Source organism: Felis catus, chromosome A2, assembly GCF_018350175.1.
Source record: "Felis catus isolate Fca126 chromosome A2, F.catus_Fca126_mat1.0, whole genome shotgun sequence".
NCBI lineage: Eukaryota > Metazoa > Chordata > Mammalia > Carnivora > Felidae > Felis > Felis catus.
Window position 1 is genome coordinate 65,304,092 of NC_058369.1, and position 572,329 is coordinate 65,876,420.

At 51.0% G+C, this 572,329-nt stretch overlaps 4 protein-coding genes and 7 long non-coding RNA genes across 44 annotated transcripts; 6 read left to right on the forward strand and 5 right to left on the reverse strand.

Moving 5' to 3' along the window:
- Positions 1–515: 515 nt before the first annotated feature.
- Positions 516–101,790, forward strand: IKZF1 (IKAROS family zinc finger 1). Of its 23 annotated transcripts, none has more exons than XM_023250158.2 (10): positions 1,755–2,063; positions 13,233–13,324; positions 16,209–16,262; positions 24,366–24,485; positions 65,337–65,396; positions 73,423–73,683; positions 80,099–80,266; positions 83,951–84,076; positions 88,598–88,732; positions 97,455–101,790. In XM_023250158.2, the coding sequence occupies exons 3-10, from the start codon at positions 16,223–16,225 to the stop codon at positions 98,162–98,164; spliced, it is 1,620 nt and encodes a 539-aa protein (XP_023105926.1). In that variant the 5' UTR covers positions 1,755–2,063; positions 13,233–13,324; positions 16,209–16,222; the 3' UTR covers positions 98,165–101,790. The 23 variants fall into 23 exon arrangements, with proteins under 23 accessions (XP_044908056.1, XP_044908054.1, XP_044908057.1 ...); XM_023250159.2 differs by lacking the exon at positions 1,755–2,063 and adding an exon at positions 4,342–5,945; XM_045052121.1 differs by lacking the exons at positions 1,755–2,063; positions 13,233–13,324 and adding an exon at positions 516–537.
- A 34,070-nt stretch (positions 101,791–135,860) lies between these two features.
- Positions 135,861–142,819, reverse strand: FIGNL1 (fidgetin like 1). 4 transcript variants are annotated; one of them, XM_045052132.1, is made up of 3 exons: positions 142,707–142,758; positions 141,762–141,936; positions 135,861–139,572 (listed from the first exon to the last, which is right to left on the reverse strand). In XM_045052132.1, exon 3 carries the CDS (start codon positions 139,560–139,562, stop codon positions 137,532–137,534), a length of 2,031 nt encoding a protein of 676 aa, XP_044908067.1. In that variant the 5' UTR covers positions 139,563–139,572; positions 141,762–141,936; positions 142,707–142,758; the 3' UTR covers positions 135,861–137,531. The 4 variants fall into 4 exon arrangements, with proteins under 4 accessions (XP_044908067.1, XP_023105941.2, XP_023105940.2 ...); XM_023250173.2 differs by lacking the exon at positions 141,762–141,936 and having other exon boundaries at positions 142,733–142,819; XM_023250172.2 differs by lacking the exon at positions 141,762–141,936 and having other exon boundaries at positions 142,707–142,792.
- A 294-nt stretch (positions 142,820–143,113) lies between these two features.
- Positions 143,114–144,392, forward strand: LOC109497372. The gene is made up of 2 exons (XR_002153522.3): positions 143,114–143,440; positions 143,603–144,392. It is a non-coding gene; the product is annotated as an uncharacterized LOC109497372 (long non-coding RNA).
- A 4,607-nt stretch (positions 144,393–148,999) lies between these two features.
- On the reverse strand, positions 149,000–234,694 carry DDC (dopa decarboxylase). Of its 3 annotated transcripts, none has more exons than XM_003982613.5 (15): positions 234,555–234,694; positions 215,656–215,884; positions 212,807–212,920; positions 210,146–210,265; positions 204,457–204,591; positions 203,614–203,757; positions 187,689–187,755; positions 182,642–182,736; positions 177,005–177,072; positions 167,437–167,513; positions 162,359–162,378; positions 158,387–158,485; positions 154,937–155,038; positions 151,631–151,845; positions 149,000–149,394 (listed from the first exon to the last, which is right to left on the reverse strand). In XM_003982613.5, the coding sequence occupies exons 2-14, from the start codon at positions 215,854–215,856 to the stop codon at positions 151,645–151,647; spliced, it is 1,443 nt and encodes a 480-aa protein (XP_003982662.2). In that variant the 5' UTR covers positions 215,857–215,884; positions 234,555–234,694; the 3' UTR covers positions 149,000–149,394; positions 151,631–151,644. The 3 variants fall into 3 exon arrangements, with proteins under 3 accessions (XP_003982662.2, XP_019680802.2, XP_023105943.1); XM_019825243.3 differs by having other exon boundaries at positions 234,476–234,624; XM_023250175.2 differs by lacking the exons at positions 149,000–149,394; positions 151,631–151,845; positions 162,359–162,378; positions 234,555–234,694 and adding an exon at positions 226,885–226,947.
- Positions 173,527–184,639, forward strand: LOC123383812. Its single transcript, XR_006594056.1, has 3 exons — positions 173,527–173,675; positions 179,804–179,888; positions 182,353–184,639. It is a non-coding gene; the product is annotated as an uncharacterized LOC123383812 (long non-coding RNA).
- A 37-nt stretch (positions 234,695–234,731) lies between the features above and the next one.
- On the forward strand, positions 234,732–237,860 carry LOC109497369. Its single transcript, XR_002153519.3, has 2 exons — positions 234,732–235,159; positions 237,455–237,860. It is a non-coding gene; the product is annotated as an uncharacterized LOC109497369 (long non-coding RNA).
- An 8,931-nt stretch (positions 237,861–246,791) lies between these two features.
- On the reverse strand, positions 246,792–430,548 carry GRB10 (growth factor receptor bound protein 10). Of its 7 annotated transcripts, none has more exons than XM_023250176.2 (18): positions 430,332–430,548; positions 397,195–397,345; positions 370,118–370,186; positions 342,722–342,812; positions 313,919–314,138; positions 307,360–307,501; positions 275,488–275,644; positions 268,095–268,210; positions 266,577–266,645; positions 265,545–265,682; positions 264,596–264,706; positions 262,440–262,538; positions 260,215–260,292; positions 259,251–259,367; positions 258,227–258,293; positions 257,920–258,007; positions 252,000–252,093; positions 246,792–249,749 (listed from the first exon to the last, which is right to left on the reverse strand). In XM_023250176.2, exons 3-18 carry the CDS (start codon positions 370,166–370,168, stop codon positions 249,603–249,605), a joined length of 1,785 nt encoding a protein of 594 aa, XP_023105944.1. In that variant the 5' UTR covers positions 370,169–370,186; positions 397,195–397,345; positions 430,332–430,548; the 3' UTR covers positions 246,792–249,602. The 7 variants fall into 7 exon arrangements, with proteins under 7 accessions (XP_023105944.1, XP_044908073.1, XP_044908069.1 ...); XM_045052138.1 differs by lacking the exons at positions 370,118–370,186; positions 430,332–430,548 and adding exons at positions 316,325–316,489; positions 429,401–429,842 and having other exon boundaries at positions 313,957–314,138; XM_045052134.1 differs by lacking the exon at positions 430,332–430,548 and adding an exon at positions 429,649–429,839.
- Positions 430,549–432,499: 1,951 nt separating this feature from the next.
- Positions 432,500–441,709, forward strand: LOC109497376. The gene is made up of 3 exons (XR_002737213.2): positions 432,500–433,934; positions 440,480–440,608; positions 441,303–441,709. It is a non-coding gene; the product is annotated as an uncharacterized LOC109497376 (long non-coding RNA).
- A 36,331-nt stretch (positions 441,710–478,040) lies between these two features.
- On the reverse strand, positions 478,041–480,479 carry LOC109497375. Its single transcript, XR_002153525.2, has 3 exons — positions 480,292–480,479; positions 480,077–480,165; positions 478,041–478,822 (listed from the first exon to the last, which is right to left on the reverse strand). It is a non-coding gene; the product is annotated as an uncharacterized LOC109497375 (long non-coding RNA).
- Positions 480,480–544,961: 64,482 nt separating this feature from the next.
- Positions 544,962–548,733, reverse strand: LOC109497377. The gene is made up of 3 exons (XR_002153527.3): positions 548,594–548,733; positions 547,743–548,297; positions 544,962–545,974 (listed from the first exon to the last, which is right to left on the reverse strand). It is a non-coding gene; the product is annotated as an uncharacterized LOC109497377 (long non-coding RNA).
- Positions 548,734–549,057: 324 nt separating this feature from the next.
- On the forward strand, positions 549,058–551,889 carry LOC109497378. The gene is made up of 2 exons (XR_006594057.1): positions 549,058–549,196; positions 551,169–551,889. It is a non-coding gene; the product is annotated as an uncharacterized LOC109497378 (long non-coding RNA).
- The last annotated feature ends 20,440 nt before the right edge of the window (positions 551,890–572,329 follow it).

The window sequence follows — 572,329 nt, forward strand, 5'->3', positions numbered from 1 at the left end:
GTGCTGTTCTGTCCACCTGCAAGGCCTGCACCCCCGAGGCCCCTCCGGGCCCAGGGGCGCCCTTCCTCACTCTCCTGCAGGAAGGCATCATTTGGCCCTCCCCAGGATCTGCACTGGATCTCCTCTCTCCCGTGCAGGGGTACCTTTCCGGATGCGCCCCTGCAAGTCCTGAAGGGCAGGGCCCGCGGCTCGCTGGTCTCCATCCCTCCCTTAACGCCCAAGGGGGATGGGGACAAATCGCCTGCATTCACGATTCTCCCTCTTCTGCTCAAACAGCACACCGTCGCCTGGCTCCCGCTCGGGTGGGGCCCGGCTAATGAGAGTGACGGGCGTCAAGAGGTGCGCGGTTAGAGACCGCATTCCTGTCTCAACGAGACACACGCAGCGCCTTCCTCGCGTGCTTCGGGGCTCGGGGAAGGGGGGGGGGTCTGAGGTGCCAAGGCCTTCGCTGTCACCTCCTCCCGCGGCCGCCCTGTCACACCTGGGTGTGCACGCAGACCAAGATGGAAGGCGCGATCCTAACTTCTGCCTGAGCAGGTGGGAGGGAAGAGAGACGAGAGGTATTCCATTGGTTGTCTGGGAAAATGAATCGCACCTTCCCCTCACTTGCTGAGGATCAACTTTTCCCACCCCCTCGGGTGGGCACTCCTCACCCGGGGTCGCAGCCGGAAACGGGGAGCCCAGTGGCCCCAGTTCGAGGGACGTGGAGCCGGGCGGGCAACGGACGCTCCCCACCCCAGACACCGGGGAAAGTGCCTCACGATGTCCCAGGTCCCCGGAGTCCCCGCGGCAGGGCGAGCGGCACCCCCAGCCCCGCCGCCGCCTCCGGCCGCCCCGCGCGCGCGTCGCCCGCGCCGGGTCCCCAAGGGTTAAGCGCGGGCCCCGCGGCGCCGCGGCCGATGCCGCCACCCGGGCCGGGGCGCAGAAAGCCGGCCGCCACCTGCCGCGCGGGGCCGCGGCGCGATGCGGCGCTGGAATGAGGAAGCGCGGCGGCGAGGGGAGGGCCGGGGCGCGCTGCGCGCGGGGGTGGCGGCGGCGCGCCGAGCGGGCCCGGCGCGGGCGAGCGGGCTGCAGCCGGCGGCGGCGCCAGCAGGTACGGCCCGCGCCCGCCGCCGCCCCGGCGGCCCTGGAGTGGGAGTGGGGGTGGGAGTGGGGACGGGGGGGGCGGGCCGGGACCCAGCCCCGCGCCCCGGCAAAGTTTGTGCGCGCGGTCCCGGAGTTGCGGTCGGACCGCACCGCGGGAGCCGGCGACCCGGCGGCGGAGGCTGGGGCGAAGGCGGCGCGCCCAGCTACGCGCCCCGGGTCCGCGTCCCGCTACGCGCCCGTCTGTGCGTCCCGCTCCCGGTCCCCTTCCGCGCCCGGACCCGCGCCCCGCTCCGAGTCCCTCTCCGCGCCCGGACCCGCACCCCGCTTCGAGTCCCCCTCCGCGCCAGGCCGAGCGCCCGGCTCCGCGCCCCGCGCCCCCCGGGTCCCGCTCCGCGTTCCGGGGCAGCAAGACGGGTGAGGGCAGGGCGGAGCGCGCGGGGCGGGGCGGCTGCGGGCCGGCGGAGCGGTCGGCTGGACGGGTGCGCCTCCCCCAAAGTTTGCGGAGCGCGGGCGGCCGCAGGTGGCGGGGCGCAGGGGCGCGGCGCGGAGGGGGCCCAGGTGCGCGGCCCGTGGGCGGCGCTGTGCGCGCGGGGCGGCCGGCCGGCAGCGAGCGCGAAAGCCGGGTCGGAGCCGGCAGAGAAGGGGTGGGGGGGTGGGGGGGGAGGGTGGCGGAGAAATGGGGAACCGGGCGAGTGAGCAACTTCAGGAAGTCGTTGTGAAAGAAAGCTGGGAAGAGCCTGACGGCCGAGTTAGCAGGGCGCTCTAACAAGTGCGTGCGCGGCCCGGGGCGGCGACTGCGGCCACGGTCCCCGGGTCCCCGCGCAGCGCCGCCGAGCCCGAGCCCGGCCGGGACCTTGGAGGTGGCGAGGCGGCCGGCCCCGGGCGAGCCCGGCGGGGCAGAGGGAGCCCCGGCCCCGAGGTTGCTGTTCGCGCCCGAGGATCGGTCTCGGCCCCCAAAGTGCGACGCACACGTCCACGTGAGTGTTTTCCAATTGAATTTCAGTAGGAAAACTCAGAGTAGCCGGTGGCTTAAAAAAAAAACAGAGAGGTAGAGAATGAAAAGACAAGGCAGTAAGAGCTGTGACCCCTGCTTTCGCTCAGGTCCGCCTCTCCTTTCTGGGGATAGGGAGAGCGCTGACTTTTGTCAAAGCCTCCGCCGCCGCCAACTTGTGCGGTGACCGAAGGCGCAGGGCCAGGCCGGCGTGGGACACTCGTGAGCCGCCCCGCTGTCACCACGGGGAGGACGGTCCAGCGCCCGTTGCATTTAAATTGATATGTGCCTAGAGGTGACGGAAGCCAGGCTTTATAAAGTCACCCAGGGAGAGCTTTCTCTCCTGATCTCTGAGGGGCCAGCCTTTTGCTTGTCCTGAAAAACCTTTAGATCGCGTCTGAACTTGCTTTCGGCAAAATGAAGAATTATCCCGGTCTGAAAAGTTAGTGGTTCCTTTGCTGACTGCAATTTTGGCGATTAGGTTTCCAAACGCCCTGGCAAGAAGGCGTCAGGTTACTGGTGGGTGTATTTGAAAATGTATTAAAAAAAAAAAAAAAGGTCAAGGATCCTCGGTGATTCCGGAGGAACCTAGTGACGATGAGATTGTTTTTTCTTCCAATTTGGAGGCACAGAGTGTGACATGTGGAGAGCAGAAAGTCCGCAGCGTCTGGACAGGCATTGCCAACACTGTTTTCCTTCTCCCCGCCCCGGGCTGCAGCCGGCCCAGAGCGAATTCAAGGCAGCGTGCTTGGCTCAGCCAGCATGCTGCTTGTTCCCCTCCCCTGCCTCCCCCCACCCCCATCGCTGCTCCCAGACACCTTGTTTTTGAACTTGGAGACTCAAACTTCTCTTGAAGAAAATATCTGCTTGCCACCCAAACCAACTCCTGTTCAAGGAGAAAAATTTATGGAATTAGAAGATATGCAATGTGTACAATATTTCAACTTTCATAGAAATTGAAACGGTTGCAAAGATGGGTTCACTTGGTTTTGAGCTGAGAGGAGAGAGAAACCAGCAGGAGATGGTTGGAGCCTCTTGGATTTCTTTCTTTGTTTGGAGACGTTTGAGGGGGTCAATGGGACTCATCTTTCATATGGAATTTTAAAGCTGCCGTTTGAGTATATTTCGGTATTCCGTGTGTCAGAATTGTTTCGGCGACAAATCAGATTATTTGGCAACGTGGCTAAAATTTTAAACAGTGACAAGTATCCGTGGCAGGAAGATTACCTGCTTACATCATAGGATATGCAGAATGTGTTAAAACAGAACTTGTGTGCACACATGTAAATAATGATGTCACGTCTTCAAATCCCATACAGTTCTGGCTTGATATCATGTATGTGATTTCAAAACTTTCCAGGAACGTATGTGTTGATACCTTTTTTACGTGGCAAAAAACAAAAACAAAAACAAAAACAAAAACAAAAACGTGCTTCCCGGTCTTAAAGTCCACCCGGGCTGATGCGAGACCGTGTTATTGAGTTCAGTGGCCGTGCCGTCTTCCCGTTTTGCTTCCTGGTGGTAGTTGAAGGCAGGGGCTCTGTAAATCCCAGCATGCTTGTTTGTTTAATTCACCAGCGTTTTCAGTGAAATGCTGCACCTTGAGGAATTAATTATACCTCCTCGGAATTCAGGAGCCTGGTGGCCGTAATAGCCCAGTAGTGCGGTCTCGCGGGATGAGTTGGCGGGTCTGTAAAGAAAACTGTGCATGTGTGATGTTGGACGCTTTGGAGAAGTTGGTCCACAGCCTCGTGAGGGAAGGTAAACCGTGGCCGTCCGTGGCACCGGTTCCTTTGTTGAGACATTGAGAGCTTGGTGAATTTCCTGGCCAAGAGGTCTGAAGCTCAGGCGTGCTGGGGGCCACCGTGTCTTTGTCGCTTGGCGAGAGACTGAAGCGTTCGAGGATGATGGTTGTTTTGGGGGGATCCCCCCCCCTTGATTTGGATTTGTGTGTCTCATGTTTAGGTAATGCAGTTGCACATTGTCAACATACATGTCAAACTTTGGAAATTTGGGGGAACATGGTGATGCCATGTGATGAAATGCCCCTACCCCCACACGTACACGAGTCCCGTGTGTGCTTCAAGATCAGGTGTGTGTGAACAGATACAGGAAATAAATTCTATGAGTCTCTGCACATGCACACACACACACACACACACACACACACAGAGCTGGCGTGGAGAGGGAGGCATAGGGGCAGGGTGAGAGTTTTCACATCACACAGACCTGACGTGAGTAACAAAGCCCCTCCTTTTCGGTTCTGTTTGTTCGGTTGGTTTTTGCCTTTTACTAAAGCGCGATGGATTTTCCTCTTTATGCTGTTGAGTTGAGACGTAAACGATGTCAGTACTTTGGGTGTCTGCCCAAGACTGTGTGTGCAGGTTACGGCTTTGCAGTGAACCCAGAATCCGTCAAGGATAACACCGTTTCACGGCTCGTGTGCGTTTTTCCCATCTTCTAAGCTTTGTGATTATGAAATCATTTCGCTACAAAATAAGTATTGGTTTCCGTTGCCTTATTCTAATGGAGATTCCCCCAGTGGCTCCGGCACGGAGAACGAACCCACGCCTCTTGTTGGTTCTCTGGCAACGCTTGTGCTGTGTGAGGCTCGCAGGCCTTCCCGGGGATTGTGCCTCGGGCTTCTGACCACATGCTGCTTCTGTCTGGCCCCCGGTGCTTAAGGTTACTCCCCGTCTGGGGTGGGTCTGTTGATATTTTTTTTTTAATTTATTTTTTATTTATTTTTGAGAGAGAGAGAGAGCAAGCAAGCAGGGGAGGGGCAGACACACACACACACACACACACACACACACACACACACAAGCTTCAAAGTCAGATAAGGTAGGAAATAGCAGCGGGGCCCGTTGGGGACTCTCACACCCCAGACCCAACTCCAGCGACCGCCACGTGGCTGGTTCCCTGTGGAGACCCGAGGGGGCGGCGGTGCTCTGTGCAGTTTGAGAAACAACTCTGCACCCGGCTCCTCTCTCTGTGGCTCCCGTGACACCCGCCCTGCCAGGCTGTCGCTTTCATAGCTTTCCTCAGACGCGGTTTTTAAACGTTGTGTGCTACTCTGGCAAATGTCTTTAAGACGTGATGGAACGTGAGGCGTGAGATGCTGCGTGGGGACGAGGATGAGTGAGAGGCAGCCAACCCAAAGCCGCTTTGCAGAAGTTCCTGTGGGGAGAGGGGGCAGGGCCACCTCTGTGTGTGTGTCGCTGGGGGGGGGTCACCCCTGAGAAGGGCCCGCGGGGCACCGGCCGAGGCCTACACCTACAGGCCGCGGCCTACAGGCTTCCGATGGCTTTTTGTCCTTGTCTGACTTTGCTGTGATAAACAGGCCGCTGCCACAGGTGCCCCCAGTGACCCACCCGCGATGCTCTGTCAGACGTGGCGAAAGCCCAGACGGCCAGGCCTGGGGGCCTCTGTCTTGCCCGGCGCAGGTCTGGCCCTGTTTCCCTTCTCCCGTGTAGCCATTTCTGCCTTCGGGGAGCCCTCAATTCCTGTTGACTCAAAGAGCTCCCTCCATCTTCCACCGCAAGCCTGTCAGCTCAGACGTCCTCATAATCTCTGAACCCGTTTTGGTCAGGACAGGAAGCGCAAGGCTCCCTTCCTGCCCGTGTTTTCCTGAGAGAAAACTATCTTCCCTCCTTTTTTGCATATTTGGCAAATGGTCCCACCTTTCTCTCCGCCCCAGTGGAGTGTGCAGGCGGTGGTGGAGGAGAAGGGCCGCCACCCCGGGGGACAGCAGGGTCCCTCTCAGGCGGCTGAGTCGAGGGGACTCCACGCGGCCCAGGGTCCGAAGACCCCACCCCAGTCCTCAAAAGGCAGCGCCCGTAGGTCTCTGGGAGGCACGCGCTCACCGGTGAGTGCCCCGCGCTTTCTCTGCTGCGCTTGCATAGACGCGGGGGGGGGGGGGGGGGAGCCGGTGTGGCCCCTGCCCAGCCCCTGCCCCGCACCCCTGCGCCGCCTGTCTGGGGTGATGGAGAGCGTCATTATGCACCATTTGCACGCGCTGCTTTCGGGTGTTCCCGTGCTCCACCTCCTGATGGCTCGTGGCGCAGGGGCCACTGCTTAACGGATTGCCCAGAATGGGCCCTAATTAGTGGGAAAGTGCCTTCTTCATATTTTCTCACTCAAGTGTGCAATGATTCATTTTTCTCCGGCAATCAGCTCACTGCTAAAGGAAATCTGACTCTCTTCCTGCCGTTTTCGCGCCAAAAGTTAGCGTAATGGATGTGGTGCCCAGCTGCCAGGCCGGGGGGCTCGGGGGGCCGTGGGATGTGAAGGGCGCACCCAGCCTCCTTCCTCTGCCCTCCTTCCCTGCCCTCCCTCCGTCTTGCTTCTTTCTTGGGGGGGGGGGGGTGGCTTGCAGAGGCTGTACAAACAACTGACAAAAGCGGCACGAAGTATTTTTAAGCGCTCTTATCCATACTGAGGTGGGACTTTAAGCTCCATTTTCGAGATCGCGCCGATATCAACCCTCCAAGGCGTTTTCTGGTCATTTGGAACAATTGCAGGTTGAGCCATGCGGGTCCGACTCCTTTCCAAAGCTAAGAGTTCCACCGTGGACATTGATTCGTCCATTTTGGGGGGGGGGGGGTGCTTTTTGGTCCTTGAGTCAGATTTTCGCTGGCAAACTCAGAGCAAATGAGATACCTCCTTAGCCCTAAGGTCGGTGGGGGTGGGGGGGGGGAATGTTTACTTTAGAATCTTCAGGAGAAATGAAAATGAGGAATTGATCTTTTATAAGCTTGTTCCTGAGACACTCTGAAATGTCCTCCAGGGCTTTTAATGGAAAGAGGAGAGAGCCAGCGACCCCCCGGTGTGAGCCCCACTTTTAGCCTGAAAAACTGACCTTTTTCTCCTCCTTTGTGGCTGAGTTTTGTGTAGGGCGGAAAATTAAAGTGATATGCAAAGAGATCCACGGTGGAACCATATTGATAAATTGTGTATCCCACTTCATTAAACTGAAATCAGACCACTAATTATGGGAGGTTGTTAGAGAGATAAGGCAATTAATCCCCTTTTAAAACTCATTTGGAAATTTCGAGGGCTTTTCTACACGGGGCTTCCTGCTGCCTGGAGTTGTCCCGTGTTTCCCGGGATTTCAGGAACCTCCAGCTTCATGTGGAGGAGGAGAGCCTTCTGCAAAAGAAAGGAAACTTGCTGAACAATAACAACAAACAAAATACTTAAAAGTGAAGCGTTGAAAATGATTTGCACTTACTTAAGGGCCGCAGAAAAATCTGGTCGTACTGTTCAAAATTAGCTCTCCTATGTTTTGCTGTCTGACGGACATGAGCATTTTCTGCCAAATTATAAATAAGGACGTGCCGATTTCTTTGTAGCCCTACAGAGGAGGAAGTTGTAAGCTTCTGTGAGGTTCTACTGATGACACCCCACACCCGGGTTTGCATGAGGACCTTGTAGGCCAAAGGTTGTGGATTACAGACTGGGCTCTAGGCGATCCTGGTTGGGCCTGATGCCCGCCAGGAACGTGTGTGTGTTCATATGGACCTCGTCGTTTGTGCGGGGCTCTTGGGCATATAACCCACGTCTGGGTTACAGCCCCGCTGGGACCGAGCTCTCGGTCTGTCCCAGAATAAAATGGACATCTAGAACTTTCCTTGCGAACTCGATCCAACTGAAGAGGCCACTGAGAACATTGAGCGGTCTTCTTGTCTGTAATTGTTGGGTGGATTGTCAAAGCAGTCGTTCTCACCAAGTAACTGATATGTGTGTTCCCCCTTCTACTCTTCTCAGAAACGGCTTGGTCTGACTTCAGTGGAGACCGTTTGAGGTTGGGGGAGCGAGGTGAATTCTGGAGTCCTGCAGCTCCCGGGACGCAGGCTAGGGTTCAAGGAACCGGGGTCTTGAATCCACCTTCCGTGGGGTGTGGACGTAGTGGGAAAGTGGGCACATAGGTGATTTTTTAACGCTTCTCGCAAAGTTGCCTCACTTTAAGTGATTTTACTTGATGATTTGTGGGTGTTGCCAAAAAGCACGGAGGAGCTCAGAATGTGTGTCTTCTTGCAGAGAGAATTTCCCTTTGGCCCGGAAACTCTGTGGCTTTAGTGGAGGGAGTCAGTCAGCAGGCTGTCTACATTCTCCTCCCTGGAGCCAGGAGGAAACAGCCCCTCTCTCTGGGCCAAGCAGCCTTTTTCCATCGCAGGGAATAAGGGGTACCTGGAAGTCTGGGCAACCACGAGTCCCTCGACGTGTTTGCTCCGGAACATATTTTCTCTCCAGGTTCCTATGTACATTGGTAGATCTTGTCTCACTCCCACCCAGACAGCAGAGGCTAACCTGAAACGAGAAAAGGTTACAGTCCCTACCAGAATGTTCTCAGCGGGCAAATCAGCAGTGGCTCCCAGTTATTGGAAACAAACAGATGTGGGTGTATTTGTAAACAACCGGCCGTGCCTGGGGAGATTTGTCTAAGTGTACTTCCTTGGGTCTCAGTGGAATGTATCTTTCGCCAAGGCAGCTCACACAAGCCCTTCAATGTAAAAAAGTCTGGCGGACTTGTAGTGTTACCATTTGGGGGAAGGTTATGGGTATACAGCACAAGTGGATTTGCGGGTTCGGTTTTCATTTTGAGGTGCGACGTGTGTCCATGAAATGATCTACTAACACCTTATAACTAAAGCCACTGCTAAGAGGACCAGAGAAGATACTGTTCTCTTTGTGAGGACAGCACTGGCAGTTGCTGAGTAAAACACTTAGTGAACATTGTAACTTTGTATTGATCCTTTTTTTTTTTAAGTGAAAAAAATAACTTGGGGGGGCGGGCTCAATATAGGAACAGGAAAATGCTCCTCTGTTTCATCACTTTGTAATAAGAAATGACAAGACATCAGCACTCTTGGGAATATCGGTGCACATCATTATTTTGGGGCAGTTTTTATATTTTTTTAAAGGTGTAAATCTCATTTTTGTTGCACCGTCGCTGGCCATGCATGAAGGTCTTCTGAAATCGGGAAGAGGGTAGAAGAGAATGATTCTAAACTTAGATTTTTTTTTTTTTTTACTTAAGTGATGAAGCGAAGTGTAAAAAGCCATTTATATTTGAGGAAGCTGCCTAGGAAATGGCTTCTGAGGACAGTCAGAATCAGGAAAAGTCCTATAAAAGTGAATGTAAATTTTGAGTGTGAACGTCTCTGCCATGGTTGCCGCATAAACAGTGTTGGGAGTAGTTTGAGAGCCTGTGGTCTAGTGCTGGAACATTCTTTACTAGCCTCTTTCCCAGATCCTTTACAGTCTCTTGTCTGCATAGGAGAATCACACAATGCCAGAACCTTCTAGGGCCCCTAGAAATCCTGTGCAGGACCTGCTTTTGAGAGCAGATGGGTGAGCGCAGGGAACCGTCCCTCTAACTCTGCCTTCTCTATTTAAAAAAAAAAAAATTCTAATGTAATGCAGCATCTCTCATCGTTCTTTATACCTCACTTGGAGACGGGTGGCTCCATGATGACATTTAGCAGTATTCTTGTGTTCTTTTCCCTTCTGCATTAAATATCTCCTTGCTGAGAATGTTTTCAAACAGCATGCTTTTTAGCTGTATTTTGAAAAGGCTTCTTCGGTTCCCCCCCCCTTCCTCTTTTGCATACCAGTTCCTGCCCCAAAGGCGGGGGAGGTATGTGAGGACAGAGTTGCACATCTGAGCTAATTTGCCCTGAAAAAAGCAGGTTCACAGTAGAACGTACCACCGGAGGTGTTTTCTGTGGCTCCGTTAAATATGGGGGAGGGGGAGCCCGGCGAAAGCCAAATTGGATTCCCTGCTGTCCTGTTGAAATCTTGTTTTTCATTGTTATTTGTGCCAGCAATAGTCTGTGGAATAATCATGAAAATGTGTAGATTGGCAGCTAATTTTTGAAAAATGAAAAGAATCAGAAATGAAATAGGAGTGCCCAGAAGTTTTTATGCTCTCCTGACCTGTTTTGTCAAGTTGTTAGGAAAACCTATAAGGTCCACCTGACCAGACACAAAGACCTCGGAGATTGCTTTAGCTTTCTCTTGGAACATTTCTTTTTTTTTTTTACGATACAGTGTAATTCACAGTGATATGATAGATTTGCAAAAATAAAATCTACCCATCTGAAAATGAAAGGGCTCTCTCTGGGCAGGGATAATGGGTTTTATTAAAGAGGTCTGTGACCTAAGGCGTTTTAAATAGATTATAGGCTTGGCCCGTTTTCCCCACACACCCGCCCCCTTCAAAACAAGCGTCACTGATAAGGAAATAACCCCCAAATGTAAGTGTAATGCAATCTCACTCTTCAGGAGGGGGAAAAAACAAATCAACAGCATACATTTTATGCGATAAGTAGAATTTGACTTCACCGTGGAAGTTGTGGGAAGGAGTCTGCCTTTACCCGCACAGTAGTACCGAGGACACACTTCTTTCCTGTTAGGACACAGGGAACATCCACTCCTTGCCCGTTGTCCGTTTGAAATTTGGGACCACGAGCCCGGGCTCTGCGGTTCGCCCGGGCGGGAGTGAAAAACGCGTCTCCGTGGAGAGGTTGTGGGTTCGGATCAGCTCCGCTGTTGTGTTAGACGGGTGCCTCCGTGCGGGCTGCTGCATTATCAGCCTCAGTCTTCTCATCTATAGAAGGGAAATCATATACAGATCGTGCGCGATGATTACAGTTGTATAGTGTAATCGCGAAGGTTACAGGTACACGTTTAGCAAACGAACACTGTGGCAGACACATAAAACGGCGGACAAGGTAGACCAGGTGCCCGCTCCCGTTGGCCTGTTAAATGCCGTTGTCAGTTGCTTGAATAAAGCCATATCCATTCCTTTACTGCCTCTTCCCGGCACATCTAAGGTACTCGAGAAATGTCGTGAAATGGCACTGGGCAGAAAGTCACCTCTGTGTATCAGGGGCGGGGAAAGGCATTGTTTTTATGTATGGATGCACTTTTAATTGGGGCATAATTGCAACGTAGCATTACATTCGTTTCCCATGGACAACATACCGCTTCAATATTTGTGCATATTGCAAAGCGATCACCACGATAAGCAGAGCGAACACTCGTCGCCACACAGGGCTCCAAAAAAATTCTGTTCTGCGCCACGAGGGCTTTTAAGATTTACTCCGTTGGCAACTTGCAAACAGGCAGGACAGTCTTATTAACAGCCTCTCGCTGCGCAGACATGGCATTTTCTTTAGTTTGTGTCCGTTGCTTGAACCACAGAGAACTGAGGGTTTTTTGTAAAGCTTGTGGAGGAGTTGTGTGAACCTGGGGAGCAGACTCATGCTGAGTGACCACCGGGGTTCATCACGGCCAGTTGCACATGCTGTGCACTTAGCCATGCTGGAACAGCCATGACTTCGGGCTGCTCGAAAAGGAATCAAGTTGTGGTTCTGGACGGGCAGCTGGCTTTTCATTTTGACTTCATTATGGGCGAGCACGGCGATTTCAGAGCAAATGATGTGAAGGGAGGGGAGGGGCTCATCTTTGGGAAAGGAAGGGGCACTTCAGGAGGCTGAGGACGGGGCTGGGGGCCGCAGCCAGCCCTGCACACGTGACAGTGGCCCTTGAGGCTCCTTGTAGCTCTCGGGGCTGTTCTTGGGGCCACCTGCTCGCTCACAGGTGGAAATGAGGACAGTACTGGAGACTTGCCCAGCTCCTGGCCCAGGAGCCACGACCGCCCAGGGCGGTTGGATGCATCTTCCCAGGGGACAGCCAGGTCCCCAGTCCATCATGTGTGTGGAGGAAGGAAAGAAGGACAAGGGACAAGGTGGGGGGGGGGGTGTTTCCAAAGCTCCCCGTCTCCAGGGCTCCTTCACAGGGTGGCCCCAGCTGTAAGGCCACGTCTCCCCTGGCCTGGTTGCAGGAGCAGAAATGTGCTGGGCCACCTTTGCTCCGTCTCTCAGCCCTTGTGTTTGCCCCCCTGCACCCCCTGCTTTCTAGAGTCGCTGATAGGCCAACTCCATGAAACCGAAACCAGGCAAGTCCTGTTGGAGCAGAGGGACCTGGGAGACACAGACACACAGACACAGAGAGGGAAGGGGAAGGAGGGAGAGACAGCAAGCGGTGTTAGGCTCAGTGACCGCTGAGAGGGAGATGGCCGTGGGCAGTGGCTTCCGACAGCAGGCTCTGCCCCCCACCCCCGGAGGGACAGCCCCCGACGTCGCTGTCACGCTGGCCTCCACTTATCTCCGCATCTGTTTCCCCTTGTGCAAGATTCAGAGCCACTGGCTCCAAAGACACAATAAGAGCATTCAGGGCCCTACGAACTGCCCAGGCGACGGGTGTTTGCCGCCGTGGTGTTTTCTGCCGTCGATCGGTTCAGGCATTCAGGTGTCTGGGTATCCCCGGGCGGAGTAGAAAATCACAGTTGACTTCTGTGAAACAATCGTTCCCTCTGGCTTCTCCCTCCACAGACCTACGATCCTGGTTTTTGTGTAGGTGCCGGTTCCCGAAAACAAGTTGTTGATCCGCTTGTGTGATGAACCCCTCTTTCTGTTCGTGAGCTCCTTCGTGGCGGAGACCCTGTCCGGCCCAAGCTCTCCGCTTTGCACTTGACGCTGGACGCAGACAGCGTCCATGTGGGAGTAGAAGGCCAGGAAGCTGTCTGAAAATGAGCACAGAGCCCCGCCCCCCCTTCCTAGACACGCACGCCCCCCCCCCCAGCTGCCCCTCTGTCATCTCGGGTCTTGGAGGGGACGGAATTTCCTCGCCCTCACATCAGTTTCCCATCGCTGAATGATTTGTCTGATCTTTGCCTGAAAACAGTCACTTTTACCAAAAAAAAAAAAAAAAAAAAAAAAAGTCACGACTGTTCCATCCCAAGAGATGCAAATTTGGACTTTGGGGAAGTTTGAGGGAGCTGGTCAAGTCCCCCCACGTCCCCCTCCCCGTGTGACGGCAAGCAAGCCCGGCTGCAGAATTCACGGGGCGTGGGCCCTGTCCCCGAATTGTCAAGAAGGTCAAAGCAGTGGTAACAAGCCGACGTTAGTCCCGAGCAAGGGGGCCACACGCCCACGCGGAGTAGGATTCATTCAGACTGTGTTTGAAAATCTAGGTGGTGCTGATTACCCAGTGGAGTTACACATAGTGGGGGTGGGGGTGGGGGTGGACATTTAGCGAAAATGGAAACAGGCGTGTTGACACAGATTCCCCGTCCTCTGCTCAGTGTCGCCGGCCCCCGGAACACCCGCCGTCCTGAGTGCGCAGACGGCTGCTGGGATGGGGCTGCCTCCTGGAGGGGACACACAGGACACACAGGTGAGGTGACTGCCCAGGGCAGACCTTTCCGGCCCAGCAGAGCCCGGTCTGGGCCTCAGACCCTCTGTTTTCTGCTTTGTGGCACCTGTCACACCTCCTGCCTGAACCGCGAGACCCATGACAGGGGACCTGATGTGAATGGATTCTGGCCCTGGCCTCAAACCCAGAGGGTCTCCCTCTCTGCCGCCACCATAAGGGAGGACACCTTCTCCCTGAGAGCCAAGGTGGGGAGCCACCTATGGGGCTTTAGGAAACAGTCTGTCCTTCGCTTGGAAATAGCTTGAATCTACAATAGGATGCTGGATAAATCAGTTCCCACAGCTGAGCTGTGCGTAGCCATTGAAATGAGGGCGTTGATGTAGATTTGCAAAATACAAAAGTGGGTGTAGGATGAAATGAAAAAAAAAGTGTCCTGTTTTTGTCCACTGCTCTGTGTGTGTATACAAACACACATACACAGACGCACAAAACTGAGTAGTCCTAAGTGGTAGGAGTTATGGGCATTTTCTTGCCTTTATGGAAAAAAAAGTTGAAAAAAATGGATCACTTGCATAGCAAGAAGATTCTAAGTCAACATTCTACAAATTTTGTTGTTAGACTAGTAGTTGCTACAAGATTTATTTAGACTAGTGTTTATTTACTTACTTATTTTAATGTTTATTTCTTTTGTGGGGGGGGGAGAGCAGGGGAGGGGCAGAAAGAGAGGGAGACACAGAATCCGAAGCAGGCTTCAGGCTCCGAGCTGTCAGCACAGAGCCCAACTCGGGGCTCGAACCCACGAACCGTGAGATTGTGACCTGAGCCGAAGTCGGATGCTCAACCAACTGAGCCACCCAGGTGCCCCTATACTTTCTTTTTTTTTAAATGTTTATTTATTTTTAAGAGAGAGACAGAGACAGAGTGCAAGCAGGGGAGGGGCGGAGAGAGAGGGGGATACAGAATCGGAAGCAGGCTCCAGGCTCCAAGCTGTCGGCACAGAGCCCGATGTGGGGCTCAAACCCACAAACTGTGAGATCATGACCTGAACCGAAATCAGATGCTTAACCGACTGAGCCACCCAGGCGCCCCCATACTTTTTTTATTTTTTATCAGGAATCTGTCTCTGGCACCTAGACTAGCGTTTATTTAGAAGAGTATTTGTTACAACAAGGTGTCCCCCACTCATGCCAGGGACATTCCAAGACTGGTCTGTGTGATTCCACAATAAAACACCGTACTCGCCTTCAGAAAACAGGACCTCACCTTAATGCTGTACAAAGATTCGAGATTTTTCTCAACCGTGTGCGTCTTGTTTCTACGTAGTCGTCTTGGTGGTTTCCAAAGAATCGTAGAGTTTTGCCCGTTTAACGTGGAAGACTGTGGCGCCTTAGACGCTCAGGGTTTGCTTCTGGGGCCCGTGTGTTTGGTTCCGGCCTGCTTGTGGGCCCTCAGTCTTGGGGCTGAAATACATGTGGGCCACGAGCCTTTTGCCCTTCTGTGGTCAGCGGCAGTAACCCTGCACCGCACGCCGGCCTGGAAAACTCCTGTCACAATTCAGACCCATTCAGTGGCTCTCAGAACTAGTTGAAAACCCCTCCCCGTCCAGAAAAAAAAAAAAAAGTGATAGTCATTCGTGTCTTCTTCGTGACTAGTACTGATACCACAGAAATTGAAAATATGGATTCCGCGCACAGCGTATAGGCATCTATGTATTGATCTGCACGCCTAAATTTGCCCCTGCCTGCGTAGTCTCAGCTGAACTGGAGAGGGCAAGGTCCCCTGAATTCTCCATCAGTGTCCGGGTCGGCTGAAGACTGGCCTCCCGGCTCAGATCCACACACCTGAACCCAAGAGACAGAGGTGTGGTCCCCCCCGAACCAGAGGTGGCCTCATTTAGACTCATCAGATAGACTCCTTTTGTTGCTTAGAGAAGGCTCTGTCCCGAGCTGTCCAGCAGAGCGTAAATGAGCAGATTTGGTCGAGGTCCCCTCCTGGTGGCCACAGCTGTCCTACCCAAGGGGCCCCCAGGTGTCCCCTCCTACGGCTCCCCAGACCTCCGAGGTCAGGCCAGGGCCGACGGGGGCTAACCCCTGCCCGGTGCGCCTGGCAGAGCCTTCCCTGTCACCCTCCAGGACGGCTCTTCCCGCTTGGTTTTCTCTTCCTACACCAATCTGAGGAGCCCAGCCATATGTCAGCAAAGAGGAAGGTTTGGGGGCTGCCCCAGCCCCGTCTTGCTGCCCTCGTGAGCCTCACTTCCTGCGTGAGCGCGCTGGCGATGTCTGAGGCAGGGTCCCTGAAAGAGTGGGGACAAAGACGGAAGCAGCCGCGTTGCCCATCTGCCAGGCTGGAGGTGTATTCATTATTGATGGAGGGAGGACGAGAGCCGCTCAGATATGCAGCCCTGCCTGGGTAAATGAGACATTCTTCAGCAAATTGCTTCGTTTTTTGATTGCTGAGTGTATGCGTGTCACCAAGCTGACTCAAGGTTCATCGATGCATGCTCAGTAAATTAGAAAGAACATAACTATGGATCAGCCAAGAGAATGAATTCTGTGCCTACAATGACCCAGGGCCATTTAATTTTCTGCTTAATTTTGTTGCAGTCAGTTTGCATTTTGGGTTATTATGCAGTAGGAAATTAACAATAAATAACAAATTTGGTCCTCCTGTGCTTGTAATGATATTTTTATCAATCTTTGTAATGCTGTTTTTAAAAGGATCAAGGTCTGTGCCAGTCTGATACTCCAGCAAGTATGTGAGGAGGAAAATGCATTCTTCTTGGTAGATAACCTTGTTGTTAAATGCATAGAGCTTCTCTCTCTCTCTCTCTCTCTCTCTCTCTCTCTCTCTTCATATCTTATTAGTAATTTGCTTTAAACTAAAATCCCTTCCTCTTCTTTCTCAGATAACCTGAGGACAATGGACGCTGATGAGAGTCGAGACATGTCCCGAGTTTCAGGTGAGACCCTTGTGGGATATACTTGGATGGGGGGCCTGTGAGGACGGCTCCGCTGGGTGCCAGGAGCCCAGGTGCTCGCCAAGCTCCCAAGAGAGGAAGACAGGCTTTCCTGCCGGAGGAAAGACCAGCGTGGAACTGGGGTCCGTGTTTTCTGCCAACTCTTAGAGTTCATCCCAGTTTGAGAACCTCAACAGAAAAATCTCCCAGATGAAATTAGTTTTCCTATGAAATCCAAGAGCAACCTGGAAAGGGTTCCATATAGGTTGATACTCTTTGGGAGGGTGGGGGGAAGGAAATGACTGCTTCATCTGCTCTAGACCCCAGACCCATGCCAAGGGTGGTGTTTGAGAAGGAGAGCAGGAGAAAGACAGCCGGAAAACACAATTTAGAGTATCTGTTAAGCTTTGCTCCCCTTTGCTGAACATTTTTTCGAGCCATATTGGATGTGGCTCTTCTCATCATGGGGACCCAGGACGTGGAGTGGTCAGTATTGGGAGGTGAGGCCCAAGGGCCCATCACACACTGTCCCGCTAGGCGGTGTTGGACAGGATGACCCATCAGCCCGTCCGGCAAAGCCTGTGTGGCTCCCATGTTCCTAGGCGTGGGAAGCCCACCCTCTGTCTAGCCCTGCATCTGGGCTTTGGGTTTTCAGTATTTTACCTTTTGGAACCTGCCAGGCTCATGGCCAATCCCGGGGTTGGCCTCTATGGGAGAATGGCCTGTCCTTGGCGGCTTGGCTGACCTGCCCCCACCCGTTTACGAGTTTTTATTGAATTCTGCGTCTCGGGACCAAACGTGTGACTGCTGCCCCACTTGGTGGATGTTCGCCCACTGGAGAGTGTGCAGGAGAGAAGGTTCGAGTTCGCACCGCAATCCCAGACGTCTCCCGCCTCCTCTGGCCCAGCTCCTCCCGTCATCCCGTCACTTGGCAAGCGTGGACTTAAACTCCCCAGGCTACCGAGAACAAGGCCAAGGCTAGCTTGTCGGCCCAGCCGTGTAGGAGCGTCACGTACGTGGGCGGAAGTGAGAACTGGCCGGCAGTTTGGCATTTCCCTGTGTGAACTACGTGGTACTGAAGGAGTTCTTTCTAGAGTTGCACCCACGAGCGGGCAGGGAGTTGGCCCAGACGCTCCCTGCAGCGCTGATGCTAATGTCTAAAAACTTGGGCACACGGGCACACTGATTCAAACCGCTCTTGTGAACAAGGATGATGCAAAACCTTCATACTGGAACAGGCCCAAGACACGTGCCCAAGCGAAAGCGGCGTTCAAGACAGTACGCAAAGTGCGATGCATTCTGTGAAATGAAAACAAATCACACACACCACACACACACTCAATCTGCATGTTTGCATGTTGAGGAAAATTCTGGAGGGATAGTTAGCAATCTAGACTTCCCCTCTGGAGCTTGGTGATGGGAAGGAGGTCGGGCTGTGGAGGAAGAAAAGGGAGGCTTTACATCCTTATAGGCTTCATATCCACTATCTTGCTGTCTTGAAGGTCTGTTTGCATTTATGTCTCTCAGACACATTCTTTGATTCTGAAACAGGAGTACAACAACAGAAACAACAGAGGGGGAGAAAAAAAAAAAAAGATTGGCTCTTGGAAGCCTCCCATTGGCCTGGGGAAGCGGGTCCCACCCAGGATTGCCAGAGGCCTCAGGGAGAGGGAATTAGCTTGTCAAAAAGGCAGGATGTTAAAAACTTCCATAGGCGAAGAGACCCTTTCATTGTTTCTGATTTCTCTTGGGTAACTTCTTTTCCTTTTGAGTTTATTTGTTTATTTTGAGAGAGAGAGAGTCCCAAGCAGGTTCCGAACTGTCAGCACAGAGCCCGACGCAGGGCTCAAACCCACAAACCATGAGATCATGACCTGAGCCGAAGTCAGACGCCCAACCGACTGAGCCCCCCCAGGCACCCCTCACTTAGGTAGCTTCTAAGGTGACACATGAATGAAGCCGCTGTCCTTTGAGGTCCCAGAGCCACAGCTGAAGGCCCTGACCCGGGTGGGCATCTCCAGAGTGTTTTGTCTCATATCTCGTCAACAACGATATCAAAAGCCTTGTTTTCCTCTCATTGCTTTCTTGCCCTTTACCATGATGCCAAACACTCAGTTTTTCTGGTTGCTGGCTTTTGAAAGTGGGCACTGGGGGAGGGGGGCAAGAATGAAGGGAGTCCCGTGGCCCAGGAAGGCCTGAAAAAGGAAACGCCTCTGTGGTCGAGAAGATTCCAGATCTGGTCTGAAATGTAGTCTGTATACACTCGGCAGAGGAAACGCTCCTTCCAAAACACGAAGGGTGTAACCGGCAGCATTCTAAACGGCGAGCAGAGCATCTGAAGGGTTGTGCCATTTTCCCGAAAGGACACTTTCTGCTTCTTGCTGGTTCTCCAGTTCACACCTAGTCACGTCGCTTTTTCTCTCCCATTTCTGAAATTGAGGATGGTGACAGGTAGCTGTGGAATAGGGATGTACATTTAGTCAAACGGGAGTTGACATTCTCGATACGCTGAGGAACGTGTTAGTGAATCACCCTCTTTTCCCATAAAATTCTTCAATGTCAGGTTCTGTCTATAGGAAAGAGAAAACATAGACTTTCCCGGTTGAACCCTACGAAGTTGCCAGTTTCCTGGGTTCAAAAATGTTCCAGCATTGGCGGTGCCATGAGGAGTCAGCCTAGTATCTGTGAAATATTCACTTGAAAATCAAAGGAATTCTCAATATCGGACGTTTTTTCAAACTGCCTTGTTCTTTCTTGCTGGGGTTTTTTCCTAAATGTGGACTGAGCCCTGGTCAATGGGGTCTTGAGAGTAGATACTCAGTAATGTTACTGACTCACACCCACGATTTGAGACCAGGTTACTGAACAGGCTTAGCAGACAGTCTGCACGAGCAGTCTCTCCCTAACTTAAAAAAAAATTTTTTTTAATGTTTACTTATTTTTGAGAGAGAGAGAGAGAGAGAGAGAGAGAGAGCACAAGTTGGGGAGGGGCAGAAAGAGAGAGAGACACACAAAATCCAAAGCAGGCTCCAGGCTCTGAGCTGTCAGCACAGAACCCCATGCGGGGCTTGAACTCACGAACCGTGAGATCATGACCTGAGCCAAAGTCAGACGTTTAACTGACTGAGCCCCCCAGGCACCCCCGGGTTCTCCCTAACTATAGGGCACTTGTCATTCATTCTTTGGGCAAAGTTTTTTTTGGTTTTAGTTTTGGTTTTGGTTTTGGTTTTGTTGTGTGTGTGTGTGTGTGTGTGTGTGTGTGTGTGTGTGTGTGTGTGTCTTCCTTCTTTGGCAATCTTTCCAAAATATTTTTGTGGCTCTGCGTTATTTTTTGCTTTCATTTCTAAGGGAAGAGACAGCCCATGGGAGAATAGGGGTGGTGAGCCCTGTGTCCATACCTCATCTCTGTCCCCAGCTGTGGGACCTGAGACAGGTTTCCTGCCTCTTGGACCACCATAGCATCCTCTGCAAAATGAGGGATGTGAACCAGTCGCCATTTAAGGGTCCTCGGGCTCCTATGACCCTAAAGCTACTTTGGATGTCTTCTTAATGGTCTTTGTAATGTTTGTTGGAACAGGGTAAGAAGTATGCTCCACAGGCATACATAATCTGCTTAGGGAAATGAGCCTCATATACTGAAGTGTGTAGGTGGAAATGTGCTTCATAGTAAATCACATTGATTGAATGTCTACCTTTAGGAAACACTGCCCCAAGCATTCTTCTCTTTTCAACTTTACACGCACCCGGTGGTGAAGATATAGGTACCATTTTCTTTGCCTTTTTAAAAAAAATTTTCTTAACATTTATTTTTGAGAGACAGAGAGAGACAGAGCGCAAGTAGGGGAGGGGCAGAGAGAGAGGGAGACATAGAATCTGAAGCAGGCTCCAGGCTCTGTGCTGACAGGCTGAGAGCAGTGAGCCTGATGTGGGGCTCGAACCCACGAACCGTGAGATCATGACCTGAGCTGAAGTTGGATGCTTGGCTGGCTGAGTCACCCAGGCGCCCCCCAGCTACCATGTTCAATTTGCAGAGCTGAGACTCGAGAATTTCAGTGAGTGACCAGAAGTCTCACAGGAAGCCAGGCAGCGTGCTGGGTTGCAAGCTTGTTCACTATTCAAGACTTGGGAATCTATATTCTGAGTTTTTATTTACTCCCAGGAATTACATTCCTCTGGGTCATTGTATATAAAAACCACTCTTGGGCGCCGGGGTGGCTCAGTCGGTTAAACGTCTGATTCGGCTCAGGTCATGATCTCGTGGTTCATGAGTTCGAGCCCTGCGTCGGTCTCTGTGCTGACAGCTCAGAACCTGGAATCTGCTTCGGATTCTGTGTTTCCCTCTCTCTCTGTGCCTCTCCCACTCCCTCTCTCTCTCTCTCTCAAAAATAAACATTTTAGGGGTGCCTGGGTGGCGCAGTCGGTTAAGCGTCCGACTTCAGCCAGGTCACGATCTCGCGGTCCGTGAGTTCGAGCCCCGCGTCAGGCTCTGGGCTGATGGCTCGGAGCCTGGAGCCTGTTTCCGATTCTGTGTCTCCCTCTCTCTCTGCCCCTCCCCCGTTCATGCTCTGTCTCTCTCTGTCCCAAAAGTAAATAAAAACGTTGGAAAAAAAAAATTAAAAAATAAATAAATAAATAAACATTTTTAAAAATTGAAAAAAAACACTCTTGCATTCGTGAGGTGGGGAATCACAGACCTTTGTTGGATGAATTTTAATCTACCTGAGAAATTAAATTAACTGGTTTCTGATAGGCAAATTATACAATTTTCTCATCTAATTTGCCCAAAACACTTCTCACAGATTACCTGTGCTTTATTTAAAGCAGAAACAGTAGGAAGATTAAATATGAATTGGTAAGAAGTTTCTTTCATTTTTCTAGCAAAGTGAAATTATACTTCCTCTCCTAAATGATTCCATGAAAATAATAACCGTCCCGTGGACAGTTTTATGTGCCGTCGTGTCTCTGAGCGTGAACTTAGGAGAGGTACAGGCACTTGGCACGACATGGACCTCGTGTTTCTGTGGCTTGCTGACGTGTGCAGAACAGGTTCCCTAAGCTTCTTGGATAGATTAGCATTCACACACATTATTTTTCCATCTTCAACCAGCCGTGGGAGAGAGGCCAAAATCAGGTTTTTAGCCTCATTTTACTGTCTTGAAGGGGTGACTTATGCCATGTTTCTGTTGGAATGATATCCTGGTTCAAGTGACTTCTGGTCACCCCGCCTTAATGTTTGGGATGTGTTGACCTAATGACCTTAGTTGTGTACCTTTTATACTCCTCCCGTGGTTTTGCGTTTTAAATGGCTAACCGGGCAAATTTGGTTAAAAGCGACCCACACAAAAAGCTTTGCTTAACAGGAAGGCTTTCACAAAGCGCTGAGCGTTCATCATAGAAACCTCCCACAGGGAGAGAACCTAAGGACCATTGGGCACAAAGGATCGTGGGAGTGATTCATGTCTTAGCGGCTGCCCAAACTTTGGGGGCTTTTAGGCGACTCGGACCACCTCTTGAAAACTCTCAGTGAGTGAAGGCGAGTCCAGGCCGTGTGACAGCAGAGCCCTCAGGGGGAGGTGAACATATCCCCCTCTGCTCGCCACCAGGTCTGACTTTGTGCACCACTGTATACACCAGGGGTGAGTGTTTACTGCGCCTTCTCCCCGGGTTGTCTGTCCCGTGTAGAATCATCATCCCCACTGCTCTCTTGGTGGCATTTTCTCCCCCATGCAGGAAACAGTGGGAGGGCTGAGACTCGGATGACGGACACTGGAGAGCTGGCATTTCGCTCAGTGCCAGAGCCCGACCAGACCCACAGAACTCGTAGGGGGAGCATCTTTTATATGAGCGTCTTCAGTGTCGTGTGGTCAATCTTGTTCCCCAATAAACAGAGCAGTAAAGGGACCAAAAGAGTCATTGAGAGTTACTTGCACGTCCTGTAGTATCAGAGACCACGTTCCTTCATTGGGTAAGTCCTGATTCTTCTTCTGAGAGCATCATGGGATATCTCAAAGGGAGGTATCACGGAGAAGATAAACAGGTGCATACAGATTAGTTCCTCAGCCCCCCACGCCCACCCCATGATAACGACAGCTGGTTAATCACAAGGACACACGTGCGCACCGCCTCGCTCACTCTGTTATACACATTTAACCTTTGGGTCCGTTGGTTCAGCCAGGGGTCTCCACCGTCTGTTCTGGGGGGTTTGTCAGGAGGTCTTTGAGAAGGCAGGTGGTCTTCCAGCCTCCCCACCCTGCAGTGTCCCCACTTTACACGCAGAAGATTGGTTTTTGTATATCGAAGTTCCATGTAAGATCCGTCTTAGCAAAAGAAGGAGGAGAAAGAAAAGGAAGAAGTGGAGGAGGAGGAGAAAAGGAGGAAGGAGAAAGAGGAGAAGAATTGTCCTCTGACCACCCCCTGCCGTTCTCAGAGTCTGAAAACCATTGCTCTTGGCTGTCATAAGGAGAGACCAGTTATCAGCTGGCCCGTTTCCCTCCCGAGTTCTCCTGCTCAATGGAACGCACCTGCCCTCCGTTTCTCTTTGGCTTTCTGTTTTCTTGGGACATCCTCGCCCGCCCCATCGTTAACGATTCGGGTTGTGCTGGCTCTCCAGACACACCCAGTAATGCTCTGTGTGAAAATATGCTCTAACTGCAGCGACCACAGCCAAGCTGGAGGACTCAGCCACGATGTCTTCTTCCTAGCCGTGTTTTCTGGGTCCTGAGCGTTTGTGTGCTCTGCGAGGATGTCCTTCGCCTGTGAAGCCAGGTCACCAGCCCTGCCAGTGAATGTGTGTAACCCCCGCCTTCCACTTTTCTGTTAACCTCCTTGAAGGTCTTCGTCTCCACCGGGGTCCTGCAGCCACTCTGATGGGTTATTTTGCACAGCGTCATTTCGTGCATGTGGTCTGTGTTGCCTAAGCCAGTATTAAGTTGTGTCTAGAAGGTTGGAAGGGACAGGTGCTTCAGTTTCAAGGGAAACAAGAGGGTTTTCTACCAGTCATGGCTTCCCAGCACTGGGTTTCTGGGAGTCGGAGGGGAGGGTGGGTTCCCCAGTGGGGGAGCCTCTGGTTAAAGGTAATTCTAATGGGGTCAGAATAGATCTAGCCATCCTGTAAAACCCAATTTCGTTTGCTGAGTCGCAAAGGAACTTGGCAAAGGAGAAGCGACTTTTCAGTTGTGCGGATCCTTTTGCTGTATTTCAAAGTAAGAATTCCATGGAGAGAATCGTGGTCCCAGGAGGCATCGGATTCCCTGTTCCTTCTCTTTCCAAGCCTGCACTCCCCGCCAGGTGGAATCAAATCAGGCCACTGGCAGAATATTCCCTGGCTCTCTAAAAAGCAGTGAACAGCCCCAGCACGTGTAGCTCTGAGCAAGATAATCAGTCAGCTGACCTTTAAAACAAATTAGTAGGAAGGTGGGAAGAAGCCTGATTGTGGGAGGGTAGGTTGGAACCAGCTTACAGGAAAGAATGTGAGCTAGTCTTCAAAATGTAGGTGCCTGAGCACTGAGTGGCTCAGGCAGTTGGGCATCTAACTCTTGATTTCGGTTCAGGTCATGATCCCAGGGTTGTGGGATCAAGTCCCACATCGGGCTCTGCACTGAGCATGGAGCCTATTTAGGATTCTGTCTCTCTCCTCCTCTCTCTGCTCCCCCCCACCCCCCCGCTGTCCCCTCTCTCTCTAAAATAAAAATAAATAAATAAATGAAATTTGAACGTAGGTGCCGTTGGACCCAGGCGCAAAACTTCCGGGAGTTTATACTGTGATGATTGTTGAGAGCATGTGCAAAAGTTGGCCACTGGGATGTTCATCACGGTGTCGTTTAAGAGGAAAAAAGATGGAAAGCCATATACATTCAAAAAGAGAATAAAGGATGTAAATAAATCCTAGTGTGGCCATGCGATGGGGTATCACACAGATGTCCTAAATAAGGCTGTGGAAGTCTGGTCACTGGCATGGAGCAGTGATCATGAGAATGTCTGAAAAGTACCATTGATTTGGGTGGACTAGACCACCCCATATTATCCATAATATAGAAATCTATGTAAATCACCACCCTCGGCAGTCACCACGATCCCAGACACTCAAGCTGCTACTTGCCTCCCCAGGGAAGGAAAGCCCCCCGGTGAGTGACACTCCGGATGATGGGGACGAACCAATGCCTGTCCCCGAAGACCTTTCCACCACGTCTGGAGGACAGCAGAGCTCCAAGTCCGAGAGAGGAGCGGGTGAGTCGGCCGGCCGGGCGTCCCATTGGCGGGCTGTGACACACTCTGTTCCGCTACCACCTAGGTCCCTTCGTCTCCTTCCACAGTCCTTGGTCAGGCGGTTGGGATCATCTTACCTGCCGTTTCCCCTCAACCACCATGTTAGGAAGACGTGGGGTAAAGGTCACCAAGGTGGGGCCCTCATGTGTGCGGGAGGACAGACAGGTCACCGTGGCCGTGACACTCACATGCAGGGGCCAAAGAGCACAGTGGGAGAGCACCCCGCATGGGGGCACATCCATAGTGCTGTCTCCTGCCTTCGGGGTGCTGCAGAAATACCCGGTTTTATGGGCTCTAGGTAGTGACAATTATACATTGTATGCGTTATGGCAGTAGGGTGAGTTAGCATGAGAGCTTCGGTTTAGAAGAAACCAAGTCTGCCCATTTTATGTTGACCCTCTCAGCTGCGTGTCTTAAATGCCAAATTTAATGCAAAATAGAAAATTTTAAATGTTACAAAAAGCCTTTTGTCACATGCCTTTTCCATAAAGAGGTTTGGAAGTTTCCACGGTCCCTGCCATGGTTAACTTCCACGGTACAGTTCACGTTTGGAAAGTCCGGTCTCCCCTCTTGGTTTTATAGAACGGAGGTCCCAAGAAGTTCAGCAAAATAACTGAGGTCAAAAACAGAGTCAGAATCAGACTCAATTTCTAACTCAAAGACTAGTTTTCACACTTTATACCATGTTCTCACGAGATAATGAGTCAACAGTTCCCTAGAATACCTATTTTCTCTTTCTTTTTTGGAAGTAAAAAAAAAAACAAAACTGTGATATTGAGAGCCATGTATTTGCACAAAAGAGTGTCACGTAGGGGACGCAGGTGGAAACAAGGAGGCATGGATCCCACGTGGAGAGGCTCTGGAAGCACCCACAGCCGAGGACGGCGATGTGTGTGAAGGTCTCGGGGTTCTGGAAACCACCGCAGCTATCTTTCTATAGGACATCCTGATGTAGCAACCAAGAAACGCATTTTGTGTTATTTCCATGTGTCTTAGAGACCAGGAAGACTCTGGGTATAAGGGTTCTTTTACAGAAAAAAATAGCTACACAATTCGTGGTGCAAACAGACAAGGATAGTGGCCAAATCCATTCGTTCGAGATGAACCAAGGAAACAAGTACATTTATGACGTATTTTTCCTATTAGACTATGGCCACTGGGTGTGGAGGAGTGGGTGGGAAGAGAAACAGTTCTGGATTTTCCACATCACTTCTGGGATTCCCAAAGTTTGGACACAGAAGAGCCCGCTGCTTTGTCGTTGACACATTTATTTTTAAGATCAAGTCATATTGGTGTATCACATACAGTGCTAGCTAAGCAGTTCCTTTGAAAACACATTGACATAAATCAAAAAGCCAAATTTCAAGCCAGTGGTGGCACACATGTATGATGTTTACATGTATGATGTTTACAAAGATGGCACCCGAATAGCTAATGTTGGGGACGGCCCTGCATCGCACCGCCCCCCCCCCCCCGCCCCGTCCTGGAAGCAGCCAGTGAGGTGGGTACTGTTCTCTGCACTTTGGACTGTGGCAGGAGTGTGCTCTTGACCTACCTGGGACACAGAGGAAATTAGGTGGCTACGTTGCCACCAACCGTTCCAATGAACCCGGAGCCCAGACATCAGCATCAGGACTCTGAAGTCGTCGTGGGTTAACCAGTGAGCGCTCCCTGCTTTCTTCGCCGCTGCCCCGATAGTTGGCTGATTCCCGGAGAGCAGAGGACAGCATGGAATCTACTTGGCATAGGTCAATACACACTCCTTACAGGTGCCTTCACGATATTCTAGATGCACCTCTTGTCAGATTCCAGTTGCTGGGGACCTTTCCCTAGTACGAGGCCACCAGGCCGCTGGCGGGCACTCCTGACTCCTTCCCAGGCTGGTTTGCTCGGCTGAGGCTTGAGCTCTAGAGGCTAGTGTGCCCTGGGCAGGTGTGGTGTGGAACTGGGGCTGGTCCGTAGTTCCCTGTGGTCTCCCGCCAGTGGTCCCTTGCCACGTGCGACAGGATTTTTTCATCTGCTTCTCCTACTGGGATGAAGTTTGTGACAGGTGAATTCCAGAATTGTAAAATTTAAGACACCTGGAAAGCCTCTCTGGCTTGGCTTGTAAAGAGTGGTTGCTGTAGCCGTAACAGGGCCGGGCAGGGAGAGCCATTTGAAGGGGGGTGCCGAGACGCCGTTTCGGAGAGCCAGCGCTCCCCTGGAGGGGCTAGAGGTCAAAGCCGGTTATGGATCGCTGCCAGGAAGCCAAGAAATGCAGAGGCGTGGAAGCCGCTCAAATGCGCAAGAGGGGAGGGGTCTGAGGAGCAGTTAGCCAGAGCGAGAATTCCAGAAGACCAAGCGCAGGGAGGCATCGAGGCAGTCGGTTATTCTCCGCGGCATCTGAGTTTTAGAAACCATGCTTTAGGATTTTTGTAGGAAGCCAACTAGCATTAGCGTGTGCTGATAGGTTGTTTCCGGAAGTGACTTGTCATACGTGGCGTTAAACAAATTAAGTGTGCAAGTGGCAATAGGAGATGATGGGAAAAAAAAACCGGGGGGTTGTAGATGGGAGGATGGGGGAGGTGCGTTTGAAGCCCTGTGTCATCAGCTCCACGGGAAGAAGCCAGAAGAGCAGAGGGGTGTTGGAGGGCAGACAACAGGAAGTGAGAAACAGCCCCTCCCTTCACCAAAGGAGTGAAGTGTCTTTGTTGAGCCCTGGTCCCATAGAAGGAGTGGCAAGGGGTGGCGAGGGCCGGTGGCGCAGGGGGAAGGCTGCAGAGTCAGAGAGGATGCTTCTCACGTCCAAAGCCGAGCCTTTCTCGCGGCCGGCCGTGTGCCTCTGGCCAGACTTTCACCACCTTGGAGCCTGTTTCCTCATTTTCAAGAGGCAACAGCGGTGAAACGCATCTCATTTCCAGGGCTTCCAGGGTTACATGAAAAAATAGAAACCTACTTTGCTGAAGACGGAGTGGCAAAGGCAGAACGTAAAAAGGACAGTTAAAAAGCTGAAAAAGGAAGCAATTTGTGCAAAGCAGATCTTGTAAAGATTGATGAGACAGAAAGACCGCCCTGTGGCTGGTCTGCTGGAGGGAAGGGAAAGAGAAAACAGGTAACGTTTGGGGCCCCGAGGACAGAAGGACAATTTATTGATAATAATAAAAAATTCACCCAAGGAATAGGCAAACTGAAAATAGAACCCAAATAGAGGAATTAGAAGAGAGCTTGGGGGTGCTGGCCACTGCCCGACCCAAGTGGACGGACAAATGGCCAGATGCCCCAAAGGTGCAAACTCTTTGGCGATAATGGCCCCCTAGCAGGTCTGCTTTAAGAGAGACCATGGGCCGTGGCTTCCAGTAATGTTGCCCTTCAGGGGTAGACACGTCGAATCTCAACCCTAGTCTCGGACAATTCGGTGGGGAGTGGTAGAAACCAACCCCGCCCGGTGGAGAGAAGTGGCAGCCCTAATTTTTTTTTTTAAACCTGTTTTAAGTTTATTTATTTATTTTGAGAGAGGCAGAGAGAATCCCAAGCAGGCTCCGTGCTGTCAGGGTGGAGCCCGCTGTGGGGCTTGAACTCATAAAATGTGAGGTCATGACCTAAGCCAAAACCAAGAGTCAGGTGCTTAACCGACTGAGCCACCCAGGCGCCCCAGAGGTTCTACATTTCATTCCTTCACCCAGTGTTGGAGGAACCCTGGAGGACCGTGTAGAAATATGGCCTCCTGGATTAAAGAGACAGAGAGAGAGAGATGGGGACCAGATGTCACAGGAGTATGGCTACAGCTCTTACGTGCCTCCATTTTCTTCTGGGCCCGAGTAAGAGGAAACAGAGACGTGAAATGTAACTTGGAGAATTGAAGTTGGACGCAGAGGAGAACTTCCGGGCGGGGAGGGATGTCATCTTCTTCATGGGACGATAGCTTCTGCTTCTGAAGTGGTCTCTTTAAAAATGAGAGAAGTCTCACCTCTCTGAAGTGGTTGTGTGTGAAAGCACGTAACACAGGGCGTGTACTCAGTGACCGCTTCGGGCAACCCGACGTGTACCCGCTTCACCGTGGCAGCCAGGCGAGAGACGTGGAAAACTGGGGCTCGAGATTTCTTCTAGGGGCTTTTGAAGGCATCTCGCGTAGGAATGATGGCAGGGATTAGCATCCAACAAGGCAGATAGATAACCTTGCTCGGAAAGAAACTACAAGCTTCCCTATTCTCCGCCTTTATTCAGTGACCCCTCGCCTCTTCCTTCTTTGCTGACTTGTCCTCCCCTCGCGTGAACAGGGTTCCGAGTCCCGACGTTAGGCACGGGTCCTCCTCAAGCCCTAGGGTGCTTTGGGGGAGCGTGCAGGCCTGGAGGGGGGCCCTGGCCTGGGGTCGGAGGCTGGCTCCCTGCCAGGCAGGTGCGGGGCATGGAGGAGGCCCCTCCCCTGTGAATGGAGAGGGCTGGCAGGGAGGCAAGCCTGGGGGCCGGAGCAGAGGAGGAAGGGAGGAACCAGAGTCAGGGAAGAAAGATGGGAGTAGAGATGGCTGTCCCTGAGGAAGACAGTCAGCAAACGTACAGCAGTTGACTCAGTAGAAGGCCGAAGACTGGAGACTGACGGGGGTTGCTGAAGGCTTGTCCCAGAGGGCTTGGCCACATGAGCAGATCGTGGGGGTCCAGTCACTCTCCAGTTACTCTGGGCCTGAATGTGGGGCGGGAACGTGTATTTACGCATGCCTCTGCTTCCTTCTGGAAGGTGTTTCTCTTGCACTGCTCACTTGTGTGACCCACCCCACCCCAGGGTCGGTGCTTTGTTTCAGGACCTCTCTCCAGTAGGCAGTGTGTCACGTCCCAGGGTGGTGCTTGGAGCCCAGCTCTGCACCCCCCAGGTGGCCTTCTCGAAGCTAATCTGGCTTTCCATCGAGTCCCTTGGACCACGGTTTGCTGCTTCACACGCTGGCAAAAATGGAAAGAAAAAAAAAAAGGAGAAAAAAATTCTAGATTTTTTCCCCCTTTCCCTTGAATCCAGGAAAATGATCAAGGAGGTGAAGACATAAATTTTCTTTCTTTTTTTTTTTTTTTTGATGTATGCAAAGTAAAAATCCCTTCACTGCGTCATGAGTTCGAGGACAGATTTGGAAGAGTCACATGCTTTTAATTGGTCCATCAGGGTGCCCAATCTCACCCTTTGTTTTCAAGTTTAGGCAGAATCCCAAGGCAGCGCAGAGAGGTGGCTGCGTGCCTGGAAGGCTTCTCGGCAGCCTGGGGAGAGGGGGACACGGTGCAAGAGAGTTTTTCCCGATGGAGAGAGAAAGCAGTGGCTTTGGTCTAATTGGAGATTGGGCGCCAGCTTTTGAGGACGGATGCTATGCCTCCTTATCTAATCAGCAGTTAGAGGAAGTTGTTTTTATCTGTGAAATGCATCTCCTCTGAACCGATAAACCCCAGTTTGGTGAGGGAGGAAAATTATCTAACAGCATCTGAGCGCTGGCTGCAGCCGAGCTCAAGCGCCTTCAGATGGGATACACCCTTGCGAAAGCAGTCCCAAGGCCAGAAGCTGCTTGCACGACTCCTGGTGGCTGGCTGGCTGGGTTTGGGGGGTTCATTGTCCTTTGAGGCAAAACTGAAAGCCTGTCGCTTGGGTTCTTGTTCACCTCGCCGTGCGTTCCGTGCAATGGCTCCAATGGTGCAAAAGCGTAAGATTCTGCACGACTCCCCTGTGGCTCACCGTCCCCATCTCGGAACGCCTCCCTGAGAGGGACGTGTTGTCCCCAGGACGTTTCCAAGCCCTGATGATTGCAGTCAGAAAGACTCCCATTTTCCTGAATCTCCCCAAACATGAGAGGTGGCCTCACGCAAGTGGGTTTGCCTCCCCCGCCCAAGACTTTCAGGGTTTCGGAAGAGTGGCTGGTATAGAACACGTTCATTGCTTCCCGTTGGAATGTGTTTTTGTCACCCCTGTGTCGTTGGCCGGTGCAGAGCGCTGAGGCTCCGTGGGGGTCTCCGCAGGATGCATGGCTTGTGGCACCCCGGAGGAGGGCGAGTGACTGTGTGTGATGCCAGCATCATCTTTTTACTGTGTTTCCTGGGGACGGGCGGGACCAGACCACACGCGTTGAAGAACATTCCTTGGAAAAAAATGAAACTGCAGTGTGTGTGTGTCTCCTGTGTGGTGTTTGACAAGAACTCACAGTTCCCCTGAGGAACATCTCTGGGCTGGGACTCCATCCCTGGCTCTGCTGTGTCCTTCCTTGCTGGCCCTGGCAGGTGGATTCACACCGTTCCCGTCCCCGGGAGCTGACAGGACTCACCCTGCCCACCGCTGTCATGTGGAAACCACGGGCCAGGCGGCTCACAGGTGGACGGTCATCCACAGAGGCCACTGCCGGGTAATCGCTATCTTTCCGTCCACCGGGCTCACCGTGAGATGTTCTGCGGCACCTGGATGGATAGGCGTGTGCCGGTGACACCTCGTGGCCGGCGACTTTGCGGGGAGACCCTAATACGAGTGACCTCCCCCAAAGCCCAGCGTCCTTAAGAAATGAGGCAGAGAGAGCAGGACATGGTCAGTCTAGCCAGGCCCTTAGATTCCCAGGCCGAGAGCAGGGGACAAGGAAGAGTCCAGCCCGGACTGGACAATGTGGGAGCGTTACGCTGCCTCCGTGGAGGGGCACCGGTCAGGAGTGTGTGTGTGGGGATGTTGGGCTGCTGTGCTGCTCTGTGCTGTCCTGTCCCTTATGAACTGTCCAGTGAGGGCCCGTATGGACTGCATGTGTGCACGAATAAATGCCCACAACGTCCCGGAGGTTCTCAAGGTACGATCCAAAGCACGGCCGCCACGGGAGGCTTCCCCTGCTGGGTTGACTTTGGGATTTGTGCAGATACCATTGATGCTGGCTTAGTTGTTTGCTCAGACCTCGGCTTCTCGGATCTTAGGACCTCCCATTCAATAACATTCATGCCGACAGAGCCCTTCGTTGTGCCGAGCTGATGCCATGATGCCAAATGCACCGGGGGTCGTGGCCAAATGCACCACAGTGATGCACAAAAATGTAGGGAAGGAAGACTTGCTCCTCACTGAGCTGGGCGGAGGGGAGAGGAGGGTTGGGGAGGACTCCCCCAGTAGAAGCTGGAGCAGGTAGGAGAGCTGAGCCACGTTGGACTTGAAGAACAGTGGTGGCTGGGTAGAAGGCAAGAGCGCGGGTGAAGGGGCTTCCTCCTGGGAGTGAGGCGTGATGCTCGGATGGGACCCCTCCCAGAGTGACAGTCTGGGGGATGATCGTGCCGGATCTGTGTGCTGGAGAGAGCCCTGGGGGCAGTTGACAGGGAGACGCAATTTGTGCCGGAGCGTGAAGGCTGCAACAGAAGGAGGCAGGGTGGTGGCCGCCATATTTGTGCATCACTCAGTGTGGAACATGCAGGAGGTGACTGCAGCCTCCACCTTGATGACTGGAAGGCGGTCATTCCACTGAGCGGAATGGGAATACATGGGGGGTTGGGTCAACTAGACGTGTGATGGCAGTTGGTAGCCAAGGAACCTTCTGGAAGGCAGGATGGGTGTAAAGGAGGCATATTATTGTCTAGGAGAGAAGGCAAGGAAGGAGGCAGAGAATGAGCTGTTGGATTCAGGTGAAATTTCTAGAGAGAAATATGGTGTAGAAGCCACTACGAGAAGAAGTGATATCGAGGGTGAGAAGGGTGAGCAGTGCTGGAGAACGGGGCCTTTGGGAGATCAGTGGTGGATCCCTAAAAATAGCTCAGCAGGACGGAGGCCTGAGCCCAAGCATCAGGGAGCACTGGTGAGCAGAGGGTAGGAAGCCTGCCCTACCTGCGGGTTGATCTGTAGGGAGGAGAATATGAATGTATATTTGAAGGCCAATAGGAAGGAGCAGGTGGAGAGGAAGGATTACACTAGAATAGCCCAAGGGGAGGCCCAGGGGAGGTAGGCTGAGCCATCCTGGGCTCTGCCTTGGCCACATCCAGGCCTGCAGCATGCTCCCCGTGGCCTTCTCCCTCACTGCCCTCAGTCTCCATCCAGAAGCGCCGGAAAAGAGGGCCTTCCTTGAGCCCACCCTGGATGGCATTGCCAGTCCATACCTCCCTACCCTGCTGTTGTTCCCAGCACTGCCTGCCACCACTCAGAAAGAAAGCACTCCTCTGGGATTTGCTCAGTCTGCACCCCCAACACCTGGACCTCCCATGCACCGAGTAGGCCTGCGGGGCGTGTACCAAATGAGTGCAGGGAACAGGCAGTTGCTCTCTCAGGTAGGACCCCAGAGAGAGGAGGTGAAGGGGAAGGAATTAAAGGCTTTGTCTGAATTCAGGGTCCACCCTGTGGATTATTTTAGGTCGCTGTTTCTCAGTGGCAACAGTTGGTATTCGGGGCAGAGACGCCTTCCTTGGCTGAGACTGTCCCTCCCACTGGGGGATGTGAGCCACTGGTGTCACACCTGACGATAAATGTCTCCACACATTTCCCAGGCGAGCCCCTGGATTCAAGCCCTGCCCTCGAGCCTGAACACGTCAATCCCACACAATTGAGCACATTCACTGGGGCAACTTTGGGCTGATTAATGTAGTCAGTAGGTTCTGGAACCTGACTGTGGATTTCTTTTGCAAAAGGAATTCCTGTAGAAAAACTGGGCCACAGATGATTGGAGAACTCTGCCCCTGGCGTTTCCAACCATGCTTCATGTCTCCAAAAGTGCATGTTCACTTTGAAAAGTTGCGGGGGCGCCTGGGTGGCTCAGTTGGTTAAGCGTCTCATCTGGGCTCAGGTCATGATCTCGTGGTCCGTGAGTTCGAGCCCTGCGTTCGGCTCTGTGCTGACAGCTCAGAGCCTGGAGCCTGCTTCAGATTCTGTGTCTCCCTCTCTCTCTGTGCTCCTCCCCTGCACTCTCTCTCTCTCTCTCTCTCTCTCTCTCTCTCAATAATAAACATTAAAGAAAAATTTTTAACAAACAACAAAAAAGTTTCCTTTCACAAATAGAAATCGGTGTTTATCTTCATTTTATTCTGACAAATTCAGGATCACATCGTACCCAATCGATTTACCCAAGGCAATAGATTCGTGTGCACCAGGGTAGATAGATCAACAGCATTTTATGTCCTAGGTGGTCCGGTCCCAATTTCATTTTCTGCTCTGTTCCATCTGTGTTGAAAGAATACCGAGCTCTGGGCATAAAACAACCAACCGACATTTCGTTAACTTTCCTCCTATATGGGGTTTCAGAAAGAAATGGAAAAAAAAAAAAAAAAAGGTTTTGAGTTGTGGTTACCACTCGCCACCTGTCCTCCTATCTGGTTAGGACATTTTCTGATTTGGGAAGTGTAAATATAACTCAAAAAAAAAAAAAAAAAAAAAACAAGCTTCCCCTCCTTTTATGCAAAAAGTAGAAAGGTTTAAGCAGAGCAGAGCCCTAAACATTGCCTTGCAAAGTTTCCACAGAACCATTTCAATTAGATGAAAAGGCTCAGTGAGGCTGGCGGCCCCAGGAAGCCGTCTTACTGGTTCCACAGCTCAACAGTGGTTGGGGCCAGGCTACTGTACCTGCCAGATAAGCCCTGCGTTCTTCCAAGTCTAAGCAGAAACTACAGGGCACGCGTTACCACAGATCTGCTCAAACCCTCAGCCTGTTCGGATCTGGGGGTGGCGGGGCAGGGCGCGGTTGACAGACGCGTAGGGAACTTAGAAAGTATGTTCAAGTTCGTGGTGTGCCGGGGCCAGCGGGAATATACCAACTGTTAGAGGCTCAGAGAAGCTTCCAGGCTCGGGTTCAACTGTTGGTAGCTTGAAGCCCGCTGCGGTTGGAAGGATTTCCACCACAGAAATCGGCAAGTGCTACGAATTAGGGCTTTTTTTTTTTTCCTTTTCTTTTTTGAGAGCTGGTTTACCTGCGCGCCACTGGCTTAAGTTCTATTTTAATGTCATCCAGCTGCAGTGACGTTGGAAAGCAGGAGATGCTTTGGTGGAGCGCTGTGGGGACAGGAGCCGGTGTTTGTGGAGCGGGTTATGGAAGAGGGGTGAGGGGAAAACACGAGTGCGTCCAACCAAAGGGTTGGTTCCGGGTGACTCTGCCGTTGAGGTCGCAGCCTGGAAACGTCACACGGAGCTGGCCTCTCTTGTATTCATACACAGAATGCCCCCCTCGCATGCTGGTTTTGTTGCTGGGAGTGTGATTAGAAAAGCATTTCCGTGGGGCATTCAGTTGGTTAAGCATCTGACTTCAGCTCAGGTCATGATCTCGCGGTTCATGGGTTCAAGCCCCGCGTCGGGCTCTGTGTGGACAGCTCGGAGCCTGGAGCCTGTTTCGGATTCTGTGTGTCCCCCCTCTCTCTCTGCCCCTCCCCTGCTCGCTCGCTCTCTCTCTCTCTCTCTCTGTCAAAAAAATGAATAAATATTTTTTTTTCTTTTTTTTTTTTTTAATTTTTTTTTCAACGTTTTTTTATTTTTATTTTTGGGACAGAGAGCGACAGAGCATGAACGGGGGAGGGGCAGAGAGAGAGGGAGACACAGAATCGGAAACAGGCTCCAGGCTCCGAGCCATCAGCCCAGAGCCCGACGCGGGGCTCGAACTCACAGACCGCGAGATCGTGACCTGGCTGAAGTCGGACGCTCAACCGACTGCGCCACCCAGGCGCCCCGAATAAATATTTTTTTAAAAAAAGCATTTCTGTGCCTAACCGATGAGATATTTTTATTCCTCTTGCTGTTACTTTGGCTTAAGCGCTTTCAAACGCAAAGCAAGGCTTGTCCACGTTACAGGAATAGGTGACTGCATCACAGTGACTTTTTTCCAGGAAAGCGTCTAGCCTCACCAAATCCTTCAAAACTCGGGATTGGGCTTCTGAAAAGAAAGTTTCGGTGACTGACTCTCTTGGATTACATACAACCCTGAGGTGTCTGTACAGACATCTGGGGGTTGACCCCTTCCATTGTCCTTGGGCGTGCAGTGGCTTCAGTAGGGACACTTTCTCAGCAAGGGCTCGGCCATATGCAAGCAGCTGGGGACATTACCGGAGGCAAACCCGACTGTCCCAAGCCCCGCGGACGCTCTTTGCAAGTTCCTGCCTCAAAGCACCTGCTGGGTGCTGCAGTCCCATTAGCCAAAGAGCCCTCTGTGCCCTACTTAGGGGAGGGAGGAAGCTGCAGGGACCTTTGAGCAGCGGGCCTTGGGTGTGTCTCTGCAAGGCTGCCTGCCAGGAGAGTATTTCCCCCACAGGGGATGTGGCTGCAGGCTGTCGATTTCCACTGAAATCACCCGGGCAGGATTCCGGTGAAGCCCTGAACATCCGGTGTCTTTCCCCACCGGGCGGGTGCGATCGATGGAAGGCCTCCAGCCAGCTCCCTGCTGCAGAGCGCGTGGCAAAGGTGGCCCTTCTCTTTTTCAGAACGAGATCCTGCAGAAATGGGAAAAGAACTTTTTTATGACGGCCCGGCAGGCGGCTCGACGATTCTTTTTTGTCTCTTCTTCTTGGAGCCCGGCAGAATCATCCTGCTTTCACAATCGCCACGCTGTGCAGCGGGCGATCTAGAACCCCGCCAGGGCCCCCAGAGCGCTCAGATGGCCTGGGTTCGCGCCTTCGTGTTCCATAATGACCATTAACGACTCTCTGGTGTGGCCACCCCTTATTTCGTCCTGGAGTCACAGGGGAATCTGTCTTCGGTGATATTCACGCTCGGTAGAGAAGGCTGTGGTTTTGAGTGAAGTGGTTTTAACCCCGGGAAGATAACTGAGTTATTTTGTCACTGTAAACACTACCTAGACTCACAACTGCAAAGCAGTGCCATTGTCGCTAATAAAACAGTCCCCATGCTGAACTTTGGAGCTGCCAGCATTAAAAGTTCTGTGTTTGTCTTCCTGTTTCAGTAGGTGTTTCTACAGTTTTTTTTTTTTAAGTAGGCTCCATGCCTAGTGTGAGGCTCGAACTCATGACCCTGAGATCAAGAGCTGTGTGCTCTTCTGACTGAGCCAGCCAGGACCCCTCACTGGCTGTTTTTTTTTTTTTATTACTGATGGGGTGTCTCCTAAAAACTCATCCTTAAGATCAGGCTTCCCTGGACGCACACACAGCACGTGCACACAGGCACACTCTCTAGATGTCCCGTGTGGCTCTTTCCAGTTGGATCCTGGGCAGACAGCCGGGCTCTGGGCCTTCTGACACGTGCCAGCTCTCAGTCCTTGTCTGGGAACAGGGGTATCACAGATGAGTAAGAACCCGCATCCCTGGAATGTATTCGTGAAATGTAGGAATCAGATGTGCTAGGGCAGCACTGTCCGATGAAAACAGCGTGAGACCCACAGCCATAATTCTCAATTTCCCAGTAAACTCATTCAAAATGAAAATGGCGCAGGAGAGATCCATTTTAATTTACCTGACTGGACGGGGCACACCCCAAGTATTCTTATTCGAACACGCACTCGACATAAGCCATCGTTAGTGAGTACTAGACTGTTCTTTGGTCGTAGTCTCTGAACCGCAGTATGTGTTACACATACGACACATCTCAATTCACAGTGGCCACATTTTGAACACTCAGAAGCCACCTTGGCCAGGGGCCACCTGCTGGATGTCCAGAGTTCTGGAAAGGGCTGTGCTACCTGTCATAGAAAACCTTTTGAGATTGATCCTTGCTGAAATTTAGCCAACAGCTGGTCATTTATCACCGCTCCAAAGTAGCGTTTAAGTCAGTTTTCTCTTCAAAACGTTTTCTCAATTGTCCTCCCCAATTAAGGTGAAAATTTGCTTGTTTTGGCTCTTCCGTGTTGGGCCCCATTTGATTTAAAGAAAATCTAGGTCCAGCCCAATTTTTATGTCAGTCTGGTTTATTTTATGTAGCTCTGTCTTTTTTTTTTCAATATTTATTTTTGAGAGAGAGAGAGAGAGAGAGAGAGAGAGCAAGCAAGCAGGGGAGGGGCAGAAAGAGAGGGAGACACAGAATCCAAAGCAGATTCCAGGCTCTGAGCTGTCAGCACAGAGCCCGACACGGGGGCTCAAACCGATGAACTGTGACATCGTCACCTGAGCCGAAGTCGGACGCTCAACCGACTGAGCCACCCAGGCGCCCCAGCTCTGTCCTAACTAGAGATGACTGGTCGGCCTCTCATGAAGTTCTCTAAAATAATGAGACCAGGGCAGTCTGTCAATGTGCAGAAACCAGTTCGTTTTCCAAAGCCGAGTGACTGAGTTCCGTACAGACAGAAATACAGTCCTTTTTGTTTCGAGGGTTTCTTTTTTCTTTTTTCTTTTTTCTTTTTGAAACGAGGCAATTGCTTTATAGACCTGAAGCACATTCCACGAGCACAGCATTTGAGGACAGTCATAAAGCTTCCAAGACAGACACCATCGCATCTGTGAAATTGTTTGCAAAAATTGGGGACAATGAAGCTTCTCAATAACTTCGTAAAAGATACTGCTGCAGCCTGATGAAGCGATGGGAGCAGAGGTGGTAAAGGGAAGGCTTTTTTATTTCTTTTAGTAGGAAGGGCAGCAGCAATGTGCCTGTAGGGAAGCCTGATGTCCCCCTTCAGCACCCATGTCCCGAGAGTCCGGCCAGGGGGTGCTCGGGCTCCCGACCCTGCCTCGCTGTGTGCAGCCCAGACCCCAGCCTTCCTGTACGAGGACGCCACATGCTTACTAATTGCTGTCCTGCCTGCATTTCGGGAGACAGCGTGTCCTCCTGTGGCTGCTGTGTTTCCTGAGCACACCAGGACCCACAGAGTCACAGATTCAGCCTTGTGGCTCTGATTGTCCTATTCCTATCTGGTGATCCTTTTTGTTTTCTTCTCTGTCTTTCTTCCCTTCCTTTTTATTTTCCTTCTTTCTTAATTTTTCCCCCCTTCCTTCTTCCCTCCTCCTTTCTTTTCTTCTCTCTTCCTCTTCTTCCCTTTCTCCTTTCCTTCCTTCCCTCTTTCCCTCTTTCCGACCTTCCTGCCTTCCTTTCTTTCAACATTGATCTTGGTACAGTTTCATTAGAATTCTGTTCCTTGGGTCCAGGGAGCAGTGGCTGAAACCTTTTGCCCAGGAATAGACCATTTCAAGAGGCCAGAGGCAAGGCCACCCCAGGTACCCTCGGGTCCCATGCACCTGTGTGGTAGGTAACTGAGAGTCAGAGCCACACGAGTCTCCAGGTCACTAACTCTTGCTTTTTGCTGCTTGTTCAGCGAATTAGACAGGGGTTACCTGCCATCAGTTAGGGCGCGTCTGGGCGGCTCAAGTCGGTTGGGCGTCTGACTCTTGATTTCAGCTCGGGTCATGATCTACTGGTTCGTGAGATGGAGCCCCACATCGGGCTCTACCCTGACAACGTGGCTTACGATTCTCTCTCTCTCTCTCTCTCTCTCTCTCTCTCTCTGCGCGCCCATCCCCTGCTTGTGCTTTCTCTCTCTCAAAAAAAAAAAATCTTAAAAAAAAAACCCACCAAATTTTAATTGCAAAGCAGTGAGAATTGTTTTCAGGGCTGGCATAAAGGTTCACCCTAAAAGGACTCCTCTGGACGATGAGTCTAGCTTATCGTAGAAGGTTTTGAAGCAGAAGGTCTGGGTTAAATCTGGTCTCTCAGCCTCACTGCAGCCGTGATGCGGGGCAGACTAACCACCCACTACCTTCATGTGCAAAACACACTGAATGCGTCCTGCGGTTTTCCTAAATGCAGAGTGTGGAAAGTGCTGTTTTAAAAGTGTGTTAACCTGGGGGCGCCTGGGTGGCTCAGTCTGTTAAGCTTCCGACTTCGGCTCAGGTCATAATCGCACAGTTTATGGGTTCGAGCCCCGCGTCGGGCTCTGTGCTGACGGCTCGGAGCCTGGAGCCTGCTTCGGATTCTGTGTTTCCCTCTCTCTCTCTCTCTGCCGGTTCCCTGATCACACACTCGTGCGCACGCTCTCTCTCTCTCTTCTGAAAAATAAATAAACATTTAAAAAGATGTTTATTTAGGGGTGTCGGGCTCTGTGCTGACAGCTCGGGGCCTGGAGCCTGCTTCGGATTCTGTGTCTCTCTCTCTCTCTGCCCCTCCCCTGCTTGCACTCTCTCTCTCTCAAAAATAAATAAACATTAAAAAAAATTTAAAGTCTGCTAACCTACCTACGTGGGTTGGAAGGGATGAAAATTTGCCACGTGTTTACCATATGCATTTCCTCACGGATGGATGGATAGATGGATAGATGGATGGATGGACGGACGGACGGACAGACCACGCCCTTTGCCAACCTCCATGTTCATGTCTCTGTCCCTTCCGGTGGATCTTGATGATGTCATTGGGTCATGTTTAGAAGCTCCTTCTCTTTACACACGGCCAACCCATGCAGTCACATTCTTTGCCCTCTAGGAAGCGTATTTTAGAACTCCCAGAATGTTTACCTAACTTCCTCTAAGCACGCCTAGAATTCTTTCACTTTTTCGACACAAGAGGCACAGAAAGCGTAAAGACACCTGTGGTGCAAGGCTTAGCATCTGGTGTAAGCTGCCCGGGGTTGGGCGGGGGCGGGGGGGGGGGGAGAGGGGCTACTGTGCACCTGCCCACGGGGTTCAGCTAGACTGCGAGACCCTCACAGGCAAGTAAGCGTTTCCCCTACGGTTTCTTCCCCGTCACAGAACACAGTGTGGGGGGGGAAGGAGAAACATAACCAACATCCCACCTTACAGAAACGCCAAGTTCGGTGTATGGCGAAAACCCTCTTCAGGCTGTCTTTTCGTGAGCCTGGCCGCAGAAATAGAAAGTCATCTCGGGGGGGAGCTGAAAGAGCCAATGTTGTAACCATCAAGTAAAAACAGTTAGCAGAAGGAAGGGAGCCCTGCTTCACAGCTGAGGGAAAAATAAGACGTGTCATCTCAAAATTTAAGTCAGGGGCGCTTGGGTGGCTCAGTCGGTTAAGTGTCCAACTTTAGCTCAGGTCATGATCTCACGGTTCATGGGTTCAAGCCCTGCGTCGGGCTCTGTGCTGACAGTTCGGAGCCTGGAGCCTGCTTCCGATTCTGTGCTTCCCTTTCTCAGCCCCTCCCCTGCTCGTGCTCTGCGTCTCTCAAAAAGAAAACAAAATAAAAATTTAAGTCAAACGTAAATGGGAAAAGATGAGGGAAATGAGCCTTTTCAGTTTTGCTGTGAGATTAGGGTTTGCCTTGCAGTCTAGAGTCTTCGAAGATAACCCCCTCTGTCCACCCTTCAGGGGACAAATAATCCGAATCAACGGCATCTCGGGATCTCAGAAGTAATTACTGGGTCCTATACCGAGTTATCAGCTTATCAAGATGTTCATAGGTGTATACTAAGAATTTATTCTATCCTATCCAGCCTTAAAAGCTAAAAATAAATCTGAGTACTTACTGATATGTTGTTCAATGCCATATTGTCTTTAACGTGCAATCACTGAACATGTTACAGGCTGAGAGACTAGATGTCATGGGCATCAGGCCGCACGAGAACTGGCTCCCGCAAGGCGTGCAATAAACTGTCTACACCCCCAGGAAGCCCGGGCACCACATAGGATGGTAGGTTTGAAGCTAAGCGATTAGCCCAGGTGTCGAGTGGCATCGGCATCCCAGAATGCAGGGGAACAAGCTGGAGGTGGGACTGAGTGGCCCCAAGGATCAGTTCATAAGATAAATGCTTCCTAAGTACCCACTTTGTCCCAGGCAGCCTGTCAGGCACGGGGGCCACCAAGACAGAAAAAACCCACGGGCTCTGAGAGCTTACCTTCCATGGCAAGCAGGAAGGACACGATTGAGTAGAGAGAGGAAAACAGTAAAATAGTAAAAAATTATAGAGGGGCGCCTGGGTGGCTCAGTCGGTTGAGCATCCGACTTCAGCTCAGGTCATGATCTCACGGTTCGTGGGTTCGAGCCCCGTGTCGGGCTCCGTGCTGGCAGCTCGGAGCCTGGAATCTGCTTCAGATTCTGTGTCTCCCTCTTCTCTCTGCCCCTCCTCCACTCCCACTCTGTCTCTCTCTGTCTCTCAAAATAAGTAAATAAATAAATAAATAAATAAATAAATAAATAAATAAATGGAATTTTTAAAATTATAGAAATAAAATCTAGAATAAACGATCTTCTTGTCTCATAGACAGTTCTGCCCGGTTTTGAACATCTGCTAAAATATTCAGGTTGACGCATTAAAGTTCCTGGCTGCTCTTGTCAGGTGCACTGACTGCTAGGTCACTGTACCCCGAGTGGAAAGGTGATTCAGAGCCTCTGTCTGCACGGGAAGGAAACAAGGAAAATTTAGGAAAGCTTCTGATGCCTCCCTCCGCCCCCCAACCGCCACCCCCTGAGCCAGCCGCACACCGTGCGTTTGATCACTGCCAGGCTTCTGCTGTGCAGTGGGACCCCCTCCCATAAAGCATTCCAGAAGGAAGGCCACTGAGCTAACAGGAGCCCAGCACATAAGTCCTTCAGCATCGTCGATGGGGAAAGGGCCAGCCCATTTGCATGTCTCCCGGGACAGCCTTAGGGAGACGCTGATGATTAGCAAAGTCCTGAAATCAAATCTGCTTGTATCTAGAGTCACACTGGCAGTGAGTTGTGGGGGCCCTTCTGGTCACTGAAGGCAGCCACGCTAAGCCCTCTTAACACCTCGTCCTCCTGGCTAACGTTTCCTGGGTCCCTCCAAGTGGGATGAAATCAACACGATATTACATTTGCTTCACTTCCTTTGAGGGTCCCCCTGCCCTTCCCCGGACATTGGCTAGGTGCCCAGGTCCTTCCCCAGACTCAGCACCCAGAGGGCCCTGCCGGCCCTGGCCACTGCCTCTGGTGAGCTCACCTTTGTCCAAAGCTTCGTTCGCCCTCGGGATGTGATGGAAGGTAGCAAGAAAGCTGTGTAGTCCTGAGGGACTCGTGGTCTGTAAAAACGTGGCTATTAAACACATTTTCCAGGTTTGTGAACTTGAATATTCTAGTTCTGGAGGGCAGAGAGCCTAGTGGGAACAGAACCTTCCTTGCACAGGGCCCGGCTCCTCCAAATGCAACGCGTTTACACGCAGGCAGCTGTGTTAGTTTGCGTGCAGCCACAACCCCTGTCAACTGTCAACTCAGAAGGCGTGCGTGAGTTTCTCGGACATAACTGCTGAGGCATTGCCCGGGATATTTGGATCTCAGAGTAGGATCAGGCATTTATCACTGTCTTGTTCAGTGGGGTGTGCTTCCCGTCAGCCTGCTAAGTTCTTGGAATGCCAGACGTAGGTACAGCCATGAATAAGACGGCTTCTTCCCTTAAGATGCTCCTCTTACGGCAACTTCGGGAGAAGCCCACCTGAAAACGTACCCACCCCCCCTTTATTTTTTCCTTTTCATCATTTAGATAATCTGTGGGGTTTTTTTTTAATTAGAATGAAATCGGGGGGGGGCGCCTGGGTGGCTCAGTTGGTTAAGCGTCCAGCTTCGGCTCAGGTCATGATCTCCCAGTTGTGAGTTCGAGCCCCGCATTGGGCTCTCTGCTATCAGCGTGCAGCCTGCTTCGGATCCTCTGTCCTCCTGTCTCTCTGCCCCTCCCCCACGCTCAAAAATAAATAAAACTTTAAAAAATAAAGGATGAAATTGACATGGGGGGGCTCAGCCATTGCCAGCTACGTTTTTGCAAGTTCTTTAAAAGGAGCAAAACTCACACCAGGCATCAAAGCAGAAACATATGCCACTGTTTCCACCGGGATGGTCTTGAATCGGTTCATTCCAGGCAAAGCCAGTCTTGCACACGCCTGTGTCCGTCAGGCTTTTCATGGAGTTTAATTTTTACTTTTGTAAATGGAAATGTTATCATGTTACCTGCAGACAAATGGGTCTGTCCCTTCCATCCAGGATTTCCAAGCTCAGTGTAAATGTCCAGCGTGGCGTCACCGTTTCCTGGATCTTTCAGGTGCGAGTGGCCTGCCGTAGACACAGAAAGATTTCTCAGGAAGTTGAAGCAAAAGGGAAATCAGATAGAAAGTGTGCTTTACAATGACAGCGACCTGGATGGCTCTCCCCGTGAGGGTTCAGACAAGTCCTCGGGGTCTGTGCCCGACAACGTCACGCTGCTGTGGTGCATGCATTTTCCCTCCCACGCTGCCAGCATTTTGGGTCAGGAAGGCTCACATTCCAAGCTCCACAGACAGACGGGAGATCAAAAGGAGGGACGTTGTTTACCATGATCAAAATGCGAAGTATGTTCTTTATTTAGGAAGAGCAAAGAACATCCCTGTGATAGATTTCCCTGTGATACGCCAGGGACACTTCCCCGAGAATTCCCGTTTCAGACAAATCTGCCAATTGCCCATCCGCGGGCCGCACCTTTCGTAGTAGTAAATAGGCAGAGAAGTGGATTGTGTTTGGTTGGTCAGGAAAATGAATTCTTTGAAGTCTTCACTTGGTGTTCCTGGAAACAACACGGCCGACTTTTCAGAACCCGTGGAAAAGAGCATATGAGTCCCAGCCACAAAAGAGAAAGAATTGCTGAGAAGTGATTTCATGAGATGCCCTCTAACTTGGCTGTTAGCAAAATTCTCACACGCACACACAAATGAGTGTGGGATGTGTGCGTTGAGGAACAGTTATTTTTGGCACACTCTTTGAAGTAAAACACCTCTGTGAGGTGCTGCTTCCTCATCACTACCCAGATCAGAGCAAGAACGTGGTGGGTTCGAAACCATGGACGTCACAGCATACCGACTCCGAGGCTCCGCCCACTGGAGAACCGAGCCTGGGCACCATTTTGTTTCTGGGATGAGCAAATTGAACCAACGGCTGTGCCGCGTGTGGTGGAAAGCTGGCCGCTCTTCTGAACACAAACATGAGAAAAAGTAAATAAATGCAAACAGAACCGGAGACAGTCGGTACAAAAGAATTCCAATAAGCGGATTGCTATCTTACGCAGCGATGGTGCCCAGTGGTTGAACACAGCACACCAGACTCATGTGCTGAAGATGCTAACAGCCTTTGCTCTTAACTCATAACGGATTGGAGGGAGGTAGAGCACAGTGGTGGTGGTGACGTGGCTTATCCAACTTAGTCCTCATAGCGCTTTCTCTGCTTTGTAGGTGAAGAAGGTCCCGTGCCCAGACTGTCTAAAATGGCAGTGGGCACTTGGGGTCATTGGGACTCCATCTTGAGCTCATGGTTGGTTATAAAATTAGTGAGGTCAATTCACTGATCTACAAATCACACGACCCGTGTAAACTCAAGTTCTCTGATTCTAAGTCTTGCGTTCTTTGGGCGCTGTGTTGCTACCATTTTTTATGTGAAGCCTGTGTGTTTATGATCTTTGTTACCATCCAAAGAGTGATATTAGTTGACTGATATAATGAAACATCCTGGAATTCTAAATGGCGTTAGGAAACTGGTAGAAAAGTTCGATTGTGGTATCTGCCAGCCAGGCTGGACCATCCTTGGAACATTTGTTGAGCACGTTGTGAGGAACAAAGAGTGTGAGGGAGGCACACTGGGGGGACTTCCTCAGGGAGCAGGACACACAAAATGCTGCAGTGGTTGGAGGTACCAAAACCCACAGAGAAGGAGCAAAATCAGTGGGTTTTTTTTCAATTATATTTAATGTTTATTTATTTTTGAGAGAGAGACAGAAATAGAGCACAAGTGGGGGAGGAACAGAGAGAGGGGGAGACACAGAATCCGAAGCAGGTTCCAGGCTCAGAGTGGTCAGCACACAGCCCAACGCAGGGCTCGAACTCATGAACTGCGAGATCGTGACCTGAGCCGAAGTCGGACGCTTGACCAACTGAGCCCCCCAGGCGCCCCTGATGGAACTTATTTAGGATTTTAGAAGACATGACGTGTATTCTATCCCTTCAAGCACAGGTAGAATTTTAGAGATGAATGGGAGAAAGGGACAGGTTAGGGGGACACAACTGAGGGCCAAGGAAGTGCCATGGCAACTGGGTTTCTGAGTGGGCTCAGGGGAGATTCTGGGAGCAGGGCTGACCTTGGAGAAGGCCTTCAGTGGATGTGTTCCATAGGCAGTCATGGCCATGGGTGTGGGGAATGGGAGGAGTCATGGGAATAGCATCCCCCCAAATGAATGCCGATTTCAACCATTTCTCCTCTTGCCTTTCGTGTTTTTCCCTACCTGAAACCCAATCACATTTAGGGCATTAATGCATATATTTTAAGTTATGTTACAGAATCTGTAGGAAATCAGGTGGGCAGATAGGGGCACCCTCCAGGCAAAGGTTGAGTCAAGGCTTTGGAAACAAGACAACGTATCCTATTTATTTTCCACATTGGTTCAGAAAGCAGCAAGTTTGACAATACGAAAGTTAGGTTCAAGAACCCATGTGAGAAACAAATGAAATGACCCCCAGGCCTGTTGAGGTGTCTGAGCAGAGGTGTGAGAACCAGTGGCAGTAAGGGGGTGGTCCCGGGGCGGGGGCAGGATTTGAGTCACCGTCAGTGACCATGTGGCCACATGCTGATGCCCCCTACTCAGAGGAGCATGGTGGGAGATCCTGGGATGCATGGGGAGTGGTTCAGGCCTTCTGTTGCAGGGCGCAGCCACCAAGGCAGGTCTGTGCTTCCCAAGAAGACAGCAACATCCATACCTCCTTACCACTATCATATCCCGTTAATTTGCACGGCACGGATGCCATATTTGGGAACTGGGTGAACCCACCAGCAATACGTGCCCTGGCCCTTCTTCCTGGTTTCGAGGGTTTGCTCACGGCTGATTTGGCAGCTGGATAGAGAACCCCCGGGCAGGGCTTGGAGGCAGGCCAGAGGCAAGGTCTATTGGGTCACGATAGCATGTTACCCCAGTAGACTCTGACGATGGCCTTACATCACACGCAGATAACTGCCTCCGTTCTTAACCGTTAGACATGTGTCATCGAAGTGTGAAAACATGTGTGCTGTCAGATTTCCCATCATTTTCTGTTCTTTCGTTGCCGCTCATTTGCATGGGTTACTCATAAACGGAGATCTTTGGTGTGATTTGTACAACCGCTGTGTGTGTTAGTCTGCGAAAAGGCATCCGTGGGCACGCGGAGCGATTGGGGCCACGATCCCCGCGCGCTGGGTTTTCGGTGCTGCCGCCGTGGGCCCTGCCTGTGCCACTGGGCGTCAGCAGGCAGAGGACACGGTGGGCTTCCCTGGATTGTTGTTGAAGACTTGCTTTTAAAAATAAACAGTTGTGCTTTCTAGCATAAGGGGTTGGGGTTGTAGCACAATGCCTCTCATTGTTTAATCCAGCTCACGTGGCACAGCTCCGAACAAAGACAGCCAGTTCTCAACTTTATAAGTTCCAATGTGAGATCACTGAGATACTCACCACATCACAATTGTTCATTAGAGACTTTCTTGCTTTCGTGTCTAATTGCCTAGTACTAGAAAATCCTCAAGCATCTAGCTCTTTGTAGTTTTATGTTATGGGAGTGGGGTGGATTGAACCTGTATATTAGTTGGGCTTTTACATTTTATTTATTTGTTTAAGTTGATTTATTTTGGGAGGGGCAGAGAGAGAAGCCCAAGCAGGCTCTGCACCGTCATTGCAGAGCCCAACACAGGGCTCGAACTCACGAAACCGAGAGATCATGACCTGAGCCGAAACCAAGAGTCCAGACGCTTAACTGACTGAGCCACCCAGGCGCCCCTTGGTTTTTTTAATTTTAAAAAGTCATTTATCTTGATGAGAAATCATATGTCTTAATAACCTTGATAAACGCAGTTTTGCATGATTACACCTTAAGGTTGAAACACATTTCATTTCATCATTTCCCAGAAGGGGCAATGAATTCACCCATTTCCTGTTTTTAATCTCAGAATGTTCTGTATTTCCTCCATATCTACTTGCCCGGCAGCAAAACCCTGGAAGCAGTCGACACCAAACCCTTTTAACCCCTACCTAAGATTTATGCACTTGGCACACAGTTGCAATGAAAATCCACAGTTTCTCTGCCCAGAAATGGATACGTGAGGCAAAATTCACTGTCCCCATTGTAAGTGAAATCCTTCAGCAAGCTGGTCAGTGATCTGAACTCAGTCTGACACGAACACTCATGGTTCACGTTCAAGGGCACCTCCACCAACTTATTCATCTAGCATGTGGCGGGGAGGGAACATTCCTTTGTGACCACATTTTCTAAACTACTCAAACCTACCCATTTTATTTTTGGTATATTTAACCCGTTGGGATGAGGGATCTTTCTAGAACCCACTTGACCCCCTGAGATTCTTTCAAGAATATCTTGAAAACATTTCAACGTTCTCTTCTCAGCTCAGGTCTGCTATCATAAATACTAACTCGGGCGTTCCAGAGAGGTGATCTGTGTGCACACATCTGGCGAATTATAAACCCCGTGTGCAGGAAGGACTGTGCTCTCCGTTCATTCATTTGCTCTTTATTTATTCCTTCCTTCCTCAGACATTTCTCACGCCACCAGTGCAGCGGCCTGTTGACTTCCAGATATTCGGTCCAGATGGCCAAGAGGTAGTCCTCTTGCGGCCAGAAATAAGACTTGCATTTGTCTGGCCGTGTGGGCTGAGCCCTGTGCTTCACTGTTGGAAAAAGTCAGCGCCCCTGTGGACCTTATCTCTGTTCCCTAAAAATGACCCTGGCTCTCGAGTTCTCTTATCTGGTTGCATAGTGTTTTCAGTGTCGGCCTCAACTTTCTAATTTGCAACTTCTAATCTGCTGGGTGTTAGGATAAGAAAGAACCATTTAATCATTTTCAAAAGTGTGCATGAGGTGAGGGCCCGTGAGTGTCACAGGGACTCACCCGTGAGTAGACGCGTGAATCTGGTTCAAAGGCTTCTGAGTTCTCTTTTTGTCGGTTGCCTCAGAGGCTGGTTTTACTTTCTCATTCTTGACCCGTTATCACCACGTGGTATAGGTGGATGTCTGACTTCTGAGTCAGTGTAATATCAACGGGATGATTCCCCCAAGTCTCTCTATTTTTTAAAGTGTACTTATTTTGAGAGAGAGATTGTGAGCAGGGGAGGGGCAGAGAGAAAGAGAGAGAGAGAGAGAGAGAGAGAGAGAGAGAGAGAGAGAGAAAGAGAGAATCCTAGGCAGGTTGCACACTATCAACTCAGAGCCTGACGTGGGGCTCGAACCCCCGAACAGTGAGATCATGACCCGAGCTGAGATCACAAGTCAGATGCTCAACTGACTGAGCTGCCCGAGCGCCCCCTCGAGTCTATATTCTTTAAGTTTAGCAGCTCAGAATCAGGCAAAGGGATTACATTCGCCATTTCTTTGATCTTTAGGACCCTTCCAGTTTAAGTTCACACTGTATTTCTTTCTATCACTTAAACCCAGAGCCTCAAGCCAAAATGGGAAAGGCTGATGACAGTTCTTGATCTAATGTACAAAAATATGTCTTATTGTTACTTTATTAGACATTTTATGTCACTTGGCCCTCAACCGCGACCAACCTTGGAGTAATTGGTGACCAAAATATGAATATTTTGTCATTGCAGAGGGCAAAACTTTCTGTGAATTCCACATGCTGTACATTTTCCCTCATATATTTTTAGAACTTTCTTAATACTCGGTGTTCTGAAAATAAATATTGCTCTCCTTTTTTCCAAGTTAATTTATTTGGGAGAGAAAGAGAGTGGGGGGAGAGGCAGAGAGAGAGAGAGAGAGAGAGAGAGAGATCATCCCGAGCAGGCTCCGTGCCACCAGCACAGAGCCTGATGCAGTGTTCGAACTCATGAACCACGAGGTCGTGACCTGAGTTGAAACCAAGAGTCGGATGCGTAGCTGACTGAGCCACCCAGTTGCCCCCAAATAAATATTGCTCTTCAATAAGCAAGATCACACCTTCCCACACCTCTTCTCCTTGCTTAGATCTTACGGTAGGATCTCATCATAAAAGACAGAAGCTGGGAGGTCTGGAGGCCAGAGGAACCACGGAGCCACCGACAATGTGCCTGGAGCCCACACACTTCCTCTCCCGTCCCGTGGGATTTGCAGTTCCACTTTGTCCAGATAGAGAGCCAGAGAAACCTGCTTTTCATTCCCCTTAATCCCGTCCACCACAACTCTTGCCCTAACGGGCAGGCCTAGCCTCCAGAGCCCTGGCACACCACCACGCCTCCCCGGAACGGGCCTGATGTCCAGTCTCCTGCTCATTCCCTGAACTCAAGGCTCTGATTCTGCAGTGTTTGTGCTAAGGCTTGTCAGGGACGGGAGGGAAAGAGGCTTGCCCCCTTCTTTTATGCATCAGCCCAGCCATGACAGCTGGGGCTCTCTGAAGTCACCAAATGGAGGGACAGGTATGGTGTCTTCATGTGGGGAAACTGAGGCCGGGGCTGGGAGCAGCCTGATGGCCGGGGGCCGGTAGATGCAGTTTTGGCTCCACGATCGGTCTTCCACTGTGTCGTTTTTATTGAAGGGCATCTCTTGTTAGTGAATCTCTGAATCTACCAGCAAGTTCCTAAAACTTTCCTTTACATACGTCTCCCGGCACCTTGGTTACCAGGCAGGGGATTCCTTGGCCTGGGGACCCAGCCTGTCCCAGATGCAGGATGCGGGAATTGTATTAAAACTCAATGCCACAGGCGCCCAGGTGGCTCAGTCGGTCAAGTGGCTGACTTCGGCTCAGGTCATGATCTCACCATTCGTGAGAGAGCCCCAGGTCAGGATCTGTACTGACAGCTCAGAGCCTGGAGCCTGCTTTGCATTCTGTGTCTCCCTCTCTTTCTGCCCCCACCCCACACACCTTGCATGCTTTCTCTCTCCCTCTCTCCCTCTCTCTAAAAAATAAACACTGGGGCACGTGTGTGGCTCAGTCATTTAAGCGTCTGACTTTGGCTCAGGTCATGATCTCACGGTTTGTGAGTTCAAGCCCCACGTCGGGCTCTGGGCTGACGGCTCAGAGCCTGGAGCCTGCTTCGGATTCTGTGTCTCCCTCTCTCTCTGCTTCTCCCCTGCTCACACGCTGTCTCTCCTTCAAAAATAAACAGTTAAATAAGTAAATAAATATTAAAAAATTAAATTAAAAAAAACCCTCTATGCCAAAAGCAAGACAAAACAAACAGAAAACCTCAATGACAGAGGGTCCAGAGAAGGCAGAATTCCCCCGGAGCATCTGCGGACACTGGTGTATCAGTCACTGGGGGCTCAAAAACCCCAGGTTTGCCATTTGTGCGTGCGAGATGCTTCTCGATCAATTCTTCCTGACTCTGAAGTGCTAGGTTGTTCTCCAGCCTGGTGGGGGGCAGGATCAAGAGACAGGGGAGCAGGGACAAGGGAAAACCCATGCAGATATGCACTTGCCACTGCTGTGGGGGACCAGGCTTCCATCCCACCAGAGCTCCCTCCCCCCCTCTGGGGGGCAGAATGCAGGAGGGGGCATGCACGGCACCCCCCACTGGCCAAGGGCTGCCCCGTGGAGGGTGAGGGTCCTGGTTGGGAGCTGCTGGTGCACAGCACAGGTTTTCCCGGAGCTTCCAATGCCCTGGGCAGAGAGACAGAATATGGCACAGCTGAGCAGCTGACATGGGGTGCACGGGGCACACCTGCCCACAGCAGATGAAAGGTGGCCAACAGGCTGCAGGTGGGATGGAGGGGTGGTGTGGTGCCCAGGTGAGGTGTTTGCTATTGTGTATCATTTTTTGGATAGATAGAAAGAAAGAAAGGAAGGAAGGAAGAAAGGAAGAAAGAAAGAGAAGGAGGGAGAAAGAAAGAAAGAAAGAAAGAAAGAAAGAAAGAAAGAAAAAAGAAAGAAAGAAAGAAAGAAAGAAAAAAAGAGAGGAAGGGAGGGAAGAAAGAAAGAACAGAAAAGAAAGGGAAAAGGGAAGGAAGGGAAGAAAGAAAAGAAAGAAAGAAAGAAAGAAAGAAAGAAAGAAAGAAAGAAAGAAAGAAAAGAAAGAAAGGGAAAAGGGAAGGAAGGAAGGAAGGAAGGAAGGAAGGAGAAAAGAAGAAAGGGAGGAAGAGAGGAAGGAAGGGAAGAAAGAAAGAAAAAGAAAGAAAGAAAGAAAGATAAAGGGAAGAAGAGAGGAAGGAAGGGAAGAAAGAAAGAAAGAAAAGAAAAGAAAGAAAGGGAAAAGGGAAGGAAGGGAAGGAAGAAAGAAAGAAAGAAAGAAAGAAAGAGTAAAAGAAAAGAAAAAAGGGAGGAAGAGAGGAAGGAAGGGAAAAGAAAGAAAGAAAGAAAGAAAGGGAGGAAGAGAGGAAGGAAGGGAAGAAAGAAAGATAAGAAAGAAAGGGAAAAGGGAAGGGAGGGAGAAAGAAAGAAAGAAAGAAAGAAAGAAAGAAAGAAAGAAAGAAAAGGGAGGAAGAGAGGAAGAAAGAGAAAGAAAGAAAGAAAGAAAGAAAGAAAGAAAAGAAAGAAAAGAAAGAAAATGAAAGAAAGAGGAAGGAAGGGAAGAAAGAAAGGGATAAGGGAAGGAAAGGAAGGAAGGGAGGAAGAAAGAAAGAAAAGAAAGAAACAGGGTTCAGAATTGAGAAACCAAGCTGCCAAAACTGAAGGGAAAAAAAAGAACTGGGACATTTTGGAATCACAGGCTGGTAGCTCCCCGTGCTGGCTAGCACTGGCCACCTCCATTTTGCTGATACAGGGGAGGGTCTCACACGGCAGCCATCAGTGCCCCTGGTGGCAGGCCCGTGGCCACGGGGCGGACGTCCCATCCTCGGTGGGTGTCTTTCCAGGCCATCAGCAGGCGGTGACGAAGGGTTGAAGAACATAAGCAGCGGCCAGGGCCCGGGGAGGCCTGACAGCAGGACGGGAGGGAGGATGCACAGGGCCGTCCTGAGCTGCCCGCACGTCCGAGCTCTGCCCACGGGCCGTGCGCGGAGCCTTCTCTGGTTTGTAATTCATGGCAACGGTTCTGTGCTCGCTTGCAAAGAACGAATGGAAAGAAACGATCCCGGGAAGGTTCTGTTCACGTGTAACGTCTCAAGAGATAAGCAGTTTTTCTGCAAGAACAGTAATAATTCCTGGGGGTAGTAGCCACTATTTATCTTGGACGCCAGGGAACAAGGAAGAGGGGGGCATTCGTTTTACAACCTGTGCCTGGAGGGAGCTTCCCATGTGAATCCAGAGGCCTCGGAGGTGAGGCCCCCTCCGCGGGGCCCTCGCCCTTGCATCACACGCCTGTGAAAACGGTAGATAAGGATTTTTCTCGGCGACCTCCTCGCCCCTCCAGCGGGAATGCCTTTGACCCAGAGTCCTGCTGGTTATCTCCACACGCAGAAAATACCACAAACCGGTTAATTCACAACTTCTTTCTCCTTCTTCCCTAAGTTTCGTGCTTTTTCCTCTCTGTCTGTTCTCGTTTCGTGAAAGGGTATTTTTAGTCCCAAAGGGGATCTGCCTGAATGTCGTTAAAACGTTTTCTGTTCGTTTTTCCATCGTTTTGGTCTGAGCTCCAAGATTACAGTGTCGATTACGCCGCAAGGAAATTTCACCCTGTTTTACTCCAGCCTTTTAAGTGGCAGAGAGAAATAAGAGAATGGCCCCCTAGAGTTACCAGGGATTTTCTGGACCTCACACCACTGAGGGCAGACATGCGGGGGATGCGGGGACGGGACCTCCTCACACAGCTGGGCCGCGGCCCGGACTGGTCCCTCGTTCTGGGGCCCGGGCGAGGACAGCCTTGCCTTGCAGAAGTCTGCTCTGATGAGGAAAGGCTCGTGAGCGTGTGTGAGTGTGCGTGCGAGCATGTGACTCTGTGTGTGTACGCGAGACGGTATGTGTGTGTGCACATATGCGTGAGCGTGACTATGCATATAGGAGACAGTGTGTGTGTGACTGTGTATGCGAGAGTATGTCTGTGTGAAAGTGTGTATATAAGTGTGAGTGTATGTATGTGTCTCTGTGAGGGTGCATATCCATATGTGTGTGTACCTGAGTGAAGCTGTATAGAAGTACGTGGGTATGTATGTGTGAGTGTGTGTGTGTATGTGTAGAGGTCTGTGTGTGTGTCTGTGTGAGAATATGTGTGCCTGTGTATGAGTGTGTATGTGTGAGCGTGTGTGAGTCTGTGTATGTAAGACTGTGTGTGTGGGGGGGTGTATATGTATGCGTGTATACATAGTGAGTGTATACGTGTCCAGGTGAGAGCATTATCTGTGCATATGTGGGTGGGTGTGTATATGTTTGTGTGTCTGTGAGTGTGTGTGTAGAGTGTGTATATGCATGTGCGCATGTGTGTGTGTGTGTGAGAATATGCGTTTGTGTGAATGTATGTGAGTGCGTCTGTGTGTGAAAGTCTGTGTCTGTGTTTGTGTCTTTGTGTAAGCATGTGTGTCTGTGTGTGTGCATCTGTGTGTGAGTTTCTGTATGAGTGTGTGCATATGCATGTGTAAGTGTGTTTGAGAGTCTGTAAGTTTGAGCGTATGTGTGTGAGAGCATGTATCTGGGAGCGTGTGTGTGTCTGTGAGTGTGTCTGCGTACGTGTGTGTGTGAGTCGATGTGTATCTGTGAGTGTGCATGTCTGTATGTGTGTATGTCTGTGTATATGTGTGTGTGTGAGTCTGTGGGTATTTATGAGTGTGCATGTGTGTGTCTGTGTATATGTGTGTGTATAAGTGTGTGTGAGTCTGTGTGTATTTATGAGTGTGCATGTGTACGTCTGTGTATATGTGTGTGTATAAGTATGTGTGAGTCTGTATTTATGAGTGTGCATGTGTGTGTCTGTGTATATGTGTGTGAGTGTGTATAAGTGTGTGTGAGTCTGTGTATTTATGAGTGTGCATGTGTGTGTCTGTGTATATGTGTGTGAGTCTGTGTGTATCTGAGTGTCCACATCTGTGTCTATGTGAGTGTGTGTGTGTATAAGTGTGCGTGAGTCTGTGTATAACATGTGTGTGGATGTGTCTGTGAGTGTGTGTCCGTGTGAGAGTCTGCCTCTGTGCGCCTGGGCGTGTGAGTGTGAGAGTCTGTGCCTGTGAGTGTGCATCTGTGCATACGTGTGTGTGCGCCTGGCCCAGCCACCGAATGCAATTCCTGACTCCTGCTTCCCTTTCTGTCACTTCTCCGTAAGTGTCCGCATTTCGGTTGGCCTGGTGTCTCGCGGTGGCTTCCTCTTTTCCTGCATCCCTATATTTCATTATTCGCCCTTGTTCCTCTTCTAGGCACTTACAATTCAGCCAGGAGGATGTGGAAACCCAGTTACAATATGACACATGCCTCCGTGTCACAATCGCGCTCTCGGGCCCTGCCTCCTGGAGGCATCTGGACGGGGGCAGAGGGGGGAGGAGGGGAGCTGGTGTGGACAGAGGGCCGGACAGAATGCAGAAGTTGGGGCTTCTGGAAACCCGAGGGCCGGCGATCGCTGGGATGGTTTTCCTCGGAAGCCTGGAGTTTCCCATCCGCGGCCGGATTCCAGCTGGGGCCTGAGGCCGCGAGCCTGCAGGTGCGTGTTTCTGCTTCGGGAGCCTCTTCCCCACCCCACGGCCCCCAGTGTCCCTCTGTCTGTGGGGTGTGGGGACAGTGTCCTCTGCCCGGAGTCCCCCTGCCCCTGGCCATCTCCATCCTGACCTTGACCCCGTTCCCCCAAGGGACCCCCGACTTCATCTCGGCTGCCCCATCGTCCCCGTCTGCAGCCCCACAGTCTGGGCAGTGGGGAGGACCACCCGTCACACACACACCGCTATCCCTGCATTGCTGCCCTTCCTGGAAGCCAGACCTGTGTCCCCTCTCCCACCACGCTGTCCCCACGGTGGACACAACCATCTCCCTGAGAACGAGGACTTCCTCTCACGCTCTACTCCCTGGGGGCAGGGCTGGGGTTTCGCGTGGGCCTTTCTCTGCTCACCCTCACATTCCTGCAGCCAGAGACTGTGTCTTCCCCCGGAGATGGCTCTTGTGACCCACTCGGGGCTTTGCACCCAACGCGGGCAGTGCCTGGAACATACACCGGTCCTCTGAGGGCGTGCAGGGTGGCTCCATCTTCCAGGGCCTTGCAGGGTGGCTCTGCCCTTCGAGGCCGTGCAGGGTGGCTCTGTCCTTTGAGGCCATGCAGAGTGGCTCTGTCCTTCGAGGCCGTACAGGGTGGCTCTGTCCTCCAGGGCCGTGCAGGGTGGCTCTGTCCTCCAGGGCCGTGCGGGGTGGTTCTGCCCTCCGGGGCCGTGCAGGGTGGCTCCATCCAGCGGCCTCCTGTCATAAGCTCCTGAACTGCTATCCAGGAGGGTTCGCCCCACCCAGGCATTCTGATCTCGGTCGCTGTGATGTGTTTGACTCTCAAAGCAGGTGGGCACACAGGGCAGCCTTGGAGTGACAAAGACGAGCTCTGGGGTGAAGTGTGTGGGTTCGAGTCCCTGCTCTGCCCCGTCCCAGCAGGTGGCCTCTGGGGCCCGATTTCCCTCCTTTGTAAACTAAGGTCGCAGTTGCCACACGGGGCTGCTTCAAGATCGGAAGCGCTGTCGTATGCAGAGCGTGCCACATGGTGGCGGGCACGCGGTGGCCGCTCACGAGGGCGCAGGGTCAGCCACGGGGGCTGAGCAGGCTCGACGTGGACCTTGCTTGCGTAGTCGCTTGGATGTGGCGTGGGAGCCAGCATGGCCTGCGTCCTTTCCATGTGCTTCTGGGTAAACAGTGTTGAATCATAAAACGACAGAGCGGAGGGGAAGGGAGGAACCCCTCTCGGTTCAAAGAAACTCGCTTAAGTGAAGCCCAGGACTTTCTGAGACACTCGAATCCTGAGAAGCAGCTGACATCTACCAGGAACACAGCCTGATCTTCGAAGGTTCTTCCCAAGACCTGTGCAGTTTGGGCCGAGGTGCTGGGAAGCAGGAGTAATGAGTAATGAACTGAGTAATGCGCGAATCCCAGAGGGACACCGTGGGGCCTCCGGCATCTCTGCTGTGTGGCTCGCTGCCCTTCTGCCCTCTCGGTGTGTGGGGACGGGACGGGACCTTTGAGTCCGGTGGCAGATGGGAGGGGACTGAGACTTGGTGAGGCAGTGATGGTCTCTCAAGCCCCCGGCGCCTCTGGGGGCAGGGGTGGGAGAAGGAGGGTGCAGGCAGGCCCTTCCCAAACCTACCTCCGCCTCCCCTCCGGGTGGTCAGAGCCTGAGCCCTGGGACCAGCACTGATGATAATATCCCCAGACGTCCTTGTGAGCACTGATAAAGCACCATATGCTTAGTGGTCACGGAGCCTAGTGCTAAAAGTTAGGAAATAGGGGGGCGCCTGGGTGGCGCAGTCGGTTAAGCGTCCGACTTCAGCCAGGTCACGATCTCGCGGTCGGGAGTTCGAGCCCCGCGTCAGGCTCTGGGCTGATGGCTCAGAGCCTGGAGCCTGTTTCCGATTCTGTGTCTCCCTCTCCCTCTGCCTCTCCCCCGTTCATGCTCTGTCTCTCTCTGTCCCAAAAATAAATAAACGTTGAAAAAAAAATTAAAAAAAAAAAAAGTTAGGAAATAGGGAGAGAGAGATCAAGGAGAAGGGGGCAGGGAAGGGGGAGCTTTCAAGAATCCCTTAGGAGGGGCGCCTGGGGGGCTCTGTCAATGAAGCATCAGACTTGAGCTCAGGCCACAATCTCACAGTTCGTGAGTTCAAGCCCCACGTTGGGCTCTGTGCTGACAGCTCGGAGCCTGGATCCTGCTTCGGATTCTGTGTCTCCCTCTCCCTCTGCCCCTCCCCTGCTCACGCTCTGACCCTCTGTCTTTCAATAATAAATAAGCGTTAAAAACAAATTAAAAAAAAAAAAAGACAGTAGGGCACTCCTCAGGGCACCTGAGTGGCTCAGTCAGTTAAGCGGCCGACTTCCGCTCAGGTCATGGCCTTGTGGTTCGTGAGTTCAAGCCCCGCGTCGGGCTCTGTGCTAACAGCTCGCAGCCTGGAGCCTGCTTCTGATTCTGTGTCTCCCTCTCTCTGCCTCTCCCTTGATCGTGCTTTGCCCCTCTCTCTCTCTCTCTCTCTCTCTCTCTCTCTCTCAAAAATAAACATTAAAAAAAAATTTTAAATAATAAAAAAATAATCCTAGCCTGCAAAGGATCTCGACCTTCTCAGTAAGTTAACGCTACTTACAAAAGGCTTAAAGTAGCCACATCACTTGCCTTGTGCCTTCCCACCACCTCTGTGCGAGTTTCCCATCCAGATGAGAGGTCCGGACCGCCACCCCCCCCCCCCCCCGGGTCCCCAGGGGAGTGCTTTGCTTGCTGGCCCAGAAACGGAAGGAGCAGGAGCTTTGTGGGTCCCAAACACGGCAGGGGCTCGGGTGTGACTCCCGATCCTCTGTCCGCAGCCTGCTCGCTGGGCCGGCACACCAGACATGCCCCTGAGTAACGAGGGCCACGGGGACTGCTGCCCCCCCGTCCTGTGTTGCTGTCTCTGACCGTAAAAGTCACCGTGGGTGACGGCGCTCTACCTTCGGGTCTCCGAGCTGCCTTTGTAAGTGTGTGTGCAAGAAGAGTGACCCTTGTGCCATTGGCGCGTGCGCACACACACACGTGCACCCCGGCACGCAGGCCAGATGTGTCCGCCCCACCTGCACACCTCAGCCCCGGCCACCCTCGACCCCCGTCTTCCTCTGCAGGTGGTGAAGGTGTCTCGCACTTCCTGCCCACAACCCCCCGGCCCCAGGCTCACTGCCTGAGAAGTGTGTTTGGGGGCGGAGGACAGGAAGAAGGGGGAAAGGCAGGAATGAGATCCCTCGCTGCCCCTGCAGCACGCTGGCCCGCCGGGCGCCCCCGAGGAGGAACCCGCGAGCACTGCCCGTAGGGACCGGCCCCCATCTGACGACAGCCAGCCTGCTCCCGCACCCCGGGGCTCACCAGCCCCCGAGCCGCTCTTCCCGACCCTCCTGTGCCTTTGCTGAGTCACCTGTTGCTTGGAATTCTAGCAGGGACCCCTCAGAGCTTCTGGAAGGGAGGGCCAGCAGGGGACCCACCCTCTGGGTGTCCCGGGGAAGATTACTTTATCTGTGGCCTCCTTGAAGCAGAGCCCGGGCTCCTGGAATCTTTGGGGCTTGACACGGTGCCAGCCGCGGGGAAGGGAGGGAATGGCCAAGAGTGTTTGCCGAGCCTGGCGGGGGGCCGTGTCCGCTCCTGGAGGAAGGCGACAGTGCTGATTCTGTCCTCCTCAGCCCTTCCCCCTTTCTCAGCAGGCAGCAGCGTCCCCTGCCGTCTCCCTGCTGCGTTCAAGGCCCCCCGCAGCGACCACCCTTGGGGACAATCAGTGGCGCTTGTTTGCTTTACTCTGCAGAACCTCATTTCGGTGCCATGCTCTCCTCCCGCCTGGCAGCGAGGGTTCAGTAAGACCGTGTCAGCGGGAAAACCACGTGTGAACACGTGTGCGGCCAGGTCCGCTGGAGCGCATGCCTGGACGGCTGATGGACGCCCGGTGTCCCTGTCCTTGCCCGGACCTGGACGCATCCACTGGCCAGGGAGACACCTGGGTGGCCACCACCGCCCGTTGGCACGGCTGCTTTGTAGAATGTCCCTCCCTTCCTGTTTTGGCCTGTGTGATACAAACATCCCTCCCTGTGAGATTCGGGAGGGGAAAGGACATTCGCGTCATCACTTCTGCCCGGGGCCCCACACTCGCTCATCCCCCGGCTCGTGGCGGGACCCTCCTGGCGTGTCAGTATTGGTGCACCTCCTCCTACCTCCCTCAGTCCTTCTTCCGGGCCCCAAGGTGACCCTTTCCTTCTCCCTTTGTAAGCCTGGGTCACACTCTCGCACTGTGTTCTTATCACCACCTCCCCACTTTCTCCCCTTCATGATTTCTCTAGATTTGTTATGGAGCTTGGAGGTGAATTTCAGAAAATTTCATCTTGACCCTTGTGTATACCCGCTGTCTTCAGGACAGGCAAATCTTGGGGCGCCCGGGGGGCTCAGTCGGTTGAGCGTCCGACTCTTGATTTCAGCTCAGGTCATGATCTCAGGGGCATGAGTTCGAGCCCTGTGTCGGGCTTTGTGCTGACAGCGTGGAGCCTGCTTGAGATTCTCTCTCTCTCCCTCTCTCTGCCCCTCCCTTACTTGTGTGCTCGCTCTCTCTCTCTCTCTCAAAATACATAAACATTTAAAAAAGAAGAAGCAAATCTTATTTTTTACCAAAAACAGTTACTTTTTCATTAAAAAAAATGAAAAAGCAAGGAGGACATAACTATCCCTCAACTGTCCTTGAGTCTGGTGAGTGTTTCATCCCCAGGCTGTGATGAACTGTGTCCGAGAGGGTGGGTGACGGGAGGCTGCGGGGTCACCAAAGCGGCGACTCTGACGGAGCATCCCATCAACAGAATCGTGGTGCCTGAACCTGCCATATTCTCCCTTGGACCCTTCGGAAAGAAAGTCTTTGCTTCCTGTTTTCCCCTTTCTAAACTACAGGTCTGTGAGTCAGCTTTTCTTCTCTCCTACTTAGCTCACTGTGCGGCATTACAAGTGTATTCAGAAAACATCAACCACAGTAGGAGAGGTCCCCGGCTGTGCCGTGTGCAGGGAGAGAGGGTCGGAAGCTGGCTTTTCCTCGGGTGGTCAGCTCTGTGTGCCGTCTGCTCCGGAAGGCAGCTCTGACAGCCGCAATTTGAAGTAAAGCAAAGTGGACTTCAGCCCATCGCAGTCAGGTCCCAATAGAAGCAACCAGAATTGTCCCACCACCTGGCAGTTCGCCTGAAACACGGTCAGGGTCTTTCCCAGACAGACGGGAGCACCCAACAGGAGTATTTGGGACGAAAGCCTGCGTAGACTCAAAATTCCAAGGTGCCAAGAGCAGTTTCCCTGAGGACATCTGTCCTGGTCATGGCAGGTCCCACAAAGCATTGGTTTTCCGCGTTGGCACCTGTCAGTGGGCCACGGCTGATCCCAGAAGCCCCGAATCTTTTTGTTGATGAGATACGCGTCTCTCTTTATCTGCCGATGTCTTTCCACCGAGAAAAAAAGCTACGGCCCACAAAGCGCCTGAATCTTCACGTGAACCAGACAGAATAGATACGATTATTCCCACTTGGCGGGTGAGGAAACCGAGGCTCGGAGTTGGTCGCGTTGAGCGCTCGGTCCGCACAGCTGATGGGAGGCAGGGCTGAGTGCCAGTCACGCCTCTGACCTGAAGCCCCCTGCACCCCACTGTCCAGGAGCCACACCCCCCCACCACGAGTTGATAGGACTCAGCACACAGCAGGAGCCCAGCGACCCATCCAGAGTGAAAGCCGGTCCACCCGTGCTCGGTTATGTGAACTGCAGGAGGGTCCAGCCTGGAACAAACCCCGGCAAGAGCGATCTCCCCCGTTCCTAGCTTGCTCCCCGATACACCGGGTGCCCCGGGAGCCTCACGCACAACCGACCCAGGAAACACAGTGCTTTCTGCCACATACTTGGCAGCTTCTCCCTGGAGGTGCGTGAACTTCTGAAAACGTTTACGTGATCGGATGGCTGTCTTCAGAAAGTGGTAGTAAAGTCTGTTGACTCAGCAGTCCCGTGATGAGTACCTTGAACACTGTAGGCGAGGCGCAGGAGGAAGGGAAGAAAATACTTGTAGCCTCTTAATCTGGGCACAGAAGTTGGGCTCAGGGGGCACCTGGGCAGCTTGGGTCACGGGCTCGCAGTTCGTGGGTTCGAGCCCCGCGTCGGGCTCTGTGCTGACAGCTCAGAGCCCGGAGCCTGCTTCGGATTCTGCGTCTCCCTCTTTAGTTAGGAGGTAATTATACACACAGCTGAGTGAAGGTATCTGCAAATGAGGCGGGTTTGATTTTCCTTGCGTGTTTCCGTCAGGTGCGTGCCTTTGATGATCTGAATGGGACGATCGGCTGGGAGAGTCACTGTCACTGCTGACCGGTCCTGGAGGGATCTAGACCCAGGACTTGGGATCTCGGCCTCACAGTACCGGTGCAGACCAGTGGAAGTTTGGGGAGTGGACGTGAGCGGAGGAAGGCAGGCTTTAGCATGACCGTCTCAGGGCAGCGGGCAAGATCGACCAGAAGAGGGGCCCGAAGGCAAGGACCACAGGATGTATACCCACCTCCGTGCCAGGCGGTGACAGGAAGTGCTGGCAGGATGTGGCAAAGGCTGAGGCAGCCTTGGCTGGGTGGCGGTGCTGGGAAGGGACGTGACTGGAAAGCAGGAAGAGAAAAGCCTGCAGAAGCTCGGGAGAAGTGGGCGGGAAGGTCAGGGTGGAGGTGAGACCCCCACATGCGTTAGAACTTGGGGAATCCAGAACCGAGCGCCGTGGGCTGTCCTGGTCATGGCAGGTCACAGGCGGGATAGAAGGAGGCTAGCTGGGTCTGGAGAAAGCCCTTGAGTTTGGATTTGGGTAGCCGGGCGGTGACAGAGCCCAGGTGATCTCCCACAGCCGGGAGGGCCTGGTGCATGTCTGCTGCCTTCTTTTACAAACATTTTGTGTGCCCGTTGGTGCATGGCTGGGGCCATGCAGGGGACAGGGCTGAGTGAGACACCCATCACCTGAGCCCCAGCGCCCTCAAAGCCTGGAAAGAAGGTGGTTTGACCTCACACCAGCGCCCGCCCCCGGCTCTCCATCCGTGGGTCAGACTTTAAGCTTGTCTGCAGTTCAGCCCCCTCTTCCGTAAGATTGGAGCAGTCAGGAGACATCAGCTGGCACTCTCTCCTCCCCTGGTAGAACCTGGAGGGCTAAGAAACAAATATCCATCCTGGGAATGCGTAGGTATGGACAAATTTCAAGAGAATCAAGATTTGGTACCTGTTCAGGTTAACTAGTTCTCTAGCGGGAGCACGGCCATGCTGTTTGCGCTCCAGTGACGGTCACCCGGTCCTGCCCTTTGCCTCTCTTTACCGTCCCGATCGGGGACCCTCTGGCTGGCGCAGGGACAGGAAACGCTAGATGTGTAAGCCTTGCAAAGGTCACTGCAAACCACACTGACACCAGTGAATAGCACACTAATGATCCGACTGTGCCCAACAGGCTAATGTGATTGGAAGAATACGTATAAAAGTCAGACTCCGGCGTATTTCTGAATTCTAAATACAAATCTAAACGTGTTTACTCTCCCCAGAAAATTGTCAGTGTCCTTTGGCTAGAAAGTAGAGCCGACTTCCTCCTCCTGTTTTGAAGATCTCAGGTCTGTCTTAATGTCTCCCTGAACTGACAACATCATGAGAAGTTTACGGGCACGACCCAACGCAAACTGAAAAGTGTGGTTTGTGGGCATTTAATCTGTTTTTCCAGGACGTTCGTCAATTTGGCAATCCGAATAGAATTCAGAATCTGAGGCACCCACAGCGTTTTCTTTGAAAATATTAGTGACAATGTGGCGAATTGAAAACTCCTAACCAAATGAACTCAGTTTGTTCTTGACAAGAAAAATGTGTTTTGTGACATTCAGAAAATTTAAGATGCATTGAGTCTTTTTTTCTTTTTTTTTTTTTTAACCTGTACCCTTTTGTAAAACAACGGCCTGAAGTTTGGGGTGGAATTTACTAAGGAACCGAAGACGGGCCTGAAAGCCCATCGGGAGATAATCACTTCCCGGCTCCCACGGGCTTCTAGCACCATCGAGAAGGTCTGCTTTGCCACGAGTGTTAGGCTTACGAGCAGTACTGAGATAAGGGGCAGGACAGGTCTGCACCTGTAAGACATCTGCCAGCATGAGTGAGAAGGAGGGTTTTGTGGCCCATCTGAGCGCCCACCGGAGACATGAGCACCGTCTGATTGCATGACCCCTGGACCAGCCTGCTCAGGGAAGGAGAGGGACTCATGAGACACTGTGACGGGGCCCGGATGAGCTGGGGTGGGGAAGCCACACGGAGGGCAGTGCCAGGGGGGCCGCGCTTTCCAAATCGCTCGTTGTTAACTCATTTCATCTTGCGGGGGACTATTGATCAATGCACTGTGACTCCCGTGGGCAGGTGAGTGTGTGTGTGTGTGCGTGCACACCTTAAGTGTGAACGTGCACGTGCAGCTGTGGTAACACCCTTCCTGATGCCTCTCAAGCACCAGGGAAGAGAAAACACAGCTTCTCAAAGGCCCTTCCTGCACAGCGAGAATGTGTGTTTGGAATACTGGCTGTAATGCATTCATTAGATACAGTCTCCGATTTGCGCATTCACATGCTAACCTCCAGGAGGACAGGTTCCAGAACTTCTGCAGAGCCCCAGTCTCCTCTCTGATAAACTAGTGATAGTTCCTGCCACGTAGGACGGTGGTGAAGATAAAAGGCAGTTTATGGAAAGTTCCTTGCAAGTACCTGGCATTTACAAAACCCCCAGTGAATGCCTTCCATGAAAATAGACTGAAATAGAATAGGGTAGGACCTGACAGGACAGACATAGGACAGAACTGGACTGGACAAGACGGGACCAGGCAGCACCAGTCAGGACAGGACCAGACAGAACAAGACAGGACCAGACTGGACAGAACAGGACAGGATAGGACCAGATAGGATAGGACAGGATAGGACCAGACAGGACAGGGTGAGTGTCACATTCTCCTGTTGTGCGTAATTACCATCCATAAGGAGGCCACGTCCTTCTGAACCGAGAAGTCGGTTGTGCACAAACGCGTGTGATGCGTGAGTGAGCGCGAACTCCTATCGGCTCAGCTTTCCTAGGGGGGGAGTAGAGTAACTCTGTAGCTACAGCCGTGTTCTGTTTTTTAAACTTGGTGTCCATTTTAGGGAATCAAATATGAAGGACAGACATGATAAAGCTCGTCTGAATTGTGGTCGCATCATGATGCAGACAAGCTGCGCCCTAAGGGGACACCCGGGGAACCTGACCTCCCAGTCGCGTCACGCTGAGGCCCCAAGCAGCAATCTGAGCAATATCTCGGGGCGTGTGGCCGCGATGCCTTTTCATCTGTCTTCTATCACGTATGGTGATGCCCCCGTTTTCAAAAGGCAATACGTTGCCCTTTAAATACCCCCATTACCTGAGATGGTTGTACCCCTGCGCACAGAGAGCCAGAGATTGGAAAAGGTGACCCAGGGAATCGAAGCTCAGTGCAGAGCCCGCTGAAAAATCGGCCTCATTTTGCTGGCTGGCTGTGGACACCGAGCACACGTGCGCCCGGGCAAGCCACCGCTGACCTGCCTGTTCCACGTGGGCCATGTGACAGTGACGGTCTCTGTGAGGTTTAGACCGTCAAGGGACAGTGTAAATGAGGCTGAGGGTTTGCTAGGAAATGATTAAGGTGGTCACTTCAAGGAGCACCTTTGAGAGTCTCTCTCCAACGATGCTTGCCCATTATCCCAGTATTTTAGTCAATATTTCACGGGAAGCACGGAGAGGGTCTGTAGTCAGAGGAGTGTGGAAGCTGAAACGGGTTCCAGCAACGTCCGGGAGGTCCGTTTCCTGTGGGGACACCATCGTCTTGCCTCTGCTAATTCGGTGGCTGTTCCAACAAGTTTAGTTTAGCGGCTAGGCTGCGCTCGCCACGCTGACAGACGTCGGGATGCCCCCCTTGGAGAGAAAACTCCGTGTGCGTGTGTGCGCGCACACACGTGTCTCCACGCGTGCCTCCATGGGTGTGCGTGGGTGGCAGCTGCTAAGCCTTCAGACATAGACACATGTCGGGAAGCTCTGACCTACAAACACAGAGCAAGGACTTGAAGATCTGAGGCGCTGATAACATTTATGAGAGCGGCTGATAAGGAATACCCACAGAAATTGATAGCTCGTTCTGAGGTGGGGGAAAACACTAATTTTTCCCCACTCAGGGTGCGGTGTGAACATTGCTGATCTTCTACGAACACTTTCTAAGAAAATGTTGAAAGCCGAATGAAGAAAATCTGCCATGCGCTCAGCCCGCTAAGAAGCACACCGCTTTCGTTACGGCCCCTAAGATGTTTGGCGCAGCAGAGGTTAGGTGATAACATGCCATGCACTGTGGTCCTGCCTCCAAGCAGCACCGTGTTACCAATGGAGTGGCCTGTACGAAGGCTGAGAGTGGCAGACGAGTAGCCAACTGTGGGTTTCGAGCAAGCATGCTTTCTTTTAAAAGAAATAAAATGACCCTTTCTTTTAAACTCTGACTGTATCTTGTGAACACTGTCAAAAGCCAGCTTTCTTTCTCCTTCTTTATTGCAGTTACATATGGGGCCGATGGCTTTAGGGATTTTCATGCACTCATTCCCAAATCTTTCTCTCGTAAGTATATGCTTCGCTTCTAGAAAACAAACGCGTGTTCACCTCATCCTCCATTTCCATGGCGTAAATGTTGTGAATGCATGTGTCCACACCACCTTCCTTCATGCTTGACCCAGTGAGCTACATCTTGACCGTCCTGTTCATTAACCACCTGGGACATCACCGATACAAGGACGTGCATATGGAGCGTTTAAGACCATTGGAAGATACGCTATGGGACGTTCCTCTTGTTGTGGCCGTAACAGTAAGGGTAGAAGGAACAATAGTACTGATTGAATTGTCACTCCAGTCATGCTGGTAAACAGCATTGCCATTCATGTGATGAGTATCTCCTTTTTATTGAGTGTGATGATAAAATGGCCTGACTTCCTGTCCCCATGAAACAGCCCAGCGTGTTTTCATGATAACTTTTACGAATTTGTCGGACCGGAGAAAGATGCACGCTCTCCTTCCGTGGCTCTGAAGTATTCATTTCAGAACCGAGAAGAGCACGCTGGCAGGGCTTTGAGGCCGTTAGTCTGCGGTGCCTCGCTGCCTGAGCGGACACAGTTAGGAGTCTGTGCCTGCAGAACCTTCCTGATCTGAGCTGGTAAACCAAAAGCAGATGTTAATTTCATTTTTAGCTGTTAGGAGTCAGTGAACGATAGACGGATTAGGGCAGCATCCCCGAAGGAGTATTTTAAGGAATGCGGTGTGCTTTTAAAAAGACACAGGGAGCCGAATATTGAAAGGAGCACAGACGGGTTGCCCCTCTCAGGACTGAAGCCTTGAGAAGGTGCGTTAGTAAATTCTCTCCTGTTTTAAAGCAACGTCAGAAAACAGGTCGTGCTTGTTAGTACTGCAACAATTAGTGATCCGGGCTCAACCTGAAAGGTGTCAGTAACGTTAAAGGTAAGTTTCTGACATCCTGGTAATCAAAACTCTTTGATACCTGAAGGATTTAGCACTGGCCACATAACCATACCCTGTTCTCACAACCCGGAGTGGAAATTGACTGCTTTTCCAGTGTAGAAAAGTCATAGAGATCTTTCTTCTACTGATGATCTCCCTGTGATGCAGCTTTAAAACGACAGCTTGAGAGATGGACTTCTGCGAGCTCTATATGTATGGATGTGTCTTTATATGCATGCATATGCACGAGGGTGTGTGTGTTCATACAATTACGTCAAACAGGAAGGTGCTAGCACAGAGAAGTCTTGTCAATTTCAGGATTGGAACAGTCACATGGCTGCAATGTTGAGCCGTCAGATGCCCTTAAGAGTAAGGAAATACATTCTGGTTTTTCAGAATGTTTTCATGAAGGTTTAGGAGCAAGCACGCTGTAGTGTTGAAGCAGGTCCTTTGGTGAAGACTTCAGTAAGTAAAAGCTGGCTTGTTTAAAGACCCATGCTACTTGGAGATTTTAGAAGGTAGATGATATATGTTTTGATATATATGCCTCTCTGTTTACGCAAATGGATTCACAAGGTATTCGGGTCTCTTTCTTCCACACCCCCTCCCACGTACCCAAATTGTAAATATCCTCCTCCTCCACACAGATGGCTGTTGTCCTTGAGGATGGCCCCACCCAAACAGCAGCCCAGCTGCTCTTGGCCAACACCGCCACCTGGTGGGCAGGGTGGAGATTGCCCTCCTCACCCCACGTCCCCTCCTTTTTTTCTCCATCTTGAAAATTAAAAATACAACCTGTTTGACCCCCCTCTACCTTCTCTTTCCCAGCTTGTTGTGTTCCTAGTCACCCGAGGAGGATGTAAGTCTGCTTGTAACTCATGCTTTTTTCAGACTCTCTCTTTTCTCTCTCCTTGACTTCATTTAAAGGCCTAAAAGGATCTAATCGTGCATCTTGGCAAGAAAAAAAAAAACCTTGTTTTAAATGATGGAAGTTATAATAAGTGGTTTCATTAGCTTAAAAACGCTTAAAAGTTTTTGTAAATCACTTTTTACGAGGCAGCACAGAAGCATCTATATATTTCCTCTTCATCTCAAATTTTATTTATCTACTCATTTATTTATTTTCATTTAAATGTTTATTTATTTATTGCGTGTGTGTGTGAGAGAGAGAGAGAGAGAGAGAGAGAGAGAGAGAGAGGGAGGCAGAGAATCCCAAGCAGGCTCCACGCTGTCTGCACAGAGCCCAATACGGGGCTCAAACCCATGAACCCCGAGATCATGACCTGAGCAGAAACCAAGAGTCAGACACTTAACCGACTGAGCCACCCAGACGCCCCTCAAATTTTAGCATCATCGCACTCATTCCAGATCTGTCGTGAATATTTTTATTCCGTTTGATTTTGGCTGGCTAGTCACTGGTTGTGGGTCTATTTCTCTCTCCCATTTTTTTTCCCCATTTAAAATATTGAGGGCTCCAGGCTTATGTGGCCTATACTCACACCATAGGAACAATTTCAGGGTGTCTTTACAATGGCAAGGCACACTCTGAGTACCAAACGTTTACATTACTGGTAAATGCCAAGACACTTTCTAAAAGGGAAAAGGCAACGAAGATGAAACAGAACCCATTTGTCGGGGGGCGGGGGAGGGGGGGGTGCCACCAGTGCACGTTATCTATGCATTAAAATGCTTTAATCATTCATGAGTACGTTCAGTGCTTGGCAGTGGATGGAGCCTCTGGGCTCCATTGACCCTGAGTTGCCTGGCCTCTCCGAATTCTTTGGTGCTAAACTTGTCCCCACGCTGAAGTCCGCCTTACTTTAGGGGTCTGGGGTCTCTCTTGGGACTGCTGTGTTACTAATAACGTACAAGACCCCTAGAATATATAACTATAATATTTTAAATGTTCCTAATTTAAAACAGCATCTGAGAAGGTAACTCTTGACTCGAGATTTGAAGACATCAGCTCTTAATATATAAGTCACGTTTACTAAATAATAAAATGGAGTGCCTGTCCATGCGCGGTCCGTAGTCCACGAAAGAGCTTCAGGGTTAGACCTGAGCCAGCGCGTTCTGGGGCAAAGAAACGCGTGAACGTCCACTTCTTGTTCTATATTTAATCGGGTCAATTCAGTACCTTACTGATCGACATTTTTCTGAGTGGTAGGGGAAGGAGTTGCAAAATACGTGTAAGTATAATCCCTACGTTGAGGGAGACCGTAGCGTTTCGTAGACATAAGGGCGCATATGAGCAGTTCCAGCTCCAAGAAAATGGAACAGATGGCGTGGGTTAGGAATTCAGGGTAGGGACAGCCGGTCAGCAGGAGCCCTGGTTAGCTTAGAGACAACATCCATGCAGTGGAGCAAAGTACAAGAAATACAAACTAGGGGAGACCCGCTATTTCAGGGAACTCACTGGGCCAGTAGACCCGTGTCCTTCAAGGGAGATCATGAAAAAAACGAAGACTGCTGTTCCAGTTGACTTTTCTCAAGGGAGTGGAGTAGGACTCGTGCATACTCTTTGGGTGGGCTCCAGGCCAGGAGTTGGAACAGCTTACATAAAGGCCATTCATCTGTCAATGCTTCATCAGGGGAAACAATTGCTGGTGCCATTGACTTCTGCAGGGTTGTGGAATTCAAAATGGCGGGCTCACAAACGCAACACTCACACAGACCTCCCAGGTCTTCCTGTGCGCATGCACCCAGAGGTTGTCCACGCAGGTGCCCCCTCCCCCAGCCCACCTGCAGAAGGAACCTGCTCCCTGGGCACCACCTCTGGGCCGTGTGGTGCCAGGGCCACCCAGGCCCCCCTGCTCTCTGTTCAGCCTCAGCCTCCCAGCCCCGCGTGTTGTTTCCCTGAGCCGAGCTTGTCCAGCTCCATGGACGCCCCAAGTGTGCTCAGCCCCCGCTGACTTCCTTCCTTCTGACCACTGCAGACCGTGCCGGCCCTTTTTAGCGGAGGCTTACGGCCTGGCCAGGGCGGGGGGCTCCGGATTTCACCGCGTGCAGGACCCCAAGGCGGCATCTTCTGTTTTTTTCCTTTTTCCGGCCACATCACTAATTGAGCCAAAACACCAAAACCCCTCTTTCACACTTAGATAAGTGAAGCCAACAGCCCCATCCTGCGTTTGTGTTTTTTTTAAAGGTCTATTTTAACGGGACTGTGCATTTATGTCTAATAGATCACAATTTTGAGATCGGTGTGTTCGCGACTTACTACGACAGGTTTATGCCCTGACCCCTTGAGTGTAATAGGCGTGTTGCCTGTGTCCTCCTCCCAGCCAGAAAGGAGGCCCTGTTTCGGGGACACCCTCCGCGGGTGAACAGAGGTCCGTCCGTCTCTTCTGTGCGGCCAGCACGCAGTCTGCATCTGTCCAGCAAGACAGGAAAGCTTTTCGCCCATGTTTAGGGAACGTTCACCTGTGCGTGACTCGGACCTGCCCTTGGCCAATGGTGATATCCACCTGCGGTCTGTGTTCTCACCTGTGCCCCCGGCCCCTCCCCCATCAGGCATCCTCTCTCTCGGTCCCCACGGATTTTTCCTGTCCTAATGCAGCCTGGAATGTGGCCGCAAAGTCCTGGCGAGCTTCCAGCCCTAAAACACTCCGCATCTGCCGCTCGACTCCTACTCGGAAACGCGTACCCTGTCTGCTTACACGGAACCCTGTCAAGTTCCCGTCCCTCGTGGCTGCTTGAGCTCGCCACCAGGGATCGAAGGTATCGTCCGCGATCTTTTCTCCAGTAGCCTGCAGCATCACAGGATCCTGAATTCTATCTAGTCTTTGAGCTCGGCCTCGACCGGTGCTGCCCAGATGTACCGAAAACCGTACCTGGGGCCCGCTAGAATCTCAGGATGGTTTATAACAGGCGCTTGTGCCATCTGAGCCTCCTGGCTCTTTTGGTTCTGTGACATTTCTTAGAGGGAAACGTCGCATGACGTAACAGGAGTGAGAAAGTCAGATTAGTGCCTGGTATCCAGGCTGGCTTGAGGGCCTCTGTGGCATTTAAGGTGACATCCACGCTGTGCTCCCCGCCCCTCCCCCGCCGTGCCATCCTCATCTTCTTCCTTCCTGGTCCGGCTTTGCCTTGGCTGCAAGTGGCGTGCTGTGGCCGATGTCACCCTGAAGGTCACCCTGAGGCTTTCCCGTTCTCTTGTCCCTCACCAGGAAGGGCCCACCCTGTCATCAACAGCACAAGCCACGGAGCACACCCGACGGTCACAGAAATACCTGTCTTAACAACGTAAAATAAGTCGTGGTTCCTGGCAACTGTACTTTTGGGAAAGCGAGGGTCATTGCTGTCTAAGAGGTTGCCTCCGACTGTGTGAGACAGAGCCGAGTGCTAAGGGGGTTATCCCCATGCTTCTCCATCCTGTGGTTTCCTCCTTCCAGCCACGGGTGCCCAGACCGCCACCCTTGTGTCTCAGCGCCACTGGCGAGAGAACTTGCCCAGCGACAATAATTTGCTCCACCAAGCTCTGGAATGCCCCAATCTCATTTAAAAAAAAAAAAAAAACCCACCAGTTGGGTGATTAAAAACAATCCCAGGTTAGGGGCGCCTGGGTGGCTCAGTCAGTTAAGCATCCAACTCTTGGTTTCAGCTCAGGTCATGAACTCATGAACCCTGCCTGCATCAGGCTCTGCACTGCGAGTGGAGCCTGCTTGGGATCGTCTCTCTCTCTCTCTCTCTCTCTCTCTCTCTCTCTCTCTGTCTGCCCCTCCCTCACTCATGCTGTCTCTCTCTCTGTCAAGAATAAATAAACTTAAAAAAAATAATCATCATCCCAGGTTAAGGAGTTCAGAAGTCTTTGAAACTTGACTGTCATGTTTCCAGAGCATTCTAGCGCAGAGTTCAGTGATAATGAGACCCCAGGAATTAGCTTCCACCTCAAAGGATTCAAAGCATGTGCCTAGGAATACGGATTCTAGAGAGTTCAGAAGCCAAAAGGCCTGGTGGCACCCCCCCTTCCTTGCCTGCCTTGTGCAGGTGAATCAGTGGGACTTGGTCCCTTTCTCTGGCAGCTGGGAGAGGTCAGCAGGGGGCCTCTTGGGTGTTTCTGAGGCTCTGATCTTTGGAGTCTTGTAGAGAAACACATGTGAGGCACCCTCTGACTGGACATAATGCTGGGATCTGATCAGAGGAGATTCTCCCTCGCTCCCGGGATCTCAAAATCCACAATGAGGGCTCGGGCCCACGTTCCATCTAATTTGTTCCATGTATTCATTTGTGTCCCCAGAGAGCTAATAGGAAAACCTTGGTGGTCTGGCAGTTTAGGGATGTGGGCGCTGGAGGCAGGCCACCTGTAGTACCTCCCAGGTCTCCCACTTGCTAGCTGTGTGACCTTCCCAAGCTGTTCAGCCTCTCTGTGCCTGGGTTTCTTCAACTGTGAAATAGGAGAGTAGCATTATCCCCCCTTACTGGGTCACTGTGAGGGCTAACTACTCCAGAGCGAGTGACGCGCTGTGTGCCCGGCACAAAAGAAGTGTCACAGATACTACTGGGGTGAGCTGTCCACAGACAGCTCTGTGGAGAACGTGCTTCCCACTTGTCACACCCAGTCCCCATCCTAAGCCGACTTCTCCTGGGCTTACCACTGACGAGAGTCCTCCCAGCGCCCCCGGCGGGCCAGTGCTGCTCGTTCTGGCTTTGACGGATGAGGAAACCAAGGCACAGAGAAGGTGTGCGACTCGCCCAAGGTCCCAGCACTCCCAATGAGTGGGGTGGAGCTGACGTTCCCAGCCAGGAATGTCGACCTCAGAGTCCGGGCTCTCGATTTATTCGCAGTGGTCACTGAATAAAATGAACCTGGCATGTTATGAATTAGGTTATTTGAAACCACGGTCTCAGACCTGACTGTACGTTGGAAACTCCAGGAGGGCTCATGAGAACAGAGTGCTGGGTCCAACCCCAGAGTTTCTAGCTCAGCGTGTCTGGGGTGGACCAGAGAATTTGCTCTTCTGACAAGTTCTCGCTGATGCTGATGGTCCAAGGACCACGCCTGGAGACCCAGTGATTCTAAACATCGATCAAAGATTTCATAGTACTGACTACCATCTATCTATGCCATTGTTTCTTGTACTTGGCCGAATTGACCTACCTGCTCTTATTAACCTATAGAGACCATGATGGAGACGCTAGCTTTCAGGGTCACTGCGGTTTCTTCCACTGATTACGGTGATGGACTTACCATCAACAGCCTTCATCATCACGCTGTGTTTCCCAAGATGACAAACGAGACGCCTCTGATTTTCTTTACCAAGAAGAACGCGTGAATGACAGAAATCACCACCCTAAATGTGACTTAGAGGGATCACTACTACAGAGTAAACAGCGGTTAGGGCGTCGGTTAATATGAGCCCTTCACCCTCACGCAGGGCGCTCCCTTTGAAAGGCCAATGAGATCTGCCACTTTTACCAACGACTTGACCCTTCAGCCACCCGGAGACACGTGCCACACGGTGGCGCTACTCTAGGGCACAGGTTTTATTATCAAGAACCCTAAGGAGTTAGAACGATCACGTGCCAAAGAAAGAAAACCGGTTGAGAACTCCTTCGGGCATCCGTGGCCAGAAATAGCGTGGGTTTACTGAGCCTTGTCCCAGAGTTTATGAACACGAGAAACACGGAAAGATGGCGTCGTTAAGTAGAACGAGGTTCTCAGGCTTGATAACCATTTAGGAGGGACTTTGCCCAGCCCCAGAGGCACATCACATGACCAGTTCTTGCCCGCCCACCCAGCACAGGAGGCATGTCACGTGACCAGCGCCCCTCCCCCCAGCACTGGGGGCATATCAGATGGCCAGCTCTTCCCCGCCCCTCCCCACCCCACGCGGGAGACACATCACGTGACCACTTCGCCCTACCCCCATCCCTGGCCTGCCCAACCCGGGAGGCGTATCACGTGACTGTGACAGGTTCTCCCCCTCCCCACCCACCCATGGGCCCAGTGGGTTCCCCCAGAGCCCCAGGCAAGCTGGACGTGACCCCAGCCCTGAGCTGTCCCCGGGGTCCAGGCTGCCGAGAACCTTCGAGAACCTTCTCTGCTTGCAAGTGGTGTCTTTTTTGCTGCTGTGTTGTTTTTGTCTTGTTTTGTTTTTGCGATGACACTGAGTGGCCCCTGTATTGTTTCTTTCAGCCGGTAATGTTAAAGTAGAGGCTCAGAGTGATGAAGAGAATGGGCGGGCCTGTGAAGTGAATGGGGAAGAATGTGCGGAGGATTTACGAGTGCTTGATGCCGCGGGAGAGAAAATGAATGGCCCCCACAGTGGCCAAGGCAGCAGAGCTCTGTCAGGAGCTGGAGGCATTCGACTTCCTAACGGCAAACTAAAGTGTGATGTCTGTGGGATAATTTGCATCGGCCCCAATGTGCTCATGGTCCACAAAAGAAGCCACACTGGTAAGGCCTGGCGTAGTCCCTCCTTCGGTGGCCCGGAAAGGTCCGCGGGGTGTGGCAGGAGGCATCTGCCCTTTCTCGGCTGAGTGTTCGGAACCCGTCTCCCGAGCGTAGTGTTGTTTTTCTGCACCGCCTCGAAACGTGCACCAATTCTGACCTATACGCAGGGGGAGCGTTCCCGGCCTGGAAAGTTCTGTCTGGGGCCCGAGGTCCCACCGCTAAGCCAAGTAGCGGGCGCTGTGCTGTTAGGGGGCTCCTGTCAGATGAGCTCACCCTTCACACAAGACGGAACAAAACCCAAAGAGATCGACCCGCTGAAATCTACTCCTCGGAGGTTCCCTCGAGAAACCACGAGTAAAAATTGCATTTCTTTTTTTTTTTTTTTTTTAACAAAGATGCCTCCTAGAACTACTGTTATTTATTTACTTATTAAGGTTTCTTTATTTTGAGAGAGCATGAGAACAGGGGAGGGGCGGAGAGAGAGAGAGAGAGAGAGAATCCCAAGCAGGGTCTGTGCTGACAGAGCCTGACGTGAGGCTTGAACTCATGAACCGTGAGATCCTGACCTGAGCTGAAGTCCAGGAGTCAGCTGCTTAACCAGCTGAGCCTCCCGGGGTGCCCCAAAATGTGCATTTCTTAAATTCAAACTCACGGAGCTTGGTTTTTAGAAACACGAGGAAGCGACAGAGAAGCTGCAGGAGACAGTCTTTCACAGAGTTCAGATTGACTCTCGGGCAGCCTTATCCGCCAGCAGGTGAGCCCGAGAACAGCGACGGTCCATTGCCCCGAGTTTCCATCTCCAATTGGTAAAGAACTTCTTGTCGAAGCTTCTGTCTGCTGGAGGCTTTGGAGGTGTCAGAGAAGGTGGAATTCTGTGTCCAAAAGTGAGGACGTTGTAGTGTCCGATGGCTGTGCCCAAGGTCACGAGATGTTCTCACACTGGGGAGAGGGGACGTAGTTCTGCCCCCTCCCTATGCTCGGTCATGGCAGACGGCCAGCCCCAGCCCCAAGCCTTCCCACCACAACTATGGAGTCACCTCTAATGGCACCAGACGGCCTTGATGGGTCACATGTTCTCTTCCACTGCGTGCACGAGGTGTCCTTTGAACTGAAGAGAAACGTTCCTCTTTGGCCGAAAGGCGTGCCAAACACCATAAATTTGCCACCTTGAGGAGTCCCCAAGAGTTTAAACAGAAAACATAGGAACCCAGGGTCCTCGCTGTCCAGGGGTTGGCGTTGGTGGGTCGCCATAAAGCCAGCCATCGGTCACCACACTCCACAAGAGGAGGAGAAGGAAACACTTGAAATGCTTGCTTGGGAGTCACGTAGGTTTTATCAGACAGCTTAGGGAAGTAGGAAGACGGCTTGCAAATTCCAGCCTTGTGTGAGTCTCAAATGGGGCCAAACCCATAGGCGATGATCAGAAATTAAGCGGGAATTCAGAAGAACCGCAGAGCAAAGTAGCTGGCTTGGGAGGAAGTGCCGACTTCCGCCCAGTCGTAAGTTTTACGTCTGTATCAGGGCAGCCTCCAAAGTGACGCCTTCTATTTGTAAGACCCCTGGAAAGCCAGAAAAGAGGTTTATTTTCGGTGAACGTTCCTCTTCGATAAAAAAAAAAAAATTTGACCTATGAAATTAAGCAAACTTTGCTTTTCCTAACGCGTCCCTTAATTTTCAAGTTATCCGGCGAAATGGACCCCTCCCGTCAAGCCCTAAGTCAGGCTTGCGTGAGAGTAGTCAGGCTCTCCCCTTTTGTAATGAGGTGGAAATTAAAGTGAAGGTAGGTTACTCTGTGATAGACACTTAACAGAATACGCCGGGACCCATGTTAATACATTCCTGATGGAGGAAGAGGGCCTCACAAATGAATTACTTTCCTGCTAATTCATGTAAAGCCTGACCGTACAGTGAAAATTCTCTTAAATAAATATTTGATAAATGAATCAAATTCTGGCATACTAAATTGCCGAAATATAATGACTGCCGGCCGCGATAAAAAGAATAATTGCATTTAATGAATAAACCTGCCAAGTCTGGATATGCAGAGGAGCAGCGGCCTTTTCCGCTCCCACAGATAGCGCTGAGCGCCCAGGTACATCCCAGCCACGCTTCCCTCACGGAGGGAGTACGTTCCAGAAGTAGGGACAGAGAGACACCACCGATGTTATGGTTCCTGGCTTGGCTTTTACTAAACAAACGACCAGACTGAAACAGTAAGCCCGTGGATTGTCTTCACAGTGTATTCCCACCCCCGTAAATGTGAGGTCAGGGTCACAGGGAGTTCCAGAAACACACTGGCCAAACTAGGTTTCAGTACGTTAGACATGCTAGAAAGGTGTCCGTTTTCCTGGGATCCGAGCGGAATGACGTTAGAAAAGGCGGGCTGTGCCAGGCCTCCGTCCCAGCCTGAACTCTCCACGTTTCCAGTGCTTCAAGGGCAAGGCTTCTCAAACTCTGGGGCCATGTAATCACCGTGAGATCACGCCAAGATGCAGACCCTGGGGCACACCGCAGAGGACGCGTGGGGTGCTGGAGCCCAGACCCGGCGCATCCGTGGACGGCAGGACGTGCGGCCAGGAGCACACCGTCAGCCTTGCCACTTCAGACGGCTCTTCACGCGGGAGCCCGGGCCCAGCCTGCCGATTTCCGCCCGGAAGCCAAGGCCTGCACCTGCCCACGGCCAGGCGAGCCAGGCGCACCAGGGTTCCCTTGCCCGATAAACGGCAGCCCCCAGGGGCAGTCTCCCCGCCCTGCGCCCCATAGCGCCACCTCGGTGAGGGGCTGTTCGTGCCATTGTCTGAACTGTTGGCTGACCCGACCACTTCCTTCCCTAGTGTTGCTGCTCGGTTTCTGTATGTTAACTGCATCGTAATAGCAGCGCCTTCCCCGCCAACACCTTAGGGCGAATGTGAGAATCACAGGGGAGAGTGCTGTGAAAGAGGCATGCCGGGCAGGGGAAACCCCGCCATGCAAATATGCAGCGTTATTATTCTAAATGATGGGAGCTTTAGCAATAAAGAAAAGCATCAGAGTTATGGTTATGGGTCCGGTCTCGGGCCTACTCTGCTCCCATCTGTAAAACAAAAACGCTCAGTGCATCAGCAGCAAATTACGATCTGCTCCAAGGTACGGTTGCAGTCGGCATGTGTTCATTCTTGCAGCTCAGGTGTATATTTTTTAATCTACCTACTTTTTTTAATGCTTATTTTTGAGAGAGAGAGAGAGTGCACGAGTGGGGAAGGGGCAGAGAGAGAGAGGGAGACACAGAATCTGAAGCAAACTCCAGGCTCTGAGCTGTCAGCACAGAGCCGGACGAGGGGGCTCAAACTCACAAACCAGGAGATCATGACCTGAGCTGATGTCAGATGCTTTACTGACTGAGCCCCCAGGCGCCCCTAATCTACCTTCTTCTGGTAGACCCTCTTAAATTTTGATGGAAGCATCCGTGAAGACTTTGTTTTTTACCCATTAAGTTGTACAAAGGGTCTCAAACATCCTTTTTAAAAAAAAAACATTTAAAATTTTCAATGTTTATTTCTTTTGAGAGAATGCAAAGGGGAGAGGGGCAGAAGGAGAGAGAGAATCCCAAGTAAATCCCAGGCTGTGAGCACAGAGCCCAACGTGGGGCTCAATCCCACGAACCCTGAGATCACGAGCTGAGCCAAAATCAAGAGTCAGGCACTTAACCGATCGAGCCACCGAGGTTCCCCGGGGGCTCAAACATTCTTCCAGAGAGTCCCTAAAGTGGCACATCTGCACAGTCACTGAGATGAACTTAATTTTTGAGTTCAGGATAATAAAGTCTTGATCCCACTACATAAAAGACATCCAGCCCTGGGACCCTTGATCTCACTTAGCTACACCACACGAACGAAGGACCCACAGGAGGCAAGCAGCTGACAGCGGCAAACAGAGAGACACAAATAACGTGCACCGCGGTCTGCCGTCCAGCAGCGGGGCGGTGCCCCCCTTCCTGTTAGCAGCTCCAAAGGGAAACTGCCTTGAGTTGAACACTGTGTTGTCACTTCGGAGAACGCTCCCTCCGAGTCTCCATGCCCCCCGTTACATATTCATGCCAGCCCAGGCAATCAGAAACAAATAGATTTCCAAGGAAAGCCGGCCAGCGGGATTAAGACGCCAGGCTCAGCACGAGACGCGAGAACCACTGACTCACATTAGAAGACAGATTTCACTCTTGAAGAAACGGCCGCCTTTCTTTCCTTCCCGCCCTGTTCTGCAGAAGGGGGCTGGGGGGCGGGGAGGGGAGCATGGCTTTAATGACCTGCCCCTCCTATGTCCACCGCAGGATCCCCCAGCCTCATCGGCATGGAGGGGGTACCTCACACAGCTGGCTAGCTTTGGGTCATGCCAGGACACATCCGCGCCACCAGGAAGAGTCCTCCACCCTTATTAGAAGCAGTTTCGTGGCGAGAGCATTCCTTACTGACTGCCTTTCCGGAATGTCCAGCTGAAGGTGCACCCTGACGTAACCCGCTCCACCCTGCCGGGTCTCCGGCCCCCAGGGACCACTGACTCCTCTTTTCCCTTGCACCTGCTCAGAGTTAAAATATCTACGTTCATGCACGTGGGTGACGACAGCCCAGAAGTGTTTCTGATAGATCATCAGATGCTCCTGGACGTTTCTCAGGGTCACCTGGCCACCAGCTCTTGGAATCTTCTGACCCAGCGCGGGCTTGTATCTCAGGGATTTCCTTCATTCTTGCTGGTTGGTTTTACTGTCACCTTCTCACCTGCTTGACTTTCAACCCTCTTTGCCCAGCCAAGTGCAACCCAGATACAGATTTGGGGAAATAGCGAATACGCCCTGTTTGGTAGCAGCATTCCCCCCCACCCCCAGCCTGCAATAAAAAATCACACGTTAGTTTCATTTTTTGGACTAGCACATCCGCCCGCCCTGCCTGACAACAAAAGCAATAACCATCATGACATCCAGGTGCCCGTGTAAACTTTTACCCCGAAGCTGGTGGCGATTTTCATAGGACCGGACATGCTTCTACTTTGGTCAGAGTTCTGTCTCGTTCACCCAAACCACATCAGTCATTTGGGAACATTGTTAAAGACGCATTTTCGCACGTCTTTTTCCTAAGAAAAAAAAAAAAAAGAAACCCATTACCAGGAAGTGTTTTTTTTTTTTTTTTCATGGTATCTCAACACCAGATACTGTGGTCGCATAGAGCTCTTCTAAAAAAAAAAAAAAAAAAAAAAAAAAAGGAAAAGAAAAGAAAAAGCAGTTGTTTCCAAAAGAGCTTTAATGTGTGCTTAAGCCTGACAGGTATATTCTTCTTCTAACACGAGAACGAAGCAAGATGGTCACCAGCTCGGAGCGGGAGGGAGTCCGAGCCCCAGGACTGCTCAGTAGCCTGTTTCTTTCCCACAGATGCCCGCGTGTGTCCCTCTGTGGGGTCCCCCCGCATACAGTCAGGCACTGCCACATCCAGCAGAGGGTCCCATGCTTCCTTGGCCACCACTCCAGCTGTAACATCCCCAGAATTCCTAATAGCAAGTCATGTGCATCTCTTAGAATAGTTGTACTGAAAATACAACTTATCTTCTGTGCATAGAGGCCAGCAAGAGCTTCACGGGTTCAGGATTTGGGGAGGAAAGCAAAAAAGGAAAAAGCCAGAGACCTCCATGTGGCCCTGGCTTGGATGCCCTACCATTTGGGGGGGGGGGGATTAGGGACTTGTCTTTGGACTTCTCTTTCTTAACTTATTTTATTCAATCTTTCTCCTTCTCTCTCTCTCTCTCTCTCTCTCAGCCTCACACTCTCTCTGTCTGTCTCCTTCCTGATTTGCCTGCGTAGGGACAGACAGGTAATGGAGAAGAAATTGAAAGGGAAAATACAGGGAAAATGTAAATGAAAAGAACTTATTATAACAGTTATAATGAAGTGCCTTTCATTTAAATATAAGAATGTAACGCTGAAATGAACTTGTGATCCTGAAATGCATTTTTAATGAGTTTCCTTTTTATTTTGCTTGCTTCAGTGGCATATTTTAAAGACCCTTTGAAAAAAGCCACATTAAAAACCCCACCAAATGCCACAACACGCAAAATTGGATATTGGTTTATTCCAAAACTGCTGATCAGGAAGAGTGGCTCTTCATCACAAAATGTTGCAGTCACTTTATTTAAATGAGTTTGAATTTGCATTGTGATGTGCCATTCTGATTTAGGGAAAAAAAATTAGATTTTCAGATCAAATTGACCCAACCAGTGAAGCGTTAAGGAACTGGCAGGTTTAGTCTGAAAGCCTCATGTTCTATCAAACCTGCAGCGGGTGGAAGTCACCGGGCCCCCGTGGGAAGCAACTTCCTCGCGGGTCCTGCACCTGTCCCCGCGCGCGCGCGCGCGCGCGCAGAGTTTTGTGCTCACCGATCCCCTCTCCTCCTCCCAGGCGAGCGGCCTTTCCAGTGCAACCAGTGCGGGGCTTCGTTCACGCAGAAGGGCAACCTGCTTCGGCACATCAAGCTGCACTCTGGGGAGAAGCCCTTTAAGTGTCATCTCTGCAATTACGCGTGCCGCCGGCGGGACGCCCTCACTGGCCACCTGAGGACGCACTCCGGTAGGTCCACTGGGCGCGTGTGTGTGTGCGCACGCGCGCGCCGGAGCGCCCCCTGCAGGCCGGCCCGGCCCGGGGGAACACCCCCTCACACCCCGGGCATCCATGCCCCGGTCCCCGAGTTTGACTCCCCACAAAACCAGATGATGTGGGTGGGAAATGACGCGCGCGCGCGCACAGAAGTCCCAATTTACAGAGAGTGTTTCGACAAGGTAAGTGAGGCTTTTCTAAGCACCTTTGCCAGCCGTGTGCTTTCCACGGGGCGCGCGGGTCGTATCCCCAAAGTTCCCAAGTACATGTCTTTATCGAAATTGCGAAGTGGCTCGTATTACTGCTTTACGCAGAGCGGCGGTCACGGGCATAGTTACTTTGCAAAGCTGAGCAATGACGCGAGAAGGGCCTACCGCTCTCTGTCCTGGTTGGGGACACGCCTGTCCCCCCGCTCCCCAGGGGGACACTGCCCTGAGTGAGCCCGACTGTGTAACTCGTGCCAGGAGCCAGTCACACCTCAGCTAAGAGGCCACTTGGGGGAGGAAGAGGCTTCAGACCAGCTCCCTCCAGACCTCGCCAGGGCCACACTATCCCCATTGGTAGGGATGCTGCCTCCTGGGGAAGATCTGCCTATAGTTGGGGCTGTCTCCTCCCAGGTGTGAGGAGTGTAGTTAATAGTGAGGCTTTAGTGGCCTCTCCTTGTGCCCCGTTCTGTGGCCCGTGAGTATGTACTGAGGGCCCAGGAACGTCACTCTCTGTGGGGGAGGCAGGTGGGCAGTAGCAAAGCACCAACGTGCTGCAAGTGTGGTGACGCCAGCCTCTGAGGGGACGGTGGGAGCGCAGGGAGGGGACGGCCGGTCTCCAGGGCAGGGCGGGAGGTTTCAGGAGAGACTTCCAATAGAAGGAGGGGCTAGAGTCCACAGTGGAAGGTGAGTTTCTAAGGTTTACCTTCAGACACATTGCACACGAACGCATCAATCCGTAAGTGACCCTAGAAGGGGGCGCGGGACGCATTTTAGCCAGCGTTTCGTAGTCTTTCTGCTGGGGGAGGGGGCGGCAGGTACCTGCAGCAGCTCACGAGGAGGCGAAGCAGGTGGTCACAGGGGCCCTGGGACTGCCGGTTCCCTTTTGGGGTCCAGACATGACACCTCCTCTCCATGCCGATCCCCCAAATGTTCTTTAATTAGAAAACTTAAAATCTTCCAAGAGAGGAGCTGTACAAAACTGAGGTCAGCAGGGGGTGATGGTGGGACCGAAGCCACCCATTCCCCCCAGGGGGGCCTGGAACCTGTTGGGGGGGGGCGGGGAGGGCTGTGCTGCAGGGGACAGGGGGAACAGATGGCCCACCCCAAACTGGAGGACAAGAGGGCGACAGTGAGTGTTCTTCAGTGTTCACCTGTGTCAATAACGAGGAGCCCGTGTGCTGCCCGCCCCCCCCCCGCCCCACCAAGAAGGGAAGGTGTGCAGGGAAATGATAAGGTTTCGGATGTGACGAGCAGACCGTCTGGGTGGTCTAGGGCAGAGGCACTTCGCATCCGTCATCCGTGCAGGTCAAGTGGACATCAGCACGGTTGCCAACAGTACCCCATTGAGGTGGTAGGAACCACGACCCCACGTAGGTGGAAGACACCAAGACTCATCCTCAGGCGACGCCAACCGTGTCCTCATAATCCCCAGTTACTCTGATTGGCAGCCGAAATCTCGCCTTGAACCTTGAAGTGATGCCTCTCTCTTTTCTTTCCTTCCTACTGTGAAGTCTGGAGCACCCAATGCAGTACTTTAGGCCACTCTGCTTCCATGCCCGCTGACGTCCTTCGAGGCATGATGGTCCCCTGCTCTAAGCACGGCCAGTTACTTGAGTAATTATACAGGAGCGTGGTAGACTTTGGACAGCTTGTTTCTATCACGGATGCGCTGATGAGCAAGTAGGTAATACGATACCATTGACCCAGGGCTGCTGGTGACTCCGCCACCTGAGGGAGCCACACAGCTCTCGGAAAAGACGCTGATGGAGGCTCCATAAGAGGACTTCACTAGAATAAAATGAAGACTTTGTTCTTCATCTGCAAACCCAAATGGGGCCACATTCTATTCCATTGTGAAGTGGCCCACTGCCTCCCTCCCAACTCCACTGAAACAGTGATCCATCTCACAGTTTTCTCTGGCAGCTGGTGGTGGCTTGAGGTTCCAAAGGCCAACGACACATCAGTGGCGAGATGTGACTATAGCTTTGTCCCAGGCTGATACAGGGTGGGGCGGTCTGGCAGGGTAGGGGAGGCCCTTCCTTCCTCACCGCCTTCTTTGGAAGTCACAAGCCAAGCTAGAGACTTTCTTCCCTTCAGAATCTTGGGCTGTGCTTCAAGGTGTATTTTAGGCAACACTGTGCATTTCCAGGTTACTTCCCCGGTGTTAGGGACGCGATGGTTTCTACAGGTAGGGATGGATCCCTTTCTTCCTCTGTGAAATGCTCCAAAGGTCAAATTTTACATTTCGTCTTAGTCTTCTCTAACCATTGCTTCTGTTCACCTAAGGAAGAGATGGAACCAGTACAAGCTTTGGTTGAACCATTTTACCAAGCATTCCGATTTGGATGGTATTGATTTTTATATAATACATTCAGATATGTGAACTCTAACGACATGAGAAGGAAGTAGGAGAAGATTCTGGTCTTCGGATGGAAATTTATTTTCCTTACGTAAATAAAGATACTTTACTTATCTCATCTCTTAAAACGCTGTCTATGAAAGTCATTAAGCTTGGGCACGATATGAGTTTGTTGGCGTGAGTGTTCTTTCCCTAAAATACCGCTCCATAAAGTTTGGGAGGAACTAACCTCATTATAGACACTGCACTGCCTAAAGCAGTGGCCACCAGCCATATGTGGCATTTAAATTTAAGTTTCGTCAATTAAACTTAAACGAAATCAAAACTTCAGTCCTCGGTGACTGTAGCCAGACTCTGCATGCTCAGTGGTTCATGGGTGGCCACCATATTGAACAGTACAATGACTATCGCATTGGACGGCACAGATGAAGAACACATCCATCGTCATAGTGAGTTTTGTTGGTCAGGGCTGATCCAGAGACCACGCCATCCTTAAGCTTTTGGGGAGAACACAGAGCTTTTTGAAGCTAGAACAGGAAAATACATTTTGGAAACAAATGCTCATTTCATTAACGCATCACTATCCGCTGTGGTATCTTCGAGACCTCAAGTTATCCAGTTTAGCATCCTGGAACTGAATGCACTTTCGGTGCATTTAGATCTGTCACCAGTGTCTTGCCAGACCTGGCCCGCAGCGTAGACATGGACGAGTCTGACTTTAGAGGAGCATCTGTGTATCCTCCAGGCAACCGGGAACATCCCTCCCATCTCCGCCCACGTGGTGCCCATGCGATCACACGGTGATGGCCCATTTCCTCCAGTTAAAGAACAGTGATTTCAGTAGAAGAGAATTTGGGAGTTAGGACAGTGGGCAAATTAAGGTGAAATCAGAGTCACACGAGTTCTTCGTACATTCAGCGAAACCCCTGGGCATTCCTATTTTTAAATTCGGCAATTTTGACTGAGTCCACTTTAGCTCTCAAGAGGGGAGGGGTTCTTTGCCTTTTTCGGTAATGATTGTATTGCATGAATTCGCATCACACCAAGGCCAGTATTTAATTGGGGTCTTGAACTCGATTGTGTTTTCTGCAGTTGGTAAACCTCACAAATGTGGATATTGTGGCCGAAGCTATAAACAGCGAAGCTCTTTAGAGGAACATAAAGAGCGTTGCCACAACTACTTGCAAAGCATGGGCCTTCCAGGCACGCTGTACCCAGGTAAGCGCTGGCTCACCCTCCCGGCACGCAGCGAAGAAGGGCCCCGGGCACACAGCGCCGGGTGCACAACCCAGGCATGCGAGCCGCCACCGCCCCGACCAAGGGACGTTTTTGGCAGAAGCACTCTGTGCTTCCTGACTTTTGAAGGCCTCATCTCACCAGAGAGAGCCTGACCTTGAACCCCTCCCTCTTGAAAGCTGGGGAAGTGTCTGAGAGAATAGTGACCCCAGAAACTTTGCCGGGGGTGGGGGGCGGGCGGTTCTTGGTTTGGGGAATTTTTTTTTTAACTAAACCAGGAGTATCGATTGCTTCTTTGTGCTTAGTCCTCAAAATAAGATGTGAAATCTTGTCTTAAAAACTCTTCTTTTCATGAAGTTGATCGAATGAAAGCTTTCAGGCTGGGTTTTCGTTCATCCGTTTCGGCACCCGTCTGGAACGAGTGAGCTCCTTGGCAAAACCCTGACAGTCGAGAGGGTTGCGGCTGTCACAGGATTGGAGGAAAGGCTGCTTTTTTCTTATGAGCCTTGGTGCCCGAGGCACCACATCACCCTGTGGCACTTGACTCCGATCTTAGATAATGTAAAGTGAAGGATGCTCACGCTGGTGTCGAAGGAGGCTGAATTTACTCCAAGGGACAGCGCTGTCATAAAAGGCACCTTTCTAACCTTTTAAGACGTAAGAAATGTCTGAATAGGTCAATGGAAGCCGACCTCCTTACAAACGCGGTTTATTTGACGCCACCGCTGGAAAAATCGTCACGGGACCCAGAAGCAGAAGTGAAATTAAGGGTCAAAAGTTTGTTAAATCTCACTCAGCTTTCTGGCTTTAATGAATGGCTCGTAAAGGAAATCCACCAGGGAATACTCGGGTAGCTTTTGTGATTTTAAATTTTGTGTGATCGCTTATCGTACTTCTACTGTGGTGAAATACACATAAGACAAAACTTACTCTCTTAACCATGTGAAATGGAGAGTTGAGAGGCATGAGGTACGGGCAAGAGATTCAGATTAAGGACAGGTGAGAACAGGAGAGACAAACAGTCAGAGTGGAATTCTGGGACACCTGGGTGGCTCAGTCGGTTAAGCATCTGACTCTTGATTGCGGCTCAGGCTCATGATCCCAGGGTCATGGGATCGAGCCCCATGTCGGGCTCTGCGCTAACAGTGTGGAGCCTGCTTGGGTCTCTCTCTCCTTCTCTCTCTGCCCCTCCCCTGCTCACTCTCTCTCAAAATAAATAAATAAACTTAAAAAAATTAAAAAAATAAATGAACGGAGGCCCAAGAGTCAGATAGTTTGGGCATCAAGGGGCAACGTTTTACGTGGCAGCACCTCTGTGGTTCTAGCACTGCCTGCCTCACCGATTAGCTGTGGATCTGGGGGCTAACCATTGACCTCTCTGGGCGAGCCTTACTCTTGTCACCTGTAAAATGGGGAGATCCCACTGAATTATCATTTAGCTCTCTTCCAAGTCTGGTGTCTGTTTCTAGAAAGGAAAGGTATGGAGGGTTACTGGAGCAGGTGAGACTAGATAGGAAAATCCCAATAATCATGTACTAGTCACCAGTTTGTGGCCAACCCCCAAGATGGCGTCTACAGGTTCAGAGATGATGGCGCTCCTTTAGAATAAAATTTAAACTTTGTTTAGACATTGTATTTTCCTGCCAAAAATAAATTAACGGGCCTTGGAAGTAAGGGCCACAGTGCCCTGCTTTGCCGAGAAGGAGGGACACGTGAAGAAGCACTCTGGCTCCGTAGGTCAAATGAGAGACCGGTGACAATGGGTTTTATGGATTTTGTGCGTATCCTTTACGTAAATCTGGATGTGAGCCCTTATGTTCGCCCATTTAATGAAAAACACCGTTTCTGATGTAAAAAAAAATTGCACATCCAGCCATCATAACCAGTTTGAAATGTATGTTTCCAGAATGGACGGACCCATGTTCAAATAAGCCATTTGTCGACCCAACAGATATTTGCTGCAATTTATTATCTACAGTACTGACCTGTTTGAATACAGTGATCTGAATGTCCCTTTAGAGCCATACACATGGAGTCGAGAAGACAGAATGAACAGGAGACACAGACAGAGCGCATTGGTTTTCTCCGCTATTGTATTACCGAAGAAACACTCTGGGAGATCACAGCGGGCTGCTCCTGGCGGTCCCTGAGACCTGGGCTCAAGTTGCATCTCTGTACCTGGGTTTGAATGCGACCCTGGGCTCTCAAGTAGGAGTGCTAACTCCTGCCCGGCCAACCTGGCAGAAATGAGGGCAGAGAATGCAGACACGGGTCACCCACGGGCTGTCCATGTCAGTGAGCCTGTGTGTCAGCAATATGTATGTTACCCCATAGGCAGAGTCAACGCAGCCCTGAAATGCTAATTTCTTCCCTTGGGTGATCAGATTATTTGGAATATCGCAGCGATGGGTCCTTATGTCCCTGTGTTCAGGAGATAAGAAGGCTTCAGGCATGTGGTGAGCGCTGCCCGGGGGGTGGAAGGTATCCATAAAAGCACTTCAGTCAGAGTCCTGCGAGACGACATCTGGGATCTTGGGGGCAGACAGTGGGCTGCTGAGGTGTGGGCAGGGGGGTCTTGGTCACTTTGCTGTGCCAGGGCTGGTCGAACCTGTGCCTTCTGTGTGTCTTTCAAGCCCCATTCTCCCTACAGAGCCGGAGAGCAGCCCCCTCGGTGCTCCCGTGGGCACCCAGACACCCTCTTCCCTCTTCGATCCCCTTAGGTTGGGGCCATTCTTTGGGATTAGGTAAAAACAAAGCCTAGCCCAGCTAGGATGTGGGAGAGTTTAATTTTTCTGAATGTAGCTTTATTTAGCTAAAGGTTTCTTGGTCATCTGTCACAACTTCCTTTAAGGATGAAGTAAGTTTCTCTCGAGCATTTGGAAGATGATCATTCAGGTACACAGATCGCATTACAAGCTCTTGCAGGGAAATGCCACTGATCTGGGAGTCTGGGACTCCTTTGTCCCTCACTGTGATGACCCCGAGGGTCTCAGGAGGCCCTGTGGCCCTGGGCAGGGAAGACACCCACAGTGCTCTGCTTGGCCGAGAAGGACGGACATGTGGGCAAGCATGTGGGATCCATAGGTCAGATGTGCACACCCCCTGGAATTGGGCTTCGTGGATGTTGTGTGTATCCTTCACACCAGTCAGGGTGTGGGTTATTATGTTTGCTCATTGAGCAGGAAACACGCATTTCTGATGTTAAAAAATTACATATACCGGCGATAATAACCAATTTGAAATATAGGCTTCCAGCGCGGCCTTCATAATAGCAATGGAGACATAAAATACTTAGAAATCATCTTAGCAGGTAATGTGCAGGGCATAATGAAGGAAGCTACCACACCGTGCTGAGGCAAGAAAGCAAACGTGGAACACTGGAGAGGGGGAGGGTCAGACACTGTGGGCACGAATCTTCCCGAATCAAGGCGTGGGTCCAACATAAAATTTGGAATATCGTGAAGTGTGTCTGGAAACGTAGATGAGAGAATTGGCATGGTTGAAGAAGGAAAAGTAATGTGTCGTGCTGTGTTAAAATGTAGCTATGACGTGGGGCTCTTTGGGAGAATAGATAGAAATCGAGAATAGTAACAGAAGATCCTATGGATCCTGTGATAAATCAGCATGTCATATCTGGGGAAGGAGGAGAGGGAGAAATAGGGCAGTGGGATTTAAGCGGACCATTCAGAAGTGGTGACAGAGGGATGGGTTAACTGTTTGGAATGTAATTAATTGGCATTTTCAGGTCTTCGTATGTTACGATACATTGCAGGGACATGAACGTTCTATCCCCAAAAACCCAACTGTAAAAACTAGAATATAGGCAGACTCTGTAAGAGACAAAGTTGTCTCTTCAACCATGGAAAGAAAGATGGAAATGGAAAAAATGGAGGTCGGCTAGGAATACTCCCTCCATCAACATTTAGCCCCACAGGGTCTAGCTTTTCCCACAGTTTGCAGGTGTTATTTGATTTCCCAGAGTTTGCTGTGTGTTCAGGGATCAGGAGCTCTGGGTTCTCTCCCCATGTTGCCCGGATTCGCTGTAGCATCTTGGGCGGCCACGTTCCTTCTGCACATCCCTTCGCGGTGCCTGTCGATGGCGTAGGAACCTCAGATCATTTCTAGCTCTGACAGGTAGTGCTTTGATCCTCAGCAGGCTGGTGTCGGGACTGACTGAGTTAGTGGATTTGGGGGCACTGGAAAAGTTAAGAGGACTCGTCCGAGGGACACAGTTGCTTAATCCCATCCAGCTTCTGGTGACAGGGATGGAGTTTGTTCCTTTGGCCTCGGGAGATAACATACGGCCGGCAGGTGTCATTAGCAGGTGGCCGTGGGCAGCCTCTGTCCCAGCTGAAAGAGCTGCCGGGGAGATTAGCAATAATCCTTGCGAAGGGCCTGGCTCTTGTAGGCGCTTAACGAATGTCAGATTTAATGCTGGATGCGACCGAATCCTTTCATTGTAAGCTTTTCTAAACTGGCCTCTCTAACTGTCTTTGACTTTAGTCATTAAAGAAGAAGCTAATCACAGTGAGATGGCAGAAGATCTGTGCAAGATAGGATCAGAGAGATCCCTCGTGCTGGACAGACTAGCAAGTAACGTCGCCAAACGTAAGAGCTCTATGCCTCAGAAATTTGTTGGTAAGAGTCAAACGTTTGCTGTCTCTTAACGAACAACTATGCGGGTGTTGTCGGCTCAGGTGCAAATTAGTTGAGAGTAGAAGGAAGAAAAAGTAGCTCATATTTTACAGAGCAAAAAAATTGGTAGGCTTCACGTTTCTTAAATATTTTGGAGTTTTTTCTTTGTTTCATGTTTATTGACATATTTTGAGAGAGAGAGAGCACATGTGGGGGAAGAGCAGAGAGAGAGGGAGAGAGAGAATCCCCAGCAGGCTCTGTGCTGTCGGCCCAACATGGGGCTCGAACTCACAAACTGTGAGATCATGACCTGTGTTGAAACCAAGAAGTTGGACACTCTACTGACTCAGCCACCCCGGTGCCCCTGGAGTTTTTTCTGATAGACTTCTTAAAAATGAATTCCTCTCCTGGTAGTTTTTCCTAGATGTGGTCTTGCAGCCTCCTGGGCACCCAGGAGATCTGCCTGTGGACAGAGTTGGCCGGGTCAGTGTGCTCGGAGCCAAGGACATGGGTCCAGCATGGCCAGGGGCTCCCCACACAGCCCATTCACCCGCTGCCCGAGCAGCCTCGCTGAACTTCGAAAGCTCATTTTTCACACGAAGTTCATAACACTCCTTGCATGGGCTACTTTGAATCACGTAGCAACTTGGCCCGTGAGACGTGTCCAGAGAAGAGGGGGGCACAGCCACGATTGCTGTTCTCACCATTGAATCTCTACCTGTGTCAGGTGCTTTGAGGGATAAAAGGAAGATCAAAGTGTCCCTTTCCTCTAGGACCTTGCTGTTGTGTAGATGATAGATGCACCAGTAACCATCGCCAGGCCTCATGCTGCAGGTGCGGGAAGAATAATAGCTATTTAGGTCGGTTTAAGAGTGGAAGTGCAGTAAGCTGGGGGCCCAACCTGGGAGTGTCTGCACACAGCCACGTGTTGATGCTGTCAGCTGGTCACGTTACTTGACCTTGGTTCCATTCGTTGTGTGCCTCACGGGGTTTTGTGGACATTAGTTAACATCATGGATGTGAGAACATTTACAAAGTCTCAATGTGAAACTCAGCTGTTATCATAAGGATAATATAGAAGGAGAATGCTGGGAGAGGTCATGTCCAGGAAAGAGGACCATGGGGGGAGGGTCATGGTCAAGAAGGAAGACCATGGGGGAAGAGTCATGTCCAGGAAGGAGGACCGTGGGGGGAGGGTCATGGTCAGGAAGGAGGAACATGGAGGGAGGGTCATGGTCAAGAAGGAGAACCATGGGGGGAGGGTCATGTCCAGGAAAGAGGACCATGGAGGGAGGGTCATGGTCAAGAAGGAAGACCATGGGGGGAGAGTCATGTCCAGGAAGGAGGACCATGGGGGGAGGGTCATGGTCAAGAAGGAGAATCATGGGGGGGGGAGGGTCATGTCCAGGAAAGAGGACTATGGGGGGAGGATCATGGCCAAGAAGGAGGATCATCGGGGGAGGGTCATGGTCAGCAAGGATCATGGTGGGGAGGGTCATGGCCAGGAGGGAGGATCATGGGGGAGGGTCATGGCCAGGAAGGAGGATCATGGGGGAAGGGTCATGGCCAAGAAGGAGGATCGTGGAGGGAGGGTCATGGCCAGGAGGGAGGATCATGGGGGGAGGGTCATGGCCAGGAAAGAGACCATGAGGGGAGGGTCATGGCCAGAAAGGAAGATGATTAATAAAAGCTTCATGCAATTGATAGTGACCTTGATGGAGGAATAGGACTTCAGCACATTGTTCATAGTGGAAGAAGGGGAGAGGATTCTGAACAGACAGATGAAAGCGTAGGGAAATGGTCATGCTGGTGGCTGGGGTGGATGGAAGACACGGGCTGACTGAGGAGCAGGACCTGTTCTGGGCTGATTCACGTACCCTCAGGGAAGCTCTCCCGGAGAGCTCTGGCCACGGAATCAATGGTCTTTGAGAGCTGAGGTGAGCAATGCGCCCTCAGCTCAGTAGGCGGGAGAGAGCTTTGACATGTTTCATGGGCGCCATACCTTGGAAAATAGAGACCACATATGCAAAGGTTGACTGCACCAGAAGGATGGGGCAGTGGGGGCATGGGAGGGAGGGGACAGAGCAGAGAGGAAGGAGTCTTGGTGACAGCGGCGTGGGGGCCAGGGCAGGTGGTGGGAGTGGAAGCCGTGAGTCGTGGTGACTCTCTTAGAGGGAGATGCCAGTTATAGAAATGATAAGGCCAGTTTCTGGAAAAAAAAGTTCTGTTTTTGATCTGCTAATTTTCAAGGGCTTTCTGGTGTGGGGGCCACATGGGAGCCTATGTAAAAAGTGTGTGTTGGGGAAGGATGGGGCTAGAATGGGGTTAACGGTTGATGAGGCCTGGGGTTCCAGAGGACAGATGCGACAGCAGGAAGCGGGGAGGACAAAGGAGAGGCCGAGTTCTTGTGGCTTTGATGAGGTTTTCAGAGGCTTGTCATAGGTGGGGGAAAGAAGGATTCAGTTTAAAACATTTTTGCAAACCACTGGTCAGAGATGCCATGTGGGGAGTCACACGAATGTGAGCTCTTAGTCGGGGAGAATGACAGAGACGCTGCATTTCCTGAGCAGAAGGGCAGTGAGGTCCTTGAGCACAGGCTAGGCTGTTGTGGTGGGATTTCAGGTCGCACTGCGCTAGGTGAGAACTCAGCGTTCACAGACAGTGAGCAGTGAGCAGTGTGTAGGGGACAGTGGGCGAGGCAGAGGACAGTGGCCGGGTCACCATGAGGGGAGACGGAGCAAAGAAAGACCCAGTAGCAAGCGTGCCTGAAGATCGTTACTGGTCCCTGACCAGCTGTGTCTGACTTCTCCTTTGGGTTGGGAACCTGGAGAAGTCCCGCTGAGGACTTTGGCAATGAACGTTTGCAACCTGTTTTAGCTTTTGGAGGTTTCAGCCCAAACCAGACTAACCGTGAGCCTCTCCTGCAGCCACCTGGGAGGAGGCCCCAAGTTAGGCGTTGTCTTGAGATTTAGATGCTTCCGTGTTTAAAAAAAAAAAAAAAAAAAAAAAAAGCTCTGATCAAGCCCAGCAAAGGTTAGAAAGAAGTCCCCAGAGGGGAGGGGGCACAGAAGCGTGACGGGAACAGTAGGGTAAGGACAGCAGCATGGAGGTTGGAAGGAAGGGCTCAGGAGCGGCTGTGCATGCTGTTATGGGTTTTCCCAAGAAAACCAAGAAATATTGGTGATTCAGCCAACTCAGCATATTTAAAATAACGCCTCCTTTTGCCCCCCAATGCCTACCTTGTCCTCACTTCCATTCAATGGAATTTTAATCAACCGCTCCTAACTTGTCACAGCTTCTCCATCTCTAAAATTAAAAAAGAAAAGAAAAGAAAAGAAAAAGATGGGTCTCTAGGGTCCCTCTTAACTTCTAGATGCTGAGTTTATCCTTTATATGAATTCTTGAAGTGTGTAGGAGTGCGGTTCTTATCATTCGTTATCATACACACGGGCCAGTGGTGGTGCAGTCGAAAGACCTCCCGGTTGACATTCAAGAGACCTGGGGACAGGGTCCAGCTCCAGCTGTGACTGGCTGGCAACTTTGAGCACATCCCTGGACTCAGTGTCCCCATCTGTGAAATGGGCGTGATGCCTCCTACCCTGCATCCCTCCCAGTGCCAGTCTGAAGATCAAAAGGGATGATCAGATCCCTTGATCTTTTGGTCAAAAGATCAAAACTTGAGAAAGCACCTTAAAATTGTAAGATGCCATGATTTTTGCAAGGGACATTGCTCCGAATGACCCATAATTTTGCTTAATGGATACGGGATCGATGGTTAAAAGTTTTTCCTTGAGTTTTGGCCTGAGTGTAAGTACTTACTCTGCCAGGAACATTGCTCACCATTGTGTCACCAAAGATCTCATCCCCTGGGATAATCAGATAGAAGCCAACAGGATTGATGAAGCCCCATCAGAAAGGGGATGGTCACGTTACACAGCAAGGCTGTGTTCTTCGTCTGTTTGGTGATTGGGGAAGTTTTTTAAATACAGGAGAGGAAATAGGGAAGCATAACAATAATTAACATTTTCTCTACCCGTTATAACTATCTTGGTATAGTTTCTTTTCTCTGGAAGTAAAAAACAACCATGTTGCATTATGAAAGTGACACATGGTTAATATAAAGACTTTTAAGGCAAAGATGAATGTTTTCAAATCACCCCAAAAACCCAACATCCAGAAATTGCCAATATTAAGAGTAGCTGAGCGTTATTCTAAAAGTCTTTTTATCCATATGTATGTATGTGGGGGGCTAGGGTGATGAACAGGTGTATTGATAGACAGGTGTGGAATAAATACTTCCATAAAGATTCTGTCATATCACACATGCTACTTCAAAATGTAAATAGCATTTGTATGGATGTCTTAAATTTAAGAGGTGAACAAGAACCCAATAAAACTGGAGGCATAGCCAATCTTCAAATGAACATTTTCTCGCAGAAAGATATTTTCAGAGGATTTAATCTAAGATTAAAAAGATACACTGCACCATGAAAAACATGAGCTTCATCGGGTTTTTAACCCATTTGCTTCCATTTACACAGTATCTCCTGACTCACAGCTTTGGGAAATAAAGACACGATTTTACTCCCCAGTGTTCAATTATATTATTTTTACATCGTCCTGCTTCCTAATAGTCACATTCTATTCCCATAATCCTAATTCTCACAGAAGTTTAGCTACTTTTCGTTAACTCTCTCTTTAAACAGATTCAAAGCCCCAACTCAGTCTATTTATTGTGATTAATCACTTGACTGATTGGACTTAACTTTCAAGCAACTTTTTTTTTTCAAGGAGGTCCTATAGATGCTCCATTTCCACAGTTGCCATGTGTTTGAGGATGTCTGCCTGTTGCCTTTCTGTCTTGACCTTGTGTGGTGCCATGATGGCATTCCTTAGTTGAATGCTGCCATGAAGATGTCTAAGGCCAGTCTGAGATTTATTTCTTAAAGGTGACTTCCATTTTCTTTCTGAACACCTGAAGAGTTCTTTAAGTTAAATAGTCTAAAAGGTAAATAGCCTCACTAGGATGTGTCTTGGTATTTTGCATTCTGAATAAAAACTTTCTTACCATTTTAATCTGGGGAGTCCTCTGTTTTCTATTTCTGAGAAATAATCTTCCTTGTAGACATCTTTTTTTTTTTTCCATCTGTTGCGATCTCAGCCAGGGATACCAGTTGTCCTTATGTTGGATAATTTGTTCTCCATATCTGTTAGCATTTCCTTCAGTTTATTTTTTGTCTTTTTTTTCACATTTTTTTCACACTTATTATCTTGTGTTTTTCCTCTGTCAGTCATTCCATTTTTAGTAGGTTATGTTCTGTTACTGCTTCTAATCCATGGATTCATTCTGTGATAAATGGACCTCATTTTGTTTCTTGAGATCTGAAACCTTTTTTCACCTCTTTTCTGTTGTTTTAGCATGCTGTCTTTCAGCGCTTTTTTTTATGGAGTCCATCTCACAAAGTAATTTTGACACATTTCCTCTCTTCCTTGAGTTGAGCTCTTTTCCTAGGATGGGCTTATTGGTCTGTTTTACTTCCTTTCCTTCCTTGAGTTGCTAGAAAGTATTTTCATGGTGATCATGACATTTCTTGTCACTTGCTTATTCTCCTTGGGCTGATAGAGCTTGATTGACGTTTGGACACTTTTCCCACTGTATGTGAGGCTTTTTTTTTTTCCTGTGAGAGCTATCGACTTTTCTAAATCCTGAAAGAATGCCAAGGATAGGGGGGAAGGAGGAGTTCAGGTGAGGCAAAGTGCAGTCTTTGTTTAAAGACTTTCTGTGCCCTTTCTCTCTCTCTCTCTCATTCTGAGATTTGGTCAAATGCCCTAAACCAGCTACCACTGTGCCTGGCTGGAGCATGATTCCCAGCCCCACAGGAGGATACTAGGGGCTTAGGGCCATTTCCCCTCAGCTACAGCCTAGAAGACCTCACTCCTATCGAGAGAGCCAACCTCGCACTCACCTGGTTCTTGCTAGCAGAGGTTTCCACTGCTGTGGGATCAGAAATGGAAGAGGATGTGTATTTGAATTGGCTCCCTACAGAAAAGAGGATATTAGGGAGAACCCTGAGGACTTCGTTGACTCACACTTGAGGTTTTTAGAAGTGAGATCAGCAGCCACCCTTTACTGTATGTCTCACGCCAGAATTTTCTTTCCTTGCTCCTTGATTTTTTTTTAAACTATGTGTTTCATTAGAATGTGTTTTTTTATTTAGCTCATTGCCAAAGTGAACTGCGTGGGTTTTTCCTTTTCTCACTTTGTGGAGTATTAGGGAAGAGAAATTTTGTGGATAGTTTCAATATGCCGCAGTAATCTGAAATATATGGGTTTTTTCCTACATCCATTTGTTGTTAAGACCAAGTTTTAAAAACAATGGATTTCAGTGGTTGCCTGGGAAACCAAAGAGCCACAACTTTGGGCAGAAACAGGATGATTAGGCGGGAAAGCACCATTTTTGATGGGGCTATAAGCACTTCGATATGTATCTGAATTGGCCTCAAAGTCTATGCCCCATCTTGTCCCTACCAGGGTTTGGTAGAGGGACAGATGGGGGCGCATAAGCCAGAATGGATCCATTCTGTTCTAGAATTAGACCAAGAAGATATTTAGCACCTCAACACAAAGTCCTCAAAACATGATTCAACAATGCTATCAAGTTATTTCTTCTAACTTTTAATGGGCATAAACACGACTTCCGTGTTCCCTCCCGCCCACCTTGTAGAGAGATTCCATCCATTCTGTTCAGTTTCTGCAGAGGGTGTGACCAGCCACCAGCAAATTTTCCTTCTGTAATCTGAGGATCACACTTCACCACGATCAGGCCACATGTCTCTCCTGACCGCCAGTAGATTAGAATGAATGCAGGCGGGCTGTTTTATGATAAGTCTCTTTTGCAAGCAAGAAATGAGACCCCAAGATACTCTACAGCATGATGGGGGATATCCCTGGACAATCATCTGTGGTCGGAAAATGTTTTTAGAAAGATTAGTTAAGGTTTTGAACTACTAAGTGGTTTATTGTCCTGTTGCTAAGAATGAGCAGGAGACCTTGATGTCAGGTGTCAGTGTCGGAGGTGTGGGATCCTCCCCCACCACTGCCCTCACAGGCCATCAGCAGCCATTCCCTGGGCTCTTACGGGAGTCTCTGAGTTCACTTACCTTTGCCCCTCACAACCTGTACTCCTGCCCATTACTGAGAAGGGCCCTTCCTTCAGACCCTTCAGGGGCTTCTCATTTTCCTCTAGAAAAAGCCTCTGCTTGGTAGATACCGCCCCCACCCTGCCCCACACCCAGGCTCTGGCCAGGACCCCTGGCTGCCCCCCATGTAGGACAAGAGCCCCACTCACCCGGCCAACTCTAGGTCAGAAGCCCTCAGGACCCAAGCCTTCTATTTGCTTCCTAGAACTTCTCTGCCTGAGATACACCATTTTTGCAGCTGTGTTTTAATGTCTGTGTCCCCTGTTAGCTGTTGAGGATGGGGACCCTTTTTACTAGCTCCCCTGTCTGCCCCTCCTGTCCGGTCCAGTAGACACTCAATGCTCAGCATAGACGTGTTGGAGGAAGAAAAGAAACAGAATGAGGGGTAAAATGTAAACAACTCAGGCATGCCTCCAGTGCTTTGATTTATCCATAAATCTGCACGCAAACGGAAAGCAAATCAGTAGCCCTGACAGAGTGCAGACAGCGACTTTGCTCATTACGCCACGGTTTCGTACTGAACCTATAACCAGTGTGTCGAGAAGGTGCATATCAAGGCAGTTCGTTTTAGTTCTTCATGATAATGTTTGCTCAGAAGCCCGAGCTCATCTCAGGGTTCGCCATCCCCGGGGAGGGAGCTCGCTCTCAGACTGGAAGTTTCTTGAGGGGACGCTCGCACACCCAGAGTCCTCGGCAGTGGTTCCTTGAGCATCGTTCATGCTCGGAAATTTTTGGAAAGAACAGGCGAATGGCACACCCCCTCCCCTTTACTCCCCTGCTGTGTGCCCAGCTTCCCCGCACATACCCATGTGGCACACAGCTCTAGTCCTGCCAGTGATGGAGAGGCGAGTGGAACCGGGACCAGGGAGGATGTGGACACCGGACTCTGAGCGTCCATTTCCTCTCCGAGCCAGAAGTCAGCTTTCTATAGATCTTACCAGAAATCTTACCTTTTGATCAAATTTTATTCTGAGTATTGAAGTTATGGATTCAGAACCCTGTCCCATAACACTGTTTTAAGCAAGCATATCGCACACGCTCGTGAATAATGATACACTCACGTATGGTAATTACATAAATTTATGAGAAATTAACCAGCTATTGCCAATCACTTAGAACACTATATCGAAAATACGTCATTTAAGTTTTCATCTTAAACTGAATATGGTGACGTTCATAGTAAAAGACCCAAGTGCTGGTTTAGTATTTAGTTGGACGGTTTCTGCTGTTTCTGTTGACGTGCACCGACTTGGGTGCACGGGTTCGTGTGGTGGGTCGGGTGCGTTTAAGGGCTGACTCCAAGCAGGGCCCTGAGCTGGGTGACGACAGACAGGCCTCCACCTTGTCCATCTGGGAGGTGTCTGAGTCCCGCTTCCCCCTGAGCGCCAGGACACCCAGATGTGCGGGGGGGGGGGGGGGGGGGGGGGGGGGGGGAGGGGGAGGCTCCCCCTTGCTGTAGATCTCAGCCGCCCCTGTGGTGCGCAGAGGTAACGTGGCCTCACTGACTGTCGCCTGCCTCCCACAGGGGACAAGTGTCTGTCGGACATGCCCTACGACGGCGGCGCCAGCTACGAGAAGGAAAACGAGATGATGCAGACCCACGTGATGGACCAAGCCATCAACAACGCCATCAGCTACCTGGGGGCCGAGTCCCTGCGCCCGCTGGTGCAGACGCCCCCGGGCAGCTCGGAGGTCGTCCCGGGCATCAGCCCCATGTACCAGCTCCACAAGCCCCACGCGGAGGGCCCCCCGCGGTCCAACCACGCGGCCCAGGACAGCGCCGTGGAGAACCTGCTGCTGCTCTCCAAGGCCAAGTCCGTGTCCTCCGAGAGGGAGGCGTCCCCGAACAACAGCTGCCAAGACTCGACGGACACCGAGAGCAACGCCGAGGAGCAGCGGGGCGGCCTCATCTACCTGACCAACCACATCACGCCCCACGCGCGCAACGGCCTGTCCATCAAGGAGGAGCACGCAGCCTACGACGTGCTGCGGGCGGCCTCCGACGGCTCCCAGGACGCCTGCCGCGTGATCGGCGCGGGCGGGGAGCCCATGAAGGTGTACAAGTGCGAACACTGCAGGGTGCTCTTCCTGGACCACGTCATGTACACCATCCACATGGGCTGTCACGGCTTCCGTGATCCTTTTGAGTGCAACATGTGCGGCTACCACAGCCAGGACCGCTACGAGTTCTCGTCCCACATCACCCGGGGCGAGCACCGCTTCCACATGAGCTAAACCCCGCGCGCAGCCGCCGGCCCGCAGAGGAAGCACGCGGGGGTGGGGGTGGGGGGAGGGGGGGGGCGGCCAGGCCCTCCCCTCCCGCCAGCAGCACGGACTGGACCAGAACCTTGTGCTTTTGATTTCTCGGTGGTTCTCTTGTTTTGTTTTGTAGTTTTCAGTCGGTTGGGGTTTGATTTGCTTTGGAACACGAAGCGATTTTTTTTTTTATGGTTAGTTGCAGGGTTACGTTTGGAGCACCCCCCCCCCAAACCGCTCTCTTCCTAGATGTTTGCCATAGACTGCGAGCTGAAGTCCCCTCTAGCTGTGGCTTCCTGGAAGCCCCCCGCCCACCCCCCTCGGCAAGACTCCTCACTCGCAGAGAAAGTTTGATACAAACAGGTCAGAGCCCAGGAAGGAATGAGCCGGGGAGCAGACCTCCAGGCGCCCCCCTCCCAACGCAGCAGGGTCTAGAAACCCAAGTCATGGCTTCTGGCCGTGTGCGTCTAGGGCTGGAGGCCTGCAGTTTCTAAGAGATGTTGTAAGTCACAGCCCGCACAAAAGGCAAATTGTTAGAGGAAAGTTGGACTCCTCGGACAAAGGGAGGGGCCAGAGAGCCTGTTGGTCTGGTTCTCAATTTCAAAACCGAGGTAGCCTTCCAAGGCTGGCGGGTGAGAAGAGTCTGAACACTGTATTCCTGGAGGCAGGTGTGGAGACCGCTGCCCTCTGCCTACTCCAGTCCGTGCCTTTCATGGCCCAGAGTCTATCACTATGTTTCTAACATCCATCCCAAAACTTGGACCTTACTTCCTCTGAACCTCTCAAAGGGTCAAATTACCGCGAAACCAAGGCTTGATTCCAAATTATACGCCCGTTGCTTCCCTGGCTGGTTCCCCTGACAGGCAGAAGCCTGCCTCTCCTTCAGAGGCCCAACCTAGACCCCACTTCAACTATGTCGTTGTTTTGTTTGTCGGTAAGTTTCTTTCCCTGCCCTCTTTCTGCATCATTCAGGTTTTAAAATCCACGAAAGCAGGGTTCAGGATGGTCATTAATTTTCAGAGCAAGGGAACGTGACAGGCAAGGCCCAGGAGACCTTGTTCATACACAGGACCCACGCCTTGGAAACCAAACTTTGAAACAGCCTGAGACTCCCCCGTGAGGACAGAGCAGTCCCCGTGTGCCTGCACATGGACATGATGTGTGGCCCCGCGTCCCTTCTCCCTGGGAATGTGGAACGGTCGGGAGCGATCGCGTAACCAGCCAGCGGGATCTGACGGGAAAGAGGCAGGTGGTGGCAGAGGGAGAACCTTCCTCAGGCATGACGGGAGCCCCGCTGAGGTGTTTGGTGATTCAGATGCCAACCCAGAGGGGTCACCCTCAAGGTTCATCCTGTCGTTAAGGATAATGACCCCAACCACCTAGGCAAATGAGAGCACACGGTTTCACACCTTTACGTGTCTTCGCCAAAACTGAGCCAAGGTGAACACGGGGAAAAAGAAAACAGAGGCCCCTCTGCATTTAGTCTAAATCGAGGTTTCTTAGTCACAGTGCTCTTGACATTTGGGGCTGGGCAGTTCTTTGTGGTGGGGGATTCTCCTGTGGGTTCTTGGCATCCTTCCTGGTCACTACCCAACAGATACCCGTAGCATCCCCGTTCGACACCCCAAAATCTCTCCAGATGTTGCCACATATCCCCTGGGGAGCAAATCCTCCCTAGTCGAGAACCGCTGCTCTTGTTCTAAGCCAGTCCAAGGTCTGGGGAAGCCTTCCAAAGAGAAACACGCTGGAAGAATTTTCCCCCTCCGCCGTGTAGCCCCTGACCCGTGTTCCTCTGTGTTCATCGCAAATTCTAGAAATGAATTTATCGCACCTTCCTGTGCGCGTTTGGGTTTTGCTGAGAGGATGAAGTCCACACCCATCCTTGAGTCACACGTTTCTTGGCTTACAGGACGGGGACGGTGTTTTGAAACTGGAAAGAAACATTGCATTGACGCAGGGGCGTGCAAAGGCCCTGGGTAAAGTGCTGTAGAGACAGATAGGGGGCGCGGGCGGTTCCATACGCAGCCACAAAGAAAGGGAGAGCTACACAAATTTCCTGTTTGCTGGGGCCACTCAGACCTGCCCCGTTCCCTTCCATCATCCCACAGAGCCAGTTGGTTGAAAGGAGTTAACTCCCCCCCCTCCAAAAAAAGCTTCTCACCCCTGCCCCTCGCTGTGGCTTCAAACAAAGCTTAACCCAGAACTGTAAATAGCGGCTACAAATGTTCTTTTCTAAAGCGCTTCCCCTCCGCTCACTGCCTTTTCTAGCCAATGTAACCATCTATTTACACACCTTTTCTTGTGGTGTTCTATGCTAACACCGTTTTTCTTTGAGATGATTGTGTTGGAGGTTACGGTCCCATGGAATGTCAGCTGGTAACTAAGTTACGTTAGGAGGGTGGTCATATTCTGTACCAAAAGCCGTTCACGTTTTTCTTCTAGCCGAGCAACGTAGGATTGTGCATGACCTCACGCCTTTTCCGTTCTGTGGTCTGTTCCGCTGCTGGATGGTGTGAATGTGTGTCTCGAGAACCGCTGTGTTCTGAAGTGTGCCTAGGCTTCGTGCCCCCGCACTTGAAAATAAACGTCAGAGACAAGAGCGCCGCTCTCGCGGGTGGATGTGTGGGGTATGGTAAGAAATCGCTGCCCCTCTGTCTCTGAGCTTCTGTGGACCGAAAGCCTGGACGCCTGCTCCTTATCCAGGTCCCTTCTGTGCCGTATGCCTTAGAGCACACGCTGCCCTGTCCAAAGAGTCACTAAAAAAGAATTGTGACTTTTCTTCATCCGTCACCAAGGGGCGTATGCCTGTCACTTCAGAGACCAGAGTGTTCCATTTTCAATGTAGAATCCACCACATGAAATCTTAGAGTCTTCATTGAGAAAGAAAGCTACTGTTATGGGCATTCGAGTTTGTTCTTTTTGGGGGGGGAGGGGGGGTTCTTTCTGTGTTTGTGGGGATTTTTTTTTCTTGTTTGTTCTCATCACTGTGTAACCCTGATGAGCGTCACGCTCTTGCCAAAACAAAAGCGACATCTAATGGACTTACATAGGTTGGGAAGCAAAGTATTACTCTATCCTGCACTTCCTAAGTTTCAGCAATAATGAAGGGTCAGCTCTATCTAAAAATCCCGATAGCTGTCATATTCAGTTCAGTGTGTGTGTGTGTGTGTGTGTGTGTGTGTGTGTGTGTTTTACTTAGAAAACGAACCAAACTCAGATTTATTTAAGATGTTCAGTCTTGGGAAAACGGAAGCACATCCACAGTTGGTGTGGTCTTGGTGTGGTGGCATTCACTGTGAACAGACGTAGCCAGAAATTAATATGCAATATTGTTTTAAATACTTTCTAATACACTTTTCTATGATGTTGTGTGTGTAGCCAGTGCTGCCTGGGGTCTTCGTCCACCATTCTGGAAAATATGTGTACAGGACTGTAAATGAGAAAAAAATGCTGTTGTATTTGCTATCCGCCTCTCTGGTGATGTTAAATTATTTCTGTTTAGCTGTGAACAAGGGGTGTGCCCCTGGAGGGATAGAGGATACTTTTGTACACATTTTGAAATGCTTTTTTCTGTAGTGGTAGAACAATAAATGCAACAAACACTTTGTCTGTCCTAACCCGTGACCTGGGAGTGGCCAGGAACCACACGCTCGGCCCATCAGAGCAGGCAGGCGGCCGCAGCCCCAGTTGGGAACCATGGGATCACGGCCATCTGATGTGTTTGCAGCCCAGGTGAGCAGGCTCAGCACAGCGTCTGCCTCCTGTCTGCAGCTGCGCTCTGCCTGGGATGCTGAGTCCCCGTCTTTGGCTTCAGAATGTGGATTTGAGGCTGGGTGGAAATAGAGGGCAACAAATATTGCACCACCACCACCACAACCCCCCCCCGCTCTTCACAGCCCGCTGCATAATGCCTTTGGGGGTGGGCCCATGGCTACAGAGGCACAGGGGGACAGTGACCGACCATCGGTGGCCACCTGTCACAGTTCTGACCCTTAGGCCAGAGCCAGGCAGTGCCAGAAGGCTCATCTGATCTTTGCAGCAGAACTGAGTTACAGCAGATGCTCTGGGAGGAAATCTGTCCCTTTCAGAGAGACAGCCCGACATCAGATGGACTCAGACCTAGCAAACACGATGGGGTAACTAACTAGGCCTACACAGTAGAACGGTAGAACATGTAATCCAAACAAGGTGAAACTTTAGTGAAATAGATTGTGCTCTTTCCCATCAGGCCCTGGCATCAGTCCCCCAGGGAGACCTTCAAAACTAGCACTTGACAGGGTAGCATCTTGAGGAAGCCTCCTCGGGCGAGGTCGCCACAAGAGCGTGAACCACTCAGTTCCACTGTTTTACGGCCGTGCCTTGTTGGTGATCACAGATGCAGGGAATCAAGAATGAGGAACAGATTTGCACACATCTGTGCAGCTCTCGTCCTTAGGAAGCCTAACGAACACAACTTGCGGGAATCCAGAGGAAAGGCGTCCGTGGCACTAATGCGTCCCGGGCCTCCCCGGCCCTCGCTTGCACACCTTGCAGGCTTATCCTGGAGCCCCCGTTGTGGCCACAGGGTGAGGGTGAGGTTTCAAATCTCGATTTCAAGAGCTACCAGCAGGGTGATTGATTGCCTCCGTCTCTTGGTTTTCACGACGCTTTATTCCGAGCGTGGTAAGAATGATTACTCTCGGCACATCCTTTTGGCACTGACGAGTGTCCATGTGTCCTCCCCTGCTCCCCACGCACCGCGGGTGGGCGGCATTCACTCAATGGGCCCAAATGACGAGTCCCCCTGACCCCGGAGAGGCTGACCCAGGGCGGGGTGCCCCCTTCGTGGGGTCTGCCTGGAGGACACCGGATTCCAGGTGGGGTGCAGCAAGGTGCAAAGAGCTGGCAGCAGGTGCAGAGAATCCAGAGGAAGCTGAGTGGAAGCGATGCTTGGATGTAACACTGATGCCCCTGCCCTTGTCCCCAGCACACCTGGGGCAGCCCTGGAGTCCCCCGCCCTCTCTGTCTTCGTGGGGAGTCCCCGGGGCTGCATTTTATCACTCCCCACTAGAACTTGCTGCTTTTGCGCACTTCACTTCTGTTCCCGATGAGCGCTGTGAATGTAAAATTTGCATTGCTTTTTTTTTTTTTTTAATTTTAGAGAGTGCACAGAGAGAGAGAGAGAGAGAGAGAGAGAGAGAATCCCAAGCAGGATTCATGTTCAGTGCAGAGCCCAACGTGGGGCTTGATCCCATGACCCTGGGATCATGACCTGAGCCAAAATCAAGAGTTGGACATTTGGGGCACCTGGGAGGCTCGGTCGGTTGAGCATCCAACTTCGGCTCAGGTCATGATCTCCCAGTTCTTGAGTTCAAGCCCCGCGTCAGGCTCACTGCCGTCAGCCTGTCAGCCTAGAGCCCTCGTCCAATCCTCTGTCTCCCTCTCTCTGCCCCTCCCCTGCTTGTGCTCTCCCAAAAATAAATAATTTTTTTTTTGCAAAGAGTCATACATTCAACCGACTGAGACCCCCAGGTGCTTCTATGTTTTAAATGTTAGTGTGAAAAGGGGGGAGCTGAAAATCAGGATTGGGGGGTGCTCCCTGATCCCATTGCTAAATAGTCATATTTTCTGTCAAAATCAAATGTCTTGGACGTTTCGTGACTCCTTGGTGGCAGCATGCGTCCTCATCAAAAAGCACGTGGATTCTCAAGGAACAGAATCCCTTCGGCTTTTCCATAAGTCGTGGGTTTTGTGTGCGCCCCCCCCCCAACTCCAAAGGCAGAGCAAGGAAACTCAAGGAACCTAGCGATCGGCACAAGACATGCGGGGCGGGGTTCTGGGGCCACCAGCGAGGGAACCCGTGTTCCTCCACAGGCCAGGGCCCGCTCTGATGCCTTTGGGCTTTCTTGGCCCCAGAACCAGGACCAGCAGGGCTGGAGCCAAAGGGATGTCACCTGCTTGATGGCATTCTTACCTGCCTTTCCCCAAACAGCCCGCCCCTCCAGCCCTCTAACAGGAGGCAAGGGAGACCCTTGGCTCCGAGAATAACAGTTCCAGCCCACAGCCAAGCTCCTGTCCCCTTGTTGCACTCTCCTGTGCTTAACCCAAATTCCCAATCCCCAGCTGCCTCAAGTCTTCCTTGCCCACCTGCACCTTCCCCCTGCGCCAATGCTTCCAAGGATTCCCCCCTGACCTTGATTCCCAAATGTAACTTGGAGTCACCTGGGTCATTGTTAAAAACGCAGTTTCCGCAGACCCGCTCGTGATCATTCTGGAGCCGGAGGTCTGCGTGGAGTCTATCCCCTGGGTGTGGAACCAGCACCCCCAAACCGGACTAAGCTGGTTCCCCATCCTGTTTCTCCCTAAGGTAGTTACAGCTTAACCCTCTCCTTCAGCCCAAACCTATGTTTTGGGTTTGTTTTGTTTTGTTAGGAAGAAAGAACAATGAATGTCTGTCTCTTCCCCTCTTGAGTTTGAAACAACTCAGAGATAAGAATCAGAGAGTGGAAAACCAAAATACATTGCTGTGTTTCCCATAAAAGCTAGATTAGGACACAGCTTCAGTGCCTGACCATGGCTATCTTGCCACTGCACCCCCCCTTGCCCTGAATTAGACCAACTGGTCCCCTGGATGCAGGCAGCAGTTGAATTCCTGCACCCCCGGAAGGACAGAGCCCCCGCCCTGTGGGACGGGGCACAGGGGACCCCAGCAGAGCAAAAGGAGGTGTGCTCACTTCCTGCCTCCGGAAGAGTGCGTACAGGCGACCAAGCAGCCGATAGGGAGCCACTGGAGGCACGGAAGGGAGATGCTGTAGGAACCAGGGACGGGAGGACCTACGTGGTCACCTGGCAGGGGTCAAGGTGCTGACACTGGACAGAGTCCAGAGAAGAGGAAAGCAAAGAGGGGAGGGCTTGGATTCTTTTTTTTTTTTTAATTTTTTTTTCAACATTTATTTATTTTTGGGACAGAGAGAGACAGAGCATGAACGGGGGAGGGGCAGAGAGAGAGGGAGACACAGAATCGGAAACAAGCTCCAGGCTCCGAGCCATCAGCCCAGAGCCTGACGCGGGGCTCGAACTCACGGACTGCGAGATCGTGACCTGGCTGAAGTCGGACACTTAACCGACTGCGCCACCCAGGCGCCCCTGGATTCTTGCCACTAGAATGTGATTTCCATAAACTAGGTGGTTTGGGATTTTTTTTTTTTAATTTTTTAAGTTTATTTATTTTGGAGAGAGAGAGAGAGAGACAGCCACAGCGCAAGTGGGGGAAGGGGCAGAAAAAGAGGGAGAGAGAGAATCCCAATGTGGGGCTCGAACTCACAAAACCACGAGATCATGACCTGAGCTGAAGACACTTAACCAACCGAGGACACTCAGGAGCACCTGGGATTTTTTTTTCTTTTTTTTTTTAACTAACTGCTACATCCTCAGCATCAACAGGATTACCAGGAATATCAATGTTCCGGACTCCATGCTGCTGCGGACTCAATGTTGGCGTCCCCTCAAGTCCATGGCCTGAAACTCCAGCCTCCAAGATGGCGGCGTGAGGAGGCGGGGCCTTTGGGAGGTGCTGGAATAATAACCTTCAGGAATGGGATTCACACCCCAGAGAGATTCCTGTCCCCAGGTGAGGACACAACGTGACGTCGTGACCCAAAAGAGGGCCCTCAGTCCGACCCTGATTTCGGACCCACAGCTTCCAGAACGGTGGGGAGTAGTTGCTGTTGTTTCTAAATCCTCCTAGCCTGTGACATCTGGTCATGGCAGCCCCATGGATGGAGACGGTGCTCAATGAACGCAGGTTACACAATCCTCTATTTGGGATGATTTAATCCATCGCTCACGGAAGGAATAATGAGGCATCCACTCCAAGTCTCAGCTCCTATAGGAGCCGTTAGGAGGAAAGAGGAGAGGGCAGAGGGCTTGAAGGGGCAGCGTGGTTTCTTCTTATCTAAGCGGCTGGATGAGGAGAGCGGGTCAGCTGTAAGGACAGGTCCGAGACCTGAGAGTCACCAGCACATGGGTGACTGTCAGGAAAGGGACAGATGGGCCACGTGCCTGAGGAGGGAGCCGGGAGGCTGGGCAGGGGCTTTGACGAGCTGAGAAAAGGAAAGCCAGCTGCGTACAGCATCCCAGATTTTCTCTGGGCAGAAGGAGAGGCCCCAACCGGTCCGATGAAGGCAGAGGAAATGAGGAGGGTCCAGGACCCTCGCAGGGACGTTCAGGGAGCACCTCACGGAGGGGAAGTGAGGATCCACTGCTCCTTGGGCCTCAGCTTGGACCAGTGTTTTAAAAATGCCAAATTCCAGGGGCACCTGGGTGGTGCAGTCGGTTAAGCGTCCGACTTCAGCCAGGTCACGATCTTGCGGTCCCTGAGTTCGAGCCCCACGTCAGGCTCTGGGCTGATGGCTCAGAGCCTGGAGCCTGTTTCCGATTCTGTGTCTCCCTCTCTCTCTGCCCCTCTCCCGTTCATGCTCTGTCTCTCTCTGTCCCAAAAATAAATAAACGTTGAAAAAAATAATAATAAATAAATAAAAATAAAAAATAAAAAAGCCAAATTCTGGGCAGTATTGTCTTAGGGAGAAAGGAACAGACCTCACGGTGAGGTCCCCTGCTTTTTCCACTTTTTGGGAAGGCCAAGGACAGGAACCAGGCTGACCACCCTGAGCCCTGCAGCCTGGCCGCCCTCGTCTCCAATGTCCCCTCCCTGCGCCAGGAGCCTTCCGGAGGGTCCCTCCTCCCCGGCAGCTGGGTGCTGGCCGCCCAGCAGATGAGCTGTGGCTGCCCGGTGAATCGGCACGGCGGGAAGCGGGTGCAGCCACCGAGGTCCCCCTGCACGACCGGGAACCAGCCGGTTGGGGAGGAAATTTGCATAGCAAGGATAATTTGGTACCAAAACTGTCCCCTGAAGTGAACTGCATGGATCCGGGTAGAGCTAACAAATCTCACTTCTTCTTTCCCATGTTTTGTCAAACCAACTAGATGTGACATTGAGTGTGTGAATTGTCCCAAGATGTTCTGTGTGTCCCTTCGTGGGTGCGCCCCGGGCCCCCTCCCGTCCACACCGTACTTCCCCAGGCCTCACGCGCCGGGGTCCCCTCCCTGGGTGTTCCCGGGCACATGCACTCACGCCCACGCCCAGCAGGGCGGGCCCGGACTCCTTGGAGGCCCCCCCCCCAGCCCTGCCTTGGGGCGGCATCACCTCCGGGCCATCGCGGCCCTCCCGGCACCTGCCGTAGCTTCCTCAACACATTTCCCTCCCGCTTCCTGTGGGCGAGGGCGGGCCGGGCCCCACAGCAAGGAGGGTCTGTGGTTTTGGGGCCTTCATCTGATTCCCCTTTCAGGGCCTCCTCCTCTCTGGGCCCTGCCCCCTCATGAGGCCCATGGCGGCACCCCTACCCACACCCCAGTCCTATCCCTGGACGCATCGGGATGCCATTACAAACTGCTGGGTGACACCCAGAGGGAAACTGGCTGCATGTTTACATCCAGCGTGAGTTCAGGCATCCAGAGTGCTGCCAGCGTGTGGGAGCGGGGAGGCTGGGCTAGGCATCAAGTCCACACTCTCTGGACCGGCATCCAGCCTGACCAGCACCCGACTCCACGTGGCTGCCGCCGAACCAGACGTGTGACAAGACCGAGCCCGTGGTCCTGAGCTGATCTTTGGAGCTGCCTCAAGTCCAGGCCTCTGTGTTCCTGGAATCCTTGTTGGGGTGGTGCTGGGGGCTCTCCTGGTGCTGGGTGTTAAGTGCCCGCCTCCTCCATCGGACTGTGAGCTTCTGGAGGGTGCATCCCCCAAACCCCAACTGCAAGCAGAGTCAGGCCCTTGCAGCTCCGGGAGTGGCACATGGTGCATGGTTTGTGGTGTGGACCTTCAGACCTTGCCCTCAGTGATGATCTGGGACCCCCAGCCCATGACTCCTCCTCCTGAAGCCCCCTCTCGTCTTTCCACCTGCTTCAGGGCCAGTGTCACTCTCCCTGGAGAAAAGCAGGAGGCAGTGGGACCCGGGTTCCAGGCTTCCCGGCTCCCTGAGGCTCTCCAGGAGGGTCCTGTCTGCACTGGGGGCCTCACGGGGGTGTCTCGCTGAGCATTCCTGAGGGGATGCCACTGATGTGGAGTGAGAAGGGCTGAGGGCAGGGAAGGCAGGCCTACCAGGGTCCCCTGGGCCAAGTGCATCTCAGTCAAGTCTTGAGAGACCAGGGTAAAGAGAAGAAGCAGAATCATTCAAAACATCCAGTTAAAACCAGAGGAGGCAGAAAGAGTGGAAGACAAGAAAAAGAGAGACAGAGAAAAGAAAGAAAGAAAGAAAGAAAGAAAGAAAGAAAGAAAGCAAGCCAATGCATAACAAACAGTAAGAATGTGGTAGACAATAATCCAACTGTACCAATACTTTCAGTGCCACTGATAAATGCGGCGATTAAAGTACAGAGATTATCAGAGTGGATCCACAAGCAAGCCCCCAGCTGCATGTTGTCTACCAAAAAGCCCTTTTTAACATAAGGACATGTGGGGCGCCTGGGTGGCTCGGTCAGTTGAGCATCCAGCTCTTGATTTCTGCTCAGGTCATGATCTCAGGGTCATGGGATCGAGCCCTGCATTGGGCTCTGTGCTGAACATGGAACCTGCTGAAGATTCTCTCTCTCTCTCTCTCTCTCTCTCCCTCTGCTCCTCTCCCCCAGTTGCAGTCTCTCCCTCTTTCTCTCTAAAATAAACAGATGATTGTGATATAGATAATAGATATAGGCACAGACTTAGACCTAGATATAGATGATATAGATGTAGGCAATAAGCTACAAAGGAAGATATGGTGAAAAAGACACCACAGTAACACTAATCCAAAGAAAGCAGGAGTCACTGTATTAAAATTTCAGACAGAACGGACTTCGGAGCAAGGGCAGTTATCAGAGAGAAAGGCGGGGTGAGGGGGGGCTTACATAATGATAAATGGGCCAGTTCTCCAAGCAGACATAACCGTTAATGTGTATGCATGTGCCAAACAACAAGGCATCAAAATACGTGAGGCCAAGTGGATAGAAATGCAAGGGGAAAGAGGTGGGTCCCCACGTGCAGTTGTGGGCTCTCAGAACCAGGCAGATCCAGCCGGCAGAAAATCAGCGTGGACCCAGGGACACTGAAAGATTGGAAGGGTTATTTGGGTGAAGAGAGAAAGCAAGAAAGCCCAAGGCAAAGGAGAGCATGAGTCCAGGTGCAGAGGCCGGAGTGTGGAACACAGTGCCGCTGAGTTGTCCCGGGACGGCATTCTGGGCCTGCGACCCCTGGCCAGCCCCGTGCGGGTTGGGGGATAAGCAGGAGCAGGAAGACCAAGTTGAGCCGGAGGAGGGTCCCCTCATCGTCAAAGCTAAGCAGGGGCCAGGAGAGGGGTGCAAAGTGAGCCCCATGCTGGTCCCGGAGCTGCCGGACCTTTAACATTAAGTGACAGCTGGGGAGGAAGGGGCAGAGATGGGTGTGAGCACGGGTTTCAGGTAGTGAAACCAAGGCCAGGGAAGCCCAGGGCCTTTTTCAAGGTCACAGAGAGTCACCCTTGAGCCATATTTCCTAAAGCCCATTATGTACAGTATAAAAAGGAGAATGGGACAGAGGGGTTCCAGAAGAGTCCCACACTCCTGGAGCTTTTCAGAGAGTCACGCTGTAGGGTAGCATCAGAAAGGCTCCAAGAAGAATGCAACGTAGTGTATTTAATCCGGATTCCTGAAAATGAATTTAACTCCCCTAAATCCCCACCGCCCCCTTTTTATTGCCGCTATGCACGTCACTCTAGGAGGGCCTGGCGAACCACACCCAGCCGTCCCTGCCCCGAGGACCTGCCCCTCTGGTCATGCCCCAGTGCTGAGGTCAAAACGCTGCCCAGCAAGGCTATTCCCTCAGCGCCAGGCCCTGTGCCAGGGATGGAGACGCAGGTGTGGCTCCGTGACTTGGTGGATGTCCCCATCCCGGGGATGTCCCCAGGCCTGGTAGAGAACACAGGCCCCCGGTCCCAATGTTCCTCCAGCCCCCCGTGGAACCAGTGGGTGCCTTTGCCACACAAGGATGCTCTTTTGGGCTGTCTCCTGCCTTCTGGAAGCTGGTCTTTCCATGAGAGCAGAATCGGCTCAGGGACTTGTCTTCCACAGCCAGCAAGCAGGGGCATTTCAGAGTTGACACGGGGGACATAAGTACGTCTCATTCTCTTTCTGGCAGGAAAACGAGGCAAGACACTTACCTCCCCTTCCTTATGCTTCCACCCGACTCTGCAATGTAGGACCTGGGGCGCCCGGGTGGCCCAGTTGGTTAAGCTTCTGAGGCTTGATCTCCGCTCAGATCATGATCTCGCGGTTCACGAGTTCAAGCCTCGCGTCAGCTCCCCGCTTGAAGAGGGAGCCGCAGGCAGGCTGAGAGCCAAGCACAGGCTAGCACCCCCGTCCCCCCGCCCGCCCAACAGGTGGGATATGTGTGAGATTCCCCAGGCTCTGCTGGCTGCCCAAGGACAAAGGAAAGGACAAAAAAAGAAATGGTTAACTGATAAGAGTCTCTATCAGTTTACAAATATCTTAGTACAGTTACAAAAGCAAAGGGCCATCTTATCAATAGCCTGTCTTTTTTTTTTAATTTGTTTTTAACGTTTATGTATTATTGAAAGAGAGTCAGAGCGTGAGCAGGGGAGGGGCAGAGGGAGAGGGAGACACAGAATCCGAAGCAGGCTCCAGGCTCTGAGCTGTCAGCACGGAGCCCGATGTGGGGCTCGAACTCACAGACTAGGAGATCGTGACCTGAGCTGAAGTCAGACGCTTAACCAAGTGAGCCACCCAGGTGCCCCAGGGAGTTCCCTACTGGCTTAACCCTAATTCTTTGCTAGACGGAAAACAACCTTAGCCTGACAACAGCTAAGCCTCCAGTGATCTGTGAGTCTTTAGCAGGTGAAAATCCATTTAAGAAACCTCCTCTTGACTTTACCTCCCCCAACTCCTTAGTATATAAGCAGTCACTCCTCACAAGCCCAATGTAGCTCTTTCTGCCCACGGGTCCTGTCCCCATGCTTTAATAAAATCACCTTTTTGCACCAAAGATGTCAAGAATTCTTTCTTGGCCATCAGCTCTGAACCCCCATCACCCCCAAACCTCATCATGCTGATAGCATGCAGCCTGCTTGGGATTCTCTCTCTCTCTCTCTCTCTCTCTCTCTCTGCCCCTCCTCTGCTTGCACTCTCTTTCAAATAAATAAGTAAACATTAAAAATTTGATAAAAATGGGGCACCTGGGGGGTTCAGTCGGTTAAGCATCCGACTTCGGTTCAGGTCGTGATCTTGTGGTCTGTGAGTTCGAGCCCCGTGTCGGGCTGTGCGCTGACAGCTCAGAGCCTGGAGCCTGCTTTGGATTCTATGTCTCTCTCTCTTTCTGCCCCTCCCCTGCTCGCGCTCTGTCTCTCTTTCTCCCAAGAATAAATAAACATTTTTTTTTTAATTTGGAAAAAAAAAAAGAAAAGAAAAGAAAAAAAAAAAAGAAAAGAAAAGAAAAGAAAAGAAAAGAAAAGAAAAGAAAAGAAAAGAAAAGAAAAAAAATGTAGGACCTGATTTAGGGCCTGGGTGATTCAGCACACACTGAGGACCTGTATATCGGTTTGGGCTTTTGAAAAGGAGGAGTATACCATTTCCGTATTTGTTTTCTGGTTCAGGCCTGGGCGAAAAATACCATTACATGAACTGTAAAATACTTGGGGGTAAAAAGAGAGGGAAAGAAATGCACTTGAGTTGGGACCGTGCCTGAGAACCAGGCACGGTTCTCTTGTGATTCTTGCAAGGTCCCACTGCACCCACCGACAGATACAGAGCCTTACGGCTCAGACAGGACAGGGCATTTTCTCCACGTTAGACAGCGTTCACAGATCCCGAATACCCAGGATAACGCAATTTACAGCAACAAAATAAAAGCAATACACCAACACTGAGTTTATAGAACCTCTTAGTAACATAATATGCTGAATGTTAAGGCCCAGGAAAGATATCAGTTACACTAATCAATTACTCTTTGTTTTCCAAATAGTTCCCCACGACCGGGCACCTTTTAGGTATTATTTGTATTTCTGTTTTTCAGTACAGCCTTTTTGGTTCAGACTCATATTTTTTTATCCATCACCATACACAGTTAACCATTTTTTTTCTTGTGATGAGAACTTGTAAGATCTCTCTTTTTAAAATTTTTTTCATGTTTATTTTTTTTTAATTTTTTTTATTTTTATTTTCAACGTTTTTATTTATTTTTTTGGGACAGAGAGAGACAGAGCATGAACGGGGGAGGGACAGAGAGAGAGGGAGACACAGAATCGGAAACAGGCTCCAGGCTCCGAGCCATCAGCCCAGAGCCTGACGCGGGGCTCGAACTCACGGACCGTGAGATCGTGACCTGGCTGAAGCCGGAGGCTTAACCTACTGCGCCACCCAGGCGCCCCACATGTTTATTTATTTTTGAGAGAGAGAGAGAGAGAGAGAGAGAGAGAGAGAGAACGAGCGGGGGAGGGGCAGAGAGAGAGACCAAAGATCTGAAGCAGGCTCCGAACCGTCAGCAGAGCCTGATGCAGGAATCGAACTCTTGAACTGCAAGATCATGACCTGAGCCGAAGTCAGTCGCTTAACCTACTATCTTGGGAACTTTCAGATACCCAATACAGCACAGCGTTGATCACTATGGTTGCCATGCTGTGCAGGGCAACCCTGTAGCTACTTTATTTTATAACTGGAAGTTGCAACCTTTTGATCCCCTTCTCCCATTTTCCTCACCCTGCACCCCCACCTCTGGCAACCAGCAATGATGAGGAAGAACCCTGAAAATTGTTTCACTTGGGTGATGTAAATCTTGCTTACAACACTGCATGTTGGGAGGCTGGGAGGGAGTGGGCAGGCGGACGGAACTGTTTTGGGAAAAAACATGATAAAGAAACTTGAAAATTCACATCCACAGGGCGCGCCCAAATCTGAATGATGGAGTGGAGACGTGTTGAGAAAGACTAATGATTCAGAAAGAGAATCACAAGTAGTAGAGAACTGAGTGGGAAAAAAAATCCGCACAGAACAAAAAAGATGCATCCCGTGCACTTGTCGATACAAGGTAATGATTTTCAGTCTCAGCCAAGTTATCTGTCCTCACTGTCAGCACAGACCCTGCTTGGGATTCTGTCTGCCTCTCTCTGCCCCTCCCCTCATTGCTCGCTCTCTCTCTCTCTCTCTCTCTCTCAAAGTAAATAAAAAATAAAACTTAAAAAATAAACAGATGCCCAGCGCAAGGGGCCAAGAGCTGGCCCTCTTGGACAAAGTGGGGTTCCGAGAGAATTTCCTCGACACACCCTGCGTTTTTGAATCTCACAAAATCCTTAGCCCAACCTCAGGATACAGCTAAACCTCCCCAGTCGGAGCAGATCTCCGAGTGCTAAAAAGTGCATTTACCAAGCCACGACCGACCACACCACCTGCCAACCCCCGGGGGGGGGGGGGGGTGGGTAGGGGCTAATGAACGCTTAACTTAGCACACAGTAGGGGCTCCAGGCAGGCTTGTGAAATCATTGTAAACACTCGCTTCACGTTCTAATGTCAGCATTTCTGTTGATCTAAATCGTTCTTAGGACCAAGGGTTGCAGGAAAACAGGCTGGGATGGAGAACCTTCCATGCTGCCCTGCTATCCGGGGGGGAAGAAGGCAGTGCTCCACAGTCCACCGTCATCTCCATTGCACCCCAGGGGCTCGGTGCCAGGCCTTCCTCACGAAGGGTGAGAACGGCCCTCCCCCTGGGTGGCTGAGAGCAGACACAGAGACACCAGGGCTGAATGAATATTTCCAAGGGTGCCGGACGCACAGAGCAGAGAATGCCACAGGGACAGTGTGGACAGCAGGCCGTAGACAAAGATGTCATTACCTCCTATCCTAGGGATTATACGAAATGGGGCCCTGGACCTTGCTCGCCTGGGGTCCCCCGGCTGGGGGGGGGCCACACCTGTCACCACACCTCTGTGACCTGGGCTGGAACTCATGTACAGAAGCATGTGAAGAAAGCAAAAGTCAAATCGTTTCTTACCCTCCGTGACCTGGTCACTGGCAGACACTCTGGGTACACGCAAGCCCCCCGACCGCACCCCCACTGGCTAGAGATGTCGGAGCCTACGTCACAGCCCAATTATTTTGGTCCCCAAACAAAGGTTCTACACGGAACACCACTGTTCCATACGGTAGCTACTAGGCACGTGGCTACTTAAAGTTTATTTATTTATTCATTTTGAGAGAGAGAAAATGGGGGGGGGGGGGCAGAGAGAGATAGAGAGGGAGAGAGAGAATCCCAAGCAGGCTCCGCGCTGTCAGCCCAGAGCCCGAGGCGGGGCGCGAACTCACAAACCATGAGATCATGACCTGGGCCGAGATCGAGAGTCGGACACTTCACCGACTGGGCCACTCAGCCGCTCTCCTTCAATTTAAATTCATTAGAATTTAAGAAAATGGAAAATTCAGTGGCAAGAACCACATTCCACGTGTTCAATGAGCCACATGTGGCCGTGGCTACCGTGTTGGACAGCGTGGGTGTGGAACCTTCCCACGCCATGGAAACTCTACTGCAGACAGATGATGAGACCCCCCAGGCCAGCCTTGATCCACAGCACCCCCCCCCAGCATCCAGCCTGGCACCCAGAACAGGGTGGTCCCTGGCAAACATTGATTCCCTCCCCAAGTAAACCGGGCGCTCCTGGCTTGTTCCCCATGAAGCCTGCCCTCGGTACCGAATCCTGAAGGCTGCCTTCAATATTCAAATTATGCAGCAACTTTCACTTCCCCTTTGGAGACCACTCTGGCCACCAGGGAAATGACATTTGCCTGAGGACATGTGCTTTGTAAAAAGCAGGCTCCCGGCTGCCTCCAAGGTGTTGGCTAAGTGGGGACCACGGCTCCCCCCACCCCTCCCTGTGCCTTGGAGGCCGGGCCCGCTTGATTCCCCCACCCGGTGCATTCCCTGTGTTGGGGGTTGAGCCCTGGCAGGGTGCCACCCTGACCTGCAGTCCCCTCCGGGCGGGCGGGCGCAGCAACCTGCAAAACAGAAACTGAGGAGCCTGGGAGGGAGGGAGGGATTTCCAGCAAATAGGGAAGGGCTTGCTACACCCTGCTGGTACATTCTTGCAGGATCATTCCCCTCCCAGGAGCAAAAGAGGAAAAGAAGGCAAATCACTTTCCTCTTGCTTCTGCTTCTCCTAAATAAACTGCTTGCCTCATTTCCTCTGCACTCAGAGAAATGTTCCTTGTGAAAGCCGCTGTTTCCACACATTCACACAGCCAGGCTCCGGGAGGCGTTTGGGTTTCGGGACCCTCCCCGCTCCAGTCCCCGGGAGGGCAAGCCATCCTTGGTCTGGGCTTGAAGACCCATGCCAGCTCAGATCATCCGCTCCCTCCTCCCCCAGACTGTCGGGACGCAGCTCTGGAAGCTTCCACCTGACCTGGGGCTTCTTCCCTGCGCCCCCGCTGCAAAATACAAGGCTGTGTATACTCCCGTCACACACGCAGGGCCACAAAAAGGAAGTCGAGGCCGTCCTCATCCCAGCCTCTGTGTGCGCTGGGCTGCAGTGGGACCCACCGGTTAATAACTCAGTCTCACCTTCCTCCGCTTCAAACCAGAGCCTCAAAAGGCTCGCTTCCTAAGAGGAAGGATTCAGTGAGATGCTGTAGGCGAAGAAAGTACTTGCACGAGGTTCTAGAGGTAATCAGCTGCTTTGTGTGTGTTTATCTCTGCGCTCAGGACTTGGGAATAGAAATTTCGTAGGTAACAGAAGTTTCGAGAGCACGCAGGCTGCAAGGAAGCTGCTTCCCTCCCTCTCCTGCGCCCCGCCCATTCATCAAGTCCCATTGACCCAGGAAAGAACAGCTTATTTAAAAGGGATCCGGTCACTTTCCATTTACTTTTTTATTGTTTACATTCATGTATTTAAACTCAGGTGAGTGAACATACAGCGTAGCACTGGTTTCAGAAGGAGAAACCCAGTGAGATCGCTTGCATACGACCCCCAGTCACTTTCGGTTTATGCAGGAACAAGCACCATCAGTGAAGTTTCTGCTGGAAATCTCCTAGCGATTAATACAGGCCAGAGCAGTTTGAAAGTCCAATTAATTAACCTTTTTTTTTTTGAGGGCAGTACACTAAAAAAAAAAAAAAAAAGACAAAAGTGAAGAAACCCAAAATTTGAGGTTTTAGCAAATTCATGAACTGAATGTTTTCTGACGTCTGAGTTGGACGTCAGAAAAAATAATTCCTTGAAATGGTATCTAAATTCAAAGGGATGTGCACTACCTTCTCCAGGGACTTCTGGAGCCCTGGGGGAAAGCTAGGAGAAGTTCCCCATCTAGCGGTGAACAAATGTGGGGGCGGACGGACAGTCTTCTTTCTGTCTCCAGGAGGAGGTAAGGCTGGGGCCAGGGGACAGCCCTTCCACACCCAGCCCAGCTCCCCCGCCTGTGGGACAGAGAAGCTGAGTCCTGGGACAGGAAACACGTACCCCACCTGCCCAGCCAGGAAAGGATGGGAACCAGCCCGCTACCAGATAAATATCAGCATCCTTTGCTTGTGGATTGATTTTCAAATGACCCATTAGATCTGTTATTCAGCCATTATGCCTCCTGAAATCAATCCTTGCATAAACTGTGTGAACACGGAGGGGCGCGATCTCCCTTGCCCTTGCTCTGGCCCAGGACCCTGCTGACCTTGACACATGCTCTTAACCTGTGTCTACCTGGTGAGCCACCTTGACCTCTGTTGAGCTATGCCCTGAGCTGGGCGAGGAGCTTCAGCAGCTCACACTCAATGAAAATGTAGCTCAGACCATGATTCTTCTTCCCCCTGACCCTTCACCCCTTGGCCTTCAGGTTCCTGGAGCCGAGATCTCTGAATCTTGCAGGGGAGAGAACATTTCTCTCTGCCATCCTGGTTTCAGCGGCTGGGTCTAGGAATAAACTGGCAATAGACAGAGCAACGGGAGAAAAGGTGTAGAATTTTATTTGGTGTTGGAAGGTTTGTATGGCCTGGAAAAAAAAAAGAAGAAAATGGCTAGGCTCGGGTGGGGGGGGGGGGTTGTGCCATTCAGACAAAGGAAGATACATTTATTTTGTTTTTTTATGTTTATTTTTGAGAGAGAGAGAGAGAGAGACAAAGTGAGAGCCGGGGAGGGGGAGAGAGAGAGAGAGAGAGAGAGAGAGAGAGAGAGAATCCTAAGCAGCCTCCAGCTGTCATTGCAGAGCACGACGCGGGGCTCAAACCCATGAAACCCTGAGATCATGACCTGAGCTGAAGTCAGACGCTTAGCCGACTGAGCCACCCAGGTGCCCCGGGATTTACATTTAAAGAAAAGTGAAAGACAAAGGAGGGAGACCTACTTCAGGGGCAGTGATTTGTTTTGTTTTGTTTTTTTTAATTTTTTTTTCAACGTTTTTTATTTATTTTTGGGACAGAGAGAGACAGAGCATGAACGGGGGAGGGGCAGAGAGAGAGGGAGACACAGAATCGGAAACAGGCTCCAGGCTCCGAGACATCAGCCCAGAGCCCGACGCAGGGCTCGAACCCACGGACCGCGAGATCGTGACCTGGCTGAAGTCCGACGCTTAACCGACTGTGCCACCCAGGCGCCTCAGGGGCAGTGATTTGTAAGGCAGCAAATACAGGGGGGAAGCGGTGGCAGATAAGGGCTCTCTGTTCAGGCAGGGGGAGGACGCCTCCACACGGAGAATTTCTGCTCCGCTTCCGGGAGGGTGGGGGAGGGCGGACAGCTCCTCCTGGAGCTACTTTTGCGCAATCGCCTTTGGCTCAAAATAATCCTTAGGCCAGAGCAGATGGTGCCTTCTGACCTCAGGTACCCTGGTTCTTCTCCCTGCTGTGCAGTGTCCGTGGACACAGCCAATTACAAAATTACAATATTGCAAAAAAGATGCAAATAAAACTTTGATAGCTGAAAACTACAATGTGTGGGATAAACACACACGCGCTCGCGCGCGCACACACACACACACACACACCCAAAAACAAAAAACAGAAAAACAAAACCAAAACAACTTAGCCAGGACTAAGGGCAGATTACACGTTGCACAAGAAAGGATTAGTGGACTTAAAAATATAGCAACAGAAACTACACAAACTAAAATACGAAGAAGAGAGTCCAAACTTCGGCAGCTTATTACATATTTGGTTGAAGTCCTTGAAAGGGGGGGGGGGGTGGGGGAGCCAAAATTGTACAAAAGAGAAAACAACTGAATATTGTCCAAATTTGGTGAAGATTACAAACCCACAGGGTTTATAGGTCAACAAGAATCATGATAAAATGTACACTGAGACACACAATAACCAAATTGCTTAAACTCTTTTTTTTTAAATTTTTAAAAAAATTTTTAAGTTTATTCACTCAGAGAGAGAGAGAGAGAGAGAGAGAGAGCACAAGTGGGGGAGGGGCAGAGAGAGAGAAGGAGAGAGAATCCCAAGCAGGCTCTGCACTGTCAGCACAGAGCCCCATGTGGAGCTTGAACTCACAAACCGTGCAATCATCACCTGAGCCAAAGTCAGACACTTAACCAACTGAGCCACCCAGGCACCCCTTAAAAACAAATCTTGGGGCGCCTGGATGGCACAGTTGGTTAAGCGTCGGACTTCAGCCAGGTCACGATCTCGCGGTCCGTGAGTTCGAGCCCCGCGTCGGGCTCTGGGCTGATGGCTCAGAGCCTGGAGCCTGTTTCCGATTCTGTGTCTCCCTCTCTCTCTGCCCCTCCCCCATTCATGCTCTGTCTCTCTCTGTCCCAAAAATAAATAAAGGTTGAAAAAAAAAATTAAAAAAAAAAACAAATCTTAAAAGCACCCAGAGAAAGACAGAAATATTATAGAGAGAGGACCAAAGATGAATACATATGTTTTTAATCAGAAACAATGCAAGCCGAGGGGCGCCTGGGTGGCTCAGTCGGTTGAGCGTCCGACTTCGGCTCACTCTCGATCTCCCGGCTTGTGAGTTCGAGCCCCGCGTCGGGCTCTGTGCCGGCAGCTCGGAGCCTGGAGCCTGCCTTGGATTCTGTGTCTCCCTCCCTCTCTGCTCCTCCCCTGCTCGTGCTCTGTCTCTCTCTCAAAACTAAATAAAAACATTAACAAAATTAAAAACAAAAAAGAAACGATGTAAGCCGGAAGACGGAAGATGGTGTGCCAATGAGTTTTGTTCCTAATCTAGCAAGCCTGCCGCAGCCTTCCTTTCCTGGCTATATATGTATCCTCAGCCTTTCAAATGCCCCTTGACTCAGCTTCACACCCTTCTGATCCCCTCAATCGATCAAACAGTCCCTTGGTAAGTCCAGACTTATGATTGTGCAGTGGGTTGAATATTGTCCCCACCAGAACCTCAGAATGTGAGCTTCTTTGGAAATAGGGTCTCGGCAGGTGTGATTGAGCATCTTGAGATGAAGTCATGCTGTTTTGGGTGGGTCCTCAGTTCAAAGACCGGGGGTGTCCTTATCGAGGAGGAGAGGACACAGAGAGGCACACAGACACGGAGGGGAGGGCCACGTGGAGAAGGAGGCAGGCAGCGGGGTGCTGCTACCCCACGCCGGGAGCCACAAGACCCTGGAAGGGGCAAGAAATGAATTCTCTTCTAGAGCCTTTGGAGGGGGCGTGGCTCTGCGGACACCTTGGTTTCAGACACCTGCCCTCCAGAGCCGTGAGGGACTGCGTTCTGTTGTTTTAAGCCCCGCAGTCTGTGGTATTTGTTACGGCAGCCCTGGGGACGAATACAATATTCGTCAGTCATGTCACAACTTTCTGAAAAGCAGACCTTGACACAATCATTCCAACTCATGGAACCGGCCTGTGGTCGTGCTGATTAAATCACGCAAGGACCTTCCTTAGCAGGTGTCTACAGCATCGTAGGCACCCAGTAAACATTAGCTAATATGACGCAGCTAATTGTTACCGACACAGCAGGGGTGACGGGCAGTTTCTACACTGACATCGGCGAAGCGGGAAACACCAGCAGCGCCTGCCTCTGGGGTGGATGGTGAAATGTCCCCTGATGCAGACCCTCCTTTTTGCTCTGGGAGCAGTGGGAGTGCTCCCCGCACACGCACCCCAAAACGAGCAGGAGACGAGCCACCCCTCAGCCTCCAGCACGGCCTGGCCGGGGGTCTGGGGTGCAGGCTTGCCCTGAAGGGGGTTACTGTTCCCTCTGTAGCCTCCCCAGGCAAAGAAGAAAGACCTTCTATGGCACAGGGAAGGGTCCTTTGGGGGCCAGGAGCAACGGGATCAGGGACCGGGGGGGGGGAGCATCCTGTGCTTTGAGGTCGACAGCTTCTGCAACATAGAGACAGGTGGGGTGCGAGGAGGCGGGGCCATCGGGACGGCCCCGTGGAGCCTATGGCCAGTGAGCTCCAGCAGCAGGGATGTGACACACATCAGCTTCTCTCCGTTGGCCCCTGTCAAACGCTGTGGCTGGGGCTTTGTGTGGTGTGGTCTTATGGGAGGGACCAGAGCCCACGTGCTAGGTGGCCGCCTTCCTTCTGGAAAGGAGCCAGCATCATTTTTCATTGTATTTAACAGAATGGTTCCAGAGACTGATGCCTTACGCTAGACCAGATCCTAGGGAATTTCCAACACTGGACCATCTGCTCTACGCCAAGAGGGACATCGCAAGGCAGGAGCTCGCGCAATCTTCTGTCCTCGGAGGGCAGGGTGGAAAAGCAAAGATCATCTCAGGCTTTGTCTTCTACTTTGTTTTTATTTGGCTTTATCTCATCCTTGCTATACAAAATGTGTTCTTGCGCCAAGAGCCACCCCAGCTTGTGGGGCCATGTGTCCCCAGGGTAGCATTCAAAGTCCATTCAGTCCTCAAAAAAGAAAAATCGTCTCATGGTGAAAGGCCAGTGCCAAAGGGTAGGGATTCCACAAAGCCCCCCAAGACTAATAAAGGAGGAATTCGAAATATCAGTGGTATAGAAAGAGTGTTCAAAAACTTTTACGGAGATAATTCATGAGTTATTTGAAAAAATCCTTTTAAATGCCATTGTCACCTTTAACAGTATTGAGAGAAGGGGCATCTGGGTGACTCAGTCAGTTAAGTGTCCAACTCTTGGTTTGGACTCAGGTCATGATCTCACAGTTCGTGAGTTCGAGCCCCAGGTCAGGCTCTGGGCTGACAATGTGGAGTCTGCTTGGGATTCTCTCTCTCTCTCCTTCTCTCTGCCCCTCCCCCATTCATGCTGTTTCTCTCTCTCTCTCTCTCTCAAAATAAATAAATAAACTTTAACAAAAAATTAAGAAAAAAAAAAAACAATATTGAGAGAACCCTGATGCATTCCCCGTGTCATGTGATATCTCCTTTCACGTTCCGTGTTACCCTTCCTTCCCTCTTTCCCCCCTCAGATCCCGGCATTCTCTAGGCTAGCCCTGTCCCGTAGAACTTTCTGTGGTGATGGAAACGTTCTACTTCTGCACTGGCCAACGTAGAATCCACAGCCACAGGCGCTACTGAGCAACTGAAATGGAGTTAGCACAACTGAGGAACGGAATGTTTTATTTCATTTCATTTTCATTAATTGAGCGCTAAATTGCCACACGGGGAGGGTGGCTGACTGGCAGGGCGGCTCTATGCACCACTGGGCAAAGAGTTCATCATCCAGTCTCCCCAGCAGACGATTTCCAACGTGGTACCTAAGTGCTTGTTCTACCACATTGACGTCATCTGAGTTTTTGCCGGGAGCCGGTCTGCACATGTTTGATTACATGCCTCGCCCTACACAAAACATCTCTACAGCATTTTAAACTTGAAAACTATAGACAAGTGCCCTTGCCCTTCCTGAGAGGTGTGAATCAAGAGCGAATCCACAATTTAACAGAAAGAACTTTGCCCATATTCGCGTGTCAAGTCACGTGCCTGGGACGTCTTCAGGCGCATTATGGAGATGGCACTAGATATTGCTTGAGCTGAAATAGTGACTCCCTTCCTCCCTGGACTCTCCAGTTTGTATTTTCTCCTTGTTGCCTCTGCTGCTGCTGTTGGTGTGGTAGCATGTCTTTTCCGCAAAGGCCCGGGCGGCCTATGTGAAATGTCATTTTACTGGCTTTATTAGTTATCTATTGCTATATACAATCAATCCCCAGACTTAGCAGCCTCACACAGGAAACAGTTGTTATCCAACAGTTTCTAGGGCTCAGGAATCCAGGTGTGGCTCAGCAGGGGTTTCTGGCCCAAGGTATCCCATAAGAACAGGTTCAAGTTTGTTGGGGCCGGGGTCTCATGCGAAGGCTCAGCTGGGGGACGATTCACTTCCGAGCTCATTCACATGATTGCCAAGATTCAGTTCCTCTCGGGAAGTTATGTGGCGGCCTCCAGTTCCCTGCTGACCAGAGGCCTCCCTCTCTCCTTACCCTGTGGGCCTCCCCACACTTTGCTGGGAAATCCCTCTAGCTACACAGTCAGTCACTCATGAGTCCTGCCTTCTATGGAATTTTGAGAGATAATTTTGCTCAACTTTCTGCCATGACATAACAAGGATCCCCCTCTTCTGGTTCATAATAACATGTTCTTCACTTCCATTGACATGGAGTCCCCAGTGGCAATGTCCAATCCATATCTCCCATGGTAGTCTGTTCAAGGTGATTCAGGCTTTATTATACTCCTCAAAATTCTCTCCACCTCCCACATGGTCCCCTTCCAAATCCACTCCCCCCCTTGACGGGTGTTTGTGACAGTCCACTTCCAGAGGCCAGAGTCTCTTTGACAAATTACCACAAACTTCACAGCTCAAAATAACACAGAGTCTATGGGTCTGGAGTGTCGACACAGGTCAGCTGGGTCCTCTGACTCAGAATGTACATATAAATATAAGATCTATGAAAAGTATCCCATCTCTGTCTGGAAAGAGGCTTTCTAAATACGAAGCTATGTTATAAATCACAAAACACAGAATTAAAAGGTTTGACGGATGAAAAATCAACTTCCAGTGACCTTCTATCATAATATCCAACTTTGAGATATTTCAAAACTCAAACACTATTTCTTCAATCTAGCCTGATATATTGGTGAACAATATACTAGAAGTGGTTTCAAGAATCCTATTCAAAGGCAACTGTGTGTCATTTGAAAATATCTCCCAGCATCACCCGGTTACATAATTTCCTCTGTTGGTTAAGCCATAGCTTCTCAAACCATGAATGTGAATCACCTGGGGAGCTTGTTAAACTTCAGGTACTCTATTCAATGGGTCTAGAGTGCCCCCCCACCCCGTGACACCGCTGCTGCTGATTCATGGGAAACACGCCATATTCTCTAACTCAGGTGCTGAGGAGAATGCATTTCCGGGTCTCTTCTTAAGGTTGTCAGCCTCTTTCTCTGAAGTCTAAGCAGCTCACTGCTGTTCTTATCAGAGTTTTGTCAAAACGCAACAATCTTGTCCTCCACAACAGGCCAACATCAGAGGACTAATGTTGAATGAAGCCTTGTGCATCCATTCGGTGGAATACTACGCAACCCCGAAGAGTTTGTAGGTATGTGGAGTTCTGCCTACAGCATGTTGTTAAATTTTAATGGTAACTGTGTCTGCAGTACAGTTTGAGTTACATAAAAATGTGTTCTGTGTGTCATGGAGGGAATGACCGGGAGAGAAGTGTGTCCAAACACTCTGGGTGGTGGAATTGTGTGTGTTCTCTTCCCCGTGATGTGTACTTCTTGAGTTTTCGTCAGGGAGCGTATATTATAATAATTAAATTCCTTACGTGTGTTACAATGTGTTTTTTTTTTTTTTAATTTAAGATTGCTCTAATGGTTGGGAATGGGAAAATCGGTGATGAGAATTCCGGCTTGGAATTTATTGCAGGGATCCATTCCATGTGGGAATTATCACAAGGGATCCATAAGGAAAACTAACTGGAGTCTCGTGATGTTTGCAAAGCCAAGTTTTCTGACTCTGAAGACTTTATTTCTCCAAATACTAATCAAGAAGTTTCATATAATACTTGAAGAAAAATACAGAGAATACAGGGGAAAAAGGAAGGCAGCGTGGAAGGACGAAAAGAAACAATGTTTGGACATGTCCCTGATCATTCCAAATACATATTTCTCATTGACCTCTTACCATGATATTTCATGCAGGAAACATTATCCTCATGACATAAAACACAGAGGATGTAAAGAAGAGACAAGGAACACTAAGATTCCTAAATTCTAGTGCCTAGAATTTTATTTTCTAGAGCTTTATGCTCAACAGAGTCAATTCTAATTGTTTTACATTTTGACCCTGGGCCTGCACCTCATGTTTCCATCAGAAAGTATGTCGGTCCGTTTGCTCATGAAAAATTCAGCTTTGCATATGGTTTCTCCTGTTTTGAGTTGATAGCTAATCTTAGAGCTCATCTATCTTAAGCTGATAACATCATTTATCAAATTATCAGGGATTGTTTCCCTGATGTTTTTAAATGTCATATTTTCTCTAGCACATTATAAACTGTGTCCTGTGTTTTATATAAATTAGCACATTGACTCCAATAAAGGAAATGCTATATTGAATTCTCTATTTCTTAGAAGACATATCTATATCTTGATGCCTCCACTGGGGTAGAATTTTAGGAGAGTCTTAGTAAGCCTCTTTGTTCTCCTTCTTTATCTGTAGCGTAGACGGCAAGAAAGGCAAGCCTTGCTCACTGCTTAATAACGTTGCTCAGTAAATCAAGAGTTACCAAGCTGGAAGGTGTCACAGACTCTGGGGGTCCTTGGGTTGAGCCCACTACCACCGGCCCTTTGTCTGGCAGTGATGCCAGGCAGATGGCCCTATCCAATCTCACTAACCTAGTTTTTGCTGAACAGAAATACTGACCCAAGCGTCCAAAGAGACCCACTGATCAAAAGAGAATTTGTGAACTCCATTCAGTGGTGAGCAACTTGATGGCCTAGGTAAAGTGAGACAGCCAAGAAGTGCACGATGGATTATGCAGTGGAACCGAAAGAGTCCAAAAGAGCCTTTGAAATTAATTATACAGTGGGAAGAAGTTTTTCCAAAGTACTTAAATGGCTGAGGAGAAGCAATTTTTTTTTTCATTTCTATGTGTACAATTGCAGATTGGAGATTGTCTGCATTTTCCACTCTAATTTAGACTGGTTGAAAGGAATAAATAATGAAATACTGACATATTTATTTTGCATCTACTAAGCTTATCCATTAAAATAGATTTATCTGCACCATTTCCCTTAAATTGCAATCATGCCCTAGTTTTACAGCAATTTTCTGTATTTTGTGAAATGATGTCTCCAGAAGCCCAGCACACCTTGGGGGTTGCGGTATTGCCCTGGGTCCGAAGCACACGCGTGGCCACCCTGTTTCTTCCAGATGTGAGAGGCTGACATTATCTGCACCCCAAACTCTGATGGATAGAATTTATCCACTTCTGTGGTCACAGATGTAACGTTATTCGTGTAGGTTGCTTGCTCCAAGACTTTGGTGCAAAATGGGTTTCTGAACATTCTGTTTCTTAAAATGCAGATGAACTCTCTAGTGCCCTCACGGCTACTTTTTAAAGCAATTTTGACAGCTTTGCTCAATTTGGAGTTGGATGAATGGCTATTTGCTATGGATTCTGATTCTCAGAGTTTTACTTCTAAATACCATCTTCTATGTGTGCAAAACATCAATGCTCGCAAACTGTTTTTTAAAGACTTATTTTCAATCCGATCATCATTCTTCAGCCTCGTTTCCCTATGTGATGCATGACATTTTCTAAGAGGAATAATAGGGGCTTCTGGTCCTTTCCCCTCGCCACTCCACTACTTAGGAACAAAGCTGATGGTGACTATAATCATGTGTGTGTGTTTAAAAAACAGCTTTAATTATTTGACATATTTAAAAATATGACTTCACTGAGTTTTTAAAAATACAAAGAAAGCAGGGGCGCCTGGGTGGCGCAGTCGGTTAAGCGTCCGACTTCAGCCAGGTCACGATCTCGCGGTTCGTGAGTTCGAGCCCCGCGTCGGGCTCTGGGCTGATGGCTCAGAGCCTGGAGCCTGTTTCCGATTCTGTGTCTCCCTCTCTCTCTGTCCCCCCCCCCCCGTTCATGCTCTGTCTCTCTCTGTCCCAAAAATAAATAAACGTTGAAAAAAAATTTTTAAAAAAAATACAAAGAAAGCAAAATCAATCGAAACAACTATATTGTGGTGTCAAGTCAGACATGAGAACTCCTCACTCCCCCCCGCCCCCACCCCCAGCGGCAGCGGGTGAGCCCTCTTAATTGCAATCGTATGTCCCTCTGGGGCCTTTTTGCATTCCTGTTCTTGCACTTCGACAGGTATGATTAATGTGCAACTTGCATGTTTCACTAAACGGCAGTATCTGGAGCCTTCAGTGTGTAAGCATGCATCCACTTCGGTTTTTTCAGACCACTGCAGACAGCCCCACGGAGCGGATTTGAGGAGTCCCCATTGCCGGATATTTCGGCTGGCAATCTCTTCATACATTGCAAGGTTTCCGTGAACTTCTTCATGTAGCATAGACGCCCAGCAGTGGAATCACTGTTCGGTTGGGTCAAACTGCCTGGAAGAAGGGCTGGACGCCCCCCCCGCCCCGATACGCCCTCCCCCAACAGCGTGTTGCAATGCCCTGCTCTCCAAACCCTCCCCAGGGCTGGGCGCCATTGGTATTTTCCAATTTTTGCTAGTGTGTTCATCATTTTTGGCTTTGAGTTTTTCATGTTGCTGCTTAAGGCTCAGTGTATAAAGGCTCGTGTTGGGCATGGAAGGTAGTAAACTTTTATGTGCATAAAATGTATTTCCTGATTCAGTGGGTTGCTTTTGACCCTGATTCTGGAATGAAAGGTGTTTCTCCTGCTCACCCACTGTTAGCACTTCTGGCTCCCATCCTGCCCCCTCCCTTTCTTTCCAATCTCTCTGTCCATTTTGCAAAGATAACTGACCTTTGCCTTTTTGCCTAATCCATGATGCGCTGTCTATTAACTGGGGAGTTCTTCACATTTAGAGTGAACCCCAAGATATTTAATCCTTTTCCTGACATCTTTAGGTTTTCTGTTACTATTAAACTTTTTTTCTCTTCAGCCTTTTTTTTTATTTATTTAAAAAAAATTTTAATGTTTATTTATTTTTGAGAGAGAGAGAGAGAGAGACAGAGCACGAGCAGGGGAGGAGCAGAGAGAAAGGGAGAACAGAATCCGAAGCAGGCTCCAGGCTCCGAGCTGTCAGCACAGAGCCCGACGCGGGGCTCAACTCACAAACCGCGAGATCATGACCTGAGCGGAAGTCGGACGTTTAACTGACTGATCCACCCAGGTGCCCTGAGAAGCTCCCTACTGTCTTTTTTTTTTTTAATTTGTTTTTACCGTTTATTTATTATTGAAAGACAGAGAGAGCGTGAGCAGGGGAGGGGCAGAGGGAGAGGGAGACACAGAATGCCAAGCAGGCTCCAGGCCCTGAACTGTCAGTACACAGCCCGATGCGGGGCTTGAACTCATGAACGGTAAGATCATGACCTGAGCCGAAGCCGGACGCTCAACTGACTGAGCCACCCAGGCGCCCCTCTTCAGCCTTTTTAAAAAAAATCTTTTTTCCTCTTTCCTTTGGATTGAGCAGATTTTCTTTGTTTTTATTTTTCTCTCTTGTGATCTGGAAGTTCCACATCTCTTTTCCGATCTACACCCTATTTCTATTTTACTAACGTTTTCACTTACATTTTAGACCAACAAATTTAGGGAAACACATATACATAACTCATATATGCATACATATGCATCATGTATATTCATTTTGTTACCTTAATTTAATGGGACATACATATATTTAAATATGCATATACTCATATATTACATATCTAGATGTTTAATCAACATAGATCAAATACTAATTAAAAAATTTTTTTAATATTTATTTATTTTTGAGAGAGAGAGACAGCATGAGTAGGCGAGGGGCAGAGAAAGAGGGAGACACAGAATCCAAAGCAGGCTCCAGGCTCCGAGCTGTCAGCACAGAGCCCAATGCGGGGCTCGAACCCACAAACCGTGAGATCATGACTTGAGCTGAAGTCTGACACTTACCCGACTGAGCCACCCAGGGGCCCCGAATACTAATTATTTAATTATTCTAAAGGACTTATTTCATGAGAAACAGTTGATGATCGGTCAGAAACATGCAGTCATCTGTCCCAAGTGAAGCAGAACGTAAGGACACGATCCAGCAAGTTATAATGCAATATTAAACGCTACTGTGTGAGTTCCAAACTTCGATATTAACAATCTTAAAGACATTTTTAAATGTCAAGTATTTCTACTTTTATATAGCTTTTCCTTCCCTTTTTTTTTTTGCTCCCTCGATACATAGTAAGTACTTCTAAATTACTCATAGATAAAATGCCATTTACCTTTTCCTATGACAATGATTTCTATCGTATAATTCTCAGCACATGATTGCAGGTGACGGAGTGAGCTTGGGCTGAAGCAAGATACAGTGACAAGGAAGACCGGGCATGTTTAAAGATCAGTGTCAAAACTCATAGCTACTCTGGGTAGCAGTGTTAGGACAGCGTTGGGTCAGAAGTCAGTTTCCACAAAGCTCACTAATTCTAGAAGCTGGATTCTTAATGTTCACTCTAATGGTGTAGAAATTAAATGATTTCCTACTCCAAAAGGCCGCACAGAGTTTTAAGGGAAACTGCTTAACTTAGTTACAAGCATGGGCTGATGATACAACCTTCTGGACCTGCCTCTTCCACGATGGCAGCCACTAACCACCTGTGACCATCAAGCACTTGACTGTGGTCACTTCTATTGAGATGTGCTGTGAATGTAAAATCCTCACCGGATTTCAAAGATTCAGTATGAGAAAAAAAAAAAAGGTGAAATATCTCATAAAGAACCCTTACATCGATTACATGCTGGAAAGACAGAACTGGGTGTTAATGTCACTTGTTTCTTTCTTAGTTTTGCTTTTTAATGTTGCTACTAGGACACTTAAGATCACACAGGTGTCCTAGTAGCAACATATCTATTGGTTGCATATCTATTGGACAGCTCTGTACTAGAATTCCTACACCCACTCAGGAGATGAAAGGCCGGAAAACTGGGACTACGATGGAGAAACCATTTCCCAAGAGCGGTCATTGACAGCAGGTTCTTTCCAGAACAGACTCCACGCTGCTCAGAGTCCGTGCGCTGGTTATGCTTTGCCTGGAACCCCCAAATTCCACCATGACAGCAGCTGCGACTGTCCCAGGCCTGCAGAGACTAACCCCATTACAGGGTCTTCAGCTGCGTATCTCTGAGAACATGGGAGACAGTCTCCCTTCTGTTTACTGAGACAGATGGTATCCTGGCAACACTGTGGCTGCCTTCCTTTGGTTTAGCGGTTAGCGAAGGTTCCAAATTCATCAAAAGGCCCAGGGATGCCACCACTGGCCGAGTTTCTGACTCTGGATTCCCTCCGGTTTTGCACAAAACACGAATCGCGCCCTCTCAGTGCTCAGGGCCTTAGGAGTTTATAACAACTCACCCTAAGTGCTCCCTAAAAATCCTGACTTTTTCTTTTGGTCGTCGTATTTGGACAGTAATATTCCGGTATCCTGACCATATTATCTATTCCAGAAAGAAATCTGGGCCCACTGTCTGTTTTCTCCACTGTCCCCAAAGCTTAGGGGATGAAGTTCCCCAGACGTCCTCACCCGGTAGCCTGCGTGGCTACCCCAGCCCCTGGTGCCACGTGGCAGGAGTCTGAGCCCCCCGCTCTCTAGCCCACCACACTTGAACCTCAAATCACTCCCCATGGGTCTGCCGTGGGGTCTGCGTGCAGCCTGGACCTTGAAGCCAGATGTTGTCCGTCACCATTAAAACTTAACCAGAATACGTACCTAACTCCCTCAAACAACAAAACGCACAATAAAAAAACCCAGCAGTGTTCCATTTTTGTTTCCCCTCACCTGTTTGTTGCAATCACCTGTAACACTAGCCGTGGATAACTCTTAACATCATGCTCTTATTTTTAGGAATGCTTTTTAGCAGTTTCATTTAACCTTACAGGTCCATTTGCAAACGCCATTTTGCTGGTTCCCTTGCTCACGGCTGTGAGTTACATGCAGCGTATTTCCTTTTGTTAACTTCCGCATCCGGACCACCTTTTCATTCTGCCTCACGTATCCTTGAGGGTTTGTTTTCCTGTTCCCATAAAGAACATGTGAGTGATAATTTAGGGTCTGCTGGGTCTGACTATGCTGGGTCTGCTGGGTCTGACTTTCAGTCCTACATGTAACAGCCTGGGTTTACAGCTGTGATCTTAAAATCATTTGCCCCCAGAACTTTGTGAGCCCTGACTGACCTGTTATTTCCTACAGATCATGGGGTGTCTCAGCCTCCACAGCCTCCACAGCCTCCACAGCTCCACGGAGCCAATTCCTACCATCAGTCTCCTGTACCTCTCTGTTATGCTGCTGGGCCATCTCTCTGGAGAGCCCTAATACCCTCAGAGATGCCTCAGCCTTCCTTCCCCAACCTCAATTCTTGCTGGGTACTCAGTGGACTTTTTTTAATTTTACGTGAATTCTCAGGTATTTAGCTCAGGAAAAACCTCCTCTTATTAATGTGACTCTCGACGCCCCTCTCTCCTTTTCCTTTTCCGTAAGATTCCCCTTACGTGGAGATTAATTTCCTGGAATCAATCTTTCATTCCACTTAACTGCCAGTTTCCTTCTCTTCGTCCTTCTGCTTGATGGTCCAAAGTAGTCCCGCAAGTCGCTTTCCCACGTCACTAGGTTGGTTTCAGCCTTTTTTCAGTTTACACTTCTGTCCCTCCGCTAAGATTTTTATTTGGACAGTTAGGAGTCCTTCCTGCTTCCTGAGTCTTTATCTCACAGCTGTGGCGCCCGTGACCCAGTGGGTCCAGCAGGGGCGTGAAGGGCCACTGGTGTCTCCGTGCCATGGGCGCCTCTAATGCCTGTTTTGCTGGCAGACTCCCTCCCCGGCTGGTTTTGAGAAGCAAGGAGCCACTTGGGAAGGCCTGCATGACCAGGAGCGGGGGCCAGCTGACAGCAAGACCCCGAGGTCGTCAGTCCTGCCCGCTGCCAGCAACCCAGGAGCCTGGAAGGAGCCCCTTCCCCGGTCGAGCCTCAGCTGAGCCCACAGCTCCTGCCGACACCTCCAGGGCAGGCCTGTGAGCGCCCCCCACAGAGGCCCGGCCAGGCCTGGCCCACAGAGACGGAGATCATTCACATGGGCAGTTTTATGCCACTGTGTTTGTGGCGAGATAGTTACCCTGCTGTAGTAACTCCTGTAATGGCATAGCTGACTGTTTTTATTTCATGGCCACTGTGTCTTCTGGGGTCAGGAGTTTCCCAGGTTGTGCTCAGTCTCGCGCACTTGCAGGCTTCCTGGGGATGAGCTGTCCTGCTTCTCTGGGTGTCTCCCCAGCTGCGGGGTCTTCTGAGATGTCTGGTGAATCCCGCGTGGTTCTGGGGGGAACGAGAAAATGCCCGGCTGTTAGGAACTCTTTGTGGCTGTGATGGGAGGCCGGCAGGTGTCAGGGACATAAGGACAGTAAGCGTAAATACTCCAGTTAGTGATGTTCACCAGTTAAAGCCAGGAGTCGGGGCAGGGGTGGGTGGACTCAGGCTGGGAGTCTGTGGGGCTGCCCTACATGGGGCTCAGGGAGGGCCTTTCTAAAGACACCGTACGTGAGGCACCAACCAGAAGGACACGGGGAGCAGAGGGTGTGAAGGCCCCGGCTGCCTGTATCAGCGTCCGATGGCTGCCCTCACGCGTCACCACAAACTTAACAGTGAGAGCAACTCAAATCTATCATCTGGCCATCGGGGGCGGGCGGGGGGGGGGGGGGGGTGGGGGGCCCGGCGGCTGCCTGAACACGGCTGAAATCAAGATGTCGGCTTGCCCGGGCTCTCACCGGGGATGTCTGCGGGGGACACACCTCCAGGCTCATTCAAGGTCCTTGGCAGAATCCGGTTCCACGTGGTCACAAGACCGGGCCCGTCTGCTTCTGTGGGGGCGTTCCCCCTCTCCTCCAACACCATACTGGAGTCAGGCTCACTTCTGCCTTTGGCCTTTCAGTGCAGAGTTTTGCACAAGTAGGCGGAAAAGATGAATGTGTGGCCTAGTCTGCTATTTTAAATGAAAAGCTCCCTATTGTGCCTTTTCTTACGAAGCTATTATTTTGTTCTGGGAGGAAAAAAAAAAGCTGGTGTAGTTTTTTTTTTTTTTTTTTTTCTACATGCGTTTTAAGGGCGACTGGGCAGCAGATGTTAGATACAGACATAGGGAGCAACCCTCTGACCTGGGAGGATGGGACCAGCAAGATAGCAAGGCCTGCTCTGGGGTCGCTGGGAGGAGGTCCAGGCCGTGGGTGGAGGGGAGAGCAGAGCCCACGGGTTGTGCTCGGCAAGATGCTTGCTCTGGCCAAATCTAAGGAAGCAGAGACTAATTTTAGCCCAGGTCAATCTTTCAGAGCCGAACAGATCAGGACAGCTCGAAGGGCTCCTCAGGCCTGGCCCCAGTGGTCACAGGTACCTTGCGGGTTGCTGAGACGCCTGAGCGGGCCGGGACAAAACACCCGGGGTCCGGTGCCTCGTTAGCCACAGCGTCCTGCCTCCGATGCCACTGAATTCCTAATTTGAAAAATATTTCCCCTTCTCTTAAATGATTCATATATTCACTAGTACATTTTGCTGACTTGACTCGTCACCAAAGCTCTCGAGAGCCTTCACGTCTTCCCAGTTTCTAAGATTTTTTTTAAAAGTTTATTTATTTGAGAGAGAGAGAGTGGGGGTGGGGCAGAGAGAGAGAGCGAGAAAGAGAGGATGAGGGAGAGGGAGAATCCCAAGCTGACTTCACACCGTCAGCGCAGAGCTGGATTCAGGGCTCGATCTCATGACCCTGGGATCATGAACTCAGCCGAAACCAAGAGTCGGATGCTCAACCAGCTGAGCAAGCCAGATGCCCCACCCCCACCCCCAGTTTCTATCATGAGCCAAATTAGTGACAGTAAGCAGGTAACAGTTTGCAGAACTACATTTTTTTCCAATACTTCCCATAGTACCCAACACCTGGTACTCTGTAAGCGCTTGTCTAATTGATAAATATTTGGTAACTGATAACAGAAGAGCAGATCTGGGTGTGTCTTTGGGATTATCTAATAGGACATCCTTACTTTTATGACTAAGAAAGCAATGCCTGAGAATGTATTACAAACTATTCAAGATGAGTCACTTGTCTTTTTCTAAAGCCCATTGCAAAGTTCTCTCCATTATACAAATTTTGTTAATGTTTATTTTTGAGTGGGGGGGGGGGGAGTAGAGAGCGGGGGAGACACAGAATCTGGAGCAGGCTCTAGGCTCCGAGCTGTCAGCACAGAGCCCGATGCTGGGGCTCAAACCCACAAACCGCAAGATCATGACCTGAGTGGAAGTCACTTAACTGCCTGAGCCACCCAGGTGCCCCAAAACTCTCTCCATTATAAACTGCATGTTGGAAAATAAGTTTTATTTAAGGACAGGCAGCTGGGTAGACTTTAAACAACTATTCCACTGGCTTGCTCACCACCAACTCCAGATTTGAGGTCAAAAGCCAGGAATCCATGAAAAAAGTTAAAAGTGTCATTAAGATAGAGAGGCAAACCAAGAAACAAACGCTTAAACTCTAGAAAGCACACTGATGGTTACTAGACAGGAAGTCGGGGGGGAGGGATAGGTGATGGAGATTAAGGACAGCACTTGCTGGGGCGCCTGGGGGGGCTCAGCCAGTTGAGCATCGGACTTCGGCTCAGATCATGAACTTGTGGTTCGAGAGTTTGAGCCCCGCGTCGGGCTCTGTGCTGACAGCTCGAAGCCTGGAGCCTGCTTCGGGTTCTGTCTCCCTCTCTTGCCCCTCCCCTGTTTATGCTCTGTTTCTCTCTCAAAAATAAGCATTAACAAAAAAATAAGCATCTCTCAAAAAAAAAAAAATAATGCACTTGCTGTGACAAGCACCGGGTGATGTACCTAAGAGTTGAATCACTGTACTGTACATCTGAAACTAATATACATTTTAACTAACCGAAATTTTAAAATTTAAACCAAAGCCTCAAAAAAAAAAAAAAAGTATCCTTATCTGACCTGCCCTCTTGCCATAGACCTGGACAGAATCCTATCTTCCAATCAGCTCTCTGGAGGTGGGTTTTAATTAAAAACACTGGGGAGTAATTCTGGAGGCCAAGAAATAGGACTTAAAGATGAGTAAGTGGAAAATCATAATCTGGGATCTAGGTAAAAGTTCTGAAGTCTCAAAAGAGTAACAAAACTAAAAGACACTTATTTAATTAGATTTACTCTGTAAGTTTAGACGACACAGTATGTACGATGAAACACAAGTATCACAAACACGAAGCAGAACGTGCTAGAATAGACAGGCACGCAAAACAGCCGAGAAGAAAATGCCCCCTGCAGGTCAACATGGGCAGAGTCAGGGCAGACAGAAGGACGCACCACGTCCATGTTGTTGAGCAACCACGATCCAGGTCTTTCCCACCTGTATTGGACCATTTGACCCTCACTCTCCAACAGGGTAGGTGTAGACACCCTCATGTTAGAAGGGAGCCTGAACAATTAGGTGGCCCAGAGTCAGACTCCAGCAGCAGGCCCACGCGGCTCCAAAGCCCAGGCCCTTTCCCTGGACTCCAACCTCATCAGGGGTCAGGGTGGAGGCCAACTGGACAAAAGTCTAGAACTGAGAAAATGAATTCGAATTTCAAAATGAGAGAAGACCACAGACTGGAACAGAATTTCCTGAAGAACGCACAATGAAAGAAATTGTATGTGCAACCCCAACATGTTAAAAGGACTGATATTTAAAAATTCCCATTAATCACTGTATTCCTACCAACTCGTTTAGGCACGAACGCACAAACGAGTTACATGCACTGGTAAAACCGTGCGTGTATTTCCACGAAGGAAACGTATCTTCCAAAGACGTGAAAACCCGGGTGAGTGTCCACTTCTCTAATGAAACAATATGGCTAAAGACACTGCAGCAGAAACAAAACCCTCAGGAGGGAAGAATTCAGCCGAAGATTTTCATATCTAATCATAACGTGGAGATACAAAGACATCTCTAAGTTTCTGGAAATTTCCTACCCGAAGGCATACTCCGAATCCCAGAAGGCGGGAGAGGAAGAACACTTCCATGAGGCAGAAGCCTGAAACGACCACGCAGGGATTCCCCAGCTCAAACTTTCTCTCCAGCTTCAGAACCTCCTGCCTCCTTCCCATCAGGATTAGATTCTCACTTGAACAGAGCAGAGCTTAACTCTGGAGAGAGAGACGTGGGCTCCGCCTGAGTCGAGACAAGCTGAGCCACCCAGGGATTTTTGTCTTGGACATAATCCCAGCTCAGTTCCACAAAGAGAAGGGGCCCGTGGCTGGTGACCAAGGCTGCTGAAGGTGGGGGCTGGCAGGAGTGGCTGTTAAGAAAAAAATGACTGTCAACATTACGACCAAGCTATAGAGCTCAGTTAAGACACAAACACCTCCTGGGCGACTGCGGATGACCTAGTCAGCTGTGGCAAGAGTAAAACCCAAAGGGGAGGGTTGATCTGGGAGAGGATTCAGGGAAGAACCCACAGAAATTCCTGGACATCAACACCTAGGAATCCCAGGTTACTTGTAGTGCTGTTTACGCAGAAATGAAACAAGACAGAGACGTGCTTTACATTTTAATAACGTGACGTGCTTTACACTTTAAAATATTTACCTAAAACCAGAGACGAGCAGTTTAACATCCAAATTCTAATAAAAGGCAATGGCATGTTTCAAAGGGAAAAACTCACAGATGGAAAAACAAAGCTTTCAAGGGAGTACAGAAATAGAAGGCGAGCCGAGAACAAAAATGAAAACAACGGTCTAAAGTCACCTGTCAAATTCCGTCTTCAACTGCACTGTCAAGAGAAAACATTACAACTTGAATGTCACCTACGTAAGACCAAGGCTCTCTGCCTACTGTTCACCGCTCTGCTCTCAGCGCCCAGAACACTGGCTGGCATCCAGCACCGTTAGAACGGACGGATGTGAGCAGAACACTAACAAAAACTGCGGGGACCCAATGTCCACACGGGACAGGTAAGGAGGCACGGTGGCTTCCTGCGGAGAGGAATCCCACATATGCACGACTTTTCTAGGGGACAATTCAGGACATGTGCCAACAGCCTTAAAAACGTGCAAGAATTTAATGCAAGAATTTTACTCAGGAGAGGCGTTATTTGTTTTTAAAAAAGATCCCTAAGGCATTCAACGTGTTTTGGTGTACAATGAACAAAGGGCAAACCGGCTCGTGTCCTGCCCTGAGCGTCCCCGAGCAGAGGACTGGATAAATTACAGTCCATCCAGCGTGGGATCCTGAGGGAGGATGTCGTAAACAGAGCACATTCACACGGGAAGCTACGGTGACAGAGAGGCAGGCTACGGAGGCGACCGTACAGCCCCACCCTGCAGAAGATGTCTGCAAGAACGGACAGCGTGCTCCCCAAAGTGCTGGCTGGGATGACCGCAATCTTCCTCCTCTTCGTCTTGTTCAGCTCTCTGCCCTGGTATTTCGACGATGAACGTCTACTACTTACAAAAGGGTCCCACGTAGAAACCTGCAGACGTTCACTTTTGAGAGACCGATGCTACAGGCTGTGAAGTACTACCAAATAAAATATTGATCTTAAACACATTCTACCCCCTGGGAAAATGCACGTTCTTCACCCTTCAAGTCCGCGGACACGTCTCTGATACTAGATTACACCTGGCTACCGCTGAATGCATCTCCCGCAGGCAGCCCTAGTAACAGGAGGCAACTGTTGCGCAGTGACAAAGAAGAACAAAAAACTGGCACTCTCGTTCGGCTGTTTGGGGAGACCTTAAACCCACTGCACACCAAGCGAAGCAGCTTCAAATGTAAACCACCACACTGGCCAACGCGCGAGTCACGTGGTCGGCAGAAGGAACCTTCTTCAGCGGGAGACGCGCACCCATCAGATGCCTCCTCACATACAAATGAGAACCTAGTTTCGGTGTGGGCTCACTAGTCATCATACTGTCCATCTTGAAAACAAAGACCCGCTTTGAAGAAAAGAAACACGTTCATTCATATTTTGTACAAATAAATAGGCTCGCACATCAGGCAGTAACTGGAGGGAAACCCAAGCTTCTATTAACAGGGGCTAAGCCCATCAACTGTAAAATTGCAACTATTACTAGTCTATTTTTTTTTTGAGGTGTAGAATTCAAGATACACACTGAGAGTACAATGAATAACCCCCCAGTTTCCCAAGCTACAAAGTGGGAAAGGGCGCGTTACCAAGGTGCCCTCTTCAAACTTCAAGTGTCCCGACTACCGCCCACAACCAAAGGTTCTGTTCCAGTTTTCGTAAAGCTCTAAATCTTTAGGAGACACGCTGGGCCGCACAGTTCTGAAAGCATTTTCAAAATCGATATAAGCTATTGGTCGGACTTGATCTGGTGTCACGGTGGCGATGTCAGCAGCTTGTAAACTGCGGATGGGCCCAAGCGACGCTTCCCTGCACAGCTGTGTCACGTCAGCCCCCGAGAAGCCATCGGACTGCCGGACCACCAGGGTGACCTCCTCCTCGCTCAGGCAACACCGCTCCCTGGACATGAGCTTCGTCACCATCTGTCTCCTAGCTGAAGCTTCCGGGAGAGGGATATAAAGCCTTTTCACCAACCTTCTCCGGGCGGCCTCGTCAATTTCTTGGGGCCGGTTGGTTGCCCCCACCACCAGAATACGGTCTTCAGAACAGGTGGCTGCTCCATCTAGCTGAACCAGAAACTCAGTTTTTATCCGTCTAGAAGACTCGTGTTCACCATCTGCTCGCTGAGACAACAGGGAATCGATTTCATCAATAAATATCACAGCCGGCTGCTGGCACCTTGCGACAGCAAACAACGCCCGGACCATCTTCTCCCCCTCTCCCACCCATTTAGAAGTCAAGGAGGAAGCGGAGATACTAAAGAACGTTGCCCCCGACTGGCTAGCAATGCACTTGCCGATCAGAGTTTTGCCAGTCCCCGGAGGCCCGAAGAGCAGAATTCCTTTAGGGGGTCCTCGTAAACCAGTAAAGATGTCCGGTCTCATCATGGGCCACACAACTATCTCCTTTATTGTGGCTTTGGCAAATTCTATTCCTGCGATATCGTCCCAATTTACCGGCGGCCCGTGATCCATTATCTCGTTCATAATAAGTTCGATCATCTTTGGCTCCAGGTTCTTCAGACGCTCGTCAGCTATGTGTGCTGGTTCTGCAGGGCCTGGGCCCGAAGGCTTACACTGTATTCCCCCGAGCTGCTCTCCCCCGTCCTGCTTAGGTACAGGAGGAACGAACTTCCCAAATATGCCTCGGGACCTACTGGCTCCCAGAGACTTCTTTACACCGCCATACGATGACCCTGATACACGCTGGGGCTGGGGGTTCTTTTTCTGCTGATCTATCCATAATTGTTCTTTTGCAGTTTTAAAAGCAGGCAGGCTACTCTCTTCTCTCTGGCCGTTATCTTCTGTTTTACTAAAAGCCTTATTCACTATTGGGGTGGAAAGTGCATCGATGATGCCAGAACCATAAAAAGCTTTCTGCGCCCATGGATTTTCACAGCCAGAGGGCAAACAAGACTGATTAGGTGAGGACTTGTTCAGTCCTATGTTGGCTGTGGGAGAGCTGTTATTTTCCTTTTTGACACTTCCGAACAGTGGTGTGGCATGGAATTTTGCGGTAGCAAGTTCACCGGAAGGTGTCAAGGACGTAGGACACGTCTTACTGGTGTTAGTCAGCGCAGGCGGCCAGGCATTCAGAGGGCACGTCGAAGGAGTGCCCTCTGGGATGTCTTGGGTCCCGTTCATATTATGAGCCGAGTCAGTTATCGGGCCCCTGTCCCCAGAACCGCCACAAACACTAAACTTAGGAGGATCGAGGACAGCAGCCTCTTTATGGATTAATACCGACGCGTCGGCAGGTGCCAACAGAGACTCTCTGGCTTTCTGGCCGGCTTGCATCATCTCCTGTACGTTACTCATTTTGAAAACATTATTTATTGACAATCCAGACTGCCACCTGTCACTGTCAGTTTGCTGAGATCTTGCTAACGTTAAAATGCTTTCCGCGTAGTTATTCAAGCCGGTCTCGACGTTGTCAGAATCAATAACTGCAGAGTATTTCTCTGCATATTTTTTGAACAGCACGGCGGCACCGAGCTGGGAGATCTCCGCGTTTGCCCACGCGTACTGAATGCGTAGTATCTGTGCCCGGTATGCGTCCGCCTTCTGTCCTGATGTACATATGCCGGATGTAATGGCAAAGTAATTCTTCTGCCATTCACTCAGGTGCACAGACCTGGAGCTGGGGGCCTGCATGCTGGAGGTTCTGTAACAACCGACAAAAATGAAACGGAATCAGTACCAAGAAGGAAGCAAGGATGCAATCAATACTGTAGGCATACTTTTTAAATCTCTGCTCATCTTGGAAAGTATACTGGACTTCTCATTTATGAGGACAGGCCATTTGTAAGAGAAATAGCTTGACTCAATAATGCTTTGTTATGGGTGAGATGGTTTTAGTCATATAATTTTCCCTGCACACAGGGAAAACATTCATGACGTTTTGATGGAAAACGGTTTAAAATTCATCAGGAGAGGAAAGGCAACACGTTAGAGCCATGGAACCACAGACGAACAAATCAGGAGAAACCAGGCAGAGGTTTTCAGTTCCGTCCTTAGGAAAAAGCAGATGATCTGAGCCCAGCCTCTATCACTGAGCCCTTGGCTTCATGAGAGAAACCATAAGAATCAAGTCAAATAATGAAGATGAAAATATGGTGAAAACTACCATTCTCATGCCTATGACACAAATACAGAAGCTGAGGCTAAGGTCGAGACCTCACCGGAGATCACAGAGCGAGCCTGCAACAGGCCGGAATTCACCCTCGGGCATGCTCACGCAGGGAGTGGGTGCCACGCACAGGCCCCACCAGCTGCTGCCCCCAAAGGTCACAGCAGCACGGATCATAATCAGCAGCAGCCATCCTACACTAACTGTCCTTAGGGACTTACTCAAGAATGAGCACGGAAAACAGGATGCCCAGTTGTGTCTCACAATTTTCCAAGTTCACGTCAAGTGCTAAAAGTGAAACTGTCTGGGCGCTTGGATGGCTTATCCGTTAAGCATCCAACTCTCGGTTTCAGCTCAGGTCATGATCTCGCCGTTTGTGAGTTTGAGCCCCATGTCAGGCTCTGTGCTAAATCACAGACCCTTCTCGGGATTCTCTCTCTCCCTCTCCCTGTGTCCCTTCCCTGCTCGCTCACTCGCTCTCTCTCTCTCTCTCTCTCTCTGAAAATAAATCAAAACATTAAGACAAATCTTTAAAAAGTGGAACTGTCATTATGAGAACAAGTCTGCTAACATACAAACACTCTATGTCTAAAGTCTGCCAGTAAAGTGCTTTTATTTTAGGTTTCTTCTCTCAAGTTATTTTTATAAGCCTCCTTACATTAAGTCAAAATTATTTTACCAGAATTACAGATGATTGTAATCATGTTTTGCTAGATGTGTAGAATTTACCTCTCGATCTGTAAGAAAACTCCTGAGTTTCCGAGGAATACTGCAATAAAGGAGTGTTGTAAAAACTAAGAACTCCTGTATTTTAAAGTCTACCTCCCAGGGCGCCTGGGTGGCTCTGTTGGTTGAGTGTCTCACTTCGACTCAGGTCATGATCTCATGGTTCGTGGGTTTGAGCCCTGCATCAGGCCCTGTGCTGACAGCTCAGAGCCTAGAGACTGCTTCAGATTCTGTGTCTCCCTTTCTCTCTCTCTCTCTCTCTCTCTGCCCCTCCCCTGCTCACACTCTGTCTCTTGCTCAAGAATAAATAAACATTAAAAAAAAAAAAATCTACCTCCCAAACTGCCATAAATATAGCTTAATAATAATCCGTGGGTCCCTTTATTGTATAAGCCGTGTTTAATACAGCTGTGTATCTCCCATAATACCCTACAAAGAACCTGTCACATCATAGGTAAGTGTTCATAAATCTTTGTTCAGAAAAAAAAAATAAAAAGCCTTAAGATCCAGTGAGATTCTAATTTGCTTCAAGCAATAAAGCTAAATAAACGAGTCAAAAGTAGAACTGACTTCTGACAAGCCTCCACCCGTCTTCCCACTATACCATTTTAGCTTAGCCTCTTTGATCCAATACTGGAAGTGAGAACCTGAGAGGGAACTTGGAAAACACTGATCACCAACCTTCTCCTCGGGAGGAACACCCTCTTCCTCTCCATGGCTTCATCCCCCTATTAGCATCTGCAATCCTGGGATTCCTCCAACAGCTCAGAGCTCCAGTCTCCCTGTTCCCAGGATACCTTCCTTTCCTTTCCACCTTCACCACTGTCTTCGAAATTCACCTTCCCAGTCTCCTTCCTGTCAACTCAACCATTTACCCAACAAATATGGACATGAATACCCAAACACCTGTTTCGCCAGCACTGATCAATGACACAAACATCGACCACAGTTACCATTTCTGTCACTTTGTTAGGGCATTTCTTCTACCTAAAACTTACGGTCAGGGGCGCCTGGGTGACTCAGGCGCGTAAGCCTCTGACTTCAGCTCAGGTCATGATCTCAGGGCTGGTGAGTTCGAGCCCTGGGTTGGCTTCTGTGCCGACAGCTCAGAGCCTGGAGCCTGGTCTCCCTCTCTCCCTGACCGTGCCCCGCTTGTGCGCCCGAACACTCTCTCTAAAATATAAACGTTAAAAAAAAAATTAAAACTTATGGCTAATTAACACTTACATAGGAGCTGCATTTCAATCTTTTATTTTTATTTTGATCATTTTCTGCTTATTTTAAGAATGTGATATTTGTCTAACTAAATAGTTGGGTTTCTGGGTATCCACTGGAATAAAAACTACTGAAATCCCCACGCAGCTCCCACCGCGTTGCAGACGCTGGGCCCGCCCCAGAAGCACAAAGGCACAGGGTCTGAAGTCTGGCTCCACTGCCCACCAGCCACGACCCTGACCATGACCAGCCAACGCGACTTAGCTAACAGGGGCTTTAAATCCTGCAAAGCACTCAGAACTGTTCTCAGCACTTAGAACAGACTCGACCAAATGCTCTGCCTCCTCAGCCCTCGCAATACGCCCTCCAAGGGGGCGGGCGCACTGGCCGGGGACGCCGGAGCGCAGGGTCCCTTGGCCGCAGCCCCACCACAGCCTCCCCCACCCCGAAGGCCGGGCCGCGGACCACCCCCTGCAAGAGCAGCCCGTCCCCGGCCCGGGAGGTGCGGGACCCCGCTGCCCCCGCGCCAGCCGGACGCCCTTCCCCTAGGAGACCTTCACCTAAACCGGCGGGCACCGCGGCCACGCCCCCTGCGGGACACACTCCGGGGTTCCGGCCTTCCCCCAGCCCGGCCGCCCGGTCCCCCGCGCTGCCTCTGCCCCCGGGCCCTGCGGACCCTGCCCCCCGAGCCCTCCGCGACCCCCGCCCGGGCCCCGGACCCGGCCTACCCGCGCTTCCCCGCCTCCCAGCCGACCTGTGGCCTCCGAAAAGCGCGCGGCCCGATGTGCGCCTGCGCCCTGCTTACGTGCTCGGGCCCGCGCCGTGCGTGAGTGCGTGTACGTGACGGGGGCGCGCGGGGAGCGGTGGTTAGAGACGGAGGGGGGGGGGGGACGGCGGGGGAGTGCGGGGTTCGGGCAGGGGCTCCGGGTGGCGCGGAGGGGTGCGCGCGGGGAAAAGGGCGGAGGGGCGCTACCGGCGCAGGGGGCTGGCCAGGAGGGCGCGGCGAGAGCGCGCGGGAGTGCTGGCGACGGTGGGGGCGTGCACGAGGGGCATGTCGGGTTGCATGGTGGGGGTTGCTGGGGATGGCGGGCCTGGAGGGAGGCCTCTGGCTGGGGAGGCGGGGTCGCGGGGCGGCGGGGGCTGCATGCGGAAGTTCTCCACGACGGGTTCGCAGAGAGGGATGAGCATGGTTTTGTTGCACCTGCGCCTCCTATTCAGCGTCCTCCGAAGTAAAGACTCGGGATTTGAATCCAGTTCAGAGGATTCCCGCTGAAGGCGCCTTTATCCGCGCTCACCTGGGCAGCTCAGGGCCAGGGATCCAGCCGCTGGCCGGGTGCGGGCAGGTGGTTAGGTCTATTTGACAAGGGATATTTGACAAGGGAGCGGTGGGGAGGAGGCCGGCACCCCTCCTCCGAGCGAGGGGAGGCCCAGGCCCTGCCCCGTCTGTTCTGCACGTTAGCAGGTGGGTGCTCCGGGAAGGTTGCCCCCTGGTTAAGACGATTGAGTAGAGGCGCGTGCAAATCGACGTGCGTTTTAAAGACAGAATAAGGGCTCTGCCTGAGTCTCGCAATTCCGATCTATCCCTCCGCCAACGCACCCCTTTCCCCTGCCCTGTGCTCTTTAGGGAGGACACTTTTCGTGGAAGGACGCCTTCGGAAAACACTCCATTATTGCCTCAGACTTTGTATTGGAGCAGGGCTCAGTGAACTGCGTTTTCAGACCAAGAAACAGAATAGCCACTGGCAGTGACCTGCGTTGTAATTAATGTCATCAAGTCACATAATGATTTTGGAGACAGCTCTGGGTCTGATCACACCCCCTAAGGATGTCCTGAGGGGACATCTTTCCATTCTGCCATCTCGCCCCACTTCCGTGTGATTTTCCCCTCCAGACTTGTCACCTCACTGTTCCAAAGGGGCCGCCACAGGCCAAGGATCGCAGCCTCTCACAGCCCTAATTAACACGGGAAAAAGGACCTTTCACCCGCGAATACTTCCCTTTCGGAAAAGGGAAGAAGTCTTTTCCCAGAAAGCTGGAGTGGCCTTCCTCTTCCTCTCCTTGGCTCATGGGTCCTGGGTTAATCCTCGCTGAGAAAGTGAATATCTGCACAGGGAGGGAGAAAATGTTGAGTAGCAAGTAAGAGACGCAACATATGAAGAAATTCGAGGCAAAAAATTTTTTCCAAGACTTTAACAGTTTTTAAAATGGGCACAGAATAAAAGGGATTGGACAATATATGTATTTTTTAAATAGGCAAGAGGGACAGTGAAAACCACTCACAGCTCGTTTCTTGGCTTACGTAGTAACCAAAGACTTTTTTATTCAAATTGTTCATAATTTCTTAGCTAATTTTATAATTATCCTAATTACCCAAAATACATAGAATAAAAAAGAAAAGAAAATGAAAACTGTTATCAGCAGGTTGGCTCAGTTGTATGTTTACTACCTGTTTTTCTGCTGGTGCATAGAAGCCGCCGTGTAAATGCTGTTAGGGTAATTGACAATTCTGGGTGAGTTTCATCACTAACATTTTAATGATAGCATTTGGAGAATTCCCAGAAACCACTGTCTTTCCCTCCTAAGGGTCTTTTGTTCAAATACCAAATTATAGTTACCATCACCAGAGCTGACTGTTTTTCATCAAGTGACAGCTTGTCATTACTGCCTCACTGTTGTGCCTTTTGATACAAAAGTATTTCCTAGTCCAGCCGTTTCCATCTCCCTGCAGGGCTGTACCCTGTCTGAACTCAGCCCCCTCCTCATCGATGAAAGGCGAATAAACTTCTCTAACTCAGGAAGCTGTTCTAAGGATTACAGTTAATAGGAGATATCATAAATTATCAGAGCAGCAGCTGGTACATTCAACAGAAGCTGTGATGCTGTGTTGTGTTTACTGCTATACTAACGCTGTCATTCGGATGCAGACCCTTACACCATATCAAGATGTTTCATCTTTTACAATTGAGATATTTTAGAATCCTACCTAATACTTTAGCCTGTGGAAGAGTTTGCTACTTGAGCTCTGCCGATAAACTTTCCTTTCAAGATCATAGAAGCTGGCCTTTCTTCTCCTGGGTAGAAGTTTTTGAACTCGCAAGGGAAGCGGTTTCCACTGCAAACTGAGGGCCAGGCAGTTCTTTGCGTGAGGGATTCTGGGAGATGGCTGCTTATTTCCATAATCATGAATATTATAAACACGGTCTCCAATAAACACCAGGGTACACTTCAGTGATCTCATTTGCTCTCGAGCAGCGGGAGAATATGGCCCCAAATAATGTGCATCCCTGTGTGCCAGGAACGTTACTCTCCCTGAGTTGAAAAGAGGTGTGTCTGTCAGTGTATCTGGGAGGTGGCAGGGAGGTGGATGGTCTGAGGGGACAAGGAAGCAGATAGGACAAGAGTCAGGTTGAACCACCGCATCTTAACTCAGTTCCTTCATGGGGAGATTCCCAAGTGTGGCTGGATTCTGATGGACTTCCAGCCTTGTGGTTCCCCAGCTCGGTGACAAGAAAGTATTCCTGCCCTCCATTGGAGACGACAGACTTGTATGGACACAGAATGCCATGCATGGTTCCAGAAAGGGCTTTCATGGGCCACATTGGATGGATCACAGGGGCGGTGGATAGGCCCCTGTGGCATCGCCAGGGTAAACAGAGCTGGCGAGAGGGCAGGTGGGGGCCCTCCCCTGAACTGGCGCGGGCAGAGCTGAGAGGAGCCATCTGCCGTGGCCGTTTTCCTCCAGAACCTCACAGCCAACCTGAGTTAGCACTTGTAGGTGCCTCTTGTCTGACACTGTAAGTTGTGTGCTGAATCGTATCCCCAAAAGATGTATTGAAGTCGTCACCTCCGTTGTCAGGGAATGGGACGGTTTGGGGATCTAGGGTCTTTGCAGATGCAGTCGAGTTAAGATGAGGTCATATTGGACTAGAGCGGGCCTTCATCTAATGTAAATGGTGACTTATAAAGAAGAGATGTACAGAGGGGAAATGGAGATTGGAGTAATCCACTCATAAACCAGAAGCTGGAGAGGTGTGGAGGGACCCTCCCCTAGAGACTGGAGGCAGCATAGCCCTTCATTTTGGGATTCCGGCCTCCAGAACTCTGAGAGAATAAACTTCTGTTGTCTTAAGATTCCCAGTGAATGGTCCAACAGCCCGAGGAAATGAGTAGACTGTATTCTTACGATCTTAGGGGTAGGGTGGTGGGGTAATTAGGAGCATGGCCCCATGGAGTCAGCTCTCCAGGGTTCAAATCCCAGCTACCCTACACACCAGCTACCTAAGGGAGTGACTGAGGGGGATAAACCCAGTAGATAACTGAAGAGCATTTAGACCAGAGTGGCCCCAGTAGGCACCACTCACGTGCTGGGCACTATTCCAGTCAGAAAACGCAGGTGGCCCTGGGTAGAGCTTATCACTGAAGAACGCCCCCTCCTGGGTGCAGGAGCACAATTTTTTGTGCTCCTTGACCTTGCCCTTTAATACACCAGCCCAACTGAGGCTCTTGAACCTCAGATGCAGAAGAGGGCTCAGAGGTCTTCAAGTTTTCTGTCTCATACTGGAGTTTCCTTTGCCATCTCTCAGCTCTTCGTTTTGGAGAACTCACTGCCCGGTGAGATGGCACGTTCTGGTCGCCGACAGGCTGACTTTTGGGTTCTCCACATTGAACCCAAACCTGCCTCTGTCGGTCAGTCTGAAGGCGCAAAGACTCTTCGTGCTGAAGTGAGAGTGCATTTGAATACGGGCACCAGGTCCTTCCTCTCTGAGTCTTTCCCCCTGCATGAGGCTTTCACGCATAACCCTCCTCACGTGACTCAGCATCTCTCTGATGGCGGTGGGGGTGGGGGGGGGGAGGGCATCACCATAAACGGCAAGGTCTGGGGTCTGCATTCTGGACACTCTTGGACTCACGTGGTCTCCTGTAAGTGAGCCTACTCTGTTTCTTCCTCTTCTCTCTTCCCTCGACCATCCATTTCACATCTCTGCTTTGCAGAACCACACACAAGTTTCTCTAAAATAGTAGTTCCAGATTTCTCCAGTTGACGCAAGCAACTTATTCTCCCAGGGCTTTCTTCTGGCAAGCTCCAGCCCCCTTTTCCCTTCCCTTGCCCCGTGCAGCTCTTCTGGTTTGTTGTTCCCGAGCTGTGTCCTTTATTATAAAGCGGTAAACGCAAGTGAGATGACATCTTGAGTCTGTGAACTGTTCTGGCAGAGTATCGAACCAAAGGAGGAGGTCACGGGAACCCCTGCTTTATAGCCGGTCAGAAGTACGGGAGGCCCGGGACTGTGACTGGCCTCTAAGGTGGAGGGTGGTCTTGTGGTTCTGAGCCCTGAACTGTGGGATCTGACGCTTAACTCCAGTTAGATCGTGTCACAGAGTTGGACAGGTGGTGTTGGAAGAGATATCGCTATTTGGAACCAGGGCAGGGGGTGGGGTGGGGGGTGGGGGGTAAGGTCTTCTCATTTGGTGTCAGAAGTATTGTGACTACAAACAGTTTGGGTACCAGGATTCGGTTGTGTCCAGATCTGCCTGGGTTTTTCCAACACTCAGCAGGAGGGACCATTATCAGATGCCAGAAGGCAATAGGGTTTGCATCAAATTCCAGTACCAGCAGTGGTCTATGAACTATGTCGTGATGCCAAACTGAACATACATTTATGTAAAGATGCTATACATTGACCAAAGATTTGGCAGAATGTTCCAGACCTTTATAAACTATGGGACTATTTGGGGGTTGTCAGGTTGGGGTCCCAAGACTCTACCTGCGAGGGGAAAACGAGTTTTTCCCAGAAGGGAAGATGAATGTCCTCACTGCCAGTTATCCTGAGAAACGGTTCATCCTGGAGAGCAGACAGCATATTGGGCAACACACTTAAGTGGGCAAAGGTGTGGGTTCTAGGGCCAGACTTCCTGAGTGCCAGTCCTGGCTCGGCCACCAACTAACAGCAGGACCTTGGGACAAGCCACTAACCGTCTTGAGAAAACCCAGTATTCCCATCTGTCACGTGGGAATAATAACTGAGAGTTTTAAAATAAGTATTAAACAGGTTAATATTTTTAAAATATTTATAACAGCGCCTGGCACGGATCGCGGGCTGTGACTGTTCACGGATGGGTAGAGAAGGAATGACCTGACCACGTGGGATGGAGAACTCCATGGCATCTGGTATATTTCCAGATTTCTGAAAGACAGGTAATTTAATTGCATTTAGGGATCCGAGGTCTATGAAATTCAAATAGACTTATTAATAGCCTGAGGGAGGCACTCTTGAAAAGAGTGCTTTGGTTTCAATAGTTCTATTGGCTCTTAAAGAACAAGCACTTTGGCTCTTTAAAGGACAAGCCCTCATCTTGGGATTAGCATGCAGGAGTTTCCACCAGCAAAAATGGTTTCAGACAAAGATAGGCTATTTGAGGAAATACGGCATGTTGTTGGCATTTAGGTTGGTAAGAGCATTCTGGTTATTTATGTTTTTGTTTTATATTTATTTATCTTTGAGAGACACAGAGCACGAGCAGGGGAGGGGCAGAGAGAGGGAGACACAGAATCCAAAGCAGGCTCTAGGCTCTGAGCCGTCAGCACAGAGCCCGACGTGGGGCTTGAACCCACAAACTGGGAGATCATGACCTGAGCTGAAGGCGGACACTTAACTGAGCCACCCAGGCACCCGAGCACTGTGTTTATCAGTCACGATCCCACAGGGCAGCGGGACTGATCAGACGAGGAATCTGAAACCCTGGAGGTTAGTCTTTCCCATCATGCAGTAGTACTTGGTCTGTGGAATTTATTTCTTCAAGAAGTGGAGTCCTCTCCGAGTAAAACTTGTGTGTTGTTAATGCATCTAGTGCCTGACATCTAGTAGGCACTCCATGAACATCCGTTGAATGAATGGCAGTGAGCACCATTTAAAAATATCCAGGGATACCACATCTTTGGCTGTTTTGAAAGGTTAAGTCCATATCACAACAAGCAACTGGGTACAACGTGCAACCAAAAAGAATGCTTACCAGACACAATGGCCACCGCACTCGAAATTGTTTATTAAGCACTGAGCCACAGGACGGAACAATTTAAAGGTGTAATCTCAAGTCCCACGATCCTAGAATGCCCTGGAAAATAGTTCAGTAAGCTTCTCCCACCACTGACATTTTCAAGAGCATGATGAAAACCTATGATTTTTGAATCAACAAAAGTCACAGCCAAATAATGAACAAAAGCTACATCCACTGGATTAACTTTTCACGTAGCAAATAATATTTCGTCCTTGATTAGATGGTGAGCAGACAGAAACACAAGGCTCTGGAGAACTTCAGAGAAGGAAACATGAGGCCACACGTGGGTGTGGGTCCACGGAGCTAGCATGCTTCTATTCTCTTCCACGGTGTTCAGATATATTTCTTTTCAACTTTTGATCGCTACAGGGGAAAAAAAATAACATGAACATAAGGCTACATTCAAAAAAAAAAAAAAAAGGAAGAATCCGTATCTCGTATGTTTCTCTAGAACACACAGAAGGAAGATGCCATTTCTCCAGGGAGCTGGAGGGAACCATGTAATATAGATGAATACGACTTGTCAGAAATGAGACTGAATCACCGATCTGGCTTCTCTCCAGCACATTTGATCAATGCCAGCCAGAATCTGTGCCCAGTTTCCCACCACCCTCTGTGAAATAGGAAGAGTTCCTTCTTTCCCTAGAATTGTGGCCATGTGGATTTGATGTGATCATCTCAAGGGAGCCCAAGTGAAGCCCATGCATTCAGACTTTCATGGCTCTAATTAACCTGGCCCCCAAAATTCCATGTGTTATGAGTCACTATTGTGTCCTATACATATATATTTTTAATGTTTATTTATTTTTGAAAGAGAGAAAGAGCACCAGCGGGGGAGGGGCAGAGAGACAGGGAGACACAGAATCTGAAGCAGGCTCCAGGCTCTGAGCTGTCAGCACAGAGCCCGACGTGGGGCTCGAACTCACCAACTGTGATATGACAACCTGAGCCAAAGTCAGACACTTAACCGACTGAGCCACTCGGGTGCCCCTATTGTGTCCTATATTAAAAAAAAAAAAATTATGGGGCGCCTGGATGGCGCAGTTGGTTAAGCGTCAGACTTCAGCCAGGTCACGATCTCGTGGTCCGTGAGTTCGAGCCCCGCGTCAGGCTCTGGGCTGATGGCTCAGAGCCTGGAGCCTGTTTCCGATTCTGTGTCTCCCTCTCTCTCTGCCCCTCCCCCGTTCATGCTTTGTCTCTCTCTGTCCCAAAAATAAATAAACGTTGAAAAAAAAAATTAAAAAAAATAATAATCTCATTTGTACCTTTTGGATTGATAACACATATGACTTCACAGTAATTGTGACTTCTGTCAGAAATGTGACTTTGCTTCTGCTAATTTTTTAGGGCGACAGCCTCTCTCTGTGTTGTTGTGGGCACATGGGAACAGAACCCTGCTACGCTACATCCTGATGAGATTTGTGCAAACACAGGGCTGTGGAAAGGTTAATCAGGAGTGTTTGCCTGATATGGTTTCCTTTTGTGTAACAACAGTTATGCCCCCTCCGCCCCCCCCCCCACTTCATGCACATGTTTTTTTTTTTTTTTAGAGTTTATTTTTGAGGTGGGGCGACAGAGAGGGAAAGAGAGAGACTCCCAAGCAGGCTCTGCACTGTCAGTGCCCAGCCCGACTCAGGGCTCAAACTCACAGATGGTGAGATCATGACCTGAGCCGAAATCAACAATCGGATGCTTAGCTGACTGAGCCACCCAGGCACCCGGATGCACATCCTTATCAAAGCAGATTGGAAATATGTGAAACTCTGGTCTCTCCCCAGCACCTTCCAGAAATGCTCAAGCTCTGGACAGGATGGCCTCTTGAAGAAAGATCCTTGTTGTACCAGGAAAAGGATCTCGTCTTTCTGGACAGGATTTGACCAAGGAAGGTGCCTCTCTGACCTACCTCACGGGCAGGAACGACAGATCCACCTCTCGCATAAATGAAATACAATTTTTAACGTGCAATTCCTTGAGCATTCGTTCAGGTATGCCCAGTTAAGATTAAGAGCCAACAAGGTAAGGGGTGCCCGGGTGGCTCTGTCGGTTAAGCGTCCGACTTTGGCTCAGGTCATGCTCTCACGGTTCGTGTGTTCGAGCCCCGCATCGGGCTCTGTGCTGACAGCTCTGAGCCTGGAGTTGCTTCGGATTCTGTGTCTCCCTCTCTCTCTGTCCCTCTCCCGCTCATGCTTTCTCTCTTAAAAATAAAAAACAAACATTAAAAAAAAAAAGCAAACAAGGTAAAACTGTATCACATCCCCCATGGGTTGTGATATATGGGTAATGGGGCAACAAGGACAAAGAGAGAGAGTGAAACATAAATTCTCGGTCGTGTCAAATTCCCTTTGTAATGTTCTCTTTCATCTTTATTTATCCGCAGTCTGCCAGTTTAATACAGAAGCTTGTTGTGCTAGTAAGTTGCGTCGTGAACTCCGAGGGCAAACGACAGAGGTGCGGGACTGATCGTCACATGTAAAAGAATGCAAAGTCGGAAGAACGGGTCAAGGTCCCTAAAGAATCCTTGCAGCACAAGGGTCCTGCCCCTTGTCGCCTTGGAGGAAATCCAGCAGCGCTGCGTGGGGGGGCCGGGAGGGCAGCTTACCTGGGGCCGGGCTTCTATTCCTTCTCTGCACCCAGCAGGTCGCTGGCCAGCTGGCTGATGTGCTCCCAGGCCAGCCGCACGTGTGCAGATTCCACGGTGCGGGAGCAGATGGCAAAACGAAGCACGAACTTGTCCCTCAGGTGACATGGAACCAAGTGGATTTTTTTGGTGCCGTTTATTCTTTCCAGAAGAGCTTCATTCAGCTTGTTGGAACCCTGCAGAGACGGAGGGGGGGGGCGTGCTCAGGTCCCCGAGGACTCGGACTTCAGCTGAGCACCGCGCAAGGCCAGCATTAGGCAACACTGCTCTGTGCCACTTTACAGGAGTAGGGAGAGGGAGGAGAAAAGCAGGAAGAGGGGGAGGGCCATCAAGGGGAGGGGGAGGGGAGGAGGAAGAGGGGGAGTGAGGCGGAGGAGGGTGGTGGGGAGGGAGAAGGGAGGACGGAAAGGAAGAAAGAGAATAAGAAGAAAAACGGGCTGAGTGAGGACACCGAATGAGCAGGAGTGGTTGAGATGAACTGGGGTGAAGGACGGAAAACCAAGGACGCAGTAGCTACAGTTTATGTGCTGGGCGTTAAAGAAAGTCATACTATGTGCGCTGAAGCCGTCGATGATGAAGAGAACACGAAATCCAGACCGGAGAAGAACGGGACAGAGAGAAGAAAGGAAGGACCAGGTGGTAGGCATGCAGATAGAGAAATGAACCACAAGCCCGAACAAGATGCTTCCCGGAGAAGAACCAGGATCCCTGGAATGGAGACAGCAAGCGAGTGTGCTCAGGAAGAAACCTCTACGGGCTGCAAAGCGCCCTGGGCTTCCGGAACAGGGAGGGGGTGTTCCCTGTGCTGCGCGTGCGCAAGGGGCGGGGCCACCGCAGGTGCGCCTGTCGGGGACCTGGGTCAGGCTGAGATGCCCCCAGCTGGCAATTCCACTTGTGTGAATGCGCGTGTTGGACCAGCCGTAGAGCCCGAAAGCAGATGGGTGGCACTGAAGGATGGTGTTGGGGACACCACTCTGGGGAGGACGAGGATCTGAGATCCTGGCAGTGGCTGTGACCCTGGCTTCTGCTGAAATCCTCATCATGTGTGCAGCTGACCCTCCCACCACTCCAGTTTGAGCTGTGCAGGGTCTACTTATGGGTGGAACTTTTTCTATGAATCTAGCACATCCCTAGGAATGTATTTTCTCTTCCTTATGATTTTGTTAATAGCATTGTCCGGGCTGCCTGGGTGGCTCAGGCCATTAAGCGTCCTACCCTTTTTTTTTTTTTTTTTTAATTTTCTTAATGTTTTATTTATTTTTGAGAAAGAGGCAGATTATGACCGGGGGAGGGGCAGAGAGAGAGGGAGACACAGAATCTGAAGCAGGTTCCAGGCTCTGAGCTGTCAGCACAGAGCCCGATGCGGGGCTCAAACTCGTGAACCGTGAGATCATGACCTGAGCCCAAGTCGGACACTTAACCGACTGAGCCACCCAGCCTCCCCAAGCATCCGACTCTTGATTTCAGCTCAAGTCACATCTCAAGGTTGGTGGGATCGAGCCCCACATCAGTCTCTATGCTGACAGCTCGGAGCCTGCTTGGAATTCTCTCTCTCTCCCTTCCGCTCTGCATCTGCCCAATTCGCCCTCTCTCTAAAAAAAGTTTTTTAAAGATAAAAGTAACATTTTCTATCCTCTAGCTTACTTTCTTGTAAGCACACTGTGTGTAATACACAGAACATACAGAATGTGTGATAATCGACTGTGTTATCAGTAAGGCTTCTGGGCAACAGTAGGCTGTTAGCAGTTAAGTTTTGGGGAATTCAGAAGTGGATTTTCCATTTTGTGGGGGGCTGGGCCCCTAACTCCCTCCCTGTGCTTTAAACGGACAAAGTGTGTGGTGTGTGGGTTGCATCTCAATAAAACCATGAAAGTTAAAAAGCGAAAGTCCTGCCAGGACACCGGCAGTCAAAACAGAACAAAACGTCTGTCCGTGGTGAACACGGCAAAACACACTGTCAACACCAGTGCCTCCGGAACCGTGACCCGAGGCCACTCTGGGGGACCCTGCGGCTGGGACACCCGTGCTCTGAGATTTCCCCTGTGTCCACCCGGCATATGTGTGTGCCCCTCTGCCCTCTGCACACTTTCTCTAGGGTCTCTCCACTTTGTTTTTATTTTCTTAATTAAAAAAAAGTTATTTATTTTTGGGAGAGCGTCAGTGGGGGAGGGGCAGAGAGCGAGGGACAGAGGATCTGAAGCAGGCTCTGTGCTGACAGCAGCGAGCCCCGACGCGGGGCTTGAACTCACGAACCACGAGATCGTGACCTGAGCCGAAGTCGGACGCTCAACCGACTGAACCTCCCAGGTGCCCCGTAGGGTCTCCCCACTTTGCACTCTGCACAGAGTGCATGGCCCTGTCGCCAAGCCCTGCACCGGAACCCCAGCACCCCACTAACTGTGTAGAGTCCAAGCTTTCTCTCTGGTTCTCATAGCCACCCAGAAGCTCTGAGAAGCAGAGGGGAGGATATGGTGAGCGGAGGGCCACCTGGTGATTACAGCACGTGGACGGTGCAGCCGGGCCCACCCCTGCTTCTCCCGATGGCCTCCATGGTTGTGAACAAGGAGGCCTGTGGGAAAAGTAGGTTCTGGAATGCATGGCCAGCTTGAGAGCTGTCAGTGTGAGGCCCCCATCCAGCCTCGGTCACGAGCTAGACTAATAAGGCGCCTGCCCATCCCGCACCTTTCCGGGCCTTTTGAGAAATGTGGTCACGAGTCCCAGCCTCGATGGTTGGTGCCCGCCGCGCTCCAGGGAAGCTCCCCCTCCCACGGTGAACGCACTCATCGTCAGGCGGCAGAGCGCCCAGAACTTATACCCCTGTGTGCACCCAGCAGCCCGCAGGGGCTGGTTAAGGTGCAGAGTCTGCAGGTCTGGGCTGCGGCTGGAGCCGGTCAGGGGATGACACTCGCATCAGTGAGCCAGCGCCCACTGTACACGGGCCAGCGCCCAGAGCATTCCCGGTGGTAGAGATACATGCGTGGAGAAAAGGGAGGGCACTCCAGGGCCAAGGGCCTACACAAGCGAGAAGCCTTAGTCTGCTCGAGGAACGGCAGAAGACGGCTCCTGGAGAAGAGTGCTCGGGGCCCAGCGGGCAGTCAGGCTGGGGCAGGGCCTGGAGGGGCAAACAGCAAAGACTGGAAAATGCGTGCTGAGTTCCGTGGTTTCTGGGGAGCTCAACTGCCAGTCTTGTGCTCGGAGGCGATTAACAATACTCTCTCGCCGGTCACCGTCACAGACCATGAAGGAGACTAAAGGAGACAAACGTACCTTGAGCCGAAAACAGACCAGCCCCAGAGTGACCTCCGCGCAGATTTCAAAGCGAGGGTCCTGGTGCAGCAGATGTTCAAACTCGTGGGCCAGCTGGACGTGCTGGAAAGGGAAGGGCATCTGTCTGAGTTTCCCGACACCACTCAGCTCAGGACTTAACCACCTAGAAAACCTCATTAGACGGCCCATGCATAATTCATTCACATGCTCTCAACCATTTTGTTCGAGCACGTACGTTCCTCCACACCAGCCGGTTAGGAAAAAAAACCCGTTTACCAGGAGGGAAGGACGAGTGTCTTCAGAAAGACACCACTGCCATTGTCTTTTGTTCAGGGGACTGTTTTAATCTCACCAAAACAATCAGTTATAATCTCAAATCTTATTTAAACATCCTGGTAAAGGCAGGGTAGCTAGCCACTACTGAGAAGCCCTGTGCCGAGCGCCGAGGTCCCCGCCATCCTACTGTCCCCATGCAGCCCATGGGGTAGGCGCTGCCACGGTTATGCCCACTTTACAGTTAAGTAAACCGAGGGTGTGACGGTGACATACATAGCTGCCCGTCACCGAAGCTTCAGTTCTGCGGTGCTGTTATCCAACAGCGCTTGCCACCAAGAGAAGAGAATGACAGTCCCCGTCACGTTCGATAAATGCCTCCCTCTCGCTGCATTCACCACCTTATTTGACTTGTAGGGGTTCGTGGCGCACAAAAGGGGATTCGTATAGTATGTGAACGGAGAACAAGCTCGCCACGGTCCGCGTGCGTGTTGCTCATTCCACACCCAGGCGCCCGGCTCAGTGCTCAGTGCTAGGTGCTCGGTGCTCTCAAGTAGGTGCTGGGGGCCGGGGTTGGGGGCGGGGGGCGGGGGGTGGGGGGGAACTCTGAGCAGAAGCCCCGCTGGGGAGTGTTGTTGGGAAGGAAGTCTCATCGGACTGTGCGGCTCCACGTCCCTTAATAAATATGGTGCCACTAGAGGGCACCAAAGACTTCATGCTGGCAGGTGTTGTTTCCCTCCTTGGTCCACCTGCCTGGGGACAGGCTTTGACCATCCCGGTCCCTTCCTGTCAGGCTGGATGGGAGCCCTCTCAGGGTGAGGCATGGAGTGTTTTTTGTTGTTTTGTTGTTGTTGTGTTTTTGTCTTCTTTCTTTCTTCCTTTCTTTCTATTCTCAAGTTAGTTAACATACAGTGGAGTCTTGGTTTCAGGAGTAGAACCCAGTAATTCATCACTTACACATAACACCCAATGCTCATGCCTACAGGGGCCCTTCTTAATGTCCATCATCCATTTTCCTCGCCCCGATCAACCCTTAGTTTGGGATTCATTTCTGGGCTGCAAGCCTGGCTCAATGTTCACTAATCAATCAGTGCGTCCATCACATGAATAGAAGAAAGGATAAGAACCATAGGATCCTGTGAATAGATGCAGAAAAGGCTTTTGACAAAATACAGCCTCCTTTCCTAATGAAAACCCTCAAGAAAGTCGAGATAGAAGCAACATACCCTGACATCATAAAAATCATGTATGAAAGACCCACAACTAATATCCTCAATGGGAAAAAACTGAGAGCTTTCCCCCTGAGATCAGGAGCACAACAGGGATGTCCACTCTCACCGCTGTTGTTTAACACAGTGTTTGAAGTCCAAGCGTCGGCAGTCAGACAACAAAATGAAATGAAAGGCATCCACATTGGCAAAGAAGGAGTCAAACTTTCACTCTTCGCAGATGCCATGATACTCTACATGGAATATCCTAAAGACTCCACCAAAAAGCTGCTAGAACTGATAGATGAATTCAGCAAAGTCACAGGATATGAAATCAACATAGAGAAATCGGTTGCATTGCTATACGCCAATAATGAAGCAACAGAGACATCGGAGAATCGATCCCACGTACAATTGCATTAAAAACCATAAAATAACCTAGGAAATTCCCAGCCAAAGATGTAAAAGACCTGTACTCTGAAAACTATAGAAAGCTTATGAAGGACATTGAAGAAGGCACAAAGAAATGGGAAAACATTCCATGCTCATGGATTGGAAGAAGAAATATTGTTAAAATGCCGATACTACCTAAAGCACTCTACGTATTCGATGCAATCCCAATCAAAATTGCACCAGCATTCTTCACAGAGCTAGAACAAACAATCCTAAGGTTTGTATGGAACCAGAAAAGTCCCCGAATGACCAAAGCAATGTTGGAAAAGAAAAGCAAAGCGGGAGGCATCACAATCCCAGACTTCAGCTTGTATTACAAAGCTGTAATCATCAAGACAGTATGGTATTGGTACAAAACAGCCACACAGATCAGTGGAACAGAACAGAGAACCCAGAAACAGACCCACAAATATAAGAGGCAGGGAGTGTTTTTACAGGAAGCAGCTTAATCACACCCAGGGGCCCCAGAGCCTTAAGCTATGGTGACAAAGACCACTTGATTTTTGTCAAAGTTGAATCCTAATTATATTTGAGAGCATGTTCTCACATGGGGAGGGGGATCTTGCACCCATAAACTCACACGCAAACACTCCTTTCCTAGTTCCCTACCCCACAGATCCTCCTGGTGACTACCAGCTCCCACGGGCCTCATAAGGTAGACAGATGGCACCGTGTGGCATTCCACAGGCCATGTGCCCTGCACACAGGAAGAGCCTGGAGCCACTGTGTGCTGCCCACAGCTGCACCACAGACTAAGCTGAGGCACCAGGACCCAAACTGTCACGGTCACTAGTCAGAGACCACAGGCATCCCTGCTTCCATGAAGCCCGAGGTCCTCTGTCCAGCAAGATGGCGCCATCTTGGCTGAGGAAGGACGCCAGCATGGGAGGGACCAGCTGGGAATCGGCAGCTCTCTGCAGCCAGCTAAGTGGGTGGGCCTTGGGGGAGTCCCAGCACATACTCTGGCCTCAGTTTCTTCAACTGCTTTAAAAAAAAAATGGCAGGGTGATGGGGCTTGAAGTAGACCAGTTGTTCTCACATTGTAGAGCTCATCACGGCGGCCTGGTTCACTTATAGCAACAGAGGTTGCCGGGACCCACCCGAGAGTATAAGGCCATGCATGTGCTGCTGGTCGGGGACACACTGAGAAACCCTAGGCTGGAGACTATCTGTTTCCAGAAGCTCCAAGGTTCTGCCGTGCTGGCAGTGTTCGGAGGGAAACGTACTGTGTTCTCATGACTGCCCTGCTGTCATTGCACCCGCTGCAGGTGAGGTGTGGCCACAGTCCCGGCCGTGTGGTGTACTCACTTTGCAGTCCCCTGGACCTGACGGCCTGTGGTCTTCATGGAAGCGTCCAGAAGGTCCATAATCACGCACTGACCATCTTGTGAATGGCCAACCCTCAGTAACGCAAACGAACCTTTATCATGTATTTGCTTATTAAGCCATCTTCCTCCATGTCTAGTGTCCAAGGCCTGCCTAACGTTCCCCAGCTAAGTATTGAAAGCACAGTCACCTTGCGGATGTAAGCCTGCAGTCCCTTGACGCCGTACATCCTAAAAACAAACCACATCTTCAGAGAGCGAAACCTTCGGCCCAGCGGCAACTGCCAGTGCTGAAACAGAACAGAAAACGCTGCGTCAGGGAGGAAGGTACCGCGAGCTGGTTTTCCTCTGGCTCCTGGGGCACCTGTTTCTCTTGGAGACAGCTGATTCCCTGGAGGCCTCCCCTCCCCGTCCGGCCACCATGCGGGCTGAGCAAAGCCCACGGCTGGAGGCTCTCTTTGCAGAGCCCCGAGACAGACGAGGACGGACCAGGCTGCTTCCTGGGAAGGCACTGTGTTCTCGGAGCAGATGTGTGCAGGTTGCGCACGGATGGAGCTCACCAGCCAGCGGGGGCACGGGCGTCTGCAACTGCGGGCAGGAGGAGGCCGAAACCCACCCCTTCGGCTCAGCGTGTTCCCTGTGCTGTTCCGGCACCCTTTTCTAGAACAATAGGGGTTCTCTTCCTCCCCCGCCCCCCGCTGCCACAGAATGACCCGCAAGACAGTCACTAGAAAATACAACCCCGACATGCCGGTCCTCCAGTATGCTTTCCCTAGTTTTTCCTCAATCTGTCAGCCGGCTGGCACTCCACCAGCTGTGGGGGCCCCCCAATGGCTGCAAATGCATGCAAGCCAGCAAGAAAGGACCCAGAAGGGAGGGAGGGCAAGGGGGCCTTCTGGGACCATAAAACGGGCATTTCATTGTGACTTTTCAAATGGCCAGGTTCTATCACCTACAGAGAAGATGCTGAGGGCACTTCAGGCTCCCTCTCTGTTCCCTGGACCTTCCCTGCAGGGCAGGGCTCGTGGAGGACTGCAGTGGGGCAGAGGGCACAGCCCGGACCCTCCCCCAGCGCATCCGTGATGGGCACAGTGGGGCTGTCCGGGCCCTGCTCCCTCTGTAGCGCAGCGGGCGGGCAGGTTTGAACCTTTGTGCTGAGCATGCCCAGGCCACACCGCTTCTGAAGGGCAAATGCATCACCAGGGGGTCCCAGCAAGGGCTTCAAGGAAGCCCCTCAAGTTTCAAGGAGAAATAGGGGCCCGCTACTGACGCTCAGAGGCATCGGACCCAGTGTCACTCTGTGTCCACCAGGCACTGTGCCCAGCGGGTTCACGCAGCATTTCACCCCGTCACCCTCACGCCTGTGAAGCCGGGGCTTGTGTCTTCATCTTACGGGAGGACAGCAGGCGTGGAGAGGCTGGGGGGGCCACGTGCGATGCCCCAGAGCCCGGATGGCCCCCGCGGACACAGATCCACCCTAAGGGACAGCACGTCTGCAGGTTGTTGGGGGAAAACCGAACTAACTCACTGGCCTTTCTGGAAAGTCAGAAAGCCTACCACCCCCCCTAACTAGTGATGGGCAGTGCTTTCTTCCCATTGTTCACCACAGACGCTGCATTCCAAAATCATTCCCCACCGCGTCAGCGAACGTCCTGGAGATCAAGACGGGACTGAGGTCTAACACTCGGAGGAATAGCCTCACTAATGAATCATGAACGGCTTAGTTAATCTTTACACCGGGAGGAATGGCTTGGGACCTAACTTAATTTCTGCGGTCCTGGAGTAAAAATGCGCACAGTTTAATCTAGCGCTGATTCAAACGTGGCCCTAGAATGCTGTCACCACCTGTCCTGAGCCTGGGGCAGGACCGGGGTAGACGTCCCCTGGAAGAGAAATTCCCTTTGCACCCAGTCTGTAAGTTCAGAGGTGACAGGACATGTCATAAGGCTTTATGGAATATCGTTGACCACTGTACTTGAATAGTCAGGAGGAAAATCCACATACACGGGCCACCTAAAATGATTCTGCGTGTAGAAGCCAGTCACTACTCGAGGTTTCTTGGACACCAAAGGAGCTATTTCTGGGTACTTTTCCCTCCACAACTGAAAATTTTAAAACCTTATCTCCAGGATGTCCTGTGTGTCGTCCCACTCTTGATAAGCCACCGAAATGGACCAGAAGATGTATTTTCCTCACTCAGATAGCATGGGGGCTGTGAGGCTCAGTGAGTGGGCTTTTGACCCAGGCTCTTGGCTCTCTTTAAATTAGGTTCAGCAAATTCTTTGACCTCGAACCTCTTGTTTCCACATCTGTGAAATGGGTATAATGATGCCCACTTTGCCTAAGACCAGGTAAATAAATGGTAGGTAAATGCTGCTACAGTTCCCTCTTTGGTCATTCACAAGCAGACATGATGTAAAACCCCCTTTGCCAAGGTGTTCCCACTCCCTCCTCCTGGTGCTGAGTCTGCCCTTGTGCCCCCATCCCTTGAGGGCTGACCGTCCTGCCAGGGGCTGCTCATGCCTTTCACCCTACACTTCCCAGACTGGCCTGGTCAGGGGCCTAGAATCCCCGGAGGGGGGGGGGCCTCCTCTGCAGCCTGGAGGCCATGACCACCTCGGGTTGAAGTTTCCATCGTCTTTGAACAAAATGATGATGATGTCTGTGATATATATATTTTTTTCATCTGCTGAGCCCAGCACTCCCTCGTCAAGAACAGCCCGGGCCCCAGGGCATTTGCCCAGACTTCACTCTAAAGGAAGAAACCATAAAAGAGTTCCAGAAGTACCTATATGTGCATCAAAAAGGGAAGATATCCCTACATTCTAGCTAAGAGAGCAGGAAAACTGCCAGAAAATACGGTCAGGGGTCTCTAGGGCTGTGGCACAGGGAAGGGGGTCAGGGTGGGAGGCGGGTGACACGTACTTGTGAGGAGTAGATGGAAGGAACAACACTCATAGGGCAAGACTGGTGCCCCAGGCCCTTTGCACAGCCAGGGCCCAGACACAGGCTCCCCTGCTGAGGCTCCCACCGACCTGCGTATTCTTTCCTGGTGGGAATGCCCTGCATCTGCCCCCACTTGACCTCTCCTACTTTGTGGCGCTGTTTTTCTAAGGACTCACTTATGCGCATCAGTTTTTAGAGGACTCTCCGCTCCAGAATAATTTCCCCATCCTTCCAATTTGCTCCTCCACGAATTTCATCTGCTTATTCACGGACCACGAGATGCCTGCGGAGAATACACTACGCGCCTGCCCCCCTGGCTCTCTCCGCGGGCGCGCACAGCAGGACATAAAGCACGGTTATCCAAGATGACCTCGCAAGCCAAGGGGGGATGGCCGCGAGGGTGGGCTGCCACAGTGCCGCACGCCTGCCTGGATCCAGGTCCTTCCCAAACAGCAGGTGGACCAACCCGAAGCTGCCCGCACACGACCTACAGTTCATAGGCTGCCGGCATACGATGCCTGGGACTTGGTTCTCATAAACAGCACAAGGAGAGTCTAAGTGAAGCTAGCGGGGCCCTAGCTGACCAGCTGGAACGTGTTCCCTCGGGCCGGAAACAGCCAGCAGCAAGGAGCAGCGTGTTCCAGATCTGTCTCGGCACGGCAGTTCACAGCGGTGTGCAGAATGGTTATCCCCGCGTGCGCGGCCATCTGTGCCCCTGTCTCTCTCGGTAGCCTGGGGGTCCGGGAGGGAGGCACGGGGCCTCACTCATCTCTGAGAAGCTGCCAGAGCCGTGCGTAGCTCCCGGCTGACAAAGAGGGCCATCCGAGCACCGCTGTGGTCTCTGACTCTGATCTCCCACTGCCCTAAGGGGAGAGTGTGAGCCCCAGGCGCACGGCAGCCGTGCGGAACGGACGGGCCGTGTGGTCTAAGGATAACACCTGTTCTAACAGAGGATTCTGGGGGCAGAAGTTCCTGCCTCCTTCCGAGGGGCGCAGGCAAGATCATTTCCTCCTGATCCGAGACCCAGAGTCGGTGGGCTCAGCACAGCTGTCTGTGGCCTGGCTTAGGACCCAGCTAGAAGGTGTCTTCTAGGGTGACTCTGAGCCTGAGCGGAACAGGAGGGCAGCGGGAGTTACAGCCCATGACAGGACCCCTCTCTGTGTTCACACTTTCGATCACCTGAGCCCTGGACTCAGCGCGTCAAATCTCCCACTTACCCGATAGTCGGTGATAAGCCCTGGAAAAGAGAAATAGAAAAGAGAAGCCATCAGACACACTGGTCGATTTCACATCTATTCCTTCTCACCTTCAAGGTAAACTTCCTGTGTCCCGTCCCTCACCTCCTGCACCAGACAGCAGAGCACAGAGGGCAGGAGGCTGGGTGTTTGGGGGGCACTTCCCAAGGTACCAGATCCAAGGGGCTTTCCAAGAGAGCAGGGTTCTCAGGACAAATTGGAAATGCCAGATTACAACTGGATTCCCATTCGCTTCACTTTCTATGGTCACAGAAGCACAAAACCCGAGCTTTCTTCTGGTATCGGCATTCGGAGCATGTGAAGCCTTCCTCGTGCACTCATTCATGCGCAGGAAGGTGAATTTGTGATATACAGAGTGAGTAGGATATCAGACAAGAATCTAACTTTTAGGGCGCCTGGGTGGCTCAGTCGGTTAAGCGTCCGACTCTTGATCTTGGCTCAGGTCATGATCTCATGGTTTGTGAGATCAAGCCCCGCCCCCCCATCGGGCTCTGCGAGGACAGTGTGAAGCTGCTTGGCCTGGGATCCTCTCTCTCTCTCTCAAAATCAATAAACTTAAAAAAAAAAGGAATCAAACTTTTGATGAGTGTTCATGTCTGTATTCTCGGATCTTAGTACAGAGTCTGGCATGGAGCAGATACCTGAGTGTACATTCGATCAATGTCGTTATCCTGGATTCAAATGGCTTCATAGTGGTTACAAAAAATGGATGGTTAAGGGATGCCTGGGTGGCTCCCTCGGTTAAGCATCCGACTTCGGCTCAGGTCACGATGTCGCTGTTCGTGAGTTCGAGCCCCGCACCAGGCTCTGTGCTGACGGCTCTGAGTCTGATGCAGTGCACACCCACTGTCACAGATGGCTCTTCACCCGCTGTGTAGACGGGTCTACACTATACTTACAAGGAAATCTAAAGTCGCCACTTATTATTGATTTTTTGACTATCATCTGGAGACAGTAGGCGTTTTCTTTTCTGTCCTTTTTTTTTTTTCAAATGTTTATTTAGTTTTGAGAGAGAGAGAGAAAGACAGAGTGTGAGCAGGGGAGGGGCAGAAAGAGAGGGAGACGCAGGATCCGAAGCAGGCTCCAGGCTCCGAGCTGTCAGCACAGAGCCCGACGCAGGGCTCGAACCCACGAACCATGAGATCGTGACCTGAGCTGAAGTCTGATGCTTACCCGACTGAGCCCTCCAGGCATTTTCTTATTTAGGGTCATAAGAAGGTAGAGATGGGAGAACATTCAGGGCCACTGTGGCAGGTCCCACCCCCTAACCTTAGGAGGGACCCTGTGATGAAAGCCCAAGGTCACACAGCCCAGGTCAACTCCCAGCCACCACTCTCTGCACCATGTGAAATGGGGTTGTCAAACATCAACAGCAGGGTCACCAGAAGTGGCCTGACAGGGGGGCATAGACACCAGCAGACATAACATAACAGCACCCAAAATATATGTGGCGCACAAGGAGCACTCAGTAAGAGTCTGTTAAGAACCCAGATGACGCCAGGTGACGTCGTGAATGGAGATGAATGTCCCTCCCTTTTAGTTTATGTCTCGGTGCCGTCCCCATAGCCACCAGCCACGTGTGGCCATTCAAATGTCATTCCAGTGAAATACAATTAAAAACTGAGCTCTTTGGGGCACCTGGGGGGCTCAGTCGGTTGAACATCCACCTTCAGCTCAGGTCATGATCTCAAGGTTTGTTAGTTCGAGCCCCACGTCGGGCTCTGTGCGGTCAGCCTGTCAGCGCAGAGCCTGCTTGGGATCTTCTGTCCCCCTCTTTCTGCCTCCCCTGTTCTCTCCCCAAAATAACAATGATAACTTTATTATTAATTATTAATTTGTTAATAATTAATTTATTAATTTATTTAATTTATTAATAAATAATTTATTATTATTTATATTATATTGTATTATAATTATATAAATTATATAATTATATAATTATATAAATTATAATTATAATTATATAAATATATTATATTATATTATTTATAAATAAATAATTTATTAATTTATTAATAAAAATTAATTAATTATTAATAAAAACAAATAATAACTTTAAAATTTTTTTAATGTTTATTTTTGAGAGAGAGAGAGAGAGGGAGAGAGAGAGACAGTGCCAGTGGGGGAGGGGCAGAGAGAGAGGGAGACAGAATCCGAAGCGGGCTCCAGGCTCGGAGCTGGCAGCACAGAGCCTGACATGGGGCTCGAACCCACAGACGGCGAGATCATGACCTGAGCCGAAGTCAGATGCTTAATTGACTGACTCACCCAGGCACCCCCCCCAAAACAATAAGTTTTATGTGCCTGCTCAGTCTTTACGGCTACAGAGGATACATAGGGGGTGAGCAACCTCTAAATTTGCAAATGGCACAATAAAACCCACACGAGACTGGCAAGAAATAACACCACATGACAACAGCACCTGCACGGGGGGGGGGGGGGTGGGGTCATGGGGACTTTCTGGTTCCCCCCCACTTTATGCTTCTAGTTTCCAAATGTACAGTTTCTATAATGGAAGAGTTTGTCTGAAAAGTCTGTGTAACAGGTGCGGCCACTTTTCCCCGTCACCTGCATTGTGACAGGATTGTCTGTTTTATATATAAACCATCCCACATGGTTTGGTCCTAGTTCAAAGTCAGTGTCAACCCGTAGCTGGCAGGCGCCCAGTGAGACAAACTCATAAACACGGGAATGAAACATGGTGATGTACTAGAAAGGCAACCACTCTCACATTGCTGTCCCACTGTCACTGCTGGCCACCTCCCCCTTGGTCCAGCTGTGTTCCAGCAGCAGGACACTTGGATCTGAGGTTCCAGGGGAGGCGGAGGGACAACAGTCACAAACCAGTGAGCGAGGTGGCTGTATGGCGAGAGTCACGTGCCCTGAAGGAGCCACAGGGTGAAGGGACAGGAGGGCATCTGCCTCCGCGCAGAGACCCGGGAAGACCTCTCGTCCTGAACCCAGTGATGAGAGGGAGGCATCCTAATGACCCCCAGGGGGGACAGCGGGCCGCTGTGGTCCTGTGAGCTGAGCAGGGGGCCACGGGGCAGTCGTGAGTGGTTTTTTTAATCGTTAAATAAAGAGGAGATTTCTTCATTGAACTAAAAGGACCGTAAAAAAACTCTAAAGAAGGTTTCATTTCAAGGAGCAGAGGTTTTAGCAACATTAGAGCTGAACCCACGCAGATTAAATAAGCCCTTACATCCACCGGACACAAGAGCTTAAAGCTGATTTTTGGTGCTCTACTTGCTAAATGCAAAACGGGACACTGTTTTTGTTGACTTAGAGAGGTTTTTGTGATTTTTTTTGTTTTTTTGTTTTTTTTTGTTTTTTTAGGGAAAGAATCCAAATAACTAATATTTTTCATCTCTAACAGCCATAGCCAATATTTCAATAGGAAAGAGCCTTTCTATAAAAGCGGAATAAAATAATTTATTGTACGTCTAGAATAATAAGCTTTCCTCAGATGCCCTTGGCGTAAAGTCATTCCAAGGATCACTTCATGGTTTAAGGGCAACATTTTGCTTTGTACCTGTCATGAATGCAAAGATTTTCATGATCCAAACATGAAATACACATTTTTAAATATAAGAGCTTGGCGGTTGGTTCATTATTTCACACTGTTTCATGCCAATTCAATTCTTTAAAAACTAGACTTTATTTTTTTTTATTTTAGGGCGTTTTAGGTCCTGAGCAAAACGGAGCAGGTATGTAGAAACTGTAACTAGCAATGGGGTGAGCGTTTGTACTAGACCTGAGAACACTGACATTTAAAAGTAGTAGTTCTACGTATGTTTTTAAAACTACAGAAATGTAGGGGCGCCTGCGTATCTTGTCGGTTAAGCGTCCGACTTCAGCTCAGGTCACGGGTTCGAGTTTTCAAGTTCGAGCCCCGCGTCGGGCTCTGTGCTGACAGCTCAGAGCCCGGAGCCTGCTTCCGATTCTGTGTCTCCCTCTCTCTCTGCCCCTCCCCGGCTCGTGCTCTGTCTCTCTTTGTCTCTCAAGAATAAATAAATGTTCAAAACAAAAATTTTTTTAAAAACTGCAAAAATGTAGAGGAAATTAGGAAAATTCACAAGACACTATACCATCCAGCTATAAGTATTATTTACATTTGGAAAATTTTCATTCCCTGCACTAAAAAACCAAACAACTTTTGTATTGCTGGGATCATTCTTCTCAATATGCAACTCTTATTTCTTTGACAAGAATCTCAGAGAGGGGCACCTGGGTGGCTCAGCCGGTTGAGTGTCCGACTCTCGATTTCAGCTCAGGTCGTGATCCCAGGGCCGTGGGATCGAGCCTTGCATTGGGCTCTGCTCTGAACATAGAGCCTGCCTGGGATTCTCTCTCTCTCTCTCTCTCTCTCTCTCTCTCTCTCTCTCTCTCTCTCTAATGAAAATGAAGGGGCTGTTTTGTGTTTTCTAGGAATTGTGTTGCATGACAGGTTATTACACGAGGAGGCCCTGGAGGAATCCCTCCGGCATCTGTGTCTGAGCCCCACTGTGGCCTCGGAGAGCTACCTGCCCAGGCTTCCCCGCCGGACTCCGTAGGCACAGAGGTGGCTCGTGTCCCGCACAGAGGGCAGGTCTGCAAGTCCAACGGATGAGAGGCACACGGCCGTGTGGACCCTGCCCGGGAGTCATCCGGTTTTCCCTTCACTCCCTGAACCCCCAGCACCTCCCCACCCCGTCCCCCTAAGCTCTCTTCCCCCATGGTGGTATGGGTATAAGCAGACATACGTTCTCAGACACGAGGGCAATCATTCTTTTTAAGGATTCTACCCAGGAGGTGTCCACCCCACATGGAAAGCTGTGCCCCCTGGCCGTGTGGTTGCCCTCCCCGGCTCCTGCACTGAGCAGTTCTGGAGCGGGGGGGGGGGGGGGGGCACCGGGCAGCCCTCCCCACCCTCCTGGGGAGGCAGCTCCCATGGTCTGGTTTCTGTGGACTGGAACCTTCCTCTCTGGCTCCTGGCAGAAAGGGCGCTCTGAAAACAAAACCAGAACACCGAGAAAGCAGGGACCCCCCTCGCAGAGTACCTGAGTCCTGATGGCTGTGCTTTAAGTAGACAGGGTCCAGCTTAAAGGCTCCGGTTAGGTCTGTCCTCTTTTTCACCCTGGTTTGAGAGAACACAGGGTGGGGCTTAATGAGGAAGCCACTGGGACAAGCCCCCCGCAGCCCCTCCCTCCTGGTCCCTCTTCCAGCAGGCTCAGCACAGGCACACCCGCTTTGGGACGCTTCCCTGGGACCCCGCTCTGCCAGCGCATCCCTCACCTGGGTGCCCGACACCCACAGGACCCCAGCACCTGAGGGGGCGGCATCATAAAAAATAAATCTTTGCTTTCCATCCCTGGTTCCTGGCACACAACTCTTAAAATCCTTGGAATCTCTTGGAGGGTGAAGAATGGCTTCGGTAAGCCAAGGAGAGGACAGGTGACTGTCCTCCCCCTGCCCCCTGGGGAGCTTCAGGGCCCCCTGGGGGCCGGTTGCCAGGGAAACCAAGGAGATTTGAGGCTGGAACTCTGAGCCCTACCCCCAGTCTCTGGGGTGGGGGGGGGGGGGTCACAGGAGAGGGAGGGACTTGAGACTGAGTTAACCACCGATGACCAACAATGCAATCAACCATACCTACGTGGTGAAGGACGGGGTTGGTGATACATCAACGTGTCAGGACGGAGCCGCAGCCGGGGAGGACAGGGAGGCTCTGTGTCCTCTACCCACACCCATACCTTGTCCTGCACATCCCTTCCCTCTGGCTGCTCGCTCGTTTGCTTTGTGACAAATCAGCAAATGTAAGTCGCGCGACTTTCTGAGCGCTCGAAGCTATTAGCAAATTATCAAATCTGAAGGAGCGGGGGGTTTGCAGGAACCCCCAACTTTACAGCAAGCTGGACAGAAGGGCAGGGACCTTTGGACCTTGTGGGACCGAGCCCCTCTACCTGTGGGGTCTGTGGGGACTCCAGATGGTTAGCGTCAGAATGGAGTCCCATTACGGGACGCCCAGTTGGTGTCCAGAGAGCTGGTGAACTGGCGTCAGGAAGCAAAACCCAACAGGGGAACATTTGTCCCCTCTGTCGGTCCAGGCTTGGCATCGGGCCACTGGCAGGCATCACCAGCATGTGCGGGATGAACAGGGGCCAGAGGTGAGGCATTCCTACCGTGAACCACCCTCAGATTCGGTACAAATGGTCCCGGATAACCCAGGTCACCACTCTCTTCTGGGCTGGGGTTTGAGGTCTGAGCCTGACGATAATTGCCTCTCTGCCTCATCTGGCAGCATGGACACCGTCTCAAAGCAATTTTATGGCAAGTGGACCATCCTTAGGGCAAACCGGGGAAGAAACGTCCGTCTGACAGTAGCTTGGGCTTGAAAGCAAATACCGTGTGGACGAGTCCGTGCGAGAGAAAACCGGAAAGCATGAAATAGCACGTCGGGATGTGACTCAGCCACAACGAGGAAGGACCAAGAGCCCAGATGTACTTAGGAAAAGTAATTGAAGTGTTATTTCTTCAAAGAGTTAGAAGGCAGACTATGTCAGTAAGCAATAATAAGCTGTCGGGGGCTGGCTTGGCCTTTGACCTGTGCGAGAAAAATGGATTGCACCTGACCTTATGCGCGGGCATCTAGGAATTCTAGTACATTCTGGGCAGTATACGAGGGAGCCCTGGCACAACTCCCTTTGGTCTCTCTGTACCGGGGAACGCTCTGTGCGTAGCCTTAAAGAGGGACAGCGAGAGAGAAGGGGGTAGAACTCCGTCCTTTGTAAATGAAGATCACATTCTCCTTCCCACTGAGGCCAGCGATGACCCCAGAGCCCGTGTGTTTTTAATCAAAACATTTGCGCGGTGTTAAGGCCATGCAAAAAAGTGTAAATAATAATGCCCGCAGCTCGCTGAGTATGACACGAAACCCGGGCACTGTTAAATCTGTGGGTCCCTCGCCTTGCCGTCCTTGGAGGAGGCTACGGGGCCTCATGTGGGTCCGCCACTCCCAGAGAGTTCTACAGAATTCTCTGCACAAATTCCTTCATAACCTATGGTATTGTTTTGCACGTTTCTAAATGGTGCACGTTTCTAGATGGTTTCTAATAAGTTGCTCAAAGATAAATCACATCAGGGGGCGCCTGGGTGGCTCAGTCGGTTAAGCGTCGGACTCTTGATTTTGGCTCCGGTCATGATCTCGCGGTCTGTGAGGTCGAGCCCCACATTGGGCTCTGAGTGTGGAACCTGCTTGGGCTTCTTTCTCTCTCTCTCCTGCCTCTCTGTCTCTCAAAATAAATAAATAAACATTAAAAAAAAGAATAGGTTTCCTGTAATATTTTTGGTAGACATCTCTCATCAGATTGAGAAAGTTCCCTTCTGTTCCTATTTTAGTAAAAACTTCTCTTTCGCGGGGATGTAGAATTTCACCTGATGCTTCTTCTGCATCTAATACAATGATGACTCTTCCCTCCTTGACTCTTTACGTGGCACGTGACATTTCAAAACCTTCTAATAGCTGTGAACCACCCCAGAGTAGCTGGAATAAACACATTTGGTCATGATATACTATCTCGTTTTCCTTAAACATCACTACATGCTAATATTTGACTTCAAAATTTTCATATTGGAATTTGTGAGTGAAACAAACTTTGTTTTTCTTTCTTTTCTTTTCTTTTCTTTTCTTTTCTTTTCTTTTCTTTTTCTTTTCTTTTCTTTCCTTTTCTTTCTCCATACCTTTTTTTGTTCCCTCAGCCTCTCATCTGGTTTTGGAATCCAAGATGGCCTAACTTATGATATGACAGTGGGAGTGTGTCCTCCTTACTGTTTTCTGTGAGGTACATTTATGATCAGACTGATAAACGCCGTCACAGCTTGGTAGAGTTTGCTCTCAGGAGAACTTGGATGCTTCCATTGTGTGAAAAATTTAACTTCTGACAATAATTTAATAACTATATCGAATATAGCTATATTAAAGTAGCTGTATATAATTGTCTGTAATAGCTGTAAGATTTGGGGGATTTTTCTATTTATTCTGGAGCATATTCATATGCTTGATGTGGTCATTGAACGCGGACATTTGTAGGCAACGTTGGGCATAACATTTGACAGTGTTGCGAAAGGAAGGCTATTTACGGTTGGGTGTCTCAGTCGGTTGAGCGTCCGACTCTTGATTACGGCTCAGGTCATGATCCCAGGGTTTTGAGATCCAGCCCTGCCTCAGGCTCTGTGCTGAGTGTGGAGCCTGCTCGGGATTCTCTCTCCCTGTGCCCCTCTCCCTGATCATGCGCTCTCTCCCTCTCTCTAAAATGAAATAAAATAAAAATAAATAAATAAGAGCTTCTTGCTTTAAGAAAAAAAAAAAAAAGGAAGTTTGGAGTGCCCAGGTGGCTCAGTCAGTTAAGCGTCCAACTTTTGGTTTCAGCTCAGGTCATGATCTCACAGTTTGTGAGTTCAAGCCCCGTATCGGGCTCTCTTGCTGTCAGCACAAAGCCCACTTTAGCTCTAGGTAACTCTGTCTCCCTCTCTTTCTGTCCCTCCTCTGTGCTTTCCCTCTCCAAAATAAGTAAACACTTAAAAAAAATTTTAAAGGGCACCTGGGTGGCTCAGTCGGTGGAGCGTCTGACTTCTGCTCAGGTGACGATCTCAGAAGTTCTTGAGTTCGAGTCCCGTGTCGGACTCTGTGCTGACAGCTCAGAGCCCGGAGCCTGCTTCCGATCCTGTGTCTCCCCCTCTCGCTGCCCCTCCCCCGCCTCTCTTTCTCTTTCTTTCAAAAATAAATATACATTAAAAATATGTTTTTAATTTTTTTTAAAAAAAGGAAGGCTATTTAAACAGAGAGATGTGTGCGAGCACACACACACACACCTGCACCCCCACACGCACACACACGCACATGCGGGCACACACAGAACCGGCCTGTGAAGGTGGCCGTGTCACCTCCCGCTGAATGGGCCTCATGGGACAGAAACTGTCCCCCTGCCACCAGACATATTCCTGAGGGAGGGTCCTGGGGGATGGGGGAAGGGGACTCCTGTGTTGTTTGGGAGTCTACGTTGTCTTTTTCTAAGTCTACAATACCGCGTAAGGCTCACGGAATGAGGGCTCATGGTACGTCCTGGTGCCAGTCGGTGACCAAGAAAACTTTCAAGACGTGGCACGGCACCAAAGTGCAAAGAAACCAAAAAGATACGTAGAAAAACTGTACATTAGCACTTATAAAGCAAGTTCTAGAATCAAGTGTTACATAACCACAGTGATTGACCATCTTCCCAAGAAACCCAGTGTAACAGAAGTGTGCAAAAGCTGTGAAACTATTTGTGATAAAATTTAATTTTTATTTGCAAAAAGACATCAAGCCTCTTTGTAAAGGGAGACTAAACCATGTCCTGGGTGAATCTGAGGCTTTCTTTGGAGAAAAAACTGATGCTAAAGAGATAGTAAGGTCTGAGTAGAACGGCTTATATTTACATATAAAAGATTCAAAACACCAAATGAACAATAAAAAAACTTATGAACAGAATAATGAAATCATTATGAAATGTATTCACTGTGCTTATAATGACGTGCAGGTTTTAGAAACTCCAATTATCTTGTCCATTTCAATATTTAGAGAAAATAACCAATGTATTTACTTTAAATTACAGACTAACCACTGGTAAAATTTCATTAAACAAAAGAGAGACTCTTCTGATTTTAAGAAGTACAAAACAGCCAGTGAGAGCAATCAAAAAAAAAAAAAATCCATTTATATCTTACTTGTTGTATGAGCAAAAAATTTAAATACGTCTATAAAAAAATTCCCAGTTTAGGATGATTTGTTTGCTTTCAGCTCTTAGGGGGTCTAAAGAGATGCCCGCCCCTTCCGAAATCTGGTTTTTAACGAGCGTCTTGCTACCTGTATTCTGTTGTGTTGGCACCTCATTTTATTGCAATAACCTCTTAGAATACCAAAACATAGGTATTTGAGTCCATGGATGTTCAGGACAGTGAGCAGAAGGCTCTGAGTAGGCTCTCAGCCTTCACTGTCTGCCCGATGCCTGTCACCACACTGCCCATGAGCACAAGGGACCACTCATTTTGGAGAGGCACCACCCACCTTGGAGAGGGACCACCCACCTTGGAGCGGAACCACCCACCTTGGAGAGGGACCACCCACCTTGGGAAGGGACCACCCACCTTGGGGAGGGACCACCCACCTTGGGGAGGGACCACCCACCTTGGAGAGGGACCACCCACCTTGGGGAGGGACCACCCACCTTGGAGAGGGACCACCCACCTTGGAGAGGGGCCACCCACCTTGGGGAGGGACCACCCACCTTGGAGCGGGGAGAGGGGCAGGGGAGTGTGCTCAGGACCCACAGCTCAGGTAGACAAACAGGGGAGGGTGGCTTCAGTCCATCTCTTCCTGTCTGGCCTTTGGGCTGTCCATGCCTGGGCTAAAATCCAGGACTAGTTTCGGTAGTCAGAGGGAAAGGGGGATCAGCCCGAACAAGAACGGAGACACAACGGGGCCTGATTTTGCCTCAGCCGCCCCAAAGAACAGCTCTCGTGCTCCAGTTTCCCCCGTATCCACCCGGAACAATGCTAATGCCTGTCATCTAGATGTGTGTTTGTAAAATGTGTGTTCGCTTTCCTGTGTGTGTTCTTAATTGGCATCCTGTGAGACTCGTGATTCTGCATCTGACGATCTTTACTCCGTCTTTGAAACCTCACCGCATCGCGGGGCGCCTGGGTGGCTCAGTTGGTTAACCGGTGGACTCTGGATTTCGGCTCAGGTCACGATCTCACGGTTCGTGAGTCTGAGCTCTGCGTGAGGCTCTGTGCTGAGGACACGGAGCCTGCTTGGGATTCTCTCTCTCTCTCCGTCTCTCAAACATTTGTGGCTCTGGCATGGAGGAGAGTTGTGTGTCCGTAAGCAGAATCCCGGTTGCCTCATCCATAAAATCAGGAAGAACAATTCCTACATTAGTTTAGCTGCGGTATAGCTATCATCTTTAAAGTACACGTGCTCCGAGAGCCTGGCCTCACCTGCGCACAAGGTCACGCTGGCCACAGGACCGAGCGCTCAGCCCCAGCAATGGTGCTGTAAGGGCTCTCATCGATTAGCGACACATTAAAAAGCTGCCTCTTTCTGTAAAAACGCCAACTTTTGCATGTGGAGAGTGGACTCAAAACAAATTTAAATCCACGTCGACCACCTGAATGATCTTCAGTGGCATTCACCTGAGTTCACTGGGGTGCACGCATCTGTCTCCGGGCCTTTGCACTGCCGGTCCTCACCACCCACCCGGTGCAGGTACGTGCATTGCTTATTCTGTCACCTCGTGTGGCCCTTTGTCAAATGCCACGTCACCAAATAGGCTTTCCCTGAGCTCGCCGTGTCCAACAATCGGGCAGAGAATGAATGGGTCCACGGAGGCATCTCACTCACACATTCCCCCTCGGCCTTCCAGCTCCCTGTAGTCTCCAAGCTTCTCTGCACCTCTGCCTTCTCTCTTCCCAAGTGCTTCGCCTGCTGGACCTCAAGCTGCATTGGCCTGGACTTGATTTTATTCAGTTTCTCATTTCACGTTGGCTGTACTTCATTTACCGGAAACTCTGTCCCACGGCTGAGACCTCTAGAGCCCAGAGATAACAGCCCTCTGGTGTGAGGTCCACGGTGCTCAAAATCAAATGCTTTCCAATGCAATCAGGACCTCTCCTCCTCCTTGTTATTCTTGGTTTGGATGGCACTGCCCCAACTCGGACCCTGGTCCCTCAGCACCACCACAGTGCAGCCCCCGGTGGGGGTAGGACATCTGTGGGAAGGGCCTTCTGCAAGCAGGGCAATGCTAAACACCGTCCCCACCAAAAGGAGAGAGCAACTTCTTTATAGTAAAAAGAGAGAGAGAGACAGAGACAGAGCAAGCAGGTGGTTGGGTATAGCGAGATCAAAAGAAAACATCAAGTTTGATAAGAATCAAATACACCGATCAGGAAGTGGGTGGCATAATTAAGTATATGGTTTAAAATAAGCTGACCTGGTTTAAATTCCTAAATGTTAGCCTTATGGTTTTATCTAGTAATTTCTTGCGAGCACCATCACGGACTGAATTGTGTCCCCAGCCCACGATTCACCTGCTGGAGCCCTGACCCCCAGGACCTCAGAATGTGACCGCATGGGGACAGAGGCAAGGAGGTTAAAATGAGGTCACATGCCTGGGTCCTAAGCCAACGTGACCAGTGTGTCCCTAAGAAGAGGACACAGACCCACAGAGGAAAGACCGAGTGCCGACACAGAAAGAAGGCGGCCGTCGGCATGCCAGGTAGAGAGGCGTCAGCAGAGACCCGCCCGCCTGGGCCCCCGTCTCTGGTTTCCAGCCTCCAGAATGAGGAGGAAATACGTCTCTGTGGCGCGCGGTGGTTTGTCACAGCGTCCCTGGCACAGTGCCTCAAACAGAGGGCAGGGGCTATTTTTGTCTTGAAACGCAGATCCTTCCACATCCAACTCCGTCACCCAATCCACACGCTCGTGAAATCAAGGGCTGCACCCCCGGTTTGGGGTAGGAGTGATTTTCCCACACTCACGAAATCTCCCCAAAATCCTCAACAACCATTCCGTCCAGGACCCCAGCGGCTCAGGACACGGAAAGCACATTCTCTATTGCAATTTAACATTGGACCCATGTGTTCATGTGGCCTCAACTCACGACCCTCTCCCGTGTCCCCTCCAGCCCCGGGGATAACTGACTGCCCTCCTCTGGGGTAAAACCTCAAACACTGGCTGTCGCCCTTACACCTTATATTTGATTTTATTCAGCGGACAATCAGCTTCACCCTCTGTCCTTCTCCCAGTGACGTGGCCTCACCCTGTGCGCCCCGTGTCTCTCCTCCACATCACGTCCGCTCTGTCAGGCTTCCCTTTTCGGGCTGCTGCCTCAACCGGGCAAGACGTTCTTGTTCCCGAGTGACCCCGGCAGCCTGGTTACGCCCCGTGAGGGGCTCAGGCCCTTCCCAACCACGCGGCTGACAAAGCTGTTCTCTCTCGTCCTTAACTGGCTCACTGGCTCTTTGGACCCAAGGGCAGGACGCCACGTTGTTGTATTCACCCCTATCACCTCTCAGTGTGTGATCACAGATCGCGGCCCCAAATGCTTTTGGTCCCTCGTAGCCTCAGTTGCCCCATGCGTGAGGGGGCCGGATACCCCGGAGCCCCAGTGATTTATGTTACAGAAAGGGCGTTGAGGGCCGCCCATGTAAACAGCCATCTCTGATATTATTTTCCCCAGGTCATCAGTGAAACACCTGGGCATGCTGTGAGGCCCTCTGGCCGCCACCTCCTGGCGGTCCCCATCACTTTACCCCCGACAACCCTCCGGTCTTTTTGTGGGCTTTCTTGGCCCGATGCCTCACTGGCAGCTAAGGACCCTGTGTGCTCCTGCATCAGCTCACGCTGAGGCCACCACCCCTCCCCAAATAAAGGCGAAAGGGCCCTCTACTGGCTCTGTGCCAGCTCTGTGCCCACGAGCCACAATCTGACCAAACACACCAGCAGAGCAGAATTACATTTCAGTGCCAATTAAAGCTCAAAGAGAGGGACTTTGGACACACCGTATGAACCATTCTTTAGCATTCCGGTTAAAATAACAAACGCAGCCACAAGAACACGAAAGAACACCGAGGTTCATAACAGCTATAGCTTATATAGATCCTTACTCGTATTTCGGACAAAGCCACGTCTAGAATGGGCCCACCAGTGGGCTTTAAAATCACATATCAAAGTTTCGGTCCAACGCAGACAGAAAAGAATTGATTTGAACCAATTTTTCAGTAAAGCACTGAAAATACGGTTTAATCTTTAGACAAACTAGTCAAAGGGCACACTGGTCGCTCAGTAAACCGGGAGAAGAGACTTCGGTTGGGTCAGATGAGAACTGCTTTCTTCACCCCTCCAAGGTGAGAACCCATTCATGCAATTACATGCCGGATGATTTTGCACAAAATTCATGCAAACCCCCCCTGGTCCAAAGGTTGATTTACCTCCTTCTTAGTGCAATGAACATAGCAGAACGATTATCCCGTGTTCCCACACCGCTCCCAGTGACCGCTATTTCTTTAAAAATCACCTACTGTGATGGAATATCACCCACTTTCATTTCTGAATTCTTTTTCATGCTCTAAATAGAACCAACATAATTATGGCACGCTGTTAAGAATTTTCAGAGAATCTCGTGGGAAAAGGGATTACTTTTATTTTTCCTTAACAAATGCGTTCAAGCCCTTAGACTCATTAACCATCTACGAAGAAAGACACAGAAGCAACCGAATCAGAAATACGTCCTGAAATGTCCTTGCGTTGTTTTTGGTAACACTAGGTAGATCAGACTACAGATTTTGCTCTATTAACCTTCTCTCCTTGTGCCAATGGCTCGAGCTAATGTGTTCTTATCAGCAGTTCACAGTCAGGTAAGGTTGGGCAAGAATCCCGCCCCTGGTTCAGCATGGAAGCAAGCAGTGAGCAGGTAACATGTGAGATGGCCCAGCGATGGCATCCTCCTCACCTGCCAGGCTTCTTTCCCACAAGGCCGCTTGGGGAAAGTGCGGTGCGCATGGGGTAACTGACATGTAGCCGTCGGGGAAACTCACCACATGGCAGAGCAGTCGAAATTCACCAGCAGCCATTTGTGCGGATTGAAGTTAAATGAGTCTGCAAACTGCCGAGGAGAAATAACAAAAAGAAGCCACTTCCGTTACTAACGTCTTGTTGTACAACAAGACTCCGTGCACAGTCATTCACAGCTGGGAGGGTCTGGACTCTGGAACCCGCTGGGGCGACCACCTGACCTCCGCACGCGTCTTCATATTCGTGTTTAAATGGGGATAACAAATCACACTCGGGATCCCTCGAGCTGCTACAGACCTGACTGCGGGCTGACACCCAAAGTGAGGAGGGCAGCTTTGAAGCCAGACACTTGGGGGTGTGATCCCAGCTCAACGGCTCACTCTGTGTGCACGGGAACGGGAATGTCTATTTTATGGAGAAATCGTGGCATCACAGCCACGAACTCCTGAGCCCAGCTCCTGGCGTGGGATAAACTCGCCAGGTCGGGTGCTGTGCTGTGACTGTTGGCTGATCGGCAGCTGGTGAGCCAGCCTGGTGCTGGGCCGGCTACGGACTTCTGACAGCTCCTGGTGAATCGGGAAGGTCCGACCGGAGAGCCGTCATCAGAATGCAACGTGAGAGTGAGCGTCGGGGACCATGACTTGGGTTCCCTGCTCAGAGGAGGGGGCGGAGTCCGGCTGGAGGTGCCTGCACAGGGTCACCCCACAGAAACCGGAGCGAGGCATGAGGTCCCGGGGCATGGAGGCCGTCAGGACTGCTGGCACTCCTTGGGGCGTGGTGCCAGGCACCCATAAGAAATCCAGAAAGTGTTTGCATGAAGGGTGATATGAAGGATCTCATTCTTTTTAGGACAGAAAGAGCTTTGGACTAAAAGCCCCAGACTCTGGCCTCAGTGCTTCCACGTCTGGCCGGGGGCCCTTGGTGCAATAACTCTACGAGAAATAAATGAGGGGCGGGAATGAGACAATCGAGACCCTTCGTATGAACACGCACTTTCATTTACGTGCTAATCCTAACTTGGGGTAGGGCCATCACATCTGAAACGAGGGAAGCACTTTGAGGACCTTGGATCATTCGAAATATGCTGACTCCCAAAAGATAATCCGAGCGCAACCCCAAGAAAGGACGTGGAGAGTTGCTGTGCCCTGGGAGGATGCCCGTCCCTAGCAGCAACAGGACCCGGATCGCGTTCTGGGGGATCTCCTGCTCTGAAATGCAAAGCTCCAATTTTTAATTGGGAAAACTCACAGTTGGACTTTTCCTCATAAAATGAGACGTTATCGATATTTTATGTCGCACGCTTTCCAATGTATGTAGTCTGGAGTCATATAAAATGTATCTACCAGGGCGCCTGGGGGGCTCAGTCAGTTGAGCACCTGACTCTTGATTTCAGCTCAGGTCATGATCTCGGGGTCGTGGGATCGAGCACCGCATTGGGCTCCACGCTGACTGTGGAACCTGCTTGGGATTCTCTCTCTCTCTCTCTCTCTCTCTCTCTCTCTCTCAACCCCTCTCCCCGCTCTTGTGTGCGTGTGCATGCACAGGAGCCTGTGCCCTCTCTCTGTCTCCGTCTTTCTCTCTCTCTCAAATATAAATGAATGAGCGAATGAATGAATGAGTGAATGAACGAAATGTATCTACCTTTCAAACTACGAGATTATTTGGAATAAGTGAAATATTAATTCGCACGTACTATGCCAGGACATTGTACCGATCTGGCCTATGAAACACTTCCCCTGCCAGCAGCTTCCTCAACATCACGAACTGGCAAAGTTCTTGGTATACGCATATCATCATGAGCTTTGGGAGGGTGAAAACTTCATGCCTAACCGGTGGTAATCGGGATCACCCCAATTTTTATATAACTGGTTGGTTCTTTCACCAACACCAACGTAATTACCAACTACTCTTCCTGTGTACCTAAACATCTTCATCTTTAAAAAAAAAATTGGGGGGCGCCTGGGTGGCTCAGTCGGTTGAGCGTCCAACTTCGGCTCAGGTCATGATCTCATAGTTCGTGGGTTCGAGCCCCGCGTCGGGCTCTGTGCTGATAGCCTGGACTGCTTTGGATTCTGTGTCTCCTTCTCTCTCTGCCCCTCCCCCACTCACGCTTTGTCTCACTCTGTTTCTCAAAAATAAATAAATGTAAAAAAAAAAAAATTTTAACATTTATTTATTTATTTATTTATGAGAGACAGAGAGAGACAGTCATGAGTGGGGCAGGGGCAGGGAGGGAGGGAGAGACAGAATCCGAAGCAGGCTCCAGGCTCCGAGCTGTCAGCACAGAGCCCGACGCGGGGCTCAAACACACGAACCGCGAGATCATGACCTGAGCCGAAGTCGGACGCTTAACCGACTGAGCCCCCCAGGCGCCCCTCTTCGTCTTTATTTATTTATTTTATTTTATTTTATTTTATTTTATTTTATTTTATTTTTTTAATCCATTTGGAGTCTTTCTATAGCTGGCCTTTGTATATGTTTGCAAATCTGGAGTGGAACCTATTGTCTATTATAGTAGAAGAAACTGCCCTAAAAGTCAGTGGCTTTTTTTTTTTTTTAATTTTTTTTTTCAACGTTTTTATTTATTTTTGGGACAGAGAGAGACAGAGCATGAACGGGGGAGGGGCAGAGAGAGAGGGAGACACAGAATCGGAAACAGGCTCCAGGCTCCGAGCCATCAGCCCAGAGCCTGACGCGGGGCTCGAACTCACGGACCGCGAGATCGTGACCTGGTTGAAGTCGGACGCTTAACCGACTGCGCCACCCAGGCGCCCCCCTTCGTCTTTATTTTTAAAGGCAATAACCGAGTTCATCAATTTTAGGTGCTGCGGCATTTCCAAGCAGAAAATAAGATCTCAACAACCGAGACTGGCTGAGGAGGGCGCTCTGTGTTTCCACGGAGCTATCGTAAGTGGGGAGTTCTCACATCCTTCCAAAGGCGTGCCCAGGTTTATCGTCAGGCTGATGCACAGACCTGGGCCCAGCTGGAGGCCCAGGGATGCAGCCACACGCATAAATCCCCAGCGGAAGCAGAGTTAAAGGCAGCGGCAGAGATAAAGGTCCCAGTCTGGCAGGCGGCTGAAATCTCTCCCCGCCTCCGGCCTCTTCTCTGTTTGGTTCCAGGGAGGCAGCGAGGGCACCAGGGGCCAGGGGGGTGCCGCGCCACCCGGGAGACGTCCGCTCGGCTGACGGCCGCCTCGCACGTCAACCCCCACTCGGGGCGGCGGGGAGGACATTCATTTCCTCCCAGGTTTCAATCAAAGTGACTTGGAGCAAGACACGGGAAAGGACAACGGGTTTCATTTGTTGATAAAAGGAGACAACACGTGAAAGATGGGCTTTGTTTGCCGAGAATTGTATTAGTTCCCTCCCGGAGGGGCTGGTCTGTTTGATCGTCTTTCATTACCCGACCGCTGTGTGCTCCTCCTGTTGGCAGAGCGACGGGATGTTATCTCGGGGCTGGGGCCTTGCAGGATATTGCAGGCCCCTTATCTGACCAGCCGAGCAGGAAGGCCCTCGCCAGCAGAGAACAATGCAGGAGACACGGAAATGACTCAGCGTCGGGCATGAAATCCCGTCTGCCGCTGGCAGATAGGATCTTGCTAGAGTGCCCAGCTCCGCGGTGGCCTGACAGTTAGTCCCCCCCCTCCCCGACAAGCCCCCCGCCATGAAAGCCAAAGCCCCAAGTCCTGGGTTCACAGGGAAAAGATTGTGCAATCCTAAACTTGATATGTAGAAAGACCAGGCCTTGGGTACAGGCACACACATCCCCGAAGATGGCTTTGCCTTCTGTCCCCCGAGGCTGCGGGACAGACCCCCTCGCCCGCCAGTGATGTGTACCGTCTCTGTGATGCGAGGTGTGCAGGTGGTAAAGAGGTCTGTCTGTCCTTTCCCAGCCCCAAACACCCACAAAACCGGCTACAGGCAGCGAACCCCAGAGGGCTGGCCGTCAGCATGGTTACCAGAACCCCTCATAGGCCACAACCCCCTTCCCCAATATTTATTGGGGCCTTTGGAAGCCCCACGTGCCCCTCCCTCCCCAGGACAGCTTTGAGGACTGGCCCGTATTCAGCGATCAATAAGCAAATACCGAGTGAGAGAGTACACAAATGAATGTGACGTGAAGGAGGTAGGAACCAGAATGCTATTTCATTCGTTGGTAATAAGGGGGTACTCTTTTCTAAGAGGGGAACACTGGTATTCTATACCTGACACCCCTTTTTCTGGTATTATGGCCCCATGAGAATCCACATGAGTAATCAGCAAATGAATGGGCAGCGTGGCCCGAGAGCGGAGAGAGGTTTGGAGGGACGGTCTGCTCAGCCATGGCGAAACCACAGAATCCAACTCATGCACAGCCCTTGCCGTGTGCCAGACGCTGCTTTTTAAGCCCTTTCAATATGATTAACTCCTGATCCTTACAACACCCCCTCGGAGGAGGGATCACTACCAAAACCCACTTTGTGAGGTGGAGGGAGGGTACTAACGTGCCCGCAGGGACACAGCTAGTCGTAGGGTAAAGCTGGGATTCAAACAGTCACTTAATGGCAAAGGCCGTGCCCGTAATCCCTGCACCGCGTGTGGCCCCGGGGCTCCCGAAACCCGTGTCCCCGAGCACAGAGCCAACGCTGAGGCCCCGCTGACTCACTGTCTCCTTCCCCCGGACTCCCTGCAAAGTCACTCTCTCTGGACCCTTTACTGCAGCTACAACTGAGTTCCTGGCCGAGAGGAACGTTGCGGCCCCTGAGCCTCCGCCAACAGCAAAATCCTCCTTGAGTCTGAAATCACACATCAGAGCACGACCATCACGTCGTGTCCTCGCCTCTAGTCTGTGCCACATGGCCCTCTGCAGCAGAGTACTGGCCGATAGTTTTGCTTACTAGTTCTCAGAAGCGGCAGGTGTTTTGAGGGGCATCACAAGCCACATTTTACAACTTCCAGAAGCAGTAGAAGATATTTGAGTGCACCTGTGGTTGCTTGTTCAATAAGTCAACACCATGCCCATTGCATGGTCAGAATAGACTATCATATTGAACCAGATCGAATAGGGTTGTAGGTTGGCCTTATAAATACTTCTTTTTGTTAAATTTGTTTAAATGTTTATTTTTCAGAGAGAGAGAGAGAGAGAGAGAGAGCAGGGGAGGGACAGAGGGAGAGAAAGAGAGAGGGAGACACGGAACCTGAAGCAGGCTCCAGGCTCTGAGCTGTCAGCGCAGAGCCCGACGCGGGGCTCAAACCCACAAACCGTGAGATCGTGACCTGAGCCCAAGTCGGACACTTCACCGACTGAGCCACCCAGGCGCCCTTGTACATTACTTCTTGATCTGAAATGCATTAAGATCTTATTTCCTTCCTAAATGTTTCCCCACAGTGCTAACATTTATCCTGTCATGAGACCCTTGCCCAGGACCCGTGCAGACTGAAAAATGGCTGTAAACGTCCGGTGTATTTTGAGAAGACCAGCCATAGGACTGGGAAGATTCTCAACCGCCGTCATAAGGAAGTCTAATTTCTGACGATCGCGGAATGTGTTTGGATGCCGTCTGCTGCAACGAACCCCAGCAATGAGAAATGGAACGTCACCTCCTTGCGAGGACATGTCACTGACAGCAGAGCACTTTTCAACAGCGATCTTCTTAAAGATAAAGAGCACGACCTACCTCGACTCCGTTCAGAAGATGCCGGAACTCAGGGCAGATGAAGGAGCTGCCCGCGTAGGCGGCGTCGATGTGCAGCCACATGTCCTCCTTGTTACCTGAAATCAAGAGGTGACCTGTGAGTTCCCCGACAGATGCCCTCCTCACGGGGAAATGATAACTTACTGCATACGGTCTATCAACAGCATTTGCTGGCCCGATGGTGGACCCTAACTGGCTCCTTGAGTCTGAAGGCAACGAAGCTGAGGGTGGCTGGCCCCAGACTGTGGCAGAGCACAGACAAGGTGCTCAGTGAATGTGTGGACTTGAAGGAAGGAAAATGGGATCCCCCGCCCTGCTTGACTTGAAGGTGGATGCTCATGGTCTAAGGGCTCAGCCCGCCCTACCCCTTGGGGCGCCTTTATCGCAGTCACAACGCCTTTCTCTGTTTTCCGCCATCTCATCCACTGGGAATGTGCTCCCCATTCTCCTGGATTAGCGGTCCTAAAGTCTTCCCCCACAAAGTCTTGGGGGATCAGCGGGGTGTGCAGCCCCAGTGACCTCCCTCCCCCCCATTCCATCCCCCCATAAAGCATACTCGCTCATTTTAGGCCATCCGCAACCACCCCAGGCTCCTTTGGGATGCGATTTCTGCTTTCCAACCACACCGGAATAGCCTGGCCAGAAGGGACCACGTCTGACTTTACAGGTGGAATAGCGTCCTGATTAAATTTGCTCCCTCAATTGGGACTGTCTGGGTTCAACCCCTGCCTCCAACGACCCAGCAGCTCTATGGCCTTACGTCCTTTCAAACTCAGTCCCCTCCCAGGCAAACGGGTATAAAAATCGCACCCGTAACATCAGGGAGAGACAAGATACTGCCTGTAACTGCCTATCACCACACCTAGTTCGGGGTCGTGAGAAATAAGGGTGATCATCACAATGAGTCCCTCCGTGGGTACTGGGCACGTAGCACATCATGAGACACGTAAACGCGAAAGGTTGGGACGTCTCGGTGGGGAGGAGGCGCCCTGCCCAGTACTGGGTCAGGACACCGCCTGTGTGGCTCAGTCAGCCCCTGCCAAATGCATCTGTGCCGACTGATAGGCGCAAGGCTCGCTTTCTCATGCGTGATGCTCGCTAATCACACCCGATGCCGTGAGGAGGGACAGGTGGCTCTGAGCTCTGCTGACACAAGTTCTCAGAGGCGTTTCAAAGCCTTGATTCCATCTGAGCTTCAGGATTGGAGGGATCAAAGCACTCGGTTGGATCCAGACCAAATGCGCTCTGAGGACACGCGATAGTGCCACCGAGGGTCACGGTGAGGGTGAGCTCTGTGTACCCGGAGGCACATCTCACAGGCGAAGGGCGTGTGGGCTCGTCCCTTTGTGGAGCCGTCTCCCTGGCACCACAGGGCCCCACATGGATGTGGCCGGGAGCCAGTGAGAGCACAGAGCCTCAGGACAATGTGGGATTTCTGCTTGGAAACCACCGCTCAGCCAGTCTGGAACACAACAGTGCTCCTGTTGCTTATGGTGTGACTGCTGTGGCTCTGTAGGCTGTGGGCAGGTGGAAACTTCAGAGGCTCAGACATGAAACCTCACATCCACTCTGTGCTCTCCAGGGGACCGTTTGCGCTGGTCAGGAAACTTCGTTCTCTGTTAGAGGCCCCTCCGGGGACTTTGAGACTCCCATGTGTCTCCGTTCAGAACCGTCGAGGGAAGAGGTGAGGCAGGGCAGGACCCCAAGGCCTGCACAGGCAGCCAAGTCAGGAAGGACACGAGCCATGAGGGTAGGAGGTGGGGACCAGGTTCCAGCAGCAAGAGAAAGGGCTCTCTTTTCTTCACTTCTCCATCACCCTCGTGAGAGGATCGTTTGGTAAGAGTAGAAACCGCAAGTCATGGGGCGCCCGGGTGACTCAGTCAGTTGAGCGTCCAACTCTTGATTTTGGCTCAGGTCATGATCTCACGGTTCACGGGGTTCGAGCCCCACATTGGGCTCTGCGCTGACAGCAAGGAGCCTGCTTGGGATCTTTCCCTCGCGCTCTGCCTCTCTTTCTCTTTCTCCCACTCTCAAAAACAAATAAACATTAAAAAAAAAAAGAAAAAGGAAGGCAAAAAGAAACCACAACCCCTCCAATGTGAGCTGGGTCAGCTCCAGGACAGACAGAGAGGAAGTGCGGCCCAAGCCCTCAGGAAGGGGCCAGGATGATGCCAGCCCCCAGGACTCTGCCACTCGGGAATGTATCAGAGACCCAGAGGGGGGCAGTGGGAGGGAAAGACGGGGTCCTCGGAAGGGCAGGAACAGGGGTCCTCCAGGGAAGGGTGCACAGCAGGGACTTAACTTTAGTCCAGAAGAGCTCTTGGCTCCAGAGAGGCGACCGCTAGCCGTGGAGGGCCCTGCCTGATAGGAGTCCTTTCCCACCTGGGTCTTTGGTCCCCTGATGGTGCGACAATGTGACTGATGATGGGGGCCTTGGGCCATATGAGTTCTGACTTCTGCAGGAACGAGTGACGGCAGGTGTTAGCTGGACCTCCAGCAGGAGCTGGAGACTGAGGGTCGACCAGGTGGGCAGCGAGTGACTGAGCCCCAAGAAAACTCCATTGGCGCGGGCTGGGCCAGCTTCCTTGGTGGGGGGGGGGGGGTCTCACTCTATGTGTACGGTCATCATACCTGGGGAAGCCAGCCACCCAGACCTCACGGGAGAGGACAAGGGTTCGGGCGCCCCCCACACTGTGCCCCACACCCCTCCTGCCTGCAATAAACCGTGGCCATGAGATGTTTGCAGAGGATTCTGTGAGTCTTCCTGGAGGGTTAGTGAACCTGAGGGTGGTCTCGGAGGCACGAGGATCCCTCTGTCCCTGCAGTCGGCGCAAAATTCCCGCAGAAGGAACTCGCGGGTGCCCAAGAAAAGGGGTGTTCCAGGTGGGTTTCTCTTCTGTCCGCGGGGAGGCAAAGAGCTGAGAGCACCAGCTCTCCGTCCCGTGTCTTGTACGGGACCGCTGGCAGCGATCTGGTGCCTCCAGATAACACGGGCATCTCTAGAGGCCAGGCGGTCACAGACCCCGAGGCCAGGCCATGGGGGCCGCCTGTCACAGGCCAAGGTCCACCCAGCACCCAAGCGAGCCGAACCTCGGCCGGGAGGTTGTGGACACCCTCGGAAGGGAAGGTTCAGGCTTCCCACCCCTCGAGTCCCTGCCGCCCACGTGTTTCCTCATAAGGCTTCCTACACTGTACCGGCTGGGCCATCCTCTGCCTGGGCAGGTGGGCAGGTGGCCAGCCTGGAGCTCAGGGCCTGTGGGGCCATGTGGGCTCTGCCCTGCCGAACCCCTCAATCCCCGAAATCCAAGAGCCCCGGGGAGACATCAGCCAGCCCCCGTGCAGGACGTCCAGTTCCCAGCCTGACATCTGAGTCAGAGGCGCGCACGGCGGCTTGGCCCGGCTCACGAGGGTTTGCAGCTCATGAGGCCGATGCCCTGGCCACGGGCATGAGCCAGTAGGTCGAGTCCCTCCTCTGAGTCTGGGCTCTGCACCACTGTGGTGGTGAAAAATCACATGTGGTGGAGAAAAATCCTGTGGGAACAGGCACGCCCGTGCCAGCCGCCCCTCAGCACGGACGGTCCCCAGCACACCTGCTACCCTGGGTCTCACCCGATTCCTGGGCACGAACGCCCCCTCTAAAGAGCCCTGTGAGGGAAACCTGGACGCTTGACGATGACAAGTGTTGCTTCCTCGCCCCCCGTACAGACGGGGGGACAAAGCTTGGAACTGAGGGCCCACGGCCTGAAGCTGTGCCCGTCACCACTGCCACCAGCTGTGCGAGTGTGGGCACAGGGGGGTCCCCGTGAGGAGAGGCGGGGTCATGCAGGCGGGGCCAGGGGCCAGTGCCCACAGGTGGAGTCCTGTCTAGCATAAGCCACCAAGACGTGATCGTGATCGGGGGCCCTGAACAGCCTCCATGTGAGCCCAGACCGTTTGGATGATCAGCTCCGCTGTCCCGGGGCGGGCGGCGGCTGCCCCAGAGCCACAGGAGCGGGGGGGGGCATGCCCTGAGGATGGGGGAGGGGTCATGAGCCCGTGTCCCTGCCCAAGAGAAGGTCTCCGTCACCTGACCGCCCACTCCTGGGCCTGCTGCGTGCCCAGAGCCGCGTGAGGAAGGGGAACCTTTAGAAACAGAGCCCTTACTCACGTTCTATCTTTCGGAGTCTCTGAAATGTCATCCCCAGGAGACCACCTGTGTGCTGTAGGTGAGGGGGAGGGAAGGGAGAGCAGCCCCAAAGAGCACAGGAAGCAGATTCTTCTCCGGAGAAATCCAGGGTTTTGGTGTTGATTTGCTTACGCACGTTAGGTCATTTGCTTCACTGCTTCCAGTCATTCCAGAAGAAGACACGTCAGACTTAACTGAAAGCCTTAACTGAAAGCCTCCCCATGAGCCTTGGGGGACTCGCTCCAAGATCGAGTTTATTCCCTTGGGTGGCGTAACCTTGCAGCCCTTCCGTACGCGCGGAAGGACCTTTTCTTGGAGACAGTGTGTAGGTACAGGTTCAGCCAAGCTCAGCTCTTGTCCAGTTAGGGCCACCTTCTGGGCTTGTGCACTTCAAGCTAATGAGATGTGTGCTATTGCAAATACAAGGAGAGTTCGGCAGGCGCCCCTGGGTGGCTCAGGCGGTTGAGTGTCCGACTTTGGCTCAGGTCGTGATCTCGCGGTTTGTGGGTTCGAGCCCTGCGTGCGGCTCTGTGCTGACAGCTCGGAGCCTGGAACCTGCTTCGAGTTCTATGTCTCCCCCTCTCTCTACCCCTCCCCTGCTCACACGCTGTCTCTCTCTCTCTCAAAAATAAGTAAACATTAAAAAAAAACCAAGGAGAGTTCGTCAAACCATCGTCATATTAAGTTATTGTTATGTTCATATTACATTATATTGTAACATGCCTTGGACTCTCTAATCATATTATTCTCTCATATGACTTATGTCATTAATATTACGAAGGAGGAGAGCCCAGAGAAGGAGTTCCCCTCATATCTTCCTACACTGAGAACATTTTCCGAAAGAAACCTCCATCAGGTACTTACAGATCGGACCCACTTCTAAGAGACTGTCGAATGAGCAGCAGGACGTGGTCCCCAGCGTAGCCACCACCTGGAGAATAAAAAGCAGACCTCTTTTTATTCCCTTTTTTTGGTCACGGTCGTAACGTCCCCATGCATGACCACTGCCCCGCCCCGGTCGAGCCCAGATCTTCGGATTCGGTGTTCGATCAGCGTCCACTAACTGAAGATACTAATCTGTAGATGTACCTTTAAGTCTTTGCACGGAAGCTTCCCAGCAGGGGGAGAGACATCTTCACACAGAAAACTAGGCTGCAAGGCTGGAAACAGTATTTGCACGGGACTCCCCATGCATCCAGGAATGAAGCCCTTGGCCCCACGGACCGTGTCTCCTGTGCTCTGGTTGACCAATAAGAGTGTGTATATGAACTACGGTTACAGTGAATCATTGCTTCTGTGAATGGGAGGTGTGGAGCTCCGTCTTAGTCTGGTGCGTGTGGCAGAGTGCACAGCAGAACAGCAGGAACCTTGCTCTGACCACCCTGGAACAGCCTCACGGGCAGCTCAGAGCCACCCCAAGAGTTTGACCCAGAGTCCTGCCCACCAGCTTTCATGCACTCACCTTTCTTCTAAATGGCACCACTCCGAAGGGAATGTCAACCCTCAAAGATGCAGATTTGCTCTACCTAGATTCATGAGAAAGCCCTACAGATGCTGAAAACAATTTTTAAAGGTGTATTCCAAGAAAGCATCGGGCGCAGTTGGTCACACAAGTGGGAAATGTGGCCCCGATTCCTGTGGCCGCTCCTGGCCTCTGAGCACCTTGGAACATGGTGATAACACAGATACTGTCTGACCGGTTTCCCCACACCCACGGCTGTCTCTCCCCTGGACCCATGAAGCTGCTGAAGCCAGGTCAGTTCGCATCTTCTTTCTTTCTTTTCTTTTTTTTTTTAAGTTTATTTATTTTGAGAAAAAGGGAGAGAGAGAGAGAGCCAGCAGGGGAGAGGCAGAGAGAGAGGGAGAGAGAGAGAGAATCCCAAGCAGGCTCTGCACTGTCAGTGGGGCTCGAACTCATGAACCACGAGATCATGACCTGAGCCAAAGTCGGACACCCAACCGACTGAGCCACCCAGGCACCCTCTGCATCTTATTTCTTTGTATTGCTAGGGGTTTGCACTTTGCTGAACATGGAATAGGAACCGATCACTCGCCAAGTGAATGAAAAGCACGTTGTGTTTATGAAACCGAAGGGCCTAATTGATTTACGATGCCAGCGCCATCTGGATGATGAAATTTCTCCCTCGGTGTGACAAGAGTGCGAATTTTCATTCAATCTGATTTGAGAATCCAACTCAGCCCTTTCCTGAGCCCCCTCGAATACCCCGGCGGTGCCACGGGCCCTGAGAACAGACGTAAAGACACAAAGGGCAGAAACCCGCACAAACTAGTAAACCTGAGAACCTGGTCGGAGGCCCTTCTGGTTTCATTTCACCGAGGGCCACCTGCACTTGACCTGAGAACCCAATTTGCCAGAGAAAATCAAAGCACTCCTGCCAGGGAGGCATTGTACCTGCCCCAAGGATGGTTCAGCTGACAAGTCCTGGCTCGCTGCTCACACGGTCACCTGGGCCAGACAGTAGCTGCCTGGGGACCAGAGTTGTCCTCTGCCCGGCGGCAGGGAGTGATTCCAAAGCAGGCCCTGGCCAGACTCTGGCAGGACTCACCGCAGCAATGGATTTGGGCCCCTGAGAGGGAACAGAGTGTTTCAGATGCTCTATTATTATTCAGGGGCGGTGAAGCCAACAGATTGGGAACCTAGTACCGTTGGCAGGATAGCTTGTCTTCCGTGCCGTTCCCAAGAGGCGGGGCCATGCTGTGCCACGCAGGGCCACACGGGGAAGGCGCAGGGCCATCAGGAGGCACAAGGAGAGGGGCAGCATGGATGGGAACCTTTACTGCGGTTCCCACAGGAAGAAGCAGGTGAGGCAGGGTGAGTGGGTGGAGGGTTGGTTGTTTTGATCAATTTCAATGGGCCCCATGGCAAAGGGGGCTGTCCCTAGCTGTCCCTAGTGTCCCTGGCTCTGGGGTGATGAGGGCAGGGGGTAGAGGCCTGGAGAGGAAGAGCCCCATAGAGGAGATGGATGGGGGTGTGGGCTCTGGGTTGGTTAGTTTGGTGAAAGGCAACCCATTACCATCTCCAGGAATTGGCTAGTCCTGGCAGGGGCTGTCCCTGCAGGGTCAGCAAGGTCCTTAAGATGTCAAAGCCTCAGACATACAGAAAACAAAAATGCACGATGAATCCACCGACATTTAAGCCATGCACTTGGGGCAAAAACACCTGGGTTGGAGGCCCACCTCTGCCTCTCACCTGCAGCCAGCCGGACTTCTGTTTGCCCACGTACAGCACAAAGGCATCGGGGGTGGGCCTGCCCAGCCTACTGGGTCCCACCGGGTCTAGATGCACCGCATCGTGGTGTCTCAGCCCCCTTCCTTCCCACCGCCGCACACGCCTCCTCGTCACCCACCCTCCGCGTCGCCTCATTTTCGCGAGATGACTCATTTCATGGGACTTCAGGTCAGCGTGCTCTTTTCCCCTTGTATTTGCACTTTCTTCCTGATTTAAAACTGAAGACCAAAATGCTTCATCTAAGGCACCCAGTTTGGCAAATAGAACCCGAGACGCTTAAAAGGCTTCGTGTCGCTAAAGGAGTAACAAACAATTATACAGATTAAAAAACCCACAGAACGGCTCAACCATCCAGCTATTGTGTGTCACGTATTTTTCTCAATATTCACCATCTCTTAGGAACGACCTATCTCTCGTTCAGCAGTGCCTTGGGTTTCATCTGGTTTTCCACAAATTCTAACCGAAATAAATGCAATCACTTGTGTTTTTAAGACGACAGGGGGCGCCTGGGTGGCTCAGCCAGTTAAGCATTCAACTTCAGCTCAGGTCATGATCTCACGGTTCAGGAGTTCGAGCCCCGAGTCGGGCTCTGTGCTGACAGCTCAGAGCCTGGAGCCTGCTTTGGATTCTGTGTCTCCTTCTCTCTGCCCTCCCCTGCTTGCCCTCTCTCCCTCTCTCCCTCTTGAAAATAAACATTAAAAAACATTTTTTTTAAAAAGACAACATATATGGTAAATATCCCCTTGTGAGAATTATTTTCTATCTGTGACCATTTGCACAGGAGAGTGTCTGAGATGATATCCACCAAATATTAATGGTGCTTGTCTCTTAAACTTTTTTTTTAATGTTTATTTATTTTTTTCGAGAGAGACAGAGTGCGAGCAGAGGAGGGGCAGAGAGAGAGAGAGAGAGAGAGAGAGAGAGAGAGAGAGAGACACAGAATCGGAAGCAGGCTCCAGGCTCCGAGCTGTCAGCACAGAGCCCAATATGGGGCTCGAACCCATGAACCATGAGATCCCGACCTGAGCTGAAGTTGGACGCTTAATCGACTCAGCCCCCCCGCCCCAGGCGCCCCAATAGTGCTTGTGTCTTAAGATGCGATTTTGGGTCCCATAAGGTAAACCTTCATTCTTGATGTTTTTGTCCTGAGTATGGAGCGTTTCTGTAAAAAAAAAACAAAACAATAAAATCCTGCCTCGTCCTGGATGTGACCTCAGTTGGGAGGCAAGCGGGTGGGTGTGCTGAGCACTGACTAGGCCCGGCCTGGGGCTCTGCAGAGTATACACAGGGGCCTCAACAGCGGCAGGAGCTGGGCAGGTCTACGATCTGTACTTTACAGTTGGCTTAAGTGAGTCCTTGCCGGGGGATTGTGGACACACAGAGGGGCGGGAACAGATCAGCATTATGAACCCCGGTGTGATGAACTCTCGTTGTCCGAAAGAGCCCGGCGCCCTGAGCCGGGCCGGGCCCCCCCCTCCGCCCCCCGCTGACCTAGCCCCTGGATGGGCGGTGAGGACCGGGCTGGCGGGTGGCAGGGCCCGGCCTGCTGTGTTCTAGATGGCTACAGTCAGCTCGTCCTAATTCCCAGAAGCCCAGCACCTGCTCCGCTCCGGGGTCTGATTACCCCGGCTCAGCTCAGTGACGCTAACCTGATTTGGGCTGTGCCGCGGCGCCATAATCACATTTGTGCAGGGGGAGGGAGGGCGGGGCGGTGCAGGCACCCCTCCCCTGAGAGCCCGCAGTGGTTCTGCGGCCCCAGGCGCACGTCCCCTTCTGGGGCAGACCTGCCTCCCCGCCCTCGTTGCTGTGGCTCTGACATGCACTGGGGGGCACAGCCCTCTGCCCATGGCCGGAACTTGTCAAGTCGGCTCTAAGGACCGCAAACCCCCACGGGGAAGAGGGAGACTGTTACAAGCCCCACGCAAGTCCGTGGAGCGGCCCCGGTGCAGACCTGTCAAATGTGCCCGTGCTCTTAGCAGAGGTCCCTGGATCCTGAGACGTCTGCAGTCACTTCGCAAATGTACGGAAGGCGTTGGGTCTGCATCTCAGAATTATGCACGTGGTTATTATTCAGAATTGTGACCCACCGGATGGACGGCTTCAACGGAACAACCGGGTGATACGTCCAAGTCCAAGCTGCAGCCCTTCTAGATCTCTCTCTGGCTTCGGGGTCCCATGGTTGAGGGATCCGTTTAAGATACCAAACCTACTGCAGGTCCTCGAGCCTCCTGTGACCTCTCAGGCCTCTGTGCCTTTGTCGTAATCTTTTCTTCCACAAGAAGGGGACTGTGCCCGTCAGCGCTGCCTGTGTTATCCCCTAAGCACACGGCTTAACCTGTGATCTCTTAGCCAAAGCGTTCTCCCGTCTCCCCTGGAGGGTTAATCACACCCCTTCCCTCTGCGTGTATAGCGCTGACCAGAGAGTGCAGAGACTGGGGAACGTGTACCTTCCCACCAAGAACCACTCCCTCGGGAAAGGGACCCACCCTTCATTGGTCCCCGAGGGGCCGGCACACACGTGGCCTAAAGGCCCGGACCTTCGCTGGACAGAGAGGGAGGTGCCTATGGAGGAGCCTGCAAACCTGCCTGTGCTCTGAAACACGGGATCAGCCCGCATCTGCGGCTCCTGCCAGACGGCCACAGGTGCCCTCAAACGTTAGCCGGAATCTTGGGCTCGAGAGCCAAATTCCAACATGGCGCCTCCGTCGGGTGCCCAGTCTCCCTTCAGGAAAATAAAACTGGGGTGTGTTCTTCCTGATGCTGAGTGGTCTTCCCTCAAATACTTGGATCTCCCCTTCTTACCAGGCCTCTTCCCTGAGCACAGGCACACACTTTGGGCTCATTTCTGCATACCCGCCGTGTTCTGCACCACCTCGCCCCCTCCCCAGGGAGGCCACTGCCGTCTGTGGGGGTCGTTTTGTAGGGTAACTTTGAATTGATGTTGACTGAAGACAGTCACCCAGTCTGAGGCCTCTGTGATAACGGACAGACCACCGGAGGCCAATTCATCACCGAGCTCTGCCCACCAGGCTTTAAAGCCCACCTGAGCCTCTCCACTACCAGAGGGGTTCTGAAAATACGCATCAGCCTGTGTCTCTCTTCAGCTAAAAACTCCCTTAGTGACTACGTGTTGCCCTTAGGGAAGGCCCGTCTTCCTCACGCTCGTCCCCTCATGATCTCACCACTGTCTCTGCAGCCCACCTCCTACACCCCTCCCTTCACACCCCTCCGTGCACTCCTGCGCCGGGCGGTGAAGACCCTCGCAGCTTCTGGGACCTCACATCCGTGATCTCCCCACCCTCCTGCGGACAGCAGTGCAACACGGTGCGTGAAGCGGGAACTCTGGGATTACGTCACAGTGCAACCTTCATGGCTCTAGCAAGTTCTGAGCCTGTCTTGCCCTTCGGTCTGCTGGGATGCAATACATTCTCATCGCTATTTCCTTTCCCTGGAGTGCGTGACCCAAGCAGCCCATGAACAGCACCCCCACCCCACCCCCGCCCCGGCTCAGCCTACGTCCCTCACTTTTCCAAGACTGTGGCTCCCATAGCAACTCTTTCCTGATCCCCGTGTTCCCATGGTGACAATGACTGGCTTGCTTGTTTCGCTGATCACGCTGCACCTTCTGCGAATGACTGTTCACTTAGCGTCTCTGTCTGACCCATAAGATCCTCGAGGGCCCTGTCATCTGCAGCCCACAGGCCCGGCATGCAGCGGTTACCCAATACACATGAATGAATCGGCGACTATTACACATCCCATCAGGGTAAGTTGTGAAATACAACGAGTGGACGTATCCAGCACCTGCTGCTAAGACCACGATTTGGTCCACCATTTGCCTGAGAGCCCACTGACAAGGATTATAAAATGTACTCAGGGTAGTTGCCTCCTAAAATGTCCCGACAAAGGCTTCGGCCCCTCTGAAATGCCTCCAAAGGATGCCTTGTTGCAAAGTCCTTGCAAAGCCCGGGCACAGAGCGGTGGCCAAAGTGAAATGCTCCGCTGCCTTCCGAAATCCCACCAGTGAATTATGAACGCATGTTCTGATCTCCCTTCCTTGGTGCAGAATCACGAATATGTGATGAATACATACGTGTTCAGGGCAACATCCTGTAGAGCATATTCAAATAAGGACAATACGAATTTTTTTTTCTCATGATTCCTGAGGGAAGACCACAAAATTCTATATGAAATAAGATGAAACTCAGTCTTTCCCTACCTCTCGTCCCTAAAACGTTCTGGATCACTGTATCACTCCATAGACCTATCTGGATTTCCATCAAAGATGAAGAAAAAAAGCACTAAGAGAAATTAGAGCTTTTGATGTTGGTGAGGAAATGGGTGAGGGGGATCTTATCATTCAGTACACCATTGGTTTTTGGTATTGCTGTTATAAGGCACACAGAATTAACTAATCACGAAGCCAGGTACATATAAGACTGTAATTAAAATGTTAATTCTACAGGCACATGAAAAGATGTTCAGCGTCGCTCCTTATCAGGGAAAGACAAATCAAAACCACACTCAGGTATCACCTCACGCCAGTCAGAGTGGCCAAAATGAACAAATCAGGAGACTCTAGATGCCGGCGAGGATGTGGAGAAACGGGAACCCTCTTGCACTGTTGGTGGGAATGCAAACTGGTGCAGCCGCCCTGGAAAGCAGTGTGGAGGTTCCTCAGAAAATTAAAAATAGACCTACCCTATGACCCAGCAATAGCACTGCTAGGAATTTATCCAAGGGATACAGGAGTGCTGATGCATAGGGGCACTTGTACCCCAATGTTTATAGCAACACTCTCAACAATAGCCAAATTATGGAAAGAACCTAAACGTCCATCAACTGATGAATGGATAAGGAAATTGTGGCTTATATACACAATGGAGTACTACATGGCAATGAGAAAGAATGAAATATGGCCCTTTGTAGCAACGTGGATGGAACTGGAGAGTGTGATGCTAAGTGAAATAAGCCATACAGAGAAAGACAGATACCATATGGTTTCACTCTTATGTGGATCCTGAGAAACTTAACAGGAACCCATGGGGGAGGGGAAGGAAAAAAAAAAAAAAAGGTTAGAGTGGGAGAGAGCCAAAGCATAAGAGACTGTTAAAAACTGAGAACAAACTGAGGGTTGATGGGGGGTGGGAGGGAGGAGAGGGTGGGTGATGGGTATTGAGGAGGGCACCTTTTGGGATGAGCACTTGGTGTTGTATGGAAACCAATTTGTCAATAAATTTCATATATAAAAAAATAAATAAATTAAAAAAAATATGAAAAAAATAAAAAAAAATAAAACAATGCAATTTAAAAAAATAAAAAATACAAAAAAAAATAAATAAAAAATAAAATGTTAATTCTAGGGGCGCCTGGGTGGCGCAGTCGGTTAAGCGTCCGACTTCAGCCAGGTCACGATCTCGCGGTCCGTGAGTTCGAGCCCCGCGTCGGGCTCTAGGCTGATGGCTCAGAGCCTGGAGCCTGTTTCCGATTCTGTGTCTCCCTCTCTCTCTCTGCCCCTCCCCCGTTCATGCTCTGTCTCTCTCTGTCCCAAAAATAAATAAACGTTGAAAAAAAAACTTTTTTTTAAAAAGTTAATTCTAGTGTAAGTAAAGGCTCACATCCTAATGAAGGAGCACATAAATGGGCAAAAGGGAGCAGGGAACATTTTGGATAAATGATACATCATCTGCCTCCCACTAATATCCCTGCCATTAGCGAATCGTGTTGGAATGACTGGACATTCAAAGCCCCAAACACAACTGCATCTGGCCACCGACCTTACCCCCCTCACAAAAACGAACTCAAAGTGGATCACAGACCTAAATGTAAAATGTAAAACGCCTAAATGATGACACGGGAGAAAACCTACATCCTCTTGGGTGTGGCGATGAGTTTGTGGCCACCACACCAAAGGCGGGATCCAAGAAAGAAAACATTGATGAGACAGACTTGAGGAAAATCAGAAACTCCTGCTCCACAAAAGACATTGCAGAGAATGAAAAGCTACTCATTGGGAGAATATATTTGCCAAACGCATCTCTTGATAAAGGACTGGTATCCAAATTATAAAAGGAAGTCCTCAAACCCAACAAGAAAATAAACAACCCAACTAACACAGGGGCGAAAGATCGGAACGGACACCTCGCCAAAGAAGATATTCAAACGTCAGATAAGCATATGACAAAATCTTCTATGGGGTACGTCGGTAGGGAGTCTGAAATGAAAACAACTTTCAGATACCAACAGACACCTATGGGAACGGCTAAAATCGAAAACACCGACAACACCAAATGCTGGTGCGGATGTGGCAAAACAGTAACTCTGATTTCATGGCTCGTAGAAACGCAAAATGGTACAGCTGCTTTGGAAGAGTCTGGCAGTTTCTCATAAAAACCAAATGTTCTCTTACCTTACGACCAAGCAATTATGTGGGTTCCTGTTCATTTACCCAGATGAGTTGAAAACTTGTGTCCACACAAAAACCTGCACGTGATGCTCATAGCACTCTTCAAATAATTGCCGAAATTCGGAAGCAACCGAGATGTCTGTGATATTGTCATTTATAATGAGAAATATATATATATTTGGTCTTTGTCCCCATTTCCAGCACAGAGCTCCTAAAACCCTTGGAACTGAATAAGCCAGGAAGTCCATAAAGGCGTCTTTTGTCATGTTAATGAGAAGCGGCTAGGTCACCTAAGGATGCTGGCTGGCTCTCAAGGGAACCAATCCTGTTACTGGAGCATTGGAACTGTTAAGTCCCACCCCTGACCTCCAGGGAGGGGAGGGCGTTGAAGATTGAGTTCAATCACCAATGATCCGTGATTCAACCCGTCATGCCTACGTAATGAAGCCTCTATAACACCCCAAAAGCGGGTTGGTAGAACCTGAGGGCCAGTGAACAGGTGGAGATTTGGGGACAGTGGGACCAGGAGAGGACATGGAAGTTCCACGCCCTTTCCCCAGATCTTGCCCCCACCCCCCACGTTTCCTCCACCTGGTCCTTCCTGAGTTTTATCCTTCTCTAACAAACCAGTGATTTAGCAAGTAAGATGTCTGAGTTCTGTGAGCTGCTCTAACAAATTAATCAAACCCAAGGGAGGGGGTCACTGGAATTTCTGATCTATAGCAGTTGGTCAGGTGACAGGTGACAACCTGGAGTTACAACTGGCAACTGAAGTGAGGCAGTCTTGTAAGACTGGGATCGAATGGTCCACTATCCAGATAGATAGTATCAGAATCGAGGTAATTGTTCAATGGTAGTAGAAAACCTCTGAGTCAGAGGTGGGTGCGGGATATTAATGTCCTTCAATAGGTACATCCAAACAGTGAGATACTATTTGGTGATTTAAAAAAAAAGAGAGAGCTGGGGCACCTGGGTGGCTCAGTCAGTTAAGCATCTGACTTCGGCTCAGGTCATGATCTCACGGTTCATGGGTTCGAGCCCCGCATCGGGCTCTGCGCTGACAGCTCGGAGCCTGGAGCCTGCTTCTAATTCTGTGTCTCCCTCTCTCTGCCCCTGCCCTGCTCACGCTCTGTCTCTCTTTGTCTCTCAAAAATGAATAAACGTTAATTTTTTTTTTAAATTAATCCATCCAATTAAACATGGGCAAAGGACATGAAGACACATTTCACTGCCAAGGCCATATGGGTGGCAAAGAAACACACCGAAAGATGTTCGACATCATTAGTCATCAGGGAAATGCAAACGATGATATCCCTACTCTCCTACCAAAACACCTAGAATTTAAAAATAGTGACAATAACAAATGCTGTTGAGGATGCACAGCCTTAATTCCTCACACATCGTTGGTAGAGGCATAAAATAGTACAGTCTCTCTGGAAAACAGTTTGCCAGTTTCTTGAAAAGGTAAATAAACTCACAGCTAGCATATCACACTCAATTGCGTTCTTGGGAATTTTTGCCAGAGAAATGAAAACATACGTTCGCCCAAATACCTGTGCGTAAATGGTCACGGAAGCTTTATTTTCAGTTTCGTGTTTTTGGACTCTTTATGTGCAATCACCCAACCCTGGAAACAACTCTGATGTCCTCAGTAGGTAAACGGTTAAACAGGCTGGGTTACCAAGAAGGTGGTGCCAAACTGCTGTGGTGAGTCAGTAAAAATAACCGTGTATCGATTCATGTTGCACTCTGGACAGACCTCAAGGTCATTATGCCGAGTGAGAAAAGCCGGCTGCAAAAGGCGACAGGCTTTGTGATTGCGTGTGTATAACACGCTCAAAGTGAGGACAGCAGGGCGTTAGTGTGTGTGAAGAGGTGGGGAGGGGACATCTTTGTGGTGATGGAGAAGTTCTGCATCCTGGCTGCGGGGGTGGGGGGAGGTGACGTGAACTTACACGCATGACCATGACGTAAGACTACACGCACACATAGCAATGTCAGCTTCCGGGTTCTGTTACTGCACTATCGTGTGCAAGCTGTAACAACGGGGGGAAATTGGGTGAAAGGGATGAGGGGGGTCTCCGCATATGAACCTTGTTATTTTCTCTTTAATCTACAAGTGTTCAAAATAAGAACTTAAAACCTTCCAATATTTTAAACCAAGAACATGACATATTCATGTATCGGCCAGACATAACTAGAGAAAGACTTGATGAACGATAAATAGGGGTAAATTGTACATAGGGATTGAGCATAGGGATTTTAAGAATGGAGGGAAGCGGGGGGAGCCTGGGTGGGTCAGTCGGTTGAGCATCCGACTTTGGCTCAGGTCATGATCTTGCAGTTGACGAGTTCAAGCCCCGAGTCAGGTTCTGTGCTGACAGCTCAGAGCCTGGAGCCTGCTTCTGATTCTGTGTCTTCCTCCCTTTCTGTGCCCCTCCCCCACTCATGCTCTGTCTCTCTCGGTCTCAAAAATAAATAAACATTAAAAAAAATTAAAAACAAAAAAGAATGGGTGGCAAGTATACAGAAGAGCATCAGAGGTCATGGGCGCTGGGAGGGACAACCCAACACCTGTGCAGAGTCCCAGAAGGGGAGGGAAGAATGTGCAGAAGCAAACTTTGGAGAGATGATGCGTAAGACTTTCCCTACACTGAGGACAAGTGACAAGTTACAGATTCTGGAAGCTCTGTGAAACCCAAGGAGAATAAGCACGAAGAAGCAATCTACTTTCGTCCTGGTAAAACTGCCTAGACGCAAAGACAGAAGGCAAATACTGCAAGCAATCAGAGGGCGAAAGAAGTCACATTGCCACATTACCTCTAAAAGTCACAGTGGGACTGATGAGTGACATCCCACCAGAGGTGATGGGAGAAGGATGCCAATGGGCTTATGCATTTAATCTGCCAAAGGAAGAGAACGTCTAGCCTGGAACTCTAGACCCAGCAAAAATATTGAAAGGGGAAGGCAAAATAAAGACGTTTTCAGAGAAACAAGAACAGAGGGAATTGTATCAAAATAGGAAAGAAATTATAAAGATAGTTTTTCAGACAGAAAAAAAAATGATTCCAGGTGAAAATAAGAAAACATAGGAAAGAAAGATCAATGGCAGGGCGCCTGGGTGGCTCAGTCGGTTGGGTGTCCGACTTCAGCTCAAGTCATGATCTCATGGTTTGTGGGTTTAAGCCCTGCACCAGGCTCTGTGCTGATGGCTCAGAGCCTGGATCCTGCTTCGGATTCTGTCTCTCTCTCTCTCTCTCTCTCTCTCTCTCTCTCTCTCCCTGCCCCTCCCCCACCCACACTCTATCCCTCTCTCAAAAACAAACATTAAAAATAATAATTAAAAAAAGGAAATAAGAAAAACTCAAACCATCTAACACCTAAAAGATCTAGAAAAAGAAAAAAACAAAATGTAAAGTTAGTAGAAGGAAGGAAATAATAAAGATTAAAGTAGAAATAAATGAAATAGAGACCTCCCCCCCCCCAAAAAAAGAAAATAGGAAAGAAAGGATCAATAAAACCAGGAGCTGGTTCTTTGAAAACATGAACAAAATTGATAACCTTTTAGCCAGACCCATAAGTAAAAAAAGGGAGAAAACCCAAATACATCATAAATTAGAGAGAAGTAACAACTATACCACAGAAATAAAAAGGATTGTATTGGAATGCTATGAAAAATGACATGCCAACAAATTGGACAACCTAGAAGAAATGGGCAAATTCCTAGAAACACACAATCTTCCAAAACTAAATTAGAAGGAAATAGAAAATTTGAATAGACTGATTACTAGTAACAAAATTGAATCCGTAATCAAAAAATGCCCAACAAGTAAAAGTCAAGACCAGATGACATCACAGATGAGTTCTACTAAACATTTAAAGGAGAGTTAATAGCAGTGGCTCAGCAGTGCTGAGTGTCTGACTTCAGCTCAGGTCATGATCTCACGGTTCATGGATTTGAGCCCCACATCAGGCTCTGTGCTGACGGCTCAGAGCCTGGATCCTGCTTCAGATTCTGTCTCTCCCTCTCTCCCTGCCCTGTCCCATGCTGTCTCTCTCCAAAAATGAATAAACATTAAAAAAAAAAAGACAAGAAAGCAGAGAAAAACCATCATATAAGAGGCGGACCAGATAGACAGCTATGCACTTCAGTGTGTCAACAATTACTTTAAGTAAATGGACAAATTTGAGAAAAATTATCATGTTGGACTTATAAACATATGAAAAAGAAAAAAAAAACAAAAACGAGCCGCAACTGTAGCCTGCACACAGGAGACTCATTTTAGGTGTAAGAGAACAGGAAAGGAAAGGAAGACACTGGGAAAATGTATCCCCTGACCACTAACCCATAGAAACCGGATGTAACTGCAGTGACCTCACTGTATGCAGATTTCATAGAGATAAAGAGAGCATTTTGCAGTGACGAATGGGTCCTTCGGCGGGAAGGTTTGACGATTCTAGACGCGTGTGCAGCTGGGTACGGAAACTTCAAAATCTGTCAACTACACCCGGGTCAAACATAAAACAAGCCGTGGGCAGGTCTATAAGCCACAGCTGAGATGTTCCCAGTCGCCCCTAAGGAGACAAGTTGCATTGCCCTGGTCGTTACAAGATTGAAATTGATTTTGTGTCCTCACTTTCTTGGGCTTGACCTGGGAACCAACTGTTTTTCTATTTTGTCTGTGTTCCCAATGGAATGTTGTCCTTTGACTTCTCGAAAATCTGAGCCTTCTTTTAAGATTTGCTTTATAATATATACTGTATTTCCTGCCAGCGTTTGCCCTTTTGTTTTGTTTACGAGTCCTGTGGTTTTTATGAAATGAAATCTTCTCATCGTTTTATGTGGTGTATTCCATTGCCTTCGTTCTTCAAATCTGCAAGAGTGGGTTTTAATGTATTTATTTTTCCCGAGATAGGATATTCTGGTGAGTCTTAGTTAGTGACGGCATAGGTGCAGAAAAGTTTACCTTGTGTAAAAGGAATCCTTTCAGACCATCAGGGGATTGTCTGTCGGAATTTTAAAGGTAGTCTTTCCTTCTAACTAGAAGGATCTTCCTTCCAAATCTTTATATGACAAATATTTATTGTGCTTCTGCTAAGGGGCAGGTCAGGTTCAAGGAGCTGGATAAAGCGACTATTAACCAGACCCGCCCTCCGCGTAGCTCACAGTGTGGCGGGAGGAGGGAGGCAGTAACAACTATACAAATAAACGTGTATTTCATGCAAGATGGGAAAATGAAGCAGGACGGGGTGACTAAGGTGACCTCTGGCTCAGCCTATTGCAGGCTGACAGCTGCCTTGGCCGTCAGTCCCTCCCACCAGCTACGTCTGAATCTGCTCACTCCTACAGTGATTCCCGTGGAAACTCCACAAGTGGGGATCCAAGTTTGTATCAAATCATGCCTTCCGTGCCTTCCCCAGGTCACACGTTAGGTATTCAACGAGTGGTGGTTGATTCAAATCGATGAAAACAATTTTTTTTTTTTTTGAGAATAAAAGCTTGTCTCGAAGATTAATTCTTTTTTTTTTTTAACTTTTTTTTTTTCAACGTTTATTTATTTTTGGGACAGAGAGAGACAGAGCATGAACGGGGGAGGGGCAGAGAGAGAGGGAGACACAGAATCGGAAACAGGCTCCAGGCTCTGAGCCATCAGCCCAGAGCCCGACGCGGGGCTCGAACTCCCGGACCGCGAGATCGTGACCTGGCTGAAGTCGGACGCATAACCGACTGCGCCACCCAGGCGCCCCTATTCTTAAATAAAAAAGAGTGGGCATGATTCACACAAGGTCCATAAAGTCTGTCGCACCTAGATTGTTCTAACAAGTAGGAGATGCTCAGATATGTTCAAGAGGTACCTGAGGATCTTGATTTGTTTCTAAAATCTCCCCAGTTTGTTCGAAAAGCTCCCTTCCCAGAACTTCTGGTGAAAGTAACTGGAGCAGGGCCTGGACATCAGTAGAGGGTAACACCACGGACTGTGCCTAACTCGTTCTGCGAATGTTCCACAAGACGAGCAAATGTTTCTAGCAAATTTTAACTTGCTGAACGAGCGATGTCTTGCGAAACAAGTCGTACGTGATGCCGAACGTCACATGATCACAACTGAGCTAAACGTTCTAGAAATTCGCTTTGATATACGAGCGCTTTGGATGACGAGCGTGTTTCCGGGACGAATTATGCTCGCAAACCAAGGTGTGCCCGTGTTTTCAGAGCTCTCCCCGTAACTCCAGTATACAGCCAGGTTGGACACCACCAGCCTGGGGCCACGATCACGTCTTAATTGTCATCACGCATGACGCGTCAGTCCTCAGCTCTGCACGCTGCCATGGCCGCGTCGGATGCGACAACTCCAGGCTCTCGCTGTAACACTATCTATTTCTTCCCCGCAAGAAAATGCCCATCTGTGCATAAGAAAACCTGGTGCTATTTGGCCAGTTATGTATTTTACCTAGAATTAGTCAGTGCTGGTTTGCAACCTATGGCTTGTGATGCATCTTGGTATCTGCTAAGAATACCGGTCTGGGTGGCCAGGGCTTTCTGTGTTTTATTGTTAACGTGGTTCACTGGGTCCATCATGCCCCCCTCACGACAGAGCACCTACCAAGGCACAGAGTGCTGTCAAGGGACAACCATACGGTGTCGCATTTAACAGGAGCAGAAACAAGGCTTGTTGGCTTAACCAGGATCCTCCAGGCTGGGTGCTCTGCTTACTTCTTTCTGAGACTAGGCAGGCGGAGGCACAAATATATGGGAGTCACGCTCCTGGGGTGCCTCGGTGGCTCAGTCAGTTGAGCGTCCAACTGGAGCTAGGGTCATGATCTCACAGTTCATGAGTTTGAGCCCCACATCGGGCTCCGTTGCTGTCGGCACAGAACCTGCTATGGATCCTCTGTCCCCCACCCTCTCTCTGCCCCTCCCCTGCTCGCTCTCTCTCTCTCTCTCTCTCTCTCTCTCAAAAATGAATAAACATTAAAAAAATGTAAATGGAGTCATGCTCCAGCCTTCCTCAAGGAGCACTCAGCTGATGATGCATGAACCGCCTACCCTGTGACCAGCATGGCACCCCGCCCCATACCCAAGCAGGGCTCTGAGACCCCCAGGGGGCCCTACCCGAGAGGCATAGTTGACTTACAAAGAAAGGAATCAGGCCCTCCGCCCTGTCTCTCTCCATAGCTTCCTGCAGGGCAGAACCACGCATAGCAAACTTGCCATCAGAAGGGATGGCTTTCATTTTCACTCCTCCAATTAATCCGGCTCTTTCCACTGAGGAGTGGGCCTGGAAAGAAAGCGGCAGAGTTAGATTCTTGCGTGCGTGTTCTGTGCGGGAGCCAGAGCCCCTGGCTCTGCAGAGAGCTTCCAGGGCTGCACAGCTCCCCCCCCACCACCCCTGCACCTGATTCTGGAATCTCGCTTTGCGGTTTAGTGAACGAGCAGCAAAATAAAGTCTGAAGTAGAGGTAGCACGCCCGGCTTCTTGTCTGGGGGTTCCTCTTACCATGGGGCTTTGGGCGTATCGGGGGCCAAGTTCAGTGCATGGTGTCTGGAGCGAAGAAGCCAACGACACAGCATCGTTCCCGGATGGTGGGTCTCAGGAGCCCCCAGGAAGGCCGGTTCTTACTGACAGCTCCCCCTCGCTGCCCTGCGGCCCCCACCTCCACCGTCTCCTACTTGACTCCATCCTGGGGTCTGGACCTCTCCGGTATGGGGACCCAGCTCCCAGTTGGCGACAGCAGTCGCAGGATCGCAAGACCTGAGGGCCTGGGGGGACTCCAGGCCCTTCCCCCGTGACCCCAGTGGACCTCCAAGACCTCACGTGCACACTGAGAAAATAACGAACGTCCACTTCCAAGCACAGTTATAAAAACGACTGACAGGTTGCATGGTATTGTTTTGATCTGATTTGACCTCCAACAAGACATTCAGATCTTGGAGACTCAGTGGGGCTTTGGACCAACACGCTCAGCCAACACACTCACCTGATCCGATGAGTAAGCCACTAGCTTTTCCATGATGGCGCCCTGCGTCAGCCCGGGGGAGGCGGCCTGCAGGCGGCGGGTCGCTTTGGTTCGAGCGGCCAGCAGGGCCATCAGAGTGGCCTCACTGGCACTTCCCTAGATCAAAGAAAGGGTCGAAATGAGCTTCAAAGTGCAGCAAAGAAATCAATCTCTAAACTGCTGGGAGACATTATTGTCCATACTGTTCTTAAGAGAGGAGTCTGAGTCTGAAATTGCAAAGCTTATCATCCTTCGCCCAGGAAAGATCGGAACAACCTGTGACAATCATTTCAGTTCTTCTTTTATTTTTTTATTTACATTTGAGAGAGAGAGAGAGAGACAGAGCGTGAGCCGGGAGGGGCAGAGAGAGGGAGAGGGAGACACAGAATCTGAAGCAGGCTCCGGGCTCCGGGCTTTCAGCACAGAGCCCAACGCGGGGCTTGAACTCACAGACCGTGAGATCATGACCTGAGCTGAAGTCGGACGCTTAACCGACTGAGCCACCCAGATGCCCCCAGCCCGCAGGTCTTAAGACTCATTCAGCTTTATCATTCATTGCTTTGTCTATTTTATGTAACCTGTTGGCCGGCCCTTCCGAGCACTCAGCTCGCAGCAAGTGCAAGACCCACTTTGCATGCATTTTTCCATGGAGTTCTCCCAGGCTGGCCAATGAGGGCTGGTCCTACGTCCACCAGAGGAGGAGACCGGGACCCAGGGTACCGGCCACTCAGCCCAGCTGTGCTCACAACCACTCGCGCAGAGAAACTTGTATTGGTTTACAAAATGGGATGCCTTTCCCTCCAGATTCAGAAATGCCCTCGGAGGTGCTCCCTCGGTTACTAATGTCACAGGGTTCGTTACGTCCTTCCCAATCCAGCACGCTGAAGCCCACACCCCGAGTCCGCCAGAATGTAACCGTATTTGGAGATAAGGCATCTGAAGAGGTCGTTAGGTTGAAAGGTCTGACTGGTGTCCTCATAGGCCACCAGACATTCACGCACACAGACAAAAGGCCATGGGAGGACACGGGGAGGAGACGGCCTTCTACAAGCCAGGGAGAGAGGCATCAGGAGGAACCATGGCTCCCCACTCGCTGATGGCGACTTCAGCCTGCGGGACTGGGACACAATAAATGTCTATTATTAAAGCTGCCGGTCCGTGGTGTTGTGTTAGGGCGGCCCAGCGGACTAATGCAACAACTTACCCTGGCAAAGAACTAAAGAAAGGCTCAGTCTTCACTCCTTGGGGGCTGCAAGTGGGTTAAAGACAACACGAACTCAGCACCTGCCATGCTGTTCCGCAGAATTTGCAAAATAACCCTGTTTTTAATTTTATGTATTAAATTTTTTTTTTTTTAATGTTTGAGAGGCAGAGAGCATGAGTAGGGGAGAGGCAGAGAGACAGGGAGACAGAGGATCTGAAGTGGGCTCCCTGCTGACAGCAGAGAGACTGACGCGGGGCTCGAACCCACGAATTGTGAGATCATGATCTGAGCCGATGTCAGACGCTTAGCCGACTGAGCCACCCAGGTGCCCCGGTGGAACCTTGTTTTTAAATTCAGTCATTGTCAGGTGGGACAATGGATGCTAAGAAAGAGGGGAACTAACTTCTAGCAAGTGGCAGGGGGACGGGGGCCTCCCCACATGTAGAAGCGATGCCCCCCCATCTACTGCTCATAATCTCCACCTCTTAAGTAAATAAATCCTAGAGGAAACCAACAAATGGAACAGTATTAACGTTAGAAAGGAAAAAAAAAATAAAAGAAGGTAGATCTGGGTCGACTATGAGAGATTTGTAAGATTTGAGAATTTTGCAGAGAAATACACAATAAAATAATTAGGCCAACTTCCCCCGCTAACTTCGTTTTATCCTCATTTCGCTTCGCTGACCCGATTTCCTGTTCTATTTTACCATTTCAATGCTTTTACTTATTCTTTTAAGCCAATTCAGATCCCCCGGGGAGACAGGTGAAGTTCGAACATAAATATATTTACTCCGAGTTTTGCCGCTCAAATGCATGGACTCAAATATACACATGCAATCTTCTTAACCCGGCCTCTCGGGTGGGTTTTAACATTTCTTCGGGCCATATTGTCACTAGCGGTCATTTTAGTGTAGTATTTTTTTAAGTTTGTTTATTTATTTTGAGAGGGGGGAGGAGGGGCAGAGAGAGAGGGAGACAGAGAATTTGAAGCAGGCTCCGTGCTGTCAGTGCAGGGCAGGACGCGGGGCTCGAACTCACGAACCGTGAGATCCTGACCTGAGCCGAAATCAACAGTCAACATGGGCTGGCAATGCTAGATCGGCAGAAGCAGGGAATCCAAGCTCCCTGAAAGCAGGCACGGGGTCTCCCGCTCCAGGGTGGGGGGCTTCCTCCTGCGCCCCACGGCGTGTGTCTCCTGGGCCCAGGGTCTACTCCGCGTGCGAAGTGGACCGCGCAAAGCTTCTTGAAAGGCACGGCGTCCGGGTGCTGGAATCCATCTGCCTGGTTCTGTCCCCAACACTCACGCGGGATCACAGCCCCCTCCCTGTGTGCCACCCTCTGCCTGAGGCCTTGAAACGCACCTTCCCCCCGAAACCTCTGTTCTCCCCTGAGCCACATGCTAATGAAAGGCTTTGAATCAGCAACCGGATTCCTCCTGGGGTCGCCTTTCTTCTCCGTCCTTGCGCTGAGACAGAAGTCCCCCTCTCCACGCAGCCGAAAGTGATTGAACACACAAATTGCCCAACGGGAGAAATTGCCAGTGGGGAGTCCCAAGCTCAGAGGCCCAGGGCAGCCCACACGTTCCAGCTCCTGCCGGGGATCAGGAATTCGAGATTTCTGGCCCTTTGTGGGAAGCCAACGGAGGGAGGAATGGGCAGAAAGCCGGGGGTCTGTTCCGGGGCTCGGGCCACGTAATGACACCTCTTCCCTGCAGCGGACAAAGGTTGCCATGGCAAGCCGGCTACGCGGCAGAGAGAGATGCTGTGACAGCCGACGCTGGGACCAGAAATGTCCTTTCAAGTGTCACCCCGCACACGGCGAGGCATTGGCTTTTCTTCCACAAGAGCTTTCAAACCCAATTAAGAGACCATTTTCCAGCCCGGTTTGGGCAGCTCACATGACGACTTGCTGTCTGACTCTGTTGCCTGTCACCGCATGGACATCTAGTAGCTGGGATTGTGGCTCGGGGCGGATGGGGGGCGGGCGGGCTGGGTGCAGCCTCCCCCCGCAGCCCAGCCCCACGGCTGTCACCAAGCTGGGGTGCTCCCCGGGTCCTCACAAATTACAGACAATCAACCTTGTCAGTTGCCTCCTGGTGCAAACACACGCGGGTGTCTGCTTCCATTCTGCAAAACTTGGGCTCCAAAGAGGACTCGACTCCAAGGGCAGAGAGATGCCGGGATTAGCCCCAAGCAATGTTGGGATTGCCAGGGTCTCACGGTCTTTAAAGTAGAGATCATGGAAAGACTGAACCCAGGCCAGCATGCACACCTCTGGAGACTCTGACCCAAGCAAACGGTCAGGGACGCTCCTGGGTCCAGCCCACCATTATCCTAGCCTTGTCTCTGGCGAGCTTGTGCCCTAGGACACCACACGCCCCCATTCTTGGCCCCAGCTTCCTCGCCTATGAAAAAAGTCGTCACTAAAGCCATCCACGCTCTGGGGCGCCTGGGTGGCTCAGTCCTTCAAGCATCTGACTCTTGATTTCGGCTCACGGTTTGCAAGTCTGAGCCCTGCTCAAACAGGCTCCGTGCTGACAGCATGGAGCCTGCTCGGGATTCTCTCTCTCTCCCTCCCTCTGCCCCTCCCCTGCTTGCCCTCTCTCTCTCTCAAAAGAAAGAAACGTTCAAAAAAGTAATGTCGGCAGTAACCAAAGCAAGCAACCCTCACCACCCCTTGGAGGTTGAAAAAAGATCACATGAAGCCCAAGGAATAAGTATAGGTCGTAGTGGGCATTCGGCAAAAAGCAGCTATCAGTGTGAAGGGCACGCCTGAGATTATGGGGTATTTGTAAGCTTGGTGAGAAGTATCAAATTACGAGAATCGTCTTGGATGGCTGAAAGGAGGGGGATGAGAAATGGCTTTGGTTGTAAGATCTGACACCCCAGAAACACTCTTTATTTTTGTTTTATTTTGATTTTTTGGTGGAGCGTGAATCCTGAATTTGGACTCAGCCCGGACAGCCCCGGGAGGAAGCTGATAATCTTTTTAGAATATTGTCGCCCCTTGACCTAAAAGAGTATTTTCTGACGTGTTATTGATAAAGGGAACGATTTGATACAATGTAAGTCATGTACAGTATTATTATTTTGTTAAGTTTGTTAAGTTTGAGAGAGACAGAGACAGAGGGAGTGGGGGAGGGGCAGAGAGAGAGAGAGAGAGAGAGAGAGAGAGAGAGAGGAGAACCCCAAGCAGGCTCTACGCTGTCAGCACAAAGCCCGACTTCGGCTCAGGTCATGATCTCGCCGTCTGTGAGTTCGAGCCCCACGTCGGGCTCGGTGCTGACAGCTCAGAGCCTGGAGCCTGTTTCAGATTCTGTGTCTCCCTCTCTCTCTGCCCCTCCCCCGCTCATGCTCTGTCTCTCTCAAAAAATAAATCAACATTAAAAAAAAAAAAGAATTGTAAGATAATAGGTCTGTGCCGTTTGGAGCTAACAAAATTTACAGCAGCAAACGAAAACTGACACGCGGGAGGTCAGAAGCCCCCATCTGGGTGGGCGGTCCCAGGACCCCTTGCTTCCTACGCGACTTTGGCCACGCGAGCGGCTGACTGCCCACACATGCCCCCGTGTCTCCGTGTCTCCGTGGGCCGCTGGGCAGAATAGCAGCCGCCATAACTGACTCTCAATTCTCAATCTCACGACCAGCACTTGACCGGAGGAAAATGAAGTCAGGGAGGGTGGTGGCTTCCACAGAGTCCATGGTCCAGGCTAGGAAATAAGAAAAGCCCAAAGCCCATGTCTCCTTGGTGGCATCTGCTCTGAGGCTCCTGGTGGGACAGACCTCTGACTGTCACTTGCACCCGTCATGTCCTCGAGGCACGCCCCGGCACATGGCCGCTGTCAGTGGTACTTGTCCAATGGGGAGAACGAATTAGAGGGTGCGGAGAAAAGGCAGCATCTTCGGGGGACCTCGGCTCTCACTGATGTAGTGGTTTCTAGGAGCCTTGGAAGGACGTGGTCACGGCTGCCCTCACCGCCCAGAGGACGGCGCTCAGCAGTGGTGGAGGTCACGGCTCCACGGCAGACGTGGGCTCAGACCCCGGTTCCGGGACTTCCCGGCAGGGGCTGGCGGGCAGGTCACCTGCGGGTCTACGCCTCAGTCCCCCGGCCTGTAAAACGGCGTTAAAACAGCCCGATTCCCAGGCTTTTGTAGGATCAGACGAGCTGATGCCCGCAGAGGGCTCAGGCCTGGTGACAGGCACCTGGAACGCTGCGCGAGCCTCCGCTCGTGTTCAGGGACCGCCCCTGTTCCATCCACCGAGCCTGGGGGAGGGAGTGACAGACACCGCCGGGACCCAAATCCAGATCCAGAGGGCTCCTAAAGGCTCAGCCATGCTGGTTCTCCAGGGGGCGTCCGAGGACGCACGGGAAGTTCAAGGGCCTCTCTCGTCCACCTGCAGCTGTGGCCCCGGCGTGGAGCCCAAGCCCCCCGGGGAACGCTGGACACCCCTCCCCCGCCGCCTTACCTGGATCACTCCACCCCCTTCACCCGCTTCCCCGGCCAAAAACGCCTCTGGCAGCTTCAGCATCTTCCCCAGCCAGTCCATCATCACCGTCTCCAGCTCCGTGCACGCCGGACTCGCGGCCTAGCGGGGCGGGAGGAAAGGAATCAGCCACCTGCCGGCCCGTGACCCATGGGGACGCGAGGCGGCCCGCTTCCTCACTTCTGTCCCTTGGACGCTATCGGTTTCACAACAGCCTTCAGCATTTTCAAAAGGCCCGTCTCTGGGTGGGATTACTGTGCTCTCCCCTCTGGCAGTTCCGGGCAGAAGAGGCAGCCCAGCCGAGACGGGGACCCCCGGAGTGAGCACCACAGCGGGACCCCTCACGCTGCCAGCTCTGAAGCACCACCGAGGGCCACCCTGGCCACGTCACACGCCACACCCCTGTTCTGTCTTGCCCTGGAAGGACGGACGCAGCCACGCTCCCCAGATCCCAGAGGTGCCCCAGGAGGGACAAGGGTTTGCGTGGCCCTCTCGGTGACCTCACTGTCCTCCACCCACAGACTCGGCTCCCTGGGGATGTCACCCCCTCTCACCCACCCTTCTCTGCCACAAATCTCTAGAGGCTGGCATCAGAGCAAGGGGCCCAGTCTTACAGAATTTCGGGAGCAGATGGGTTTAGTGCCCCTGCCCCGGGGGCACCTGGGTGGCTCAATTGGTTGAGCGTCCGACTTCGGCTCAGGTCATGATCTCATGGCTCATGGGTTCGAGCCCCGAGTCGGGCTTTGTGCTGACAGCTCAGAGCCTAGAGCCTCGAGCCTGCTTCGGATTCTGTGTCTCCCTCTCTTTCTGCCCCTCCCCCGCTCGTGCACACACGCTCTCCCTCTCTCTCTCTCTCTCTCTCTCTCTCTCTGTCAAAAAGAAATAAACATTAAAAAAAAAATGTCCAGTCCCAGATGCTCTTCAAAAGCCTGGATGTGTGTCAAACATGTGCTCTCTGCCCAGGACTCCTGGGAGAATGGCTGGGAAGGAAGGCAGAGCCCATAATGCCCCTACCGTCCTGTGCTGCATTCCACCAGCACCTCGTGTGTCCCTGTTTAGTTATCTGTGTATTTACAGAAGGATCTAGAAAGATGCACCGGTGGACCCTCCTCCGTAGTCACAAGTGAGTGCGGTGAGACTGGACGGAGTCGGGGAGGTGGGTTCTAGGTGGCCTGTGTCCTCTGGGAGCCCCCGGGGCAGGTCGCTGACCTTGCCTTTTAGGAGCTCGAGCTGGTGCTCTACCATTCCGGACTGTCCCCTGTCATTGCACAGGGGATGGGGCAGGTTGGCCTGGTTTCCACCGAGGATGCACGGAGCACCTCTCGCCAGGTGGGTCTCACTGGGGTGCCAGGGCCACGTGCACACCATGATGCACGGCTGGTGAGAGCCAGCTGGTCAGCCCCGGGGGAGGTCCTACCCCATCCCAGCTACGACCAGCTCCAGGCTTGGGAACCTGCACTCACTGAGGAACCCGTGCCCTGGCCAGTACAGGCGAGGGACAGGGAGGCGGTTCTCCAAGCTTCCAGAGAAATCAGAGTGTCCTCAGAAAGAGCACACGCAGTGGGCTAGATGCCGAGTCACCCAGAAGGGACATGATGACTCTGGACTGGCAGAGGGAAATGAAATCTGCTGCAGCATCTAATAAGAGAAGGCGTCCCTCAGAAGGGGGTGTGCTCGGCAGAGATACAGGGAGGGCACCGAGGCCACCCTGTCAGTGCCCAGGCTGCTGTCCCGGGGGCAGAGGAAGGCCTCGGGGCACCTGCGGAGGGATGGTCCAGAGACCCCCGGCAGGGGAGCCAGGGATGGCTCCGCCGCAATCCTTCCTGGGCGGCTGACTTCCTCCCCCAGCAACTCCGGATGGATGGACGCCCCTGTCTAAACAGCAAGCCTGCCGGAGTGGTGAGCCGGCAGGTGCTGGGTCCTGCTGCTTGGCCCGGCTCGTTCGCAAACTAACGCCTCCTTCACATGCTCAAGGCCAAGTCCGGCACGAGTCAGCGCCCATGCGTCCACTCAGCTGCAAGGCACGAGCCAGGTGGCACTCTGGACCCAGAAGGCCAACGGAAGACCCTGACCTTGGAAGATGTCGGCCTGGTGTGGGCAGCCCGGGGCCCCTGAGGCAGTCAGCGCACGGCTCTAGCTGAATCCTTCCAGCAGCTCCGGGGCTGGGGGCAGGGAGCCACAGGCAAGAGCCGACCCCACCGCTCCGCTGGCATTCTGTCCCCAGATACGGGGGCCCTGGGACAGCTGGCACAGATGCCGGGTGGGCCCCATTTCCAGGGCCACCTGCCCTGTGTCGCTGCCCACTTGTGATGGGCTGGAGGGGGCCTCTCTGGGCACAGCAGCCCTGGCTGCCAACAGATGGGCCAGGACCCCGGCAGCTGCAGAGTTCACAGAAATGCTCTGGGATGCTTGGCAGAATGCAGATTCCCAGGCTTGGGCTGCAGACACTCCAGGGTCTGGGCTGCGGTTTGAATTCCTACAGCCACCCTTCCGGGAAAGGAGGCTGTACCTCCCTGTGTCCCTAAGTCCCTTAGGGGTCACTCTGTCCAGGGCTGGATCCTTCTCCGCTCCCCACAGGTGGCTGGTCCCCACGGCAGATCCCCCACCACTGCCAGGAGCCCCCCAGGAGCCCCCCGAGCTCACCCAGGAGAAGCCGATGCAGCCGATGGCCCCGCACAGCATGTCCGCGAGCATGGCCGGGTACGAGTTGGCCGAGGGGAAGTAGGCAAAGAAGTAGGGGCTGTGCCAGTGCGTCACCTGCGTGGAGACAGAGCCCAGCCCCACGTGAGGAGGACCCAGGGCCCCTCATTTCCAGGATTCTTCAGCTGGCCCCCCTCCTCCTCCGTCTCCGATGCAAGCCGCCCCCTCCAGCAGCCATGGCTCCATCACCCCTGCACCCCTCTTCTGTTCCAGCCTTGCTGGGGGGGGGGGGCCCGGGGCCGAGGTGTCAGGGGGAGGGGAGCAGATGTGCAAGGGCACGTCCCATCAGGGGAGCTGGGGCTCAGCAAGGCCACTGGGAGTGGGGACATCTAGGGGCGGGCGTGCAGGACTGGCTGGGAATACCCCAGAGTTTGGGAAGAAGATGGGGGAGGGGCCCTTCTTGCTCCTTTAATTTGTTCTTGCTGCTGACATGCCTGTCATGCGACAACAGAAAGAATGAAGCCCTCAAGACGCCCTGTACCCCTAGGGATTGTCACGGAGTCTCTACTTGGGGTTGTCACCTCTTTATCAGTGTCCAGGAGACATGACCCAGCCCCCCCAGCCGCCCCCAACCCCGGCAGCGCCCCATCCAGCCCGCGGCAAATGCAGGGATGTTGAAAGCGCCCAGGACTGCAAATCGGGCGGCCGGTCGGATTTTCTGGGTTACCCCAGGCCGGTGACCGCCCCTCTCAGAGCCCCCAACACCCCCTCAGGGGGAAACAAAAGGAGTACCGGGGCGTTTCCGCCTCTACCCTTCTCGTGGCCTGCCTCCGAACCCCCAAAGGTGGAGGAGGTGTTCTGTCAACACGAGTCACTTTCGTGGTCTGAGGCAAAATGCAAACCCCGTTTCCTTAAGGAACTAGTTACTAACTGGCCACAGGGTCCCCCGTGACACAAGAGACCCCCTGATCAGGCAGGTCGCTGCCCAGGAGCTCTCAGAGAACTGGGAGCGGCCGACAGGATTTGTGCAGACTCCTGGGGACTTAAGACCGGTCCCACAGCCACCAAGGCCACCCCACGTCTGCATGCTGAGCGCAGGCAAGCACCTGAGGAGGACGAGGGGCTGCGGGGACGCGCCTGGAGCGCTGAGGGGTGGAGGGACGGACACGAGCAGCAGGAGCCCAGGGAGAACGAGGCGATTCAGCCTGGGGTGGGGGCGGGGGTGGCCGGGGGCTCTCAGCAGAGCCACGGAGAAGCCAGCCGGCGGGACGGACGGTGAAAGACGGTGGATGGTCTGGAGCGAGTGAGAAGCTGAGCACAGCCCCGGCCTGGGGGTGGGTGGTGGCGGTCAGGCAACTGAGGCTGGTGGTGGCGCTGAGACGGGCCCAGTGTCCAGGCCCCACGAAAATTTTAGGGGCCCGGAAAACATTTTCATTTCTTTGAAGAATCAGAAGAAAGAAGGAAACACTCCGGGCCAGGAAAGAAATTAACCGAATGCTACTATGTTCTCTTTTAAGTCAATGCCTTTGCAACTGATAAGTGCCCCGTGGAGGCCCCTCCCTGGGTGCCCTCCCTGCCGGCCCGGACACCTGGCCAAGGACAGGAATGACTTTGTTTTGCCTCCCAGCTCAAGCTCGCACCTACGCCCGAGATGGATGTTCCTGCACTCACTCTGCAGATGAGCAGACGGAGTCCCCCCCGCCCCACCCCTCCGGACCTCACCTCCTTTCCCTGCAACCGCGCAGAGCACTGGGAGGGCTGGAGCCCCACCCAGGGACCCAGGACCTTGCACTGCCCAGCGAGGCTCTGCACACTGAATGCCCCCTTCATACCAAGACTTCACGTTCCGCTGTCTCCCACCTTCCCCATGGATGGCACGTTTGTGCCCCCAGATCCCTGTGCCAAAGCCCTAACGCGCACTGTGATGGTCTTAGGAGTGGGGCCTCTGGAGCGCAATTAAGACTCCATTGGACCCCGAGGCGGGGCCTGGGCGAGGAGGAAAGGCCAGGTGAAGACATGCCCAGAAGGCGGTCATCCGCAAGCCCGGGGGAGAATCCTCCCCAAGAATCAAATCCGCTGGCCCGGCCCCAGAAGCAAACCTCTGTTGTCTGAGCCGCTCAGCCCCCGGGTGTTTGCACATTTCGCAGGAGCGCCCTCAGCCTGACATTTAACCACACCTCCCCTGGAGGGGCTCAGCATGTTTGCACAACCTCAGGGCGAGAACTGGGATCCTGCACTTGCCTCCAAGCACAAATGTCAAAGGAAACCCCTGGGAGAATGAGAAGTGAGCAGCGGGTCTGAAAGAGGCGCTCTCGGTCTTGAGGAGCAGCCCTGCCCGGGTCAGTGGCCCTGGGACGCACTGGCTTCAGGGGACAGGGGTCCGCACAGAAACAGATGCCTCCCGCATCTCCAGTGAAATAAATATGTGCCATCTGCTAAACACAAGAATATTAGGAATGTGCTTCAATCTGAACTTCCTTGAAAACAGCCACCAGGGCCCTGTGTCCTCCAAAGGTCGGATTACTCACACGCACGTACCAGGGGCTCGGGGTGGGACCTGAGCCTGTGGCTTACAGAGGGGTGGGGGGGGGGAAGAATACTCACTGCCCTCGGAGCCCACACCATCTGGGTGGCGGTCCTGGCTCCACGGCTTACTAGCTGTGTGACCTCAGGCTGATCGCCTAACCTCGCTGGGCGTCAGTTGCCTCAGCTACAAAGTAGAAATGATAAATCTCTCTCCAGCAAGGGGGCTGTGAGGACCAGGGAGAATAGCACGTGTGACCTGCCCCGTGCCCAGTAGGTGCTACCTCACGGCTAGCCCTCCCTTCTTCCAGCCTTGGGGACACACTTACCCCTGGCATGATTATCCTCTCAACGTCATTGATGATGTCCTCAAACGCGTCTGGCTCCTCGGGGGCAGTAGAGGGGACCAGTGACCGAAGGTAGCCAGGCTGCACGTCGGGGTAGACCTGGCGTCCCTCGATGCCGTCCAAGTAGTCCGCCACGAAGTCCGTCATCTCCTTTCCTCTCCTCCGGAATTCGCTTGAGTTCATGGTGTGTGGGCTCCGCCAGGGGCAGGACCTTCACCGCGAGAGAAAATAAATCAGTTAGCAAACAGGATGGCCTCTCAGCTGGGGTCGGGCAGTTACCAGCAAGCTGACTGCTAGGACCGCCTGGGCAGTCATGGAAACCCCCAGATCCCGGGTCGGGAGCACCTCCCTCCGTGTCCAGATGGGTGGACGCACCACCGGATTTGGACACGGCGGCAGACCGCTGGTTCTACCGCTCGCCAGCCACTCCCGACTTTTCATCGTCTGCGGCAGTGAAAGGGGCGGGAAGTACACACCGTTTTCCTGGCCCATCCCAACCTTGATGACGACCACCGACCCACCGAGTCCGGCCTCGACCCTTGCGAGCCAGCGGACAGGGACAAGCGAGCGTAAACTTCTGAGCCTCTCTGCCCGCACGAGAGACACACATGGCAATGCCGACCCCTCAGGAAGGCGTGGAGGTGCACTCCCGGCACACGTCAGGCCCTCGGCCCGGAGCCCAGGGGGCGCAAGTTCCCATCAGCTAGTGTCTGCTTCCTTAGGATGCCAGCCCAGCAGGGACCGCACTCCTGTATGCAACCTGCTTCTCAAACACAGTGCTGTCCTCCCTCACCATGTCAGTAAAACGCGGGCGATTCTGGGTACTCGTGGTAGTTAGGTTCCACAAAGTCTCCGTGGACACTGAATTAGAGAACACAGGACTGTTCCCGAGGGGAAACGCAGGGTGAGGGTCTTGCGTCTCGGGTCACATTTGTCAACCAATCAATACATCACGTTATATAATTATGTTATAAGAAATATACATATATATATATATATATATATATATATATATATATATATATAGTATTAGAGAGAGAGAGCAGGGAGAGAGAGAGGAAATCTTAAGCAGGCTCCTCTTGGCTCCTTCCCACAACCCTGGGATCGTGACCTGAGCAGAAACCAAGAGTTGGACGCTCGACCAACCGAGCCACCCAGGCCCACCTTTATGTGTTTCTTAGAGACACTGGATTTGACATTGATTGATTCGCTAAGTTTGGACTCATGGCCAGCTGCTCTGTAACTCATACCTGAACGAAGCTTCCCTAACACAGGCGTTTTCTCCCGAAGGCGCACGGCACCTTGCACGTGGAGAACCCCTACGCCCAGCTCCAGCACCTTCTCTCTGAGCCATTTCGTAAACGGCGGCACTACCAAGAATAACACAGAAGCGTTAATAACACAAAAGGTTTCGCACAGGAAGGTGGAGGGCGGGTCACCCCAGCGGGAAATGACCACACCGAGCACCTCAAGTGTGTCATCGGGCTATACGCGTGCGCGTTCGGAGCGGTCAGGAAAGCGCCAGGAGTGTTGATTTTGGGGACCACAGACGGGTTTTAGCAAGTAGGTGAATTTGCACACGTGAGATCAAAGCAGGAAACTGGGACGACACAGAGAAAACTATTCAACCGGAATCCCGCCGCTCGGAATTCTGATGCATGTCCTTCCAGAATGTTCCCTGTATTTGCAAGAGACCACTGTGTGCTGAGCAAGGGGCGCATTTCTGAATCCCGCCCATAGTTGAAAGCTTTACAATTCACGACTGACTTGCCCAGGGGAGTAAGTGCTGGATGGGGGGTGATTCTAGGCCCTCTGCACACAGCACAGCAGTGAACCTGGGGTCACAACTCCAGAACGTCTTCCATTGTTGCCCACGGTCCATGCTGGGTGTCTGTGGATTTTTTTTTTTAATTTTTGTATTTTTTGACAATTTGTATGAGGTAAAAGGTGGTAAAGAGAAATGATTCCCTGGACACTTGTTAAACGCAAGAAGATTTTTTTCAAGACTACTGCAACGGGGGAGGGAGACAGAGCTTAGCTCGTAATGCACCAGGACACGTGGGGACTCACAGCCGACAGGGAGGTAGGAAGTAGATGGAACGTTCCTCAGAGCACGTTGGCATGGTGTCCAGGGTGGGGGAAGAAGATATGGAGGGTGGAGCCTTCCTCGACGAGCTGGCTAGCAGGATTCCTCAATAAACCTGGGTTCAGCAAGCCGAAGTGAGCACGAATGAAGACGCCCACAGAGGCCTGATGAAAGTTCGCACCAGGAGGGCATCTTAGCAGAGGTGAGTCAGTCTGAGGGTGCCTTTCCATTCCTTGGTGCTCTCTCCACGGTGCTCCCCACTGCGTGAGTGGCCCAACGGATGTCGTTGGAAGTTTCCAGCTCCCTTCAAGACGGATTGTTAGAACAAACCCTCATCTGTGTTATCATTTGGGGATATATTTTTTACCTTAGTGAACGAGTGGCAGTGACTGCGATATAAAGTAAGGTTCCAAGTTCTAGCAAGAGTGAATGCGAACAAACCACAGTGATCTCCCAAAGTGCCAGCACACCTTTGCGTTTCATAAGCTCAGGGCCAAGGAAGGGTCTGCTTATCATCCAGAATATCATGGCCAGACTTTCCAACGGCTCTGAGTGCAAAGCCACAAAGCTTCATCTTCCGGTTTATCATTCCCTGGCCCTGCAGGCTTTGAACTTCATTTTTCGTTGGGAGCGGCTGATTATCTCAAATACTGCACAGAGAATAAAACTTGGTTTTTACCCCGGATCAAAGGAGTTCAGGTTGACATGATTTGAATTCAACTAAAACTGTATGGATTTGCAGACCTTTCTGCTAGCTTGCTTTCTCGCTGAGCAATTATGAGCGCATGCCCTATGTGGATACATGTTTTTCTACCATGTGATTTCTCACGCTTGTATCGTAGTTCACAGCTTGTCTGTGCTACATTCACAATGCACTTCCACCGTGAACATTTGGGTCGCTCCCATTTTCCCCTGACTTAGGAGAAAGAATTGGTGCAACCCATTGGCCAACATGGCAGGATTGAGAGCCAAGGGCCTCTGACTCAGGTGTCATTGGCTGCACTACCTGGTGGAAAGTGCCACAGTGGCAAATGTCATCTAAAAAAAAAAATCGTGACAGTAACAGCACTACCTCAAAGGACTGTTTTTCAACAGTTTATTCCTTTTGAGGAGAGAGAGAGAGACAGAGCATGAGCATGGGAGGGGCAGAGAGAGAGGGAGACACAGGATCCGAAGCAGGCTCCAGGCCCCGAGCTGTGAGCACAGAGCTCGACGCGGGCCTCGAACTCATGGACCGGCTCATGGAGCTGAAGTCAGACACGTAACCGACTGAGCCGTCCAGGCGCCCCTGTTCATTTCATTGCAAAAGCTCTACTATAATTGGCTCGGCCTCAGGTCGGTGATACCTCTTGCAGACATTCTCTTCATTTTTTGTCTGACCTAATTTTGCTAGTAATTTTCTTCTGACTATGAGGATTTCACTTTTTAGGTAATCAAATCTCAGTATCTTTGCCTTTATGATTCGTCCTGGGCGAATGACTACGAAAAACGCCTTGCGAAGTAAATGTTCGGGGCACTTGCACCGCTGAGCGGAGGCACGTGCACAAGCTGGAGACCCAGCACGGGGACCTGGGAAGGATGGGGAAAGATGCTTCGGTTCTCAGAGAATCGGCTGCTCCTTTCCAGTGGGAACGAAATGGCACAGACGGACGGCCAACGGGAGATGCCTCAGGAAAAACAGACACACACACCCCGGCTCGCCCCCAAAAGAAATTGTCCTCTTCCACCCATAAGATGAGAGCCAGTCGCTATTTTCCAGCCGTTTTGCCACTTACTTGCCAACTGTGTCCCCCTGAGATCTCTCCAGAAGGCTCTTAGTGCAAAGCCACAGAGAATCTTGTGCTCGTTGTGAAGCGGTTTGATATTTCATGCCCCCAAGCCGGGCAAATATTGGCTGGGAGGTGTAGACAATGACAGAGTTTGTGTCTCATGTCTTTCCTGGCCCTCGGAAGCTCTTCCGTGGACATAAGCCGATCACAGGGCTGGCCGGCTGCCTCCGTCCCTGCTGTGCTGCGTGCGGACAAGCCCGGCCTATCCCTGAACTTCTGACTCCCCAGCCCCTGGGTCAGTGCCCAGCTCCGGCCCCACACACTCAGGAAGATATGAGTCCCCTGCTCCCCCTCGTGCCTCCTGCTTGAGCCAGGGGTTGCTTGGTTTTGTGATTTCTCGTTCCCCTGACATCCACTGCTAACTGGGGCTTCTCCATGCACAGTCCTCAGCTGTTGATTTTTTGCTTTCTCAGGACCAATCACTGACCCAGGGCCAGTGACCTGGCCTCAAATGCTTGCTGAGTGAGGAATGAATGAAGGAATACATGAGCAGATGAATGGAAAATCTTCTGGCCCTCTAAACATTTGGGTTTTGAAATATGATATATGGTACCCTACTCTCTATCTTTAAGACAGCTGTAACCACAAGCCCATGACCACGTATCTGCCACAAGAGACAATTGCTCAGGAACAACGGGCCCCTCCCCCGAGAAACCCTGACCCACCCCCACCTGCATCCCTAATGTCCAGGTCATGCCTAGCCTCTGGCCCTCCAGCCTCAATAACGAGTCTATTTCCCCAGCCTAGACCCTGACTTTTCACCTTGGACTTCAGCTTCCCTTTCCTCTGGCCCCAGCAGCCCCCGCAGACCACGGATCAGCCTTGGCCATGGTGGTTTGGCCAGAACCCAAGCCAGGCCCTAGGCGGTGTCTCACAGGTACAGGGTAGGGTGGCCAGGCACCCGTGGGACTGCAGTGATGATGCACTTGCACTGACAGGACCAACCAAGTCCGCAGTTGGGGTGCCGGGGGGGTGCCCGTCCCTCTGGGAGGGCTGGAGACGGGCCGGGACAAGGTGCTCTGTGTCTGTCCGTGGTCCTACCTGCTGGTGCTCCCAAGCCATGGTCTTTTCAAATCCCGGGGGGCTGGGCACTCAGTCAACCTTTCCTGACCTTCCAGGAAACTTGATACAAAGAAGGGTTTACATTTTTTTTATACTATTCTAGGGAAAACGAACTATAATTATGATGAAAAACAAACAAACGAACAAATAAACCCTTCTCCCTCCGGGCCCATGAGGTCTTGTCTCTTTTCCCCCAAGTACATCAGTATCAATGTGGGCACAAAAGTAATTGGGCAGATTTTCCCGAGTCACCTGGTTCCTTGACGAACGTTTTCTCTGTGTGCACAAGAGCATACATCCAGCCAACATGAGGAACACTTCTAGCCGAGAGCATGAGGAAGTTTCTAGCGATGAGAGCCTTCCAGCCATAAGGGCGACTAGCTCTCCATTTGCCTTAAAAGAGACCCCATACGTGCCTCTGTAACTCAGGACTCTAGTTAACAAGCCACGTGGGAGCCTTACGTCCTTTAAATTAGCGTCTTCTTCAGGGACTATGCAGCACATGAAGCATCCCAACAAGCCCCCGAGAGGCCCCGAGGTCACCTCTTCTGTCACAGAGATGCCGCGGTATCTCCTTGCCCTTCCCGAGGCTCCCTCTCAGCCCGGCACAAAGGAGCCAGGTGAAAATGCCCACCTCGGAGCGCCCCTGGGAGATACACGCCCCATATGGAGCTGGCGCTCAGGTAAAACTTTTTATTAAAAAAATAGGGGTTTGGGTGGGGGCTCGCCCGGGTGGCTCAGTCCATGAAGCATCCGCCTCTTGGTTTCGATTTAGGTCACGATCTCGTGGTTCACGGGATCGAGCCCCGCGTCAGGCTCCGTGCTCAGAGCCGCCCTAGTTTTGCAGGTGGGAAATGTGAAAGGTCAGGGCTCAGAGGTGTCAGGGCCCTTCCCAGATGTGAAACTAGTGGTGGCAAAGCTCAGGCACAAAGCCGTGTCCTTCCAAGCACTCCGTCCTTCACGCCAAAGCGCCCTTCCCTGCGGTTCCAGGAATGAAGTCCGGTACTCCCTGTTACACACACACACCTCTGTCTTCCACACGTGCAGTTACTTCCATGTAAATTGGGGTGTCCTTGTTGAAAGAGGGACTCGCACTGGTTTCATTGTTTTTAACATTTATTTTTGAGAGAGAGAGAGAGAGAGAGAGAGAGAGCACAAGCAGGGGAGGGACAGAGCGAGAGGGAGACACAGAATCCGAAGCAGGCTCCAGGCTCCGAGCTGTCAGCACAGAGCCCGACACGGGGCTCGAACCCACGGACCGTGAGGTCGTGACCTGAGCTGAAGTCGGACGCTCAACCAGGTGCCCGGGACTCTCCCTGTTTAGAGAATGGTCAGCATCTATATTAGCTCACAGGTACCAAGCACCGTGGGAAGCTCTTAGCATCTATTCTCTTCTTAATCTTCTCAATAACCTCGTTGGGACCATGACCATGCCCGGAGCACATGGCCAGGCCTTGGCACCGAGAGGCTAGGGACACAGCTGGGCCCTGCACTCTGACCTGGTCCCTGATGAATGTAGTGGATTCAGACACGGGCTCGGCCTGTCCCCAACAGCCCTGGCCAGAGTAGGGCTTGACAAACCCGGAAACACGTGGGACTAAAATTCAGGAAACCGGTCTCCTCTCTCTGAGCTCCCAGTAAAGATTTCCCAGAGGCCGTAGGGATCAAGGCAGCTCGCACGGGGCCTCCCCGGCTTAGCTGGTGGTCATGACACGACACACGCTCGCCGCGGCTCTCTGCTGGAGGCCGCCCCCCCCCCCCCCCCCCCCCGCATCTTCAGTTTATTGGATGGCAGTGATCCTGAGAATTCTAAGCAGGCTGCATAATCATTAATCTGGCAAGGGCCCTGAGCTGGCAGGCAGGGGGCTTTCTACCAGGTCAGTTTGGATGCCCAGGAAGCCTCTTCCTCCTGTCTGGCCAGCGCGGCCCGCCTTAGAGACTTGCCCTGCTACACTGTGCAGAATCGGGTTTTTCAACTTGCAATTCCACGGGCTGTGCCCTTCCTCCCTAGCAGCCATGGGCAGGAGAAAGAACGTGCATCCGGGATCAGAGTAGACAGGCTTGAGTCCTGGTTCTGCTGTAAAGAGGCTGCGCCACTGACACCAGATTCCTGGTCTCTCTGCACCTGCTCCCTCCCCTGTCAACCGGGCAGGGCCGCGGGACGCTGCGGGCAGTCTCTAAGGCTGTGTGCGTCTGCCATCTGTTGCCACTGATGGTGGGAAATCAGCACGTGTGAAAGGAGTCCCGGCCCGTTCGGAATATCTGGCGGTGACAGAACCCCAGCGCAGCGTGGGAGAAACGGGAGGAAATCCCCACCCGGGACAGATCCAGCTGTGGGGACGGCCTCGCTCCTTGGACGGGAAAGAGGAGGGAACTTTGAGCGGCTTCTCGATCATGCGCTGGCTAAAGAACACCTGTCCAAGTGTTTTCCTGGCCTGCCAGTTCTGTACGGATAGCAGCCATGCGTGCCACGATTTCACTTTTAGTCCCGTGGTCAGACACTGCTGCTTCCACCTACACCTGTGCAAACGTATCACGACGTAATAAACAGCCAACTGAGAAATCGAATACCCTACGCGACTTCAGAGGGAAAAAACATGTTGGCCGCAAACCTGTTGATATTATTACGGTGTCCTGACCTCAGATAATTCGTACAGTTGTCATCAAGGTACGTGTATTATTTGGTCATAATACAAAAAGAAAAAAAAAAAGTGCACACTCTCCTCTTAGTAACACCTGCCGGGCAGGGCTCACGGTGTCCCTGAACACTGTCCCACCTCCCACGTGCTCTGTCCCTTGTCTGCGTGAAGGTGGCATTGCCGTGAAAAATGGCATGTCGCTTCCTTTTCCTACTGAATTTGTCCCCCAGAGATGTCAACCCCCGAATGGAAATCAGGAGGTGTAAGGCGTTCGGTTCTTTTGCACATTGTCCATTTCTTTCCGGAAGACCCAGGATGACACAGAAACGTCACCCACCGGCCATCAGCCTTGGCAAGCACGAACACCCCGTCCCCGCTAGCTTTTCTCATTTGTTCACGTCTGTTTCTGCTTCCAACTTTTTGTTTTTTTTTTAAATTTAACTCGAAGTTAGTTAATATATAATGTCATTACATAATGTCATAATGATTTCAGGGGTAGAACCCAGTCATGCATCGCTTACATGCAACACCCAGCGCTCATCCCGACAAGTGCCCTCCTTAATGCCCATCCCCCACTTAGCCCATGCCCCCACCTCCCCTCCAGCAGCCCCCCCATTTGTTCTTTTTAAGAGTCTCTTATGGTTTGTCTCCTTCTCTCTTTAATCTTATTTTTCCATCCCTTCCCCTGTGTTCATCCGTTGTGCTTCTTAAATCCCACATCTGAGTAAGATCATATGATCTCTGTCTTTTCCCTGACTTATTTCACTTAGCATAATACCCTCTGTGTTTGCTATTAAACGGTTTTATGCAAGAAAGAGCCAGTGAGTCCAACTTGAACTACCTCCCCTCGTTTTCCATTTTATTTCAGTGCAATTCCAGAAGAAACTCTTCCTTAAGGGAAAGCGCCTCTCCTCCCCCTTAAAATTCTCACCCCCTTTCCTCTTACTCTCTTGCAGCCACATTAGCAGTTCACAAAAGGCCACGGCCATCTGCCCTTTTCCATAGACCTGAGACTATTCAGTGCCATTCTAGCTGGTTGCTTCTTTTCATTACAGCGGTCACATCCCGTGGCCACATCACATATTGATTTATCATCTATTCCAAATATATGACACCTGCCACTGTGAGTCGATTCAGTATGTTTTGGCACACTGTTTGGGAAGCCTCCATCCCCGCCCCCCCCACAAATCAGTTCAGTGGTAAATCCTGAGTCCTCAATTCACTGTGAACTCCCCATTACTCCTGGGGGGTGGCCGCTGACCTGTCCCCGGTGTTGCTAAGAAACCTGTGTTTGTGAGGTTCCCCCGAGTTCAAAGCCCAGAAAATGCTGCCCCTCAGTTGCCACATCCTATGTTCAGAGAAACCAGATGAATCTCTGTTGCCTAAGTTCTGCTCAATTTGTCATATGCCTTATGTCATTTAGCAATGTCGATGATCCTGCCCAGAGTGTTACTGCTGCTGCGTGACCAAGGCTCAGGGGGGCTGGTGCCCCTGATCACGGCCATACAACCCATCACGGGAGCAGCGGGTGCTGGCGTTTCTGATGCTGAAGCCAGCCTCCTCCCCTGACCTCTGTGGCCGGGTGGCCATAGGCTCCTGCACGGCCCCCTCCCTGTGCCCACCCAGAGGGGGCTCTGGGCCAGGCTGGGGAGGCAGCGCCTGCCCCCCCCAGAGTGTGGTCTGGGTGTTCCCCATTCACCACGTGTGATAGGCGGTGTCTGACCTGAGCCCCCAGCTGGGCTCAGCCCAGCTGAGACAGAAACAGGCAGAGGCTGTACCAGATCTGCGGTCCCCCGTGCCCCCGAGCAAATGCTGAGACTGTCACTACACACAGGGCACCGGCGTGAGCACTGAAACTCTGTGCTCTCAATCCTCACGATGGCTTTGCAAAGTAGCAAGACTATCCCTGCTCTGGAAAGGAGGAAGAGGGCTCAGGGAAGCCCACACGGCTCACAGGTAGTTTTACTCGTGGGTGTGTGCACTCAGAAGCCCGGACGGGTCCCTCCGACGGCCCCCTCGTGGCCCGAGCATCCCCGTCCAGAAACGCGGATGAGCACCTTGAAAATTTCAGGACCTCTCTCCTCAAATATCCACAGAGTCATGGGGCACCTGGGGGGCTCAGTCGGTTAAGCGTCTGACTTCAGCTCAGGTCATGATCTCACGGTTTGTGGGTTCAAGCCCTACGCTGGGCTCCGTGCCCGTGCTGACAGCTCAGAGTCTGCCTGGTTCTCTCTCTCTCTCTCTCTCTCTCTCTCTCTCTCTCTCTCCCCCTCCTTCCCTCTCTGCCCCTCCCCTACTTGTGCTTTCTCTCTCTGAAAATAAATAAATAAACTTAAATAAATAAGATATCCACAGACTCTTAATTTTCCTGGAGTCTTTCCCCAAACTCGCCACCAGACGCCAACGGAGTTTCCAAACGTCACAGGGGAAAACCTTCAGAAAGATCAACACCTTGAAGAGGGGGAAACATAAATAACCACCCCCCACCCGTTTATTTGAATTTGTAGGGGGTTGGCAGGATCTTGGTTTTTTGGTTTTTGTGGGTTTTTTTTTTTTTTTTTGTAATTATTATCATCAAACTGGCTGCTGCCCGAGGCACACCCACCGCGTGCCCAGAAGAGAGGGAGCGGCCACAGTCAAGGACACGATTTTTTCCCTTTCAGAGCGCCCTCCTCAGCTTGCCTCCATGTTAATGTCCTAGATGTCACCTGTCTTTGCCCGGGGGCCTCACGGGCCACCCTCGGGCAGAAAGAGCCTGTGTCTCGTTGGCACCCTGGAAACCCACAGAGACCAGCTTTGATGTCACAATGGGACCTCAGCCTTCGTTCTCTTCCGGAGGCGAGATCCTGCTGATATGAATGAGAAACCAAGCACAAGCACCCAGGGCTTGAAGCCTTTAAGAGAGGAGTAGGATTGGGCGGGGGGGGGACTCATATCCTTTGCTCGGATGTCCCTCGGAAACCGGAGAAAATAATACATCCCGGGCAGGGGCATTCCCACCTGCAGTTGGCGTGCTGATTAATTCTATAGCTCTCATTATTGACCACCTACTGTATTCCCCAGGGGCCGCTGACAAACATCAGAGCCGGTGTTTATAAGCATTTTGAGGGAGGACTGTTAGTGGTCCTTGGCACTGAGGGCAGGAGCCTGGGGGTAGGGGGGACGTGTTTTGCCTGCCATGCAGACGGGGTCCTCCTTCCCCACCCCACCCCACCCCAGCCTCCATGGGCTCCACATACACCACGAACCAGCCCGGAAACTCATTTCCACTCACTTCGTTACGGCTCAGAGAACACCGGCTAAAAAAACCATCCGAAGTTTCTGTCTCTTTACCTGACCTGTTGCTCGGAGACACACGAAAAGGCAGGTGACTTAGGTTGGCACCCATTTCAATAAAAAGTCCCTCTGGTGTGCCCCACCGGCCCACCGCCCGATGCCAAGCCGTCCCGGCCAGAGGAAATCAACCAGGCTGGAATGAACAAGCCACGTCCAGCCCCCCACCCCCACCCCACCCCAGGGTCACAGCCATCCAGGAGCTGGAATTCTCCAGGGGCTCTGGTGACCCCAGGCTCTAAGGACAAAGAGCAGTACTCACAGGCAGCCTTCTCTCTCCTCTCCTCCGTGACAGTTAAAAGGCACAGAGGATGCAATCACCATTTATATAGACAGTGTCCGCCTCCCCAAAGCCAATCAGAGCGGCTTGCTCTGCCTATTTACCCGGCAGCAACATCTTGCAACCCCTCCCGCCCTCCTGCTCTCCACCCCAGACTTGAGGGCTGGGTGGGGGCGGCCCAGGGCCAAAGGACGCAGCGGAACCCTGCAGGGGCCAGTGGCAAGAGGCCTCAGGGAAAGGGCTCTATGTTCCCAGTGCTCTGTGTTCGATCCGGACTCCTGCACACCCTCAAGGCAACCCCCTGGGAAACTGCAGGCTCCCTGGCTCTTTCTCGGGTCGAGGAAGGACCCAGGGTAGGCAAGATGAGTCAGGAGGATGCCTTCAGGCCAGCCCTGGGCCATCAGTTTAGTCCAGATCAGAGAGAAGCCGGGGAGGTGAGGATTTGAGCCAGGTTCCTGGGATTCAAAACCCTGTTCTCTCTCATTCTCTCTCTGTATTTTTTTTTTTTATGTTTATTTACTTTTGAGAGAGAGAGAGACGGAGCGTGAGCCGGGGAGAGGCAGAGAGAGAGGGAGACACAGAATCCGAAGCAGGCTCCAGGCTCCGAGCTGTCAGCACAGAGTCCGACGCGGGGCTCGAACGCACCGACCTTGAGATCATAACCTGAGCCGAAGTCGGACCCTTAACCGACTGAGCCACCCAGGCACCCCAAGATATATTTTCTAATGCTTTGTCATGGTGTAGAGTAATGCACTTGGCTTTTTTTTTTTAAAAATTGAGGTATAGTTGACATCCCAAAGTATGATCCTTTCAGGTGTACCATGTAGCGATGGGACATTTGCAGCCATTGTGAAATGACCACCAGGGATGAGTCTAGTTACGGGTGTCGCACACCAAGTTGCTACAATGCGACCGACTGTGAGCCCCCACACGGTGAGTTACATCCCTATGCGCAGCTCAGAGTTTGCATGTCCGGACCCCCTTCGTCCAAGCTCCCTCCTCCAGCACCCCCTCCCTTCTGGAAATGCCAGTCTGTTCCCTGTATCTATGAGTCTGCATTCTGTTTGGCTTGGTTTCCAGATTCCACATATTAATGAGATCATGTGGTTATTTATCTTTCTCTGTGTGGCTTATTTCACTTAGCATAACGCCGCAAGGTCCATCCACGCTGTTACAAGAGGCAAGAGTTGTCGGGCTCCCTTTCTTCGCCCCCTCAGGCAGGCTGGTCAGTGAAACACGAGGGACAGGGTTCGTTTCTCTATCGCGGTGTGCGCAGAGCCCTGGGAACCTTGGAAAGGGGCCTGGCAGAGCTCACTCAGATCAGGAGGGGCAGGCAGGACTGTCTGCTCCTACGACACATGCGTGCATGCACATGCGTCCACCGCACGCATATACATACAGCTCACGGTCAGGGGCAGAGGCCTCGAAGCCTGCGGCAGGAGGGCAGCGGGGCTGTGGGGGGCTGGCGAGGAGCTCCGTGCCCGGTGCGAGGCTCCCACCCTCCCTCGGTGGCTCGGTGAGGACAGGAGGCTGTTCATCCCCCGGCACTGAGATGTGCCTCTGCAGACAAGAGGCAGGCGGGACCAGGCGCTCTGCGGGCAGAGGGAGCGGCAAGCTGGACAAAGCTGGCCGGGCCCACGGCAGGTGGCTTCACGCACAGGGGCTCCAGCAAGGGGCCTGGGGTCTGGAGACCCAGCAAGGGGTCTAGAGAGGGCCACTCCCAGCACCCTGCTTGGTAAACCCTGGGTGAAGACAGGAGGCGATGCAGAGAAGGATACAGGTATGGTGAGGGGCTGACCCCAGCATGGACCTCTGGCCAAGGGGGTGTGAGAATCGAGTGAAATCTTCCATTCCATAAAGAGTCACCCTCATAACACCTAGCACTTATAAAGGCTTCGTTACAGGGATTTCTACAGAAAATCACTCAGTCCCTCTCAACTACTTTACAAGGTAGACATTCTCATCGCCATTGCATGGATGGAGAAGCTGAGGCCCAGAGAGGTTAGGCCATGAGGCAGGGTCACACAGCAAGCATCTTCCTTGCCAGAGGGCCAGCCTGCCCTCACGCTGGACACGGCAAACCTACTTGCTGGGAGGCAGACCGTGAAAGAATAGACAGAGGGAGAAATCCATAGCTGTCAATCAATGGTGACCAGCACTTACAAAGCTCGAGAAGAGGGCACAGCCCAGACAGGAGGCTGGAAGCCGGGGACCCAGCCAACGTTTGCAGAGAAAGCAGTCGCCCGAAGGTTTAAGGCAGGGCCCTGGCTTCAACACATCGTTGCCCACGGGCTACACTGGGCTTGCACCTGTCTCCACCGCCTGTGAGGTATTATCGGCCGCCAGCTTCTTCGCCCGTCCACAGTGATGGTGGCGAGACAGGACTTACAGTAGGAACCGGAAGACAGGAGAAAATCTAACAAAACCTAACAAAAGACGTGCAAAACCGGATGAAGAAACTTATAAACATCGACAGGAGCCATTACAGGAGATCTAAATGGATGGGGACTGATGTCTGTTCACGCATAGAAACATCCACTTTCCTCAAACCGATTTGCAGATTCGATGCCATCAGAATCTAAATCCCAACACAGATATCTGACGACAAAATATAAATGCAAGGGCACCTGGGTGGCTCAGTCGGGTAAGCGTCCGACTTCAGCTCAGGTCATGGTCTTGCAGTTCGTGGGTTCGAGCCCCGCATCAGGCTCTGTGCTGACGGCTCGGAGCCTAGAGCCTGCTTTGGATTCTATGTCTCTCTCTCTCTCTCTCTCTCAATAATAAATAAACATCAGAAAATTTTAAAAGGTATATAAATGCAAAAGCAAAGGTCTAAGAACGGCCAGCATACTGTTGAGAAAGAAGGACATTACAGTCTTGCTCTACACTTATGACTGAGGAAGCTGGAAAAATGTCATGGTTTTGATTGCAAAGGTAGACCCCTGACCAATTAAACAGAATAGACAGCCTGGAAAAAAAATCCGGGAAAGATATGGAGAATTGACAAACGTGGAATTGTAGATTGATAGAGAACACGTTATGAAACGGTGCCGGGCAACTGGTCAACTACTTGGAAAAAATGAAATTAAACCTGCTCCTCAATCCATATACAAAAAAATGGGTTTCTGATAGATTCAAGCCTGTGAAAGGCAAAATTTTTAGGACAACAGAAATATATATTTATGGCCTTGGAGGGGAACGATTTCATAAATGATTCACTTAGCCAGCTAACCATAAAAGATCATCAAGTGCCACTACATTACTGTTGAGAATATCTATTCTGCAAACTGTATAAATTAGAAAGAGGAGGGAGGCATTTAAGATGCATATTGCTAATTACGGGTTAGGCTTCATAAAATTAAGAAGACATTTCAATAAAAGAAAGACAACTCAATAGAAATACAAGCACAAATCTGCAACGGAAAGGAATAAATATGTAGAAAGATGATCTTTCTTGTTAGTGAGAAAAGAAGGTAACTGTTTATTGGTAAAGTATAGAGTTGCAATTGATTTTGTATGTTTCATCCTTTTTTCCGGCCACCTAACGACATTCTCTTAAAAGTTGTAATAATTTGGGGCGCCTGGGTGGCTCAGTCGGTTAAGCATCCGACTTCAGCTCAGGTCATGATCTCGCGGTCCGTGAGTTCGAGCCCCGCGTCGGGCTCTGGGCTGATGGCTCAGAACCTGGACCCTGCTTCCCATTCTGTGTCTCCCTCTCTCTCTGTCCCTCCCCCATTCATATTCTGTCTTTCTCTGTCTCAAAAATAAATAAATGTTAAAAAAATTTAAAAAAAAGTTGTAATAATTTGTCTGTTAGTTCAAGGTGGATTTCATTGCAAAGGACCATATCACCTGTGAACTGTGATAATGTTCTTTCGAGTCCTTTTTCTTATTTATTTTTCTTGCCTGATTACACTGCCTAGGACTGTGCTCTCCAGTGTCATAGGCACAAGCCGCACCTGCCTAAGGGCCCCTTGAAACACAGCCAGTGCCACTGAGAAAACAAATGTTTCATTTAATTTTATGTAATCATTTACATTCAAATCTCAAAACCGAAGCAGTGTAAAAATGTTCCCTGTTACACGATTTGAATGTAGGACTACATTTCACTTTGTTGTGTTCCATAAAATCTTTCATTCTACTGCAGTACATGTAGATTTTTTTTTTTTTGGATTTTTATTTTATTTTATTTTTTTTAATTTTTTTTTCAACATTTATTTATTTTTGGGACAGAGAGAGACAGAGCGTGAACAGGGGAGGGGCAGAGAGAGAGGGAGACACAGAATCGGAAACAGGCTCCAGGCTCTGAGCCATCAGCCCAGAGCCCGACGCGGGGCTCGAACTCACGGACCGCGAGATCGTGACCTGGCTGAAGTCGGACGCTTAACCGACTGCGCCACCCAGGCACCCCTGAGGAAATATTTTTAACAAATCAATTTATTTATCATTTGGGACCATTCAGTGAGATTTCTATTTCCCCTTCGTGCTATGTCAGCAAATTTTTAAATTTCAGGACAAGGGTTTGTCGGTTTTAATAATACACGCGTTACCCATTTTGCTTGGTTGAATCTACAATGATGTCCCCTTTCCTTGCAATATTATTTATTTATTTATTTATTTATTTATTTATTTCCCTCCCTTTTCTTCGTTGGTTAAGGTTGGCAGAGCTGCTTTTAGTTTATTAGTCTTAAAAAAAAAAACTTGCGGCTTTGTTGGTCTGTCCTATTCTACCTTTATTTTCTTTTTCGTTGATTGTTCCTCTGAAGCTGAATTATTGCCTGCGTTCAACTTATCTTCATTTGGTTGTGATGTTTCTACCACCTTTAGCTGAGTGATTGGCTCGATTTCTGTCCTTTTTCAACATCCAATATCAGCATTTAAAACTAGATGCTTTCGGGGCACCGGGCTGGCTTAGTCAGTCGGGTGTCCTACTCTTGGTTTCAGCTCAGGCCACGATTACAGGGTTTGTGGGATCCCTTTCCGCGTCGGACTCGGCACTGACAGCTCAGAACCTGCTTGGGATTCTCTCTCTCCTTCTCTCTCTGCCCCTCCCCTGCTCCCTTTCTCTCTCTCTCTCTCTCTCTCTCTCTCCCTCTCTCTCTTCCTGTAGCCTGCTCAAGTGTCAGCGCTCTCTCTCAAAATAAATAAATAAACTTAAAAGAACCCCAGACATGCATAGCAATTTTTACTTTTTTTTTTTTTAATATAAATTGAATTGAATTGAATTGAACTGAACTGAATTGTCTTGAATTGACTTGAATGGAATGGAACTGAACGGAATAGAACTGAACTGGGGAGAGGACACGCTGGTTTGATAGCGATTCTGTGACAGGTGTTCAGACTTAAGTCTGCTACCGATACATCCTCAATTTTTGTAACGTTTCAGGTGCACTTGAGAAGAAAGCATTTTCTTTCTTTTTTTTTTCTTTTTTCTTCTTTTCAACGTTTTTGTTTATTTTTGGGACAGAGAGAGACAGAGCATGAACGGGGGAGGGGCAGAGAGAGAGGGAGACACAGAATCGGAAACAGGCTCCAGACTCCGAGCCATCAGCCCAGAGCACGACGCGGGGCTCGAACTCACGGACCGTGAGATCGTGACCCGGCTGAAGTCGGACGCTTAACCGACTGCACCACCCAGGCGCCCCGAAGAAAGCATTTTCTAACTATCTGGCGCGGGGCTCTAGTTATGCCCAATAAACCAAGATGGTTACTTGTTGAGATTTTCCAAATCTCTACTAATATTTTTGTTGCCTTGATGAGCCTTTCAGTTTACTATCATTACTAATGGTGTGTTAGAACTTTCCATCATGATGGTGAATTTGTTGATCCGTCCTCACACTTGTGCCAAGATTTGCTTATTATACTTCAGGTATACTTGCGTTCTTCCATCAGGTTTATACAGTAGCAAACTACATAAATAGATCACTTGTTGATGACCTGGTTCAGCGTGGACACACCATCATTCTTTGTCAGTCTCGCCTACTGTAGGTGTTTTCGAGCCCGCCCCCTGCCACCAGAGGCCGGGGTGCAGCTAAACTCGGGGATGGCATCCCGTGCAGATGGCGATGTCTCTTCACATGCCATTTAGTGACTTTTAGAAGCCTGGAAGTTATGATTTACATCTTGAGGAGCCCCAAGATGTTCCTCGTTTCAAAATCCAGTCGGTGAAGACAGCCAGAGTGAAAGTTCTAGGGTGCCCCCCTGTCCCAGACTTCCGCGCACATGAGCCCTAAGAGCACCTACAAGGTTGACCCCTGGAAGGACTTCCCCCAGCAACAAGAGCACCACCTCTCACCTCCTGGGCCCAACACACTGGATCGCTAGGCTGGCCGAGAACAGGGCAGAGTGCCAGCCCGGGTTCAGCCTGCTCTGCTAAGAGACACTCAGGAGTGGGAGCACCAGGTCCCCCAAGGTCGTGCATGGGGAGACCTGTCTAGACAATGCCTCCTGTGCCCTCACACCACCTTGGAAGCCCAGAGCCTTCCGCCCTGTGCCCAGTCCTGCACTTGCCACTTTCCAGCTGTGCCCTGACACTCCCCATCTCCACCCTTCCCCTCCCCCTTCTGCCAACGGTCCCGAATCTCCGGTCCTGTCCCTCCAGACCCCCCTCCCTGCTCTCCAAGGGCTCGTGTGACTACTCTAGTGCCTGGGACATGGTAAGTGCTTTGAAAACGCGGCGTTTTCCCAGAATGGCAGGGGGGCGGGGGCCGGGCTGTGCCGTAACAACATCTAAGTGCTGATTTCATGCTCACAGCCTAGGAGGTCTTGCCTGACCGTCCTCACCTCTCCCGACATGGTTTCGCACGTGTCAAACGAGGATACGATTAAAGACGAAGGTTAACCACAGCACATGCTAAACTCTCAGAAGCATTAACTCAGGCCCGATGGAGAAGAGCAATCTTCTCAAGGATGGTATCTTCTTATAATGATTTTTTAGTGTGTATTTTTATTTGTTTTTGAGAGAGAGAGAGAGAGAGGGCTCGTGTCAGCGGGGGAAGGGGCAAGGAGAGAGACAATCCCAACCAGACTCTGTAATCATAACTGGACTCAGGGCTCGATCCCATGGCTGTGAGATCATGACCTGAGCAGAAATCAAGAACTGGACGCTCGACCGACTGAGCCACCCAGGCGCCCCTATGGGATTTATTTAAACAAATTTTAAATATAATTTAATGTCAAATTGGTTTCCATACAACACCCAGTGCATTATGGGATTTAATCATCCCAGTTGCCTAACAATGTAGGTACTATTAAAATCCCCATTGTAGAGACGAAGAAACAGAGGCTCAACAGAGGCTCAGGGGAACAAGGGGCCCCAAAGCACATGGGAAGCAGGGGGTAAGGACAGGACGTTGCCCACATCTGTCCTGCTTTGGCTCCCGAGTGACAGGGAGCAAATCATCCCCGGCACCTCCCTCGTCACACAGGAGCCGCACAAGTGACCGTGCACGCGTGAGCACCTCCTGTCAGCCCCCATGTCACCGACAGCCCCACGAGACGCCAGCCTAAGAGCATTGGACCAACAGTGACTTCCTGTCCTCAGGGGAGTTAACCTCGGGCAAGCGGTCAGTACCTGGGGACCAAGAGTCGAGGTACAGATGTCGCCGTTTCCAACAATAATAATCCAGTGAAGTATGAAGCCAGGGACTTACTTGCTGAGAATCCTACTTCCTTCTGGGCTTATTCTTCATGAGACCCGCTGGCTCTGGGACAGATCACTCCGTGTAGCTTGAAATCCACAGGTTCCCTGTCCTTGCTTGTTCAGCCTGCTGTGCTGGTTAAACATTAATTCCTGCTGGTGATAAAGGTCACAGAAATCTTGAGACACCTCCAGGAAGGGCTCCCTTCCTCTAGAGCCCTGAACAGCTTGGATCCCTCTCACCACCGACTTAGCCCAGTCGCCAGATCCCTCCATTATCCCCAACAGCCCCAGTTTCAAGGTTTCGCCTCATCAGGTCGTCCCGTAAGGTCCAGCGTTGCAGCACGGGAAGCCCTCTCGGGGGCCCCCACATGGAGCCCGCATGCCCTAGCTCTTCCTTCCCCAACCGCTGAAACGATGGTGACGAGGCAGAGGAGAATAATGCCACGGCCGAGATTGCGGCGGACGTACAGAAAAACCCCAGGCGAGAGGATTTTCTTGGGACAGAGAGCAGGGCTGAGAGGAGGCACGGAGAACATGCAGAGAAGGTCTGCAAGGAGCATGGGGGCTGACCTTGGTGGCCACCCCGCAGGTGCTCTGGGCTCGGGGCTCCGGCAGGTACAAAGGGCCGAGGGGGTGTGAGGCCGCGTTTTGGGCCGTTCGTCGAGGACTGGGCACACACAGGGAGGACAGGACGGTTGTGGCTCGAGGCGCTTGTCACAGGCTGGAGAAGGGAAGAGGTCTCCGTGTCCCGTCCCTGGAGGCAGGGTCAGCCCGGGGGGGTGGGGTGGGGCAGGGACCCAGCATTCTGTTCGTGGTCAGTGAGGCTCAGCAGAGTGACACTGAGAAGATTCCAAACCGGTACAAGAGCCACTGGAGGAAAGGAAGGAGAGGGAGGGGCCACGTGGGTCCTACAGGGACGCCCACTCACTGCTTCACGTGCAGCCTGACGTCAGCCGACACCGTAGAAGTAACCGTCCTTGTAGGGGAAGAGTGAGGGGAGGGCTCCCTCTGGGGAACAGCATCTGTGAAGGTGCTGAGGCTAGAAAGAGTATCTCGAGCCCTGAAAGAAGTCCCTCCCCCCAACCCCGCAAGGACCACACAAAGCAGGGGGTCTTTTGAGCCACGGTTCATAATTTGTACTTCCTCCAACTGCGACAGAAGGCACTGAAGCATTTCTGGAAAGTCTGACCTTAGCTTGTGTACATCTGAGTTAAGATCACTCTGGCTCTCGTGTACAAAATGGACCAGCGGGACGAGAGTAAAACCTGTCTCTATGCTCCTGATTTCCAGGAAGGAGCAGAAACCCAAGGAACACGGTGGGAGTTGGGGTGGGCTGGGGGAGGGAAGGGAGTTGTGTGTGTGCACACATGTGCATGTGTGCTTGTGCAAGTGTGTTCTTGTGCGTGCGTGCTTGTGCATGTGCATGCTTGTGCACATGTACTTGTGCAAGTGTATGTGTGTGTGCGTGTGTGCATGCGTGTTCGTCCATGTGCGCGTGGACTTGTCCATGTGTTCACGTGCATCTGCACGTGTGCATGTGCATGTGTCTGTGTGTGTCTGTGTGCGCTTGTGCATGTGTGTGCGTGCGTGTTCACGTGCACCTGCATGTGTGTGCATATGTGTGTACTTGTGCATGCGTGTGTGCGTGTGCCTGTGCATGCATGTGCACGTGTGTGTTCATGTGCATCTACATGTGTGTGTGCACATGTGCACACGCACGCGTGGGTGTCAGGAGGCTGCTGGGAAGAGGACGCGTCAGGAATCAGGATGAGTTCACGGACCTGAGGCCACTGGGTGGACGGTGATTCTCGTGGACTGGGAAAAAGTGCCCAGTGGGGGGCCAGCTTAGCCGGCCAGAGACAGAGTTTGGCTTGGGAATTAAATTCTAGACACCACACACACACACACACACACACACACACACACACTCACACACAGACACAGAGCATTCGGTGGAGATGTCCAGGGAACTTTTCCAGGTAGGGGTCTGATGTCACAGAAGCAGTCCAGACAGGACATGTAGTTATGAGTGGACAGAGTAGTTTAAACGGTACTTGAAGCAACAAGACTGGATAAAAGCACCCAAAGAGAGAGTGCACGCACACACACACGCACACACGTGAGGGAGAAGGGTGCACAAGTTCCCAAGTTACAGGAAGACAGAGATGTGGCAATGTCACTTTCAGCAAGCTTCTCCGCCAGGAGACAAACGTACAAGGGATTTAGGTGACATGTGAAAAATTCTTGTTGAGCAGGGATCAGCCCAGAATTTTGGTCGGATGACCTCAGGGCACCTCCTTCCCCACCGGTGCCTACCTGCCAACACACGACCCTGGGGTTTATTTTGTGCCTTCCTGCTGGCCGACCTGACCAACCGGCTGGCCATCATCTCGGACAAATCTGCCATGATGATCACTCTGTGACGTGAAGACTCCTTGGGCACAGACCCCGCCCCATTCTTGATTTTTGTTTAACCACACAAGCAATTTCACTCGGTAGCCCCTGGGGACAGAACGTCTGTGATCTGTTCTGGATACATGGCTATGACTCACCCCTATTCTCCAACACCTCCTCTGGGGGGTCCCCCAGCACCCCCCCCTCCACCGCCTCTAGGGCTACAGAAGCCGGTCTGATGGGAGGTGGGCTGCAGAGATCTACTCATCTTGCACCCACCCAGGACACACTTTGGTCTGTAAGCCTCCCTCTTAGACCATTTCTGGTCATACTGGACCGGATGGTCTTATCCCTCGGTCTCAAGGCTCCTTCGGCTTAAGGAAATCGTTCTGCATATGATTTTCTTTCATGGGACGCCGTCCCTTCCCTTGATCAATATCTCTCTTCAGATGTGTGTCTTAGGCGGTGGCAGAACCTTCTACATCCTAAGGACATTCTACTGATCTCCGTACACAGGGCACGTCAGTTCTCCGTACAGAAGTCATCTGACGATGCTCCCCAAACTGGCGAACGCCCCTCGAGGAAACGACAGCAAAAACGAACACTCTCGTCCATAATCCTACTGCAGACAGAGCGCTGATGTCAACATGGGGAGTCGACATTAGCCTTCGAGTTTTCGGTGTCTGCAAATGTGTTAACCGGAGGGCGGCAAAACCGCGTATGCTTTTCGCAGCCTGCTTTCCGCCACTTGACAAGATACCATAACCACGTGAAACCAGTTCTCCCGACATTATTTTTGAAATCATCATCTCCTCTCATCTTGCTGTCTCTTGAGCTTGTTGTTGTTCTGAATCGTCCATTCAGTTACATGGTGGTGCCTCACTATGTAAACGTTCTCGCTTAATAAAGAATTGGGCTAATTCGAAGGACAAGAGTTCCCTTATCAGTTTTCCCTAAAAAAAAAAAAAAAAAAAACAAAAAAAAAACTTCCGTGCTTTCACATATTTCTCTTTGGAGAGGAACTCTCAAATCATTTGTTGGTACACTAAAAAATCGTGGTGAGGGGCGCCTGGGTGGCTCAGTTGGTTAAGTGTCTGACTCATTATTTCGGCTCCGGTCATGATCTCACGAATCGTGGGTCAGCAGGCTTTGTGCTGACAGAGCAAAGACTGCTTGGGATTATCTTTCTCTCCGTCTCTCTCTCTCTCTCTCTCTCTCTCTCTCTCTCTCTCTCTCTCTCTCTCTCCCCTCTCCTGCCTGCTCTCTATCTCTCTCAAAATAAATTTTAAAAATTACACTAAGAAACATCCCGGTGAGATGCGGGTTGGAAGAATACTAACACCTAATGTTGTGGAGAACTGGCCCCCGGGAATGGAAGTCTTCCTGTCCAGACTAACTTCGATCCTGTCTCATGTGAGTCTGGAGTCCCTCCAGCACCAGTAGTTTATTTTGTGGGTGACCGTACAGAACCCCGAGAAGGGCAAAGGAGGTCAGTACAGGGCCCGTTTTCACACCGGTCACCAGGGTGCACAGCTCGAGCTGAAATGTGTCTTTGGGACTCCAGAAGCCGGTTCAAGACATTCCCCTGGTGGGGGGGGGGGTCGGTCGTTCCCCCTGAACACCCCTCACATCTGCAGAGCCAGCGCTGGTGATCGGGGACAGCCCATGGCAGAGTCACGGGCGTCGGGAGCTGTGTGCTGAGAGAGGTACTAAGTCGTGGACGGCATCTGGCATCGTCCCTCCACGAAGTCTTGTATTTACGTGTCTGCTTTGGAGGTGTGTTCACAGGAGGATGTAAATCTCAGGTAGCTGTCATTCTGCCACCCGAACTCACGCGTTTCAAGAGAACGCGTTTTCAACTTCCCGCCGCAGCTCGGAGCTCAAGAGCCCGTTCAGGCGAGGCAGCCCTCTCCCAGTGAGTGGCAAGTCGCGTGTCCACTGTAGCTACACGTAGCTACACTGTACAGCTCCACTGTAGCGTGTCCACGTTCGCTACAGAGTGACAGTGTCCTTGAAGTGAGCGCACAGGTGTGCACTGACATCGAGAAGCACCTTTAACAAGACGCCTGCCTTGGTAAAAGAAAACATGCATCCGAAGAAAGGTGTCTGTCAAAGGAAAGCTTGCCTGGTAAGGGAGCACAAAGTAACCAGTCAGAATGTGTGTTGGCAGAGGACCCACCTACGGGGGGTGGGGCGGGGAACGGGTGCCCTGACCCTGCAGCTGGAGGGCCTGGTCCAGTGGCTCATGAGTCACCATCGTTGTCAAGAGCTGCATATGGCGGGGGTACTGGCTCCAGAGATCATCCCGCCGGGATCGCGGGCTGATTCTATCCCAGCGAGAACCTGGTACTACTCAGTTGAGTTCAGGCACACTTGTCCAAGGCCGCCACGATGCCCACAAGCTTTCAGCTGCTGCTTCCAGACGGAACCGGGCACGCACGTCCACTTGGGCAGCTCGGTGACATTTCTGCGACGCACAGCTTCCTGCCCCTCTAGCATGAGTGGTTTGAGGCATGACCATCGAATTCTAAGCCCAGAAGTGGCCGAGCTACATGTAGAGAGCAGTTGGCCACTGTCATCTCCTGATGAGATAGGGCAGCAGACCCACGCCAGTCTCCCCAGTGGATGATCTCGTTGGGTGATGCAGTTCCACATCGCCAATGTTTGGCCTTTCGAGTTAGGGTTATGGTTGTCTGGGTCCCAGGTGACCCTCTGATAGGAAGAGTTACAATGTCAGAACAAATGTTGAGTTTTCCTGGAAAAGCCACTTAGCTTAGGAGCTGGTGAGAAGATCAGTTTTGTGTTTTTTTGCAGAGCAGAGGGTTTTTTATTTATATTTCTTGAGAGAGAGAGAGAGAGAGAGAGATATGCAAGGGCAGAGGGAGAGAGAATCCCAAGCAGGCTCCACACTGTGTGGAGCCCAACGCAGGGCTTGACCTCACAACCCTGAGATCATGACCTGAGCCAAAATCAGGAGTCGGACTCTCAACCAGCTGAGCCACCCAGGGGCTCCAAAAGTGTTTTAAATGTCATTGAAGTCTAGCTTGTCGATTCTTACCTTCACGAATCTCGCCTTTGCTGCCGTAGCTAGGAAGTCATTACCAAATTCTATATTCATCTGGATTTTCTCCTATGCTACCTTTCAGGGGTTTTATAGTTTTGCATTTTATATTCAGGTCTGTGGTCCCTGTGAGTTAGCGCTTGGGAAGGGTGTGGGGACTGGGTCTAGATTTGCTGTTTTGCACATGGACGTCTGCTTGTTCCATCAAGAACAGTTGAAGGGACCATCTTTCTCCACTGTGTTGCTTTTGTTCCTTTGTCAAAGATCAGTTGATTTTATATATATATATATATATATATATATATATATATATATATATGTATATATATATATTTTTTAATTTTTAAATTTTTATTTATTTTTGAGAGAGAGAGAGAGAGAGAGAGAGCAGAGGAGGTGCAGAGAAAAAGAAACACAGAATCTGAAGCAGGCTCCAGGCTCTGAGCTGTCAGCACAGAGCCCGACACGGGGCTCGAACCCACAAACCGCGCGATCATGACCTGAGCCATAGTTGGACGCTCAACCCACTGAGCACCCCCAGGCGCCCCAAGATCAGTTGATGATATTGATGGGGGGGGTCTACTTCTGGGTGCTCTGTTGTGTTCCATCGATCTCTCTGTTCTTTCCCCAATAATACAGTCTTGATTTGCTGTAACTTCAAAGTAGGGGTCGGACGTGGGTGGTGTAAATCCTTCAACTCTGTACTTTTCTCCAGCTCAGGGTTTCAAATCACTGTTGGATCCCGAAATCACTCATGGCCAGCATTTTAAAAGATGAAGTAGAATCCAATCAGAAAGAGAGGTGTTGCACCGGAGAAGGGAAACACTATTTTCCAAAACTTCTGTTTCAATTACAGTAAAACCTCGGACTGCGATGAACTTGTTCTGCGAGGGTTCTGCAAGAGGAGTAAACATTTTAACTTGGTAAACGAGCAATGTCTTGCAACACGGGTCGCATGTGACACCGAACGCCACATGATCACAACTGAGCCACTGCTTCTGGAAATTCGCGTTGATTTACAAGTGATTTGGATGACAAGCGTGTTTCTGGAATGAATTATGCTTGCAAACCAAGGTTTAACTGTATGTGTGTGGGCGCACCCCGGCACACGATGAATGCACTTCTTACCGTAGCTCGTAGTCAAAGCTTCAAAAGCCACTACGGATAGTCTCTTTCCAGAGGAATAAAAGAGGTCAAGACTTGGAAAACCCGAAATTGAGGGGGATACAATGAGCACAGAGAGTTAGAGAAGGCAACCCTGACCAGCAACCTGCTATTCCTATTTTTATTTTTTATTGAATTAAAAAAAAAATGATATTCACACGTTCCTTAGCTATTTGTGGTTTTCCTTCCATGAATTTCTCGCTTCCATTAAAAAATCTTTTTCTAATGTTTATTTTTGAGAGAGAGACAGAGCAAGCAGGGAAGATCAGAGAGAGAGGGAGACACGGAATCCGAAGCGGGCTCCAGGCTCCGAGCCGTCAGCACAGAGCCCGACGCGGGGCTCGAACCCACGAACCGTGAGATCGTGACCTGAGCCGAAGGCAGACGCTTCACTGACTGAGCCCCCCGGGCGCCCCTCTTGCTTCCATTTCCGTATTATTTCCAGCTGGTGAGTGACAAGGCCGTGGCCTGGGAGGGGCGCCTGGCACGCCAGCGTGGGGCCCCGTGGCCCCAGCGCCCTTCAGCGGCTCCGACGGTCGAGCAGACTATGTGATCCCCTCTTCCGCCTGCAAACGGACGACAGGCGCGCTAATGTGTGACGGTGGCACGCTCCTGTCTGAGCCTCCCCTGGGAGGTGGACAGAGTCTGTGTGGGTGGCCCGTCTTCCAGAGGGGACGGATGACAGAGGCTCTCAGCGGGGACAACGCGAGAGTCCCCGCCTTGCGCTTGTTCCAGCCCTAAGCCTCCTTTTACAGGTGTGTTAAATGATTACCCAAGGTCTGCTGCTACAGCATAGCAGAGGGCACAAGCCTGTTCTCTTGAAAGCCTCCAGAATCCCCCTTCCCAGTGGGAGCTGTTCCCGGTCACGTGGTGCCTGGTACCAGGCACATTCACGGAACCCACTAAACCCGAACCCCCAGGAGGGAGGCCAGGAATGCCCCTGTACCCATGCCTGAAGGTACCCATTTGGGAGAGAAGCATCAGACGGTAAGTTTGGCGTAGTTTGTGGCGTCTAATATTTTTTTTTTCAAGTTTTTGAGAGAGAGAGAGAGAGAGAGAGAGAGAGAGAGAGAGAGCCAGCAGGGGAGGAACAGAGAGAGCGGGGGAGAGAGAATCCCAAGCGGGCTCCGTGTCGTCAGCGCAGAGCCTGATTGGGGGCTCGAACCCACAAAACCGTGAGATCGTGACCCGAGCCGAAGTCAAGAGTCAGACGCTTAACCAACTGAGCCACCCAGGTGCCCCTCGTGGAGTCTAAGCTTCTAGCAGGACTGAGACTTAAACAGCACTAACGTGGATCACCTAGGTTCAAAGTCACCCCAGGGAAAAGCCTCAGCCAGCTCAGAAATACGGTGCAGTCATATTTTGTATAAAACTGTGAAAGAGTGCAGTAACAAAATACCAATACCACTTTACTTGCTTTGCACAAAATAAAAAACAAGGCAAGCCCCCTCCCTCTAATGTAAAAATGTGCCAAGAATGGCCTACTTTTGGAACTGGTGGGCTGGGAGAAGCCCCACGGTGCTCCCTTCAGGACGGCCTGCCTTCGCTCACAAACAGGGACTGGTTTTGTCCAGGGAGGGACTCATTCTGAATTCTGTAAAGCCATCAACAATGATCCCTGTTTGCAACATGATTGCTCATGCAAAACCATCTCTCAAGAAGCCCTACACATCCTGTTCTTGACTCCTACGGGGACAGAGGTCACCACCTCTTCAGATGAGTAGCAGTGTGGTTTCTGCTTGCACCAAGGGCCCTTGTGTTCAAACACACACTTTAGGCACTAAAATTACACTCAGTCTGGGGGGATAGTCACTGATGGAGTAACCTTGGCCATAGCAAATGAAACTCTCCCAGCGCTGGCTCACTCCAGAGTGGTACCAGATGGTCTGGATACCATCTGGTACCCATCTTCCCAGATTGGGAAGTCCTTTACCTCCAGGGGTGTGCGATGGAAGACGGGCCAAGCAGACACCGCTAAGTTCTATACATGATACACGTGTGTGACGTGAAATTGCTCTGAGTTATAACTGGAAAGCAAGGTGGGCCAGAGCCGAATGAAGGCCGTGGACAGCGTCATCCTGGTGTAGCAGAAGGGAAGCTCGTGTGTCTTCCGCGGGGGTTGAGGCACAGGTGTGACTTCGGCGGGGGGGCCCTTAGCCTTGGGTCTGAGGCTGAGTTTTGCCGATTCAGAGCATCAACCAGACACAAGAGACTGACTCGAAAGCGGACCCTCCTTGGTCTCGTCATCCACGGCCACTTCTGTAACGTAAGTGTTTGCTATCAGTCATCCAGACCAGCGCTGCCCGCCAGAACTTTCTGCAATGATGGTGACGTTCTGTGTCCGCACGGATCATCATGGCGGCCCCTAGCCACTTGTGGCTATTGAGCGCTTAGTATGTGGCCAGGGCCACCTGGAACGGAACTTTTCGTTTTATTTTTATGAATTAGAATTAAAATTTAAATAGGTGTGCGTACTTAGTGGTAGCATATCGGACTGCACACACTAGAAAACACCACGCTCTCTGTCTACCTGTGGTCACCCCATGTTCATCTTTCACCCACGCATCTCCCAGCTGGACTCTGGGCCTCCATTTAAAAAAAAAAATTTTTAATGTTTATTTATTTTTGAAGGAGAGAGACAGAGTGTGAACAGGGGAGGGGCAGAGAGAGAGGGAGACACAGAATCCGAAGCAGGCTTCAGGCTCCGAGCTGTCAGCACAGAGCCCGATGTGGGGCTCGAACCCACGAACCGCGAGATCACGACCTGAGCGGAAGTCGGACGCTTAACGGACTGAGCCACCCAGGTGCCCCTGGACTCTGTGCCTCCTTGAGCACTGTGTGACACAGCTCCCATAGACAATGAGGCGTGTGTGTGTGTGTGTGTGTGTGTGTGTGTGTGTGTGCATGTCTGAGTATACAGTTACCATAGAGTTTTTCTTCTCTAAGAGGATTTGTCATTCTTATTTCAAATAACCAAATTCCCTAATTCTCCAAAATGACATTGTGGTAATTTGCCGTAGACCAACCAAGGAAAAAAAAATTCTTCTGCAAATTAATGTATCATTTTAGGAGATTTCTCTGGAAGGCATGCGGGCCCAGAGGCAGAGAGAAGAGTTAGCTGGATGATCAACTTCAGCGTCTTGTTGTCATGGTCGTGGAATTCACACACGTACTACGTATTTGTTTTTGTCCTCTGGTCTCAAACACAACCCGTGTCTTCTTCCCCACACCAACTTCCTATAAATGGGAGTCCAAGAAGAACTCACCTTACTCCGAGAAGCAGCACCAATGCTCCGTGAAGAGACCCAAAGATAAAGGGAGAAAATGACAGGAAAAACATCAAACAGTAAAGAGCGCTCACTGGAAAAACACTGCCACGGGCTAGATTGAAATTGCAACCACATACAGTATAAACTTAAAAAGAAATCAAGCAATCAGATCACAGAAGCTCAAAGCAGAGATGGGCGCATTCAAGGAGTATATTCAAGGCAAGGGACACGGCTCTAAACACAGGCAGGAGAGAGGCGCCTGGGTGGCTTGGCCGGTTAAGCGTCCAACTCTTGATTTTGGCTTGGGTCGTGATCTCACAGTTCATGGGTTCGAGCCCCGTATGGGGTTCCCCACGCTGACATCATGAAGCCTGCTTGGGATTCTCTCTCTCCCTCTGTGCTCCCCCCCCCGCTCATGCTCTCTCTTTCTCTCTCTCAAAATAAACAAATGTTAAGGAGAAGTGGGAGGGCCATACACAGACTTCCTGGCGGTGGAGTCCGCATGGAGGCAGCAAGAGAAGGGATCCCACAGAAACATCCTACGTGACCCGGAGGACATGTTGGAGCCACAGTAGATAAGCCAAAGGGAAGTGAGTTAAGAGGGTTTGAGAAAAAGCAAAGGTATCAGAATGCAGGTCAAGGGGACCCAACACACACATAATTGCTGTCTTTGAAAAAAGACCTGCCCTGTGCAGTGATGGGACAAAAATATACACAGATGTAATTCAGGAAACATTTCCAGAGATCAAACAAGATTTTGATGTATCTACAGAGGGAAAGCGCACACTCTCTCCTGGGGGTGGCGGATGACACTTACCAATCAATGTCAACCCCGCGCTTATTCTAGGCTTCCCAGAAAGGGTCACTAGGGTTCCCTCCGGTGCCCCATGTGTCTTGGAATGCCCTCTGCTGGCCATGCTGAGACCTGCAGCCACAGATGTCCGTCTGTGGTCTTTGCCACCCCAGGTGAGCGGCCCCGTCGTCTACTGTGGGATGACAGACAAAGCCTAACCCTGCAAAATGATTAAGGCTTCATGTGTTTCCTGCCCTTCTTGTTAATGTGCAGCTTCCGGTATGAGATGGGGGCGGATACTGAGTTTACCATCTGCAAACCCAAAGCTGTAAGACAGTTTACTTTTGACAGTTAACAAGCTCATGTTTTGTTTTGTTTTTCTTTTAATCATTAAAATCTCTTCCTGTGGCTTTAGTCATCACTCAAAATATGTTTTAAAAACCAATAACAAACTCGACCCAGATCAAGTTGGCCCTTTGGCCCACCTGTTCATCTCCTGATGGCTTACATCATCTTCTTTGGAGGGACCATGAAATCCACATCTCAGACCCCGGCCGGGTGGTTCCTCCCCTACCTTGGGCTCTGGGTGGACGGAAACAGGAGGTTCTTCCTTGCCATGGTGCCCCCACACCCCCACTCCAGCACACTCTGGTGTCACGGCACCTAGCAGCCTGGTCCAGTCTCCCTCTCTGCCCCCCTCCACGCGCCCCCTCCCCCCACCCGTCTGATTCTCGTCTCCCGCACTATGGACACGCCCCAGCCCACAACACAGACTCCCCACACCTGATCACGCCCCAGGCCCACCGTGATCGTGTCACACACACCCGTCTCGCGAGCACACCAAGATCAAATCCTTCCTACTACTCTTCCTCCCGAGACGGGCCTGCCTCATAGGGGATGAGCAGAAATCAGGGACCCGGATTCTGAAAACAAATGACAGGGGATCAAACGCTACAGCTGTGCCCCTGCTGGTGGACAAGCCTGGCTCGTGACAGTATTCCCTCACTCTCTGCCCGGGGTGGGACGGGAGGCGGTGAGTCAGGCCTGAGTACAGGTAAGGGGTACACCCACCGGAGTCCCTCAAGTGAGGTCCTGGGGCAGCAGAGACCCGGGGCATTCGTTCCCTTGATCTTTCTACCAACTTCTTATTTGACTAGAAAACCCAGCTCTGTCCCACCACAGCGGGAACAAAGCCACTGGATTTCTCAGAGGCAAACATCCATGAGTCTCTTGAGGTGTCTGCAAAACTTGCGTGGAGATCAGACTACCTCCGAAGCACCCCGAGGCGTGCGATTCTGCGGTGTGGGTGCAGGGGGAAGAGGCCGTTGAGAGGATCCTGGCACCAACACGGAGGCACCTGGCCTGTGTCACCGGAGTCCAGAGTCTCTCAACAGGGCCATGAGGGCTCGTGCGTCACACGTCAATTCCTTTCCAACTCGTGTTTGACCAGCGCCAAGAAGCACACTGCTGGTAGTCTATGTGATTTCCAAAGGTTTTTAGGGGCTGCCCAGCTGGAGGGTTTCAAAACACAGAAACAGACAGACACACGAGCCGTGGAAAATGAAGAACGCTACAGTAATGTTTATTTCTAATTACAAGAAACAGAACGTCAAGTCCCTTATTTGTACAAAAATACCTGAACGTTTACAATTAGGTTCACAAGCCGCAGAGCTATGTACAGAAAGGAGCAAAGCATGTGGAATAAAGGTTTTGTCCCTGAACCCTTTCTGCATTCCCTGAAAATGTTTACAGGTCAGACCACTGCTTGTGCCGTGACATCGCCATCCACCGCGAGCAGGTCCCGCCCCGCAAAGGTGAGTCTCTTGGTCAAACCGTCAGGTATTAAGTGCAGAAAAGAGAGGACCAAACAGCTAGACTGAGGCACGTATTTCTTCACGGTTTAGCGAACAAAACAACATTCTAGAACTTAACGACCAAAGGGAACAGAGCTCACCCATGAACCTTGAATCCCCGAGGCATTTGGTATTTCCTTCCCAACAAAGTCCAGGTTGCTATGTGGGGTTTTCGACTTCGGAGAGGAAAATCACAGGCAGAGAGATTAAAAAGTCAACAGGCTCTAAAATGACCCTGAGCTGTCCCGTTTACATTCATGTCATCTAAATACAAAAATAAAAGTTGAACGTCCTTCAGCCCCTGAGTGGCTGGGCCGGACGCCCACATCCTTGAGGGACCGGCTGCTTTCGGGGGGGAACTCCCAGCCACCAGGCCCAGCAGTGAGACAGCTGCAGACTGGGGGGTGGGGGTCCCACCCTCCAGCACTTGACCGCGGCCAGGGAGGTCCAAAAGACTACGTCAAACCGGCGACACACAGACTGTGCGTCAGAGGCCAGCTTTTGTCTTCCTTTTAAATCAAAGGCAGGTTTATAAATACAAAATGCTGTGGATGCTGTCTATCGGAGAGGGCCGTGAGAGTCTCGTCTTACGGGTCTATGTAAAGAGAAAAAAAAAAAGGAAAAAGAAATCATAGAACTTTTTAAAGGTTCGGCTTCCAACCGGTGAAAAGAAAAATGTCGAACTGTGCGAATAAAGAGCCGATCCAAGGTGAAGGGCCCCGGAAGCTTGCCGCCAGGTAGGACTTGAGAATTACCTACTTGTCAATAGTCTGAAAGACAGAAGTGGCCACAGAAAGAAGAGAACGCAGCTGAGCGTTTATGGTTCAAAACGTTTTACCACAAAGTCTGTGTTTGTGTAAGTAGACGTTTCACGGAAGACGAGTAGAGTGAGACCTGTAAAGTGAAATACAGTGTTTCTAGACCCTAGAGTTCCTTCGAGGGCATCTGTGTCACTGAAGCCGGCCACATGTGTCCCACACCGTGGGCACATTCCTCCAGGGGCATGGTGCTGGGTCAGGGCCAGGCCACCTAGTGGCTGGCACCCATCCAGAGGACCAGTCACGTGTGGTGACTGATCTCAGAAAAGGGGACCATTTGCACCACACTAGTCTGTACACCTGTCAAGGGAGACCTTTCTGCTCTGCAGAGACCGAAGGGAAGGACACGGCCACTCTCTCACCTGGTGACTCTGCTAAGGGGCGTGCGGAGGGACACTCCAGCCCTCCCCACCCCCGTGTGACTCAGCCCCCCAGAGGGGTAAACAGGGTGCGTTGATAAGACTCTTCAATGCCTATGACTGCTGTGAGGTACTTCTGAGCGCCAGCCGTCTGAGGGGGAGCCCCCGCGTGCACCGGCTCAAGGGGGTTTTCAGCAGAATGGAGGCTATGGAGCCAAGACCTTTAAATGCCAGGCTGCAGACATGCCCTTTCCAATGTTTCCGTCTTTATCACCATGGAAACTCCCGGGCCACAGCGGGAAGTCAACCAAGTGCCATTTTCCTTTTAGATCCTTCAACCCCCGGGAGGGACAAGAGCCAGGAAGGGACCCAGACACGGTGGGGGCGGCGGGGGGGGGGGGGGGTGTTAAGAGTAAGGCAGCGATCGCCCTAGAACAGGCTGAAAGGGGGCCCCCAGCGGCCGGCCCTGGGTGCCCGGTGTGTCCCGGGGACGCTCCCTGCGTCCAGCTAAGGGGCCCGCTGCCGTGTTGTGGAACAGAGCATTTTCCAAAACAAACAACAAACAAACAAACAAACAAACAACCCAGGTCTCCTGAACTGTGGAGGATAGGACACACAGGTAACAGGTGTGCAGGACATCTGTGCATACGGGAATGACCGACAGACGTGGTTGCCTGGGTCCACAAAACGTGCCAAATGCCTACCACAGGTGACACCTTTTATTTATTTAAAAAAAAGAAGCTCTTCAAGTATTCTGGGAGGGGCTGGGGGTGGTTTGTGACCTGGGAGCCGAATCCGCCCCCGGCAACTGCACAGGGCCGGCACCACCCTCCGGCAACAACCAGGGGGCGGGCCCCCCCGCAGCCAGTCTCTGGAGCCTGCGCACTGGACACCACACCCCCTCTGACAGAGGCCGAGTACAATATTGAAAACAAAGGAGGAGTGCAAAAAGTGATCGATACAAAAAAAGTAAACATATCAGTTTTAATTGTCAAGATTATTCCAGGGCAAGAGTTCACTTCCAATTACTCGTCTCCGGTTCTGGTTCCGACGTGGCCCAGCCGAGACCATCGCTCCGGTTTCCTCTCCCACCTGCACCTGCTCTCCGGCGCCTCCCTGATCTCGCCGGTGCGGAGGGAGACGCTCCTGCCGGCTCCGCAGCAGCAAATCACCGTCCAGTCCAGCGACCGGTCCGTCCCGGGCGGCCGGCCCCGACGGACCCACCCCCCCCCACCCCCCGCCCTCCCCAGGGTGCAGAACAACAGACGTGTGCTCTTCGCGACGTACATCCCCTTCCCTCGTTCCAGTGTCAGCTTCCTCCAGGCTCCGCCGAGAGTCAGTGTGAGGTCATAAGGCCACGCGGATGCAGTGGTGCCTCAGTTTGCAAGGCAGGACTCCTTTGTTGAGCTGGTAGAAGTCCACGAGCTGGATCAGGTCGGAGAACTTGGTGTTCCCGTCGTCAAGGCTGAAGTAGATCTGCCCGTCATCCTCGCACTACGGGGACACGAGAACACTCACCACGTTAGCGGCCGCCCCTCGGGGAACGCGGCGGCGCGAGTGTGGGGTCACCGCAAGGCGTGGCTGGTAAGAGCAGCTGCGGAAAGCGCCTCCCCAGCCCCCCGCGTTTGGTGGCTATTTTTTGTCAAGGTGGGGGGTGGAGGGCACTCCGCGGTCCCTCCCACAGCGAACGACTTTCCTGACGCCAGGTTGAACTCTGCGAAGGTGACATTCAAGGACTGCAGAGCTCTGGGGCGCCTGGGGTGGGGGTGGGGGCTCGGTGGGTTAGGCTCCCGCTCTTGATTTCAGCTCAGGTCATGATCTCTCAGTTGGGGAGTTCGGGCCCCCAGTCGGGCTCTGTGCTAACCGTGCAGACCCCGCTCGGGATTCTCTCTCTCTCAATAAATAAATACTTTTTTAAAAAAAGGCTGCAAGTGCTGTCATCCTCATGGAGCAAACTGGCTTGAAATGTCTCAGTGGTAAACCCAGAACCCCTTCTTGACTCCAAAATACTGCTGGATGCACAACACACCCCGTTTTCAAGCACAGGGGCTGCTGTCTTGTTGCTCTAAGTCTCAAGCTACCCTGATAACTTCTAGAATTTGGAGTTCTTTGGGCGAACGGCATTACCCACTCTGCCTGCCCGTAAGATACGTTTTCACTCGATGTTCGATCTCAGGCGAAGAGAACGAGAACGCTGTGTCCACGACAGGAGGCAGCGGTAAACAGAACGAACCATGGACGAAGCACTTCTCCTTGGCTGATGATTCCCAGGTTTGCGCAGAATGCTTTATGGACTTGGGGAAGCCTGGCCTCAGAGCCAGACCCGGTCCCTTCCTCCCACTGGGGTCCAGGGCGAGCCGCTGGCAGCCCTCGGGCTCTCCTTGTCCTTATTTGTAGAACGAGGGCATCGAAACACAGCCAGAGGCGAGGGCACCACAGGACGTGCCCGGCTGGTGGCTTGCTCAGATCCACAAAAGCTACCCAGACGGCCCTGACCTTCTCCAGCCCGCGTTTCCTGCCTCCATGTGACTCCTGGGATGCCACAATCCTAGGCTCAGGCAAGCTTCGGAAACACGAGGCTCAACAGTGTGAAACAGATGCATTCGGTTATGTCGAGCCTTCTGGAACTTTCCGTGGCCGCCGGACTGTGAATCCCTGACAGGAAAAGACGTCATTCCCCTCTTTCGGCAGAATATTTCCTGGGTTTGGGCCCCGCAGGAAACATTTCAGGAACGTTACTACCACCTGCAGAATCTATCACTTAATTATGTAAAACACCTAATGTCAATTTTGTATATAGTATCCCCAACTAAATGGTGGCTTCATGGAGGTGCAGACAGCTGTCTCTCACAGAAGCACTCAGTCATGAACTAGAATCTGAGCTTTGGAACACCAAAGAGAGACAGAACTTACGCTTGAAAAATCTAACAAAAATTTTCTTTAAAAAAATGGTGCTGACTGACGTATTTGGTAATGATGTTTTCAGAGCTGCTCAAAGGTAGACTCTTTTTTTGTTTCTTTTTAATGTTTATTTATTTTTGAGAGAGAGAGAGAGACGGAGAGTGAGCGGGGAGGAGCAGAAAGGGAGACACAGAATCTGAAGCAGGCTCCAGGCTCTGAACTGTCAGCACAGAGCCCGACGTGGGGCTCGAACTCACAAACCATAAATCATGACCTGAGCCGAAGTCGGACACTTAACCGACTGAGCCACCGAGGTACTCCTGTTTTCTGATCCAAGGACCGAGTGAAAGTGCAATGCAACTTCTCGTTTGGGGCCATGTGACCACGGGTCAGTGTTTCTACAACTTTCTTGGGTCACCAGGTACACACCAGCATAAATCAGACCAATCCTCAGATTCGAGTGGCCGAGAGTCAAACCTACCGTGAAGACCCTGTCTTGTGCCATACGTGCCCCGGCGCCAGGCTCCCCGGCTCACGGCTCTGTCATACGTCCACCCGCCAGCTGACCTCGCTCCTCCCCATTGGTGCCGAGTCAGCTACAACACGGGTGGGCCTCAGTGCAACGCCACCATTTTAAATATTATTTCTGCGGAAATGCCGTCCCCAATGTCAGACAACAGCCCTCTCCAGAGACTCTTGCAAGTATCCCTCTTGTGAGCTTGGGCCTGTCTGATGCCTAACGATCGATCTGTAGTTTGGTTCATTTGGAATGTGAAAATTCAGGAAGCACGGACCCAGAAAACGAACAAAAACGAGGCTTGGTGTGATATGACCGATACTTACAGGAAGGATCTGGAAATTTTTAATTTTCTGATGATGACACAGCGTGAGCACAAAAGCCTTTGGATTGCTCTGGCTGTCTCGGAGGAGAAAAAGCCTGGGAATGGAAAAAGATCAGCTGATGGTAAACTTTTAAAATGCAGACTTCTTAGACGCGTAGGTATATGTGTGCACCTGTGCATACACATATACACACACTCACACATTTCCCTGCTCCTGCTGCTAAGACAGGCTTGCAGCCATGATGCCTTAGTATCCGGGTGGCCTGCGGTGGCTGCAGGGGCCTCGCATCCAGCCTGGTTTCTGAATATCACCCTGCACTGAAAGGACCCAGAGCTCCTCGGAGATGCAATGGACTCTAGGGCCACGGCAGGGAAAGAATATGATGTAACTGGACCATTTTGTGCCGGAAAGTAATACGTTCAAAGGGTCATGATCCAGGAGGCAGCATCAGAGGTTAAGTATCAGAAGTGACAGGTTATAACCCAGAGGATAAAACAGGAATCCGTGAGTATATACAGATATTACAAATAAACAGACGACGAAATTAACAGCGGAGAGGAGAAAGCGCTTCCTGAGAGCAGAAAGGAAACTAACTAGGTCGGGAACGATGGGTTAGAAACCGTCTTGCAGGTTACTACCGATCAAGACGATTGTTAATGGGCGTGGACATCAGCAGATGAAAATTGGTGAAAAACAGTGTTTTCAGACTCAAACCATCATCCCCCTAATACGTATTTATTACAAAGGGAAACACGGTGACCGTCCGTCAGAGAAACCCGGTCAATACCGTCACCACCAAGCATTCGAGGCACCTGCACCGGGAACGAGACAATCCTCCTGACTGTACACCACCAGTGACTCGATGTCCCTTCCTGCAAAGTGGTGACCCAGCTGAACCCCGAGCGACCAGACGCGTTCAAGCCAAGGGGCGCTCTGCAATTCCTGGCTTCTTCCCAGACCATGTGTCGACAAAGGACAGAAAGGCTAAAGAGACACATCGTGTAGGGAGTATTTAGAATTAAGGGTTTTTTTCTTTTCCCACAAAGGATGTGATCAGAACCACTAGGGAAAGTTGGAATAGGTGTGCATACTGGATACCAGAACCACACGGATGTTTACTTCCTAATTTTTTTTTAATTTTTAAAAAAATGTTTATTTTTTAGAGAGAGACAGAGCATGAGCAGGGGACAGGGAGAGAGAGAGGGAGACACAGAATTGGAAGCAGGCTCCAGGCTCCGAGCGGTCAGCGCAGAGCCCGACGCGGGGCTAGAACTCACGAACTGAGAGATCATGACCTGAGCCGAAGTCGGACACTTAACCGACTGAGCCACCCAGACGCCCCTAGTTCCTGGTTTTTCTAACGGTACTCTGGTTATGTAATAAGACAAGTCCTTGTTCTTAGAAATTTCCTACTGGGATAAGTAGGAGACAAGGGACATCATGCTGTCACTTACTCCCAAAATGGTTCAGACAAAAAAAGGAGGAGGGAGGGGAGGAGAGAGACTATGATAAACCAAACGGGCCACCGTGTTGACGGCTGGGAAATCTGAGAAAACGCGTACAGGAATTCATTACGTTCCTCTGGCAACTTTTCCACGATTTGGAATTTATTTCAAGATAAAAAAAAAACCCCACATACAAATCAGAAAAGCACAAAGAAGGACTGGTCTTTGCTTTCACGTGAGCACACCTGGCAGTGGCTGCAAAGACCGTTAATGCACCTGAGAAAGGAAGAGAAAAATGTCCCAACGCCAGCATCCAAGCGACACGGACCTAAGCCTGCTTTTCAAAGGTATTAAAACCAAACTCTGAGTCACCAGTGAAGCCATCATCAGACTGAAGTGTTAAGACGGAAAGCAGCTAACTAGACTGGAAAGTCCTGTATCAAAGAGGCCAAGAAGGGGCGCCTGGGGGGCTTAGTCGGTTAAGCGACTCTTAATTTCGGCTCAAGGTCATGATCCCAGGGTCGTGGGATCCAGCCCTGCGTCGGGCTCTGTGTTCACAGTGCAGAGCCTGCTTGGGATTCTCTCTCTCTCTCTCTCTCTCTCTCTCTCTCTCTCTGCCCCTCTCCTGGTCATGTTTTCTCTCTCTCAAAAATTAGTATTTTTTTAAAAAAGCAAGTAAATGTTTTATTTTACTACGGGTCTTCTCAGAGCCTTTAAAATGGGAACATTCGCTGTGAGCACCTGGGGGCTCCAGCTCAGTTTTCCAGCCTTACGGGGACCACGCACACCTGTTTTCCAGTCTTACTGGACCACACACCCCTGTGTTCTAGAATTTCCAGAAGGCATGTTCTTCAGAACACCGTCTGGGAGACGCCAGCCAGAGCTGAGTCCCACGACTCGAGGGGTGGGCAGGGGGGGACGGTGCTAAGAATCGCAGGACCCACGTGGGGTGTGGGCATCACACAGCACCTCGAGGGGGCCAGGGGGCCTACCCCCTCCCCTGGGCAGAGCCGCACACCCTGTTCTTGGTCTACGTCAAACATCTGCCTTCGGGGTGATTTCGTTCCAAAGAATCCATCCTTCCGGGAGAAGCCCAGGAGCTTCTAGGGCTCCAGGCTGTCTGACAGGGAAAGCTCGGTGTCTCTGTCACCTTAGTTAGCTCCCTGTCACTTTGTGGCCCCAGAGTAGCCAGGGGAACGGGCACTGTCCCACTGCCTGTGTTTGGGCTCGACCCGGGGAAATCCTGAGGCGACCCCAAAGGCTTGGGTTTTATAGGTCATGCCCAACAGCCACCTGCCGGCAGTGATTACTAACTCAGAGCCTGTGGGCTGAAAAGCGTGTGGCTTGGGAGTCCGCAAGATTCCCAGACCTGCCACGGATCAGCTCCATGATGCCCGTCCCGCAGCCCCGACAAGGAGACTGGCCGCCGGGAAAATGGACCCGTGCACGACAGCGCACGGCCCGTGGGAGCCCGAGGGGACAGCGATCGCCACCAGCAAACCCCAGACCCTGAGTAAAGACAGGCCGCGGAGAAGACTATGTGTCACGACACGTGGCCGGGTCAGGAAGTCTTGAACGCAGCACAGAGAGGGACGTGGTGAGGACAAGGTACAGCGGGGAGCCCCTTCAGATGTGCTCACCAGTGTGCTCGTGGAGACCCAGGAGCTAGCGGGCTGTGCCAGGGCCTGACCGTGATCTGGGTCACAGCACGGTCACGGTCACTGCACACATGGACTCATTCAGCCCCAACGGTGACCCTGTCAATGTCCTCATTTCTTTCTTTTTTTTCTTTGAGAAAGAGGAGGAGAGAATGTGAGCACGGGAGGGGAAGAGGGAGAGAGAGAAGCCCCAGCAGGCCCCACACTGTGACACAGGGCTCAATCCCACGACCCCGGGCTCATGACCTGAGCCAACACCAAGAGGCGGACGCTCAACCGACTGAGCCGCCCGGGCGCCCCTGTCCTCATTTCATGATGTGGAAAGTGGGACACAGAGAAGTCAGCAGGTTCCCCAGGGTCACACAGCTAGCAGAAGCCACGGACGAACCTTGGCTTCCAGGATCGACAGGGGCACTGGTCAAATCTGAGGAGGTGTATACAGACGATTCCTCCGTGGCTGGCGAGCACTGCTAGGGCTCTGACGGTGCTGCGTGAGCCCCGGGACGGGACCCCTCTCTCTGCCCTGGGGGAAGGGAAAGCTACAAAGAACTCAAATCTGGACAAAGAAGTTTCCTTCCGCCAGCGGAGGAGTGGGGTACAGACAGAGGGAGGTGGAGACCGGGGGCCGCGGAGGGGTAGGGGTGGGGAGGGTTGGGGACAGAGCCAGAGATGCTGTAGGAAATGACATGAGCCGCCAGGGGTATTTTAGCAGAGGGGAAGACACAGGTAGGTTTGCCCCTGGAAAGATCCTTCTCCAGGTTGTGGGATGGGCTGCGGGCAGAGGGGAAGGGGGCAGGGAGCTCGCCCTCTGCACGAGTCTGCGGGTTGGTGGGGCGTGAGAGTGCGTGCATACACCTGCCCACGCATACATACACGGACACAGGCACGTGCACACGCATATACACACGTACACATCTTGTGTATCTGGGTGCACAGGAACACACATGTGCATATAGATACACACATACACATGCACACACACGTGCATTCACACACACAGGTACACACACACACACACACACACACACACGACCGCACCAGGGCATATAGACACAAACACGCACACACATGCATTCACACATAGGTACACACACACACATGACCGCACAAGGGCATATAGACGCACACAAACATATAGGTACACACACATGTGCATTCACAGACACAGGTATCCACATACACACGGCCACACAAGGGCATATAGACACACACACACACACATATGCACATACACACGTGCATTCACACACACAGGTATAAACACATACACACACACACACTACCACACAAGGGCATATAGATACATACATGCACACACACGTGCATTCACGTGCTGCTCCATCTACCGCGTGACAGGGAACAAGGGAGACAGAAGAGGGTATTCGAGGAACCACAAGTGCACGGCTAGCAACCCACCGCTCCTCCCACACACAGACACGCGAGAAAGAGCCACAGAAGAAAAGCAGAGGGAGACGGTGGTATCTGAGGAGACCCGAAAGATCTAGCAACCAAAGGCAATTTGTTGGTCCCGATTTGAACCAGCTCAATGTAGAGGATTTTTTTTTTTTTTTTTTTTGGCAACAATTAGGGAAGTTTTAACCCAGATTGGATTTTAGATGATATTAAGGAATTCTTGTTTATTGCATTAAGGGTAACAATGATTTTGTGGCTGTGTCAAAAGGCAGAGGTCTTTATTTTTTAGAGACACACTAACTACGTTTACTGGTAAAAATGTGGAATGTCTGGGATTTTAATTTTAAAATATTCCAGAAGGACCCAGGGAGGAGGAGTAGAAGAGAAACCAACAATGGTGGGAAGGGAAACAGACAAACTGAAATTAGCGAACTGATAGAACCAGACAAGGATTAAGTGGGGGCTCACTATACTTTTCTCCCTTGGGTAACTTTTTAAAATTCCCATAATAAAACTTGTAAAAGATGAAAAACAGGAAACCAGAGCCATGCTGAGCAAGACTGGGGGGGGGGGGTGCCACGGCCGATGGGATATTAGCCCTTAAAAGTACTTGTGCACTGGGGTTTGACCTCTCGTACTCCCAGGAACCCTGTGACGGCTCCAGTGTGAGTGACCCCAGGCTAACCCGTTGGCACACGTGCCCATCTCCCCATCCAATAGCAACATCTGACCCCTGCCCCCTGCCGGCTGGCCCACGTGAGGACAGGCTCCACGGACTCCCGCCGTGAGAAACGGCACATCTTTGTGGCTCGAAGCCACCAAAGTCTGTGGCTGTTTGTTCTCGGCACAAGCTGGCTGATAAAATGCACACACTGAAAGGGGTGGGCAAAACTATTTTTCTTCCACTGCCGCTGCTTTATTAGTGAAAAATAACTGGCTTGTGGGGTGCCTGGGTGGCTCAGGCAGTCGAGCGTCTGACTCTTGGTTTCAACTCACGTCACGATCTCACGGTTCTGCGAGATCGAGTCCCGACACTGGGCTCTTGTGCTGACGGCATAGGTCCTGCTTGGGATTCCCTCTCTCCTCTCTCTCTGCCCTTCCCCTGCTCACATGCTTTCTCTCAAAATACCTACCCCCCACCCACCCAAAAAATAGTAACTGGCCGTGTTCTCTGCATTTCCGCCAAGAGGCAGAACTTGGTAATGGATGGGCGGACAGGATGGGCTGTGATCCTCCCTCTGCCACACTCACTGGCTGTGCTGGGCCCGACGCACGCTGACCCTGAACCACACCTCCTCTTTCACAGGAGGCTGTAAGGACTGCCCACCACCCAGATCTCTGAGAAATATGTGCTCGCACAATGAAACCTCAGCAGATGCCCGCTCCCGGACGGCGCCTCCTTACCCGTCCACCAGCCCCTGCTGCTTAATGATCCTGTGTGACTCCTCCCTGGAGATGTGGCCGTGAAACCAGTGCTGTGTCCGATGAATCACTGTGGGAGGGAAGACAGAGGAGGGGAGGGTCCTGGCCCGTCCACAGAATGGCTCCCGTGAAGGCACAGCGCACTCGTGATCGGCGCAGGGAACCGATGCCCACAGCTGCACAACTCGTGGTGCCCGCAGGGCCTGGAGGCTTGGAGAAGCTTGGGGGGTGGAGGTGGGGGAATGGGAGCTTTATGAGGAAAAGTCCCAGACTGGCATGCTGTGCTTACCCGTACTCAGGGTGGACGGCTGGAGGGGGCTTTGGCTGCTGAGGATATTCATCCGTGTGCTCCGTTTCTGCAGAAGAAATGCCCATGTTAGCGCTAAGACAGTGGACGGATGCAGCCCGCCAGCCACTGAGGACACACACCTGGGGCGGGGAAGGATGACCACGGAGCAACAGCCACCTGCCACCCTCCGTGTCTGACCACCGTTGTTTTGTTTTTAATGTCTTTTATTCATTTTTGAGGGAGAGAGTGGGAGTGTGGGAGGGGCAGAGGACCTGAAGCGGGCTCTGGGCTGCCAGCACAGCCCGACACAGGGCTTGAACCCACAAACTGTGAGATCATGACCTGAGCCGAAGTCGCTCAACCGACGGAGACACCCAAGCAGCCCCTGACCACAGTTTTAAAAACAGAAGCATCCCGGGGGATTCGGAAGGCACACGCAGTGAAATTCCTGGTAAGTCTTGGGAAAAAAAAGCCTGAGCCACTGAACTCAGGCAGGCCTGGAAACACGGGCTCCGGAGAGTTCTCCACATGCTCTGAAGCTCAGGTTCACGGAACTTTCTGAGCCAGAGCGGCGGGTTCGTGGTTCACACGTTGTGTGTAAATCTTAGAAAGTCTGCAGTCAGGGTGACGTTCTGATTTCTGGAAGTCAGAACGTGAGCCTTCAAGGGAGGAGACCGTCCGGGGCCACGAAGCTGGTTAGTTGCCGAGCCACGATGTGCAACGTCTGTCGGCCTCATCAGGGTGGGCTCCGTGCTGCCCACACATGGCCACAGACCACCCACCAGCAAGAGCAGCTCCGAGCGGGACCCAAGAGGTCACAGGGCTCTGCTCCTGTCCCGCGCCTCCTCCGGGAGCCAGTGGGGCGCATGGGCGCTGGGGATGCGGAGGAGACCCCACGCGCCAACTGCTTACCCCCATCTGAGCCTCAGAGGCCGCCCTCCCCTCCCCTGACGACACCCCCAGAGAGGATCACTCTCTGGGGAGACCAGCGGGGGGTGCCACGCACAAGGGGGCCTGCCCTTACCCTCCAGGCGTGGCCTTCCTCCAGGGCTGCACTCTGGGCTTCGGCCGGGTTCTCGATCACTCTTCCTGTCTGCCCGGAAAAATCCATGGCCACGAGGGAGTTCTCAGAGACGCTGCGCTGGAAGGAAAGGGTAAGTTCCTACGACGTAGGGAAGGAGGCCTCAGCCGCACACGGGAACGCAACACCGTCCTAAAGGTGGCCAGGAAAGGGTGACGGCAATGTCCCGCCTCCCCACTCCAGGGTTCGGAAGTGGGGGGCACTCTGGAGCTAAGGACGGCTTTGGTTTCTCTTGAGGAGAAGGAGAAACGCTCCAGTCCCCTTGCGGCCTCTAATGACGCTGGTGAGGCTGCGGGTGCCAAAGAGCTTGGACTGCGGGGTCCCTCACAGGTGACCTGCCCGGACCAGGACACATCAAGGGGTGGGAATGCCGTGGGGAGCTCAGCCCTCAGCAGACACCAAGTCCTGCAGGATTCAGGGCGAGGCGCGGACCCCCTGTGACCTACGACGTCTCCCAGGCACGGACCTGAAGGAGCTTTAAGATTGGGTTTGGAGAGGACCAAGTCGTTCCTGCACTCTGGGAAGCGGAGTATGTCCCGGGAACAAGGACGTTCACGATGATCTCTAGGTTCCCACCAGGGAAGGTTCTCGCATAACGGTCTACAGCACCCACGGGCGCCACGGCTGAACAGGGGTGAGAGCCGGACGTTGCCGGTGACGGTCTCTGACCGCTTGAACAGAGTCACCTCCCTGAACAGGCTTCAGGGGCATGCAGGATGGTGGAGGGGCGGGGGCTCGGTCCCCAGCAGTCACGCTGCCGAGAAGACAAGATCCGCCTTCCGGGCAGGGGGATGGGTGGTGTAGACCAGCTTCCCTGAGATGCACGGGCTCGTTCTGGAGCTTTTCCAGGCAACCTCGCCTGAAACCATCTGGGTACAAAGCACCGTGATGCCTTCCGGAGACTCACCACTGGCGTTGAGAAGGAGGGGAGCAGGGGCTTCCTCTGTGGCGGGATCCTGTAGTTCTGGTACAAGAGCATCCCGTACTGCGGAGGAAAGGCCAGAGTTGGTCACAGGGGCCGCGTGAGCCCCACAAGCCCCGGAACGCGGCAAACCCATGGTGGTGAAGGGCAGTGCTGAGCGGTGCCCCAGCTGCCTCTGTGAGCCGACGGACACACGCGCAATGCGGCACACTGCCTGGGTCCTGCGTAACTGTCACCACCCCCCACCCCCCACCCCCCACCCCCAGACGCCAGTGGCTGACTGGCTCGCTCATGTTGTTGGGCAAGGGATAAGCAGGCAGTGACGACGTAATCAATTGAGAACAGTGAACCCTACTGAATGCTGCTATGGGCCAAGTACGGTCCCAAAGGCTTTATGCTGCTGTCTCGTTCAAGACTCTCCCTTTTAGGGAATGTGTCCTCTGTCCCCGTCTGACGACAGATGTGAACAGGGAAGGGAGGCAAGTTGCTCAGGATCCCGGTAAAGTAAGGAATCTGGATTCGAAGGCACACAGCCTGTTCCCAACGGCGTTCTTCCCAAGCACCAGGCTCACTGCCCGACCGGCTCGCTGGGTCACGCTGCCTGTGCCCTGGCGAGGAGCAGGGTCCCCCACGCTTGCGGCCGCCCAGCCTACGCTCCAGTTCCCCGCTCCCACCACACAGGCAAGGAGAAGGGGCAGGTGAGGACAAGGCTACCAAGAGGGCTGCACTTCCCTTCTGTCTCCTGCAGGGTGGGTGACGCGTTCCCAGCTCCAACCCTACAGTGTGTCCGTCCTCGGTTCCAGAATAAAAGTGCCGGGTAGGGGCGCCTGGGTGGCTCAGTCGGTTAAGCCTCCGACTCTCGATTTTGGCTCCGGTCATGACCTCGCGGTGCGTGAGATCGAGCTGCGCATCAGGCTCTGCGCTAACAGTGCAGAACCCGACTGGGATTCTCTCTCTCTCCCTCTCTCTCTGCCCCTCCCCTGCTCGCACTACCTTTCTCTCTCAAAATAAACTTTAAAAAATTAAAAAAAAAAAGAAATAAAAATAATTGAGGAGTCTCCCCAGCCCCCCCCCCCCCCCGCAACCAAATTTTTTTTTTAATGGAGAAGACAGGCTGGCAGGACGAAGTGAAAATAGTCAGTGGCGAACTTAAGCACAAATGTTAATAATCGAAATGCTATGCTTCCCAACAAACACTCCAATGAGAACATGAGGATTATCAGAGGAGAAAGACAATTACGTTATGTTTGTAACGGAGACAAGCTCTAAGCGTAAGGACCCGGAAAGGCAGCAGAGACGAGGGGAAGAGAAAAGCCGTGCGAACACTAAGCAGAAAACACTGAGGTAGCGAGAATAACGTCACATGGGTCAGATTTTGAGGCAGGAAGTCCTGATGCAGATAATAAAGCATAATAATTCGGAAGGACCAAAGAATCAATATGAAGAAGGCGTAAATTACTCTGACATTGTCTGAGCTAATAACACGCACACGCGTGTGCATGTGCAATATGTGTTTCTCTAAACGGATACGTGTGTGCAGTGTGCATGTACATGTATGTACGTATTAGTTTTGAACCCAGTAATTACACAAACGTGACAAACAGCAACTAAGCTAGAATTGAAGAGGCAGAGTTCTAGTCTGAAACACAGTTGAGAACGTTAAGCCTTAAAATCAATGGTCTAAGGATCGCTTTCAAAACAGTAAAAAAAGATCAAGAAATTAAGGCCAAAGAAAGAAAACGTACGTTCTCTCTCTTCAAGAGGCCCCAACACTGCTCGCAGTTCCAATAATTCGCTGGAACGACTTCTCTTTGATTTATAGGTCTAACTAGTTTGTCTTTTTCTTATTTTTTTTTAATAATTAAAAATTTTTTTAAGAAACATGTTTTTAACACGTTTATTTAGTCTTGAGAGAAAGAGACAGAGTATGAGTGGGGAAGAGGCAGAGAGAGAGACACACAGAATCCAAAGCAGGCTCCAGGCTCCAGGCTCTGAGCTGTCAGCATAGAGCCCGATGTGGGGCTCGAACTTGCGGACCGTGAGATCATGACCTAAGCTGAAGTCACCAGTCAGACGCTGAGCTGAGCCACACAAGCGCCCTGGCTCCGACTTCTCAAACGTGAAGCATCTGTGAGAAGCTTCGAGACCCTGTCCAGACAGACGTGCGGGCGCGTCAGGCTGCCAGGACGCTGGGAGGACTCGCCACGCACCTTGAGGAGCCTGCACGCCGTCATCCAGCAAGTTCTGCCCTGTTCGTCCTCGGCACACAGCAGCCGCAGCTCCTTCGTCTCGCTCCTGACTTTGTTGGGCTGAAGGAGGCAAGCGATGACCCGGTGAGCGTTGACGCAGCGAGTGTGGAACGTGCCCGTGTGACGGCAGGGCTGTATGCACACGGCGGGCAGCGGCAGGAGGTGTCACCAGAGAGGGCGCCTCCGCCTGGCCCCCATCGCGCAGCTGAGGGCTCAGCCACCCTCCAACAGGGAGTCTCAGAGAACAGACACGGGACAGCAAATCTCCCAAGACAAGGCGGTGGCCGCAGGGACAAGGGGGCATCCTGCTCTGTGGAGGGAAGGCTGGATTTGACAGGAGAGCCCGGATGAAAAGATGTGCGGTGGCCTCCCCGGAACACCGAGGTGGCGGCTGAGGAAGCGCCCCTGCAGGGCTCAGCCAGTGAGGGGAGAAGCCCCCGAGGGCATATCTGAGTGGCCCCACGGGCAGCTCAGAGAGTGAGGGTGGTGTCGCCCCAGAGAAGGGGACTGGGGTGGATGAGCAGCCTGGGGTTGGCAGGGGGTCACCGTCACAGCTGCCACCGTGCAGGGACGGCAAGTGCACCCACGCAGAGGCAGGGCTTACCTGGCGATGGGGGCAACCGCTGCAGGTGCTAGCCGGGGGTAAGGGAGGGTCACCGACCACCTGAGTTCCAATGGACCCCCACCCCGCTGCAGCCCTCCCGGTGCCTCCCCCGCACCTCGGGCCCTAGGACTCCTACTACTTGCGACCCCAAGAAGCTTCACCGGGTGAAGCAGCAGCTGGTATTTTAGGGAGCAACGCGCCCCCTGCTCCCTGACCTCTCCTCAGGATGGCGTGGAAATCTGGCTCAGAGGTCAGCCCAGCTGGGGGACTCCAGGCACACTCATGGCGACCGGACGTGAGCACCGGGGCTAGTGCAGGTCCTACCTGTGAGCACCTGGGAAGATGCAGTAAGACGGAGGGGGACCCTGAGCACAGCACCCAGTGCACAGCGAGTGTGCGGGAAACAGCGCTACCGTACGATGACCAACATCACCACCGCCTCACCAGGGGTGTGTGTGCATGTGCACATGTATGCTCATGCCTGCATGTGTACTTGTGTGTGCACAGTATGTGTATGTGTGTGCCCGTGTATTTGCATGTGCATACTGTGTATGAGTGTGCATGTGTGTTTGTGTGTGCATATGCAGGTGTATGTATATGCATGTGCGTGCACGTGTACTTGTACATGTGCATGTACCTGTATTCACATAGGTGTGCATGTGTGTGCATGTGTATGAGTGTGCATGTGTGTTTGTGTGTGCATATGTATGTATACATATATGCATGTGTGTGCAACTGTATCGATGATAGATGTGCATGTGTGTGCGCACATGTATTTGTGTGTGCCTATGTACACGTGTGTGGATGTATCTGTATTCATGTAGGTGTGCATGTGTATTTGTGCGTGCATATTGTGTATGAGTGTATGTATGTGTGCGTGTGTATGTGTGCATATATACATGCGTGTGCATCTCTGTATCGATGTAGGTGCGTGTGTGTGCACGTGTATTGTGTGTGCATGTCTGTGTTCATGTAGGTGTGTGCATGTGTATGTGCATCTGAGCGTATGTGTGTACATCTGTGTGTTCCCATAGAGGTGTGTGTGCGTACACATGTGGAAATATATGTGAATATGTCCTCTCACACACAGTGTCTTCTCACACACATGTGCACAGAGGCAGGTCAGGGCTGTGGGCACACATACCATCCTGGTGACTGGAAGCTCATACAGAAAGTGTTGGCTCACTCGGTACCCTGGAGGCCACCCAAGTGATGGGCGGCGGGTCACTAAGCCACTGAGCCCATCGACTCGCATTATCCATCATATTCCCTACTTTTCTCTGAGCCGCTAGCTACCCAAGGATTGACACACCATAAGCACAGAGGGATGGATAAATCCACTGGGAACCTCTGTTTGTTAGAAAATAAACCAAAAACTCCCACCACCAAGGAAGGCATTTGTTGGCTAGTTCCCAAGTCTCCAGCGGGATGCCATCAGGGCGTGGCAGCCCCGGGACGGGACAGGGGTGCGGGGGTGTGGGGCGGGGGGTGGGGGGTGGGAGAGGCAGGCTACCTTTATGCAGAAGCCATAGTCCGTGGGGGCGCAGTACTGCTTCCTGCCGGCGATCAGGGAGAATATGCTGCTGTCCTCCAAGCCCGCCAGAAGCTGCAGGTGTCTGGGCTCCTGGGAAAAAAAGGGTCATCAGGTTCACAGGGGAGAACGTCTCAGGCACGGCCAAGAGCGAACGTTCTCATGTGCTCCTCAACAGAGGGCAGGCTGCGCACGCTCTCAGTGCGGCTCTTTCCCCTCTGCCGCTCTACAGACTGCAACCATCGTGTAAAGTAAGCGCTAAGTTAGGACCAAACCCACCCGGCCCTCGCCAAACAACCCCCCCTCCCACTTGGGGTCCCACCAGCCCCTCCCCCTCCTGTATTAGCACGTATTAGGTTGGCGGCCGTCCGTACGGCCACCTTGGAGGCTAACTTCCAAACTCTGGAAACTGAGGCAGCCTCTTCCGGGGACTCAGGCCGCTAAGGACGCTCTGCTCCCAAGCCACAGAGGGGGCCGGGGCTGGCCAGCCGGGGGCGCAGCGAGGGGGCGCTGCTGTCTGTGTTGTCGCCTGGTTTCTGAGGGAGACGAGTGGGCCAGGAGCTCGGAGTTCGCTTCACAAGTCAATACGAGCTTGGAGGGGCCTTGGGCACATTTTAAAGCGAAGCCGTGTCCACTGCGAACCCTGCTGGCCTGGTGTGACGGAGGCGGTGGTGGCTTTAAACCTCACCTTTGGGGCGCCCGGGTGGCTCAGTCAGTCAAGTGTCTGACACTTGATCTCGGCTCAGGTCACGATCTCATGGTTTGTGAGTTTGGGCCCCGCACCGGGCTCTGCGCTGACAGTATGAAGCCAGCTTGGGATTCTCTCTCTCTCTCTCTCTCTCTCTCTCTCTCTCTCTGCCCTTTACCCTCCCTCTGTCTCTCAAAAGAAACATTTAAAAGAAACAAACAAAAAAACCAACAACGAACTCACCTTTGACACTCCTTTAGTGGAGCAGTAGAGGCCCGATCTCCGCAAACACACGTACAACTTTCGCCACGACTTCTTCCCCAGATCCTTCACGTGCAAAAACCCCTGAATTTCAGGACAGCTACTGCAGTTGAGAAAGTTCTGTGGAAGAAGTCAGGCAACGCTGCCATGGGAGAATTCGGGCAGATGTGTCCCACTGGCCTCCCTGACATCCCGACATCCTGTCAATCGGCACAACGCTCTTTTCTGGTCCGACCAAGCGTTCTCAAAGGGCAGCTTCCCTTTCAAACACCAAAAAACCCCGCATGACTGGCTGTGGCGGGAAACATAATTAGTATTGAAACACAATGGGAGCGAACGGGCCTTTCTTTTCTACTTGGTGCCACCCGGAGAGCGTTGGCTGCCTTCGTGAGTGTTGTATTCTCTCACCTAATATGCTGTAGATGGACACATTTTGGGGGCACGGCGGCAATAACATTCGCTTTCCCGACTTCCCCGGAAGGACTGACCGGCCGTCGGTGCAGGGGCCCCGGGGACTCCCTGCACCGGGAAGGGGCCGCGGGAAGGCCAAGTTTTCTCGGAACAGACTTCAGGAGGCACAGGGGCAGTGAACAGGGACAAAAGCATGTATAACGAACAACATGCTAGCTTTCAAAGAGTTTTCTGGCAGCCCAGTCCTTTTCCACGGTGACATGGGCTCAGCAGGTCTGTAGAGATTCCCGGGGCGGTGGCCTGACCCGGGAGCCTCGAGGAGACGGCCAGCCGAGGCTTCTCACTCCTGCCCTCCCGCTCCCACCGCTTCTAATCCGGAGGGAGCTTATCCTGTCTACGAGCGTTTGTTTCGCTTTGAGGGAGCTTGGCGGTGCACACGCTTCCCAGGGCAACATTCACGCTGGTTGCTCTGAGCGCTAGCAGGAGCCACGGCGAGCGGGGGTGACGAGCGCAGCCCCGTCAAGGTCCTTAGAGCCGCTGCCGCCACAGCGCGAGGGGACCTCCACCCAGACCCGCTCCGGTGAGCCTCTCCTTGCCCAGTACCTGCAACAGCTGGTTGTGACCGCCGTTGGGCTGCTGGCACCAAGTAACCATCTGTTCTGGGAAGAAATTCTAAGGAAACAGGAAAACAGTCGTGGTTAGCGGCAAAGTGGGGAGAAGCTTCCTCACGGGTGCGCTAGTTCTGCAAACGTTCCTGAGGGCACGCGGACGTCCGTCTGTAGTTAAAATGATGGTCCTTCGTTAAAAAAAAAAAAAAAAAATTAAGAAAGGGGCGCCTGGGTGGCTCAGTCGGTTAAGTGTCCCACTTCGGCTCAGGTCATGATCCCATGGTTCGTGGGTTCGAGCCCCGCGTTGGGCTCTGTGCCGACAGCTTGGAGTCTGGAGCTCGCTTCGGATTCTGTGTCCCCCTCTCTCTCTGCCCCCTCCCCACTCACGCTGTCTGTCTCTCTCTCTCTCTCTCAAAAATAAATAAAACATTCCAAAAAATGAAATACCATAAAAAAATTTAAAAAATTTAAAACTAAAAAAATAAAAGTGAATAATGAAATTAAAATGAAATAAAAACAAAACGAAGTAAAATAAAATAAAATAAAGTAATAAAATAAAGTAATAAAATAAAATAAAATAAAATAAAATAAAATAAAATAAAATAAAATAAAATAAAATAAAATAAAATAAAACACAGTCCTTCTTTCTCCCTTATCCCACGATGGAAGCACCTGCTTCGAAAGGTCAGACTGTTTCCTTAAATGGTGAGTTCGGGATTGTGGAGTATCCGTCACGTTCAACATGACCTCCTGCCTCACAGCACACACCGTGGCGAAGGGCCACCACGCAGTGGAACTCAGTGCGCGTCATGAGACAGAGACCTCGGAACTCACAGAGGAACACGGCGACGCGACAAAGTCTCTTCTGGTGCATTATGCAGAATTAGTTACCAAATTTCTAACTTTCAAACAAAAAAAGCATCTAAACCACCTGAGCCAGAAGCGGACGGTGGGTCTTCTGCCCGAGTCACGGCTGCTCGGCCTCGTGACTCGGGACGGGAGCACATGCTCTGGCAGGCACGGGTCTCCCAGTGCTGATACCTCACGGGACTAGTGCCCCCCGCCCCTCCCCCCCAATAAAAAGGAAAGAAAGATGGAGGAGACCAGCCCAGTATGCCTGGAAATGCATTCCTCCACAAACCACACGGCAGTATTTGCTGTTTGCGGAGAGCATTGAGTTTTTATTATGCTGCGTATTTCACCGATTGGCTCCAATCTAACCATGAACTTTTGCTCTAGCTGAAAAGTGGCGTCTCGTCTCTCTCGACCCAGGGAGGCTCACCCCCTTTCCCTCTGTTACCGTGGAGGAAGGCGCCGGTTCCCTCCGGCCAGTACGCAGGCATGTAGCTAGAGCACCAGAGATGAAGTGTAGGGTGTGGATTGCTCCGTGAAATAGCCACTCAGATTCCCAAACCCATCTGCTACCCCTGTAGCAGCGGCTGCTGTCAATCCCAAGCATCAGCCACAAGATATCACGAGTCCCAGACCCCGGATCCGAAGAGAAGACACTCACCGTAGGATTTTTGAAAAACTCGTATTTTGCGTAATTCTTCCTAAATAAAAATTTGCTGTCACTTGCCAGGGTGCTCTCCACCTGGACCACCAGCTCGTGGTCTTCCAGGTATCTTTCTGCAGAGGAAAAACGTACGTGTGAGACGAAACAGGCACAAGCTGGGAGCTGGCTTGACCACCAATTATGAAATCTCGTTACCGTCCTGTTCCCCTTCCCGCACTGTGGGCAAGGAAGTCCAGGACTAAATGAAGTTTAGATCTCTCTGTGGGGCACCTGGGGGGCTCAGTCGCTTACACGTCCCACTTCGGCTCAGGTCATGATCTCGCGGTGTGCGAGTTCGAGCCCCGCGTCGGGCTCACTGCTGTCAGCACAGAGCCCGCTTCGGGTCCTCTGTCTCCCTCACTCTCTGCCCCTCCCCCGCTCGAGCTCTCCCTCTCTCTCAAAAATAAACAAACATTTAAAAAAATACTTAAATCTCTCTTTGATGCACTGCCAGGTGCACAAGAGGTCCTCAGGTAGGTACAGCGTGAGGGGTCAAGTCAGTCCTTACTTTTATATATTTCTTCTCAATTTGGCATCAGCGAGAGTTGAGAGAGTCAATGAAGACCCTAGTGACGACGTTGCCCTTAAGTTAGGAAATTTCAACCCTCGTAAAGAATGTGGACTATAATAACCGGGAGAAAGAACACCCAGAGACCAGGAATGGCAGGAGGGACCGGAGGAGGGTGGGGTAGGGGAGGCACAAAGCAGAAGGGTAGCAATGCTTTCGATGTCATGAAGCTCGGTGGGCAGATACGACGTCGGGTAAGAGCATGCAGGAGGGGACCTACTGCCATCAGTCTGTCCGAACCCACTTCCCTTGAAGGCTGAAGCCCATGCTAACCACATCCCGGAGCTGATCTCAGAGACGAGATTATATTATTAGGATGGGGAGGAAAACACATCATACACAGCGTGCGCCCAGGTGCGTAAGCACACGCGCACACACACACGCACTTCAGACCGCCTGACTTTGCAGCGTTATCAACCTGGAAAGGTACTTCCCTCGTGGACACTGATTCCACGTGGCGCACAGAGAACCGCACGTGGCACCGTCCTGTCCCCATGGTGGTCACCCCAGCCCTCATGTGTCTCCTAAGACAGGAAACCAACCATATGAAAATAATGGGACATGTAACAGAGCAAATCCATGGCAGCCTTGAGGCGTGAATCGATGCCACAATGGCAGAGCACGAGATGCTACTAAATGACACAAAAGGGGTACGCGGGTCCTCCAAAACGCCCTCCTCCTTTCCCACGGTCAGAGCAGAGTCCTGAGAAAAGTCTCCCCTTGCGGGCAGGATGAAGTCTGGAGTCAGAGCGTTTCTGAGTCAACTGTGGAAGAACCCGTCCGTGTACAGGTTCGAGCCCGTGGTAGCTGCCGGCGATGGGCCCACAGGGGCACACTCAGCCTCCACTATGACGTAACAACGCCCGGCTGGAGCGTGCAATCACAACCACTACGTGTACTTTAAAAAAAAAAGGGATTGGCTCAGATTGGCAGCCACTTAAAACGGATTTTTCTGGTGCAAAACAAATTAGTGACTTCTGTTTCGAAGTTGGGGCGGAAAAAACCATTTCTGTAGTGACAGGGACAAAAGAAACAACCACCCCAAATCGGCTGAAGATAGGTTTACAGAATCGGAATGTTTTACCAGGTAAAAGAAGGAAATCTAGAAAAGCGGGGCCGTGGCTGAGGGAGGACAAGACCGATGCCGAGATCCAAAGCAAAAGCATTTTGTCTGCAGAGCCGTGAAGACGCCCGGGAGGAGCAGTGGGGAGGCAGCAGCTCTAAGGGGCACACGTGCACACACAGACACGTGGACACACACACGCACAGGCTCCTGTCCTCCCCGACAACCTCTTTCTGCCTCCCCGCATCCCACCAGGGCAAGATCCCGGGAAAGCTGCACACAGACTGGGCTGCATCCTCGGTGGTGGGGCCCAGGGCAGCCGGGATGAGGGGAGAAGAGACCCCGCATGCACTGAAGGAGACGTGCCTCTCTGGGTCGCTCTGGTGCCGCCAGCGGGGCTCGGGTACCCACAGGTGAAAACAAAGGTTTCCCTTCTCCAGCCCGCAGGGAGGGCGCCCGGAGCCCTGGGACAGCGGGGGCTAGGAAGACTGCGTGTGACCCCCTTCCCAGAGACCCAAGAGCCATCTGGCCTCCTCCGTCTGCCGCTGGATGTCCACATGCCAGTGTTCCCAGCTGTCAAAAAGCCACCGCAACAACGTCAGTTCAAACTCCTCTGCTCCAGTTCTGACTTTCACCTTGATTCTAAAAACAGGTGTTTTCAAACCACGTCGGGGGATTCTATTAATCACACTGCCATCTATAAACTTCATACAATCATAATGGCCTTAAATAAAATTGGAAAGCCAAGTTTCCACAGAGAGCCCCCACAGGATTTTTTGCTTTTTTTTTTTTTTTTAATGTTTGTTTATTTTTGAGAGAGACAGAGAATGAGTGGAAGAGGGGCAGAGAGAGAGGGAGACCCAGAATCGGAAGCAGGCTCCAGGCTCTGAGCTGTCAGCACAGAGCCCGAACACGGGGCTCGAACCCATGAACCGCGAGAGATCATGACCTGAGCCGAAGTCGGAGGCTTAACCGACTGAGCCACCCAGGCGTCCCCACGTCAAAGGATTTTTTGTGCAAATGGAAGAGTCAGACATTCCTCAGAGGAGATTCAAGTCTTTTTCGAATAGTTGACACTAAATCCAGCATCTACACCACCCCCCTACTCCACATGAAAAGTATTTAGAGACCAGGCAACTCAAAAAGGCAGATCCTACTACAGAAGTAAGATGTGCCTTAAGATGTGCCATGGACACGTGACTCCTTAGCAGAAGCCTCAGCCTCCCGCCCTGGCTGGTGTCAACATCCTCCTCACTGCCCCGCTTCTGTGCCCACAGCTGGCACAGCCCACCCACCCCAGACAGCAGAGTTGCTTGGGGCTCTGCAGGACCCGGGGGCTGCAAGGTCACTAGGGAGATACCACAGAAAACAGCCCCGATGTCTGGATACGCCCCATAAGACGCCTTCCTTCTACATACGGATTTCAGTGGGGAAAGGACATCATTTTGGTACCTTCACGGTGTAACCACAAGGAGACAGAGATGGGAAAGATGGGCCCTCGAAGGCCCTTCTGAGCACCGAGGGCTGAATATGCCTGTGGATTCTCCTTCGACACCTGTCCCCACATCCAGATGTCAGCGCCCCTGTTGCGGCTGATGCCTCCAAAGGGTGACTGCCACACCTTTCCTGCCTGGCCAGGTACAAGCATGGAGCTGTCAACAGCGCAAAGACAGAGCTCGTGCTTTTCCCTGGAGGGCTTTCACCTGACTCGCGCAACAACAGAAACCCCCAAATCCCTGAAATTCACAGAAGCAGTCTTCTCCTCCCTGTGCGTGCATCAGGTCCAGACTCTCCTGGTCGTATCTGTCCTGATGTCTGTGGTCACCCAGGGCCTGGGTGTGAGAGTCCCTCCCAGGGATGCGGTTTACCCGAAGTCACATTCTTAATGCCACAGGGACGCCAAGCTGCCGTTTTGCATGCCCCAGTTCCAGTTTTATAAACTTCCTTTCAAAAATAGTCTGTGGCTCAGTTGGTTACGCATCCGACTTCAGCTCGGGTCGTGATCTCACAGTTGGAGAGATCAAGCCCCGCATCGGTCTCTCTACTGTCAGCAAGGAGCCCGCTTCAGGTCGGCCATCTGCCCCCCTCTCTGCCCCTCCCCTGCTCTAATAAATAAACACATAAAAAAATGAATGAGAAATAGTTTACTCGATAATACAGCTGCAGGCTGGCTGTTAAATCTCCCTGCATCCCTTGCATGAGACATCTGGACACCTGCAGCTCACCAGCTCAGGGCAGACAGCCTGGTGGTGCCTTCCAGAACAACTGCCCGGCACCCGCCCCCTCTAGCTGGACTTGGCCGCTGTTGAGTGGCCTTGGTCAGGGACAGCGTTCGCAAGGCTGAGAGCTCTACACGAAATACCGAAGCCACAACACGTCCAACAGGCAGGACTTGCGGGGGGGATGCTAAGACATGAAGAGTTCACATGCAGGGAGGGGCTCGCTGGAGCTGGGAGTCCTGAGACACAGAACGGGCTTCCCCAAGATCACCCATCATGAAGGGCTCTGCCCCCCCACGGTGAGGGCTCCTCCCCAGGTTTTCAAACCGTTACCTTGAGTCCTAAGTGACTTCAGGAACAGACACCGGGGTGTAGGAAAGGCACTGACCTGGCTGTGGTATGAGCGTGGCTCAGAACAGCGAAATCCAGCCAGATCCCTGCTGGGTACCAGCAGGCAGCCACTGCACCTGCTACCCCCACCCCCACTCCCTGAGTATGATGCCCCTGCCAACACTGGATGGCTGGCCCCGGCTCGGGGGCCACCAAGGGCCACAGCCACGCACAGGCATTTAGAAAACCACTTTTTCTAGGGGCGCGTGGGAGGCTCAGTGGGTTAAGCGGCCAACTCTCGATTTCAGCTCATGTCATGATCTCACGGTTCGTGAGTTCGAGACCCGCATCAGGCTCTGTGCGGACAGCCCGGAGCCTGCTTGGGATTCTCTCTCCCTTCCTCCAGTCATTCTCTCTTTCAATACATGATAAGAAAAAAAAAAAAAAACGTTTTCTTTTTAAAAAAATTTTTTTAACATTTATTTTTGAGAGACAGAGCATGAGCAGGGGAGGAGCAGAGAGAGAGGGAGACACGGAATCTGAAACAGGCTCCAGGCTCCGAGCTGTCACCACAGAGCCCGACGCGGGGCTCAAACTCACGAACCATGAAATCATGACCCAAGACGAAGTCGGACGCTCAACCGACTGAGCCACCCAGGCGCCCCAGCTGCTTTTTTTTTTTTAATTTTTTAAAAATATTTATTTTTGAGAGAGAGAGAGAGAGAGAGAGAGAGAGAGAGAGAGAGAGAGGGAAACAGTGGGGGAGGGGCAGAGAGAGCAAGGGGGACAGAGGATCCTAAGCAGGCTCTGAGCTGTCAGCACAGAGCTTGATGGGGGGCTCGAACTCATGGACCACAAGACCATGACCTGAGCCGAAGTCAGACGCTTAACTGACTGAGCCACCCAGGCGCCCCTACAAATCCTTTCAAATTAAGAGCATTCAGACTTTGGAATGGGCTTTCAACAGTATTCACGTTTGGGTTGGACTACACAGACGTGTTTTTAAAGTTAATTCTGTGTGTGTGCGCGTGTGCATGTGGACATACACACTGCAGGGCTCCAAGTACTGTTTACTTTCCACATTACTTGTGTGTCTATAGATGCTTCTGGCGGCCCTATCAGACCCCTGTGGGATCCTTGCATGGATGTCTCACACTGGAGCCTGATGACGGTGTCACCGGCTGCATCGTGTTACCAGTGAAGGCACCTGGCGGGAGGAGGCTGCCGGAGATGACAGAGAAAGTTTCAGCTGGTGTCCAAAATGCACTGAAGATCGGCAGAAACGGGAAAGAAATCAGAGAGCATCCTTATGAGATGCACATTGGTGGGGCTAAAACACAGTGACGTAAAACAACGCCAACTCAAATTTACTCAGCATCATCTTAGGCTTGGATTGTACAGTGTCATTTCAAAGAACACTATTCATTTACAGGAACATTCCAGACTTAGAAGGTTAAATTTGACTTATTAGAGGTGCCTGGGTGGCTAAGTCGGTTAAGCGCCCAACTCTTTTTTTTTTTTTTAACGTTTTTATTTATTTTTGAGACAGAGAGAGACAGAGCATGAACGGGGGAGGGGCAGAGAGAGGGAGACACAGAATCAGAATCAGGTTCCAGGCTCCGAGCCGTCAGCACAGAGCCAGACACGGGGCTCGAACTCACTGACCGTGAGATCATGACCTGAGCCAAAGTCGGACGCTCAACCGACTGAGCCACCCAGGCGCCCCTACGCGCCTGACTCTTAATATCGGCTCAGGTCATGATCTCACGGTTTGTGGGTTTGAGCCCCGCGCCAGGCTCCGCACTGACAGAGCAGAACCTGCTTGTGATTCTGTCTGCCCTGCGTTCTCTGCCCCTCCCCTGCTTGCGCTCTTTTTTTTTTCTCTGTCTCTCTCAAAATAAACTTTAAAAAATAAAACAAGTACATTTGGCTTATTAATCTTCCAGAAAGAAAGCTTAGAACCACGGGAAGAACTTGACGATCTGTGTCGTTTTTCTCTCCTTCAACACACAGAAGGGATACAGTTGCTGATTTAGACAAAAATTCTGGTCTGACATACGTGCCCATGATTTTTCAAGGACCGCCCTTTATCCAGTAAGAGTATAAACAGAAGTCCGAAAAGCTTCGTTACCTGCAACAGACCATCTGAGCAAGAAGTCCACCACACCCAAAACCTCAGTGAGCTCTGTAGAGAGTACGTATTTCGAAATACTCCCGCGCTCTCTCCACACTACACGTGAGCGAGCGTGCCTGCACTCGGTGCAAACATTGCAAACCAGCTCAGAAACGCACTGTAACATTCCAACTTGGATCCGGCTACTTTGTGATGTGCAGATTCCCCTGGATTCCCCTGGGTCTCCCGTGCCCACCTGTAGGCAGTCACCACCGCGACCCCCCACTCCCGGGAGCTGGAGGAACTGCTCTCTGCACAGCAATGCCAGGAGCGTGCAGGGGGCAGGCTCCCCCAAGGCCCCCTTCCCCCCTGGCTGCCCTTCCCAGACCACAGGTGTGCAGCTAAAGCACAGAGAGACCGTTTTGCTGTGTCTGAGCCCCTGGGAGCGGCTGCTTCCACCACCCCAGAGTAAGGTTCTGAAAGCATCAGGTGGGGGAGGGCTGCAAGGGAGGATGGTGGAATGTCTGGAGAAACAGATAGGCAGTGGTTGGTAAGGGCAGCACACAGCTCGCCAGACCAGCAGGGGCGCAGTGGGGCAGGGGACGGCATGCAGATGGCTCAATGGACCGGCAGGGGTGCTGGGGGGGCAGGGGACCACACGCAGACGGCTCGCCATACCGGCAGGGGTGCAGTGGGACAAGGGGCGGCACCCAGACAGCTCGCCATACCGGCAGGGGACGGCAGTGTGGCAGGGGACGGCAGTGTGGCAGGGGACGGCACACAGACGGCTTGCAGTGGGACAAGGGATACACACCGACGGCTTGCTGGACCGGCAGGGGTGCAGTGGGGCAGGGGACTGCACACAGAGGGCTCGCCATACAGGCAGGGGTGCAGTGGGACAAGGGACGGCACACAGATGGCTCACCGGACAGGCAGGGGCGCTGGGGGGACAGAAGACGGCAGACAGACAGCTCGCCGGACTGGCAGGGGCGCTGGGGGTGGGGGGGACACAGCTGGCTTCGTCTGACCGCACGGCGGGCACTCCAGGTGCTCCCTACCTAGTCCCAGATGCGGGTGGTGCTCCACTAGCGTCCAGCTGTTGTCGTCCACACAGTGACTTCTGTAAACCAGCAGCTGGCACAGGTCTCTGGCCGTCATGTCTGCCAGAATCTCCACCACTTTGCTCGTCCCATCTTCGCTAAAGATTTTAACCTCCTGCAACAGACAAAGGGGACGCTTACAGAGGAACAGCTCGGCTTTTCAAGGAGGAAAAACTGGACCAAAGTAAAACAGGAAAGGTGAGAACAGCAGTGTTCCAACACATGTATAACTGTCCTTCTGAGCAGCGGGTAGCTGCCCGCGACAGTGCGCCTGGAGGGCCACCTGTCAAATGCGCCCCCTGCCAACCTGGGAGGGGCAGGGCACGTGTTCACCCCTCCCCCCAACTTTGCAGGGGCAGGGCACGTGCTCACAACAGCCCCAACTACGAGGGGCAGGGCATGTAAGGTCACAACAGGAAATTCTTAAAATGCCAGGACACCTCACAGGAGACCCAGCAGGCGGCCAAGCCCGAGTGTTTCTCAAGCTCTGGTGTTAGCATCAGCACTCATTTCAAATACTGTTGATGGTCTCAGGGTGAGACATTCCATGGGTGAACCAACTGCAAACACAAACGCAGCATCCCAAAGCCTAACTTTTGATGACTCCACCTGCTGTCCACCCGCAGCGTCTGGGGTGCAGCGGGCAACCCCTGGTCACACGATACCTAAGTCATGTTCCTAAGGCTCAGGAAGCGTTGACAGAAATTAACGTGAAAATGTTGCAATTCAAAATCCGAAACAGAAGGGCACACAGTCGGAACCCAGTCAGAAAAATTCTTTGTCCCCTTCCCCCTACAAAACTGCCAGCCAGACAGGTACTGTTCGAAGCCGCTACAAATGAATAGCTCCATGGCAAAGGGACAGTCCGGCGGAAATGCCCAGGGTCGTAAACATCCTCTGCCCCAGCTGCAGACCGGCAGGGATAGGGATCCAACCTCTGGGGAAACAGGTGATGCTTCAAAACAAAATCTTACCTCAACGGCATGAAAAAAGCAGTCGGAGGAACAAGATGGCATTTTAAATTGAGATTGTGTCCTGAAAGGGAGTTTGATTGTGTCCTGAAAGCGGCTTTTCCGCTGTCCCGGGCCGGCTGGGCCCCTCCAGGGCTGTCCCACCGATGGCTGGCCGTGCAGGGGAGCTGGGGGACTGTCTCTGGGCGGGAGGGCGGGTTCCTGCCAAGCTGCCTCCAGCTCAGTCCTCCAGGTAGTGAATCAAGCCATGCTGGGCAGACCAATCAGGTCCCTGTCTGAGCCTGATGCAATCAATCGCCCCCCAACGGGCTCCCCACTTTAGTGTCGGTGAGGAGGACGCAGGACGTTCAGGTCAGTGAGCCAGAGAGAGCCCTGTTCCTGTTTTCCCATGACAGTGAGACGATACGCAGGACGCTCAGAGCCGGAGCGCGCGTGTTCCCTGAATCCCGGCCTGTCTGCCAAGTCTCAGAAATGTGAGTCCCGCCAACTCCGAGGCCCTTGCAACTTTGGAGCAGGAGCCCGCCCCTCCCCCACCCCCACCGTGGTCTCTGAATGTCAGCTGGTCCTGACAAAGTGGCTGCCACTCTCTTGCTCCCTCTCTGTCCTTTTTCCCAAGTGCAAATTCTGTCTGGCAGGACAGGATGCGTGCGTGGGGTCAAGTCCCTGTTACAAGGGGGTAAACGCAGGAGCCAGAACAGGGATTGCAAGGTCTCACGAGGGCTGTCCCCAGCCCTCCAGAAGCTCACTCACCAGGAGGGGAGGCTGGGTCAGCTGGGAGGCGAGGCTCCCTGGGGACACCACCTTGCCTGCCACCTCTGGGCCACCCCAGAGAAATCCCCAGTGGGGAGCCAATCGGGACTGAGGGACAAGCTAGCAAGGCACACGAAGGAAATCTACTCATCTCCTTCCTGAGGTTCACATTTCACTCAACAGAAGTTACACTTCCACAGAACAGATGAAATATGCAAATACAGCTGACATGACGGAGCCCATAAAAACAACTTTTAATTTAAACAAAGAAAACATGGCTTTGTCTATAGGTCAAATTAAAAAAAAAACACATTAACATAAAAGTTAAACAATTTAGAAAATACAAACGGATCCATTCAATCCCCTATAAATATGCTAATTGCACTGCCCCTAAGTCCTCTGGACAAGCTCTGCAACAGCCACAACCAGCTGGGGCATAAACCTCTTTCCTCAGTGCCAGAGTTTCTCTGCAATTACTATCAACATCAGCTTCTCTAGAAAATCCCAATTATGTTCAAGTCTGTTTATCAATTTTCCTGGCCGAAAACAGGGATGGCCTTAGTTTTTAATTTTTCCAGCCCAAATGCATTTTTCTTTTCTTTTTTTAAATGTTTATTTATTTTTGAGGTGGGGGAGGGGCAAAGAGAGAGGGAGACACAGAATCTGAAGCAGGCGCCAGGCTCTGAGCTGTCAGCACAGAGCCCGACGCGGGGCTCCATCTCATGAACTGTGAGCCAAAGTCGGAGGCTTAACCACCTGAGCCTCCAGGAGCCCCCCGAATGTATTTTTCTTTAAACTCATTCATCTCTCTACTGCTCCGTGGCCAACCTCCCCCTTACCCCCTCCCTCGGAGACTGATATACAGACTCAGTATTAAAAGCTAAGATGTGCTTTGTCACATGGCCAAGTCCAGGGCTTTCAGAATCCCAGAGAAGGTCTGCTGGCAGGCCCGGGACAGGCAGGCCTGCGGCAGGGACAAAGAGACAGTGGTCCAGTGACAGGATCTCGAATCCCAGGTTGCCCATTCCACCCTGACAGGGCACGCCCCAGCCACCTCTCAAACACACCAGAGCCCGCGGACCACAGACAGAATAAACCCCCGAGACCGAAAGCGCGAGAATGCCACTGGACGTCCCAGCAACCTCCCACTGGGCACACGTTTGGAGCTGGGGGTGAGAGCACTTTCGGCGAATACCAAGGCACAAAGAAAAGCGTGCGACAGCCAGCCGCCTAACACCATGGCTTCTAAAGCCAGCAGCTGAAGGGGCCTCTTGCGCCGTGGCAAACACTCTTCAGTCACCACCTGGGCCGTGCTGGGGCTCCTTCTAGAAGCAAACAAGCCCTCAGTGCACAGGCCTGGGTCAAGGGCTCCGGGGAGCAGGCTGAGACTCCCGAGATGGGTTCGAGCATCTCACACGGGGCGGGATACAGAAGTTTCTCGGGTTTCCCGGGCACAGCCTGTCCAGGTGGGCAATGCCAGGATGGGGGTGAACTTGGAGCACAGCCCCACCGTGGCCGCCTGGTTCAGCCACTTCCTGGCTCTGTGACCTCAGACAGGGTGTTCGCTAGCTGAGACTCACATTCCTCTCTGTGCTGTGGCCGCTGCTGGGAGAGTCAATCACAAGTGAAAAGCACAGTGCTCAATAAAGGATGTGAAAGCATCATTTACAACCTCCCTTGGCAAAGGGGGGGTCGGGGTGCTCTGGAACCACCAGGCTGCAATCCGGCTTCATTGCTAACTAGCTGTGGAACTAAGGAGCTGTGCACAGTGACCGCCGCGCCCCCGGCCTCAGTCTCCTCATCTGTGAAATGGGGATTCTCAAGTATCACGGACTTCACAGTGTATGCCTGGCTCAGGCTGACGAGAGCCCCCCTCCCTGGGAAAGGTCTCAGCCCCCTGCACCTGCTCCCCTGCCCCGGGGGAGGGGGGTGCTGACACTGAAAACAGAGTCGCGATTGAGGCAGGCTCTGTCTAAAGGCTGCAGACACCTGGGCCCTGACCCCGGCTTGTGAATCTGGCTGGAAAAGGAAACTTCATGACCAGGTAAACTGCAGGAAAAGCCAACCCCTGAATCCTCAATGTTCTCGTCTCCGCTGTAAAAGGGACTAGGTAGCTCATTACTTTTCAAAATAGAACACTAACATGAAAGAGGGCATAATGACGTCACCAGCATAAGGCATCTTCTTTGCAGAAGTAGCGGGGGCAGGAAAGCTTTGTCAGGCCACACAGCCTCTGACTCCTAGGCGCTGCAGCTGGGATCAAAGCCCCGAAGCGGTAATAGAACATTCCGGTGTTCCCGGAGCCCTGCTGTCGTCTTCTATATGTTCCCTGCACAGAGCGAGAGGCAAACTAAAAGAAAGGAGTCTGAGCGCATGATGACATCTCCGTGGCCCCCATCTGCACCCTAGGGAACCTGGCTTCTGGCCCCGGGGACCCAGCAGGTAGGCTGTGGGGGTCACCTCCCTGCTGTCAATCTCACTCCCACGTCACGCACGGGGTGCACCTTCTGGCTGACTTACAGGCTCAGAGTCTCCTACTGAGTTCACAAGACCTCTTTGCTTTGGCCCAGACCACCTGGGGAAAATAGAAACTGGGGTACTTTCTGCTTTCTGCCCCCAGACCTGGCCACAGTGTGGGATGTCCCCGGAAGGTCACCCTCTTCGGGATGCATGGGCTGAGCAGAGCGGGGGTGGGGGGATGGGGGGCAAACTCTGGCACAGAAACCAAGAGACTAGAGAGAAAAGGGCTCTGAGCCAGGAGCTCAGGCCAGCTTTGCCTTCCATCAACTGACTTCTCAGCTCAAAGCCCTTCCGGGTCCAGTTTCAACGCATTTTTCAAAACGAGGACGTAAGCTGCGGTTTTTGGAAACTCCTGAAGTGTTTTGTAAATACTGGGAGGTAAACATTCATGAAGAGTCAAGTTGATCAGTAATGCAGAACGGCTTCCCTGCATCAAGCGAGCGGGAGCCGCTGGAGTCAGGATCTGAACCCGGGACACCTGCTCTGTTTGCTTTTGCTTCTCTGCCCACCAGATGCTTCCCAGCGCTGGAGACCTCCCTGCCCGGAGGGATCCGTGGCTCCTGAGGCGCTACGTGAAAAGGCTTTTGATTCTGGTGTGCCCGAAGCCCCCAAACTGGGCAGTGGTAGTGACTTTGGGAGAAATTAAATGTAGTTCAGATGCGGGCAGAACCAGGGTTAGGCTGGACGAATTTTAGTGAAAACTAATGTAAATCTAACGTTTTTTTCCTGTTCTGTTCTAAATTAATGGAGCTACTTTGAGATATATAAGGTATGATAATGGAAGCGGCTCTATGTAATTACATGACTCTATTCATTGTAATAATCATCCTGTTGAATTACACGGAGTCAAACTTACTTTTAAAGAAATTTTCCCTGGGGCACCGGGGAGGCTCAGTCAGTTAAGCATCCAACTCTTGGTTTCAGCTCACGGTTCCTGAGTTCAAGCCCCGCGTTGGGCTCTGCACTGACACTGTAGAGCCTGTTTGGGATTCTCTCCCTCTCTCTCTGCCCTCCCCTGCTCGCTCGCTCTCTCTCTCTCTCTCTCTCTCTCTCTCTCAAAATAAACAGACTTTAAAAAAAAGAGAAAGAATTTGCCTTATAGCCTGCTGACTTCAAAGTTTCAATGAAAATATATTTTGAGTCCTCACCAATCCTTTCTAAAGGAGCTAAAATTCTAAAAACAACTCACAACATAGTTCTTGAAAGTCAACCACAGATTTCAGAGCCGCCCAGCGCCCCTTTCCCCCCCTCACTGGATGGCTGTCACCAGCTTAGGAAGCTGGTGACGAGATTCAAAGCACAGACGGCCTACCCACAGCCTTTAATGCCTGTCTCATACCAGACAGATCCATTTGGAAAAATCAATTTTGACTTGCCCATCTGTATTTTTTTTTTCTAGAATGGTTACGTATAGCTTATTACTTTGACAAAAGGCAGTTTTATAAACTGGTATCATTTTACCCAACATCGAAATAAAAGCTATTCTAAAAAAGAGTGGGGGCGCCCAGGTGGCTCAGTCGGTGGAGTGTCCGACTCTTGGTTTCGGCTCAGAGCGTGATCTCGAGGTTCGTGAGTCTGAGCCCTGCGCTGGGCTCTGTGCTGACAGCCCAGAGCCTGCTTGGGATTCGGTCTCCCGCTCTCTCTCTGCCCCTCCCCAGCTTGCTCTCTTCCTCTCTGTCTCAAAAAATAAGTAAGCATAAAAGCAACAACAGCTGAATCTTCCTTCAGTGGACTGAAGACAGCGAAGGAGATCCCAGCTGTTTGGAGCTGAGCAAAGATGCCGTGCGGTCTCTGGGCCTCACTGTCCCCGCACGCGTGGAACAGGGTGGTAGCACCACCTAGTGCGCCGGGCTATACACAAGGGCTCCCACCGGGCCCCTGCCAATCAGGAGGCCCTGTTGCTGTTGCCATGGGAACGTCTGCCCACCTCTCCTCCTCCCCCCCAGGGGCTCCTGGGCCACAGCCACGGCTCTTTCATCAGTCTTGGTTCTGTCCTGCCCACCTGCTCCTCCGCTGGCCGAGGCAGCCATGGGGAAGAGAAGATTTCCGCCCCACCGGCCCTTCTTCCCGGTCAGGAAACGTCCAGCTGTGACCTCCACTCTGCAGCAATGGATTTGCTGGTGACTCTTCAGACCTTCCGTCAGCCCCACGGCAGCCCTCCTTGTCTGCAAGGCTCCCCTCTGGTTTCCAGGACCAGGAATCATGGGTGTAGACAGAATGCAAGTCCCTGCAGCCGTGACCGGTGCCCTGGCCGCCTGTCCCCACCGCAGCGCGGAGCTGCGGGGACACAGCCGTGAGGGCCGGTTCAGTTACAACTTCAAGGGAAGAGGAGCGGAGTCCTCTCCTGCACGCAAGGACGATGCCGGCGGCTCCCGGGATGTGTGAAGCGGGGAGGGGCAGGGCCACGTAACGTGACACATACACACACACACGGACAAACACAGACACGTCAGTTTTTTTTTTATTATAAAAATAAGTTTTCAGGGAGCCTGGGTGGCTCAGTCGGTTAAGCGTCCAACTTACACTCGAGTCATGATCTCACAGTTCGTGAGTTCGAGCCCCGTGTCGGGCTCTGTGCTGACAACTCAGAGCCTGGAGCCTGCTTCAGGTTCTGTGTCTGTCTGTCTCCCTCTGCCCCTTCCCTGCTCGCTCCCTTGTGCTCTAGCTCAAAAATAAATGAATATTAAAAAATGGCTTTTAATAAAAAAATAAGTTTTCATTGCAATGCTTGAAAATACACTTAAGGGGCAAAGGAAAAAAACTGACAACCCGTGACAGTTCCCAGATCCATTACAATTCTAGAGTATGCCCTTCTAGTATTCGTTTGCACGCGTACTTATAAATAGACACACTGACACATTTAGGATCACAGGACGCAGAGTTTTGCAATCGGGCTTGTGTGGCTTCAGATTACATCACAAATATCTCCCGGGCACGATGCTTCTTTGATGTTTTAACGCCTGCGAGGTATTTGCCCACGTGGCCGTACGGAACACGGTGCTGTCCTGACGGCTGTCCACATGGATGGTTTCGAGGCTTGGCACATCTTTCTATGTGGTCTTAGTGTGTGCGCTTATTTTCTCAGGATAAATTGCTAGACGTCAGTCTTTATTAAAATACATCTCTAATAACGGAAACACTTCCAAAAGGGAGAGGACGGACTGTGTGTTTGGTAGAATACTAGTCCCTAAAACTGAATTTGTCAGGGAACAGAACGGGACCATGTGCAAATCCGCTCAGCTGCCCCACTTAAGAAAACGGTTATCAGTGGGGCGCCTGGGCGGCTCAGTCTGTTAAGCATCTGACTCTGGCTCAGGTCATGATCTCATGGTTCGTGGGTTCAAGCCCCACGTTGGGGCTCTGTGCTAACAGTGGAGAGCTTGCTTCAGACCCTCTGTCCTTCTCTCTCTGCCCCTCCTTCCCCCCCCTCAAAAATAAACAAACACTAGAAAACAAAAAGCAGTTATCGGTTACCAAGCACATTGTGTAGACTCCGCTCCCGGGATATCCGCATTTGCTCCATTGCCCACTCCCCTCCCCAAGCTGTCTGGAAACATCAGGTAGGTACAGATTTTCTGGCTCCCCAGTGAGAACATGAACTTTAGAACCTGCCTGTCCTGGAGTCAGACCCTCTCCCCTCCTTACTGCATGACCCACCCTATCCTGACCATAAACACCCTCACTGCCAAAGCAGGGGGACTGTTGGACCGTCGCACAGGCTTATGCCGAGTGGCCCACGGGATGATGCATAAAACTCCCTGGCGTGGCATACAACCCTCAGTAATCCGCCTGGCTCGTCTTCTCCTTCCGGGGGCCACTGCGTGCCTAAAAGATCACCCTCCGTGTGAGCCCAGGATCAAGGCCTCTGCAGTGCCGACCCGGAAAGCATAGGCCCGGAACTTCTGCTCCAAAAACTCGCTCACGTGGTAGTTGAAATTAGTAATTAGGAATTTGTTTTGCAAAGAACCTGAAGTGCACGGGGAGGAAGGCAGGTGCCTGACAAGGGACCCCCTGCACCCAGCCGGGTCCACCTGCCATGGGGGGGTGGGGTTGGGGGTGACCTGTCCCAGGCTCCGCTGGGGCTGCGGCAGCGTGAATGTCAAGCCGGAGCTTGCAGTGTGGCCGGGGCTGGGACCCTCCATCCAGAGCTGAGCCAGGGTAGGAGCACACAGACGGCACCGTCTTTCAGGGATACCGGGACCATGGTGTGAATGCACTTCTGATCCGATCTGGACTATTTTTAAGGATATTAAGGACTTAGGATTGACTACAGTTCTGGTAAAAAACAAACAAACAAAACCCAAATAAACAAAAAAACACACTCATCTTTTACAGACCCAGAAGTATTATAGGATATTTACAAATAAGTGATATTTTTACATGAGATTCTTGTCCCAAACAATAGTCAGGGGGCAGTCAACGGGGCGTGGCTGGAGCCAGACAGGTCGTGGGGGCTGGTGAGAGGCTCAGGGGGTTCATCTTACTATTCTGTCTACTCCTGTGTATGTTCTAAATCCTTCACAGCCAAGGGGCGCCGGGGGGCGCTCAGTCGGTTAAGCGTCCAACTCGATTTCAGCTCAGGTCATGATCTCATGGTTCATGAGTTCGAGCCCCACATCGGGCTCTGCGTGCTGACCTCGGGGAGCCTGCTTAGGTGTTCTCTCTACCCCTCCCTCATTCATGTGTGCTCACTCTCTGTCTTTAAATAAATACATAAATAAACTTTAGAAGAATAGAATTTGTTTAAAATAATAGTAATAAAAGAATAAATTCTTCATAGACAAAAAAAAGCCTCAACATCCCTTTACCCTTGTGTTGCTAGAGGAAATAAAGCACATTATAAGGCTTTTCCTGCCTAATGTATTGTAAGAATTGACTCTCCAACTGACCATGAAATTCACTAAAGGAAGTGTTACTCCTTGGCTTCCTCAGTGGTGCCCAGTGGGGACTGGGAGGCGTAGATTTTGCACCCCCCAGGGGACTTCTGGCAGTGTCTGAGACGCTTCGGTTGTCACAATAGGTGTGTGTGTGTATGTGCAGGTGGGCATCTGGTCGGTAGAGCCCAGAGATGCCGCTAAGCATCCCCCAGAGATGCTGCTAAGCATCCCGCAAGGCCCAGGACAGGCTCTCACAACGAAGGACTGTCCAGTCCCAAATATCCATATGTTTGCAGACAGGGGACGTCTTATCCTAGGAAGCAAGGAAGTACTCTGATGGGGACACGTCCAAGGAAATAGGAACCAGCCCCCATGGGGCAATGTGAGTCTGAATGAACACCCGTAATAATGACGGTGAGCCATGGACTAAAATAATATTGGGTCCTTACTGACACACACACACGTAAGTAAGAGAAGAGAAAGCACACCATCCCTAACAGCAGAACGCCAACTAATAAATGCAGAATGATGGAAAAACCGGACAAGAATCATCAACACACAACAGAACCAGTCAAGGGAAGATGGATGGAGAAAAGCAAATTAATGCGGTCTCACAATAATTTCCTTTGAAGATTACTTCCTAATTACAGAGAACAGTAACTGTGCGATGGAGAAATGTCGCAGGTGCTATCTTCGCCGAGCAATAGGGATTGACCCCACTGTCAACTGGACAAACCAACATTGTGAGCTTCTCACAACCTGATGGGGTTCCATGGAAGCTCCCCACAAGCCACGGGGGTCCTTCAAGAACTGTCGAGGACACAGAAGACATGCAAGGCAAGGCGCTAAGGTGCATTCCGGGTGAAACGATAGAGACACAAGCGATCACAAAGGGTGGTTCCGGACTGGACGTGAACATTCTAAAGCCAAGCGGGAAACGTGAATAGGTCTGCAGATTGGACACGCGCGCCTCGTCAATGTTAAACACGCCGGGCTAAGCTCCTTGTTCCTTGGAAAGAGACACTGAGGTCTAAAGACAGGGCTTGATGTCTACAAATTAGACTCAAATGGTTCAGAGAAGAGAATAACAGTTATGTGGGTGTCCAAGTACACACACAGCTAACCCTTGAGCAACACGGGTTTGAACTGCATGATTCCACTTACACGTGAATTTCTTTTGTATAAAGACAGCACAATACTGCATATGCATTTCTCTTCCTTATGGCTTTGCCAATCACGTCTTCTTTCCTCTAGCTTAGTTGAGTGTAAGAATACAGTATATAATACGTGTTCATGATAGGTTCGTGTTGTCAGTAAGGCTCTGTACAAGGTTAAGTCTGGGGGAGCCGAAAGTTATACTCGGATTTTCGACTGCACGGGCGATCAGCACCCCTAACCTGATCTGACCTGCACATGTATATGTGATATAAGTAACGTATATGTTTTTATATATGCTATGTATACGGGCAGTGAAAACAATTTAAAACGTGGCAAAACATTAACAATTAGGGAATCGGGGAACAGGATCTATGAGAGTTCTTTGTATTATGACGTACAACTTCTCTAGAGGTTTGAAATCATTTCAAAATAAAATTTAACAATAACCACAATATGGTGTGAAAATAATGAAGGGTGACCTCCTTTTCCCCATCGCCCCCCCAGCGTCTCATCACATGGTCAACTGTCACCGAGAGAACGCAAAGTTATAAAGATGACAGAGAGCCCTTGTTTGGAGCGTCTCTGTTTCTTTTCCACTCAGCCTCTGTCTCGAGAGCTATTTAAGATCCAAAACAGGCAGGCAGTGGGTGGTTCAATCACAGCCAGGGCTGAGCAAAATATCCCAAGCATGAAGGGGGCACTCCGTCACGTCAGCCGGTGGGGACGGGCCCCAGACAGGTGTGTTTCTGCACCTGCCCAGGGAGGTCCACGGAGCAGACCACCACAGGGCCGTATCCACGCCTGTGCCCTTTACTGGGTGGCTACACGATGCTGAGCTCGGGCATGCAGACAGGGAAGTGACTTGGCCCCTCCGTACCTATCACCTTCTCCCTCTTGTATCCATGGGTCAGAGTCACCCATCAAAAGTGGCCTCCTGGGGCCCCTTGGGGGCGCTCAGTCAGTTAAGCGTCTGACTCTCGACTTCGGCTCAGGTCATGATCTCACAGTTCATGAGATCCAGGCCCACATCGGGCTCTGTGCTGACGGCACGGAGCCTGCTTGGGATTCTCTCTCCCCCTCTCTCTCTGCCCCTCTCTCGTCTGCTTGTGCCCCGTCTCTCTCAAAATAAATAAATATTAAAAAAAAAAAAAAAGGCAGGTTCCCAAAGCCATCTGAACCTTGCCAGGTAGGATGGGACTACCTTAGCCCAATATATCATCTATATCAGGATAATTATACTTCTCACCTTCTGTCAAAGCGTACAAAGCATTTCTTGCCATCTGGTTTCAAAAAAGTCTTGCCTGAGCCTATGCGTAAGCAGGGCAGGTCTTACTGTGATTTGGAGACATGGGAACCACCAGCAGCCTCCTTGAGGTCAGCCAGGACCGTATCAGCAAGGGCAGGACATCAGCCTGTAGTCAGCCCCATGGGCCACCGCCTCTCTGGCCAGTACAGCCGCCCTCTCTGCTCCAGCCCCAGCATTAAGTTGGTGGGACAGGAGGGTGGGGACATGGCTGCACAGGAAAAGGACACAGAAACCTGGAGGAAAGACCTACTGGTGGGTGGGACAGGGAAGACTGGTCGACTGACCCGAGTTTAGAACACAGAGACTTCCGGGGCGCCCAGGAGGCTCAGTCAGTTGAGCATCTGACTCTTGATTTTGGCTCAGGTCCTATCTCGTGGTTCACAGGTTTGAGCCCTGCATCTGGCTCTGTGCTGACAGTGTGGAGCCTGCGTGAGATTCTTTCTCTCCCTCTCTCTCTGCCCCTCCCCTGCTAATGCTCTCTTTCTCTCTAACAATAAACATTAAAAAGAAAAGAAAAAGAAAGCAGAGACTTTTGAGAAGCCTGGAAGGAGTCCTCAATGGCTATGAGATCATAAAGAACGGCAGCCTTCGGGCCCCCTTCTGGGTCCCAACAACCCAGCAGGCCGGAGCCACCATCCAAATGTCACAGATGGCGTTGCTGCTGAGGGCTACATTTTCAGTCAATTACAACAGCAAAACTCGCCAGCTGAGGACAGCAGACAGATTTCCGGCCTGCTGTACAGTTACGTCTGCCGGGCAAAGCTATGCCTTCTAGTTTTTGCTCACCTTGGACCACGGACCTGCAGGAAAGAAACACAAGCCAGAACGCTGGGCTCGGCCCGCCAACTCCTCTAAACTCAGGAAAACAAAAGGTTCTACAGAACACCGGCTCAGAAGGTCCAACACCAAAGAGAGTAAGCACCCCCACAGTGACCGGTGCACACCTTACCCCCGCCCGGCGGTCAAGGTCTCGACTCAGGTTTCTAGGGCGGATGGACAAGCAAATGTCCCGCGGCAAATCTCCCTAGGTGCTGTCCCTTCGCCCCCAGACATCTTCTAGAGTTTCCTGAAGCCCCAGAAACAGCCAATCAAAATGGTGGATTCCCTGGGAGGCTGCCTTCTTCACTGGGGATGGTGACCTGGCATTGCCACTCGAGGGCCGGTGGCATGAGACACCCATTTACTCAGCACATGAATCAGGAAAGCAGCCCGGCCCTGGCGCCTGAGTATTTTATTACAAGGGACAGGTAGCCCTCGGCCAATGGTTATAAAAATGAATTTTGTATGCACACATGTGCAGTCGCAAACACATCGATCTTTTGATGCGGCGATCACGCTGCTGGGAATCCACTATTTCCCTGCCCCTGTCTATCAGCTTTCAATTCTCTGTCTGTCATCTATCCGCCTATCCACCCGTTAAGTGACCAAGGATCTAAGTACAAGAATGTTCATTTCAGCTATTTATAATAAGAACGATCAAAAGGGGTTTGCTTAGAAAACTTACGGTACAAAATCTGTTGTAAGAGCACCGTGAGGCTGTGAGGGAAGGTGTGACCGTGTGCGTGGGGCCCGAGAGGAGCATACCGCCCAGCTGTGCGATCAAACTTATGATGAAAAATGTAGCCTCTACCACGTAATCTACGATTTTAAGAAACATTTGTAGGGCCTGGCCTAGATCGGCTGAAACCTCTCCGGACGTTTCAGGTTCACCTGCACGGGGCCAGGACATGGTTCTGTCAAGGCCGCTCTTTCAGCAGATACTCCTGGAGCGCCTTCTCCTGGCCGGACACCTCGGTGGTGGGGACACGGTGCCTAGGATAAAATCCCAACCTCACGGCCCTTCACCCAAGTGGGGAGACAGACGACAAACCAGAAGCAACACCCGGGGTGTTACGTGCTGGTAGGAGAGCAAGAGAGCTCAGTGGGGGAGACCGAGACAGGGGCCGCGACCCCCAGGGTGCGGTGCAGGGAAGGGGAGAGCGTCTCTCAGCAGCGGGCAGGCTCTGCTCACAGATGCACCTGTTGACGGGGTGTGCGTGACGTCACTTCTTAGGAAAAGTGCGCTGCCGGAGAGCGCGAGGGGCGGAGACAGCCAAGGGCCCTCCCAACACGGTGGTCCCGAGAGAGGGGACAACGGGGCAGAGAGAGGCGGAGATGAAGGCGGGGGTCACGGAAGGCGGAGAAACAAGCAGTTTGGGAAATGAACTCGTGCTGGTTCCACAGATGTCGTCACAGATGCACCAGCACCTGACTGCTTGCTGGCTGTGACCAGGAGTAGGTCACAAGTGTCCTTGATAAGATTCACTTCAGGGACCCAGCGGAACCAAAAACCTGATGGGGAGGCAGAGGGGACAGAGTAGGGACACTGAGTCCCACAGCTGGCCCTGGACGGAGCAGGGGCGGCCCCCTGTGAGGTGGGCGGGGCTTACCTGGATGCAGATGGGGTGACCCAGGGACAAAGGTGAGTCTGAGGATGCAGGACAGAGAAGCAGTGATGGCAGGCAAGACGGGGTGCTGGTCGGAAATAAGGATGTTAGCCGTGAACACGGGCGCAAGTGCCCTGAGTGGCCATGAATTCAGGCAGGCCGGTGGGTCCAAAAGCAGGTGGACTGGTGAGCTGGTACCCAAGGCAAGGTTACCAGGTGTGAAGTTAGAAGAGGGAAGAAAGGCTGGGAACAGTTGTTTTCCACTTGGGAGGAGTGAGTGAATTAGGAGTGGGGAAAACGCTTGAAAGAAAAGAGGCACAGGGAGACGTGATGCCCCCGTTTCTTATTGATTCATCACAGCTCTTTACTTAGGATGATGCAAACGTGAGGACTGCAAACACTCTTTCCCAGCTTGCCAACAGCTTACGGTTTAACTTGTGACGTCGCTTTCCTTAGAGTCAAACCCATCAATCTGTACCCTGTGACGTCATCTATCGCTTTCCTGGTTAAGACGTCATTCCCCGGCCCAAGGACCAATTCATGATTCAACTGTGTATCTTTTTCCTACTTCTCTTAAGGTATAATTTTTTTTTAAATTTTATTGACAGCTTCATCCACCCAGAATGTACTTCAGTGTGTGTGTATTAATTTGCCAAGGCTGCTGTGTGAGAAAACACAGACTGGGCGGCTTCAACAACAGAAACCATCTCTGAGCCTGGACGCCGACATCCAGGATCAGGCCGTCCGCAGGACCAGTTTCTCTGAGGACTGTGATGGAGAATCCGCCTCTGTCCCGGTTTGGGGGGGGACCTGCTGGCGTCTCTGGCATTTCTCGCCACATCTCGGCCTTAACTTCACGTGGCGACCCCCCGCCCCGTGTATCTGTGTCCACCTTGGCCCCTTCTAGAAGGATGCCAGTTACCCCGGGTTGGCCACCTCCTCCAGGAGGACCTCATCTCAAGTAAAGAGTTAAGGGACAACTCTTATTTCTGTATGGTCACATTCTGAGATACTGGGGGCTCTGGGGCTTCCGCACGGAAATGGGGGACGCACGATTCAATCCGTACTGGTGTGCAGTATGGTGGGGGCCCCTAATTCCACTCTGCCCCCAAACAGTGTAGACCTGTCCCAGCATGACGCACCAACTCACCATGCCGCGTTTATAGTACGCTACCCCCCTGTGGGCACCGGGGTCTCCTCTGCGTACGCGTTCCAGAGCACAGAACTGACTGTCCGCTTTTAAATCAGAAGCATGTGGTTTTTATTTATTTGTTTAAGTTTATTTTGGGAGAGAGAGAGAGAAACAGCGGGAGTGGGAGAGGAGCAGAGAGTGAGTGAGCGAGAATCCCCGCAAGCAGGCTCCATGCTGTCAGCACAGACCCCCTGTGCGGGGCTGGAACTCTCAATCCATGGGATCGTGACCTGAGCCAAAATCAGGGGTTGGACGGTTAACCAACTGAGCCACCCAGGTGCCCCCGAACCACATGGCTTTTATGACGGTAGCTTTAAAACATCAAAACCACCCTGCCGAGGGAGTAACTGGTCACCACTCTGAGACCAAATCCACAGACGGCCTCTTCCGTGCTCCTACGAAACCCAACCCCTCGCCAGGGCTGGACCCGCTGACACGGCCCTTGCTGCCTGAGACGCCCAGTCCTCTAACCGCTTTGTCCCCGGGTTCCGAGTGCTGTCTCTCCGCGGAAGGCCCACACCTACTCTTCACATCCTAGGTAGTTCGGATGTCAAGTTCTGAAACAGTGAACAAACGGGCACTTCTAGGTGCACATCAGGGTTCTGGCTGATGGGGTGGCTAAGACACTCTGAAGCTAAATGAAACATGCCACCGTTAAGAGTAAGTAGAAGGGGCGTCTGTGACAGAGGAAACACAAGCTTATGAATGGCAAGTTCCAGAGACATCCTTCCAGCCCGAGGCCTGGCACGCTGGGCAGCGGCCACCACGTTCCCACCAGAACCCTACTTCCCGCGGGGGCTGGGCTGGATCCTTCTAGTCCTTAGGACATACACACAGGCCACCTACTGCAACATCTTTGGTTTGTACAGAAGCCACCGGCCCTTTATTAGGGGAACGTCGATTACTCCACAGAGGACGGATGAAGAACTGAAGGGATGTCAGGGGACCTGCACCCCAAAGCCGGCTACCCGTGACAGAGCAATGTCTCCGGGGCCACCAGAGAACACCCCGCCTCATCCGTGACCAGGGAAACCACAGGATGGGCACCTTAGAGACCCCATAAGCCCACAGCCGGATGAGCCGGATTCGGAGACTTCTACTGATTAACAGCCAAAACCCCCCTAAAAAGAACTCAAAATCATCATACCGCCATACTGACCCCAACTGAAACCAGCCCTTGTTCAGACTCTGTGGATTTTCCTCCCAGCATGTTCTTCCTTACCCGCCCCCTTCCCCGTGGGTGTTTCCTATTTTGGCTTCTGTGCTAGGCTTAGTGTAGGACTCAGAGTTGTATCAGCAAGGAAAGCAGCTCTCCCCAATTCTCGAAGGATCCACACGCGTTTTTCTCCCAACGATGCAATCCAGAGCTTTCCACGACCTCACACGTCCACGGCGGCTCACCAGTTATGCTCTCGGCATAGACCGGGGTCTTCGTGGAATGAGATGTTTTTCCCTCTCGTGTCATGGTCTGGATCGGCGGCCCCCCGCTGCAGCCCCCTGGCACCCCAGCCCCGGGACGTGGACAGCAGCGCGCGTTCCCAGGGGAGGTGGTTCGGGGAGAGGTGGCCACAGCCGATGTAGAGCACCCACACTCCACCGCCGCCCACGAAGCTCACCCTTGACCTCGCCTCGGGAACGGTGTGCCGGGGCCAGAGGCGCACCAAGAACGCCCCCCTGCCTCCAAACGCAGGTGCACTTACACCCACCTCCCGAGCCCTGCCGGGACGGCCAGCAAGCAGTGGGGAAAGAGGTCAGATGCGACATTTTCATTTAATGAGGAAAAACACCCACCGCGCACACAGCCTGGGCTCCACACAGTTGCCGGTGTGTTTCCAGCCACAAGGGGGCGCTCCTGGGTCTCCGAAGCCCACAGGCTCCTCCCCAGCCTCCACCACACAGCAGTCCCCACACTTTACAGAGCCTATTAACGGCTGGGTGACTGCACTCAAACCCACCCCCACACATGTAAAATATCACAGGGGGGCCTGGGTGGCTCAGTCGGTTAAACACCTGACTCATAATCACCCAGTTCGTGAGTTTAAGCCCCGTGTTGGGCTCTGTGTGGACATCAAGGGGCCTGCTTGGGATTCTTTCTCTCTGCCCCTCCCCCGCTTGCACGCACGCACTCTTGCTCTCTCTCTCTCTCAAAATAAATAGATAAACGTTAAAAAAAAAACACTTAAAAGATCACAAGAGGACATCTACACGTCAGGCTCACAGGGGTACAAGCGTAATTATGGCCAGATCTTCCTCCTGGGGGTTCTGGAACCATGAGCGGTACAGATCCGAGCGGATACCAACCCGGCCAGCAGCATAATTACGGAGCTGACGCTGCCTGTGAGGAAACACCATCTATTTGTTCCATCCCATTTATCTGTTTGGGAGCCTCCCACGGTTGGAGGCTCCAAGACCGAAGCCTCGGGAATTTCCTTCCCTCGGATGACGTTTATACGCATTGAGGCTGGGCACACAAGAGACCACTTGGCACGCCATGCCGAAAAAATTATGGACACTCCATTTCTGCTGAAAAGAAGGGAAGAGAGAAGCAGTGTGGCTCCATCTTGGAAGCGTGGCGATGCCCGGGAAGCCGCATTTTCCTGGGGGGCTCCTGGGGCGTGGGGGTTGTATTCCCTTCAAGAGTCCTCCCGGGGGCTCCTCGGTGGCTCAGTTGGTCAAGCATCCGACTCTTGGTTTTGGCTCGGGTCATGATCTCACTGTTTGTGAGTTCGAGCCCTGCGTCAGGCTCTGTGCTGACACTGTGGAGCCTGCTTGGGATTCTCTCTCACCTGCTCTCTCTGGGTCTCTCCCACTTGCTCTAAAATTAATAAATAAACTTAAAAAAGAAAGTCTGCTTCGATCCCAGGAGCCATCTGGCGTCTACTGCATACCCGTCACAGATCGCTGGCCGGGGGACGGCCGAACCAGGGCGCACCTGCACGTCTTTGCCGGAGCCGTGCATTAAAAGGTGAGGTCGTGTTAACTATGGAGAATTAGAGTGGCATGCTCACCTCTCGTGTTTTCTACGCTGTTTGTCCTGTTGGGGAAAAGTGCACTGAAAAAAATCTGTGCACGTTAAGAGGCGTATTTGGGATTTTAAACAGAATTTCTCAGTCTTCAGCATTTGATCTTGAGAAAAGTTATGGCTTACAGAAAATCTACAAAAAATGCTATAACGATTTTCCTTCTATTCCTCATGTAGGTTCCCCAAAACTCACATTCGCTCCATTATCATATCCTCCTTCCCTCCTCCGTCCACCAGGGTGAGCTGCAGACAGCTGGCCCCTCTACCCCTACCTAGTTCAGCATGTAGTTTCCTAAAAACAATACTCTCGTACGTAATCACAGAACAATGATCAAAATCAGGAAATGCCATCAACATGCTACCTTTAGCTGATTTATCGACATTCAAATTCAGCCAATGTCCAACCGACGTCCTTTTCAGAAAAGGCAACAACGGTATTTCGGGGTCCGGGATCCGACTACACAGGACCACATGCTACATTTGGTTGGCCTGTCTCTTCCGTCTGTCATCTGGACAATTTGTTTTCTGGAGTCTTCTATGACCTCCACACCTCTGATGAGTCCCGGCCGTTTCTCAGACTGTCCCTCCGTCCTGGTTCACCTCTTTGGCGCACACATGAGACACTGTGTTCTTCTTGGGGCGTCTCCTCAGGAGGCACAGGGCTCCTGGTGACGCTGGCCCGGGCCCCTGGGTTAAGGCAGCACCTGCCACGTTTCTCCACGTCCACAAGTGACCATCCTTCTCTTGCCCTTGAGAGCCTAGGACGTGGCTCCTCTTTCTCTAACTACTTGTCCTGCAACCTTTGGCTAGAGAATGGAATTTAGAAGCCAGGATCTGAGCACTGGGCTGGGTTGGATTTTTTTGGGTTTAAAAAAATTTTTTTTTTAAATATTTATTTATTTTTGAGAGAGAGAGAGAGAGAGAGAGAGACAGAGACAGTGCAGGTGAGGGAGGGGCAGTGAGATAGAGAGACACAGAATCTGAAACAGGCTCCAGGCTCTGAGCTGTCAGCACAGAGCCCAACGTGGGGCTCAAACTCACGAACCGTGAGATCATGACCCGAGCTGAAGCCGTACGCTCAACTGACTGAGCCACCCACGCGCTCCTTGATTGGTTTTTTTCTTATTAAATTTTTTTTTAATGTTTATTTTTGAGAGAGAGATAGAGCATGAGCAGGGGAGGGGCAGAGAGAGAGGGAGACACAGAATCCAAAGCAGGCTCCAGGCTCTGGGCTGCCAGCACAGAGCCCAATGCGGGGCTCAAACTCAAACCGTGACCTCATGACCTGAGCCTAAGTCGGATGCTTAGCTGGCTGAGCCACCCAGGCGCTCTGAATTTTATTTATTTGAGAGAGAGAGAAAGAGAGAGAGAATGCACACGAGTGGAGGAGGGGCAGAGAGAGAGGATCCCGATGTGCGGCTCAATCCCATGACTGCGAGATCATGATCTGAGCTGAAATCAAGAGTTGGTCACTCAACCAACTGAGCCCCCCAGGGACCCCAGGTTGGACTTACTTTTAAAGGAGGAAAATCAGGCTGCCATTTGCACAGGGACCAGGACAACTAAGGGAGAGCAAGAAATCACTAAACCCTGGCGATTTGGCTCAAACTCAGCCTGTTCTCTCCAGCCTCAGCCCCTTGGCCCCCATCCCCATGGCCATCAGCTCCCGAGTCTGCTTGCGCACTGGCTGAGCCCACGCCACCCCCAGCGTAACCTACCCCAGGCCCCACAAAGCAGAGGGAACCTCCTGAAAGTGCAAACATGTTCTGTTTCCTTCGATCCCACACCTGCTGGAGTCTCTTTTGCATTTGGGATGGAATTGTTAGCAGATGCTAGGCCCTGACTTCCAGGCCCTTCATGAACAGCCCTCCCTCCCTCCTTCTAGAACATTCTCTGCCCTCCAAGCCAAAGAACAGCTTCTCATCCTTCAGTCCCCCTGAAGGGAACTTGCAGTCCGTATGTCTGCAAGTATGGGATTTGGAGAACGCGGTCTCGGGGCCCTGCCAGACAGTCCCTCGGGCAATCCTCCCCGACAAGAGACCACGCTGGGGAGGCCGGTGGGCTCGGGCTGTGCTGCACAGCTCGGGAAAGAGGACCTGCGCCCCGAGGCCGAGCAGGACAGAGGTGGCCAGGTCGGGCTGGGTAAAACCAGTAAGGCAGGGCAGGACCAAGTCTTACCAGCCAACAGCAGCCAAGCACCCGGCGTGTGGAGGGCCACCCCAGCTGGGGGACAGCCGGTGTCCAGGGCCACCGTGTGCTGCCATGAGAAGTGCCCACGCCCCTCGCTCACCACAGCACGGGTGGCCACCGGGTGTGCCGACAGCTCGTGCAGGGTCAGGGCTCAGAACTTCTGACGCTCACTCTATCCTGAATATAATATTCTGCGTCTCCCTCTCTCTCTGCCCCTCTGCTGCTCATGCTCTGTCAAAAATAAATACACATTAAAAAAAACTTTCTTTTTAACTTTAAAAAAAAATAATAATAATAGGCCCTTGCAAACGGGTATCCCAACAGGTATCCAGAGCTATAATATAAAACACTCATGACCTTAGACTAGGAATCTACCTTCTGGGAACTTCCCTAAGAAAAAGAACTCAAGAGAAAACAAAAACCACATCACCGTCACGCTGGAAAGCATTATCCATAGCACAGACAACTGGAAGAAGCCACGCGAATATCCAGGCACAGCCAAGAAAGTGTGGCCCGGTACTTGTCAGCTTCTACGAGCGTTCTTTACTACGACCGGGAAGAAACACAGAAAACACTTGTCGCAGGTTCAACAAAAACACGTATAAAATCATATCTACCTTGACTGAAACCAGGTAAGACACACACAGAGGGGCAGGCGCTGGACCAAGCTGCGGGCGGAAGGAAATAGTTGGCTTTTAAGACGGCTGCACTAGGATTTGCGTGGAAGGTCGCTGGTCAGAGCTGGAAGGTCGCTAGTCTAAGGATTTGCATGGAAGGTCCCTGGTCAGGGATTCTGAGGTTGCTGCTTCTTCCAGCACGGATGCTGACCCCACCTCCGTGGGCACGGCTGTCACTTCGTCTGTGGCCTGTCCCCACCCCTGTGGACAGGGACATCTCCTCCCGTCCCCTTCCCAGCTCCTCAGGAGACAGGCTGCATGAACACACTTATCATGAGCCACAAGCAAAGAAAGTCATACGATACCCCCACCTCTACCTGCTCAGGGTGTTCCTGATATAAACCAACCTGTAGAATCCGGGATTCTAGAAACAGGGCGAGAAACCGACACTTTGATCCCAGAGAATCTGCTGCGGGATGACAATGGTGAAGCTATTTTGGGATAAGATAAAAAACCACGTTTGTCAGCAGCATTTGGGTTCCCGCTGGGGACCAGAGGAGGATGGCCCCCCCTGCAGCCTTTCCAAAGGGGGCAACGTGTGTGTCCTCTTTCCCAGAGTGGCCGGGACGTGCCTCGGCGGCAGAGGGAGCAAGAGGGTGGTTCCCAGATTCTCTCTCCTGAAGGACTCCACGCAAACTTGAGTTTCCTCCAGCGACACTTTGCTCGTTTGCATCGCCACCTGTCAAACTGCTTTCCCTTGCGCTCTGAGGAGCTACCCAAGAGAGGAGGAGACCCAAGAGAGGAAGCAGAGTTCTAGAAGGAACGAGAGGGCCAGACTGCAGGAGGCGTGTGCAGGGCAGGACGGTGCGCGAGGCGGCCGCACCCGGGGTGGGGGCCTGGCTGGGAGCCGGTGGGGTGGCGCTGGCTGAAAAGCAGCACCCAGCCGTGGGACACAGTTTTGGGACACAGCACGAGAGCCTGGACCTCGTGCTCCAACGGTGGCCACTGCAGAGGTCCAACACGTGCCTTTCACCTTCGTAAAGTCAGAAAATGCTTTATCCTGACTTGCAGGTTACGGCCGCATTTGGAGAATGCCCAGTGGGACAAGATGCCCTCGGGACGGGTTACGGGCATTCCAGAAGCACCGATGCCCACGTTCCACGGGCGTGACAGGCTGTATCCGCTGGACAAACACAAGCAAGGAGGAGGTGGGTGTTTATTCCCAACACGTAGGACGGGACTGTCAGGGGCAAAAGTTCATTTTCCAGCTTCACCTGTTCCCAGCGAGAGTCCCGCAAGAGGAAGAATTAACAGATTCGCTGGCCAAGGAGGGTCACCTCTTGCTCTTAGATTTGGGGGAACCTCCAGGGAAAGACAGAGAGTTCACACGCTCACGTTGTGATTTTTCTCCATCTGCCGATGCCACGGGGTATTCGATGCGGTAACACAGGATCAGTTCGGGGGCTCACAGATTTAGGGAATTTATACTTTCCAAGGTATTTATAGCCCACAGAAACCTTAGCTGTGGGATTTCACCAAGTTTCCTGACAGGACATCCCCAACACGACACACAGCGAGACAAGTGGCCTGATCGGGTCCCTTGCTTGAATGCAGACGCGGGATGACGCGTCCCGTTAAACACTGGGAGTGATTTCAGGCTGCCTCTCCGGGGGCTCCGAGACACTCGATTCTAGTGCTACGCCCAGAGAACTCCGAAAAATGCCCTCGACAATTAGGCACCCTTTCCCAAAGTGGGTTCCGTGGGCAGCCTGTCGTGCACAAAGCGGGTCTGCGATCGGAAGCGTCTGAGAAGCTCTAAGCGGCCTCCCACCAGTGGGTCTCCTTCCCTACAGGATTTTTCAGATCCTCCGTAACCCAATGCGAAATGTGAATTTCCAGGAAGGAGACAGAATGCAATCCTCCCCCAAACAGACGTACAGGTTCTTTCCCACAACTCCAGTAACAGGGATTCCAGAAAGCACAGGATGAGCAAAGCAGGTGCGACGTTCTCCGTCCGCTCGGCACTGCGCAAGGGGAGGCAGAAAGCCGGGAGAGCCAGCCGCCACTCCACGACTCCGGGCTCCGACCCAGAAGGACTGACGGGGGGCCCATCCCCTGGAAGAACACGTCACAGCCTCCTGATGGGCGAGGGACATGGTCGCAGCAGCCACGGAAACTCGCAAACACAACTCAGGGCTGCTCACGGGCCCACGTTCCTCTGGTTCTTGCACAAATTCACCAGGAAGGCGGAGCCAATCCACGGGGCCGTGACATGCTTGTTGACACGTCTCTGTCGCACTAGACGCCCTGAAGGCTCTCTGCCTCAGAGCCCACTGGAGTAGCACCTCAGCCGGGACCACCGGGACAGGTGCCAAACGGGAACATCCCTGCTCCCAGGGCCTCCTGTGGTCATGGTGGCATCGTGCGCCACGGCAGAAGGAATGGGCCGTGACAGGATCTATGTGGCCCGTGGGCTCTCCTTACTTGGTGTGGCTGAGTTCACACGTGCCCTCGGAAGGAATAAAAGGTGACGTAAACGTCCACTTTGGTTTAGTATTTCCTGTTTGTTCGGAGCGCTGCTGTGGCTCCCTGGGAAAACCACGGACTTGAAGCTCGGGCTCGCTGCTCGGACATGACCCGTCGCGGCTGCTCGGACATGACCCGTCGCGGCTGCTCGGTGGGACCATGACGAACACCAGGCTTTCCCAGAGTGTGAGGGGTGGCGCTGGGCTTCAGAGACCCGGGCCCGTCCCTACTGGGGCCTCTCAGCAGAAAGGGAGACAGGGCTCCCTGCGCTGCCCCCCAAGACGCCCCCAAGGGGTATCAACCATCTTTCTGCTGAGTGAAGTGTGTCGGAGAGGTAACTAGCGAAGTTCGTTACCTGGAATTTTAAAAACCAGCAGTTTATGTTCCTACAGGACGACTGGTGGCGGACGGGCAAAGAGGCAGAAATAGGGTGACGTCCCCCCATTCGAGGGAGGGGCAGGGCTCCGGTGGGGGATGATGGTGGCAGCTATGAGGAAACAGGCAGCGAAGGCAGGAAGCCAGTCTGAGGGACAAAGAGTCAACAGGGCTTTGTCTCCGCCAGCGACGGAGAAGACCTGATCCGTACAGACAGACCCTCGTGTCGGTAAAGCGACTATCATTGGACAGCAGTGACTGCTCGGTCCCACTGGGGGCCCGAGCACTGTTCTCCCGGGCTCCTGTCCCAAGATGACCCTGTGGCTTCCCCAAATGTCCAAACAGCACTGGGCGGCCACTGGCCACCTGGCTCGCGATGCGTCACTGAGACCCTGGCTCCAACGTGCTCTGATCCCCGAAGGCACCAGAAAGGAGACACGGGCCCGTTTTGGAGGCGCTAAAACAAAGAGGGCTGGCGCGGCGTTGGATGAGGCTGATGAGAAGTTACTAGGCTCCAGGGTGACGCCAGCCCACCTGGGGCGAATCGGATGGCGGGGCATCGCCACGCCGGCACATTCCGCGAAGTCAGCTGCACTTGGCCACGGTGGCTGCTTTTTCTGGCCAGAGACGGGCTAATGTAAGCAGCACATTCATTAAATGGTAGTTAAAGCCTCTGGAGACCCGCTTTTGATCATTAGTAATGTGCAAACCCCAATGCGAGGCAATTAATTCAGTTCCAGAAAATTAATTCTTAACAGTAAGCAGAGGGAGGAGAGCAAGTGGGAGCTAAGACAATACTCATGCCCTATCAAAAGCGGGGTTAAGTATGTGATTAATTGTGTTTGAATAACAAACGGAGAAGCCTGCTGTCCTAAGTCACCGTGCAGCTGCACAGAAACCGTTAGTGGCTGAGAGGAAGGCCATCCTAGACAGAGCCTTCCAGATGTTTCCATCGAGCTGTGAAGGCTCGCCTTAAATTCGGAAATCGAGACATTTCTAACAGCATCACTGTTCTTTTCTTAACCTGCGTTCCCTGCGTGGCTCTCTTGCCCTCCCCCCGCTATCCCCTGTCCCCGCCAATTCTCAGCATCTCAGTACACCTGCCTCAGGCACTCACTCATGGCTCCTGCTTCCTGCCCGTGGATCTTCCTGGTGTCCCCCGCCCCACAGCTCGACTTCACTCTGTCCGGCTGGGAAGCAGCGCGTGCCACACGCTGCCTCAGTTTCTCCCTCTGCCACTTAACAATTCGGGGCCCCTGGCGCACGGACCAGTGCGTGAACAGAGCCTTCTGGGTGCACACACAGCCACGGCTGCAGAGGAGGACACAAGTTCCTGGACACAGGACAGGGTTGGCCGTGGCAGCTGTCCCCCCGCCCCTAGACCTGCTGTTACAACAAAGTAAATGTCCTTACAACGGCAGCCAATCACGCCCTTTGCTTCTTGAGGCCAAAGGCACCCGACGGGGCACGTAAGCATGAAGTCCCTGACTTGCTGGGGCCACAGATGCCAGCGGCTGTAGGGATGCCACGTGGATGGTGTCAGAGCTGCGGGGTCTGGCGGCCTCTCCAGCGGCCTCCTCTGTCCCAGGCACGTGACAGCCCCCACCCCAGGGCCGGCCCACCAGAGGAGGGGTAGCTTCCACGAAGGAACGGAGCCTCCTGCTTGGAGAGGCCGTTCTCTCCTATGGCTGCAGTCGAGCAGAGGCTCCTGCTTCCGTGGAATATGAGCTTCCTGTCTTGCTCTAACCGCGGCGGAATGAGGGCTGTTCCGGAACATGCAACGACCTGCCAACACTTATTCAAAACCTTTTTAAGTAGGTTTTTTTTGTATGCTCTTTATTTTTGAGGCGGGGGGGGGGGGGCAGAGGAGGGGCAGAGAGAGAGAAAGAGAGAGAGACAGAGGATCCCAAGCAGGCTCTCTGCGTACACGAGGGGTGTGAGAATTAACTGTGCGGTAACCACCATGAGACAGGCGCCAGAAAACACAGACAAGGTCTTCCTGGTGGAGTCCCTCAGGACCCGCACGTGACAGCCAGTCCAGTGTCCCCCGAGGCACTGGAAGCCTCCCCCTGGTCCATCCCGGAGTGCAGAGAAGCTGTTTCTTAGGCTCTCCCGTGACCCTCTTATGGGCACACCCTTAAAGCAGTTCCATCCCTAAAGGAATCTAACGCGGCCGTTGCCACTTTACAGATTCCCTGCAGGATCCGTGTGTGTTCCTGGTTTCTCAGATTTTCAGTTCCCAGTTCACACAAAGCACTCATTTCCAGAGCTACTTGCTACCTGCCTCTGAGACCAAGGACCCAAGAGAAGGGCTGGGGTCTGCCCTGGGGCTGGTGGCAGGAGCCACCTCCCCACACAGCCTGGAAGGGGTGAGGGCACCTCCATACGAGCCGGTGGCCCTGCAGGGGTGCCTGGGCAACGTGCTCTCCCAAGGGGCACGACACCCTGAGTGACCTCCAGCCTCTGCGCCCAGAGAGATCGATCAGGAGACACCCACACCCACCAGTGTTGCTCACGAACAGTCCCGAGAGACCCGCTTTCCCGGGGAAGTCACACCGACCCTGTGACCGGAGCAGGATTTTCACCTACGCAGGCCTTCTCTGCCCCACACCCTATCCTTCTGAGTCTCTCTCCGATTGGATCGGGGGTCATCAATCCAGTAAGGGGCCGGGCCTCTGGACAGCCGGGGTCAGCTGTCCCCGAGTGCACAAGGCTTCCCCATGAGAGCCGGGGGATCCTCACCCAGCACCCCAGGAGGACAGCAGTGTCTGCACTAACCTCTCTCCCACGACGTTCTAGTGCAATGGAGACAGGCGGTGGCTGCGGGCTGGGGCTGAGGCCGCGGCAGGAAGCACGAACACACCTGCCAGTGTCCCTTGAAGGGAGGGGTTCACCTCTGATCACCTGGGACCTGGGCCAGGCTCCCCTCCAGCCCCTGGATCTGCAGGCTGGCTCCAGGCACATTGATGGTCACATCCTCAACTCAGATGGCCTGGCCAGGAAGACGAGCCATCTCCCATCAGGCCAAGGGCACTGTGCCTGTCTCTGGTTCCTGGGCTCTGGCTGAAGCTCAAGGAGATGCCCTTGGCCTCTGCGGGGCACAGGGCGGGCACTGCACCCTCTGTTGGACCCTCGTCACTGGCACTGAGCCAGGCACGCAGCAGGCACTCAAGAGTTGCTGTCAGATAAACGCATGCTGCACCAAGCTACGGACAGACACAAAACAGGCATGGCTCGGGGAGAAGACTGCAGTGGGTCTGAGGCACTTGACTTATCAAGACACAAAGAAGGACCAACGTTCTCTCGGTCCACAGGGCACCGAGAGCAAAGAGAATGTCGTCAAAGAAGCCTGGAGACACCGTCTAGACCGTAGGATGCGATTCAGGCGTAAGGCTCAGTCTCACGGCTCGTGATCTTTGCTGTAACAATCACCCTTCTCCACGCAACGGGCTGTCTTTTCCAAATGAGTCACCAAGCGGTTAAAAATGCCCTTGTTGATTTTTTACCGCAAAATGTCACTTTCCGGATATTGACCAAGTTTCACGACCCTCTAGGGGACAGAATGTTATCAAAGATTTTCTTCGGCCTCTGCAACTCTGGTAAATGTTGGATGAGACGTTATTAAACAGCTTAATTAAGTCATTCAGATAAAATATTTGTTGTCACCAAAACGACAGAATGATGTCCTTCACAGAAGCCGTACCTTCAAACAAGATTCACTCATCTCTATAATAAACTGGAAAGACTCCACGTAAAACCACAGCCACGGGTACTAGACTCTCACGGGGCAAAGGGGTATTTCTTCCAACACGAACCACACTTCATGATTTCATTTTACCGTCCATGAACGAATACGCCCACAAGTGCTCTCCCTACTGGTGAAGCCATAAAGCTAAATGAAAATCACTAGACTCTGGTTAAAATATTAATAAAGGAACCAAATGTCACTGCTTTAAAATTCACGTGACGCAATCAAACAAACAGAAAACCCGACAAGCGGGCATCTTAAGATGATCCCGAGAGCACGCACTAGCCTGGGTGGACCCACACGGGAGGCGCAGACGTCACTGTCACTGGGGTTCGGAGGTGCACTGGGCTCACGGGCTCCAGATGCAGGAGACATTCCCAGCGACTCCCGACATAGGCCAGGCTGCTGACTCGACGGTGAGCGGCTCACACGGGTCAGGTCTGGGAGCAGGCGGAGGCAGGTGTGGGTATGGAGCCGGGGTGGGGCCGAGGTCACCTGTCCTGTGCTGCTTCTGTGGGCAGTGGTGCACGGTGGGCAGGTGGGCAGCGGTGGGGGCCCACCAAAGCTCCCCCCTTTATGGTGAAAGCCAGGGGGCCAACATGGGGGCGGCAGACAGCCTGTCAGGACCCCAGATCTAGGCCAGGAAGCAGAGCTGGCAGAAAGGAACAGCGACCGTCAGGGGCTGGTCCCCACACAGTGAAGTCTCATCTACACGGTTTTAAGGCTTCTAGTGGCAGAGGGGGTGGGAGTGCCAGGACGCTCACGAGAAACTCCAGGACTCTCCAGTCTCCACTGGCTCCAGCCGTGGGTTCGCACAGCACGGACTCCTCACAGCTCCCAAGAATCTGAGACCAGGCAGGGTGGGGTTCTCCTGGGAGCCCTTTCCTGGCCCCCAGAAGGCCACCTTCTCCCTGTCACCTGCGGCAGACAGAAGTCGTGCACTGCTTGCTTGTCCCATAAGGGCACTGGTCCCACTGTGGGGGCCCCAGTCCACACCCTCATCTAAACCCGCCTATCTCCCGAAGGCGCTCCCCTCCCCCCGTGCTATCCTGGTGGGGGCAGGGCTGCAATGTGGACGGGGGGGTGGTGCCACAAACACAGAGTCCACAACATCGCCCCGACTGTGCAGACGTGGGCCGGCTCAGGCGAGGACCAGCCACAGGGAAGACACAGACCCTGACAGGGTCAGCGTGGGAGGACCTCCACGGCCTGACCAGGGGCGTCTGCACCCCCAGGGATGCTGCTGAGGGTTCCCGATCCTTCCTGGCAGAGTAATGACTTCCTCTGGTTCATCACTGCCACCTACTCCATCACCTTCACCTGATGATATGACACTAAGCTCCCCGAGGGCTTTCCAGCTTCAGGGTCTGGACGCAGCAGGGCTCAAAGGTGACAGCTGAAGTTTGGGCACGGGAGGGGTCAGAAATGCCCCCAGAGTGGTGTGGCTGAAGGCTCCTCTACCCCGGGGACAGCCCCTGGCTGAATTCTCTGTGCCCTCCTCTGAGTGGAGAACCCAGCTGCCTCCCCCACCCCCGTGGGGTAACCAGCCTGCAGCTTGCATGTCTCCGGAGGAACCCCACCGGGCAGGCGACAGAACGACACCCCCAGGAGCCTGCAACCTCATCAGCGTGCCTACTGCCCCCCAGCTGTCTGTCCCGGGGTCCTGCATGCAGCCACAGGGGCTGTCCCGCCAGGCAGGGGTCTTGCGCATCAGGCGGGCGCCCCCCGCACCACGGTGGGTGGGACGCCTGTGCAGCAGACGGCACCCAGCCCACATCACGGCACTTGCTCTCCGGAGCTGGGTGCAGGGACACTGCACCTGACACTCCTGCCCCCGAGCATCTGGAAAGGGTCGCTGGAAAAGGAAGGTGAAGGCAGGCTGCCGGGATGTTGGAAGAACAGTGTGGAACAGCGTAGCCACAGTACCTCGGGCAGGACGGGTTTCCCTTCCGCACGGCCGTTCAAACCTCTGACTCGGGGACAGGTAGAGGCTGCTTCGGACTGCCTCGCTGTCCCGAAGGGGAAATCGGCTCTCTTCTTTTCCCATGCTGGCCACGCCGTACTCAGCCAACGAGGCGATGTGATGGGGCCTCCTGTTTATAAGGACTTCGGAAGAGCCCGGCTGGACAGGATCCAGCTGCTCCCTCTGACTTCGTGTGAAAGGAGCTGGATCACCAAGCATCCCTTCCCCTCAAGGCAAGTGGGGAGAAGGGGCCCAAACGCCTGTGACTTTGACCGTAGGCAGCGACGCCCTCACTGTCTGGGACCGAGAGGCTGTGTGTGCGGCATCTCTAGCCTTCGGGGTGACCGCGGTGTCGGTGCCCACGCCACGGGGCTCCGAGAGCGAAGGTCAGAACCTGGGGGGGGATGGGCTGCATCCCCCTGGGCCGGTTCCAACACAAGGAGCGTGGACTTCCCACCAGTACAGCAGAGTGTGAAGCATCCTTCCCATGTCTGTTGGGCCAGCCAGCCGGAGGGAACTGGGCGACAGAGACACAGACACGAGTGCAGACACTCTGATCCCGAGAAAAACAGCAGGCAAAACTTCCGAGTTTCCAGATTCTGCTGAGAGTTGGACAGCCCGTGGGGGTGGAGGCCTGCTTTCTTGCCAACCGCGGCGGGAGCCAGAAAAAATTTTCCCGGTCTTATTTTAGGACGGGTGACGCTGTAAACAAGCTGGGTGACCAATCCACAGACAGCCTGTCTAGACCCTTATTTGAAGCAGAAGGTCACCGGTGGGGCAGACGTCCCAGATGTCCTGGAGGCATGTGACGAGGAGCCGCAGCCCCGCCAGCCGGCCAGCGCTGACTCTGGGACAGGGACACTTACCTCACCTCCTGAGTGTTGATGGCGGGACCCCGCAGCCCACCCTGGAGGCGCAAGGTCAGGACTCAGGAGGTGGTGAGGGAGCCTGAGACCTGAGAGGGCAGGCCTTGCGTGGTGGTGGCACGGGGTGGGTGGGTGTGCAGAGCACCGGGTTGGGGGGGGGGGGTGGCTATCACGCTTGAGGGCAGCAAAGGTAGGACAGTGCAGACAGAATGAAAGAGCGTGATTCTAGGAGGCAAAGAAACTTCTGGAATACATTTGGTGCAAAGAAAGATTATCAAGATCCCAGGAGACACTTGGTGTAATGGCTGAAATCAGAAGTTCTGGATCCTGACGTCAGCTCCAAGCCAGCCTCACTGCTCACACTGGGGGTTCACGCCCAGCCCCACCACACACACACTGGGGTCCCGCCCAGCCCCAACAATTAAAGCTGGGTTTTAGTTTCCCAACTGAAACGGAGAACGTTGGTACCTGACTCTTAGGGGTGTTCTGAGGAGTAAGCGAACAAATAAACATGGAAACTACTTAGAACAACAGCTGGCATACAGGGATCACTCTGTGAACGTTAGAGGTTACTGTCATCATGATATTTACATCCCCCCAACACAAACACACACACACACACACACACACACAGTATAGCATCACTGGGTCTCCCTCCCAGGCCTGCAAAACCCACTGCGGCCCAGGCCATGCCAACCTGGACGGGGCGGAGCCACCAGCCTGTTTCTGACCACTGACGATGCGACGCTGGGTAAGTTACTGAAGCTCTCTGTTAACTGGGTAAGTTACTGAAGCTTCCTCTCAGAGGACAATGGCTATATAATATCCAGCTCACGGTGCTACTTTTAAGGCAGAAACCTGTTAGTTTAAAAAGGTGGCTGTCATCTCCTGGGTCAAAGTTTTTCTGCCTTGCACAGATCATATTCCAGATCAGGAATATACTACAGAAAGCCTTCAACTACGCTCAAGTTCAGGTGCCTGAGGAACGCCTCACTTATCCAGAGTTCCTGGCCAGTGAAGATGATGTGGCAGGGGAATTCTTTTCAGGGAACTAAATAAAACTCGTTTTTTAGCACCAAGTTGTTTTCTTAATCACTTTTATGAGGCTCCTTCCGAAACACGTAGATACATCTCTGACTTAACAAATGAACTCGGGCCAATGAATCAGAAAGCTTTATAAGGCAAAAATATAGTAGCAAGAGAAAAAGAATGAAAAGATCCCACAATTACCCTACCCTCCCTTCTGAAAACAATGAGCCAGCACATCTGTCCTCACCCCGCAGCCCGGTGGCCTGCCACTCGAACCCGGGACCGCACGCTCACCTGTTTTGCAGCCGCCTGGCTGGGAGGTAAGGAGCCCCTCGTCAGCAGCGGGGGGCTCCCAGGGCCGCAGAGCTCGGGGAAAGGGTTGGGGATGGCCGGCAGAGACGAGGTTCTGAACTGTTCACCTTCTTCCTGCAGGCGTCTGGGAGGAGAGACACAACCGCTCATTAAAAGCTGCCATCCCCCGACACGACCCAGCTGTCCCACGTCCGGGGGTGTCCCCAAGGAAACTAAAGATGGACTCACTCCTGTGTTCCCAGCGGGACTGGTCACATCAGTCCCCCGGGGGGTCCACCAATGCGGGAACGGATAAATAAAACTTGGTCTATCCACATGAGGGGACACTACTGAGCCCGACCGAGGAAGGGAATTCTGACGTACGGTGACAACCAGGATGAACCCTGAGGACACTGTGCTGGGTGAAATCAGCCAGTCACAAAAGGGCGGATCTTGTACAATCCTACTTCTGTGAGGTACCTAGGGTCTCCAGGCCCCTAGCTAGTACAATGGAAAATGCCAGCGACTGGTGGGAGGGGAACGGGGAGTCACAGTTTCACGGGAACAGAGCGTCGCTTCTGCAGGATGAGCAAGTTCTAGAGATACAACGGAAGCATAGGCACCGTCACGAGATGGCACACTTAAAAACGGCTGCGTGCATCGCACCACAACCAAGAGTTTTGTTCTCTGGTTTTTTCCCCCATTCTCAGACTCAAAGGGTACAGATTCCCTCACCCATTAAACAGCTGGGGAGGACGTTTAATGCTCCAAGGGGCACCTGCGGGGCTCAGTTCGCCAAGCATCCAACCTCGGCTCAGGTCATGGTCTCACGGTCTGTGAGTTTGAGCCCCGTGTTGTCAGCACAGAACCCGCTTCGGATCCCCTGTCCCTGTCTGTCTGCCCCTCCCCCACTAACACTCTCTTTCTGTCTCTCTTAAAATAAATAAACTTTAAAAAAACAAAACAAAACAAAAACCACGCTCCGCGCATGACACATCCTAGACGTCTTCTCCAAGCACCTCATGGATTCTGTTCCCTGAACACTGATGTGTGAAGACGTTCTGCGAGTAAGAGCGCTTTCACGAGAACAGCTACGTTCGAAGGCCTTGAAGCCAGCACTCGTCCAGACACGTGAAAACGTGAGAAGAGGCTCCCCCGTGTCCTCGTCTGGGCTGTGGGATGAGTGCTTGCTTACACAAAAAAGGCTGTTGGCACCGAATCGGAAATAAAGGCCGTGAGCAGCCGTCCTCCCCAGGACACAGAAGCCCGTCTTTCCGTCACAGCCACTGCGGAGTGAGGACCAGGCGGCCTACTTGTTGGCATTTCCTCCCAAGAACGCAAAACCCACTCCTCATAGGGCAAAGCCAAACACACACACGGTGACGAATCAGATGCAGTTATGAAAACAGAAGAATAAAGTTCAAAGTCGAAGGACAAACGGCTGCAAAGTGGCCCCTCTGTTTCCTTTCCCGGGGTCCTGTGAGGGCTTCCTGTCCACACTGCCGGGGCTTCCCCAGGGTCCTCCTGTCCACACTGCCGGGGCTCCCCCGGGATCCTCCCGTCCACACTGTCAGGGCTCCCCCGGGGTCCTACCGGTGGCTTCCTATCCACACTGCTGAGGCTTTCCGGTGGTCCTGCGGGGGCTTCCTGTCCACACTGCCGGGGCTCCCCCGGGGTCCTGCTGATGGCTTCCTGTCCACACTGCCGGGGCTTCCCCGGGGTCCTCCCGTCCACACTGCCAGGGCTTCCCCGGGGTCCTGCCGGTGGCTTCCTGTCCACACTGCCGGGGCTTCCTGTCCACACTGCCGGGGCTTCCTGTCCACACTGCCGGAGCTTCCTGTCCACACTGCCGGGGCTCCCCCGGGGTCCTCCCGTCCACATTGCCGGGGATCCCCCGGGGTCCTACCGGTCGGTGGCTTCCTATCCACACTGCTGACGCTTTCCCACGGTCCTGCGGGGGCTTCCTGTCCACACTGCCGAGGCTTCCCCGGGGTCCTCCCGTCCACACTGCCGGGGCTCCCCCCGGGGCCCTGCCGGGGCTTCCCGTCCACACTGCCAGGGCTTCCCTGGGAGCGGAGCCCCTGTCCTCTGGAGGGCAACACTGCCCACTGTCCAGACACCCACCTGAGCAGCGGCGTGAGCCCTGCTGCCACTCAGTATCCCTGGTCCTGGGTGACATAAGCCCCAAGAAGCCCCTGTAGGCGGAGTCTTCCAAGAATTTTTTGAACTCCTTTTACAGTGTGACGAAATTAATGATCCATTCGCTTTCTTGGGAGTTTTGCCACTAGAGAACTGCAGCGATCACTTTACAGGTTCTCTGTTTACCAAGCGATCCTGATGCGTGAGGGGCCCGCCCAGCCGTTCCACAGGGACCAGGATGCACCCATCTAGGCGTGCACGCTCCTGGGGCAGGAATGGGGTCAGTGCCGGGGGGGTGCCGCGGCCCCTCTGAGGCGCCCCCATAACATCCCAGAAAGCGGATGTGCGCTGTCAGGGAATCCCACTCTTCCCACACCAGCCTCTGTCACGGCCAAGTGCCTGGCTCACTCGCTGTCCCTTGTCCTACGGAGCAAGAGAGGAGGAGGAGAGCCCCGACGACCACTGACCGGTGACTCTCCTGAAGCACAAGGATAAAAGTCTGTTCCGACTCACATACAAGATGCCAATGTTCTGATGCTCTAAAGCTCCCAGAAACTTCTCTGAACAGGGTTGTTCTGAAAACCTTTAAAAGTGGTGTGTTCGGGGGAGGGGCAGGGGGGACCTGGGTGGCTCAGTCGGTTAAGCTCTGACTTCAGCTTAGGTCATGATCTCACGGTTCGTGAGTTCGAGCCCCAGTTCAGGTGAGCCTCGCTTCTCTCTGCCCCTCATGGGATTCTCTCTCTCTCTCTCTCTCTCTCTCTCTCTCTCTGCCCTTCGCTCATTTTCACCCTCTCTTTCTCTCTCAAAATGAATGAATGAATGAATGAAAGCTGTGTTTTTTAGGGCAGTGTATGGTACTGTACCATTATACATTATACATTTGTCCAAACCATACAATGTCCAACACCAAGAGCGAACCCTCAGGTAAACCACGGACTTTGGCTGATGATGATGTGTCCACGCAGGCTCGCCAACTGTGACAAAGGTACCACCTGGTGGGGAATGTGGGTAATGCAGGAGGCTGTGCATGCGTGGGCAAGGGGGTGGGTACATGGGAGACATTTAGAAATTTCTCTCAATTTTGCTATGAACCTAAAACTGATCTTTCAAAAATTAGTCTTTATTAAAAAACAAAACAAAACAAAACAAAACAGAAACAGACAACATGCTAAGTCAGCAAGGCTGGACACACAAGGGGGTCACACCCTGTAGGATTCCCTTTTGATGAAGCAGTCAGAACAGGTGAATCCGTAGCAACAGAAAGCATGGGAACTGGTGGTTGCCAGGGGCTGTGGGAAGGGGTGTGGAGACACTGTTTAATGGGTACGGGTTTCCTCTTGTGCAGGGAGAACATTCCAGAACTAAGTAGAGGTGGTGGCAGCTCAATGCTGGGGAGTCTACTAAATGCGCCTGAATTGTACACTTTAATTTTTTAATGTTTATTTATTTATTTTTGAGAGAGAGTACAAGTGGGGGGGGGGGGGGAGAGAGAGAGAGAGAGAGAGAGAGAGAGAGAGAGAGAGAGAGAGAGAGAGAGAGAATCCCAAGCAGGCTCTTTGCGGTCAGCACAGAGCCCGATGCGGGGCTCGAACTCACAAACTGTGAGATCATGACCTGAGCTGAAATCAAGGGTCGGACGCTTAACCGACTGAGCCACTCTGATGTCCCTGATTTGGACACTTGAAGTGATTAATTTTATGTGATGTGAATTTCACGTCAATACGTTATTCTTAAAAATTAAAAGGACGAGAAAAGTCCCACGTTGGCTTCCCAGCAGTGCACAAGCATTGGCCACAGCAAAACGAGGGACACTACACGAGGCCGGAGAACGTCCCAGCTCCAGAGGCTGCATCCCTGCCCAGTTACGGAGCGAGACGCGGAAAGGGGGCGAAGATGCAGGGATGCTGGGGGTTGGGGACGAGAACAGCCGGGCCTGGGCTCTGCCGCCTGCCTGGGCTAGAACATGCCCCCTGCTTTCCCTGCTGTCTGCTCCCTCAGGATCAGCCAGCCCAGCCGCAGCCTCTTCCAGGAAGCCCACTTCTCCTTCCCCAGTGTCTGCTCTGCACCTGCCTCTGCCTGTGCCCCACACCCCACTCTGCGGGTCTCAGACACAGCGCCACACCCAGTGGGTTGGTTCTGAGCCGGTCAGGACCCCTCCACCTGGGTTTGCATCCGGACTCCCTACTCACCAGGTGTGGGCCTGTCACGTCCCCCAGTGCCTCAGTTTCCTCACCTGAGCAATGAGGCCCACGACATCACCCGCCTCGTAGGGTTGTGGTGGCCACTGTATCAGCTAATAAGTGAGGACTCGAGAGAGACCATACACAGGAAGTGCTCAACATAAAGCCTCACTTACAAAAGAAATCTTTGGGTATCCCGTATTGGTCACCCCATTTTTTAAACACATCCAAAAGTAAGATGCCCTGTGGCGCACGCCTGCCCCATGCATCCCCGTGGGACCTAACACAGGCAACCCCAGGGCATAGGGCTGAGTTTGGCCCAAACTTTAGCTCAAGGGCCCTGGGCAACGAACAGGCCCAGGTCTGCCTGTGCCATCCTCTGCCCTGACTCAGCTCTGGGCACCGTCACTGTTGGGACTGCGACCCCATCTTCCCAGGGGCCTCCCACCCTTCCAGGGATGGGTGACTGAGAGACCCCAGACTCCAGCCACATGGAGAAAAGTCTCCCTCCAGACTGAGCTCCACAGGGGCCAAGAGAATAGGACTGATGCTCAAGAAAGCACAGGCAGGTATAAACACCGGGACGACGGAGGGGAGGAAAGGCAGGAAGCCGAGAGGCAGCCGACCGCAGGCCGCAGAGCTGCTATACCCCCCCTGCAGACAGCTCTGAGTTCCCCAAGACACAACAGGCTACCTTGGCAAGAGGGTTACCCAGCTGCAGAAGACCTGGGATGTCAGACCAGAAAGAGCCTCACAGAAGTTTCTGGAAGCAGAGAGGACCACCTTGCCCTATCCCCATCCCAAGGAAAGGAAGCGAGATCCCCAGGAGATGCAGTGCTGAGGAACCACCAGCCCGAAGAACCCCAGCCTGACTGAGGCCCAAGATGGAGGGCCCCGCACAACCTTGCACTAGAAAGTGCAGGGAGGCAGGGAGGCTGGCCTCGGTCCCTCGCCCACTCCCATCCCTCCACTGTCACCTGAAAACCTCCAGAACCAACAGCGACCGGGCGGCGGCCACACCGGTCCACCCACCTCCCGGGCCCCGGGGAGACGGGGTAGAGACACCCTCAGTGCCCTGCCCCTCCCCCTCCCAAATCCGGGTGTGACAACTCCCATCCATCCCCCTCTTCATCGGGGTCAGGACGCCACCGTCTCTAGGCTGGTCCTCGAAACGGCCTCCAAATCAGCCGTGGTCTAGCCCACCACCCCGACACCCGGCTGCCAGAATTATCTGCCAGAACCGCAACCCCATCTCCTCGCTCGCCTGTTCAAATCCTTTCCCCGTCTCTCCCCTTGAAGGGCTCAGAGACGCCTCCGGGATCTGGCCCGCACCTGTCGGGATCATCTTGTGTGCAAAGCACCCCGTGGAGGCGTGACAGACGCGCAAAACGCTGTACGTGTTTAACGTGAACGACCGGGTGTGTCGTAAGTAGACACGCGATCTGTCGCCAGTCCGGCTTGTCATCACCCACAGCCTGCAACCGCTCCCTCCGCCTTTATCGCTACTGCGGAAGCTCTTCCCTCCTTGCACAGCAGCGCCGTCACGCGTGGGCTCCGTGCCGCAGGACGTCCTAGGACTGACTCGTCTTGTAAAACCAACACTCTGAACGCTCAGTCCCGTATCTCCTGATTCCCTCCCCGTGGCCCTGGCATCCAGCACTCCTACCCTCTGCGTCTAGAAGTTCGGCCACCTTAGAGGCGACACGTGAGTACAACCGTGTGGCACCGTCCTTCTGTGACAGGCTCACTCACTTAGCGTGCTGTCCACGTTGGCATCAACGGACGGCTCAGTGAGGAAAACGCAGGACACGCAATGCCGTGTCGTGCGGCCATACAAAAAGGGAGGAAGTTTTGCCCCTCGGGACGAGAATCCTCTCTTCTGCTCACGAAATCTCTTCTCTCCGCCCGCCGCCCACCAACTCCCACTCACCCTTCAACACCCAAATCCGAGATCTGCCGCCTCCAAGGAAGCCCAACCCCCCACCCTGCTTCCCACGAGCCCCTCCCCCCCCAGCCCTGGTATTTCCAGGAATACAAACGGAACGCGTCCACGGGTCTGAGGTGGCACATGTCTGACAGCCCCCGGGGACACCACTGCCCCAGGTCCCCCCACCCCAACCCCACTCTGGGCACGGGCTGCACAGAGACAAGGAACGTGTCTACGCAGCAGGGGGCGCTATTGTGTCCGTGCGACGGCCCTCCCTTGCTCTCGGAGACGAGGCCCTCCAGGCCCCGGGGCCCACCTGACAGCGAGGATGTGCACAGGCTGTGAGCGCTGCACCTGCAGTCGCGGGGACGCCTGCGGCTGGAGGGACCTTGTTCCTGAGGGTGGCGGCTGGCTGCGGGCGTGCTGGCCATTCTGGAGCAGGGGCACCGTCTCTGACTGCATGCTACAGGCCGGGTACAGACTCTCCAGGGACGCGCTCACATCGTTCACCAGGGCTTCCAGGTCTACGTCATCCTCTGGGCGTTAAAGGCAAAAGCGGGGGAGAAAAGAAAAAAAAAAAAAAACAGAACAGAACAAGACAAAACTTTAGCAGCAGTGAGGGGCCACGGCCACACGGGCATCTTAGGGCTCAGGTTCCAAAACTCACAATATTTTAAACTATTAGGTGAAGGCAGAGGAGCATAACTGAGGATATACATCCCGTAAGGAATCGTATGTGTTCCATCTACTGACGTTTGCTGATATTCCAGAAGCTACTTGGTAACTACGGTCCAGCCGCATTCCCAGCGGCTGCACACACCCTTCGGAACACCTGCCTAGCTCACACCCCCTTTGGGGTGGACAGGCCACACGCAGTCACAGCTGCGCAGCCTCAGGTGGCCAGACCACAGGTGGACATCGAGCTCTACTTAGGCAAGTCAGGCCTTCTCCCTTCCCTGAAATTCTAGCAGTGAAAGAGAGACACAGGAACAGAACAGCACCCAGCACAGACAGCAGCCTGGGCCAGCTAAGAGCTCCAGGAGGGCCCAAGCCACGCAGACGGGCTCACGGGTGGCTGCGGATCAATCATGCACCTGCAGACCTCCAGGTGCCCTCGACTGGCCTGGGAGCCTGAGGAAGCCTGTCCTCACAGAAGGCCCGAGGCAGACGCAGAGAGAGAGAAGCACAGGGAATGCCGGACGGAAGGTCAGAAAATAGCAGAGGCACACACAGAGACTTTGATGGGAAACTCTTCATGTCAACTTGGCTCGGTCACCGGTATTTGGTCACACTTGATTCTAGATGTCTCCGTGCAGGAATTTTTTAGATGAGATTACCATTTAAGTCAGTAGACTCTGAGCAAAGCAGATTGCCCTCCATAATGTGGGTGGGCCTCATCCAATCAGGTGAAGGTCCTGAAGAGAAAAAGACCACAGTCCCCCAAGGAGGGAAGAATTCTGCCTCTGGACTCGAACTGCAACTCCTCTCTTGGGCTCCCAGCCTCCCGGTCGACCCCGCAGATTCTGGACATCCAACTACACAATTGTGGGAGCCAACTTCCTTAACCTGCACCTCCCTCCCCATACACGTATAAATGCACATGTTAATGGTTCTGTTTCTCTGAAGAACCCTGACTGCACACGATGAGGGGATAACCCGGCACACCCAGAGATGTGGGAGCGCCCAGGGCGGGAGGCAGAGACAGAAACCTGGGGACACAGGCTAGGCTCTGAGCAGCCCAGCGTGACTCAGTGCGCGTTCCTGCTAAGGCCCGCCCGTACTCTGGCCGCGAGCTCCATAAAGCATCCTGCATCCCCGGTCATCGTGGGCTGGGGCTACCGAGTTAGCTTCTCCTGTTTGTAACCCGCTGGAAACTGACAGCACAGCCCCCCTTCTCTGCGTTTTCCGCTCGGTCACTTCGAACGTGGCACGTGTGAACACGCTCCCCCACTGGGGCACTCCGCGAGTCCCCCTAACTCACAGGCCCACTTGGTCCCATAAGCGACACCTGCTCAGCCTGAGGGGCTGGGGCCCAAGACAGCAACACCCTCGCCAAGCCGGGACCACAAGCTCCCCCGACAGGAAGGCCCCTGTGAACCCGCCGCCCCAGCCCGCCACCTACGGGCCCCCCACCCGCGGTACCAGGCCCGGCTTTCTGTTTCTCAGCCTCTACAACCCGACCCGGGGTCCGCGGGGGTGGGTGAGGGCAGGAGGCTGGTCATCACCCCGCCCTGCGGCAGAGCCGGGCACGGATCCATCTCATCTATTCCCCGTGCCACCACAGACGCCGTGACTGCCACCCGGTCCCACGGCTGAGGAACAGACCCCGGGGGAAGCAAGGACCTTGCCCAGGGGCACGCTGGTGCGATGAGGCGGACCTTCGACCTGAAAACACTTCCTGCAGCTACCAGGCTGGCCTCACCAGGTGTGCGCTCAATGCATGAGCTCACGGACCTTTCTGGGACCTGCCCTCCCTGCCTCTCCAGTCCTCGTGTAAACATCTCGGGTCCCTTTGCTTCAGCTTCTCCATCTCATTAGGCAAAAGGGCACAAGAAACGGAGCAAAGCAAGACAGCGAGAAAAAAGGAAGGCACGCGGGCCAAAGGGGCAGAGAACGCGGGAACCTGTGGTTGCAAGCGGGGGGTGGGGAGGAGAGCACTTTTGGGAAGATTTAGGTAGAAGCAGAAAGAAAGGTCACAGACATCCCCCACCCCATTCTGTACCTTGCAGGCAATGGTGCCAGGGAGAGGGGTCTGGGGAAGGCCTGGACGGGGTGATTATACACAGCAGGCTTTAGGTGGATCACACTGGGCCCTGAGCAGGATGGACACACGGACTGACGGGAGAGCATCGGATGCTTCTGAAACAGCAGGAATGCGGTTTCGCTGCTGGAACCGAGAACACCGAGAGCTGTCTGAGCAGAGCGGACACGGACCGAAATCCCGACCAGAAACTTGTGAGCGGGGCCTCGCGTCCCCAGGGCCCGCGCGGGAAGGCAGGAGACGCTGCCAGCGCTTGGCCTGTGCACGGTCAAATATTAATCCCGCGGCCAGATATCAGAAGGACAACAGGGCTGAATTAGTAATTCATGACGGCCGTGTAATCAATAAGTAATCTATCACAAAGAAGAACGCCAGAGTCAGCAGGCAGAGCTCTTGCTTAGGGTTCAGAGGGCAGGCAGCTACGTGGGAGGAGTGGGAAAATCCAGACCCCGGGAGGGAGAGGTATGCACACAGCCTTGTCCCCTTGTCCCTTGTCCGGAGGCCACATCTGTAAACTGAGGAAGAACTCGGCAAGCACAAAACCAACAGACGGCTGCCCGAAGAGAGCCAGCCACTTGGGTATTTACTGAGACCTCACGGTATCCGCCTTCTCAGAAAAGGTACAAGTCACACTGGGGCTCACGAGTCCGGGGCTTCAGGAAGGTTCTAGAATGCATCCTGCACTCACATTTAGCTTCCATGTAATAGTTGCCCGATTGAGCTCTGGAACACGATTAAGCCTAGGCCGCCCTAACTCATCCTACAAACAATTCAGTATTTCTCTCTTAAGAATCAATTGGGGTGACCATTTAAGAATCAATATGGGGTGAAACACAGAGCTCACAGTAGCTATCCATCCAGCCTTCGGGAATGCCTGGGGGTGGGGGGTGGGGTAGGGGCGGGGAGGGAGAGGCTGGATGCCATGGGCAGGCCGGGGGAGGGTCATCACGGGCCGCTGGGGTGTCACCTGGCTGTCAGTCACATGTGCCCCCAACCAGGAGACCCAGCAGAATACAGTGGCCACCACGGTCGCTTCTGTCCCCCCTGAGGAGTCAGGCAGAAAGAGAGGCTCACTGTTAGAGTTCTTTTTTGTTGTTGTTTTTTAATGTGTATTCATTAATGAGAGAAAGAAAGAGAGCGAGAGCAGGCTAACAATTGGGGGAGGGGCAGAGAGAGAGAGAGAGAGAGAGAGAGAGAGAGAATCCCAAGCAGGCTCCACGCAGTGAGCACAGAGCCCAACTTGGGGCTCAATCTCACAAACCATTAAGATCCTGACCTGAGCTGAAATCAAGAGTTGGACGCTTCACTGACTAAGCCACCCCAACGCCCCAAAACCAAACCTTTTAAAGAATCTGAAGTATCCTAGCCCGGGACAAACTTTAAAATTCCTGTCGCTCAATTAGCATTTCACCTGTCCAGACAACAGACTCACTTAGGGTTCTGGGATTTTACCTACGCTCTGTTAAATCTAGCGCAGGCTAACAATGGAATCTTCCAAGCAGGGGTCACAAAGTATTGATTTGAAGGAAGACACTCGCCATCATGTTCCTTGAAAACTTACTGAACTACGGTATAGGAATCCACTAAGGCATTACTGACGTGACACTCAGTTCTCGCAAAAACGCTCGGAATGGCTCACATTCTGTGAGCACGTCCCGTGTCGTGCGGGATGGCTACCCACCTTCCCTGTCCCTGTGGTCCCTACATGAACCGACAACACACAGATCAACCACCCGCCCCGTGAAAGCCCTTCTGCAGAGAAGCAAACACGTAGGGCGAGCACAAGACAGATGCTTCTGGAAATGAGTGCTAAGATTAAGTATCTATTTGGTGCGAACTTGATGCCAAAATACTTTCCGTGAGACCGCACCGCCCCTGGAAGGCACATGAAGGGGAAGGTGAAACAATTTTACACGCTCCGTCTCACGTCACGCGGATTCAGGAGGATGTATTTACCGCACAAATACAGGTCAGACAACACGGTTGTAAATCAAGTTATTAATAGACGCTTTGCTTCCGCAAATAACCCAGTCCCAAACTGGACACTGACTTTTGTCCCAAATATCTGAGCAGCTCATCTGATCTCAAACCCACATGCGTGCCTGGCCTCACTGCCATCAATCAGCACGCGGAGGAAGCTTTCCTTCTAAAACAGATACAAAGCCGGTGAACCAAATTCGTGTTTGGCTCGTAGATAATTCGGGGCACACGTCCTCCGTAAGCCAACCAGGAGGCGGCCAGGCGCTCACCAGCTGACTGTGGGCACAGAGGAGAGCGCCAGCTACAGGCGAGGCTCGGCCTTCTAGCCCCAGGAGCCTCCCTCCCTGTACGCCCTGCTGGGTCCACAGCGCCATCTAGTGGCCTCCTTCACTGGCTAGGAAACAGGACATTCATTGAATCCGATTCACGCATTCACTGGCACCTTAAAGAAACGCTACATGCCTGGGGTTTTCAAGATACACGTGTATACTGTCCATTCTTCCCGGACCCACGTGAGCACCTGTTAACATGCAATGTCTGTCTATTTCCTCCTGTCTTTGTCTAGAAGGTGGGCTGGTAAGTAAGGCAGGGCGGGGCAGGCTTGCTTAAGATGCTAAATCCCTAAAGAGTGATAGGTGATTTTAAGTAAAAGGAAGAAAAAGAAAATCAATGGGTGAGGCTGTGACAGAAGAGGAAACAGAGATCTTGGCCTGCCTTAGGGATCCTGGCGCTGGGCTCCTGAGATCCTTATAATTTTCTAAACCATAAAAGCAATGGGGGCATCTTTTGTTCTGATGTCTGGTCTTTGTTGTTATTGTTGTTGTTGTTGTCATTGTCGTGGTTCCTGAGATAGCCCCAGGGCTTTCATAAAGGTGAAAGGATCCTCTTTTATAAAACGTCACCTTTTGTTACTCATGACAAACCCCTTTCAACCACACCTGAGTTTATGTTAATGAGGTGCTTTTTGGAAAGCCACCAGGTAACCACGGGCTGGGGGCTGGCTGCCAAGGGAGCCGATCAGGATCATCACAGGGCTATAGGTTTGGAAGGGTCCAGTCCCGTTCTGTGCCCTGGGGGGGGGGGGGGGGAGGACATAGGGGCTGGGCGCTGAGCTCATCACCGGCGGCCAATGATGTAATCAATTGTGCGTATGTGGTGAAGCACCCCTATCAAAACTCCCAACCCCATAGGTTTTGGAGAGCTCCCAGGTTGGTGCACATATGGAGGAGCCTGGGGGGTAGCGTGCCCAGCACGGGAGCCCCGAACCCCTTCCCCATACCTTGCTCTACGCACCTCTTCCAACAGACTGTTCCTGAGCTGTATCCTTTATAACAAACTAGTAACCTAATTAGTAAGCCGTTTGCCTGAGTCCGGTGGACGCTCTAGTAAATGACTGAACCCAGTATGGACACACGCAGCTGGTGTCAGAGAATTGCTTGCGGGGGGGGGGGGGGGGGGAACCACCCTTCTGGAAAGTGCCGAGTCAGAGCAGAGGTAAGGGGAAGATTTCTTCCCAGTGCTGTAGCTGAAAAGTCCCGAACACATATGTAAAGGCCAAAGTTCTTACACGCTTCTATCTGGACAGGAACTAAAGGTCCAGCCTGCGAAGGCGTTTTAAACCTAAGCCATGTTCACTGGGCAAGCCGTTTTTGTTGACATCTGAGCAATTAAAACCTTGTGCAGGTTTTAATTCTACTGAAGTCAGCATTCTACTGAAATGCCTTTGGCACACCAATGAATCTCTATCCTCACAGATTCCACTCACAGGTATTTAATTCTTTCTAGAAACGTTTCTTTGAGAGAGAAAGAGCACAAGTGGGGTAGGGGCGGAGAGAAGGAGAGAGAGAATCCCAAGCAGGCTCTGGGTTGTCAGCGCAGAGCCGGATGCAGGGCTCGATCCCACAAACCGTGAGATCAGGACCTGAGCCGAAATCAAGAGTCAGATGCTTAACTGACTGAGCCTCCCAAATGCCCCACAAGTACTTAATTTTTAATAGGTACAGTTGGACATAAGTAAGAATAAGAAAATCAGGTATTACACTGTTAGAGTATACCTCTGTTCATATTCGTGATAGTTACAGGTATTCAGAAACCCTAAAAGCAGATCACCTAAACATATCTCCAAATACAAATATAAATGCCATTTCTAAATCGTGTCGTTTAAAAAAAATTGAATCAATGCTTTATTTCGGTGGTTACTACAGGCAGGCGGGATTTGAAGCAGGAAATAAAAACCCTAGAATTACGTCCAGCATATACACAGAAGTACATATATATAGCTTCAGCCACACACTCACGTCTCCTGACCTTTCAGCACGTACAAGAGAAACTTCGCTTTCCAGCCTTTGTGGGAAATGGTATTCTCCTCTCCACCCACCTCCCATAGACGACGACAACCGTCACTGTCAGTGCCAATAAACTGAGAAAATACCTATCAACAAGCTGATTAATTCACCAGCAGGAAAAGTGCGTGTGGGTGTGTTTCACTTCAACTCCACATGTGCACCTCCTACACTTCCTGCTGCTGGGTTCTGGGCAGCACTCAGCGGATATACGTGGCCTCCCAAGCCCACAATGCCACTGCCAGCCCCAGAGCACGTTCAGGGGCATCCAGTGACACGAGGCTGGGTCCGATCTGCTCGGACAAGGTTGAAATTGAAACAGTCCTCTCCATGTGCTGAGGCTGAACCAACGTGTTCCTTTTCATTTACAGGTGACACCTTCTCTACTTGTCTTGGGGTGCCTTTCTTTCCCCTACTCCAAATGCAGGACTGTTCCCTCAGGGAGGCTGCTGGCTGTTTGGTCACCTCTCTCCTTCCGTGAGAAGCTCTGGCGTTCTCTTCTGCTAATTTAGAACTGCATCCTGAGCCCTCCCAGAGCTTCCCAGAGCACGTCACAGATGCAGGGCCCCAGCAGATAGCTCCACAGACAAGAAAACCCAGGTAGATCACCGATTCCCTGCTTTCATGAAAATGTAACCTGTTTGCCTTAAAGCTGTGTGTAGATACACACATTCTGTCTAGAGAAGTGCTTTTCCTGTGCTGCCTGACTGGCAGGGAGCCCCGGTCCCATCTCCACCCTGGTCTGACGCATTCAGGCTCCTTTTGGTCCCGACTCAAGGGGAGACACCGTCCAAGGTTCCCAGGACGCTGACCCGCCCAGGGCTGCCCAGATGCGCTCACCCTCCCCTTCCCTGCATGTAGCCAGGTTAACAATGGATGGAGGAAAATCAGTATTTCAGGAAGGAGCTGGTGAAATCCTATGTCCCGCATGGAAAGAGGGAGGATTCACACAATTCCAAAACCCTGACACCAGAAACCGCCTTGACAACCAGTCAGCGACTGAGTGACTCCCAGATTTATCAGCCCCTGTCCTGCCTGCACACACAGCCGGCGAGGAAGTACTCAAAAGACAGTCTAGGAGGCAAACGTGTTCAAGTTCGTGGGCTCTTTCAAAACTTGGAAGGCAGGGGGCGCCTGGGTGGCGCAGTCGGTTAAGCGTCCGACTTCAGCCAGGTCACGATCTCGCGGTCCGTGAGTTCGAGCCCCGCGTCAGGCTCTGGGCTGATGGCTCAGAGCCTGGAGTCTGTTTCCGATTCTGTGTCTCCCTCTCTCTCTGCCCCTCCCCCGTTCATGCTCTGTCTCTCTCTGTCTCAAAAATAAAATAAAAAAAAAAAAAAACGTTGAAAAAAAAAAAAACTTGGAAGGCAGGGGCGCCTGGGTGGCTCAGTTGGTTGAGGGTCCAGACTCTTGATTTCAGCTCAGGTCGTGATCTCACAGTTCATGAGTTCGAGCCCCATGTTGGGCTCTGCACTGACAGCACGGAACATTCTTGGGATTCTCTCTCTGCCCCTCCCCTTCTTATGCTCTCCTTCAAAATAAATAAATAGGGGCGCCTGGGTGGCTCAATCGGTTGAGTGACCGACTTCGGCTCAGGTCATGATCTCACAGTCCGTGGGTTCAAGTCCTACGTCGGGCTCTGTGCTGACAGCTCGGAGCCTGGAGCCTGCTTCGGATTCTGTGTCTCCCTCCCTCTCTCTCTGCCCCTCCCCCGCTCATGCTCTGTCTGTCAAAAATAAGCCAACATTAAAAAAAACATTTTTTTTAACAAAATAAACTTAAAAAAAAAAAAGCTCGAAGGAAAACACTGGAAATACACGATGCAGGTTGGTATTTGCTATTTGCACGTTCAGCCTGTCTCGGTGCAGACTCGGTTCCCTTTCCTTCCTAGTATTCGAGGTGTGGCTTCCCGCTGAATCATCCTGCATGGTTCAGCAAAGTGAGACCCAAAGGAGTGGAAATCCAATGTGCCACACGGTGACCTGGTGGCCTCACCGGGAGCCTGACCTCTGACCTGGGTGTCCACACGCAGTGGCGATAACCACCCGTGACTGCAGTTACCAAGTACGTATCATGTGCCCCTACACTTCACATCGCTGATGACTAATCCTCAAAATAACAACAGGGACAATAATGCCGATTTCAGAGTGAGACAAATACCCTCATGCTCAGTGGGGTCAAGGTCCCACGGCTGCTGGCGAAAAAGCCCGCAGGAGAAGATCGATCTGTTTTCTTTCAGAAAGGTCAGGGTGCTTGTTCGGACAATGGTGCCTTCGGCCAGGCCAGCCTGCCCTGATGGTCACGCTCCCGGAGGTGCTCGGGCCAAAGCCACCCTCCCCCCGCGCCGCCATCCCCACTCACAGGCAGCTTCCTCCACTACCAGGGCCGAAGAAATGATGCACACGTCACCCCTGCTGGCCAGCACAGGGGCGGGCTCCTGGGGGCCAATGCGGAATGTGGCCCACGGTGACCAGCGGGGACAGGGGTTTAGCCGGGCAGAGAAGTCAAGCGTCACGTCCGGAAGAGAGCTATTCCACCTAAGAGATGGGTGTCAGGACCTAGCCACGAGGCAAAACAAGATTCGGGAAATCCCCAGGCCCCAGAGGCTGGGGGAGACGCGGGGACCCTGGGGCTGGCTTCTCGGGTGACTCATCAGGCAGCCCCAGGAAGACTGGTTTGGGAAGGTCCAGGACCAGGCTTGCTCATTTCAGAAGTCGCACTTGAACACGGATCCCACTTCCTAAACAGATACATATGCTTCGCCCACTCCAGTCCTGGGGACCACGCGGCAGGTAGCTGTCCCGACCTGCCAATATTCATCTTATGGTAAGGTGTCCATCGTATGATGGCCTGGGCGACGCCCAACCCGAAGTGGAGGTTGAATGGACACAACCTGTAAGAAACAGGGTAAGCCCATGATCACTCACAGCTGTGCCCACTTCCCACGTGTCCCCGGAGTGTGGCCAGGCCTACAAGTGGCCCAGAATGGTGCCAGCAGTGACTTTCAGGGAGGGAGGCTGGGCTCTGTCTCCCCATCCTGACAAATTCCTCCTCCTTTTTTTTTTTTTTTTTTTAGTTTTAAGTTTTTTTATTTTGAGAGAGAGAGACAAGAGACAGAGACAGCACACAAGCAGGGGAGGGGCAGGGAGAAAATCCCAAGCAGGCTCTGCACTGTCAGCACAGAGCCTGATGCAGAGCTCGAACCCACGAACTGCGCGATCACGACCTGCACAAGAGTGGGACGCTTAACCGACTGCGCCACCCAGGCGTCCCAACAAATTCCTCCTTCTTCCCTCTGGGGCCATGTGACAGCCCAGAGCACTGCAATACTCAGAGGGAAGGGTACGTCACAAAGTCCAGGGCAGATCCTAGAATGAAATGCAGATATTCCAGTGGCCAGACAGCACTACGACCAAAGCAAAACCAGCAAAAAAAAAAAAAAAAAAAAAAAAGTGAAGATAATGATTAACCGCTATCACTGGACTTTGATTCCGGTGAGATTCATTTGTTTAATCTGTGTGTTTTAGAGAACGGTCAAATAATTCTATCCCCCCACTCCGCCTCCCCTAAAAAGGAAAGCCCCTCACTTCCCTCAGGGATTCCGCTCATTGAAATTCAAGAGCTGGAATCTGATGCTGGGTGAACACGACCCAGCGAGAGTGGAAATTTTCCTTCTTTCTTGGACTGTGTCCTGCCGTGTTGTCGCGTGTTGTTGCAAGGGAGCATCTAGATGGCACCGAAGCTTCTCTCGGGTCTGCGAAGGCGGTTGTGTTCAGCACCGTGAAGCAAATACGACACGGGAAAAGAATTTTCCTCTCCGGGAAGGACCTCAGCTACACATTAGAGGGGAAAAAAAAAGAAGTATAGACTCAGGGGTACCGTCTCTATTTGTACTTAATAGAAGACAATTAGTTGGGGGAGAAGGGCAGAAACATGCCCACAAAACATCACTCAAAAAAAAAAAAAAATTAACTGCATCTTTCTCCTTAGTGATTTACTGTGTTTCTTCTCCAGACTCTGGCACGGACCCTTACTTCTTCTGTGACATCATAAAGCAGCCACAAGCCGAGCGCAAGACCTGTGCAAACAGCTGGTCACTCTGGAAGGTTCTCACTTTCCATCAATCCTAAAAATATGAGTGCGAGCACACTGGAGCTGAAGAGGGAAAATCCAGGCCAAAGTCCATCACTCGCCGAGAGCACTGTCCTCTCGGCAAGGCAAAGTGTTAAAGGCCAATCAGACAGGGGGGAGTCTTTATTATCTCATTCACCACTAACACTCTGTTTCTGTGAATCTAACTCCATAAGCGTAAAATCCATTCGTGTGGCCAATATCTTCCTTCCTCCGTCAAGTACTGACTGAATACCTGATACACAAGTGACATCATTCCAGGCCCTGGGAATACAGATGTCGGCGAAACAGACACGAGTCCCCGCCACCTGAGGATCAAGTCCCTTCCGCCAGCTTCGGCAAAGGGTGACCGCGAGAACCCTAAAGTCGCAAGGACGGAGATGAAACTTTTTCCTGCCTCTGGAAAAATAATTGCGTCCACTGGCTCGAGGGCGGAGACATCGCGAAGGAAGCAAGCTGAGATCCTGGCAGAAAGGGGCTCCCATCAACCGAGGGGAGGGAAGGAACCCCTCAGCATCTTGCAAGAGAGGGTAGCGACAGGCAGGGGGCGGTAACAGCAGTACAAGGTGCGGTGTGTGTCCCCAGACAGACGACCTTGCCTCAGTGAAGGCAGTGGCCAAACCAGGAAAGTGTCCCAGAGGCCACTCTCCTACGACCTTTATGCCCACTCTTGGCGGAAGAGAAGGGTTTTAAAACCAGATCTCTGTGTACAGGCAAGACAGTCAACTAGAGGGCATTCGGCTCTAAGAAGAGCCCGACTTCCAAGGCGTCAGGATGGGGAAAGTCATTCCAGGAGAACATACCAGGCGATTCCAAGAAATGGCACAACTCCCAGAACTGCAACGCCCAGGAGACAGGCGCTGGCTTTCCAGGATGTGGAAGGAAACAGGGTTTAACCAGAAAGAGGGCCGTTCCAGAGGTGGCAGGCAGGGTCTCATTATCAAGATGTGTCCTCCCAGGAGCATCTGGGTGGTTTCGGTTCCAGCTAACAGCTCCCTGGGGCTCACCTGGATGCATCTGAATCCAATCCTTTGGAGTCTCAGCAGGGAATGAATGGAGGTCCTGAGGACTTACTATTCTTATGATAATGATTTCTCAATTAAGGGAAATTAAGCGGTGCCTTCTGATTAATGCCCCAGGACAAGGTCCCTCTGGACCCAGGTTTCAGGGCCGAGAACAGTGGAGGAGGGAGCACAGTGGAGGCTGTGGGCTTGGTTTTTACACTCTCCATACGTATTTATGTTGCTTCATCTAATTTCTTACCTGGCACACAATAGGTGCTCAGTAAATTTTAGTTGAATACATAAAACACTGGAGTCCCCAGCCTCCATAAATCAAGCTGTAGAATTTTCTAGAAAGTCAGCCAGGCAGCATTCCCAAACTCCCTGGGGGCTACTGAGCCTCCAACCCTTCCCCTCCATGGAAAAAGGCCCACCAGGCAGGTTACACACAAGCCGCCAGGTGGATACAGGCCAGATGGGCTGCTTCCAAGGAGGGCTGACGCGTATCCCCGAAGGGGGGCTCTGCAGGAAGCTTACCCAGCAGGCCAGACCCGGACCTCTGTGGGCCTCCCTGAGGGCGTGGGGCCTAAGGACTCATCCCTGAGATCACAGGGCCAAGGGAAAGATGCAAATTCTGCCCCCATCCAGGAAGTGCGTGGGGCATCCCGCTCTGAATAATGTTTCTCCCTTTGAAAGCACACTCTTCCTTCACCCCAGAGCCTCAGGCTTCCCCGCTCGACTGTGGGTGCCGCTGAACCTCTCAGGAGAAGATGCTGCTCCGTACATCACACCTTGCTCCCCCCCCTCCACGCCCGTTCCCCCGCGGTGTGGCCCACGGAGACACTGGAACATGAGGAGCGAGGCTTGGTGGGAAGCGGGCTCTGCACGATGTAGGGGCTCCATTTCCAGACGGAACAAGAAGGGTAATTTCTCAAGTCAGGGGCTCCCTGCTCACATCTCCAAGGAGCAGGCACTGGGCCCCGGACAAGGCGGGATGCAGTACTCCCTCGAACAAACACTCCTTGTCTGCTGTGTGCTGGTTAAAGAGTATTTCAGAGAGAGAGAGAGAGAGAGAGAGAGAGAGAGAGAGAGATGCCCTGCGTGCTGGTTAAAGAGTAATTCAGAGAGAGAGAGAGAGAGAGAGAGAGAGAGAGTGTGTACAGGCAGCAGGGGGCCAGAACGCGAACATTCACTGGGATTACTCATAAACCCTGTACCATACCCACGAGCCACAGACTATCAAGCCCATTTCACAGATGAGAAAACCAAGGCTCAGCTGGATTACAATACCCACCGCAAAGTCACACAGCTATTCGTGGAGCCTCAGTTCCTACCCCGGTGAGGCTAAAAAATCCAACATCCTCTTCACGTTTTTTTCTCCCCCCCACCCAAAGATTAAAAAACGAAAACATGACCCCTGGTCTCAAGGAGCCTAGAAATAAATTGGAAAGACAGACACCTACTTGACCAAGTATGAAACGAAACCAGGTACGATCAGTTTTCAGGAGGAAAACATACACACACACACACACATGCACACACACACACACACACACACACACACACACACACGAGAAGATCTGAGGGCAACAACTGATTTAATTGCCCGTAGCAACCGAAAGACCCAAGTGTCCGAGGCACAGAATCATCTTCCCAGACTGTTTTAAGATAAAACAAAAACAAAAACAAAAACAAAACAAACAAACCACCACAAAACCAAAACCAAACCAAAGAACCAGTGGCAGCCACACAGAGAATGGGCAGGGGCACAATCAGTGGGACGTGTAAGGGAGCCAGTGTCACCCAGCGTTCCCCATGTGCTCCGAGGTGGGTAAAAACCATTTTGCCCGATGCAGACTCTGGCTGGCTGGCTCGGCGTCAGCAGCTGGGGCTCGCGACACGGAGCCCCTGCATGGGAAGCACCCCCCGTGCAACGGTGCCTTTAGCCATCTGACACCCAAGGAGGCCGCAGGCCGGTTGGGACTGTTCTTCATGCATTCGAAATACAGCCACAGGATGGAAGGAGCAATGGCCCGTGCCCCCCACCTCCTCCAGTCCCTGCCCCCACCCCCAGGAAAGGTCAGGACTATTATTAAAGTCTCTCTTGGTCCAGAACTAAATGCAGGCCTGGCGGGTGTCAGTTACCGCTCCCTGGCACGTTCTGCGGGGGCCACTGGGCGGGCTCCCGGCTACACCGCCAGCGCCCAACTATTTAACCCACTCAGGCGTCCATCAGCACGTGGCAGGACCCCAGAGAGGATTAACCGGACGTTGTGTGGACAGTGCCCGCCCGCAGGGGAGAACTGGGAGTCTGGAGAGCCGACCCAGAGACGGGGGCACCTGGCAGGAGGGCATATAATATTAGCCGTGTCAACGAAAGTGAAACCGGCAACCTTGTTCAATGACTTCTGAAGGCAGCAGTACGTTCTGTCCCGAGGGACAGGTTGGGCTCACTTTTCCTTGCTGGAAATCTCCAGCCTGAGAGCTTCCTTTGGGGATAGCGTTTAAAATTCTCTAAGAAAAATAACTCATTCCAAAAAATGTTCACTTGGAAGGGCTGGCTAACTGAGGTTTTAAAAACTAAAAACTTAATTTAGGGGCCCCTGGGTGGCTCAGTTGGTTGAGCATGTGGCTCTTGATTTCAGCTCAGGTCGTGATCCCAGGGTCATGGGATCGAGCCCCGCACTGGGCTCCTCGCTGAGTGTGGCACCTCCTTGGAATTCTCTCTCTCTTCCAGGGGCTCCTGGGTGTGGCTCAGTCAGTTAAGCGTCCGACTTTGGCTCAGGTCATGATGTCACAGTTCATGAGTTTGAGCCCCTCATCGGGCTCACTGCTGTCAGTGCAGAGCCAGCCTGGGATCCTCTGTTGCCCTCTGTCCCTGCCCTTACCCCATGTGCGCTCTCTCTCTCTCTCTCAAAAACAAACATTAAAGGGGCGCCTGGGTGGCTCAGTCACTTAAGCATCCAGCTACGGCTCAGGTCCTGAGCTCACGGTTTGGGAGATTGAGCCCCACATCAGGCTCTGTGCTGACAGCTCAAAGCCTGGAACCTGCTTCGGATTCTGTGTCTCCCTCTCTCTCTGCCCCTCCCCGCTCACACTCTGTTTCTCTCTCTCAAAAATAAATAAACATTTAAAAAAAATTTTTTTTAGACATTAAAAAAAAATAGATTCTCTCCCCCTCTCCCGCTGCCCCTCTCCCTTAAAAAAAATTTTTTTTAAATAAGTTAATTTAAGTAAAGTGTAATATAGTGGAAAAGGGTATGTCAGACTTTAGGAGAGAGCGTATTCTAGTTCTCTACCTAAGGGAGATAAAAATAGAGTCCCTCCCCCTCTCCCGCTGCCCCTCTCCCTTTAATTTTTTTTTTTTAAATAAGTTAATTTAAGTAAAGCGTAATATAGCGGAAAAGGCGTTAGGAGAGAGCGTATTCTAGTTCTCTACCTAAGGGAGATCTAAAGATACTCTTTCATCACTGATCTTAATAATGAACTACATCTAAGTTGGACCCACCGCTTCCAAAAATGGGATTTACGCTTCCTTGGACGAAAAGATCCGTGTGTTCTATGAGCGATAAATTAAAAACTCACTGCTCACCGCTGCGTCCCCTGCTCCTGACGTGGCCTGGACAGGTAACAGATTTTTGTTGAATGAACATGAGAAACAGGAAAGGTAAGGAGCTCGAGGAAGAAAAGCGAAGGCGAGGAGAACACAAGGACTTCAGGGATGAAGCCCGCTCTCGAGCGGCGAGCATCCTGACAGCTAAGGCAACGTGAAACGTGAGCGTGTCGGTTCCACACGGGAACCGGGAAGGGGAGGTCGAGTCTGGGCTCGCCTGCCGCTGGGAAAGGCGGGGCCGGCGGGCACCTCGGTGCCTCTTTGTTCTGTGCTCCTCGTGAACACCTGGACTGTTCCAAGCGCAAAGGATGAAGTGAGCACAGGTTCAGGACAGGGGAGGCGGCGGCAGGGGTCCAACCGATTTGGCTGCTTCCGAGACCAGGGGGATTCGGTCCCCACCGCTATCATCTCAGGTTGACCCACTGAAAAATCTAAGGGGGTCTGAAGGTCAGGAAGGCATGAGCGGACTGTGAAGGACGGAGGGCGGCCCGGGGGTGGGAGACACCAATGCTGCAGCCCACCTGCGGGGACACACGGGCTCCGCCAGCCATTTGGGGGTGATCTGGGTGGCTTTTCTGGCCTCTGAGCCTCGGTTTCCTCCCCTGTAAATATGGGTTAACAACAGTGCCCACCGCATAGCACAGTTAGGTCGATTCACTGGTTAACAGATTAAGAACCTGTTTTTACAACAGAAAGGTCACCTAAACATGTTAAGACACAGAGGGTAGAGGCAAGAAATCATGACCTTTCTGAAGGACCGTAAGCATTACAGTCATTTATTTAGACGGATCCTGCAGAAGCAGCATTAATCACGTGCGCAAACGCAATTATTAGACGTGGCCCGAATGTATTCCAAAAGGCGGAAAGATGTCATTTTGTGGGAGAAGGATTAGGGAGGATTTTCCTCCTCGCCTTTTGGCATCTCAGCCCTAATAAGAGGTGATTAGGCATGGAGGGAGAGAAAAAGAAATCAAAATTATAATCACTCTTTGGCTTCAATGTCCAAGCAGAGGCCAATGTTCATTACTATTCAGGAACGGGAATGGGAGAAAGAGAACTTTATCTTTAGGGGACAGCACTGTTTTCCTGTGAGGAAATGACACTATGAAGAGTTACTTTCAAGCGTGCACGCACGTGCGCGCGTGTGTGAAACGGGTAGAACGTCAACGATATTCTCGTGGATGACACAGTAAAAGGAGAAGTAGGTAAGAGGGCATCCAATGAACCACGACTCGAGCTTGGTCCAAAAGCTACGGTCAGCAGGAGCCACACGGTCTTCTCAGCTGACTTTCCGATTTCGTCCTTTGTCATCCCAACCCAAGCTCTCCTGTCACCTCCTAAATGGCACCACACGAAGGGAAGGTCTTCGTTAACTTCTTCTCATCTCAGATGCCTGGAATTACCAGGACTTCCCACGTGGCGGGAAGGGGCAGGAACGCAGGACCTTTCTGGAAGCCACATGCATCTATGGCATGTGAGTTCAGGCATTCTTTAAACACTAACTATTAAATACAAGGCACTATCGCAGAACCTCCAGGATCAGTCAGACATGGTTCCTACCGGCAAGAAACACACCATCTTGGGAGAAAGGGGTAAATATGGTACATAAAGTAATGCTTGCAGGACAGCTTATATGTACAGGCACATGCTCCATGTTTCCCCTAAGTTACCTCCAAGCGTAAAGCTGCACGGACTTGGCTTTGATTCCGATTTTACCAGTGTGTGACTTCTCTGTCACTTCTGGGCAAGTTACCAAACATCTCCGTCTCAGTTTCCCCTATGTGGCTCCGATGACAGTGAAAACTCCAAAGACACGTGGGGACAAGCGTGAGACTCCAAGTTATCACTGTCCTATCAAACGTATTTCACAGTAATGATGTGAGATGGGTATTTGCTACTGAAGAATCTCAACCGCAAAGTGGTTACTAACTCGCCCACGGTCTCAGGGCCCTCCCCTGCCCCCCTGGAAGAAACCAGACATAGGGAATAACTGGTCCAAAGCCTGGCCGCCCCCAACATCTGTGACATTTGCCGTGGCTCCCCGCAGGGGAGGAAACAAAACACAACAATCTTTCTCGACCTAGTTCACCTTCTCTACTGACAATCTTCTCTTAATTCTGGTCTCTTCCACTCGGCAAACCGATTATCCAACGAGATACGGAAGGTCCTGAAATACGCCCACGACACATCTGCTCTCCATACATACACGGTTACGGGAAAGGAAGCCAGGCCCCCCCACAGAGCTCTGCACGTTGAAACTGCGTGCTAACAACCATCCTTCTGGCTTACGGACAACCAAGAGAAGCTACAGCCAGAAGCCGTGACAGGTTGGACAGGAGTGCGAAAGGCCGGGGCGGAAAGGCACTGCTCAGTTTCAGGAGCCGAGGGCTGGGGTCTGGGGTCTCCACGGGAGCCGCTGGGTCCCTTGATGTAGGACTCCAGGGGCCATGGGCAGTGGTTTAAATACATCTTCAGAGGCTTCACCGTGATGCACACATATCCCCGTCTCCAAATGGACCGCGGTCTGGAAACAAACACGCAGGCAACTGTAGCACCCTCCACAAGCGGACCCGAAACGTCTCCCAGCTCTTTGGGCCACCTTTGCTCAGCTGTGCTCTGGTGAGAGTGGTCGCTCAGTTCAGCGTCTGCAGTGAGCAGCGACAGCCGTCAGAAACAACTTGTTTAAAATGAGAAAAAGCCAGGGCGCCGGGGTGGCTCAGTCAGTTAAGCGTCCGACTTCAGCTCAGGCCATGATCTCACAGTCCGTGGGTTCAAGCCCCGCATCGGGCTCTGTGCTGACAGCTCAGAGCCTGGAGCCTGCTTTGGATTCTGTGTCTCCCTCTCTCTCTCTCTCTGCCCCTCCCCTGCTGGCGCTCTGTTTTTCTCTCTCTCTCTCAAGTATAACAATAAACATTTAAAAAAATTAAAAATAAAATGAGAAAAAGCCAAACTTCTAAAATCCTCGGACACCTCACGTTATCAAAAATATTGTCAAGAAAATACTTGACCCAGGGGTGCCTGGGTGGTCAGTCGGTTAACTGACCACCCCGGGCCCTGCGCTGACAGCACGAAGCCTGCTTGGAATCGTCTCTCTTTTTCTCTCTGCTCCTCCCTCACTTGCGCTGTCTCAGTCTCTCTCAAAATAAAAAAAAAAAAGAAAAAAAGAATGAAAAAGCTTGACCACATTATTAATTGTACCCAAAGGAAGGGACAGCAGGACCCCAGCAGGTATTATTTGCTGCAGCTACAGGTGGACGTAACCCAGCACACGTTCACGGTCAGGCCAACAACATAAAGCGTGTGCTCTGTGGAACAGCCTTCAGCCATAAAAGGAATGAAACTGATGCGCCAGGATGAACCCCAAAGACCGTGCTACACGAAATAAGCCAGGCACAAAGAACAAATATCCTGTGATTCCACTTACGTGAGGTAACCAGAAACCGTAGACACACAGAGCGGAACAGAGGTTACCAAGAGCTGGGGAGAATTACTGCCTTGAGGCACGCAGAGTTTCCGTGTGGGGTGATAAAGTTTTTTGAGACGGACGGTGCTAATAATGGCACAACAGTGTGAAAATTATGAATGCCAGACCTGTGCACTTAAAAAGTTAAAAGGAACAGTTTTTCTGTCCTATGTATTTGACCACCATAAAAGCGTTATCTTTAAAAAACCAGCCAAGCACAATTCTAGCTGTTATCAAACCACCAACTTTTTTTTTTTTTAACATTTATTCATTTTTGAGAGACAGAGAGAGACAGAGCATGAACGGGGGAGGGGCAGAGAGAGAGGGAGACACAGCATCCGAAGCAGGCTCCAGGCTCCGAGCTGTCGGCACAGAGCCCGACGCGGCGCTCGAACTCACGAACCGTGAGATCATTACCTGAGCCGAAGTCGGACGGACGCTCAACCGACTGAGCCACCCAGGCGCCCCAAGCCACCAACTTTTTAAAGGAAAATGCCTCCCTTCCCGGAGTGTGAGGGGTTTGTAGCAACTGTCACCCCAAACTAAGCTGCTTACATGAGGAGCAAGCGAATACAAACAAGAGTGTTAAATCTTTCTGCCAGAGAAAGGGCCGGTCAAGGAAAGTCACAGAGAATCTTTTGCCTGGCACAGCAGGTCCCTTGCGAACGACCCACCGAGTCGACATCCAACACATGGCACAAACCTAAGGCCCATAATCGGAGCATCCGAGGGCGCCCTGCACAGTAAGGAGGCACCAGATGGCTGTCAATTTCTGTCATGTGGTCTCAGGGCATCTTGCTACGGGGAACCGAGCACCGACCCTGGTGTCCACCGCAGAGGGGGGCCGGGGAGGCTCGGAGATGCCCCGCAGGGTCGGCAGTAGGTTCCCATAGGCCTGCGTCTTGTGACCCCAAGCCCGCTCCCTACAGAGGGCGCTGGACGGCTCCCTCCTGACACGCCTGACCGAGAAGCACGTGCCCTTCCATTCCCATCACAGACCCCGAGCCTCGGCCCCCTCCCTCTCCAGCTCCGTCGCTGCCACGTTCCGTGTGACGTGAGTGTCCGCAGTCAGACACAGACACAGCGTGCCCTCCTGCGCACGCTTTTTTGGCCAGTTTTCCCAGTTGACAGTTTCTCCTATTTACAGGGCTTTCGCAATAAGCCGAGGATACTAACACTCCGCGCGTTAAATGCACCGCAATGATTTTTCTCCCCCCCAGGCTGACGTCAGTGAGGGTTTTAAATGCCGCTATGTCCCCACACAGATGCGTGTTTGCAATGCCCTCAAACATCAGTTTTCCTATTAGGTTGCGCTAAGCTGGACAGAGGAAATTCTTTCTCAGCCTGAGGGCATGAAGATTCTCCCTACTCTTAAGTTTTTTAAAACCCCTGTTTTCCACCTTCCGGTGGTTTAATTGACGTGCAATTGATGACTGAGGATAGTATGGGGGTAGGGATCCCCCAGTCACCCTCGCCCAGCCCCCCGGGTCCTCCTGATTGGCTGTGACTTCTCTGTGCTACACTGAATCTCCGTAAATGGGTAGGTCTCTTTATGGGATTGTCTGTTCTGGTCCTTGAGTCTCTACGTCTACGAATCATTCACACACTTTCCTAATTGTGAGGACTCTTAATGAAGCCTTGTTACCACCCGCCCACATTAAAGTTAGAAGCCCTCTAGGGAGACCAGCTGGCTCAGTCGGGGGAGCGTGTGACTGATAATCTCAGGGCTGTAGGTTCAAGCCCCATGTTGGGCATAGAGGTCACTTAAAAATAAATAAAATCTTCAAAATAAAAAGAAACTTAGAAGCTATCTGTCAAGTCATACCAAAACTCTGCAAGACTTGGTCACATCTGCATTAAATTTAAAGGTAAATTTGATAACGTGACATCTCTGCGAGGTAAGTCTTCTGATTTGTGATCGTGTGGGATAGGGCTCCAGTTATTTACGTCTTTTTTATGTGCTTCAGCAACATTATACAATGTCAAGGAATCGAGTTTAACTTATTCCTAGATACCTTCTGATTTTAGCTATTATTGTCCGTGGGATTTCTTTTTATATTACGCCTCCTGATTGTTTTCTATAGTTGCACAAGATACTGTGCCATTTTATCTGTTGATCTCACATTGTATCTCCCCACTTGAAGAACTCATTCATTTTTTTTTTTTTATGTTTTATTTATTTCTGACAGAGACAGACAGAATCCAAAGCAGGATCCAGGCTCCGAGCTGTCAGCACAGAACCTGACATGGGGCTCGAATTCAAGAACCGTGAGATCATGACCTGAGCCGAAGTCGGACGCTTAACCGACTGCGCCACCCAGGCGCCCCAGAACTCATGCATTTTAAAAGTTTGTAAGTCTGTGCGGATTCTCTGTCTGGGTAATCTGCAAATAGGCACGGATTTCATTGCTCTGTTTCAGTGTCATTTCTGTTTGTTTAGTATTCTGTTGCACTGGCTAAGACCCCACTGACAACAGGCACTCGGGTGTGATTCCAGGTTTTCATGGACACGACTCTGATATTATTCCTGCATGTATGACGGATGCTGTACATTTTTGACAAATATATTATTAGAAACTGGTTATGGAGGTTTCTGAAAGTACTGGTTCAGTAAGAGTTTTGTTCTCTTATCGTTCTTTTGCATCGCACGAGTGGAGAATTGTATATGTTCTTGTGGTCACTGGTGAGATGCCCATCTTTTCCCCTTAAATCTCTGAAAGTGTTATAAAGTCTTCATCATGTAACGATGGTAAAGCACCCTTGCACAATCATAATAAACCCAACTTGGTCATAACGTTTGTTCGATATTTACGACCGACCGCTGAATTTGACTAATGTTTTACGTGGACCTTGTGGTTGTACGGTAACGTGAAATATGCCTGTATCTGGATTTCTTGGACCGTCTCCTGCAAAGCTACAAAACACTCATCCTAAGATGAGTTGGAGAGGCTCTGGGCACTACCTCTCCAACAGCTCATACAAAGAGAGCAATTATTTGCTCCTTGAAGGTTTTGTGACACTCATCTGCAAAACCCCTGAGCCCTTTCGAGGGGGTGGTATTGATTACTGACTCCATTCTTCTGAGTTATTTCTTTGTTAAGATTTTGTGTTCTGCCAAGAGTCAGACTGTTTCATTTTGTTTTCCTCTTTCAACTATTCTTTCTTATTTCTTCCAATGTCTCTACCTAAAACTTCTGAGTGCTGTCTACGCTACTCACAGAGCTATACATTAGGTCACATCACGGAACACTCCCTGCACGCCGTGCAGGAGAAATACTCTTGATTTTCTTAGGTAACCTCTAGGTTAGTTTGTCTAATGGTGTCAGTTTGGTGTTGTTTTTTTTTTTTAAAGACTTTATTTGTTTAGAGCAGTTTTAGGTTTACGACAAAATTCAGAGGAGAGTATGGAGATTTCCCATAAACCTACTGCCCCCCCTCCCTCCCACATGCAGAGCCTCCCCGCTGGTCAGTATCACTCACTGAAATGGTACATTTTTACCATGGATAAACCTATGCTGATACACCATAACCATCCGAAGTCCACGGCTGACCTAGGGTTTGCTCCTGGTAGTGTGCATGCCATATGGGGACCTGCACAGCCATACCCATCCTGGTAACATCATGTGTCTTTATAACGTCAGTACTGTCACTGCCCTAAATCTTCTCTGCTCCACCCAGAGAAGATTTTTCCGTCACCATCCCGGGCAACCACTGGTCTTTTTACCGCCTCCGTAGTTTTTCCTTTTCCAGAATATCGCGGAATTGGAATCCTATCAGCAGGTCGCCTTTTCAGGCAGGCTCCTTTTTACACAGTACCGTGCGGCCCAGCCTCCTCCCTGTCTTCCCATGGCTTGATAGTTCACCTCTTCTTAGTGCTGAGGAATATTCCACTGTCTGGACGCACCAGTTTACTCATCCATCTAACGGAGGACGTCTTGGTTGCTTCCGAGCTTTGGCAATGACGAACAAGGCAGCTACATGCATCACTGGGTTGGCTTCTACGTGGACCTGAATCTTCAGCTGTTCTGGGTAAACACCGAGGTGCACAACTGCTGGGTCGTACGGCAAGAGCAAGCTGAGTTTTGCAAGAAACCGACAGACTGCCCTCCAAAGCGGCTGCGCCATTTTGCATTCCCACCAGCAATGAGAGTTTCTGTTGCTCTACATCGGTGTCAGCACTGGGTGTTGCAATTCTGCCTTTGTTGCTGCGACCCTTTACCCATTTCGCCCCTATTTTCACATTTACAGGCATGGAGTCGTTCGTGGTTTTCTTGTCTGAACTCTGACGCGTTCTTCGCGTGGTTTCCCTGTGTGCCTTCTCCCTCCTGAGGGACTCTACTAGAGGTTCATGGTTTCGCCAGATTTTGCAAAAGGCTGACATTTCGCTTGGTCCCTACCCGTTGATACTTTCTTCACCATTCTCATAATTTCTGATCTTAATTTTTTTTTTAATTTTTTTTTCAACGTTTATTTATTTTTGGGACAGAGAGAGACACAGCATGAACGGGCGAGGGGCAGAGAGAGAGGGAGACACAGAATCGGAAACAGGCTCCAGGCTCTGAGCCATCAGCCCAGAGCCCGACGCGGGGCTCGAACTCCCGGATCGCGAGATCGTGACCTGGATGAAGTCGGACGCTTAACCGACTGCGCCACCCAGGCGCCCCTTGATCTTAATTTTTGTAACTCCTCCCTCTACATTCCTTAGCGTTATCCGTCCATCTCTGACGCTCCTAATTTCCGTTTCTCTTCCAAGATTAGAAATGGAGTCTCAAATACAATTTAGCAGCAACATACAACTTCCTACCTGCAAGTACACTCATTTTACATTCAATTCTAAACGACTAACTGGTATTTTCATTGTGAGTTTCTCTGTAACCCAGGAGTGGGGTAACAGTGGGTTTTAAAGTTTCCACGCATATTACACATTTTGTTTGGAACTTTTTCTGTTGACTTCTGATTTAATCACACTGGGTCAAAGAACGTGGCTTGCATGACATGGATCGCTTAAAATTTAGTGTTTTAGGGGCGCCTAAAAGCATCCAACTTTGGCTCAGGCCACGATCTCATGGTTCGTGTGTTCGAGCCCCACATTAGGCTCTGTGCCCACAGCTCAGAGCCTAGAGCCTGCTTTGGATTCTGTGTCTCCTTTTCTCTCTGCCCCTCCCCCTTGTGGGCACGCTCGCGCTCTCTCTCTCTCTCTCAAAAATAAATATTTTTTTAAAAATTTAAAAACTTTAGTGCAGTTTTCCATATGTGGTTAACTTAAAAAAATTTTTTTTAAGTAGGCTTCATGCCCAGTGTGGAGCCCAGCGTGGGGCTTGAACTCAGAATCCTGAAGTCAAGACCTGAGCTGAGAATAAGAGTGGGATGTTTAACCGAATGAGCCACCCAGGTACCCCTATGTGGTCAATTTTTTAAAAAGTTACACAGATTTTAGAAGATAATCAAGAGGGGGCACCCAGATGGCTCAGTTGGTTAAGCTGCCAACTCTTAGAATTTTTTTCTTTTAATGTTTATTCATTTTTTGAGGACAGAGAGAGACAGAGAATGAGTGGGGGAGGGTGAGAGAGAGGGAGACACAGAATCCAAAGCAGGCTCCAGGCTCCGAGCTGTCAGCACAGAGCCCAACGTGGGGCTCGAACCCACGGACTGCGAGATCATGACCTGAGCCGAAGTCGGACGCTTAACCGACTGAGCCTCCCAGGCACCCCTAACCTGCCGACTCTTGATTTCGACTCAGGTCATGATCTCACAGTTCATGAATTCGAGCCCTGCAACGGGCTCTGCACTCACTGTGTGAAGCCTGCTTCAGATCCTCTGTCTCCCTCTTTCTAGCCCTCTCCCGCTCACGCGCTCTCTCTCAAAAATAAATAAACATTAAAAAAATGTTTGTTTTGTTTTTTAATTTTTTTTTCAACGTTTATTTATTTTTTGGGACAGAGAGAGACAGAGCATGAACGGGGGAGGGGCAGAGAGAGAGGGAGACACAGAATCGGAAACAGGCTCCAGGCTCTGAGCCATCAGCCCAGAGCCCGACGCGGGGCTCGAACTCACGGACCGTGAGATCGTGACCTGGCTGAAGTCGGACGCTTAACCTACTGCGCCACCCAGGCGCCCCTAAAAAAATGTTTTAAAAAGAAAAGAATCAAGAGTCTATCTGTTAGATGCAGGGTTCTATGTATTTCTACCAATCGGGGCTTGTTAATACTGTTGACAGATATCCTTGGAATTACTCCTACAATCTTATTTAGTATTTTCTGTCTGACATCCTTTTTATTCTTCACATCCTGTTTTTCCTCCTTTCCTGGTGATGTCGGTTGTTTTTATTAAATACGGATTCCCTTATATCTTCTTCTGCTAGGTTAGGAGTACAGATTTTACGCATATTCTTTCATTAGTTACAATCCGTGTTTTAGATGCAGCTAAGATTTTAAAATACGTACGTAACTTAGTATGCTTTTTCTTAACGTAGCCTCAAATCGTTTTACATTCTACTTCCCCCAACTGGGGTCTTATGATGACAGAATCACTCACGGAACAAACCTCACAAGACAGACACACACACACACACACACACACACACACGCACGCGCATGTGCGCTCCCAGGGTCTAATTATCATCCAACGTTCAGTTTAACCTTACTACTGTTCCCTACACTCCCGGCCTTTTCTTACTGAAGTACAGCTTTCAATAAATCTTTCAGGGAAGATTGCCAGTCACAAACGTGCTCAATGTTTGCCCAAAAAAGCTTTATTTTGCTCTCAGTAGATGTCGCTATCCACTTTCAGGCAGACAGCCATTTCTCCCTCGACCCTCTGAAAACACCCTGTGTTATTTTCCGGCTGTGCCCAGGTTGGTTGTCAGTCCAACCATCGTTCACGCACTGGGAAGTCTGCATTTTCTCCGCAGATCTTCTCTTTGTCCTCTGTTTTCTAGATTCTTGCTAGATGCTTTTAGACGTGGAATAACCTTCCCCTTTCCTTTGAGTTCTCTGAGCATCATCTGGGGCACCTGGTGGCTCAGTCGGTTAAGCGTCCGACTTCAGCTCAGGTCACAGTCTCATGGTTAGTGAGTTCGAGCCCCCTGTCGGGCTCTGCGTTGACAGTTCGGGGCCTGGATCCTGCTTCGGATTCTGTGTCTCCCTCTTTCTGCCCCTCCCCAGCTCTCACCCTCTCTCTCTCTCCAAAATAAGTACACAGTAAAATATTAAAATGCCAATAACTGTTGGCATAACAGCTCACTTCCAACACGTGGGCTCCTCACGCCCACCTGTTTCTGTCATTTCTTCCCATTGTGCGCGTGCGTCACGGTGTCCGGTCCTTCATGACACTCTTCTGTCATTCACCGCCCTGAGTGTGACACACACGCTTCCCTCGAAGCCTTTGATAGACTTCGCTGCATATGGAAACATGACCTGCTGACTCGGGTGGCTCACTTCTCAGTAGGAGATGGAGAATCACCCGTCCTGCAGTGCAGCCAGGCTGAGTCCTTCTGACTGTCCTGTTTTACAAGCTCTGTGTGCAGAATTACTGAGGAGTGGAGGGAAAGGTGTTCAATGTCACAGGTGGAGACGCGTTCATTCATTCCCTGAGACCCTGCTTCAGGTGCGGGGACGCATCAGACCCTCAGCTTCAACTATGGGCTGCGGAGCTCCGGAGCAGGAGGGGGGATCTGCTCTGTTCCACGTGGAGCCCACCCTGCCTTCGGTGCGCAGCCCTCCCTGCCACCACCCGAGCAGGCGTGACATCTACAGGATGCTTGAAAGTACACCTTGGATGTCGTCAAACCTTAAAGAAGCTTTAAGCTTCAAAAAGTTCTTTCAAGGGGCGCCTGGGTGGCTAAGTCAGTTGAGCAGATGCTCACGGTTTCGACTTCGGCTCAGGCCATGGTCTCACGTTTTTGTGGGATCGAGCCCCACGTCGTGCTCAGTGCTGACAGCACGGAGCCTCCTTGGGACTCTCTGTCTCCCTCTCTCTCTGTCCCTCCCCCACTCTTGCTCTCTCTCTCAAAACAAACAGAGAAACGGTAAAAAGGAAAAAAAAGTTCTGGGGCACCTGGGTGGCTCAGTCAGTTAAGTATCTGACTTTGGCTCAGGTCACGATCTCACGGTTTGTGAGACCGAGTCCCGTGTTGGCTCTGCAAATAACAGTGTGGAGCCTGCTTGGGATTCTCTCTCTCTGCCCCTCCCCTGCACACGTATGCACCCTCTCTCAACATAAATAATTTAAAACTAAATAAATAAGCTCCTTCTGTGTAAATTTCCTTCTATCGAGTCAATTTTCTTGACTAAAGCGTGGACATAGACTTGTGTATGAACATTAATACCAAAACTTAGATTATTTCACCTTAAATGAGACCACTGCTAAGCAGTGCAATGTAATAAATTAAAATTTTCCAAAGTTTCAAAGCCGACATTAACGATATTCCTCTTTCTCGTTACAAGTTTTCTAAAAGACGACCAGGAAAGTGTGCCTGACACAGAAAAGCCTGACTGCTTTATGAATCTTCTAACACTTGAGGAAACATCTCTTTGACTTCCTATGAAGCTCCCAGCTTTTATTTTTGCAACATTCCATCCTCTTTCTGCTTAAACAATTTAAAAAACCTGATTATTCTAATTCCTCCCAGCTCTAAACCCTACAATTTATTGGACTTAACTTCTGTAGGAATCCACACCGTGAGTCATGTGCCTTTTTCCTGGTCCCTCCCCCCAAACCAGACTGGGTCCCTTCTTGGGCTGCCCACCCCATATCAAAGCATGTATCCCTAAGACCCAATTTGCTTTTAACCCGTCCTTTCTTTTCCACGATGATCCCATCAGAAATTAACACAAGGGGAACAGAAGAAATCACAGAAAGGTGGAGAGTTACCAAGAGCACAGACCCACCAAACCAGCCTAAGTGCAAATATGAAAATGCCAAAATCAGGGCGCCTGGGTGGCTCAGTCGGTTAAGCCCTCCAACTTCGGCTCAGGTCACGATTTCGCGGCTCGTGGGTTGCAATCCCACTTCGGGCTCTGGGCTAACAGCTCAGATTCTGTGTCTCCCTCGCTCTCTGCCCCTCCCCCACTTGGGCACACACTCTCTCTGAACAGCAAATAAACATGAAAAAAAGAATGCCAAAATCCACAAGATTTCACCATGGAGGAGCCCTGGATAGGTAACATCAAGTTGCCCTTAAGTTGCATCCTTAGATAAATCTCCGTAGAACTGACTGTGAAGTTTTGCCCACTGAACAGAAAGACAGCTTTCCCCTCGCTACCGTTAATTTATATGACAAACCCTGTGAGCGTTCCAAGCACCAAAAATCACCTCTCTCTGCCTTCTCCGATAGCTTAACACACATCTTGCTTCCGGACGGACGACATAAATGGAGGGAAGACACAGAGAGGCTCACAGCTCAAGGCTCTGATGGCGGATGCTTTAGCACGGGGTAGAGCTCGGGGACAGGGGCATGGCTGGGCCACTGTCCCGCGCAATACTGGCTCCCTGCAAAAGGAACACCGAGTCCTTTTTTGTCCAAGCGGAAATCCTCTTTGGAGGATCGCTTTCGGTTAGCAAAGACAAGTACGGAGGTGGGTCTTTCGCAAAAGCGAAGCAGTGGAAAACGGACTTTCCAAAAGCAGGGGGCACCTGTATATGAAGATCTGACAGCCACGCATTTTCTCCCCGTTTTTGAATTTGTTTTCCTTAAAGGGGAGAAGAGCCAAGGCCAGAATCTTCTCAGATGAGGGGCAGGAACGATTTCTTGGCATACAGAGCCCCAGCACGTGGCAAAGTCACAGTCGGAAGGTAGGGCATCTGGGTCACCATGATTTTGTCGTTTCTTACCCTGGTGATTGGTGAGCCGGTCAGGCTGCGCTGGGAAGCCAGGTCCTGCCAGGTCTCGTGGGCTGACGGGGGGTGTCTGCTCCACCTGGTCCTGCAGAAAATAGGAACACAAAGGCTTCAGTCAAAAGTTCACACTTATCCACATCCACCATCGCTCGCATTGCCTTCTTCCTGTTTCTTCAATTTCTTTACCTTTCTAGTTCTCAAGGACAGTTGTTTAAAGTACACCGGATGGGGCACCTGGGTGGCTCAGTCGGTTAAGCGTCCGACTTCAGCTCAGGTCATGATCTCACGGTTCGTGGGTTCGAGCCCCGCGTCGGGCTCTGTGCTGACAGCTCGGAGCCAGGAGCCTGCTTTGGGTTCTGTGTCTCCCTCCCTCCCCAGCTTGCACTCTGTCTCTCCTCTCTCTCTCTCAAAAATAAATCAACATTTTTAACGTAACGTAACATAACATAAGGAAGTTAATCTTGAGAAGGTACCACTCTGTTTAGCAAGGGAGTCAGGACAGAAGTTACTCTCTGTTTCTGGCTTTAACTGCTTTGCCTGAAGAGCAACTCAAAAAGAATTACTGTCAACCGCTGGATTTAAGCAATGAATATAAATAATTAGCATTCCAGGGAGCACTCGCATTTTCTGCAACAATTACTGGTAATCAAGCCCCAGGCGGTCTGTTATCTGGTACGGAAACATCCAGAGTCTGCCTTATAATTGGCCCCCCTCTACCAAGCGGGAGGGCTCGGTGGCATTTTTTAAGATGTCAAGATGAGGACAACAATCTTAGGCAAAAGTTACAACAGCAATATTACGACCAGCTCCACAACTCTAGCAAAATGTCTTCATGAGACTTAGAACCAAGCCAATGAAAGACGCATTAAAATACGGGCAAAGAAAACGGGTCCTTTAAGATTTACACGCTTGTAACAAAATACTAGCAGGAATTAACCTGGGGTGGAAAGAGGTCAAATTTCTCTTCCAGATTTAAGAAATTTTGACCATGCACCATGTATTACCTCTGTAATTAGCTTTTAGAACTCTGTCTGCAAAACACATCGGCTCTGAGAATAATAATATATTGGCAAAAATAACAGCCAAATTCATCAACCTCATCCCTACCTCTGCACAGGAACCGCAGACTGCCTCGGGTGGAATGTTCCACGTGCCTGGGCACCCGCACCAGCCACTGTGCACAGAGCCTACACTGCCAGCGGGACTCCCACTTTACAGATGAAAACACTGAGGCTCAGGAAGGTTATGTCCACCTTACTACCCCTGCTGGGAAGGGGCATCCCGGGGATTAGAACCCAGACAGTGGGGCTTTTAGATCCCAAGTGCCTTCCCACCAAGCTGCCCAAGAAACTCCAAGAAACTCATTCATTTTGAGGAAGTTGCTTTATCACCCGAATGTTCCCCCAGCAAGTGGCTGACTGTCCAGAGCCTGGGAGCATAGAAACGGATGGGCGATACTCTATGCCCTCCGCCGTGTGCACGCTGACCCGCACGGGTACATGTGTGGGTGTGGTCAATGCAGTGCTGGGGGCCACTCTCTAGAGCTGGGGAGGCAGATTTGGGGGCACTGGGGAGATAGTCCAGAAGGTTCAACCCACCGACATCTACCCCTCAGAAGGACGCGGCTCAGTCCCTGGGGAGGCCCAGCCACCGTCACCCCTTCCCCCAGAAAATCTGGGCAAAACGGATCAAAGCCCCGAGGTGCGAGAGGATATTCTCACTGCTTCTCTCCCTCCAAAACAAACGGCATTCTTTTTTTTTTTTTAAAGATGTAATACCTGCTAACTATGAAAATCTAGATGCTAAAGAAAAGCACAAAGAAAAAAATCCAAATGAGCCTCTCTCCTCTCACCCGGGGATGGATCCTATCAGTTTTCAGTCTGTTCTCCCAGAAAGAAGACAAAATGCACAAACATGATACGTCTGTGCGTGATGTTTGAATTACTTACGGAGAACGTGTAGGGGACATCTGGATCGCATGGGGTTACAAATGATCCCACTAAAAAACGGATTCAGAATCAAAGGACACATGTTACTGAATTTGAGCCTATCTTTCTGAAATCTCCCATGGCAACGAAGCATCTCAATCAGCACTTCCAAGCCCTGGACCACTCCCCTAGGCGGGTGTGCAACCTGACTTTAGTCAGGTTCAAGTGACATTAATCCATTCCATACTGGTGACCATACGGTTAGTTAAGAACGGGTTTCTGGGGCACCTGGGCGGCTCAGTGGGTTGGGCGTCCGACTTCGGCTCAGGTCATGATCTCACGGTTCCTGAGTTCGACCCCTGCGTCGGGCTCTGTGCTGACAGCTCGGAGCCTGGAGCCTGCTTTGGATTCTGTGTCTCCCTCTCTCTCTGCCCCTCCCCTGCTCGTGCTCTGTCTCTTCCAAAAATAAACCAACATTAAAATAAATAAACGAGAAAGAAAGCAAGCAAGCACAAACGGAAGTTTCTGATTAGAAAAGAAGAGATGGGCTGGTCTGGAGGACACGAAGTCTGGAGACAAGAGGACACCACCAGGAACCCCACTGAGGTGCTGAGGACGGAACTGGGCTGTTGGGGTTAGTGCACAAGGTGGTACCCCAGACCCCCAAATGCAGCGAAGCCTCCCCTTCCGGGTTCACACCTCCCCCTCCGCTAGTGTCTGCCATTTCAGCCGGCATTTCCCCATCCAGCCGGATCTTTGCCATCGGGATACATATTTTTTCTTTCTTTCCCAAATTGTAAAACAAGCAGGTACGTTTTGGGGAAGCACAGAGCAGATGGAAAATAAAAATGAACCTGAATCCCACGACGGCAGGTGGGGTAAGTGATAGCTCTCCTGTGGACCCCGCACCACTACTGTGCACGGCCAGACACTGGAAATCACACAGGGTCAACGATTTGGGGTTCTGCTGCCTTCCCCTCCCCGGTTAACACTACAAGATGCTTTTTTTTAAATTTTTTTTGATGTTTATTTTTTCGAGAGACAGAATGTGAGCAGGGGAGGGGCAGAGAGAGAGAAAGACACAGAATCGGAAGCAGGCTCCATAATCTGGGCTGTCAGCACAGAGCCCGACGCGGGGCTCGAACCCACAAACTGTGAGATCATGACCTGAGCTGAAGTCAGACATCCAACCAACTGAGCCACCCAGGGGCCCCTATTTTATTTTTTTTTAATGTCTATTTTTGAGAGAGAGAGAGAGAGAGAGAGAGAGAGGATGAGCAGGGGAGAGGCAGAGAGAGAGGGAAACAGAATCTGAAGCAGGCTCCAAGCTCTGAGCCATCAGCACAGAGCCCGATGCAGCACTCGAACCCACAAACAGTGAGATCACGACCTGAGCCAAAGTCGGACACTTAACTAAGCCACCCAGGCACCCATACAAGATGGTATTTGAAAGCCTTGGTAAATACTGTTTTCAGATTCCAAACTACTCTAGTGAACACCTGCAGCCACTTGCAAATCTCAGCATCAAACAACAATCCAAGAAACACCTCCGTGCATAAAACTGTCCACATTTCTGATTATTTGCATCGGACCCCTGAAAACAGAACCACCGGGCCAAAGGTTTCATGCGCATTCTTGTTTTTGAATCTAGATACATTTTGTCAAACTCTTGTCTGTATCGCTTTACCCTTCCACCCAAAACAGAGAACCGCCCGCTTCATAACATCTGTGGCACGCTGACACTGGTGATTTTTCTGGAATTTTTTTCTGGCCAATGCCGGAGGTAAACCGTAGCCTTGGCCTGTGGTTTTTGGTGCAGGTCTTAAATACCGAAGTTGACCATTTCTCATAGCTCATTAGGCCTTTCTCTTTCTTCTTCTGGACTACCCTCAGGCAGGTCAGCTAGACAGAGGGCACCGGGGCTTTCCGGGAGAGCCATGGCCCACCCACCCCTCGGGAGCTGAGCCCCTCGGGGCCAGTTACCTGGAGTCTGAGTCAACTGGTTCATCTGGAAAATGCGTTAAATGACCCCCCCCCCAGAAGGTTTATTGGCAGAAGGTTTGTTTACACCCTGAAGTGCAAAGCCAGGGCCCAAGGCTTGGGAGAGCACCCCCCAGGTGGCCTGTGGATTCCTCCGCCCACTGGAAACTCTGGTTTATTCCTCAAATCCTTCCAGGATGAGCTCTTCATGTGGTAAGAAACACAGTTGACTGCTATTCGTCGCAAATGCTTTTCCCATCCTGTCTGCCGTTGTAACTATACTTTTGATTCTCACAAGTTCAATTCAAGGTAGGCAAGTGCCCTGACCTTTTCTTTTCAGTTCACTGCTGCCAGCTTGATAACTGCCCTTGCCCTCTCTCAAGGAATCTGGAGAGCATCCATGTATGTTCTACTTGGTCCCTTTTCTGACTTGATGTACTCTGACTCATCCCTGTCTCGGACGTTTATTTTGGTGGAAAGGACGCAGTGAGACCAGATACTGGCCCCAGTTCGCTCTGCCCTTTTGCCTGAGCTGGAAGGTCACCTTCATCCCACCTTATAATCTCCACATGTGCGTGTGTCTGAGCCTCAGCCACCCAGATCTGCTGGTTCCTGAGCCCCGGCCACACTCTGTGTATCACATCTTCTGACACGTTTCCAGGGGCACACGCTCGTCCTCCCTTTCCTTTTACATGAATTCCTCATTTTCTTCTAGAATTGCTTCCAGGATTTGCTTAAATTATTAAAACATCTCTTCTGGGGGCGCCTGGGTGGCTCAGTTAAGCAGCCGACTTCGGCTCAGGTCATGATCTCATGGTTCGTGGGTTCGAGCCCCACGTCGGGCTCTGTGCTGACAGCTCAGAGCCTGGAGCCTGCTTTGGATTTGGTGTCTCCCCCTCTCTCTGCCCCTCCCCTGCTCATGCTTTGTCTCTCTCTCTCTCTCTCTTACAAGTGAATTAATGTTAAAAAGAGGAAGAAAGAAAGAAAGAAAGAAAGAAAGAAAGAAAGAAAGAAAGAAAGAAAGAAAGAAAGAAAGAAAGAAAGAAAGAAAACAAGGGGGTGCCTGGGTGGCTCAGTAGGTTAAGCATCTGGCTCTTGGTTTTGGTTCAGGTCATGATCTCACAGTTCGTGAGTTCGAGCCCCATGTCGGGCTCTGTGCTGACAGCTCAGAGCCTGGAGCCTGCTTCCCATTCTGTGTCTCCCTCTCTCTCTGCCCCTCCCCCACTCACACTCTGTCTCTCTCTCTCAAAAATAAATGTTAAATTTTTTTTTTAATTCTCTTCTATAGCATTTACTTACATACAAATGAGTAATTAGTACTCATTAGGAATACACGTGTTGGTGGAAATCAGACCCACAGGTACGTGGGGAGAGGATAAACCAAGGGTAAGAGGGTCAGCCTTCCTACCACCCCCCTAGGCCCCAGCCAGCCCGTCCCTCTGGGACACATAAGCCCCCGGGGCATCTCCTGAACCCATTCAGGCCCTAGACTAACCTGACACCACTGAGATATCTTTCTAGAATACAAGTAACTTTCCAGATTTAGCAAATAAAAATACAGGATGTCCCGTGAAAACGGCATTTCAGATAGACACCCTACCCGCTTTTTGGTCTAAGTATGTCTCAACTTACATGGGACTTCGCCGAGAAAGAAACAAAACAAAACAAAACCAAACAAAAAAAGCTTTTGTAGTTTGTCTAAATTTAACCGGGCATCCTATACTTTATCTGGCAACTCTACACCTCAAGGACTGTCAAAATCCGACAGGGATGCATGACAAATTACAGCAGTAAGAGCGAAATTTCGAAGCGTGGCTCATTTGCTCATATATAAAACTCCCAGGTCAATAAAAACCGTCCTTCTAAAAACCGGACGGACGCTTCAGTCAAGAGTCCTGTTATCCTGGGAAGCGAAAGCAGATGGAACAGTACGAGAGACGGTAGCGTTTGTAAAATACGGCCAGCAGGGAGAGGCTAACCGCCCCCACCCCATGGCTCCGGAAGGTCAAGGCGCAAACGTCCCGTCCCTCCGCTCTTCAAAGGCAAACAGTGGCCCCCGGCCAGGCTCAGGGTGATGAAAACCCGGCCAGGAGTAACAAGCCTGTCACTGTGCGGCTGGGTCTCCCAGGGCTCCGTTTTTCTGTTTGTCCGGGTGGGTTTCCCGTTCCAGATTAGCCAGCCTCCCCGGAGGGTCAGGGGCCGATCCTACAGAGCTTCCTCCTTGGCAGGAGGCCCGGGGCCTGGAGGGAAAGTCCAGGATTCTTCTCCGAAGGTGGCTGCTGGCAGCTACGGCTTCTTCAAACCCGAGCCCTTCGTCACTGGGCCATCTACGCCTCTGGGGAAGGTGGGAGCCCGGGACAGTGAACCGAAGCCCCTTCAGTGGCCGAGCAGGTCACTTCACTGTCTGGGGCCGGACTGCCCCCCCAGACCCACGTGGCTGCAGAAACACTTTCCAGAGTCGGAAGCGGGCGTCCGGTGGAGCGGGGCAGACACACTGCCTCCGTGAAAAGGAAGGAGAGCGGCCTCCTGCAGCGTAAAGCTGTGCTGAGTGATTTTGTTCTGAGCTGGGGGGGCCGGGGGTATGAGCCCGCAAGGTCAGCCGCAGCCGGCATGCCGGTCCTGGAGCCCCCGTGGGATGTGGCGATGGGGCATGGGGAGGAGGAGGATGGGATGAGGGATGGATCGTCCAGCTGGACTGTGCTGTCTTCTAGAAAGTTCCTTCGTGAGCCATACTTCCGGGAGTTGCAGGAATGCGCCCCCCCCCCCTCGCTCTTCCAGGCCTCTTGCTGGCCCCAGGCTGGCTTCTCCAGACCCCTCCAGGCCCTCCCTGATAAATACTCTTCCTCTCTCATTGGGCACATGCCCGCTGCACACAGGCAGGTGCTTAACCTACCTCTCTCTGCCGATGGAGCACTGATGTTTCATTTTATCTATTTATTTTTTTCAACATTTATTCATTTTTGAGAGACAGAGACGGGGGGTGGGGGCCAGAGAGAGGGAGACACACAATCCGAAGCAGGCTCTAGGCTCTAAGCGGTCAGCACAGAGCCCGACGCAGGGCTTGAACTCACGGATGGTGAGATCATGACCTGAGCCGAAGTAGGTCGCTTAACCGACTGAGCCACCCAGGCACCCCGAGAACCCAAGGTTTTAAAGGTTATATGTAAAGGGTGCCTCGAGCCGGGCTCTGAGCCTGGTGGGCCTGGAGTAGCACACGAGCCTCTCCAGGCAGAATGCAGACTCCCAGGCCCGTGGGCCCACAAGGCCCTCATTTCAAAGGCGGGGCTGAGTCTGAACTCCTTACCTCAGGTGGTTTGCTTACACGGAATATTCCAGGGGCCACCTTCCTGGCCTGGCTTCCCTGCAGCTCAAAGGCACAGTTCACAGCAGGCACGCCTCCCCATCCTGCTCTGCCCGGGGATTCTTCACTCTCTGGAATGTTCTCCGCCTTGTCCTCCACACACACCATCCGCTCATCCTCAAGGCCTGAGAAGCCGCTTCCTTCAGGCGCCTTCTCTGACAGCCCAGATGAAAATGGTCCCGTACCCCTCGTCCTGCTGCACTCTTTAATTCAAAGTGGGAAGTAGGAGGGCGAGCTGACCAGCGCGTGCCCCTTGTCCCTGACGACCCCAGATCTGGGGCAGGGACGCCTCTGCCCCCCCGGGGAGGCAGTGAGGGTGAAGGCCGGGGTAGAAGGAATATCACGGAGCACTGTCACCAGGGCACGCCCCCACCTGCATGAGCCTGGCAGGACACACTTTCCGTGAGACGCATCACAGCACGGCCTGGGCACACACAGGGCCTGACTCCACACACGTCAACTGGCCCCTGCATCCTGTGACAAGCGGGGCCTCAAATAAATCGGTGCCCACGCTGGCTGCCCAACGCACAAGAGGAACACCGCTCTCGAGACAGAGACTGGGCGGTTTGAGCAGTTCCTTATCTGAATAAAAATACAGGACCAACGCACGCGTGCCTCAGAGAACACGTGAGTGTAACGGTCAGCGCGGTATCTGCCGGGTAACAAATGGGAGCGTACTGCTGAAGGCCAGACTCCGGGGTCAAATCCCAGTCTCCCACCTGTCAGTGTGAGACTTTGTGCAACTGTGTGCTTCCTTGGGGCAGACTGGCGGCTTCAAACGTTGGCTGGGGGGAATAAATTCAGGCGACGTAAACCAAGGACTTGTCCGGCAAGGGAAGGTTCCAGGTGTCCGTGAAGAGCAGGCCCCGACACAAAAACTAAACAGCTGGGACAAGATGTCTGTAAGAGACGTCTCTGTCTCCAGTGGGCGTCAGGGCTGTGTCCTTGGCCCCACGCAATGTACAATCTTTTCAAGGACCTGAATGAAGGCACAGAAGGCGCCCTTAATTACTCTAAGATAACCCAACATTAACACCACCTGGTACGGAACGAGGGGATTCGAAATGTCTTCACCCAGTGAGGACACTCCATCAAAACCCATGAGCTGAAATCCTAATGCAGATAGATTTCAAATGCTACAGGTAGACCAGGGGCACCTGGGGGGCTCAGTCGGTTAAGCGTCCCACTCTTGGTTTCTGCTCAGGTCATGATCTCGCTGTTCGTGAGTTCAAGTCCTATGTCAGGCTTTTCACTGGCAGCACAGAGCCTGCTTGGGATTCTCTCTCTCTCTCTCTCTCTCTCTCTCTCAAAAAAAAATAAAGAAATAAATAAATAAACTTAAAAAATAAAAATAAACATCACAGGTACACCAAACCCGAAAACAAACAAACAAAACACAAACAACAATGCATGAGAACAGCGTGGGCAAGGGGAAGGGGCTGTCCAGGGAGGCCGGCCTGAAAATGCAGTGAAAGCCAAGCCAGAGGGGCTCTCCCGGCCCTCCCACACCCTGCCCTGCGCTGCCCTGGCAAATGCCACCACTGGGGCCTTGTCCCACCAGGCGGCCCCCTCCCCACCCACTGCAGCCCACCGCCTGGTGAGGTCGTGGGTCCCCCTCACATGCAACAAGCCAGTGCTTCTGAAGCTCGGTATGTGAAACACAGTCACCCTGGGTCTTGTCACTTGATGCAAAACACAGGTAAAGGTGTAAAACAAATCGGAATCCAATTCTAGAAGGGAACGCGCTGTCTTACAGTCTACTGTAAGTTCCCGCGTCCCATGCCCACGGGGTCAGCTGCACACGTCACTCTATAACTTCCAGACAGACACAGTTAGGGGTGGTCAAGATTTCACACTGGGCCTCCCTCCAGCTACAGACGATCATCAGTTTTCATGAAAACGGACTAATTTTTCAGTAATTACTCACCACGCCAGCCCTCCTGTGTAGTGAGAGTAATGCTTCCTATTTATATGGTACTGATGCAAGCTGCTGACTCAACCACACACATACCTGGATCTACACTCATCAGAGAAACAAAACCTCGTCTCCAAAAGAGGAGGACACCAAGCGTGGCAGCGACAAGGCCACTATTTAGAGAACCGTCTGATTTCCGTGAGAACTTCGTTGCGCCCAAGCACCACAGACCTAAACAGACAGACTGCGCCATAAACACCATATTGAGACACTTCCTTCTACACAATTAGCTCTAAGTGTCCTGATCCTTGACGTCGTAAAGCAAAAGTAGCGGACGAACTGCCTTTCTTTCCTTTTTTTTAATGTTTATTTATACTTGAGAAAGAGACAGAGGGCGAGCAGAGGAAGGCAGAGAGAGAGGGAGACACGGAATCTGCGACGGGCTCCAGGCTCGGAGCTGTCAGCACAAGAGCCCGACGCGGGGCTCGAACTCACAGACTGCGAGATCACGACCTGAGCCGACGTCGGACGCTCAACCGACTGAGCCAGCCAGGCGCCCCTTTTTTATTTGTTTTTTTTTTAAGCAGCTTTACTGGGATAGAAGTTACACGAACATAAATGTAATCTGCACATCTGTGTGCCATCCCACGAATGTCAGTGTAATTACAGCACTCGTACGCTTATCACCACCATCTAAATTTAGAACGCTTCCATCACCCTACAAAGAAACCTTGTGCCCAGAGCCTGTCGATCCGAACGCACGGCTTCCCCCAAATTCCCTTTGCCGCCTCAATTTTCTTCCCGTCTTTTGATCTGGCGTGCCCACCTCAGTGAGGCAGCCCGCCTCACTGGCTAACAACGCTGGCTCTAGGGTTTCTAGAAATCAGTAGTTGAGCAGCCTGGGGAAGACCACTAGAGCTCACTGTGTCAGGGTTTGGAACATTCAGGGTGATCGCGCACGTGAAGAGTCACGGTTAAGTTCCTAGTGGCTGTTTTCACTGACACCACGACTCATCCGGCTGTTACGGCCACCTCCCTCACCTCCGTCTCCCCCGACCTCCTCCGCCGCCTCCACCTGCTCTGCCTCCAAGACCCCCGTCTTCACCTCCTTCTTCACCACCTGTAGCGTGAGAACCGCGAGAAGGGCCACCTGTGCACAGCTGACGGCACGGCGAACCCGAGGTGCGTAGGTGACTAGATGGCACGCGTTCAGGTCACGTGGGTCCGACTCCCTTGGAGTTTTCTCTTCCTGCAGCGGGTCCCACCGACGGCGGAGCGGCTTCTGATACCGTGTCCCCGGCAGGACACCCCAAGTGCACAGGGAACAGGATCCCCGGGCTGTGGACTCGCTCACTCAGCCGTTTGTGAAGAGAACAGGAATAGCTTCCGGGAACAAGTCCCTAAACCCGCAGGGCTCACGGGGCTTCTGCCCCCGACTCAGCCTTGATCCAGAACCCCCGCCGGCCTCCTCGGCAGCCCCCAAAGGACAAATCACCCCTTCCCGTGTGCGAGGCCTTCTACCTGCATCCGGGACTTTAATGCTGGACGTGCTGACCGGGGGACGCACGGAGCACAATTGAGAACTAGCTGTAAGTGGCCAGTAAGCAGGCCCAGGCTGTGCGGCAGGAAGGAGATGGGAGGTAGGTGGGCCCAGGGAGAGGGGGACAACTATCACCCCGGGGGCGCGGGCCTGGAGGTCAGAGGTTGGGGCCCCCATGATTTCACAAGGTGGGGGGGGGGCTCTGTGTCTCAGGAGCTCTAGTGAAAGGGGGGTGAGTTCCAGCCGATACAGTGACTGTGGCTCAGAGAAGAAGGCAAACGTCTCAGGGGGCGTCATTCCAACTGGTAAGAAGCGTGATGGCAGAAACACTCCGCCGCGGCCACAGCCCCATGTTTCCTGTGCCCCTAATTCTCCCGCCCACTCTTGCTTTCGTGAAGGCTGATGGCTTTCCAAAGTCATTCACTTACCGATTTTAGTACAACGGGGGCCCCTGCCCAAACCACAACGCTGTTATCAGCTTTCTAATGGCTATTTCGGTCACCCAAGGGGATCTCCGGGACTCTAGAGAAGGTCAACGGGAGGAAGACGAAGGCCACGCAGGTTTTCCCAGGCTCTCTGGGAAGGGAGCACGCCCCTCCCCGGCGGGGGTCACCGGTTCCCACCCACACACGCCGTCTGCCCAGGCGCCGGGCACCCCTCCTGGTGGGGGAGCCAATGAGTCAGAGTCGATGGGCACTTGCCCAATGACCGGGTCACCAGGTGCTGTGTGGCTGCCCACATATTACTTAACACAGAAGAGCAAACGCAGGTTCTGCGTGTGATACGAAACAGGAAGGACAGGGGCGCCTGGGGGGCTCGGTCGGTTGGGCGTCCGACTTCGGCTCAGGTCATGATCTCACACTCCGTGAGTTCGAGCCCCGCGTCGGGCTCTGTGCTGACAGCGTGGAGCCTGGAGCCTGCTTCCGATTCTGTGTCTCCCTCTCTCTATGCCCCTCCCCCACTCACCCTCTGTCTCTCTCTCTCTCTCTCTCAAAAATAATAAACATTAAAAAAAAACAACAACAACAAACAGGAAGTCTTGAAGGCCTCCCTATTCATTAAAGCATCTCTGCACCAGGACCCCGGCATGCTCTTTTGTCCTCCTCTATCCCCAACCACCCCCAGAAGGGAGGCATTACCATGGTGGCCTCCGTGGTGGCATTACCACAGAGGCATTACCACAAGATGACTTAATGGAGGCCTGGCTGCTCGCCAAGGCAGATCCCCTGAGGATACCCCCCTTTCTGCTACACACGCGGTTTGTCCTCTGGGACCCACCCCCCTCCCTTGTGAAAAGGAAAATGAACAGAGACCAAAACATCCGCATGTACTAAGATAGCGTGAATTTGCTAGGATGGTGGGCTTAGGGGCACCTGAACTGTCTTCAAGGTCCACGGTGACTTAGCAGTCTGGGAAGTGAGACGATACGGAAATCACCGAGCTGCTAATTAATAAGGCTGCCAATCTCAGCCCTCACAGTGCTTCCCGGGGATCGGGCAAAACGCAACACGGGGAATGAGAACAATCCGACAGTCAAACCACAGACTTCCCAGTGGAATCAAATAGGTTCTGACTCTGCCCCAGCGAATTCTGGCTGGCCAGGACTCCAAGTTCTGGAAGAGAGGCATCATTCCAGATGTCCCACCTGCTGTCCCCGCCCCTCCCCTGCGCATGCACAGATTGACTGTGTGCTGAGGTTCAAGGGACCAGGCCAAGAGGCCACATAAGAGTGGAACCCCTCCCGGAGGCAAAGGGAAGGAAGTCCCCCGGCTGCATACAGACGTCAACCAAAGGACAGAGCACAGGTGCTAACAAAAGGCGGTGCAGTGCCCTAAGCCAGCACAGCTTGGACACGGAGGTGATCTGGTTCAAAGTCCTGGTGACCTGGTCGTGGCAACCATCCCTCAGCGTCTCAAGGCTTGAGCTGCCTCGTCTGAAACATGGATCACGATCCTGAGGCGTCCCTGACGGGGCGCACAAAACCCCTGCAGACAAGCGCCCCGACTTCTTTGGCTCAAAGCTTCCCGCTTGCTCTTGGCCACACCGGCCCCTGCAACATCTACACTCGAACCTCGGGCAGCGAACCCCGTGCCGCGCTGTCGCAACAATCAATGGGGTCGGCGCTATCCCCACACAGCGGGTGCACGGCCCAACCACACCGCGTGCCCCCAGTTAGCAGAAGGAGAAGAGACATCCTCTTCCTCGAACTCTTTAATGCTGAATTTCAAAACTGGAAAGGGCTTTCATTTGTCCTGGTTGACCAGGAAAAAGCCCCAGGGTTTAAGATGATGTAATCCCTGGTGGCCCTTCCTCATTTCTACGGCCCTCTGGCCAAGCCTGGGGCAGAGGGCCAGGGGTGAACGGCAGCCCGAGGCCAGGAATCTGGAGGCAGGATGAGGTAAGCTGAGGCTGGCAAAGAGCTCCTGCCTGGGTCCCCACGCCGCACCTCAACCCGGTGTGATACTCTTCAGGGGGCAGATTCGAGAGCAGGGAAGGGCAGAAAGAAACTTCCAGAAGCATGCTGAAGGGCATGGCTGTCAAGTCGGGGTGCCGCTCCCTTGAGGCGTATCTCCCACGGGGCTTTGTGCAAAGCAAGTGGCCAAGAGAGAGCGAATGACCCCCAGGACCCCGGGAGCTGCTGGCGGCCACTAGACAAGATGCGGTCAGCCCTTCCCTGCGGCCAGGGAGGACTGCGGGCTCCCAACCCCCGCATGGGTCACAAAAAGCTGTTCATCACATCCTCTGTGAATGAAAACCCTCGCTGTGATGTGAGCCAAATGTTTACAAATCACCCCTGCGACAAACTCTAAGCTTCCGAGCAAATAAACTCGCTCTCTGCACCTGTTTCCTCATCTAGAAAGGGAGGTCTTTGGACCCCACGGTCTCTATTATAATTTCTCTTCGGCTCCTAAGCTGGTTCTGCACACTCCCTAACAACGCGGTGAGCCTAACCTAGTCCCAGAACCAGGGTTAAAACATGCCACCTGCCAAGATGGGAGTATCAGGACGGAAGGGACCCTCTCTCCTTAAGTAACTAAAACACTGAAAAGAGTTTTCATGCACGTTGGACGACAGGCGGCACGGGATCGTATCCCTGACAGAGACAGACAAACGAGATCAGCCCGACCAGTGCCCCACTCGCTGCCCGGAGAGCTCCCCATCCACAGCACCAGGAAGGGGGCCCCATACCGCACCCGGGGTCCTTCTAGGAGACAGAACGCAGGGTTCAGGGAGGCCACGGGGACCTGCACGGGGCACCGGGAAAGGTGTCAGCCGAGTATTGGCTAGTGCACGCGTGTCAGGAAACTGTCAGGCCAGGGAAAGAACCACCAGAAAGGAGCAGCCAGAAGGGGGCGTCTGGGGGGCTCAGTAGTCAGTTAAAGCCTTTGACTTCGGCTCAGGTCACGATTTCGCACTTCATGGGTTCAAGCCCCGCATCAGGCTCTGTGCCGACAGCTCGGAGCCTGGAGCCTGTTTTGGATTCTGCGTCTCCCTCTCTCTCTCTGCCCCTGCCCTGCTTGTGCTTTCTCTCTCTCTCAAAAATAAACATTAAAAAAAAAAAAAGATATCCCCCCCCCCCATATTTAAATCAACACAGGGGCACCTGGGTGGCTCAGTTCAGTTGAGTGACTCTTGATTTCTGCTCAGGTCATGAACCCCGGGGTCGCTGGATCGAGCCCCACCTCAGGCTCTGTGCAGGCGTGGAGCCCGCTTAAGACTCTCTCTCTCTCCCCCCCACCCTCTGCTCCTCCCCCACTCACATGCATGCTCTCTCTCTAAAAAATAAAATAAAATGAGTAAAGTTTAAAGCAACACAAAAACAAAAAACCCAGCCCTCAGCCATGTACGGTTCACCACGTCTGACACCCAACTCAAAACCAGAAGGTGTGAAGAGAAAGATGGGCCCGTCACCATAGGAGATGTCAACCGAGAGACACAGACCTAGGAGGTCTAAGACGACACCGGACAGGAGGGACATTCAAACAGTCCAGAGAGATATGCTCTGTGTTTCCAGAGGGACAGCAACTGCCATCCTGACAGGGACCAAATCCAACCTCCAGAGAGGAACACCCCCCCCCACCCCCCGCCCAGGATAGGACGTCCTCCTCCCCAGGGATGAGCTCTGAGGGGGGCCCGGGGTGCTCTCTCTCCACTGATGCCCGAGGGCAGTGAGTGGTCTGGGAGACCTGGGGCAGGAGAGCCCCCGTGAAGACACAAGAACTGTCCAGAATGAAACACCCGGAGGCCACGCAAGGGCAGAACTCCCCCAAATCTAGCCCCATGTGGGCGGCGGGGAGGGGACGCAGGTTTGGGACCAGACAGAGCAAAGCAGGACCCGGACCCTTCCACTTCCAGCCATCTGAGCCGAGCAAGATTAAGTCAAGGGAAGTCTCCGGGCCTCAGGGTCCCCACAGGCAAACCTGGGTAACAGCACCCACTTCAGAGGGCCTGCTGGGGGAGATCGAGTCAGGCGAGGTACACAAAATCCCAACACAGACCCTAACGAGAAGACACCCCACTCTGTTACAGCTCAGGAGGGGTCGGGGACAGCGTGGGGAGTTGAACTCACCCCTGCATACCTGGAAAGCAGCTGCGAGTAAGAAGGCCCAGTGAGTGACAGCAAGGACGCGGGGCCGGTCAGCCTCCGTCACAGAAGGTGCGGCTCCCAGCCCTATGAGTGAAGGCCTTGCGCTCAGGAGAAGACGGGGCCGAGCGTGTACGTGTGTGCGCGCACATGCATGTGTGTGGAAATACAGGCGTCACAAATTCAGAACGAGCGCGGCCACAGATAGTCCACAGATGTTGCGACAGCCCGGCCTTTTCCACAAAACGTTTCTTCCCCCAAAGGCCCCCTGCGAGGTCATAATCCCTGCGCGTTATCAGATAGTCTCCAGAGAGACTATCTTCCCGTGTCAGTGGACCCGCGACAGGTTTCACGAAGCTGCTTGTTGGCACCTGTACCCGACGTCTCCTTGTCTAAAGCTGGGTTCCTGGCCTGCCCGATACCCAGATCCATGTAAAATCCCAATACACAGGGGGCACCGGGGTGGCTGAGTGGGGTAAGCGTCTGACTCTTGATTTCAGCTCAGGTCATGAGTTCACGGTTCATGGCTTTGGGCCTTGTATGAATCCAGTGTGGAGCCTGCCTGGGATTCTCTCTCTCTCTGCCCCTCCCCTACTTATGTTTTCTCTCGTGCGCTCAAAAATTAATAAATATTAAAATAAATAAATAAATAAAATAAAATAGAACTGATACACAGACTCCACAAGCCTGCCCCTGGCACCAGTCCTGAGGAGAGCCGTGAAAGAAAACCGAGGTCCCTCCCGACAGTGCCATCACATGACCCTGTTCCAAACGGGCTCCAAAAGATGTTTCTGGAAACATAGCAGGTCCAGCCCAGGCCGCCTCAGCACAGACCCCTCCCACTGCCAGGAAGCCTCAGGCCCTAGGGAGCCCAGAGAGACGCAGACGCCCAGGTCACCTGCACAAATGTCACAGCCCAGCAGGCCAAGTGCCAGGCTCCCAGACGGGACAGGCTCCTGCAACGGTGTTCGCCAGGTGACCACAGCGTCCGGGAAGAGGGCAGTCTGTGCCCACACAAAGGCTGGACACCTGGCTGGCCAGGAGGGTGATGGATGGACAGAGGAGACGCGAGTTTGTGCAATGGGAAGGTACATAATTACATCGAAACTTCTGTGTTCTGAAATGCTGGCATGCCACTGGTCCCCAGAAATACTTCAGTGACCGCCGGCCAGCCACCCCTCGGGCAGGTGCCCGAGACAGATGAAGAGTCAGCCACAAACTCTTCCTGCTTCGCATTCCAGACTGGTTACCACATCCTGATAACTTGGCCTTCTAAATAGACTTCGACTCACTTCTCGTATGGCCACTGCAGTGTCCTAGCCTCGGGTGCCCCCATCTCACCCCGAAGCCCTCGCTCGGACAGTAGCTCCGAGGTGATTCTGGTGTCCGGATCCCACACCAAGCAGTGCAGGCCGAGGGTGGAGCGAATCCCACGCCACCACAGGGGACAGCGTCTAGCCCAGGGATTTGTGCGTCTGCACCCTCGATCCTCACCCCACACCTGGCATTTCCGTCTCAGAAGACCAGAGATCTAAGACCAGAGACCTCACTTTACTCCAAACGAATTTGCTCATGAGGAGGATTTCCTACGGGCATTAACCCCCAGGTCACTGGGAGCCTAAGACCTACCACACCCGCGCTGGACATCAGCCGGGGAAGTCGTGAAAGCAGGAATCTCAGTACGAGAAAGCTTTTCAGAACAACGAAACGACGTCTGTGATTACCGATCGACACCTTTATACTCCTTGAGACTAGAAAATCTTAACCAGCACAGCAGAGTTCTGGACCTACCTGACCACAAGGCTTCGGAGAATCTGACACTTGACCACTTGGTCACCTAAGGAACAGACAAATACAGCCAATCTGCAGAGAGAGTCACCTGTTCAACAATCGTCTACCAAACACCCATTCTATGGCCAGCACCTGAGCCCTTTAAGGACAGATCCTGTCTCTCTGCCTTATATGTTACCTGGACAATACAGATAGTACGCGATTATCATACCAGACAGCATACTTATTTATAATTTAAGAGGACAGCGCCATAGAATAATACAAGGAAAGCACAGAGCAGGGTAAGTGGGGGGAGGAAGGTGCGACTGAACCAAAACAGGAGGGGTGGTCTCACTGAAAAGGGAGGGGGAGGAACAAGACCCCTGCTGGCAACGGCAAGGTCCTCGGTCCAGACAGACGCGGCAGCCTGTGTAACGACTTCAGTGTCTTCACCTTGATCGTGACAAATCCGGACAAGTACGCCACAGGCCAGCCAGCTTCCCCGTGAAACAAACACCTGACCCAGCTTCTTCTATTCCTTTTTTTTTTTTTTCCTTTAATCTCTATTTATTTTTGAGAGAGATACAGAGACAGAGTGCGAGCAGGGGAGGAACAGACAGAGAGGGAGACACAGAACCCGAAGCAGGCTCCGGGCCCTGAGCCGTCAGCACAGAGCCCGATGGAGGGCTCGAACTCACAAACCCCAAGTTCATGACCTGAGCCGAAGTCGGACGCTTCACCGACTGAGCCACCCAGGCGCCCCTCAGCTTCTTGCATTTCTAACCCACGTTGGGATTTTCCACCAATAACGAAAAGGTCTTGTTTTTCCTAGAAGTTTACGCTCCCTTTATGGTTTATTTTCTACTTTTTTAAGCCCCAATGCCAAGTGATCAAATTCCAGTCCCCGCGTCGTAAGCGGGCTCCCACGCACCTAGGAAGAGCTGGCGGAGACCCCCTTCTCCCTCCTGTCCCCCAGCCAGTGCCACGGTGGGGCTGAAAAGCTTCTGCGGAACCACGGCAGCCACAGCGAGCTGCAGGCCCAGGCGGGGAATCCACCTGCAGAAAATGCCACGCCAGGTTTCCTAGCACTTTTCCGGAAAACCTAACCAACCCCACGCACAGTGACAGCGAGTTCAGTAAGCAGACAGGCTAAAACATCAGCCAAGTGTTTATCTTTTCCTTAAACATCAATTATAGGAAAAGTCTGCAGAGGCTGAGAATAATGCTAACCTTCAATTAACAGCAACTTTAAACACTTCTTTTTGGTGTCTTCCTAATTAGTAAAAAAATAGTAATCATTTTTATTTTTTTTAAGTTTATTCATTTTGAGAGAGAGACAGAGCACACCCGAGGGGGGAAGGGGCAGAGAGAGGGGGACAGAGGATCCACAGCAGGCTCCGTGCTGTCAGCGCAGAGCCTGACGCAGGGCTCAATCTCACAAACCCTGGGATCAGGACCTGAGCCGAAACCAAGAGTCCAACGCTTAACCGACTGAGCCGCCCAGGTGCCCCGATAGTTAAGAATCTTTCAAAGACTCAACCAACAGTCAGTGGCCCCTCTTTGCAGGGGAGCAGGGGAGCGGGGGAGCGGGCCCTGTCTACCCCCACTTGCCAAATGAGGCACAGGGAGCAGAGGACACTTTGCCCGGGGAGGGAAAAATCCCTTGTAACAATAAAGGGATCCACACACACTACTCTGAAATTCAGCATGAACTAAGTATCATGCAGAAATGATTTAAACCTACCCGAAAGAACAAACACTTAAATAGGAAATTAAACAGGTTTAAAAGCTCATGTTTTCACTATTCCACATGCTGTATTAAAAAGGAAGAATTCTGGGGGCGCCTGGGTGGCTCAGTTGGTTAAGCGTCTGACTTCGGCTCAGGTCATGATCTCACGGTCCGTGAGTTCGAAACCCGCGTCGGGCTCTGTGCTGACAGCTCGGAGCTCGGAGCCCGCTTCCGGATCTGCGTCTCCCTCTCTCTCTGCCCCTCCCGTGCCCGTGCTCTTTCTCTCTCTCTCTCTCTCTCAAAAATAAATAAACGTTAAAAAAAGAAGCTGAGGGGCGTATGGGTCCCGATATAGGACACAGAACTTCAAATGCTCAAGGACAAGATGGGGCGCTTACAAGGGAAGCAGCTGACCCGTGCGCATCACCCAGGTGCACGCCAGGCCCCTTTCCGGCTCCGAGCACCCATGACATTTCTCAAGAAGTCGTGTCCGCTGCCTCCCTGCCCAGCTGGCTCTCAGTTCACACCGCCAACCCAACAGCACACACCAGTGGGCTACCCTGTGGCCTTGACAGGTACGTGACAAACACTGAGCCTTTACAGCTCAAGAGGCAGCCAACGCGAGCAAACACGTACCTTCTAGACGTGATTCCATAATGACCCAGAGGCAGAGGCTAACCAGAACGCTGATCCAGGAAGTTCAGTCTCCGCAGGACGGAGAGTCGAAAGAACACGGATTTCCGGGGGGGGACTGAACCACCATGGCGAGGAGGAGGTGGAAAACAGAAGCGGGATACTGGGGTCTGGCCCTAGACAGGTGTTTCTTGGAAGGAGGCAAATTCACTGGCCTCTGTTCCACCGTGGCTCTGGACCTTGCTGGACAGGACATGAATTAAGTACCCCTGGCTCTCCATCACTCAATCGGCCTGCAGGCAGGAACCAAAGACAGTGCCCAGGAGCAGGAAGGCAGAGTGGAGAAGGACTTGGGCCCACGGCCCCCACCACGACCGTCGAGGCACACGCTGTGTGACAGGAGCACACGATAAAAACAGCACGTAGAAAGCACTCAATAAATACAGCTGTTTTTTAGAATTATTGTAGAGCTGTCATTTCCCTCAAACTATCCAGAAGAAATCGAAGACGTCAAGCCCACACCTAAGGGGATGACCTTATTTGAGAAGAAGATGCATGGGCAAAAAATCAGCATTCAGAGTAGAACAAGCCTGTCTCTCTCTCCAATCAAAAAATATATACTTGTAGGGGCGCCTGGGGGGCTCAGTCGGTTGAACGTCCCACTTTGGCTCAGGTCACGATCTCACAGTTGGTGAGTTCAAGCCCTGCATCAGGCTCTGTGCTGTTGACACAGAGCCCAATTGCTTTGGGTCCTCTGTCCCCCTCTCTCTCTGCCCCTTACCCTCTCATTCTCTCTCTCTCTCTCTCTAAATAAATAAGAAAACTTTAAAAAACTAGGGGTGCCTGGGTGGCTCAGTCGGTTAAGCGTCCGACTCCGGCTCAGGTCCCAATCTTGCAGTCGGTGAGTGTGGGCGCACGTCGGGCTCTGTGCTGACAGCTCGGAGCCTCGAGCCTGCTTTGGATTCTGTGTCTCCCCCTCTCCCTGCCCCTGCCCCACTCGCGCTCGTCTCAAATATAAACATTAAAAAATTTTTTTAATTACAATTATAATTAGAAATTTAAAAATATATATATATATATATACTTCAAAAATTTTTATTTATGTTTATTTACTTATTTATAGTATTTCACTGGTTTCCAGACATTCTCTCATTTTGACGTTTTAAAACACACACACCTTCCAGTTGATCCACATTTAAGGATCATACTTGGTCATCTTTCTCTTCATTTTGACCGGAAAGCGGTCATTAAGTTGACCCCTTATCTCAGGGCATTTTAGGATCAAAGACATAAACGCAAAATCCCAGGGTACACACTGAACGTTTCATCACAGAGGCTCCGAGAATTAAACCCAAGTTGCCCTGAAAATACCTTCCCTCGTGGGTCTCGGGCATGAACACACTCCGGTAGCTACAAAACGTTAAGAAAAACAAGCCTCCGTTACTCAGCAGAGAGTAATGGCCTCTTTGCCTTGATGCTACTGTCATCTGGAAAGGGGACGTCGTGACAGGTAACATCCAAGTCAAGTCCCTGGACGATGGGCAGCACGCTGCCAGCGACTCTGTTTTCCCATCTTTAAAATCGGTGTCACGAAGGTCGTATCTCACAGGGCTGGTGGACGGTTCAATGGGAGAATCCAAAACAAGTGCACCCAAGTGCTGAGTCTTTTCCCCACGACCCCCCGTATACCGCCATCCGTCAAGTCCCCAGCTCTGGGCTGTAGACCATTCACGTGACCGGTCAGGAAATGACGCGGGTCCCCACTGGTGCCCACGAAGCACACTGCTAACACAGACCCACCCGGCTGGTTTCGCACCTGTCACCCCACGGCTGGGATCTGCGCACACAGTGCTGGCCTCCGGGGATCCCAACCCCCAGCCACGCTCCACCTGGGACCAAACCGGTCACAGCTGCTCCCAGCGTTTAAAGGAAAGGGTTTTCAATGGATCCGAAAGTTAGGAAAAGTATAAACACGCGTGCTATTTACCAACATGTTGTTGACTAAGTACAGTTCCAATAAACTAAACCAGCTCAGTGCAGTTTGCCAGATCAGAAAGCAAATGGGTTTCCAAACCAAATGCCGGTCTATTTTTTAAGTGACTAACCTGCAATCGCTTCAAAGACTTGAAAAGACCATTATCAAATTTACACACGTATCGCAAAAGCACTTAAAAATTCCATGTCTAGGGAAGAAATGTACACTCTTTTTTTTAAAGTTTATTTATTTTGAGAGAGAGAGAGAGAGAGAGAGGGAGAACATGAGCATGCAAATACAAGTGGGGGAAGAGGGGGGAGAGAGAGAGAGAGAGAGAGAGAGAGAGAGAGAGTCAGTCCCAAGTGGGTTCCTTGATGTCAGCACAGAGCCCAGCTCGGGGCCTGAACTCACGAACCATGAGATCATGAACTGAGACGAAGTCGAGAGTCAGACACTTAACCAACTGAGCCACCCAGATGCCCCCAGAATCAAAACTTTAAATAATTTGCAAAAACACTTATAGGTAAGCGTCCCACCTGCTGAGACACTGCCATGAAATAAAGATAAGGGATGGGACAACTTAAGGGATGTGTAAGAGCCACAGTGAGGAGAAGGTACCAGTCACAAATTTCTTGGAGAACACAGAGTCCAATAAAACGTCCTTTCGTGTAAGATTAAAACAGAAGAAGGAGCGTCTGGGTGGCTCAGTTAAGCATCCAACTTGGGCTCGGGTTGTGATCTCAACGTTCATGAGCTCGAGCCCCATGTGGGCCTCAGCGCTGACTGTGTGAAGCCTGCTTGGGCTCAAGTGACTGATGGGATTATTGTGCTTTCTCTGCCCCTCCCCAGTTTGTGCTTTCCCCCCACCCCCCCCCAAAAATAAATATTTTTTTAAAAAATGAAGAGGCTACAGAATCCCTCTCCGGTTAAAAAAAAATTAAAAATAAAAAACAAGCGACGGACTTTGGGAATGGAATTCACTTCTAGGGACGGATCCCAAATCGAGACTACAGGGATGAGGTCATCCCCCGGCCCCTCCAGACACTGCCAGCAGATGGAGGGGTCCGGTGTCCCCAGATGTCCGCGGACCCAGCAGAAAATCCACAGCTGGCTGTGCTCGGCAAGCAGCAAAGCGCCATCCGCGGGCTCTGAGTCTCGTCCCCGCGGCCCCAACCACGAGCGGACGAGCCAGCGGACACAGGAGGCCCCACGGGGAGCCCCCGTCCGTCCTTCAACGGGAGTTGGCAAACGTCTCCGGTGAAGGGCCAGACGCTACTCAACTCTGCCGGGGAGCCTGAGAGCGGCCACTGACGAGATGTCAACAAATGAGCGTAGCCGTGTTCCCGTAACACTTCATTTATAAAAGCAGGCAGGGGGGCAGGACTGGCCCACGGCCGTCGTCTGCCAGCTCCCGCGCCGGAAGGGAAGGTTCCGGAAGGCTCAGCGCCACGGAACTGAAATGAAGCCAGAGGAGCAACTCGCAGCAACCACCGGGGGCTGGGACAGGACGTAGGAAACGACCCAGCAGGCAGACGGTGGCGGAGAAGGAGCCACCAGCAGGCTCGGGGCTCTGACCTCCACCCCAGCAGGTGTCTCTGCGCGACAGGATCACGAGGACGCTTTCCCAGACGTTTGACTTCGAACACGAGCAACTCAGAAGTCAAGAATGACAATTATAGAAATAAAGCTAAAATACTCAGAATAAATATTTGGAAGTTCAAGCATAAGCCTGATCACCTGTATCACGTTTACATTCAAGCATTTCGGTGCCACAGCACAGCTCAACACTCTGTTCACGCATTTTACCTGAACCCATCACACTGCCTACTTCCAGCATTCTTCATAAGGATAATAAACGCTGCTTTTGTTTATAGTGAATAGATAAAATGCACCTTAAAATAGGTGCATAATCCCTTCCTCAAAACCCTGGGGGCTGGAAGTAGGTGGGAATTCAGAAATTTTTGGATTCAAGGGGCTCCTGGGTGGCTCAAGTGTCAGACTCTTAACTTAGACTCAGGTCTGTGCTGACAGCTCAGAGCCTGGAGTCTGCTTCAGATTCCGTGTCCCTCTCTCACTGTGCCCCTCCCTTGCTCATGCTCTGTCTCTCTCTCTCTCTCTCTCTCTCTCTATCTAGAATAAATCAAAAACATTAAAAAAAAATTTTTAAAAAAGATTCTCCCTCTCATCTCTCTCAGCCCCTCCCCCACTCACAATCGTTCTCTCTCTCTCTTTCTAAAAAACTTTAAAAAAGATTGTTATGGAATGGAGAAAGATAAGGCAGGGTCCAGGGTGGCCTAGGAACGTAACCATTATGCACCTACAGTCCACAGCTCTGAACAAGTCGAATCGAATTCTCCTGTGACGTGAGAAATGACCATACTTCTCAGTTTAGAGCTTTGGGGGTTTCACTTTTTAATTATTCTTTCATGTTTATTTATTTTTTTCATGTGTATTTATTTTTGAGAGAAACAGAGACAGAGAGTGAGCGAGGGAAGGGCAGAGAGAGAGAGGGAGACACAGAATCTGAAACAGGTTCCAGGCTCTGAGCTGTCAGCACAGAGCCCGACACGGGGCTCGAACTCACAAACTGTGAGACCACGACCTAAGCTGACGTCAGAAGCTTAACCAACTGAGCCACCCAGGCGCCCCGAGCTTTGGGAATTGTAAAATTGCAGACCATGGGCTGCAGGCGTCTATTTATAACCCCCTCCCCCCCAGACGCCCTGTTCCTGCGTGGCCGAAGTCTAACCTCCCCCACCTCCCCAGGCCAGGATTCTCCTCCCTGCATCCTTCTGCCCAGTCCTGTCTGGGCACCACCCGCGGCTCTGGGCGCTTCCTCCAGGGAGGCCTCCTTGACCTCCTTTCTCCCCCACCAGCCTATTTTATCTGCCTCAGAATCATTGTCATCGTTCACAATCATCTTATCTGCCAGCTGTCCCGTGTCCGCCTTCCCAACTAAGACTCATAAGCCTAGGGAACTTGCCTGCCTCGTGCAAAGCCACCCACCCCCCTAGCTCAGACACTGTGTCTGGCACAATCAGTGACCAAGGAATTAAAGGTCGGGTGTCCCAGACGTGGTCACCCCCGTGCTGGGCAACTTCCATGCCCTTGCTCCAATCCCCACACGACCTGGACACCATTAACCCTTTTGGGCCAGCAGGGAAACTGAGGCACAGGAGTGTTACGAGATCCACCCCCCACAAAGGCCACCGAACAACGACAATATCGGATTTTAAAGGAAAACTCTAAGTCTTAAAAGGGAAGCTGTTTGTTCCCTATTCCACCAACCCCGGGGCCGCTAAAGCGGAAAGCATGATAAATGAATGCACACACTAACTTGGGTGCTTCTGGGTCCATAAAAAAACTCTGCATCTCGGCCACTCACTGACCGAAGCCCGTTATCTAATCCGAGCCCCAGCACACACGGAACAGCTCGAGTCAGAAACCCGATAGTATGCTAAAGATCTTAAGAAATTCTTCTCCACGAAGACTTGGGAGATTCCTCTAAATTGCCATAATTGCAGATTGCTCAAGACTGGAACTCACTGTAAATCATGCCATTTTCTGAGAAATTCTGCAACAGTCATCTGATTTTCCAGGAACAGTGGATGCCAACTGCCAAGTCCGGCTGCCGCATTTTTACGAGCGGAGGACCGTGCCGTCAAATGCCACCGAAAGGCACGACTGAGCATTTCACCAAGGGGTGACAGAGTTTCACTGGGGTTGCCCCCCACACCCCCTCCACGGCTTTCTGGCTTATGCAGAACTGCCTTGGGCATCCGGGGCGGCAATGACAAACAGCTAGTGCGTCCGTGGAGAAAGGCATGACCTTTACTGGGTGCTTCTGCTGTCTCTGTGAGACCCACAGAAGACTGAAAACGGAAGGAGGGGGGCGGAGGGAGGCAAGAGGGTCTTTGTGCCATCACCCTTCCCTCCATCGGGTCCGCTCTATAACCAGCTGGAGAGGACACCTCTCCACCAACTTTCAGACGGACTCCCTCAGGGACAGTTTTCCACGTAGTGCACTGATCTTTTCCATTTGGAAGCAATGGTGTGAAGTGCAAGGCGGCAGGCCAGATGATGGGGACAATCTGCACCGAGACAACTGGCCACAGCTAAGGGGCCATGGGAGGATTGGACCTACGACCCATGGATGCAGCATGGAGCTTTAACCAACAGGGTGAAGCCTCTTATTTAAGTTTATTTATTTATTTGGCGGGGGGCGGGGACAGAGAAAGAGGGGGAGAGAGAGAGAGAGAGAGAGAGAGAGAGAGAGAGAGAGGGAGAGGGAGAATCCCAAGTAGGCTCTGCACCAGCAGCACAGAGCCCAATGTAGGGCTCGAACTCACAAACCGTGAGACCATGACCTGAGCCAAAATCAAGAGTCTGACCTTTAACTGACTGAGCCACCCAGGGGCCCCAAGGCCTCTTTTAGGAATAAGCAAGCAACCATGGCTTAAGCAGAACACCCTTCCCACTTCTACTAGGTGCTGGCCCTCTTTTCCAGCTTGTAACTCGTTCTGGCCTCGTCCCAAATTCAGTGGCTACCACGAATGGTATTCCTAACATTCAGCCTTTCTTGGAAGGTTCACTTCACTTTGATACCAAAACAACAACAACAACAACAAAAGATCAGGGGCGCCTGGGTGGCTCAGTTAAGCATCTGACTTCGGCTCAGGCCATGATCTCACGGTCCGTGGGTTCAAGCCCCACATCGAGCTATGTGCTGACAGCTCGGAGCCTGGAGCCTGCTTCAGATTCTGTGTCTCCCTCTCTCTCTGCCCCTCCCCTGCTCCTACTCTCTCTCTCTCAAAAAGAAATAAACATTAAAAAAAAATTTTTTTTTAATTAAAAAGAAAGCTCTCTGCAGCCAATGAATAAGCAAATTTTCATCACAGTTGCTAAAAAGTGACTCGACAGACCAAGGGAAGGAAACACAAGTTCAGAGAAGCGCAGAACTCTGGTCAAGGGTAGAGCATACGGAAGGGCCTCAAAATCAGGGAGCCATGCAGGAGAGCTGGAGGCCGAGAGAGAGAGAGAAAAGAGAGAGAGAGAGAGAGAGAGAGAGAGAGAGAGAGAGAGAGAGAGAACAGGTGCTTCACATGCTAAAGGACCGGTAAAGATGAACCAGGCGCCATGTGTCAAGTCCAAAGAACCAGGGTTCATTCCTTCAAGGGCAGCCCTCCACCCTGCAAAGTAAAAGCTCAACCAAAACCATGGTTCGGAAGGTGGGGGCACCCGGGTGGCTCCGTCCCAGGGTTGATCCCAGGGTTGTGGGATCGAGCCTCACGTCGGGCTGATGCTCATGCTGACGGCGTGGGGCCTGTTTGGGATTCTCTCTATCCCCTCCCCCGCCCCTCCCCTGCTCATGCTCTGTCTCTCCCAAAATAAATACATAAACTTTCAAAAAAAAAAAAAAAAAAAAAAAAAAAGAAAGAAAACATGGGTCCAAAGATGAAGGAAATTAACAGACGAAATTCACCGAGCAGCCCAGGAAGAGCCCGGGAAACCAGAGGAGCAGATATGAACTTGTCCTCCACAAACCCCCACCTGATGCTTCCAGGCGGAGGGAAAAAGGAGCCAGTTGGGCGGGGGGGGGGGGGGGGGGGGTTGAGGCTTCCACCCCAAAGCACAAGCTGCACCCAGGCCAGGACACCCTCCTCTCCCCGCGTCGTGCCCCAGATGCTCAGATCTCTGGCTGAACGTCCCCGCAGCCGCCACTCGAATGGGCCATCTGGAGTTCTGGGGCCCAGCAGACGACCACGTGGCACCTGCTTTATCCCAAACACCTCTTCCCACACATCAGAGGCAAGACCGCACCACAGTGACAACCCTGTGGAACCCGGAAGCCGTGGCCGAGGAGGACACGCCGGTGACCCCAGTGCAGACATCCCCCCCGGTGACCCGTCGTGGTTACTGACCACACGGGTGCCAGCTCCGCCTGCTGGCATCCGACGTCCACGCTCCCCCATACCTGGTGGTACGGATGGTGCAAGAAGGAATCCGGGCAGCCGGCTAAAGCCATGGGCTCCTTCTTCAGCACCTGCAACAGAGACAGACCGTGAGAAGCAGCCAGACAGGACACCACGGTCACTGCTCGCAGCCTGTTCCAGGCTGACACACCCGAGCCGGTGGCCCCTGGACACCCTCGCACGATCAGGCACTCAGTTGGGAGGTCTGCTCAAGGGGTCCCCGCTTTTCTTCTCACACAGAGACCAGCTACGGAACCCTGGGAAGGCCGTCCGCACGGTCACAGGATCTATGGGGCGCGGGGGCCCTCAGAGGGGTGTGGGGGGCACCGGCTCCCCGCGGAGGCTCCCAGGGACCGCCAGGCTCCTTTGGTCATTACAGATATTAACACCCTGAAGACGTGATCTTCCTTTGGGGAATATGGATTGAGCCTCATTCCAATCAAGCACCGAGGAAGCTGTGTGTGGTCGGGGTCTCCCAGGTACCGCCCGTGTATATGCTGACTCTCCCGGCCGCAGCCGAGATCAAAACACTGTTACGGGCATCTGACGCCCCCACTGGTGTCACACTCCCTGGAGGCACGGTTCTGTGGCTACAATCTCTGACAATGACATCCACAGAAATGGACTTCTGAACGCACATTAAGCCTCTCCTCGCTTCTGTGTGAGCTACAAGTAACATGAGCTGTATTCAAAGGCCCATCGTGGGGGTGCCTGGGCGGCTCAGTCACTTAAGCACCCGACCCTTAATTTCAGCTCAGGTCACGATCTCACAGTTTGTGGGATCGAGTCCCTCATCAGGCTCCACACTGACAGCACAGAGCCTGCTTGGGATTCTCTCTCTCCCTCTCTCTCTGCTCCTCCCCAGCTCGTGCTCTCTCTCTCTCAAAATAAATAAACTTAAAAAAAATTTTCTTTTTCTTCTTAAAAGCACATTGGCTCCTACAGTGAGATCCCAATAAGCACGAAACACAGACCCTGTCATTTTTGTTTTTAATCTGCTGCGGCACAAACCACATGCCTGATGCATACAAAGCAGACAGCGAATCTCCCTCCCCTCTGACGCAGACGACGGGTGGGGCGGGGAGGTTAGGGGCAACCAGCAGCTTGGCCGGGACTCAGACGGGTCACCCGTTTGCCTCTGAACACAAAAAAACCAAGGCCAAACTTCCATGAAGTGAGCTTCTCCGAGATCCTTCCTTCTAAAGCTCGGCGGTAATCAGAGAGCAGGGGGAGGATTCCGGGAACAGAGAGGAACCAGGGACAATGTCTTCTCATGTGGAAATCATTGGACGCTGAGAACATTTTCAGGAATGGCAGCAATGAACGATCTCCATCATAATCGGTCCCAGAGGCGCCTGAACCATCGGCCCTTCTTCGGCCCAGCCCCGCTGAACAATTCATAATCCCTGGTCACGAGAGGCTTTTCTCGAGCCTCTGCGTTTGTGGCTGTCTTTCCCTGCTCCACCACCAGCTACCTTCCTATGCCCTATAGGACTGAGCTCAGGGATCACCTCCTCCAGGAAGCCCCTCAGACTGCCTCTCGCCAATCAACACTGCTCCAAGATGGCTCACTCAGTCAGTGTCCACTGGGCTTCTGGCATCTGGATCCAAGCCGGTTTCACAAAGAGGGCGCTGGTGGTCATCACTGTCAACCCCTTTAGAGCAGGAAGAAAACACAGCAGCTCTAGGACGGCCACCCCACCATGTCCAGGAGCCACCTCCAACAGGACTACCCGCCTCTCCTACGGTGTCCCCAGAGGAGGCCCAGGGACAGGCAGGTGTCCTGCTATTCTAGAACACAGGGTCTCCTCTGAGGCTGCCTTTCGGAGGAGCAAGAACAATGAACACTAACAAGAATCCCTACAACGAGGCAGCAAGGAAACCGAGCTTAAAAAAACACTTTCTGGGGGCGCCTGGGGGGGTTCAGTTGGTTAAGCAACTGACTCTTGACTTCAGCTTAGGTCATGATCTCACGGCTCATGAGACTGAGCCCTACGTTGGGCTCTGTGCTGACAACGCAGAGTCTGCTAAGGATTCTCTCTCCCTCTCTCTCAAAATAAACAAATAAATTTAAAAAATTTTTCTGCTCCTATACTCAGAGCTTGGAAGGTCCCACTTCCCTAAAGTCATTTTACTACAAGAAAAATAACGACTATTTAGTCAGTGGCTCATTTCTCTCAATGAAAGAAAAAAGGAGAATGGAAGAAACAGGACAGGCAGGAACTGCCCGGGACAAGATAAACCGGAGGCTGTGGGCAGTCCAATCAGAATCAATGCTGCAGACAGTACAGTCCATGGACGCAAAATCCCAGGAACGTGGACAACAGACCCCAGGGAGAACGCATCAAACAGAGTGGCAAAAAGGATGAACAGTCTGCAGTTCGGCGCAAAACTCGGGGTGCAGAGAACAGCACCCGGCTGTGAAGGGAACACCACCTTCCCCAGCCGATCTCGACCCCGCACCTCTCACGCATCTGGGGCAGAGTGAAGATTCTCTGACCAGACAGTCTGAGTTTTTCAGAATTCAGAAAGGAAGACTCACGAAAGCTTCCCAGGGGAATCCTGAAAGACTCCAGTGGGGCATAAAAGTAAGGACATTCATTCCGTCAACCCAAATAGCAACAAAATCGGGGCGCCTGGGCAGTTCAGTCAGTTGAGCACCCAACTCTTGGTTTTGGCTCAGGTCGTGATCTCACGGTTTCGTGTGTTCGAGCCCCGTGTGGGGTTCTGCACTGACAGTGCGGAGCCTGCTTGGGATTCTCTCTCCCTCTCTCTCTTTGTCCCTCCCCCGCTCACACTGTCTCTGCCTCTCTCGAAACAAATAAACCTAAAAAGAAAGATAGCAAAAAATTCGAAGGTAAGACCCAGTCATGGGCTGAAGCGTGTCCTCCCCACAATTCAAAAGTTAAAGCCCTAATGCCCAGGACCCACAACGTGGCTGTATTTGGAGGTGGAGGTCTTTAAAGATGTGATTAGCTTAAAATGAGGTGTTAGTGTGGCCCCCGAGTCAATGTGAGGGGACCTGAGGACACAGACACACACAGAGGGGCGACCGCGGGAAGACACGGGGAGAAGACGGCCGTCTACACGCCAAGGAGAGGGGCCTCACGAGGTCCCAGCCCTGCCCACACCTTGATCTCAGACTTCGGCCTCCAGAGCCAAGAGGAAATAAATTCTGTTATTTGAGCTGCCCAGTCTGTACAATTCTGTTAAGGCGGTCGGTCCTGAAAGACTAATACAGACCCAAGATAGGAAAACACTACTAAATTGCTATTTCAGCTAAAAGGAACAGAAGTGCCCTAAATCTATAACATCCACTACCAGGCAATTATGTTTTCACTAAGTGTTTAGGATCCTTTAATCCATCTGCACAGAAACCAGAGAATGACCTGTAAGAGGCTGCTAGGCTGAAGGGAAGAGGGTAGGGGCAATGGAAGCCCTAACAAGATGGCGGGAGGGCCCCACGCGGTAACCGGCTTCTCTACTGCATGGGCACGGCTGTGGCTGGTCACCTCTCTCCAGCCTTGGGCAAGGCCAGTAGCCCCCAAGCCTGTAAACCTGTCTGGCCCATAAGTCAACCTGGGCCTATGGTAGCAAGTCTCATGCGTCCGTGTGTCCAGCATCCAGCCGTTTAATCCCAACACCAACCTAGCTGCTATTCTGAAAGTACTCTGGGGAAGTGGTTGACATCTGCAATCACTGGACTTTTAGGCAAAGGGGATTACCCTCCCTACAAGAGGTGGGCCTCGTGCAATCAGCTGAGGGCCTTAAGAGCAAAGACTGAGATTTCGCAAAGAAGGGATCTGACCTCAAGACTGCAGCAAACTCCTGAGTTTCCAGACTGCCAGCCTGGCCCAGGGATTTCAGACTTCTCAGTCCCCAACAATCACGTCAGCCAATTCCTTAAAACAGATCTCTCTGTACGTACACACACATGTTCGGTGTCTCAGGAGAACCCTGACGTATGCACCCCAGCCAACCACGGCCAGATCCCAGGACCACACGTGGTGTCTCCTGTAGGCCTCCCCAGTGCCCATCTGGGTCTGATGACTCTGCGTGGTCAACCTCCCAGCCCCCAGCCCTTCTCCAAACACACCCTCCACCTTCTTCAGCCCGCAGCCTCCTTTCCCTGAGCAGGCTAATTTTCTCCCCTTCGCCCACATCCCCGCGGGCCTTGGGGAGGGGTTAACACCCTTCTGGCCCCCTAAGGACCCTCTCAGCACCTGTGCTAATGGCTGCCCTGTTGCCCCATGCCCCTTTCTGCCACTGCTCCCACATTCCTTCCAGCTCACTCCGTGCGTGCCGCCCTGCCCAGCCTTGTTTGCCTCCGGAACTCTTGGACATGTTCAACACGTGGAGACACGTAACTTTCCCCCGAAGCTTCAAATTTAATGGGTGTTGGAGTGCCAGAAATATCACATACACATGCCAATGTTATCACCTAAATACGACCTTTGAAAGCATTTACCAAATGAGATTGCTTCTCAGTCAGAATAATAGACATCCCGTAAGTCCTGCTGAGTAGCTCCCTTTGGGATAAGAACACTATAGTTCAATACAGTAAGATCAGAGTAACTCGAGGCTCTAATAAAATGTATCAAACCCAGCTCTCATTGGATTTAATGGTGAAAGATAGAAAGCTTTTCCCTTAAGATCAGAAACAAGGTGAGGATGTCAGTTTTTGCGTCTTCTACTCAACATAGCATTGGAAGTTCTAGCTAGAGCAATACAGCAAGAAAAAGAAATAAAAAGGCATCCAAATTGGAAAGGAACTAATACAATCTCTGTTCACAGACGACACGATCTTATCCATAGAAAACCCTAAAAATTACTAAGACGCACACATAATTAGAGTTAACAAATGCATCAAAGTTACAGAATGTAAGATAACACACTAAAACTAGTTGTGTTTCTATACTCCAACAACAAAAAATCTGAAAAAGAAATGAAGAAAACAAATCCACTTGAAACAGCATCAAGAATAACAACTAGGAATATATTTACTTAATGAGGCAAAACACTTGTGTACTAAAAATTACAAACGTCGCTCTAAGACTATAAAGGAAATATAAACACGGAAAACATCCTGTGTTCATAGCTGGGAATATTTGACAGTTTTAAGATGATGACAATACCCAAAGCATATACAGAGTCAGTGCCATCCCTCACAAATTCCCACTGGCATTTTTTTGCAGAAATCAATAAAACCTTTCTAAAATTCATATAGACCCTCAAAGGACCCCAAACAGCCAAAAAAAAAAAAAAAAATCTTGAAAAGGAAGAACAAGGTTGGAGGACTCACATTTCCCGATTTCAAAACTGACTACAAAGCTTTGGTGATAAAGACAGTGTGAAATGGCTGAAGGGCAGATGGACAGACCAATGGAATACAACAGAACCTGCAGAAATAAACCCTCACGTATGATGGCAGGCTGATTTTCAACAAAGGTGTCAGGGCCATTCAATGGGGAAAGGACAGCCTCTTCAACAAGCAGTTTTGGAAAAACTGGATATCCACATGCAAAAGGATGAGGTTGAACTCCTATCTTACACTATCAATGAACATTTATTCAAATAGATCAAAGACCTAAACCTAGGAGTTAAAACTGTAAAACTCTTACAAGAAAGCATAAGAAAAAGTCTTCATGATGTTGGATTTGACAAAGACTTCCAGTCAGGACACCAAATGCATCAGCAACAAGAAAAGACAAATCAGACTTCATCAAAATTAAAAACATTTGTACCAAGGATATGATCAAGAGATGGCAAAAACCCATAAAAAAGGACAAAATAGTTGCAAATCATTTATTTGATAAGGGATTAATATCCAGCATATATAAAGAACACCTACAACTCAACAGTGAGAAAACAGGCCACCAATTTTAAAAATGGCCTTGACTAGACATTTCTCCAGGGAAGATATAAAAATGACCAATGAACACTCAACATCACTAGTCATTAGGGAAATGTAAACCAAACCGTGGCGAGATACCACAGAAAATAAGCATTGGCGAGGATGTGGAGAAAGTGAAACCCTTCTCTGCTGCTGGTAAGAATACAAAACGGCACAGCCTCTGTGGAAAACAGTATAACAACTGTTCAAAAAAATCAAATGGAGAATTAACGTATGTCCAGAAATTCTATTTTTAGGCATAAGCCCCAAAAGAAGCAAAAGCAAGGACTCAAACAAGTACTTGTTCACCCATGTTCAAAGCAGCATTGTTACAATAGCAAAAGAGTGTAAACAACCCAAGTGTCTATCAACAGATGAATGGATAAGCAAAAGGCAGCATATCCATACAACGGAATATTATTCAGCCTTGAAAAGGAACGCAAGTTTGACACACGCTACAACAGGATGAGCCTTGAAGAAGTTATGCTAAGTGAACTAAGTCAGTCGGGAAAGGACAAATGTTGTACGATCTCGCTTCCACGAGGCCATCTACAAACAAAATGTAGAAGTGAGCAGGGGCTCGGGAGAAGGGAGGGTTAATGGGTACAGAGTTTCTGTCTGTGATGATGAAAAAGTTCTAGAAATAGACAGCCATGGTGGTTAGACAACGTTGTGAATGTAAGTAATTCCACTGAATTGCACACTTAGAAGGGGCTAAAATAGGAAATTTATGTTTTATATGTTTTATCCTCTTTTTTATTTTATTTTTTAAGTTTATTTATTTATTGAGAGAGAGAGAGCAGAAACAGAATCCTAAGCAGGCTCTAAAACATCAGTGCAGAGCCCAATGTGGGGCTTGATCTCACGAACTGTCATATCATGATCTGAGCCAAGATCAAGAGTTGGATGATTAACTGACTGTGCCACCCAGGTGCCCCTATCTGCCTTTTTGAAACATAGAAAAGATGGCTGTCCAATGAGCTTCCTTTAATAAAATTTAAAACTTTTGCTAATTTTTTTTTAAATGTAAGCATGAGATTCCGCAGAATTTCTTAGGATGTTAAAACTTGAAGATTGATAAAGCAAGGCTTGCAAATATCACTTCTGTACAAACTTTTTAAAAAATCTTTTTTCATGTTTATCTTTGAGACAGAGAGAGAGAGAGAGAGAGAGAGAGCATAAGTGGGGGAGGGGCAGAAAGAGAGGGAGACACAGAATCCAAAGCAGGCTCTAGGCTCTGAGATGTGAGCACAGAGCCCGACGTGGGGCTCAAACTCACAAACCGCGAGATCATGACCTGAGCTGAAGTCGGACGCTTAACCGACTGAGCCAGCCAGGCGCCTCTCTTTTTAATTTCCAACATGCTTCCTGGTCACACCAGTTTTACCACTTGGAATTGGTTAAGACTTGTCCGTTTTGGTCTCTCTTGACCAGCAATGCCCTCTCTGCTCTGTGACTCTACGTCACCCAGCTGTCTGGCAGGTGAAATGAAACCCCCACCGCAAGCCCTTGGTAAAATCCATCTTGCCACCCGTACCTGACAAAGACTGGGACCACGGTCGTGATCTGTGCTCTCGTGCAGACTGAAACCCTCATCCTGCTCCTGAGCAAAAAACTTCACTTCTAAACATCCTACAACAATACAGGCTCGATGACACACTGTGCCACTTTGTAAAGAGTTCCACATTTATTATTTTCTTACGTGGATTTATTTTTGAGAGAGACAGAGCATGAGCAGGGGAGGGGCGGAGAGAGAGGGAGACAAAGAATCCCAAGCAGGCTCCGGAATGTCAGCACAGAGCCCGACGTGGGGCTCGAACCCACGAACGGTGAGATCATGACCTGAGCCGAAGTCAGACACTTAATCCACTGAGCCCCCGAGGCACCTCACGAGCTCCACATGTAAATCATCAGCTGACTTATCAAAATGATGTGCTTTGTACAGATACTGAGGAAAAGCCTCCTAGGCTGGTTGCTACTAGAGCTTTCTGTAACAATAAACGGCATTCTCTCTAACCGTTGTAGAATGACGAAGAAATTGTACCCGTGACTGCTGTCCCGTCTTCCTTCAATTAAAGAGGCTTACTGCTACGTTCATCTCGCTGTGTGGATTCCATATGTCCTTTTAATTATGAATCTGTCCTTTGCCAGAATCCCATTATAAATAATGTATTGGAGTCTATCCATTTTAACAGGGTTTTGAACTTGTGATAAAAGTTTAAATAATCTTCACCACGAAGCCTGAACTTTCTTCCTTATTAGACGACAGTTCAGAAAAATAGTTCAAGCAGAGCCAAAGTCTGCTGATGCTAGAGTCAACATTTTTCTCAACAACGTCAATATTTACACTTCTGGGTCCAGCAGCTGGACTTGAACATGCCTTTGTTCTTTTTGTTTCATGTTTATTTTTTTTCCATTTTGAGGGCAACTTCTGCTAAATGACGATGACAAGACCATCCTAACATTTTAAATGTTGCACCCAAAGCCGCTTTTTCTGAGTTTCTCACTGAATCTCTGGAGACCGGCAGGCATACCCTATGCCTTTCTCATCACAACCTATTGGGAATTACGCTCATGGCCGATTTCAAGTGTCTGTCAACCCTTCCCATAGCAGGGACCCCACCCCGTATGCTACGAATGTCAACTGTGATGCTGGCAGGCGCAGCGAGGGACCCGGCACCTCACGTACACCCGGCTCGTATCACCTGGCAGAGTGCTCAGCGCGGACTCGGGATCCACGTGATCCGCTCTGATTTCCTCCTCTGCTCTGTTTTCCTTACTGAACACACATGACCTTGATGTCAGCTGCGGCAATGGGATATGACCCACGATGTGAAGACAGGTTCAGGTTCAAGTGTGTACTGGCGCATCTCGCCTGAAAGCTCACCGCCTTCTGTGGCACGCGCCTGCTGCCCACTGGCCCCCACCCCTGCCCGCACCCCTCCCCTGCCTTCCTGGTCCGCCCCGGACGTGGCAAACATCTGAGCTCCCGAGCGCGTCTCCTCCTCTGACCTACTCTTACGAGAATGCAACCAGCCTCCTCCAAGACCCCTGAAGTCACCTGCAGGGTGGCTTCCCTGCTCCGCCGAGGACAGCACACATTGGGGGGACTCTTTCCATCTTCACTTGACCAGAAATCCAACATGTGCATTTCACCCTGCTGGGGAAGCCGAGACGTCTCCTTAGGGCACTTACTTTGTTCCCTCCAGCGTGCCTGTTTCCTACTTTCTCCTCACTGCCTCCTCCTCAGGACACTCAGGGGACAGCCTGGTGGCCCTCGGCTCCTGACGCTCCGCACAGCCCAGTGCCAGCTCGTCGCCCTGCGGCCCTGCCCCGCGGCCACAGCCGGCACCTGACACCAATCCTACAGCACTTGTCAGAGAGCAACTAAATGCCTTCTCGACCAAGAACGTGGTCTTGTTCCCTTCTCCGCCGAGGACAGCACACCGGGGGGACTCCAACCAGACCAACCAGCGTAACTGCCGACGGGAAGGCTAAACAAGAACATTTGATTGGGAAGTAAAAGCAAGTAAATAAATAAATGAAAATAAAATTGAAAAAGAGAAGCTGCAAGTCTTAAAATAAATCACAGGGCGGGGGGGCGCCTGGGTGGCTCGATCAGTTAAGCGACCCACTCTTGATTTCGGCTCAGGTCATGATGTCACGGTTCGTGGGTTCGAGCCCCACACTGGGCTCTGTGCTGGCAAGGAGCCTGCTTGGGATTCTCTCTCTCCCTCCCCCTGTCTCTAACTCCTCACCCGCCTGTGCTGTCGCTCTTAAGAATAAACTCAAATAAATGAATAAGTAAATCACTGCAGGACTTTTTAAAAAGAAAGTGATACCTCCCATAAAAGCCGGGGACCCTGCTCTTTATCAGGACCGACATTCAGGATATATTAAGGTCATCGCTTGCAGAGCTGAAAACAGCACATTCAGATTCTAACTCATAATAAAGGCATTAGAAGAAACTAAGAATACTTCAAACATCAAAGGGAAAACAGAAACCAGGTGACGAAGGTAGCACTCACAATTTATTCAGAAGATGGGTGTCAACAACCCGATTCCCTTTGTTTCAAAATAACATCCAAAGTATTCCAATGTAAAAAAAAAAAAGAAACATACTCAAGGCACACTGAAACAGAAATCCTGTGAGAAGAGGGCCAGGAAGGGAGGGGCAGAGACACAAGAACAGGACGCAAAGTGACGAGAGAGGGGACAGGGCCAGCAAAGTGCAGAGCAGAGGAAAGACACGCTAATGTACTGCGGACAGCAGAGGGCATGTTCGTGACGAACAACAGTGCTCAGCCTTTCTCCTCCAAACAAGAAAACATCCACGTATTAGAATCTTAAGTGAATGGACAGAATACTTGGATAAGAAATTTACGTGAAAAACAAGAACTCCACGCACAGAACAAAAGCAAAAGAATACGGTATTTTTTTTTAATCGTGGTAATTTTATAGACATTAATAAAGAAAAAAATTTGGGGGGCGCCTGGGTGGCTCAGTTGGTTAAGCATCCAACTCTTGATCTCGGCTAGGGTCATGATCTCGTGGTTCGTGAGCTCGAGCCCCAAGAGGGGCTCTGCACTGATAGCACGGAGCCTGCTTGGGATTGTCTCTCTTCCCCTCTCTCTCTCTCTGCCTCTGCCCTGCTCTCTTTCTCTCTCCCTCTCAAAATAAACAAACTAAAAAACTTAAAAAAAAAAAGCAATTTGGACAGGGCGCCTGGGTGGCTCAGCCGATTGAACATCCAACTTCGGCTCCGGTCATGATCTCACGGTTCGTGGGTTCGAGCCCCACGTCAGGCTCTGTGCTGACAGCTCAGAGCCTGGAGCCTGCTTCGGATTCTGTGTCTCCCTCTCTGTGCCCCTCCCCTGCTTGTGCTCTCTCTCTCACTCTCTCAAAAATAAACATTTAAAAATAATTAGAAAAAAGAAATTTGGAGACTTTAATGAAATCAGAACTTTTATTTAAAATGTACGCCAAGGGGCGCCTGGGTGGCGCAGTCGGTTAAGCGTCCGACTTCAGCCAGGTCACAATCTCGCGGTCCGTGAGTTCGAGCCCCGCGTCAGGCTCTGGGCTGACGGCTCGGAGCCTGGAGCCTGTTTCCGATTCTGTGTCTCCCTCTCTCTCTGCCCCTCCCCCGTTCATGCTCTGCCTCTCTCTGTCCCAAAAATAAATAAAAAACGTTGAAAAAAAAAATTAAAAAATAAAAAATAAAATGTACGCCAAAAATCAGAACAATCTTCAAAAAAGATCCTTAGGGTAGAAAACTCTGGATAAAAAGGACTGAAGCCCGTACTCCTCCCACCTTCACCCCAACATATAAAGAAAGCCATGGACTTAGATGTTCTTACTGTCAATTATTTCCATTTGTCAAGACAGAGAAAAAAAGAAAAAGACAGGATTTCTCAAGTGCTTGCTGAGACCACGTAGTGGGCTGGGCAGGGATAGTTATGTATGTGTACAAACACACGCATACACACACACTCACCCTAGTATCACTCCCGTGGTTGACAGGCGTGAAACGGAGTGCAGTGGTCAAGGTCCTGGGGCCAGTGATGGGAAGGGACAGAGGAGGTAACAAAGGTCAGTCCAGAAGTACATGCCCACAGTCCCGTGGTTGTTAAACTGTGGTCCCCAGGCACCACCTGGGCACCTGCTCACACACAATACTGCAGCCCAGACGCTGACCCACTAAATCAGAAACTGGGAGTGAGTCCCGGGGGGGGGGCTCCGTGTCTCTGGCCAAGCCCCAACCACAGGGCGCCTCGGGTGCCTGGGCTGCACCCCAGACCAGCAAAAATAAAATCGTGGGGACACAGGCGTGGTTTTAAGCTCCCCGGTGTTTCCAAAGCTGAGAACCACTACTCTCCTCTCTTTGGTTTACATTGTTAATCCTTTTTTATGACGTGTGCAAGGGGAACAGAATTGGGAAAAGACTGCAATAAAGCCTCGAAGACTCCCAGTTCGCTTTCTGGAAGCTGGGGGGTAAACCATATCATCAGTTCCTCAAAATGTTCCACCCGAATCCTAAGGGCCAGATCCCCGGCTGGAAGCTGTAGCTGGTACGTTCTCTGCCTTTTACGAATCTACCCCTTTTTCCCATGGAAACAGAACCCACTCTAGAACACCGATCGAAGGGTGAAAGCAGGAGACGCGGCAGGCCAGGGCCCATCTTGACGGCCGGCAGGATAGATGGCCTCATCACCGCAACGAGGTCTGGACGTGACCGTACGTGGGAGAAGGACCTTGGGCTTCATATTCTCAGCCTTTGGTAAGAGACTTGTTAGCAATATTCTATTCAAGAGCCCACAGTGCCTTCCACCCAAGTGCTTTGTTCAGCCTCCTGACCGAACACAAGCTCGAATCCTTGAACAAGCCACGTGGAGACACTACTTCTGTCCCCACCGGACAGGCCAGGAGGCCGAGCAGAAGCGGCTTGCCTCCGGTCACCCGTGCCGGCCAACTGTGTGGTCAGTCCCTGAGATCCTCTCTGCAACAATCCAGAGACCAGATGCGGAGTGCCCAGGAACGGGGTCCGGTCCATGCGAGCCAGGAGAGGCCGACAGTGGAAACGGACCCTCTGTTTCCAGCAGCCCCAGCCCGTGGGCACCGGGCCTGAGAGCCGGGCCTCCCTCCACCATGGTTAACGCACAGGCGTGCCATCGTGTGCTGAGTCCGGGATGGGGCTCCTAATCCAGTTCCTGAAGGCTCCCGTAAGGACTGACCCCATGGACTCGGACGCATCGCTAGAAAAGTCAAGAAACAAACGAGCCACAGAGAACAGCTGAGACGATGCACAGGCCCAGCGGCCTCCCAACCTCCGTCAGAAATGCATTACCACGGAAAACAACAGATTCTCCGGATCGTGAAATGAGGGGGTCGGTGAGAATGCCACGCGCCGCCTTCCCAGAAGTGGTGGGACACTCCCTGAGCAGGTGGCGAGAGGGAAGCCACATTTGCACAGAGCCCCAGACAACCCTGACACCCGTAAGGGGGCCATCCGCCCTTCACAGATGGGGACGCGCGCTCGGATATGAGGGACAACCTGGATGGACCTCGTGGTCAAGGGAAGCCAGTGGGACCGGGCACGGGCGGCAGGCCTGGGAGCCGGAGCAAAGGAGGGATCTCCTGCAGAGGAGGGCATCCGACCTTGTGTGACCAGGGAGACACCAGGGGGAGAGGAGAAACCGTCGTTGGTTTTAAATTTAAAATGGGGGTTATTTACACATAAACCTAAACTTGGGGTCCTTTTAAAAGAACTTGCTTTCCAGGGCGCCTGGGGGACCCAGTTGGTTAAGCATCCGACTTCGGCTCAGGTCATGATTTCACGGTCCATGAGTTCGAGCCCCGCGTTGCGCTCTGTGCTGACAGCTCAGAGCCTGGAGCCTGCTTTGGATTCTGTGTCTCCCTCTCTCTCTGCCCCTCCCCCTCTCATACTCTGTCTCTCTCTGTCTCAAAAATAAATAAACGTTAAAAAAAATTAAAAAAACAAAAAAACAAAAAAAAACCCTTGCTTTCCAGGGTGCCTGGGGGGCCCAGTCGGTTAAGCATCCGACTTCGGCTCAGGTCGTGATCTCACGGTTCCCGAGTTCAAGCCCCGTGTTGGGCTCTGTGCTGATGGCACGGAGCCTGCTTGGGATTCATTCTCTGTCTGTCTGTCTGTCTGTCTGTCTGTCTCTCTCTCTCTGCTCCTCCCCTGCTCATGCTCTCTCTCAAAATAAATAAGTAAAAATAAACTTAAAAAAAAAAAGGAAACACAAAGACCCTCCCAATGAATAATCGCAACATTCTGTCCTCTGGCACGACCTGAGTAACTCACCACCAACAGAAAGACACCAGATCCCTCTGGGGAGGCGAAAAGTCACATAGTGAAGTCAACGTCTTTTCTCATATTCCGAGGACTGCGGGCCCTCCCCACCGGCATCCCTGGGCCCAGGCCCCCGTCACCCCGCGATCCCTGCACCCCAGCTCGTCTACCTTGGTGTCCCCAGGGGCTCCGTCCTTCCTACCATGACTATTTCTTGCACTAGGAAGAACAGGGGGCGGGGAAGGTTTCTGTCCATCGCTCCTCCTGCAGCTTTGCTGTCTGTCTGCAAACCTCGATGAGACAGATTCCAAACCCACTGCCCCGAGCTCCGTCTGCAAACCCCACGGCCCAGAGACACCCCCGTCGCACAGGTCCCAACCCGCCGAAACCTGAGTGCCCGTCCCAGAACATCCGCCCCCGACACCAGGTTTAACAGGGTGAGTCTCCCGCCCCACAGCCACTCAGTCCACCTGCACAACGTCTGTCCCTTCCCTCCTCTTGTCCCACCTCCACACGGTCCCTGCCTCTCTGCTGCCTACCAAGCACCCCACAAGCCCACTGAACCCACCTGCCAGCAAGAGCTTGTCCCAGGCCCTGCCCTCTGCCTCCCCCGCCCATCCTCAGTACCCCTCGGCCATCCCAACAGAAGTGTGGTTCTCAACGCAGCTCTCGTGTCACAAGTCATTCTTTCAAACTCCCGGCCCCAGCCCCCCCCCCCCCCCCACAGCATCCCACCTAACTAGCACCCATACCTTAAAGAACCATCCAGGTGACGGGCAATGTCCGGGCAGAGGGCAAGGCGGGGAAATAAGGCACAAGTTACCCCCGGCCCCAAGGATCTCCGCCCTCCAACCTTCTTACCGATCCGAACCTACGTTAGCTGGACACAAGGGTACGTCTTTTTTCCAGTGAAGCCAGAAACGATCTGAACGCTCTACATGTCCATCCATCACAAGGATGCCAATGCGCGTAAGTCCATGAACACCACATCCGTGTGCGTGTGTCACGCAAGGTGCATGGGTTTCTAATTCGATTCCGCTCCAACGTGGCTACAAAACTATATGGGAGGGGTGCCTGGGTGGCGCAGTCGGTTAAGCGTCTGACTTCAGCCAGGTCACGATCTCGCGGTCCGTGAGTTCGAGCCCCGAGTCAGGCTCTGGGCTGATGGCTCAGAGCCTGGAGCCTGTTTCCAATTCTGTGTCTCCTTCTCTCTCTGCCCCTCCCCCGTTCATGCTCTGTCTCTCTCTGTCCCAAAAATAAATAAACGTTGAAAAAAAAAATTAAAAAAAAAAAAAAAACTATATGGGAAAATACTCACAACGCGTCACATCTTCTACAACTACCTGTTCTCTCCGCTCCCCGAATCCACCCGGCCGGCCCTGTCCCCGCACTTCTGAACCCGCATTCATCCAGGATCCAGGCTCCAGGCCTCCGGCACCCGGCATGGCCACCCGTTGGACTCAGGGCCCGTGAACACCTCCCAGGATGCCAGGACACCACCTCGCTCGCGTGCTCCTGCTTGGTCTCCACAGCAGTGACCCCCTGACACTGAGACCTCTAAATACTGGGGGCCGTCACCCAGTTCTCAGACCCCCTCCCTCCGGCGTGAAGCTCCTTCCTCTCCATCCCCGTAACTATCACCTTGTGTCTTTTCCAGGACCCAGCCCCCGACTCCCACCAAGCACACACCTGACTCCTGCCCGCTGCCGCTAGGCTGTCCGCCCGCCCCCCCCCCCCCCGCCGTGGCCTCTCTGACCCAAGTGTCCACCCTCAAAGGCCCCCACTGCTTCTCCCAATCAGCACACGCAAACGCCCTCCGCCCACTGGCTCGGGCAGAGACACTGCATCATCTGTGAGCCCAGCCCGCTCTCTCTTCCACACGCCTGCCGCCCCCCGGAGGCAGACCCTAACTGCCACCCCCGACCAAGTGTGGTCCGAGCGCTCGGTCCCTGTACCCAGCTGCTCGACTGCAGACCTCCCAGCAGAGAAGCCGGGGTGGTCCTCTTAAAATCAAGCCCCCGCCTGCACTGCTCTGCCCTCGGATCCCACGCTGCCAGGGACCCTGGTCCTCAAAACAGCTGCTGGATCCCCTCCAGACTCTGACAGGCAGAGACACAGGGGAGGGAGGAGGGCACCGGGGGTGGACGGGGAGGACAGAGGGGCGAGAAGAAGAACGGGCCACAGAGCAGGTCAAACCACGTCTGGAAGGTGCTTCATCTGGCTACATGCTGCGTCACTACGGGAAGCCGCCAAGTTGAACTGGAGGAAAAGAAAACCATTTGGCGGCACGTAAATCCCGCCTATTTTACCAGGAGGTCCTTCCCGCTCCTGTGAACACGAAAGGAAGGTCAGAACAGACTCCGGCCGTCGGTTCTGATTGTTGCGTCCTCGTCAGGATTAAGAGCCAGGCCGGAGCGGAGCCAAGGCCGCGTTCAGGCCCCGCGCCCACTATCCCGTGGCCCACAGACGGTCGCAGAGTCCCTCCTCACCCGCCAGGTGGGAGTGAGATGCGGCTGCCTGACACGGGCGGAGGTCGTGACCGCTGCTGGCTCAGGTGCTCCTGACCCCTGACCCCTCTTCCCTCGCGGTTCTTCTGTCCACGCCACCAATCCGTTATCCGCTGCCCGCCTACACAGCTTCTCGCTCCTCTAAGGCAAAGCTTGTATTTACCCCAGTTAAAAATCCCCCCAGTGTAGATACAGTCGAGCCCTGAGGATCATACCGTAAAATCTTGGATTGCGAGGAACTTGTCCTGCGAGGGTTCCGCAAGACGAGCAAACGTTTCTAGCAAATTTTAACTTGATAAACGAGCGATGTCTTGCCATACGAGTCGTCCAGGACGCCGAACGTCACGTGATCACAACTGAGCTACAGGTCCCTGAAGTGCGCTTTGAGATACAAGCGCTTTGGGTGACAAGCGTGTTTCCGGAATGAATCATGCTCTCAAAAACCTAGGTTTTACTGTAAGATAATGTATCTTCTTAAGGGTTTGGCCTGGACGAGATGCGCTAAATGCAGGAACACACCTCGCAGGAGGATGGGTGTCTCCTATCTCCGCAGGTGGACACATGTTACCCGCGGGGCGAGGAGGGGGGCGCCGGACAAACCCACACGGCCCACCTGGACACCCGCTGCCCCTCAGCAGGGCCCTGACGGCAAGTGGGGACACGCCTGCCTCCGGGGCCAGGCGGGAGGGCAGGCACCTCGCTGTAAATCACTGCTTGGGGGCCACATGTGGTACAGACTGACATTAACGAGGCCACACCAGGAAGGGGAGGCTCCATGGCGGGGGCCGAGTCTGGGCCAGTGGTGGGAACTGGGGAGCTGGGGAGCGAGGAGGTGGGAGGAAGCACAGATGTAGGGGACACAAGATACTTGAGCAACGCAGGATGGAGCCCCAAAGGCAGGCCGGGAAAAGCAGCAGAAAACACTCAGGGTGGGACCACGGGAAGGAGCCCATTGCTGGACACTTGCTGGGCATCGACTTGCATTCTCCTCTTCCTCCCCCTCCTTCCGGCCAGCACGTGAGGCCGTGTGCAAATGAGGAGCCCACAGCCCAAGGTTTAGGCAACAGGTGCACTGAGGTTGTGGCCGGGACTGGGGCCTCCGGGACCAGAGCCCTCTGGGGATGGAGGCCGGTCCAGGTAAAAACATAACCTTATCCGTTCTGGCCACATAGACTTTAAGGGAAAACAGCTCTGGTCTCGTGGACAGGGCGGGACCCACCCCCCAAAAAGGAAAAAGCTACTGAGGCCATTTCTTTCGCAACCATCATGGGAAGTCCTGACTCTTACTTCAGGAAGACGTGCTAAATGAAAATACGTATTTTTTAGAAACTCTGCTTTTCTCACCTAAATAAAGGGTCAAAATGGATCTCTACAACCTAGAAGACACTAAAAATTCTTCAAACGGCACAGTTCTAGAGGTTTACAAACGCATTAATCTCTTTCCCATGCGACTTGGATTTTTATCAGAAAATTCCTTAACGTCTAATAGTAAAACGGAATTTTAAAATTGTTCTGTTTAAGGGGCGCCTGGGTGGCTCAGTCGGTGGAGCGTCCGACTTCGGCTCAGGTCATGATCTCACGGTTTGGGAGTTGGAGCCCCGCGTCGGGCTCTGTGCAGACAGCTCGGAGCCTGGAGCCTGCTTCGGATGCTGTGTCTCCCTCTCTCTCTGCCCCTCCCCCACTCATGCTCTGGCTATCTCAGAAAGAAACATTAAAAAAATTTTTTTAATTGTTCTGTTTTCAAAAAAAATAGATTTGTATCTATTCTGGCCACACTAGTCCTACACTATGGGAGTCACAATAACGAACCACGAAGGGGCACCTGGGTGGCTTGGTTGAACGTCCGGCTCTTGATTTTGTCTCAAAGTCATGCCCTCAGGGTTTCATGAGTTTGAGCCCTGCTTCAGGCTCTATGCTGTCAACATGCTTGGGACTCTCTCTCTCTCTCCCTCTTGCTCTGCCCCTCCCTCTCCCCCCCACCCCCACTCAAAATAAATAAATACACTTAACAAAAAACAACAAACCACCAAGAGTTTTTCTTCCGAAGTTTGTAATTGGCAGGATCTGTCATTTTTGAAACAACATGTTCCCCCGTTGGCCCTGACGATAACTAATAACAACTAATAACATTGGTCACAATAACTAAGAAAGCAATAATCTGTGGGTGGAGCCCCCACATCCATCACACTCCCTCCGGACCCTCAGATATCAACTCGCTTGTCTACAAAGCAATTCGTCAAAAGAAGCCCTGACAGGACAAGGAGGGGCATGTCCAGAATGCCACCCTCCTCTCTCCGTCCCCCAGCCCAGCTTCAGGACCCAGGTCTGCTGCTTCTGAAGGCAGAGGATGTTTAGATCGAGCATTCGACCAGCAGGTACTTGTTATCATAAATCCCATCACGCGTTACTGCATCCTTCCATCTTCCTTTCACTGAGACTGTGAACTCAGAAAAAATGACCCCCCCCCCTTCGACCCAGAACATTCTGCAGCAGCCTGCTGGCCCAGCCACTCCGTCAGCAATAGCATCCCCAGGCTGCCCCTATTCCCGGAAAGAAACACGGAACGTGTATTTCTTGACAGTTGGAATGTCTGAGCCACAGATCACACATAGGAGCTGCCACAGGGATCCCCACGGGGAAGCAGCCTGAATGGGGCTCCCTCTGCTACCTCAGGAACCGAGTCCCCCTGGCACACGCGAAGGCACAGAGTCCTCTGCACAACTTCTAAGACGGCCACAGGCAGCGGCGTGATCCGTGCTGCTCTTAGCGTTCCCGTGTGAAGCCACTTGGAAAGCTGATGAGCTACCATCTCCGGACAAGGACTGAAGAGCAAGAAAGATTATTTCCTCATTGCTTCTTTTCTCTTTTCTACTGTAGCAGGTGCACACATGAAGGTCCCCCTTTTCTCTTTCTCTACAGCAGGTGCACACAGGAAGGTCTCCATTTTCTCTTTTCTACCGCAGCAGGTGCACACGTGAAGGTCTCCCTTTTCTCTTTCTAGTACAGCAGGTGCACACGTGAAAGTCTCGGTTTCCTCTTTTCTACCGCAGCAGGTGCACACAGGCAGATCTCCGCAGCAGGTGCACACGTGAAGGTCTCCATTTTTTCTCTTAACCACAGCAGGTGCACACAGGAAGTCTCCTTGTCATTGTCCATCCATGCGTCCATCTCGGGGCAATCCCATTCAACAGAAGCTTCCATGACTGCAAACACGTGAAGCCTGGTAAGAGTCACCCTTGGGCTGACACATTTAGAAGTGCCAAAGTATACCAGCCATGATTCTAAATACCCAAGAGCGGCAGAAACCTACAGTAATTATAAAACCTAGCTTCCTACCACTAGTCCCCAGTGTCCGTGAAGTTCAGCCACGTCCAATGCCAATTCCAGAAAAGTTATGTTTTTATGCCACAAAGATACACGAGTTCCAGTCTAATGATGCTGACCACTTTAACAGGACAGGAAAGACATTAGCTACCTTAGACGATGAGTCACCCAGGCCCTACCTTCAGCCTAGGCTGACCCCCATATCCCAAGATAACTCACTGGTGACCGAAAGGATAGGCCCTTCCAGACCAGTCTGGGCCGTCTGAGAAGAAAGTTAAGTCCAGGAATCATCTTTCACCATTGGAAACATGAGTAAAATAAATAAGATAAAGATAGGCTGACAGCATCCCCCACAATGGTTTGCCCCTGACGCTACAGACCAAGCAACAATTAACCAGGTGCCACCCATGTGCCTGGGGCTCCCAATCTTAAGACAGAGACAGCACCCTTGGCACTTTATCCACATCGACTTGCCTTGAACACTGTCCTCCCGACCAGTCGTACACCTGCTCTCTCCCAGCCCAAGACGCACGCGACCAGGAGACTCACGGCAACGTCCCAAGACAGACGCCTGAGCCCTTGGCAGGAGGAGATCACATCCAGAGAGGGGGATGCAAGGAGGAACACACTTTCCCACAAGCCTAGAAGAAAGTGCACGCGCAGTAAAGCAAGCATTCTACGCCCGCCGTAGTGGAACAGCAAAAGCCTGGTTGAGGTCCCTGAGGCTTACCTTCAACACCGCGTTAAACACTCTTACCCTGCAATTGTCCAAATTGATTTTGATGCTGTCACTGCTCAAAAAACACTGAGCTTCCAGGAATAATGCCTGTTACCTTTGGGGCACCTATGTGGCTCAGTGAAGCATCGACTATTGATTTTGGCTCATGTCATGATCTCACGGATCCTGAGATTGAGCCCTGCATCAGGCTCTGTGCTGGCAGCTTGGGACTCTGTCTCCCTCTCTCTCTCTCTCTCGAAATAAATAAACATTAAAAAAAAAATTTTGCGGGGGGAGGGGGGAATGCCTGTTGGTTAACCGTCTGACTTCAGCTCAGGTGATGATCTCACGATTCCTGAGTTCGAGCCCCGCATCGGGCTCTGTGCTGACAGCTCAGAGCCTGGAGCCTGCTTCGGATTGTGTCTCCTCTCTCTGTCCCTCCCCTGTGCATGCTCGCTCTCTCTCTCTCTCTCTCTCTCAAAAGTAAATAAACATTAAAAAAAATTGTTTTTAATTTTTTAAATGCCTGTTAGCTTACACTTAAGTACTCAAATACCCAAAGTTCTCAGAAACTTGTCGATACTGCACATTTTAACATGATGCAAAGGCCTCCAATCCCTCTTGGCATCATGAAGGTAACGAGGGAGAGGTGGGCTTAGCTGGCGTTTCTTCCCCTCACTGTCACCTTCCGTGCCAGCAGCATCCAGTGGGAGCTGAATGAGCCCCGACAGGTAATGAGGCCGTGCATGTGCACCCTCCACACCCCCGAGGGGGTGCAGGGGAGCTGAGTCTCCCCTGCATGTGACCACAAGGAGCCTGTGCTCCGGGAAGGTGTGAGTTTCCAGGCTGTGACAAGGAGCAAAGCTCGGGTGGTGCTGGCCGGACCCAGCTGGCATGAGTCACCCGGCCCCACGCAGTCCTGCGGCGACGCCCCACCAGGGAAACCACCTGCTAAGGAGATTACAACGGGACCCCCGACTCTCACAGCATAAACCTGAGATGTCCAGAGCACAACAGAAAATCACCTGTCACTCCCAGAACAAGGTCAATGGTGCCCTGGAACGAGATGACCACAGATGCCAGCACGGTGAGGACTCCGGCTGGAATGGGCAAGAGTGTCCGTGTGACCATCCTACAAATGCCTCCGTGACAATTGCACACATTCTTGAAACAAACAAGAGCTAGAGACCTGCATCTCTAAGGGACTTACAAGCCGGGTGCAAACAGATTATTTTGCTTCCTTCAATGTTAGTGAGCTTTAGATTCCTTCCACCCTCGGGGAATAACATGCCAAGACCCCAACGTATCTGGACCCAACAGTGCAAACAGCTCAATCAGATATTTATCAGATGCACCAGCTGACCGGGGGGGGGAGGGGGAGGGGGGGAGACGCGCCACAGGATCCTGGCTTCTCAACACAAGGAGGAGAGAAGGTTCGTGCAACCCCAGCATCAGGGCACGCTGGGTCAAGCGCCCCAAACGAGGCAGAAATAAAACAATATGGGCACCCCACGGGAGGACACAGAAGTCTGCCAAGAGGCTGCGAGGATGCTTTCAGTGGGGAGCACATGGCAGAAACACAGTCAACGGGGAGCAATGGGAGAGCGGAAAGAGAGAAGCAGCCACCATTAGAAAACTCAGGAGGCGACAGGAGTCCAGAGAGGACGACACACGCCGAGGTGCACGCCAGTTCCTTCCGGGTCTGTCTTCGTGGGGGCCTGGGAGGCTCAGTCGGTTAAGCACCCGACTCTTGGTTTCGGCTCAGGTCATGATCTCACGGTTCGTGAATTCGAGCCCTGTGTCAAGACTCTTCGCTGACAACACGGACCCTGCTTGGGATTCTCTGTCTCCCTCTCTCTCTCTCTCTGCCCCCCACCCCTCTCTCAAAATAAACAAAAAACAAAAAACAAACAAACAAACAAAAACTCCCTTCCTGGCTGGCTGGCCTCAAGCTGTGGCACAACTGGGACTCTCTGCTCTTGAAAAGAAGAAGACAGAAGTCACTCCATTTACAGTTAGATTCTTAGGAGGTGTGGGTTTAAATTATACCGTAAACGGGGAGGTGCGACCGGTCAGCACAGCCGGGCAGAGAAATGGCTTCCACCTCCTGTCCTGCTACACAGGTTACACCTGCTGCAGCAGTAACTACCACCATACCCCTCCCATCCCAAGGCTCCAAGGCCCAGAGGGGGCGCCCTCCTGCTGTATGTTGAGGGGCCGGGGGCCCGCACCGTTGGGCGCAGGCCCACCTCTGCTGTCGGGAGAGAGCGCGCTCCGGAGGCGAGGCCCCGCAGAGGGTGCGATGCAGCCGACACGGGGTCTGGGGGTGCAACGCTCTGACCCAAGTCGACTGCGAGAACAAAACAAGCAACTAAAACCTGGGGTCAGAGGATGGCTAAGCTCAGAGGCCTCCGTGGGATCAAGACTAGGACAGTAAGGGGCGCCTGGGGGGGCTCAGTCGGTTAAGCGTCCGACTCTTGATTTCGGCTTAGGTCATGATCTTGCGGTTCGTGGGATCGAGCCCCGAGTTGGGCTCCAGGCTGACAGCGCAGAGCCTGACTGGGATTCTCTCTCTCTCCGTCTAGGCCCCTCCCGGGCTCATGTGCTCTGTTTCTTTCCCTCTCTCTCTCTCTCTCTCTCTCTCTCTCTCTCTCTGTCTCAAAATAAATAAATAAACTTTAAAAACAATTAAAACAACAAAAAAGAAGTCGGGCACGTAAGACCATCTGTATGTTTCCCTCCCTTCCCCTAAGACCCCAAAATAAACAGGGCTCTTGGGATGCATCGACAGTGAAGGTGGGAGGGAGGGCGGCCCTAATGCCCAAATGATCCCCCCCACCCTCACTGACAGCCTTCGACCCCGCCCCTCCAGGATCAAGATTCCCATGCTGGCTCCACCCAAATCCAGAGCCCCGGTCAGAGCCACCCTGCAAACCAAAGCCTATGACTTATTATTAATTTCCCTGTTAGCCACTAACTGGGTCCCTCTCAGACCCTTTTATTTCATGTTACGGCATCTTCCCGAACCCCCAGGGGACGGGGCTCCGACTCACAGATCAAAGAGAAGTGAGCTCATTTTATTCTTAGTATTTGTTTTTGAGAGAGAGCGAGAGACAGAGTGTAAGCAGGGGGAGGGGTAGAGAGAGAGGGAGACACAGAATCTGAAGCAGGCTCCAAGCTCTGAGCTGTCAGCACAGAGTCCAACGCGGGGCTCGAACTCATGAACTGCTCGCGAGACCATGACCTGAGCCGATGTCGGACGCTTAACCGACTGAGCCACCCAGGTGCCCCTGAGAAATGAGTTCTAAAGGGAACCTCTTGCTACCAGAATGTCCCATGTGTGCAGGGTTGTGGCCAGCCTGCAGACCCCAGTGCCCCACCTGGGACAGTAGCTAGTCCAAACTGTGCTCTCTGGAAATAATCAATGACTAGAAAAAGGTCAGGAAAATGAGAACCAATGTAATGCTTTATCTAAAACGTCATAGGTCGTGTTCAAGTTAGCGGAGCCTAATGTGGGGCCAAATTAGTTCTCTTTAACGCAGGGGATCATAGAGGATGGGAGGAGCCGCACCCCGTCCCCGGTGGGGTCAGCACTGCCTTGGAGAAGATGCACACACTAGACCACCCAGTGGAACGGCCTGTGCCTGCAGCCCACACACCTGCATGCCCCCCGGCTCCCTCCGTGTCCCGTGAAAGTGCATTTTAGACTCGTCTGGCTAAGACTAAGGGTGCAATGTGAGGCCACAGAGAATACAAACTGGTTTTTAAAAAAATCTAAGACCTTCAGGGCACACAGGTGGTTTAGTCGGTTAAACGTCCAACTTTTGATTTCGGCTCAGGTCATGATCTCACCGTTTGTGAGTTTGAGCCCCTCGTCTGGTTCTGTGCTGACAGGGCAGAGCCTGCTTGGGATTCTCTCTCTCTCTCTCTCTCTGCCCCTCCCCCACCTGCACCCGCGCTCTTCTCCCCCCCAAATAAATAAATAAGCATTTAAAAAAAATACAAAAAACACAATCTAAGACTTTCTACCTTGGACTCATCCCTGGAGAAGCCCATCGCGAGAACTGTCAGTGACCACAAAGGCACCCGTGTCCACTGCCCAGCCATCCCCCAGACCCAGCGGGCTCCAGGCCCCCCAAGCACCCAATGGGTCCCACACATGCCGCACGAGAGGTCACCACATCAGCATTCGGGTCAAGAAAGTGTTTTGTGGCTACAGTGTTTTTGGACATGCCGTCCCTGGACCAAACTTCGGGGACCCACCATTTAGTCCCTACACCTAGTGACCTCGCTGGGCATGCAAACTCATCCAAACGGGGGACGGACAGCCCCAGACCCAGCTGCCCAGTCCGGGAGGGTAGACGTGACACGCCCCACACGGTGCCTTCCACGTCAGCAGACCCCCACGCTTAAGCTGCCACGGATAACTAGATTTCAGGCCCCAGATAGGAGGATGAACTGTGAAACGAGGCTTCGTTTCATTGCGTGCCCACGCCAAGACGTCCCTCATGGGGCTGTCGGAATCCAGAGGCTGGTGGCTTTGATGGTAACAGGTAAGACCAGGACGCGGAGTGGAAGCTGAGCAGACAATCAAAGAAGTGGGGACAAGCGTGATCAGGGACGCCTCGGGCCTTTTTCCAGGTGTGTTCCTTCCACGCTGCAATCAGCTTGCCAGGGACAAAACCAGTCCCAACCCTCAAGGAGTCTCGGCACGACACGTAACAACCCCGAGGCATGGATGAAGGAGCCGGTCAGCGGGAGGGAGCACAGGGGCCACGAAGGATGCCCACGGCCATGTGGGAGCATCAGCCCGACCCACGACACCAGGTACCTTCCTTCCGTACCACGCCTGCCGGAGCTTCCGGCACGAAGTGCTCGCCGAGGAAGGCGAAAACAGAGGCAAGACAAAGCACCTGTGCCCTGGGTGTGGGACACGGATGGGATGGGGGCCACGATGAGGTTACTTCTCCCATCATTTCGTTCCCCATGCTGATTTCTGCAGCCTCCGGGAAGAGCCAGATAGGACGCGTCTGCCCCTTTTCTTCATCTCCCTCTGGTTTACAGAAACCAGTCTGTACCAGTGGTGGTGTTCCTCCAGGACTGGGGTAAAAGTCTGATGTCGCGGTTCATGGGAAGCAAGCCTTGCTCGGTGGGATGGGGGCAGGAGCAGGGAGGCCAGAGCTAAGCCCGACTCCATGTGGGGAACATGGTCTCCATGAGGGGTCACTGGCTGGCGGGGGGCAGGGAGGGATCACACCCCAGAAAAAAAAAATCAACTTTCGTGTTCGCTATCCAGAGAGAAAGAAACACGAAATGTCCACGCGTGCACCTTTTGAACCTGAACAGGATTCTAAAATGTTACTCAGCATCTAACGCGAGGCTGATGCTCGGGAAGGATCTGCTGAATAAACCCGATTAATGAAGGGATTAGAACCCTCCTGTTCTGCACTATAGACAGGCAAGGAAAACCCAAGGGAGTCCAGGGTCATGACAGGCAGTAACACGGAACAGGAGAAGGGATGTGAGTGTAGGAAATGGGGAGAGAAAGGCCAGCACCTCTGTCCCCGAGAAATCTGGACCCGACTTCCTCAGCCCAGGGTCCTGTCTGTTAGGGGCTGACCTCAAACATTCCTACGCTGGAACGCTGACCCCAGAATGTGCCGCTGGAACACTGACCCCAGAATGTGCCATATCTGGAGATAGGGTCTTTAAAGAGGTGCTTAAGGGGGCACCGGGGTGGCTCAGTCGGTTAAGCGTCTGACTTCAGCTCACTTCATGATCTCAGGGCTCATGGGTTCGAGCTCCATGTTGGGCTCTGTGCTGACAGCTCGGAGCCTGGAGCCTGCTTCTGATTCTGTGTCTCCCTCTCTCTCTCTGCCCCTCCCCCACCACTCACACTCTGTCTCTCAAAACTGAATGAATGTTATAAAAAAAATTTTAAAGAGGTGATTAAGATAATTCGGGGTCTTGGGTAGGCCTCAATCCAAGAGGACTCATGTCCTTAGAAGAAAAAGAAAGCAGAACCCAGAGGCACACGGGAGGAAGACCATGCTGGCACCGAGGAGAAGACGTTCATCTACACGCCAGAAATGGAGGCTTCCTAAGACTCTCAGACTTCTGGCCTCCAGAGCTGTGACCAAACGCACATGTGCTGTTCAAGCCGCCCTACCCGGGGTATTTGTTACGGCAGCCTGAGCTGACTGATACACTCTCCAGCACCCACCGTCCTCCCTGGGACCAAAGGCTGTAGCAGGCCCGTTTGCTGGAAGACTGTTCCGGCCTCAGTTCTCCAACTAGCGTCGCAGCCCCATGGACAGCATGGTAAGAACCCCACACCCCAGCCGACCGGAACAGAAGGGAAGGTCCAGGTGTAGCACCTGCCCCAGAGGCTCATTATTTACGAGCACCCCACTACCAGCGCTAAGGTGGGACGCACCCCGCACAAGCTCCAAGCTCCATCGGAAAACAAAGCCTGAGGCAGGAGCCGCCCCCCATTCTGTCCTGGCCCGTCGCCAAACACAACAGCTCCTTGGCGGAACACCAAAGGGAGGCAGGCGAGGGAGAGGCACAGCGGAGGTGGAGGGTGGTCTGCAGAGCCCAGGGAGGCCCGGCAAGATCTCTCAAGTCACCCAGCTCAGCGCAGGGAGCAGAGGGGAGGCAAGGGGACACAGAGAGACAGGTGCAGAAACACCGGAAGAAAGCATCCGTCATCAGGCCCCTGCCTACAGCGACCCTCACTTACTGATCTCAGCTCAATCAATATTTACCAGACGCTTCTCCCAAGAGAGAATCCCACCTCTGGGTAAAGACCGAACAGACCTTACCTGTCAGGGGCTCGCTCCGGCTCCACTGGTTTGGCAGCCGCCTCGGCTCGACCACGAGGACCCAGGTGAGAACCAGGTGCCGGTCACGGTCGCGGGGCTCCCGCTCCCCACAGCTCCCTGCTCCGGTTCAGCCTCATGCCCGGCTCCAAAGCTGAAAAGTCAAAGAGGCCGTCACTGAACACCTTGAACTTGGCCAAACACAAATCTTCTGCTCTGCACCCAAGACTCCAGTCCTTTTGAAACAGACACGTGGAATATTTTTCTTTTCAGGGAGATTTAACTTAAAAGATTCTACAAGGAGCAGAGAAAGGAAGAGGTCCACAAGGACCAGGCTTTTTCTAGTCGGCATGTCAACCGACTGCAGGGGCAGATCCTGTCGGCGGAGACCGGAGGACACGGGGAGGCCGCCCCGCGTCCCGGGTCGCCGTCTTCCCTCGGCAGTAGAAGCAAGTGCCCCCGAGGCAGGCTGGGAACGGAACGCACAGACCTCTGCCCTCTCGCAAGGCCAAGCGTACCTAGCATTCGTGCTGGGAACCCAAATCCGAGCCCACGTCGTCATTCCCGGGGTCCTCGCAGGCTGCAACCCTCACCCCACCCCACAGAGAACCCCTTCTGTCTCAGCCCGGGTACCCGCCCTCTGGTGCCGGCAGGGAGCACGGACTGATATTCTCCACGAGGCGCACGCGCGTTCAGCGGGAAGGGGCAGAAGCGGGCAGACCCGAGGTCTGACCCCTGGCCACTTCCTTTTTCACCGCCTTATGCAACTCATCTACTGAGGGACGGGCAGGAGGGCTGTTTTAGGCTTGAAGAGGAGTGTCAGCACTAAGGCAAAGGCTGGAGGGGAGTTTCCAGTCACCAGGGTGCTCCCTGAGCCGGGCTCCTCTGCAGGCCGGTGGGGAGAGAGCCCACCTCCCCGAGGACAGTAACATATGCTGCTGAATCGTCACGTGCCGAGTGACACACACGCCCCCAACGACTCAGCAGGGAGAGGAGCACGGAGCGTTCATCACCGCTGCCGCCTCTGTGTGTCCGAGCCGGTCCCCTGCCCGCGGTGTGGGTGCCCCTGCAAGGAGAGGAGATGCCTAGACTAACCTTTCCTGATCACTCGACAGTGGAAATAAAACGTGCCCTGCTGCTGACCCGCGATGGAAGAAGTCAGACACCTAGAATTTACTAGAAAACCCACCGCAGGCGGTCCCACCAGGCACGCTGGCTGGAGATCACGCACGAGAGCCAGAGAGCCCTGGTGCCTCTGCAGGTGACACCCGGGCGAGTCGGGAGAGTCACTGAAATCACTGAGCCCGAGTCCCCAGCTCCAAAATCGACATGGAAATACCATCTCCCCCTAAGGGCTTTTACGAGGAGGAACCGAGCTGACGCATGTCAAGCTGTAGGACCCAACACACAGTAAACGCTGAACGAATGCTACATTTTCACGAATGTGACTCGGCCGGCAGCGCGCCCGTTGTCAGACGCGGAACACGCCAGCCACCTACAGGCTGTGAAGCCTACTGATGCTCAGATAGGACACTGGCCTTAGGATCGAGAGGGGCACGCAGGTCACAAAAGTACGTGGGGGCATCACACTAACACCACCTGCACACGCAAAGGCGTTTTACTAAGGGCACCTGCTGTCATCCTCGCAAAGAATTTGTAACTCTGAAAAGGATTACAGCAAGTGTATCAGGCGGGACGTCTCTAAATTCTAGCAGCTAGGTTGTCCACAAATTTAAAAAAAAAAAAAAGGTGAACAGTCAGACAAGCATGAGGGTCTCTGAAATGACAATGGGCCGGGACCGGGGACACGGACTTGGGTCACGTAACACATCCACTCCTCACACTCTGAGAGGTTTCCCATCTTTTCCAGAGAAACTCATCTTTTTCTGGAGTCTGATCCGAATGCCCCATGGCTACTTCCGGATGTAGCTCTCACACGTATGCTTTTAAATTTGCAACACACACTCGGGACGTTTGCCCCTGACCGCGGGCACCAGGGCGTCTGGCTGGCTGAGGGGGTTCGGGGGTCAGGCTCCTGGTTTCCGCTGAGGTCACGATCTCACAGTTCATGGGATCGAGCCCCACGTCAGGCTCCGTACTGACAGTGCGGAGCCTGCTTGGGATTCGCTCTCTCTCTGCCTTTCCCCACCCATGAGCTCTCTCTCTCTCTCTCAAAACAAAGAAATAAGCCTTTTTGAAGAACTATGGGCAACATAAATTAATCTATAATTAAAGAAAAACGACATCCAGTTGTTTGTTCCACCATCGTTGTCTATTCTAGGAACGTGGATATCGAACTTCCCAGCAGAGAGAACAAACACAGGACGGTTTCCGAACACGGTGAGCTGTAAGAGCTCCTGAGACGCGTCCTCACCAAGGGCAGGACCACCCGCCAGGCACAGAGAACTGCTTTAAAGAAGCCTCCAGCGCCGTGTGCGCTGGCCCATCCACACCCACGGCCGCTGTCGCCAACACCAGCAGAGCACAGCCCGACGTGCTGCCCGAGCCGGCCGCGTGCCTCACACGTACCGGCGCCCCGAGGACTCTGTGCCATTCGCGCATCAGTCCAGACAGCGCGCTGCTGCGGCTTCACGGTCAGACACGACGCGAACTTGAAATCCCACATGCGTGAACGTGGGCAAAAAACAAACATCTGGACTCACTTCCAGAGTGTTTCGGAAACAAAGGACCCCTTGATTTCTCTGTAGCATCTGTGATATCTTCCAAAAATTCCAGAGTGAGTATTAATCTTTCCATCCGTCTAGCTTCCCCGTGCTAAATATTTAGAGTAATAACAGTGACTATTTAGACATTCAACAAACCCCCACGTTCACGAGGAGGCTATTGGGCGGGTTCAGCCACACGGCTCTGGAATGAAGTCCAGGCCTTTATAAAAGGGGACAGGATAGCCTTAACTCAAAAAACTGAACTCAGCACTGTGCTGATGTCAGAGCCCGCTTGTGACAGCAAACTGAGAAAGACAGCTGGAGAAACAGATCAACGAAATGGAACTGAAGAAAGGCGAGGTTTTTTTTAAAAGAAGTCATTACACAATTTCAGAGTGCTACTGCCCAAACCTGAGGACAGCGGAAGAGAGAAGCGAGGATTAAAGCGGAAACACCGCACCTCGCGTCACTTTCAGCGGGACATGCTATTCCAGCAAGGCCACAGTTGCCCCCACCCGGCGGGCGGGATGGGCCATGAGGAAAAAGGAAACTGGGAGCAGAAGGAAGTTAAAACACAACGAGATCCCCCCCCAAATGCCAACATCATACTTTCGAACCGGTGAACACACAGGACATGTTCAGCAACGACAACCGCACAGTGACTCAGCTCCCGCGTGGCCCGTCCACCAGCAGACACTCGGCGGGGGCTCTACAGAGATGTCTAGTGGGCCCAGGACAGAGCAGCCACATCCCAAACTGGCCGCCATCACAGAAACCGACACAACTTAATCAAAACGGATGAATGGGCCACGAACAGGGTCCTCAATTCCAGGGTCAAGCAGAACCAGCGATCCCAGAACCAGTCTTCACCGTGTGGCGTCCAGGAGCCACCAAGCAAGCTCAAAGATGGGTTACCCCATGGGCCCGTGTCTGCGGCCGCCCAGACTGGAAAGGCAGTTAAGATAAGGGAGCGCCTACTTGAGAGAGGGAGGACGCTTCTCTCTACAAGTGATCTAAGGTCAGTGCCACAGCGAGGGTCAGGACAAACCCATGCACTCACAGACACGGTAACTGACCAGAGAATGGGGGAAAACGCCCTTCTCCGCAGCTGATACACACACGCGCATATTTCAGTCCAGTGCTAGCAAGAGCCCTAGGTACACCAAAGGGTATCACCACGCACTTGACGTGCTTGAGAGACCCGGGCAAATGGAAACATGCTACGTTCCTAGAGGGGAAGATTAAACACCACACAAAGACTTTGATCCTCTTAACAGTAATTAGTTTCAAACCTAAAATTAATTTTGTAAATGAAATGCAGGCATCGATCTAAATGCATTAAAACTACCAAAGTACCGTGAGATTGTCGATTGTAGCGCATTAGGGGAGACCTGCACTCACCCTATAGTAAATTATAAAGCAAAAGTAGTTAAAATAGTGTGGTACCGGCATATAGATACATGCGAGCATTCATCAGAAAGAGGACTTAGGGGAGCAGGGTGGCTCAGTCGGGAGCGTCAGCTCTTGACTTTGGCTCTGGTCACGATCTCATGGTTTATGGGATTGAGCTCTGAGTCAGGCTCTGTACTGACAGCACAGAGCCTGCATGGGATTCTGTCTCTACCCCCCTCCCACATGCGCACGTGTTTTCTCTTTCTCTCTCTCTCAACAGTAAATAGGGGCGCCTGGGTGGCTCAGTCGGTAAAGTGTCCCACTTCGGCTCAAGTCATGATCTCACGGTTCGTGGGTTCGAACCCCACATCTGGCTCTCTACTCTCAGTGTAGGGCCTGCTTTTGATTCTGTGTCTCCCTCTCTCTCTCTGCCCCCCGCCCTTGCTCACACTCTGTCTCTGTCTCTCTCTCTCTCAAAAATGAATAAATGTTAAAAATTTTTTTTAATGCATAAATAAACAAAAAGAAATTAGGGCCAGCAAGCCCAGATGACAGCAGGAATCACCACGGTTCGAGGCCCTTGGTGATACAGCGAGGTACGGTACAGAAACATGGTGTGAAAGTTGTCCAGGAAAAAAGAAAAGCCAGTGTTGTTTCCAGAGGACATTCAGGACCAGCTAAAAACCGATGTCAGCATCAAATGAGGTCACGATCCCAGAGCAACCCACACAATGGCAGCAAGACACTTACGAAGCAAGGATAAAGTAGTTTCGTTCACAGAAGCAACACAAATAATGTACTTAAGAAGCATACACAAGAGGCTCTGAAGAAAACACAGAAACTTCTGGTGACGAACCTAAAAGAAATCTGGAAGACACCAAGGCGCAGAGAACTTTCTGGAAAGGCAAGCCCTTGCAGCATGGCTCCTGCCCCAGGTGATAGGTGCAGGTGCGTGTGGGGCAGTCCTGGCCAATACCCCAGTCCGCCAGGGGCACGGGGACAAGGATGGGGACAGACACAGAAGGGTACAGAGCCCGGAACACGATCTGGGTGGAGCTGAGCATCCAGGTATGCGCGGAAAATAAGATCCAGGATAAGCGGTTACTGATGTTCAGTAAGATACGTGCAGGAGCCTCTCTGCACACCATTCCCGATAGATGGACGATTTAAACCTTACAAATGACTGAGAGAAAATACGGAAGCATAACAGTACAAAATCTGGGCGAGGAAGACCTTCCAAAGCAAGATTTTCAATCTGGAAGCCACGAAGGAAAAACCACCTCCTCTATGGCAACAAGCCCTCTCTACAAAATCAAAGGACAAGCAAAAACTTTGGGAGAACATACTAGCAACGCTATGCGGCCATCTGCATTTAGCAAATGTCTTGTTAATTAAAAAATAAGACAAGCAGGGGCACCTAGGCGACTCAGGCGGTTAAGTGTCCGACTCTTGGTTTCGGCTCAGGTCACGATCTGTCTGTGGGTTCGAGCCCCGCGTCCAACTCTCTGCTGACAGCTTGGAGCCTGCTTGGGATTCTCCCTCCCTCTCTCTCTCTCTCTCCCTCAAAATAAATAAACATTAAAAAAAAAAAAAAGTTAAGCAGCCCAAAATAAAATGGGGAGGGGACAGAAGCCAACGATTCTCAAAATGCACGTGCAAAACACACTCAACTTGAGTGGTAACCAGGGAAATAGAAGCATTGGCAACAAGGGGGCTGTAATTTGGATCCATCGTATTGCTGGAAGTCAAACACCCAGAGCCCACAGAGGGTGGGGACATTGTGGCGGGGGAGGGGGGGAGGTCAGCGGGGCTCCCCTAAGCTGCAGGCAGGCACATGCTCAACAGGCTTCAGGAAGCATCTCATGGCCTCCTAGCTCACCCTCACATGCACATGCGCACGTACACACACACACACACACACACACACACACACACACACACACACAGGCTCATACACACACGTGCATACACACACATCACTGACAGGCATACTCCCTAACATGGAAAAGCTGGAAGCAACCCATGCGCCTGTCCCTGTCCCCCCCACCTTGCTTCAGGCCACTGTGGTGGCCACCAAGTGCATGTGGCACAACCCACGAGTCCCCCATTCTCCCCTCCCCTCACACCTCACTCTCCCTCCTGCAAGCCAGCAACCCAGGAGCTCTCCCACTGCCTTCCACCAGGATGCCACTCCCACCTGACCCTGAAGCAGCCTCGGCACCTGCCGCCCCCCCATGCCCCCCCCACCCCTGGTTCAAGCTGGCAATGGGTTTCACACCCTCTCTGGAAGAATGACCCCCACCTTCCTTCCCCCTCCCCACCCAGACCCTGCTGGGGGCCCTGCCCCTCGGCCCAGGATCCTCTGGTCCTGCGGCTGAATCCCCCTGACCTCTCCCTCCATGTCTGTGTCCCCCACTGACAGCAGGAGCCCAAAGGTGCAGAACTGTGCTAAGCACGTGAAAAACTGCCCACGGGGCAGCCTGGGAACCGCTTCGCGGCTCGGCCAGCCCACGTGGAACTGGGTTTCTGGCTCAGCTCCACAGAGCAGCCTGCCTCCAGTGCCTCAGTTTCCTCGGCTATAAAATGGGAATAAGACAGCCCCACCTCTGTGCAGGGATTAGATGATGCAAATCCCAAAACATGCTTCTCGCTGAACTGGCCAAAGCTGGCCTTGACCGAGGTCCAGGCAAAGACCAAGGAGGAAAAGAGCCGAGGAGGGGGAGGGAGGTGATACTCGAGTGGAAGGGGAAAGGGACACACAACCCACATCATGTGGGTCCACGAATTCACCGGAGAAAAGAGCCCAGGAGAACACAGACCATCACTGACCCAGAGGGAGGCCACCCGATGGCCCAGAGGGCACAGGCACGACCCTCACTCTGTTCTACAGACTTCTGGGTTTGGATTTCTGTAAGAAGGCACATGAATCACTTACGTAACTGCAGAATTGATCTTTCTGGTAAAAAGTGCTTCTGTCAAGTTTCCGACCGGTGGTCTTGCTGCTTCTCCCCCTCCGTGCCTCCCCGCAAAGCCCCGCCTGAGCCCCCTGTGATGCCCAAGCGTGGTTTCCCTCCCTCAGCCCTAGAGGCTGGCTCTCCCCTCTCCACAGTCTAGGAATTCCAGAGAAATCACTGCTCTGCACCAAAAACAATGAAGCCATTAAGTGCTTCAGGCCAGTCACATGAACAGGAACAGCGCAGAAGCTTCTAGAAACGAGGAAAGACTCTGCCCCTCTTCTTTTCCTTTCTTTTCCTACCTTCCTTTCTTCTGCATTCTCTTTCTTCCCTTAGGAAGTTAGAGGGAAAAAAAACAAGGAAAGTAGGGGCGCCTGGGTGGCTCAGTCACTTAAGCGTCCAACTTCGGCTCAGGTCATGATCTCACGGTTCACAAGTTCAAGCTCCGAGTCAGGCTCTGCTGTCAGCTCAGAACCTGGAGCCTGCTTCGGATTCTGTGTCTCCCTCTCTCTCTGTCCCTCCCCTCATGTTCTGTCTCCGTCTCTCCCTCCCTCTCTCTCTCTCTCTCAAAAATAAACCTTAAAAAATTAAAACAAAAAAAAAAAGAAGTAAAAGTTGCTATTAGTTGTGGAGAAAACACGCTATGTAACTGCTCCTACAGCAATAATTTTGAGGGAGGGACCAGTGGTGGCACGTTAGGACTCCACTCCTCCTGGGGCACCTGGGTGGCTCAGTAGGTTAAGCAACTGACTCTTGGTTTCAGCTCAGGTCATGATCTCACGGTTCATGAGTTCAAACCCTCGTCAGGCTTTGCAAAGACAGCGTGGAACCTGCTTGGGATTCTTTCTCTCCCTCTCTCTCTGCATCTCCCACATCCCACTCTCTCTCTCTCTCTCTCTCTCTCAAAATAAATAAACTTAAAAAAAAAAAAAAAAGATTCCACCCCTCTTCACAGGAGAAATCTGTAGGAAACAGAGTCAGTCATGTTCGAAGCTTATCACCACTCCAGAACAGCCCAATCATGGGGCACACCCCAAAGTCCAATATTCCCCCACCTTCAGCACATAGTAGGTGAAAGACAATCACATCTCCTTCTCTGTATCGCTCAACAGATGCAGTATGTAATGACCGTGGGTTCTGGGGCGGGGGGGGGGGAGGGGGGTATTACAAATATACGTAAGGAAAAGTGGTCCTTCAGGGCAGGAATTCAAGACCTAACAGTGTCACGCTCCTCCCTGAACAGGACCTCCTCTGGCCACATGGTCACCAGCTCGGGACTCACGGGCTCGGGGACTCTCCCCGAAAGGCAGAATGTTCCAGTCAGGCACGTGGAGCCGGCTGCACACCCACTGGTCTGACCCGGGAGTCATAGGTGGCAGCCCCCAGGAGCCGACCCCTGTCGCGGACCCTGCGGCCAAGCTCAGCATCACTTAGGGCCTGAAGAACGGTTCCTACATGATCCTTTCAAGGCGCATCTCTTAGATTCCACCTCCCAGTGAGCCCATTTTGATGGTTGTCTCCTGTTCACAGATGTGACCCACGGGAGGGGGTGACCAGCACAGAGCTGACCTTCTGACATGCACTGTATCTTTCTGTCGTTCCCCGTCCACTCCCTTGTCACGTGCCAGGAGCCCGAGTATGCCTCCCAGTGACCCTGTTCCACCCTGGGACACCAGCCGAGCAAGTGGGAGCAAGCTGGGCAGGGACCCCGTGATGCTCCCTGAACCTCAGGCCACTGACCTGTGCAAGGAGGCCTCGGGCGCCCACCGGCTCCTTATGTCCGGGTCGGGAGTCAGAGCAATTTAGGTGGAGAGGCGCTCTGCTTTCCAGACATCAGACAAAGCACCTGCATCAGAGACGCTCTTGGACGGGCCATCTTCCCATCACCCGGCCCACTTACAGATGGCTGCACGGTGACAGACAGAACTCGGAGCAACGCTTGGCCATTTTCCTCGGGACACTGTGCTAAGGCTCTCATAAGCCCAGCAGTTCACGGCAGGCCCTGGACGGCTCGTGTGACCTTCTTTAACAACACGTTACATGTTTACCTTCGTCCCGAAAGTCATGACTTTCTCATTAATTCGCTCCACAAACATCCACAGAGGGCTCGCTGTGTCCTCTGTCCTAGTTAGCACCGTCAACTGCAGAGCCATCTGGAATATGGTCCCCAGCCTCGTTTCTTCGGGCAAGAGGTTCGAGACGCAGGAGTGTGACGTGACACACCTTGGTTGAGACCCCGTAAGGAAACCCACGGGAAGAAAACCAGCGTGTGACATGCGTGGCCAATCGCCGCTTTTATGAGTTCCACAAACCCTGCACACGCATGTTGAAACACGTCCCAAAAGAACTTGTTCTCAGGTGCCTGGCAGGGGACGCCCAGCTGTTGATAATCCCCGTGGGGACAGCCCTAAACAACTGCTAGCTTCTCTAAGGAATCCCAGCTATTCACACATCAATGACCAACAGCACGTCTTCCCCCTGGGAAAGTTTGCCTCCTGGACCAGAGGCAAAGGGAAACGGAGAGCCCCACACACATTCCGATGAGCAAGGGCCCCTGGGGGACCTGGTATCCCCAGCAAAAATGCTACACCAAGCCTACCTCTGAGCTCAGGTGAGTGCACCCCAAAGTCCCCAGTGTTCCTCACAGGAACAGAGTGTTGGTGACAAGGCGGGGTCTTCCCTTGCAAAGCTAATCCAGACTTCAGCTCCACCCTAAAACCCACACCAACATTCCCTTATTCCTCCTCCTGGTGATCTGAGCTATTAAAACAGTCACAACAGGCTGACTTCAAATGGTCTCCCGTCAAAATTCCTGAAGTTAATCTAAATCATTTTACAATTCCATTTCCTTCCACGACTGTGATGCCAAATGCGCAGAAAAAGGTGGGAGCCACCACACCACATAGGAGGCCTCCCGGGAAGAAAGCGGACCTAGAGACCCGAGGAGGAATCGGTCCTTCATCTTGACCAAAGCCACCCACGTCAGTGACTGGAACACTTTATCTTCGCCAACAGAGACCACGTATTCCTCACGTCCCTTGACTCTCCTTCACTCTTCCCAAGCTGGTTCCCAACCCCTGGATACGCTCTATGGCTCACCATGCACCACCTGCATGATGTAACAAATAAATATTTGGCCTTTGTCTAGTTCCTGGCACACGGTTCCTGAAACCTCCAGAGTGATGGGTGTCTCGTACGCTAATGGAGGTGGCTGGGATCCCGTGATACCTCTGAGGGTGGGAGCTGGTCACCTGAAAGACCAGGCGTGGTTAGAACATGAAACTTTCAGTGGCCCCCACCTTCATGAGCTCTGGGGAAGGGAGAGGAGCTAGAGACAGAACTAATCACAAATGGCCAACGAGTTGATCAACCGTGTGACGTAATGGAACGCCCACACATAGCCGTAAAGGACGGGGTTCAGAGAACTTCCAGGTGGGTGAGCCCTCTGGGGTGCTGGGAGGGTGGCACGCCCACGGAGGGCACAGAAGCCCCACGGGGCCCCTCCCCTGTACCCTGCTCTATGTGTCTCTTCCATCTGGCTGTTCCTGAGTTGTAGCCTTTACAATAAACCTACAAGTGTAAGTAAAGGGCCTTCCTGAATTCTGTGAAGAGTTCTAGCAAACCGTCAAACCTAGAAGAGAATCACACCCCCGATTCAGACCTATAGGGTCAGACATACGGGGGTCCTGGGCATCTTCAGCTGGCCTCTGAAGGGAGGGGGCTCTTTCTTGTGCAGCCCTTTAACCCATGGGGTCTGACGTAACTCCAGGGGGACGGTGTCAGGACTTTGAGGAACTGCAGGACACCCAGTCTGGGGAGCTGGGGCACTGGGGTCAGGAAGGGCAAACCACACATTTGGCATCAGAAGCGCTGTGAATAAGAAGTGTAACCTGACAGAGAAAAACGGGTCACACGGCCAAGACCGCCTCACCGTCGGCTTATCGTCTGTCCCACCGCACAGTCAGCCCCTGGCCGCCTTCGCCCGCCCCGACTCCGAGGCTCTGGGGTCTGAGTGCCGGCTGAGGCTGTGCTGGTCCACAGCACAGAGGAGAAATACCACTCTGCTCCCTGCCCCTCTCAGCTCACCTTTGGAGCCTCAGCCACAAAGTGCTGGTCTCGGGGCGCCTGGGCGGCTCAGTCGGTTAAGCGTCTGACTCTTGATTTCAGCTCAGGTCATGATCTCACAGTTTCGGGAGTTCGAGCCCTGTGTTGGACTCTGTGCTGACAGTGCAGAGCCTGCTTGGGGTTCATTCATTCTCTCTCTCTCTCTCTCTCTCTTTCTCTCTCTCTGTCCTTCCCAAACTTGCACTGTCTCTGTCACTTTCAAAATAAACTTAAAAAAAAAAAAAAAAAAAAACACAACAGGGGTGCCTGGGTGGTTCAGTCAGTTGAGCGTCCGACTTCCGCCCAGGTCATGATCTCATGGTTCGTGAGTTTGAGCCCCGCATTGGGCTCTATGCTGACAGCTCAGAGCCTGGAGCCTGCTTCGTATTCTGTGTCGCCCTCTCTCTCTGCCCCTCCTCTATTTGTGCTCTTCTCTCCCTCTCTCTCTCTCAAAAACAAATAAACATTTAAAAAACTTAAAAGTAAATTAAAATTAATTCTTTTTTTTAAAGTGCTGGTCTCACTCTTGTTCCCAAGCGCTCTGGGGGGGGGGGGGGGGCAGGGGGAGTGACACCGGTCTCTGATTCCTCTGCAGACACTTGACTTCCCCGTGGGGAAACAGGACTGTGGCCAGAACCTCCGCCCTGCATATCTGGGTACCCAGTGGCAGCAGGTGCACAGTACAGGCTCCACAAAAAAAAGGGAGGGGGGCACAGTCACCAAACCGCCCCACACGGTTCGGTGACTCAGGCTGGGCTGAGCCGCCATGCACTTCTGAGGGCACACCGGGGTCCCCTGGAGGCCGCGCTGACACAGGGCTGGCTGCAGACACAGGGTCGAGAACCCAGCAGCCTTCGACTAAGCCAGATCTTCACGGGATTTGCAAAATGTAAAACGAAGTCACTCTCCTCCACACACGGCTGTTTTTTTTCTTAAGAGGTAGTCCTTCTGTGCACATAGAACAGGTTGATTCTCCTTTCCACGGAGGAATAAATAGTTTGTCAATCTGTCTTCATTTCTAAAGCGGCAAGTATCACAAAACACGCACTCTTGGAGGTCGCTGGTCACTTCTAAGGCTGTCCAGCGGGTCCTGGGAGCAAATGTGTGAGAACCAGAGCCCCTAAGCTCCACCAGCCCTGGGGTCGTCCCTCCCGGGGACAGCGGCTTCACTGGGCACCCAGGACTTGAATGTACACCGGGGACAGTCCGCATGGGGACCTCCTGCTATCTCTGATGCTCTGCATGGAAAGCCTCAGCTCCGAGCCAGACTCCTTAGAGACTTCATCATTCAGGAAAGATTTTCTGAGTTTCAGACTGTTAACCGGAAGCCGTGTAAATAAAGGAGGGTATCCCCTCCCAGGGGGCAGATCTGAGGGGGAAGCCCGGGGGGGTCATCACCTTTGAAAAGTATCTGCTCAACCGTGCTCCCTGTGAAAAGTATCTGCTCAACCATGCTCCCTGCAGGATTCTGGCAAGATGCCCGGCTGGAAGTCATTCCGAAGGTTCTTCCCTGCCTCCTGGATGAGCCGGGAAAGAGTCAGAGGGGGAATGTCACATGTCCTGTATTTCCAGTTTTCTACCTATCTGCAGGGAGCTGCAGGACAGACAGCCTCCCCGGGGCTCCTGGCCCTGCAGATGCCTGAACCCCACCATCTCCCATGAGAAGCCGGGGCCTGACCTCCACTGTGCCCTTAGCGCCCAGGGACTGATCTCCCCCGACACATTCTCAGTGACGTCGGTCCTGGCTGCTTGTCTAAACTATCCAACGTGAGTCTCCCTCTCTCTCTGCTCTTCCCCTGTTCACACTCTCTCTCTCAAAAATAAAGATTTTTTTTAAAAATTTAAAAAAGGCGAGGGGGCACCTGGGTAGCTCAGTTGGTTGAGCCTCTGACTTCATCATCTCACAGTTTGTGAGTTCGAGCCCCGTGTCGGGCCCTCTGCTGACAGCTCAGAGCCTGGAGCCTGCTTCAGATTCTGTGTCTCCCTCTCTCTCTGCCCTTCCTGTATTCACACCCTGTCTCTCTCTCTCTCTCAAAAATAAATAAAGGTTTAAAAAAAATTTTTTTAACTGTCCAACGTGGGAGGCCAGAGCCCGTGGCCCGAGGTGGGGACACGCTGTAGAGGACAGGAAGGGACTGTGTCTCCCAGGCTCCAGAGCTTCCAGACAGTGCCCCCAGGCTCACCCGCTGCAGGATTACCCGGGACTGAGCACACGCTTAAGGGGAAAGAGGATCTATCTCTGACCTGAGAACGTGAGATTGACTCTTCTAAATGGGGCAAGGACCTTCATAAGGCCTTTTATTTCTATCCGGAAGGACCCGCGACGGCACGGGGTCGGCTAAAGGAAAGAAGCCGGTGCAGGAAACTTTCTGTCCTCACCTCTGCAAGCCAAAATGGACCCTGAGAGGCATTTAAAAACTCAAAGGAATTCACGTGGCCCGTGGGTGCCCTGAAACGTGGTACTAGAGATAACAGAGCCTCAGTGAGATGGTGTGATGGACAGAGATAACCATCCAATGACCTCGGACATTCTGAGAAATAAAAAAGGAGTATGACTGTGAGAGGCGTGTGTGAGAGGGAAACTCCGTTGCCCATCTCCGGAAGGCCACTCAAAACCCAAGGTCTCGGCTGCAACACTCAAAACCACAAGGCGGCCCCCACACCTGGGAACAAAGGTGAACGGATACCCCAGGGCAAAGTCGCATTACCCGTGTTACCAAACTTCGCAGCCTCTTGACCATTCTGAATCCAAGAGCCTCTGGACTGCTAAGAACCCAGGATCTTTCCTGAAAAACTCCCCCAGGGAAAAGAAATTAAATGTCTTTTGAAGACCTACTATGTGCCAGGCACTGTGAAATGAAGTTACTCATTTTCCTTTAGTATTTAAAATGTAGGGGCGCCTGGGTGGCTCAGTCGGTTAAGCATCCAACTTCGGCTCAGGTCATGATCTCACAGTCCGTGAGTTCGAGCCCCGCGTCAGGCTCTGTGCTGACAGTTCAGAGCCTGGAGCCCATTTCAGATTCTGTGTCTCCCTCTCTCTCTGCCCCTCCCCTGTTCATGCTCTGTCTCTCTCTGTCTCAAAAATAAATAAACGTTAAAAAAAATTTTTTTAATAAAATAAAATAAAATAAAAATAAAATAAAATAAAATAAAATAAAATAAAATAAAATAAAATAAAATAAAATGCGGAGGGGTGCCCGAGTGGCTCAGTCAGTTAAGTGTCTGACTCTTGATTTCGGCTCAGGTCATGACTTCACGGTTTGGGAGATCGAGCCCAGCATCACACTCCACACAGACAGAGCAGAGCCTGCTTGGGATTCTCTCTTCTCTCTCTCTCTCTCTCTCTCTCTGCCCCTCCCCTGTTAGCACTCTTTCTCAAACTAAACAAATCAACTTTAAGAAAAGAAAAGAAAATGCTGAGAGCAAAGAATCAACATGCTTGGATGGGGTCCTGCCTCTTATCACACATGTCCCCATTTGTTCAAGCTGGTGGGTCTTTGGTGGGAACACGTCCCTTCTCCCCAGCACTGAGAGGAACAAAGGAAGATCCATGAGTGAGTACACGTGTCAGTAACCCTCCCTCTTGTGCCCACTTGACCCTGAACGAGGCCTGTGACCTGGAGGGTTCCCAGTTCCCATCTACAGAAGGGAGACTCTCTCCCTCGCTTGCGAGATCGTCCTGACGGTCAAAGGCAACCCCAGTAAGCTCAGCACTAGGCAGCACGCTGTCACTGTCTTGTCCAAGCAGTTTCTGGAGTCGCGCAAGAAAATGCACACACCTCTCCACTCCTTCGGCATAGCAACCGCGAGACTACGCCATCAAGAGCACCGTCACAACCAATTCAAGTTTCAGCGTTTTGTAAAAGGTTCTTCTAAATATAACTTACTCCACAAACGTTCACACCTAAGCAGTGTTCTCTAAAGCATTAGTAACGAGAAACAAAGGGCATTCTAGAGAAACGCAGGACAAAAAGCTGCAAGACGTATATACCCCCCTCCCAAAAAACACACACAGGGGCGCCTGGGTGGCGCAGTCGGTTAAGCGTCCGACTTCAGCCAGGTCATGATCTCGCGGTCCGTGAGTTCAAGCCCCACGTCGGGCTCTGGGCTGATGGCTCAGAGCCTGGAGCCTGTTTCCGATTCTGTGTCTCCCTCTCTCTCTGCCCCTCCCCCGTTCATGCTCTGTCTCTCTCTGTCCCAAAAATAAATAAACGTTGAAAACACACACAGAGACTGGCAAAATGGCCAGTCTTGGTAACTAAATGCAAATAAATTAAACTCTCAAAAAGGCAGAGGCTGACAAGACGCAGAAAAATAAAGACACATCAGCCAACAACATGCTGTGTCCAAGGGACTCCCTTTGGAGCAAAAGACACAATCGGGTTCAAAGTGAAAAGACAGAAAACGATTATTTTCCATTAACAGTGACAAAGAGGGGCACCTGGGTGGCGCAGTCGGTTAAGCGTCCGACTTCAGCCAGGTCACGATCTCGCGGTCCGTGAGTTTGAGCCCCGCGTCGGGCTCTGGGCTGATGGCTCAGAGCCTGGAGCCTGTTTCCGATTCTGTGTCTCCCTCTCTCTCTGCCCCTCCCCCGTTCATGCTCTGTCTCTCTCTGTCCCAAAAATAAATAAAAAAAACGTTGAAAAAAAATAAAAAAAAAAAAATCAGAGCTCTAAAGTGTACCAGGTTAACCAGAGCAGCAATGAAGGGAGAAAGTTCTACAATAACAGGTGGAGACTTTGATAGTCCACTTTCAGTAAGGACGGAACCAGATCAAGAACAGGGCACAGCCAACACTGTCGACCCACTGGACGCCACAGACCTCCGCGTGACGCTCCACTCAAGCACAGCAGGACACATGTGGTTCTCACGTGCACATCCTCCAGAATAAACCTAACGTGTCGGGCCACAAAATGAGCCCAACCAAGACTGAAGTCATAAAAGTACATCTGTCGTAATCACAACAGGATGAAAATAGATATCCACAGAAGTGGAAACTCGAAAATTCAAAAATACATGGGAACTAACACATCCTTTAAAAACCAGCGGGGCTGGGGCGCCTGGGTGGCTCAGTCGGTTGGGCATCGGACGTCGGCTCAGGTCACGATCTCACAGTTCATGGGTTTGAGCCCCGCGTCGGGCTCTGTGCTGACCAGTTCAGGGCCTGGAGCCTGCTTCGGATTCTGTCTCCCTCTCTCTCTACCCGTCCCCTGTTCATGCTCTGTCTCTGTCTCAAAAATAAATAAATGTTAAAAAAAAAAAAATTAAACAAAACCCTTCTCAAACTATTCCAGAAGACTGAAGGAGGGAACACGTCCCCACTCACTCTCGCCAGCATCACCCTAACGCCGAGGCCAAACACGTTCCAAGGAATCCGTACGGCAACATCGCTGATGAACGTTGACCCAAAATTCCTCCACAAAATACGAACAAATCGAATTCAGCAGCATATTAGAAGGATAACACACCTGACCAAGTGGGATTTATTCCAGAAATGCAAAGATAGGCCAATGCACAAAAATCAATCAACAGAATCCACCACTTTAATAGAATGAAGGAGAAGAAAACAAGATTGTCTCACTTGATGAAGAAAAAGCACTTGACAAAATTCAATACCCTGTCATGATAAAGACACTCAACAGACTAGGAAACAGAAGGGGTCTTGGTCTGTTCAGGCTACGGGGACAAAGTATCACAGCCTGGACAGTTTATATACAACAGAAATGTACCACTCAGAGTTCTGGGAGCTGGGAGTCCAAGAGCAGGGAACCAGCCACATCGAGTGAGGGCTCCATTCCCGGTCATGGTCACGATCACGGTCACAGACTTCTCGTTGTGTCTTCACAGGCCAGAAGGACCTAGAGAGCTCTGTGGGATCTCTTTCACAAAAGCACTAATCCCGTTCGTGAGGGCTCCACCCTATGGTATCCAAACTGGAAAGGAAAAACTCAAGTTATCTGTATTCCCAGATGATGTGATTTTATATGCAGAACACTCTAAAGATTGCAGACACACACACACACACACACACACACACACACACACACACAAACTATTAGAAAGAATAAATAAATTCCTCGAGGTTATAAAATATAAAATCAACATGTGGAAATCAGTTGTTTTTCCATACACAGACAACAACCCAAAAATGAAATTAAAATAATTCCAGGGGAGCGTGGGTGGCTCAGTCGGTTAAGTGTCTGGCTTCAGCTCAGGTCATGGTATCACGGTCCGTGAGTTTGAGCCCTGCATCGGGTTCTGTGCTGACAGCTCAGAGCCTGGAGCCTGCTTTGGATTCTGGGTCTCCCTCTCTGCTCCTCCCCCACTCATGCTCTGTCTCTCTCTCAAAAATAAATAAAAACATTTAAAGAAAAAAACAAAAACAAAATAATGCAGGCCCTGTCAAAACCCCACCAACGTTTTTTGCAGAAATATAAAAAGGTGCCTAAAATTCATATGGATTCTCTTCTCAAGGTACCCCAAAAAGCCAAAACAATACTGGAAAAGATCAAAGTTGGAGCACTCATACTTCCTGATCTCAATCTTACCACAAAGCTACAGGAATCAAAACAGTGTGATCCGGCGTAAGGACAGACACACAGACCAATGGAATAAGACAGAGCGCCTAAAAACCAATGCTTGCATAAATGGTGGTTGATTTTTAACAAGGGTGCTAAGACCATTCAGTGGGGAAGGACAGTCTTTTTAACAAATCACTCTGGGAAAGCTGGATATGCACATACAAAAGAAAGAAAGAAACTTGTACCTCATAAACAAAAGTTAATTCAAAGTGGATCATAGTCCTAAATGTAAGATCTAAAACTATGCAACTCTTGGAGAAAACAGGGAACATCCTCACAACACTGGATGTGGATAGGAACAATGTCTTAGGACACTGAAAGAAAAGGAAACAAAAGAATAAAATAGATACACTGAACTTCACCAAAATTAAAAACTGCGCATCCAAGCACAAAGGAGCAAAATGATAACCCACAGAAAGGGACAAAATAGTTGCAAATCATATACCTGATAACGGATTAATAACCAAAATATATAAAGAGCTCCTACAACTCAACAACAAAATGCAAACAGAAACCACAATGAGATACCACTTCACACCTATTAGGACAGTTATTATTTTTTTATAGAATCAGAAAATATCGAGTATTAATGACAATGTGGAGGAAATGGAACACTTTGTCCTCTGCTGATGGGAATGCAAAATGGTGCAGCCGTGATGGAAAAGTCTGACAGTTCCTCAGAAACACTAAAAATGGGATTACCGTAAAATCCCGCAATTCTACATCCAGGTATATACGAAACAAATTTGAAAGCAGGGACTCAAACAGGTACTTGTACACCCATGTTTGGAAAAGCACTACTCACAATAGCCAAAATGTAAAAAGAACCAAATACCCATCAACAGTTGAATGGATAAACCAAAGATGGTGTGTACGTGCAACAGAACATTGTTCAGCCATAAACAGGAAGAAACTCTGCCACAATACAGGCGAGTCTTAAAAACTTCATACTAAATGAAAGAAGCCAGGCACAAAAACCCCATAGCATGTGAACCCATTCATAGAAATAGATATAGACGGGAAAAAAGTTAGCGGTTGTCTAGGGGTGGGTGGGGGCGACGGAGTAATAACCAGAGGGCACAGGGTTTCCTTGTGAACTCCCGAGTTGTTCTCAAGTATACTGGTGGTGGCTGTGCACACGAGTGAATACAGTAACTGAGTATGATATATATGTGTCTACACATGTACACACGCACATATCTGTGAACCTACTAATTATAACTGATGTGTACCCTTTAAATTCAATTGGGTAAATCGTACGGCATTGTGAATTATATCTACATAAAGCTGGTTTTTTTCCAAAAAAGGGAGGACTCGGGGCACCTGGGTGGCTCAGTCAGTTAAGCATCCTACCCTCGGTATCGGTTCAAGTCACGATCTCACGATTTGTGGGTTCGAGCCCAGCATCAGACTCCACGCGGACAGTGTGGAGCCCGCTGGGGATTCTCCGTCTCCCTCTCCATCTGCCTCTCTCTCTCCAAATAAGTAAATAAACAACAAAAATATGCATATTAAATAATAAAAAAGATTGTCAAAAATAAAAAATTAAAATTAAAAAAATATTTTTACAAAGGGAGGAGAGGACTCTCTGAAGGACCAGCCCTGTGACAAAGTCAGCCCTAAAATTTGGAACCACCATAATTTATCCTCCTCTTGGGGTGCTGCACTCAGTCTCCTGCAAGTTCTGCCACAAGAAACAAGGTTTATTTACCCCGACATTTCCCAGCCCCTCTGTGGCATCCGCGGGCCCTTGGGAAAGCACTAAGCTGTCCAACATCCCCTTGAGCGCAGGACACGCTTGACAAAGGCCGACAAAGGAACGGCATCCAAAGCCCCATGGGCTCCGTCACTGTCCGTCCACCAGTGCTGGGCAATGAGGGTAGGCGAGAATACAAGAATTCCAAAAGGGCCATTATCCCAGGAAAGCTCTTGCTGGTGAAAGTTTTCAAAAGGTAGAACAAAGAAGAGCTGGTCACACCGTGCGGCCTCACAGAACAGAGACTCCCAGAGGAGTAAGACCTGAGTGGCTTCCACATCACCTCCGCTAACGGGGAACGAGAGCCCAGCCCACCTCCCAGGGGATGGCAGAGCTCAGGCTGGCAGAGGACAGGCGACCTCCTGGGGACTTCAGCAGCGTCTCTCTGTGCTGCTTGGGGTCCTGGGGTTTCCAAGCTCGACGGGACACGGACCGTGCCGTCCTATGATGCAGACAGGTAGGGCATCTGGACCGTGCGAGATTCAAAAGGGTTCCACCTTTTCAGTTTTCTCTCATCGTAAACAAAAGAAAAACCACCGAGTAAAAGCCACGGGGACCCAAGTAAATGTCAACGTAGGACTCCGTGCCAATATGAAAAATTGGAATAAAGTAGGGGCACGTTTAAGAATGCCACTTACAAGTGGGCTCCCTGGGAGGCACAGTCAGTGAAGCGTCCCAACTCTTGATCTCGGCTCAGGTCATGATCTCACTGGGGGTGAGTTCAGGCCCCACGCGGGACCCTGCGTGGATGGCTCGGAGCCTACTTGGGATTCTCTCTTTCCTTCCCTCTGCCCCTCCCCAACTTGTTCTCTCTCTCTCTCTGCCTCTCTCCCTCAGAATAAATAAACTTAAAAAAAAAAAGAAAAGAAAAGAAAGAATGCCACGTACAACAATGCAGGGCACGTCACTGAAAAAGTTCTGGCAAAATTCCCGATTAAGTAACAGCATTAGTAATAGTAGCCCTTACAGCGTTAATTTTAGAGAAGAAACCAAAGACAAGATGGCACACACATATTAAGAGCTAAGCACACAAAGTGTGGCTCTGAGCGGCAGCACGAGGACGGCCTGCCTGGGAGCCGCACCCCAGACTTTCCGAGGTACAATCCGCATTTTTACAAGATCCCTGGGCAACTCATGGGCACATTTAAGTCTAAGTACTGTTTGCAGACACTGTTAATACTGAACTTGTGTCAATACAAACACTTGCCAGCTCCCTCCGGGAAGGTAAGTGAAAAATACGCTGGTGTCGCTTCTTTGTTGCCAAGCCATGCATCCCTCGCTGCTCGCTGTCCCTTCCTCCACAGACGTCAAGGATCTTGAACGTGAGCGGGGCAGCCGTGGACTGAGGAGTCACGCCAGCTCCTCAAACACCTGCTGAACCGTCCAGAACACCCCTGGAGAGACCCTTCTCCTGCTTAAGTGCTGCCCAAGCGCTGAGAGCTTCCAGCCGTCCTCGGGGAAAGCAAATCATGGGAGCCCAGGCCCCAGCACCGCTTCTGCACAGAAGTTAACTGAGAGGAGAAACAAGTTCATCGTCGATGACCTAAAGGTCCCATCCGTGCACTTAGGGCCGTCCTCCCTCCCTGACATCAGACTTGAGCCGGGAGCATCTGGAGCTCGGCTCTGACCCTCTTCCACGTGCCTGCAGGCAACGCCCCACAGACCAGGAAGGTTCTGGAGAGCCTGGACTCCCTGCCCAAGGAGACAAAGAAAAGGGAGGAAGAAGCAAGCGGATACAGCATACACCCACTGGCCCCCTAGGCCCCCTACTCAGCAATTTCCTGTCCCTCTAATTCAGCCTCCACCAAAGCCCACGCCCCACGGGAGGAGGGAAGGAGAATGTTCTCCCTGAATTGATCAGAATAAGCCTTCGTAGAAAGGGTTCAGGGACTTGTAAGGTTTGGGATGGGTGGGATGGGTTAGGACACCAACCCCAGTGAATTCCATGAAACATGAGTAAATATGGGCACATCACACCGATTTTGGATCTGATGTGTGGCCGTGTTAACTGCGGGCGCTGGGCGGGGCTGGTGGAGCCCTGGAGCCTACACAGAAACAAGAAAGGCCACACAACAGCCCCTTCTCACATCCTCTCCCAGCCCACCCCACCCTGAGGCCCACAGGGCTCAGACTACCCCAACGCCACCCCTCGCTCTGCCCTTGACCTTCTGATCAGGCAAGAATTCTGGCAGGTGGGAGCTGCCAAGTTCCTGACCCAACTGGGGGTCCCAAGCCTGGAACACAGATCCTGAACGGCGGGGACTTCTGCACCACGCACCACTTCTCCAGCTGTGTCCCCGTATGAGTCACCTGGCTGCTTCCCAAAGGTGGGAGACCCCAGACCGCAGCTCTGCAAGCCAGGTCTCCCGCATCGGAGCAAGACCTGGGGGCATGCACAGAGGGGCGGGGACCCTGAAACAGGAGGTGCAGAGGTCACCACCTGAGAACCCCTGGTTTCTCCTAACATCAGTCCTCCACCTGGGCATCTCAGAGCATCGCCTGCCGTCTGAAAGGAAGGTACACCTGTTCCAGTCCGCGCGGATTTCCTAAGACACTCTGACCACGGCCCAAGTCCACACCCCAAGAGGCTGCCCGGCTTCTGCGGGACCATCAGGGTCAAGCATCAGTGAATCTGGACGGTAGCAAAAAATGTCACCAAACGCCAAAATCTAAAAGATGTGATGTTCTCTGAAAAGTTTGGACACGCAGCTCTGGGTGGAACTTAAGTGACGCCAGTGGGTGCCAGGAAGCCTTCGAGAATGCCGAGGCGTCATGCACGCTTATATTCCCTCCTCCTGGGGTCCCTCCCACCCCTGTCAAAGCAACAGTGAAATCACTGTACCTCCCGTGGGCCGCGCCCTGCAGCGGTTAGCACACACCCCACCCCACCCCGCCTCCACCCTCCAAGGCCCTGAGCTCCATCCATTTCGGGGGCTCCGGGCACGGGGCGCGCAGCAAGGGCCCCCAAGCCAGCGGCGCACTAACACCCCCTACGGTGAAACCGTGCTTCCCCATGTGGCCGCCTTGCACCCCAAACCTGAACTAAGCGTTCCTCCGTGGGTCTTCACCCCCCTTGTGCCCCAGAGTGCCAGAGGAGAGGAAAACCAAGTCCTCCTCCCAAGGCCCACCCTCTGGCCCCACCCAACACTCCTGGGTGACAGCTGGGCGGGGACCACCCAGCAAATGACACGGGACATAAAGGAGCAGAGACACGCTGTGGGACTGAAGGCAGTGCCTGGTCCCTCGGTTACTTGTAACCAGACTCAGGTTCAGCACAGGCCAGACCCCGCGGTCGCCGGCCACCTCTCACGCTTATGGGGATCCGTGAGGGTAGGCGCCCACTTCATCCTCACTAGGCTGGGGAATGAGGGGTCCGGCCGTGCACACAGCAGCCTCCCCAGACAATAGCTGCTGTGTGTGGGCGTCTCTTGTCGACACCCTGGCAGGGACTCCTGCCATCCCCCCCCCCCCACCCAGCAGATGGCAGGTGATCAGAGGGGCAATCAATGTGGGGAACAGGTGACCTGACTGTGCTTCTCAGAGAGAGGGCCAGGAAGCGCCACCTGCGTTTGCAGCCATGTGCTGAACTAATTCAAGCTGTGCCGTCTCCCCAGCGTGTCACGCTCTCCCCTCATCGGTGGAGGAGGCGGGTTTGGACAGAAGGACACACGTCACAATGTGTTGACCTGCGGTTTTGCTACCAGACCGTACGTGTCGGTGGGGTTTAAGCGGAGTCCAGGCAGGCCTCGGTATCTGTCCGTAGCAGAGAAAAAGGGCCAGTTTCCCCGGGGCAAACCCTTATCTGTCCACTTCTCCAGCTGGCGCCCACGCCCCCCTGCCTACCGCTTGGCCAAGAGATAGCGGACGGCTTATCTGGGTACGGTTATTACTTGTTACATATTAAACAATTTAAGTTAGAAACGGTTACATAACATCACCCGCCAGCTGAGACCCAGGGGCTGTGGGTTCCCGGACTCCCACTGGGCAGCAGGAGACCGGGCTGGCCGGGGACGGCGCTTCTAAGACCACACAGCCACTCAGCACCCCCAGGCCACCAAAGAGCACAGCGAGAACAGAGAGCTGACCACTGGCATCTTTTCTGATCACCCGGGGCCGGGCCCTGCCTGGCCAACGTGCAGGTGAAGACCACAGGGTCACTGCAGCACTGGGCCCCAGTGAATCCACATCCGTAGTGGCATTGGGTGGGAGACAGAACTCGGGGCAGGCCGCACAGTGTGCAGCGTGGGAGACAGAACTCGGGGCAGGCCGCACAGTGCACAGAGCGGGAGACCAGCTGGGGTGCAGGCCACACAGCTCTGCCCCCGCCATGGAACTTGGGTGCAGAACACCAGATCCTGGGATCGTGGGCACCCCACGACACAGCCTGACATGCTCTGACACGGAGAAAGTGGGGGAGCCATCCTGGCAAGGGGAGGACATTGCCCTGCCTCCAAAATATGTACAATGAGACCCACTCTCGTCACTCCACATGTGCCCCGAGGACCCTATAGCACGGCCCTGACCCCACACTCCTCAGTTTCAAGGGGACGGCACTTTGGAGGAAAGGGGGGCGCACAGCCAGACCAAACCCCAGGGACCGGGTCACACCCCAAGGCTCCAGCGAGCACCTCTGTTCCCCAAGCCCACCCTCCAAACCCCTGGTTCTTGTGGCAATCGAAAAGAAGCCCCTGTCCCCTCCACTGTGCCCGGGCCTCCCCCGCAAGCCACCTGCGCTCTGATGGCCCAGGACACACACTGGCTACTCGTGGAAACAAAGTTCTCCCCATCCACCTGGGAAACCAGGCACAGCACTGGGCTGGTGGAACCCCGGGCCCATGAGCCGGACACGTGATGGGCATCCACTCCTTCCACCTCTGGGGGCCTGCGTGAACACCAGGGACAGCCAGTTCTGGGTTTCCAGGGTCACGCACACCCGTCCCCAAAATGCCAGAGCAAGAACCGCCAGGAAGGGAAAGAAGCCACCTCTTGAAGCCAGAGGCTAACAAGTGCTCCGGAGGGAGCATCAGTCACCAGAGACGCCATGCGCACGCACAGCCCCGAAACGAACAAAGGGGAAACAACGTGGCCCGGAGATAAGTGACTCTGTGGCACGAGGCCACAGAGCCGGCGAGCACGTCACACATGACCTCGCTCACGGCAGTAAGAACGGTCAACCTCGAAGCGAACTCTGACGCTCAGACACTACCATGCTCACGTGCGTATAAAAGGGAGCAGGGAGCCGGGAGCCCAGCGAGGCGCTGTGTTCAGACACGCAGAGAATGACAAAGTGCTCCCCAGAACGAGTGGGGGGTCACGGGTCCTCCAACCTGGAGGACGCAGTGGGGCAGAGAGGCTCTAAAGTGACCAGGACCACATGCTTCCGACATTTCGACCCCAAAGGGGCGCCTGGGGGGGCTCAGTCAGTTGAGCGTCTGACTTTGGCTCAGGTCACGATCTCCCGTTCGTGGGTTCGAGCCCCGCGTCGGGCTCCATGCTGACGGCGTGGAGCCTGGTTGGGATTCTCTCTCTCTCTCCCCACCTCTCAAAAATAAATACATATTTTTAAAAAGTGTTATTAATAAAAACAAAAGAGTAAAGTCGACCCCATGAAAGCAGACCAAAAGCAGAGTGTTCGACCCAAAACGAACTGCCGTGAGTCCCTGTCACCGTCCTGGCAGATCCTGAACCGCTTGGCCTGTGTGCCGAGGGGAAGCACACTCCAGCCGAGTGTGAACGCCAATACCGGACGTCCCTGTGGTGGAGATGCTACGGGGTAAACCGAGGCACAGAGGTCAACCCCGAAATTCCAGGAGAAGTCAAGGTGCAGGCAGAGGGACTTCCCCAAGGTGACAGAGCGAGTCACTGGCCCCCCTTGCCTCTCAGAACTGACAACGCCCAGCTGCTGTCTGCGGTGACTCCAACCCACCTCCGCAGTCCGCCTCCCAAAGGAGGCTCAGGGGTCCCGTCCACCCTGCCCTCTGCCCTTGGCCCTGATCACACCCACCCTGCAGCCTCCCGGGAAAGAACAGCGATTCCCAGGACCAAAGGGCCTTCCCCTGCCACGCCCCCCCCATAAAAAAGCCCAGTGCTCCCAGCTACAGGCGCGTGTGGGAGAGCAAGAGGGAAACCAGCGCAGCGGCAGGCAAAGAATCCAGAAAAGCCAGGCCTGCGCCAAATGACCCACGGAGCCCACACTCGGCTGTGCTGCGACAACAGGAAGGGGATCTTTTAAGAGGCAGAAAAGCCGGAAAGCCGGTGGACGAGGGGAAGTTGACTCAAAGATGCAAAGGAGCCAGACGCCAGGCCAGAGAGTGGAGACAAAGGCTGACATCTCGCCAGCCCAGCAAGTGTCAGGAAGGAGAGCCACCATTTACCCCTGGCAGCGTAGGAGAGGCGGGGTTGAAACAAGAGAATTCACTCAAGTCCAAGGACCCGCGTCCTCCCCCAAAGCCATCAGCCGGGCGAACGCCCTGCTCTCAGCACCGCAAGAGCAGGCTGCTTTCTGAAGCAGCTGAGGGGGGTGGGGGTGGGGGGTCGTCTCTGGGACCAGGCTGAGCGCAGGTGGGCCAGGTGCAGGTGACGCAGGGCTGCGGATGTCCCCAGGGCCCGCGATCAAGAGGTGTCTGCACACAGTCCAGCCGGCCGAGGAGAGGAGACCTAGGACACGGCACCAGGGGCTCCCGGACATCGGGGCAGCCAGACAGCCGTCCTCGAAGGGCCCGGAAGTCTAAGCAAAGCCTTGACCCTGAAAGATGGGGGCCACGTGGAGTGAGTCAGACACCACCCCAGCCTCACCCGTCTCGGCCTCTGTCCGGCCACTGCTGGGGTGACCGCCTGGGCACAGGCCCATGGGTGGTCGAGGAAGGCCTGCCCGCGTGGTCTGCACCCAGCACCCACAGGCCTGCACACACGGCCTGGCAGGTGGATACAGAAAGGAAAAGGAGTCCCCCTCCTCCCCTCCCCGGCCCCAAGACTGTCTGGGGACAGTCACAATCTGAAGCCATCCATCAGTATCTCTCAATTACTGCAGAGGCCAGTCCCCTGGTTACTGCCTCCCTCCCTGCTTCACCCCTGCTTCCCCAGGCTTAGAAACCCAAATAAAACATCCCTGTGAGCCCTTCCCTGCCACGGGCTCTGCTGTCTGCCTAAGTCAGGCCCAAAGATGTAGAAAACTTTTAAATAATATAAAAATTGGAGAAAATAAACAATATTGGAAAAAGAGAAAAAAAACAGAAATGCATATACCCCCTCCCAAAATTTAACAAATAGAGCCATCTATGAAATAAGGATATTATGCCATTAAAATAAAAGTAATCATTTTCAGCAATGACAGAGTGTTGCTACAGGTTCAATGACATAACAAATGCCCCGGGTCTAAAACTGCTCTAAAATCTTAGTTTAATTGAGGGGCGCCTGGGGGGGGGGGGGGGGGGGGGCGGGAGCGGGGGGGGCTCAGTCAGTTAAGCATCCAACTTCGGCTCAGGTCCTGATAATCGAGGTTCGTAAGTTCAAGCCCCCCATTGGGCTGTCAGTGCAGAGCCCCCTTAGGATCCTCTGTATCGCCCCCCACCCCCGTGTTTCCTGTGTTCACACTCTCTCTCAAAAATAAATAGGGGCACCAGGGTGGCTCAGTCAGTTGAGGGTCCGACTTCAGCTCAGGTCATGATCTCACACTCCGTGAGTTCGAGCCCCACGTCGGGCTCTGTGCTGACAGCTCAGAGCCTGAAGCCTGCTTCGGATTCTGTGTCTCCCTCTCTCTCTGTCCGTCCCCCGTTTGCTCTCTGTCTCCCTCTTAAAAATAAATAATAAATATCAAAAACAAATTTTTTTCATATAAATAAATATTTTTTTAAAAGTTTATTGAAAGAAAAGAATCAGAAAAGAGGTCCTCGGGGATTAAAAAATGAAGACAGAAATTTACAACCCAACAGAAAGGGTCAGAAAGGCTAACACCCTGCACAACCCGGAACAGAACAGACACTAAAAAGTAAACGGAGAACCCATCCCGTAGGCTAACAAGCAAATAAGATGGAAGAAGACAAACTAAAGGATTCCTTCAAAAACGTTCAGCCTATAGAGACCCTCGATGTACCCCGCACGACGGATGCAGGGTCAGGGCACTTCTTCAAGGGATTTCCAAACAAAGATTCAAAGAGAATATCCTACAAGCTTCAAGACGTGAGAAAAAGAAAAAGAAAAAAAAAAGAAAAACACGGAGCAGGTTTCAGACGAAGCATCAAGAACCAGACCAGCTTCATTCTCAACTGCGTTCTGTCTACACACAGCAGCAGCCTTCACACACGTGAGGGAAAACCACCACTTTAGGAGTCTCACTCATAAGGATGTGTGCAGACACACCAGGTCTCAAGAAATTTGCAAGCAACTGCGTCTCCGAAGCGAAGACAGAATGTTCTCCGTCCTGCTGTGGGAAGAGAGACGAGGAAAAGGAGAGACAAGGGATCCAAGAGAAGGGCAAGCCCCCCCCCCACCCCCGCCCAAGGCTGACGGAGAAGATCGGGGTGGGGGGGCGCGAAATACATAAACCACCAAGCAGACGCAGAAGCTCGCCCAGAGAAAGCACCACGTCCCGGCAGTGGAAGGGACCGCAGTGCGCTACAGGGCCGGGCACCAGGAGCATTGAGGGGCTGACCCAATAGCATCAGCAGTGGGTGACGGTCGGGCCGATCTCGCCAGCAGAGGCAACGGGGGGACAAGAAGTACAGGGGCAGGACAGGGATGGGACAGAAAGCCAGCTTCTCACCTTCCTAGCAGAGAAATCAAAGAATCGTATGAGAAACGGGGGACATGGGGCACCTGGGGGGCTCAGTCAGTTAAGCCTCTGACTAAGCTCAGGTCGTGATCTCACGGTTCGTGAGTTCCAGCCTCATGTAGGGCTCTGTGCTGACAGCTTGGAGCCTGGAGCCCGCTTCGGATTCTGTGTCTCCCCCTCTCTGCCCCTCCCCTGCAAACTCACGTGCTCTCTCTCAAAAACAAGATAAACATTAAAAATAGAAAAAGGAAGGAAGGAAGGAAGGAAGGAAGGAAGGAAGGAAGGAAGGAAGGAAAGAAAGACAGAAAGAAAGAAAGAAAGAAAGAAAGAAAGAAAGAAAGAAAGAAAGGAAAGAAAGGAAAGAAAGAAAAGAAAAGAAAAGAAAAGAAAAGAAAGAAAGAAAGAAAGAAAGAAAAGAAAGAAAGAAAGAAAGAAAGAAAGAAAGAAAGAAAGAAAGAAAAAGACAAGGAAGGAAGAAAAGGAAGCAAGGAAACCCAGGCAGGACTCAGGGAGAGGCAGGGCTGGCCACCAGCACGGCCCTTGGACAGTGTTCAGACCTGCTTCCCAGGCTCACGGTCAGCCCATCAGGACCTACGGTGCACACGCACTTGTCTCAGCTGGACTAAGTCTCTGTGGACTCCAGACACCCACCTCCCTCAAGGATCTGAAAACAGACGCCACCTGGCTCCACGTGCCCGAGACCAGGGTTCTCCCCGCCGCACACAGCGCCGCAGCCCGCCGGGGCCTCCGCGGCTCCGCGGTCTTCCCTGCAGGGAACCAGTACGTCGATGCCTGCTGGTCACCGTCGTCGGAGTCGAATGCTCTGCCACCAGAAACCGTCTATGTCACACCACCCCGCTTTCCTCTTCGAACCCCACCTGTGGTGGCTACAGCCAGCAAGAACAGGATTCTCACAGGGTCTGTGCTCAACGCGGGTCACGGTCAACTTGCCAAGGTCTGGTGCAGCGAAAACGCGCGAAGCGCGGGCAGGCGCCTCTCTGAGTGGCAGAGCCCTCTCTCTAGCAGACGCCGCGGATTAATAGAAAGCAGGATAATCAAGCACACGAGCGGCTCAAAGCCAAGGCTGAGCGTGCACGGAAGCAGGGTGTCTGGACTCTCGCTAAGCGTCACGCGCTACACGGCGTGTCACACAATGCCACCAGCCTCCTCCCGTCCCCCAGCCCTATGCAGGTGAACACATCTTTGAGTCTCATTTCACCGATGAGCTTAGTGGTGACTCAGGCTCGCCACGTTAGGAAGGGGCAGACCCAGCGGGCAAACTGAGGCAGCCGGCCTCGTGCAAACATCAGTACGGGCCGCGACTCTGCACAGAGCAAGAAGGGAGTAGAACACCTCCCCGGCACCCTGTCCCACAGGGGATGCCAAAACACACCGGCCACTCTGGTGGGTCCAGCCCAAGTCAATGCTCAAATCAAGGATCTCAACCATCGAGGGAAACCCGCAACCCCCAAACCCACATATAAATTTAATCGTTGAAAAATGGGAATGATATTCCAGCGTCCCCAGTGGCATCCGGTCGCAATGCACCAACTTCATGCCCAGCATTCTGGGCGGGCATCCTATTTCCACCTCGACATCCTGCCTTCACAAACGGGCAAAACCACACACAGGACCAGCGAGGAAGCTTCCCTCTGCGTCCGGGCCATCTCTGCCACGGCAGAGGCATAAAGGGGAGATCCCCTCAGAGTCGGTGAACCCCAAAGGCAGAAAGTCAGGACCGCTCCTCTCTGCCTGTCCGAGGACATTCCACAACCCTGGGCCACGGCTTTCTCAGTTACCGTCTCAAAGGACCGTCCTGCCATTTTTCTTCCTATCATTACAGAAGAGCTTTTCTAGAAAGGTTTCACGCTTCCCCACTTTCACGTCCTTCCAGGTATCAGGCTCTGTGATCCCCAGGAGCAGGGACAAAGCCTGTTCCGTGGAGAGAAGTTCACAAGTTCCTCAAAGCCGGAGAGGACAGTGGAGGCGAGGTGTCCCTGCCAGAGGCAGAAAGAGGGGGAGCACAGACAGCTCCCCAGAAGCATGCAGCTATGACTCTAATACCAACCCAATGCCAGCAGGTGCCTGAACGGATGAGATCTGTTATACACCCATTAGCATGCAGACCTTCTAGAAGGTTGCCAGATCCCCCAAGTGCCCGTCTGCCAGCCTCGCCCACCAAAGGAGCTTAACTGTCTCAATTCCTTCCTTGATTTCCCATGGTTCTACCATTAAGCAAAAAACAAGGACAGGTTAAAGAAGAAAACCTTCACTAGGCAGCAAAAGTCCTATTTCAATTCTGAACATGGTGGTGACCTAAATGAAAGACACGGCAAATACTCTCTCCCCAGGAGCCCTTGCTTAACACACTGCCCCCCTGAACCGAGCAGACGCCCCCTCAGCTCCCAGTGCTGACAGGAACCCAGCTCGCCCCAGACACCGGCTCAAGAACACCCTGTCACCCTCCTACCGGTTTGAGAAAGGGACAGAACTCCAAGCGGATCGGTTCCTGAAACAATGCCACCTTCAAGGCATTACGCTTTACCAGCTACACCAACCCAGAACGTCCACAGCTCTGATGGGGCTGGTCTCTGTTCAGGCAGGACTGTGGTTTCCGTGCGTTATAAAGTCTCAGACCCGCCACCCGGTCAAAATCAAAGTTTCATGCTAGCTCCTAGATTTGGACTCCAGCTCTCTCCAGCTGGAGGCTGACTGGCCTCCCAGACTGGCCCTGGGTTCCGATCCCAACGGCCACCACCAATAACTCTCTAGACAAATAGCTGGCGCGAAGCCTCCCGGCTCTGGGTTCCTGATTCACAAAGGAAAGGCATTCTGCCCAGCCCAGCACCGCCCCCAAAGTGGTAAAGACCACAGGCGAGAGTCAACAGATGACTTCAGGGATACAAGGCTTTTATTAGAACGCTGTTTTAATGACACGAAACACAACGGCCGTGTCAAACTCATGACATCCAAGTTTCCTCCCCCAAATAAGTGCATTTGGAGGATAAAAAGAAGTGCACAAAATGACAACGGCCTGGCGATCGGACAGAAATCTGGAAGGTTGGAAGCGACCAGAATGGTCACAGAGCCTCCTCTCCCTTCTCCAGGTGCGTGAGGCCGGCAGCAGGAGCCTCCCCCCGGGGCCATTTCACTTTCAGGAACAATGGACTTGGGCAGCAGCACAAGATACACAGGGCTAAAAACAAAATCCAAAGCTTAGGCTCTGGTGACAGCTCTGTCATTTGCCGGTCATGTGACCGCAGGCCTGCCGATTAACCTCCTGAGCCTCAGTTTCCCTACCAGTAAAACGGGGATCATGGGGCTGGAGGGGATTAAAGCAATAAGGTTCTTTGCGAGTCTCTTGCACCGTGAACTGCTCAGGGAGTATCAGTGGCGACACCTCTCAGTTACAGGAGCCACTTGCTGGGTGTGTAAGTCCATCTGTCCTCAAGTTCCCTCCCCGTAATCTGGGGATTGGCCTGCGTGGCCCTTCTCTTTTAAGTGTTCCCAATAAAACTCAACTATTATGTGCAGTAATCCTACAGTTCAGATTTTTAACAGGAAAGAAAAAAAAAACGGTCATCCAGAATCATTCCTGGAAACACATATTTGGTTTTGGGGCTTTCCCTTAATAAAATCCTCCCCTAAAAGACACCTCGCCCTCCCCCGAGTAGGGGAAAACTTCCTCCTCTGCAGAAACCTCGATTTTACCTATTTTTCCTCTGGGAAAGAAAGAGAGGGAGACACTAGGTCAACCCCGGTGAGAAACGAGCAGCTTTGTGCTGTAAACTCCAGCCAACGCCTGTTGCTGCGCTCACCAACATGTGTTCTGAGTAAAACTGAGCGAAACGTTCAAGAGAGCACCATTTCTGAAAAGTCGGGGGCTCCAAACGGCTGAATCAGCATTTTCGGAAACAAAGTGTTCCGGGCCTGGCCTCGTAAACAGCAGCACAGAGAAAGTTGTGCAATAACGCGTATTTACTCACGAGCGCTACTTGTTTTGGGGCCTTTTTTCTTTGCATCTCTTCAATGAAAGTGGATACAACGTTTGCAGGCACGCGATCTTTCCCGACGCGTCGCCAAGCTCCGGGAGCGGGTCCACGTCCCCCGTGGCTCCCCTACCCTGCCCACCGTTCCGGTCAGGGGCGAATGGCACAAAGTTGGCGTTCCTTCCACCGCCCGGAAAAGACGAACCCCATCAAAAGTCGAGAATACCCTCATTTCCATAACGCACAGGCTGCAGGGCAGTCGCAAGGCAGGCGTTTGGAGAGGCGACCAGCGAAGGCGGAGAGTTGCATCAGAAATTTCCTTCTGCGAACCGTCTGGCTCTTATCGCGTTTCCACGGCTGGCGGACGGCTGATCCGCGAGCCCACAACTTGGTGTTAGGCCCCAGCGGCGGGTAACGGGGCCACTAACAGAACCAAAAAAAAAAAAAAAAAAAAAAGCCAGGATCCCGCGGCCGGGCGGCGCTCCGGCTGGAGAGGGCAGGGCCCCACGGCCGCGGGCGCACGGGGGGCTGCAAGGGCGGCCGGCGCCCACCCTCGGGGCGGCTCGGGAGCGCGGCCTCGGCGCTCAGGGCCCGGCCCCGGCCCGCGGGCGCCCGGCGTCGGGCAGTAGGGCTCGGGAAGGCGCCGCCCGGCCCCTCGACTCCCGGGCCGGGATCGCCGCGCGCGGAGCCCCGCGCCCCGCCGCTCCCGCTCCCCGCCCCCCGGCTCCCGGCTCCCCGCCGCGCGCCGCAGCCCCCCGGCCCCGAGGCGACGCCCTTCCGCCCGCCCGCCGCGCCCCCGCGGCGCCCGGCGTCCCCGGCCGGCCAGCCCGAGCGCAGACAATGACGGCGCGGGGAGCGCCCGCCCGCCGGGCCCGGCCGCGCCGACCACAAAGTAACTTGCCGCCGCGCTCCCCGCCCAACTCCGTACCTGCCGCGGCGCCGCTCCCGGCCGCCTCCGCGTGGCCGCCGGCGACCCTCGGCGCGGCCGGGGCGAGGGCGGCGCGCAGGGCGGTCCCGGCCCCCCGCGCGCCGCCGCCCGAAAAGGGGGGGTGGGGGGGCGCTGCGCGCAAACTTTGGGCTCCGCGCGGGTCTCCGCGGCCTCCGAGCCGAGCCCGCCGCCGGCGCGCCGTTCGCGTCCCTTCCTGCCTCCTCCCGGCCTCCCCACCCCCTCGCTGGGCTTTAAACCCGCCCGGCCCCGCCCGCCGCCGCCCGCCTCCGCCCGCCTCCGCCGCCTCCGCCTCCTCCCCCTGCCGCTTTTCCTGCTCCTCCTCCTCCTCCTCCTCCTCCTCCTCCTCCTCCTCCTCCCGCCGCCGCCGCCGCCGCCGCCGCCGCAGCCCGGACCGCTCGGCGGCCGCCAGCGCGGGCGGAGCCGCGGCCTGGGCGCAGGGCGGGGCGCGCGGGGGCGCGGGGGCGCGGGGGGCGCGGGGGGCCGCACCCGGGAGGCCTCTGCCCGGGCAGGCGCGGAAAGGCACAGCTGTGCAGGGGCGAGGGGATTCCACGTCCTGCCCCCCCACCCCCACCCCAGGGCCCCCCGAGTGCGGGATCCGGGCAGCCCAAGCTCTGGAGCCAGCGAAAGACACCGTCGGACCTGTCCCGAAAGGCAATTTGGGAGCGAATCCTTTGAAACTCAAAAGTATTAACCGTGCAGTCCAAATCCTTGATCCCGGGTGCAGCGGGAGGACCAGATGGACCAGAGGGACCAGCTGCGGATGCCTGGACTCTGTCGTGGGCTGGCGGTCCCTGTCCGAGAAAGGAGAACCTGGGTTTGCGGTGTCTGCCCACAGCCAGCCAGGTCTGTGGCCTCGCTTCCCTGAGCCTCGGTTTCCCCATCTGCGGGTGGAGTGGGGAGGCCCTACGTACTTCAATGCAGCCAAGCCTCAATGTCCTGGTCTTTGAAATGGGCTAATGAGCATGCCTGAGAGTGATGTCCCAGGGGTTAAATGAGGTCATAGGTATAACAAACTGACTAGCACGAGGGAACCCCGAATTCATGGAAACCATTGCCATCAATGTGGTTATGAATGTCTCCCCCCAATCAAAATTACGATACAAATAGGATATTAACTATAATTACATCTTCTTCTGGGTCTTTAGGCGGAAACAGCCACCACAATAACTTACCTTTATTCAGCACACATTTTGTACCAAACATCACTAATCTTCTTAATTAAGCCCCACTCTGAACCTCTGGGAGATGCCCACTGTACAGACTGGGAAACCGAATCTTCTGGAGGCTGAATAACTTGTTGAAGGTCAGGTAGCTGGTAAGTGCCGAGTAAGGATGATGCCAAAACACTTTGTGGCATTTTTTTATAGCTCCTGCTTTTCCCACCTTTGGACGGAATGTATCAATGAAGGGTCATCCTTTCCTGTAGCTAAAATAGGCCTCCTGAAAGGCTCTACTGTTTGCTCCAAGCTGAGAAAACCATGAGATGAACATCTAGAGAAAATGGTACGAAGGAGCTTAGATTCCTGGAAGAAGAAAACCCAAGGATTCCTGTTGTAGACAAAGGGTGGAGAGAAAATTCAGGAGAAAACTTAATTTGGGCGTCTGCTCAAAAGTATATAAGCTTTGAATCTTACAGCTTTGCCAAAGGCCCCCATTAGCAGCGAATGCCTGCACCAGGCAGAAAGCCTGATAGGCAGGGAGCTTCAATAGATGTTTGAAAAGCATCTATATACATATGCATATATTTTTTGCATCACTTGTAGTAAGCTCCCTGCACTGTAGTCTCTCACTCCTGTATAGTTTGATTATGTCTCTCCTGAAGCACTGACAATATCTTACATAACCATAGCACAGTTACCAAATTCATAAATTTACACTGTAAAACACTTGCATATGATCTAGGTCCATATCCCAATTTTGCCTGATGATCTGCGAATCTTTCTCTTTTTTACAGTGTTTTTTACAGTGTTTCTTTCTTTTTTTTTTAATTTTTTAAAAATTTTTTAATGTTTATTTATTTTTGAGAGAGAGCAAGAGAGGGGCGGAGAGAGAGGGCGACACAGAATCCAAAGCGGGCTCCAGGTTCCAAGCTGTCGGCACAGAGCCCTACACAGGGCTCAAACCCACAGACCTGGAGATCATGACCTCAGCCGACGTCGGACGCTTAACCCACTGAGCCGCCCAGGCACCCCGTGTTTCTTTCTTTCCATCTCAAGATTCTGTCGAGGGTCAGGTGTCATATTTAGCTGCCTCACAATGGCTGGGCTTTCCAACATTACTGTTCACTGAGAAAGGATCAAAATAAATGTCCTCAAGTACTGGCATGCTGACATTGGTCCCCAGGATTCCTAGGACAGGCCCTCATTCCCTACATTTTCCAGCTCCTCGCAGACATCCGCACATGCCTCTCCCTCTGGGCAGGGCCCATTCAGTACCACTTGATGATCCAAGTTCATGAACTTGTCACTCTTGTTGTGGCCCTCGAAACTGCAGCTGTCCCCCGGGGCCGAGCCAATTCTGTGGACACATTGCACCTCAGTGCCTTCTCCTGCTGCAAATTCCAAACGCTCACAGGCCACATGCTTCCTCTCAGAGGGATGCAAGCCGGGATGGCCTACAGCCATGCAGTGTAGACATTACCCTCGAGAACCCAGCCTGCCAGGGGCCAGGCGGTGTGGCTTTGTGTTCAAGGGCTTTACCAAGGGGAAACGTACGGTTGCGATTAGGTGTCAGGACAAGAAACAGGATTTCGTGGCACTGAGGAATTCAATCGTACAAACGCGTGCTAGAAGCCTCCTTCAGCTGAAAGTAGAGAATCTGCTAGCCTCTAAGTATACTTGGTAATGAATTGGTTAATATCTGTCTCCTCCGTTGGCTGTACGCGTGTGACTAGGGTAACCCAGTGCTGTTCACCAGTGTCACCCCAGCAGGGGGAGTGCCGGGCACTCAGTGAAATAAGTCCTCACTGCAAACTAGCGTCTCGCGAATGAATTTACCAATACAGCCAATGCATGGAGTAAATGCATGATAGGACCTGGGACCCGGGCACCGTCTCATACCTTGCCAGCGGCCTTGGCGAAGGAAAAGGGAATAAGGTGAACAGCCCCTTGACAGTGAAATGCCCTGGCCAGAGGTGGCCCTCACTTCTCCCATGGGTGAGGCCAGTCCTGGGGTCCGCCTGTGTGCAGGCATGAGTCAGCTGGAAACCAGTGGTCAACAGCGCTTTGGACAGCCTGCTCTCCCCCCTCACCGTGGGTGGGGAATTGATCTGGAATCATAATACAATCACAGCGCCTGCCACAGGCGGGTACCTGTTTGCACTGCTGACCCCTGGGCCAGTCCCACCGTGTAGAGTTCACCTTCCTTCCCCCCCACCCCCGGGGGTCACTGCACTGTGAACAGCCTCCGTCATGACCCAACTCGCACACCAGTATTTCAAACACAGCGGTTCCTTGACTCCCGTAAACAAGAGGAATCCAGCCTGCCCCTCCCCCTGCATACAGAGGCGGGGAGCCTGGTGAGGTTCAGAGAAGGCTTCTCCGTGGTGGAACGCGGCAGCGATATCCTGGAGGGTCCAACATGGTAAGTTCTATAAGGCAGGAACCAAGGGGAGGGAGAGGCATTCGCCTCACCAAAGCCAAGGAAGAATCTACCAGGTAATCACATTTGATTATACCATGTGGGCGATGGGGCTGGCAGACACGGGGCGTCAGGAGATGTGACGAGAGACCAGGCTGGAAGGCTAAGAAGGGACTCTTTGTCATGCTCCGGAGTTTCTTCTTTATTCCAAAGGCAATGAGAGGGAACGAGATCTTTTTGTCCTGGGTGCGGCTAACTGGATTTCCCCCAAAGTGGAACTGTCCATAGTCCCCCCCCCCCCAACAGCCCCACTTCCCTTGGTCCCTAAGCAGCAATTGATTGGAGGATGGCGGGGAGGGGAGACATTTGGCCCAAGGATTCCTGATTGTAGGTTGGCTTACCAGTGGGCGGAAGGACACCTGCCCCTGGGAGTCCGAGCGGGGAGTGCCTTGAGGCCCTGAACGGTCAGACCGGGTGAGGAACAGCTGGGCCAGGCTGAGTTTGTGAGGGGACATTCTGGGTCACAAGCCCCAAATACATGCCCTCTGTCCCCCATCTCCCCGGGTCTGGGTGACAGGCGGCTCTTGTTTCAGATTCCCATGGTAATCCATTTTTCTTATGAACTCTCCTCGAATCAAAATGACTTGATATCCCAGAAGAGGTTCACTGAAGGATGTTAGGATGTTTCTTTTTTGTTTCCTTAATGTTTATTGATTTTGAAGAGAGGCTCTGTGCAAGTGGGGGAGGGACAGACAGAGAGGGAGAGAGAGCATCCCAAGCAGGCTCCACACTGTCAAGCCCAGTGCGGGGCTTGAACTCAGGAACCGTGAGGTCGTGATCTGAGCCAAAACCAAGAATCTGACACTGAACCGACAGAGCCACCCCAGGACCCCTGAAAGATGTTTCTTAAGTCTGGTTTATTGGGATTTACTTTACCTTCAGAAAAAAATCACATTTTATGGGGTTTGGGCAAGGTATACAATTGTGTCACCACGACGTCAGTGAAGATACAGACCCGTGTCATTGCCCAAAAGCTTCCCTCTTGGCCCTGCGGCCCCCACCCCAGTCCTGGCAACCTCTCTCTTCTACTTTATGGCTCCCAGTTTTGCCTTTTTGAGATGGTCATATGGATGAAATCACATGGTAGGTGGCCTTTTCTGCCTGGCTTTTCTCACCTAGCATAATGCATTTGGGATTCACCTATGTCAGTTCATGAGTCAACAGCTGTTCCTTTTTAAATGTTGCGTATGACGCATGGATGCCTGTGCCTCAATGTGTTCATCCACTCACTGGCTGATGAAAATTTGGGCAAGTCCCAGTTTGGGACAATTATGAATAAAACGGCCACCCGGGTTTTTCTGGGGACATCAGTTTTCATTTCTCTTGGGTAAATAATAGAAGCGAGATTGCTGGGTCATATGATATGTATTTGACTTTATAAAAGCCCACCAAGGGGCGCCTGGGTGGCTCAGTCGGTTCAGTATCCGGCTCCTGATTACGGCTCAGGTCGTGATCTCATGGTTTGTGAGATCGAGCCCTGTGTCTGGCTCTGCACTGAGCCTGCTTGGGATTCTCTCTCTCCTCCCCCCTCTCTCTCTCTGCACCTCCCCCTCCCTCATAATAAATGAATAAACATGAAATAATAATAATAAAAAAGAACCCGCCACACTTTTTTCAAAGTGATCGAAGCCATTTGCACCTGCACCAAAAATGTCTGAGCCTTCCAGTTCCTCCCTATCTTGATCGATACGTGGTATCGTCAGGCTTTTGACTTTCACGCATTTCACTTGGTGCGTGATGGTATGTCATTCTGATTTTAATTTGCATTCTTCTCATGGCAAATAGTGTGAGCCTTTGCAAGCACCTCCTGGGGCTTTTTCTGAGGCATCTCCATCGTAACTGAAAGAATGTTGTGCTCTTTAGGGTGATTTGGGCTGCGGGGAACAGAGCAGGGCTCACCACCCCCCTCCCTCCCTGCCATCATCCAGGACCTCAGCACCTCCCACCCTGCCCTCGGCCACTCCCACTGCCAGCTCTGCCCTATAACTGTCCCCCCATGCTGTAGAGGTCACAGTGCATATGTAGCCCCAGGTATCGCTTCCCCTTATAGCTGCATCCGAAGGCAGAAAGGAAACATTCCTCCTTTCTATAAGGTTCCTCATTCTAGAAGGCTCCAGATTTCTTCTCACATCTCAGTGGTCAAAATATGGTCTTGGGCCCAAGCCCTGGCAGCACCTGGTGCCTTTAACCTCTCTCTTGCGGGGTACAGGGTCAGTCAGCAAGAGAGGAGGCTCAAGAGAAGGGTGGTTGGTAAATGAATGACCAGCAGCCTCTGGCCAAAAGCATGTAGCCTTTATGGCAGTGAAAAGCCAAGACCCCCACCTCCTTTAAAAGTGGCTTCCTGGGGCTCCTGGGTGGCTCAGTCGGTTGAACATCCAACTTTGGCTCAGATCATGATCTCACGGTTCGTGGGTTCCAGCACCACATCGGGCTCTGTGCTGACAGCTCAGAGACTGGAGCCTGCTTTGGATTCTGTGTCTCCCTCTCTCTGCCCGTCCCCTGCTCGTGCTCTCTCCTATCTCTCTCTCTCTCAAAAATAAATAAACATTAAAAAAACAGTGGCTTCCTGTGGCACCTGGATGGCTCAGTCGGTTGAACATCCGACTTTGGCTCAGCTCATGATCTTTCGGCTTGTGAGTTCGAGCCCTGCATTGGGCTGGCTGCTATCAGCACAGAGCTGGCTTCATAGCCTCTGTCTCCGTCACTCTGTGCCCCTCCCCTGTTTGTGCTCTCCATCAAAACGTAAGCAAACATTATATATATATATATATGTATATATATATATATATATATATATTCCGAGTGCATGCAATTCTGAATCCCAAGGTACGCAAACCCAGTTATGCCTCTAAACCATGGGCTCCTTTTCAGCCACTTAAAAAATAGTCAAGCCAGACCTTGAACTCAATTAGAAGTTAATCACCCACTCATAGCATACCGACTCTCCTTAATGAAATATATTTCCAAGCCCAACACGCTTGATGGTTTTAATAACCAACATTCCAGAGCTAAAAGGGGAATCCAAAATAAGAACAAAACTATTTAATGGGCGAAACGTATCGAGAGCGACTGAAGATTTAGTATGAGCACAACTTCCACGGTGCACGCGAAAGCTAGCGAAGGCTTGTTTCCAAGGCAGCGTGGCAAAGTTAACGTTTGAATCGCTACACTGAGAAGCTGCTGCAGTTAGCATACGTTCTTTAAGAGGATTAATCTGCCTGCACGTCGTCCTGTGAGGCTACACAGAAAAAGAACAGCTAATCCCGGGGACGCACTGGAGGGATCCCACAGCCAGCGCTCGAGGTGGCCAGAAACCCCGTGCACGGGGAGGCCGGGGGAGCCAGTGCCCCATCCATCCTGGGGCCCCCAGTGCTCCTGCTCCACAAGTCTGTTTCACCATAATGTGCAGAGTTTATAACCCAGAGCAGTTGTTATTTAGCACACACGGCGACTGATGGGGTGACGATCTGGGACAGGTTTCTCCAGGAGAGAGTTTTTTCCTTTGTTCTCCTTACTTTTAGTTCTATCTCTTCTCCCTCTTTCTTTCACTCCCTCACCCTCCAAACGAGCCCTAGTTCTTTTTATTTTATTTTGTATATTTATTGTTTTGGGGGGGAGAGGAGGGGCAGGAGGAGGGGCAGGGGGGCAGAGGGAGTGGAGGCAGTGGATGTGAAGCGGACTCTGAGCTAAGGGCTGTCAGCACAGAGCCCGACATGGGGCTCGAACTCATGCATCGCGAGATCATGACCTGAGCCAAAGTCGGACGCTCAACTGACTGAGCCACCCAGGCGCCCCAACAAGTCCCATTTCTTCAGCACGTGCCTCACTGTCGGCAGGTGATAGCCGTACGTCCAGTCATACACGGTACCAGGCACTCTGTGTACATGTCACAGTTAATCCCATCAACCCGTTTTGAGGCGAACATGATGGTCTCAATCTCATACTCAAGGAGGCTGGCTCAGAAACACCCCGTGACTTCCCAAGGTCACTTAACCACGGGAGCTGGGATTCGAAGCCACGTTTCTCTGACCCGAGTCCCATCGTCTCCCACTCTCGGCTCCACTGTGGTTTCTCGTCAGTGTGTTATTTTCCGTGTAACTGGCTATTTACGGGTGTGACCGAATAGGATTTCTTTTGTGCAAGATCCCGCGATTAGATTTCAACACTGTGGACTTCTACGTCTTTACGGAAGGGGTTTCCTTTGTTTTAGGATCAGAAGATGTGATGTCATTTCTGGTGTCCCTGAATCCAGTGTGGAAGAAGACATTAAGTGCTCTATTTCAGTTAGAGATTTTAAGCCCCCCCCCTCAAATCCCCCTGCTTTGAAGGGGTTTCAGGGAGGTGGCTGGGATGCTAGCTTGCAAATTCTGACGCATCTGGACACCGGACACACCCACAGGATGGGCAGACCCAGAAATAGGCAAAGGACGGGTGGCTCAATCACTTACACGTCTGGCTCTTGGTTTCTGCTCAGGTCACGACCTCATGGATTCATGAGTTCAAAGGCTGTGCTGTCTTGTGCTCTGTGCCAGCGGGGTGGAGCCTGCTCGCAATTCTCTCTCTCTCCTTCTCTCTCTGCCCCTCCCCCACTCGCGCTGTCTCTGTCTCTCTCAAATAAAGAACAAAAAAAAAGGAAGAAAGAAGGAAGAGAAATATGCAAGGGAGGAGCCACCCCTGGAGAGTGGGGTCCGGGTCAGAACAAACGCCATATATCCGAAAAGCCCACAAGAGGTCAGAGCCTTGCAAGCCGGTGACCCTCCTGGAGATGGAGGTGACAGCCAAGCGTCTGTCACAGGGCAAGTGGAAGGAGGTAGCTGCCAGGTACAGCCACGGAGGGACGCCCAGAGCAGGCACCCAGTGCTCGGGCGAGGATGAGACAGTGCTTCGGTCCAGAAGGAAGTGGGTCAGGAGGTCAAGGTCTCTGCGTCAAGGACACCCACCCCGTGGCTCGAACTGGGACGCGAGTCTACGCAGACCGTCCATCCCAGGCACCTCCGTGAGACCTCTCCCGCCCAGGTTTCCCTTAGGACAAGACCCCACAAGGCCCAGCTTCTGCGGGGAGGAATAAGGGCAGGAAATCATGCAGCTCTGAGAGCACTAAGAGTTCCAGTGGCTTCCGCGTCTTCTCTGGGTTCGCAGACACCACGTCCGCTTAACAAACACTGATGAGATGCTGACCACCTGTGAGCACAGGACAAGTCCAGGTGATGGCGGTGGCCCTCTTACAAAGGCTTCCTTAAGGGGACTTGGGGGGGGTCACAACAGACCCCTAGAAGGAGCCGTCGATGACTGGAGTAGAGGCACTCCCAGGAACTCCCTGCTAGGCAGGGACCCGAGAGTTCAGGAGCGCAGTCAGCAAGGGCTGCGGCTGGGAGCTGGTCCCCGAGAGCAACTCTGCCAGTCACGTGTTTATGACAATCAGGAGACGGGATTGTCACCCACTGAGACAGCTGTCCTACTGCCTCGGGGGACATGCAAAGGGAGAACTGGGGGCTCTGTCTCCTGTTCTGGCCAAGAACGTGTGCTTGGGAATCAGACAGGCCAGCCCCAATTCTAACATTGCTTTTCATTGTGTGGTTTGGGACCAAAAAAAATGACTCAGTCTCCTTAACCCCAATGTCCTTGGCTATAAAGTCAAGATAATAATTCTGGGGCTCCTGGAGGCTCAGTTGGTTAAGTGTCTGACTCTTAGTTTGGGCTCAGGTCATGATCTCATGGTCCATGGGATTGAGCCCCATCTCGGGCTCTACACCGACAGCTCAGAGCCCGCTTCAGATCGTCTGTCTTCCCGTCTCTCTCTGCCCCTCTCATGCTTGTGCATGCTCTCTCTCCCTCTCTCTCTCTCAAAAATAAATAAACTTAAACATATTTTTTAAAATTCTTACCTTATATGATGGTTTTAGTAAATTTTTATATCTTACTTAATGCTGTCATTAGTGTTTCAATTTCTATTTTTTATTTTTTTGAGAGAGAGAGACAGAAAGAGAGCGCGAGTGGGGGGAGGGGCAGAGAAAGAGGGAGAATCCCAAGCAGGCTCTGCACTGTCAGCACAGAGCCTGATGCAGAGTTCGAACTCACTCACGAACTGTGAGATCATGACCTGAGCCGAAATCAAGAGTCAGATTTCTAACCGACTGGAGCCATCCAGCTGCTCCAATATTCCTTTTTTTTTTTAAACTTTATTTATTTAGTTTGAGACAGAGAGAGAGAGAGAGAGAGAGCAGGAGCAGAGGAGGGGCAGAGAGAGAGGAGGAGGAGAGAGAGAATCCCAAGCAGGCTCTGCACGGTCAGCCCAGAGCCCGATGCAGGGTTTGAACTGACAAATCATGAGATCATGACCTGAGCCGAAACCAGGAGTCAGACACTTAACCGACTGAGCCACCCAGGCGCCCTGTACTGTTTCCATGTTCCATTGCAACATCATAAACCACCCCAAACTCAGCGATGTAACGCAAACACCATTTTATTATGTGTTATTATCTTTGCAGCCTGCGTGGGTCAGTAACGCAGACATGGCACGTAACCAGAGTTATCCCAGCGTCTTGTCATCAGAGCCATCCCGGCCCCTGTCTGAGTGATGCTCTAGCAGCCGGCATGGGAACCAATATGGAAGAAAGGTGAGTGAAGGAAGGAAAGAAGCTCCCTGGGGGTCTAGGTATGGAGTCTCCTTCATTTCAGGGACACGGGCTATGAAAGAGAGTGTGGCACCCCCCTGCCCGGGCAGCCTTACCTGGCTTCCCGGGGTGGCCAGCCCAGGAGGCATCTGCCTCGTGGGCTCCAGGTAGAGCAGCAGAGCGAACGCGGGCCTGTGGCGTCTTCAGTCCCAAGAGCTGCTACGTGTCATCAGTGTTTACTCTGTTACACTCTTGTTTGTCCTTGCGGCTTGTCACACCACAAGTGATGTAGTTGTCCACTCGGGTGCTTCATGGAAAGCACCCAGACACAGGAACAGCATCACGGGGCCAGCCTCCCACACAGAGCCTGTGGCCGACTCCAGATATCCACGAGCGAGGGAGAGCTGTGTCATCGCGTGCTGTACTGTTTCCGGAGGAGTAGCCTTCCCGAGCGGGGAAGGCGCAGGAGGAAGCCTTCAAACACTGGGTGAGACTAGAACAGGGGCATCAGGTCTCAAGCGAGACCTTGAGCCATCACCCTCCCCTCCAGTGCCCGGGGGGGACGCCGGCCTGCAACAGAGCTTGGGCGTTTTGGGCGATGCGCGTGACATCCTGTTATGCTGTTTGTCCTGCGTTTGAAAAAGACCTGTGTGTGCATACGATAATAGCAACACTTTGCTTTGGGGAACGTTTTCAGGAATCTGGTCACCCACATCCGTGGCTGGCACGTTCATCGAATGTCCCGAAGAATCTCTCCAACACTCGAGCCAACATGCCCACGCCAGCTGCGAAAGACACCTATTCGGGGCCCCCGCTCAAGCCCCCAAGAGTTGGGGCTGGCACCGAACTCCCAAGTTAGGTTCCTCCAGGACTGATGCGTCCGTTCCGGTCACACGGAGGGCTATTATTCTTCCAGAAGAATCACCGAGAGAGGATATCTATCATGGTGAAGCTCACAGATTTTGGGGTTCCATCTGGCACAATACTCCCTTGCCTCGGGCCTTGGGCAAGTCATCCAACTACACTGAGCCTCGGGGTCCTGAAGCATAAGGCGGGGGCCACCTACCTCACATGACATTGATTACATAACGTGTCTAAAGCGTCCAGGGTGTGTGTTTGTTATGACCGCTGCCCACGGACGTCTCGGGGACGTGTAGACCAGCCATGCCTGCGGCAAGCGCCACCTTGCTCTGGTACCATACTCACGGTGCCCCTCGCCCGCATCCGGAACATGGGGAAGCAATGGCACCATGGCCACAGGGTGGTGTCGGGGGACTATCACCAGTAAACGTTGGGGACAACGCCTCCAAGTGAGGTACGGTGTATGGTGGGGATCATCACAGCAGCCCCCCATCCCCGGGACCATTATTCTCTGTGCTTCTCTTGCCACAAGGATGGTCCGACCTGTTACGGCCCCTGCTGCTCTCCTCCTAGTGGAAGATGACACTCAGAACAATAGCCCAGGAAGGCAGCTGACAGTGTCCAAGGAATGTACTTCTCCACATCTCGCGTGGGACAGAGCAGACTGTCCCCACCCCCACCCTGTTAGGTCGATCGGTCATTTGAAAGGCCATGGGGGGCTGCCTGCAAGAGTGAGCTTGGAGCTGGGCCCTTCCTCGCCAACTCAGAGAGAGATGGAGAAGGAAGGGACTTCGCTTTGGTGGACAGTCGCCCATCCCCTCCTCCAGGGTTTCAGTTACTCGCGGCCGACCGCGGCCTCGGGACACGTCCCCCGTGGATAAAGGGGGGACACTGAACACCAAAGAAAGAAAGAGGGAGCAGTGCCCCGTGACACTGAGCATCTCTCCTCATTGGAAAACAGCTCCCGTGTCCTTCACGTGACATTGACTTTTATTCCCAAGCTTTCACAAGAAGACTTAGAAATAGTTAGAACGTTGACTACTTATGCAGCCCTCTGCTCTGCCCCCTAATTGCGATGTGCGTGTGTGTCCATTTCCACGTGCTAGCAGAGAGTTCAAGTTCAGTATCCATCAGGGGCTGGCAGGCACCCTATGAATCACCCCTCCGCGGGCACATCTGGTTGGGCAGTTGAGGCCGTTCCAATTTTTTGGCTGCTATGAACAGGACCACAAGAAACACCCTCAGGCACACTGCTTAAAAAAAAAAAAATTCCTTCACATATCTCGTTAGAACGTAGCGGATTGCCTCCCCCTGTTGTGTTGGGGTCAGGGAAGAGATGAGTCACTTGGGTCACCGTGAACAAAGCCATCCAGTCGGAATATGCCTGGTAGCAGACGCAGAGGCAGCTGGCTGGTCCCAGAGGGCACAGGCCTGCTCTTGACCCCCCCCCACCCGCTTCTTCTTGGCCCTCCTTCCTGCCGGCTGGCACCTGCCCCCTCGTGTCTGCCTCTCATCACTGGCATTCTCCAGGATTCCGTGGCTCCTTCGGCTCTGACCAGCCAATTACCCAACGGTTTCCATTTGCACTGCCAGCAGGGCTCAGTCTGACTGCATGGTTCTTATTCCTCAGAGGGCGTATTCCTTCGTCCAACGGGAATTCACAAAGGTGGGGGGGGGCATAAGTAGGGTGTATCATGGGGGCAGGGATTCAGGAAGGGAGCCAAATTCAGTTTAACTTCGTCTCCCAAGGGAGCGTCGCAAGACCCACTCCCACAACGTAGGGACTAGTGAGCACCACCATCTAATTGGCTCATGATTTGCCCGGCCACTGATTAGGACTGGCCCTAGGATGTTTTCCTGCCAGCCTCGCCTGGGGTCCCTGCTGCAGCAGCAGTCAGAGGAAGGGTGGGTGGGGCCGCAGGGCCTGCGAGGTTTAGGGGGACAGGCTGCCTGTGCTGCCTTGCGGGCTCCCCAGACTTCCTTTCCTGTCTTGGGGGGCAGGGACAAGTCCCTGCACACAGGGCTTCTCAACATCCTATTGGCCGAAGCCAGTCACGTCCCAGGCCCTGTGTCACCTTGGGAGAGCGATACCCAAGGACACTCGACATGGAAGTCCATACATGACCTGGGAAACTCCACAGAAAATACCTTTCCTTCTCCTTTGGAAGCGTGCCTCCTTTCTGGATCCGGCCACTGTGAGTTAGTCTCTTTTTGGTAAACTTTATCATTATCTCACAAATGGCATAATCTTCTTGCCCTTTTTTTTTTTTTTTTTTTTTGCTACCTTTGTTAAAAGTATTGTTAAGTGGAAACGTTGAAAATGCACCCAGAGGGGCGCCTGGGTGGCTCAGTCGGTTAAGCGTCGGACTTCGGCTCAGGTCACGATCTTGTGGTCCGTGAGTTCGAGCCCCACGTCGGGCTCTGTGCTGACTGCTCAGAGCCTGGAGCCTGTTCCAGATTCTGTGTCTCCCTCTCTCTCTGACCCTCCCCCGTTCATGCTATGTCTCTGTCTCAAAAATAAATAAACATTAAAAAAGTTTTTTTTAAAAAATGCACCCAGAATGTGGCAATTCTGCATGGGCACTTACGCTTTCATTTGCATATACCAGGAGGTGGTTCCCAAACCTGGGATCCTCAGCCAGCCTGGGGGAGGGGTGGGGATCAGCTCAGCTGGGGCTCAGCGTGCAGGAGGGGCGGCACCGTGAGGCATCACACAGCCACCCGGTAGCTGGCCGCCCGGCCTCAGGCGGCTCCCCTAGGGACAGTGCGACCCTGCCAGGCAGCCAGGCTCAGCGGGTCCAGCCCAGTGCGGCGCTGGTAAGGTCAATCCAGACACGCCTGCGCCTCCCCTCCCCCCCGCCCCCAGCTCATGGGCTTACTGCTGCTCCTGGACCTCTTGTAGCTGATCCGGGATGGGGGGGGGGGGGCGCCTGTTTCCATGATTCATAACCACCCTCCCTGGCCCAGGCCTCAGGTCTCTGTCACTCACGGGCTCTTACAAAAGCCTCAAGGTTTGCAATAAATGGTGATTCTCACACAGGTACTGCCGGTGAAGGTGGTCTTCAGGGACAGCATCCAGAGTCTCCCCCCTGTCCCCCCACCTGTCCGCTGTCCTCCTACCTGGCCTCTGTCTCCCTCACCTGCCCACTGTCTTCCCCCCACCTGCCCTCTAGAGAGCATGCCAGGGCTGGCACAGGACCTACAGGACCTTCACAAGGGACACCCGCAGGGCCAGACTAGGCCATGGGCTCACAGAGCGCGAGAACTTGCAAAAAGTAGGTGCCTGACAAATGCGGGCCCCGCAAGTGCTGTCAAAGTTCAGGTGAACACTATTAAGGCCGAGTAGTGAGGCCAGATGGCAGGTGTGAGTCTGCGAAGGAGAGAGAGAGCCGGGAGGGAGAAAGAGACGGGTGCTACTCGCGTTCTCTCCACCCGTCTCTTTCTCTCCATCACAGACACACACCTCTCGGGATTCTGTCCTTTTCTCAACTGACCGTTCTTCGAGAATCTTCCACACACCGCTGCTCGGCTGTTCCCCAGATTGGCCAATGGCCCCAGCCCGCAGGGCATCCCAGCTCACCCACCTACCAGACATATCTGCTTGTGCTCTGTGCTCTGCACACACTTCAGGCTCAGCATGGCCAGCCCGGAACTCCTGGTGAGTTGGGGAACCCTAGCTACCACCCTCTTTCTTCTTGTAGTCAGCCCCCAAGGCTACGCTGCCCAGAGCACTGCTTCTCAGGGCACGGTCCCCGGACAAGCAGCATCCACACCTCCTGCCAATGTGGTAGAAATGCAGCTTCTGGGTCCCATGCGGGCCGACTGAATCAGACCCGCGGGCTGATTGAGCCGTCCCCGTTCTAACCACATGTGGCGCGCTGGCCCCGGAGAACCGCTGGCTTAGGGCCGGGAACAGGCAGGACTCCTCCTGACTGCTGTGCGTGCATTTCCTGGTACGGATCCTGGGTATTTATTTAAACCGCGTTGATACTCATTGAGACATGTCAGGTGCAGTGTGCATGGGAGGAAATGGCCCATGTGGCCGCAGCACTCTCAGTCCGGGGTCATGCCTGTGACACTGGTCCCTCACTCTGCACCTGGGGAGGGCCCCAGAGCCTGCACCACGCCGGGCTCTGCGGAAATGCACACGCCGCATCGGCAACTAGAAAGCGGCTGAGGGGTACCGGGAGTGAACTAGCTGAAATATGCTGGAAATCTCTCAACATTTCTTTAATTGCAAAGTCATGCTGATTCATTTAACGGACGAGCACCGGGCACACCAACTGGGAAGCTGATTTGTTTGAGGAAGATTACGCGATTTCCCGGGACCCATGGGAAGTCACGTGATGCACGGCAGCCAACCGAGGGGGCGGGGGGGGGGGGCCTAGGGCGCGCGCGCTGATGTAATCGAGTCGTGGGCGTGAGCGGTGATGTAAGCCTGGCATGACTCAGCGCCCCATCCCTCCAGCACCTGTTCGGGAAATGTGTGGAGACTGAGCTGGCTTGCAGTGCGGCAGTGAAACAATGTCCCCAGGTCATAGATGAGTCAGCAGCAGTGGAACCCAAATGAGAGAAGATAAGATACCTGCCAAGAGGCCAGGTCACCCCAAGGCAGAGGGAGCCGAACCCCGAGGGAGAGAGGGAAGGAGGAGGGGCAGGCTTTCTGGCACCTTCCCAGGCCAGGCCCACAGCTTTGCCGCTTGTCAGAAGGGGAGCCAGGGTGAGCCTCTGTCCTCTGCAGCTAAAGGAGGTTGGGCTAATCCAGCCTCTGAAATTTACGCTTTATCTCGCAAGTCCTTTGAGTAACATACTTTTTTTTTTTTTTTTTTTTAATCTTATTTACTTTGGAGAGAACAAACCAGGGAGGGGCAGAGCCGGGGAGACAGTCCCAAGCAGGCCTGGCGCTGTCAGCGCAGAGCCCCATGCGGGCTCGAACTCAGGAACTGTGAGATCATGACCTGAGCGGAAACCAAGGGGCGGACACTTAACCGACACTTAACCAGATGAGCCACCCAGGCGCCCCTTGAGTAACATACATTTTATTGCCATTTATAGGGAAGGCAGCATGGCTACCTTGGTTCAAATGTTATTTCTTCTTTGTCTCTAGCTGGCCAGTGTCGGACAAGGTACTTCTTAACCTCTCTGACACCATAGTGCCAGGAACAAAGACTTACTCGGTAAATAGTAGCTGGTCTAAGCTATTCCCGCTCTATCCCAGTATTCCCGGTGGTGTGTGCAGATCTCCAGAAATCCAACCCAAGTTAACGTAACCATTCGTTCCGTAGTGGCCTGGATTCGATGAGATAGAGTGCATGTCCAGGCTTTATAAACTCTATAAAGTGCTGCGTAAATCAGTTGCTTTGAAAGTGAGGTTCCCAAAGCAGCATCAGCATGATTGGGGAACTCAGGGCGGAGCCCGGACCTCCCAGTGGGGGGAAGGGGACACAGCGTGGATTCTGATGGAAGCTCTCCTGTGACAGGAAAAGGAACTGTGTGCCTCGTTTTGTGGGAACTGATTTTCCACATCCCATGTCATCAATTTGTTTGATAGTAAAAATCACCGGGGGCAATTTTTACAAATAGATTCTTGATCCCCAGCCCAAATTGCGGGAACCTGGCTTCCCACGGGAGGGGCAGAGGAATCTTAGCCAAGGGCTGAAAAGATAGCATCTCGAATAGAACTGCTGCCCTGGGGGCGCCCGGCTGGCTCAGTCGGCCAAGTGTCTGACTCTTAGCTTCGCCTCAGGTCTTGATCTCCCAGTTTGAGTCCTGCGTCAGGCTCTTCGCTGATGATGGGGAGCCTGCTTGGGGCTTCTCTCTCTCTCTTTCTCTCTGCCCCTCCCCCTGCTCACTCTTTTTGTCTCTCTCTCTCTCTCTCTCTCCCTCAAAATAAATAAATAAACTTAAAAAACATTTTTAAGAACAAAAATGCAGCCCTAAAGAGCCAATTTCCAGCTAGCTGCTGGAGCCAGGTGACCTGACCGTGCATTGCAGATGATGCCCTCTCACCTACAAGGCCTGTTAGCAAAGTCTAAAAACTGCTCTGATGTCATCGGCTAGTCTCGAAATCATGCTGGCCATGACTGCAAAGTGCTCACCAAGGGAACCGGGCTCCGGCAGCAGGAACACTGTGTCGGTGTGTAGAAAGCATCTGCTTCTGAACTCTGTCAGCGAGAATTGCCAGGCTGGCATCCAATCTTCATCATGTCTGAGTCACGTGAGAAGCTTGCTAAAGTGAAAATTCTGATGTGGTATGGTTTGTGGACCCGCGTAGAATAGCAGTGTCAAAAAAAAATGCTATCCCCAAAACGCAGGAGGAAAAAAAAAAAAGGTTCATAAATATTAGTTGACCTTCCTACAGACTTTCAAAGGTCCACAGGAAACCGGTATTTCAAACTAATTCCTCAAGTCCAAGTGCAGAGTCTTCTCCCGACTGGAAGATGTGGGTATGAGGTAATGCTGGACCACTTCATGTTTTCTAGAACCTTCCTGAGGTGGGCTCCGTTGTCCGACCTTTAACTTCTATGTATGTTATAAACCCCGTAATAAATTAAATTTGTTTTTGGGCGCCTGGGTGGCGCAGTCGGTTAAGCGTCCGACTTCAGCCAGGTCACGATCTCGCGGTCCAGGAGTTCGAGCCCCGCGTCAGGCTCTGGGCTGATGGCTCAGAGCCTGGAGCCTGTTTCCGATTCTGTGTCTCCCTCTCTCTCTGCCCCTCCCCCGTTCATGCTCTGTCTCTCTCTGTGCCAAAAATAAATAAACGTTGAAAAAAAATTAAAAAAAAAAGAAATTACATTTGTTTTGATTTCGTCAATTATATTCTAAAGGGTTTTTAAAAACCAGAAAAAAAAAATCTGTTCTATTTACCCACGTATGGATTTCTGATGCTCTCCACACCTTTATGTAGACGCTCATTTTCATTTGGTGTCATTTTTCTTCTACCTGAAGGAAGGACATTTTGTTTGGACTGTGAATCTGCTGGGATGAGTGCTTTGAAAACCTTGCCACGTCTGGAAGTTTCTATTTGCCTTCATTTTTGAAAGATGTTTTCACTAGTTGTGGGTTTCTACATAAAGTTTTTGTTTTGTTTTTCTTTTTTTAGTATTTCAAAGATGTTCTAATGGTTCCAGGGTGTTTCGTTTCATTTCTTTTCTTTCGTTTCTTTTCTTTCGTTTCATTTCTTTCATTTCTTTCTCTCTTTCTTCTTTCTTTCTTTCTTTCTTTCTTTCTTTCTTTCTTTCTTTCTTTCTGTTTTAAAAGATATACAGTAAAACCTTGGTTTGTGAGCATAATAAGTTCGGAAACATGCTTCTCATCCAAAGCACTCCTATATCAGAGCGAATTTCAAGAACTGTTGGCTCAGTTGTGATCATGTGACATTTGGTGTCACAAATGACTTATATTGCAAGACACTGCTCGTTTATCAAGTTAAAATTTATTGGAGATGTTTGCTCATCTTGTGGAACACTCGCAGAACAAGTGACTCACAATCCAATGTATTTGATATACATCATTGTGTAGGGGCATGTGGTTGGTTCAGTCAGTTGAGCATCCAACTCTTGGTTTCAGCTTGAGTCATGATCTCACAGTTCATGAGTTTGAGCCCAAGTGGGGCTTTGTGCTGAGTTTGGAGTCTGCTTAGGATTCTCTCCTTCTCTTCTGCCTCTCTGTCTCCTGTCTCTCTCTCTCACTCTTTGCCTCTTTCCCTCCCTCCCTCTCTCTCTCTCTCAAAAATAAATAAAACTAAAAAAGTAACATTGTGTAGATTTAAGGTGTACAACATATTGATTTGATGCATTTATATACTGTAATATGATTGTCATTGTAGCGATATTTAGCACTTTTGTCACATCATGTAATTATTTCTTTTTTATGGCAAGAATAATTAAGATCTGGTCTCCACGAGTTTTGCTTGTCTGTGCAGGATGTGTCCTTTCTTCTTCACTGCTTTTTAGATTTTTCTTTTCTTTTTTTTTAAGTTTATTTATTTATTTTGAGAGAGACAGAGTCAGTGCAGGTGGGAGTGGGGCAGAGAGAGAGGGAGAGGGAAAGATGCAGGGCTCAAACTCACAAACTGCAAGATCATGACCTGAGCTGAAACCAAGAGTCAGACAGACTGAGCCACCCAGGTGCCCCTAGATTTTTCTTTATTGCTGACTTTACACAGTTTGATTATGATGTGCCTTCATGTAATTGTCTTCATGTTTCTCATGCTTGGGACTCTTTGAGAAATTTTTGGTCTTTTTCAGCAGGTTTGAAACATTTTTCAGCCATTTTTTCTTCAAATATTTTTTCCCTCCCCGCCCCTCTCCTCCCTTTCCCTGACCCCAGTTGCTCGTATGTTAGACTCATTGTGTCCTCTTCCAATTCACCTTTACCTGCTCTTTTCCCTTGGTCTCAGTCTCTGTCTTTCATTTTGGGCAGGTTCTCTTGCCATGTTTTCAAATGTATTCATTTTCTCATTTGCAAAAGTATTTGCTCTGCTGTTGTCCTATCCAGAGTTCTGTCATGTCTACAGTTTGATTTGGGTCTTTTAAAATATTGTCTATGTTCCTCCTTAGAATGCATGATCTTTTTTTACTTCTTTGAACATATGGGATATAGGTTTAATAACTGTTAACTTGTTTAATGTTTTTTTTCTTACTAATTCTATCATCTGTGTTATTATGGGTCTCTTTCTACTGCTTGATTTTTACCATTATAGAATCTACTTTTCAGATTTTTTGCATGAGTGATCATTTTGGATTGGGTGCAGACTTTGTAAAGTGTAGTCGGTTTTGCATGCTAGACATTTTGTTTATTCTTCTAACTGGGTTTGATCTGTGCTTTGTGATGCCATTAAATTACTTGGAAGCAGCTTGATACTTTTGAGGCTTGCTGCCCACAAAGCTTTCTTAGGTCCAAAGCAACTTTTTATCTAAAGCTATAACTGCACCCCCCCCCCTTTTTTAAACGTGTATTCATTTTTGAGAGATGGAGAGAGACAGAGTGTGAGTAGGGGAGGGGCAGGGAGAGAGGGAGACACAGAATCCAAAGCAGGCTCCAGGCTCTGAGCTGTCACACAGAATCCGACACGGGGCTCAAATTCACAAACCGTGAGATCATGACCTGAGCTGAAGTCAGACGCCTAACCGACTGAGCCACCCAGGCGCCCCCCACCCTTTTTTTTTTTTTTTTTTTTAAGGCAACAGCCCTTTTGGAGTACTCTGCCCATGAACATGTTCCACTCTGGCCTGGGGGAGCATGGACCATTCCTGCCTCTGTATCCACCACAGGTTTTGTTTCCTCTGTACTTTTTGGGTGGGTTCTCTTACTGGCTTTGGTTCGTTTCCTATACTCATGTGTGTTCTGGTCAGTTTTTGGCTGAATTCAAGGCAAGCCCTCTGTGAGTCTTCAAGCTATGCCTCCTGCCCGCCCCTCCCCCCCCCCCCCCACGTCTGTAGCACTGTCCCTTCAGGCTCTGCCTTCTGTGCCCTGGAGCCAGTGAGGTGCCCCAGACCCAGCTCTGCTCCTTCTCTCGGGGAGACGCTGGGCTCAGCCTGAGAGTCCCCTCTCTGCAATGACATCTGGAAGCTCTCCAAGAGGTATCCCATGTCACGTGTGGAGCTCACCTCATTTCCTCCTCTTCTCAGTGTTTCCTGTCCTATGTTGTCTGGTGTCCAACATCGGAAAATGCTTCTTTCGTGTATCTTGTCCAGTTTCTTAGCTCTTTGGGGGGGGGGGGGCAGGCAGATCTGGGGCCTGTTCTTATATCTTGGCCAGAAGCTCAGAGCCTCTCCTCAGTTTTGATTTCCTGTCATCAGTGGCCTTTTGGTTATATGACCCCAGAGTCCTGTCAGCCTATTGATGTGTCAGCATTGTGTCCCTCCCTCGGGTACGCAAGAACTTTTGAGCTGTTTGTGTGACCAGGAGAAAGGCCATGGACTCACATATCCATATACCTCCCACGGTTGTGGTTGTGCCGGTCGCAGGCAGGGCTTCCTCCAGAGACACCTGCCCTCCCTGGACATCCTCTCCCACTGGCACACTCACTGAGGCACACCAGTGGCACCAGCGTTTTGGGTTCAAGGATGCCTATTTGGATGATTATGATGGCTGCCCTGTCACCTCTGAGGTTCAGTCTGGAGGGAGCCACGGAAAGGAGCCCTGGGGGCTGACCTATCCCAGGTAGCCCTCTGTCCTCCCATCAGATGATAAGTAAAGGGTTTCTGCTGTACTGCTTCTCTAGCCTGTCTGTCCTCAGGCTGTCAGTCATCACAGCCAGAGGCGGGCTTCTCCGCGGGAAGGAGCTCTGTGACCAGTCAGCCAGCGTTGGCTCTTGCTGTGGTAGACATTTGGAAAATGCTCTTTGTTAACTCCCCGCCTCCTCCCCGCTTCTTCTGCTAGACCAATGTATACACTCTTACTAATTTCCACTTATTTTGAAACAAACCCAGACTTACCTTAAAGTTGCCAAAGTCAGGTAAAGAATTCCCACACACTTTGCCCTCAGCTTCCCTAAATCCTGCGTGACCGAAAACGAAGACCGTTAATCAAAATCATGAAATTAACATCGATGCAACACTAACTCATCTACAGCCTTATTTATATTTCAGACCATTTCCGGGGCACCTGAGTGGCTCAGTCGGTTGAGTGTCCCGACTCTTGATTCGGGCTCAGGTCATGATCTCACAGTTCGTGAGTTCGAGCCCTGCATTGGGCTGTGCTGTGCTCTGACAATGCATAGCCCGCTTGGGATTCTCTCTCAAAAATGAATAAATAGACATTTAAAAAATCTCCCACTAATATCCTTTCTCTGGTCCAGGATACAATCCCAGGATCACATATTTCATTTACTTGCCATGATCTTCAGTGCTTATGTGTTGTTTGGTCTTTCATGATCTTTGATCCTTCTGCATAGACAGCGCTGGTCAGTATGTCCTAGAAAGTCCTTCATTTTGGGTGTGTCTGATGTTTCCTCCTGATGGTTTAACTTACGCAATTTTGGCAAGAACCACAGAGACGACGTCTGTTCTCTGTGCCTCCTACCTGGAGGCACATGATGTCACTATGTCTCATCATAGTGACGATTTTTTGGACCACTTGATTAAGAGACCTGCAACCATGTTTCTCCACCACAAACTTACTATTTGTCCCTCTGTAATCATTAAGTGGGTTGTGGGAAGGTTCTTTGAGAGTATATCATATTCTATTTCCCACCATAACTGTTTTTCTTTCCTCCTTGCACACGCTTATGCTCTCACTCTGGTTCCTGTGAGTCTTTTTTTTTTTTTAATGTTTATCTATTTTGAGAGAGAGGGAGGGAGAGAGAGAGAGACAATGTACACACACAAGCGGGGGAGGGACAGGGATGGAAGGAGAGAGCATCCCTAGCAGGCTCTGTGCTGTCAGCGCAGAGCCTGATGCAGGGCTTGATCCCACGAACCATGAGATCATGACCTGAGCTGAGATCAACAGTCAGACGCTTAATTGAATGAGCCACCCAGCTGCCCCTTCAAGTGACAGTCTATTCACAGAAGAAATACAGTGGGGGTGGACTTCATCACTGCCGGGTTCCGGCCCAGTCCTGGTGAGGGGTCTTTTGCCACCACACGCCCACCCTCTGGACACCAAGGCCCCTGTGCTCTGTTTGCCCCTGGCCCACCCTGTCCACACTGCTGTCCCACGTGGTCCCTCAAGGGCCAGTTTCCTCTTGATGACCTGCAGTCCCCTCTCCCTGGTGCCCCAGGATCAGTCATTCATCCTCTGCCCCCAACTTTTTCAAAGTCCATGCTCCACCCTCCTCCTTCTTGAATTTTCCCAGGAGTAGAAGCCTGTCCCCAAACAAGGGAAGGAGTCTTTCCCTCTATTCCATCTCCTCCTTTCTTATTTCGGTGTGGTAGATGCCAGCCCTGTGCCCAGCCCCCCGTCCACCTGTCCTACATGTGGGCGACTCCCCATGTCGAGTGCCACCTCCAGGATGGAAGCTGGGGCTCACTCTCCCAGGCTTCCTTACAACTCCAGTGCAGACCCATAAGTTCAGGCAGACCTGGGATCTGCCAATCACGTGCATTTGCAGGAGACTGTAATGTGTAGGAGAGCAAGAAAGGGCATCAGATCCTCTGCAGACCCCAAGATCTGGTCACTCCTAGCAGCAGCGGGCGGAGGTCCTGCCATCGGAGGTTGACGTCACTGTGGCAGTGGGGGGTCCGTGCCCACAGAGGACCAGAAATGGCTGCTGTCCCTGTGGCCATGGAGGTTCCAGACCTGGCTCTCCTGCCTCCCAGAGAATCCATCAACCACCTAATATGCTTCAGAGATGGCATGAGTGGGCTCTTTTGGTCGTGTATTCCCTCTACCCGACTTCCTTTAAGCCTTCCCTTGGAGTCTCGGTCCTTGTTAGCAAAGTAACACACACAGAAAAATAAATATTAAGATTTCTCTCTCTCTCTTTATCCTTCCCTCCCTCTCTTCCTCTAACCCCTTTCTAAGCTGCTCTGGAATGATTCTATTGGTCCTTGAAACACTATGGATGTTTCTGAGTAGAAGGAGGTCACATACAAGGCGGGGGGAAAGAGCACAGAGATAAATATTTCAAAGTATTGTCTCCACCATTGATGGAAATTCAGATTTTTAGGCTGTCACAACAACTTTGATGACTTAACGGGAAGGACAGAAGGAGGGGTGCCATTTTAACGTCCGATATTTCCAGAAGGGACCATCCATTCCTCAAAAGCTAGGATGACAAACGAAACCAAAACAGCAGCAGCAAAACCCAACACGCACAAAATGGCAACCACGGGAGGTGGTGGGTGATGACAACCCCGCTGCAGCAATTATTACGCGGTACGTGCTTATGTTCTATCATAGTCCACCCAAAACTTGACAACAATGTTAATTGTCGATGATATCTCAGTAAATTTTGGCGGGGGGGGATCAAGAAAGAGAGAAAAATAACGTCTCCGTGAATCAGGCTCCTTTAGGTCCCGGTAATGTTCTCGTAAAGTGCAGGCATCACGTGGCAAATGGCACGCCACGTGTGTGCTCTCGGGAGAAGGAGGTGCCGGTGGTCAGCGTAGAACGGAAATATCAGTGCGCGCACTTATGGACTGTGCTGTGTATTCCACACGAGGCGCACAGTGGCGGGGAGGAGGTTGCCTGGAGAACCATGGTGGGGAAAGTTCCTTTTATGTTTATTTTATTTTATTTTTTTATTTAAAAACTTTTTTAATGTTTATTTTTGAGAGAGAGGGGGAGACAGAGCGTGAGCAGGGGAGGGGCAGAGAGAGAAGGAGACACAAAATCCGAAGCAGGTTCCAGGCTCTGAGCGGTCAGCGCAGAGCCCAACGTGGGGCTCGAACCCACAAACCGCGAGATCATGACCTGAGCCGAAGTTGGACACTTAACTGACTGAGTCCCCCAGGCAGCCCGGGAAAGGTCCTTTTAGACTGTATAGGGTGAGCCCTTTAGGGACATGGCCATCATGTCTCTTTCATGTAGGACACAAAAACTCTCTTGGGTTACTCACAGGGCACGCTGTAGTATAAGATGGTGACAAAGCATCTGGCCAATAAACACCAAAAAAAAAAAAAAAGATTTTGAGCTTTTGGGAAGTTAAAATTTTAAAAAGAAAGGGAAGATAATGCGCTTTGTGACAGTCACACAAGTGACCAGTGTCACCTCTTGCCATTTCCTGCAGACAAGCTCATCCTCCAGTCTGTGGGGGCTAGTGTCTGATGTCAGCATTTGGGACCAGCTTTAGGAACAGCTGGACAGAGAAGATTTTTTTTTTAAATTCTGTTTTATGTTTATTTATTTTTGAGAGAGACACAGACAGAGCACCAGTGGGGGAGGGGCAGAGAGAGAGGGAGGCACAGAATGTAAAGCAGGCTCCAGGATCTGAGCTGTCAGCACAGAGCCCGAGGTGGGGCTCGAACCCATGAACCGTGAGATCATGACCTGAGCCGAAGTCAGATACTTAACCGACTGAGCCACCCAGGCTCCCAGAGGAGAAGATTCTTTGGTCAAAACTATTGAGAAGAAGACAAAAAGATTCGGACTCTATATTTCTACCCGCATGAAGTTATTTGGATGAAGTTCTGTCATAAGTGGATCGAAGTGCCCCTGAGTTTGACCACCGGTTTGTTCAGGAAAAAAGCAGGGTTGTTTGGGGGCCTCTGCAGAGCACAGCCCAGGATCAGAAGCTGTTGGCCTTTGTGGAAATTTATTGCAGGACATTTATTGACTTGTGAGATAAATATTGACCAAGTCGAAGTCAAGGTTATTACTTATCTTCGGGAACATAAATCTTGGTATTCTCAGTGACACAAAGTCAATATGTGCTTTGCTGCATAAATTCCAAAGGCAGAGTTTCCCTGGAACATCGGTAAATCTCTCCATTATGACCATGAGCGTAGCTTTTTAAAAATCACTACTGAGGGAAGATGGACATCCAGGTCTGGTGAGAACACCTGTTCACCTCTGTGGAACTCACCGGGCAGCCCAATTTCAATTGTGACGGAATCCCTGATTCTTTCATTGGAAACATAGTCCAGAGGACTGTGTGTCGGCCTCTATTATCACTGATTCCATGGAAGAAGAATCAAGATTTTCTCATCCCTGGGGCGCCTGGGTGGCGCAGTCAGTTAAGCGTCCGACTTCAGCCAGGTCACGATCTCGCGGTCCGTGAGTTCGAGCCCCGCGTCAGGCTCTGGGCTGATGGCTCAGAGCCTGGAGCCTGTTTCTGATTCTGTGTCTCCCTCTCTCTCTGCCCCTCCCCCATTCATGCTCTGTCTCTCTCTGTCCCAAAAATAAATAAACGTTGAAAAAAAAATAAAAAATAAAAGATTTTCTCATCCCAAGCAAGAAGCAAAATGAGCCCATGTATTCCTGACAACTACTGCCTTTGGGGACAAAAGATAGTTGCATTTTTATATATGCACTAGAAGAATTCATGCAAAGTTGAAGGAGAAGGAAGGAAGGAAAAGAAAGGAAGAGAAAGAAAGAGAAAAAGAAGGAGGAAAGAGAAAGAAAAAAGAAAAGAGAAAGAAAAGAAAAAGAAAAGAAAGAGAAAAGGATCAGAGGGTCCTAGTGGTACGTGGCAGGGAAGTAACAAGGGCCCGGCATCGTAGGATTGGTCCTCCCCTGCCTTTTCAATTGCGATCCATGAACAAGCTTTCATCAGTCATTTACTAGCATGTACAGAAGGAATAGAGTCTGCACGAGTGACTAGTAACCAAAGTACACACTCGCCGTCTCTACAGTCCAGTAGGGATGCAGAGAAATGGAAAACCATGCCACCTGCTCCCGAGAAGCTCTTGTCCAGGGAGCCCCGGGAGTGGGCAGGCTGAAAGGATCTCCCTCATGCCCGTTGCCATATCCTCCCTTAATCTGGGTCCTATCATTTTCAGTCCCCACCGGGGGACAAATCTGTAAGAGCCGTTTGATTGCCTCTGCCCAGCAGCCACTCCACGTTCCCACCAGGGCATCCACGGCCCCTTTTATAGTTCAAGGCAGACCATGCGGGACCATGAGGCAGACTCTTTGAGGAGTGTGCATCAGGAGTTTTGTATGGTGTCCACCACGTGGAGTGTGTCTGCTGTTTCTTACGATTAGGTTGGGCTCTGTCTGTTTGGAACAAATCGCACCGAGGTGCACTGTCCTCATTGCGCCCTATCTGGGGGTCTGTGACATCAACGTGACTTGTCACTGCTGGGGTTGACCTTGACCCCGAGGGTTAGGATGGCATCTGCTAAGTGCGTCCCCTGTAGAATTACTGTGTTTCCCTTACTGTGCTCTATCAGGGTGGGTGCATAGCCAGTCTCCACCATGGCTCCCATGTCCTTTCGACATGTGTCCATCCTTCTTTTCTTTTTCAAGCGTGTTTGCTTTTGGTACTATAAGATGCTCCAGGGTAACCTTGAATTTTCCCTAATGTCAGTTATGAATAGTGTGTAGGATTGCTAGGAGGGTACATGACATAAAGGACTTTTATTGTCTTGGCTTGCCCGGCACCCCTGTACCATTGAGGACCGGGCTCCCCCCATTCCTTGCTGCCCTGACGCATCAATCCGCATCCTGCCTCCTGCGGGCTCAGGAAGAGAAGTCACAGGGGAGGAGTGTGTGGCCCAGGATCAGGGGGTCTCTCTTTAAATCGCTCTATTGATGTGGGGACAACACTTGTCTCTTTCCCTGTGTTGCTACGGTGGGAGCCTGCTGGTGACCATCTTCTCGCCACGTGGGAGAACTTGCTGCAGAAGAAGCCAATACAATGGGAGGGAGAAGTGACCTTGGGAGACACAGTGCCAGTCTGCACAACCGGAGTCTTCTGTTCTGCCTGATACTCTTTTAGATGACCCCCCCAACCCCTTCTTGAGCTAGGACACCCCCTCTGCATTTTCAGCTGGTCACATGTTGGACTTTATGAAGTGCTCCCTTTGCCAATTCCTCTCCTCATAGAATTTATACCCCATCTGCTTTGATCTGTGTCAAAATGCAATTCTCCTACTTCCCCTGGACACAATCTTTGTGCTCATAGAGTCAAATCAAACTTTAAATGTGCTAGAGGAGGGGTGTCTGAGTGGCTCAGTCAGTTAAGTGTTGTCCACCTTCAGCTTAGGTCATGATCTCATGGTTCGTGGGTTTGAGCCCCATGTCGGGCTTTGTGCTGACAGCTCAGATTCTGTGTCTCCCTCTCTCTCTCTCTGCCCCTCCCCTGCTCGTGCTCTGTCTGTCTCTCTCTCAAAAATAAACATTTAATAAATAAATAAATGCACTAGAGAAGAAAGTTTCTAGTAATTTCCCTTGACTTGTTCTTTATGCAAATATACATTTAGGGTATCAGGTTTATGTAAAAGGAGAAAGATTTTTAATGAATCTTCGCATGAATTTAAGTACCATACATCTCTTTAATAATTTAAAAACAATATATTTTTTAATGTTTATTTATTTTTTGAAAGAAAGATAGAGTGTGAGCAGGGGAGGGGCAGAGAGAGAGGGAGACACAGAATCTGAAGCAGGCTCCAGGCTCTGAGCCGTCAGCACGGAGCCCGATGCGGGGCTCGAACTCGTGAACTGTGAGATCATGACCTGAGCCGAAGTTGCACGCTTAACCAACTGAGCCACCCAGGTGCCCCTAATTTAAAAATATTAAATATATTACTATTTATTTATTATTATTATTATTTATAATTTATTATTCGTTATTAATAACTTATTATTTATTAAATATATTACTATTTAATATTTATAAAATATTAAATATATTAAATATACTAAAAATATTACTTATGCTTGTAAAGATGTATTGCAGGCAATGGGGTGAAAGGTCATATAAATCAACATCAATAAAATTATGGATGTTTTGGTCCAGTAATATCACCTGGGAGTATAACCCAAGGAAATAACACAAAGCATACAGACAAAACTGTAAGCATCAAAATGCTTATTGCAGTGTGATTATTTAATAGGGAAAGTTGGGAAACAATCCAAATGTTCCACGAAAGAGTCTTGTTAAAAAAAATAGTATAATTTTAACTCTTTGAAATATTATGTGATTTTTTAAAAAATGTTTATTTATTTTGAGAGGGAGAGAAAGAGAGAGTGCATGCGAGCAGGGAAGGGGCAGAGGGAGAATGGGAGAGAGAGAATCCCAAGCAGGCTCCACACTGTCGACACAGAGCCCGATGCAGAGCTTGAACTCACAAACCGTTGAGATCATGACCTGAGCCAAAATGAAGCTGGATGCTCAACCAACTGACCCGCACACTGCCCCTCTTTTGTGATTTTTTTTTTAAACATACTAAATATGAAGTCACTCAAGGAAGATAAAACATACTTGTTCCAGAGGCTCCATTAGTCAGGATAGGTTAAGTTACTATGCGGTAACAAACAATTCCTGAGCTTGATGGCTTAACACACTGAAAGTTAACTTCTTGCTCATACCACGTGCCTAACATGGCAGGGGGCTTAGACATCCAGGGACCCAGGCAGACCTAGGCTTCATCTCCCCACGTGCTTCCTGTCCCTATAGCTGTGAAAAGGCTGTGGCCAATCATGTGCTAGCTTTTAAAGCTCCCAGAAGAAAGTGGCACGTGCCGACTCTGCTCCTAATCCATTCACCAACGCGAGTCCTAGGGCCACTTCTAATTTCAAGAGGACAGAGAGGTAGAATCCCAGCATTGCCTTAGGAGTGAGAAACGCTGGAAGCAGTTGGTGAATAGGACTGATGGCAACCAGGGAGGATGAAATAAAACCCACAAAGAAATAATAACAGAAAACACGCCTCATATAAGAATCTTGCAATAGCCTGCTTCTATTTCTCTCTTTCTGGCTTTCATGCCCTTCTTTTCTTTTTCTTTTTTTTTATTTTTTTTTCTTTTTTTTTTTTCAACGTTTATTTATTTTTCGGACAGAGAGAGACAGAACATGAACGGGGGAGGGGCAGAGAGAGAGGGAGACACAGAATCGGAAACAGGCTCCAGGCTCTGAGCCATCAGCCCAGAGCCCGACGCGGGGCTCGAACTCACGGACCGCGAGATCGTGACATGGCTGAAGTCGGATGCTTAACTGACTGCGCCACCCAGGTGCCCCCCTTCTTTTCTTTTTTAATTTTGTTTTATCAAGATAGAACTCCCAGACCGTGAAATCCCCCACTTTAGAACATGTAACTCAGCGGAGGCGGGGGGGGGGGGGTTTGTGTAGTCACAAAGATGTGCAACCCCCACCACTAATTCCATAACATTTTCAACACCCTGAAAAGAAACCCTGTAACCATTAGCAATCACTCCCCATGTCCCTCTTCACGGATACTACTTGCTATGTCTCTGCCTTTGCCTGTTCTGGAAATTTCATATAAATAGAATCGCACAACGTGTGGCCTTTTGTGTCTGGCTTCTTTCATCTAACATGATGCTTTCAAGGTTCATCTCTGTGGCAGCCTGCATCAATCCTTCATTCCTTTGGTGGCCAAATAATTTCCACCTGTATGGGCATACCGTAGGTTCCTTACCTGCTCATGAGTCAATGGCCAGTTTCCCACTACCTTTTGGCCATTGTGAATAGTGCGGCCATGAACATTTGGGTGCAGGCTTTTGTGTGAATATGTGGTTTCATTTCTCTTGGGTTTATACTTAGGAGTGGAATTACTGAATCCTTTGGAACCTCTATGTTTACATTTTTGAGGAATAGCCAAACTGTTGTGCAAGGCAGTTGTCCCATTTTACATTCCCGCCAGCAATGTATGACGGTTCCAGTTTCTCCGCATCTTTGCCAACACTGGTTGTTTTCCATTTTTTTGATGAAGGTCATCCTACGGGTATGAAGTAGGTTTTGACTTGTTTTTCCCTAATGAATAATGGATGAGCGTTACAATGGAATAATACTGAGCATCTTTTCACGTGCTTATTGGCCATTTGGGTAGCTTCTTTGGAGAAATGTCTGTTCATGCCCTTTTCCCATTTTTATTATTTTGTTTTATTTTATTTTGTTTTGTTTTTTTTTTTTTGTTTATTTATTCATTTTAACTAGGCTTCATGCCCGTTGTGGTGCCCAATTGAGAGCTTGAATTCAAGATTCAACACCTGAGCTGAGGTCGAGTTGGACACTTAACCGACCTCTCCTTTTCCCATTTTTAATTTGGCTTTGCTGTTGTTGTTTTAAAGAGCTCTTTGCATATTCTGAGGTGTCTTTCTCTAGTTTTGGTTTCAGGGTAATCTTGGTCTCATGGAATGGCTTGGGAAGTGTTGCCTCTTCTGCTATATTTTTATAAGGGCGTGTGAAATATTAGTGTTAATTCTTTTTTTAAAGTTTATTTATTTATTTTGAGAGAAAGAGAAGCAGAGAGAGAGAGGGAGAATCCCAAGCAGGCTCCGCTCTGTTAGCATGGAGCCCTACAAGGGGCTAGAACTGAGAAACCACAAGTACATGACCTGAGCCAAAATCAGGAGTCAGATGCTTAAATGACTGAGCCACCCAGGCGCCCATCTTCTCTTAATGTTTGGTAGGATTTGCTAGCGAAGCCATCTGGACTTTGCTTTGTGGGAAGTTTTCCAACTATTAATTCAGTCTGTTTGTTTGTTATAGACTTACTGGATTTTCTGCTTTTGGAGTCAGCCTTGATAATTTGTGTCTTCCTAGGAGTTTGTCCATTTCGTCTAGAATGTCTAATTTGTTGGCATACAATTATTCACAGAATTTCCTTAAAACCATTTTTAGTTCTTAAGGTCAATCGCCGTGTTCTCTCTTTCATTCCTGATTGTAGAAATCCCAGTCCGCTTGCTTTTTCCTTGGTCAGTCTAGCTAGAAATGTGTCCATTTTGCTGATCTATTCAAAGAAGCAAATTTTGGTTTTATTGATTTCTCAATTGCTTTCCTGTCTTCTCTCAGTTATTTCTGCTCCAGTCTTCATTCTTTCCTTCCTTCCACTTGCTTTGGGTTTAGACTGTTCCTCATTTTTCCATGTATTAAGGTGAAAGTTGTACTCACCTCCTTCTAAGCGCTGCTTTGCTGCCTCACATCGTTTTGATGTGTTGGATTTCCATTTTCTTTCTTCTCAAAGTATTTCCTAATTTCCCTTGTGACTTCTCCTTTGACCCATTAATTATTTAGGGATGTGTTGCTTATTTTCCACAGATTTGTGAATTTCTCAAATTTCCATCTGTTATTCATTTCTAATTGCGTTCTATTTTGGTCAGAGGACACACTCCACATGATTTCAGTCCTTTAAATTGCATTTAGATTTATTTTATGGCCTAATATATGGTCTACCCTAGAGAATGTTCGATGGGCACTTGAGTGGAATGTGTATGCTGTGGTTGTTGGGTGCGGCTCTCAGCAGATGGCTGTTAGGTCTGGTTGCTCTAGAGTTTTCGGTGTTCTTGTTTATCTGTCAGGTATTTGATCTATTATTGAGAGCGGGGTAGTAACATCCCCAGTTATTATGGAGCTGTCATTTCTTCCTTCGATTCTTTCCACCTTTGTTGCATGGGGTTTTTTTGTTAGGCTTATATGTGTGTTTATATTTGTTACATTTTCTTTTTTTTAATGTTTGTTTATTTTTGAAAGAGATGGAGAAAGGGAGAGCAAGCTGGGGTGGGGAGAGAGAGAGGGAGATACAGAATCTGAAGCAGGCTCCAGGCTCTGAGCTATCAGTACAGAGCCCAACGCGGGGCTCAAACCCATGGACTGTGAGATCATGACCTGAGCCGAAGTCGGACACTCAACCGACTGAGCCACCTAGGCACCCCTATATGTTATCTCTTCTTGATGGACAAGTCTTTTGTTATAAAATACCCTCTTTGTCTCCAGCGACAACTTTTGTCTCTAGTGACAATTTTTGTCTTCAATTCGAGTTTTCTGATATTACTGTTACTGTTATTAGCCCTCCACGCTGTCCTTGCCATACAAATTACTTCTACATATGTCATCACCCTCCAACACATCGCAATCATTTTAGCATATGTAGTCAGTTATCTTTTAGAGATATTTACAAATTAAGAAAAATGGCGTGTTTTACTTTGCCTACATATTTATTACTTCTGGCGATGTTTATTATGATGTATAGATATATACTTCTGTTTAGTCTCATTTTTCCCTTGCAGGTCTTTATAACTGAAAAATCATTTGTTTCTCTTCTGTAATTATCTTTTGGGGGAGTAGAAGTCTCGATTGGCAGGGTTGCCCTCCCCCATACTTTGGAAATGTCACTCCATTGTCTGGCCACTTCATATTTTTCTGGCAAAAATTCTGCCATCATCCTTATCTTTGTTCCTCTTTGTGTAATGTTCTTTTCTCCCCTGCCAGATTTTAAGATTTTTAAAAAAAATGTTTGTTCATTTATTTATTTTGAGAGAGAGAGAGAGGCAGAAAGAGAGGTAGAGGGAATCCCCAGCATGCTCTGTGCTGTCAGCACGGAGTCCAACACGGGGCTCGATCTCGGGACCCACGCGATCATGACATGAGCCGAAATCAAGAGTTGGATGCTTAACTGACTGAGCCACCCAACACCCCTAAGATATATTTTGCATCGTTGGTTTTGAGCAATCTCTATATGATATACATTGGCTTAGTTATTTTTCATGTTTCTTGTCCTCGGCGTTCATCGAGCTTCCTGGATCTGTGGCTTCAGGGAGGGATACATCAAATTGGGAAATTTTCAGCCACTCTGTGCCCTCCCTTTGGAAGACTTCAAGGGCACCTATGTTGGCTGATTGTAATTGTCTCACCGTGTGCTGATACTTCAGCCAACTTTATTATTATTAATCTTCTTGTTCTTCTATGTGTTTTATTTTGGAAATTTTCTATTCACTAATATTTTCTTCATTACTACCTCATTTGCCATTAACTCCATCAGTGTTTCATTTATCTCAGATATTATAGTTCCATTGGGTCTTTAAAAATCTCTCCCGTGTCTATGTCCAAATTTTGAATATATGGAATACAATCGTAACAAATTTTTAAAAAAAATTTTTTAATGTTTATTTATTTTTGACAGGGAGAGAGACAGAGCATGAGCGGGGGAGGGTCAGAGAGAGAGGGAGACACAGAATCCGAAGCAGGTTCCAGGCTCTGAGCCATCAGCACAGAGCCTGATGCGGGGCTCAAACCCACGAACTGCAAGATCATGACCTGAGCCGAAGTTGGACGCTTAACCGACTGAGCCACTCAGGTGCCCCCAATTGTAACAACTTTTAATGCCTTGGTCTGCTGATGCTTACATGAGTGTGTGTTCCCACCCAGTTGCTTTTGGTTGAATTTCCTCCTCATTATGAGTTGTGTTTTCGGATATCTTTGCCTACCCGGACATCTTGTTTAGAATGTAGACATGGTGAATTTAACCTTGTGGAGGACTGGATATTCTTGTATTGTCATAACTATTCTTAAACTTTATCCTGGGGAGAAATTAAGCTACTGAAAACTAAAATTATTGAAAACATTTCGTTCTTTTAGTTCTTGTTCTTAAGATTTTTCTTAGGTAGGACCAGGGCCATCTTTAACTGGGAGCTCATTTTTTCCCTACTATTGAGGGAAGATCCTTCTGAATGCTTTACCCAATGCCCTATGAGTCTTGAGGTTTCCAGTCTGGCTGGGGGGAGCAGCCAGTGTTCTTTTCCCAATGAGTACCAGGTAGTGTTCCCTGTAAGTATCTAAGGGTTCTTACCCTGGCCTCAGGTAATCTTCTCCCTGCATTCACTCATCAGTGCTTGTGAGTTCCCGCTCCCTCTCCCTCTCCCTCTTTCTCCTTCTCCTGAGCTCTGTCATGCGAACTCTGACCTCGCAGCTCTGTCTCCTCAAACTAGGGAGTGTTCTGGCACCTGGGTCCCTCCCCATGTGCTGCAATTTTAGGGCTCATCTGGTTTGTTTCCTGTCTCTCCGTGATCATTATCCTTTGTTAAATGTTAATCTGGCATCTCGGAAACTGTTACTTCTTACATTTTATTATTGTTGTTACTGGTTTTTTTTTTTTTTCATCAGGAGGATAAATATCGTATCTGTTACTCCGTGTTGACCAGAAGTGGAACTCCCAGCATTGCTCATTAATATATTTTCATATTATGCTCTCACTCAAGATTTTGTTTGGTGTATTCTGGAAAACAAAGTTTTAACACTTCGTATTTAGATCGCAGGAAAGGAGTGGGCTGAGAGAAGAGGCCTGAATTTTATTATACGCATTTCATGCCAGAAAATTCAGGTGTACCTTATCTGCCTGTCAAATTCCAATTCATCTTCAACCATTTCTCGTTTAGAGATGCTTCGTACACAGTCTTCCGGCAGATGCCTGCACTGCCCTCAACTTACTCATTCACCTTTGTGTCACCATTGCGTCCTACTTTAACGCACGTACATTTGTTATTGCCTGTAATAAAATTCTTTGAAACCTTAGCTCTCTCTACTTGACTGCATGCTCCATGAAGCCAAGAGGATGTGTGAAATATGTCTTTGGACTACAGACTTATGATGCCTCGTTCCTATTCGTTGTACTAAACTGCTTGTCTATATCTTTTTTAGTTTTGAAGTCCAGTATTATGTAAGGAAGCTGGTTTTCTCCTCTTTAGTGGGGAGGAGGAGGAAACAAAAAAGATAAGATATTCTTGCCTAAGGTGAATGGTCAGGAGATTGGAGAGATGGAGTTGGAAACCCGGTCATGATTTCAATTTCGTGTCCTTCTGCTTCATCATTTGCACCCATGACGATGTTCCATTATCTGCGCTCTGCGATAAGGTGGCCTCTCACCACATGTAGCTACTGAGCATTTGACTCGTGTGACTGAGGAATCACTGTGTAATTTTAGAACTGGAATTTCGGCAGCCACCTGTGGCCATTGGCTACCCTACTGAACATTACAGCCCTAGGGCATTGCAGACAGACCCCTTTCTGTTTCAGCCCAAACTGCACCTGCTGAGTAGACAGGAAGTCCTGACCCTGGATTTTTTAGTTGTTTGGGAGACAAAGAAGGAATTCCGTGAAAGGTTCCAACCAATACTTTTGCCAGAAGAGAAAGAAAAATGTCTAAAATGCAAAAGCAAGACTGAGCCTACGAGGAAAAGTGGGCAAAGAACAACAGCGAAGTGGTCAAATGAAACTATTCCCTCAAAACAAAAAGCTGTCTTTGAAAACCTTGAAGTCCTCTATTGCTAAGTGACTTCTATGGTAAATGTATATATATTTATATTCATATTTTATTATAATAGGTTCATATTATGTGCATGATATATATTATATAAATACAAGTATATAACATGTTATATAACATTATATATATTATATAAGTAAATATATAATATATGTATATATACATATATAAGTCTAGTATACATATATAAGTATTATATAAGTATACCCATATAGATAATATACATATATTATATATATGTATTAGTCTGTTGGGTCTGCTATAAAAAAGTACCATGCACTGGGTAGCATAAATTAAAAAACCCATATTTATTACAGTTCTGGAGGTTGGAACTTCAAGATCAAGTCTCCTGCAGACTTGATTTCTGACGAGAATCTGCTTCCTGGTTCACAGACGGCCATCTTCTTCTGCGTCCTCATGTGGTGGAAGGAGAGAGCTCACTCTGTAGGGTCCCTCCTGTAAGGGCACTAATCCCACCATGAGAGCTCTACCCTCATGACCTAATCACCTCCCAAAGCCCCCCATCTTCAAATATCATCACATTGGAGGTTGGGATTTCAATATATGAATTTTAGGAGAACACAAACATAGCGTCTCTCTGTATACTATTGTATTCTTAAACTCAACTATCTTGTCCCGCCAGGAGGCAAGAATCTCCCTCCAATTCAGGGACCATCCGTGTTAAAGGTACATTATGGCCTCATTGGGGTGGCGAGGCATTCTTTCCCCTTCTGTGGTAAGCGCTTGCCTGGCTCCTTCTTCTTGAAGGGCAGTGTGTTAGTTTGCTAGGGCCATCATAACAAAATGCCATGGATTGTGTGGGCTTAAGCTGCAGGAATTTACTGTCTCACAGTCCTCGAGTCTGGTATCAAGGTGTTGGTAGGATTGGTTCCTTCTGAGGGCTGAGGAAGAACCTGTTTCATGCCTCGCCCTTAGCTTCTCACGGTGTTCTGGCAACGCTCGGTGTTCCTTGGCTGCCTGCCTTCATGTTCACAAGGTAGTCTCCCTGTGCTGGTGGCTCCACGTCCACATTTCCCCATTTTTATAAGGATTCCAGTCATGTTGGATTAAATCCCAACTGGATGACCTTATATTAACTTGGCCACATCTGCAGACACCTCCTTTTCACATGAGATACTGGGGATTAGGATCCCAACATCTTTAAGGGGGACACAATTCACTCTATTCCGGACAACCATGGCTGAGTGTGGAGAGCAGGTGGGAATAAGCATTGCTCTCCTCTGTTGACCCTGCCCATTTTTTTGCTCCAGAAGGTTTGGTGAAAGGCAGGGTAGGAGGGCCTAGCCGTCATTGTTTGGGGTGTCTGCGCAGCCCACATCCTTTTCCCCTATGGAGGGGACAGGCTCTTTGTATATCACATGCACCTGTCTCCTGGACCAAAGTAGATTCCTGAGAGAAACTGCTAGAACACGTTTGTGTTGGGGAATCAGAAATAGGATGGAGAGAGTCTAGTCAGTCTCCGAATGGAGGTCTGTGAACTAATGACCTCAGGGATGGTCTTATTGGCTGAGGTGAGCGGGGGGGGGGGGGGGGGGGGAGAAAGGCCACCTGCATTCCATTTCCTGCTGGCCATCTCCTACTTCCAGCTGTACCTGAAGCCCACCTAGGTGCCTTTCTTCGGGTTTGCCGAGATAACCCAATATTCTACCAAATGTTCCATTTTTCTTAGCAAAAGTCATGGGCGGTGAGTTTATCTTTTGCAACTGGAAGTCCTGACATCAGTGGATGATGTGTCCCAAGCAGCGGGCACCTACTCAAGAGGCAGGGAGCCTGTTTCAGTGGAGAAAATTGTTCCTATTCCCTCCAACGCCCCAAGCAAGTGGTGGGTGCCTGTCTAGAGAAGAGGTATTGTTCTATGGTTTCCACAGATCAGTTCCAGTGAGTCAGATAAAGCTTTGTTTACTGTCACGTCCCCACCCCTGCCGTGCTCAAATAAGCGGTGAAAACCCCTGGACCTTCGTCATCAGTTGAGGCAAATTATAAACTTCTAAGCGTGTGGCTTCTCAGAGATGCCACATTTCCCTCATGTAATGAGCCTGCAGTTTGTGGCAAAGAATGACTTAAGAACAAGTGAACTCACTGTCTAAAAGGAGAATTTCTATCACTATCAATTGCTCGCTGACTGACAGGGCTGTTATTTTTTTCAGTAGGAGAAACAGCTAAAGTACAGAGAGCAAACCTAGAAATAAACACAGCCTGCCTAATGGCAAGGTTCTGTGTCGCCAAAGTCAAAGAGCAAGCTCCTGGGTAAGAAACCTCATTCACTCCTTCCCCTTCCACATTGAGTTTTATCATCCAGGTCAAGGGGAAGGACAGCCACGGCGCCATGGCGGCTGGGTGGGCGGGGCTGAGGGGCAGCCATGATGCAAGGCTCTCCCGCAACAGAGGAGCTCAGACTGACTTGCGTGGAAGATGCCCGTTACAGAGCATCAGGGTTCCACATGATGAGCCCTCCCGTAGAGGTGACAACTGTCGCCTCGTGCACACAGACAAAGGACCAATTGTTTCTGTGGCCAGGCATCACAGAAGAGGTGATGTTTGAGGTCAACATTGCAGGATGTGTGAGAGCGGCCATGGCCACACAGTAGGAGGGAAAATCACGGCCTTCGGAGAGATAACACGGAGTGGGGAGATGTATTGTGAGTTCAGTCAGTAACCAGTGACCTAGCCTGGTTAGAATGAGGGCATGGGGGTGGGTGTGTGACGATAGCCTAGAGCAGGGGGGCTGAGTCACGGAGCCTACCTGCTGGCAGTGATGAGGAGGCGAAATGCCACGTAAGGTGTTCAAGTAGCTGCTGAGAAAACCAGGCCTACGATGCAGACAATAATTCCAGCAGCAGTGTTGAAGATGTGTTGAAGACACAGAAGGGAAAGGGACCCAGGAGCAGGCTGTTGTAGGAATCCAGGCAAGGGATGCGGATCTGACTCTGAGGGGCGGTCTGTACTTCTTGGTGGGTTTCTAATGGTAGGAGGAAGTTCACCAAGTTTTCAATTTTAAATGTCGGCCCTCCTATGAATCTCCGATTGTTACCGAATACGTTCACAGAGGCAGCAGCCGAAGGCACGTTGCCGATGGCGGAGATCTGTTTCACAGCTTTTATGGTGGGTAACAATATACTTGACACTTTCCTCATTAGATGTGAGCTTCGCTGTAATGCTTAAACACGCCAGGCATCTGCGGTCTAAAATTACAAATGTGGAAGGCAAAAGCTCAAATGTTTCCGTCAAAAAATATACAAGAGACCGTCAACATAAAACAGCTCCTTTGCATGCTGTCTTCAAGGAAGACGTGAGTTGACATCAACAACATATTTGGCAATGGCTTTGCCTTCCCACTAAGGCAAGTCCCAGACTGCTAATTACCCCTGGGATTCCAACAGAAGTGAGTGGTTTCCATTAGGAAATCTCAAGGCTGAGGGCTGGCCAAGCAGGGGAGGGAATGGAGGTTTTACTCCGGCAATTAGGGAATTTCCAAAGGGAGACAGAAAGGGGTAGAATTTCACTTGGCAGTCCAGACATAATGGAGACATGAGTAAGGTTGAGTGGACGCGTCCAGTGACAGCAGGCAGCCAGGGTGCTTGTCTTCTTGCTAGAGGCCAGGCTCGTCGGCATGCGTATGTGGGTGCACGTGAGCGTAATCTGCGCTGAGGTCCCGACTCTCGCCTCACGTACTGACCACGCAAGATGGAGACCTGTTCCCTTTCCTCAGCTGCTCTGCCCCATGGACAGGGGAGGACAGATCAGTCAGTGATGTCTGCCACCGGGGGCGGAACACGGGAGCGTCAGGACCGCCGTCTCTCGGCCACATCGCCACCTGTATGCAAACAGTAACTATGCGGGATCTAATGGATCCAAGGGGGTCCAAACATGAGTCGTGAGGAAGAGTAAGCATAAGTCTCAACTGAAGAGGCTCTGCTGAAGTCATGGAATAAAGACGGGGCTTTTTATCACACCGGGTGGGTCCGCGTGCCGCAGAGAAGGTGTAACATGGCGTGTTGGGTGTGCGATGCCCAGGGGCTGCGGGGAGTCCAGGTAGAGTCTGGATGGCGGAGGGAGGAGGGACGTGGCCAGGCAGGGGGAGCAGGTTCCGGACTGATGGAATTCAGCTGGAGACAGCGTGGCTGCAAGACCAGGCTTGCAGCAAGGATGTTCACAACGCTGTGCACAAACACGGCCCTATTTCTGAGGCATGTTGATGTGAGATTTCATCTCTTTGGTGGGCACGAGGGCCCTAAGGCTGCTGAGAAACCCAAATGACCCAGGGGTGCTGGGTGGCTCAGTCAGTTAAGCACCCGACTCTTGATTTCAGCTCAGGTCAGGATCTCACGTGAGATCGAGTCCCAAGGCAGGCTCTGTGCTGACAGCACGGAGCCTGCTTGGGATTTTCTCTCTCTCTCTCTCTCTCTCTCTCTCTCTCTCTCTCTCTCTCTCGGCCCTCCGCTGCTCGTGTGCACACACTCTCTCTCTCTCAAAATAAATAAATAAATACCAAAACAAAACCCAAATTACCCAGTAGCGTTGTCAGTTACCCCACTGTGTTAGTCTGCTGAGGCTGCCGTAACAGAGTTCCGCAGACTAGGTGGCTTAAAAAAATCTTGTCTCCCATTCTGGAAGCTAGAAGTCTGAGATCCAGCAGTCGGCACAGGTCATTCCTCCCAAGGCCTCTCTCCTGGGCACGTACACGGCTGTCTTCTCCCCATGTCCTCTCACGGTCGCCCCTCTGTGCGTGTCTGTGTCCTGATCGCCTCTTCTTATAAGGGCGCCAGTCATTGGAGTAGAGCTCACGCTAAACGGCCTCATTTTAACTACGTCTTTAAAGATCCTCTTTCCAAAGACAGTCACATTCTGAGGTGCTGGGGTTAGCACTTCAACACATGCATGGCCGGGAGCGGGGGGACACAGTGTAGCCCCCTAGCAGTGACCTCAGACCCTCATGGGAAGCCTGATGTTTAATCTCCCAGAGCTCACTCAGCACGTCCACGTCACCGTAAGCCTAGTTGTTCTCCCCCGTCTGGGAGTTCAGATTCTGGTCTCTGGTAGCGTCCTCATCGCTGGAAGAACGCACCTGCCTGCCCTTGGCGCTCACGACCTCTGGCCGTCAGTCAGCACCTGAGATACACGTTGTCCTGACCAGGGTGGGAGGTGGCGATGATACAGCCCCTCTTCTCCTCTGCACATTCACATGAAGATTTGGGCCTCTCAGAGAGAAAGGGTGGGGTCTCCCAGCTGGGGTGAGCGTTGAACGCAGCACAGGCGTGTCCCTCCAGCCCTGACCTCACTCACATGCGTCTGTCCTCCCCATCTGGCCCCGGGTAGTCCAGCAGGAGGAAAGTCTAGCTCCTCCTCCTTGCCCCTGCTCCTTCCTGCTCAGGAGGAGAATAATAGTGGTGAGATCGCGACAGCCTTTACAGCACGAGTTTAATGCCTGAGGATTTCTGCTTCTGAGTGGCCCCACTATCATCTTGTGGCTGGCTGCCTGACGCAGGGCTTAATTTAGCCTGTGACCAAACTGGCAATCTTGGGTTTGTCAGCCTTGAGGTCTCAAGACTGAGAAGTCGGTCCCCTAATCTACCTCTCAAGGGAGCCCCACACGCTTCATAATCAAGTTGATAGATTGCTACGCTTCTTCTCAGATCGGGGAGGCCCCATGAGGGTGAGAAAGGAAAACGGGGCGATGTGCTCACCAAAGTCCACATCGGATCTCCCGCCATTCTGTGTTTTATAAGTTGTTGGGAGGATTAAATTCAGCAACAAACGTCAAGGGCCTACACTTGCCGAAGCTGGTGGAAGGTTGATGTTCTGTCAGTCCTCCCGCTGTCCCATCCAAGGAAACCTCTTTAGTGCTCTCCGGGTCCTGCTAACAGCTTTGTTTCAGGCACTTCCCAGCGTGAGGACGGGCCGGCTCAGAGAAAGAAAAGAGACTTGGCCTTGAACCCTCCACGGGATTGACCGGAGACCACGTGTGGCGGGACTCCGTATGGGTACCATGCCCAAGATGGCGTGTCGCAGAAAACACGGAGGGCGGAGACGACAGGTTGGGTAGGAATGAGCGCTCCTTCAGTTCCACCCACGCTCACGTGTCACGTGTTCTCCATAAAGCAGCAGGCGGTCCCATTGCATTGTCGGCTACCACGTGTCTTTTCCCACTAAAGACTCTCCAGTGGCATCCCTTCATGTTGAAGTGAGCCCATGTCTTTACGGCGGCCCATAAATCCCCTCCCAACCTCACACCCCTCGACTTCCCTAACCTTCCTGCTCACGTTGCGATTCCTTGCGTGTGCCGGCAAGCTCCAGGGCTTACTTTCCACGCTTGCTCTTCCCTCACCCTCTGATCCCCACCCCTACCCCCCGTAAATAATGGCACACTCACTCACTCACGGCCTCTGAGCCTCTACTCAAATGCCATCTTCTCGGGGCGCCTGGGTGGCGCAGTCGGTTAAGCATCCGACTTCAGCTAGGTCACGATCTCGGGTCCGCGAATTCGAACCCCGCGTCGGGCTCTGGGCTGACGGCTCAGAGCCTGGAGCCTGTTTCCGAGTCTGTGTCTCCCTCTCTCTTTGCCCCTCCCCCATTCATGCTCTGTCTCTCTCTGTCCCAAAAATAAAAATAAAAACGTTGAAAAAAAAATTTTTTTTTAAAAATGCCATCTTCTCAGTAACCTCCCCTGTCACCGTTTCCTGTTCTATTTTTCACCACAGCACTTATCACCAGCTAACATACCCTGCGTTGTATTTCTGTACCTTTTCCATTTTGTTTTTGTAATTCTTCCACCATGAAAATAAATTCCTTGAGAGTAGGGATTTTTTAACCCTTGAATCCATTTCTATTGCTATAACCCCAGTATTCCTGGCATATAATCAGCAACCGAAATATTACAATTCGTTGATGGATCCATGTTATGAGAGGGAAGAAGCTGTCAGGCCTGACCTGCACTAGCCCAGGCCTTCAATCTAATTGCGCCTGGGTGGCTTTGTCGGTTAAGCGTCCGACTCTTGGTTTCAGCTTGGGTCGTGATCTCACAGTTCGTGGGTTTGAGCCCCATGTCGGGCTCTGTGCTGGCAGCTCGGAGCCTGGAGCCTGCTTCGGATTCTGTGTCTCCCTCTCTCTCTGCGTCTCTCCTACTCACACTCTGTCTCTCTCTCAAAAATGAACATTTTAAAAAAGTTAATTGCAGCCGAGCTAATTAAGGTCAAGTTTATGAAGGTTATCTGAGTCTGACACTTGTGTTAGATTGTCTCTATTATAACAAGAAGTGGTCTCCAGACAAGAATAATATAAGTCATCTACTAGGAAACTATAATGGTAATCATTACATTAATAAGGTGTCAGGAAACTAACAATTCAATGTGTACTCGTGGCCAGGGTTGGGAATAAATGGAAGGGATATAAGGGCTGTCAAGAGATCCTTGGGCACTCATTTATGGAAAAGAAAACTCGCAAAATGAAAAATGGTGACGTCATAGGAGCAAGACCCAGAAAAGAAAGCCATAACCTTGCCGCTGGACAAAACATTCTTGGGCATCGTTAAAAAGAACCATGTTTGCAAAAGGCAGTCATCTGATACAGAACAAAATATACAAGGAACTCTTAGAAGTCAACGGTGAGAAAACAAACAATCCCGTTTAAACAGTTGGCCAAAGACCTCAACAGACACCTCACCAGAGAAGATAGACAAGTGGTGAAAAAGAACATGACAAGCTGTTCCACATCACATGTCATCAGAGAAAGGCAAATTAAAACAACAATGAGATTCCATCACACACCTGTTAGAACGGCCCAGATCCAGAATACTGACAACACCAAGCACTGGGGTGCGAAGCAACAGGAACTCTCCTCCATTGCTGGTGGGGATTCACGATGGTGCAGCCACTTGGGAAGATGGTGCGGCCGTCTCTCACAAAACTAAACGTATCATATCCCCAAGTGACTCGGACATATCATATGACCAAAAACATTAAAAATGTATGTCCGCACAGAAACCAGCGCATGGATGTTTATAGCAGCTTTATTCATAATTACCCTAGCTTGGGAGCTACCGAGATGTCCTTCAGCAGGTGAAGGAATAAATAAAAATGTGGAACATCCAGACGATGAAATGCTATCCATCTCTGAAAAGAAACAAGCTGTCAAGCCATGAAGAGACACAAAGGAACTTTAAATGAATACCAGTAAGTGAAAGAAACCAATCTGAAAGGGCTACGTGCTGTATGGTTCCAACCACATTCTGGAAAAGGCAAAACTTTGGAGACAGCGAAAAGATTGGAGGTTGCGGGGTTGGGTAGTGGGGAGGGCTGAAGAGAAGGCACACAGCGGATTCTGAGGGCAGCGGAGCTCTCTGTCAGATACCATCGTGATGGACACATGCCATCGGACCTTTGCCCCAAACCGTGAGATGCCCAACACCCAAAAGCGAACCATATCGTAAATCAGAGACTTTGCTCAACGGAGTGTCCGTTCTTATCGTGCCCTTTGAAGAAGATGAAGGACAGGTGTATCCTTCATTTCCTCCTTTCAAGCAAGACAGAGAGGAAAGAGGTGGGCTTTGTCTTGCCAGGTGGACGTTGGGAGGGGGTCAGACCTTGATTTCTTCTGGAAGCAGGAAGTGGGGGGGTGGAGCTCCTTCCAAGGCTACTCAGCACTAAAGAAATGAGCCAAGGGGCCCCTGGGTGGCTCAGTCGGTTAAGTGTCCAACTCTTGGTTTTGGCTCAGGTCATGATCTCATGGTTTGTGAGTTCGAGCCCCGCACCGGGCTCTACACTGACAGCTCGGAGCCTGCTTGGGATTCTCTCTCTCCCTCTCTCTCTCTCTCTCTCTCTCTCTGCCCCTCCCCCCTTAAAATAAATAAATAAACAAACTTTAAAAAGAAAAGAAATGAGCCAAGATGGAGCTGCTGGAGAGAGCCAGGTTCAAAATATGGGTGGGCTGGATCAGGTTCATGCTCAGGGCCAGGCCAAGGAGCCAGACATACATTCAAGTCTAGCGAGGAGCTTAGAGCCTATGTAGAAAGAGAGGCACAGAGAATCCAGGTTAGGAACAGAACAGACACGGGTGGGCTAGCCGGTCCTGTCACGTTACCTGGAATGCCATCTCCCCCTGGCTCCTCACTGGTTCGGGCACAAGTCACACTCACTCAACAACACGGATGAATCTTGAGTGAGATAAGCCTGTCACAGAAGAAGAAATGTCACCCGAGTCCACTTATATGAGGAATCTGAAAGAGTCAAACTCCTAGACGGGGCACCTGGGTGACTCAGTCGGTCACTGAGTGTCCGACTTCAGCTCAGGTCACGATCTCACGGTTTGTGAGTTCGAGCCCCACGTCGGGCTCTCTCTCTGCTGACAGCACAGAGCCTGCTTTGGATCCTCTGTCCCCCCACCCCGCCACTGCCCCTTCCCTGCTTGCGCTCTGTCAAAAACAAATAAACACTTAAAACAATAAGTAAAATAGTCAAACTCCTAGAAACAGAGAGTAGAAAGGTGGTTGCCAGGGGCTGGGGAAAGGGCACTGGGGAGATGCTGTTTGAAGTCTCCGTTATGCAAGACGAAGAGATGTCACGTTAAGTGTTCTTAGCACGATTTAAAAAAAAAGAATCACTTAAAAGGTCAGGGACGGGGCTCGCAAGTAAAGAAAATGGCAAGGCAGCCCAAGGAATGCTAGTGAGCTCAGATTTAAATAGCACATGAATAAAAGATAGGAAAATGGCATCGTGTTCCACCGGGAATAAGAGAGAAGAGTGAGTTTAGAAGACTAGCTTCCGGAAGATTCCGAAAGGCAACACAACAGCTCAGGTGGAAGAATGAGGAGGCAGTGGGCCTGGAGCCCGGGGCCTGGGGACCCTGTTACGATGGGTGACAAAGACAGATGGACCAAAGGGTGACACCAGTGAAAGAACTCTTTGGCCCTACCTCCAAGAAGGACATACTGGCACTAGCCTGAAGCTGGATGGGAGTGAGAAAGGGTCAGGGGTATCCGCAGCCCCCGAGGCTGCCATCAGGAATATTCCGTCGATGGTTATGTTTGACCTGCATGGAACCTCCGATGAAAAGCGGGAACCAGCGGGGGCGCCTGGGGGGCTCGGTCGGTTGCGCGTCCGACTTCAGCTCAGGTCATGTTCTCACGGTTCGTGAGTTCGAGCCCCGCGTCTGGCTCGCTGCTGTCCGCGCAGAGCCTGCTTCAGATCTTCTGTCCGCTTCTCTCTGCCCCTCCCCCGCTCATGCGCGCGTGTGTGAGCGCTCTCTCTCTCTCTCTCTCTCTCTCTCAAGAATGAATAAACATTAAAAAAAAGGTGGGAATCAAAAATTTTAAAATCTGCATATTTTTCCTTAAAAAGAACAAACCCTCGCAATTCTGGTGTGTCTGCTGTTAGAAAACGTGGCCGCAGGGCGCCTGGGTGGCGCAGTCGGTTAAGCGTCCGACTTCAGCCAGGTCACGATCTCGCGGTCCGTGAGTTCCAGCCCCGCGTCGGGCTCTGGGCTGATGGCTCAGAGCCTGGAGCCTGTTTCCGATTCTGTGTCTCACTCTCTCTCTCTGCCCCTCCCCCGTTCATGCTCTGTCTCTCTCTGTCTCAAAAATAAATAAACGTTAAAAAAAATTAAAATAAAAAATAAAAAAAGAAAACGTGGCCGCAGAGGACCTTATTTTGGGCTGGCAGGTTCTGAGCAGGCTGCCGACTTCAGCTGGGCACCTCCCTCTCTACGCCACCCTGCCTGGCTTCCCTGACCTTTGAATCTGTGACCCCTAACAGAAGGGCACCAGGTCAGTGCACGCGTCCTCGCCCGCATCCAGGAGGCGAGGACCTTGTAAATGACAACGGTGAACTTCTGTGGGGGATCTTGAGGGAATGCTAGGACACTCTATCGGTGCTCCGAGCCTGAAAATAAGCTATATTCTTGCAATTCTGAAGAAAGGGAGGGGTGGGGAAAGAAGGGGGAGAGAGAGAGACAGACAGCAAGAGAGAGAGAAAGAGGAGGGAGAGAGAGAGAGAGAGAGAGGCAGAGACAGAGAGCCAGCCAGAGAGGCACTGGGCAGTAATACAATTTAACAGATTCTTCCCAGCTTCTCAGGATAATTCTGGACTATGGCAGGGACTTTATCCCCAAACCTGACCTTCGTCTCATCTTTTCTCCCAATGATTTGGATAAAGACAAGTAAGTTAAAAAAAAAAAAAAATGCCTGTAACACAAAGCTGGGCAGTGCGGTCAAGCCACACATAAAGTGAAATCCTTTTACGGGGTTGAAACCCAAGCCCTTCGCCCCTGTGTAGACGGGGACCGGCAGAGTTACGGAACAGCATGAGGAGCGAGAAAGAAAACGAGGGTTTAGATCAGATAGGTCAGCAAGACATAACTACAAGTCTGCTCTTTAGCTGCTAGGTGAAAACTACAGTATCTAGAATGAGGAAGAAACGTCTCGGTCCCCTGGGGACCTATTCCAGCCCCAGCACAGGCTTTCACTTCAGACAGCTTTATTCTGCTTTTTACCCCAACTCTTTATTACGGAAAAGTTCAAGCGCACGGCAAAAGTTGAACTTTACGATAATGAACGCCCGTGCATTCACCGCTCGGATTCCACAGTTTATGACGATTTGGCCCATTTGCTTTTCGCATTTCTGTATGTGTGTGAGAATACATACGTGTGTGTGTGTGTGTGTGCACATTTTTTCTGACCCATTTGAAAATAGATTTGCAGACATCAAAATATTTCATCCCCAAACACTTCAGCCTGTATCTTTTTATTATTATTTTTTAGTATTTATTTATTTTGAGAGTAAGACCAAGCACGATCAGGGGAGGGGCAGAGAGAGAGGGAGAGGGAGAAATCCCAAGCAGGCTCCACCCTATCAGCCCAGAGCCCGATGTAAGGCTCGATCCCACAAACAGTGAGATCATGACTGGAGCCAAGATCAAGAGTCAGGCACGTAACCAAATGAGCCCCCAAGGCGCCCCCAGCCTGCATCTTCCAGGGACGAGGACAGCCTCCTGTATGACCACTCTACTACAACCAGCATATACAAGAAAATTGACAATAATTCCTACATATAATCTAGCACCTCGTCCGCAGGAAAATTCCCCCAGTTGCCTCTAAACCATCTTTTGTACCTATTCCGATCAGTTCTTCCATGAGTGAGCTAAATCTGCTTTCTATTTGTCGTTTGGTTTGTCTTGTCTTGTTGTTTTGTTTTGTTTTGGTTTCTTTATCCTGTTTTGTTTTGCTTTCCTTGCTACCCAACCTGGCCACGAACTGGGTGGATTTTGGTACAATTCACGTGAATGGCAAGGTGGGACGAGGAACAATTTTGAGGAGGAAAGTGACGAGCGCTGTTTTATAAACGTTGCTACTGGCCCGGAGCACAGAGACGTCAGCACTAAAGATACACACTTGGGAGCCATCAGACCATGGGTAGGAGCTGCCATGTTGAGGGTGCATGAGATCATTTAGGGACATTAGGGTCATTATTACCGTCACCACTGTTTCCTGAGACACCACATTCTGCACTAAGCCTTTTTTTTTTTTTAACCATTACTTCATTTGCTTACCGTAATCTGGTGCAATGGGTATTATTATCTCCGTTTTCCTGAGACGGGAGCAGTCTCAGAGTGGCTCCCTCACCGCTCAGACGGGTGGGGGCTGCGGTTGGAGCTCTGACTCTACGGTGCCCGTCGGGACCGCTGTTCCCTGCACCGAGGGGTAGGAGGCCTTGAACGGCAGGATCCGGTCAGGGAGCCTGAGAAGAAAGGCGCAGAGAGAGTCCAGAAGAAATGACTTTGGGGAAACCAAGGAGTGGGGGGGGGGGGGGAGCAAGTTCAAGAAGGAGGCCAGGGCACATTCCTATTTCTCCCTGTCTCGACCTCTCTACAGCTCCTTCAGGACCTCCGCTTCTCGGCCCCTCTGAGCGGCCCCCAGATAGGCTGGTGGACAAGATGGGCATATATCCTCGGTGATAACGAGGAGCGAGCTCCAGTTAAAATCCAGAGTGCATCCGAGCAGGGCACATTCCAAGCTGCCTGCGTGAGGGGAGAGCCCTAGGTGGCTTCTGACTGAGCAGCAGTTCTAGAGCAGCACTGGGGCCACGGGCACAAGAGGAGGTGCGGAAGAAGCCGGTCCTCCTGGAGGGTTGGTGGAAGATGGGAAGAGAGAAACGGGGCAGGTGCCACAGGTACCTTTGCTTGTTAACAAAAGGGAGAGACATCAGAGCACTTCTAGTCGGATAAGGAAGACAGTAGACAAGAGGAGCTTAGATATTAAGGCTAATAAGAGAGAAAAGTGTCCCTGGGAAGGCAGGGGTCCCAGCTGAGACTTTTGCTCTGAAACGGGAGCCGGGGTAGACAGAGGAAGAGCCCAGGGTCTGCCATCCCATGCGATGGCCTTTGTTGTCTTGTCCAGTAGCAGGGGAGGGGCGCCTGGGTGGCTCAGTCGGTTAAGCATACAACTCTTGATTTTTAGCTCAGGTCACGATCTCATGGTTCGTGGGCTTGAGCCCACTTTGGGCTCTGTGCTGACAGCACGGAGCCTGCTTGGGATAATGGGGACAGTGGAGGTTGGTAGGCTTGGAAAACATGGCCAAGTCTGGTAGTGGCTGCTGCAGAGACGTGGGAGGGAGCTGGTCCCCAACAGGGACAGGAAATGGGACCAGGGCTCTGACGGAAGAGCCACCGGGGACAGGGGCTGAGGCCCCCATCTGTGGGCCGTGCGTACGCCAGGTTCTGTTGCTTGGGGCCGGGAGTGGGGACAGTGGGGGACACAGACGGTACCCTTGTCCAGATGTGAGCACACACCAGAGGGGCGTGGCCCAGGGAGTTCAGGATTCAGGGGAGGGAGGGTGTTGAGGCACCAATCAGTGGGAGATGACAACATGGGGGGAGGCAAAGGCAGAGAGGACTGAGAATATGGGAGGGGGGAGGGTAGGGGGGCAGAAGAACTGAAGACCCCCCTAAGCGGGGACAGGAACCTAGGAGGAGAGCACGAAGGGACTTCATACCATTGGTACAAATCTGACGGTTTCAGGTTTCCGAGGTCCAGTAGTAGAGGTCATGACAAGGTCCAAGGGGTGCCGATGGCTGTGGGTCGCTAAGCCGGGGGGAAATGCAGGTCTGTGAGTGGACAAGGTCAAGCTCCGGGATGCTCCTTCCTCCCTCCTTCCCTACAGGATGTCACCTCTGAGAAATATATGTGGGGAGCCAGGCGGGCCATTACCTTTAGTACCGGCCGGCTGGATGGCGGGGGCGGGGGGCCAGGAGTGAACCTTAACCTTGGGATCGGTGCAGCTCTGACCTGCCCACCCAGGTTTTGGGCAGGTCGGCTGGTCGGCAGGACAGAGATACGGGCGTGGGCTTCACTCCAGGGAGCAGGCTGAGCCCAGCAGCCCAGGTGCGGATGGCTCTAGAGGGAAAGTGAAAGGGCTCTGCTGTCCTCAGGCGAGGAGAGACAGCTCGCAGGCTGCTTTGTCAGCTGGGAGGGGTGCCGCGTGGGTGTTTCTGACAGTGTCTGACAGAGGGCAGGCTTCCCAGTGGGGCCAGGGCTGGCCCGGTGGAGGCTCTGGACGATGCACAGGATGAAGCCTTCAGTGCAGTGGGGGGGGGGGGGGGTGGGGGGGGAGCACCTGCTTGACGGGTCTGCAGCCCCTGGAAGGGGTCCCGGGACCAACTCGGGTGCCGGACTCTTCCGAGCAGGGTTGTGCGTGGTCACCACAGAGACAGAGTCCGGGATGAGGACAGGAGCCCGAGGTGTGTGAAGGTGGGCCAGAGCCCCAGGTGGGCCTGCTGATTTCCTGTATCAATTCCTCTATGGTAGAAATGTTCTTCCTGCATCTATGTGGCCTCCGTTATCTTACCTTTTCTAAAAAGTAATTTTTTAATGTTTGTTTTTATTTTTGAGAGAGAGAAACAGAGCACCAGCGGGGGAGGGGCAGAGAGAGAGGGAGACCCAGAATCCGAAGCAGGCTCCAGGCTCTGAGCTGTCAGCACGGAGCCTGACACGGGGCTTGAACCCACGAACCGCGAGATTATGACCCGAGGTGAATTCGGATGCCCAACCGACTGAGCCACCCAAGAGACCCCAATATTTTGCTGACCCCAAAATATTACATTTGGAGGCGTGCCTGGATGGCTCAGTAAATTAAGCTCCTGACTCTTGATTTCATCTCAGGTCATGATCTCACAGTCACAGGATTGAGCCCCATGTCGGGCTCTGTGCTGACAGCATAGAGCCTGTTTGGGATTCTCTCTCTCATTTTCTCTCCCAAAATAAATAAATAAACTTTAAAATAAAATAAACTATTACAGTAAACACCATTTTTTTAATTTGGGGGGGAAAATAAGAAATTGACCATAAAATAATCACACAATCTTGATTTATTTCAGTGTATTTACTCTCAAGTTGTCACTTAAAAAAATATATATTTTTTATTGTTTATTTTTAAGAGAGAGAGAGAGACAGAGCATGAGCAGGGGAGGGGCAGAGAGAGAGGGAGACACAGAATCCGAAGCAGGCTCCAGGCTCCGAGCTGTCAGCACGGAGCCCGACGGGGGGCTTGAACCCACAGATGGTGAGATCGTGACCTGAGCCGAAATCAAGTCAAGATGCTCAGCTGGCTGAGCCACCCAGGTGCCCCATCAAGCTGTCACTTTTTAAATGCCTGAGCTTAATTCTGTGTCACTTAAGAAGGATGCTTTCAATTTCCACAGCCAAGGAACTGATGAAAATTCTTGAGTGTTTTTGGTTACAGAGAAGTTTCTGGCAATGCACCCTAGGGCCGTGTTGCCCTCTGCTCCTCCATCCCACCTGCTTCCCTTCCTGGATGGGCGTCAACTGTGTGGACGGGCCACACAGCTCCCACGTTCTGATGAGGCAGGTGGAGCAGGGTCCACACTGTCAGCGAGCGGCTTCACTACATCCGCCTAGAAGCCGCGTTGGCAGAGAAGGGGTGGGCGCAAAGTTACCTAACCTTTGGCTTTGCCCCCAACAGCTCCTGTATTGCTCTCTCTGGGCCCTTATGAGCTAGACTGTAACACCAGTGCTAGGAACTTTCTAAGGAAGGCGTCCCGGGGGATGTCAGGACTTGGAAGCTGACTCGCTCCAATGGACCATCCCAGGATCCTCGCTGAGGCTTCACGTGGCCACACGGAAACACCTAGAGGGAGAGAAAGGCAAGACTGAGTGTGGTGAGGGCGGCGATGATGTGATCATGCGACTAATAACAAGCCAAGCCATTTGCTGCCCGATGACATCAGCTCTAGAAAATGCTGACTCAATAGCCTTCAGTCTAAAAGCTCAATAAATACTTACGGAGGTCTTGCTATGGGCCAAATAACAGGCTAAGGACTTTATAAAATATCCCACTTACGAGCTCCTTGAAACACCAATGGCGAGAAGTCGGTGTTTCCTTCTATTTTCCAGATGAGGAGGCCCGCTTACGAGAGCTGAGTCATTCACTTCATGCGACACAGCCAGGGCCCCACTGCTCTGCAGAAGCCTCCCAGCATTGTGAGTACTGTGTATGGTCATCCCAATATTTGTGCGTCGTGCTGTGAGAGGGGGCTCGTCCAAATCAGAGCATTCAGCTCTCATTCTGTGAACTTATGTTACAGGGAGAGAAAGAAAGGAAGAAAGAAGGAAGGAAGGCAAGGAGGGAGGGAGGGAGAAAGAAAGAAAGTAAGGAAGAGGGAAAGAAAGAAAGGAGGGAGGGAGAAAGAAAGAGGGAGGGAGGGATGGAGGGAGAAAGAAAGAAAAAAGAAAGAAAAAAAGAAAGAAAGGAAGGAAGAAGGGAGGAAGAGAGGGAAGGAGGGAGGGAGGGAGAAAGGAAGAAAGAAAGAAAGAGGGAAAGAAAGGGAGGGAGAAAGAAAGAGAAGGAGGGATGGAGGGAGAAAGAAAGAAAGAAAGAAAGAAAGAAAGAAAGAAAGGAGGGAAGGAGGGAGGGAGGAAGAAAGAAAGAGGGAAGGAGAGAGGGAGGGAGAAAGAAAGGAAGGAAGAAAGAAAGAAAAAAGGAGGGAGGGAGAAAGAAAGAAAGAAAGGAAGGAGGGAGGGAGAATGAAAGAATAGAAAGAAAGAAAAAAAAAGAAAAAGAAAGAAAAAAGGAAAGGGAAGGAGGAAGGAAAAAAGGAAGGAAGACACAACTTTTATCCTTTCTCCTCAGACAACTTTTGTAAAGAAAGCAAGACAAACCAGTTTGAAGAACTTCAGCGTGACACGGGCTGAGATAACACAGGGAAGCAGAGCCATAAAATACGGGCCAAAACAAAAACCATGAACGAGATCGCACTGCCTGTCCCGGCGATCGGGGCTGCGGGGAACGGACCTCAGCAATGACCCGAAACCCATCTGCACAGGCGTGTTTATGGGATACGATTTACAAGCTGGAAGGGACCCAAACGCCCAGCCATGAGTCACGAGCACTGGGCTCCGTATCTCCTAAGTTTACAAAACGCCTTCACAAGCGCCTTGACTCTTCGGGCCCTGCTCCCGTGAAACATCACAGACTGAGTGGCTTATGCAACAAACATCTACTCCTCTCAGTCCCAGAGGCCGGGAAGTCCAAGGTCAGGGTGCTGGCGGACGTCTGATGGGGGCTCGCTTCCTGATGGCAGCCTTCAGACTGTGTTCTCAACTGGCAGAGAGAGAGAGAGAGACGGCGACAGTCTGCAGGCTCTGATAAGGGCACTGATCCTGTCACGGTCCCCACCCTCGAGACCTCACCTAACCCTAATTACCTCCCATGGGCGCCACCTCCAGGGACAACACACTGGGGGTTTCGAACGTCAGGGGGACACAGACACTCGGTCCATAGCGACAGCACTGTGTGCTTTGATCCTCTCCAAGCCCCTTGTCAAGTGAAGGTCGAGGTTGAGCAACGTCCCCTCCTGGCCTCAGACCTGGGGTGATACCACAGGTGAGGAAACAGAGGAGAGAGAAGCCAGCTGAATGGTGCGCTCATCTTGTTCCTGCCTGTGTTAGGGGCTCTCTGATCCCTGTTTTATTAGGTGACCGCTGCCCGCTCAGCACCCTGGACCTGCCTCTCTACATACTGCTCTGGTGACATCCGGTGATCGTGGTCCCCTGCCCCCTTGGCGTGTCAGGAATTGTGTCCTTACACATTCTTCCCTTTGCCCGCGACACTGGGCGCCTGGTTAATATCTCCTGCTGCTCCAAGCCGCTGCCCAGACAACACGTTATCCCGAGAGCCTTCGCTGTAGGACATCTTCCCTTGGAAGGAAGCCCTGAGCACCTTAGCACAGGGACCTGCAGGAAAGCACAGCCGCCAGGGACCCCAGACCATCCAGAATCGGTGCTTTTTTGCCCCCTCCCTCCCAGAAGGGATGGGCAAGATAAATCCTAGAATGTTCCCTGTCCCTGCTGGCCTGGCCACCTGCAGAAACACAGGCCAGCCTCAGCAACTGGCACACCCGAACCCTCATCCCCACTGTGCCAGGGCCCCGTCTCTCTGTGCCCTTCTCTGTCTTCCTGTATGCCTTCAAGGAGCTCACACAGAATCTTCATTTTATGTATAATCCACACCAGCAGCTCCAGCCCAGAAATCTCCACAAGAGCCCGGGATTCATCGAATCCCAGCATCTAGTCAATTTCTGCACTCAAGCTCAAAACCAAACTCATGTGTCCGCTCCTCTCCCCTTCCCCCCCCCCCTCTGGTTTTCTACACTCACTCCCTGGTCACGGTAAGTGACCGGCTGATTATGGTGATTGCTCTAGCCAGAGAGGCAGTGTGGGAGGTGGGGAAGCCCACAGGTGGCCTGGGTTCGAATCCCGGCTCTCCCATAAACTGGCTGGGAGACCTTGGGCAGCTTCCTGAACAGCGGGAGCCTTGGGAAGAGGGTACTGCTGGAGCCTCCCTCATGGAGTTGTCATGAGGATGTAACTGATTAATACACGGGCACCGCTCAGGGATGTGTCTGGCACCTTGGGAACATCTAAATAAATTCACGATTATTATTATTTATTTATTTAAATGTTTTTTTATTTATTTTTGAGACAGAGAGAGACAGAGCATGAGCAGGGGAGGGGCAGAGAGAGAGGGAGACACAGAATCCGAAGCAGGTTCCAGGCTCTGAGCTGTCGGCACAGAGCCTGACGCGGGGCTCAAACTCATGGCTTTGGGGCCCCTGGGAGGCTCAGTTGGCTGAGCATCCGACTTCGGCTCAGGCCATGATCTCGAGGTTCATGAGTTCAGGGCCCACGCCGGGCTCACTGCTGTCAGCCTATTGGTGCAGATCCCACTTCGGATCCTGGGTCCCTCTCTCTCTGCCCCTCCACCACTTGTGCCCAGTCTCTCTCAAAAAATAAATAAAATACTAAAAATATGTATACATTGGGCTTCTCCTTACATTTAAGTATCCTTTCCTGTGCTGCACCGTCTTGTGGCGTGCATCCCACGGACAGACACCAGACAGGTCGGGGACAGCGCTCGGTGCCCAGCCTGATGAACGGCACGAAGGCCCCTTGCTGTGACCCACACCACGGGGTTTGGTTGGGCCACGAAAGCCAGTGCATCTCATTAGCCAATGACGTGAGATTCCCCTCTCTGCAACAAAGTAGGTCTTTTATTTATTTTTTTAAAGTTTACGTATTTAAAGAGAGCGCACGAGCAGGGCAGGGGCAGAGAGAGAGGGGGCGATCGAGAAAATCCCAAGCAGGCTCTGCAGTACACGTGGAACGGCAAGATCATGACCTGAGCCCAAACCAAGAGTCAGTCGCTTAACTGACGGAGCCACCCAGGCGCCCCAAGATAGGTCTTCTGGAAGCCCTGCCTCTCTTCTTCGGGGTATCTTGGGACTGCTTACCTGTGGCCACAGGTGGATCCCAGCTCTGGCCAGGACTGGACCACAGCCTCGAGACCGGGCAGACCCTGCTTGGCTGACTGAATTAGAGCTCAGCTGCCCTCCCTTGTCCCGCCGTCCCTTCCCCTCAGCGGTGCTGACAAAGTTGGATGCATGGAGGCCTTGGCCCCTGGACTCCTGCCCCCCACCCCGCGCAGGCCAGCCTGGCGTCTTCCCTGGGGAGAGGCCGGACCCGCGCCTCCATGGTGACCCTCCACCCCGGAGCACCAGCTCCTGCTCTGGGGGCCTCTTGTGTGTCATTTGCTTGTAGCCAGCCGCTGCCCCGGGGTCGATGGAAAGCAGGGTGACTTCCCAGTCCAGGTGCTTTACACCCTGAGTTCGTTTTGGCTGCCCACACTCGCCTCGAGGTGGCAGAAACAGCAGGAAGGGATTCCAAGAGGCCTGACTCTGTGTCACCCAACCACTTTGTTATGCCCATGAACTCAGGAGCCAGGATTTCATAAAGGGCATCGGGTGGTGGGGCAGGCTGTCCTCTCTGCTTCTTGATGACTGAAGCCTCAGTTGGGAAATCTGGAATGACAGGGACGACCCAGGCAGCTGGCCTGACGACGCCTTCCCAGGCGGCTCCCCTCACCTGTCCGCTTCCTGCTCTGGGATCACTGAAGGTGGGCTCCTCGGGGAGCAGCGCACCCACCCTCGGTCTCCCCTGGGCAGCCGGTCCCGAGAGGTACGTCCGGAGAGGACACTGGAGAGAAGATTCGAGAGAGCTGCGTGGACTTTTCCGGCCCGGCCCGGGAAGCGACAGCTGACACTCCTGCCTCATTCCGCTGGTTGAAGCAGCAACGAGGATTCTCAGATGCAAGGGGAGGGGGCCCAGGCTCCGCTTGCAGTGAGAGGAATGCCCAGGACAGCGGACGAGATAACACATGTGGTGGCGGCCATCTTGGGAAAGCAGAATCTACCAGCCCCTGGACCTAACGCTTCCCCCGGAGCTGTCGGCTCTTGTGTTCAACTCGGGAAGGACCATGACCCAGGGAAGACTCCTCCCCAGCTGCTGGGGAGAAGGGACACAAATACAGAGCTGTGTCCACCAGCACCTAAGATGGGTTGGCTGCTTTTCCTGATGTCCCCTTTCTAACGCCCCCCCCCCCCGCCCCAACTACAAGGTTCTGCAAATCTTCTACAGCATCCTTCTGCTAGGGAGACACAGAAGGGACTAGAGCTTTAAAGGGTAGGGTTTTGGGGGTGCACGAGTGGCTCAGTCAGTTAAGCATCTGACTTCGGCTCAGGTCAAGATCTCATGGTTTGTGAGTTTGAGCCCAGGTCAAGCTCTGTGCCGACAGTTCAGAGCCTGGAGCTGCTTCGGATTCTGTGTCTCCCTCTCTCTCTGCCCCTCCCCTGCTTGCATTCTGTCTCTCCTTATCTCTCAAATACAAAAAAGCATTAAAATTTTTTACGGGTAGAGTTTTTGTTGGGGGTGTCGACTCATTTCAAGTTTTCAGAGTCCATTTCCCTCAGGAGTCAGGTCAGAGCCCCTTCCGTCTCTACGCCCCCAGTGTGGCCAGATGTGCGAGGTGATCATGGAATGAGCCTCAGTCTTGAGATCAACGTGGCCGAATGTACCTTCTTCCCCTCTGCCAGCAATCACTGTCGGAGTTCTGACGCTTGTCACCTTGGGCGCCTGGGGTGTCTTGTGTGTCTCCCGGGAGAGGCTCTGGGGGAGCCATGACTGGCCGTGTGTGTTTGGACTCATCAGCTCTGGAAAAGACAACAAGCCGTCGTGTGTGGACCGAGAATTGGATGCTCCCCTTCCGGAAATGTCCATTTCCCGGAAAGTAGGCGTGTTGACTCTTCGTGCTGGATTCCTTCCATTGGCCCCTCTGGATCCACTCACCTCCTGTCCTCACTGCTCTGTGCTCCCGGAGACTGCAGAGGACGGGCCACATCAGTATACCTTCTTGTCCCCAGGATTCCTGCCGGGCTCACACCTGCCCGAGATCAGAGGAGGAAGGAGCGTGGCGTCAGACATTTCTTCCCGGTGCCATCCCAAACTGGCTCACTTTGGAGGTGGTTTAGTGCCGTATGCTGCTGGTAGATGAAAATAGACTACCGCGGTCCGGCAGCCCCACCCGGGTGGGACCTAAGATCGGGCAGAAGGAACATTCTCCTCAAGGGCAGAGCTGTGGGCAGAAGGTGGCTGTTCACTTCGTACGGGGAGATACGAGGTCCGGATCTCACCACGTACAGATGTACACGGACCCCAGCACCTTGGCAAATGGATGAGCCAGTTGACCACAGCTTGAGAAGGGGCATGACTGGAATACTAAGCAAGGAAAGCTGGGCAGAGCTTTTACAGCACAGGCATATCTTTACGCCTCCTGCCGACGCCCACCAGCGATCATGTATCCCTGAGGAAGTGCCCCACAACAGTTGCACAGGATGGTTCACACTGGGCTCGTCAGCCGACCTCCGTCCTTGAACTGTGGCTCCCCTTGAACGGGGTGGCCGCGAGAACAGGGTTAGAAGCTCTGAATGAGCTCGCAAGCATGAGCTCTCTCCTAAAGTCTCACAAAGTCTTAACCAGCCACACCACTCGAGCGGCATGCCCAGACGGTCAGCGGCAATGCTGGATGCTGGCTCCCAAAGACGCCGTTCCTTTGAGGACACGAGGTTGTCAGGTAGTGAGCGGTCGGTAACATGGACGCCGTCTACCCTGGAGAGAAAATCAACGTGTCTTCACCAGAAGCCTCACTGCGATGGATGTGGGTCTGCCTTCCCTTCCTCCGGTGTCTCTGCCAGCGCCACCCACTGGAGACTGACCCACAGGGTTTCTGATCGTTCGACATGATATACCGTACCGAGGGCTGTGGGTTGAATTGTGGCCCCCTGAGAGATAGGTTGTTAATCCCCACCGTCTGAACGTGACGTCATTTGGAAATAGGGTCTTTGCTCATCAAGTCAAGAGGAGCTCATCCCTGGGGCCCCCGGGGGGGGGGGGCCGAGTCAGTTAAGCATCCGACTCTTGGTTTTAGTTCAGATCGTGATCTCACAGTTAGTGAGTTCGAGACCTACATCTGGTTTTCCACTGACAGTGCGGAACCTGCTTGGGGTCCTCACTCTCTGTCCCTCTGTCTTGCCCTTCCCATGTTTCTATCTCTCTCAAAATAAATTTAAAAAAAAAAAGAGAGAGAGAGAGAGAGACAGAGAGAAGCTCCAGGGCACCTGGGTGGCTCAGTGGGTTGAGCGGCCAATTTCAGCTCAGGTCATGATCTCACAGCTCAAAGGCTCGTGAGTTCAAGCCCCACATCAGGCTCTGTGCTGACAGCTCAGAGCCTGGAGCCTGCTTCGGATTCTGTGTCTCCCTGTCTCTCTGCCCTTCCCCTGCTCATGCTCTATCTCTCTCTCTCAAAAGTAAATAAACATTACAAAAATTTTTTCTAAAAAAGAGGAGCTCATACTTGACTAGGGTGGGCCTTAATCCAAAATGGCAGGTGTCCTTATGAGGAGAGAAGATGCCCAGACACACACATGGGCGGCAGCCCTTGTGAAGACAATGGCAGAGACTGGAGTTATGTGTCTCCATGCCAAGGAACACCAGCAACTGTTGACAACCAACCATTGTTGGCTGGGAGAGAGGCTTGGAACAGGTTCTCCCTCAGAACCCCCAAAAGGAGCCAACCCTGTTGACCTCTGGGTTTCGGACTGTAAGGGAAATCTTCTATTGTTTCAAACCATCTGGTTTACTTTGTTACAGCAGCTCTCAGAAACGAACACCGCAAGGAACCCATTTAACAGCAGAATAAGTGCAACAGGAAGCACGTGGCCACGGGATCCACTGATCTTACCACATACCCTCTCCCCGGAAGCAACTGCCTGATGGCACAGAGCAGTGACCTGTGGGAGATCCAGCCAAGGGACAAAGCCCTGCGTGAACGGTTCACCTTTCTCCAAGACCGATCCATGTGCTATCAACGGCCGGTATGCGGGGCGATGTTTGTGATAGTGAGGAGGTGTGCATCGGGAGAGTGAGGGGCAGATGTGGGACTGACCCCTTCACCACCTCTTCAGGTCACCTTTTTGGAGTCTGTGCTTCCTGCCCCTGTAAACTGAAGCGCTTGCTGGGTTAGAGATCCTGTTCCAAGTGTGGCCATGCTCCCGCAAGGAAAGAGGACACAGTGAGGAGTCCCTGGGACCGGAGAGAACAACCATCCTCTGGCCACTTTGGGCTCCAGTGGACTCACGAGGAAAGCCAGCACTTATGACCCATGTGGGGTGATTTTCCAGGACTGCCTGCCCCGCCACGGGTCAGGCAGGGGTGTGTCTGGAATAGCGACTCCCATGATGATAACCTTTGACCCAGGTGACGGGAGCTGGCAGGTGAATGCTTCTCCTTCCCTCTCCCCAGACGGACTCTCCTGACACTGGTGATACTTAGAGCCTCACTGAAGGCTGGAGACTGAGGGAGCAGTTGCCCTTGATACGGAGTCGTGGCCAGTTTGGGAATGCCTGTCCTCTCGCGATCCCCCACCCCCCACCCCCAGCCAGCCTCACTCCTGCATCCCGAGCTGGCCGTCTCTAATCGTATGCGTTAGTTTACTAAAACTCATGTGCATTACCTTTCTGGGGGACCAGACCATGACACTATAAAATGGTGAATGAGACATGCCAGCTTGGGGAGAGAAGAAGGCGTAGGAATTGAACGTTCTGCGTAATGACGTAAAGTCAACCTTTCTTCTCCTCCCTATTGAACTAAAATTCAGGAGTAGGGAGGACGCCACATTTCTGGCTTCTTCCCGTGTACCTTGGCCACTTTTCTCTCCCTTGTCCCCACCCAGGCTGCCAGGATACTGTTTCCAGCCCAAACATTGGTGACGCCAAGACTCTCCTTGTCTGGAAGTTGATATAATCCTCCCCTCACAATGCGGGAGGCAGGGCTGCTGGTGGGAAAAGGCACCCTCGGGGCCACTGCGGAGGGGAGGGTCTCTCCGGCAGCCTGTCTGGGACCCACACGGGGCAGCCGGAAGCCAAAACTCCAGGACAAGCCGGGGAGAGTGCCTTAAGCTCAGGCAACCAGGGTTTCCTTCCATCGAAGCCAGTGAATGATCTGGTTCACGGAGAGAAGTGGCTTTCTCGCCTAGCCCTCCTGGGTTGGGATCCAGCATCTGACCCTTCTGAGCCCTGCGACCCCAGACAAGCTTCCCAGCCACTCTTCTCTGGACAGCCTTCATGGGGCTGACATCCAGGAGATGATGTGCGTAAAGTACTCCTAAATAACTTCATAGATGTTAGGGTCCCTCCCCAAGCGGGAGTGGGGCTGAAATGTCGAAGAGTGATCTTTGTCTGTAGGCGGAGTGTGACCGGGAACGGCGTGAATCCTCACACGTTTTCGACCGGATGGTGTCTGCCTTCCAGTGCCACCGTGAGCCCTGTGCGTGAGCCCTGTCGCTGGCTGAGCTGGCCGCGGTCCCAATGGGACAGATTTCAGTTCTCCTCTGCCATTGGGCCACAAGGCATCACAAGAAGCCATCGGAAAAAAGGATTGGGGGAAGTCACCTCAGCCTCTAGACCAGACAGCGGTGAGTGGCTGGGCGGGACGAAGTTTAGAGCCGGACAGCGAGGGACCCATCCTGGATCCACAGACTGCCCCCTGTGTGACCCTTGGGGAAAGTTAGATAACCCTTTTACCCTAATGTCCTCATCGGCAAATAAACATAATAATTTCTACCTGAGGAGGGGCGGTGATGATGAAACACCTGAAGAGACCAACTTTCTGGGGGTGTGGAGGGTGTATGTAGACCTTCACAAAGAGGGTAGTGCATTGCTGTTAGTGGGGAGGGAAAATGAGTCGGGGAGGGAAAATGAGCATGAAGTTTCGTAAAATCAGGTACAAGGAAATGAAGATCCCTCCCAGGTCCCTTGGAACATTTCAGAATGGTCGGGGGCTCTGCACTTCCAAATTTACTCTTTAGGTCCTGCAGAGCTTAGCTGAAGGAACACGGTCTCCTATTTAGTTCCTCCAAGTATTATCGGAGTTTCACGACACTGCGCACGCGTGCATCCACCCAGATGGCAAAAGATGGCAAAAAGTTTTGTGATTCACAGGTTTCCTTTGGCGTCCGGGGCCTCGCTGACCCCGGAGGCGCACCACCCCTAGAGGTTGCAAATGACTTGTCTGCGAACTCACCTTCCCTGTGGGAAATATCTCCAGCCACCTTCTTTTTTTTTAAATTTTATTTATGGATTTTAGGAGAGGGGGGAAGGGCAGAGAGAGACGAGGAGAGTGAGGGGATCCCAAGCTGGCTCTGTGCTGTCCATGCAGAGCCCCGTTCGGGGCTCGATCTCACGGACCGCGAGATCATGACCTGAGCCGGAATCGAGAGTTGGACACTTAACCAACTGAGCCACCGAGGCGCCCCTCCGGCCACCTTCTTTTTTATTATTATTATTATTTTTTTAATGTTTATTTTTGAGAGAGAGAGAGAGCACGAGTTGGGGAGGGGCAGAGAGAGAGAGAGAGAGAGAGGAAACACAGAAGCAGGCTCCGGGCTCTGAGCTGTCAGCACGGAGCCTGACGTGGGGCTGGAACTCACAAACTGTGAGATCGTGACCTGAGCCAAAGTCGAGGCTTAACCGACTGAGCCACCCAGGCAACCCCTCCAGCCGCCTTCTTTATCGGGCTCTTACACTCCGGGCCAAGACCCCCCCCCCCCCCCCCCGACCGCTGTAATCAGCCCAGATCTACATGCCAGACAATGCGACAGCCCCTGTGCCCCGGGGCCCACTGAAATTATTCAAAGTAGCCAATTCTGGGGGCGCCTGGGTGGCGCAGTCGGTTAAGCGTCCGACTTCAGCCGGGTCACGATCTCGCGGTCTGTGAGTTCGAGCCCCACGTCGGGCTCTGGGCTGATGGCTCAGAGCCTGGAGCCTGTTTCTGATTCTGTGTCTCTCTCTCTCTCTGCCCCTTGCCCGTTCATGCTCTGTCTCTCTCTGTCCAAAAAATAAAAAAATTAAAAAAAGTTGAAAAAAAAGGAAAAAAAAAAAGGAAAAAAAAAAAAAAAACCAAAGTAGCCAATTCTGAAGCTGCCCATTCCCACCCATGGAAACCACAGCAGAGGTTCTCGTCAGCATTTTCCTGGGCTCCCCTGCCTCTTGGCTGAAGCCGGTGCTTCCCGCGTAGCCCCACATGCCATATTTCCTGCTTCCAGGGAACCGTGAGTATATAGGTCTTCCTTACTGAAGGTCATTTCCATGTCTGCCCATCTTACCATACCTGATTAAAACAAATCCCAGAGATCCCTAAATCTCTCCCTTAATTAGGTTCTCTGCCCTTTCGAGACAGAAGGGCACACGCGTAATTACACTGAAACTAAGAAAACCGTCCTGTGGCCAGACGTTTCAATCACATGCTGCTCCTGAGTGCCAAATATCACAGCTGGGCTTGTGGGCTGCAGAGACCCCCCACGTCCTTGTCACCGTCCGTTATCACTTCTACGTGGACACGGATTGATGTCTTCCTCGGCCGGCTCTCCCCCTGGCTGTGGGCTTCTTGAGGACAGAGGTGCTAAGAACGGATGGTTTGTTCGGAGCCCAACACTCAGCACAACCGGAATACGTGCTTGCGAATCGAATGCTTGAACGACCATGGCTCCGTGGCCCTAAGACACGGGTCACTGTGGTTCTAGACAAGGGAGGAGGAGACAGCCTTTAACCCCAGAGCTGTTCCACGCCGATGGGTTGTACTCACGTGTCGGGTGTGTCAAAGCGTGTTATTCGCAAAGTAGCGAAGTTTGCAGACGATTTACTGGAAACCACACTGGTTTTACGGTTCGCCCTTTCGTGAGCTCCTCTCGTCCTCCCTTGAGTTATGGCTGCCGCTTCTGGAATGTGCATAGCTTGTCTCGCTGAGGGGAGTGCGTCCCGTAAGCGAATGCTGTCAGGCACATTGCCGTGCTGGTGAAAGATGGAGAACCACTGGTTTAAGGGCCACGACGTCCATGTTCTTCATGACCGAGACAGCTGTGGACCCGACGCGGCGGACGGGCACAGGAATCAGTGTCTGTCGCCTTCATGCAGAGCAGGCTACTTGGACACTGTCGCTTTCTCACATCGCGCTAAGTGTCACCGTTCTTGTCGATGTTTTTTTGGCCACAGGAACGAGGAGAATCCTGAAATTGAGCATGAGATCGGCATCAGTGCTGTGCACTTTGGCAGGTGCATACATGGGGCTTTCTGTCCATGTTTACTTGCCCCATCAGCCCTTTGAGTGCGATGTATCCTGAGGACATGTGTCTGAGATCCTCCGGGAGTGGCCCCGGTGGATTCTGGTCCATGACAACTAGCCGCTACCCTTTAGAACAGTTGTTTTTAATTACAAATAATGGCCAGCGACAAAATATGAATACCTTTGATCTCTCTGTATTCCTGTTATTTTATGTGGGGAAACAGAATTCAAATCTTACTTGTCTTATAAAGAAGTTACTGCGATTTATTGATATTCCATGCTGGCCAAACTGCTTTTTGTTTAGGTTTTACGGTGACTGAGTTTTGAGCTCTTGAGCATACAGCTCTTATGGCAGAGAAAACTTGTCATATGGTTTATGTCCCCGCTGGGAAACTTGCGACAGGAATCTTACCCTCCCGAGATCACGCTGACCTCGTGTGTATTGAATAAATAATGACGTATTTCTCACTCCATTCATGTTTCTTTTATTTATTTATTCAAGGGATCTTTATCGCATTTATTGACAACCCACCGTGGCTCACTGTCTTTGCCACTACTCATTGCTGAAGGGAAATGGGGCGGTGATTCTCGATTCTCTGTAGGGAAGGGTTCATTATCATTTTTGACCCATTGCAGGCCCGTATTTTTAAAAAGTATAATAGAGGGGCTCCTGGGTGTCTCAGTCGGTTAAGGTTGAAGGTTGAAGTCGGTTAAAGTTGGCTCAGGTCATGACCTTGTGGTGCATGAGTTCGAGCCCTGCATCGGGCTCTGTGCTGACAGCTGGGAGCCTGGAGCCTGTTTCTGATTCTGTGTCTCTCTCTCTCTCTCTGCACACCACCCCCCCATACACTCTGCCTCTTTCTGTCTCAAAAATAAATAAATATTTAAAAATATCAAAACAAAAAATAAAAAGCCTAATAGAAATGAATTCCTGAATAAAAAGAGACATACTAACAATATACTGCGACTTTTTACTAGGTGTAACAGACATAAAATGACATTTCAATAGCTATCATTAGAATAAACAGAACAGAATTGCTCTAAATGTTTCTGACCACTGTCAGTATGCCTTTTTTTTTTTAAGTTTACTGATTTATTTTGAGAGAGAGAGAGCAGGGGAGGGGCAGAAAGAGAGAGAGAGAGAGAGAGAGAGAGAGAGAGAGAATCCCAAGCAGGCTCTGCACTGACAGCACAGAGCCTGATGCGGGGCTCGAACTCGGCAACCATGAGATCATGACCTGAGCTGAAATTCAGAGTTGGACGCTTCGACTGAGCCACCCAGGCGTCCCTCTGGCTATTTCTCTCTGCAGCGTGGTAACAGACTGTTCCTGGGCCAGCACAGGTGCCTGTGTTCTGGGGAGCCCAGAACAGAGGTCCCTTCTACTGACTTCCTGTCACAGCAAATGGCAAGTCTGTGCTCCACGCCAGACCCGTGGAGCCGTCTTTGGATTATTTGACTTTCTCTGATTGGGCCTCAGTTGCAGTGGAACAAACATTAGAGAGGCTGTCAGGCATGACCAAGGCCTGGCCACTGGGGGCTCATTGTCACAGGGGGTTTTGTTGGGCGCCCTGGGCTGGTTGCTGCAGGTGGGGGTCAGGGTTCTGTTTTTATATATGTTTCGCCATCGTCCACTTGTATATTCAGTCTCAGGAGATGTGGGGGAGGGGAGATTCTGGCTTAAGGACCCCCCCTCCAGCAAGTTTTTTGTTCCTTTTTATTTTAGTTTTTAATTTAAAAAAATTAATGTTTATTTATTTTTGAGAGAGAGAGAGAGAGAGAGTAGGGGAGAGGCAGAGAGAGAGAAAGAGGGAGACACAGATTCTGAAGCAGGCTCCAGACTCCGAGCTGTTAGCACAGAGCCCGATGCGGGACCTGAACCCACAAACTGAGATCATGACCTGAGCCGAAGTCGGACGCTTAAGCAACTGAGCCACCCGGCGCCCCTAGTTTTTAATTTTTTAAATGTTTATTATTTTTTGAGAGAGACAGAGTGTGAGTGGGGGAGAGAGAGAGAGAGAGAGAGAGAGAGAGAGAGAGAGAATCCCAAGCAGGCTCCACACTGTCAGCACAGAGCCGGACGCAGGGTTCGAACCCATGCACCACGAAGTGCACCACAAAGTGCACCACAGGTGACCTGAGCCAAAGTCATAGACTTACCAACTGAGCCCCCCATTACCTTGATTACAATGCTTTTAGAAATACTTGAAGCCCCAAACTATAGTTTCTTGTACTTCTGCTCCCTTATTTAGAAGAAACCAATAAAGCTCAGTATAGAGGCAGCGCAAACGAGAGGTGACACAGCTCTGGGGACAGAGAGGTTGGCCCAGCTTCGACAACCCCGTTGGCAAGCTGAGGCTCTAAGAAGATGAGTGTTTGTTGCTGTGTCTGCGATACAGAAGCTGGGGCATTCTGGGGCAAGACCTCTGTCCAGCACTCGGTGCCTTATCCAGAAGATAGAGGGTCTAAATTCCCTGCCTCCTCTGATGTGGGGGAAAAATACCCGGCCTTGCCCCATGGACCCACATCATTTAGAAATCAACAATAAATATATTATAGAGTCACCGTGGGTACTCGGGACCTCTCGGCCACTCGCCATCAGTGCACAGTAAATTTTTGCCAGAATCTTCTGGATCTACCATTTCTCCGGCACCGGAGGAAGGAACCAGAGGCGAAGGAAAGGCAGGGCGGATAGCAAAGGCCCAAAGGCGCGAATAGTGTGACTTCCAGGAACGTAAGTTTGGTGTATTATTCCAGATTATTCCAGGAAAGGATCATGCTTTTGGATGTCCCTGGAGTATTAACTTCACCGCCAGTTCCTAGGAGCATTGACGGTATTTGCCAAGTGTCTGTTCTCCTATGTTCCGGCACCCTGGAGGATTTTAAGCCCCTGCCAGCACCCTGGTGTTAATTGTTTCACACCCCGGTGAGGATGGTCGGGAAGGGCACTGTGTGGCAGGAAGGGCATGAGAGGAAAGCGTGATTTCCCACAGGGAAGCAGATGGGGCCAACGACCAGCTTTATATAAAGTCACTCTGGTCCTTGAAACAAAAAAGGGGAATTAATCACTAAGTCCTGCTGGCTGGAGACAGCCCTGGTGCAGAGTACGGGACCCATTAAAGAAACAAAAGCCCTTGTAAACCCCCTTATGTTTCATTGAGATCAGTTCTCTGTATCTACTCCACGGGGCATTTTTTAAAACTTCAAGACTGTACTCTAAAAATCTCAGATGCTCATCCTATCCGTGGAGAAATGCAAGGGGACTTCACTGACAGACCCCTTTTTCTATATTTTAGCCTTTAACTCAATCGTGCTTCATCGGAATCAACAGCAGAAAGAAGGGGACTTTGGAGTCCCATGTAACCTGGCCTTCGTCCCCATGCCTCCCCTTGGTAGCTGGTCAGATCAACCAGCCTCTTTGAGCCACCAGTGTCCCCTTGTGTCAAACGAGGACAATAGGGGACTCATCCGTAGGGATCCTGCGAGGGTCATGTGAGGTAATGGGCTCTGCGTGCCTAATGTCCCAATACGTTTCAACTATTCTTGTTAAGTCAGGCTCACTTTGTTTTTTAAGGTTCTCTGCTGGCTTCCCAGTTCTGAGGTCCAGGCGTTCATTTCTATGCTAATATTCTTTTTACCACTTATAAAAGGGGTGTGTCTCAATCCTGCTACATCATTATGAAAACATGGCTCACAAGTGGAGTCATGTGGGCGGGAGCCAGACACTGTGTCTTTGTTTGGTCATTTAGTGATGTAACCCTTGAAAAATCCTCTCTCAGATCATTCTGTTGGGAACAGTTTCCAAGCCGTTAAAATGTTATTCTTCCGAGCCTTCCTGCGTTGATAGCCGGGGAAGGGGGACAAAATGCAATGTCACCGTGCAATCCATCTGGAAGGTCGAGGCCAGGGGCGGAGATGGACCGAGCGGAACCCTGAGCGTCAGGGAGCAGAAAGCAGGTGTGGGAGCGCGGGAGCTCCCACCGCCCAGACACGGCATCTCCTCCTCCTTCTTTAGAGAGAGTCTTGTCACGCGAGGCAGCACATGCTCCTCCAGTTAGACTGTGGTGAGCGTGGGAAGGGGTTTCACCGCCTGTCACACGGAGAACCGCCACCCGGGAACCCAGGGAGGGAGAGCTGCATCAGGTCTCCGCTGTGACAGAGAAAGGGGACCTGGATTTTTCCAGAATAATTGAGCTTGTTAGGTCCATCAGGGTCCTACTGGAGAAAGAAAACTGGTAGGATAAATGATAGATGATAGATAGATACATAGATACGTAGATAGATACATAGGTAGATAGATACATAGATAGATATAAAGATAAATAAAGATAGATAGATAGATAGATAGATATAAAGATAAGTGATATTGATAGACACAAAGAAAGATACGTAGATACACAGACATATAGATACATAGATACGTACAAAGATAGATACATAGATATAAAGATAAATGATATAGATAGATACAAAGATACACAGATACATAGATAGATACATAGGTAGGTAGGTAGATAGATAGACAGATAGATAGATAGATAGATATAAAGATAAGTGATATAGATAGACACAAAGAAAGATACATAGATATCTAGATAGATACAAAGATAGATAGATATAAAGATAGGTATATAGATAGGTAGATACAAAGATAAATGACATAACTGGATACATAGATAGGTACACAGATGCCCAGATAAATACAAAGTGATATAGAAAGATACAAAGATGAGTGATATAGATACAAAGACAGATACACAGATGATAGAGATAGATGAATAAATACATAGATTGATGACAGGGATGGATAGATAACAGATACGGATGGCTACCCAGATATACAGATACGTAGACAGAGATAGATAGTAGATAAATGCATACATTTAGATAGACTATAGGTACTTGACTGATAGGTAGATAGGTAACAGAGATAAAGATAAATAGATATAAATAGATGCAAATAGAGATAGGAAACCGTCTTTTTCCGAGTATAATTGACATACAACAGCCTGTTTCGGGTACGTCACAATGGCTGCATGGTTTTTTTTGTGTTACCAAATGATCCCCACTGAAAAGGCCTCTGTCACCACGCAAACCGACTACAACATTCTGGACGGCACTTCCTCTGCCGTTACATCCCCGTAACTTATTTCTGGAATAACTGGACGTGTGTACACCTTGACCCCTTAACTTACTTCCCCCGTCCCCCACCCCCGCCCCTCCCCACTCTGGTAACCACCAGTTTGTTGTCTGTTTTTAGGAGTCTGCTTCTGTTCTGATGTTTGTTTTTTTAATGTTTATTTATTTATTTTGAGAGATGGAGTGTTTGTGTGCAAGCAGGGGAGGGACACAGAGAGAGGAAGACAGAGAATCCCAAGCAGGCTCCACACAGTCAGCCCAGAGCCCGACCCAGGGCTCGAACTCACAAACCATGAGATCATGCCCTGAGCTGAAACCAAGAGTCGGACACTTAACTGCCTGAGCCACCCCGGCGCCCTGTGGTTTGTGTTTTAGATTCCACGTAGAAGTAGACCAGTAGAAAACTGACCTTCACACTGAGTTGAGCAAGAAAGTTCCTGCAATCTTGTAAAACTAACTTTCCTACCCCAATCAAGCCGCCCATTGACGTCAGTGGCACCACCAGAGTTCCGGCTTTTAGCTATTTTTTTTCCTCCTCCTGGCTCCTCAATTATAATTTTCTTTTTTTTTTTTATTTTTTTTTTAACGTTTATTTATTTTTGAGACAGAGAGAGACAGAGCATGAACAGGGGAGGGGCAGAGAGAGAGAGGGAGACACAGAATCTGAAACAGGCTCCAGGCTCTGAGCAGTCAGCACAGAGCCCGACGTGGGGCTCGAACTCACGGACCGCGAGATCGTGACCTGAGCCGAAGTCGGCCGCTTAACCGACTGAGCCACCCAGGCGCCCCTCAATTATAATTTTCAAGTAGCCAACAATTCCTGCAGATTGTTCTGAGAATTATCACTTGTGTCTCCCCTTTTCTCCAATCCCGCACTCCAGCCTCACGCAGAGCCCGGAACCCCAGCCTCGGGGCTCTCTCACGTCCTGCTACCTGGTGTCAGCTCCGCTCTGGTTAACTTTGCGCCACAATGTAATGAAACACTTTTCCCCGCTGGGGAAATCTACGAAGTCCGAGTTCCCGACCCCAGCATGTCCGACCCTCTCTCCATCATCACTGATCTGGCTCCCCCTGGCCCGTGGCCCTCAGAGATCCCCTTCCCTGGTCCCCCAGGGGTGCACGCCTGTCATTCCAGCCCTTCGTCTGCGCTCCTGGTGGTTCTGGAGATCGCTTCCTGTGAATCCCTGAGCTGGCGTCGGACCCCACTCTTTTTCTGTCTTACGCTGGGTGCTGAGAAGTCACCTGCCCAGGGAACCCCTCACAGCAAATCACAAGTGTTAGCATCAATCAGACTCACTGACGACCCAACAAAGAATGTCTGGCTGGAAGTGGGGAAGGAATGATGGAGAGTTTTCTATCAGGTGGAACCTCATGAAATTGCTGTTGTTCTGGGTAAAAACAAACAAGCAAAAAACCCAAAAACAGTTGATCATCAGCGATTTCACAGGGCACAGGTGAGTCTAGAGGCGGTCCATGAGGAGGTCGGGGTGCTGGGGGCTGGGTGGAGGGGATGGGGAAGGAAGAAGGATACTGTCCCCCTCACTCCCTTCCCTGCTGCTGGAGCAGAGGCCACCTCCCCTGAGACAGTGGGCGTGAATGCAGGGACATCCGTGGCAGAGTCGCGGGCAGGTGGAAAGCTCTAAGCAGTGGTGCAGGTGTGGGGTGCAGGGATGGAGGGAGACCGCCCAGGTCCTTGGAGGAACTGAGCAGGCAGCGTGCCGGGGGTGGAGGTTGGGGGGGGATGGGGAGGAGACCAAACCAACAACACACTCAGTGTGCATGAAAATTTGTTTTCCCTTCTGGGAGTGGTGGGGGTTTTAGATGGTTTTTATTGACTCGCTCACTTACATCATTTCTTGCTATCAATAACAGTAAGCAATGAATATCCTAGTACCTAATCTCTGTTCATATTCATGATTATTTAATGGGGTTTTTTGTTCCATTTATTATTTATTTATTTATTTGAGAGAGAGAGAGAGAGAGAGAGAGAGAGCAGGGGAGGGGCAGAGAGAGAGGGAGACACAGAATCCGAAGCAGGCTCCAGGCTCTGAGCTGTTAGTACAGAGCCTGACACGGGGCTCGAACTCACGAACCGTGAGATCATGACCTGAGCCGAAGTCAGATGCTTAACCAACTGAGCCCCCCAGGCGCCCCGGTGATTATTTCTTTAAAATGAGAGCCTGGAGGGGTGCCTGGGTGGCTTGCTCGGTTAAGCATCTGACTCTTGATTTCGGCTCAGGTCATGATCTCAAAGTTCCTGAGTCTCTCTCTCTGTCTCTGCCCCTCCCCCACTCACGTGTGTGTGTGTGTGTGTGTGTGTGTGTGTGTGTGCGCGCACACATGCTCTGTCTCTCTCTCTCTCTCTCCCCCCAAATAAATAAACATTAAAAAAAAATAAAAAAATAAAATGAGATCCTGGAAATGGAATTGCTTATTGCAACCATGTAAGACGTCTGAGACTATTGGGTACACATCACCAGTCATCCACCAGGAGGTCCTGGGACATCAGCTTCCCCAGGAGCCCCTGGTGAAACACCTGTTTCTTTTTGTTGGCAATGTATTAGCACTTGGCAATGAGGAACAGATACTAGTTTCTTTTTAAATTATTTTGTAAAGCATCAAGGTTGGCTGAACATTTATCTTGGACACCCGCATTTCCGTTGCAATTCGATTTTTTTACAATAAAGGTGATTTACTTAACAGCAAACATGATTCCGCCTCGATGCTTTTGTTTTGAACCCCAAAGTGATTAGACTCAGCAAATAAGATTGTCGTCCTAGATGCTGCCACAGAAAACAAGATTGCTGAGATTGAATTCGTATTTATGTTGAGACAGCTGACCTGTCAATTCCAAGAATGCCTCCCTCTCTTTGCATTTGGTGTTTATAGGGCAGAAAGCTCATCAGGAAGTTAGGGCTCACCAGCTAATGTCTGAAACATGCTTTACAATCCTTGACAAAATCCCCTGCGTCACACCATTTTATTAGATCATTTGGTCTATGTTCAAATGGTATATATTAAAATCCACAGAGGGTGAGGCTATGAGAGAGACCGAGAGACAAAGAAAAAACACAGAAAGACAGAGAAACAGAGATACAGACAGAGAGCAATTCTAAGAAACAGAGCATTTCCTTAGAAAATCAAATCCCTGAGCTGGCCCATGTGACAGGAGGTGCTTATAGAACAGTATCCTTCCTGCCTAGATTCCCAGTTTGCTGCAGTGATGAATATTCATCATCCGTGAGCTTTATCCGTTAGCACTGGCTTTTAAAGTACATCAGTGGGGCTGTAATGGCCCGGAGAGGAAAGCAAAAGTACAAGCGAGGGAATTGAGCACAATTGACTTAAAGGGATTCCCCACCCCCTTTAGGGATCTGCTTATGTGAACTCCAACTTTCAGAGAGAATATTCTGTCTGTTGATCCGAAGTTCCAAACACAGAATGTTTACTCTGCAAACGGCAGCAAAGGATGAGTAGAATGGAAGGGACCCTGGTAAATCTTTTGCAAAATTATAAAAATATTTGCATAAAAGCGTCCAATGTCAACACTTTCCTCTAAAGAAATAACGGATTTAGTGTGTGGTGTTAGGTTATAGATTATGAAAAGCCTTGGGGATTTCCCTGGGACTCAAGAGGGGTCCCGACCCTGGAGTGGGGGGGGGGGGGTTCTGACCCGGGAGTGGGGGGGGCTGACCCTGGAATGGGGGGGTCCCGACCCTGGAGTGGAGGGGTCCCGACCCTGGAGTGGGAGGGTCCCGACCCCAGAGTGGTGGGGTCCCGACCCTGGAATTAAGGGGTGCTGGCCCTGGAGTGGGGGGTGCTGACCCTGGAATGGGGGGGTACCAACCCTGGAGTGGGGGGGTGCAGACCCTGGAGTGGAGGGTTCCCAACCCTGGAATGGTGGGTCCCCACCCTGGAATGGGGGGTCCCGACCCTGGAGTGGAGGGGTGCCGACGCTGGAGTGGAGAGGTGCTGACCCCGGAATGGGTCAGGGTGCTGACCCTGGAATGGGGGTGCCGACCCTGGAATGCCTGAAACAAGTGTCCAGAGCTTACCCTGGGACAAAGGTCATCTGGATTTGGAAGCAATCAGTGGACATGAGGTCATGACCTGAGCCAAGTCGGATGCTTAATTGACTAAGCCAGGTGCCCTGAGCATTTCAGGAAAAGAACAGAAGGAAAAGATACCACCACATCAGAAATAGCGACTAAATTCAAGTTCCTAAACAGGAGAGAGTCAAGTGAAAATTACCTAAGGACAAAGAAGAGAAACAGGACGATAGCAAAGAGAGAGCGAAGGAGACAAAGCAGGTGGAAAGGGGGTCAGAAAGTCATTGGCAAGGAAGGTGTAAGGAACCTGCACTTATATAGGCAACTTAAGCCCCGAAAAGGAAAAGCAAACAATGGGGGAAGAATTACTATTTAAATCTGTAACAAAACTGTTGAGAAAAGAAGAAAACCTGAGTTTTCATGCTAAAAAGACCCAACAGCTACTCGTGAAAACTGATCCCCAACCATGGCTCTGACACATATCCCAATGAAATTACTGACTTAAAACATAGAGAAGAAAGCCCAAGGCCTCCGGGCCAAGAGATCAAGTTAACTTCAAGGACAATAGAATTAGAGTAGTACCATGCAGCTTAGAGGGAAATTCCAAACAAGGCAATAATGGAGCTGTATTTTTAAGAAGTCAAGGAAGGACCATGCAAACCCCAGCTGTTTTTCTAATAGCAGAATTGTAGAAAAAGTTTGAAGCACTCAGAAATCAGGGAACACTATTCCCATGAAGCCTTCTTGGCTCATTTGCTAGCAGGTAAACTTCATTCAACCAAGAGATAACCAAGGCAGACTTTGCAAGCGGTCAGGGGGTGAGCATTTAATACTTTAAAAACATTTTTTTTTAATGTTTATTTATTTTGGGGAAAGAGAGAGAGAGAGAAAGCCTGAGCAGGGGAGGCACAGAGAGAGAGGGAGACACAGAATCCGAAACAGGCTCCAGGCTCCGAGCTGTCAGCACAGAGCCCGATGCCGGGCTCGAGCTCACGAACCGTGAGATCATGACCAGAGCCGAAGTTGGACGCTTAACTGACTGAGCCCCCCAGGCGCCCCGCTTTTAATACATTTTAATTCTAAACCTAGGCCTAAATCAAAGGTGCTGAGAAGGGAGAAGGAAAGAAGAGAGTCCAATAATCCCTTTGATTGTTAAATAGCTGGGGTCAAGTGAGGAGATTATAGTAAAACTGTATCCAAATAAAAGTATAAAGACAAAATATCATGCAAAGAAGCAACAAACGTAATACAGGATGCAATTATAACCAAAATAATATGACAAGAGTTGAGACCAAACATAACTGTCCTATTAATACATGTGAATGGGCTTAATTGACTCATTAAAAAATATTTTAAACTTGGCTCACGAAACAAGATACAAGTTTGGTACATAAGAACCCCTCCCTTACCACCAATACACGGAGTGACTCAGAAAGACTAAAAATAAGGGGATTTTGTTTTTATCCTCCCAGGAAAATGGAAACAAGAGTGTGGAGATTGCAATCATGATGTCAGCAAAGTATAATGCAGGTCCACAAGCAGGAAACTTGACTAAGTTCACTGTTCACAACATCTATGGGCCAAGGAACATAGCAACATTGCAGACACCTTTCTACAGTGGAAACTATAGGAGGGCCAAGGTGGCAGGAACATTCGAATGTGGGAGAACCCAACTCTTGTTCTTTTTCTTTATTTAAAAATTTTATTTGAGAGAGAGAGAGAGAGAGAGGGAGAGAGAGAGAGAGAGAGAGAGAGAGAGAGAGAGAGAGAGAATCCCAAGCAGGCTCCACACTCAGCACAGACCCCAACGCGGGACTCAATCCCAAGACCCTGAGGTCATGACCTAAGCTGAAATCAAGAGTCTGACGTTCCACCGACTGAGCTACTCAGGTGCCCCCAAACAGTGGACGAAAAATAAATGAGGATACCCAAGAACTGAATGACAGAATCAATACGTCTCCGTGTTTACATCCTTAAACCAGAGAGTAAGCCTTGCAACACGCAACACTGACCAAAATAATCACACATTAGGTTATAAAGAAAACGCCATAAAGGTCCATAAGATGGAAATATTACAACGCTCTCTGATCTCAAGGTAGTAAGGTCAGCTACCTATTGGGTGAAAAGGGGAATCCCAACAGAAAGTATACCACGTCTCAAAGTTAGTGACACTGAAAACACGCCACCGTCAGTTACCAAAGATAATTCATTGCCTTAAACACAACAATGGGGGCGCCTGGGTTAAGCGGCCGACTTCGGCTCCAGTCATGATCTCGCGGTCCGTGAGTTCGAGCCCCGCGTCGGGCTCTGTGCTGACAGCTCAGAGCCTGGAGCCTGTTTCCGATTCTGTGTCTCCCTCTCTCTGACCCTCCCCCGTTCATGCTCTGTCTCTCTCTGTCTCAAAAATAAATAAACGTTAAAAAAATTTTTTTTAAAAACACAACAATGAAAAAGAAAGAATAAAAATGAGTTTATTCAATGTTCAACTCCAAAAGTTAGAAAAAAGAATGATAAGGTTAATTCAGAGGACAAAGGGGGGGAATATAAAGCTAAAAGCCAAAATTAATGAGGCAGATAATAGAAAAACAGTAAATTCATCACTGCATCAATATGTTTTATTTTTTTAAAAATGAACAAAATGAACAAAGCATTAGCCAGCCTAATCAAAAAAAAAAGGAGAAGGAAAAAAATAGAAAATGATGTGCAAAATAGGAAATTACAAGAGGGAACACAACACTGAAACAGAAGAATTTTTTTAGAAATACAAAATATTATTTTATAAACCGCTATGGAAAGAAAATGAAAACCTAGATGGAATTGATAGCTTTTTTTGGTTTGTTTTTGCAGTAAATATTTACCAAAATCATACCCATTGGAAACAGAAAGATCAAATACATCAATTTCTATAAAAGAGATAGAGCAAGTTTAAAGGAACTGAAGAGTAATTTTAAAAAGCAGCAAGCCGAGGGGCGCCCGGGTGGCTCAGTCGGTTGGGCGTCCGACTTCGGCTCGGGTCATGATCTCACGATCCGTGCGTTCGAGCCCCGCGTCAGGCTCTGTGCTGACAGCTCGGGGCCTGGAGCCTGCTTCCGATTCTGTGTCTCCCTCTCTCTCTCTGCCCCTCCCCCACTCTGTCTCTATCAAAAAATGAATAAACATTAAAAAAATTAAAAAGCAGCAAGCCGAGCTGTTTTCACTCCTGAGTTCCACCGAATGTAGCAGTTTCCACCTTACTCCTAATACAAGAGTTGTAAGTTAAAGCCACACTGCTGTATCATTTCTCATTCATCAGATGGACAAAACTGAAATCCGTGACCACATACTGCATGGCTGTAGCTGTGCAAACGTGTGTACTCTCCTACTTTTGCCTCCGAGGACGTAACGGGTAAGACGCCTCTGGAGCGATGTGGCAATATCCAAAAATGACCCCGCAATCTCACCTGTAAGCATTTACTTGTGAGATACGCCCCTAACAATGCGCAACCTACACGTGCCCAAGGTTATTCATGCACCACGGCATGCGACTGCAGCATATCTGAGACACCGTTGATACCCATACATAGGACAGCGATTGGACGGTCCCCAGACTTGTGGTCACAGTGAAGCCCCAGGCGGCTGTAAAGAAATCAGAGTGAAGAAGAACGCTGTGAACTGAAATGAATTCCGAGACCATTTGTGAAAATAGAAAAGTAGGGGCGCCTGGGGAGGCTCAGTCCATTAAGCGACCAACTCTTGATTTCGGCTCAAGCCACAATCTCACAGTTCACGGGGTCAAGCCCCGCATCAGGCTCTGTGCTGACCGTGCGGAACCTGCCTGGGATCCTCTCTCCCTCTTTTTCTGCCCCTCCCCTCACTCACACACTCTCTCTCCTTCTCTCTCAAAACAATAAACCTTTAAAACTAAATAAATAAATTAAATTAAAAAGTAAATGGGCAAAGAGTAGCTACAGTAGGTTTCCTGTTGTGTAAAAGTGGAGGGGTATACGAGCTATGCATAAATGTACTTATTTGTGTATGAAGAACCATGGAAGGGAAAAACTAGAAAGCAGTGAGACTGGATACCCATGGGAGAGGGCGTGGAACAGACTGGAAAGTACAGCAGTGGTGGAGACAGCACAGAAGGAGCGGGGTAGCGACCCTTTCTTTCCTGAGTGTTACTTTTTCTGTAATGTAGACTTCTGCAACTATGTTAGTGTTTCACATACACGACAAATTTAGAAACCAACAGAGATGAGAGAAAGACCTAAAAGGTACAGAAAGTGAAGCAAATCAACTTCTCTGGAATTGAAAGGAATAACAGGACCACGCTGAGTGAGAAAAATAAACGAAATCAGGTAATCTTTAAAGAGAGTGTGTTGACTATATAGCTTCAGAATGAACACAAAAAATTGCAAGGATTGAACTTTAGGTAGGAAGTTTGGTGTGGTTCAGCTTAGCAACTCTTAAAGAATGTTTTATATATTCTGGTATATTCTAGGATTATGCAGTAAGAAAGTATATAGTGGAGAGTGGGCATTAGGTTTCTCATTGTTCGAAAAAGCAATTGCAATGTGAATATAGGGAGAGTTGGAATGAGCTCCATTTACCGGAGTGTCATTGGTTATTGGCATGGAATTGGAGGCATCGGTAAGAATTCATGGTATATATTACCGATCAATCATCTATCTATCTATCTATCTATCTATCTATCTATCTATCTTTCTATCATCTATCCATCTATCATCTATCAATCATCTATCTATCTATCTATCTATCTATCTATCTATCTATCATCTATCCATCTATCAATCATCTATCTATCTATCTATCTATCTATCTATCTATCTATCACTTATCCATCTATCATCTTTCCATCTATTATCTATCTATCTATCTATCTATCTATCTATCTATCTATCTATCTTTCTTTCTTTCTATCATCTATCATCTATCTATCTATCTATCTATCATTTATCCATCTATCATCTTTCCATCTATTATCTATCTATCATCTATCTATCTATCTATCTATCTATCTATCTATCTTTCTATCATCTATCCATCTATCATCTATCTATCTATCTATCTATCATCTATCCATCTATCATCTTTCCATCTATTATCTATCTATCTATCTATCTATCTATCTATCTTTCCATCTATTATCTATCTATCTATCTATCTATCTATCTATCTATCTTTCCTAACTCTGTCCACTAAGAGTCAAACAGCAATGATTCTCCAGCAGCAATAAATACCCTTAGTACCAAGATCTTGACTTCTAAATATATTTGTCATTAAAAAGAAAAAGTCTCCTTGGATAAATAAGTTTGATCCATACCTGAAACTGGGAAGATAAAAGGCAAATACAGTACTTACTATTGTTCAGGAAAGAAGGAATTGCTCAAAGAATAATGGAGACATGTCAAAAGGGAACATAGTCAGATTTAAGGGACTCTACTGGAGGGGTGCCCAGGTGGCTCAGTCATTGGAGTGTCCGACTCTTAATTTTGGCTAAGGTCATGATCTCACAGTTGGTGAGATCGAGCCCCTCATTGGGTTCTGCGTTGGCAGCATGGAGCCTGCTTGGGATTCTCTTTCTTCCTCTCTCTCTGACCCTCTCCTGCTCTCTCTATCTTTCTCTCTCTCTCTCATGCAATAAATAAATTAATATTTTTTTAAAAAAGAAAGACTCTACTGGAAATGTGTGGAACAACTGAAGACTCAAAGTCAGTGTCAATAATGGATTATAACTTACTGAAGGAAATTAGAATCTATCAACTGATACCGATAGAAGTGAAGGAATGAATGAAAAAATGAAGGGGAGAATGGAAAGGTATTTCTCGCAATGGAATGCCAATTAATAAAAGTAGAATGATGGAATTAGAATTGTGGTAATAATTGATTTAGGCAAGAATCATGAGTGACTAAAACTAGTAGGTAGAAATTTTGGGGGAAACATGATATTTACATAGTCTCAAAGTATCCTTCCCTAGCATAGTTATCAGTTACAAGGAGAAATAACTCAACTTTGCAGTAGAGAAAATTGTCAGTATGCTCTTTAGTCAGTGTGATCAAAGTCAACTTTGCCAGTACTGGGACAACTTGTTGTTATGTCTTCCTCCTAATATGCAATAGAAGAAATAAATATAATAAGTATATGCAATAAAGTGCAATATACAAGAAGAATATAATCACATTTGTGTAACTGGTGCCAAAAATGGATGGTTTGGATCAAATTATAAGAAAACATCAGGTAAATCCACTCAAGGGAACTTCTACCAAATAATAATTTTAATGTCTTTTAAAATGTTGACATCATGAGTCTGCTTATGGTTTGTCTCTCTCTCTTTTTTCTTTGCTTGTTTATTTTGTTTCTTAAAAAAATTTTTTTTGATATCTATTATTTTTTGAGAGAGAGACAGAATGTGAGCAGGGGAGGGGCAGAGAGCGAGGGAGACACAGAATCCGAAGCATGCTCCACACTCTGAGCTATTAGCACAGAGCCTTACGCGGGGCTCGAACTCACGGACCACGAGATCATGACCTGAGCCAAAGTCAGATGCCTACCCAACTGAACCACCCAGGCGCCCCCTGTTTAGTTTCTTAAGTTCCGCATACCAGTGAAATCATATGGTATTTGTCTCTCTTTGACTTATTTCACTTAGCATAATACTGTCTAGATCCATCAATGTTGTTGCAAATGGTTAAGATTTCAATCTTTTTTATGGTTGGGTAATATTCTATTATATAAATATATACCATATCTTCTTTATCCATTCATCTATTCATGGACACTTGGGCTGCTTCCATAATTTGGCTATTGTAAACACAGGGGTGCATGCATCCTTTTGATGTAGTGTTTTTGTATTTTGGAGGTAAAAACCCAGTAGTGCGATTATTATTCTAGAGAACAGACTGACAGTTACCAGAGTGGAGGTGGATGGGGGGATGTGCTAAATCGGTGATGGGGATTAAGGAGAGCACTTGTGATGAACACTGGGTGTTGAATCACTATACTGTTCACCTGAAACTAATATTACACTGTTAACTATACTAGAATTAAAATAAAATAAGATAAAGTTAATATAAAATCTAAAGCATGAGGAGTAGAGATCAAGGGAGAGTAAAGACACACGGTAACTAAATACAAGGTATGAAGATCCTAGATTGGAACCAGGACCAAAACCATTCTTTCTCTTGCTATAAATAACATTGTTACAACGACAGGTGAAACTTGAGTAAGATCCACAGATAATAGCACAGAATCTGTGCAAATTTCCTAACTTTTATCATGGTGCTGTAGCTATGTAGGAAATACACACGGAAGTCTTTAAGGGTAAGCTAAATGCTTATTTTCAAGTGGTTCAGAAAAGAGACAAAAAAAGACAGAAAAAAACCTGATAAAATATTATCATTTGTCTAATCTCAGTAAAGGGTATATGAGAATTCTTTGTAGAAAGGCAATTTTTTTCCTTCAACCTGAAATGTTTTATGTTTTTTTTAAAATGTTTATTTTTGAGAGAGAGAGAGAGTGAGTATGAGTTGGGGAGAGGCAGAGAGAGAGAGAGAGAGAAAGAGGACAGAGGATCTGAAGAGAACTCTGTGCTGAAAGCAGAGAGCCCAATGTGGGGCTTGAACTCACAAACTGACAGATCATGACCTGAGCTGAAATCAAGAATCAGTTGCTTAACCTAATGAGCCATGCAGGTGCCCCACCTGAAATTATTTGAATTAAAAACTTTGGTTTTTAATTTATTTTTATTTTTACATTTATTTATTTTTGAGAGACAGAGAGAGACAGAGCACAAGTTGGGGAGGGGCAGAGATAGAAGGAGACACAGAATCTGAAGCAGGCTCCGGGCTCTGAGCTGTCAGCGCAGAACCCGATGCGGGGCTCAACCTCCCGAAACCGTGAGATCATGACCTGAGCCAAAGTCGGACGCTTAACCGACTGAGCCACCCAGGCGCCCCTGAATTAAAAACTTTTGAAAAAGGATCAAGTGATTGGAAAATAGCATTACAACAGCACCAGGGGCAGAGATATTGACAACACATGTAAGTGACAGACGGCTTGTGTCCAGGACATGTAAGGAATGCTTTCAAATCAGTAAGAAGATAAAGAAGGTCATAGAAGAATGGGCGGGAAGCATGAAGTGGCATTCGAAGACGAGATGTTCAAGTGACGGTAAGTATGTGGAAAAGGACTCAACCCTGTTGGCCATGAGAGGAAGGCAAAGTAAAACCTTGAGATGCTTACTACACACCCTCCAAAATGGCCCGATTTAAAATCCCGGCACAACGAATCTTACTGAGGATGTAGGGGACCTGGAACCTTCAGGTGTTATTGGTGGGTGCAGATATTGGCAAAATCACATTTGGAGGACTGACGTTATCAACCGGGGCCGAGCATATGTGTTCCTGATGTCCCAGAAAAATCTACGTCTAGTGGCAATCCTGTAGAAATGCATTCACATAGTCACCAAAAAATGTGTAGTCTTCCTCAACAGAAGAATCTGGATGTTTTATGGCATAGTCCTACAACATAGTACTACTCAGCAATAAAAATAAACCCACAGCAACAAGGGTGAATCTCTCAAACGTATGATGAAGCGAAAAGAAGCCAGACCTAGAAGAACATGTACCAATACATTCACATCGGTAGAAATGCATTCACATAGTCACCAAAAAAATGTGTAGTCTTCCTCAACAGAAGACTCTGGATGTTTTATGGCATAGTCCTACAACATAGTACTACTCAGCAGTAAAAATAAACCCACGGCAACAGGGTTGACTCTCACAAACATATGATGAAGCGAAAAGAAGCCAGATCTAGAAGAACACGTACTATAGGATTGCTTGTACATAAAAGACAAGAACAGGCAAAAATAAATGATTGTGATGGAAGCAAGGGTTTGCAGCCCTTTGCAGGAAGGAGGAGTCACTCGGCGGTTTCCTGGGTGTGGCTGATGTTCTATTTCTAGAAGTGGGAGATGGTTACATGATTTTGCTCCCTAAGTGGTAATCGGTTGAGCTGAAATTTGTATGTGCTGCCCCCTCTACCGTATGTGCGATATTCAGGAAAAAAAAGTTAAGAAACGGGGAAATTTTTCAGGTGCAACAATAACAACAAAATTGAGCAAAAACAAGTTTCAAAAGGTGAAATAAGTTTCAAACAGTGGCAAGAAACTGCAGATTATGTAAGAGGCGGCCACACTGACTTTGCCCGTCTAGCATCGACACTTAACTTCACACCGCAGTTATACTAAGCACAAATCTCACCCATCCAGTTTTGTGTCTAATGTCCAAGGGCTTCACTGAGCTCAGGGGGCAGTTTAAGCACCGAAGACAAATATCACATTAATAAGGACACTTGAGGGGCGCCTGGGTACCTCAGTCGTTGGAGAGTCTTACTTGGGCTCAGGTCATGACCTCACGGTTCGTGGGTTGGAGCCCCGTGTCCGGCTCTCTGCTGACAGCTCAGAGCCTGGTTAGGATCCTCTGCCCGCTCTGTCTCTGCCCCTCCCTCCCCGCTCAGAAATAAATAAAACATTAAAAGAAATAATGACACTTGCCTGGGGTGGATGGAGTGAAGCCCCACATGGACCTCCCTGAGACGGAAGTACCACCCGAGGACCGCCAAAATTCCATATTCGTCGATTTTTCACATAATGAATTTTTCTGTGTCTGTGTTTTCCCTTGCATTTCGTGCCCTGCATCCGTATCAAGATTTCTAGAGCCTCACACTCCGCTGTGTGGTGCTGTCCTCCTCCTCCAGAACGGAAAGAGGTTGCTATGCCCATTTGTTGTGGAAGCTTTTATTTTAGAACACAGAACGGTCATTTTTCCCAGTCAACGGCTAATTCAATCAAATGCCCTGTCCCTGGGCTCACCAGTGTTTCCCTACCCGGCCCTTTCCAGGTTTCCTTTTCTCGCCAAAGAGGAGAACGATCTTAATTTGCTCCTTCATTGACTTGCCCTTGGTAAACGCACAGTCTTGGAAAAGCAGAAAGCATCCTGGTTCTGCGCTCTCATTGGAAGAAGGCCCGTGTTCACAGTTCAGACTTGACAATTATTTTGCCTTGGCCCCTTTGAAGATGAGACTTCATTACCACTGGTTAGAAGTCTGCCGGCAGGCTTAGAGCTTTGTGGCAATCTTTTTTTTTTTTTTTTCCAAATGTGTTAGCTCAAAGATGTTCTCTTTATTTTTGGGGTTCTGCCACTTGACAGCCATGTGTGTGCCTGAGGGTTTATTTTTATTTGCCCTGGTTAGAACTTGGAGCGAACTGCTCGAAAGAGCACGTCTTTCTACAAATCCAGAAATTTCGCAGTGATGCTCTTATGAAATATTTATTTCCTGGTATTCCTTTTCTGCTCTTTTTATGAAATTTCGAAAATAGATACATATCGTAGTCTCTAACTCTGCCGTTCAGGTCTCTTAACTGTTCTTTCCTTAAAACGAAACAAAACAAAACAACACTTCACTGGTTTGAGTTCTGGGTGACTTCTTCATCACTGTTGTCCAGCTGACTAATTTTCTCCTGGCATCCACTTTACAGCTCGTTTTGTTTTGTTACTTGGTATTTTCTAGTGTGAAGTCTATAGTTTTCATTTCTTAACAATTAAAAAAATTGCAAACATGGTTATTTTCTCCACTCTATTCCTTCCCCAGTTTAATGAGGTGTAATTTACATCATTCATTTTAAGGTGGTGGCCGGTGGCCATTTAAGGTCTTGTAACCACCACCACAAGGAAGCCAGGAAGCCTTTCTAATACCCTCCCCCCAAATTCCCTCACCCCCCTCTGTAGCCAGTCCATCCCAGTCTCCACCTCCAGCAACAATTACCCCGGTTTCTGTTAAGAATGTTGGCCTTTTCTAGAATTTCAGATAGAAGGAATCATACATTCTGTAGTCTTATGGTTTTAACCGCCTTCACTTAGCGTAACGTTTTCATGATGCCTCCGTGTGCTACATGTATCCATGATCTGTTCCTTTTTTAAACGTTTTTTTAAATGTTTATTCATTTCTGAGAGACAGAGACAGCATGAGTGGAGGAGGGGCAACGAGAGGGAGACACGGAATCCGAGGCAGGCTCCAGGCTCCGGGCTGTCAGCAGAGTCCGACACGGGGCTCGAACTCCCAAACTGTGAGATCATGACCTGAGCCAAAGTCGGACGCTTAATCGACTGAGTCACCCAGGTGCCCCTTTTCATTTTCTTATCTGTTTTTAAAAAGGAAATTATGGGGGTTCCTTGCTGGCTCAGTCAGTGGAGCATGCAACCTTTGATCTCAAGGTTGTAAGTTCAAGCCCCATGTGGGGCATAGAGAGTACTTAAAAAAATAACATCTTTTTGCTTAAAAAAGCAAATTACGTAACTTTGACGAAGTTTGTTTTATTAATAGTTTGTTCCACTGTTAAATGAATAGTGTCTAATAATACAGAGTCACAATGATTTTCTCCTATGTATTCTTCGGGAAGCTTTAATAATTTATCTGTTGCATTTTGGTCTATGATAAATATTACATTTGTTTTTAATGTGGTATGAAGTAAAGATTAAGGTTAATTTATTTTTATACAGATAGCCAGTTTTTTTCAGCATCACTTGGGGTAAAAAAAAATACTGTTTTTGGTCACAAATCACCTGGCCATATAAGGGGGACTTGACTTCTAGACACTCTATTTTGTTCCTCTGGTCTAGATGTATGCCAATATATTGATTCCACACTGCCTCGAATTCTGTATTAAGTCTTGAAATTAGATAGTACAAGGCCTCCATTTTTTTCTTCTGTTCAAAAATTAATAAGCCTGGGGAAAGGTGAGTCCTATCATATGTCATTAGGGGAATTACAGATTAAAACAACAATGAGATACCGCTACCCATCTGTTACAGTGGCCAAAATCTGGAACACTGACGACGCCGAACGCTGGCAGGGGTGTGGAGCAACTGGAACTCTCACTCACTGCTGGTGGGAATTCAAGATGGCACAGCCACTCCGGAAGACAGTTCGGCAGGTTTTTAATAAAACTATACATATTCATACCACATGATCCAGCAACCGCGCTTTTCGGTATTTACCCAAAAAAGTCGAAAACACATATTCCACGCAAAAATGTGTGCACAACTGTCTTCAGCAGCTTTATTCCTAATTGCCGAAATGTGGGAGCAACCAGGATGTCTTTCAGTAAGTGAACGTGGTACATCCAGACAAGGGATGCATAGTAAATATTGTTCAGTGGTAAAAATAAATGAGCGACCAAATCCACGAAAAGACGGGTTGGAATCTTAAATGCATATTACCAAATAAAACAGCCAATCAGAAATGGCCATATATTGTATGATCCCAACTATGTGATGTTCCAGGAAGGCAAAACTATGGACACAGTAAAAGGATCGGAGGTTATCAAGGGTTGTGAGGGAGGGGTGAACAGGGGAAGCACGGAAGATTTTTAGGGCAGTGGAACTATTCTGTGTGTTATTACAATGATGGACACACGTCATCATACATTTGTCCAGACTCATAGAGTGTACGACACCAGGAATGAGCCCTGATGTAATCGATGGACTTTGGGTGATAATGACGTGACAGTATAGGTTTGTCAGTTTTAACAAAAGTATCCCTCTGGTGCGGATGTTGTTATTTGGGGGATTGTGTTGGGAGAGAATCAGATTGTATAAAAACTCTCTGTACTTTCTGCTCAATTTTCCTGTGAATTTACAACTATTCTAAAAAATCATGTTTATGAAGGAGCACCTGGGTAGCTCAGGTGGTTAAGTGTCTGCCTCTTGGTCATGAAATCACAGCTCAAGTCATGAAACCACAGTTCGTGGGATCAAGTCCCACATCAGGCTCTGTGCTGGCAGCACGGAGCCTGCTTGGGATTCTCTCTCTCTCTCTCTCTCTCCTCTGTCTCTGCCTGTCCCCCACACGTGCTGTCTCTGTCTCTCTCAAAATAAAACAAATAAACTTAAAAAAATAATGTTTATTAAAAGGGGGAAAATAAAACGGGGAAAATATGGACAATTGTTTTGGCTCTTCCAGGTGCTTTGAATCCTTATATAAATTTTAAAATCAACTTGTCAGCTTCTTTAGAAGAACTTCCTAGAATTTTGATTGACGTTGCATTAACTCTATGGGTCAATGAGGGAAGAATGGGCATCCTTATTATGCCAACTCTTGTTATTCATGAATAGGGTCTCTCCATTCATTTAGAACTTTTTAAATTTCCAAACGAAGGATTTTTTTCTCTACTGCTATCTGTTTTTTACCGACTGCGCCACCCAGGCGCCCCTTCTTTTTCTAATTGCTTTTTTTAAAAAATGTTAATGTTTATTTATTTTTGAGAGAGAGAGAGAGAGCACGAGCATGAGTGGGGGAGGGGCAGAGAGAGGGAGACACAGAATCCGAAGCAGGCTCCAGGCTTTGAGCCACCAGCCCGGAGCCCGATGTAAGGCTCGAACTCACGAACCGTGAGATCGTGACCTGAGCCGAAGTCGCCACTCAACCGACTGAGCCATCCGGGCGCCCCTATACTTTCTTTTTTAAAAATGTTTGTTTATTTTTGAGAGAGAGACAGAGACAGAGTGCAAGCAGGGGAGGGGCAGAGAGAGAGGGGGACACAGAATCGGAAGCAGGCTCCAGGCTCCAGGCTCCGAGCTGTCAGGACAGAGCCTGACACGGGGCTTGAACTCACGGAATGCAAGACCATGACTTGAGCTGAAGTTGGACAATTGACTGACTGAGTCACCCAGGTGCCCCTCTTTTTCTAATTTCTTAAGATAGGAATTTAGATCATTATTTATATCTTCCAATATAAACAAATTGTTTCCCTAAGCTGTGTTTTAGGTGTATCACACAACCTTTGTGCAGTATATTTCATTATTTAATCGAAAATACTTTTTTTCAAACTTATTTATTTATTTTGATACAGAGAGAGAGAGAACAAGCAGGGGAGGGGCAGAGAAAGAGAGGGAGAGAGAAAGAATCCCAAGCAGGTTCCACACTGCCAGTGCAGGGCCCAATGCAGAGATCCATCTCCTGAACCAAGAGATCACAACCTGAGCCCAAGTTAAGAGTCAGATGCTTAACCAACTGAGCCACCCAAGTACCCCAAAAATACTTTCTAATTCCCTTTATGACTTCTATTTTGACTCATGGGTTATTTGGAAGTATTTTTTTTTAACTTCCAAATAGCCGGGATTTTCTATAGCTTATAGTTACTGGTGTTTAATCCTGTGGTGGTAAGAAAACACACCCTGTAAGATTTCAATCTTTATAAATTTAGATTTATCTATGGCCCGGCAATGGTTCGCTCTGTTGCATATATCATGTGCACTTGGAAAATGCGTGTTTGCCATCAGATGTGGGATTCTGCAAGCATCACACAGGTTATGACGGCTGCTAGTCTGGTGCAGTGTGCAGCTAAATCCCTTTTGTATTATATTAATATATGTAATTTTAATCTGGGAAGGCCAGTCTGGTCGGATCTCACTCATCTGGTGTCTGTTGATTGTCTTTTTGCCTTTTTAACTTTTTAAAAAGTTATTTATTTATTTTGAGAGACAGAGAGTGAGCATGGGTGGGGGAGGGGCAGTGAGAGAGCGACAGAGAATCCCAACATTGTCGACACAGAGCCCAGCATGGAGCTCGATCCCACAAACTGGGAGAGCACGACCTGAGCTGAAGCCAAGAGCAGACGCTTAACCAACTGAGCCACCCAGGCGCCCCTGCCTTTTTTATTTTTCAAGAATGCATCCTAGAGTCCTAATTCTTTGTCGGGCCATTTTGGTTTTTACCCTAGATATTCTGAATTTACGTTGTGGGGACCCGGAAGTATACTTTTCCTTGATGAGTGTTGTTGCTTTTGTGGTAGCAGGCGGGCCACCTGGCTGCACTCTGCACTCGGTATGGCAGCCCGACTTTAGCCCGGTAGTTTTGTTGGTCTCCGAGTCGCCTTTAATCTGCTCCACGCCTGTGTCTGTCCGGGGGAAACCAGAGATGTGTGCAGGGGGAAGGCAGAGGTCCCCTTCTGACTGCTGTCCTTCCAGGAGTTCACTGCCCATCCCCCACCTCCATCAGCCACGGTGTCCACACTCCGTCCTCTGGTTCACTGGCCCAGTAAGACTGTGGTTTTGCACCAGCACCTCCGCTGGCCCACGACATCCCTACTGCGCCTCCCCACAAACTCCAGGTGGTGAAAACAGGGAACATTCTGTGCCGCTTTCCCTGGTGAGCATGGGCTCCCCACCAGAATCTGGTGCTTCTGTTCCGTCTCCAGGGTCACCCGGTGGACAACTGTGAGCTGTGCGAAAATCAGTCCCAAGGGATCGTCGTCAGCCTCGGTGGAAGCTCTCCATGTCAAAATTCGGTGTTCTTTGGACGTTTTTACGCTTCCTTAACTTACCTGTAGGCGCGTCACGGGCCTGCCTTCAACAAATTCTTCATTATACCACTTAAAAACTGGTGCCCCAGGAGGGGACTTCGTGTTGTATTTTGCCATCGTTGGCTCTATCTTTTTAGCAGCACATTTCTGTACTTCTTTTGGAAATTTGGTTTAGAGGCTCGTTCTGGGTAGGAGATTTTTCCCCCCTTCTTTTTCTCTCTCTCCTTTCGTGTTTACTTCCTTTTCCAAGGTTTTGTGGTTGCTTTGATCTGTCACTCTGTGTCCCGAGTGAAAACCAGGTCTCCTGAAGGTTTCGGGGAGCACAGCCCCGATACTGTGGCCGACACACAACGGTCAGTACGTTTGGGGTTGTGATGTGGTGACTGTGGCCTGTTGTCCTCTATGACCGCGGTTTGCCATCCGAGGCTGTGGGTTCCAGTACTGAGCCTGGCTCTGGTCTCTGTTTCCAGTGGAAGACTTTCCTTATTTATTCGTCCATAAGCACCACATTTTCAGTCTGTATGGCCTGTTTGTAGGCTGGCAGCCCGTCTCACCAATGGGCTGCCTGCTCTTCCCTGCGTCAATGTTCCATTTCTGTTCCATAGAGATGTTTCTCATGTTTTTGAGCCCAGCTCAGTTTTTTTTTTTAATTTTTTAAATGTTTATTTTTGAGAGAGAGAGAGAGGGAGCAAGTGCAATCTGGAGAGGGGCCGGAGGAGAGGGAGGGAAAGGATCCGAAGCGGGTTCTGTGCTGTGAGCGGAGAACCCAACGTGGGGCTCGAACCCGTGAACCGTGAGATCATGACTGGAGCTGAAGTCGGACGCTCAGCCGACTGAGCCACCCAGGCGCCCCAAGCCTAGCTATGTTTTTTTTTCAACTGTCTCTTTCTATACGTTATTTATCATTCAGGAGTGATGGGTTAACTGTATAGGTTCATTGCCAGAGGGTGAGGAGAGGGAGGGTATGGAAAATTAGTGTTTAATGGGTATGGACTTTCAGGCTGGGTACATGAAAAAAGTTCTGGAGGTGGATGTTGGTGATCATATACTTAATGCCACAGGGCTGTACTCTTAGCAATGGTTAAAACGGTAAATCACATGTGACGCATATTCAATCCAACTTAAAGCACGGGGGAAAAAAATTGTTGAATTGAATCGTGACACGAGCATGCAACGGTTAACAACGTATTGAAAACTGAACATGTTGTATAAAGCGTTCTGGAGTTTAATCAAGCAAGGTGCCATAGTCACAGTAAAAATGCCATCCAACCTGAAACACTATCTTGAGCAGAAATTCTCTGCCATGTTCTCATCAGTGTACAGGGTAAAATATTCAAAACACAAAAAAAACAAAAAAACGAAAAAGAAAACAAGGGGGGGCTGAACATGGGCCTCTAGAGACATCACATCCGGTTTACGCTCATGAATTTTTCACCCTCCAAGTCAAGCAATTACTAATCCGCATAACTGGGCCGCCTTCCCGGGGCGTCTCGTCTACGGAGATATGAAGTCCTTCTACCACTGTCTTATTGCAATCCAGACTTCTCCACCAGCTTAGGGACTGCATCCGAAAAGTCACGTGGCCTCCCTGCTCGTCCTTCGTGAACCCATAGGGGCAGCTAATGGCGGCCACTTTGCTTTCCATGCCCCAGTGTGGTCGCAAACATTTACCGAGCGCCGGTGATGTGTAAGTCATGGCGGCTGCTGCTGGGAAGACAGCATAATCCCTATCTTCAAGGGATTCCTAAGGTGGTGCATACATAATCTTCATATAGAATCCCTTCTACTTTCCTGTGTGTGTGTGTGTGTGTGTGTGTGTATTCGAAAATCTGTATCCTCACACTGTCCACATACTGCACATGGCTTATATCCCTGGTTTCTCAGACCATGCCAACTGGCTCACAGATCTTTGGGACTTGGCCTCTCAGTCCCTGGACCCCATGACTTACCAATTGTTCGTTATCACCACCGGGCCTGATTTGGATGTCCTTTGACCCATGTTATTGCTACCTAGCGTGAAGTTCCGAGTCCCTACCAGAGAAGGCTAACGCAAAGGAGGGGCAGAAACATTTTTCTCTTTTATTAACACCTTCAAACCACCCATCCCTTTCATTTTAATTGTTTGAAACATCACTGAAAGCACCACCACCCCCCCCCCCCAGCTATCCTAAATATATTTAGGAGCATCGATGAACTTACGATAACATGTTCTCATTCTTTGCCCTTTAGAGGAGAAAGTACACCCAAATAGAGATGTGGATTCTATTCTTGGCCGTGCCATTTATTTGAAAAATAATCTGAAACCATTGAATTTGAAAAATTACTCTGTTTCTGACCCTTGGGCTCCCCTTCTGTAACATTAGGATCATGATAAGTGGGTGAGCTACTTAACGGTGTTAGCTGGAGGGTCAAATCACAAATGTTTTGTGACCTTTGAAAATGACAAAGTGTTACAAAAACGCTACGTGCTATTTTCAGAAAATTCTTCCCATTATGTCAGCCTTATAGCTTAGAAATTGGCATTCACAGCAGCTCGTGTCATAGATAAATAAATAAGTCTGAATCTAATTAAAAGGTAATGTTCCACTATTTGGATCCCCCTGCCTTTAAGACCAGGAAGGCGGGTGTCTCCATTGGTATTCTTGGCTCCACTTTGGAGCTGTGTTTATCCTGTGTGTCGTAGGGGGACCATCTCAAAGACACAATATCATGGGCATTGAACCGAATCACTGGAAAGTGTGATGTTAGGAAAAAGAAGCAAGTACCTTCCCTTAGTCGTATTTCTCCCTTTTGCCTCTTTGACAAAGCGAGTTTGAAATTAGTGAATATAAAAGTCACTTTCAGGCCATGTAGATTTATTTTGAAATAACATTAGGCTGAATGACATCACACATCCCTTATCCGTGACATCGGAAAGGATCTTTTTGTTTTCAGAGACAGAGGCCGAGGGAAGGGTTCGCTGCATTATCTCCGCATCAGGAGTGTAGCAAGCAATCCCAGCTAAGAGCAGGACATGTCCCCAAACCCGGCACCTGAATTGAGACCTACAGAACGAGGCCATGCTTCTTTTTTTTAATTTTTAAAAAATTATTTATTTGAGAGAGAGAGAGAGCATGAAAGGAGGAGGGGCAGAGAGAGAGGGAGAGAGAGAATCCCAAGCAGGTTCCACACTGTCAGCTCAGAGCCTGATGGGGGGCTCGAACTTGAGAACTGTGCGATCATGACCTGAGCCAAAACCAAGAGTCGGACGCTTAACTAACTGAGCCACCCGGGCGCCCCAATGATGCCAGGTTTCTCTGATGTTCTGTGACTCTCTTGGCGAGTGAAGTGCTCAGACAATTCCTTTGCTTTACTGACCTTAAACTTCACCTACAACACGCATCCTCATCAAAATAACTCCCGAGTCTCCTTTAACCCATCTGCTGATTCCTGTGTACACGTCATGCTATCACATATCTAGAGACGTGGCTTCTGCTTTTTTTTCCCCCTTCTTTTGTGCACAATGGCATGTCCCCAACAGCAAAGGCGAGTCAGTGAAAACCTCACGGGGAGGGAATTTACAACAGACATTCTTAAAAACCGGAGAAGAAAGTTAAGAGAGCCCGTAGGCAGTAATGAAGTTCACCAAAAAGACAGGCTGCCGAGAAGGATGGCAAATGATACTTCCCATCTTAAACGAGTAACAGTTCCGTAAAATTCCTTCGTCACCGTTTCTTGCTTCCAGCAGTGTGGCCACCCCGGTCCCAGGAATCTCAAGGAGACGCTTGCCTCGATTTTTGCTCTGATGCAATGTAATGTGCACGGTAGGCGACATTCTTACCTGTGAGTACGGTCTTCCAACAGAATGTTTGTGTTTTTCTGGCGTTGTGAGTTAGAATTATTGAATCCTCCTCCTTGGGTCCCCTCTGGAGACCTCGGCTTGAATGTTTTGTTTTGTTTTTTTAATTTTTTTTTAACATTTATTTATTTTTGGGACAGAGAGAGACAGAGCATGAACGGGGGAGGGGCAGAGAGAGAGGGAGACACAGAGTCGGAAGCAGGCTCCAGGCTCTGAGACATCAGCCCAGAGCCCGACGTGGGGCTCCAACTCACGAACCGCGAGATCGTGACCTGAGCCGAAGTCGGACGCTCAACTGACTGAGCCACCCAGGCGCCCCTCGGCTTGAATGTTTGATGTCCGAATGGCCTTGGGTGTTTACCCATGCTCTCAGCGTTGCTGACTCCGTGGGTGTTTCTTGATTTCCCCGGTAGCATGCTGTTTTGGCGACTCTACCCACCGATGTGTGTCTTTAGCCACGTGACTGAACAAGACAATTCTCCTAACGGTAAAACAGAGAAAATAACAGGACTCGCTCTGTGTGCTTGGTGCAAGGACTGGACGAGACGATGAATGTGCCCTCCGTAGCAGTGCCCGGCCAGATGGCTGTGCCCGCTAATTATCATTCTCGAGGAAGCAGTTCCGTCCCAGTTCCATTGATGACGATCCCATGGGTAAAGCACGTGTGTCCCCAGCATCTCAGGAAACCATCTCAGCCGTTCTCCATTGCTGGAAAAAACGAATATAATCTGAGACGCCTGTCGTCTTGCCCTAATTTTCATTTATCTCTTCTAAGCCTCTCACCCAGGGCACAACTGCCTTTAGCTCCCGTGTCGTCATTACCGAAGTGTGGGTCAGGCATTTGCCAACAGTCTGTTTTGACCTCTTTTACTTGGAGTTGGAAGATGCCCTTGAGGTGTGGCCTGAGCAGAGGCTCCCATGACATTTGGGTTGACTTTCCTGGCACCTTGCAGACACGCACAGATCCCGCATTCGTCCATACAGATCCTTCTGGGGACGCTCCCCATGTTGTCTACACCGGCACAAGCCAGTGATCCCTCCCAACAATCAGCCTTTAGGACTGGCCACGTGTTCAGTAAAGCGACAGGATATCACTGCATCTGTACCCGTCACTGCCCAAGGAGTGTTGCCCTCCTCACCTGCCCAGATGCCCCAAGTTCACAGTGTTGTCAACAGCACACAGGGAACCACGTGTTTAAGCACCTCACCCAATTATGCCATTTATTGTTACAATCATGCAGTCAGAGAGGTGGTACTCTTAGCCCATTTCACAGTTGAGAAAGCTGAGGCTAAAGGCGGTCAGTAATGGACCCAAGGCCCCCTGGATGGTCAAACCGGCCGAGCCGGTCTGGGCACTTGAGCAGTGTTTAACCTTGGCTGTACATTCAAATTGCCGGAGGAGAGGTTTCTAAACATCTGGGCCTGAATTCCTCCCTCGGATTCCAGAAACCTTGATGTTGGTGGGTGCTGATGGTGGGCGGTGAGCCTGATGTGCGGTGCGGGTGAGAAGCCCTGGCCCATATGCGTCCACGTCCTCTTTAGTGCCCAGGCGCTCCACTGGCTTCCCGTGCATTCCCGCACCCAGCTTGTCTCCTGGGCGCTCACAGCAGCCAACGTCAAAGCCACAGGGGACGGTCCGCACCTTTGCTGCCTCTTTCTCCTGATAGAGTCGAATCCGAGCTAACGCAAGTCAGCTAGAGGAAATCGCAGGCATCAGGAGGGAAGAAACACAGCCACTGTGGTTCTAAGTCATTTTCATGCCAATTGCAAACGCTCCCCTCTTTTCTTCAAAAATGTCCTTTCTCCTCCTATTTTTGACAGGGTCACTGGTCTTTTCACCATTCTGTCTGTTCTTTGCTACCTTCAGACTTTATCTAGTCAGGACTCGGCTTCCTTGTTAAAACAAAGCATGTCTCATTCCCCATTATATATTAATGTCGGTGCAATCGAGTTGAACTGTAAGGGTTTTTAATCATCTCACTTTTGATCATGAAATCCCACTTCAGTTCATTTATGATGTCAATAAGGTGCAATGTAACAGGGGCCCTGCTGGAGTTCAGCATCGCAAGAAAATCACCCTCGGCCACGATTTCGTGCCATGGTTTCCCTGTATGTTTACCCGTGTCATAGGTGAATAGACGTAAGTGGAGATTTTTAGCCAAAGTGCTCTTTTTTTAGAGTGTATTCCTATCCATCTCTGCAGCCCATAACTGATCACAGGACAGACGTGTCCCGGGGTTGCCTATGGGAAGGCAGGGATCACCCACCTCTGCCAACCCAGGGTCAGCTTCCTTAAGTGGGAAGAAAGAGCTGAGAAATCCTCATTTTCACATTAGAGAGGATGTGAGACAAACAATGAAACGAAGAGAATAAGAAGGAAAATTCTGCGGCAACAAGGTGGAAACACCTGATAATGGTCTCTGAAATATCATGCAGCTCGATCCGTGAGAAGCCTTTCTGGAAGTCTGAACAGTTCCTGCACGTTCCACTCATTCTTGGACGTGGGGTCTAATAAGAGACCAGATTTATCCAGGCACCATCCATATTGCAAAAAGATGATACATAGTTTAATACCGTAACCCAGGGGTGCCTGGGTGGCTCAGGCGGTTGTGTCTGACTCTTGATATCGACTCAGGTCATGGTCTCGTGGTTCGTGGCATGGAGCCCTGCATCAGGCTCTGTACTGGCGGCTCAGAGACTGCTTGGGATTCACTCTCTCCTGCCCCTCTCTCTCCGTTTCTCCCCCACTTGCACTGTCTGTCTCTCAAAACAAATTTAAAAAATAAAATAAAATAAAATAAAATAAAATAGTAAAATAAAATTTAAAAATACTGTAACCCATGGGATCCAAATGGCAGGCATTCTAGTTGCTTCCAGATATTTCTTTGGATAACACAGTGCTTCATTCTCCTTCAAAACCAGGTGTTTCTCTCGGCGTGATCGGGGGAGAAGATGAGGGAAAAGACAAGGTAGCAATTGATCGACAGTTGTCGTCAGATTTTAAACTTGACAAAGCTCACCTATCAAAGGATAAGAAGGGAGAAGAGAAACTGGAGAGAAGACATTTTTTTATTATGTTTTTAAATTTTAATTCCAGTATAGTTAACAGAGTACTCTTAGTTTTAGGTGTAGAGACAATGTAGCGATTGAACACCTTCCATACAACACCCGGTGCCCATCACAAGTGACCTCCTTTTTTTTTTTTTAATGTTCATTTATTTTTTGAGAGAGACAAAGAGTGTGAACGGTGGAGGGGTGGAGAGAGGGAGACACAGAATTCGAAGCAGGTTCCAGGCTCTGAGCTCTCAGCACAGAGCCTGATGCGGGGCTCGAACTCGTCAACTGTGAGATCATGACCTGAGCTGAAGTCAGACGCTCAACCGACTGAGCCACCCAGGAGCCCCTCACAAGTACCCCCCTTAATCCCCATCCCCTATTTCCCCCAACCCCCACCCACCTCCCCTCTGGTAATTATCAGCGTGTTCTCTGTAGTTAAGAGTCTGTTCCTTGGTTTGTCTCTCTTTCTCTTTTGTTTCTTTTGCTTGTTTATTTTGTTGCTTAAATCCCACGTATGAGTGAAATCATACCGTATTTGTCTTTCTCTGACTTATTTCATTTAGCATACTCTAGCTCCCTCCATGCCATTGCAAATAACAAGATTTTATTGTTTTTTTTTTTATTTTATGGTTGAATAATATTCCATTGTATGCATATACCACATCTTTATCTTCTCTGTCGATTCATCTATCCGGACAGAAGACATTTTTAAAGGATAAATCACCAAGGATTCACTATTCACCCTGTAAATAGAGGTCAACTTTTTAAGTACCTTCCTTCCCTCTCTCCCTCCCTCTTTCCTTCCCTCCCTCTTTCCTTCCTTCCTTCCTTCCTTCCTTGCCTCCCTGCCTCCCTTCTTCCTTCCTTCTTTCCTTCTTTCCTTCCTTCCTTCCTTCCTTCCTTCCTTCCTTCCTTCCTTCCTTTCTTCCTTCCTTCCCTACTGGAAATGTTCATTGAGTGCCACCTATGTTCGAGGCACTATGCGAGACATTGAGGAGAAAAAGCTGGTTTAGATAAACAAGGCACCTATCTCGTGCCACTCACACGAGAGAGGTGGAACTAGACCAAAACCAAGAATTTAGAAGACCTTTTATTTTAACTCGTGCCACTGCATGTTTGATATTAGCCAAGTGTCTTAACCCATCCGGGCTTAGTGTAAACGTTGCTGTGGATAAAATAGGAACAGAGCTCCCAGTCCATTGCAGGGATTTGGCCGGGTCAAATGTACATGCAGTGATCTGAAACGCAAGGCATCCTAACCATCTGTTTGTGGCACTTGACTCACCAAGACTTGCTTGACTCCTCGGGGTTCACTACAGTGGAGCCTGCCCTAGAACGGAGGGCAAGGCCTTTATGCCCCACAGGGCATGGCTGGGAATTCTGGAATTGTGTGAGGTACAGGGAATGAAGACAGGAAGCCGGGGGGAAACACCGTGCCCACTGATGTGTCCGAGAAAGTGGGCTCAGATCTCCGAAACGTGTCATTAAATCAATGCTCCCCACCCCTTTTGGAAATCTACATTTAAGCTGTTCTCCATTACCATGTTCTTACAGCGACGGTTGGTGTTGTGCTACGCTTTGTTTTCAGGCCATGAGGAACTTGGTGGGACAGGAGGGTCGTCTGTCCTCTCTGTCAGTAGAGGAGCTGGCCGGGCTGCCCGGGCTGCGGGAGCCCGTCCCGAGCAGGGCCCTCCGCCGCCATCCCTGTGTGCATGGCTATTAAGATTTGGCCTGACTCCGTAGCACAGTGCAGTGGAAACTGCCATGCCCAGTGGTGGTGGGTGGGCTGGCTCCAGCCAAGTGGCAGGCGGCCAGCATCCCAGTGGGGCCTCTCTGATCAAGACACTGGATTGTTTTTCCCTGTCTCTACCATTGGCCTTCAGCAAGCTCCTTCAGAGTCCCCACTTAGTCTGGGTCACACCGTGAGGACTCCGGAAGTCCCTTTCTCCAACTCAGGAGGGACAGACAGCCGAGGGGACAGCGTGCCCCCTTGTCAGGTCCAGAGTAGGACATTTCCGTGGGGTGGCCTGGAGAGGACAGCTGGGTCCAGAGTACTCCTGACTCACAGTGGCCTTTGGAACAGAGCAGTAGAGATGAGCTTTCTGGGCAGGAGTACAGAGCTCTCTCTATCCTTAACATGGTGGGAATTTTTCCTGTCTGGATGTATGTTTCCTTTCCATTGGCCGTCCCTGGACTAGACTAGAACATCAGTCGGTGCAAGCAGGGACCTCTTCATCCATACTCACTGCTGAATCCACAGTGCCTGCAATAGCGTGTGCACGATAAGTGTTTGTCGACTCCATGAAGGGCAGAGACAGAGGGAGGCAGGGAAGATAATTACTTTTCTTTTCCTTCAGTCTTGCTTTCCTGGAGTGACTAATGTTCTGGCCTTGTTTGCCTCTGGCCGGCCCAGTATGCGTTGGTGGGTGGCTGCATTTATGACGCAGATTCCATCTTGGAATTTCTCTTGACCGTTAATTATCTTGATATTCCCATTTCTTCTCTCGTGCCCTCTTCTTTCCTGGTGGAATCAGAGGCCAGGGAACTGTGGCTTCCTGCTTGTTTTTGTCAATAAAGTTTGACTGGGGCACAGCCATGCCCGTGTGCTTGCGTGTTGTGTGTGGATGCTTCCAGGCTACCACAGTAGAGTGTTGAGTCAGAGGCACTACAGCCTCAAAGCCCGAAATGTCTACTATCCGGTCCTTAACAGACAAGCTTCCCAGATCCTCATTTACTCTATCAAACACATCTTCTCATGGCTTTCCAGAAGATTCTAGGGAAGACTAGAAAGGCTTTTGAGGCTCTGCAAGCTTATGTTCTAATTATTATCACCTTATATTCTACCGTTAACTTAAATGGCTGGGTTAGGTAGAGAGATAACACTGGGCTGGAAAATAATTGCTCTCAGAAAGTGTAATAAACGTTCTATTGAAGTAATTGCATAGCGAGCATAGCATATCCTGAGTATAGTGCTTGACGTTTGTTTATAAAACATTGATACGTATGTGGTCCTCTCCCACACCAAGTTCTAGAACCTTACCAGTGCCTCAGAAGCCATGCTCTATCCCCTCCAAATCATCCCCTCCCCTCAAAGGTTACCTTTGTACTGACCATGTCACCACAATATCATCTTGCCTCTTGCAGAAAGTAGTATTAATGGGATCATGCAGTAAGTACGTACTTCCTCGGCTTCGTTCTCTACAAAACATGTGTTATATTCATCCACGTTGTTGCGTTGGGCTTATTCTTTTCATCGTAGGAACGCAGCAGACTGTATTTTCCATCCTATTTTTGGGATGAGCATTTGGGTTGTTTCCGGTGTGGGGCTGTAATGTAAACTTTGGTCTTTGGTTTTTCTCGGTACTCTTTAGTCTTTGCTGCGCAGAGATTTGCACATGTCTTGTTAGATTTATTCCAGAATGGTTGATTTTTTGATGTTACTTCAAATGTCACTCTAGATTTCTTTGTTGTTAGCATACAGGGAAACAATTCATTTTTTGTGTATTGATACTGGGTGCAGTGAACTTAGTAAATTCACTTATTCATTCCAGTACCTGGAATTACTTGTACCTGTCTGCCAGTGTGTTTGTCTGCATTTTCGCTAGATGCGTAATTAACACAGGAATTTGCGAGTGATGAGGTTGCACTTGCAGGGCAGCAGCGGATGCCAGGAAGTTGTTTTCCAAAGCGATTATTCCCTCGTATATTTCCATCAGCCATTAATGAGTGGTCCAGTTGATCTACATTCTTCCAACACTAGGTCTTGTCCTGGGTTAAAAAGTGTTTTATTCATTCCGATGAGTGCACTTTGTACCTCATGGTTTTATTTTGCATTTTCCTGCTAATCAATAATGTGGAGTCTATGCTATTAATCATTTGGATACCCTTTTACTATTGTGAAGAATTTGGACAAAACGTTGCCCGTTTTGAATCGGGTTATTTATCTTATTTGTTGATTTGTGGTTGTACATTACGATGACACATTTATTGTGAATTAGGTAGCCAACGTGTGCCTGTCAGGTTCTGGACTCTATTCGTTCCACTGGTACAGTTTTCTATCTTTGCCTCCATATCACAATATTTGGATTAATGCAGCTTTATAGAAGTTGTGCTAGCTGATGGTCTCAGTGCTCCGACTTTATTCTTCGAAAAACGCCTATTATTTACAGCCCTTTGCATCCCCACGCGAATTTTAGAATTAATTGATCAGTTTACACACACACACACACACACACACACACACAAGTCCACTGGGATTTCAATTGAGATTTCATTGTACAGATAGACCAATTTGAGGAGAATTGACTCCTGTTTTAGTCTCCCTGTCCTTGAAAGTGGTACAGTTAAGGGGTTCCTGGGTGGCTCAGTCAGTTAAGCATCTGCCTCTTGATTTGGGCTCAGCGCATCGTCTCACAGTTTGTGAGACTGAGCCTCACACGGGGCTCTGTGCTGACAGCTCAGAGCCTGCTTGAGATTCTCTCTCTCTCTCCCTCTCCCTCTGTCCTTCCACCACCTGCTGTCTCTCTCACAATAAATAAATAAACATTTTTAAAATATTGGTACAGTTGATTCTCATTATTTGTGAAATCCGTATTTCTGAATTAGCCTACTTGCTAAATGTACTGGTAACCAATAGATACTTGGGGCACCTTGGGGATCATTGCAGACAGGAACAGAGTGGTGACAAATTTGAGTTGCCAGCTGGGCGAGTTCCCAGCGGGGATGGAACAAGGGTGACACTCCCTTCTTGTAGCAGCTGCCACACATGTAGTAAACAAGTTGCTTTTTGGTGATTAGTACCACACCAGTCACATTTTTCATGCTTTTGGTTGGTCATTTTTCTGCTTAAAACGGCCCCAGGTGTAGTGCTGAGGTGATGCTTAGTTTCTGAAGTGCAAAAGGCTTTGCTGGTGCCTTATGGAGAAAATATGTGTGTTAGAGACGCTTTGTTCAGCGTTTAGTGTTACTGGATGTGAGGTCAATGTTAATGAATCAACGATATTCTATTAAATCGGTTGTCTTTAAACACAGAAACACAGAAACGCACAGAAGCCAGGCTTTGTGTCCATCGATGGACCAAAATGTTGTGACCAGAGGCTTGCAGGAGCCTAACCTCCTATGTCTCCTAGGAACAATGTTCAGTATTCGCTAATGCTGTGTTTGCAGATGTTGTAAAGCCTCATTACTGAGAAAGGCAAGAAATTACTTCATTTTCCCCCTAAACTTTGGTCTTCGGTTTTTCTCGGTACTCTTTAGTCTTTGCTGCGCAGAGATTTGCACATGTCTTGTTAGATTTATTCCAGAATGGTTGATTTTTTGATGTTACTTCAAATGTCACTCTAGATTTCTTTGTTGTTAGCATACAGGGAAACAATTCATTTTTTGTGTGTTGATACTGGGTGCAGTGAACTTAGTAAATTCACTTATTCATTCCAGTAGTTTATAGATTATTTTGGACTTCCCCCCACATGCCATTATATATTTTGTGAATAATTTCAGTTTTAAGTTCTTTTTTTTTTTTTTCCAGTCTGTATAACATTCGAGTAAAGCAGATGATCGCCCATAATGTGGGTGGTCCTTAGCCAATCGGTTCAAAGTCTTGAGAGAAAAAAAACTGACGTCCCCTGAAGAAACAGAAATTCTGCCTCCAAACTGCCTTTAGACTCAGGCTGCAACATTAACTCTCCCCAGAGTCCCTGCCGGCCTTCCCTGCAGATTTCAGATTTGCAAGCCCCACGAGTCTTGGGATCTAATTCCTTAAAATAAATCTCTCTCTCTCTCTCTCTTTCTCTCTCTCTCTCTCTCTCATCCTCTCTCTCTCCATATATATATACTATAATTGAATATGATGTTCCAATATGACATTTTCTGTAGGGTGCCTTTGTAGGTACTCTTTATCAAATTTAGAAAGCTCACTCTATTCCTAGTTTGCCATTTTTAATAAAAATTATGAATAGGTATTGAATATGAGCAAATACTTCTCTTTATCAGCTGTGAGGCCCACATGATTTTTCTCCTCAGTCTTATTAATGTGGTAAACGACAATGATTGATTTTCAAATTTGGAAACATTTCAGGAGTGTGCATTCCTGGAAACTTATTCCTTATGTGTTAATCTTTTTTTTTTTTAATTTTTTTTAACGTTTATTTATTTTTGAGACAGAGAGACACAGAGCATGAACGGGGGAGGGGCAGAGAGAGGGAGACACAGAATCTGAAACAGGCTCCAGGCTCTGAGCTGTCAGCACAGAGCCCGATGCAGGGCTCGAACTCACGGACCGCGAGATCATGACCTGAGCCGAAGTCGGCCGCCCAACCGACTGAGCCACCCAGGCGCCCCTTTATGTGTTAATCTTCTAAGTAAATGGGCAGTTTTGATATTTTGCTTGTTTGTTCATGAGAAGGATTGACCACGTTGGTAACGTGCTTGTCCAGATTCATTATCAAGATGATCCTGTACTCAGAAAATGAGTTGTTAATTATTCGTTCCTTTTCCGTTCTCTGCAAGGGTTTTTTGAACCCTTGCAATAACCCTGTTATTTTCATGCCTGTAACGTCTTTATTTTAGTGTTCCTCTTACATGGAGATACTGATAATCTGTACTTCCATTTTTCTCAGTCAGTCTTGCTGGGGGATGATCAGCGATATCAGTCTTCGTTTTGTATCTTTGGACTGTTAAACAAGATACCACAGACTGGAAGCCTTATAAATAACAGAAATTTATTTATCAGAGTTCTGGAGGCTGGATGTCCAATATCAAGGCACCAGGAGATTTGGCGGCAGGCAAGGACCAGCTAGCTTCTTACTGTGTCTTCATATGGCAGAAAAGACAAGCAAGATCTTTATTTTAATGTCCTCTTCTTTTTTTAGCATTTTTAGATAGATGGTTGATCACTGATTTTCATTTGGATTACTTTTAGCCCTTCCCCTCCCCGCCTTTTTTAGACCTTTAAGATGATCAATTTCCCTTTAAAACTTAGCATTAGCAGTACCCCCACAAGTTTTGATAGGTTATATTTTATTACTATTTAGTTCAATATATTCTCTCATTTTCATTGTGATTTTTTCTTTGATTCATGGGATATAAAGAAGGGCATTGCTCAACTGTGAAATGTTTGTAATTTTTCTGTTCTGTTTATATTTTTTATTTCTAGCTGAATTTGACTGTTCAGAGAATCTGTGCTGTATGACTTTCATCCTCTAAGGCCTGGTGGATGGTTTATTATAGTTATTGTTATATGTGAACTTGAAAAGAATATGTACTCTGCAATTCTGGACTATAATGCTTCATCTATGTCCATAAATTAACTTTGCCAAATCGATCAAGTATTAAAAGCTTCTTGTGTTTGTTTTTTTTTTTCTATCAGTTACTGAGATGTGTTTACAATCTCCAACTATAATTGTGGATTTGTTGATTTCTCCTTTCAGTCCTGTTAATTTTTGCTTTATATATTTTGATGCTATTTTATTAGGTCCATATGAATTTAGAATGGTTCTATACTTTTAAAGCCCTTTTTCATCTCTTAATACTTATGTACTTAAGCCTGCATCCTGTGAAGTTAGTATAGATACATCATCTTTCTTTAACTAGCCTTTAGACAACATACTTTTTTCTTTCTTTTTAAGTATGTTTTCATTCAGTATAATTAACACACAATGTTATATTATTTTCAGGAGTACAATATAGTGATTCAACAATTCTGTACATTACTCAGTGATCATCACAAGTGTAATACCATTTTCTTTCTTTTGCTTGTAATCTCTCTGTATCCTAATAATCCCAGGTGTATCTCCCAATACGCCCTTAAGTTTTTTTAAAATCCAGTCTGACAAACTTATTATTTTATTTGTAGCAATTATCCCATTTGTGTTAAATGTCATTTCTAATATATTTGGATTTTAATCAACCATCTTACTATTTTTTTTGTCTCACCCATACTTTCGCCCTTTTGTTCTTTTCTCTTGCCTTCTTTTGAATTAATCATGAATATTTGCTTTATTGTTTTCTTCTCTTGTATTCTTGCATCCTATTATGAATTCTATTTCTCTACTTTTAGATATTTTCATAGAGATTACAACATGTACACTTGGTTTATTACAGTCCACATGAACTTAGTACACCTAGCATTTTTTGCACAAATACTAGAATCTTACACATTTTAGTCTATTTACTCCTTCTGCCTTTTGTCTTGCTATTGTCAGATATATTATTTCTACTTAATATATTAGTGGTAGTACTTGGTAATAGAATATTCATTTATATTTACCATCTCTGGTGGTGGTGTTTTTTCCTTTCTGTATTATCATGATTCCACAGAGATTATTTTCCTTCTGAATGAAGAATTCCCTTCAGTATTTCCTTTATTATGCATGGTTTTATGAGGTTTAAAATTCTTGGTAGGAAGTTATTTTCTTTCAGCACTTTTATAGATTTTATTATCTTCTGGTTTCCATAGAAACCACTGAAAATTCAGCTTTGGTCTTTTTTTTTTTTTTTTTTTTTTTTGCCTCTTTGAAGGTAATGTTTTTTTTCTTTTTTTCTAATTTTTTTTTAACGTTTATTCATTTTGGAGAGAGAGAGAGAGAGACAGAGCGTGAATGGGGGAGGGGCAGAGAGAGAGGGAGACAGAATCTGAAGCAGGCTCCAGGCTCTGAGCTGTCAGCACAGAACCCGATGTGGGGCTTGAACTCATGGACTGTGAGATCATGACCTGAGCCAAAGTCGGACGCTTAACCAACTGAGCCACCCAGGTGCCCCTCTTTTTTTCTATTTGTAAGACTTGTCGGTCTTTTTTGTTTTGGGGGTTTGATTGTTTTGTTTTTTGTTTTTTTTTTACTTTCTAAGAGTTGTTTTGCATTTGCAAGTTATTCTCTTTACCTTTGATGTACTTAGGTATGGTTTTGTTTGTTTATCCTGATTTGGGAGTTTTAGAAATTCTTAATTCTATGGCTTGGTGTCTTCTATCAGTTTGGGAAATTTATTGGCCAATATCTCTTTAAACAAGTCTTTTGACATAGTGTTTTTCTCCTTTCCTTATGAGCTTTCTATTATACATATAATATATATATGTGACATATATAATATATATGTGATATATATAATATATATGTGATATATATAATATATATGTGATACATATATTATATATGTGATATATAATATATATGTGATACATATAATATATATGTGATATATAATACATATGTGATATATATAATATATATGTGATATATATAATATATATATGATACATATATTATATATATTAGACCTATTTATCACATCCTATAAATTATATATATGTGTGTGTATACATATATACATATACATATGTATATATATATACACACATATACATATACATATGTGTATATGTATATGTGTGTATATATATATATATACACACACACATATGTATATGGTATATTCTATCCTTTATTCTTTCCCTCTCTGTCCCAAACTGGATATTTCTACTAACCTATCTTCATTTCAATGATGATCTTTTCTGGGTTGAATTTTTATTTTATTTTTTGTATTTTTCAGTTTTACAATTTTCATTTCATTCATTTTAGTATAGTTCTGTGAAATCCCTCATAGTTCTCTAGTTTTGTAAACACAATCACAACTATTTTAAATTCCATGTATGGTGGCTCATCAGATTGGGATCCCTTTGCATCTGTTTCTGGTAATATTTGAATGACTAATGGACATTATTTTTAAAAGTTTGGTGAGACCCTGGAAGTTGTTAACTTTCTCAAGGCACAATTTAATTTTCTTCTGGCTGACAGATAATACATGAGCAAGGCTCCTTGAAATAGGCTGGTCTAGTTCCACAGTGTCCTTACTCGTAGGGTGTAACTCTTCTTGGGTCTTATTTGAAATTTTCAAGTGTTTACCAGTGTTCTTTATCCTGGCAAGCCCTAAAATCTAATTTGTGCCTCATTAGTACCAGGAAACCTCCACATTTTTTAAATTTAGTAGCCATTGTTCTGGTTTAATCTATTTTGTCCTAGGATGCACAGCTTGGGAGTTGTCAAATGCCTTTAGACAAAATAGCATGTGGAATGTCAAACTCTTTTCTTTTTTATTTTCTCTTGTGTAGGAACTCACTTCCCTAAAGTCTTGGCTTCCTAATAGCCTTGAACATCCTTTTTATTCTTCCCTGATCAATGGGTCTGTAGTAGGACACATTTCGGTTTTGACTCCCTGTTCCCAAGCTCTAAGGGAAAAGCTGTAGCAAAGGAGGGCTCACCTTAATCTTTGTCGTCTCGTGCAAAGGTCTTGTGTTTCCAAATGCTGGATCTTGTTGTTATTCTTTAGTTCATTCAGCAGTTGGTTTTGTGTTTTAAAATTGTTCTTTGTCGGATAGTCTAATCCAGGTACTTCATTATAGATAGAGGTGAATTCTAACGCAGTCTAAGAAATTTGATATTTTCATCTCTGTTGTTGCTGTTAAGAATTCAATGTCATTTTGAATCTTTACCCTTTGTAGGAAACATGTAGTTTGTAGAGTTTTTCGTCTTCTGCATTCTCATGATATTCTGTCTACTTGTTCCTTCAGTTTTTGAGAGAAGATTGACGAAACCTCCAACTATGATCTTGGCTTTGTCTATTTCTCCTTTCAGTCGGGTAATTTTTGCTTTATGTATTTTGAAACTCTGTTATCAGGTACAACTGTATTTAAGATTTCTATGTCTTCTTGATAAACTGATCTCCTATCAACTAGGAGATAGGAGTTGGCTATTTGCTGTAGCTTGGCTCTTCATGCTATTCCTACTTCTAAAATATACCTTGTTGAATATACCTTGCTTATGACTGGTGTTTGCATGACATGTCCTTTTCCATTCTTTTTACTTTTAATATATCTATGTCTTTATAGTTAAAGTATGTTTCTCATAAATAACATTTAGTTAGCTGTTAATTTAAAAAAATTTTTTAATGTTTACTTTTGAGAGAAAGAGAGAGAGAGAGACAGAGTGGGAGTGGGGGAGGGGCAGAGAGAGGGAGACACAGAATCCAAAGTGAGCTCCAGGCTCTGAGCTGTCAGCACAGAGCCCGACATGGGGCTCAAACCCACAGATTGGGAGATCATGACCTAAGCCAAAGCCGGCCGTTCAGCCAACTGTCAGGCACCCCCGACAAGACATTTTTAATAATTCCTTTTTTTTTATTCGTATGTTTTCTTTTTCACCTGGATGCTTCTAAGATTTTTTTTTTTTAATTTTTTTTAACGTTTATTTATTTTTGAGACAGAGAGAGACAGAGCATGAATGGGGGAGGGTCAGAGAGAGAGAGGGAGACACAGAATCTGAAACAGGCTCCAGGCTCCGAGCTGTCAGCACAGAGCCCGACGCGGGGTTCGAACTCACAGACCGCGAGATCATGACCTGAGCCGAAGTCGGCCGCTTAACCGACTGGGCCACCCAGGCGCCCCGCTTCTAAGATTTTTATATCAATGGTTTTATCAATTTAATCATGGTGTATTTTGTGTGTGTGTGGGTGCGGGTGTGTGCGTGTGTGCGTGCACACATATAGGTATGTGTTTTATCTAGTCTTGGATCTATGGTGTGTAGTTTTCATCAAATCTGGAAAAGTTTTGGCCATTATTTCCTCAAATATGTTATGCTTTTCTCTTTCTCTTCTCTCTTTCTGAAAGTCCAATGACACATATACTAGACTATTTGCTGTTGTTCCCCAGCTCCCTGAGGGGTTGTTTTTTTTCTCCTTCTTTCTCTTCTTCTCCTCTGCCTTGTCATTTTCTTCTTCTTTGCTTTAGTTTATCAATAGTCTCCATTGCTATTCAAGCTCACTGATCTTTATTTCTTTGATGTTTCATTTGTTTTTAATCTTACCTAGTGATTTTTTTAAGTCTATTTTTTTCTATAGATGTTCCATTTGCTTCTTTGCTTTGTCTTCCTTTTCTTTCTTAATTATATTCATGTCTCCCTTTATATCTTTGAGCATATTTTTTTTTTAATTCACAATAACTACTTTATGGTTCTTATCTACCAATTCCATAATTTTTTGGTCATTCCTGGTTCTGTTTCCATTAATTGCTACATTTCATCTTTTTCTGTTCTTTGTGTATCTAGTAATTTTTTTTTGTTAGAGTCTGGAAATCCGAATTTTTGTCCTGCTTCCAAGTCCTGAAACTTTCCGAGTCACTACTGAATGTTCCGTGTGTTCACCAGAGTATTCTAACTGAGCCGCTGTGTGAATTCTGGGAGTTTGGTTTATATTTACCGAGTTCTGTTTTCGGTAGTTGTCTACGCCTGGCCTCCTGAAGCTCATGCATACCTGAACTTGTATGAAGTCAGACACTTAAGGGGACTCCATAACTCTGCCCTCCTCAACGTTTCCTCTGCTTAACTTACTGCGTTGGCCTTCCTGAACTTGAATTTGTTTCTCCTACTCAATGAGACTGCCAGGCACTTTCACTTCTGCCTCCCTCTGCCATAATTTATTTTTTTTTATTTTTATTTTTTTTAATTTTTTTTTTCAACGTTTATTTATTTTTGGGACAGAGAGAGACAGAGCATGAACGGGGGAGGGGCAGAGAGAGAGGGAGACACAGAATCGGAAACAGGCTCCAGGCTCTGAGCCATCAGCCCAGAGCCCGATGTGGGGCTCGAACTCACAGACCGCGAGATCGTGACCTGGCTGAAGTCGGACGCTTAACCGACTGCGCCACCCAGGCACCCCCCTGTGCCATAATTTAAACATTCCCTCCACGGAGAAAAAACAGGATTATGACAAGCTTACCCTTATTTCTTCCCCTTTGCCCAGGAAACACAGTTCTGTGCCGCTTGTTATCCAATGTCCAAAAAATAATTTCATACATTTGCTCCAGTTTTCTAGTCGTGCATTATGGGACAGTGATCGGGTACTCCTTTATATAATGAGATGCAAACCATACTATATCTTTGCTGGTGTCAATGAACGGATACTATTTGTTCCCATGACTTCGAGCCCTCTAAGAACCTACCATCAATATATTCCCAATAAATTGTTCTAGGGCCGTATCTATCACTCTGGGTTTAAATTTGCTGTGAGAATTAGAATCAACCTTTGACCTCAGATTGCCAGGGAACAGTTTCGAGAGTCCCTATGACTCTGTCAGAGTGTTATGTCATGCAATTATTTCTAAAGCAATCGCTGTAGCTACAGGACTGCAATTCCTTGAATGACTCAGGGCTGGTTATGTGCTCTATTCCTTGTGTGGACTTTTCTAGAAAACAAGGATGGAATCAGAGGAGCGGGAAGACCTCAGAAAACTTTTGTAGGAAAGGAAGGTCTGCTGAAGAGGCAGACAAAAACTATCCGTTGACAGTAGCGAAGGGCCCTCAAGGCAGCTCTCTAGCTGTTCAGGGAGAAGTCGTGGGGCGAGTCTCTTGGCTTCTGGAAGTCCGTTTTCGCATCTGCAAAGTAATGGCAATGATGTGCTGGTTCCTAGAGTCGCGGACTCTCAATTTTCATGGTTAAGATCCCCGCTCAGAACTCTCCTAACTTTTTCCTGTGTTCTTGAAATTGCAACATGGCCACAAAGTTCTCCTTTTCTACTTCCTTCTATGAACACTCCTCTCAAACATTTTTTGAACAAATCCAGACAACTCTCTCCCTGTTCACTGATTACGGGTCCCTCCTGGGGTCTTCGGGGGGCATAATAGCCTCTCTCTTCAGAGTCCTGCGTATTCTTCCCCTGTGTCCAGACAATCCTTCCTTCCTTCACCTCTTTACCTGGCTCAGTAGGATCAGGCTTCAGACGAAGTGTCCTTAGTTCAGGAAACTTTATCGAAGCCCCAAGTCCTGGCTATGGGGGTCCCCTTAAGGAGCTATCATTGCCTCCTAAGCTTTAATTTAATTTTTTTGGAGGTTTCAGGTTTAATGTTGGCACATTTGCAAGATTGTAAGCTTTGCGAAGGACGGAATCTGTGTGTTTTGTTCACCAAACTACAACCAGGACCCAACAGGGTGCATCGTACCTTCTGGATGTTTGATGAATATTTAACTTCTGAACGGATTGCCAAAGCGGCAAATGTGTAATATGGGCAGCGCGTGTCCTTTGCCACACACACACACACACACACACACACGGCTGGTTCAAATTCCAGCAGTGCTATTTAATAATTGCACGACTTGGGCGGGGTGGGGGGGGGGCGCCCGGGTGGCTCCATCGTTAAGCGTCCGGCTTCCGCTCAGGTTGTGATCTCATGGTTCGCGAGTTCGATCCCCGTGTGGGGCTCTGTGCTGACAGCTCGGAGCCTGGAGCCTGCCTCCCATTCTGTGTCTCCCTCTCTACTCCTCCCCCGCGCTCTCTCTCTCAAAAATAAACAAACATAAAAAATAATAATAATTGCGTGACTTGGGTGAATGGCTTAGCTCCTCCATGACTTTGCTTCTTCATCTGTAAAGTGGGGCTAATAAGGGGACCCTCCCGCGCGGCTGCTGTGGGTCGTAAGTGTCTAAAGACCGGGGACAGTGGCAGCCTGGAATATACTGTTACCAGCTGGTTTAGGCCACCACACACAGGAGCCCCATGCGTACCAGGGGAGCTAGAGAGAATGCTGCTGGCCTCCGGGGTCTCAGGGCTTTCGCTTCACATCTCATAACCCAAGGCACCTACATGATGACAGTGACCCGTGACCCGTGCGGCTCCTTCAACTGGGTGGTGCTCTGAGGGTGTCGAGAACCTCAAACCTCTGACTTTTGTCTTCCCTTCATGCTGATCACTGAGCTGGGGCCCCAGAACGGAATAAATACGGTCCCCGCCTCTCGGCTGAGACGGCGGGCGGGTAGGTGGACGGGCCTCTCCGTCCGCTCTCGTGCCTGGACTGGAAAGGTGGATTTTGACAACACAGTGATTTAATTGCCTTCACCTTAAGACTGCCAGCCTTGCTCGGGCCACGATTTGGGGGCGATTGTTAATATAAATCCACTTTGGAGGTAGATGCAAGTACAAATTACAGAACGTCAGGTCCAGTTTGATTTTGAAGGCCGGGCTTTTTTTGTTTTTTGTTTTTGGGTTTTTTTTTGTTTGTTTGTTTTTTGTTTTTTGCTATTATAAACAATGACGGTGAGGAGGATGCCTCAGCATAATTGATTGGATATCATTAAATTCCAGAGGTTGTGGTTTTTGAAAGCAGAATCTGCCTGCTGCCTGCTGGGATCTCGAGGTGATTGGAGCACTGAAAAGCTGTGTGTCCTCACGTTCTCTCTCCTTCCCACCCTCTCCATCTGCCTAACTCTGCACTCAGTTTCTCCGCCCCCACAATGGATGGCAGAGCGCTAGGTGCTGGGATTGGCTCTGTTCCTAAGGATCCGTCCAGGGAGAGGGGACAGACAAGAGAAGTGACAGAAGAAAACGTGAGGAGGAGCAGGGGACAGTAAGAGTACAGGGTGTCATGGGACAGAAGAGAGAGAGTACTCAACTCTCAGGGAGGGTCGGAAAGACTCCTTGGGTTGGGGAGGATATGCCTGAGACACACAGGGAAGGGTTAAGTCTTCATGTTCAGATCAGAGGCACTTCACCATTCATACCAGTTTTCTAGGACCTCAAGATATTTGCACGTTAGCAGTAGCCACCCGGGGCTCATGAGATTTAAGTAAAACAAAGTATCAGAGAAATCAAGCCCCATCCAGTCCCTCGCCCCAACCGTCAGTCTCTCATTTGCCAAGTAATATACAAAGTTTGTCCTGTGATTCCAGCCATGTCCCTCAATATCCTCTTTCCTCCTTAAGTGTCTCACTGCTTTTCTGTCTCTATACCCCAAAAATCCACTTACGCTTTCCCTGGCTCTCTATCAGAACCAGCCATTAGGAATAGCGCAGACCAACCACTTCTTACTCGTGTGTAAATGACTGGTAAGAGTCAGTCACGCTCAGGGGGTATTTTCACAGGAGTATGGAATCCTTAAGCCTGACAAATGTGTCTCTGTTTATGTCAGCAGCGTGTCAAAGGTCTGGGGATCTTTGCAGCCAAGGGGAAAAGAGTTCAGGGAGGACGCAACCACATTGAGACCCTGAAGTCCCCCTGCCGCGATTTTAGAAGACCCCAGAGGAGTGCAGGCGACAAAACCTAATGAAATCCTAGCTCGAGAACAACTGATGGCGAAGCAATTTTTTTGTGTGTTGGGTGGGAGAGGTTTATTGCCCAAAGTTGGGGTCTACCTGAAATGTAGGGAAAGTCTATTGTGCAGGATAATGAGGGTGACTTTACCCCTAGAAGGGAGAGCACGGTAAAGTCAGCCTAAAAGAGGTTCAGTTGCTGAACGCTGGTTTCTTTTTTTTTTTTTTTAACGTTTATTTATTTTGAGAAAGAGAGAGAGAGAGACTGAGCGTGGGCAGGGGAGGGGCAAGGAGAGCGAAAGAGAGAATCCCAGGCAGACTCCGTGCTGCCACCACAGAGCCTGATGCGGGGCTTGAATTCACTAGCCATGAGATCGTGACCTGAGCCGAAGTCAGATGCTTAACCAACTGAGCCACCCAGGTGCCCCTGAACCCTGGTTTCTGATACCTTTTATTCCACGTACTCATCACCGCAACTGACACCTTTTTTTTTATTCATCTGTTTCCAGTACAAGTAATTGGTGATCACAGCTAGAATCAACAATTTCAGTAATGTCTCTTCCTGTTTGTCTTTCTCTGTCTTATTTCATTTAATGTAATGTCTTCAAGGTCCATCCATGTTGCCACAAATGGCAGGATTTCCTTCTTTTTTATGGCTGAATAATGTTATTTTTAAAATATGTATGGGGCACCTGGGTGGCTCAGTCGGTTAAGCATCCGACTTCGGCTCAGGTCATGATCTCGTAGTCCATGAGTACGAGCCCCGCGTCAGGCTCTGTGCTGACAGCTCGGAGCCTGGAGCCTGTCTCGGATTCTGTGTCTCCCTCTTTCTGACCCTCCCCGCTTCATGCTCTGTCTCTGTCTCAAAAGTAAATAAATATTAAAAAAAAAATTTTTAATAAAAAAAATAAAATATGTATAAATATATGTTAAATTATATATATTATATGATATATTACATATAATATATATTAAATATATAATATGTTTACATGTTATATATTATATTTATATAAATATATATTAAATACATAAAATATATTATACATATATATCTTTTATTTCTTTATCCATTTATCTGCTAACGGACACTGTGGTTGTTTCCATGTCCTGGCTCTTGTAAATAGTGCTGTAATAAACACAGGACTGCAAATATGTCATTGATGTAGTGATTTCGTTTCCTTTGCAAAAATACCCAGAAATGGGATTACTGGATTATATCGTAGTTATACTGTTACCTTTTTGAGGACCCTCCATAGTGTTGTCCAGAGCGGCTGCATCAGTCTGCATTCCCACCAACAGTGCGGGCGGGCTCCCCTTTCTCCGCATCCTCGCCAGCACCTGTTGTTTCTTGTGTTACTGATTTTAGCCATTCTGACAGGTGTGAGGTGAGAGTTCATCATGGTTTTGATTTGTTATTTCCCCCATGATGAGTGATGTCGAGCATCTTTTCACGTGTCTGTTGGCCCTCTGGATGGCTTCTTTGGAGAAGCGTCTGTTCAGGTCTCCTGCCCATTTTGTAACTGGATTACTTGCTTTTCTTCCCCCTGGAGTTGTATCGGTTCTTTACGTCTTTTGGACATGAACGCACTTTTGGGTTCTCCTTTTTAAAGAAATGATTATCCACCCCATTTCAGAAAATCAACAAACAAATCTCTGTTTCCCAAGTGAAAAACAAAACAAAACAAAAAGTGAGAGGCCTGAGAGAAACAAGCTTGCCCCCAAGATGGTCTTGTCCCCAGAAACTAGAAGAAGGCAGTCTACCACTGAGTTTGCGTTATGTATTTTAGAATAAAACACTAAGTCATTTCTTAGAAGGTAATCTTTTAATTAAAAAAAAAATCGTTAGAGTTTCAACGTTTATAAAAACCAGTCCCTTTGCGACAATGGCCACCACGATTTGAAACTCTGCTCCTGGGGCATCCACCAACATCCGTGGCTTGGGAAACACCTCCTGCCCGGCCAAGGTTGGCGGAGTTCTGTCCCTAGATGGGTGGAGCGGAATCCCATCACTTGAAATGCTCATTCATTCATGTCCAAAGAATTAGGTGTTGTGAGCGTTAGGGCTCATGTGCAATTGAAAATAGTTTTCCCAGCTGCCCGCCCCCGGAGGTCTGCAGACCAGCTGCCTTCCACAACCACAAAAATGAAATAGGACTGTGTGAGGAGACGTCAGCCGGTGGCTAGCAGCTGTGAGCATCTTGAGTGTCTTGACCCGGGATGTGGTCAAGGCCAAAGGGAGGCCTTGTCTAGAAGCCTTGGGGCAAGGCGGGCTGGTCTGGGGGCCTGTATGGGGGCCTTTGTCCTGAGGTCAGTGTCTGTAGGGTCCATAGTGGATGTCTCGCTCATGGACACCCTTGGAGAGGAATCACATGGAAAAGGGGTAGAGGCCCAAGAGCGTCCACAGGGGCCTCACCACTAACCGTGTCATTGATGTGCCCACGCCCACCATGTTTCCAAACAGCTGCATGTAAATCACACCATCAAAGAGGAAAAGAGGCTAACTATTTTTGATGAATTTGCCATTTTTGCTTTGTGTTCTTTATTTTGTTAAATATTTATTTGTTTATTTTGAGAGAGAGAGAGAGAGAGCTGGGAAGAAGCAAGAGAGAGAGAGAGAGGTAGAGAGAGAACTACGAACAGGCTCCATGCTGTCAGCACAGAGCCCGACTTGGGGCTCGAACTCATGAACTGTGAGATCATGACCTGAACGGAAATCAAGAGTCCGACGCTTGGGGCGCCTGGGTGGCGCAGTCGGCTAAGCGCCCGACTTCAGCCAGGTCACGATCTCGCGGTCCGTGAGTTTGAGCCCCGCGTCAGGCTCTGGGCTGATGGCTCAGAGCCTGGAGCCTGTTTCCGATGCTGTGTCTCCCTCTCTCTCTGCCCCTCCCCCGTTCATGCTCTGTCTCTCTCTGTCCCAAAAATAAATAAAAAACGTTGGAAAAAAAATTAAAAAAAAAAAAAAGAGTCCGACGCTTAACCCACCGAGCCACCCAGGCGCCCCGAATTTGCCATTCTTAAAACATTTTTATTATTATTATTAAATCACCCTTATCGTGCTCTCCACCAGTTTGGATCTATATAGACTTGGTCACAGGGAGTCGGCACAAGGACGGCGGGTGGAACTTGAAGTTTAAAAACCTGTCCGCGGCTCCTGAGTTCTGTCCCCTGTGCGCTGCTTGGAGAGGGAGCCGGGCTGTGCCTTCGGGCTCGGACTGGGCAGGCATGACGCACAGCCCTGGCGAGGTTGCCTTGCCGGACCCAGTGACCGAAGGCCCCTTTCTCGGGGTGAAGGAGGTGGGAGGGCACGCGGGGGCCCTATCGCCCTCGTGAGCTTCAGCTGGGCTGCATGTTACAGAATCTCATAGACGGAAAACCTGTGGACTCCCTCTCTCCCCGCGCCACCTGATTTCAGGATTCTTTGGCCGCTTTCCCCCTTGTTATTTGGTGGACAGCACGCCTCCAGATGAGTAACTATTTCAGGGACCCTTGCTCCCTCCTCTTGACGGAGAGAAGCCTTCAAGGCATTTGCAGCCTTCAGAACAGCAGACGCAAAATGCTTGGCTGCTATTCTATCTTCGAGTCAAGAAGACAGCGACACGCTCAGCAGCTGTGGGTTCTGGCACACGCAAGTGTGTGTGTGTGGGGTGGGGAGGTCTGAATCTCCGAGATCCCAGTTCCCCACCTCCAAGCAGGGCAGGAGGCCAACGTGTGTCTGCACCTTCCAGCTCTTTGTGCGTGGAGTTTTGAATTCTTTTTTCTATCGTTTGGGTTTTATTTATTTATTTTGAAAGAGAGAGGCAGAGAGCCAGTGGGGGGAGGCAGAGAGAGGGAGAGAGAGAATCGCAAGCAGGCTCCGTGCTGTCAGTGCAGAGACCAAGGCAAGGCCTGAACTCACGAACCCCCTGATCATGAGCTGAGGTCATGAGCTGAGCCGAAACCAAGAGTCGGGCAATCAACCGACTGAGCCACCCAGGCGCCCCCGGAGTCTTGGATTCTTAAAAACATCTACTCCAGGCATGGGCCACCACAACCCTGTCCCCAGACCGCACACGAGGACAGGACGGTCTGGGGCCACAGAGAGATGCGCTGGGCAAGGCGCAAGGGAAACTCGCCATCAGCGGCCCTACTCCTTCCCTGCATTTCACAGACTTCAAGGCATGGATTTGAGCACTGGAACCCTCTCTGCTGTCAGTGAAGGAGAGATGAACGATAAAACCCTGGTCCGCAGTGGCATCGAGCAGCACGAAGGTGTTGGGGGGGCGTGGCTGAGCCCCTGCCCTGGGTCAACGACACACTTGTCCTTCAGTTGAGCAAGATGGCATGATGTTTAAATGAGAGTCTCTAAGGGTGTGCAGACCTGTGGCCGAAAACGGGAAAATGAAGATATTACCAGCTATTGGTTCATATACATTTACTTATTCAGCAAACATGGGGCTCACTCTGTGTCAGGCACCAGGAATACAGTGACAAATAGGATGTTGAGAGAACCAGAGTGGCCTGGCCGGGGTGGGCAAACATCTCAGCAATGGGGAGAGGCCTGGGGAGTGGTCCCATGTCCACCCACATCTGGCTCCCAGTAAGAGGCAGAAGGTCTTTTTTTTTTTTAATTTTTTTAAATGTTTTTATTTATTTTTGAGACAGAGAAAGACAGCATGAGCAGGAGAGGGGCAGAGAGAGGGGGAGACACAGACTCCGAAGCAGGCTCCGGGCCCCGAGCTGTCAGCACAGAGCCCGACGCGGGGCTCGAACTCCATATCCGCGAGATCGTGACCTGAGCAGTAGTGAGATACTTCAGGGACTGAGCCCCCCGGGCGCCCCAAGGAGCAGAAATTCTGAAGGGCCCTCAGGCTGAGCCGTGAGCACAGCCCAGTGGACATTCCAGCACTTTCCCAGGACCTCCACGACCTGCTCCTCTCTAGGTATTCCTGATGGGAATTTGACCGTCAAGGGTGAGACATAAAGACCTAGAAGCAGTGAGGAAACTGTGCTTAGAAGTGGCTCCAAGCCCATTCTCCATCCTTCTAAACATCACGGGAGCTGCCTGGTAGCATCAGCTCAAACTACCCAGAGCTGTTTTGTTTTTTTTTTTCCTTTTCTAAAATTTTGCAACATTGATACAAAATTATTAAAAAATATATATTATATATATATATATATATATATATTCTTAGATAAAATAAGGCATAACGTAGAAAAATGTGGGCACTAAAATTTCAGACAGTTTCGACGAGGACTTTGGGACCCAGGGCAGAAGGAAAAGGAAAAATGTGTGCTTGAAGGGTAGTAGAAGTAATCAATAATGATTGATTTTCAATGTTGATCAAAAAATACAGTCTTAAAGGGGGCGCCTGGGTGGCTCAGTCAGTTGAGCGTCCTGACTTCGGCTCAGGTCACGATCTTATGGTTCGTGGGTTCGAGCCCCGCGTCAGGCTCTCTGAGCCTGGAGCCTGCTTTGGATCCTGTGTCTCCCTCCCTCTCACCTCCCCCGCTTGTACCCTCTCTCTCTCTCTCTCTCTCAAAAATAAATAAACATTAAAAAAATAATTAAAAAAAAGAATCCAAACGATGAATAAAACCAGGTAGAAGTGGTTTTTAAACACGGTGGATATGGAAAAGTTTAACTCTGTTATCTTGTCAGCGAACTATATGGCCACTGCCCTGACGAGAGACACCCGTCCCACATCCATTTCCTGAACTGTCTCTATAGCTTCTGTCCCTTTACCAAGTTCTGCGTCGTTGCGGGGCAGACGGAGACAGAGCGGGGGACATCCTCGTCAAAGTCTCTCCTGCTTAATTTTTCCAGAAAAATCTACTAAAAAGAGAGTCTGCAAAACCCTAATTCTCCATATGAACTTATTCCTTGACGTGACTACTTAGAATCTCTATCATCACGGCAAACGATTTTTTCCAGTTAGGAAGTCGCCTCTGATGGCCAGTCACCCTTTTCCGGAGGCGGAAAACTCAGCCCCCTGGGCAGGAGCAGGAGACGCCACCAGTGTCCTCACTACGAGGCTTTGCGGTTGGGTCGCCTGGGGACGTTTCCAGCTTTCCTTCTAACCCAGGGGACAGCTGCGGGCAGCGTCCACACTCGCTGTGTTTCCATCTGTACGATGGGGACACCTCACCTCCCACTTGTCTCTTGGAGAGCAGAGGCGCTACAAAGCGGTGCGTGAAGTCCTCTTTCGCCAAGGGGCTCTCGGTCCAGGGGGTCACCCTGTCCTTCCAGAGGCTGGAAGGTGCTTGGGGGGCCTGGGGCACCGCCACCTTTTCATCCGCTCCTGCCAAGGACTCTCCAGGTCCCCGCAGCCCAGACCGCCTGAGAAGGCGCCAGCTGAACAAAGCCCTCCCCAGCCCCTGCGCTCTCTCCTCTTGTTTGCACTTTGATAATCCCCCAAGCTCAGCGCAGACTTTCACCATTTAAAAAGGGCTCTGTGAAGCAATGACCAGTCACGCGCTCGTTCAAGGGCTCCTGTTCCAAACCCACACCTGGCTGTGGGTCCTGGCGTTGGGAGCGCGGATGCAGGCGCGGACACCTGCCCGGTGGGAGCACGGGCGGGCCCCTGCCCGCGACTGTGACACCTCATGCCGCCCTTGACCGGGCGTGGGAGGAGTTCTTGGCAATAGTTGCCGTCACGTTTTAATTACCGCTACGCTTGCTTGGCAGACACATCCTTCCTTGGCTGCGTGTGAAAAACAACAACAAACACTTTTAAGAACTAGAAGGCAGATGGGTGGTTTGATTCTTGTAAAAAGAAAAACGCTGTGGCGGTGGAGGAAAATGACACGGCCGGCTTCCCACAATGTACCACGATGTTGCATGGAGACAGACGACGCTACCCAAGGGCGCTGGGAAATTCAAGGCAGTCCGCGACACCAGAGGACTTCCGGCGGTAGGAAACTTGCAGGGAGGGAGCGGTTTGAGGTTGGGCATGAAGGGAACCCCCGGTTTCCACCGAATCCCTTTTCCCAGGCTCACCTGCTGGCAACGGGCACAGAGTTTCTTTGCTCTCCCCCTGCCCCCCACCCCTGCGCCCGGCACGCTCGGGGCTGTCTGGACTCCCAGAGTGTGTGAGAGCTGTGCCACTCGCCTTCACAGATAACATAAATAAAGCGCCGTCCAAAGCAGACAGACACTTGGGCAATTCTTTTGGAACATTCCGTCCCTGATGTTCCAGTAAATTGTTGCATCAGTGGAGATGAACAGCAGGAAAGATTGTGCAGGAGTGAGTCGGGGCGGATTAGCACAGGGCAGAAGAGCCTTGCCCGGAGGGAGACCGCACACGGCCTGTGATCGGCCTGCACGGGGGTCCTTGCGGAGGGACGCGCTCTCCGTGGGCATCTGGGCTGCTCTCTGCTCCGCAGTGACCTGGGGGAGGACCCGGGGCGGCAGCTGGGAACATTTCGGAAGCCACTTCGGGGACAACCCCACTTCTCTAAGGACTGGAAAGGAGGGATCAGGTGTTGGGATCCTCTGACTCTGTAAACGTCAGGAATGAATTTCAGTTCCTGCCTCTGTCTCCTAACCGGTGGCACAGGAGGTCCGAGGCGGTGTTGGCCGAAGGTACAGAAGGTGCGGAAGGTGAGACTGCGTGTCACCGTGGGTGGCAAAGGCAGGGGAAATTAACACACAGACTGTGCGATGTCAGTGCTATAGGTCAGGGAACCAGTTTCGGGGGCACGTGTGGCTCGGCCAAGGCCCCGATGGTTGCATGACAGAGAAACTCCACGTGCCCGCCCACCTGCCCGGCCACCTGCCTCTCCTCTGCCTTTCCTGTCCCTGCAACACAGACAGCAGCTCCTGACGGGACCAGAGGGTGCTCTCTGGCACTTTCCGGCGTGTTTTGTATTGGGGGAAAGGAGGATGTCGTGTTGACATGAGCTAGGAAGGAATGTCTTCCTTGCTTCCTGGAAAGAAATGAGGAAAGAACGTGTAAATCTCAAGAACGCTGGGGCTCCTGACTGGCTCAGTCTGTTAAGCATCTGACTCCTGATTTTGGCTCAGGTCATGATGTCACGGTTCGTGAGTTCGAGCCCCCCATCGGGCTCCGCGTCGGCAGCGCAGAGCCTGCTGGAGATTCGCTGTCTCCCTCCCTCTCTCTCTCTCTCTCTCAAAATAAATAAAGAAACATTTAAAAAATAAAATAAATAACTCTCAAGAACTCAGAAGCCCCCTTTGGGAGCACCGAGGGCCACCGCAGGCCCACCTGGGGAGTGGGGCAGAGGGTCCGTGGGCCGCAGAGTGAGGGTGCATTAAGACGGGGGGAGGGGGTAGTCTGGGGTCAGCTCCTCCGTGTCTGCCCCCCCCCCCCGGCGGCCCCTGAGCTGTTGAGCGGCCCGGGGGTGGGTCACTGTCCTCATTCAGACCATGTGACCCGTCTTAATAGCACCTGTTCTGAGGGCCGGTGTGATCTGGGCCCCTAGCCAGTGCCCGGTGCTCACTCTTTCATTAATGTCGGTAATCCTGCTTCGCGCATTTGCATCGCTGCCAACATTCTGTGGCAGTTGATCCCCGCTTCTGAGAAGGCCAGTCACAGATGTTCTGTGGACACCCGGATATCTGTCCAGTGACAATAGCAAGACGAACGTCCGGCCGCGCGGTAGGGGAAGACCAGCGCCCGATGCCACCTACACCAGCTGCTGGGGGGGGGGGGGCAGGAACTTCTCTGAGTCCCTTTTCCCACTTGACTCGCTGGCACCCGTGAGACCTCGTCGGACAATCTCCGTCTCATCAAGCCCAACACGTCCGTCTTGGCAGACGTGTTCTGTTGACACTTGCCTTGACTGGTTCTCACTCATGGCGTCCGGTCTCCGTGTCGGCTGGGGTCTCTCTGTGTGCTGGTCATCGCGTTTTCAGAACGATCCGCTGAAATACTGGAGGGTTTAAGATGAAGGCAGCTCCCGGTGGAAAGGGTTGGCGCGTGGGTGCTTGGCCACACGCTGGGCCAACGTCCACACTGCATCAGGTCCAGGGCTCCAAATAACCTGGGGCCGCCAAGTGAGCCAACCCCGGGCTCTGCTTCCCTGGGGGCCTGCCCCCTCTGGCTCACCACTACTCTTGGGGGGGTGGTGAGAGGATCCCCCGCTTCTTACGAGGATCTCCGGGGAGGCCCCCCACCTAGCGTGGGTTTCTGTACCTGCTCTGCGTGAGACCTTCCAACACTGAAGTTCCGATCCTTGTTCGGTACCTGCCTTCCGGTTGAGAACAGTTTCTGAGCGCTGGTCCCCTCCCTGGGCTCCCGCTTTCTGTCCCATTTAGGTCCGGTGGCTCCTTCCTGCCTTCCAGCTCTTTGGTGCTTCTGAGAAGAGTGACTCTTAGCCAGCCGTTGCACAAGGGTTCTTACTGTTTTGAGCCGGAAGGGGAGTCCAAACACCTGGGGCTGCCTTCATGGAGGCAGGGAGAACCAATCAAGCCTGTAGAGCTTACTCCTCCTCCTTAAGCCTCAGTTTCCTCGTCTGTGAAATGGGAACCGCTGACTAATCCTACTCACACGATAGGTAAAGTGTTTTGCGCAGCTCCTGGCCCATAGTAATCGCTAATATTAATCTTTCAGGTTTAAACAGGCATAAAATTCGGCAAAGCCTTGGGAGGGATCGTCGCCTTCTTCCCTGGAACCTGGGGAAGCCGTGGTGGCAGCAGACCCATTTCCGCGAGGCACCCTCCCCGGAAGCGCCTCCCCAGCCAGCCGATCCCGGCGTCTCGCTGATGTAAACAGAAAGCGGAAGCCACGCAGGGGTGTGCAGCACGGATGCACCTGTTCCGTGCTTTAAAACTTTCCCAGCGCCGTTCGGCGAGCACTCAGTCCTGCCCGGACACAGACGCCATTTCGTTTCCCCGTTAGACACAGGGCGTCCAGGATACGACGGCCACCAAGCAAAATCCCGCTCGTTCTCTGCGTGAAGAGTCTCGCTTCGCAAGAATTCAGAACACCTTGACCATCACGTGACCTTGCAGCTTCTGTGGGACTTGACCCCCCCACGTGGCACCACTCTTACCCATCACCTATCCGTCCATCTCCATCCACACTTGTCCACAGCAGTCCTGCAGGAGCTCGGGGCTGTTGAGATGCGTTCCCAGGTGACAGCAAGGTGTGGGGTGAGGAAGGACACGCAGAAATACCCTGACCCACAGAAAAGGGAGCGGTACTCTCTGCCTCCAGTCTAAGAATAGTAGTTGGGCGAGTTTTACATGCCCATAAATTCCTAAGTCCGTCCTTACTGTGTGGGTCTGTATTACCCAGAATCTAACCAAAACCAAAGTCAATTCTAACGGTCTCCCTTGTCACATGTATTTATTTATTTTAATGTTTCTTTCTTTTTTTTTTTTAAGTTTATTTATTTTTGGGACAGAGAGAGACAGAGCATGAATGGGGGAGGGTCAGAGAGAGAAGGAGACACAGAATCTGAAACAGGCTCCAGGCTCTGAGCTGTCAGCACAGAGCCCGACGCGGGGCTCGAACTCACGGACCGCGAGATCATGACCTGAGCCGAAGTCGGACGCTCAACCGACTGAGCCACCCAGGCGTCCCAAATGTTTCTTTATTTTTGAGAGGCAGAGAGAACCAGAGCGTGAGCGGGGGAGGGGCAGAGAGAGAGCGGGAGACACAGGATCCGAAGCAGGCTCCAGGCTCCGAGCCATCAGCACAGAGCCCGACGTGGGGCTCGAACCCACGAACCGTGACATCATGACTTGAGCCGAAGTTGGATGCTTATCTGTCTGATCTCACATTTGAAAATGGCCAGGGGCCCCGGGGTGGCTCAGTTGGTTAAGCGTCTGACTCTAGATTTCGGCTCAGGTCATGATCTCACAGTTCGCGAGGGGGAGCCCCGCCGGAGCTCTGTGCCGCCAGCGTGGAAGCCGAGTGGGACCTCTCTCCCCTTCTCTCCGCCCCTCCCCACTCGCTCTCTCCCGCAAAATAAATAAATAGAACTTGAAAAAAATACATAAATCTTTCCCCAACCATGCTTCTCATAGCATTCCTTAAAAAAATAAATAGAATAGAATAGAATAAAAATAAAATAAAATAAAATAAAATAAAATAAAATAAAATAAATAAAAATGGCCCAACCCAGCCAGAGATACCGAAAATGACAGCAACATAGAGCAATCGCTAAGCAGCCTGGAGCCAAAAGCTTCACTTGCTTCCCAAACCTTTCGCTTCTGTATTTGCACAATCCGTTTGTCCTCATCTCGAGTGCCGAGGCACGGGGCCGCAGGGGCGGGGACATCAGAGGAGCTGCACTTGGAGGATTCATCTCAAAATGCATCACCACTGAGCCCACCCTTGATGTCTGTTGTGGCTCAGGGACCCAGAGCCGTAAGTTGGTGGTCGGGCAGCGGCTACACGCCCAAGGCGCTTTGGGTGTCGTGTGGACGCTGCCGTGGTGAAGGCCAGCAGGACGGCCTGGCCCTTGTGCCGAGGGATGGTCCTTCTGGAAGGAATGGCTTCCTTCACAGCCCACCTCTGATCCCCACTCGCTGAGACCTCCACAGGGAATAATTCAGGGCATCTGACTTTTCTTCCTGGCTGTACCAGCAGCACATTGACCTTGTGCGGTATTAGAGTCCCCTGTGCAAGGCTCTCAGCGGGGAACCGGCTCAGACGTAATCTGGGCCCTGGGTCCGCCTCTGGAGACTGTGCTCTGACCCTGTGGCCTGGGGCCCTGAAAGCTTGTGTCACAGCCGGGGTCTGAGGCTACAAGCCATTCAGAATGTACTCCCACATCCTCCCCTGCCTGCTGCTGCATCATGGCAGGAGGGAATCTTCCCGTCTGTCCAGCAGTTACGCAGCACTTACTGTATACCAGAGGCACTGTCGTAGGCGCTGAAAATTCAGTGTGAACCAGACGGAAGAGACGAATGTCCCAGGGTGCAGCGTGCACATAACACACAAGCAAAATGATCGATAGTGTGAAATGCGGGGCACCTGAGGGGCTCAGTCAGTTAAACGTCCGACTTCAGCTCAGGTTGCGATCTCGTGGTTTGTGGGTTCGAACCCCGCGTCGGGTTCTGTGCTGACAGCTGGGAGCCTGGATCCTGCTTCAGATTCTGTGTCTCCTTCTCTTTCTCTGCCCCTCCCCCCTCTCACACTTTGTCTCTTTCTCTCTCTCTCTCTCAAAAATAAATAAACATTAAAATTTTTTTTTTAAATAATAGTGTGAAACACTCTGGCCCAGGGCACACAAGGCCATTGTGTGAACACAGGAGGGTGGACAGCTGCCAGGGGCAGGGGTGGGAGATCCTCGGGGACGGACCCTCTGGGGAGAAGACATCAAGTGCCGACCCCCAAGAGGAGGAGGAGGAGAGGGGAGAGGAGGAGGAGGAGTGGGGCCATGGAAGGCGTTTCTAGCAGAGGCCCTCGGTGGGGGCCAGCTTGGCGGGTTTGCCCAGAGCTTCTCAGAACACCCCGTGTCAGTCAGCTCAGGCTGTTGTGACAAATACCACGGACTGGGTGGCTTACACAGCAGGGATTTATTCCCACGCACGGGAGTCCAGGATGGAGCTGTGGGCGGGGCTGGTCCCTCCGGAGGCCTGCCTCCTGGGCGTGCAGACGGCCGTCTTCTTCCCGTGTCCCAACCAGGTCCTCCCTCCCTGTGTCTGTGTCCAGTCCCCTCTTCCTGTCAGGTCACCGGTCAGGTTGGATCAGGGCCCACCCAAATGACCTCATTTTAACTGAATCACCTCTTCTAAGGCCCTATCACCAAATATCGCCACGTTGGGGGCTGAGGCTGAAGCATTCGAATTTGTGGGGAGCACCGTTCGGTCCCTAACACCACCAGAGGTCTTGTCACAGTCCCGATTTCCGGACACAGGGTTTCTGAGGCAGTAGGCCACAGGTGAGGTCTGAGAATCTGCCTTCCGGACAAGTTCCCAGGTGATGCTGACGTTGCCGGTCCTGGGACCCCACTTCGAGAAACGCGTTAGAGTGACGGAAGACCCACCGAGGCAGCCCCAGGGCCGGCTGGAGAAGGGCTGAGCGCTGGCCGGCAGAAGAGGAAGGGACCTGGCCCCTGGCCCGCGTGGGGCTCAGTATTGAACGGATTTGTGCGCAAACCCAGACTTGATTTCCTGTTTAGCTCCGTGACCTTGAGTGGTTACCGAAATGACCTTAGCCTCATTTCAACGCGGGGCCTTCAGGTCCCCGTCACCCGCATAAGGCTGCTGGCGGTTCCCAGTAACTGTCAGCTTTTATCAGCAGAGGCAGAGATAACCCGCCGTTAGCAGGGGGTTTAAGCCCCACTTCTACGGAGACCCTGCAAAGGCGTCTACCGCTGTCCTTCTTCTCTCCTCGTCCCCGTCCCGTGGCTCCTTCACATAAAGTCCTGCTCTGGCCCCAGGCTTCGTCCTCCTGGGGGGGCAGAGGGGTGCAGGCAGGAGAGAGGTCGCTTCCTCGACCTCCCCAGGCAGCACCCGGCACCCAAGTCAGCACAGACGCCCCGCTCCTCTGCCGCTGCTCCCGCGGCTGCTTCCGGCCGGTGTCCAGCCTTTGCTCTGGGCTTTGCTCTCAGCCCTCCCTGCCTCCTCCTGCCTGTTTGAGGCCCTGGGCCCTTCTTTCCTCTGCAGGGTAGGACTGGGGGGCGGGGGGGGGTTGCCCCTGGAGACACAGGGCAGCTGAGATCAACACCGTGAAGGCTTCTTTCAAACCCAAATAGCTGATGTTCGAGGAGGGACGACAGAGGCAGCCCAAGGGGGGAGGGGGGAGGACTCACGGGGTCTGGGTTCAGATCGCCCCCCCCCAGTTCCGCTGTGAAGGCCCCCACATGTGGGGCAGATACAGGGCTTGGGGAGGCCCCCAGGACCATCATGAAAAGCCTGGAACACACGCTGAGTGCCGCAGGGATCGAAGCAGGACCACTCTTTTTATTTTAATGTTTATTTATTCGTTTTGAGGGAGAGAGACAGAGCAAGCAGAGGAGGGGCAGAGAGAGAGGATCCCAGGCAGGCTCCGCACAGTGAGTGCAGAGCCCCGACGTGAGGTTCGATCTCACGAACCGTGAGATCATGACCTGAGCCAAAATCAAGAGTCGACATTTAGCCGAGGGAGCCACCCAGGCACCCAGGATCACTCTTTTCAAAATAACTTTTATTTGGAAACCATCTCGAAGGTACAAAAGTCAGGTGGGAAAACAGGAACCCTTCCTTATTCAGAAGTCCCCCCACTGTTGGCACAAAAAAAGGGGTGACTTTTTTTAAACCGATGTTTTGAAATGTTTAAGGTATAATGTTGTGAAACTTCTGCCGTGCGAATCTGGGCACATCTCTGAGCCTCACCTGATGGGTGGGAGAAACGTCAGGGAGGTCACACCATGGAGAGAGAACAGGAAGCTTGCAGAGGCCCTGCTCCCTCGGACTCACTCGGGTGGGGGTGGCTCTGGACTGAATTGTGTCCCCCCAGATTCATAGATTGATCCCTAACCTCCCCCACAGTGTGATGGGACTGGGGGGGCTGCTGGGGAGATAATTAGGGTTCCATGAGGTTAGGAGGGTGGAGCCCCACGATGGGATTAGTGGCTTTGTAAGAAGAAGAGAGAGATGTCTGTCCACTTCCCGAGGACACGACGAGCGAGGGCCCCCGACAGGCAGAACCGGGCCACGCGGGCACCCTGATCTGGGACTTCTCACCTCCAGACCGTGTGAACCTGACGTCTGTTATTTGAGCCCCAGCCTGTGGTGTGGTGTTGTCAGCCCAAGCCGGCCACGCTCCCTTTTGCTCACGAGGCCCCGGCAATGCTGGGTTAGTTCTAGAAAATTCTAGAAAACCCCTCCCAACTCCAAGGCTTCATCTACTGAGCACGTCCTCCTATTCCCACACCGTCCTTCCCGGTTGCCTTGTTTGCGGCCGAAGTGTCACCCTCTGAAAGGGCTTGCTTCCCTGAACACCCCGTGAGAGTGCCCCAGCGCCCCCTCCCCCACTGCCGTTCCTGCCCATATGTCACCGCAGAAACACAGCAAAGTGTGGAGTCCCCTCCTGTACTCTTGGCTCCTGTGTGGCTTGCCCTCCCCGACACACCTTAGCAACCAGCTGATGCAGGTGCTCCCAGATCTAAGACAGGTAGGGGTGGGGAGGGGGAGATTTTGGAGGCCCACGTGGGACCCGGCTTCTTCTCCCAGGGGGCTGGGGTCCTGCAAGGACCTGCTGTGAGGGTGTGCTGCTGGGGGGGGGGCGGTGTCAGGTGGGGAGGCCGGGTAGCGAAGCTCAGAGCGTGACAGGTGCATTGGATGGAATTCTAACTGGGTGTCACCGTGCACCTGCCGTCCCCAAGCCCGTCTGACCAGGGGAATCTTTTGCTGCCCCCAGCTCCCCACAGAGCAGCCGAGTTAGCCTTAGCTGGTCTTGACAGACACCCCCGTCTTCCAGCTTCTCAACCCCCTCCCCCCCGGCACCGGCTGCTTCCGAACGGATTTGTGCGCAAACCCAGACTTCATTTCCAAACTGCCTTTGCCACAACCACCTTTCCGAAAGCCCGGCTCAGGTCTGTCTGGGGGAATCCAAAGCTGTTCCGGGGTCTCAGCCACACACAGGGCCGCGAAGGGACCATGTGGTTGAATTCAAAGAGCCTTGAGAAGGCACTGGAGACTTTAAATCTCACGTTTGTTTGATTTCTTTCCCCCCCCTTCTTTCAGGCTAACAGGCTGAAAGGAAAAAGCACCAGACTTATCACAGGTTATTCCCTGATGACAAGAAGACGAGTAATTTTTTTTCCCCCTCGATGCATGTCTATAATTTTCATTTCCCACGTTTTCCCCAGTGAGTATGCGTAAATTTTTTTTTCAGTCACATCACCTGCATGATGTGAGTCAAATGACCCGAGAAGGGTCCCAGGCCCTCAAGAGGCCCCAGGACTTGGAAATCTCCCTCAGGAGATAAAATCCTTCAGGATAAAACATCGTTGCTTCCAGAGGGTCCCCACAGACGTGTCCCTATTTGGATGGAATCCACACTGAGTTTCTTCAGCTCCCGGGGTCTTAGTGTCGATGAAATTATTCTTTCTTTCTTTCTTAACTTGTATTTATTTCGAGAGAGAGAGCATGTGAGCAAGGGAGGGGCAGACAGAGAAGAGAGAGAACATCCCAAGAGAGCTCTGAGCCGAGCCTGACTCGGGGCTCAGTCTCACGAACCCCGTGAGATCAGGACCTGAGCCAAAACCAAGAGTCGGACACTTAGCCGACGGAGTCACCCAGGCGCCCCCAGATTCTCTTTCTTAAACAAGATTCCACCCACAGGATTTCGGTTGGGAGCTGAAGATGTGGTTCCAAATCCGGGTCCTTTCTGCGAGCCGGGAATGCTCTCCGGCTTGGGCCTTTCCGAGGGCGAGCAGAGGGCATCCTTTTCCCTTGCCGTCCGCTGGCCATGACACAAGACCAGTGTCCACACTGTGTGGAGACCCACACGCCAGAAAGTGTGATTCAGTAATTGGAGGGGAAGGACTTTAGGAAGAAGGGATGGGGGGCAAGGAGGCTTTGTTTTCAAGTCTGAAGGGAAGTCGCAAACGTGAAATGGCGCAGAGTGCACTTGTCCAAGTTTACCTGGGTTCACGCTCTTGCATTTTTCCTCATTTGCTTTATTGCAGTTGAGAGTAAGGGACGTGCATCTGGGCTCTGACGACTGCAAGTGCGCGTGTCCCGGGAGGAGAGATGTTCATCCCCGAGCCACAGACAGCACCCACTTCACTGTGCGTAAATCAACACACTTAGCTACGGCCTGCGCCCCCCCATCTGGCGCCTAGCCTGGTGACGTCTTTTTCGGCAGGTCCCTGACAGGAGAGTGCCGGGTCCAGGAGTGCCTTTTCTGGTCATGGTTCTTTCTCCTCCAGTCTCTCCTTGTCTTTTATGACTGTGACGCTTTCAAAGAACCCGGTTCCTGGCCTCACCCCTCTTCTATTTTAATAGGACCGCCCTCGTTTTGGCTTCGCCTGAACCTTCCTTGTGATTCGATGCAGATTACGCCTCTGTGCGCACTTGCTTCCGGCCTTCAGCATCGAGCGAGAACCCTCCCGCCTCCCCCATCGGGTGATCAATCAGTACATTTATTATTGGCATGGCCTCCTTTGAATTCCATTTCCCCCAGTGGTTTATAATTTATTGCTGCCTTTGATTGTCCTGGGGCTCCCCAGTGACCGAGGTCCCTTCACACTGGTTCCCCTTGTCCTGGGGACATGGCCTCTTCCTCCTTTTCTGGGCTCTCTCTACCTACTTGGCTCCAACCTGGAATCCGCCATTTCTCCCAGCACTTCCCTCAGAGACCAGGATTGAGCCCTTGTGATTGGGCAACGTGATCAATACCACAAGACTGCCTTTCCTTCTTGATTTCTTCATGTGGTCAGGGCCAGGCCCCCTCCACATGGCCAGGCCTCCCTTGGAGGGCCAGTGCATCCCTCCAAGGGTCTCTTTCTCTTTTCCCCAGGTCATATCTGTGCGTCTTTCCTTCCATAGTGGGACCCTAGGCCCTATCAACCCAGCACTTTTGTTCCTTTGCTTAATCCTACGATGCATCGAATGTTGTTTCCGGATAGATTTGCCCACACCACAGCAGTGGCTGATAAGTCTTCGGGACTTTTTTTTTGCAACGCTTCATTTCCCTCCCTGCCTCCCCAACCCCCATTCAAACAGGGAGACATTTCACAACAAATTAAATATTTCTAGCTTGATCCTAATTCGTAAAAAAACATTAAGCAACCGAAATGGACAACGGTGTGTATGTGTCGGCGGGAGGCGGGAATGGAAGTATCTGGTCATAACCGGCCAGCTGTCCTCCCAGTGACGGAGAGCTAAGTTCACTGTGAAGATGGCAATAATGTTTTTTTCCTGCCAGAAGGACACCTGGGATTTGCTGTGTGATTAAAAAAAAAAAAAACCTCGGTGCTCAAATGTATACAGGCATATATACAATAAAATTCCCAGCGGGGACGAGGCCGCTGAGTCTAAAGTCCTATGCTCTGCACACAGATCTGGGTCTTTTTTTCTCCCCACCTGTGCACGGTCCTCAAGGCTGGGATTACTTGTCGGCTGTGCGATACCACCTGCCTCTCGCTGAGCCTCTCAAACGTACTGACAAGTTGCGAGACCCAGTCGTGACTGTAGCATCGAGCGGCTTCTGGAACCATCCGACACGTCGGATACGCAGCCATTTTGTGCAGAGAGCAAAGCTTGCTTTGCCCTGATTTGTGAGCCTGATACGTGTCAAACAGGCCTGTTTTGAGGCCGCGTATTTGAGTTGAAGGGGTGCTCTCTTGTCTTCAGCGTCAACTCCTACATCACACCCATCGAAGGGTTTCAAGCAGGAAATGGCTTGAGAGGATTTTTCTAGCAGAAAGACGTGCGGTAACCCAATACCTTTGCCCTGCTCCCCTATCCATCTTTCCACCTACGTATACATTCATTATTGTCCATTATTATTTACAGTCTGCAGAGGACCAGGCCATGTGCGGGGGGCTGAGCGGACAGGGGGCGGGCGTGGTGACAGCTCCCCCCCCCAGGCAGGGGAGGCTGGGAAGATGGGAAGCTCTTGTGAGGAAGTGATGTATACGCCAAGTTCCCAAGCTTGAATGGAAGATACCCGGGCAGCAAGAAGGAAGGGTGTTGTGCAGAGGGAATGGTGTGTGCCAGGGTCCTGAGGAGGATGGAGTTGAGGGCCAGTAGTGAAAGCATGAGGTGAGGCGGAGGTAACCCGAGGGAAGAGAAGTGTGAGGTGAAGCTAAGGGCCGGGCTAGGTGCTTAACAACCACAACAGAGCCCCTCTCCTTTATCTCGGTCCTAGGAGAAAGCACAGAATGATTTCAAGCAGGAGACTGAGGAGGTCTCTCAGTTGCTGTGTGGACAAAGATTGACATAGGGTGGAGGGCTGCAGAGAACGGAAAGAAGGGGACGGGGGTCCAAGGAGATGGGGACCAAGGCAGGTGTCTGGGCTTTGATGACTGTTTGGACCACGGTGGTGGCCGGGGAGGTGGGTGAAGGCACCGGAGCCTTGGCTTCTGTCCCTCAATCCTTCACTGGGGCTTCTCAGTGACCTCATCTTCCGGGTGGTGGTCTCGGGCTAGTTGAACTTCTAACACGGTGACTTTCTCCACCGTGAGGGTCCTACAGAAATCAGGTGGAAGCCTCACAGTCTTTTATGACCTCGCCTTGGAAATCACAGAGCCTCCCTCCCACGCGACTCGTCTGTGGGAACAGCCATGAGACCACCCAGGTTCAAGGGGAGGGACACTGGTCCTGCCTGCCCACCAGGAAGTGTTGAAAGCATTAGGGGCTGGTTATGGGCCGGAGTCTGCCTCCTGGTCTTCTGTGCCTCTGTCCCAAGTTATTTATATTCCCTGTACAAGAAAATCCACCTTCCTTTCCCCAGAGCATCTTCAAAGTCATTCCGTTAGAGCATCCAGCTGCGGCTCAAGGGCGGGCATCTCATCTCCTAGGTGACGCTCAGGTGTGGGTGGGGTTCATCCCGTGCAGCTCCTTAGATACAGCTCCTCGAGGCACTCTTCCCGAACATTCATGAAGTTAAAGTGATCTATGCCTCAGGGGTGCCTGGGGGGCTCAGTCTGTTAAGCATCTGACTCGGTTTCGGCTCAGGTCATGATCTCACGGTCTGTGGGTTCAAGCTCCACGTCAGGCTCTGCGCTGACAATGGGGAGCCTGCTTGGGATTCTCTCCCCCCACCCCGCCTCAAAATGAACTTAAAAAAAAAAAGATTCCCTCTAAAAAAAAAAAAAGTGATCTATGCCTCATTTACCCCACATGTCATCGTGGGACCAGAATAGGATACCGGCTTGCAGTGGGTTGAATGACGGACCCCCACTACTGCCACCAAAGATGTGACCAACTCCTAAGCCCTGGAACCTGAAATTGTGATCTTATTTGAGAAACATCTTTGCAGGTGTAAGTAAGTTAAGGATCTGAAGATGAGATCAAAGAAGTTCCTAAATCCAATGACAGGTGTCCTCATCTGAGGAAGGCAGAGGGACATTTGAGATGCAGAGACCCCGAGAAGACCATGTGAAGGCAGAAGGTGACATTGGAGTCCTGCCCTAACCCTAGGAGCACCCAGGGCCCCCAGAAGTCAGACAAGACCAGGTAGGACCCACCTCGAGAAGTTTGGAGGCATCCCTGCCATTACCTTGATTTTGGACTTCTGGCTTCCAGAACTGTAAGAAAATAGACCGCTGTTGATTTAAGCTACTCTGTTGTGATCTGTCATGGCAGCCCCAGGACATTAATACCCCGCTGCTGACACTCCGCTCAAAGGAGGGCCGGAAGGTACCGGCTGCCATTGGCAGTTCTGGAATCCAGCTGGGCACAGAATGGCTCCTTCACTGGAGCCCAAGCCTGCTTCCCAGAGGTGGCTCTCCATGGCTCTCGACTCTGCCTTCCAGGATCTCAGCTCCGGCCAAGGTCGTCCGTCCCTTTCCAGCCTTGTTTGCAGTAGAGGCATCTTTCGGACAGTTCCTCGCTGTCCTCGCCAGGGATTCCACGCCTCCGCTTTCTTCCCTCCTGGCCCTTTCGGCCTAAGACGCTACAATTCCTTTCTCTGTTTTTTCTGGTCATGCCAACTGCAAAGTGTGACTATAAAAGTCCTGAGAGTGGGCTCCTCGCTAGGACGGCAGACAGTAAAATGGAGGCGAGCACAGGTATCCCTATTAGCTGTTTCATGTAATTTTTTCTTTAATGTTTATTTATTTGGGGGAGAGAAAGAGAGACAGAGCATGAGCAGGGGAGGGGCAGAGAGAGAGAGAGAGAGGGAGACACGGAATCCGAAGCAGGCTCCAGGCCCCGAGCTGTCAGCACAGAGCCCGACGCGGGGCTCAAACTCACGGACCGTGAGACCATGACATGAGCTGAAGCCGGACGCTTCACCGACTGAGCCACCCAGACACCCCCTTATGTCATCCTTTTTTTGTTGTTTTTGGTTTTAGCTGTGCTAAAATGCATATAACATGAAATCTGTCATTTTGACCGTGTTTACGCCTGCAGCTCTGGGGCGTAAGTCCATTCACCATGTTCCGCAGCCATCCCCGCCCAGCAAGTCCAGAACTCTTCTCGAAGTGAAGCTCTGTCCCCAGGAACTAATCACTCCCCATCACCCCCTCCCCCTAGCACCTGCCAATCAGCGTTCTATTCGCTCTCTCGTAGAAGTGGAACGACACGGTATTTATCTTTCGGTGGCTGGCTCGTTTCACCGAACACAATGCCTTCCCGGCTCATCCGTGTCGTAACGTGTGTCCGAATTTCTTTCCTTTTTAAGGCTGAATCTCGTTCCACTGTATGTATCTGCCACATTTTTATTTATTCATTCATTCACCAACGGACACCGGGGTAGCCTACACCTTGTGACTCTTCTGAATAAAGCTGCTATGCACATGGATGTACAAATAGCTCCTCAAGGACCTGACTGCAATGATCGTGGACGCATATCCAGAAGTGGGGTTCCTGAATCATATGACAGTTTCATCCTTAGTTTTTCTGAGGAACCGCCATACTGTTTTCCATAGTGGCCACACCATGTGACCTTCCCCCACGTGCCCTCCGCTATTCAGTAATGACTGAGTGAAAATTTCAAAGGATGCTTTCCGACCATGCTAATCAGTTGCCACAAAGCTGACGGTAGAGACACGTCATGGCGCGATGCCTACGTGCACTAGATGGTCTGGCTCCCTCACCAGAAGCGATGCTCAGGAACACACGAGAGAGACGTCATACGCGACCCAACAGGGTACCTGGCTTGAGGAGGCGTCAAATGTTACTCCTTCCCTCTCAGAGCCTGGAAGGGAGTTAATTCGTTGATAATTCACACCATTTACTACCTTGTCACTGATTTTCAAAAATGTTGGCGGCCAAGAATGTCATTTGCACACAAAGCTGTCAGTGGGTCCTCAGTACATAAACAGAGGAAACATAAACAGAAGAAGCCTCTGATATCCCAAGAGGTGCAGCAAGGTGGGCAGGAAAAACCACCTTTCACTCTTTCTCCTACCTAAGGAATTTCTTCAGGACATGGTTTGAAAACAAATACCCTAAGTATTGAGGAGGGGACCTTTTGGGATGAGCAGTGGGTGTTGTACGGAAACCAATTTGACAATAAATTTCATATATTGAAAAAAAAAAGAAAAGAAAACAAATACCCTAAAACCAGGATGGGCGGACTATGGCCCATGAGCTTAAGTCAGCCCACCTCCTGCTTTTATAAATAAAGTTTTATTGGAACACAGCCATGTCTATTGGCTTATGAAGTGTCTTATGGCTTTCTTGATACAATGACAGCATTGAGCCATCACAACAGAACCCATAAAAGCCAAAAATATCATCTGGCCCTTTACAGAAAATGTTTGCCAACCTCCTTTCCAAAATTGAGCTCAATTGACAGAGACAAGAATAACCATGATCACCAGGGCTCAAGCCATAGCTGGTGCAGGAGCAGGGCTCTCTAACGGCCCAGCGGGGGCAAATATAGCCTTCTGTGGTGAGGGGACAGTATGGGGTAGTCACGGCCTGGCCAGGAGCACTCCAGGTAGCAGACTGGTGGTTTCTTGAAAGGGAAGGGTGTTATTAGCAGAAAGAGGACAAAATATAGGCCAAGGAAAACAAAATAAGGACACTGCAATGTATGTTTTTAAAAACAACAATGGAAAACTAAATAAAGAATGATCAAGCAAATTTTTAAAAATAGAACACAAGTGTTTTCTTAACAGAAATGTGTATTGTCAGTTCAACTCTGTCTTTAAAAAAATTTTTTTAAAGGGTCTATTCATTTTTGAGAGATGGAGAAAGACAGAGAATGAGTGGGGAGGGGCAGAGAGAGAGGGAGACACAGAATCAGAATCAGGTTCCAGGCTCCGAGCTGTCAGCACAGAGCCCGACGCGGGGCTTGAACCCACAACCGTGAGATCATGACCTGGGCCGAAGTCGGACGCTTAAGTGACTGGGCCACCCAGGCACCCCCAACTCTGTCTTTAACATGGAAGTAAGCAGGATGGTCCCGGGCCCGGACATTGGCAAACGCACGGAACACGTCCCAACGTCATCGTTGTATCTATGAGAAACACCATGGTCCCACAGCATTCCTCAATCGCCCCGAGAGCAGGTGGAAACCCAGGGGACTCTCCTACTCGTCCTCAGCAACTCGACGAGCCACAGCAGAGGATGCCAGAATTCAAAGACATAATTAGAAATCTGAAATTCATTTCCACCTGGTCTTGAAGTTAGCGACGCTGACAAGGCCTTGATTAATGTGAGTTGGCTGAGACCTCTGCATCCTTTGAGCTGAAGAAATATCAAGGGTGTCTCCCCTCCACCCGTTCCCTGTTCTGCTGACAAGGCTTTCTGAAGCCTTCGGGCTCCTAACCCTGCTGAGATCAAAGCGTTTTCTATAGGAATCCAGACACACTCGTGACACTTACATACCCACCCTTGCTCTTTGCACATTATAATAATTGAGGCACCCTATACTTTATTCCGGTGTCCCACACGGTAATAAACATGTTCTTGGGAGACAAAGAGAAGTTTGCAGAGTAATCGCTTGTGGTATCACTCCTCGATTCTGTTCATATTTTCTTCAGTACTATGTAATTAGCAGCTGCAATTATGCGAGCCAAGCAGGGATTAGGAGGAGGGACTGGTACCCGGCTGACAGAATGAATTACTCGTTCCTCCCCGGGCACATAGTTTCAAATATTTATGGGATTTTACCTACAGTACTGTTATGGCGTCCAATGCTGTGATAAAATATGGCCCTCCGTTTACTGACACTGTGGCCACTTTTTTGTTTAAGTTTATTTTGAGAGAGAGAGAGAGAGAGAGAGAGAGACAGGCAGACAGACAGAGAGAATCCCAAGCAGGCTCCCCCCCTTCTCAGCCAAGAGCCTGACGAAGGGCTCGAACCCACGAACCGTGAGATCATGACTTGAGCCGAAATCAAGAGTTGGACGCTTAACTAAGCCACCCAGGTGCCCCTGTAGCCATGTTTGTAAAGAAAATTCAGGCAAGTTGAATTTGTCCAGAGAAGACCATTTCACTGGATTGGTTGGTGACTAGAATCAATTTCACAGCCAGGTTTGACATGACTGGAACTTTCCATTCTCGGGGGGTGTGGGGGGGGTCCTGCTGGGCTGGGAGTTCTGTTGAAGGTGCTGGCTGCATAGACTTAGTATCAGCAATGCCCATGTTCAACCCACCCGTGGTCAGAGATGAATGTGGGGCCAATCGAAGATGAGGAAAGACAGGATGTGGAGGGTCTGGGTCTAGAGTCAGATCCTGAATCATCTCCCGGAACCTGGCCACAAGGACTGTCAGGACCTTCTACAGGACTGTTGTCAGCAGACAGGACCTAAAGCCACAGCAGGTGCGATGGTCACGCTTAGCTATGGTTAAGAGCTTGGAACAAATTCACTGAGGACGAGATTTTGCTCGGATGGATCAGATTATAAAACAATATATAATGATTGCTGATTTTCGTGTTCACTTCATATTTTTAATGTCTCTTCATTGAAACAAACATATTTCGGGGGCGCCTGGGTGGCTCAGTCGGTTAAGTGTCCAACTTTGGCTCAGGTCACGATCTCACGGCTCGTGAGTTTGAGCCCGGCGTCAGGCTCTGTGCTGACAGTGCGGAGCCTGCTTGGGATTCTCTCTTCCTCTTTTCTGCCCCTCCCCTGTACTCTCTCTCTCTCTCTCTCTCTCAAAATAAACAAACTTTAAAAAATAAATAAATAGGCATATTTCCACACCACTAACAATGGCTGCAAATTTTGCTTCTGCTGAGCCAAGCCATAATTTATTTGACCGATTCCCTGTCATTGAACATTTACTCATACATACCTTTATCTCTTTGCGGATACTGAATTCTGAGAATAAGAAATACTAAATGATAAGCGGGCTCATTTTGAAGGTTGAAACATATTTATTTATTTATTTATTTATTTATTTTTTCAACGTTTATTTATTTTTTGGGGGACAGAGAGAGACAGAGCCTGAACGGGGAAGGGGCAGAGAGAGAGGGAGACACAGAATCGGAAACAGGCTCCAGGCTCCGAGCCATCAGCCCAGAGCCCGACGCGGGGCTCGAACTCACGGACCGCGAGATCGTGACCTGGCTGACGTCGGACGCTTAACCGACTGCGCAACCCAGGCGCCCCGAAACATTTTTTGAGTTGCCTGTAGGAGCACTGCAAACATTTTTTTACCAGCAGCTACCTGAGAGCTGGTCAGGGCCCAACACCTTGTTGTTTGTTTTCTTTTTAATGAAAATTAGATCGTAATAGAAATACTGCCCTGCAACTTGTGTATTTCACTTAGTACTTTTATCTAGGACCTATTGATCCACTCATGTGGATCTATTTCATTTTTTTTTAACAGCTCTGAAATATTTTATAGTTTGGGTATACTTTGATTTTGGCAAATGGACTTCCAGGGTATTTTTCCATTTGTTTACAATTTACAAAAAATGCTGCAATGAACACCTTCTTCCATATATTTCTGGGTACTTGTGTAAGCATCTCTGGAGGATTAATTCTTTTCTTTTTTTGGTGTATAATTTTTAATTTTTACTATGATTTAAAAAAATTTTCTTTACATGTAATTTATTGTCAAATTGGCTCGCATACAGCATGTACGGGGTGCTCTTGGTTTTGGGGGTAGAGTCCCGTGGTTCATCGCTTACATACAACACCCAGCCCAACACCTTCTTCATAATAATAATTACTGATAATTATTATTAATTACTACTAATCATTAATAATTATTAATGACAATTATTACCAATTATTTATTATGTTATTAATAATAATTAATGCTAATTATTAATTAATTATTATAAAATAGTAATTTTTTGCCTTAGGTAATTTTATTTTATTATTATTTTTTAATGTTTATTTATTTTTGAGACAGAGAGAGACAGAGCATGAACAGGGGAGGGGCAGACAGAGAGGGAGACACAGAATCTGAAACGGGCTCCAGGCTCTGAGCTGACAGAGCCCGACGCGGGGCTCGAACTCACGGACCGTGAGATCATGACCCGAGCCGAAGTCGGACGCTTAACCGACCGAGCCACCCAGGCGCCCCACTGCCTTAGGCAATTTTAAAGATGCCCGTGTTACCTCACTGGTGTTTCACTTTGCGTTTTCCTTAAGGCCCAGAGAACTGGTTGCTGGCGATGACAGCCCACACTCGGGCTAGCAGGCTGCCCCAGCTCCCTCGGGGGGCCCGCTCCCCTTTCCTGCAGAGGACCTGCAGTGCCCACGCCCCTGTGGGCCTTCAGGCCAGGACCAGGGTCGCCGGTGAGCCTCTGCAGTGGGCGGCTAATAATGGACTCTGTTTCAAATTCTGTGAGCATCCGATGTGGCGACTGCCGGAAAACATCCGGGACGCAGAGTAATCTTACCAGCAATGGCAGCAATGAATCTCGGCGGTCACCTGCTGTCCTCTTGGTCTCCTGCTCTCACTGCGAACCGTTCTGCGAGCAGCCCAGGGATCTCTTCCCTTCCCGAGGAACAGGCGGTGTGGATTGACGTCTGAGCGCCTGGTTCCTGCCCTGCCCCCAAAGCTGCTGTTTGGACCGGGACCTCCTCCAGGGCATGTGGCCTCTGGAGTTACCAGGGCAACACGCATCTGCTCTGTAGAGCCCGAGGGGGTGGCAAGGGCATCCTGTCCCCTCCAACTCCCTCTCCCCCAGCTTAACAAGCCCATTCTGCAAGCAGTTTGGAGATCCTGGACCCACTTAGCAAAGATCCCCATTTAGCAACCGTGATGGCTAATTTTAGGTCCACCTGCCTGGGCTATGCGGTGCCCAGATGTTTCGTTAAGCATCGTCCTGGGTGCGTCTGTGTTTCTGGATGAGATGAACATTGGAATAGGTAAACTGAGTAAACAGAGTGCCCCCCCCCCCCCCCGCACTTGTGGCAGGGATTGTCTGGAAGAAAAGGCTGGAGAAGAGATCATTCTTCCTGCCTCACTGTCCTCAAGCTGGGACACAGGTGTTCTGTCTTCGGACTCAGGCTCAGAATGAGATTTTTCACCAGCGGCTCTCCTGCTTCTCAGGCCCTGGTACTCAGACTGGAAATACAACACTGGGCCTCCTGAATCCAAACTTCTCAGTGTCCGTAACCATAAGAGCTGATTTCTTAAACACACACACACACACACACACACACACACACACGCACCCCGACTGGTTCTGTTTCCCAGGAACCCCTGACTGCTACATTGACATCATCATGAGAGAATTACATTCCTCTGTAAGACTCACCTTCCCCTTCTGCGCGACGGGGGTGATAACATTGACCTCATAAATGAAAATGTTGAGACTCCGAAGGAAGCACTTAGCACTTGGTGTTGGGTTCCTAGTAAGGCTCCACAGACCACGGCCTTGGTAGGGACTTACAAAGCACATTAGAAAGCACACTGATAGGGGCGCCTGGGTGGCTCAGTCGGTTAAGCGTCCGACTTCAGCCAGGTCACGATCTCGCGGTCCGTGAGTTCGAGCCCCAACTAGGGCTCTGGGCTGATGGCTCAGAGCCTAGAGCCTGTTTCCGATTCTGTGTCTCCCTCTCTCTCTGCCCCTCCCCCGTTCATGCTCTGTCTCTCTCTGTCCCAAAAATAAATAAAAAACATTGGAAAAAAAATTAAAAAAAAAAAAAAAAGAAAGCACACTGATAGGGGTGCCTGGGTGTCTCAGTCGGTTGAACATCTGACTTCGGCTCAGGTCATGATCTCACGGTTCGTGGGTTCGAGCCCCACGTTGGGCCCTGTGCTGACGGCTCAGAACCTGCTTTAGATTCTGCCTCTCTCCTGCTCTCTCCTCCTCTCCCTCGCTCACACTCTCTCAAAAATAAACATTAAAAAAAAAAAAAAAAGACCAGCGTTTCTCAATGTACCATCATAGATCTATGCCCTAGAATTACCTGTAGATTTACAATCGACATGTGGAACAAATAGGCAATTCTTGAATCCCACCCAGACCCACAATCAGGACACCTTGTTGGCAAGAGGCCAGGGAATCTGCATTTTTAACAAGCTCCCTGGGTGATTCTCTCTGCCTTAGGCCCTGCTGAGGCCCCTTACTCCACACAGATGTAATTAAGCCTCTTAATTACACACTGCGCCAAGAATTAACAGTCTTAATTATCCGAGAACACTGATCGACAATAAAAAGGCATGAGGTAGCTTGGATTTTATTCAAAATGAAGGTGGGATCTGATCTCCCAACTAACTCGGGCTTCACTGTGAACATACGGTGCCAATCAGGGCAATTCCCTTCACTCCGCGGTGGGGTCCAGTTAGTGAAATGGGGCTCATGCTGACAATTCTTTAAAAAAAATTTTTTTTTATTACATTTATTTCTTTTGAGAGACAGAGTGAGACACAGTGAGCGGAGAGGGGCAGAGAGAGAAGGAGACACAGAATCCGAAGCAGGGTCCAGGCTCTGAGCCATCAGCACAGAGCCCGGCGCGGGGCTCGAACCCACAAACTGTGAGATCATTACCTGAGCCGAAGTCGGACGCTCAACCAACTGAGCCACCCAGGCACCCCTTCTAAAAAAATTTTTTTTACATTCATTTATTTATTTATTTTGAGAGCGAGAGACAGATCATGCTGACAATTCTGTGGCCTTCAAGGCTCTAGTAGATGTATCACAGTAGATGCCAATGAAACTTCTGGAAGAAAGGGCACACATCCATCAAATGATCTCTCTTCAGATATCTACAGATGCAACCTAAGAATACTTGGTTATCCCGCAACATCCCTATGCAGAGGTCAGTCTGGCCACCAAGTATATAAAAACTACCCCCCCCCCCCCCCGCCATGAGCGGGTGGCTCAGGTGGTTAAGCATCCAACTTTGGTTCAGGTCATGATCTTGCATTTCATGGGTTCAAGCCCCGTGTCGGGCTCTGCACTTATGGTGTGGAGCCTGTTTGGGATTCTCTCTCTCTGCCCCTCCCCCACTTGCTCACTCTCAAAATAAATAACTAAGCTTAAAAAAATAAATAAAATAAAAACTACCCCCACAAGTAAGGCAAATGCTACCTGCCAACCACCTTCACACACCCTGTTTTATTGGAACAAAAAATGGAGGCACAGAGAGTCTGAAATGACTTTGTAAAAGGTTCATGAGTCAAGTGCAGATTATCAAAGTTTATACAAGAGAAAATACTTAATCTAAATAGTCTTATATCTACTAAAGAAACCAAATTTACAGATAAAAACCTTCCCCAGAAGAAAACCATTGGCTCAGATGGCTTCACTGATGAATTCTATTAATCATTTAAGGATGAAATAATACCAATACCGTATTAACTCTTCAATAAAATTTAAAAAGAAGAAATCCTTTCCAACTCATCCATGACTATTGCCTTGCAACTAAAACCAAAGACATCATAAGAAGACTATAGGGACGCCTGGGTGGCTCAGTCGGTTGAGCATCCGACTTCAGCTCAGGTCATGATCTCGCAGTTCGTGGGTTCGAGCCCCACGTCGGGCTCTGTGCTGATGGCTAAGAGCCTGGAGCCTGCTTTGGATTCTGTGTCCCTGTCTCTCTCTGCCCCTCCCCCGCTCATGCTCTGTCTCTGTCTCTCAAAAATAAATAAACATTAAAAAAAAAAAGATAAAGAAAACTCTAGACCAATATAGTCATGAACATAGACATAACAATCCTAAAGCTAGTTTTAACAAATCAGATCCTGCAATATATGAAAAGGATAATACATTATAACTAAGTGGGTTTTATCCCAGGAATGCAAGATTGCTTTAGCATTTGCAAAGTAATCAATGATTCATCATATTAACAAATTAAGAAAAACCATATGGTCTCAACAGATATAGATATACAGTCCTGATAAATTCTCTGAGCAGTGTGAGAATAGAGAGAAACAGCCTCAGTTTGATCAAGGACATCTATGAAAACTTACACCTAACATCAGACTTATTATTGAGAGACTGAATGTGATTTTCTAGGGTAAGGAATAGGCATAACCATTCATACTATTTTATTAAAGTTTGAACTGAAGGAATAGCCAGTAAAATAAGGCAAGAGAGAGAAATTAAAAACATTGATTGGAATGAGAAAAATAAAACTTCTTTATTCAAAGACGACATGATCATATACAGGGGAAAATAGGAGAGGGGTGCCTGGGCGGCTCAGTTGGTTAAGCGTCCAACTTTGGCTCCGGTCATGATCTCACAGTTCATGAGTTCAAGCCCTGAGTCAGGCTCCGCACTGACAGCTCAGAGCCTGGAGCCAGCTTCGGATTCTGTGTCTCCCACTCTCTCTGCCCCTGCCCTGCTCACACTCTGTCTCTCTGTATCTCAAAAAAAAATAAACATTAAAAAAATTTTCAAAAAAAAAGAAAATAGGAGAATCTCCAACAAAAATCCACCAGAACTGAACGAGTTTAGCAATGTTCTAGAAACAAGAGCAGCAAGATAGAATAATCAGTTATGTTTCTGTACACGAGCAATGAAGAATCAGAATTTAAAAAAATATCATTTATAATAGTACCTAAAAATATGAAATATTTAGGGACAAACCCAACAAGACATATAAGAGTCATACATTGAAACCCGCAAAAAATTGCCGAAATGCACAAAAATTGAAAAACACCTATATAAACAGAGAAATATACTGTGTTCATAATGGGCACGCATGTCCCTAAGGTTGACCAACAGTTTCAAAACAACACCAGTCATAACGCTAGCAGACATTTGTGTAGAACTCAACAAGTTCATTCTAAAAT

Excerpts from the sequence above, each read along its gene's own strand:
- FIGNL1 (XM_019825240.3), bottom strand. The coding sequence starts at position 141,479 with ATGGAGAGGAAGAGGGTGTTCCTCCCGAGGAGAAG. Across the intron at positions 139,573-141,444 it reads GTGTTCCTCCCGAGGAGAAG|AACCTCCAGCATGCAGGCCC; the intron begins GTTGGTGATCAG and ends CGGTTGTTACAG.
- IKZF1 (XM_045052121.1), top strand. The coding sequence starts at position 16,223 with ATGGACGCTGATGAGAGTCGAGACATGTCCCGAGTTTCAG. Across the intron at positions 16,263-24,365 it reads AGACATGTCCCGAGTTTCAG|GGAAGGAAAGCCCCCCGGTG; the intron begins GTGAGACCCTTG and ends TTGCCTCCCCAG. Across the intron at positions 24,486-65,336 it reads CAAGTCCGAGAGAGGAGCGG|TTACATATGGGGCCGATGGC; the intron begins GTGAGTCGGCCG and ends TCTTTATTGCAG.
- GRB10 (XM_023250176.2), bottom strand. The coding sequence starts at position 370,168 with ATGGCTTTAGCCGGCTGCCCGGATTCCTTCTTGCACCATCCGTACCAC. Across the intron at positions 259,368-260,214 it reads CCTCCTTCTCAACGCCAGTG|CGCAGCGTCTCTGAGAACTC; the intron begins GTGAGTCTCCGG and ends CTTTCCTTCCAG. Across the intron at positions 258,294-259,250 it reads AGGAAGGCCACGCCTGGAGG|AAACGGAGCACACGGATGAA; the intron begins GTAAGGGCAGGC and ends TTTCTTCTGCAG.
- DDC (XM_003982613.5), bottom strand. The coding sequence starts at position 215,856 with ATGAACTCAAGCGAATTCCGGAGGAGAGGAAAGGAGATGACGGACTTC. Across the intron at positions 204,592-210,145 it reads AAGGGGGTGGAGTGATCCAG|GGAAGTGCCAGTGAGGCCAC; the intron begins GTAAGGCGGCGG and ends TCTTTGATCTAG. Across the intron at positions 203,758-204,456 it reads TGGCTTACTCATCGGATCAG|GCCCACTCCTCAGTGGAAAG; the intron begins GTGAGTGTGTTG and ends CTTTCTTTCCAG.